At 54.6% G+C, this 539,796-nt stretch overlaps 1 protein-coding gene across 1 annotated transcript; it reads right to left on the bottom strand.

Annotated features, from left to right (window-relative positions):
• Positions 1-115,673: 115,673 nt before the first annotated feature.
• Positions 115,674-537,721, bottom strand: LOC140409439 (disintegrin and metalloproteinase domain-containing protein 12-like). Its single transcript, XM_072497872.1, has 12 exons — positions 537,650-537,721; positions 529,004-529,080; positions 515,848-515,926; positions 503,911-503,987; positions 497,614-497,788; positions 444,606-444,671; positions 386,368-386,439; positions 377,471-377,637; positions 363,095-363,176; positions 156,643-156,785; positions 145,443-145,620; positions 115,674-117,578 (listed from the first exon to the last, which is right to left on the bottom strand). The coding sequence occupies exons 1-12, from the start codon at positions 537,719-537,721 to the stop codon at positions 117,471-117,473; spliced, it is 1,296 nt and encodes a 431-aa protein (XP_072353973.1). The 3' UTR covers positions 115,674-117,470.
• Positions 537,722-539,796: the final 2,075 nt, after the last annotated feature.

Genomic DNA, 539,796 nt, shown 5'->3' with positions numbered 1-539,796 from the left:
AATCGTCGTAACTTTGGTGGTGATGCAGGCAGCGGCCCTGGCATCTGTGGCTCTGGGAGTGTGGCTTTGGCTTCCTCGGCAGCTGCTTCATCACCCCTCGACGGGACCGGTGGGAGAAACCGAACAGCGTAAAAATACTGTGTAGGGCTTTTATGACGGTGGTTGCAGTCATGTCGGGGCAGGGGATGGCGAATGGCAACCGCGAGTACTCGTCAATCACGTTCAGGAAGTACGTGTTGCTGTCGGTGGAGGGTAGGCGGCCTTTGAAGTCCATACTGAGGCGTTCAAAAGGACGGGAAGCCTTTATCAGGTGCGCTTTCTCTGGCCTGTAAAAGTGTGGCGTGCATTCGCGCAGATTTGCCAGTCCCTGGTGGCTGTCCTGAGCTCCTCGATGGAGTAGGGCAGGTCGAGGGTCTTGATGAAATGGAAGAATCGAGTGACCCCCGGGTGGCAGAGGTCCTCGTGGAGGGCTCGGAGTCGGTCCACTAGTGCGTTGGCACATGTGCCGCGGGATAGGGCATCAGGAGGCTCGTTTAGCCTCCCGGGATGATACAAGATCTCATAGTTGTAGGTGGAGAGATCGATCCTCCACTGTAAGATCTTATCGTTCTGTATCATGCCCCGCTGTGCATTATCGAACATGAAAGCAACCGACCGTTGGTCAGTGAGGAGAGTGGATCTCCTGCCGGATGCCTCCAATGCCGCACAGTTTCTACTATGGCCTGGGTCTCCTAGTCAACGGAGGAATGACGGATTTTTGAGGCATGGAGGGTGCGTGAGAAGAAGGCCACGGGCCTGCTCGCTTGGTTGAAGGTGGCCGCCAGAGCTACGTCGGACGCGTCGCTCTCGACCTGGAAGGGGAGGGATTCGTCGATGGTGCGCATCGTGGCCTTTGCAATGTCCGCTTTGATGCGGCTGAAGGCAAGGCGGGCCTCTGCCGACAGGGGAAAAACCGTGGATTGGATGAGCGGGCAGGCCTTGTCCGCGTAGTTGGGGACCCACTGGACATAATAAGAGAAAAACTCTAGGCAGCGTTTCAGGGCCTTGGAGCAGTGAGGGAGGGGGAACTACCCAAGGGGGCGCATGCGTTCAGGGTCGGAGCCTATAACTCCATTTCGCACTACGTAGCCGAGGATGGCTAGGCGGTCGGTGCTGAACACGCATTTATCCTTGTGAGATGTGAGGTTAAGGATTTTTGCGGTCTGGAGGAATTTTCGGTGTCGTGGTCCTGCTGGTCATGGCCGCCGATGGTGACATTATCGAGATACGGGAATGTTGTCCGTAAACCGTACCGGTTAACCATTCGGTCCATCTCGCGCTGGAAGACCGAGACCCCATTAGTGACACCGAAGGGAACCCTTAGGAAGTGGTAGAGCCGCCCATCTGCTTCGAAAGCAGAGAATTTGTGGTCGCTAGGGCGGATTGGGAGCTGGTGGTAGGCAGACTTTAGATCCACCGTGGAAAAGACCTTGTAACGCGCGATCCTGTTTACCAGGTCGGATATGCGGGGGAGAGGGTACGCGTCCAGCTGCGTAAACCTGTTGATGGTCTGACTGTAGTCGATGACCATCCTATGCTTCTCCCCGGTCTTTACAATCATAGAATTTACAGTGCAGAAGGAGGCCATTCGGCCCATCGAGTCTGCACCGGCTCTTGGAAAGAGCACCCCACCCAATCCCCATAACCCAGTAACCCCACCCAACACTAAGGGCAATTTTGGACACTAAGGGCAATTTATCATTGGCCAATCCACCTAACCCGCACATCTTTGGACTGTGGGAGGAAACCGGTGCACCCGGAGGAAACCCACGCAGACACGGGGAGGATGTGCAGACTCCGCACAGACAGTGACCCAAGCCGGAATCGAACCTGGGACACTGGAGCTGTGAGCTCTCCAGGGGCTGTTGCTAGCCTCAATGACACCTTCCCTCAGTAATCGCTGGACCTCCGACCTAATAAAGATCCGATCCTGGGCACTGTACCATCTGCTCCTGGTGGCGACGGGTTTGCCATCCGGGGTGAGGTTCGCAAACAGGGAAGGAGGATCGACCTTGAGGGTCGCGAGGCCGCAGACAGTGAGAGGGGGTATAGGGCCGCGGAATTTGAAAGTTAGACTTTGGAGGTTGCACTGGAAGTTTGGCCTGACAGAAGGGAAGAGTGTGGCCTGTGAGAGGGGGAGAGTGAGGCCTGTGAGAGGGGAGAGTGTGGCCTGTGAGAGGGGCGAGTCTAAACCCAGGAATGTGGCCGCGCAGAGGTGGGGAAGGATGTAGAGACGGTAGTTTTTAAACTCCGTTCCCTGGGCCGTGGGATTCGCTATGCAAAACCCCTTGATTTCTACTGAATGAGACCTGGAGGCCAAGGAGATTTTTTGGTTAATGGGGTAAACGGGGAGGGAACAGCGCCTGACCATGTCGGGGTGTATGAAGCTCTCCGTGCTTCCAGAGTCGATCAGACAGGATGTCTTATGCCCATTGATGAGCACCGTCGTTGTTGCAGTCGAGAGTGTTCGGGGCCACTACTGGTCCAGGGTCACCGAGGCTAGTCGGGGCAGCAGTTGGATGTTTTCTTCGGGCGGTGTGTGGTCATCTGAATTGGGGTCCTGAGAGCCCAGCCAAGATGGCGGCGCCCACTGGTCGTACATGGCTGAAAGGTGTACAAGATGGCGGCGCCCAACCAGCGCACGTGGTGTCCGAGACAAAATGGCAGTGCCCGGAGGCCGCACGTGGCCCTGGAGGAGGAAGATGGCGGCGCCCGCTGGCCGCACGGGGCCCGTGGAGAGGGTTCTGGTGGCAACGCATATTCACCTCCTGGGACCGCAGCTACCACCCGGGACTGGCATAGCGCTACAAAGTGTCCCTTTTTGCCGCATCCTTTGCAGGTGGATGCGCAGGCCGGAGATGCTTGGCTTGCCCGTAAAAAAAGCAGCAGGGCTCTCGGTGGTTGACAGGCCGTCTCGCAGCACAAGCTTGTGAGGGGACGGGAGATGCCTCGGGTTCGGCCAGAGGGGAGTTCCACGCTGCCCAGGGGGCTGCCGCACGGTCGGGGACGTAAGCGCGGGCGTTTCAGGAGGCCACATCCAGGGAGCTGGCAAGGACCCATGCCTCCTTGAGACCTAGTGTCTCTTTCTCCAGCAATCGCTGGCGGATTTGGGAGGACAGCATACCTGCAACTAAAGTGACCCGGATCAAAAGTTCTGTGTGGTTGCTGGCTGAAACTTGCGGGCAGCTGCAGTTTCTCCCCAACACCAGAAGCGCACGGTAGAATTCCTCCAGCGATTCCATGGGGATTTGGTGCCTCGTCGCTAGTAGATGTTGGCGTAGACCTGGTTTACTGGGCGAATATAATGTCCTTTCAGCAGATCCATTGCTACCTCGAAGTCGTCCGCATCCTCGATGAGGGTGTAGATCTCTGGGCTCACCCTCGAGTGCAGAATTTGTAGTTTCTGGTCTTCCGTGGGTGTTTTTTCGGCCGTCCCGAGATATCTGTTGAAGCACGCCAGCCAGTGTTTGAAGGTTGCCGCTGAGTTTGCCGCGTGGGGGCTGAGTTGCAGACGCTCCAGCTTGATTCGGAGCTCCATTCTTTAAAATTTAGTGTAATAAATTGATGCTCGATCAGTAACTCCAGAAGCGAGATCGGAGACAATTGAAGGCTTTATTACACGACATGTTTCCCCCAGCAGCGCAGGTACAGAAGGCAGCTGCTGGGGCGACACGGGCTCTTATACCCCGCCTTGCTGGACGAAGCCAGCAGACTGGCTTAACCAATGAGAACGGAGTACCTTCTATACCAATGGTCTTCCAGCATTAGAGAGTACCGTAATACCTCTAATACTGACTACCACATTCTGTGAGAGGGCAGAATGTGGCCTGTGAGAAGGGAGAGTGTGGTCTGGGAGAGGGGGAGAGTGTGGCCTTTGAGAGGGGGAGAGTGTGGTCTGTGAGAGGGAGAGTGTGGCTGTGAGAGGTGTGGTAAACCACGGTATTGCATTGTGTGTGTTGTACATGCCTGGGCTTCTCTAAGCTGGCTGAGCCTGTGGCTCCTCCCCTCGGGCTATGTATAAAGATGGCAAGTCTCCGCCCCCGACCTAGTTCGGGTCCAGAGGCAGGAGGCTTGCAGCTTAGTGTATTAAAGCCTCAGTTACATTCATCACTTGTCATGCGCTTATTGAAGGCGTATCAATTTAATACACTAAACTTTACTATGAACTTATCACTCAAGCTTGATCGCTTGACGTTGGGCCCACAAGCTGCTGATGCCACAGAATCTTTTGCGCACTGGCTAAGCTGCTTTAAAGCATACCTCACATGCTTCAGCAAAGACTTCACAGACCTCCAGAAGAAGCAGATCCTCCACGCACGGGTGAGCCCAAGAGTCTTTCTTCTCATCAGGGGCGCCCCCTCGTATGCGGAGGCAATAACGCTGCTGAAGGGACAATACATGAAATCGGTGAGCGAGGTGAATGCTAGGCACCTCCTCGCCATGAGACGGCAACGCCCTGGGGAATCACTTGCAGAATTCCTGCATGCCTTGCGTATACTCTGCCGGAACTGCGATTGCCGGGCGATATGACCAGCACGCGGAGCTGCTGATCAGGGACGCTTATGTCGCGGGCATGAACTCAAACTATATCCGCCAACGATTACTAGAAGGGGGGATGGTCGGCCTCCCAGAGACAGTGCAACTTTCCAACTCGCTGGAAGTGGCCTCCTAGAACATGGGGGCCTACACCTCCATCCGCGCGGCGCCCTCGTGGGCCTCGTGGTGCAGCCATCAACCGACACAGGTGCGCAGCGGTCCGCCAACCCCGGAGGCCTGAGGTGTTACTTTTGCGGCCAGAGTAATCACCCCAGACAACGCTGCCCGGCACTGAACGCAACTTGCAACGGCTGTGGGAAGAAGGGCCACTTTTCAAAAGCCTGCCAGGCCCGATCTCCCTCTACAACTTCTAGGCCCAGCAGCGCTGCCTGCTGCCTGTCGGGGCCACCCCCAGCTGCCACGCCACCTGCCATGTGCGCTGTCATCTTCGCCGCCATCTTCAATTTCGGCCGCTATGTGCAACCCATGGGGGCCGCCATCTTTAACGCATCCTCCAACCGCCACATGCGAACCGCGGGGGCCACCATCTTGGATGCCATCGCCGCTGCAACCCGCCACGCACGACCCATGGGGGCCACCATCTTGGACTCCATCGGCGATGCCACCCGCCACGCACGACCCATGGGGGGGCCACCATCTTGGATGCCAACGCTGCTGCCACCTGCCATGCACAAACCATGGGGGCCACCATCTTGGACTCTATCGCCGATGCCACCTGCCACGCGCGACTCATGGGGGCCGCCATCTTGGGACCACTCTGCAGCCTCCCGGGAGCCCAGATCACCCGACCGTACGCTGGCCGCCGCTACCTCCGACCGGCCTACCAACCGCCTTCCGAAGCTCGCCTCCATCATGCTCGACCAGTCCCGGCCGCACCACCTCACGAGGTCCACGATGACCGTCCGCATCAACGGGCACGAGACGGCCTGCCTTTTCGACTCCGGGAGCACAGACAGCTTCATACACCCAGATCCGGTAAGGCGCTGCTCCCTCCCCATCCTACCCGCGACCCAGAAAACCTCCCTGGCTTCCGGAACCCACCCAGCAGCAATCCGGGGGCACTGTGTCATGGCCCTTACTGCACAAGGCGTAGAGTACGCTAACTTCAAACTCTACGTCCTCCTCCATCTCTGCGCTGCCCTATTCCTGGGGCCCGACTTCCAGTGCCACCTCCAGAGCCTTACTTTAAAGTTCAGCGGACCCCTGCCACCCCCTCACCGCCGGTAGCCTCGCGACCCCGAAGGTCGCCCCACCCTCCCTCTTCACGAATCTCACCCCGGACTGTAAGCCCATCGCTACGAGGAGCAGACGCTACAGTGCCCGGGACAGGGCCTTTATCAGGTCGGAGGTCTAGCGACTCCTGCGAGAGGGGATCATTGAGACTAGTAACAGCCCCTGGAGAGCCCAAGTGGTGGTCATCAAGACTGGGGAGAAGCATTGGACGGTCATCGATTACAGCCAGACCATCAGCCGGTACATGCAGCTCGATGCGTACCCACTCCCCCGCATATCTGACATGGTTAATCAGATTGCGCAGTATCGAGTCTTCTCCACAGTTGTCTTGAAGTCCACCAGCTCCCTATCCGCCCGGAGGACCGCCAATACACTGCCTTCGAGGAAGATGGCCGCCTCTACCTCAGGGTTCCCTTCGGCGTCACCAATGGGGTCTCGGTCACCAGAAATGGACTGAATGGTTGACCTGTATGGGCTGAGGGCCACTTTCCCGTACTTAGACAACGTCACCATCTGCGGCCTTGACCAGCAGGACCATGACGTAAACCTCCGGCACTTTCTCCACACCGCTAAACTCCTGAATCCCACCTACAATAAAGAAAAATGCGTTTTCCGCACAACCCGCGCAGCCATCCTCAGCTACATCGTGGAACACAGAGTCCTAGGGCCCGACCCCGGCCCCATGCGACCCTCATGGAACTCCCCCTCCCCCACTGCCCCAAAGCCCTGAAGAGATGCCTGGGGTTCTTCTTGTACTATGCCCAATGGGTCCCCAATTATGCGGACAAGGTCCGCCCACTTATCAAATCCACGGCTTTTCCCCTGACGGCTGAGGCCCGACTGGCCTTCAATCGCGTCAAGGCAGATATTGCCAATGCCGCGATGCACGCTGTGGACGAGTCCATCCCATTCCAGGTGGAGAACCATGATGGTTCGGACTTTGCTCTGGCCGCTTCCCTCAACTAAGTGGGCAGGACCGTGGCTTTCTTCTCCCGTACCCTCCATGCCTCCGAAATTCGACCCTCTTCCATCAAAAAGGAAGCCCAAGCCACCGTAGAAGCTATGCGACATTGGAGGCATTACCTGGCCGACAGGCGATTCACTGTCCTCACTGACCAACAGTCTGTTGCCTTCATGTTCAATAACACACAGCGGGGCAAGATTAAGAATGACAATTTCTGAGGTGGAGGATTGAGCTCTCCACCTACAACTATGACATCTTGTATCGACCTGGGAAGCTCAATGAGCCCCCAATGCCCTCTCCCGTGGTACATGTGCCAGCGCACAAGTAGACCGACTCCGGGCCCTCCACAATGACCTCTGTCACCCGGGGGGTCAACGTTTTTTTCAGTTCATCAAAGCTCCAAACCTGTCCTACTCCATCGAGGAGGTCAGGTCCGTGACCAGGGTCTGCCAGGTCTGCGCGGAGTGCAAGCCACACTTCAATCGGCCAGACAGAGCACACCTGGTAAAGGCCTCCCGCCCCTTTGAACGCCTCAGCATCGACTTCAAAGGGCCCCTCCCCTCCACTGACCGTAACGTGTACTTCCTCAACATCGTTGACGAGTACTGAAGATTCTCCTTAGCCATCCCGTGCCCTGACATGACCTCTGCCTCCGTCATCAAGGCCCTACACAGTGTTTTCTCCCTGTTCGGGTTCCCCGCCTACATCCACAGTGACCGGGGTTCCTCCTTTATGAGCGGCGAGTTGCGTCAGCTCCAGCTCAGCAAGGGCATCTCCTCCAGCAGGACAACCAGCTACAATCGCCGTGGAAACGGACAGGTGGAGAGGGAGACGGGACGGTCTAATAGGCCGCCCTTCTGGCCCAATAGTCCAGAAGTCTCCCAGTCTCCTGTGGCCTGTGAAAGGGGGAGAATGTGGCCTGTGAGAGGGGTGAGTATGTCCTGTGAGAGGGGGAGGGTGAGGCCTGTGAAAGGGAGAGAGTGTGGCCTTTGAGAGGGGAGAGTGTGGCCTGTGAGAGTGGGAGAGGGAGGCCTGTGAGAGGGGGAGAGTGAGGCCTGTGAGAGGGGGAGAGTGAGGTCTGTGAGAGAGGGAGAGTGTGGCCTGTGAGAGGGAGAGGGAGGCCTGTGAGAGGGGGAGGGTGTGGCCTGAGACGGGGAGAGTTTGGCCTGTGAGAGGGGAGAGTGTGTTCTGTGAGAGAGGGAGAGTGTGGCCTGTGAGAGGGGGAGAGTGTGGCCTGTGAGAGGAAGAGAGTGTGGCCTGAGAGAGGGGGAGAGTATGGCCTGTGAGAGGGGGAGAGTGTGGCCTGTGAGAGGGGCGAGTGTGGCCTGTGAGAGGGGGAGAGAGAGGCCTGTGAGAGGGGGAGAGTAAGGCCTGTGAGAGGGGGAGAGTGTGGCCAGTGAGAGGGGGAGAGTGGGGCCTGTGAGAGGGGGAGAGTGAGGTCTGTGAGAGGGGGAGAGTGTGGCCGGTAAGAGTGAGAGACTGTTCTGTGAGAGGGGGAGAGTGAGGCCTGTGAGAGGGGTAGAGTGAGGCGTGAAAGAGGGGAGAGTGTTTTCTGTGAGAGGGGGAGAGTGTGGCCTGTGAGAGGGGGCGAGAGTCAGGCCTGTGAGAGGGGGATAGTGAGGCCTGTGAAAGATAGAGATTCTGGCCTGAGAGAGGGGGACAGTGTGGCCTGAGAGAGGGGAGAGTGTGTTCTGTGAGAGAGGGAGAGTGTGGCCTGTGAGAGGGGGAGAGTGTGGCCTGAGAGAGGGGGAGAGCGTGGCCTGTGAGAGGGAGAGACTGTGGCCTGTGAGCGGTGGAGAGTGAGGCCTGTGAGAGGGGGAGCGTGAGGCCTGTGAGAGGGGGAGAGTGTGGCCTGTGAGAGGGGGAGAGTGTGGCCTGTGAGAAGTGAGAGTGTGGACTGTGAGAGGGGGAGAGTGAGGCCTGTGGGAGGGGTGGGTGTGGCCTGTGAGAAGGGGAGAGTGTGGCCTGAGAGAGGGGGATTGTGTTGCCTGTGAGAGGGGGAGTGTGTGGTCTGAGAGATGGGGATTGTGTTGCCTGTGAGAGGGGGAGTGTGTGGTCTGAGAGATGGGGAGAGTGTGGCCTGTGAGAGGGGGAGAGTGTAGCCTGTGAGAGGGGCGAGTGTGGCCTGTGAGAGGGGGAGAGTGAGGCCTGTGAGAGGGGGAGAGTGTGGCCTGAGAGAGTGAGAGACTGTGGCCTGTGATAGGGGGAGAGGGAGGCCTGTGGGAGGGGGAGAGTGTGGCCTGTGAGAGTGGGAGAGTGAGGCCCGTGAAAGGTAGAGAGTCTGGCCTGAGAGAGGGGTAGAGTGTGGCCTGAAAGAGGGGGAGAGTGAGGCCCGTGAAGGCGGAGATTCTGGCCTGAGAGAGGGGGATAGTGTGGCCTGAGAGAGGGGGAGCATTTGCCCTGTGAGAGGGGGTTAGTTTGGCTGAGAGTGGGGGAGTGTGGCCTGTGAGAGCTGGAGAGTGAGAACTGTGAGCGTGGGCCAGTGAGGCTTGTGAAAGGGGGGAGCGGGTGCCCGGAGAGAGGGGGGAGTGTGGCCTGAGAGATGGGGAGAGAGTGGCCTGTGAGAGGGATATTATAAAGCCCCTGAAAGGGGTAGAGTCTGGCCTGAGAGAGATGGAGAGTGACGCCTGTGAGAGGGGAGAGTGTGGGCTGTGAGAGGGGGAGAGTGAGGCCTGTGAGAGTGGGAGAGTGTGGACAGTGAGAGGGGTAGAGTGAGGCCTGTGAGTGGGGGAGAGTGTGGCCTGTGAGAGGGGGAGAGTGTGGCCTGTGAGAAGGGGAGATTGTGGCCTGAGAGAGGGGGAGTGTGGCCTGTGAGAGGGGGAGAGTGTGGCCTGAGAGATGGGGAGAGTGTGGCCTGTGAGAGGGGGAGAGTGTAGCCTGTGAGAGGGGCGAGTGTGGCCTGTGAGAGGGGGAGAGTGAGGCCTGTGAGAGGGGGAGTGTGTGGCCTGAGAGAGGGGGAGTGTGGCCTGTGAGAGGGGGAGAGTGTGGCCTGAGAGATGGGGAGAGTGTGGCCTGTGAGAGGGGGAGAGTGTAGCCTGTGAGAGGGGCGAGTGTGGCCTGTGAGAGGGGGAGAGTGAGGCCTGTGAGAGGGGGAGAGGGAGGCCTGTGGGAGGGGGAGAGTGTGGCCTGTGAGAGTGGGAGAGTGAGGCCCGTGAAAGGTAGAGAGTCTGGCCTGAGAGAGGGGTAGAGTGTGGCCTGAGAGATGGGGAGAGAGTGGCCTGTGAGAGGGATATTATAAAGCCCCTGAAAGGGGTAGAGTCTGGCCTGAGAGAGATGGAGAGTGACGCCTGTGAGAGGGGAGAGTGTGGGCTGTGAGAGGGGGAGAGTGAGGCCTGTGAGAGTGGGAGAGTGTGGACAGTGAGAGGGGTAGAGTGAGGCCTGTGAGTGGGGGAGAGTGTGGCCTGTGAGAGGGGGAGATTGTGGCCTGAGAGAGGGGGAGTGTGGCCTGTGAGAGGGGGAGAGTGTGGCCTGAGAGATGGGGAGAGTGTGGCCTGTGAGAGGGGGAGAGTGTAGCCTGTGAGAGGGGCGAGTGTGGCCTGTGAGAGGGGGAGAGTGAGGCCTGTGAGAGGGGGAGAGCGAGGCCTGTGAGAGGGGGAGAGTGTGGCCTGAGAGAGTGAGAGACGGTGGCCTGTGAGAGGGGGAGAGTGAGGCCTGTGAGAGGGGGAGAGGGAGGCCTGTGGGAGGGGGAGAGTGTGGCCTGTGAGAGTGGGAGAGTGAGGCCCGTGAAAGGTAGAGAGTCTGGCCTGAGAGAGGGGTAGAGTGTGGCCTGAGAGAGGGGGAGAGTGTGTCCTGTGAGAGGGGGAGAGTAAGGCCTGAGAGAGTGGGAGAGTGTGGCATGTGAGAGGGGGAGAGTGAGGCCCCTGAAAGGCGGAGATTCTGGCCTGAGAGAGGGGGATAGTGTGGCCTGAGAGAGGGGGATCATTTGCCCTGTGAGAGGGGGATAGTTTGGCTGAGAGTGGGGGAGTGTGGCCTGTGAGAACTGGAGAGTGAGAACTGTGAGCGTGGGCGAGTGAGGCTTGTGAAAGGGGGAGCGGGTGCCCTGAGAGAGGGGGGAGTGTGGCCTGAGAGATGGGGAGAGAGTGGCCTGTGAGAGGGATATTATAAAGCCCCTGAAAGGGGTAGAGTCTGGCCTGAGAGAGATGGAGAGTGACGCCAGTGAGAGGGGGAGAGTGTGGCCTGTGAGAGGGGTGAGTGTGGCCTGTGAGATGGGCGAGTGTGGCCTGTGAGAGGGGGAGAGTGAGGCCTGTGAGAGGGAGAGAGTGAGGCCAGTGAGAGGGGGAGAGTGTGGCCTGAGAGAGTGAGAGACTGTGGCCTGTGAGAGGGGGAGAGGGAGGCCTGTGGGAGGGGGAAAGTGTGGCCTGTGAGAGTGGGAGAGTGAGGCCCGTGAAAGGTAGAGTCTGGCCTGAGAGAGGGGTAGAGTGTGGCCTGAGAGAGGGGGAGAGTGTGTCCTGTGAGAGGGGGAGAGTAAGGCCCGTGAAAGGGGTAGAGTCTGGCATGAGAGAGGGGGAGAGTGTGGCCTGAGAGAGGGGGAGTGTGGCCTGTGAGAGGGGGAGAGTCTGGCCTGAGTGAGGGGGAGAATAAGGCCTGTGAGAGGTGGTTAGTGAGACCTGTGAGAGGGGGCGAGTGAGGCTTCTGAAAGGGGGAGAGTGTGGACTGAGAGAGGGGGAGAGTGTGTCCTGTGAGAGGGGGAGAGAAAGGGCCGTGAAAGGGGTAGAGTCTGGCATGAGAGAGGTGGAGAGTGACGCCTGTGAAAGGGGAAGAGTGTGGCCTGTGAGTGGGGGAGAGTGAGGCCTGTGAGAGTGGGAGAGTGTGGACTGTGAGAGGGGGAGAGTGAGGCCTGTGAGAGGGGGTGAGTGTGGGGTGTGAGAGGGGGTGAGTGTGGCCTGAGAGAGGGGGTGAGTGTGGCCTGAGAGAGTGGGAGAGTGAGGCCTGTGAGAGTGGGAGAGTGAGGCCTGTGTGAGGGGGAGAGTGTGGCCTGTGAGAGGGGAGAGTGTGGCCTGAGAGAGTGGGAGAGTGTGGCCTGTGAGAGGGGGAGAGTGTGGACTGAGAGAGTGTGAGAGTGTGACCTGTGAGAGTGGGAGAGTGAGGCCTGTGAGAGGGGGAGAGTGAGGCCTGTGAGAGGGGGAGAGTGTGGACTGAATGAGTGTGAGAGTGTGACCTGTGAGAGAATAAAGAGAAAGAGAAAATCGCTTTTTGTCACAAGTAGGCTTCAATGACGTTACTGTGAAAAGTCTCTAGTCGCCACATTACGGCGCCTGTTCGTGGAGACTGTTACGGGAATTGAGCCGTGCTGCTGGCCTGCGTTGGGCTGCTTTCAAAGCAAGCGATTTAGCCCTGTGCTAAACAGCCCCTTCTGGAGAGTAAGGCCTATGAGAGGTGAAAGTGTGGCCTGTGAGAGGGGGAGAGTGTGGCCTGTGAGAGTGGGAGTGCGAGGCCTGTCAGAGGGGGAGAATGAGGCCCGTGAAAGGTAGAGTCTGGCCTGAGAGAGAGGGGAGAGTGTGGCCTGAGAGAGGAGGAGGAGTTGACCTGTCAGAGAGGGAGAGTGTGGCCTGAGAGAGGTGGAGAGTGTGGCCTGTGAGAGGTGGAGAGTGTGGCCTGTGAAAGTGAGAGAGTGTGGCCTGTGAGAGGGGAGAGTGTGGCCTGTGAGAGCGGGAGAGTGAGGCCTGTGATATGGGGAGAGTGAGGCCTGTGAGAGAGGGAGAGTGTGGCCTGTGAGAGGGAGAGTGGGTCCTGTGAGAAAGGGAGAGTGTGGCCTGGGAGGGGGAGAGTTTGGCCTGTGAGAGGGGGAGAGTGTGGCCTGTGAGAGGGTGCGAGTGTCAGGCCTGTGAGAGGGGGCGAGTGAGGCTTGTGAAAGAGGGAGAGTGTGGCCTGAGAGAGGAGGATAGTGAGGACTGTGAGAGGGGGAGAGTATGGCCTGTGAGAGGGGGAGAGTGAGGCCGGTGCGAGGGGGAGAATGAGGACTGTGAGAGGGGGAGAGTGTGGCCTGTGAGAGGGAGAGACTGTGGCCTTAGAGAGGGGGAGAGTGAGGCCTGTAAGGGCGGAGAGTGCGGCTTGTGAGAGGGAGAGACTGTGGCCTGTTAGAGAGGGAGAGTGAGACCTGTGAGAGGGGGAGCGTTATGGCCTGTGAGAGGGGGAGAGTGTGGCCTGTGAAAGAGGGAGAGTGAGGCCTGGGAGAGGGGAGAGAATGGCCTGTGAGAGGGGGAGAGTGAGGCCTGTGAGAGGGGGAGAGTTGGGCCTGTGAGAGGGGGAGAGTATGGCCAGTGAGAGGGAGAGGCTGTGGCCTGTGAGAGGGGCAGAGTGAGGCCTGTGTGAGGGAGAGAGAGAGGCCTGTAAAAGGGAGAGTGTTTTCTGTGAGAGGGGGAGTGTGTGGCCTGTGAGAGGGGGCGAGTGTCAGGCCTGTGAGAGTGGGATAGTGAGGCCTGTGAGAGGGGGAGAGTGTGGCCTGAGAGAATGGGAGAGTGAGGCCTGTGAGAGGGGAAAAGTGAGGCCCGTGAAAGGCGGAGAGTCTGGCCTGAGAGAGGGGGATAGTGTGGCTGAGAGAGGGGGAGTGTGGCCTGTGAGAGTTGGAGAGTGAGACCTGTGAGCGGGGGCGAGTGAGGCTTGTGAAAGGTAGAGAGTCTGGCCTGAGAGAGGGGTAGAGTGTGGCCTGAGAGAGGGGGAGAGTGTGTCCTGTGAGAGGGCGAGAGTAAGGCCCGTGAAAGGGGTAGAGTCTGGCATGAGAGAGGGGGAGAGTGTGGCCTGAGAGAGGGGGAGTGTGGCCTGTGAGAGGGGGAGAGTCTGGCCTGAGAGAGGGGGAGAGTGAGGCCTGTGAGAGGTGGAGAGTGAGACCTGTGAGAGGGGGCGAGTGAGGCTTCTGAAAGGGGGAGAGTGTGGCCTGAGAGAGGGGGAGAGTGTGTCCTGTGAGAGGGGCAGAGTAAGGGCCGTGAAAGGGTTAGAGTCTGGCATGAGAGAGGTGGAGAGTGACGCCTGTGAAAGGGGAAGAGTGTGGCCTGTGAGTGGGGGAGAGTGAGGCCTGTGAGAGTGGGGTGTGAGAGGGGGTGAGTGTGGCCTGAGAGAGTGGGTGAGTGTGGCCTGTGAGAGGGGGAGAGTGAGGCCTGTGAGAGTGGGAGAGTGTGGACTGTGAGAGGGGGAGAGTGAGGCCTGTGAGAGGGGGAGAGTGAGGCCTGTGTAAGGGGGAGAGTGTGGCCTGTGAGAGGTGGAGAGTGACGCCTCTGAGAGGGGGAGAGTGTGGCCTGAGAGAGTGGGAGAGTGTGGCCTGTGAGAGGGGGAGAGTGTGGACTGAGAGAGTGTGAGAGTGTGACCTGTGAGAGTGGGAGAGTGAGGCCTGTGAGAGGGGGAGAGTGAGGCCTGTGAGAGGGGGAGAGTGTGGACTGAGAGAGTGTGAGAGTGTGACCTGTGAGAGAAAAAAGAGAAAGAGAAAATCGCTTATTGTCACAAGTAGGCTTCAATGACGTTACTGTGAAAAGTCTCTAGTCGCCACATTCCGGCGCCTGTTCGTGGAGACTGTTACGGGAATTGAGCCGTGCTGCTGGCCTGCGTTGGGCTGCTTTCAAAGCAAGCGATTTAGCCCTGTGCTAAACAGCCCCTTCTGGAGTGCAAGGCCTATGAGAGGTGAAAGTGTGGCCTGTGAGAGGGGGAGAGTGTGGCCTGTGAGAGGGGGAGTGTGAGGCCTGTCAGAGGGGGAGAGTGAGGCCCGTGAAAGGTAGAGTCTGGCCTGAGAGAGGAGGAAGAGGTGACCTGTCAGAGGGGGAGAGTGTGGCCTGAGAGAGGTGGAGAGTGTGGCCTGTGAGAGGTGGAGAGTGTGGCCTGTGAAAGTGAGAGAGTGTGGCCTGTGAGAGGGGAGAGTGTGGCCTGTGAGAGCGGGAGAGTGAGACCTGTGATATGGGGAGAGTGAAGCCTGTGAGAGAGGGAGAGTGTGGCCTGTGAGAGGGAGAGTGGGGCCTGTGAGAAAGGGAGAGTGTGGCCTGGGAGGGGGAGAGTTTGGCCTGTGAGAGGGGGAGAGTGTGGCCTGTAAGAGGGGGCGAGTGTCAGGCCTGTGAGAGGGGGCGAGTGAGGCTTGTGAAAGAGGGAGAGTGTGGCATGAGAGAGGAGGATAGTGAGGACTGTGAGAGGGGGAGAGCATGGCCTGTGAGAGGGGGAGAGTTAGGCCGGTGCTAGGGGGAGAGTGAGGCCTGTGAGAGGGGGAGAGTGTGGCCTGTGAGAGGGAGAGACTGTGGCCTTAGAGAGGGGGAGAGTGAGGCCTGTAAGAGCGGAGAGTGCGGCTTGTGAGAGGGAGAGACTGTGGCCTGTTAGAGAGGGAGAGTGAGACCTGTGAGAGGGGGAGCGTTATGGCCTGTGAGAGGGGGAGAGTGTGGCATGTGAAAGAGGGAGAGTGAGGCCTGGGAGAGGGGAGAGTATGGCCTGTGAGAGGGGGAGAGTGAGGCCTGTGAGAGGGGGAGAGTTGGGCCTGTGAGAGGGGGAGAGTGTGGCCAGTGAGAGGGAGAGACTGTGGCCTGTGAGAGGGGCAGAGTGAAGCCTGTGTGAGGGAGAGAGGGAGGCCTGTAAAAGGGAGAGTGTTTTCTGTGAGAGGGGGAGTGTGTGGCCTGAGAGAGGGAGCGAGTGTCAGGCCTGTGAGAGTGGGATAGTGAGGCCTGTGAGAGGGGGAGAGTGTGGCCTGAGAGAGTGGGAGAGTGTGGCCTGTGAGAGGGGAAAAGTGAGGCCAGTGAAAGGCGGAGAGTCTGGCCTGAGAGAGGGGGATAGTGTGGCCTGAGAGAGGGGGAGGATTTGCCCTGTGAGAGGGGGATAGTTTGGCTGAGAGAGGGGGAGTGTGGCCTGTGAGAGTTGGAGAGTGAGACCTGTGAGCGGGGGCGAGTGAAGCTTGTGAAAGGGGGAGAGGGTGGCCTGAGAGAGGGGGGAGTGTGGCCTGAGAGAGGGGGAGAGAGTGTCCTGTGAGAGGGATATAATAAAGCCTGTGAAAGGGGTAGAGTCTGGCCTGAGAGATGTGGAGAGTGTCGCCTGTGAGAGGGGGAGAGTGTGGCCTGTGAGAGGGGGAGAGTGAGGCCTGTGAGAGTGGGAGAATGTGGACTGTAAGAGGGGGAGAGTGAGGCCTGTGAGTGGGGGAGAGTGTAGCCTGTGAGAGGGGGAGAGTGTGGCCTGAGAGAGGGGGAGTGTGGCCTGTGAGAGGGGGAGAGTGTGGCCTGAGAGAGCGGGAGGATGTGTCCTGAGAGAGGGGGAGAGTGAGGCCTGAGAGGGGAAAGTGTGGCCTGTCAGAGGGGGAGAGTGTGGCCTGTGAGAGGGGGAGAGTGAGCCCTGTGATACGGGGAGAGTGTGGCGTGAGAGGGGGAGTGTGAGGCCTGTCAGATGGGGAGAGTGAGACCTGTAAGAGGGGGAGAGTGGGGCCTGCGAGAGGGAGAGACTGTGGCCTGTGAGCGGGGGAGAGTGAGGCCTGTGAGAGGGGTAGCGTGAGGGCTGTGAGAGGGGGAGAGTGTGGCCTGTGAAAGGGGGAGAGTGTGGCCTGAGAGAGGGGAGAGTGTGGACTGTGAGAGGGGGAGAGTGATGCCTGTGAGAGTGGGGGAGTGTGGACTGTAAGAGGGGGAGAGTGAGGCCTGTGAGTGGGGGAGAGTGTGGCCTGTGAGAGGGGGAGAGTGTGGCCTGAGAGAGGGGGAGTGTGGCCTGTGAGAGGGGGAGAGTGTGGCCTGAGAGAGGGGGAGGATGTGTCCTGAGAGAGTGGGAGAGTGAGGCCTGAGAGGGGAAAGTGTGGCCTGTCAGAGGGGGAGTGTGGCCTGTGAGAGGGGGAGCGTGAGGCCTGTGAGACGGGGAGAGTGTGGCATGAGAGGGGGAGTGTGAGGCCTGTGAGATGGGGAGAGTGAGACCTGTAAGAGGGGGAGAGTGTGGCCTGCGAGACGGAGAGACTGAGGCCTGTTAGCGGGGGAGAGTGAGGCCTGTGAGAGGGGGAGCGTGAGGGCTGTGAGAGGGGGAGAGTGTGGTCTGTGAAAGGGGGAGAGTGAGGCCTGTGGGATGGGTGAGTGTGGCCTGTGAGAAGGGGAGAGTGTGGCCTGAAAGAGGGGGAGAATGTGGCCTGTGAGACGGGGAGTGTGTGGCCTGTGAGAGGGGTGAGTGTGGCCTGTGAGAGGGGGAGAGTGTGGCCTGAGAGAGGGGGTGAGTGTGGCCTGTGAGAGGGGGTGAGTGTGGCGTGTGAGAGGGGGTGAGTGTGGCCTGAGAGAGGGGGAGAGTGTGGCCTGTGAGAGGGTGCGAGTGAGGCCTGTGTGAGGGGGAGAGTGTGGCCTGAGAGAGTGTGAGAGTGTGACCTGTGAGAGTGGGAGACTGAGGCCTGTGAGAGGGGGAGAGTGAGGCCTGTGAGAGGGGGAGACTGTGGACTGAGAGAGTGTGAGAGTGTGACCTTTGAGAGAAAAAAGAGAAAGAGAAAATCGCTTATTGTCACAAGTAGGCTTCAATGACGTTACTGTGAAAAGTCTCTAGTTGCCACATTCCGGCGCCTGTTCGTGGAGACCGTTACGGGAATTGAGCCGTGCTGCTGGCCTGCCTTGGTCTGCTTTCAAAGCCAGCGATTTAGCCCAGTGCCTTTTGGAGAGTAAGGCCTATGAGTAGGGAAAGTGTGGCCTTTGAGAGGGGGAGAGTGAGGCCCGTGAATGGTAGAGAGTCTGGCCTGAGAGAGGGGGAGAGTGTGGCCTGAGAGAGGGAGAGACAGTGGCCTGTTGGGGGGAGAGTGAGACCTGTAAGAGGGGGAGAGTGTGGGCTGCGAGAGGGAGAGACTGTGCTCTGTGAGCGGGGGAGAGTGAGGCCTGTGCGAGGGGGAGCGTGAGGGCTGTGAGAGGGGGAGAGTGTGGCCTGTGAAAGGGGGAGAGTGTGGCCTGTGAGAGGGGAGAGTGTGGACTGAGAGGGGGAGAGTGAGGCCTGTGGGAGGGGTTAGTGTGGCCTGTGAGAAGGGGAGAGTGTGGCCTGAGCGAGGGGAAGAGTGTGGCCTGTGAGAGGGGGAGTGTGTGGCCTGTGAGAGGGGTGAGTGTGGCCTGTGACAGGGGGAGAGTGTGGCCCGAGAGAGGGGGCGAGTGTGGTCTGTGAGAGCGGGAGAGTGAGGCCTGTGAGAGGGGGAGCGTGAGGTCTGTGAGTGGGGGAGAGTGAGGCCTGTGAGAGGGTGAGAGTGTGGTCTGTGAGACGGGGTGAGTGAGGCCTGTGAGAAGGGGAGAGTGAGGCCTGAGAGAGGCGAAGACTGTGGACTGAGAGTGGGGGAGTGTGTGGCCTGTGTGAGGGGGAGAGTGAGGCCTGTGAGAGGTGAGTGTGTGGCCTGTGAAATGGGGAGAGTGTGGCCTGTGTGAGGGGGAGTGTCAGGCCTGTGAGAGGGGGAGGGTGTGGCCTGTGAGAGGGGTGAGTGTGGCCTGTGAGAGGGATAGAGTGTGGCCTGAGAGAGTGGGAGAGTGTGGCCTGTGAGAGGGGGAGAGTGTTGCCTGTGAGAGGGGCGAGTGTGGTCTGTGAGAGCGGGAGAGTGAGGCCTGTGAGTGGGTGAGTGTGAGGCCTGTGAGAGGGGGAGAGTGTGGCCGGTGAGAGTGAGAGACTGTGGCCGGTGAGAGGGGGAGAGTGAGGCCTGTGAGAGGGGGAGAGTGAGGCCTGAGAGAGGGGGAGAGTTTGGACTGTGAGAGGGGGAGAGAGAGGCCTGTGTTAGGGGGAGAGTGTGGCCTGTGAGAGGTGGAGAGTGAGGCCTCAGAGAGGGGGAGAATGTGGCCTGAGAGAGTTGGAGAGTATGGCCTGTGAGAGGGGGAGAGTGTGGACTGAGATTGTGAGAGTGTGACCTGTGAGAGTGGGAGAGTGAGGCCTGTGTGAGGGGGAGAGTGAGGCCTGTGAGAGGGGGAGAGTGTGGACTGAGAGAGGGGGAGAGTGTGGACTGAGAGAGTGTGAGAATGTGACCTGTGAGAGAAAAAAGTGAAAGAGAAAATCGCTTATTGTCACAAGTAGGCTTCAATGACGTTACTGTGAAAAGTCTCTAGTCGCCACATTCCGGCGCCTGTTCGTGGAGACTGTTACGGGAATTGAGCCGTGCTACTGGACTGCCTTGGACTGCTTTCAAAGCCAGCGATTTAGCCCTGTGCTAAACAGCCCCTTCTAGCGAGTAAGGCCTATGAGTGGGGAAAGTTAGGCCTGTGAGGGGGGGAGAGTGTGGCCTGTGATAGGTGGAGTGTGTGGCCTGTGAAAGGTGGAGAGTGTGGACTGTGAGAGGGGGAGAGTGAGGTCTGTGGGAGGGGGCGAGTGAGGCCTGTGAGAGGGGGAGTGTGTTACCTGTGAAAGGGGGAGAGTGTGACCTGTGAAAGGGGAAGAGTGAGGCCTGTGATAGGGCGCGAGAGTGGCCTGTGAGAGCGGAAAGTGTGGCGTGTGAGAGGGGGAGAGTGAGGTCTGTGAGTGGGGGAGAGTGAGCCCTGTGAGAGGGGGAGAATGAGGCCAGTGAGAGGGGGAGAGTGAGGCCTGTGATAGGGCGCGAGAGTGGCCTGTGAGAGCGGAAAGTGTGGCCTGTGAGAGGGGGAGAGTGAGGTCTGTGAGTGGGGGAGAGTGAGCCCTGTGAGAGGGGGAGGATGTGTCCTGAGAGAGTGGGAGAGTGAGGCCTGAGAGGGGAAAGTGTGGCCTGTCAGAGGGGGAGAGTGTGGCTTGTGAGAGGGGGAGAGTGAGGCCTGAGAGAGGGGGAGAGTGAGGCCTGTGAGACGGGGAGAGTGTGGCCTGAGACGGGGAGTGTGAGGCCTGTGAGATGGGGAGAGTGAGGCCTGCGATAGGGGGAGAGTATGGCCTGGGAGAGGGAGAGACAGTGGCTTGTTGGGGGGAGAGTGAGACCTGTAAGAGGGGGAGAGTGTGGGCTGCGAGAGGGAGAGACTGTGCTCTGTGAGCGGGGGAGAGTGAGGCCTGTGCGAGGGGGAGCGTGAGGGCTGTGAGAGGGGGAGAGTGTGGCCTGTGAAAGGGGGAGAGTGTGGCCTGTGAGAGGGGAGAGTGTGGACTGAGAGGGGGAGAGTGAGGCCTGTGGGAGGGGTTAGTGTGGCCTGTGAGAAGGGGAGAGTGTGGCCTGAGCGAGGGGAAGAGTGTGGCCTGTGAGAGGGGGAGTGTGTGGCCTGTGAGAGGGGTGAGTGTGGCCTGTGACAGGCGGAGAGTGTGGCCCGAGAGAGGGGGCGAGTGTGGTCTGTGAGAGCGGGAGAGTGAGGCCTGTGAGAGGGGGAGCGTGAGGTCTGTGAGTGGGGGAGAGTGAGGCCTGTGAGAGGGTGAGAGTGTGGTCTGTGAGACGGGGTGAGTGAGGCCTGTGAGAAGGGGAGAGTGAGGCCTGAGAGAGGCGAAGACTGTGGACTGAGAGTGGGGGAGTGTGTGGCCTGTGTGAGGGGGAGAGTGAGGCCTGTGAGAGGTGAGTGTGCGGCCTGTGAAATGGGGAGAGTGTGGCCTGTGTGAGGGGGAGTGTCAGGCCTGTGAGAGGGGGAGGGTGTGGCCTGTGAGAGGGGTGAGTGTGGCCTGTGAGAGGGATAGAGTGTGGCCTGAGAGAGTGGGAGAGTGTGGCCTGTGAGAGGGGGAGAGTGTTGCCTGTGAGAGGGGCGAGTGTGGTCTGTGAGAGCGGGAGAGTGAGGCCTGTGAGTGGGTGAGTGTGAGGCCTGTGAGAGGGGGAGAGTGTGGCCGGTGAGAGTGAGAGACTGTGGCCGGTGAGAGGGGGAGAGTGAGGCCTGTGAGAGGGGGAGAGTGAGGCCTGAGAGAGGGGGAGAGTTTGGACTGTGAGAGGGGGAGAGAGAGGCCTGTGTTAGGGGGAGAGTGTGGCCTGTGAGAGGTGGAGAGTGAGGCCTCAGAGAGGGGGAGAATGTGGCCTGAGAGAGTTGGAGAGTGTGGCCTGTGAGAGGGGGAGAGTGTGGACTGAGATTGTGAGAGTGTGACCTGTGAGAGTTGGAGAGTGAGGCCTGTGTGAGGGGGAGAGTGAAGCCTGTGAGAGGGGGAGAGTGTGGACTGAGAGAGGGGGAGAGTGTGGACTGAGAGAGTGTGAGAATGTGACCTGTGAGAGAAAAAAGAGAAAGAGAAAATCGCTTATTGTCACAAGTAGGCTTCAATGACGTTACTGTGAAAAGTCTCTAGTCGCCACATTCCGGCGCCTGTTCGTGGAGACTGTTACGGGAATTGAGCCGTGCTACTGGACTGCCTTGGACTGCTTTCAAAGCCAGCGATTTAGCCCTGTGCTAAACAGCCCCTTCTAGCGAGTAAGGCCTATGAGTGGGGAAAGTTAGGCCTGTGAGGGGGGGAGAGTGTGGCCTGTGAGAGGGGGAGAGTGAGGCTTGATGGGAGGAGGCGAGTGAGGCCTGTGAGAGGGGGAGTGTGAGGCGTGTGATAGGTGGAGTGTGTGGCCTGTGAAAGGTGGAGAGTGTGGACTGTGAGAGGGGGAGAGTGAGGTCTGTGGGAGGGGGCGAGTGAGGCCTGTGAGAGGGGGAGTGTGTTACCTGTGAAAGGGGGAGAGTGTGACCTGTGAAAGGGGAAGAGTGAGGCCTGTGATAGGGCGCGAGAGTGGCCTGTGAGAGCGGAAAGTGTGGCGTGTGAGAGGGGGAGAGTGAGGTCTGTGAGTGGGGGAGAGTGAGCCCTGTGAGAGGGGGAGAGTGAGGCCTGTGAGAGGGGGAGAGTGAGGCCTGTGATAGGGCGCGAGAGTGGCCTGTGAGAGCGGAAAGTGTGGCCTGTGAGAGGGGGAGAGTGAGGTCTGTGAGTGGGGGAGAGTGAGCCCTCTGAGAGGGGGAGAGTGAGGCCTGTGAGAGGGGGAGAGTGTGGCCTGTGAGAGGGGGAGAGTGAGGCCTTTGAGAGTGGGGGAGAGTGTGGCCTGTGTGAGGGGGCGACTGAGGCCTGTGAGAGGGGGAGAGTGTGGCATGTGAGAGGGGCGAGTGTGGTCTGTGAGAGGGGAAAGTTTGGCCTGTGAGAGCGGAGAGTGAAGTCTGTGAGTGGGGGAGAGTGAGGCCTGTGAGAGGGGGAGAGTGAGGCCTGTGAAAGGGGGAGAGTGTGGCCTGTGAGAGGGGGAGAGTGTGTTCTGTGAGCCGGAGCGAGTGAGGCCTGTGAGAAGGGGAGAGTGAGGCCTGAGAGAGGGGAATGTGTGGCCTGTGAAATGGGGAGAGTGTGGCCTGTGTGAGGGGAATGTCAGGCCTGTGAGAGAGGGAGAGTGAGGCCAGTGAGAGGGTGAGAGTGTGGTCTGTTAGAGGGGGGAGTGTTACCTGTGAAAGGGGGAGAGTGTGGACTGTGAGTGGGGGAGGGTCAGGACTATGAGTGGTGGAGATTGAGGACTGTGGGAGAGGGAGAGTGTGGCCTGTGAAAGGGGGAGAATGTGGACTGTGAGAGGGGGAGAGTTATGCCTGTGAAAGGGGGACAGTGTGGCCTGTGAGAGGGGGAGAGTGTGGCCTGTGAAAGGGGTAGAGTGTGGCCTGTGAGAGGGTGGAGTTTGTTCTGGGAGAGTGGGAGAGTGTGGTCTGTGAGAGGGGCGAGAGTGTGGCCTGTGTGAGGGGGAGTGTCAGGCCTGTGAGAGGGGGAGAGGGTGGCCTGAGAGAGTGGGAGAGTGTGGCCTGTCAGAGGGGGAGAGTGAGGCCTGAGAGAGGGGGAGGATTTGCCTGTGAGAGGTGGATAGTTTGGCTGAGAGGGGGGGAGTGTGGCCTGTGAGAGTTGTAGAGTGAGACCTGTGAGCGGGGGCGAGTGAGGCTTGTGAAAGGCGGAGAGTCTGGCCTGAGAGAGGGGGATAGTGTGGCCTGAGAGAGGGGGAGGATTTGCCCTGTGAGAGGGGGATAGTTTGGCTGAGAGGGGGGGAGTGTGGCCTGTGAGAGTTGGAGAGTGAGACCTGTGAGCGGGGGCGAGTGAATCTTGTGAAAGTTGGAGAGGGTGGCCTGAGAGAGGGGGGAGTGTGGCCTGAGATAGGGGGAGAGAGTGGCCTGTGAGAGGGATATAATAAAGCCGGTGAAAGGGGTAGAGTCTGGCCTGAGAGATGTGGAGAGTGTCGCCTGTGAGAGGGGGAGAGTGTGGCCTGTGAGAGGGGGAGAGTGAGGCCTGTGAGAGTGGGAGAGTGTGGACTGTAAGAGGGGGAGAGTGAGGCCTGTGAGTGGGGGAGAGTGTAGCCTGTGAGAGGGGGAGAGTGTGGCATGAGAGAGGGGGAGTATGGCCTGTGAGAGGGGGAGAGTGTGGCCTGAGAGAGGGGGAGGATGTGTCCTGAGAGAGTGTGAGAGTAAGGCCTGAGAGGGGCAAGTGTGGCCTTTCAGAGGGGGAGAGTGTGGCTTGTGAGAGGGGGAGAGTGAGGCCTGTGAGAGGGGGAGAGTGAGGCCTGTGAGACGGGGAGAGTGTGGCCTGAGAGGGGGAGTGTGAGGCCTGTGAGATGGGGAGAGTGAGGCCTGCGAGAGGGGGAGAGTATGGCCTGTGAGAGGGAGAGACAGTGGCCTGTTGGGGGGAGAGTGAGACCTGTAAGAGGGGGAGAGTGTGGGCTGCGAGAGGGAGAGACTGTTGTCTGTGAGCGGGGGAGAGTGAGGCCTGTGCGAGAGGGAGCGTGAGGGCTGTGAGAGGTTGAGAGTGTGGCCTGTGAAAGGGGGAGAGTGTGGCCTGTGAGAGGGGAGAGTGTGGACTGTGAGGGGGAGAGTGAGGCCTGTGGGAGGGGTTAGTGTGGCCTGTGAGAAGGGGAGAGTGTGGCCTGAGAGAGGGGGAGAGTGTGGCCTGTGAGAGGGGGAGTGTGTAGCCTGTGACAGGGGTGAGTGTGGCCTGTGAGAGGGGGAGGGTGTGGCCTGTGACAGGGGGAGAGTGTGGCATGTGAGAGGGGCGAGTGTGGTCTGTGAGAGCGGGAGAGTGAGGCCTGTGAGAGGGGGTGAGTGAGGTCTGTGAGTGGGGGAGAGTGAGGCCTGTGAGAGGGGGAGAGTGTGGCCTGTGAGAGGGGGAGAGTGAGGCCTCTGAGAGGGGGAGAGAGCGGCCTGAGAGGGTGAGAGTGTGATCTGTGAGACGGGGTGAGTGAGGCCTGTGAGAAGGGGAGAGTGAGGCCTGAGAGAGGCGAAGACTGTGGACTGAGAGTGGGGGAGTGTGTGGCCTGTGTGAAGGGGAGAGTGAGGCCTGTGAGAGGTGAGTGTGTGGCCTGTGAAATGGGGAGAGTGTGGCCTGTGAGAGGGGGAGAGTGTGGCCTGTGAGAGGGTGAGAGTGAGGCCTGTGAGAGGGGGAGAGTGTGGCCGGTGAGAGTGAGAGACTGTGGCCTGTGAGAGGGGGAGAGTGAGGCCTGTGAGAGGGGGAGAGTGAGGCCTGAGAGAGGGGGAGAGTGTGGCCTGTGAGAGGGGGAGAGAGAGGCCTGTGTTAGGGGGAGAGTGTTGCCTGTGAGAGGTGGAGACTGAGGCCTCTGAGAGGGGGATAATGTGGCCTGAGAGAGTGGGAGAGTGTGGCCTGTGAGAGGGGGAGAGTGTGGACTGAGAGTGTGAGAGTGTGACCTGTGAGAGTGGGAGAGTGCCGCTGTGAGAGGGGGAGAGTGAGGCCTGTGAGAGGGGGAGAGTGTGGCCTGTGAGAGGGGGAGAGTGTGGCCTGAGAGAGGGGGAGAGCGTGGCCTGTGAGAGGGAGAGACTGTGGCCTGTGAGCGGTGGAGAGTGAGGCCTGTGAGAGGGGGAGCGTGAGGCCTGTGAGAGGGGGAGAGTGTGGCCTGTGAGAGGGGGAGAGTGTGGCCTGTGAGAAGTGAGAGTGTGGACTGTGAGAGGGGGATAGTGAGGCCTGTGAAAGATAGAGATTCTGGCCTGAGAGAGGGGGACAGTGTGGCCTGAGAGAGGGGAGAGTGTGTTCTGTGAGAGAGGGAGAGTGTGGCCTGTGAGAGGGGGAGAGTGTGGCCTGAGAGAGGGGGAGAGCGTGGCCTGTGAGAGGGAGAGACTGTGGCCTGTGAGCGGTGGAGAGTGAGGCCTGTGAGAGGGGGAGCGTGAGGCCTGTGAGAGGGGGAGAGTGTGGCCTGTGAGAGGGGGAGAGTGTGGCCTGTGAGAAGTGAGAGTGTGGACTGTGAGAGGGGGAGAGTGAGGCCTGTGGGAGGGGTGGGTGTGGCCTGTGAGAAGGGGAGAGTGTGGCCTGAGAGAGGGGGATTGTGTTGCCTGTGAGAGGGGGAGTGTGTGGTCTGAGAGATGGGGATTGTGTTGCCTGTGAGAGGGGGAGTGTGTGGTCTGAGAGATGGGGAGAGTGTGGCCTGTGAGAGGGGGAGAGTGTAGCCTGTGAGAGGGGCGAGTGTGGCCTGTGAGAGGGGGAGAGTGAGGCCTGTGAGAGGGGGAGAGTGTGGCCTGAGAGAGTGAGAGACTGTGGCCTGTGATAGGGGGAGAGGGAGGCCTGTGGGAGGGGGAGAGTGTGGCCTGTGAGAGTGGGAGAGTGAGGCCCGTGAAAGGTAGAGAGTCTGGCCTGAGAGAGGGGTAGAGTGTGGCCTGAAAGAGGGGGAGAGTGAGGCCCGTGAAGGCGGAGATTCTGGCCTGAGAGAGGGGGATAGTGTGGCCTGAGAGAGGGGGAGCATTTGCCCTGTGAGAGGGGGTTAGTTTGGCTGAGAGTGGGGGAGTGTGGCCTGTGAGAGCTGGAGAGTGAGAACTGTGAGCGTGGGCCAGTGAGGCTTGTGAAAGGGGGAGCGGGTGCCCGGAGAGAGGGGGGAGTGTGGCCTGAGAGATGGGGAGAGAGTGGCCTGTGAGAGGGATATTATAAAGCCCCTGAAAGGGGTAGAGTCTGGCCTGAGAGAGATGGAGAGTGACGCCTGTGAGAGGGGAGAGTGTGGGCTGTGAGAGGGGGAGAGTGAGGCCTGTGAGAGTGGGAGAGTGTGGACAGTGAGAGGGGTAGAGTGAGGCCTGTGAGTGGGGGAGAGTGTGGCCTGTGAGAGGGGGAGAGTGTGGCCTGTGAGAAGGGGAGATTGTGGCCTGAGAGAGGGGGAGTGTGGCCTGTGAGAGGGGGAGAGTGTGGCCTGAGAGATGGGGAGAGTGTGGCCTGTGAGAGGGGGAGAGTGTAGCCTGTGAGAGGGGCGAGTGTGGCCTGTGAGAGGGGGAGAGTGAGGCCTGTGAGAGGGGGAGTGTGTGGCCTGAGAGAGGGGGAGTGTGGCCTGTGAGAGGGGGAGAGTGTGGCCTGAGAGATGGGGAGAGTGTGGCCTGTGAGAGGGGGAGAGTGTAGCCTGTGAGAGGGGCGAGTGTGGCCTGTGAGAGGGGGAGAGTGAGGCCTGTGAGAGGGGGAGAGGGAGGCCTGTGGGAGGGGGAGAGTGTGGCCTGTGAGAGTGGGAGAGTGAGGCCCGTGAAAGGTAGAGAGTCTGGCCTGAGAGAGGGGTAGAGTGTGGCCTGAGAGATGGGGAGAGAGTGGCCTGTGAGAGGGATATTATAAAGCCCCTGAAAGGGGTAGAGTCTGGCCTGAGAGAGATGGAGAGTGACGCCTGTGAGAGGGGAGAGTGTGGGCTGTGAGAGGGGGAGAGTGAGGCCTGTGAGAGTGGGAGAGTGTGGACAGTGAGAGGGGTAGAGTGAGGCCTGTGAGTGGGGGAGAGTGTGGCCTGTGAGAGGGGGAGATTGTGGCCTGAGAGAGGGGGAGTGTGGCCTGTGAGAGGGGGAGAGTGTGGCCTGAGAGATGGGGAGAGTGTGGCCTGTGAGAGGGGGAGAGTGTAGCCTGTGAGAGGGGCGAGTGTGGCCTGTGAGAGGGGGAGAGTGAGGCCTGTGAGAGGGGGAGAGCGAGGCCTGTGAGAGGGGGAGAGTGTGGCCTGAGAGAGTGAGAGACGGTGGCCTGTGAGAGGGGGAGAGTGAGGCCTGTGAGAGGGGGAGAGGGAGGCCTGTGGGAGGGGGAGAGTGTGGCCTGTGAGAGTGGGAGAGTGAGGCCCGTGAAAGGTAGAGAGTCTGGCCTGAGAGAGGGGTAGAGTGTGGCCTGAGAGAGGGGGAGAGTGTGTCCTGTGAGAGGGGGAGAGTAAGGCCTGAGAGAGTGGGAGAGTGTGGCATGTGAGAGGGGGAGAGTGAGGCCCCTGAAAGGCGGAGATTCTGGCCTGAGAGAGGGGGATAGTGTGGCCTGAGAGAGGGGGATCATTTGCCCTGTGAGAGGGGGATAGTTTGGCTGAGAGTGGGGGAGTGTGGCCTGTGAGAACTGGAGAGTGAGAACTGTGAGCGTGGGCGAGTGAGGCTTGTGAAAGGGGGAGCGGGTGCCCTGAGAGAGGGGGGAGTGTGGCCTGAGAGATGGGGAGAGAGTGGCCTGTGAGAGGGATATTATAAAGCCCCTGAAAGGGGTAGAGTCTGGCCTGAGAGAGATGGAGAGTGACGCCAGTGAGAGGGGGAGAGTGTGGCCTGTGAGAGGGGTGAGTGTGGCCTGTGAGATGGGCGAGTGTGGCCTGTGAGAGGGGGAGAGTGAGGCCTGTGAGAGGGGGAGAGTGAGGCCAGTGAGAGGGGGAGAGTGTGGCCTGAGAGAGTGAGAGACTGTGGCCTGTGAGAGGGGGAGAGGGAGGCCTGTGGGAGGGGGAAAGTGTGGCCTGTGAGAGTGGGAGAGTGAGGCCCGTGAAAGGTAGAGTCTGGCCTGAGAGAGGGGTAGAGTGTGGCCTGAGAGAGGGGGAGAGTGTGTCCTGTGAGAGGGGGAGAGTAAGGCCCGTGAAAGGGGTAGAGTCTGGCATGAGAGAGGGGGAGAGTGTGGCCTGAGAGAGGGGGAGTGTGGCCTGTGAGAGGGGGAGAGTCTGGCCTGAGTGAGGGGGAGAATAAGGCCTGTGAGAGGTGGTTAGTGAGACCTGTGAGAGGGGGCGAGTGAGGCTTCTGAAAGGGGGAGAGTGTGGACTGAGAGAGGGGGAGAGTGTGTCCTGTGAGAGGGGGAGAGAAAGGGCCGTGAAAGGGGTAGAGTCTGGCATGAGAGAGGTGGAGAGTGACGCCTGTGAAAGGGGAAGAGTGTGGCCTGTGAGTGGGGGAGAGTGAGGCCTGTGAGAGTGGGAGAGTGTGGACTGTGAGAGGGGGAGAGTGAGGCCTGTGAGAGGGGGTGAGTGTGGGGTGTGAGAGGGGGTGAGTGTGGCCTGAGAGAGGGGGTGAGTGTGGCCTGAGAGAGTGGGAGAGTGAGGCCTGTGAGAGTGGGAGAGTGAGGCCTGTGAGAGTGGGAGAGTGAGGCCTGTGTGAGGGGGAGAGTGTGGCCTGTGAGAGGGGAGAGTGTGGCCTGAGAGAGTGGGAGAGTGTGGCCTGTGAGAGGGGGAGAGTGTGGACTGAGAGAGTGTGAGAGTGTGACCTGTGAGAGTGGGAGAGTGAGGCCTGTGAGAGGGGGAGAGTGAGGCCTGTGAGAGGGGGAGAGTGTGGACTGAATGAGTGTGAGAGTGTGACCTGTGAGAGAATAAAGAGAAAGAGAAAATCGCTTTTTGTCACAAGTAGGCTTCAATGACGTTACTGTGAAAAGTCTCTAGTCGCCACATTACGGCGCCTGTTCGTGGAGACTGTTACGGGAATTGAGCCGTGCTGCTGGCCTGCGTTGGGCTGCTTTCAAAGCAAGCGATTTAGCCCTGTGCTAAACAGCCCCTTCTGGAGAGTAAGGCCTATGAGAGGTGAAAGTGTGGCCTGTGAGAGGGGGAGAGTGTGGCCTGTGAGAGTGGGAGTGCGAGGCCTGTCAGAGGGGGAGAATGAGGCCCGTGAAAGGTAGAGTCTGGCCTGAGAGAGAGGGGAGAGTGTGGCCTGAGAGAGGAGGAGGAGTTGACCTGTCAGAGAGGGAGAGTGTGGCCTGAGAGAGGTGGAGAGTGTGGCCTGTGAGAGGTGGAGAGTGTGGCCTGTGAAAGTGAGAGAGTGTGGCCTGTGAGAGGGGAGAGTGTGGCCTGTGAGAGCGGGAGAGTGAGGCCTGTGATATGGGGAGAGTGAGGCCTGTGAGAGAGGGAGAGTGTGGCCTGTGAGAGGGAGAGTGGGTCCTGTGAGAAAGGGAGAGTGTGGCCTGGGAGGGGGAGAGTTTGGCCTGTGAGAGGGGGAGAGTGTGGCCTGTGAGAGGGTGCGAGTGTCAGGCCTGTGAGAGGGGGCGAGTGAGGCTTGTGAAATAGGGAGAGTGTGGCCTGAGAGAGGAGGATAGTGAGGACTGTGAGAGGGGGAGAGTATGGCCTGTGAGAGGGGGAGAGTGAGGCCGGTGCGAGGGGGAGAATGAGGACTGTGAGAGGGGGAGAGTGTGGCCTGTGAGAGGGAGAGACTGTGGCCTTAGAGAGGGGGAGAGTGAGGCCTGTAAGGGCGGAGAGTGCGGCTTGTGAGAGGGAGAGACTGTGGCCTGTTAGAGAGGGAGAGTGAGACCTGTGAGAGGGGGAGCGTTATGGCCTGTGAGAGGGGGAGAGTGTGGCCTGTGAAAGAGGGAGAGTGAGGCCTGGGAGAGGGGAGAGAATGGCCTGTGAGAGGGGGAGAGTGAGGCCTGTGAGAGGGGGAGAGTTGGGCCTGTGAGAGGGGGAGAGTGTGGCCAGTGAGAGGGAGAGGCTGTGGCCTGTGAGAGGGGCAGAGTGAGGCCTGTGTGAGGGAGAGAGAGAGGCCTGTAAAAGGGAGAGTGTTTTCTGTGAGAGGGGGAGTGTGTGGCCTGTGAGAGGGGGCGAGTGTCAGGCCTGTGAGAGTGGGATAGTGAGGCCTGTGAGAGGGGGAGAGTGTGGCCTGAGAGAATGGGAGAGTGAGGCCTGTGAGAGGGGAAAAGTGAGGCCCGTGAAAGGCGGAGAGTCTGGCCTGAGAGAGGGGGATAGTGTGGCTGAGAGAGGGGGAGTGTGGCCTGTGAGAGTTGGAGAGTGAGACCTGTGAGCGGGGGCGAGTGAGGCTTGTGAAAGGTAGAGAGTCTGGCCTGAGAGAGGGGTAGAGTGTGGCCTGAGAGAGGGGGAGAGTGTGTCCTGTGAGAGGGGGAGAGTAAGGCCCGTGAAAGGGGTAGAGTCTGGCATGAGAGAGGGGGAGAGTGTGGCCTGAGAGAGGGGGAGTGTGGCCTGTGAGAGGGGGAGAGTCTGGCCTGAGAGAGGGGGAGAGTGAGGCCTGTGAGAGGTGGAGAGTGAGACCTGTGAGAGGGGGCGAGTGAGGCTTCTGAAAGGGGGAGAGTGTGGCCTGAGAGAGGGGGAGAGTGTGTCCTGTGAGAGGGGCAGAGTAAGGGCCGTGAAAGGGTTAGAGTCTGGCATGAGAGAGGTGGAGAGTGACGCCTGTGAAAGGGGAAGAGTGTGGCCTGTGAGTGGGGGAGAGTGAGGCCTGTGAGAGTGGGGTGTGAGAGGGGGTGAGTGTGGCCTGAGAGAGTGGGTGAGTGTGGCCTGTGAGAGGGGGAGAGTGAGGCCTGTGAGAGTGGGAGAGTGTGGACTGTGAGAGGGGGAGAGTGAGGCCTGTGAGAGGGGGAGAGTGAGGCCTGTGTAAGGGGGAGAGTGTGGCCTGTGAGAGGTGGAGAGTGACGCCTCTGAGAGGGGGAGAGTGTGGCCTGAGAGAGTGGGAGAGTGTGGCCTGTGAGAGGGGGAGAGTGTGGACTGAGAGAGTGTGAGAGTGTGACCTGTGAGAGTGGGAGAGTGAGGCCTGTGAGAGGGGGAGAGTGAGGCCTGTGAGAGGGGGAGAGTGTGGACTGAGAGAGTGTGAGAGTGTGACCTGTGAGAGAAAAAAGAGAAAGAGAAAATCGCTTATTGTCACAAGTAGGCTTCAATGACGTTACTGTGAAAAGTCTCTAGTCGCCACATTCCGGCGCCTGTTCGTGGAGACTGTTACGGGAATTGAGCCGTGCTGCTGGCCTGCGTTGGGCTGCTTTCAAAGCAAGCGATTTAGCCCTGTGCTAAACAGCCCCTTCTGGAGTGCAAGGCCTATGAGAGGTGAAAGTGTGGCCTGTGAGAGGGGGAGAGTGTGGCCTGTGAGAGGGGGAGTGTGAGGCCTGTCAGAGGGGGAGAGTGAGGCCCGTGAAAGGTAGAGTCTGGCCTGAGAGAGGAGGAGGAGGTGACCTGTCAGAGGGGGAGAGTGTGGCCTGAGAGAGGTGGAGAGTGTGGCCTGTGAGAGGTGGAGAGTGTGGCCTGTGAAAGTGAGAGAGTGTGGCCTGTGAGAGGGGAGAGTGTGGCCTGTGAGAGCGGGAGAGTGAGACCTGTGATATGGGGAGAGTGAAGCCTGTGAGAGAGGGAGAGTGTGGCCTGTGAGAGGGAGAGTGGGGCCTGTGAGAAAGGGAGAGTGTGGCCTGGGAGGGGGAGAGTTTGGCCTGTGAGAGGGGGAGAGTGTGGCCTGTAAGAGGGGGCGAGTGTCAGGCCTGTGAGAGGGGGCGAGTGAGGCTTGTGAAAGAGGGAGAGTGTGGCATGAGAGAGGAGGATAGTGAGGACTGTGAGAGGGGGAGAGCATGGCCTGTGAGAGGGGGAGAGTTAGGCCGGTGCTAGGGGGAGAGTGAGGCCTGTGAGAGGGGGAGAGTGTGGCCTGTGAGAGGGAGAGACTGTGGCCTTAGAGAGGGGGAGAGTGAGGCCTGTAAGAGCGGAGAGTGCGGCTTGTGAGAGGGAGAGACTGTGGCCTGTTAGAGAGGGAGAGTGAGACCTGTGAGAGGGGGAGCGTTATGGCCTGTGAGAGGGGGAGAGTGTGGCATGTGAAAGAGGGAGAGTGAGGCCTGGGAGAGGGGAGAGTATGGCCTGTGAGAGGGGGAGAGTGAGGCCTGTGAGAGGGGGAGAGTTGGGCCTGTGAGAGGGGGAGAGTGTGGCCAGTGAGAGGGAGAGACTGTGGCCTGTGAGAGGGGCAGAGTGAAGCCTGTGTGAGGGAGAGAGGGAGGCCTGTAAAAGGGAGAGTGTTTTCTGTGAGAGGGGGAGTGTGTGGCCTGAGAGAGGGAGCGAGTGTCAGGCCTGTGAGAGTGGGATAGTGAGGCCTGTGAGAGGGGGAGAGTGTGGCCTGAGAGAGTGGGAGAGTGTGGCCTGTGAGAGGGGAAAAGTGAGGCCAGTGAAAGGCGGAGAGTCTGGCCTGAGAGAGGGGGATAGTGTGGCCTGAGAGAGGGGGAGGATTTGCCCTGTGAGAGGGGGATAGTTTGGCTGAGAGAGGGGGAGTGTGGCCTGTGAGAGTTGGAGAGTGAGACCTGTGAGCGGGGGCGAGTGAGGCTTGTGAAAGGGGGAGAGGGTGGCCTGAGAGAGGGGGGAGTGTGGCCTGAGAGAGGGGGAGAGAGTGTCCTGTGAGAGGGATATAATAAAGCCTGTGAAAGGGGTAGAGTCTGGCCTGAGAGATGTGGAGAGTGTCGCCTGTGAGAGGGGGAGAGTGTGGCCTGTGAGAGGGGGAGAGTGAGGCCTGTGAGAGTGGGAGAATGTGGACTGTAAGAGGGGGAGAGTGAGGCCTGTGAGTGGGGGAGAGTGTAGCCTGTGAGAGGGGGAGAGTGTGGCCTGAGAGAGGGGGAGTGTGGCCTGTGAGAGGGGGAGAGTGTGGCCTGAGAGAGCGGGAGGATGTGTCCTGAGAGAGGGGGAGAGTGAGGCCTGAGAGGGGAAAGTGTGGCCTGTCAGAGGGGGAGAGTGTGGCCTGTGAGAGGGGGAGAGTGAGCCCTGTGATACGGGGAGAGTGTGGCGTGAGAGGGGGAGTGTGAGGCCTGTCAGATGGGGAGAGTGAGACCTGTAAGAGGGGGAGAGTGGGGCCTGCGAGAGGGAGAGACTGTGGCCTGTGAGCGGGGGAGAGTGAGGCCTGTGAGAGGGGTAGCGTGAGGGCTGTGAGAGGGGGAGAGTGTGGCCTGTGAAAGGGGGAGAGTGTGGCCTGAGAGAGGGGAGAGTGTGGACTGTGAGAGGGGGAGAGTGATGCCTGTGAGAGTGGGGGAGTGTGGACTGTAAGAGGGGGAGAGTGAGGCCTGTGAGTGGGGGAGAGTGTGGCCTGTGAGAGGGGGAGAGTGTGGCCTGAGAGAGGGGGAGTGTGGCCTGTGAGAGGGGGAGAGTGTGGCCTGAGAGAGGGGGAGGATGTGTCCTGAGAGAGTGGGAGAGTGAGGCCTGAGAGGGGAAAGTGTGGCCTGTCAGAGGGGGAGTGTGGCCTGTGAGAGGGGGAGCGTGAGGCCTGTGAGACGGGGAGAGTGTGGCATGAGAGGGGGAGTGTGAGGCCTGTGAGATGGGGAGAGTGAGACCTGTAAGAGGGGGAGAGTGTGGCCTGCGAGACGGAGAGACTGAGGCCTGTTAGCGGGGGAGAGTGAGGCCTGTGAGAGGGGGAGCGTGAGGGCTGTGAGAGGGGGAGAGTGTGGTCTGTGAAAGGGGGAGAGTGAGGCCTGTGGGATGGGTGAGTGTGGCCTGTGAGAAGGGGAGAGTGTGGCCTGAAAGAGGGGGAGAATGTGGCCTGTGAGACGGGGAGTGTGTGGCCTGTGAGAGGGGTGAGTGTGGCCTGTGAGAGGGGGAGAGTGTGGCCTGAGAGAGGGGGTGAGTGTGGCCTGTGAGAGGGGGAGAGTGAGGCCTGTGAGAGGGGGTGAGTGTGGCGTGTGAGAGGGGGTGAGTGTGGCCTGAGAGAGGGGGAGAGTGTGGCCTGTGAGAGGGTGCGAGTGAGGCCTGTGTGAGGGGGAGAGTGTGGCCTGAGAGAGTGTGAGAGTGTGACCTGTGAGAGTGGGAGACTGAGGCCTGTGAGAGGGGGAGAGTGAGGCCTGTGAGAGGGGGAGACTGTGGACTGAGAGAGTGTGAGAGTGTGACCTTTGAGAGAAAAAAGAGAAAGAGAAAATCGCTTATTGTCACAAGTAGGCTTCAATGACGTTACTGTGAAAAGTCTCTAGTTGCCACATTCCGGCGCCTGTTCGTGGAGACCGTTACGGGAATTGAGCCGTGCTGCTGGCCTGCCTTGGTCTGCTTTCAAAGCCAGCGATTTAGCCCAGTGCCTTTTGGAGAGTAAGGCCTATGAGTAGGGAAAGTGTGGCCTTTGAGAGGGGGAGAGTGAGGCCCGTGAATGGTAGAGAGTCTGGCCTGAGAGAGGGGGAGAGTGTGGCCTGAGAGAGGGAGAGACAGTGGCCTGTTGGGGGGAGAGTGAGACCTGTAAGAGGGGGAGAGTGTGGGCTGCGAGAGGGAGAGACTGTGCTCTGTGAGCGGGGGAGAGTGAGGCCTGTGCGAGGGGGAGCGTGAGGGCTGTGAGAGGGGGAGAGTGTGGCCTGTGAAAGGGGGAGAGTGTGGCCTGTGAGAGGGGAGAGTGTGGACTGAGAGGGGGAGAGTGAGGCCTGTGGGAGGGGTTAGTGTGGCCTGTGAGAAGGGGAGAGTGTGGCCTGAGCGAGGGGAAGAGTGTGGCCTGTGAGAGGGGGAGTGTGTGGCCTGTGAGAGGGGTGAGTGTGGCCTGTGACAGGGGGAGAGTGTGGCCCGAGAGAGGGGGCGAGTGTGGTCTGTGAGAGCGGGAGAGTGAGGCCTGTGAGAGGGGGAGCGTGAGGTCTGTGAGTGGGGGAGAGTGAGGCCTGTGAGAGGGTGAGAGTGTGGTCTGTGAGACGGGGTGAGTGAGGCCTGTGAGAAGGGGAGAGTGAGGCCTGAGAGAGGCGAAGACTGTGGACTGAGAGTGGGGGAGTGTGTGGCCTGTGTGAGGGGGAGAGTGAGGCCTGTGAGAGGTGAGTGTGTGGCCTGTGAAATGGGGAGAGTGTGGCCTGTGTGAGGGGGAGTGTCAGGCCTGTGAGAGGGGGAGGGTGTGGCCTGTGAGAGGGGTGAGTGTGGCCTGTGAGAGGGATAGAGTGTGGCCTGAGAGAGTGGGAGAGTGTGGCCTGTGAGAGGGGGAGAGTGTTGCCTGTGAGAGGGGCGAGTGTGGTCTGTGAGAGCGGGAGAGTGAGGCCTGTGAGTGGGTGAGTGTGAGGCCTGTGAGAGGGGGAGAGTGTGGCCGGTGAGAGTGAGAGACTGTGGCCGGTGAGAGGGGGAGAGTGAGGCCTGTGAGAGGGGGAGAGTGAGGCCTGAGAGAGGGGGAGAGTTTGGACTGTGAGAGGGGGAGAGAGAGGCCTGTGTTAGGGGGAGAGTGTGGCCTGTGAGAGGTGGAGAGTGAGGCCTCAGAGAGGGGGAGAATGTGGCCTGAGAGAGTTGGAGAGTATGGCCTGTGAGAGGGGGAGAGTGTGGACTGAGATTGTGAGAGTGTGACCTGTGAGAGTGGGAGAGTGAGGCCTGTGTGAGGGGGAGAGTGAGGCCTGTGAGAGGGGGAGAGTGTGGACTGAGAGAGGGGGAGAGTGTGGACTGAGAGAGTGTGAGAATGTGACCTGTGAGAGAAAAAAGTGAAAGAGAAAATCGCTTATTGTCACAAGTAGGCTTCAATGACGTTACTGTGAAAAGTCTCTAGTCGCCACATTCCGGCGCCTGTTCGTGGAGACTGTTACGGGAATTGAGCCGTGCTACTGGACTGCCTTGGACTGCTTTCAAAGCCAGCGATTTAGCCCTGTGCTAAACAGCCCCTTCTAGCGAGTAAGGCCTATGAGTGGGGAAAGTTAGGCCTGTGAGGGGGGGAGAGTGTGGCCTGTGATAGGTGGAGTGTGTGGCCTGTGAAAGGTGGAGAGTGTGGACTGTGAGAGGGGGAGAGTGAGGTCTGTGGGAGGGGGCGAGTGAGGCCTGTGAGAGGGGGAGTGTGTTACCTGTGAAAGGGGGAGAGTGTGACCTGTGAAAGGGGAAGAGTGAGGCCTGTGATAGGGCGCGAGAGTGGCCTGTGAGAGCGGAAAGTGTGGCGTGTGAGAGGGGGAGAGTGAGGTCTGTGAGTGGGGGAGAGTGAGCCCTGTGAGAGGGGGAGAATGAGGCCAGTGAGAGGGGGAGAGTGAGGCCTGTGATAGGGCGCGAGAGTGGCCTGTGAGAGCGGAAAGTGTGGCCTGTGAGAGGGGGAGAGTGAGGTCTGTGAGTGGGGGAGAGTGAGCCCTGTGAGAGGGGGAGGATGTGTCCTGAGAGAGTGGGAGAGTGAGGCCTGAGAGGGGAAAGTGTGGCCTGTCAGAGGGGGAGAGTGTGGCTTGTGAGAGGGGGAGAGTGAGGCCTGAGAGAGGGGGAGAGTGAGGCCTGTGAGACGGGGAGAGTGTGGCCTGAGACGGGGAGTGTGAGGCCTGTGAGATGGGGAGAGTGAGGCCTGCGATAGGGGGAGAGTATGGCCTGGGAGAGGGAGAGACAGTGGCTTGTTGGGGGGAGAGTGAGACCTGTAAGAGGGGGAGAGTGTGGGCTGCGAGAGGGAGAGACTGTGCTCTGTGAGCGGGGGAGAGTGAGGCCTGTGCGAGGGGGAGCGTGAGGGCTGTGAGAGGGGGAGAGTGTGGCCTGTGAAAGGGGGAGAGTGTGGCCTGTGAGAGGGGGAGCGTGAGGCCTGTGAGACGGGGAGAGTGTGGCATGAGAGGGGGAGTGTGAGGCCTGTGAGATGGGGAGAGTGAGACCTGTAAGAGGGGGAGAGTGTGGCCTGCGAGACGGAGAGACTGAGGCCTGTTAGCGGGGGAGAGTGAGGCCTGTGAGAGGGGGAGCGTGAGGGCTGTGAGAGGGGGAGAGTGTGGTCTGTGAAAGGGGGAGAGTGAGGCCTGTGGGATGGGTGAGTGTGGCCTGTGAGAAGGGGAGAGTGTGGCCTGAAAGAGGGGGAGAATGTGGCCTGTGAGACGGGGAGTGTGTGGCCTGTGAGAGGGGTGAGTGTGGCCTGTGAGAGGGGGAGAGTGTGGCCTGAGAGAGGGGGTGAGTGTGGCCTGTGAGAGGGGGAGAGTGAGGCCTGTGAGAGGGGGTGAGTGTGGCGTGTGAGAGGGGGTGAGTGTGGCCTGAGAGAGGGGGAGAGTGTGGCCTGTGAGAGGGTGCGAGTGAGGCCCGTGTGAGGGGGAGAGTGTGGCCTGAGAGAGTGTGAGAGTGTGACCTGTGAGAGTGGGAGACTGAGGCCTGTGAGAGGGGGAGAGTGAGGCCTGTGAGAGGGGGAGACTGTGGACTGAGAGAGTGTGAGAGTGTGACCTTTGAGAGAAAAAAGAGAAAGAGAAAATCGCTTATTGTCACAAGTAGGCTTCAATGACGTTACTGTGAAAAGTCTCTAGTTGCCACATTCCGGCGCCTGTTCGTGGAGACCGTTACGGGAATTGAGCCGTGCTGCTGGCCTGCCTTGGTCTGCTTTCAAAGCCAGCGATTTAGCCCAGTGCCTTTTGGAGAGTAAGGCCTATGAGTAGGGAAAGTGTGGCCTTTGAGAGGGGGAGAGTGAGGCCCGTGAATGGTAGAGAGTCTGGCCTGAGAGAGGGGGAGAGTGTGGCCTGAGAGAGGGAGAGACAGTGGCCTGTTGGGGGGAGAGTGAGACCTGTAAGAGGGGGAGAGTGTGGGCTGCGAGAGGGAGAGACTGTGCTCTGTGAGCGGGGGAGAGTGAGGCCTGTGCGAGGGGGAGCGTGAGGGCTGTGAGAGGGGGAGAGTGTGGCCTGTGAAAGGGGGAGAGTGTGGCCTGTGAGAGGGGAGAGTGTGGACTGAGAGGGGGAGAGTGAGGCCTGTGGGAGGGGTTAGTGTGGCCTGTGAGAAGGGGAGAGTGTGGCCTGAGCGAGGGGAAGAGTGTGGCCTGTGAGAGGGGGAGTGTGTGGCCTGTGAGAGGGGTGAGTGTGGCCTGTGACAGGGGGAGAGTGTGGCCCGAGAGAGGGGGCGAGTGTGGTCTGTGAGAGCGGGAGAGTGAGGCCTGTGAGAGGGGGAGCGTGAGGTCTGTGAGTGGGGGAGAGTGAGGCCTGTGAGAGGGTGAGAGTGTGGTCTGTGAGACGGGGTGAGTGAGGCCTGTGAGAAGGGGAGAGTGAGGCCTGAGAGAGGCGAAGACTGTGGACTGAGAGTGGGGGAGTGTGTGGCCTGTGTGAGGGGGAGAGTGAGGCCTGTGAGAGGTGAGTGTGTGGCCTGTGAAATGGGGAGAGTGTGGCCTGTGTGAGGGGGAGTGTCAGGCCTGTGAGAGGGGGAGGGTGTGGCCTGTGAGAGGGGTGAGTGTGGCCTGTGAGAGGGATAGAGTGTGGCCTGAGAGAGTGGGAGAGTGTGGCCTGTGAGAGGGGGAGAGTGTTGCCTGTGAGAGGGGCGAGTGTGGTCTGTGAGAGCGGGAGAGTGAGGCCTGTGAGTGGGTGAGTGTGAGGCCTGTGAGAGGGGGAGAGTGTGGCCGGTGAGAGTGAGAGACTGTGGCCGGTGAGAGGGGGAGAGTGAGGCCTGTGAGAGGGGGAGAGTGAGGCCTGAGAGAGGGGGAGAGTTTGGACTGTGAGAGGGGGAGAGAGAGGCCTGTGTTAGGGGGAGAGTGTGGCCTGTGAGAGGTGGAGAGTGAGGCCTCAGAGAGGGGGAGAATGTGGCCTGAGAGAGTTGGAGAGTATGGCCTGTGAGAGGGGGAGAGTGTGGACTGAGATTGTGAGAGTGTGACCTGTGAGAGTGGGAGAGTGAGGCCTGTGTGAGGGGGAGAGTGAGGCCTGTGAGAGGGGGAGAGTGTGGACTGAGAGAGGGGGAGAGTGTGGACTGAGAGAGTGTGAGAATGTGACCTGTGAGAGAAAAAAGTGAAAGAGAAAATCGCTTATTGTCACAAGTAGGCTTCAATGACGTTACTGTGAAAAGTCTCTAGTCGCCACATTCCGGCGCCTGTTCGTGGAGACTGTTACGGGAATTGAGCCGTGCTACTGGACTGCCTTGGACTGCTTTCAAAGCCAGCGATTTAGCCCTGTGCTAAACAGCCCCTTCTAGCGAGTAAGGCCTATGAGTGGGGAAAGTTAGGCCTGTGAGGGGGGGAGAGTGTGGCCTGTGATAGGTGGAGTGTGTGGCCTGTGAAAGGTGGAGAGTGTGGACTGTGAGAGGGGGAGAGTGAGGTCTGTGGGAGGGGGCGAGTGAGGCCTGTGAGAGGGGGAGTGTGTTACCTGTGAAAGGGGGAGAGTGTGACCTGTGAAAGGGGAAGAGTGAGGCCTGTGATAGGGCGCGAGAGTGGCCTGTGAGAGCGGAAAGTGTGGCGTGTGAGAGGGGGAGAGTGAGGTCTGTGAGTGGGGGAGAGTGAGCCCTGTGAGAGGGGGAGAATGAGGCCAGTGAGAGGGGGAGAGTGAGGCCTGTGATAGGGCGCGAGAGTGGCCTGTGAGAGCGGAAAGTGTGGCCTGTGAGAGGGGGAGAGTGAGGTCTGTGAGTGGGGGAGAGTGAGCCCTGTGAGAGGGGGAGGATGTGTCCTGAGAGAGTGGGAGAGTGAGGCCTGAGAGGGGAAAGTGTGGCCTGTCAGAGGGGGAGAGTGTGGCTTGTGAGAGGGGGAGAGTGAGGCCTGAGAGAGGGGGAGAGTGAGGCCTGTGAGACGGGGAGAGTGTGGCCTGAGACGGGGAGTGTGAGGCCTGTGAGATGGGGAGAGTGAGGCCTGCGATAGGGGGAGAGTATGGCCTGGGAGAGGGAGAGACAGTGGCTTGTTGGGGGGAGAGTGAGACCTGTAAGAGGGGGAGAGTGTGGGCTGCGAGAGGGAGAGACTGTGCTCTGTGAGCGGGGGAGAGTGAGGCCTGTGCGAGGGGGAGCGTGAGGGCTGTGAGAGGGGGAGAGTGTGGCCTGTGAAAGGGGGAGAGTGTGGCCTGTGAGAGGGGAGAGTGTGGACTGAGAGGGTGAGAGTGAGGCCTGTGGGAGGGGTTAGTGTGGCCTGTGAGAAGGGGAGAGTGTGGCCTGAGCGAGGGGAAGAGTGTGGCCTGTGAGAGGGGGAGTGTGTGGCCTGTGAGAGGGGTGAGTGTGGCCTGTGACAGGCGGAGAGTGTGGCCCGAGAGAGGGGGCGAGTGTGGTCTGTGAGAGCGGGAGAGTGAGGCCTGTGAGAGGGGGAGCGTGAGGTCTGTGAGTGGGGGAGAGTGAGGCCTGTGAGAGGGTGAGAGTGTGGTCTGTGAGACGGGGTGAGTGAGGCCTGTGAGAAGGGGAGAGTGAGGCCTGAGAGAGGCGAAGACTGTGGACTGAGAGTGGGGGAGTGTGTGGCCTGTGTGAGGGGGAGAGTGAGGCCTGTGAGAGGTGAGTGTGCGGCCTGTGAAATGGGGAGAGTGTGGCCTGTGTGAGGGGGAGTGTCAGGCCTGTGAGAGGGGGAGGGTGTGGCCTGTGAGAGGGGTGAGTGTGGCCTGTGAGAGGGATAGAGTGTGGCCTGAGAGAGTGGGAGAGTGTGGCCTGTGAGAGGGGGAGAGTGTTGCCTGTGAGAGGGGCGAGTGTGGTCTGTGAGAGCGGGAGAGTGAGGCCTGTGAGTGGGTGAGTGTGAGGCCTGTGAGAGGGGGAGAGTGTGGCCGGTGAGAGTGAGAGACTGTGGCCGGTGAGAGGGGGAGAGTGAGGCCTGTGAGAGGGGGAGAGTGAGGCCTGAGAGAGGGGGAGAGTTTGGACTGTGAGAGGGGGAGAGAGAGGCCTGTGTTAGGGGGAGAGTGTGGCCTGTGAGAGGTGGAGAGTGAGGCCTCAGAGAGGGGGAGAATGTGGCCTGAGAGAGTTGGAGAGTGTGGCCTGTGAGAGGGGGAGAGTGTGGACTGAGATTGTGAGAGTGTGACCTGTGAGAGTTGGAGAGTGAGGCCTGTGTGAGGGGGAGAGTGAAGCCTGTGAGAGGGGGAGAGTGTGGACTGAGAGAGGGGGAGAGTGTGGACTGAGAGAGTGTGAGAATGTGACCTGTGAGAGAAAAAAGAGAAAGAGAAAATCGCTTATTGTCACAAGTAGGCTTCAATGACGTTACTGTGAAAAGTCTCTAGTCGCCACATTCCGGCGCCTGTTCGTGGAGACTGTTACGGGAATTGAGCCGTGCTACTGGACTGCCTTGGACTGCTTTCAAAGCCAGCGATTTAGCCCTGTGCTAAACAGCCCCTTCTAGCGAGTAAGGCCTATGAGTGGGGAAAGTTAGGCCTGTGAGGGGGGGAGAGTGTGGCCTGTGAGAGGGGGAGAGTGAGGCTTGATGGGAGGAGGCGAGTGAGGCCTGTGAGAGGGGGAGTGTGAGGCGTGTGATAGGTGGAGTGTGTGGCCTGTGAAAGGTGGAGAGTGTGGACTGTGAGAGGGGGAGAGTGAGGTCTGTGGGAGGGGGCGAGTGAGGCCTGTGAGAGGGGGAGTGTGTTACCTGTGAAAGGGGGAGAGTGTGACCTGTGAAAGGGGAAGAGTGAGGCCTGTGATAGGGCGCGAGAGTGGCCTGTGAGAGCGGAAAGTGTGGCGTGTGAGAGGGGGAGAGTGAGGTCTGTGAGTGGGGGAGAGTGAGCCCTGTGAGAGGGGGAGAGTGAGGCCTGTGAGAGGGGGAGAGTGAGGCCTGTGATAGGGCGCGAGAGTGGCCTGTGAGAGCGGAAAGTGTGGCCTGTGAGAGGGGGAGAGTGAGGTCTGTGAGTGGGGGAGAGTGAGCCCTCTGAGAGGGGGAGAGTGAGGCCTGTGAGAGGGGGAGAGTGTGGCCTGTGAGAGGGGGAGAGTGAGGCCTTTGAGAGTGGGGGAGAGTGTGGCCTGTGTGAGGGGGCGACTGAGGCCTGTGAGAGGGGGAGAGTGTGGCATGTGAGAGGGGCGAGTGTGGTCTGTGAGAGGGGAAAGTTTGGCCTGTGAGAGCGGAGAGTGAAGTCTGTGAGTGGGGGAGAGTGAGGCCTGTGAGAGGGGGAGAGTGAGGCCTGTGAAAGGGGGAGAGTGTGGCCTGTGAGAGGGGGAGAGTGTGTTCTGTGAGCCGGAGCGAGTGAGGCCTGTGAGAAGGGGAGAGTGAGGCCTGAGAGAGGGGAATGTGTGGCCTGTGAAATGGGGAGAGTGTGGCCTGTGTGAGGGGAATGTCAGGCCTGTGAGAGAGGGAGAGTGAGGCCAGTGAGAGGGTGAGAGTGTGGTCTGTTAGAGGGGGGAGTGTTACCTGTGAAAGGGGGAGAGTGTGGACTGTGAGTGGGGGAGGGTCAGGACTATGAGTGGTGGAGATTGAGGACTGTGGGAGAGGGAGAGTGTGGCCTGTGAAAGGGGGAGAATGTGGACTGTGAGAGGGGGAGAGTTATGCCTGTGAAAGGGGGACAGTGTGGCCTGTGAGAGGGGGAGAGTGTGGCCTGTGAAAGGGGTAGAGTGTGGCCTGTGAGAGGGTGGAGTTTGTTCTGGGAGAGTGGGAGAGTGTGGTCTGTGAGAGGGGCGAGAGTGTGGCCTGTGTGAGGGGGAGTGTCAGGCCTGTGAGAGGGGGAGAGGGTGGCCTGAGAGAGTGGGAGAGTGTGGCCTGTCAGAGGGGGAGAGTGAGGCCTGAGAGAGGGGGAGGATTTGCCTGTGAGAGGTGGATAGTTTGGCTGAGAGGGGGGGAGTGTGGCCTGTGAGAGTTGGAGAGTGAGACCTGTGAGCGGGGGCGAGTGAGGCTTGTGAAAGGCGGAGAGTCTGGCCTGAGAGAGGGGGATAGTGTGGCCTGAGAGAGGGGGAGGATTTGCCCTGTGAGAGGGGGATAGTTTGGCTGAGAGGGGGGGAGTGTGGCCTGTGAGAGTTGGAGAGTGAGACCTGTGAGCGGGGGCGAGTGAATCTTGTGAAAGTTGGAGAGGGTGGCCTGAGAGAGGGGGGAGTGTGGCCTGAGATAGGGGGAGAGAGTGGCCTGTGAGAGGGATATAATAAAGCCGGTGAAAGGGGTAGAGTCTGGCCTGAGAGATGTGGAGAGTGTCGCCTGTGAGAGGGGGAGAGTGTGGCCTGTGAGAGGGGGAGAGTGAGGCCTGTGAGAGTGGGAGAGTGTGGACTGTAAGAGGGGGAGAGTGAGGCCTGTGAGTGGGGGAGAGTGTAGCCTGTGAGAGGGGGAGAGTGTGGCATGAGAGAGGGGGAGTATGGCCTGTGAGAGGGGGAGAGTGTGGCCTGAGAGAGGGGGAGGATGTGTCCTGAGAGAGTGTGAGAGTAAGGCCTGAGAGGGGCAAGTGTGGCCTTTCAGAGGGGGAGAGTGTGGCTTGTGAGAGGGGGAGAGTGAGGCCTGTGAGAGGGGGAGAGTGAGGCCTGTGAGACGGGGAGAGTGTGGCCTGAGAGGGGGAGTGTGAGGCCTGTGAGATGGGGAGAGTGAGGCCTGCGAGAGGGGGAGAGTATGGCCTGTGAGAGGGAGAGACAGTGGCCTGTTGGGGGGAGAGTGAGACCTGTAAGAGGGGGAGAGTGTGGGCTGCGAGAGGGAGAGACTGTTGTCTGTGAGCGGGGGAGAGTGAGGCCTGTGCGAGAGGGAGCGTGAGGGCTGTGAGAGGTTGAGAGTGTGGCCTGTGAAAGGGGGAGAGTGTGGCCTGTGAGAGGGGAGAGTGTGGACTGTGAGGGGGAGAGTGAGGCCTGTGGGAGGGGTTAGTGTGGCCTGTGAGAAGGGGAGAGTGTGGCCTGAGAGAGGGGGAGAGTGTGGCCTGTGAGAGGGGGAGTGTGTAGCCTGTGACAGGGGTGAGTGTGGCCTGTGAGAGGGGGAGGGTGTGGCCTGTGACAGGGGGAGAGTGTGGCATGTGAGAGGGGCGAGTGTGGTCTGTGAGAGCGGGAGAGTGAGGCCTGTGAGAGGGGGTGAGTGAGGTCTGTGAGTGGGGGAGAGTGAGGCCTGTGAGAGGGGGAGAGTGTGGCCTGTGAGAGGGGGAGAGTGAGGCCTCTGAGAGGGGGAGAGAGCGGCCTGAGAGGGTGAGAGTGTGATCTGTGAGACGGGGTGAGTGAGGCCTGTGAGAAGGGGAGAGTGAGGCCTGAGAGAGGCGAAGACTGTGGACTGAGAGTGGGGGAGTGTGTGGCCTGTGTGAAGGGGAGAGTGAGGCCTGTGAGAGGTGAGTGTGTGGCCTGTGAAATGGGGAGAGTGTGGCCTGTGAGAGGGGGAGAGTGTGGCCTGTGAGAGGGTGAGAGTGAGGCCTGTGAGAGGGGGAGAGTGTGGCCGGTGAGAGTGAGAGACTGTGGCCTGTGAGAGGGGGAGAGTGAGGCCTGTGAGAGGGGGAGAGTGAGGCCTGAGAGAGGGGGAGAGTGTGGCCTGTGAGAGGGGGAGAGAGAGGCCTGTGTTAGGGGGAGAGTGTTGCCTGTGAGAGGTGGAGACTGAGGCCTCTGAGAGGGGGATAATGTGGCCTGAGAGAGTGGGAGAGTGTGGCCTGTGAGAGGGGGAGAGTGTGGACTGAGAGTGTGAGAGTGTGACCTGTGAGAGTGGGAGAGTGCCGCTGTGAGAGGGGGAGAGTGAGGCCTGTGAGAGGGGGAGAGTGTGGACTGAGAGAGTGTGAGAGTGTGACCAATGGGAGAAAAAAGAGAAAGAGAAAATCGCTTATTGTCACAAGTAGGCTTCAATGATGTTACTGTGAAAAGTCTCTATTCGCCACATTCCGGCGCCTGTTCGTGGAGACTGTTACGGGAATTGAGCCGTGCTGCTGGACTGCCTTGGTCTGCTTTCAAAGCCAGCGATTTAGCCCTGTGCGAAACAGCCCCTTCTGGAGATTAAGGCCTATGAGTGGGGAAAGTTTGGCCTGTGAGGGGGGGAGAGTGTGGCCTGTGAGAGGGGGAGAGTGAGGCCTGTGAGAGGGGCAGAGTGTGGCCTGAGGGAGGAGGCGAGTGAGGCCTGTGAGAGGGGGAGTGTGAGGCCTGTGAGAGGTGGAGTGTGTGGCCTGTGAAAGGTGGAGATTGTGGAATGTGAGAGGGGGAGAGTGAGGTCTGTGGAAGGGTGCGAGTGAGGCCTGTGAGAGGGGGAGTGGTTTACCTCTGAAAAGGGGAGAGTGTGACCTGTGAAAGGGGAAGAGAGTGGCCTTTGAGAGGGGGCGATTGAGACCTATGAGAGGGGGAGAGTGAGGCCTGTGATAGGGCGCGAGAGTGGCCTGTGAGAGCGCAAAGTGTGGCCTGTGTGAGGGGTCGAGTGAGGCCTGTGAGACGGGGCGAGTGAGGCCTGTGAGAAGGGGAGAGTGAGGCTTGAGAGAGTGGGAGAGTGTGGCCTGTGAGAGGGGGAGAGTGTGGCCTGTGAGAGGGGCGAGTGTGGTCTGTGAGAGCGGGAGAGTGAGGCCTGTGAGAGGGTGAGAGTGAGGCCTGTGAGTGGGGGAGAGTGTGGCCGGTTCGAGTGAGAGACTGTGGCCTGTGAGAGGGGGAGAGTGAGGCCTGTGAGACGGGGAGAGTGAGGCCTTAGAGAGGGGGGAGTGTGGCCTGTGAGAGGGGGAGAGAGAGGCCTGTGTTAGGGGGAGAGTGTGGCCTGTGAGAGGTGGAGAATGAGGCCTCTGAGAGGGGGAGAATGTGGCCTGAGAGAGTGGGAGAGTGTGGCCTGTGAGAGGGGGAGAGTGTGGACTGAGAGTGTGAGAGTGTGACCTGTGAGAGTGGGAGTGTGAGGCCTGTGAGAGGGGGAGAGTGAGGCCTGTGAGAGGGGGAGAATGAGGCCTAGAGAGGGGGAGAGTGTGGCCTGAGAGAGTGTGAGAGTGTGACCTGTGAGAGAAAAAAGCGAAAGAGAAAATCGCTTATTGTCACAAGTAGGCTTCAATGACGTTACTGTGAAAAGCCCCTAGTCGCCACATTCCGGCGCCTGTTCGTGGAGACCGTTACGGGAATTGAGCCGTGCTGCTGGCCTGCCATGGTCTGCTTTCAAAGCCAGCGATTTAGCCCTGTGCTAAACAGCCCCTTCTGGTGAGTGAGGCCTATGAGTGGGTGAAGTGTGGCCTGTGAGAGGGGGAGAGTGTGGCCTGTGAGAGGGAGAGACTTTAACCTGTGAGATGAGGCGAGTGAGGCCTGTTAGAAGTGGAGAGTGAGGCCTGTGAGAGGGGGAGAGTGTGGCCTGTGAGAGGGGGAGAGTGTTACCTGTGAAAGGGGGCGAGTGTGACCTGTGAAAGGGGGCGAGTGTGGTCTGTGAGAAAGGGCGATTGAGACCTGTGAGAGGGGGAGAGTGAGGCCTGTGGTAAGGGGCGAGTGAGGCCTGTGAGAGGGGGAGAGAGTTACCTGTGAAAGGGAGAGAGTGTGACCTGTGAAAGGGGGCGAGTGTGGTCTGTGAGAAAGGGCGATTGAGACCTGTGAGAGGGGGTGAGTGAGGCCTGTGATAGGGCGCGAGTGTGGTCTGTGAGAGGGGAAAGTTTGGCCTGTGAGAGCGGAGAGTGAAGTCTGTGAGTGGGGGAGAGTGAGGCCTGTGAGAGGGGGAGAGTGAGGCCTGTGAAAGGGGGAGAGTGTGGCCTGTGAGAGGGGGAGAGTGTGTTCTGTGAGCCGGAGCGAGTGAGGCCTGTGAGAAGGGGAGAGTGAGGCCTGAGAGAGGGGAATGTGTGGCCTGTGAAATGGGGAGAGTGTGGCCTGTGTGAGGGGAATGTCAGGCCTGTGAGAGGGGGAGAGTGAGGCCAGTGAGAGGGTGAGAGTGTGGTTTGTGAGAGGGGGGAGTGTTACCTGTGAAAGGGGGAGAGTGTGGACTGTGAGTGGGGGAGGGTCAGGACTATGAGTGGTGGAGATTGAGGACTGTGAGAGAGGGAGAGTGTGGCCTGTGAAAGGGGGAGAATGTGGACTGTGAGAGGGGGAGAGTTATGCCTGTGAAAGGGGGACAGTGTGGCCTGTGAGAGGGGGCGAGTGTGGCCTGTGAAAGCGGTAGAGTGTGGCCTGTGAGAGGGTGGAGTTTGTTCTGGGAGAGGGGGAGAGTGTGGTCTGTGAGAGGGGCGAGAGTGTGGCCTGTGTGAGGGGGAGTTTCAGGCCTGTGAGAGGGGGAGAGGCTGGCCTGAGAGAGTGGGAGAGTGTGGCCTGTCAGAGAGGGAGAGTGAGGCCTGAGAGAGGGGGAGGATTTGCCTGTGAGAGGGGGATAGTTTGGCTGAGAGGGGGGGGGGGGTGTGGGCTGTGAGAGTTGGAGAGTGAGACCTGTGAGCGGGGGCGAGTGAGGCTTGTGAAAGGCGGAGAGTCTGGCCTGAGAGAGGGGGATAGTGTGGCCTGAGAGAGGGGGAGGGATTTGCCCTGTGAGAGGGGGATAGTTTGGCTGAGAGGGGGGGAGTGTGGCCTGTGAGAGTTGGAGAGTGAGACCTGTGAGCGGGGGCGAGTGAGGCTTGTGAAAGGGGGAGAGGGTGGCCTGAGAGAGGGGGGAGTGTGGCCTGAGAGAGGGGGAGAGAGTGGCCTGTGAGAGGGATATAATAAAGCCGGCGAAAGGGGTAGAGTCTGGCCTGAGAGATGTGGAGAGTGTCGCCTGTGAGAGGGGGAGAGTGTGGCCTGTGAGAGGGGGAGAGTGAGGCCTGTGAGAGTGGGAGAGTGTGGACTATAAGAGGGGGAGAGTGAGGCCTGTGAGTGGGGGAGAGTGTAGCCTGTGAGAGGGGGAGAGTGTGGCATGAGAGAGGGGGAGTATGGCCTGTGAGAGGGGGAGTGTGGCCTGAGAGAGGGGGAGGATGTGTCCTGAGAGAGTGTGAGAGGAAGGCCTGAGAGGGGCAAGTGTGGCCTTTCAGAGGGGGAGAGTGTGGCTTGTGAGAGGGGGAGAGTGAGGCCTGTGAGAGGGGGAGAGTGAGGCCTGTGAGACGGGGAGAGTGTGGCCTGAGAAGGGGAGTGTGAGGCCTGTGAGATGGGGAGAGTGAGGCCTACGAGAGGGGGAGAGTATGGCCTGTGAGAGGGAGAGACAGTGGCCTGTTGGGGGTAGAGTGAGACCTGTAAGAGGGGGAGAGTGTGGGCTGCGAGAGGGAGAGACTGTGGTCTGTGAGCGGGGGAGAGTGAGGCCTGTGCGAGAGGGAGCGTGAGGGCTGTGAGAGGTGGAGAGTGTGGCCTGTGAAAGGGGGAGAGTGTGGCCTGTGAGAGGGGAGAGTGTGGACTGTGAGGGGGAGAGTGAGGCCTGTGGGAGGGGTTAGTGTGGCCTGTGAGAAGGGGAGAGTGTGGCCTGTGAGAGGGGGAGAGTGTGGCCCGAGAGAGGGGGAGGGTGTGGCCTGTGAGAGGGGCAGAGTGTGGCATGTGAGAGGGGCGAGTGTGGTCTGTGAGAGCGGGAGAGTGAGGCCTGTGAGATGGGTGAGTGAGGTCTGTGAGTGGGGGAGAGTGAGGCCTGTGAGAGGGGGAGAGTGTGGCCTGTGAGAGGGGGAGAGTGAGGCCTCTGAGAGGGGGAGAGAGCGGCCTGAGAGGGTGAGAGTGTGGTCTGTGAGAGGGTGAGAGTGAGGCCTGTGAGATGGGGAGAGTGCGGCCGGTGAGAGTGAGAGACTGTGGCCTGTGAGAGGGGGAGAGTGAGGCCTGTGAGAGGGGGAGAGTGAGGCCTTAGAGAGGGGGGAGTGTGGCCTGTGAGAGGGGGAGAGAGAGGCCTGTGTTAGGGGGAGAGTGTGGCCTGTGAGAGGTGGAGAATGAGGCCTCTGAGAGGGGGAGAATGTGGCCTGAGAGAGTGGGAGAGTGTGGCCTGTGAGAGGGGGAGAGTGTGGACTGAGAGTGTGAGAGTGTGACCTGTGAGAGTGGGAGTGTGAGGCCTGTGAGAGGGGGAGAGTGAGGCCTGTGAGAGGGGGAGAATGAGGCTAGAGAGGGGGGAGAGTGTGGCCTGAGAGAGTGTGAGAGTGTGACCTGTGAGAGAAAAAAGAGAAGAGAAAATCTCCTTATTGTCACAAGTAGGCTTCAATGACGTTACTGTGAAAAGCCCCTAGTCGCCACATTCCGGCGCCTGTTCGTGGAGACCGTTACGGGAATTGAGCCGTGCTGCTGGCCTGCCATGGTCTGCTTTCAAAGCCAGCGATTTAGCCCTGTGCTAAACAGCCCCTTCTGGTGAGTGAGGCCTATGAGTGGGTGAAGTGTGGCCTGTGAGAGGGGGGAGAGTGTGGCCTGTGAGAGGGAGAGACTTTAACCTGTGAGATGAGGCGAGTGAGGCCTGTTAGAAGTGGAGAGTGAGGCCTGTGAGAGGGGGAGAGTGTGGCCTGTGAGAGGGGGAGAGTGTTACCTGTGAAAGGGGGCGAGTGTGACCTGTGAAAGGGGGCGAGTGTGGTCTGTGAGAAAGGGCGATTGAGACCTGTGAGAGGGGGGAGAATGAGGCCTGTGATAGGGCGCGAGTGTGGCCTGTGGGAGGGGAAAGTGTGGCCTGTGAGAGCGGAGAGTGAGGTCTGTTAGTGGAGAGAGTGAGGCCTGTGAGAGGGGGAGAGTGAGGCCTGTGAAAGGGGGAGAGTGTGGCCTGTGAGAGGGGGAGGGTGTGTTCTGTGAGCCGGAGCGAGTGAGGCCTGTGAGAAGGGGAGAGTGAGGCCTGAGAGAGGGGAATGTGTGGCCTGTGAAATGGGGAGAGTGTGGCCTGTGTGAGGGGAATGTCAGGCCTGTGAGAGGGGGAGAGTGAGGCCAGTGAGAGGGTGAGAGTGTGGTTTGTGAGAGGGGGGAGTGTTACCTGTGAAAGGGGAGAGTGTGGACTGTGAGTGGGGGAGGGTCAGGACTATGAGTGGTGGAGATTGAGGACTGTGAGAGGGGGGAGAGTTATGCCTGTGAAAGGGGGACAGTGTGGCCTGTGAGAGGGGGCGAGTGTGGCCTGTGAAAGCGGTAGAGTGTGGCCTGTGAGATGGTGGAGTTTGTTCTGGGAGAGGGGGAGAGTGTGGTCTGTGAGAGGGGCGAGAGTGTGGCCTGTGTGAGGGGGAGTGTCAGGCCTGTGAGAGGGGGAGAGGGTGGCCTGAGAGAGTGGGAGAGTGTGGCCTGAGAGGGGAAAGTGTGGCCTTTCAGAGGGGGAGAGTGTGGCCTGTGAGAGGGGGAGAGTGAGGCCTGTGAGAGGGGGAGAGTGAGGCCTGTGAGACGTGGTATGTGGCCCGGGAGGGGGAGTGTGAGGCCTGTGAGATGGGGGAGAGTGAGGCCTGCGAGAGTGGGAGAGTGTGGCCTGAGAGAGGGGGAGTGTGGCCTGTGAGAGGGGGAGAGTGGGCCTGAGAGAGGGGGAGGATGTGTCCTGGGAGAGTGGGAGAGTGAGGCCTGAGAGGGGAAAGTGTGGCCTTTCAGAGGGGGAGATTGTGGCCTGTGAGAGGGGGAGAGTGAGGCCTGTGAGAGGGGGAAAGTGAGGCCTGTGAGAGGGGGAGAGTGAGGCCTGTGAGAGGGGGAGAGTGAGGCCTGTGAGACGTGATGTGTGGCCCGGGAGGGGGAGTGTGAGGCCTGTGAGATGGGGAGAGTGAGTCCTGCGAGAGGGGGAGAGTATGGCCTGTGAGAGGGAGAGACCGTGGCCGGTTGGGGGGAGAGTGAGGCCTGTGAGAGGGGGAAAGTGAGGCCTGTGAGAGGGGGAGATTGTGGCCTGAGAGGGGGAGAGTGTGGTCTGTGAGCGGGGGAGAGTGTGGCCTGGGAGAGAGGGAGCGTGAGGGCTGTGAGAGGGGAGAGTGTGTTCTGGGAGAGGGGGTATAGTGTGGTCTGAGAGAGGACGAGTGAGGCCTGTGAGAGGGGGAGAGTGAGGCATGTGAGAGGGGGAGAATGAGGCCTGTGAGTGGGGGAGAGTGAGGCCTGCGAGAGGGGGAGAGTGTGGCCTGAGAGGGGGAGAGTGTGGTCTGTGAGACGGGGCGAGTGAGGCCTGTGAGACGGGGCGAGTGAGGCCTGTGAGAGGGGGAGAGTGAGGCCTAGAGAGGGGGAGAGTGTCAACTGAGAGAGTGGGAGAGAGTGACCAATGGGAGAAAAAAGAGAAAGAGAAAATCGCTTATTGTCACAAGTAGGCTTCAATGACGTTACTGTGAAAAGTCTCTATTCGCCACATTCCGGCGCCTGTTCGTGGAGACTGTTACGGGAATTGAGCCGTGCTGCTGGACTGCCTTGGTCTGCTTTCAAAGCCAGCGATTTAGCCCTGTGCTAAACAGCCCCTTCTGGAGATTAAGGCCTATGATTGGGGAAAGTTTGGCCTGTGAGGGGGGGAGAGTGTGGCCTGTGAGAGGGGGAGAGTGAGGCCTGTGAGAGGGGCAGAGTGTGGCCTGAGGGAGGAGGCGAGTGAGGCCTGTGAGAGGGGGAGTGTGAGGCGTGTGAGAGGTGGAGTGTGTGGCCTGTGAAAGGTGGAGATTGTGGAATGTGAGAGGGGGAGAGTGAGGTCTGTGGGAGGGTGCGAGTGAGGCCTGTGAGAGGGGGAGTGGTTTACCTCTGAAAAGGGGAGAGTGTGACCTGTGAAAGGGGAAGAGAGTGGCCTTTGAGAGGGGGCGATTGAGACCTATGAGAGGGGGAGAGTGAGGCCTGTGATAGGGCGCGAGAGTGGCCTGTGAGAGCGCAAAGTGTGGCCTGTGTGAGGGGTCGAGTGAGGCCTGTGAGACGGGGCGAGTGAGGCCTGTGAGAAGGGGAGAGTGAGGCTTGAGAGAGTGGGAGAGTGTGGCCTGTGAGAGGGGGAGAGTGTGGCCTGTGAGAGGGGCGAGTGTGGTCTGTGAGAGCGGGCGAGTGAGGCCTGTGAGAGGGTGAGAGTGAGGCCTGTGAGTGGGGGAGAGTGTGGCCGGTTAGAGTGAGAGACTGTGGCCTGTGAGAGGGGGAGAGTGAGGCCTGTGAGACGGGGAGAGTGAGGCCTTAGAGAGGGGGGAGTGTGGCCTGTGAGAGGGGGAGAGAGAGGCCTGTGTTAGGGGGAGAGTGTGGCCTGTGAGAGGTGGAGAATGAGGCCTCTGAGAGGGGGAAAATGTGGCCTGAGAGAGTGGGAGAGTGTGGCCTGTGAGAGGGGGAGAGTGTGGACTGAGAGTGTGAGAGTGTGACCTGTGAGAGTGGGAGTGTGAGGCCTGTGAGAGGGGGAGAGTGAGGCCTGTGAGAGGGGGAGAATGAGGCCTAGAGAGGGGGAGAGTGTGGCCTGAGAGAGTGTGAGAGTGTGACCTGTGAGAGAAAAAAGAGAAAGAGAAAATCGCTTATTGTCACAAGTAGGCTTCAATGACGTTACTGTGAAAAGCCCCTAGTCGCCACATTCCGGCGCCTGTTCGTGGAGACCGTTACGGGAATTGAGCCGTGCTGCTGGCCTGCCATGGTCTGCTTTCAAAGCCAGCGATTTAGCCCTGTGCTAAACAGCCCCTCCTGGTGAGTGAGGCCTATGAGTGGGTGAAGTGTGGCCTGTGAGAGGGGGAGAGTGTGGCCTGTGAGAGGGAGAGACTTTAACCTGTGAGATGAGGCGAGTGAGGCCTGTTAGAAGTGGAGAGTGAGGCCTGTGAGAGGGGGAGAGTGTGGCCTGTGAGAGGGGGAGAGTGTTACCTGTGAAAGGGGGCGAGTGTGACCTGTGAAAGGGGGCGAGTGTGGTCTGTGAGAAAGGGCGATTGAGACCTGTGAGAGGGGGAGAGTGAGGCCTGTGGTAAGGGGCGAGTGAGGCCTGTGAGAGGGGGAGAGAGTTACCTGTGAAAGGGAGAGAGTGTGACCTGTGAAAGGGGGCGAGTGTGGTCTGTGAGAAAGGGCGATTGAGACCTGTGAGAGGGGGTGAGTGAGGCCTGTGATAGGGCGCGAGTGTGGTCTGTGAGAGGGGAAAGTTTGGCCTGTGAGAGCGGAGAGTGAAGTCTGTGAGTGGGGGAGAGTGAGGCCTGTGAGAGGGGGAGAGTGAGGCCTGTGAAAGGGGGAGAGTGTGGCCTGTGAGAGGGGGAGAGTGTGTTCTGTGAGCCGGAGCGAGTGAGGCCTGTGAGAAGGGGAGAGTGAGGCCTGAGAGAGGGGAATGTGTGGCCTGTGAAATGGGGAGAGTGTGGCCTGTGTGAGGGGAATGTCAGGCCTGTGAGAGGGGGAGAGTGAGGCCAGTGAGAGGGTGAGAGTGTGGTTTGTGAGAGGGGGGAGTGTTACCTGTGAAAGGGGGAGAGTGTGGACTGTGAGTGGGGGAGGGTCAGGACTATGAGTGGTGGAGATTGAGGACTGTGAGAGAGGGAGAGTGTGGCCTGTGAAAGGGGGAGAATGTGGACTGTGAGAGGGGGAGAGTTATGCCTGTGAAAGGGGGACAGTGTGGCCTGTGAGAGGGGGCGAGTGTGGCCTGTGAAAGCGGTAGAGTGTGGCCTGTGAGAGGGTGGAGTTTGTTCTGGGAGAGGGGGAGAGTGTGGTCTGTGAGAGGGGCGAGAGTGTGGCCTGTGTGAGGGGGAGTTTCAGGCCTGTGAGAGGGGGAGAGGCTGGCCTGAGAGAGTGGGAGAGTGTGGCCTGTCAGAGAGGGAGAGTGAGGCCTGAGAGAGGGGGAGGATTTGCCTGTGAGAGGGGGATAGTTTGGCTGAGAGGGGGGGGGGTGTGGGCTGTGAGAGTTGGAGAGTGAGACCTGTGAGCGGGGGCGAGTGAGGCTTGTGAAAGGCGGAGAGTCTGGCCTGAGAGAGGGGGATAGTGTGGCCTGAGAGAGGGGGAGGATTTGCCCTGTGAGAGGGGGATAGTTTGGCTGAGAGGGGGGGAGTGTGGCCTGTGAGAGTTGGAGAGTGAGACCTGTGAGCGGGGGCGAGTGAGGCTTGTGAAAGGGGGAGAGGGTGGCCTGAGAGAGGGGGGAGTGTGGCCTGAGAGAGGGGGAGAGAGTGGCCTGTGAGAGGGATATAATAAAGCCGGCGAAAGGGGTAGAGTCTGGCCTGAGAGATGTGGAGAGTGTCGCCTGTGAGAGGGGGAGAGTGTGGCCTGTGAGAGGGGGAGAGTGAGGCCTGTGAGAGTGGGAGAGTGTGGACTATAAGAGGGGGAGAGTGAGGCCTGTGAGTGGGGGAGAGTGTAGCCTGTGAGAGGGGGAGAGTGTGGCATGAGAGAGGGGGAGTATGGCCTGTGAGAGGGGGAGTGTGGCCTGAGAGAGGGGGAGGATGTGTCCTGAGAGAGTGTGAGAGGAAGGCCTGAGAGGGGCAAGTGTGGCCTTTCAGAGGGGGAGAGTGTGGCTTGTGAGAGGGGGAGAGTGAGGCCTGTGAGAGGGGGAGAGTGAGGCCTGTGAGAGGGGGAGAGTGTGGCCTGAGAAGGGGAGTGTGAGGCCTGTGAGATGGGGAGAGTGAGGCCTACGAGAGGGGGAGAGTATGGCCTGTGAGAGGGAGAGACAGTGGCCTGTTGGGGGTAGAGTGAGACCTGTAAGAGGGGGAGAGTGTGGGCTGCGAGAGGGAGAGACTGTGGTCTGTGAGCGGGGGAGAGTGAGGCCTGTGCGAGAGGGAGCGTGAGGGCTGTGAGAGGTGGAGAGTGTGGCCTGTGAAAGGGGGAGAGTGTGGCCTGTGAGAGGGGAGAGTGTGGACTGTGAGAGGGGAGAGTGTGGACTGTGAGGGGGAGAGTGAGGCCTGTGGGAGGGGTTAGTGTGGCCTGTGAGAAGGGGAGAGTGTGGCCTGTGAGAGGGGGAGAGTGTGGCCCGAGAGAGGGGGAGGGTGTGGCCTGTGAGAGGGGCAGAGTGTGGCATGTGAGAGGGGCGAGTGTGGTCTGTGAGAGGGGGAGAGTGAGGCCTGTGAGATGGGTGAGTGAGGTCTGTGAGTGGGGGAGAGTGAGGCCTGTGAGAGGGGGAGAGTGTGGCCTGTGAGAGGGGGAGAGTGAGGCCTCTGAGAGGGGGAGAGAGCGGCCTGAGAGGGTGAGAGTGTGGTCTGTGAGAGGGTGAGAGTGAGGCCTGTGAGATGGGGAGAGTGCGGCCGGTGAGAGTGAGAGACTGTGGCCTGTGAGAGGGGGAGAGTGAGGCCTGTGAGAGGGGGAGAGTGAGGCCTGAGAGAGGGGGTGAGTGTGGCCTGTGAGAGGGGGAGAGAGAGGCCTGTGTGAGGGGGAGAGTGTGGCCTGTGAGAGGTGGAGAGTGAGGCCTCTGAGTGGGGGAGAATGTGGCCTGAGAGAGTGGGAGAGTGTGGCCTGTGAGAGGGGGAGAGTGAGGCCTGTGAGAGGGGGAGAGTGTGGACTGAGAGAGTGTGAAAGCGTGACCTGTGAGAGTGGGAGAGTGAGGCCTGTGAGAGGGGGAGAGTGAGGCCTGTGAGAGGGGGAGAGGGTGGACTGAGAGAGTCTGAGAGTGTGACCTGTGAGAGGTGGAGAGTGAGGCCTCTGAGTGGGGGAGAATGTGGCCTGAGAGAGTGGGAGAGAGAGGCCTGTGTGAGGGGGAGAGAGAGGCCTGTGTGAGGGGGAGAGTGAGGCCTGTGAGAGGGGGAGAGTGTGGACTGAGAGAGTGTGAAAGCGTGACCTGTGAGAGTGGGAGAGTGAGGCCGGTGAGAGGGGGAGAGTGAGGCCTGTGAGAGGGGGAGAGGGTGGACTGAGAGAGTGTGAGAGTGTGACCTGTGAGAGAAAAAAGAGAAAGAGAAAATCGCTTATTGTCACAAGTAGGCTTCAATGACGTTACTGTGAAAAGTTTCTAGTCGCCACATTCCGGCGCCTGTTCGAGGAGACTGTTACGGGAATTGAGCCGTGCTGCTGGCCTGCCTTGGTCTGCTTTCAAAGCGAGCGATTTAGCCCTGTGCTAAACAGCCCCTTCTGGAGAGCAAGGCCTATGAGTGAGGAATGTTTGGCCTGTGAGAGGGGGAGAGTGAGACCTGTGAGACGGGGAGAGTGTGGCCTGAGAGGGGGAGTGTGAGGCCTGTGAGATGGGGAGAGTGAGGCCTGCGAGAGGGGGAGAGTATGGCCTGTGAGAGGGAGAGACAGTGGCCTGTTGGGGGGAGAGTGAGACCTGTGAGAGGGGGAGAGTGAGGCCTGAGATAGGGCGCGAGTGTGGCCTGTGGGAGCGGAAAGTGTGGCCTGTGAGAGGGGGAGAGTGAGGTCTCTGAGTGGTGGAGAGTGAGGCCTGTGAGGGGGGAGAGTGAGGCCTGAGAGAGGGGAATGTGTGGCCTGTGAAATGGGGAGAGTGTGGACTGTGTGAGGGGAATGTCAGGCCTGTGAGAGGGGGAGAGTAAGGCCAGTGAGAGGGTGAGAGTATGGTCTGTGAGAGGGGGGAGTGTTACCTGTGAAAGGGGGAGAGTGTGGACTGAGTGGGGGAGAATGTGGACTGTGAGAGGGGGAGAGTTATGCCTGTGAAAGGGGGAGAGTGTGGCCTGTGAGAGGGGGAGAGTGTGGCCTGTGAAAGGGGTAGTGTGTGGCCTGTGAGAGGGTGGAGTTTGTTCTGGGAGACGGGGAGAGTGTTGTCTGTGAGAGGGGCGAGAGTGTGGCCTGTGTGAGGGGGAGTGTCAGGCCTGTGAGAGGGGGAGAGTGTGGCCTGAGCGAGTGGGAGAGTGTGGCCTGTGAGAGGGGGAGAGTGAGGCCCGTGAAAGGCGGAGAGTCTGGCCTGAGAGAGGGGGATAATGTGGCCTGAGAGAGGGGGAGGATTTGTCCTGTGAGAGGGGGATAGATTGGCTGAGAGAGGGGGAGTGTGGCCTGTGAGAGTTGGAGAGTGAGACCTGTGAGTGGGGGCGAGTGAGGCTTGTGAAAGGGGGAGAGGGTGGCCTGAGAGAGGGGGGATTGAGGCCTGAGAGTTGGGGAGAGTGTGGCCTGTGAGAGGGATATAATAAAGGCGGTGAAAGGGGTAGAGTCTGGCCTGAGAGATGTGGAGAGTGTCGCCTGTGAGAGGGGGAAAGTGTGGCCTGTGAGAGGGGGAGAGTGTGGCCTGAGCGAGTGGGAGAGTGTGGCCTGTGAGAGGGGGAGAGTGAGGCCCGTGAAAGGCGGAGAGTCTGGCCTAAGAGATGTGGAGAGTGTCGCCTGTGAGAGGGGGAAAGTGTGGCCTGTGAGAGGGGGAGAGTGTGGCCTGAGCGAGTGGGAGAGTGTGGCCTGTGAGAGGGGGAGAGTGAGGCCCGTGAAAGGCGGAGAGTCTGGCCTGAGAGAGGGGGATAATGTGGCCTGTGAGAGGGGGAGGATTTGTCCTGTGAGAGGGGGATAGATTATCTGAGAGAGGGGGAGTGTGGCCTGTGAGAGTTGGAGAGTGAGACCTGTGAGCGGGGGCGAGTGAGGCTTGTGAAAGGGGGAGAGGGTGGCCTGAGAGAGGGGGGATTGTGGCCTGAGAGATGGGGAGAGAGTGGCCTGTGAGAGGGATATAATAAAGCCGGTGAAAGGGTTAGAGTCTGGCCTGAGAGATGTGGAGAGTGTCGCCTGTGAGAGGGGGAAAGTGTGGCCTGTGAGAGGGGCAGAGTGAGGCCTGTGAGAGTGGGAGAATGTGGACTGTAAGAGGGGGAGAGTGAGGCCTGTGAGTGGGGGAGAGTGTGGCCTGTGAGAGGGGGAGAGTGGGCCTGAGAGAGGGGGAGGATGTGTCCTGGGAGAGTGGGAGAGTGAGGCCTGAGAGGGGAAAGTGTGGCCTTTCAGAATGGGAGAGTGTGGCCTGTGAGAGGGGGAGTGTGAGGCCTGTGAGATGGGGAGAGTGAGGCCTGCGAGAGTGGGAGAGTGTGGCCTGAGAGAGGGGGAGTGTGGCCTGTGAGAGGGGGAGAGTGGGCCTGAGAGAGGGGGAGGATGTGTCCTGGGAGAGTGGGAGAGTGAGGCCTGAGAGGGGAAAGTGTGGCCTTTCAGAGGGGGAGAGTGTGGCCTGTGAGAGGGGGAGAGTGAGGCCTGTGAGAGGGGGAGAGTGAGGCCTGTGAGACGTGGTGTGTGGCCCGGGAGGGGGAGTGTGAGGACTGTGAGATGGGGAGAGTGAGGCCTGCGAGAGGGGGAGAGTATGGCCTGTGAGAGGGAGAGACCGTGGCCGGTTGGGGGGAGAGTGAGGCCTGTGAGAGGGGGAAAGTGAGGCCTGTGAGAGGGGGAGATTGTGGCCTGAGAGGGGGAGATGTGGTCTGTGAGCGGGGGAGAGTGTGGCCTGGGAGAGAGGGAGCGTGAGGGCTGTGAGAGGGGAGAGTGTGTTCTGGGAGAGGGGGAATAGTGTGGTCTGAGAGAGGACGAGTGAGGCCTGTGAGAGGGGGAGAGTGAGGCATGTGAGAGGGGGAGAATGAGGCCTGTGAGAGGGGGAGAGTGAGGCCTGCGAGAGGGGGAGAGTGTGGCCTGAGAGGGGGAGAGTCTGGTCTGTGAGACGGGGCGAGTGAGGCCTGTGAGACGGGGCGAGTGAGGCCTGTGAGAGGGGGAGAGTGAGGCCTAGAGAGGGGGAGAGTGTCAACTGAGAGAGTGGGAGAGAGTGACCAATGGGAGAAAAAAGAGAAAGAGAAAATCGCTTATTGTCACAAGTAGGCTTCAATGACGTTATTGTGAAAAGTCTCTAGTCGCCACATACTGCGCCTGTTCGTGGAGACTGTTACGGGAATTGAGCCGTGCTGCTGGCCTGCCTTCGTCTGCCTTCAAAGCCAGTGATTTAGCCCTGTGCTAAACAGCCCCTTCTGGAGAGTGAGACCTGTGAGAGTGGAAAATGTGGCCTGTGAGAGGGGGAGAGTGAGGCCTGTGATAGGGCGCGAGTGTGGCTTGTGGGAGGGGAAAGTGTGGCATGTGAGAGGGGGAGAGTGTGGTATGTGAGAGGGGGGAGTGTTACCTGTGAAAGGGGGAGAGTGTGGACTGTGTGAGGGGAATGTCAAGCCTGTGAGAGGGGGAGAGTGAGGCCTGTGAGAGGGGCGACAGTGTGGCCTGTGTGAGGGGGAGTGTCAGGCCTGTGAGAGAGGGAGAGTGAGGCCTGTGAGAGGGGGAGAGTGTGGCCTGTGAGAGGGGTAGAGTGTGGCCTGCGAAAGTGGGAGAGTGTGGCCTGAGAGAGGGGGATAGTGAAGCCTGTGAGAGGGCAGAGTGTTCCCTGTGAAAGTGTGAGAGTGTGGCCTGTGAGAGGGGAGAGTGTGTTCTGGGAGAGGGGGAAGAGTGTGGTCTGAGAGAGGGCGAGTGAGGCCTGTGAGAGGGGGAGAGTGTGGCCTGTGAGTGGGGGAGTGTTTGGCCTGTGAGAGGGGGAGAGTGAGGCCTGTGAGACGGGGAGAGTGAGGCCTGTGAGAGGGGGGGAGTGAGGCCTGTGAGAAGGGCAGAATGTGGCCTGTGAGAGGGAGAGACTTTAACCTGTGGGGTGGGGGGGGGTGGCGAGTGAGGCCTGTAAAAAGGGGAGAGTGAGGCCTGTGAGAGGGGGAGTGTGTGGCCTGTGAAAGGTGGAGAGTGAGGCCTGTGAGAGGGGGAGAGTTTGGCCTGAGAGAAGGGGAGAGTGTGGCCTGTGAGAGGGGGAGAGTGAGGTCTGTGAGAAGGGGAGAGTGTGGGCTGTGAGAGGGGGAGAGTGAGGCCTCTGAGAGGGGGAGAGTGATGCCTGTGAGAGGGGGAGAGTGGGGCCTAGAGAGGGGGAGAGTGTGGCCTGAGAGAGTGGGAGAGAGTGACCTGTGAGAGAAAAAAGAAAAAGATAAAATCGCTAATTGTCACAAGTAGGCTTCAATGACGTTACTGTGAAAAGTCTCTAGTCGCCACATTCCGGCGCCTGTTCGTGGAGACTTTTACGGGAATTGAGCCGTGCTGCTGGACTGCCTTGGTCTGCTTTCAAAGCCAGCGATTTAGCCCTGTGCTAAACAGCCCCTTCTGGAGAGTGAGGCCTATGATAGGGGGAAATGTGGCCTGTGAGAGGGGGAGAGTGTGGCCTGTGAGAGCGGGAGAGTGAGGCCTGTGAGAGGGGGAGAGTGAGGCCTGTGAAAGGGAGAGAGTGTGGCCTGTAAGAAGGGGCGATTGAGACCTGTGAGAGGGGGAGAGTGAGGCCTGTGGGAGGGGAAAGTGTGGCCTGTGAGAGGGGGAGAGTGTGTTCTGTGAGACGGGGCGAGTGAGGCCTGTTAGTAGGGGAGAGTGAGGCCTGTGAAAGGGGGAGAGTGTGACCTGTGAAAGGGAGAGAGTGTGGCCTGTGAGAAGGGGCGATTGAGACCTGTGAGAGGGGGAGAGTGAGGCCTGTGATAGGGCGCGAGTGTGGCCTGTGGGAGGGGAAAGTGTGGCCTGTGAGAGGGGGAGAGTGTGTTCTGTGAGACGGGGCGAGTGAGGCCTGTTAGTAGGGGAGAGTGAGGCCTGTGGGAGGGGGAGAGTGAGGCCTGTGATAGGGCGCGAGTGTGGCCTGTGGGAGGGGAAAGTGTGGCCTGTGAGAGGGGGAGAGTGAGGTCTCTGAGTGGTGGAGAGTGAGGCCTGTGAGGGGGGAGAGTGAGGCCTGAGAGAGGGGAATGTGTGGCCTGTGAAATGGGGAGAGTGTGGACTGTGTGAGGGGAATGTCAGGCCTGTGAGAGGGGGAGAGTGAGGCCAGTGAGAGGGTGAGAGTGTGGTCTGTGAGAGGGGGGAGTGTTACCTGAGAAAGGGGGAGAGTGTGGACTGAGTGGGGGAGAATGTGGACTGTGAGAGGGGGAGAGTTATGCCTGTGAAAGGGGGAGGGTGTGGCCTGTGAGAGGGGGAGAGTGTGGCCTGTGAAAGGGGTAGTGTGTGGCCTGTGAGAGGGTGGAGTTTGTTCTGGGAGAGGGGGAGAGTGTTGACTGTGAGAGGGGCGAGAGTGTGGCCTGTGTGAGGGGGAGTGTCAGGCCTGTGAGAGGGGGAGAGTGTGGCCTGAGAGAGTGGGAGAGTGTGGCCCGTGAGAGGGGGAGAGTGAGGCACGTGAAAGGCGGAGAGTCTGGCCTGAGAGAGGGGGATAATGTGGCCTGAGAGAGGGGGAGGATTAGCCCTGTGAGAGGGGGATAGATTGGCTGAGAGAGGGGGAGTGTGGCCTGTGAGAGTTGGAGAGTGAGACCTGTGAGCAGGGGCGAGTGAGGCTTGTGAAAGGGGGAGAGGGTTGCCTGAGAGAGGGGGAATTGTGGCCTGAGAGAGGGGGAGAGAGTGGCCTGTGAGAGGGGGAGAGTATGCCCTGAGAGAGGGGCAGAGTGAGGCCTGTGAGAGTGGGAGAATGTGGACTGTAAGAGGGGGAGAGTGAGGCCTGTGAGTGGGAGAGAGTGTGGCCTGTGAGAGGGGGAGAGTGTGGCCCGAGAGAGGGGGAGTGTGGCCTGTGAGAGGGGGAGAGTGGGCCTGAGAGAGGGGGAGGATGTGTCCTGGGAGAGTGGGAGAGTGAGGCCTGAGAGGGGAAAGTGTGGCCTTTCAGAGGGGGAGAGTGTGGCCTGTGAGAGGGGGTGAGTGAGGCCTGTGAGAGGGGGAGAGTGAGGCCTGTGAGACGGGGTGTGTGGCCCGAGAGGGGGAGTGTGGGGCCTGTGAGATGGGGAGAGTGAGGCCTGTGAGAGGGGGAGAGTGAGGCCTGTGAGAGGGGGAGAGTGTGGCCTGAGAGGGGGAGAGTGTGGTTTGTGAGCGGGGGAGAGTGTGGCCTGGGAGAGAGGGAGCGTGAGGGCTGTGAGAGGGGAGAGTGTGTTCTAGGAGAGGGGGAATAGTGTGGTCTGAGAGAGGACGAGTGAGGCCTGTGAGAGGGGGAGAGTAAGGCATGTGAGAGGGGGAGAGTGAGGCCTGTGAGAGGGGGAGAGTGAGGCCTGTGAGAGGGGGAGAGTGTGGCCTGAGAGGGGGAGTGTGGTCTGTGAGACGGGGCGAGTGAGGCCTGTGAGAAGGGGAGAGTGTGGCCTGAGAGATGCGGGGAGTGAGGCCTGTGAGAGGGGGAGTGTGACCTGTGAGAGGGGGAGAGTGTGGCCTGTGAGAGGGGGAGAGTGTGGCATGTGAGAGGAGGGAGTGTTACCTGTGAAAGCGGCAGAGTGTGGCTTGTGAGTGGGGGAGTGTCAGGCCTGTGATAGGGGGAGATTGAGGCCTGTGAGAGGGGGAGAGTGTGGCCTGTGAAAGGGGGAGAATGTGGCCTGTGAAAGGGAGAGAGTGAGGCCTGTGAAAGGAGTGTTCTGGGTGAGGGGGAGAGTGTGGTCTGTGAGGGGGTCGAGAGTGTGGCCTGTGTGAGGGGGTGTGTCAGGCCTCTGAGAGGGGGAGAGTGAGGCCTGTGAGAGGGGGAGAGTGTGGCCTGTGAGAGGGGGAGAGTGAGGCCTGTGAGAGGAGGGGAGTGAGGCCTGTGAGAGGGGGAGCGTGTGGCCTGTGAGAGGGGAGAGTGTGTTCTCTGAGAGCGGGAGAGTGTGGTCTGTGAGAGAGGGCGAGTGAAACCTGTGAGAGGGGGAGAGTGAGGCCTGTGAGAGGGGGAGAGCGTGGCCTGTGAGAGGGGGAGATTCTGGCCTGTGAGAGGGGGAGAGTGTGTTCTGTGAGAGCGGGAGATTGTGGTCTGTGAGAGGAGGCGAGTGAAGCCTGTGAGAGGGGGAGAGTGAGGCCTGTGAGAGTGGGAGTGTGAGGCCTGTGAGAGGGGGAGAGCGTGGTCTGTGAGATGGGGAGCGTGTGGCCTGTGAGAGGGGGAGAGTGTGTGTGGTAATATAGGTATTACGGTACCTGATAGGCTAAAGCACCACTGTTGGCAACTGTATGCTTTCTATTGGTTAGAGTGTATGATAGCTCCGCCCTGATAGGCGGGGTATAAGAACCCGTGCCGCCCCAGCAGCCCTCATTCGGTACCTGAGCTGATCGACTCATTGCTTCATTTTAACTGTAATCTGTAAATATAAACCGTCAAATGTACATAGCTACCAGACTTGTCAATAGTTACCAAACACTGTCCGGAGGTATTACGGTACCTCCATAACTAATTATACCATGCTGTTATGTTTTGTAGTTTCTGGCCACCACCCCCGCCGGACACTTTTTTAACAGGGGGTGAATGTGGTATTTAGGTATTTCGGTTTCTGGTAGGCTAAAGCACCATTGGTGGAAGCTCTATGGTTTCTATTGGTTAGAGTGAATGATAGCTCCGCCCTGCAATGTGGGGTATAATAGCCCGTGCCGCCCCAGCAGCCCTCATTCTGTACCTGAGCTTCTGGTGGAAACATCTAGCTTATTAAAGCCTACAGTTGGACGACAGCCTTGCTTTCGTGGTCATTGATCGTGCATCAGTGTGGTCTGTTAGAGGGGAGAGTGTGACCTGTGAGAGGGGAGAGTGTGGCCTGTGAGTGGGGGAGAGTGTGGCCTGTGAGTGGGGGAGAGTGTGGCCTGTGAGAGGGGAGAGTGAGGCCTGTGAGAAGGGGAAAGTGAGGCCTGTGAGAAGGGGGGAGAATGTGACCTGTGAGAGGGGAGAGCGTGGCCTGTGAGAGGGGGAGAGTGAGGCCTGTGAGGGTGCGAGTGTAGCCTGTGAGAGGGGGGAGAGTGTGACCTGTGAGAGGGGGAGAGTGAGGCCTGTGAGAGGGTGCGAGTGTAGCCTGTGAGAGGGGGGAGAGTGTGACCTGTGAGAGGGGGAGAGTGAGGCCTGTGAGAGGGAGCGAGTGTGACCTGTGAGAGGGTGCGAGTGTGGCCTGTGAGAAGGGGAGAGTGAGACCTGTGAGAGGGGGAGAGTGAGGCCTGTGTGAGGGGAGAGTGTGACCTATGAGAGGGGGAGAGTGAGGCCTGTGAGAGGGGGAGATTGAGGCCTGTGAGGAGGGGAGAGTGAGGCCTGTGAGAGGGGGGAGAGTGTGACTTGTGAGAGGGGAGAGTGTGACCTCTGAGAAGGGGAGTGAGGCCTGTGAGAGGGAGAGAGTGTTGTGGTAAACCACTGTTGCACTGGTGATGTACGGTAGGACCTGTACTAGTGGTTCGTCGGTCGTCCCTGCCTGCTGGCTCCTCCCAGGAGGCGGGGTATAAATATGCGTGTCCTCCAGCCAACAGCCATTTTGCCAGCTGCTGTGGGAGGCCACACATCTGATAGCAATAAAGCCTCAGTTGGATTCAACTATCTTCTTTGTCCAATTGATCGTGCCTCAATTTATTGCTATTTGTTTCTTAGGATGGACCTCCGTACGAAACCGGATCGCCTGCAGCTGGCTCTGCACTCAAGCGATGCCAGAAAGCACTTCCAGCACTGGCTAGCTTTCTTCGAAGCGTATATCACCACGGCACCAACCCCTGTTCCGGAGGCTCAGAAGATTTAGATTTTATGTTCCAGGTTGAGCTCCAAAGTCGTTCCGTTAATCCAGGAGGTGGCGAACTACGCCAAAGCCACGACTCTGCTCAGGGACAACTACGCACAGAAGACGAACACGCTCTTCGCCAGTCACGCACTCGCCACTCGCTCTCAACACCCTGGTGAGACCATAGAAGACTTCTGGCGGGCCCTAATCCCACTAGTCCGGGACTGTGACTGTCAGGCCGTTACGGCCACGGAACACTCAGACCTCCTTATCCGGAACGCTTTTGTGACTGGAATTGGGTCAGATCTCATACGCCAGCGACTCCTAGAAGGAGACACACGCGACCTCGCAGAGACTAAAACGCTAGCGCTCCCCATGACGGTCGCCCTGCACAATGTTCAGTCCTCCACCCCCAGCCGCGCGGCCCACCCCTCCCACGCTTCGTGGACCCCAGCGGGGGCGCCGCCCACCCAATACGCCTGCGCTGCACGCGAGCCAGCAAATCCCGGGGGCCCCCATGCTATTTGTGGGGCCAATTGAAGCACCCACGCTAACGCTGCCCAGCCCGTGCTGCTCTTTGTAAAGCCTGCGGGAAGAAGGGCCAGTGTGCCAGGCTCGCTCTGTAGCCGCTATCGCCCCCCACGCTCCCCCCCCACCACCACCCACCCCCTGGCCCGATGATTCTCCGGCCCACGATGTGCCAAAGTCCCGCTGCTGGAATGCCTGTATCGCCGGCACAAGTCAAACCACCTCTCTTCCCGACGGGACCAGGCGGCATGGGCGGGCTCCGTGTTCCGGGGGGGCACGGGACGTTCTGGCCCCAGGGGGTGCACCCACAGTGGCCTGGCCCGCGATCGGGGCCCACTGATCTGCTGGTGGGCCTGTGCCGTGGAGGCACTCTTTTCCCACCCCAGGATCCCGGAAACCACTCGTGCCGCCATGTCCTGCCGGTAAGGGACACTGTGCGAAATTCTCCGGTAACGGCATGATGTCCGCCGACTGGCGCCCAGAATGGCGCAAATCAGTCGGGCATCGCGCCGCCACAAAGGTGCGGAATACTCCGTATCTTGGGGGACCGAGCCCCAACCTTCAGGGGCTAGGCCCGCGCCGGACGATTTTCCGCCCCGCCAGCTGGCGGAAAAGGCCTTTGGTGCCCCGCCAGCTGGCGCGGAAATGACGGGCGTCATTCTCCGACCCCCCGCCGGGTCGGAGAATGGCCGTTGGCCGCCGTTAATCCCGCCCCCGCCCAAGTCTCCAGTAGCGGAGATTGGGCGGGGGTGGGAATCGGGCCGCGCCGGTTGGCGGGACCCCACGCTCAATTCTCCGTCCCGGATGGGCCGAAGTCCCGCCCAGAAATTGCCTGACCCGCCGTCGTAAATCAAACCTGGTATTTACCGGTGGGACCAGGCGGCGTGGGCGTGCTCCGGGGTCCTAGGGGAGGCGCGGGGCGATCTGACCCCGGGGGGTGCCCCCACGGTGGCCTGTCCCGCGATCGGGGCCCACCGATCCGCGGGCGGGCCTGTGCCGTGGGGGCACTCTTTCCCTTCCGCCTCCGCCACGGCCTCCACCATGGCGGAGGCGGAAGAGACTCTCCCCACTGCGCATGCGCGGGAAACTGTCAGCGGCCGCTGACGCTCCCGCGCATGCACCGCATTTCCGCGCCAGCTGGAGGGGAAACAAACGCCATTTCCGCCAGCTGGCGGGGCGGAAATCCCTCCGGCGCCGGCTTAGCCCCTCAATGTTGGGGCTTGGCCGCCAAAGATGTGGAGCATTCCGCACCTTTGGGCCGGCACGATGCCCGTCTCATTGGCGCCGTTTTTGGCGCCAGTCGGTGGACATCGCGCCGTTGGTGGAGAATTTTGCCCGACATCTCCGGGCGGCGCATGCGCGGGGGTGTTAGCGGCCGCTGACGGCATTCCCGCGCAAGCACAGTGGAGGGAGTCTCTTCCGCCTACGCCATGGTGGAGACCATGGCGAAGGTGGAAGGGAAAGAATGCCCCCACGGCACAGGTCCGCCTGCGGATCGGTGGGCCCCGATCGCGGGCCAGGCCACCGTGGGGGCACCACCCCGGGGACAGATTGCCCTGCGCTCTACCCCAGCACCACGGAGCCCGCCCGCGCAGTCTTGTCCCGCCGGTAAGGTAGGTGGTTTAATCTACACCGGCGGGACAGGCATTCTAGCAGCGGGACTTCGGTCCATTCGGGCCGGAGAATCTGGGGGGGGGGGGGGGGCCCGCCAACCGGCGCGGCGCGATTCCCTCCCCCGCTGAATATCCAGTGCCGGAGAATTCGGCAACCGGTCCGGGCGGGATTCATGCCATCCCCCGGCGATTCTCAAATCCGGCGGGGGGTTGGAGAATCTCGATCCTGATTTAATTCACGCAGGCGGGAGTGGCATAGCAGCAGCGGGACCTCAGCCCATCGCGGCTCAGAGGATCGTGGTGGGGGCCCGCCGACCGGAGTGATACCAGCCCCCTCCGAATGTCCGGAGCCAGAGAATTCGGTAACCAGCGGGGGGGGGGGGGGGGGGGGGGGGGCAGGATTCATGCCGCCCCCTGGCGATTCTCTGACTCGGCGGGCGGTCGGAGAATGCCGTCCTCTGTCAGTGGATTCTCTGTAAGCGGGATTCTCCGTCAGTGAGATTCTCTGTCAGCGGGATTCTCTGTAAGCGGGATTCTCCGTCAGTGGGATTCTCTGTCGGCGGGATTCTCCGTCAGCGGGATTCTCCGTCAGCGGGATTCTCCATCAACGGGATTCTCTGTCACTGGGATTCTCTGTCAGTGGGATCATCTGTCAGTGGGATTCTCTGTCGGTGGGATTCTCTGTCAGCGGGATTCTCTGTCAGCGGGATACTCTATCAGCGGATTCTCTGTCAGTGAGAATCTCCATCAGCGGGATTCTCTGTCAGTGGGATCATCTGTCAGCGGGATTCTCTGTCAGTGGGATTCCCTGTCAGTGGGATTCCCTGTCAGTGGGATTCTCTGTCAGTGGGATTCCCTGTCAGTGGGATTCTCTGTCAGCGGGATTCTCTGTCAGTGGGATTCCCTGTCAGTGGGATTCTCGGTCAGTGGGATTCTCTGTCAGTGGGATTCTCTGTCAGCGGGATTCTCTGTCAGTGGTAATCTCCATCAGCGGGATCCTCTGTCAGTGGGATTCTCTGTCAGTGAGGTTCTCTGTCAGTGAGGTTCTCTGTCAGCGGGATCCTCTGTCGGCGGGATTAGCTGTCAGCGGGATTCTCCATCAGCGGGATATTCTGTCAGTGGGATTGTCCATCAGCGGGATTGTCCATCAGCGGGATTGTCCATCAGCGGGATTCTCCATCAGCGGGATTCTCCACCAGCGGGACTCTCCATCAGCGGGATTCTCCCCCCGCGGGATTCTCTGTTGGTGGGAGTCTCCGTCAGCGGGATTCTCCCCCACGCGCGGGATTCTCTGTCGGCAGGATACTCCGTCAGCGGGATTCTCGGTCAGCGGGATTCTCCCCCCCCCCCCCCCCCCCCCCGCGGGATTCTCTGTCAGTGGGATTCTCTGTCTGCAGGATTCTCCATCAGTGGGATTCTCGGTCAGCGTGATTCAGCCCCCACCCCCCCACCCCCCCCCCACAGGACTCTCTGTCAGTGTGACTCTCTGTCAATGGGATTCTCCGTCAGCGGGATTCTCTGTCAGTGGAATTCAACGTGAGGAGGATTCTCCATCAGCGGGATTCTCCCCCCCCGCGGGATTCTCTGTAGGCGGGACTCTCAGCCTACAGCTGTCCGCAGGATTCTCGGACAGCTGGATTATCCCCAGCCCCCGCCGCGGGATTCTCTGTCGGCGGGATTCTCCATCAGCAAGATTCTCCGTCAGCGGGATTCTCCATCAGCGGGTTTCTTGGACAGCGGGATTCTCCCCCTGCGGGATTCTCTGTCGGCGGGATTGTCCATCGGCGGGATTTTCCATCAGCGGGATTCTCTGTCAGTGGGATTGTCCGTCAGCGGGATTGTCCGTCAACGGGATTGTCCATCAGCGGGATTGTCCGTCAGTGGGATTTTCTGTCAGCAGGATTCTCTGTCAATGGGATCCTTTGTCAGCGGGATTCTCCGTCAGTGGGATTCTCTGCCTGTGGGATTCTCCGTCAGTGGGATTCTCTGTCAGCGGGATTCTCGGTCAGCGGGATTCTCGGTCAGCGGGATTCTCTGTCAGCGGGATTCTCCATCAGCGGGTTTCTCGGACAGCGGGATTCTCCCCCTGCGGGATTCTCTGTCGGCGGGATTGTCCATCGGCGGGATTTTCCATCAGCGGGATTCTCTGTCAGTGGGATTGTCCGTCAGCGGGATTGTCCGTCAACGGGATTGTCCATCAGCGGGATTGTCCGTCAACGGGATTGTCCATCAGCGGGATTGTCCGTCAGTGGGATTTTCTGTCAGCAGGATTCTCTGTCAATGGGATCCTTTGTCAGCGGGATTCTCCGTCAGTGGGATTCTCTGCCTGTGGGATTCTCCGTCAGTGGGATTCTCTGTCAGCGGGATTCTCTGTCAGCGGGATTCTCGGTCAGCGGGATTCACCTACAGCGGGATTCTCGGTCAGCGGGATTCTCCGTTAGTGGGATTCTCTGTCAGTTGGATTCTTGGACGTCATTCTCCATCCCCCCGCCAGGTCGGAGAATGGCCGAAGGCTGCCGTGAATCCCGCTGTTGGTGAATCCCGCTGACCGAGAATCCCGCTGACAGAGAATGCTCCGCATTTCCGCGCCAGCTGGCGGGGCTACAAACGCCATTTCCACCAGCTGGCGGGGCGGAAATCCCTCCGGCGTCGGCCTAGCCCCTCAATGTTGGGGCTAGGCCGCCAAAGATGCGGTGCATTCCGCACATTTGGGCCGGCGCGATGCCCGTCTGAATGGCGCCGGCTTTGGCGCCAGTCGGCAGACATCGCGCCGTTGGGGGAGAATTTCGCCCCTGTTATTTACCGGCCAGAACAGGCGACGTGGGCGGGCTCCGGGGTCCTGGGGGAGGCGCGGGGCGATCTGACCCCGGGGGGTGCCCCCACGGTGGCCTGGCCCGCGATCGGGGCCCACCGATCCGCGGGCGGGCCTGTGTCGTGGGGGCACTCTTTCCCTTCCGCCTCCGCTGCGGCCTCCACCATGGCGGAGGCGGAAGAGACTCTCCCCACTGCGCATGCGCGGGAAGCTGACAGCGGCCGCTGACGCTCCCGCACACGCGCCGCATTTCCGCGTCAGCTGGTGGGGCAACAAACGCCTTTTCCGCCGGCTAGCGGGGTGGAAATCCCTCCGGCGTCGGCCTAGCCCCTCAATGTTGGGGCTAGGCCGCCAAAGATGCGGAGATTTCCGCACCATTGGGCTGGCGCGATGACCGTCTGATTGGCGCCGTGTTTGGCGCCAGTCGGCGGACATCGCGCCGTTGGGGGAGAATTTCGCCCCTTTGTCTGCAGGATTCTCCGTCGGCAGGATTCTCCATCAGCGGGATTTTCTATCAGTGGGTTTCTCCATCAACGGGATTCTCTGGCAGCGGGATTCTCTGTCAGTGGGATTCTCTGTCAGCAGGATTCTCTATCAACGGGATACTTTGTCAGCGGGATTCTGCGTCAGCGGGATTCTCTGTCTGTGGGATACTCTGTCAGCGGGATTCTCTGTCTGTGGGATTCTCCGTCAGTGGGATTCTCTGTCTGTGGGATTCTCCGTCAGCAGGATTCTCTGTTAGCGGGATTCTCGGTCAGCAGGGTTCTCTGTCAGTGGGATTCTCCTTCAGCGGGATTGTCCATCAGTGGGATTCTCTGTCAGTGGGATTCTCGGTCAGCGGGATTCTCCGACAGCGGGATTCTCGGTCAGCGGGATTCTCCGTCAGTGGGATTCTCTGTCAGTGGGATTCTTTGTCGGCAGGATTCTCCGTCGGCAGGATTCTCCATCAGCGGGATTCTCCATCAGTGGGTTTCTCCAACAACGGGATTCACTGGCAGTGGGATTCTCTGTCAGCATGTATCTCTGTCGGTGGGATCCTCTGTCGGTGGCATCCTCTGTCGGCGGGATCCTCTGTCGGCAGGATTCTCTGTCAGCGGGATTCTCCATCAGTGGGATTCTCCATCAGCGGGATTCTCCATCAGTAGTATTCTCCATCAGCGGGATTCTAAATCAGCAGAATTCTCCATCAGCGGGATTGTCCCTCAGCAGGATTCTCGGTCAGATTGATTCTCCCGCCTCCTCCCCCGCGGGATTCTCTGTCAGCGGCATTGTCCCTCAGCGGGATTCTCTGAAAGCGGGATTCTCTGTCAGTGGGATTCTCCGTCAGTGGGATTCCCTGTCAGGGGGATTCTCTGTCAACGGGATTCTCTGTCAGCGGCATTCTCCGTCAGTGGGATTCTCTGTCAACGCGATTCTGTGTCAGCGGGATTCTCTGTCAACGGGATTCTCTGTCAGCGGGATCCTCTGTCAGTGGGATTCTCTGTCAGTGGGATTCTCTGTCAGCGCGATTCTGTGTCAGCGGAATTCTCTGTCAGCAGGATTCTCCGTCAGCGGGATTCTATGTCAGCGGGATCCTCTGGGCATCATTTTCCGACCCCCCCGCCCCGTCGGAGAATGACCGTAGGCCGCAGTGAATCCCGCCCCCGGCGAAGTCTCCGGTAATGGAGATTGGGCAGGGGCGGGAATCGGGCCGCGCCGGTTGGCGGGACCCCCCGCTGGATTCTCCAGTCCGGATGGGCCGAAGTCCCGCCCAGAAATTGCCTGTCCCGCCGGCGTAAATCAAACCTTGGAATTTACCGGTGGGACCAGGCGGCGTGGGCGGGCTCCCGGGTCCGGGGGGGTGCGGGGCGAACTGACCCTGGGGGGTGCCCCCATGGTGGCCTGGCCCGCGATCGGGGCCCACCGTTCCGCGGGCAGGCCTGTGCCGTGGGGGCACTCTTTCCCTTCCGCCTCCAGTACGGCCTCCACCATGGCGGAGGCGGAAGAGACTCACCCCACTGCGCATGCGCGGGAAACTGACAGCGGCCGCTGACGCTCCCGCGCATGCACCGGGAAACTGTCAGCGGCCGCTGACGCTCCCGCGCATGCGCCGCATTTCCGCGCCAGCTGGCGGGGCAACAAACACCATTTCCGCCAGCTGGCGGGGCGGAAATCCCTCCGGCGGAGCATTCCGCACCTTTTGGCAGGCGCGATGCCCGTCTGATTGGCACCGTGTGTGGCGCCAGTCGGCGGAAATCGCGCCGTTGGGGGAGAATTTCGCACTCTTTCATTGGATTATCTGTCAGTGGGATTCTCCGTCAGCGGGATTCTCTGTCAGCGGGATTCTCCATCAGCGGGATTCTCCGTCAGCAGGATTCTCCGTCAGCGGGATCCTCTATCAGCGAATTCTTTGGCAGTGGGATTCTCCATCAGCGGGGCTTTCTTTCAGCGGGATTCTCTGTCAGCGGGATTCTCGGTCAGCGGGATTCTCGGTCAGCGGGTTTCCCTGTCAGTGGGATTCGCTGTCAGTGGGGTTCTCTGTCAGTGGGATTCTACGTCAGCGGTATTCTCTGTCGGCGGGATCCTCTGTCGGCAGGATTCTCCGTCGGCAGGATTCTCCATGAGCGGGATTCTCCATCAGTGGGATTCTCCATCAGCGGGATTCTCCCCCGCGGGATTCTCTGTTGTACGGGATACTTGGTCAGCGGGATTTCGGTCAGCAGGATTCTCTCCCCCGCGGGATTCTCTGTCGGCGGGATTCTCTGTCGGCGGGATCCTCTGTTGGCGGGATACTCCATCAGCGGGATTCTCTGTCAGCGGCATTCTCCATCAGCGCGATACTCCATCAGCAGGATTCTCGGTTAGCGTGATTCTCCCCGCCGCGGGATTCTCTGTCAGTGGGGTTCTCCATCAGCGGGATTCTCGGTCAGCGTGATTCTCCGACAGCGGGATTCTCTGTCAGCAGGATTCTCTGTCAGCGGGATTCACCGTCAGCGGGATTCTCTGTCAGCGGGATTCTCCCCCCCCCCCCCCCCCCGCAGGACTCTCTGTCGGCGGGATACACCGTCAGCAGGATTATCCCCCCCGCGGGATTCTCGGTCAGCAGGATTCTCTGTCAGCGTGATTCTTCCCCCCGCGGGATTTTCCGTCAGCAGGATTCTCGGTCAGCGTGATTCCCCCCCACCCACGGGATTCTTTGTCTGTGGGAATCTCTGTCAATGGGATTCTACATCAGTGGGATTCTCCGTCAGCAGGATTCTCCATCAGCGGGATTGTCCCTTAGCGGGATTCTCTGTCGGCGGGATTGTCCATCAGCGGGATTCTCCGTCAGCGGGATTCTTTGTCAGCGGGATTCTCTGCAGCGGAATTCTCCCCCCGTGGATCGGCTGTCGGCGGGATTCTCCATCAGCGGGATTCTCCATCAGCGGGATTCGCCATCAGCGGGATTGTCAATCAGTAGGATTCTCCATCAGCGGGATTCTAAGTCAGCAGGATTCTCCGTCAGCGGGATTGTCCCTCAGCAGGATTCTCGGTCAGATTGATTCCACCCCCCTCCCCCGCGGGATTCTCTGTCAGTGGGATTCTCTGTCAATGGGACTCTCCGTCAGCAGGATTCTACATCAGCGGGAATCTCCGTCAGCAGGATTCTCCGTCAGCGGGATTGTCCCTCAGCGGGATTCTCTGAAAGCGGGATTCTCTGTCAGTGGGATTCTCCATCAGCAGGATTCTCCACCAGCAGGATTCCCTGTCAGGGGGATTCTCTGTCAGCGGGATTCTCTGTCAGCGGCATTCTCTGTCAGTGGGATTCTCTGTCAGCGCGATTCTGTGTCAGCGGGATTCTCTGTCAGCGGGATTCTCTGTCAGCGGGATCCTCTGTCAGCGGGATTCTCTGTCAGCGGGATTCTCTGTCAGCGCGATTCTGTGTCAGCGGGATTCTCTGTCAGCGGGATTCTCTGTCAGCGAGATTCTATGTCAGCGGGATCCTCTATCAGTGGATTATCTGTCAGTGGGATTTCTCCATCAGTGGGATTCTCTGTCAGCGGGATTCTCAGTCAGCGGGATTTTCCGTCAACGGGATTCTCCGTCAGCGGGATCCTCTATCAGCGAATTTTTTGGCAGTGGGATTCTCCGTCAGCGGGGCTTTCTGTCATCGGGATTCTCTGTCAGCGGGATTCTCGTTCAGCGGGATTCTCTGTCAGCGGGATTCCCTGTCAGTGGGATTCTCTGTCAGTGGGATTCTCTATCAGCGGGATTCTACGTCAGCGGTATTCTCTGTCGGCGGGATCCTCTAACGGCAGGATTCTCCATCGGCAGGATTCTCCATCAGCGGGATTCTCCATCAGTGGGATTCTCCATCAGCGGGATTCTCCCCCCCAAGGGATTCTCTGTCGGCGCGATATTCGGTCAGCGGGATTCTCGGTCAGCAGGATTCTCCCCCCCCCCACGGGATTCTCTGTCGGCGGGATTCTCTGTCAGCGGGATTTTTTGTCAGCGGGATTCTCGGTTAGCGTGATTCTCGGTTAGCGTGATTCTCCCCCCCCCACCCCCCCGCCACCGCGGGTTTCTCTGTCAGTGGGATTCTCCATCAGCGGGATTCTCGGTCAGCGTGATTCTCCATCAGCAGGATTCTCTGTCAGTGGGATTCTCCATCAGCGGGATACTTGGTCAGCGAGATTCTCTGTCAGCGGGATTCTCTGTCAGTGGGATTCTCTGTCAGCAGGATTCTCTGACAGTGGGATTCTCTGTCAGCGGGATTCTCTGTCAGCGGGATTCTCCGTCAGCAGGATTCTCTGACAGCGGGACTCTCTGTCAACAGGATTCACCGTCAGCGGGTTTCTCTGTCAGCGGGATTATCCCCCCGCGGGATTCTCTGTTGGCGGGATACACCGTCAGCAGGATTATCCACCCCCGCGGGATTCTCTGTCAGCAGGATTCTCTGTTTGCGTGATTCTTCCCCCCGCGGGATTCTCTGTCGGTGGGATTATCTGTCGGCAGGTTACTCCGTCAGCAGGATTCTCAGTCAGCGTGATTCCCCTCCCCCCCCCCACCCGCGGGATTCTTTGTCTGTGGGAATCTCTGTCAATGGGATTCTACATCAGCGGGATTCTCCGTCAGCAGGATTCTCCATCAGCGGGATTGTCCCTTAGCGGGATTCTCTGTCGGCGGGATTATCTGTCGGCAGGTTACTCCGTCAGCGGGATTTTTTGTCAGCGGGATTCTCTGTCAGCGGAATTCTCCCCCCGTGAATTCTCTGTCAGCGGGATTCTCCATCAGCAGGATTCTCCATCATCGGGATTCTCTATCAGTGGGATTGCCCGTCAGCGGGATTGTCCATCAGCGGGATTGTCAGTCAGTGGGATTCTCTGTCAGCGGGATTGTCCATTAGCGGGATTCTTTGTCAGCGGGATTCTCCGTCAGCCGGATTCTCTGTCGGTGGGATTCTCCGTCAGCGGGAGACTCCGTCAGCGGGATTCTCCGTCAGCCGGATTCTCTGTCAGTGGGATTCTCTGTCAGCGGGATTCTCTGTCGGCGGAATTCTCTGACAGTGGGATTCTCTGTCAGCGGGAATCTTTGTCAGCGGGATTCTCCGTCAGCGGGATCCTCTGTCGGTGGGATTCTCCGTCAGCGGGATTCTCCATAAGCAGGAATCTCTGTCGGTGGGATTGTCCATCAGCGGGATTGTCCGTCAGTGAGTTTCTCTGTTGGCGGGATTCTCTGTCAGCGGGATTTTCTGTCAGCGGGATTGTCCATCAGTGGATTGTCCGTCAGTGGGATTCTCTGTCACTGGGATTCTCTGTCAGCGGGATTTTCTGTCAGCGGGATTGTCCATCAGTGGGACTGTCCGTCAGTGGGATTGTCCATCAGCGGGATTGTCCATCAGCGGGATTGTCTGTCAGCGGGATTGTCCGTCAGCGGGATTGTCTGTCAGCGGGATTGTCCGTCAGCGGGATTGTCTGTCAGCGGGATTGTCCGTCAGCGGGATTCTCCATCAGCGGGATTGTCCGTCAGCGGGATTGTCAGTCAGTGGGATTCTCTGTTAGCGGGATTCTCTGTCGGCGGGATTATCCGTCAGTGGAATTCTCTGTCAGCGGGATTCTTTGTCAGCAGGATTCTCCGTCAGCGGGAATCTCTGTCGGCGAAATTCTCTGTCAGCAGGATTGTCCGTCAGCGGGATTGTCCGTCAGTGGGATCCTCTGTCAGCGGGATTCTCTGTCAGCGGGATTCTCTGTCAGCGGGATTCTCGGTCAGCGGGATCCTCTGTCAGCGGGATTCCCTGTCAGTGGGATTCTCCATCAGTGGGTTTCTCCATCAACGGGATTCTCTGGCAGCGGGATTCTCTGTCGGTGGGATCCTCTGTCGGCAGGATTCTCTGTCAGCGGGATTCTCCATTAGCGGGATTCTCCATCAGCGTGATTCTCCGTCAGTAGGAGTCTCCATCAGCGGGATTCAAGTCAGCAGGATTCTCCGTCAGCGGGATTGTCCCTCAGCAGGATTCTCAATCAGACTGATTCTCCCCCCCCTCCCCCGCGGGATTCTCTGTCAGTGGGATTCTCTGTCAATGGGACTCTCCATCAGCAGGATTCTACATCAGCGGGAATCTCCGTCAGCAGGATTCTCGGTCAGCGGGATTGTCCCTCAGCGGGATTCTGTGAAAGCAGGATTCTCCATCAGCGGGATTCCCTGTCAGGGGGATTCTCTGTCAGCGGGATTCTCTCTCAGCGGCATTCTCTGTCAGTGGGATTCTCTGTCAGCGCGATTCTGTGTCAGCGGGATTCTCTGTCAGCGGGATTCTCTGTCAGCGGGATCCTCTGTCAGTGGGATTCTCTGTCAGTGGGATTCTCTGTCAGCGCGATTCTGTGTCAGCGGGATTCTCTGTCAGCGGGATTCTCTGTCAGCGGGATCCTCTGTCAGTGGGATTCTCTGTCAGTGGGCTTCTCTGTCAGCGCGATTCTATGTCAGCGGGATTCTCTGTCAGCGGGATTCTCCGTCAGCGGGATTCTCTGTCAGCGAGATTCTATGTCAGCGGGATCCTCTATCAGTGGATTATCTGTCAGTGGGATTCTCCGTCAGCGGGATTCTCTATCAGCGGGATTCTCCGTCAGCGGGATTCTCTGTCAGCGGGATTCTCTGCCAGCGGGATTCTCCGTCAGCGGGATCCTCAATCAGCGAATTCTTTGGCAGTGGTATTCTCCGGCAGCGGGGCTTTCTGTCAGCGGGATTCTCTGTCAGCGGGATTCTCGGTCAGCGGGATCCTCTGTCAGCGGGATTCCCTGTCAGTGGGATTTTCTGTCAGCGGGATTCTCGGCCAGCGGGATTCCCTGGCAGTGGGATTCTCTGTCAGTTGGATTCTCTGTCAGCAGGATTCTACGTTAGCGGTATTCTCTGTCGGCGGGATCCTCTGTCGGCAGGATTCTCCATCAGCGGGATTCTCCATCAGTGGGATTCTCCATCAGCGGGATTCTCCCCCGTGGGATTCTCTGTCGGCGGGATACTGGGTCAGCGGGATTCTCGGTCAGCAGGATTCTCCCCCCCGCGGGATTCTCTGTCGGCGGGATTCTCTGTTGGCGGGATCCTCTGTTGGCGGGATACTCCATCAGCGGGATTCCCTGTCAGCGGGATTCTCCATCAGCGGGATTCTCCGTCAGCAGGATTCTCGGTTAGCATGATACTCCCCCCCGCGGGATTCTCTGTCAGTGGGATTCTCCATCAGCAGGATTCTCGGTCAGTGTGATTCTCCATCAGCGGGATTCTCTGTAAGTTGGATTCTCTGTCAGCGGGATTCACCGTCAGCGGGATTCTCTGTCAGTGTGATTCTCCATCAGCAGGATTCTCTGTAAGTGGCATTCTCTGTCAGTGGGATTCTCCATCAGCGGGATTCTCGGTCAGCGTGATTCTCCATCAGCAGGATTCTCTGTAAGTGGGATTCTCTGTCAGCGGGATTCACCGTCAGCGGGATTCACCGTCAGCGGGATTCTCTGTCAGCAGGATTCTCCCCCCCGCGGGATTCTCTGTCGGCGGGATACACCATCAGCAGGATTATCCCCCCCCCCCGCGGGATTCTCTGTCAGCAGGATTCTCTGTTTGCGAGATTCTCCCCCCCGCTGGATTCTCTGTCAGCGTGTTTCTTCCCCCCGCGGGTTTCTCTGTCGGCGGGATTATCTGTCGGCGGGATACTCCGTCAGCAGGATTCTCGGTCAGCGTGATTCCCCCCCACCCCCCCCACCCGCGGGATTCCATGTCTGTGGGAATCTCCGTCAATGGGATTCTACACCAGCGGGATTCTCCATCAGTAGGATTATCCTCAGAGATTTTGTCCCTTAGCGGGATTCTCTGTCGGCGGGATTGTCCATCAGCGGGATTCTCCGTCAGCGGGATTCTTTGTCAGCGGGATTTTCTGTCAGCGGAATTCTCCCCCCGTGGATTCTCTGTCGGGGGATTCTCCATCAGCAGGATTCTACATCAGCGGGATTCTCTTTCACTGGGATTGCCCATCAGCGGGATTGTCCATCAGCGGGATTGTCCGTCAGTGGGATTCTCTGTCAGCGGGATTCTAGGTCAACGGGATTCTCTATCGGTGGGATTCTCCGTCAGTGGGATACTCCGTCAGCGGGATTCTCTGTTGGCGGGATTCTCTGTCAGCGGGATTGTCCGTCAGTGGGATTCTCTGTCAGCGGGATTCTCTGTCAGCGGGAATCTTTGTCAGCGGGATTCTACTTCAGCGGGATTCTCTGTCGGTGGGATTCTCCGTCAGCGGGATTCTCCGTCATCGGGAATCTCTGTCGGTGGGATTGTCCATCAGCGGCATTGTCCGTCAGTGGGTTTCTCTGTTGGCGGGATTCTCTTTCAGCGGGATTGTCCGTCAGTGGATTGTCCGTCAGTGGGATTCTCTGTCAGCGGGATTCTCTGTCAGCGGGATTTTCCGTCAGCGGGACAATCCGTCAGTGGGATTGTCAGTCAGCGGGATTGTCCATCAGCGGGATTGTCCGTCAGTGGGATTCTCTGTCAGCGGGATTCTTTGTCAGCGGGATTCTCTGTCAGCGGGATTCTCTGTCAGCGGGATTGTCCATCAGCGGGATTCTCTGTTAGCGGGATTCTCTGTCGGCGGGATTGTCCGTCAGTGGGATTCTCTGTCAGCGGGATTCTTTGTCAGCGGGATCCTCTGTCAGCGGGATTATCTGTCAGCGGGATTCTCCATCAGTGGGATTCTCTGTCAGCGGGATTCTCGGTCAGCGGGATCCTCTGTCAGCGGGATTGCCTGTCAGTGGGATTCTCTGTCAGTGGGATTGTCCATCAGTGGGATTCTCTGTCAGCGGGATTATCGGTCAGCGGGATTCTCCGACAGCGGGATTCTCGGTCAGCGGGTTTCTCTGTCGGCGGGATTCTCGGTCAGCGGGATTCTCGGTCAGCGGGATTCTCCCAGTGGGATTCTCTGTCAGTGGGATTCTTTGTCTGCAGGATTCTCTGTCGGCAGGATTCTCTATCAGCGGGATTCTCCATCAGTGGGTTTCTCCATCAACGGGATTCTCTGGCAGCGGGATTCTCTGTCGGTGGGATCCTCTGTCGGAGTGATCCACTGTCGGCAGGATTCTCTGTCAGCGGGATTCTCCATCAGTGGGATTCTCCATCAGCGGGATTCTAAATCAGCAGGATTCTCCGTCAGCGGGGTTGTCCCTCAGCAGGATTCTCAATCAGACTGATTCTCCCCCCCTCCCCCGCGGGATTCTCTGTCAGTGGGATTCTCTGTCAATGGGACTCTCCGTCAGCAGGATTCTACATCAGCGGGAATCTCCGTCAGCAGGATTCTCCGTCAGCGGGATTATCCATCAGCGGGAATCTCCGTCAGCAGGATTCTCCGTCAGCGGGAATCCCTGTCAGGGGGATTCCCTGTCAGGGGGATTCTCTGTCAGCGTGATTCTGTGTCAGCGGGATCCTCTGTCAGTGGGATTCTCTGTCAGTGGGCTTCTCTGTCAGTGGGCTTCTCTGTCAGTGGGCTTCTCTGTCAGTGCGATTCTATGTCAGCTGGATTCTCCGTCAGCGGGATTCACCGTCAGCGGGATACTCTATCAGCGAATTCTTTGGAAATGGGATTTTCCGTCAGTGGGGCTTTCTCTCAGCGGGATTCTCTGTCAGAGGGATTCTAGGTCAGCGGGATTCTCGGTCAGCGGGATTCCCTGTCAGTGGGATTCTCTGTCAGTGGGATTCTCTGTCGGCGGGATCCTCTGTCAGCGGGATTCTCCATTAGCGGGATTCTCCATCAGTGGCATTCTCCATCAGCGGGATTCTCCATCAGTGGGATTCTCCATCAGCGGGATTCTCCCCCCGCGGGATTCTCTGTCGGCGGGATACTCGGTCAGCGGCATTCTCGGTCAGCAGGATTCTCCCCCCCCCCCCCCCCCCGCGGCCTTCTCTGTCGGCGGGATTCTCTGTCGGCAGGATCCTCTGTTGGCGGGATACTCCATTAGCGGGATTCTCTGTCAGCGGGATTCTCCGTCAGTGGGATTCTCCGTCAGCAGGATTCTCGGTTAGCGAGATTCTCCCCTCCCCCCTGTGGGATTCTCTGTCAGCAGGATTCACCGTCAGCGGGATTCTCTGTCAGCGGGATTCTCACCCCAGCGGGATTCGCTGTCGGCGGGATACACCGTCAGCAGGATTATCCCCCCCCCCCCGCGGGATTCTCTGTCAGCAGGATTCTCTGTTTGCGTGATTCTCCCCCACCCGCGGGATTCTCTGTCAGCAGGATTCTCTGTTTGCGTGATTGTCCCCTCCGCTGGATTCTCTGTCAGCGTGTTTCTTCCCCCCCCCGCGGGATTCTCTGTCGGCGGGATTATCTGTCGGCGGGATACTCCGTCAGCAGGATTCTAGGTCAGCATGATTCCCCCCCCCCACCCGCGGGATTCCATGTCTGTGGGAATCTCTGGCAATGGGATTCTACATCAGCGGGATTCTCCATCAGTAGGATTCTCCATCAGCGGGATTTTACCGTTAGCGGGATTCTCTGTTGGCGGGATTCTCCAGCAGCGGGATTCTCCAGCAGCGGGATTCTCCATCACCGGGATTCTCTGTCAGTGGGATTGTCCGTCAGCGGGATTGTCCATCAGCGGGATTGTCCATCAGCGGGATTGTCCATCAGTGGGATTGTCCATCAGTGGGATTCTCTGTCAGTGGGATTGTCCGTCAGCGGGATTGTCCATCAGCGGGATTGTCCATCAGTGGGATTGTCCGCCAGTGGGATTCTCTGCCAGCGGGATTGTACATCAGCGGGATTCTTTGTCAGCGGGATTCTCCGTCAGCGGGATTGTCTGTTGGTGGGATTCTCCGTCAACGGGATTCTCTGCCAGCGGGATTCTCTGTCGGCGGGATTCTCTGTCAGCGGGATTGTCCGTCAGTGGGAATCTCTGTCAGCGGGATTCTCTGTCAGCGGGATTCTTTGTCAGCGAGATTCTCCGTCAGTGGGATTCTCTCTCGGTGGGATTCTCCATCAGCGGGATTCTCCATTAGCGGGAATCTCTGTCGGCAGGATTGTCCGTCAGCGGGATTGTCCGTCAGTGGGTTTCTCTGTTGGCGGGATTCTCTGTCAGCGGGATTGTCCGTCAGTGGGATTGTCCGTCACTGGGATTCTCTGTCAGCGGGATTTTCTGTCAGCGGGATTGTCCGTCAGCGGGATTGTCCGTCAGTGGGATTGTCCAGCATGGGATTGTCCATCAGCGGGATTGTCTGTCAGCGGGATTGTCTGTCAGCGGGATCCTCTGTCGGCGGGATACTCTGTCAGCGGGATTCTTTGACAGCGGGATCCTCTGTCGGCGGGATTCTCTGTCAGTGGGATTCTTTGACAGCGGGATCCTCTGTCGGCGGGATTCTCTGTCAGTGGGATTCTCGGTCAGCGGGATTCTCTGTCAGTGGGATTCTCGGTCAGCGGGATTCCCTGTCAGCGGTATTCTACATCAGCATGATTCACGGTCAGCGGGATTCTCCCCCCCGTGGGATTCTCTGTCAGTGGGATTCTCGGTCAACGCGATTCTCTCTCCCGCTGGATTCTCCATTAAATCGATTCTCTGTCAGCGGGATTGTTCTTCAACGGGATTCACTGTCAGCAGGATTGTCTGTCAGTGGGATTGTCCGTCAGCGGGATTCTCTGTCAGCGGGATTGTCCATCAGCGGGATTGTCCATCAGCGGGATTGTCCGTCAACGGGATTGTCCGTCCGCGGGATTATCCATCAGTGGGATTGTCCGTCAGCAGGATTGTCCGTCAGCGGGAATCTCTGTCACGGGATTGTTCTTCAGCGGGATTGTCCGCCAGTGGGATTGTCCATCAGCGGGATTCTCTGTCAGCGGGATTCTCCCCCCCCCCGCGAGATTCTCCGCCAGCGGGATTGTTCTTCAGCGGGATTGTCCATCAGCGGGAATCTCTGTCACGGGATTGTTCTTCAGCGGGATTGTCCGTCAGCGGGAATCTCTGTCACGGGATTGTTCTTCAGCAGGATTGTCCGTCAGCGGGAATCTCTGTCACGGGAATGTTCTTCAGCGGGATTGTCCGTCAGTGGGATTGTCCATCAGCGGGATTCTCTGTCAGCGGGATTCTCCCCCCCCCGCGGGATTCTCCGTCAGCGGGGTTGTTCTTCAGCAGGATTGTCCGTCAGAGGGATTGTCCGCCAGCGGGATTGTCCATCAGCGGGCTGGTTCGTCAGCGGGATTGTCCGTCAGCGGGTATGTCCGTCAGCGGGGTTGTCCATCAGCGGAATTGTTCTTCAGCGGGATTGTACGTCAGTGGGATTGTCCGTCAGCGGGATTGTCCATCAGCGGGATTCTCCATCAGTGGGATTCTCCCCCCCCCCCCCCCCGCTGGATTCTCGGTCGGCGGGATTCTCTGTGAGTGGGTTTCTCTGTCAGTGGGATTCTCTGTCAGTGGGATTCTCGGTCAGCGGGATTCTCTATCAGCGGGATTCTCTATCAGCGGGATTCTCCGTCAGTGGGATTCTCGGTCAGCAGGATTCCACCCCCCCCGCGGGATTCTCTGTCAGAGGGATTCTCCGTCAGCGGGATTCTCCATCAACGGGATTCTAAATCAGCAGGATTCTCCGTCAGCGGGATTGTCCCTCAGCAGGATTCTCGGTCAGATTGATTCTCCCCCCCCTCCCCCGCGGGATTCTCTGTCAGTGGTATTCTCTGTCAATGGGACTCTCCGTCAGCAGGATTCTACATCAGCGGGAATCTCCGTCAGCAGGATTCTCCGTTAGCGGGATTGTCCCTCAGCGGGATTCTCTGAAAGCGGGATTCTCTGTCAGTGGGATTCTCCGTCAGCAGGATTCTCCATCAGCGGGATTCCCTGTCAGGGGGATTCTCTGTCAGCGGGATTCTCTGTCAGCGGGATTCTCCCCCCGCGGGATTCTCTGTCGGCGGGATACACCGTCAGCAGGATTATCCCCCCCCCCCGCGGGATTCTCTGTCAGCAGGATTCCCTGTTTGCGAGATTCTCCCCCCCCCCGCTGGATTCTCTGTCAGCGTGTTTCTTCCCCCCCCCGCGGGATTCACTGTCGCCGGGATTAGCTGTCGGCGGGATACTCCGTCAGCAGGATTCTCGGTCAGCGTGATCCATCCCCCCCCCCACCCCCCACCCGTGGGATTCCATGTCTGTGGGAATCTCTGTCAATGGGATTCTACATCAGCGGGATTCTCCATCAGTAGGATTCTCCAACAGCGGGATTGTCCCTTAGCAGGATTCTCTATCAGCGGGATTGTCCATCAGCGGGATTCTCCGTCAGCGGGATTATTTGTTAGCGGGATTCTCTGTCAGTGGAATTCTCCCCCCATGGATTCTCTGTCGGCGGGATTCTCCAGCAGCGGGATTTTCCATCAGCGGGATTCTCTGTCAGCGGGATTGTCCGTCAGCGGGATTGTCCGTCAGCGGGATTGTCCATCAGCGGGATTGTCCATCAGCGGGATTCTTTGTCAGCGGGATTCTCCGTCAGCGGGAATCTCTGTCGGTGGGATTCTCCGTCAGCGGGATTCACTGTCAGCGGGATTCTCTGTCGGCGGGATTCTCTGTCAGCGGGATTGTCCATCAGCGGGTTTGTTCTTCAGCGGGATTGTCCGTCAGCGGGATTGTCTGTCAGCGGGATTGTCCGTCAGCGGGATTGTCCGTCAGCGGGATTGTCCGTCAGCGGGATTGTCCGTCAGCGGGATTGTCCGTCAGCGGGATTGTCTGTCAGCGGGATTGTCCGTCAGCAGGAATCTCTGTCAACGGGATTGTTCTTCAGCAGGATTGTCCGTCAGTGGGATTGGCCATCAGCGGGATTCTCTGTCAGCGGGATTCTCCCCCCACGGGTTTCTCCGTCAGCTGGGTTGTTCTTCAGCAGGATTGTCCGTCAGCGGGACTCTCCCTCAGCGGGATTGTCCATCAGTGGGATTGTCCGTCAGCGGGATTGTCCATCAGTGGGATTGTCCGTCAGCGGGATTGTCCATCAGCGGGATGGTTATTCAGCGGGATTGTCCATCAGCGGGGTTGTCCGTCAGTGGGATTGTCCATCAGCGGGATTGTTCTTCAGCGGGATTGTCCGTCAGTGGGACTGTCCGTCAGCGGGATTGTCCATCAGCGGGATTCTCCATCAGTGGGATTCTCCCCCCCCCCACCCCGCTGGATTCTCGGTCGGCGGGATTCTCTGTCAGTGGGATTCTCTGTCAGTGGGATTCTTGGTCAGCGGGATTCTCTATCAGCGGGATTCTCCGTCAGTGGGGTTCTCGGTCAGCAGGATTCTCCCCCTCCCCTCCGCGGGATTCTCTGTCAGCGGGATTCTCCGTCAGCGGGATTCTCTGTCAGCGGGATTCTCCGTCAGCGGGATTCTCTGTCAGCGGGATTCTCTGTCAGCGGGATTTTCTGTCAGCGGGATTGTCCGTCAGCGGGACAATCCGTCAGTGGGATTGTCCGTCAGCGGGATTGTCCATCAGCGGGATTGTCCGTCAGCGGGATTCTCTGTCGGCGGGATTGTCCGTCAGTGGGATTCTCTGTCAGCGGGATTCTTTGTCAGCGGGATTCTCTGTCAGCGGGATTCTCTGTCAGCGGGATTGTCCATCAGCGGGATTCTCTGTTAGCGGGATTCTCTGTCGGCGGGATTGTCCGTCAGTGGGATTCTCTGTCAGCGGGATTCTTTGTCAGCGGGATCCTCTGTCAGCGGGATTATCTGTCAGCGGGATTCTCCATCAGTGGGATTCTCTGTCAGTGGGATTCTCGGTCAGCGGGATCCTCTGTCAGCGGGATTGCCTGTCAGTGGGATTCTCTGTCAGTGGGATTGTCCATCAGTGGGATTCTCTGTCAGCGGGATTATCGGTCAGCGGGATTCTCCGACAGCGGGATTCTCGGTCAGCGGGTTTCTCTGTCGGCGGGATTCTCGGTCAGCGGGATTCTCCCAGTGGGATTCTCTGTCAGTGGGATTCTTTGTCTGCAGGATTCTCTGTCGGCAGGATTCTCTATCAGCGGGATTCTCCATCAGTGGGTTTCTCCATCAACGGGATTCTCTGGCAGCGGGATTCTCTGTCGGTGGGATCCTCTGTCGGAGTGATCCACTGTCGGCAGGATTCTCTGTCAGCGGGATTCTCCATCAGTGGGATTCTCCATCAGCGGGATTCTAAATCAGCAGGATTCTCCGTCAGCGGGGTTGTCCCTCAGCAGGATTCTCAATCAGACTGATTCTCCCCCCCTCCCCCGCGGGATTCTCTGTCAGTGGGATTCTCTGTCAATGGGACTCTCCGTCAGCAGGATTCTACATCAGCGGGAATCTCCGTCAGCAGGATTCTCCGTCAGCGGGATTATCCATCAGCGGGAATCTCCGTCAGCAGGATTCTCCGTCAGCGGGAATCCCTGTCAGGGGGATTCCCTGTCAGGGGGATTCTCTGTCAGCGGGATTCTCTGTCAGCGGGATTCTCTGTCAGTGGGCTTCTCTGTCAGTGCGATTCTATGTCAGCTGGATTCTCCGTCAGCGGGATTCACCGTCAGCGGGATACTCTATCAGCGAATTCTTTGGAAATGGGATTTTCCGTCAGTGGGGCTTTCTCTCAGCGGGATTCTCTGTCAGAGGGATTCTAGGTCAGCGGGATTCTCGGTCAGCGGGATTCCCTGTCAGTGGGATTCTCTGTCAGTGGGATTCTCTGTCGGCGGGATCCTCTGTCAGCGGGATTCTCCATTAGCGGGATTCTCCATCAGTGGCATTCTCCATCAGCGGGATTCTCCATCAGTGGGATTCTCCATCAGCGGGATTCTCCCCCCGCGGGATTCTCTGTCGGCGGGATACTCGGTCAGCGGCATTCTCGGTCAGCAGGATTCTCCCCCCCCCTCCCCCCGCGGCCTTCTCTGTCGGCGGGATTCTCTGTCGGCAGGATCCTCTGTTGGCGGGATACTCCATTAGCGGGATTCTCTGTCAGCGGGATTCTCCGTCAGTGGGATTCTCCGTCAGCAGGATTCTCGGTTAGCGAGATTCTCCCCTCCCCCCTGTGGGATTCTCTGTCAGCAGGATTCACCGTCAGCGGGATTCTCTGTCAGCGGGATTCTCACCCCAGCGGGATTCGCTGTCGGCGGGATACACCGTCAGCAGGATTATCCCCCCCCCCCCCGCGGGATTCTCTGTCAGCAGGATTCTCTGTTTGCGTGATTCTCCCCCACCCGCGGGATTCTCTGTCAGCAGGATTCTCTGTTTGCGTGATTGTCCCCTCCGCTGGATTCTCTGTCAGCGTGTTTCTTCCCCCCCCCCGCGGGATTCTCTGTCGGCGGGATTATCTGTCGGCGGGATACTCCGTCAGCAGGATTCTAGGTCAGCATGATTCCCCCCCCCCACCCGCGGGATTCCATGTCTGTGGGAATCTCTGGCAATGGGATTCTACATCAGCGGGATTCTCCATCAGTAGGATTCTCCATCAGCGGGATTTTACCGTTAGCGGGATTCTCTGTTGGCGGGATTCTCCAGCAGCGGGATTCTCCAGCAGCGGGATTCTCCATCACCGGGATTCTCTGTCAGTGGGATTGTCCGTCAGCGGGATTGTCCATCAGCGGGATTGTCCATCAGCGGGATTGTCCATCAGTGGGATTCTCTGTTGGTGGGATTCTCTGTCAGTGGGATTGTCCGTCAGCGGGATTGTCCATCAGCGGGATTGTCCATCAGTGGGATTGTCCGCCAGTGGGATTCTCTGCCAGCGGGATTGTACATCAGCGGGATTCTTTGTCAGCGGGATTCTCCGTCAGCGGGATTGTCTGTTGGTGGGATTCTCCGTCAACGGGATTCTCTGCCAGCGGGATTCTCTGTCGGCGGGATTCTCTGTCAGCGGAATTGTCCGTCAGTGGGAATCTCTGTCAGCGGGATTCTCTGTCAGCGGGATTCTTTGTCAGCGAGATTCTCCGTCAGTGGGATTCTCTCTCGGTGGGATTCTCCATCAGCGGGATTCTCCATTAGCGGGAATCTCTGTCGGCAGGATTGTCCGTCAGCGGGATTGTCCGTCAGTGGGTTTCTCTGTTGGCGGGATTCTCTGTCAGCGGGATTGTCCGTCAGTGGGACTGTCCGTCAGTGGGATTCTCTGTCAGCGGGATTTTCTGTCAGCGGGATTGTCCGTCAGCGGGATTGTCCGTCAGTGGGATTGTCCAGCATGGGATTGTCCATCAGCGGGATTGTCTGTCAGTGGGATTCTCTGTCGGCGGGATTCTATGACAGCGGGATCCTCTGTCGGCGGGATTCTATGACAGCGGGATCCTCTGTCGGCGGGATACTCTGTCAGCGGGATTCTTTGACAGCGGGAACCTCTGTCAGCGGGATTCTATGACAGCGGGATTCTCAATCGGCAGGATTCTCCCCCCCCGCCGGATTCTCGGTCAGCGGGATTCTCTGTCAGTGGGATTCTCGGTCAGCGGGATTCCCTGTCAGCGGTATTCTACATCAGCATGATTCACGGTCAGCGGGATTCTCCCCCCCGTGGGATTCTCTGTCAGTGGGATTCTCGGTCAACGCGATTCTCTCTCCCGCTGGATTCTCCATTAAATCGATTCTCTGTCAGCGGGATTGTTCTTCAACGGGATTCACTGTCAGCAGGATTGTCTGTCAGTGGGATTGTCCGTCAGCGGGATTCTCTGTCAGCGGGATTGTCCATCAGCGGGATTGTCCATCAGCGGGATTGTCCGTCAACGGGATTGTCCGTCCGCGGGATTATCCATCAGTGGGATTGTCCGTCAGCAGGATTGTCCGTCAGCGGGAATCTCTGTCACGGGATTGTTCTTCAGCGGGATTGTCCGCCAGTGGGATTGTCCATCAGCGGGATTCTCTGTCAGCGGGATTCTCCCCCCCCCCGCGAGATTCTCCGCCAGCGGGATTGTTCTTCAGCGGGATTGTCCATCAGCGGGAATCTCTGTCACGGGATTGTTCTTCAGCGGGATTGTCCGTCAGCGGGAATCTCTGTCACGGGATTGTTCTTCAGCAGGATTGTCCGTCAGCGGGAATCTCTGTCACGGGATTGTTCTTCAGCGGGATTGTCCGTCAGTGGGATTGTCCATCAGCGGGATTCTCTGTCAGCGGGATTCTCCCCCCCCCGCGGGATTCTCCGTCAGCGGGGTTGTTCTTCAGCAGGATTGTCCGTCAGAGGGATTGTCCGCCAGCGGGATTGTCCATCAGCGGGCTGGTTCGTCAGCGGGATTGTCCGTCAGCGGGTATGTCCGTCAGCGGGGTTGTCCATCAGCGGAATTGTTCTTCAGCGGGATTGTACGTCAGTGGGATTGTCCGTCAGCGGGATTGTCCATCAGCGGGATTCTCCATCAGTGGGATTCTCCGCCCCCCCCCCCCCCCCCGCTGGATTCTCGGTCGGCGGGATTCTCTGTGAGTGGGTTTCTCTGTCAGTGGGATTCTCTGTCAGTGGGATTCTCGGTCAGCGGGATTCTCTATCAGCGGGATTCTCTATCAGCGGGATTCTCCGTCAGTGGGATTCTCGGTCAGCAGGATTCCACCCCCCCCGCGGGATTCTCTGTCAGAGGGATTCTCCGTCAGCGGGATTCTCCATCAACGGGATTCTAAATCAGCAGGATTCTCCGTCAGCGGGATTGTCCCTCAGCAGGATTCTCGGTCAGATTGATTCTCCCCCCCCCTCCCCCGCGGGATTCTCTGTCAGTGGTATTCTCTGTCAATGGGACTCTCCGTCAGCAGGATTCTACATCAGCGGGAATCTCCGTCAGCAGGATTCTCCGTTAGCGGGATTGTCCCTCAGCGGGATTCTCTGAAAGCGGGATTCTCTGTCAGTGGGATTCTCCGTCAGCAGGATTCTCCATCAGCGGGATTCCCTGTCAGGGGGATTCTCTGTCAGCGGGATTCTCTGTCAGCGGGATTCTCCCCCCGCGGGATTCTCTGTCGGCGGGATACACCGTCAGCAGGATTATCCCCCCCCCCCGCGGGATTCTCTGTCAGCAGGATTCCCTGTTTGCGAGATTCTCCCCCCCCCCGCTGGATTCTCTGTCAGCGTGTTTCTTCCCCCCCCGCGGGATTCACTGTCGCCGGGATTAGCTGTCGGCGGGATACTCCGTCAGCAGGATTCTCGGTCAGCGTGATCCATCCCCCCCCCACCCCCCACCCGTGGGATTCCATGTCTGTGGGAATCTCTGTCAATGGGATTCTACATCAGCGGGATTCTCCATCAGTAGGATTCTCCAACAGCGGGATTGTCCCTTAGCAGGATTCTCTATCAGCGGGATTGTCCATCAGCGGGATTCTCCGTCAGCGGGATTATTTGTTAGCGGGATTCTCTGTCAGTGGAATTCTCCCCCCATGGATTCTCTGTCGGCGGGATTCTCCAGCAGCGGGATTTTCCATCAGCGGGATTCTCTGTCAGCGGGATTGTCCGTCAGCGGGATTGTCCGTCAGCGGGATTGTCCATCAGCGGGATTGTCCATCAGCGGGATTCTTTGTCAGCGGGATTCTCCAGCAGCGGGATTTTCCATCAGCGGGATTCTCTGTCAGCGGGATTGTCCGTCAGCGGGATTGTCCGTCAGCGGGATTGTCCATCAGCGGGATTGTCCATCAGCGGGATTCTTTGTCAGCGGGATTCTCCGTCAGCGGGAATCTCTGTCGGTGGGATTCTCCGTCAGCGGGATTCACTGTCAGCGGGATTCTCTGTCGGCGGGATTCTCCGTCAGCGGGATTGTCCATCAGCGGGATTGTCCATCAGCGGGTTTGTTCTTCAGCGGGATTGTCCGTCAGCGGGATTGTCCGTCAGCGGGATTGTCCGTCAGCGGGATTGTCCGTCAGCGGGATTGTCCGTCAGCGGGATTGTCTGTCAGCGGGATTGTCCGTCAGCAGGAATCTCTGTCAACGGGATTGTTCTTCAGCAGGATTGTCCGTCAGTGGGATTGGCCATCAGCGGGATTCTCTGTCAGCGGGATTCTCCCCCCACGGGTTTCTCCGTCAGCTGGGTTGTTCTTCAGCAGGATTGTCCGTCAGCGGGACTCTCCCTCAGCGGGATTGTCCGTCAGTGGGATTGTCCGTCAGCGGGATTGTCCATCAGTGGGATTGTCCGTCAGCGGGATTGTCCATCAGCGGGATGGTTCTTCAGCGGGATTGTCCATCAGCGGGGTTGTCCGTCAGTGGGATTGTCCATCAGCGGGATTGTTCTTCAGCGGGATTGTCCGTCAGTGGGACTGTCCGTCAGCGGGATTGTCCATCAGCGGGATTCTCCATCAGTGGGATTCTCCCCCCCCCCACCCCGCTGGATTCTCGGTCGGCGGGATTCTCTGTCAGTGGGATTCTCTGTCAGTGGGATTCTTGGTCAGCGGGATTCTCTATCAGCGGGATTCTCCGTCAGTGGGGTTCTCGGTCAGCAGGATTCTCCCCCTCCCCTCCGCGGGATTCTCTGTCAGCGGGATTCTCCGTCAGCGGGATTCTCTGTCAGCGGGATTCTCCGTCAGCCGGATCCTCTATCAGCGAATTCTTTGGCAGTGGGATTTTCCGTCAGTGCGGCTTTCTCTCAGCGGGATTCTCTGTCAGAGGGATTCTAGGTCAGCGGGATTCTCTGTCAGCGGGATTCCCTGTCAGTGGGATTCCCTGTCAGTGGGATTCTCTGTCAGTGGGATTCTCTGTCGGCGGGATCCTCTGTCAGCGGGATTCTCCATTAGCGGGATTCTCCATTAGTGGCATTCTCCATCAGCGGGATTCTCCATCAGTGGGATTCTCCATCAGCGGGATTCTCCCCCCGCGGGATTCTCTGTCGGCGGGATACTCGGTCAGCGGCATTCTCGGTCAGCAGGATTCTCCCCCCCCCCCCGCGGCCTTCTCTGTCGGTGGGATTCTCTGTCGGCAGGATCCTCTGTTGGCGGGATACTCCATCAGCGGGATTCTCTGTCAGCGGGATTCTCCGTCAGCCGGATTCTCCGTCAGCAGGATTCTCGGTTAGCGAGATTCTCCCCCCCCCCCCTGTGGGAATCACTGTCAGCGGGATTCACCGTCAGCGGGATTCTCTGTCAGCGGGATTCTCCCCCCGCGGGATTCGCTGTCGGCGGGATACACCGTCAGCAGGATTATCCCCCCCCCCCGCGGGATTCTCTGTCAGCAGGATTCTCTGTTTGCGTGATTCTCCCCCCGCTGGATTCTCTGTCAGCGTGTTTCTTCCCCCCGCGGGATTCTCTGTCGGCGGGATTCTCTGTCGGCGGGATTATCTGTCGGCGGGATTATCTGTCGGCGGGATACTCCATCAGCAGGATTCTCGGTCAGCATGATTCCCCCCCACCCGCGGGATTCCATGTCTGTGGGAATCTCTGTCAATGGGATTCTACATCAGCGGGATTCTCCATCAGTAGGATTCTCCATCAGCGGGATTTTCCCTTAGCGGGATTCTCTGTCGGCGGGATTGTCCATCAGCGGGATTCTCCGTCAGCGGGATTCTTTGTCAGCGGGATTCTCTGTCAGCGGAATTCTCCCCCCGTGGATTCTCTGTTGGCAGGATTCTCCAGCAGCGGGATTCTCTGTCAGTGGGATTGTCCGTCAGCGGGATTGTCCGTCAGTGGGATACTCTGTCAGTGGGATTGTCCATCAGCGGGATTCTTTGTCAGCGGGATTCTCCGTCAGCGGGATTGTCTGTTGGTGGGATTCTCCGTCAACAGGATTCTCTGTCAGCGGGATTCTCTGTCAGCGGGATTGTCCGTCAGTGGGATTCTCTGTCAGCGGGATTCTCTGTCAGCGGGATTCTTTGTCAGCGGGATTCTATGTCAGCGGGATTCTCTGTCAGGGGGATTCTCTGTCAGCGGGATTCTCTGTCAGCGGGATTCTCTGTCAGTGGGATTCTCTGTCAGCGGGATTCTATGACAGCGGGATCCTCTGTCGGCGGGATACTCTGTCGGCAGGATTCTCTGTCAGCGGGATTCTCAATCGGCAGGATTCTCCCCCCCCCGCCGGATTCTCGGTCAGCGGAATTCTCTGCAGTTGGATTCTCGGTCAGCGGGATTCCCTGTCAGCGGTATTCTACATCAGCATGATTCACGGTCAGCGTGATTCTCCCCCCCGTGGGATTCTCTGTCAGTGGGATTCTCGGTCAACGCGATTCTCTCTCCCGCTGGATTCTCCATTAACGGGATTCTCTGTCAGCTGGATTGTTCTTGAGCGGGATTCACTGTCAGCAGGATTGTCTGTCAGTGGGATTGTCCGTCAGCGGGATTCTCTGTCAGCGGGATTGTCCATCAGCGGGATTGTCCATCAGCGGGATTGTCCGTCAGCGGGATTGTCCGTCCGCGGGATTATCCATCAGTGGGATTGTCCGTCAGCGGGATTGTCCGTCAGCGGGATTGTTCTTCAGCGGGATTGTCTGTAAGCGGGATTGTCCGTCAGCAGGATTGTCCGTCAGTGGGATTCTCTGTCAGCGGGATTGTCCGTCAGCAGGATTGTCCGTCAGCGGGATTGTCCGTCAGTGGGATTCTCTGTCAGCGGGATTGTCCGTCAGCAGGATTGTCCGTCAGCGGGAATCTCTGTCAACGGGATTGTTCTTCAGCGGGATTGTCCGTCAGTGGTATTGTCCATCAGCGGGATTCTCTGTCAGCGGGATTCTCCCCCCCGCGTAATTCTCCGTCAGCGGAATTGTTCTTCAGTGGGATTGTCCGTCAGCGGAATTGTTCTTCAGCAGGATTGTCCGTCAGAGGGATTGTCCATTAGTGGGATTGTCCGTCAGCGGGATTGTCCATCAGCGGGATGGTTCGTCAGCGGGATTGTCCGTCAGCGGGTATGTCCGTCAGCGGGGTTGTCCTTCAGCGGGATTGTTCTTCAGCGGGATTGTCCGTCAGCGGGATTGTCCATCAGCGGGATTGTCCATCAGCGGGATTCTCCATCAGTGGGATTCTCCCCCCCACGCTGGATTCTCGGTCGGCGGGATTCTCTGTCAGTGGGATTCTGTATCAGTGGGATTCTCTGTCAGTGGGATTCTCGGTCAGCGGGATTCTCTATCAGCGGGATTCTCCGTCAGTGGGATTCTCCGTCAGCAGGATCCCCCCCTCCCACCCCCCTCGGGATTCTCTGTCAGTGGGATTCTCTGTCAGTGGGATTCTCGGTCAGCGGGATTCCCTGTCAGCGGGATTCCCTGCCAGCATGATTTTCGGTCAGCAGGATTCTCCCCCCCGCAGGATTATCCGTTAACGGGATTCTCGGTCAGCGGGATTCTCCCCTCGCGGGATTCTCTGTCAGCGGGATTCACTGTCGGCAGGATAATCTGTCAGAGGGATTCTCCGTCAGCGGGATTCTCCATCAACGGGATTCTAAATCGGCAGGATTCTCCGTCAGCGGGATTGTCCCTCAGCAGGATTCTCGGTCAGATTGATTCTCCCCCCCCGTCCCCCGCGGGATCCTCTGTCAGTGGGATTCTCTGTCAATGGGACTCTCCGTCAGCAGGATTCTACATCAGCGGGAATCTCCGTCAGCAGGATTCTCCGTCAGCGGGATTGTCCCTCAGCGGGATTCTCTGAAAGCGGGATTCTCTGTCAGTGGGATTCTCTGTCAGCAGGATTCTCTGTCAGCGGGATTGTCCCTCAGCGGGATTCTCCATCAGCGGGATTCCCTGTCAGGGGGATTCTCTGTCAGCGGGATTCTCTGTCAGCGGGATTCTCTGTCAGCGGGATTCTCCCCACGCGGGATTCTCTGTCGGCGGGATACACCGTCAGCAGGATTATCCCCCCCCCCCCGCGGGATTCTCTGTCAGCAGGATTCTCTGTTTGCGTGATTCTCCCACGCCCCCCCCCCCCGCTGGATTCTCTGTCAGTGTGTTTCTTCCCCCCCGCGGGATTCTCTGTCGCTGGGATTAGCTGTCGGCGGGATACTCCGTCAGCAGGATTCTCGGTCAGCGTGATCCCCCCCCCCCCTCACCCGCGGGATTCCATGTCTGTGGGAATCTCTGTCAATGGGATTCTACATCAGCGGGATTCTCCATCAGTAGGATTCTCCAACAGCGGGATTGTCCCTTAGCAGGATTATCTGTCGGCGGGATTGTCCATCAGCGGGATTCTCCGTCAGCGGGATTCTTTGTCAGCGGGATTCTCTATCAGTGGAATTCTACCCCCGTGGATTCTCTGTCGGCGGGATTCTCCATCAGCGGGATTCTCTGTCAGTGGGATTGTCCGTCAGCGGGATTGTCTGTCAGCGGGATTGTCCGTCAGTGGGATTCTCTGTCAGCGGGATTCTCTGTCAGCGGGATTCTTTGTCAGCGGGATTCTCCCTCAGCGGGATTCTCTGTCGGTGGGATTCTCCGTCAGCGGGATTCTCCATCAGCGGGAATCTCTGTCGGCGGGATTGTCCATCAGTAGGATTGTCCGTCAGTGGGATTCCCTGTTGGCGGAATTCTCTGTCAGCGGGATTGTCAGTCAGGGGGATTGTCCGTCAGAGGGATTCTCTGTCAGCGGGATTGTCCATCAGCGGGTTTGTTCTTCAGCGGGATTGTCCGTCAGCGGGATTGTCCGTCAGCGGGATTGTCCGTCAGTAGGATTGTCTGTCAGCGGGATTGTCCGTCAGCAGGAATCTCTGTCAACGGGATTGTTCTTCAGCGGGATTGTCCGTCAGTGGGATTGTCCATCAGCGGGATTCTCTGTCAGCGGGATTCTCCGTCAGCGGGATTGTCCCTCAGCGGGATTGTCCGTTAGTGGGATTGTCCGTCAGCGGGATTGTCCATCAGCGGGATTGTCCGTCCGCGGGATTGTCCATCAGCGGGATTGTTCTTCAGCGGGATTGTCCGTCAGTGGTATTTTCCGTCAGCGGGATTGTCCATCAGCGGGATTCTCCATCAGTGGGATTCCCCCCCCCCCCCCCGCTGGATTCTCCGTCAGCGGGATTCTCTGTCAGTGGGATTCTCGGTCAGCGGGATTCTCTGTGAGTGGGATTCTCTGTCAGTGGGGTTCTCCGTCAGTGGGGTTCTCGGTCAGCAGGATTCTCCCCCCGCCCTCCACGGGATTCTCTGTCAGTGGGATTCTCTGTCAGTGGGATTCTCTGTCAGTGGGATTCTCGGTCAGCGGGATTCCCTGTCAGCGGGATTCCCTGTCAGCGTGATTTTCGGTCAGCGGGATTCTCCCCCCGCAGGGTTCTCCGTTAACGGGATTCTCGGTCAGCGGGATTCTCCCCTCGCGGGATTCTCTGTCGGCGGGATTCTCTGTCAATGGGATTCTGGGTCAGTGGGATTCTCGGTCAGCAGGATTCTCCCCCCCCCGCGTAATTCTCTGTCAGTGGGATTCTCGGTCGGCGGGATTCCCTGTCAGCGGGATTCTACGTCAGCTGGATTGTTCGTCAGCGGGATTGTCCGTCAGCGGGATTCTCCGTCAGCGGGATTGTTCTTCAGCGGGATTGTCCATCAGCGGGAATGTCCGTCAGCGGGATTGTCCATCAGCGGGATTCTCTGTCAGCGGGATTCTCTGTCACTGGAGTGATATTGAATCAACCCTGTGTCTGTACTCACTGACTGTCTCCACTGGAAAGAGCCAGTTCATGAGTGTGGTGTCCTTTAAAAATGGGTTCGTGCAATGCACCCCTGTGGTCGTGTCACCTCTGTGTGTATCGTGAATGTCCATTTGCGTATCCTATCCAACTGATCTATTAGTTGAGTGTGTGTGTGTGATGTCTCTGGTGCTCCCTCTAGTGTCTACCTAGCCTACATGCATTTACATTGATGCACATCATCACAGCGGGTCAGTATATGTGGGTGGGAGTATTCATGTGTTGGTGCATGGCGGTGCATATCCGTGTGTGGTGGTGCATGGCGGTGCATATCCGTGTGTGGTGGAGCATGGCAGTATGTGTTTGGCGGTAAGTGTCAGTCTGTGACGGTGCATGACAGTGTGCGGCGGTACCTGTTGGTGTGTCTGGCAGTATATGAGTCAGTGTGTGGTGGAGCATGTCAGTACGAGTCAGTGTGTGGAGGTGAGTAGAGGTGCGGGCGTTGAAAGTCGGTGTGTGGCTGTGCGTGGTGGTATATGTCAGTGTGTGGTGGTGCGTGTCAGTGTGTGATGGTGCATGGCGGTGTGTGGTGGTATATGTCGGTGTGTGGTGGTTTATGTCAGTGTGTGGCGGTGGGTGGTGGTTTATGTCAGTGTGTGGCGGTGCGTGTCAGTGTGTGATGGTGCATGGCGGTGCATGGTGGTATATGTCGGTGTGTGGCGGTGGGTGGTGGTTTATGTCAGTGTGTGGCGGTGCGTGTCAGTGTGTGATGGTACATGGCGGTGCGTGGTGGTATATGTCGGTGTGTGGCGGTGGGTGGTGGTTTATGTCAGTGTGTGGCGGTGCGTGTCAGTGTGTGATGGTACATGGCGGTGCGTGGTGGTATATGTCGGTGTGTGGCGGTGCATGTCAGTGTGTGATGGTGCATGGCGGTGCGTGGTGGTATATGTCGATGTGTGGCGGTGGGTGGTGGTTTATGTCAGTGTATGGCGGTGCATGTCAGTGTGTGATGGTGCATGGCGGTTCATGGTGGTATATGTCATGTATGACAGTGCATGGTGGTGCGCGACGGAACATGTCAGTGTGTGATGGTGCATGTCAGTAAGTGTCAGCGTGTGGAGGTAAGTAGAGGATCGTGGCAGTGCATGGAGGTGTGTGGAGGTGCTAACTCACTCATTGCCACTCTCACTCCAACCCACTCACTCAGTCACTCACTCACACACTCCCACTCACCCACTCCCACTCACTCACTCCCACTCACTCACTCCCACTCACTCACTCACTCCCACTCACCCAATCAATCCCACCCACTCTCACTCACTCACTCCCACTCACTCACTTCCACTCACTGCCACTCACTCACTCCCACACTCACTCACTCCCACTCACTCACTCTCACTCACTCACTCAATCCTAGTCACTCACTCCCACTCTCTCACCCCCTCACTCACTCCCACTCACTCAATCACTACCACACACTCACTCTCACTCACTCACTGCCACTCACTCAATCACTCCCACCCACTCTCACTCAATCACTCCCACTCACTCACTCCCACTCACTGCCACTCACTCACTCACTGCCACACTCACTCAAGCCTACTCACTCACTCCCACTCTCTCACCCCCCTCACTCACTCACTCTCTCCCACTCACTCAATCACTCAGACACACTCACTTTCACTCACTCACTTCCACTGACTAACTCACTCAATCACTCACTCACTCCTGCTCACTCACTGAATCACTCCCACCCACTCACTCCCAATCACTTACTCACTCCAACTCATTCACTCCCACTCACTAACTCCCACTCACTCACTCCCACTCACTCACTCTCACTCACTCCTCAAGCCTACTCACTCACTCCCACTCTCTCACCCCCCTCACTCACTCACTCTCTCCCACTCACTCAATCACTCAGACACACTCACTTTCACTCACTCACTTCCACTGACTAACTCACTCAATCACTCACTCACTCCCGCTCACTCACTGAATCACTCCCACCCACTCACTCCCAATCACTTACTCATTCCAACTCATTCACTCCCACTCACTAACTCCCACTCACTCACTCCCACTCACTCACTGCCACTCATTCCCACTCAATCCCACTCACTCACACCCACTCACTCACTCAGTCACACCCTCCCACACAATCACTCACTCACTCCCACTCACTCATTCACGCTCACACTCAGTCACTTCCTTCCACTCACTCACTCCCACTCACTCACTACTAGTCACTCCCACTCACACTCACCCACTCCCACTCACACACTCCCACTCACTCACTCCCACTCATTCCCATTCACTCCCACTCACTCACACACTCGCTCCCACTCACACACTCACACTCACTCACCCTCACTCATTCCCACTCACTGCCACTCACTCACTCACTCGCTCCCACTCACTGACTCCTACTCACTCACTCCAACTCATTCCCACTCACTCCTACACACTCACTCACTACCCACTCACTCACTCCCACACATTCCCACTCACTCCCACTCACTCACTCACTCGCTCCCACTCACTCACTCCCACTCAATCCCACTCACTCCCACTCACTCACTCACTCACTCCACTCACTCACTCCCACTCACTCACTCCCACTCACTCACTCCCGCTCACTCACTCCCACTCACTCACTCCCGCTCACTCGCTCCCACTCACTCCTACTCACTCACTCCCACTCACTCCCACTCACACACTCCCACTCACCCAGTCCCACTCACTCACTCCCACTCACTCACTCCCACTCACTCACTCCCACTCATTCCCACTCACTCACACACTCACTCACTCCCACTCACTCACTCTCACTCACTCATACCCTGTCATTCCCGCTCACTCCCACTCGCTCACTCACTCCCAGTCATTCCCACTCACTCACACACTCACTCACTCCCAATCACTCACTCCCACTCACTCACTCCCACTCACTCACTCCCAGTCATTCCCGCTCACTCACTCACTCCTACTCACTCACTCCCACTCACTCCCACTCACACACTCCCAATCACCCACCCACTCACTCATTCCCACTCACCCACTCCCACTCACTCACTCCCACTCACTCACTCCCACTCACTCACTCCCACTCACTCCCACCCACTCACTCTCTCACTCAAACACACTCACTCACTCACTCCCACTCACTCACTCACTCCCACTCACTCACTCCCTCCAACTCCCTCCCACTCACTCACTCACTCCCACTCACTCACTCACTCCCACCCACTCACTCACTCCCACTCACTCACTCACTCCCACCCACTCTCACTCACTCCCACTCACTCACTCCCACTCACTGCCGCTCACTCACTCCCTCACTCACTCACTCACTCCCACTCACTCACTCCCACTCACTCACTCTCATTTAGTCACTCCCACTCCCACTCTCCTACTCTCTCACCCCCACTAACTCCCACACATTCATTCCCACTCACTCAATCACTCCCACACACTACCTATCACTCACTCACTCACTAATTCACTTCCACTCACTCCCACTCATTCAATCACTCACTCACTTACACACTCACTCCCTCTAACTCACTCACACACTCACTCCGACCCACTCACTCACTCCCACTCACTCAATCCCACTCACTCACTCCCACTCACTCACTCTCACTCACTCACTCAATCCTAGTCACTCACTCCCACTCTCTCACCCCCTCACTCACTCCCACTCACTCAATCACTACCACACACTCACTCTCACTCACTCACTGCCACTCACTCAATCACTCCCACCCACTCTCACTCAATCACTCCCACTCACTCACTCCCACTCACTGCCACTCACTCACTCACTGCCACACTCACTCAAGCCTACTCACTCACTCCCACTCTCTCACCCCCCTCACTCACTCACTCTCTCCCACTCACTCAATCACTCAGACACACTCACTTTCACTCACTCACTTCCACTGACTAACTCACTCAATCACTCACTCACTCCTGCTCACTCACTGAATCACTCCCACCCACTCACTCCCAATCACTTACTCACTCCAACTCATTCACTCCCACTCACTAACTCCCACTCACTCACTCCCACTCACTCACTCTCACTCACTCCTCAAGCCTACTCACTCACTCCCACTCTCTCACCCCCCTCACTCACTCACTCTCTCCCACTCACTCAATCACTCAGACACACTCACTTTCACTCACTCACTTCCACTGACTAACTCACTCAATCACTCACTCACTCCCGCTCACTCACTGAATCACTCCCACCCACTCACTCCCAATCACTTACTCATTCCAACTCATTCACTCCCACTCACTAACTCCCACTCACTCACTCCCACTCACTCACTGCCACTCATTCCCACTCAATCCCACTCACTCACACCCACTCACTCACTCAGTCACACCCTCCCACACAATCACTCACTCACTCCCACTCACTCATTCACGCTCACACTCAGTCACTTCCTTCCACTCACTCACTCCCACTCACTCACTACTAGTCACTCCCACTCACACTCACCCACTCCCACTCACACACTCCCACTCACTCACTCCCACTCATTCCCATTCACTCCCACTCACTCACACACTCGCTCCCACTCACACACTCACACTCACTCACCCTCACTCATTCCCACTCACTGCCACTCACTCACTCACTCGCTCCCACTCACTGACTCCTACTCACTCACTCCAACTCATTCCCACTCACTCCTACACACTCACTCACTACCCACTCACTCACTCCCACACATTCCCACTCACTCCCACTCACTCACTCACTCGCTCCCACTCACTCACTCCCACTCAATCCCACTCACTCCCACTCACTCACTCACTCACTCCACTCACTCACTCCCACTCACTCACTCCCACTCACTCACTCCCGCTCACTCACTCCCACTCACTCACTCCCGCTCACTCGCTCCCACTCACTCCTACTCACTCACTCCCACTCACTCCCACTCACACACTCCCACTCACCCAGTCCCACTCACTCACTCCCACTCACTCACTCCCACTCACTCACTCCCACTCATTCCCACTCACTCACACACTCACTCACTCCCACTCACTCACTCTCACTCACTCATACCCTGTCATTCCCGCTCACTCCCACTCGCTCACTCACTCCCAGTCATTCCCACTCACTCACACACTCACTCACTCCCAATCACTCACTCCCACTCACTCACTCCCACTCACTCACTCCCAGTCATTCCCGCTCACTCACTCACTCCTACTCACTCACTCCCACTCACTCCCACTCACACACTCCCAATCACCCACCCACTCACTCATTCCCACTCACCCACTCCCACTCACTCACTCCCACTCACTCACTCCCACTCACTCACTCCCACTCACTCCCACCCACTCACTCTCTCACTCAAACACACTCACTCACTCACTCCCACTCACTCACTCACTCCCACTCACTCACTCCCTCCAACTCCCTCCCACTCACTCACTCACTCCCACTCACTCACTCACTCCCACCCACTCACTCACTCCCACTCACTCACTCACTCCCACCCACTCTCACTCACTCCCACTCACTCACTCCCACTCACTGCCGCTCACTCACTCCCTCACTCACTCACTCACTCCCACTCACTCACTCCCACTCACTCACTCTCATTTAGTCACTCCCACTCCCACTCTCCTACTCTCTCACCCCCACTAACTCCCACACATTCATTCCCACTCACTCAATCACTCCCACACACTACCTATCACTCACTCACTCACTAATTCACTTCCACTCACTCCCACTCATTCAATCACTCACTCACTTACACACTCACTCCCTCTAACTCACTCACACACTCACTCCGACCCACTCACTCACTCCCACTCACTCACTCACTCACTCCCAGTCACTCACTCTCTCCCACTTACACATTCACTCACTCACTCACTCCCACTCATTCACCCCCACTCACTCAATCCCACTCACTCACTCCCACTCACTCACTCCCAATCACCCACTCACTCCCATTCATTCCCACTAACTCACTCACACTCACTCACTCACTCACATTCACACACTCACTCCTACTCACTCACTCCCACTCACTTACGCACTCCCACTCACTCACTCCCACTCACTCACTCACTCCCACGCACTCACTCCCGCTCACTCACTCCGACTCACTCTCTCACCTACTCATTCAACCCACTCACTCCCACTACTCACTCACTCACCCCCACTCACTCACTCACTAACAGTTACACACTCACTCCCACTCACTCACTCCCACTCAATCCCATTCAATCCCACTCACTCGCTCACTCGCTCACACTCACTCACTCCTACTCAGTCACTCCTACTCACTCCCACTCACACTCACTCACTCACACTCACTCACTCCCATTCATTCCACTCATTCCACTCACTCTCTCACTCCCACTCACTCACTCCCACTCACTCACTCACTCCATCCCACTCCCTCCCACTCACTCCCAATCTTTCCCACTCACTCACTCTCACTCACTCACTCCCACTCACTCATTCCCACTCACTCACTCACACACTCTCTCACTCCCATGCACTCACTCTCACTCACTCACTCCCACTCACTCACTCCCATTCACTCACTCCCACTCACTCACTCCCACTCACTCACTTTCACTCACTCACTCCCGCTCACTAATTCACGCTCACTCACTCACTCCCACTCACTCACTCCCACTCACTCACTCACTCCCACATTCACTCACTCACTCACTGCCACTCACTCACTCTCACTCACTCACTAACACTTACTCACTCCCACTCAACCCCACTCACTCACTCACTCCCACACACTCACTCACTCCCACCCTCTCACTCATTCCCACTCACTCACTCCCACTCACCTACTCACTCACACTCACTCACACTCACTCACACCCTCACTCACACTCACTCAATCACTTACTCACTCCCACTCCCTCACTCCCTCTCACTCCCACCCTCTCTCACACACTCACTCACTCCCACTCGCTCACTCCCACTCACTCACTCACTCCCACTCGCTCACTCACTCCCACTCACTCACTCACTCCCACTCACATCCCACCCACTCTCACTCACTCACTTACTACCGCTCACTCACTCCCACTCACTCCCACATTCACTCACTCTCACTCACTCACACACTCCCACTTACTAACTCCCACTCACTCCCACGCACTCTCCCACTCACTCACTCCCACTCAGTCAACCACTCCCTCTCACTCACTCACTCTCACATCCTCACTCCCACTGACTCCCACTCACTCACTCACTCCCACTAACTCACTCACTCACTCCCACTCACTCACTCACTCATTCCCACTTACTCACTCAATCCCACTCACTCACTCCCACTCACTCACTCTCACTTACTCACTCACTCCCTAACTCATTCACTCACTCACACACACACTCACACACACTAAATCCCTCACGCATTCCAACTCATTCATCACTCCCACTCTCTCACTCAGTCACTGACTCATTCCCACTTACTCACTCACTCACTCCCACTCACTCACTCCCATTCACTCACTTACTCACTCACTCCCACTCACTCACACACTCCCTCCCACTCACACAATCTCTCACTCAATCCCACTCCCTCCCACTCACTCACTCACTCCCACTCACTCACACACTCCCTCCCACTCACACAATCTCTCACTCAATCCCACTCACTCACTTACTCACTCCCACTCTTTCACTCCCATTCACTCACTCACTCACTCCCACTCACTCACAAACGCACACTTAGTCACTCACTCACTCACTCCCACTCACTCCCACCCACTCTCACTCACTCATTCATACCCACTCACTCACTTCCACTCACTCCAACTCACTCACTCACTCCCACATTCACTCACTCACTCCCACTCTCTCACTCACTCACTCACTCCCACTCACTCAATCACTCACTCATTGTCACTCACTCACTCCCACTAACTTACTCACTCCCATTCACTCACTCCCACTCACTCACTCCCATTCAATCCCACTTACTCACTCACTCATTCCCATTCACTCCCACTGCCTGACACTCATTCCCACTACCTGCCACTCACTCAATCTCACTTACTCACTCCCACTCACTCACTCACTCACACCCACTATATCTCACTCACTCACTCACTCCCACTCACTCCTACTCACTCACTCCTACTCACTCCCACTCACACACTCACACTCACTCACACTCACTCACTCCCATTCATTCCACTCATTCCACTCACTCACTCACTCACACTCACTCCCACTCACTCCCACTCACTCACTTACACACTCCCTCTCACTCTCTCTCACTCACACTCACTCCCACACTCACTCCCACGCACTCACTCCCATTCACTCACTCACTCCCACTCACTCACTCCCACTCACTCACTCGCTCCAACTGCCTCCCACTCACTCACTCACTCCCACTCACTCACTCTCACTCATTCACTCCCACTCACACACTCACTCCCACCCACTCTCATTCACTCACTCACACTCACTCACTCCCACTCACTGCCACTCACTCACTCACACGCACACTCACTCACTCACTTACACTCACTCACTCCCACTCACTTAATCCCACTCACTCTCTCCCACTCACTCACCCCCCTCACTCACTCCCACTCACTGACTCCCACTCCCACTCACTCACCCACTCCCACTCACTCACTCCCACTCACTCACTCACTCTCACTTAGTCAATCCCACTCACTTACACTCACGCACTCCCACTCTCTCACTCACTCATTCCCATTCACTCACTCCCACTCTCTCACTCACTCCCACTCACTCAATCACTCCCACACACTAACTCTCACTCACTCACTGATTCACTTCCACTCATTCACACTCATTAAATCACTCACTCACTTACTCACTCACTCCCGCTCACTCACTCACTCATTCCCACCCACTCTCTCACAACAACTCACTCACTCCCACTCACTCACTCACTCACTCCCACTCACTCACTCCCACTCACTCACTCTCTCCCACTTACACATTCACTCCCTCACTCGCTCCCAATCATTCAACCCTACTCACTCAATCCCACTCACTCACTCACTCCCACCCACTCTCACTCACTCCCACTCACTCACTCCCACTCACTGCTGCTCACTCACTCCCACACTCACTCACTCACTACCACTCACTGACTCCCACTCACTTACTCCCACTCCCACTCACTCACTCACCCACGCCCACTTACTCACTCCCACTCACTCACTCTCATTTAGTCATTCCCACTCCCACTCTCCTACTCACTCACCCCCACTAACTCCCACACATTCATTCCCACTCACTCAATCACTCCCACACACTACCTATCACTCACTCACTCACTGATTCACTTCCACTCACTCCCACTCATTCAATCACTCACTCACTTACTCACTCACTCCCGCTAACTCACTCACACACTCACTCCGACCCACTCACTCACTCACTCCCACTCACTCACTCACTCACTCCCACTCACTCACTCCCACTCACTCACTCTCTCCCACTTACACATTCACTCACTCACTCACTCCCACTCATTCACCCCCACTCACTCAATCCCACTCACTCACTCCCAATCACCCACTCACTCCCATTCACTCCCACTAACTCACTCACACTCACTCATTACCACTCATTCACTCACATTCACAAACTCACTCCTACTCACTCACTCCCACTGACTGACGCACTCCCACTCACTCACTCCCACGCACTCACTCCCGCTCACTCACTCCGACTCACTTTCTCACCTACTCATTCAACCCACTCACTCCCACTACTTACTCACTCACCCCCACTCACTCACTCACTAACAGTTACACACTCACTCCCACTCACTCACTCCCACTCAATCCCATTCAATCCCACTCACTCGCTCACACACACTCACTCCTACTCACTCACTCCTACTCACTCCCACTCACACACTCACACTCACTCACTCACACTCACTCACTCACACTCACTCACTCACTCACTCACTCACTCACTCCCATTCATTCCACTCATTCCACTCACTCACTCACTCACTCACACTCACTCACTCCCACTCACTCCCACTCACTCACTTACACACTCCCTCTCACTCACACTCACTCCCACACACTCACTCCCACGCACTCACTCCCATTCATTCACTCACTCACTCCCACTCACTCACTCACTCACTCCCACTCACTCACTCACTCACTCCCACTCACTCACTCGCTCCAACTGCCTCCCACTTACTCACTCACTCCCACTCACTCACTCTCACTCATTCACTCCCACTCACACACTCTCTCCCACCCACTCTCATTCACTCACTCACACTCACTCACTCCCACTCACTGACACTCACTCACTCACTCACTCGCACACTCACTCACTCACTTACACTCACTCACTCCCACTCACTCACTCTCACTCACTCACTTAATCCCACTCACTCACTCCCACTCACTCACCCCTCTCATTCACTCCCACTCACTGACTCCCACTCCCACTCACTCACCCACTCCCACTCACTCACTCCCACTCACTCACTCTCACTCAGTCAATCCCACTCACTTACCCTCACGCACTCCCACTCTCTCACTCACTCATTCCCATTCACTCACTCCCACTCACTCACTCACTCCCACTCACTCAATCACTCCCACACACGAACTCTCACTCACTCACTGATTTGCTTCCACTCACTCACACTCATTCAATCACTCACTCACTTACTCACTCACTCCCGCTCACTCACTCACTCATTCCCACCCGCTCTCTCACTCCAACTCACTCACTCCCACTCACTCACTCACTCCCACTCACTCACTCCCACTCACTCACTCTCTCCCACTTACACATTCACTCACTCACTCGCTCCCACACATTCAACCCTACTCACTCAATCCCACTCACTCACTCCCACTCACTCTCTCACCCACTCCCACTCACTCACTCCCACTCACTCACTCTCACTCCCACTCACACTCTCCCACTCACTCACTCCCACTCACTCACTCTCACTCTCTCACTCATTCCCACTCACTCACTCCCACTCACTCACTCACTCCCACTCACGTAGTCACTCCCACTCACTAACTCTCACTCACTCACTCACTGATTCACTTCCACTCACTCCCGCTCACTCACTCACTCCCACCCACTCACTCACTCCGACTCACTCATTCCCACTCACTCACTCGCACTCACTCACTCTCTCCCACTTACACATTCACTCACTCACTCCCACTCATTCACCCCCACTCATTCAATCCCACTCACTCTCTCCCACTCACTCACTCGCACTCACTCACTCACACCCACTCACTCCCACTAACTCACTCACACTCACTCACTACCACTCACTCACTCACACTCACACACTCACACTCACTCACTCCTACTCACTCACACCCACTCACATTCGCACACCCACTCACTCTCTCCTACTCAGTCACACACTCACTCCCACTCACTCACTCACTCACTCCTGTTCACTTACTCCCACTCACTCTCTCACCTACTCATTCCAACCACTCACTCCCACTCACTCACTCACTAACTCCCACTCACTCAATCACTAACTCCCACTCACTCACTCACTCCATCTCACTCCCACCCACTCACTCCCACTCTTTCCCACTCACTCACTCTCACATACTCACTCCCACTCACTCCCACTCAATCACTCACTCACTCCCAATCACTCATTCCCACTCACTCACTCAATCCCACTCACTCACCCACACACTCACTCCCACTCACTCACATCCACTCACTCACTCACTCACTCCCACTCACTCACTAACTCAGTCACTCACTCACACACCCACTCACTCCCACTCACTCACTCACTCCCACTCACGCACTCCCATTCACTCACTCATTCATTCGCACTCAGTCACTGACTCCAATCACTCACACAACTACTCACTCCTAATCACTCACCCCGTCACTGAAACTGCCAGTCCCTCACTCACAATCACTCACTCAGGCACTCACTCTCTTCAATAACTCATTCCGTCACTCACTCACTCCCACTCACTCCAACCCACTCACTCAGTCACTAACTCAGACCAATCACTCACTCAACCACTCACTCCAATTCACTCACTCGGACACTCACACTGTCAGACACTCACTCACTCACAATCACTCAGTCGCCACTTATTTCCATTCATTACTCAGTCACTCGCTTCCCCCTCGTAAAACTCACTCACTCCCTCGCAACTACTCACTCAATCACTCCCTCCCACTTACTCACTCATTCCCACTCACTCACTCAGTCACTTACTCCCTCCCACTCACTCACTCACTCCCATTCACTCACTCTCTCACTAACTCCCACGCACTCTCACTCACTCACTCCCTTCCATCCACTCTCACTCACTCACTCCCACTCACTCACTCACTCCCATGCACTCCCACTCACTCACTCGCTCCCACATTCACTCACTCACTCCCACTCACCCACTCACTCCCACTCTCTCACTCTCACTCACTCACTCCCACTCACTCATTCCCATTCACTCACTCACACCCACTCACTCACTCCCACTCTCCCACTCTCACTCACTCACTCCCACTCGCTCATTCCCACTCACTCACTCACTCCCACTCACTCACTCCCATTCACTCACTCCCACTCACTCACTCCCACTCACTCACTTTCACTCACTCACTCCCACTCACTAATTCACGCTCACTCACTCACTCCCACTCACTAACTCCCACTCACTCACTCACTCCCACATTCACTCACTCACTCACTGCCACTCACTCACTCTCACTCACTCACTCACGAACACTTACTCACTCCCACTCAACCCCACTCACTCACTCACTCCCACACACTCACTCACTCCCACCCTCTCACTCATTCCCACTCACTCACTCCCACTCACTTACTCACTCACACTCACTCACACTCACTCACACCCTCATTCACACTCTCTCAATCACTTATTCACTCCCACTCCCTCACTCCCTCTCACTCCCACCCTCTCTCACACACTCACTCACTCCCACTCACTCACTCCCACTCACTCGCTCACTCACTCCCACTCGCTCACTCCCACTCACTCACTCACTCCCACTCGCTCACTCACTCCCACTTACTCACTCACTCCCACTCACATCCCACCCACTCTCACTCACTCACTTGCTACCGCTCACTCACTCCCACTCACTCCCACTCACTCACTCCCACATTCACTCACTCTCACTCACTCACTCACTCCCACTTACTAACTCCCACTCACTCCCATGCACTCACCCACTCACTCCCACTCACTCACTCCCACTCAGTCAACCACTCCCTCTCACTCACTCAGTCTCACATCCTCACTCCCACTGACTCCCACTCACTCACTCACTCCCACTCACTCGCTCACTCACTCCCACTCGCTCACTCCCACTCACTCACTCACTCCCACTCGCTCACTCACTCCCACTTACTCACTCACTCCCACTCACATCCCACCCACTCTCACTCACTCACTTGCTACCGCTCACTCACTCCCAATCACTCCCACTCACTCACTCCCACATTCACTCACTCTCACTCACTCACTCACTCCCACTTACTAACTCCCACTCACTCCCATGCACTCACCCACTCACTCCCACTCACTCACTCCCACTCAGTCAACCACTCCCTCTCACTCACTCAGTCTCACATCCTCACTCCCACTGACTCCCACTCACTCACTCACTCCCACTAACTCACTCACTCACTCCCACTCACTCACTCACCCACTCACTCCCACTCACTCACTCCCACTCAGTCAACTTCTCCCTCTCACTCACTCACTCTCACATCCTCACTCCCACTGACTCCCACTCACTCACTCACTCCCACTAACTCACTCACTCACTCCCACTCACTCACTCACTCACTCACTCCCACTAACTCACTCACTCACTCCCACTAACTCACTCACTCACTCCCACTCACTCACTCACTCACTCACTCCCACTCATTCACTCCCACATTCACTCACTCACTCCCACTCACTCAATCCCACTCACTCACTCTCACTCACTCACTCCCACTCACTCACTCACTCCCACCCACTCACTCCCACATTCACTCACTCCCTCCCACTCACTCACTCTCAATCGCCCACACCCATTCACTCACTTACTCACTCACTCCCACTCATTCACTCCCACATTCACTCACTCACTCCCACTCACTCACTCCCACTCACTCACTCCCACTCACTCCCACTCACTCACTCCCACTCACTCACTCACTCCCACCCACTCACTCACACATTCACTCACTCACTCCCACTCACTCACTCTCACTCACTCACTCATACCAACTCACTCACTCCAACTCACTCACTCACTCACTCACTCCCACTCACTCACTCACTCCCACTCAGTCATTCCCACTCACTTACTCTCACTCACTCATTCCCACTCACTCACTCCCAATCACTCCCACTCACTCACTCCCACATTCACTCACTCACTGCCGCTCACTCACTCTCACTCACTCACTCACTCACTCCCACTTACTCATTCTCACGCAATCCCAGTCACTAACTCACTCCCACACACTCAGTCACTCACACTCACTCCCACTCACTCACTCACTAACTCCCACTCACTCACACCCACTCACTTACTCCCACTTACTCACTCTCACTCACTCACACTCACTCACTCACACTCACTCACTCCTATTCACTCACTCACTCCCACTCATTCACTCCCACATTCACTCACTAACTCCCACTCACTCACTCCCACTCACTCACTTTCACTCACTCACTCCCACTCACTCACTCCCACTCGCTCACTCACTCCCACCCACTCACTCCCACATTCACTCACTCACTCCCACCCACTCACTCCCACATTCACTCACTCACTCCCACTTACTCACTCCCACTCACTTACTCACTCCCACTCACTCACTCCCACACACTCACTCACTCCCACTCACTCACTCCCACTCACTTACTCACTGCAACTCACTCACTCCAACTTACTCACATTCACTCACGCACACTCACTCACTCCCACTCACTCACTCCCACTCACTCACTCCCACTCACTCACTCCCCATCACTCACTCACTCCCACCCACTCACTCCCGCATTCACTCACTCACTCCCACTCACTCACTCCCACTCAAACCGATTCACTCTCACTCACTCCCACTCACTCACTCTCACTCACTCTCACTCACTCACACTCACTCACTCCCATTCACTCACTCACTCCCACTCATTCACTCCCACATTCACTCACTAACTCCCACTCACTCACTCCCACTCATTCACTCACTCACTCACACACACTCACACACACTAAATCCCTCACTCATTCCCACTCATTCACTCACTCCCACTCTCTCACTCACTCACGGACTCATTCCCACTTACTCCCGCCCTCCCTCCCAATCACTCACCCAGCCACTCGTTTCCATTCATTACTGAGTCACTTGCTCCCCCAGCAAAAACTCACTCACTCCCTCGCAATTACTCACTCAATCACTCCCTACCACTAACTCACTCACTCCCATTCACTCACTCACTCACTCCCACATTCAGTCACTCACACCCACTCACTCACTCCCACTTACTCACTCTCACTCACTCACTCCCACTCACCCACCCCCATTCACTCACTCACTCCCACTCATTCACTCCCACATTCACTCACTCATTCCCACTCACTCACTCCGACTCACTCACTCTCACTCACTCCCACTCGCTCACTCCCACTCACTCACTCACTCACTCCCACTCGCTCACTCACTCCCACTTACTCACTCACTCCCACTCACATCCCACCCACTCTCACTCACTCACTTACTACCGCTCACTCACTCCCACTCACTCCCACTCACTCACTCCCACATTCACTCACTCTCACTCACTCACTCACTCCCACTTACTAACTCCCACTCACTCCCACGCACTCACCCACTCACTCCCACTCACTCACTCCCACTCAGTCAACCACTCCCTCTCACTCACTCACTCTCACATCCTCACTCCCACTGACTCCCACTCACTCACTCACTCCCACTAACTCACTCACTCACTCCCACTCACTCACTCACTCACTCACTCCCACTCATTCACTCCCACATTCACTCACTCACTCCCACTCACTCAATCCCACTCACTCACTCTCACTCACTCACTCCCACTCACTCACTCACTCCCACCCACTCACTCCCACATTCACTCACTCCTTCCCACTCACTCACTCTCAATCGCCCAAACCCATTCACTCACTTACTCACTCACTCCCACTCATTCACTCCCACATTCATTCACTCACTCCCACTCACTCACCCCCACTCACTCACTCCCACTCACTCCCACTCACTCACTCACTCACTCCCACCCACTCACTCACACATTCACTCACTCACTCCCACTCACTCACTCTCACTCACTCACTCTCATTCACTCACTCATACCAACTCACTCACTCCAACTCACTCACTCACTCACTCACTCCCACTCACTCACTCACTCCCACTCAGTCATTCCCACTCACTTACTCTCACTCACTCATTCCCACTCACTCACTCCCAATCACTCCCACTCACTCACTCCCACATTCACTCACTCACTGCCGCTCACTCACTCTCACTCACTCACTCACTCACTCCCACTTACTCATTCTCACGCAATCCCAGTCACTAACTCACTCCCACACACTCAGTCACTCACACTCACTCCCACTCACTCACTCATTAACTCCCACTCACTCACTCCCACATTCAGTCACTCACACCCACTCACTCACTCCCACTTACTCACTCTCACTCACTCACTCCCACTCACCCACCCCCATTCACTCACTCACTCCGACTCATTCACTCCCACATTCACTCACTCATTCCCACTCACTCACTCCGACTCACTCACTCTCACTCACTCCCACTCACTCACTCCCACCCACTGACTCCCACATTCACTCACTCACTCCCACTCACTCACTCTCACTAACGCACTCTCATTCACTCACTCATTCCAACTCACTCACTCCAACTCACTCACTCACTCCCACTCACTCACTCCCACTCAGTCACTCCCACTCAGTCACTCCCACTCAGTCACTCCCACCCACTCACTCTCACTCACTCACTCCCACGCACTCACTCCCACTCAAACCCATCCACTCTCACTCACTCACTCCCACTCACTCACTCCCAATCACTCCGACTCACTCACTCCCACGTTCACTCACTCACTGCCGGTCACTCACTCTCACTCACTCACTCACTCCCACTTACTCATTCCCACTCACTCCCAGTCACTAACTCACTCCAACACACTCAGTCACTCCCACTCACTCCCACTCACTCACTCACTCACTCCCACTCACTCACTCACACTCACTTACTCACTCCCACTCACTCACTCCCACTCACTCACTCCCACTCACTCACTCCCACTCACTTACTCACTGCCACTCACTCACTCCCACTTACTCACTCTCACTCACTCACTCACACTCACTCACTCCCATTCACTCACTCCCACTCATTCACTCCCACATTCACTCACTCACTCCCACTCACTCACTCTCACTCACTCACTCCCACTCACTCACTCCCACTCACTCACTCACTCCTACCCACTCACTCCCACATTCACTCACTCACTCCCAATCACTCATTCCCACTCACTCACTGTCATTCACTCACTCATTCCTACGCACTCCTACTCACTCACTCACTCCCACTCACTCACTCTCACTCACTCACTCCCACTCAGTCACTCCAGCTCACTCACTCACTCCCACTCACTCACTCCCACTCAAACCCATCCACTCTCACTCACTCACTCCCACTCACTCACTCCCAATCACTCCCACTCACTCACTCCCACATTCACTCACTCACTGCCGCTCACTGATTCTCACTCACTCACTCCCACTCACTCCCAGTCACTCACTCACTCCCACACACTCACTCACTCCCATTCACTCCCACTCACTCACTCCCACTCACTTACTCACTCCCACTCACTCACTCACTCCCACTCACTTACTCGCTCCCACTCACTCACTCTCACTCACTCACTCCCAGTCACCCGCTCACTCACTTCCACATTCACTCACTCACTCCCTCTCACTCACTCCCAATCACTCACTCACTCTCACCCACTCTCACTCACTCACTCACTCCCACCCACTCTATCTCACTCACTCCCACTCACTCTCACTCACTCACTTCTACCCACTCTCACTCACTCACTCCCACTCAATCACTCACTCCCACGCACTCCAACTCACTCACTCACTCCCACAATCACTCACTCACACCCACTCACTTACTCCCACTTACTCACTCTCACTCACTCACTCCCACTTGCTCACTCCCACATTCACTCACTCACTCCCACTCACTCACTCCCACTCACTGACTCACTCCCACTCAGTCGCATTCACTCACTTATTCCCACTGACTCACTCCCTCTCACTCACTCACTCACCCACTCATTCCCACTCACTCAGTCACCCACTCCCTCTCACTCACTCACTCTCACATCCTCACTCCCACTCACTCACTCACTCCCACTCACTCACTCACTCCCACTCACTCACTCATTGTCACTCTCTCACTCAATCCCACTCACTTATCCACTCACTCACTCCCACTCACTCACTCCCACTTACTCACTCACTCAACAGTTACAACAAAATGATGTATAAATGAAATGGATATATCAGAAAGCATATACGGAAGAGGAATCTGAGCGTATACCAGTGTGTTATTACCGTAAAAGTGATGTCTTGATGAGAAAATGGAGACCTTTACGTATGCAGGCGGATGAAAAGTGGGCAGACGTTCATCAAATAGTATTGCCGGTAGGGTATAGAAAAGAGGTGTTGCAAGTGGCACACGAGGTACCAGTGGGAGGTCATTTGGGGATAAGGAAATCCAAAAACATTTTTATTGGCCTGGACTACATAAAGGTGGAGTTAAATTTTGTCAATCATGTCACACATGTCAAGTGATAGGGAAACCTCAAGCAGTGGTAAAACCAGCGCCGTTAATATCCATCCCAGCATTTGAGGAATCTTTTACCGGGGTCCTAATCGATTGTGTAGGGCCGCTCCTTAAAACAAAAAGTGGGAATCTATGGGCGGGATTCTCCACCCCCCCCCCCCCACGGCCGGGTCGGAGAATCGGTGGGGGGGTGCCGTGAATCCCGCCCCCGCCGACCGCCAAATTCTCCGGCACCGAAAATTCAGCGGGGGCGGGAATTGCGCCGCGCCGGTCGGTGGCCCACCCCCCTCTCCCCGGCGATTCTTCAGCCCAGCGATGGGCCGAAGTCCCGTTGCTGTCATGCCAGTCCCGCCGGCGTGAATCAAACCACCTACCTTACTGGCGGGACTGGTGGTGTGGGTGGGCTCCGGGATCCTGGGGGGGGGGGCGCGTGGCGATCTGGCCCCGTGGCGTGCCCCCACGGTGGCCTAGCCTGCAATTGGGGCCCACCAATCCGCGGGCGGGCCTGTGCCGTTGGGGCACTCTTTTCCTTCCGCCTCGGCCATAGCCTCCATGATGGCCGATGTGGAAGTGACACCCCACCTCTGCGCATGCGCGGGGATGACGTCTGCAGCCGCTGATGCTCCCGCGCATGTGGGACTTCCGCCGGCCGGCAGAGTCCCTTCGGCCCCAGCGGGCATGGTGCCAAAGGCCTTTCCCGCCGGCCGGCGGCACGCCAACCACTCTGGCATGGTCCAAGTCCCTCAAGGTGAGGGCTTGGCCCCTAAAGGTGCGGAGAAATCCACACCTTTGGGGACCCGACGCCGGAGTGGTTCCTGCCACTCCATCCCGCCAGGACCCCCTGCCCCACCGGGTAGGGGAGAATCCCGGCCAAAATCTTTTGACTATAATGGATGTGGCTACTAGGTTTCCAGAGGCCATTCCTGTCCGTAATATCACAGCTAAAAAGATTGTGGAGGAGTTACTTAAATTTATTTACTAGATATGGACGATCCACTGAAATTCAATCGGATCAAGTATCAAATTTTACCTCAAAGTTGTTCAGAGAAGTTAAGGTAGTTTAGGAATAAAACAATTTAAATTAACTGCGTACCATCCAGAACCGCAGGTAGAGTTAGAAAGGTGGCATCAGACATTAAATACAATGTTGAGGGCTTATTGTCAAAGATTATCCAGAGGATTGGGATAAAAGAATTCCATTCGTACTGTTTGCAATTAGGGATGCAGCTAATGAGTCAACCAAATTTAGTCCTTTTGAACTAATTTTGTGTCATGAGGTAAGAGGACCATTTAAATTGATTAAAGAATAATTGGTGGGTGAGAAATTGGAAATTACAGAATTGGATTACGTGTCAAATTTTAGAGAATGATTAAATAGAGCAGGTGAATTGGCTAGGCAACATTTGAAAGTTGCACAAAATGTGATGAAACGGATAGCGGACAAGAAATCCAAAGTTCGTAGTTTTGCCAGTCGAGATAAAGTTTTAGTGTTGTTACCAGTGGTAGGCGAGCCTTTAAAAGCTAGGTTTTGTGGACCGTATCAGATTGAAAGGAAATTAAGTGAGGTGAATTATGTTGTAAAAACACCAGATAGAAAGAAGACTCACCGAGTGTGTCATGTGAATCTGCTTAAAAGGTACTTTGAAAGGGAAGGAGTGGAAAAGGAGGTTTTAATGATTCTAACTCAAAGTGACGGACCAAATCCAGATTAAATTGGAAAATGAGGATGTTCTTAAAAATTGGGGTGAATTGTTAAGTTACTTTCCAGAGGAAAAACGAACTGACCTGAAAGAGTTATTGATATCACATGGGCAAATATCTAGTAGAGATAAATTGGGAAGTACTAAAATGGCTATGCATGATGTAGATGTGGGAAATGCTGTTCCTATCAAAACAACATCCATATAGACTTAACCCTTTAAAATTGGCACAGGTTAACAGAGAGATTGAGAGTATGCTGAAGAAATCATAATTGAAGTGGGTTGCAGCCAATGGAGCTCACCCATAGTGATGGTACCTAAACCAGATGTTACCCAACGGTTGTGTGTGGACTATCGAAAGGTGAATGCAGTTACAAGAACGGACTCTGATCCTATCCCACGTTTGGAGGATTGCATTGAGAAAGTGGGAAAATCCACTTTTATTTCCAAATTGGATTTAATTAAAGGTTACTGGCAGGTACCTTTATCCGAAAGGGCGAAGGAGATTTCAGCTTTTGTGACTCCAGATGGTATATATCAATTCAAAGTTATGCCATTTGGCATGAAAAACGCCCCAGCCACATTTCAACGGTTAACTAACAAAGTTGTTTCAGGATTACCCAATTGCGGTATACATCGACGATCTGGTTATTTTTAGTCAGACATGGAAAGAACACTTAAAACATCCGATGGAGTTATTCGATCCACTTCAGGAGGCGGGTTTGGTGATAAATATAGCCAAAAGTGAATTTGGAAAAGCCCAAGTCACTTTCCTTGGCCATATAATCGGACAGGGTCGACTGGTCCAAGGGGATGTGAAAACGAAAGTTATTGGGGAGTTTCCGATATCCTCGACACAACGGGAAATAATGCGATTTCTAGGGAGGAGTGGATTTTACTGGAAATTTGGACCAAATTTTAGCAGTGTGATCGCTCCACTAACAGACTTGCACAGGAAGCGTAACAAATTCCAGTGGAGAGCGGAGTGTCAACAGGCATTTGACGGCCTGAAGGCTGTGTTAACCACTGCTCCTGTGTTAGTCATCACAAATTATACCAAACCATTCAAAGTGGCTGTTGATGCGAGTGATGTGGGCGTAGGTGCGGTGCTTCTACAAGATGACGATGAAGGGATAGAGCGGCCTGTTGGTTATTTTTCAATGAAATTGAATCCTCACCAGAAAAAGTATTCGACAATTGAGAAGGAGACTTTGAGTTTGGTACTGGCTTTGCAACATTTTCACATTCATGTGACCAGCAATCCGTCTGACACCATTATATATACTGATCATAATCCGTTGACGTTTTTGGAGCGATTCCGGAATAACAATGCGAGGCTGTTTCGCTGGAGTTTATTGTTACAGCCATTTCATTTAAAAATAGTACATGTGGCAGGACGGAAAAACGTGATAGCCAATGCTTTGTCACGAATGTGATGAACGGAAGGATTTCGGTTGGAGGAAGAAGAATGGGAAAAAATGGGCTATATTGTTATACCTGTTTGCGTGTGTTGGTTTTTTTCGAACCAGTCAAGTGTTTTTACTGTGTGCATTTCTTAATTGATGGCGCAAAGGTGAAAAATGAAACCATCTTGAAGTTGATGGTATATATTTTTTTCTTGGGGGGGAGGTGTCATGTGAGAGCACCTTAAAGATAGGGATGTTCAAGCAATGTACCTTTAAGAAATGGAGCTGATCATATTACTGAAGTGATGTCAGAGGGTGGGGGGAGGTGAGCTCACTTCTGCGTTTTGAGTTTCAGTTTGAGAAGATAGCTGGGAGTGTCTGTGTGTTTTGCTGTGAGCTGCATGAAGAAACACAGAGCTGGTCTGTTGATTTCTGCAATCCAAAGACTATAAATATATTGAGTGTAACCTAATGTGCTCCTATTTTTGAAGGTTTGAAGTCTTTTGGATGTTTAAAGGAACAGTTTGAAGGATTATTTAGCGTTGTAGTCTTTTGGGGTTATCTTTGAAGTAATGGGTGTTAAGATATTCAATGTTTGTTTTAAAAGGGTTGACTTGAGTTCATAGAATAAACATTGTTTTGTTTTAAAAATCACTTGTCCATAATTGCTGTATCACACCTGGAGAGTACTCAGTGTGTTTCCCACACCACAATCTATTAAAAGTTGTGGGTCGGTTAAACACCATGAAAGACCTTGGGGTTCTGTAAAGCCGGACCCATAACAAGAGAAAGAGAGAGAGGCAAAAGCAAAGCGATTTACACAGCAGCTGATCTGGATAGGCAATAATGAAAGGGATCACTATAGTTTGTGGAACAGATGCGGGGGAGGTGGTATTGTCACTGGACAACTCGTCCAGAGACCCTACCTGTTGCTCCAGGGACTGCGGTTCGAATCCCACCATGGTAGCCGGCGAAATTTGAAATCAGTACAAATCTGGAATTGTTGTAAAAACCCATTTGGTTCGCTCTTTCAACCGGTCCATGGCCCTGTAGCTCACAACACAATGCACCTCCGCGTTTCTCGCCCCTTCTATCGTTCCCTCTCCCTGAGGGAAGAACATCTTTCCCCCTCACCTCCGTGGTTTACCCTGGGGGGGGGGGGAAAGGGGGGAAATCCCGCCACGATGGCAGCTCCCCCCACTCGAGAGGGGGCTGACTTAACCCGCGTTAACCTGGGTTAACCTGAGGGTCCCCACACCTCAGTCGAGGGGAAGGGTTGAGAAGGCGGGGCCTTCACGGATCACCTCAGCCTGCCGCCAACCCGTCGTTAACGGACCTCCGCGACTCTGAACGTCCCTCGGGAATGGGCAATCGAATGCCGGCCCACATCCACCTCCCATGAACGATAGGAAAAAAAAGTTAATCTTGCCACTGAGTGGCGGAGGGACACTTTGAGGTGGGTGAGCGGTGCGGTGGAGGGGAGGGGGGGGTGACCATGGTCCATGTTGGCATTAACAACATAAGAAGAAGGGACAAATTGCTGCAGGAAGAAACAGCTGAACCCAGCAGTCCCCGGATTATTCCCGGGAAAAAGAAAAAGTGATCTTGGAAATTGGGCGGGGCACTTGAATGAAGGCTGGAGGTACCGTGCACGATGGCTGGTTTCAGATTCGACATAAGGCCCAGTTCCGATGGGCGACAGAGCACAAACAAACCAGACAAACTACACCTAAGTAGATCTTACATCACACTTATCACAGCAGTCGTGCAAGTCGGAACACTTTGCACCAGGTTGCAACAGGCATGTTGCTGCGTCACAGCAGGGATCGTTGCAATCCTGAAGGAGAAACAAAGAGAAGAAAAGGAAACACTGGTGAGTGAGGAATAGATACTCTGTACATCACTAATAGATTATTGGTCAGAGGGCATTGTGGACGGGGCTGGGAAATCTGAGACAGAATTCTCTGGATGTCGCAATTCAATTTTCCTGCACACCACCACCACACCCCCTCCAACCCCCGAGGGGTTTCCCAGGCGTATGGGGAGGTTTCCATGGGAACAGTGGGCCGTCGGGAAAAATTCGGCTGGGGTGGGGGGGGGAGGGGAGAATGCAGCCCAGGGTAACACCTCCACTGAGATAGTGGGAGCAATTCTCCCAGAACGATTCTGGGCGAGATTCTTTGTCCCGGCAACTGGCCAATGTGGGGGGTGGGGGGGGGGGGGGTCCTTGCCAATGTGGGGGGTGGGGGGGGGGGGTCCTTGCCACTGTGGGGCCCCCCTCCCCCACCCACGCCGTCGGCAAATCCGCGGGCGTGAGTGCGCGGCCGCCGAAATGAATCCAGCCCTCGAAATGTTGACCCTGCTGGGAAAAGCAGTGAGACTCCTGTGCGGTGGATCGGTACGAACCTGATCGCGACCCAGCCACCATGGGGCTGGTTTAGTACACTGGGCTAAATCGCTGGCTTGTAAAGCAGACCAAGGCAGGCCAGCAGCACGGTTCAATTCCCATACCAGCCTCCCCGAACAGGCGCCGGAATGTGGCGACTAGGGGCTTTTCACAGTAACTTCATTGAAGCCTACTTGTGACAATAAGCGATTTTCATTTCATTTAGACATTCATTTGCAGCTTGGGGAGATTCCTGCAGGAACAGTGATGTGGGGAGCTAAAGATGCTGGTTAGGCTGGCTCCCTGGGGATGGGGACACCTATCACAGCACTCCCAATTATAACCAGCCCCCGGCCCTACTGGCTGGGTACAATTGGATACCCCATGATGGTCTTTTAGGCTTCGTCAACTAATTATACTGAAGAAAGGAACCCAGGGACCTCGTGGTAGGGGCTCTGCCCAAACCAAACAATAAGCAACAGAAATATACCAAACAAAACTGGCAAGTCATGCTACAGTTGTTTAGAACCTCGGTAAGGCCGCACTTGGAATATTGTGCACAATTCTGGTCGCCACACTACCGGAAGGATGTGGAGGCTTTGGAGAGGGTGCAGAGGAGGTTGCCAGGTCTGGAGGGTGGTAGCTATGCTGAGAGGCTGAATAGACTCGGACTGTGTTCATTTGAAAGTGGATGGGCAGGCACTCTTTCCCAGGGTGGAGGAGTCAGTCACCAGGGGGCATAGGGTTAAGGTCCGTGGGGAAAGGTTTAGAGGAGATGTGCGAGGCAGGTTTTTTACACAGAGCGTGGTGAGTGCCTGGAACGCGTTGCCAGGGGAGGTTGTGGAAACAGATAGATTAACGGTGTTCAAAAGGCAACTTGACAAATGCATGGATAGGATTGGTACAGAGGGATACGGCACTAGGAGTTGCTGAGGGTTTTTGCAAAGGGTGGTATCATGACCGGTACAGGCTTGGAGGGCCGAAGGGCCTGTTCATGTGCTGCACTGTTCTTTGTTCTTTGATTGACCAATTTAATCGATTGATCAAGTTTATTCGATTGACCAAGATGCCACATATTGGTCAGAATGTTGGGTGGAGTTCTCACAAAACATGACTGCGTCATATCAGCCAAGAAAATTGGTGCGAATCACGCCGGCTTGTCCAGCATAATTCCCATCAGGACCTTGCTCACGTAGCCAATTTTCTGGAGGGAGGATGATTGTACCGGCACTGAGAGAGGCGACCTCGAAAGACACCCACTGACCCGCTTCACAGAGATTGGCGAGCCATTTTCAATGCGGAACCCAATCTCAAGTTGGCGGATAAGACAAGCCCCCCATTAAATCGCAGACATTGATTTTCAGTCTCCCACAGTCCCCAATCATCCTCGCCAACATTAATCCCCCTGCTGCCCTACCTCCCCCACCCCCCCCCGCCCCGCAAGGATCTCTGGCATCAGGACGCTCCTAATGGGTATCTCTTAAGACCAACCGGCATCTGGTCCTCCACCCTGCAGTCGCTGTAACCACGACCCTCAACAAGACCATAGGACCTAGGAGCAGAATTTGGCCACTCGGCCCATCGGGTCTGCTCCGCCATTCAATCATGGCTGATATTTTCACATCCCCATTCTCCTGCCTACTCCCCATAACCCCTGATCCCCTTATTAATCAAGAACCTATCTATCTCTGTCTTAAAGACACTCAGTGATTTGGCCTCCATAGCCTTCTGCGGCAAAGAGTTCCACAGATTCACCACCCTCTGGCTGAAGAAATTCCTCCTCATCTCTGTTTTAAAGAATCGTCCCTATAATCTGAGATTGTGTCCTCTGCTTCTAGTTTTTCCTACCAGTGGAAACATCCTCTCCACATCCACTCCATCCAGACCTCGCAGTACCCTGAACATTGCAATAAGATCCCCTCTCATCTATCGAAACTCCAACGAGTACAGACCCAGAGTCCTCAAACATTCCTCATACGAAAAGTTCTTCATTCCAGGGATTATTCTTGTGAACCTCCTCTGGACATTTTCCAAGGCCAGCACATCCTTCCTTAGATACGGGGCCCATAACTGCTCACAAAACTCCAAAAGGGGTCTGACCAGAGCCTTATACAGCCTCAGAAATAAATCCCTGGTCTTATATTCTAGCCATCTTGACATGAATGTTAACATTGCATTTGCCTTCTTAACTGTCAACTGAACCTGCACATTAACCTTAAGAGAATCATGAACAAGGGGTGAGATTCTCCGATCGCGGGACAGAGCTTCCGTGCCATCGCGAACGCCGTTGTGTTTTACGACGCGCAAAACGGGCGCGGGTACTAGCGATTCTGGCCAACCACTGGAGGCCAGCTTAGCGCTGGAGCGGTTGTCGGCGCTCCAGCCTAACTTACTGGCACGCACTGGGGGTGGCGCCAACCCACGCATGTGCAGTGCCGACGCACCAACCGGTGCGGTGGCTTTACGGTATGCGCCTAACCCGACGCAACATGGCGCGGGGCCGGACGCGCAACAAAGTAGGCCCGGGGGGGGGGAGAGGCCGTCACCGCGATTGGTGGGCCCCAATCGCGGGCCCGACCCCATCGGAGGCCCCCCCCGGGAAGGATCCCCCTACCACCCCCCCCCCCACCCCACAGGCCGCCCTCTGACCCTTCGCGCAGAGTTCCCTCCGGCAGTGACCAGGTGTGATCGACGCCGGCGGGACAATGTTTTTCCGCGTGGCCCAGCCTCGTACAGTGGCCTGAGATCGGCGCCGCGCCAAACGCGCTGGCGCAAATGACACCGATCTCCACACATTGGGGTGACAGGGCGCATTTGCGGCGGTTCTCCGGCGTGTGACTGGGAGAATCACGCCCAAGGACTCGGATGTCCTTTTGTGCTTCTGCTTTCCGAAGCATTTCCCCATTTAGAAAATACTCTATGCCTAGATTCCTCCTTCCAAAGTGCATAACCTCACACTTTTCCACATTGTATTTCATCTGCCACTTCATTGCCCAAACTCCTAGCCTGCCCAAGTCCTTCTGCAGCCCGCCTGCTTCCTCAGTACTACCCGCACCTCTTTAGATCTTTGTATCATCTGTAAACTTAGCAACAGTGCCTTCAATTCCTTCTTCCAGATCATTAATGTATATTGTGAAAAGTTGTGGTCCCAGCACAGACCCCTGAGGCACATCACTAGTCACCGGCTGCCATCCTGAAAAAGACCCCTTTATCCCCATTCTCTGCCTTCTGCCAGTCAGCCAATCCTCTATCCAGGCCAGGATCTTACCCTGAACATAATGGGCTCCTAACCTATTGAACAGTCTTCTTTGCGACACCTTGTCAAAGGCCTTCTAGAAATCTAAATAAATCATGTCCACTGGTTCTCCTTTGTCTAACTTGCTTGTTACCTCCTCAAAGAACTCTAACAGATTTGTCAGACACAACCTCCCTTTGGCAAAGCCGTGCTGACTCAGTCCTATTTTACCATGCACTTCCTTGTGCTTTGCGATGTCATCATTAATAACAGACTCTAAAATCTTACCAATGACCCAAGTCAGGCTAACCGGCCTATAATTTCCCATTTTCTGCCTCCCTCTCTTCTTAAACAGCGGTGTGACATTAGCCACCTTCCAGTCCTCTGGGACCCATCCTGCCTCCAGTGATTCCTGAAAGATATGCCTTCACAATCTCCTCAGCTATCCCTTTTTGAACCCTGGGATGTAGTCCATCTGGTCCAGGTGACTTATCCACCTTCAGACCTTTCAGTTTACCCAGAACCTTCTCCTTTGTAATGGTCAATGCATTCACCTCTGCCCCCTGGTTCTCTTGGAGCTCTGGCATCCCACTGGTGTCTTCCGCCATGAAGACTGATGCAAAGTAACTATTCAGTTCGTCTGCCATTTCTTTGTTTTCTATTATTACTTCTCCAGCCACGTTTTCCAGTGGTCCAATCTCTATTTTTGCCTCTCTCTTACCTTTTGTATATTGAAAAAATCTTTTCCTACCTTCCTTGATATTACTAGCTAGCTTGCACTCATACTTCATCTTCTCCCACCCTATTGCTTTTTTAGTTATCCTCTGCTCGCTTTTAAAGGCTTCCCAATCCTCTGGTTTCCCACTAATGCTCGCCACTTTGTATGCTTTTAATTTAGCCTTTATGCTGTCCTCGACATCCCTCGTCAGCCATGGATGCCTTGTCCTCCCCTTAGCATGTTTCCTCCTCCTTGGGATGAATTTCTGTTGTGCCTCTCTAATAACCCTCAAAAACTCCTGCCATTGCTGTTCCACTGTCTTCCCTGCTCGGCTCCGTTTCCAATCAGCTCTGGCCAGCTCCTCCCTCATGTCTTTATAGTTACCCTTATTTAATTGTAATACCGTTACATCTGATTCCAGCTTCTCCCTCTCAAACTGCAGGGTGAATTCTATCAGATTGTGGTCACTGGTCCCTAAGGGTTCCTTCACCTTAAGGTCCCTAATCAAGTCTGCCTCATTACACATCACCAAATCCAGAATTGCCTGTTCCCTTGTTGGCTTTGTCACAAGCTGCTCCAAAAAAACATCCCTTAGACATTCCATAAATTCAATTTCTTCGGATCCACTACCAACCTGATTTTCCCAGTCCACCTGCATATTTTTTACATGCCTTTTCTATCTCCTGATTTATTTTCTGCCCCCAAATCCTGACTACTTCTAGGGGGCCTGTACATAACTCCCATCAGGGTATTTTTACCTTTGCGATTCCTCAACTCTACTCACAGAGATTTGATGCCTTCTGATCCTATATCGCTCCTTGCTATCGATTTAACTTCATTCCTTACTAGCAATCCAATCCTGCCCCCTTTTCCCAACTGCCTGTCCTTTGGATAGGACACATATCCTTGGATATTTAAATCCCAACCCTGATCCCCTGGCAGCCACGTCTGTGTGATGCCAGCAACATCGTGGCCAATTTCAATGTGCGCAGCAAGCTCATTTACCTTGTTCCGTATACTGCTCGCATTAAGGTACAACACCCTCAATCCTGCATTAGCCACCTCCCTTTTCCCACTCTCCTCTGTCACTGTATCCTGTACTGTGGCCCTTTTTGACTTTTGACTATGGCTTCTCTGACTTACACTTTCTCCCTTGCTGTTTTTTTGTTTCTGCCCCGTTTTACTTCCCTCCGACTTCCTACATCGGATCCCATCCCACTGCCACATTAGTTTAAACCCTCCCCGACAGCTTTAGCAAACACCACCCGCACCCCCCCCCCCCCCCCCCCGGGACATCGCTCCACCCCAGCAGTCGCTATAACCAGCACCCTCAACCGCCGCAGACAATGTACCTGATTTGTTATGCTCCAGGTGTAGCATAAGCGGATTCCTTGTGGTGCACTTGACAAAGGAAGGTTCAGACGTGGAGATAACTTCAACACGTTTGTTAAACTATTTACACTTCTATTACTCGGGTTCGACACTACTGCTCATCCTACTATAGCTACCCAGAGTGACTAACCAGTTGCTGCAATCCACGTGGTGGGTGTAGTATTGAATCAACCCTGTCTTGAATCAACTCACTGACTGTCTCCACTGGAAAGAGGCAGATCATGTATGTGGTGTCCTTTATCTATGGGTTGGTGTAATGCCCCCCTGTGGTCGTGTCACACCTGTGTGTATCGTGAATGTCCATTGGTCGCTTCCTATCTAACTGATCTATTGGTTGAGTGTGTGTGTGTGATGTCTCTGGTGCTCCCTCTAGTATCTAGCTAGCCTACATGTATTTACATTAACCCCTTGTGTATTTACAGTGATGCACATCACCACAGCACCTAGCACTCTGTATCCAAGGTGAGCGATACCCCCCTATGGGATCACCAAATCACTCCCTTTCATGCCCCACTTTATGTCCCCCCTTCATAAGACCACAAGACATCGGAGCAGAATTAGGCCACTCGGCCCATCGGGTCTGCTCCGCCATTCAATCATGGCTGATATTTTCTCATCCCCATTCTCCTGCCTTCTCCCCATAACCCCTGATCCCCTTATTGATCAAAAACCTATCTATCTCTGTCTTAAAGACACTCAGTGCTTTGGCCTCCACAGCCTTCTGCGGCAAAGAGTTCCACAGATTCACCACCCTCTGGCTGAAGAAATTCCTCCTCATCGCTGTTTTAAAGGATCGTCCCTTTAGTCTGAGATGGTGTCCTCTGGTTCTAGTTTTTCGTACAAGTGGAAACATCCTCTCCACGTCCACTCTATCAGGCCTCGCAGTATCCTGTAAGTTTCAATAAGATCCTCCCTCATCCTTCTAAACTCCAACGGGTGCAGACCCAGAGTCCTCAACCGTTCAAACTATGACACCCCCCCCCCCCATCATGCCCCCGCTCATGCCCCTTCATGCCACACCAGATTGTAGGCCTTGACAATTTTCAAGGTCCCACCCCTTTCAAGCCCCTCGCCATTCAGGCCCACCCCCTTGGCAGTGCCAAACTGGCGGGGCGTGAACCAGATCACGTCTGCTGCAATGGGTATGGGCATCGCACACGGTCGGTACCCAGTGCGAACCACGCTTGGGGTCCTCCCACCATTCTTCTGACATGCTGGAACTTGGGGCAGGCACTGCGCAGTCAGAGAATCGACCCCATTGCGCACATATAGGGCCCGTTTCTCCCGGGAAATGACTGCTGTTTTGGGAAGGAATCACGGGGTGATTTCCATGGATGGGCACGGTCCAGATCACAATCCACCCACACATGGGCCAAAGAAATGATGCCGCACATGAATCACACTGAGCCAAACTGCCCAGGCTTCTAACTCCTCTGACTCGGGCACCACGGTAGCATAGTGGTTAGCACAGCTGCTTCACAGCTCCAGGTTCCCAGGTTCAATTCCCGCCTGGGTCACTGTCTGTGCGGAGTCTGCACTTCCTCCCCGTGTGGGTTACCTACTGGTGCTCCGGTTTCCTCACAGTCCAAATATGTGCAGGTTAGGTGGATTGGCCATGCTAAATTGTCCCTTAGTGTCCATAAAATGTTAAATGGAGGTTACTGGTACACGGGGTAGGGTAGATACGTGGGCTTCAGTAGGGTGCTCTTTGTAAGGGCCGGTGCAGACTCGATGGACTGAATGGCCTTCTTCTGCACTGTAAATTCTATGATTCTATGACTCGGGTTCACTGCTAACAAGGCGGAGCAGCCTTTAATCGCTTCCTCAGCACTGGCGCCCACTCAATCCAGCAGGATGGCAGCTCGGAGACCTGGTCATGGAGGAGAACGGGGAACCCGGTACCCTGAGCTGGGGGGGGGGTGCAGGTAGGAGACCCCAGAGTGCAGAGACAAAACCTGCCAGGGGAGCAGTGGCAGCTGCTGTTAGTGCCAGCACCATGACCAGGAGGTTTGCTATCCAATTTAGGAAGAGCTGTATGGGCAAGTTACCATGTCTCTCCTCCAGCCTGCCAACTCTGGACACTGCCCCCCCCCCCCTCCCCACCACCACCAATCCGCTGGCTGCCACTCACAGCCTCCCTACTTCCGACCTCCAAGCTTGTTGGCCAGAACCCCCTGGCACTCACCATCACAATCCCTTTCTGTCTCGGCACTGTGCCCACATATGCCACCTGCTGTAGAGCCCCTGACCCGCCAGACATCCGGTTCACAATGCTCTTTTGTTGTCCCCACAGGAGAAGATGGCCCACAATAAGAGAGAGAGGCGATGCTGGGGCTCCTCACGTTGCATGGGTGCTCCCCTATGAGGAACGGGCCCTGGTGATTACGGGGTCGGCCGAGGAGAGAGCAGGGACTGACATTGAGTTCGCCCTGCGTCGGAGAAGCGAGATCCACTCAACCTTCACCGTGGTAACCTCTCCGAAGTGAGTTGTTGATGTCCCTGTCCCTTCTCCTCCCCGTTTACTGAACCCTCATCTTCCAGGATCACCCTCTGATGAACCTGGGCCACCCGGAGTCGTTCCCCACCCCCCACGCCACCCAAGACACCACCAAGGAGGGTAACGCCCAGGAGAACACCGACAATGAATCCCAGCTGTTCTCTGCATCATCCACCAACGGAGAGACACACAGCTTGCCGGGCAAGATGAGCAGATAGGTTTCTGGGTCACTGCTGCAAGGGTCCTATCTGGTTATCCCCCGTTTATTCCCTTATTTATCCGTTCTTTTTGTTCTTACGTTAATATTTTTGATTCAAGGGCGATTAATGGACATGTGTCTTTGAGGCAAATGGCCTCTGCCTTTAATTCAAGCAGAGGATTTCAGCAGCAGGAGCGGTCACTGTGTTAGTCGGAACTGGTTCATACTGGAGCTGTTGACTGACTGGCACCAATGACGGAGATTGGCTCGTACTCAGTTTGATTGATTTGGCTGATGGTCGATGAATTGATCCAAAGGGCTGTGCTCTGCCCGGTAACAGGGGGAGATTGGATCTGACCGCACTGGAATGTTTTTCAGAGTCCAATGGCTTGAACTTGCTTTCAGTTTGACTCCTGGCAACCTCAAGGGCAGATCTGTTACTCTCTCCTCTCTGTTTTCCTCCAGAAAGGTGGTGTTTCTGAACGGGCACAGAGACTGGATGAATCTGTTTCGAGGAGAATCATTACAGATCGTGAAAGCAAAGTCCAGAATCAGCTAACTTTCCCAGAAAACCTGGTGTGAATCGTCTATCTTTCTCCAGGAGGCCTGCTGCCTGTGAGTGCTGCCTGTGAGTGCTCCTGCGAGTGCTGCCTGTGAGTGCTCCAGTGAGTGCTGCCTGCGAGTGCTGCCTGCGAGATCTGCCTGCGAGTGCTGCCTGTGAGTGCTCCTTCGATTGGTGCCTGTGAGTGCTCCTTTGAGTGGTGCCTACAAGTGCTGCCTGTGAGTGCTCCTTCAAGTGCTGCCTATTAGTTCTGCCTGCGAGTGCTGCCTGCGAGTGCTGCCTGCGAGTGCTGCCTGCAAGTGCTGCCTGCGAGTGCTGCCTGCGAGTGCTCCAGTGAGTGCTGCCTGCGAGTGCTGCCTGCGAGCTCTGCCTGCGAGTGCTGCCTGTGAGTGCTCCTTCGATTGCTGCCTGTGAGTGCTCCTTCGAGTGGTGCCTACAAGTGCTGCCTGTGAGTGCTCCTTCGAGTGCTGCCTGTGAGTGCTCCTTCGAGTGCTGCCTGCGAGTGCTGCCTGCGAGTGCTGCCTGTGAGTGCTGCCTGCGAGTGCTGCCTGCGAGTGCTGCCTGCAAGTGCTGCCTGCAAGTGCTGCCTTTTCTACAATCTGGAGGCCTGAAGATGAATCGCAAACTGAACGCAAAGTTTGAGGAAATAAAGTCTGTGCCTCTCCGGGGAGGCTGTGTGGATGGTGATTTTATAAATGCAGGAAAACCAGTGCGGGCTGCAAAACAAAGACTGTGACTGACAGGCTCACTGTGGGGAAAGAATGCTCGGAACCGTCATCTCAACCAAAGGCTCTCTCCTATTTCACTTATGTGTTTTCCTCTTTTCCACCTGTGTTTGTCTGTCTTGTGGGTGTGTGTATCGGTTGGAGAGGCAAGTTAAAGGTGGAGTTAGGTATTTATTAATATTTAACCAGCTGTATCTGTTGCATATTTCATTATAGTTCGTGTTGTAAATAAACAGTAATTGTGTTTAAATTTACAAACCTGATGACTGTAATTATTGGGCAGCCAAGAGCCAAAGACTTTGGGTATTATTATTAGAATTATTGGTTAATTCACTTGTGTTGGGACTCCGAGGCCCGTGTGGCCGGAATTGACCGTGCTCTAGCCCGGGGGGGGGGGTGGTGGTAACACAATCTGATGAGCACCACCAAGTTGCTGATGCACATCAGGTGGAGACAGGAATCTCCAAGGGTGGCAGAGGTTGGGGTGCGGCCTGCTGGATCCCAGGACTTAGCTGGCCCCCAGCTGCCAGTGCGATGAGTTCAGTCGGAGTGTCCACCACAATCCAGTAGTTGCAAGGCTGATTGGAGGAGACCCAAATGGATCGGGAGCAGGAGTGTGAGAGAGGGGGTGAGTGTGAGACAGGTTGTGAGTGAGAGAGAGGATGTGAGTGTGAGAATATGTGAGCGAGAGAGGGTGTGAGTGTGGGAGAGGTTGTGAATGTGAGAGAGGATGTGAATGTGAGAGAGGTTGTGAGTGTGAGAGAGTATGTGAGCGTGAGTGGGTCTGAGTGTGAGAGCGGGTGTGAGTGTGAGAGAGTGTGAGAAGGTGTGAGTGTGAGAGCGGGTGTGAGTGTGGGAGAGGGTATGAGTGTGAGACGGTGTGAGTGTGAGAGAGGGTGTGAGTATGAGAGAGGATGTGAGTGTGAGAGGGAGAGCGGGTGTAAGTGTGTGAGGGGGTGTGAGTGTGAGAACGTATGTGAGTGTGAGAGGGTGTGAGTGTGAGAGAGGGTGTGATTGTGAGAGAGGGTGTGACTGTGAGAAGGTGTGAGTGTGAGAGAGGGTGTGAGTGTGATAGAGGGTGTGAGTGTGAGAGCGGGTTTGAGGGAGGGTGTGAGGGTGAGAAGGTGTGAGTGTGAGAGAGGGTGTGAGTGTGAGAGAATATGTGAGTGTGAGAGGGTATGAGTGTGAGAGGGGGTTTGAGTGTGAAAGAGGATGTGAGTGTGAGAGGGTGTGAGAGTGGGAGAGGATGTGAGCGAGAGAGGGAATGAGTGTGAGTGAGGGTGAGAGTGGGAGAGGATGTGTGTGAAAGGATGTGAGTGCGAGAGAGGATGTGAGAGTGAGAGAGGATGTGAGTGTGAGAGAGTGTGAGTGTGAGACAGAATGTGAATGTGAGAGATTGGGAGTGTGAGTGCGGGTGTGAGGGTGAGTGTGAGTGTAAGAGAGGATGTGAGTGTGAGAGGGAGTGTGTGTGAGAGAGGGTGGGAGTGTGAGAGAATGTGTGTGTGAGAGAGGGTGTGAGTGTGAGAGAGGATGTGAGTGTGAGAGGATGTGAGTGTGAGAGCGGGTGTGATTGTGAGAGCGGGTGTGAGGGTGAGAGAGGGTGTGAGGGTGAGAGAGGGCGTGAGTGTGAGAGGGTGTGAGCATGAGAGCGGGTGTGAGAGAGGATGTGAGTTTGAGAGGGTGTGAGTGTGAGAGGGTGTGAGTGTGAGAGAGTATGTAAGTGTGAGAGGGTATGAGTGTGAGAGAGGGTGTGAGCGTGAGAGAGTATGTGAGTGTGAGAGGGTGTGAGTGTGAGAGCATGTGTGAGTGTGGGAGAGGATGTGAGTGTGAGAGTGAGAGAGGATGTGAGGGTGTGAGTGTGAGAGAGTATGTAAGTGTGAGAGGGTATGATTGTGAGAGAGGGTGTGAATGTGAGAGTATATGAGTGTGAGTGGGTGTAAGTGTGAGAGCATATGTGAGTGTGTGATAGCATGTGAGTGTGAGAGGGTGTGAGTGTGAGAGAGAGTGTGAGTGTGAGAGAGGGTGTGAGTGTGAGAGAGGATGAGTGAGGGTGTGAGAGAGGATGTGCGTGTGAGAGGGAGTGGGAGTGGGAGAGGATGTGTGTGAGAGAGGGTGTGAATCTGAGAGATGGTGTGAGTGTGAGAGAGGGTGTGAGTGTGCGAGAGGGGATGAGTGTGAGAGGGGGTTTGAGTGAGAGAGAGGATGTGAGTGTGAGAATATGTGAGCGAGAAAAGGTGCGAGTGTGAGAGAGGCTGTGAGTGTGAGAGAGGTTGTGAGTGTGAGATATTTTGTGAGTGTGAGTGGGTGTGAGAGCGGGTATGCGTGAGAGAAAGGGTGTGAGTGTGAGAGGGGGTGAGTGTGAGATTGTATGAGTGTGAGAGCGTATGTGGGTGTGAGAGGAAGTGAGTGTGAGAGCGGGTGCCAGTGAGTAAGTAGGTGTGAGACGGTGTGAGTGTGAGAGCGGGTGTGGTTGTGAGAGCGGGTGTGATTGTGAGAGAGGGTGTCAGGGTGAGAGAAGGCGTGAGTGTGAGAGGGTGTGAGCATGAGAGCGGGTGTGAGGGGGTGTGAGTGTGAGAGAGGGTGTGAGTGTGAGAGAGTATGTAAGTGTGAGAGGGTATGAGTGTGCGAGAGGGTGTGAGTGTGAGAGAGTATGTGAGTGTGAGAGGGTGTGAGTGTGAGAGCATGTGTAAGTGTGAGAGAGGATGTGAGTGAGAGTGAGAGAGGATGTGAGGGTGTGAGTGTGAGAGAGTATGTAAGTGTGAGAGGGTATGAGTGTGAGAGAGGGGGTGAATGTTAGAAAATATGTGAGTGTGAGAGGGTGTGAGTGTGAGAGCATGTGTGAGTGTGTGATAGCATGTGAGTGTGAGAGGGTGTGAGTGTGAGAGAGAGTGAGTGTGAGTGAGGGTGTGAGTGTGAGAGGATGAGTGAGGGTGTGAGAGAGGATGTGCGTGTGAGAGGGAGGGTGAGTGGGAGAGGATGTGTGTGAGAGAGGGTGTGATTGTGTGAGAGGGTGTGAGTGTGAGAGAGTATGAGTGGGTGTGAGTGTGAGAGCGGGTGTGATTGTGAGAGAGGGTGTCAGGATGAGAGAGGGCGTGAGTGTGAGAGGGTGTGTGCATGAGAGCGGGTGTGAGGGAGGGTGTGAGTGTGAGAGAGGGTGTGAGTGTGAGAGAGTATGTAAGTGTGAGAGGGTATGAGTGTGCGAGAGGGTGTGAGTGTGAGACAGTATGTGAGTGTGAGAGCATGTGTGAGTGTGAGAGAGGATGTGAGGGTGTGAGTGAGAGAGAATATGTAAGTGTGAGAGGGTATGAGTGTGAGAGAGGGTGTGAATGTGAGGGAGTATGTGAGTGTGAGAGGGTGTGAGTGTGAGAGCATGTGTGAGTGTGTGAGAGCATGTGAGTGTGAGAGGGTGTGAGTGAGAGAGAGAGTGTGAGTGTGAGAGAGGGTGTGAGTGTGAGAGAGGATGAGTGAGAGTGTGAGAGAGGATGTGTGTGAGAGGGAGTGAGAGTGGGAGAGGATGTGTGTGTGAGAGAGGGTGTGAATCTGAGAGATGGTGTGAGTGTGAGAGAGGATGTGTGTGCGCGAGGGGGGGTGAGTGTGAGAGGGGTTGTGAGTGAGAGAGAGGATGTGAGTGTGAGAATATGTGAGCGAGAAAGGGTGTGAGAGTGAGAGAGGTTGTGAGAGAGGCTGTGAGTGTGAGAGAGGTTGTGAGTGTGAGAGAGTATTTGAGTGTGAATGGGTCTGAGTGTGAGAGCGGGTATGAGTGTGAGTGTGTGAGCGTGAGGGGGTGTGAGAGCGGGTAAGCATTAGTGAAAGGGTGTGAGTGTGACAGGGTGTGAGTGTGAGAGCGGGTGTCAGTGTGCGAGAAGGTGTGAGTGTGAGACGGTGTGAGTGTGAGAGCGGGTGTGATTGTGAGAGTGTGTGAGTTTGAGAAGGTGTGAGTGTGAGAGGGTGTGAGAGAGGGTGTGAGTGTGGAAGGGTGTAAGTGTGAGAGCGTGTGTGAGGGAGAGTGTGAGGGTCAGAGGGTGTGAGTGTGGGAGAGGGTGTGAGTGTGAGAGGGTATGAGTCTGAGAGAGGGTGTGAGTCTGATAGAGGGTGTGAGTGTGCGGGGGTTTGAGTGTGAGAGAGGATGTGAGTGTGAGAGTGCGTGAGTCAGATAGAGGGTGTGAGAGGGAGTGAGAGTGTGAGAGGATATGTGTGTGAGAGATGGTGTGAGTGTGAGAGATGGTGTGAGTGTGAGAGAGGATGTGAGTGTGAGAGAGGGGGTGAGTATGAGAGAGGTTGTGAGTGAGGGTGTGAGTGAGAGTGGGAGAGGATGTGTGTGAAAGGATGTGAGTGCGAGAGAGGATGTGAGAGTGAGAGAGGATGTGAGTGTGAGAGAGTGTGAGTGTGAGACAGAATGTGAATGTGAGAGATTGGGAGTGTGAGAGCGGGTGTGACGGTGAGTGTGAGTGTAAGAGAGGATGTGAGTGTGAGAGGGAGTGTGTGTGAAAGAGGGTGGGAGTGTGAGAGAATGTGTGTGTGAGAGAGGGTGTGAGTGTGAGAGAGGATGTGAGTGTGAGAGGATGTGAGTGAGAGAGGGTGTGATTGTGAGAGCGGGTGTGATTGTGAGAGAGGGTGTGAGGGTGAGAGAGGGCGTGAGTGTGAGTGGGTGTGAGTGTGAGAGAGTATGTAAGTGTGAGAGGGTATGAGTGTGAGAGAGGGTGTGAGCGTGAGAGAGTATGTGAGTGTGAGAGGGTGTGAGTGTGAGAGAGGGTGTGAGTGTGAGAGAGTATGTGAGTGTGAGAGGGTGTGAGTGTGAGAGAGGGTGTGAGCGTGAGAGAGTATGTGAGTGTGAGAGGGTGTGAGTGTGAGAGCATGTGTGAGTGTGAGAGAGGATGTGAGTGTGAGAGTGAGAGAGGATGTGAGGGTGTGAGTGTGAGTGTGAGAGAGTATGTAAGTGTGAGAGGGTATGATTGTGAGAGAGGGTGTGAATGTGAGAGTATATGAGTGTGAGAGGGTGTGAGTGTGAGAGCATATGTGAGTGTGTGATATCATGTGAGTGAGAGAGGGTGTGAGTGTGAGAGAGGATGAGTGAGGGTGTGAGAGAGGATGTACGTGTGAGAGGGAGTGGAAGTGGGAGAGGATGTGTGTGAGAGAGGGTGTGATTGTTTGAGAGGGTGTGAGTGTGAGAGAGGGGGTGAATGTGAGAGAATATGTGAGTGTGAGAGGGTGTGAGTGTGAGAGCATGTGTGAGTGTGTGATAGCATGTGAGTGTGAGAGAGGTTGTGAGTGTGAGAGAGGATGAGTGAGGGTGTGAGAGAGGATGTGCGTGTGAGAGGGAGTGTGAGTGGGAGAGGATGTGTGTGAGAGAGGGTGTGATTGTTTGAGAGGGTGTGAGTGTGAGAGAGTATGAGATGGTGTGAGTGTGAGAGCGGGTGTGATTGTGAGAGAGGGTGTCAGAGTGAGAGAGGGCGTGAGTGTGAGAGGGTGTATGCATGAGAGCGGGTGTGAGGGAGGGTGTGAGTGTGAGAGAGGGTGTGAGTGTGAGAGAGTATGTAAGTGTGAGAGGGTATGAGTGTGCGAGAGGGTGTGAGTGTGAGACAGTATGTGAGTGTGAGAGCATGTGTGAGTGTGAGAGAGGATGTGAGGGTGTGAGTGAGAGAGCGTATGTAAGTGTGAGAGGGTATGAGTGTGAGAGAGGTTGTGAATGTGAGGGAGTATGTGAGTGTGAGAGGGTGTGAGTGTGAGAGCATGTGTGAGTGTGTGAGAGCATGTGAGTGTGAGAGGGTGTGAATGAGAGAGAGGGTGTGAGTGTGAGAGAGGGTGTGAGTGTGAGAGAGGATGAGTGAGAGTGTGAGAGAGGATGTGAGTGTGAGAGGGAGTGAGAGTGGGAGAGGATGTGTGTGTGTGTGAGAGAGGATGTGAATCTGAGAGATGGTGTGAGTGTGAGAGAGGATGTGAGTGTGCGAGGGGGGGTGAGTGTGAGAGGGGTTGTGAGTGAGAGAGAGGATGTGAGTGTGAGAATATGCGAGCGAGACAGGGTGTGAGAGTGAGAGAGGTTGTGAGAGTGGCTGTGAGTGTGAGAGAGGTTGTGAGTGTGAGAGAGTATGTGAGTCTGAATGGGTCTGAGTGTGAGAGCGGGTATGAGAGTGAGTGTGAGAGACTGTGTGAGCGTGAGGGGGTGTGAGAGCAGGTATGCATTAGTGAAAGGGTGTGAGTGTGACAGGGTGTGAGTATTAGAGAGCGTATGTGTGTGAGAGAGGATGTGAGTGTGAGAGGATGTGAGTGTGAGAGCGGGTGTCAGTGTGTGAGAAGGTGTGAGTGTGAGACGGTGTGAGTGTGAGAGCGGGTGTGATTGTGAGAGCGTGTGAGTTTGAGAAGGTGTGAGTGTGAGAGGGTGTGAGTGTGGGAGGGTGTAAGTGTGAGACCGTGTGTGAGGGAGAGTGTGAGGGTCAGAGGGTGTGAGTGTGTGAGAGGGTGTGAGTGTGAGAGAGTATGTGAGTGTGAGAGGGTATGAGTCTGAGAGAAGGGTGTGAGTCTGATAGAGGGTGTGAGTGTGCGGGGGTTTGAGTGTGAGAGAGGATGTGAGTGTGAGAGTGCGTGAGTCAGATAGAGGGTGTGAGAGGAAGTGAGAGTGTGAGAGGATGTGTGTGTGAGAGATGGTGTGAGTGTGAGAGATGGTGTGAGTGTGAGAGAGGATGTGAGTGTGAGAGAGGGGGTGAGTATGAGAGAGGTTGTGAGTGAGAGTGAGGATGTGAGTGTGAGAATATGTGAGCGAGAGAGGATGTGAGTGTGAGAGAGGTTGTGAGTGTGAGAGAGGATGTAAGTGTGAGAGATGTTGTGAGTGTGAGAGAGTATGCGAATGTGAGTGGGCCTGTGTATGAGAGAGGGTGTGAGTGTGAGAGAGTGTGTGAGCGTGAGAGGGTGTGAGTGTGAGAGCGGGTGTGAGTGTAAGAGAGGGTGTGCGTTTGAGAGGGTGTGAGTGTGAGAGAGGGTGTGAGTGTGCGAGAGGATGTGAGTGTGAGATGATGTGAGTGTGAGAGCGGGTGTGAGAGCGTATGTGAGTGTGAGAGGGTGTGAGTGTGAGAGCAGGTGTGATTGTGAGAGAGGGCGTGAGTATGAGAAGGTCTGAGTGTGAGAGAGGGTGCGAGTGTGAGAGAGGGTTTGAGTGTGAGTGTGTGTAAGCGTGAGAGCGGGTGTGAGTATGTGAGAGGATGTGAGTGTGAGAGGGTGTGAGTGTGAGAGCGGGTGTGAATGTTAGAGAGGGTGTGAGTGTGAGAGAGGATGTGAGTGAGAGAGAGGATGTGAGTGTGAGAGGGGGTTTGAGCATGAAAGAGGATGTGAGTGTGAGAGGGTGTGAGAGTGGGAGAGGATGCGAGTGTGAGAGAGGGTGTGAGTATGAGAGAGGGTGAGAGTGGGAGAGGGTGTGAGTGTGAGAGCGGGTGTGAATGTTAGAGAGGGTGTGACTGTGACAGAGGATGTGAGTGAGAGTGGGAGAGAACATGTGTGAAAGGAAGTGACTGCGAGAGAGGATGTGAGAGTGAGAGAGGATGTGAGCGTGAGAGAGTGTGAGTGTGAGAGAGAATGTGATTGTGAGAGACTGTGAGTGTGAGAGCGGGTGTGAGGGTGAGAGTGGGAGTGAGTGTAAGAGAGGATGTGAGTGTGAGAGGGAGTGAGAGTGGGAGAGAATGTGTGTGTGAGAAATTGTGAGAGAGATGGTGTGAGTGTGAGTGAGGATGTGAGTGTGCGAGAGGGGGTGAGTGTGAGAGGGGTTGGGGGTGAGAGGGAGGATGTGAGTGTGAGAATATTGGAGCGAGAGAGGGCGTGAGTGTGAGAGAGGTTGTGAGTGTGAGAGAGGATGTGAGAGTGAGAGAGGATGTGAGTGTGAGAGAGTGTGAGTGTGAGAGTGAATGTGAATGTGAGAGAGTGTGAGTTTGAGAGCGGGTGTGAGGGTGAGAGTGGGTGTGAGTGTAAGAGAGGATGTGAGTGTGCAAGGGAGTGAGAATGGGAGAGGATGTGTGTGTGAGATGGCGTGAGAGATGGTGTGATTGTGAGTGAGGATGTGAGTGTGCGAGAGGGGGTGAGTGTGAGAGGGGCTGGGAGTGAGAGGGAGGATGTGATTGTGAGAATATTGGAGCGAGAGAGGGTGTGAGTGTGAGAGAGGTTGTGAGTGTGAGAGAGGATGTGAGTGTGAGTGGGTCAGAGTGTGAGAGTGGGTGTGAGTGTGAGTGTGAGAGAGTGTGTGAGCGTGTGAGTGTGAGAGCGGTGTCAGTGTGAGAGATGGTGTGAGTGTGAGAGAGTATGAGAGGGTGTGATTGTGAGAGCGCATGTGATTGTGAGAGCGGGTGTGAATGTGAGAGAGGATGTGTGTGTGTGTGGGTGTGCGCATGAAAGCGGGTGTGTGGGAGGATGTGAGTTTGTGAGTGTGTGACTGTGAGAGAGGGTGTGAGTTTGAGAGAGTATGTGAGTGTGAGAGATGGTGTGAGTGTGAGTGAGGATGTTAGTGTGCGAGAGGAGGTGAGTGTGAGAGGGGCTGGGAGTGAGAGAGAGGATGTGAGTGTGAGAATATGAGAGCGAGAGAGGGTGTGAGTGTGAGGGAGGTTGTGAGTGTGAGAGAGGTTGTGAGTGTGAGAGAGGATGTGAGTGTGAGTGTGTCGAAGTGTGAGAGTGGGTGTGAGTGTGGGTGTGAGAGAGTGTGTGAGCGTGAGAGGGTGTGAGTATGAGAGCGGTCTGAGTGTGAGAGAGGTTGTGAGTGTGAGAGAGTATGAGAGGGTGTGAGTGTGACCGGGTGAGAATGTGAGAGCGGGTGTGATTGTGAGAGAGGGTGTGAGAGAGGGTGTTAGTGTGAGAAGGTGTGAGCGTGAGAGAGGGTGTGAGTGTGAGAGGATGTGTGTGTGAGAAGGTGTGAGCATGAGAGCAGGTGTGAGGGAGGGTGTGAGTTTGAGAGGGTGTGAGTGTGAGAGAGGGTGTGAGTGTGAGAGAGTATGTGAGTGTGAGAGGGAATGAGTGTGAGAGAGGGTGTGAGTGTGAGAGAGTATGTGAGTGTGAGAGTGAGAGAGGATGTGAGTGTGAGGGTGTGTGTGTGAGAGAGGATGTGAGTGTGAGGGTGAGAGTATGAGAGAGGATGTGAGTGTGTGAGAGCATGTGAGTGTGAGAGGGTGTGAGTGTGAGCGAGCTTGAGACTGTGAGAGAGTATGTGAGTGTGAGTGTGTCGAAGTGTGAGAGTGGGTGTGAGTGTGGGTGTGAGAGAGTGTGTGAGCGTGAGAGGGTGTGAGTGTGAGAGCGGTGTGAGTGTGAGAGAGGTTGTGAGTGTGAGAGAGTATGAGAGGGTGTGAGTGTGACCGGGTGAGATTGTGAGAGCGGGTGTGATTGTGAGAGAGGGTGTGAGAGAGGGTGTTAGTGTGAGAAGGTGTGAGCGTGAGAGAGGGTGTGAGTGTGAGAGGATGTGTGTGTGAGAAGGTGTGAGCATGAGAGCAGGTGTGAGGGAGGGTGTGAGTTTGAGAGGGTGTGAGTGTGAGAGAGGGTGTGAGTGTGAGAGAGTATGTGAGTGTGAGAGTGAGAGAGGATGTGAGTGTGAGGGTGTGTGTGTGAGAGAGGATGTGAGTGTGAGGGTGAGAGTATGAGAGAGGATGTGAGTGTGTGAGAGCATGTGAGTGTGAGAGGGGTGAGTGTGAGAGAGAGTGTGAGTGTGAGAGAGGATGTGAGAAAGGTTGCGTGAGAGTGTGTGAGTGTGAGAGAGGATGTGATTGTGAGAGGGAGTGAGAGTGGGAGAGGATGTGTGTGTGAGAGAGGGGGTGAGTCTGAGAGATGGTGTGACTGTGAGAGAGGATGTGAGTGTGAGAGGGGTTGAGTGTGAGAGAGGCTGTGAGAGAGAGGACGTGAGTGTGAGAATATGTGAGCGAAAAAGGGTGTGAGTGTGAGAGAGGTTGTGAGAGAGGATGTGAGTGCGAGAGAGATTGTGAATGTGAGAGAGTATGTGAGTGTAAGTGGGTCTGAGTGTGAGAGCGGGTGTGCGTGTGAGTGTGAGAGAGTGTGTGAGCGTGAGAGGGTGTGAGTGTGAGAGCGGTGTGAGTGTGAGAGAGGTTGTGAGTGTGAGAGAGTATGAGAGGGTCTGAGTGTGACCGGGTGAGATTGTGAGAGCGGGTGTGATTGTGAGAGAGGGTGTGAGAGAGGGTGTTAGTGTGAGAGAGCTTGAGACTGTGAGAGAGTATGTGAGTGTGAGTGTTTCGAAGTGTGAGAGTGGGTGTGAGTGTGGGTGTGAGAGAGTGTGTGAGCGTGAGAGGGTGTGAGCGTGAGAGCGGTGTGAGTGTGAGATAGGTTGTGAGTGTGAGAGAGTATGAGAGGGTGTGAGTGTGACCGGGTGAGATTGTGAGAGCGGGTGTGATTGTGAGAGAGGGTGTGAGAGAGGGTGATAGTGTGAGAAGGTGTGAGCGTGAGAGAGGGTGTGAGTGTGAGAGGATGTGTGTGTGAGAAGGTGTGAGCATGAGAGCAGGTGTGAGGGAGGGTGTGAGTTTGAGAGGGTGTGAGTGTGAGAGAGGGTGTGAGTGAGAGAGAGATTGTGAATGTGAGAGAGTATGTGAGTGTAAGTGGGTCTGAGTGTGAGAGCGGGTGTGCGTGTGAGTGTGAGAGAGTGTGTGAGCGTGAGAGGGTGTGAGTGTGAGAGCGGTGTGAGTGTGAGAGAGGTTGTGAGTGTGAGAGAGTATGAGAGGGTCTGAGTGTGACCGGGTGAGATTGTGAGAGCGGGTGTGATTGTGAGAGAGGGTGTGAGAGAGGGTGTTAGTGTGAGAGAGCTTGAGACTGTGAGAGAGTATGTGAGTGTGAGTGTTTCGAAGTGTGAGAGTGGGTGTGAGTGTGGGTGTGAGAGAGTGTGTGAGCGTGAGAGGGTGTGAGCGTGAGAGCGGTGTGAGTGTGAGATAGGTTGTGAGTGTGAGAGAGTATGAGAGGGTGTGAGTGTGACCGGGTGAGATTGTGAGAGCGGGTGTGATTGTGAGAGAGGGTGTGAGAGAGGGTGATAGTGTGAGAAGGTGTGAGCGTGAGAGAGGGTGTGAGTGTGAGAGGATGTGTGTGTGAGAAGGTGTGAGCATGAGAGCAGGTGTGAGGGAGGGTGTGAGTTTGAGAGGGTGTGAGTGTGAGAGAGGGTGTGAGTGTGAGAGAGTATGTGAGTGTGAGAGGGAATGAGTGTGAGAGAGGGTGTGAGTGTGAGAGAGTATGTGAGTGTGAGAGTGAGAGAGGATGTGAGTGTGAGGGTGTGTGTGTGAGAGAGGATGTGAGTGTGAGGGTGAGAGTATGAGAGAGGATGTGAGTGTGTGAGAGCATGTGAGTGTGAGAGGGTGTGAGTGTGAGAGAGAGTGTGAGTGTGAGAGAGGATGTGAGAGAGGTTGCGTGAGAGTGTGCGAGTGTGAGAGAGGATGAGATTGTGAGAGGGAGTGAGAGTGGGAGAGGATGTGTGTGTGAGAGAGGATGTAAGTGTGAGAGATGTTGTGAGTGTGAGAGAGTATGCGAATGTGAGTGGGCCTGAGTATGAGAGAGGGTGTGAGTGTGAGAGAGTGTGTGAGCGTGAGAGGGTGTGAGTGTGAGAGAGGATGTGAGTGAGAGAGAGGATGTGAGTGTGAGAGGGGGTTTGAGTATGAAAGAGGATGTGAGTGTGAGAGGGTGTGAGAGTGGGAGAGGATGTGAGTGTGAGAGAGGGTGTGAGTGAGGGTGTGAGTATGAGAGAGTGTGAGAGTGGGAGAGGGTGTGAGTGTGAGAGCGGGTGTGAATGTTAGAGAGGGTGTGACTGTGACAGAGGATGTGCGTGAGAGTGGGAGAGAACGTGTGTGAAAGGATGTGAGTGCGAGAGAGGATGTGAGAGTGAGAGAGGATGTGAGTGTGAGAGAGTGTGAGTGTGAGAGTGAATGTGAATGTGAGAGAGTGTGAGTTTGATAGCGGGTGTGAGGGGGAGAGTGGGTGTGAGTGTAAGAGAGGATGTGAGTGTGCAAGGGAGTGAGAGTGGGAGAGGATGTGTGTGTGAGATGGCGTGAGAGATGGTGTGAGTGTGAGTGAGGATGTGAGTGTGCGAGAGGGGGTGAGTGTGAGAGGGGCTGGGAGTGAGAGGGAGGATGTGATTGTGATAATATTGGAGCAAGAGAGGGTGTGAGTGTGAGAGAGGTTGTGAGTGTGAGAGAGGTTGTGAGTGTGAGAGAGGATGTGAGTGTGAGTGGGTCGGAGTGTGAGAGTGGGTGTGAGAGAGTGTGTGAGCATGTGAGTGTCTGAGTATGAGAGCGGTGTCAGTGTGAGAGATGGTGTGAGTGTGAGAGAGTATGAGAGGGTGTGAGTGTGAGAGCACGTGTGATTGTGAGAGCGGGTGTGCATGTGAGAGAGGATGTGTGTGTGTGTGGGTGTGCGCATGAAAGCGGGTGTGTGGGAGGGTGTGAGTTTGTGAGTGTGTGAGTGTGAGAGAGGGTGTGAGTTTGAGAGAGTATGTGAGTGTGAGAGATGGTGTGAGTGTGAGTGAGGATGTTAGTGTGCGAGAGGAGGTGAGTGTGAGAGGGGCTGGGAGTGAGAGAGAGGTTGTGAGTGTGAGAATATGGGACCGAGAGAGGGTGTGAGTGTGAGAGAGGATGTGAGTGTGAGCGAGCTTGAGACTGTGAGAGAGTATGTGAGTGTGAGTGTGTCGAAGTGTGAGAGTGGGTGTGAGTGTGGGTGTGAGAGAGTGTGTGAGCGTGAGAGGGTGTGAGTGTGAGAGCGGTGTGAGTGTGAGAGAGGTTGTGAGTGTGAGAGAGTATGAGAGGGTGTGAGTGTGACCGGGTGAGATTGTGAGAGCGGGTGTGATTGTGAGAGAGGGTGTGAGAGAGGGTGTTAGTGTGAGAGAGGATGTGAGTGTGAGAGAGCTTGAGACTGTGAGAGAGTATGTGAGTGTGAGTGTTTCGAAGTGTGAGAGTGGGTGTGAGTGTGGGTGTGAGAGAGTGTGTGAGCGTGAGAGGGTGTGAGTGTGAGAGAGGTTGTGAGTGTGAGAGAGTATGAGAGGGTGTGAGTGTGACCGGGTGAGATTGTGAGAGCGGGTGTGATTGTGAGAGAGGGTGTGAGAGAGGGTGTTAGTGTGAGAAGGTGTGAGCGTGAGAGAGGGTGTGAGTGTGAGAGGATGTGTGTGTGAGAAGGTGTGAGCATGAGAGCAGGTGTGAGGGAGGGTGTGAGTTTGAGAGGGTGTGAGTGTGAGAGAGGGTGTGAGTGTGAGAGAGTATGTGAGTGTGAGAGGGAATGAGTGTGAGAGAGGGTGTGAGTGTGAGAGAGTATGTGAGTGTGAGAGTGAGAGAGGATGTGAGTGTGAGGGTGTGTGTGTGAGAGAGGATGTGAGTGTGAGGGTGAGAGTATGAGAGAGGATGTGAGTGTGTGAGAGCATGTGAGTGTGAGAGGGTGTGAGTGTGAGAGAGAGTGTGAGTGTGAGAGAGGATGTGAGAGAGTTTGCGTGAGAGTGTGTGAGTGTGAGAGAGGATGTGATTGTGAGAGGGAGTGAGGGTGGGAGAGGATGTGTGTGTGAGAGAGGGGGTGAGTCTGAGAGATGGTGTGACTGTGAGAGAGGATGTGAGTGTGAGAGGGGTTGAGTGTGAGAGAGGCTGTGAGAGAGAGGACGTGAGTGTGAGAATATGTGAGCGAGAAAGGGTGTGAGTGTGAGAGAGGTTGTGAGAGAGGATGTGAGTGCGAGAGAGATTGTGAATGTGAGAGAGTATGTGAGTGTAAGTGGGTCTGAGTGTGAGAGCGGGTGTGCGTGTGAGTGTGAGAGAGTGTGTGAGCGTGAGAGGGTGTGAGTGTGAGAGCGGTGTGAGTGTGAGAGAGGTTGTGAGTGTGAGAGAGTATGAGAGGGTCTGAGTGTGACCGGGTGAGATTGTGAGAGCGGGTGTGATTGTGAGAGAGGGTGTGAGAGAGGGTGTTAGTGTGAGAGAGGATGTGAGTGTGAGAGAGTTTGAGACTGTGAGAGAGTATGTGAGTGTGAGTGTTTTGAAGTGTGAGAGTGGGTGTGAGTGTGGGTGTGAGAGAGTGTGTGAGCGTGAGAGGGTGTGAGTGTGAGAGCGGTGTGAGTGTGAGATAGGTTGTGATTGTGAGAGAGTATGAGAGGGTGTGAGTGTGACCGGGTGAGATTGTGAGAGCGGGTGTGATTGTGGGAGAGGGTGTGAGAGAGGGTGATAGTGTGAGAAGGTGTGAGCGTGAGAGAGGGTGTGAGTGTGAGAGGATGTGTGTGTGAGAAGGTGTGAGCATGAGAGCAGGTGTGAGGGAGGGTGTGAGTTTGAGAGGGTGTGAGTGTGAGAGAGGGTGTGAGTGTGAGAGAGTATGTGAGTGTGAGAGGGTGTGAGTGTGAGAGAGAGTGTGAGTGTGAGAGAGGATGTGAGAGAGGTTGCGTGAGAGTGTGTGAGTGTGAGAGAGGATGTGATTGTGAGAGGGAGTGAGAGTGGGAGAGGATGTGTGTGTGAGAGAGGGGGTGAGTCTGAGAGATGGTGTGACTGTGAGAGAGGATGTGAGTGTGAGAGGGGTTGAGTGTGAGAGAGGCTGTGAGAGAGAGGACGTGAGTGTGAGAATATGTGAGCGAGAAAGGGTGTGAGTGTGAGAGAGGTTGTGAGAGAGGATGTGAGTGCGAGAGAGATTGTGAATGTGAGAGAGTATGTGAGTGTAAGTGGGTCTGAGTGTGAGAGCGGGTGTGCGTGTGAGTGTGAGAGAGTGTGTGAGCATGAGCGGGTGTGAGAGCGGGTATGAGTGTGAGAGAGGGCATGAGTGTGAGAGGGTGTGAGTGTGAGAGAGTTAATCAGTGTGAGAGAGGATGTGTGTGTGAGAGGATGTGAGTGTGAGAGCGGGTGTGAGTGTGTGAGAGGGTGTGAGTGTGAGAGCGGGTGTGATTGTGAGAGAGGCTGTGAGTGTGAGAGTATGTGAGTGTGAGAGGGTATGAGTGTGAGAGAGGGTGTGAGTCTGAGAGAGGGTGTGAGTGTGCGAGGGTTTGAGTGTGAGAGAGGGTTTGAGTGTGAGAGAGGATGTGAGTGTGAGAGGGTATGAGGGTGAGAGAGAATGTGAGAGTGAGAGTGTGTGAGAGCATGTGAGTGTGATATGGTGTGAGTGTGAGATAGAGTCTGAGTGTGAGAGAGGGTGTGAGTGTGAGTTACCCAGGTTACCCAGCGGCGTGGAATGGACACAATGCGAAACCCCATTGGCCGGCTGCCGGAACGCAGGATTGCCCTGCCAGCGTGGGCACACTGCGCCGGATGGAGAATCTTTCAATATTTCTAAGGCGGAGCTCGATAGATTTCTGATTAACAAGGAGAGGAATAGTTATCGGGGTTAGGCAATAATACTAAGAACAAAGAACAAGGTAAAGTACAGCATGGAAACAGCCCCTTCGGCCCTCCAAGCCTGTGCCGACCATACTGCCCATCTGAACTAAAATGCCCTACCCTTCCAAGGACCATATCCCCAATCGAAGCTAATCACTGGGCTACCATGCCAGAATAACCATCCCATCCCTACCCCTCTATTTCCAGCCTATTCATATATTTATCAAGACGCTCCTTAAATGTCAATATCGTCCCTGCTTCCAGCACCTCCGTCAGAAGCAGATTCCAGGCTCCCACCACCCACTGTGTAAAAAACATGCCTCGAACATCTCCTGGCACGGTAGCACAGGGGTTAGCACAGTTGAAGGGCCCCTGTTCGATTCGCGGCTTGGGTCACTGTCTGTGCGGAGTCTGCACGTTCTCCCCGTGTGTGCGTGGGTTTCCTCCGGGTGCTCCGGTTTCCTCCCACAGTCCAAAGATGTGTAGGTTAGGCGGATTGGCCATTTTAAATTGTCCTGTAGTGTCTAAAAAGGTTAGGAGGGGTTACTGGGAAAGGGTGGAAGTGTGGGCTTTCCAAGAGCCGGTGCAGATTTGATGGGCCAAATCCACTGTAACGTCTGTGATTTAAACCTTGTCCCTCGTACCTTAAACCAATGCCCACGAGTAATTGATCCCTCTACCCCGGGGAAAAGCCTCTGACTATCCACTCTGTCTATGCCCCTCATAATTTTGTAGACCTCTATCAGGTCGCCCCTCAACCTCCGTCGTTCCAGTGAGAACAAAGCGAGTTTATCCAACCTCTCCTCATAGCTAATGGAACATGGAACATATAACATGCAGTGCAAAAGGAGGCCATTCGGCCCATCGAGTCTGCACCGACCCACTTAAGCCCTCACTTCCACCCTATCCCTGTAACCTAATAACCCTTCCTAACCTTTTTGGACACTAAGGGCCATTTAACATGACCAATCCACCTAACCTGCACGTCTTTGGACTGTGGGAGGAAACCTCCACATCCTTCTGGTCGTGTGGCGACCAGAATTGAACACTATACTCCAAGTGCGGCCTGACTAACGTTCTATACAGCTGCAACATAACATGCCAATGTTTAAACTCAATGCCCTGGCCGTTGAAGGCAAGCATGCCGTATGCCTTCTTGACTACCTTCTCCACCTGCATTGCCACTTTCAGTGACCTGTGTACCTGTACTCCCAGATCTCTCTGCCTGACAATACTCTTCTGGGTTCTGCCATTTACTGTAAATTTCCCATCAGTATCAGACCTTCCAAAATGCAACCAGTGGTTGGTTTAGCACAGTGGACTAAACAGCTGGTTTGTAATGCAGAACAAGGCCAGCAGCGCGGGTTCAATTCCCGGCCTCCCTGAACAGGCGCCGGAATGTGGCGACTAGGGGCTTTTCACAGTAACTTCATTGAAGCCTACTTGTGACAATAAGTGATATTATTACCTCACATTTGTCCAGATTAAACTCCATCTGCCATCTCTCCACCCAAGTCCCCAACAGATCTATATCCTGCTGTATTTTCTGACGGTCCTCATCGCTATCCGCAATTCCACCAACCTTTGTATCATTCGCAAACTTACTAATTAAACCTCCAAATCATTTACATATATTACAAACAGCAAAGATCCCAGCACTGATCCCTGAGGAACGCCACTGGTCACAGCCCTCCATTCAGAAATACACCATTCCACTGCGAGTGTCTGGCTTCGATGACCTAGCCAGTTCTGTATCCACCTTGCCAGCTCACCCCTGATCCCGTGTGACTTTACCTTTTGTGCTAGTCTACCATGAGGGACCTTGTCAAAGGCCTTACCTGAAGTCCATGTAGACAACATCCACTGCCCTACCTGCATCAATCATCTTCGTAACTGCCTCGAAAAACCCGATCAAGTTAGTGAGACACGACCTCCCCTTCACAAAACCGTGCTGCCTCTCACTAATACGCCCAACTTATATCCAAGTGGGAGTAGATCCTGAGAAGAATCCTCCCCAATAATTTGGAGTTGCGGTCACAATCAGATCAGCCATGATCTTGTTGACTGGTGAAGCAAGTTCGAGGGGCCGAGTGGCCTACTCCTAATTTGCATGTTGTCATGTGAGAGTACTTTTAAGACATGGATGCTTAAGCAATGTACCTGTAAGAAAACAGTGATGTCAGAGAGTGGGTGGGGCTGAGGTCAGGTCAGCCATTTTGCAGTTTAGTTTTGCAGGTTTTTAGCTGCAAGTTTAAAAAGCAGCGGGTGGGTGTCTGTGTGTGTCCAGAGAGATACAAGAAGAAAGCAAGGTGCTGGAGCTGAAGTCAACCAAGCTAATATATCTCTGCCATTCTACAGAAAATATATATATCCTTTAACCTGATGTGATACTGTTTAAAGGTGTTAGATCTCTTGGAAGTTTCTCGGAACATTTTAAGGAGTTAGGTACTGTTGCAATATTTTCTGAGTTATCTTTGAAGTAAGGGGTGTTCAGAGATCCAATGTTTATTCAAGATGTTATGTTGAGTTCATGGAATAAACAGTGTTTTGTGTTTAAAAACCCACATGTCCATAATTGTAATCCCACACCTAGGGAAAAAGCCGCGTGCTAGGAAAAGCAACAAATACATTAAAGGGAGAGGTTGGTTGAACTCCATGATACATTTTGGGATTCTGAAAACGCCTCGCCCATAACAGTGTTTGGTTTTTCCTTACCGCAACTGGGCCGCAGTCACACTCTTCGTTTTTCTCCACATGCTTGTTTCCGCATACTACGACCCCAACTTTCCTGTCGAGGTTTGGCAAATTGAAAAGACACGGCCCTTGACCACGGGTCAACATTAGCTCGAAGTGATCCAAACTGCAGCTGCTGAAGGTATTCAGCACTCTTGATCTGAAGATAAAGATTGAGAAGAAAGTGAAAGGCGCGTCCTCATCCCTTCACAATTCACCGCAGGCATTGCTGTAATAAACACGGGTGATGCAGGCATTTCAGAAACCAACTTTGATCACCCAGAGAATGTCATAATGTCACAAGACTCAATATTGGGTGTTCATGGTGACACCTAAGTGACGTTGGTGCTATTGAGGTTGGGATAAGGAAGCTGGCTTGTTCTTTATGGCCATTCTCTCACAGAGGGTGGCACGGTAGCACAGTGGTTAGCACTGATTCTTCACAGCTCCAGGGTCATTGGTTCGATTCCCGGCTTGGGTCGCTGTACGTGTGGAGTCTGCACGTTCTTCGAATATCTGCGTGGGTTTCCCCTGGATGCTCCGGTTTCCTCCCATAGATCAAAGACGTGCAGGATAGGTGGATTTGCCATGTTAAATTGTCTTTAGTGTCCAAAAGGTTTCGGTGGGGTTCCTGGGTTACGGGGATAGGGTGGAGGTGTGGGCTTAGGTGGGGTGTTCTTTCCAAGGGCCGGTGCAGACTGGATGGGCTGAATAGCCTCCTTCTGCACTGTACATTATGTGATTCTATGAGGGAGTGAATTGAGCAGGGCCAATATTGCTGGATCTGTCGTCCAGTCGCCCTGTCTAATGCTTTGGTGTTGAAATCCCACAACGGGAGCTGGTGGAATTAGCAAAAGGCAACCTGGGATTGACAGTTAGTCTCAATCATATTGACAATCCTCGATTGTCGTAAAACTCAACTGGTATATTCCTCTCTCCTCACCCAGCGACTCCAGAACCACAGCAATGCCCTCTGCAATGGCCAATCACGCCACTCATTCACACAACAAGCACGTCTTCCGGTTAACTGTTTTTCAGTTAAAGGTTTTGTGTCTAATTGGTTGGAGATGCCCCCAGCCTAATTGCTGAGTGGCAGTTATCTGCCGATCACCTGAAGCCTGACTAGAGGCCAAGGTGTGAATTGCATGTGTCTGTATGAAGCTTAACTAGTGAGAGCCATCTCAGTTTAGCTGGGTTCTATCCAAGAGAGAGGCATAAAACGCACAGTCAATCAGCTTTGCACACGTGAAGTTAGAGACAGCCTGGGTGAGAGAGCCCGAGTGAGGATTAAAACATGGTCATTTGGATGCAATGTGGTTCGTCAGTGCGGAGTGTGGGGAGGGGCTTTTTCCCTTTCATTTTGATTTCTTCCTTCTGGTTTTGTAACTGGTATCTGCAGGGAGAGATCCAGAGAGCAACCTGGGAAGGTAAGTGATAAAAATGCCTTTTCAACTTGTGGGGGGGAAAAACTGAAGTGAAATCACAGTAAAGCTGTGCCCTGATTTGCTGATAGGGAATCTGTTAATTTTTTTTGGGGGGGGGGGGGGTGCGGGGGGGGGGGGGGGGGGAAATAATTGGAAAACTAATTAAAACTGATTAATTAACTCGGTAGAGGGTGAACAAATCCTGAGGCAGAGATAAGTATTTAGCATTTAATTTTACAGTAAAGATTTAGCATCAGGGCCATATACTTAATTGTAACTTAATCGAATTAAAATTGAAGTATTTAATTTGAATTAATTAACTAGTGCATAAATGACACTCAGCAGGATGCAGTGCTTTATCTGTGAGATGTGGGAGATCTTCCAGCGTTCCATCGACTACATCTGCAGCAAGTGTAACCAATGGCAGCTCCTCACAGACCACGTGGTTCAGTTGGATCAGCAGTTGCATGCACTTAGGAGCATGCAGGTGGTGGGAAGCATCATAGATAGGAGTTATAGAGATATGGTCACACCCACAGTGCAGGAAGACAGATGGGTGCCGCTAGACAGGGCAGGCAGTCAGTGCAGGGATCCACTGTGGCTGTCCCCATCTCTAACAGGTGTGCCGTTTTGAATACTGTTGGGGGGGGATAGCCTATCAGGGGAAAACAACAGCAGCCAGAACAGTGGCATCACAACAGGCTCTGATGTTCAGCAGGGAGGGTAAAAGCGCAGAAGAGCAATAGTCACAAGGGACTCTACAGCAAGGGCCACAGATAGACGCTTCTGAGGAAGTGAAAGAGACTCCAAGATGGTATTAGCCTCCCTGGTGCCAGGGTCAAGGATGTCTCTAAACGAACAGAGGACATCCTGAAGGGGGAGGGTGAACAGCCAGAGGTTGTAATACACATAGGTACTAACGACATAGGCAGGAAGAGTGATGAGGTCCTGCAGAAGGAGTTCAGGGAGCTAGGTAGTAAGATAAAAGCAGGACCTCTCGGGTTGTAATCTCAGGATTACTCCCTGTGCCACGTGCCAGTGAGGCTAGAAATAGGAGGATAGTGCAGCTAAACACGTGGTAAACTGGCGGTGTAGGAGAGAGGGTTTCAGATTTCTGGACCACTGAGATCTCTTCCAGGGCAGGTGGTACCTGTACAAGGAGGGCGGGTTGCATCTTAACTGGAGGGGAGGTTTGCTGGAGTCACTCGGGAGGATTTAAACTAATATGGCAGGGGGTGGGAACCAGAATGGAGTTTAGGAGGTGTAATAACTGAATGGGAAATAGAGAACCAAACTAAGAGATAACATCACCCTCAGGCAGAGCAAAAAAGGTGACAAGTGTGAAAAGGGAGGTGGCTAATGCAGCATTGAGGGTGCTGTACCTAAATGCGCGCAGCATACGGAACAAGGTAAATGAGCTTGTTGCGCACATTGAAATTGGCCGGTACGATGTTGTGGGCATCGCAGAGACGTGGCTGCAAGGGGATTAGAGCTGGGATTTAATATACAAGGATATGTGTCCTATCGAAAGGACAGGCAGATGGGCAAAGGGGGTGGGGTTGCATTGTTAGTAAGGAATGAAGTTAAATCGATAGCAAGGAGCGATATAGGATCAGAAGGCTTAGAATCTCTGTGGGTACATAGAACATAGAACAATACAGCGCAGTACAGGCCCTTCCCACGATGTTGCACCGAAACAAAAGCCATCTAACCTACACTATGCCATTATCATCCATATGTTTATCCAATAAACTTTTAAATGCCCTCAATGTTGGCGAGTTCACTACTGTAGCAGGTAGGGCATTCCACGGCCTCACTACTCTTTGCGTAAAGAACCTACCCCTGACCTCTGTCCTATATCTATTACCCCTCAGTTTAAAGTTATGTCCCCTTGTGCCAGCCATTTCCATCCGCGGGAGAAGGCTCTCACTGTCCACCCTATCCAACCCCCTGATCATTTTGTAATTTTGTAGAGATGAGGAATCGCAAAGGTAAAAAGACTCTGATGGGAGTTATGTACAGGCCCCCTAGCAGTAGTCAGGATTTGGGTCAGAAAATAAATCAGGAGATAGAAAAGGCTTTTAAAAAAGGCAATATTACAATAATCATGGGGGACTTCAATATGCAGGTGGACTGGGAAAATCAGGTTGGTAGTGGATCCGAAGAAAAGGAATTTGTGGAATGTCTAAGAGATGGTTTTTTGGAGCAGTTTGTGACAGAGCCTACTAGGGAACAGGGAATTCTGGATTTGGTGATGTGCAATGAGGTAGACTTGATTAGGGACCTGAAGGTGAAGGAACCCTTAGGGAGCGGTGACCACAATATGATAGAATTTACCCTGCAGTTTGAGAGGGCGAAGCTGGAATCAGATGTAACAGTATTACAATTAAATAAGGGTAACTTCAAAGACATGAGGGAGGAGCTGGCCAGAGTTGATTGGAAAAGGAGCCTAGCAGGGAAGACAGTGGAACAGCAAGTGCAGGGGTTCTGGGGGGTTATTAGGGAGGCACAACAGAAATTCATCCCAAGGAGGAGGAAGCATGCTAAGGGGAGGACAAGGCATCCATGGCTGACAGGGGAATTCAAGGGCAGCATAAAAGCTAAAGCAAAAGCATACAAAGTGGCGAGGAATAGTGGGAAGCCAGAGGATTGGGAAGCCTTTAAAAGCGAGCAGAGGACAACTAAAAAAACAATCGGGGGGGGAGAAGATGAAATATGAGTGCAAGTAGCTAGTAATGTAAAGGAAGATAGGAAGAGTTTTTTAAGAGACAAAAGGTAAGAGAGGGGCAAAAATAGACATTCGACCACTAGAAAATGTGGCTGGAGAAGTTATAATAGGAAACAAAGAAATGGCAGAGGAACTGAATAGTTACTTTGCATCAGTCTTCACGGTGGAAGACACCAGTAGGATGCCAGAGCTCCAGGAGACCCATGGGGCAGAGGTGAGCGCATTGACCATTAATAAGGAGAAGGTTCTGGGGAAACTGAAAGGTCTGAAGCTGGATAAACCACCTGGGCTGGATGGACTACACCCCAGGGTTCTGAGGAGATTGTGCAGGCATTGGTGGTGATTTTTCAGGAGTCACTGGAGGCAGGAAGGGTCCCAGACGACTGGAAAGCGTCTAATGTAACACCGCTGTTCAAGACGGGAAGGAGGCAGTAGATGGGAGATTATAGGCCGATTAGCCTGACTTCGGTCATTGGTAAGATTTTAGAGTCCATTATTAAAGATGAGATTGTGGAGTACTTGGAAGTGCATGGTAAAATAGGACAGAGTCAGCATGGCTTCGTCAAAGGGACGTCGTGTCTGACAAATCTGTTAGAGGTCTTTGAGGAAGTAACAAGGAAATTAGACAAAGGAGAACCAGTGGAAATTATTTATTTCGATTTCTAGAAGGCCTTTGACAAGGTGTGGCATAAGTTAGGAGTCCATGGTGTTAAGGGTAAGGTCCTGGCATGGATAGAGGATTGGCTGACTAGCAGAAGGCAGAAAGTGGGGACAAAGGGGTCTTTTTCAGGATGGCAGCCGGTAACTAGTGGTGTGCCTCAGGGGTCGGTGCTGGGACCACAACTTTTCACAACATACATTAATGGTCTGGAGGAAGGACTGAAGACACTGTTGCTAAATTTGCAGATTGTACAAAGATCTGTAATGGGGCAGGGAGTATTGAGGAAGCAGGCGGGCTGCAGAAGGACTTGAACAGGTTAAGAGGGTGGGCAGTGAAGTGACAAATGGAATCCAATGTGCAAAAGTGTGAGGTTATGCACTTTGGAAGGAGGATTTTAGGCATAGACTATTTTCTAGATGGGAAGATGCTTAGGAAATCAGAAACACAAAGGGACTTGGGGGTCCTTGTTCACGATTCTCTTAAGGTTAATGTGCATGTTCAGTCAGCAGTTAGGAAGGCAAATGCAATGTTAGCATTCATGTCGAGAGGGCTAGAATACAAGACCAGGGATGTATTTCTGTGGCTGTATAATGCTCTGGTCAGACCACATTTGGAGTATTGTGAGCAGTTTTGGGCCCCAAAAACTTCTAAGGAAGGATGTTCTGGCCTTGGAATGGGCCCAGAGGAGGTTCACAAAAATTATCCCTGGATTGAAGAGCTTGTCGTTTGACGAACGCTTGAGGACTCTGGGTCTGTACTCGTTGGAGTTTAGGATCAGGGCCGATCTTATTGAAACTTCCAGGATACAGCGAGGCCTGGATAGAGTGGAGGTGGAGAGGATGTTTCCACTTGTAGGAAAAGCTCGAACCAGAGAACACTATCTCAGACTAAAGGGACGATCCTTTAAAACTGAGATGAGGAGGAATTTCTTCAGCCAGAGGGTGGTGAATCTGTGGCTCTCTTTGCCGCAGAAGGCTGTGGAGGCCAAATCACTGAGTGCCTTTCAGACAGAGATAGATAGGTTTTTGATCAATTAGGGGATCAGGGGTTATGGGGAGAGGACAGGAGAATGGGGATGAGAAAAGTATCAGCCATGATTGAATGGCGGAGCAGACTCGATGGGCCGAGTGGCCTAATTCTGCTCCCATGTCTTATGGGCTTATGGACTTGTGGGAGGAAACTGGAGCACCCGGAGGAAACCCACGCAGATACAGGGAGAAAGTGTAGACTCCGCACAGACGGGATCCTGGAGCTGTGAAGCAACAGTACTAACCCCATGCCACCGTGGCACAAATTATCATGTTATGAAATGAAAATTGCTTATTGTCACAAGTAGGCTTCAATGAAGTTACTGTTAAAAGCCCCTAGTCGCCACATTCCAGCGCCTGTTCGGGGAGGCTGGTACGGGAATTGAACCGAGCTGCTGGCCTGCCTTGCTCTGCTTTCAAAGCCAGCGATTTAGCCCTGTGCTAAACAGCCACTGTGTGCGTATACGAACCTCCAAAAGACATTTGATAAAGTTCTGCAAATTAGGCTTTGTGCAGAAGTGAAGGTGATGCGACAAGAGGGGAGGAGCAGCATGGATATAATATTGGGTGAGGGGTAGAAATGGAGGGTTGTGCTTAACTGTTTTGACAACTGGAAGGGGTATTTAATGGATTTCCTAAAAGGTCATCGTTAAATTGTTGTTTGTATGGGCATGGGTGACTTAGACTGCAAAGTACGGGCGCAACATCAACATGAACAAATGGTATTGCACCTGGAATTAAAATAAATCAAATGGAAAATAGGCCTCAATACAACATGTATGAGACGGATGGAACTGCAGGATGCAAGTTAATCGAAGTTCAATCCAGAAGAGAGACCCTGGGTGGTGCAAATTGAAAGTGTCGGCAGGGCAGAGAGATTTGGGTATGTTTGGGCAGAAACCTTTGCATGTGGTCGAACAGATAAACAAAGTACTTAATAAAGCACATGCGCCTAGTTTTTATAAATAAAGGCTTTGCGTTTTTTAAAAATCAATAATGTTACAGAGTAAAACCTGTGTAAAACATACCTTCATTACTGAAATATCAAGTCCAAATCTACGCACCACACTTTGGGAAGGACTGGAAGGTTTAGGTGAGGATACAGAAGAGTTCTTCCAGAATCGAATCATAGAGTTTACCAGCACAGAAAGAGGCTCTTCGGCCGATCATGTCTGTGCTGGCCATCAAACACCTAGCTCTTCAGCACTTGGCCTTCTATCCTTGTACGCTGGGGAGTTTCAATTGCTCATCTTAAATGCTTCTTAAATGCTGTGAGGGTTCCCATCTCGACCTCCCTTTCAGGCAGCGAGTCCCACATTCCCACTACCCTCTGGGCGAAAGGTTGTTCCTTGCAACCCGCCAAACCTCCTGCTCCTCACATTAAATCTGTGCCCCATGGTTATTGCCGCCTCTGCGAATGGGGAAAGGTTCCTTCCTATCCACCCTATCTATGTCCCTCATAATTTTATACACCTCAATCCGGTCCTCCCTCGCCTTCTCTGCTCCAGGGAAAACAACCCCAGCCTATCCAATCTCTCTCCTTGGGCGAGATCCTCCGCAATCGGCATGATGTCCGCTGACCGGCGCCAAAAACGGCACGAATCAGTCCGGCATCGCGCCGCCCCAAAGGTGCGGAATACTCCGCATCTTGAGCAGCCGAGCCCTAACCTTGAATGGCTAGGCCCGCGCCGGACTGATTTCCACCCCGCCAACTGGCGGAAAAGGCCTTTGGTGCCCCGCCAGCTGGCGGGAAACTGACTTTGTCGGGCGGCGCATGCGCGGGGCCATAAGCGGCCGCTCATGGCATCCCCGTGCATGCGCAGTGGAAGGGGTCTATTCCGCCTCCGCCATAGTGGAGACCGTGGTGAAGGCGGAAGAAAAAGAGTGCCCACACGGCACAGGGCGAAATTCTCCGGTCTCGGCGCGATGTCCGCCGGCTGGTGCCCAAAATGGCGCAAATCAGTGGGGCATCGCGCCGCCCCAAAGGTGCGGAATGCTCCGCATCTTGGGGGGGCCGAGCCCCAACCTTAAGGGGCTAGGTCCGCGCCGGACGTATTTCCGCCCCACCAGCTCACCGAAAAGGCCTTTGGTGCCCCGCCAGCTGGCGCGGAAATGACATCTCCGGGCGGCGCATGCGCAGGAGCGTTAGCGGCCGCTGACGGCATTCCCGCGCATGCGCAGTGGAGGGAGTCTCTTCCGCCTCCACCATGGTGGAGACCGTGGCGCAGGTGGAAGGAAAAGAGTGCCCCCACGGCACAGGCCCGCCCGCGGATCGGTGGGCCCCGATCGCGGGCCAGGCCACCATGGGGGCACCCCCCGGGGTCAGATCGCCCTGCGCCCTGCCCAGGACCCCGGAGACTGCCGGTAAGGTAGGTGGTTTGATTCTCGCCGGCAGGACAGGCATTCCAGCAGCGGGACCTCGGCCCATTAGGGCCGGAGAATCGCCGGGGGGGGGGGGGGGGGTGCCGCCAACCAGCGTGGCATGATTCCCACCCCAGCCGGATATCGTGTGCCGGAGAATTCGGCAACCAGCGGGGGCGGGATTCACGCCAGCCCCCGGCGATTCTCCGAACCGGCGGGGGGTCACCCCATAGGGCGCGATTCTCCGACCCCCCATCAGGTCGGAGAATCGCCGGGGGCTGGCGTGAGTCCCGCCCCCGCCGTGTCCCGAATTTTCCGCCACCAGAGATTCAACGGGGGCGGGAATCGCGCTGCGTCCGGTCGCCGGAAATTGCTCCGGTCGGCGGGCCCACCCCCAGCGATTCTCCAGTCCGCGATGGGCCGAAATCCCGCCACTGTCAACCCACGCCAGCTGGCGTGGAGTGAACCACCTTTCGAACGGCGGGACAAGGCGGCGTGGGCGGGCTCTGGGTTCCTGGAAGGGGCGCGGGGGAATCTGGCCCCGTGGCGTGCCCCCACGGTGGTCTGGACCACGATCGGGGCCCACTGATCCGCGGGCGGGCCTGTGCCGCGGGGGTAACTCTTTTCCTTCCGCCTTCGCCATGGCCTTCACTATGGCGGAGGCAGAAGAGACCCCCTCCACTGCGCATGCGCGGGGATGCCATGAGCGGCTGCTCACACTCCCGCGCGTGCGTCGCACAGCAAAGTCATTTCCGCGCCAGCTGGCAGGGCGGAAAACTGTTTGGCGCGGGCCTAGCACCTCAAGATGAAGGCTCGGCCTCTCAAGATGCGGAGAATTCCGCACCTTTGGGGCGGCACGATGCCAGACTGATTTGCGCCGTTTTTGGAGCCGGTCAGCGGACATCGCGCCGATTGCGGAGAATCCCGCCCCGAATCACGATTCTCTGCCCCCCCCCCCCCCCCGAAATCGGCGTCAATGCTAATGCATGGCACGCATCATTGAAACAGCAGCCGGGATTCTTCTTTCCCTGGCGGGGCGGGGGAATCCGGTGTAATGGAGTGGCGGGAACCAAACCGGCATCGCGCCGCCCCAATGGTGCGGAATTCTCTGAATCTTTAGGGTCCAAGCCCTCACCTTGAGGGGCTAGGTCCGCACCAGAGTGATTTCCGCACTGCCGGCTGGCGAGGGTTGGCAGCGGCGCGACTTTGGCCCATCGCGAGCCGGAGAATCGCTAGGGGGGAGCCCGCCGACTGGCACGGCGCGATTCCTGCCCCCGCCGATTCTCTGGTGGCAGAGAATTCGGGGCGGGATTCACGCCAGCCCCCGGTGATTCTCCGACCCGGCGGGGGGGGGGGTCAGGAGGTGGGCTGTGGGGTTGGGGTGGACGGATGCGCAACATCATTATCGCGGCCGGCAAGGCAGCCATGCCGCTGACAGCCCGCTTTAAACCTGGTGCCCTGGGATGTATGGGTGACCCCCCCCCCAGGGCGCTCCCCTCTGGCCCCAGCCAACCCATCAGCTGTGTGTAGGAGGTGTATTGTTTAAGCGCGGCTGCAAGTGTCCAACACCGACCCAGCGATTCCGCATTGTTTTCCGTGGGTTTCAAAGGTGTTCCACGAGGCTCCGGTCCTAGCCCCTCACCGGTGTGGCACCGATTCTTCTGACGTGAAAGTCTACATATTTTTCGTTGACGTCAGCATTTAGACTCAGAAAGGGAGAATACGGCCCATAGATTATCAGGCCGTTATTCTCGTTTAACTATTGCATGTTTTAACTCCTTTCTTGCTCTAAAGTAACAGTTATTGTGTTTTACTTACCTGTGAGTCATTGACGCAGTCTCGGGCCAAAGATCGTGAAAACCTCAAAAGAATTATTGGTTAATTCACTTATGTTTGTGACTCCGGTCAAGAAGGGGCTGGAATTAATCGCGCCCTAGCCCTGGGTGTCATGACATAATAATAATAACCTTTAATTGTCACAAGTATGAAGGTACTGTGAAAAGCCCCTAGTCGCCACATTCCGGCGCCTGTTCAGGGAAGCTGGTACGGGAATTGAACCCGCACTGCTGGCTGTGCCATTTAATGCAATCACATTACGCATGCATAGCTGAGTTTCAATCCATCCTAATGTATTCATCTCTGCAGGGGTTGTTGACGCATCAGTGAAGAGGACTGGGTTTATTTATCTTCAATGTTGCATGAGCATGTCAAAGATATCATTTTATAATGATGTCAACTTAAAATGTGATTATAGGACTCAAGAGTTCTGTGTATAGTGAATAACAGGTGAGTGGGCATGGGAGGGGCAGAGTGCAAGGCGTAATATGGGGACTGAATGGATGGAGGTTGTGACAGGGTTCAGATGTACACAGAATGGGTGAATAGGCATAAGTGGTAATGGGGCATAGGGGTGGTGTGGTGAGGTAGGTGAGAGGGATGAGGTGGGTCAGGGCTCCGCTCCCAATTTAATATTTAAACCACCCCACAAGGACACTGGTGCCAGTCATATTACGTTCCCCATGAGGATCATCCACTAAACAGGGCAGCACAGTAGCATTGTGGATAGCACAACTGCTTCACAGCACCAGGGTCCCAGGTTCGATTCCGGCTTGGGTCACTGTCTGTGCGGAGTCTGCACATCCAACCCGTGTGTGTGTGGGATTCCTCCGGGTGCTCCGGTTTCCTCCCACAGTCCAAAGATGTGCAGGTTAGGTGGATTGTCCATGATAAATTGCACTTAGTATCCAAAATTGCCTTTAGTGTTGGGTGGGGTTACTGGGTTATGGGGATAGGGTGGAGGAGTTGACCTTGGGTAGGGTGCTCTTTCCAAGAGCCGGTGCAGACTCGATGGGCCGAATGGCCTCCTTCTGTACTGCAAATTCTATGAAACACTTTTTCAGGACATTTTGTAAATACTTCATTTTCTGTTTTGAATTCTTGTTGTTACAGATTGCAGTGGGAAAAAGATCAAACTCCTCACGTTAAAGCTTTATTCATGATGCATCTCTGGTTCCCGGCTGAACAGGTACAAGCCAGCTTTCGATCATCATGCCCTATTCCCAGAGTGTGAGCAATCGAATGGGCTATAGTCATAGCACGATAGTTCCTGTTTGGCCGAGGATCCTAAAAGGGAGGAAATGGAAAAAATGAAAAAATGAAATGAAAATCGCTTATTGTCACAAGTGGGCTGCAAAAATGAAGTTACTGTGGGCGCCTGTTCGGGGAGGCTGGTACGGGAATTGAGCCGTGCTGCTGGCCTGCCTTGGTCTGCTTTAAAAGCCAGCTATTTAGCCCTGTGCTAAACCAGAGAAGGGAATTTTGATGAAAATACGTTGCATAGAAGGACATAAATGCTTCACACTGCCTCATCACCAGGATGATCATACACAGGGGTATGATGGGATAGTTGTAATATCCCTGGACTAGTCATCAAGAGGCCCAGGCTAATGTTTCAGGACATAGGCCCAAATCCCTCCGGAGCATGTGGTGAAATTTAAATTCAATTGATAAATCAGGAATTGAAAGCCAGTCCCTGTAATCGTACCCATGAAACTATCAATTGTTGTAAAAACCCATCCTTCCCTGGTCTGGCCTACATGAGGTTCCGAACACACAGCAATGTGGTTGAGGCTCAAGTACCCTCTGAAAGGCCGAGAGACAGCTATTTATTATGATCATGGATCATCATCAAGTTCAATAAACTGACTCCTACTTCCCCTGGGATCCCTTGATCCCTTTAGCCCCAAGAGCTATATCTACTTCCTTCTTGAAATTACACAACGTTTTCACCTCAATCTACCTTGTGTGGTAGTGAATTCCACAGATTCACCACTCTCTGGGTGAAGAAATTTCTCCTCATCTCAGTCCTAAAATGTTTACCCCTTATCCTCAAACTGTGGCCCCTAGTTCTGGACTCCCCCACCACCGGGAACATTCTTTCTGAATCTACCCTGTCTAATCCTGCTAGAATTGTATATCTTTCTATGAGATCCTCTCTCACTCTTTTAAACGCCAATGAATATAATGCTAACCGAGGGTTCTCTCACAACTAGATTGCCAACTAATCCTTTCTCATTGCACAACACCCAGTCCATGGTGGCCTGTAACCATCTCGTACAAACTACATAAATTACTCCTATGAAATGAAATGAAATGAAAATCGCTTATTGTCACAAGTAGGCTTCAATGAAGTTACTGGGAAAAGCCCCTAGTCGCCACATTCCAGCGCCTGTTCATGGAGGCTGTTTCTGTGACTAATTTGACTCACCCAATCTTTCTGCAGATTAACGTCACCCATAATCACAGATGTTCCTTTATCACATACATCTCTGAATTCCTGTCCGATATTATTCCCACTGCAGTTTGGTGTTCTGTATACCACACCGACGAATGTTGTTTGCCCCTTGATGTTTCTTATCTCAGCCCAGAGAGATTCCTCCTGATCTGTGCTGATTTATTTCCTCAATATTGTACCCTTACCTTCTTTGATCGAGAATGCAATCCACCAACATTTCTTTCCGTCTGTCCTTGCTAAAAACTGAGTAGCCTCAATGTTTATCTTGGAGCCATGTCTCCCTACTCCCAACGATATCATATCCTTGCTGCAGCAGCACTTGGAGTTTCGGCGGGAGCGGCGTGCAGGGGCTGCCGGTGGGTGAGTATTTGAGTTTAAAACACTTACTTGCAGGAGCAGCACTTGGAGTTCCGACGAGAGCGGCGTGCGGGGGCTGGCGGTGGGTGAGTATTTGAGTTTGAAACACTTACCTGGTCCCGTTTCTGTTCTTCTTTGCTGTGTTATTTTTAAAAAAAAAATTTTTTTTATAACGCGGGAGCCGGAAATTCGAATCGGAAGTTCGACCCGCGGACTTCTGGGAAGGTCCCACCTCCTCCACCCCACCCCCCCCCAATACATTCTGGTGGAGAGGAAACCCGAGACACTACAGGTGTAGTGTCTCCCACCTGCCCTCCTCCTCTAACCTAATAATAAAACCCATTGGTGTGAGGTAAGTGCCATATTATATTATATTATTATTTTTTCTTTTTAAAAAAAAATATATTTATTAGCCAGATCTTGGTTGGAAGTTAGAGGGATGGCAGGGAAGGGCGTGCAATGTTCCTCCTGCAGATTGTTTGAGTTGAGGGATGCCGTTAGTGTCCCTGCTGATTTAACCTGCAGGAAGTGCAGCCATCTCCAGCTCCTCCAAGACCGAGTTTGGGAACTGGAGCTGGAGTTGGATGAACTTCGGATCATGCGGGAGGCAGAGGGGGTCATAGATAGCAGCTTCAGGGAATTAGTTACACCAAAGATTGAAGATAGATGGGTAACTGTAAGAGGGACTGGGAAGAAGCAGTCAGTGCAGGGATCCCCTGCGGTCGTTCCCCTGAGTAACACGTATACCGCTTTGGATACTTGTGGGGGGGGGGGACTTACCAGGGGTAAACCATGGGGTACGGGCCTCTGGCACGGAGTCTGTCCCTGTTGCTCAGAAGGGAAGGGGGGAGAGGAGCAGAGCATTAGTAATTGGGGACTCGATAGTCAGGGGCAAAAATAGGAGATTTTGTGGGAGCGAGAGAGACTCACGTTTGGTATGTTGCCTCCCAGGTGCAAGGGTACGTGATGTCTCGGATCGTGTTTTCCGGGTCCTTAAGGGGGAGGGGGAGCAGCCCCAAGTCGAGGTCCACATTGGCACTAACGACATAGGTAGGAAAGGGGACAAGGATGTCAGGCAGGCTTTCAGGGAGCTAGGATGGAAGCTCAGAACGAGAACAAACAGAGTTGTTATCTCTGGGTTGTTGCCCGTGCCACGTGATAATGAGATGAAGAATAGGGAGAGAGAGAAAGTGAACACGTGGCTACAGGGATTCAGATTTCTGGATAACTGGGGCTCTTTCTGGGGAAGGTGGGACCTCTACAGACAGGATGGTCTACATCTGAACCTGAGGGGCACAAATATCCTGGGGAGGGGGAGATTTGTTAGTGCTCTTTGGGGTGGGGGTTAAACTAATACAGCAGGGGCATGGGAACCTGGATTGCAGTTTTAGGGTACGGGAGAATGAGAGTATAGAGGTCAGGAGCACAGATTTGACTTCGCAGGAGGGGGCCACTGTTCAGGTAGGTGGTTTGAAGTGTGTCTACTTCAATGCCAGGAGTGTACGAAATAAGGTAGGGGAACTGGCAGCATGGGTTGGTACCTGGGACTTCGATGTTGTGGCCATTTCGGAGACATGGATAGAGCCGGGACAGGAATGGATGTTGCAGGTTCCGGGGTTTAGGTCTTTTAGTAAGCTCAGAGAAGGAGGCAAAAGAGGGGGAGGTGTGGCGCTGCTAGTCAAGAGCAGTATTACGGTGGCAGAGAGGATGCTATTTGGGGACTCTTCTTCTGTGGTAGTATGGGCTGAGGTTAGAAACAGGAAAGGAGAGGTCACACTGTTGGGAGTTTTCTATAGGCCTCCAAATATTTCTAGGGATGTAGAGGAAAGGATGGCGAAGATGATTCTGGATAAGAGCGAAAGTAACAGGGTAGTTATTATGGGAGACTTTAACTTTCCAAATATTGACTGGAAAAGATACAGTTCGAGTACATTAGATGGGTCGTTTTTTGTACAATGTGTGCAGGAGGGTTTCATGACACAATATGTTGACAGGCCAACAAGAGGCGAGGCCACTTTGGATTTGGTTTTGGGGAATGAACCTGGCCAGGTGTTGGATTTGGAGGTAGGAGAGCACTTTGGGGACAGTGACCACAATTCGGTGACTTTTACGTTAGTGATGGAAAGGGATACGTATACACCGCAGGGCAAGAGCTATAGCTGGGGGAAGGGCAATTATGATGCCATTAGACATGACTTGGGGGGGGGGGGGGGATAGGTTGGAGAAGTAGGCTGCAAGTGTTGGGCACAGTGGATAAGTGGAGCTTGTTCAAGGAACAGCTACTGCGTGTTCTTGATAAGTACGTACCGGTCAGGCAGGGAGGAAGGCGTCGAGCGAGCGAACCGTGGTTTACCAAAGAAGTGGAATCTCTTGTTAAGAAGAAGAAGGAGGCCTATGTTAAGATGAGGTGTGAAGTTTCAGTTGGGGCGATTGATAGTTACAAGGTAGCGAGGAAGGATCTAAAGAGAGACCTAAGACGAGCAAGGAGGGGACATGAGAAGTATTTGGCAGGTAGGATCAAGGAAAACCCAAAAGCTTTCTATAGGTATGTCAGGAATAAAAGAATGACTAGGGTAAGAGTAGGGCCAGTCAAGGACAGGGATGGGAAGTTGTGCGTGGAGTCTGAAGAGATAGGCGAGATACTAATTGAATACTTTTCGTCAGTATTCACTCAGGAAAAAGATAATGTTGTGGAGGAGAATGCTGAGGTTAGAAACAGGAAAGGAGAGGCTATTAGAATAGATGACATTGTGGTACGTAGGGACGAGGTGTTGGCAATTCTGGACAGGCTGAAAATAGATAAGTCCCCGGGGCCTGATGGGATTTATCCTGGGATTCTCCGGGAAGCCAGGAAAGAGATTGCTGGGCCTTTGGCTTTGATTTTTATGTCATCATTGGCTACAGGAATAGTGCCAGAGGACTGCAGGATAGCAAATGTGGTCCCTTTGTTCAAAAAGGGGAGTAGAGACAACCCCGGCAACTATAGACTGGTGAGCCCCACGTCTGTTGTGGGTAAAGTCTTGGAGGGGATTATAAGAGACAAGATTTATAATCATCTAGATAGGAATAATATGATCAGGGATAGTCAGCATGGCTTTGTGAAGGGTAGGTCTTGCCTCACAAACCTTATCGAGTTCTTTGAGAAGGTGACTGAACAGGTAGACGAGGGTAGAGCAGTTGATGTGGCGTATATGGATTTCAGTAAAGCGTTTGATAAGGTTCCCCATGGTAGGCTATTGCAGAAAATACGGAGGCTGGGGATTGAGGGTGATTTAGAGATGTGGATCATAAATTGGCTAGCTGATAGAAGACAGAGGGTGGTGGTTGATGGGAAATGTTCAGAATGGAGTTCAGTTACAAGTGGCGTACCACAAGGATCTGTTCTGGGGCCGTTGCTGTTTGTCATTTTTATCAATGACCTAGAGGAGGGCGCAGAAGGGTGGGTGAGTAAATTTGCAGACAACACTAAAGTCGGTGGTGTTGTCGACAGTGCGGAAGGATGTAGCAGGTTACAGAGGGACATAGATAAGCTGCAGAGCTGGGCTGAGAGGTGGCAAATGAAGTTTAATGTAGAGAAGTGTGAGGTGATTCACTTTGGAAGGAATAACAGGAATGCGGAATATTTGGCTAATGGTAAAGTTCTTGGAAGTGTGGATGAGCAGAGGGATCTAGGTGTCCATGTACATAGATCCCTGAAAGTTGCCACCCAGGTTGATAGGGTTGTGAAGAAGGCCTATGGAGTGTTGGCGTTTATTGGTCGAGGGATTGCGTTCCAGAGTCATGAGGTCATGTTGCAGCTGTACAAAACTCTGGTACGGTCGCATTTGGAGTATTGCGTACAGTTCTGGTCACCGCATTATAGGAAGGACGTGGAAGCTTTGGAGCGGGTGCAGAGGAGATTTACCAGGGTGTTGCCTGGTATGGAGGGAAAATCTTATGAGGAAAGGCTGATGGACTTGAGGTTCTTTTCGTTAGAGAGAAGAAGGTTAGGAGGAGACTTAATAGAGGCATACAGAATGATCAGGGGGTTGGATAGGGTGGACAGTGAGAGCCTTCTCCCGCGGATGGAAATGGCTAGCATGAGGGGACATAGCTTTAAACTGAGGGGTAATAGATATCAGAGTTAGGTTCTTTACGCAAAGAGTGGTGAGGCCGTGGAATGCCCTACCTGCAACAGTAGTGAAATCGCAAACATTGAGGGCATTTAAAAGTTTATTGGATAAGCATATGGATGATAATGGCATAGTGTAGGTTAGATGGCTTTTGTTTCGGTGCAACATCGTGGGCCGATGGGCCTGTACTGCGCTGTATCGTTCTATGCTCTATGTTCTATCCCTTTCCATTTATCTGTGCAACTGATTCATCCATTTTTTTTTGAATGCTCTGCGCATTCAGGTATAAAACCTGAAGGCTAGTCCTTTTAACGTTCCTTGTCCCATCCCTACTATCCTTTACAGTGCTGTTACAAAGAACAAAGAACAAAGAAATGTACAGCACAGGAACAGGCCCTTCGGCCCTCCAAGCCCGTGCCGACCATACTGCCCGACTAAACTACAATCTTCTACACTTCCTGGGTCCGTATCCTTCTATTCCCATCCTATTCATATATTTGTCAAGATGCCCCTTAAATGTCCCTATCGTCCCTGCCTCCACTACCTCCTCCGGTAGTGAGTTCCAGGCACCCACTACCCTCTGCGTAAAAAACTTGCCTCGTACATCTACTCTAAACTTTGCCCCTCTCACCTTAAACCTATGCCCCCTAGTAATTGACCCCTCTACCCTGGGGAAAAGCCTCTGACTATCCACTCTGTCTATGCCCCTCATATCTGATACAGGCCCTTGATTTCTCTGCCTATCACTTTTCTTATTCTCCTTGTGTGTTTTTCTCTTGTTCTTGATTCCCCCGGCTCTGATTCTTAAATAGGTTCCCACCACCCTCCGCCATATTGTTTAAATCCTCCCCAACTGTTCGACCCTGTACTCCCCAAGGACATCAGAGATAACAGAGAGAGAAGTTGCAGCCGTTCTGGAAGAGATATTTGGAAGAGATGGCTCTACCAATCCCATCTTACTCCTAAACACTGAAGCCCAGTTCCTTCTCAGAACGAAAACTGAAAGCAAAAGTGGAACCTGCCTTCTGCTCTACAATCTCCTGAAAGGCTCTACCAATCCCAATCAAAGACAGACAATGACCTGGAATTCTAGGATGTTCCCTGGCCAGTCAAAAATAGCAGCCTTCAGCTTGACCGGGGTGGGGGGGGCGGTGTTCAGTTCAATACCAAAATGTACTATTTGTTTTTAAATAAGCAGCTGGACATGCGTTAAAATGAAAACAGGACCAGACAAGGTTTTAAAGGGGGTTCCTTACAACATGTCTTATTGTTTCATTGAAAGCAAATTTCTCCTCTCTCAGTGGACCTGCTCTCACTGCAGGATTTGTTCTACCAAAGACAATTCTATCTTTAATGAAATCATATTTTAACCTGCCCAAACTCAAATGATTTAGTGAGCTGTGTTACTACATTCACGTACTAATCAATGCACTCTTTTCACATTCCGTCCTAATGTGGTGTACATAACATTCATAAGTTACGCTGACTTGGAGTTCAAAATGGATTAATATGAAGAGCTTCATCAGTCCGTAAGCAAGAAGATGTTTTGCATTTGCTTTCCGCTTTATTTCTGGTGCCATGAATCCGGCCACCTCAGTTTTGGTGCAATCCAATTCTCCATTAGTTAAGCCTCAGCAAGAGAGAGAGCTGCAGACAGGATACAGGAATGGCAGGCTCGTCACAGTACCAAACATGATCAATGAGACCTGTGTGATCTTCCACCAGGGACTATACTCCAAGCCCACGGAAGGGGAGTCGAAGATGAATCCGCATCCTGAAGGGCTGGAGGAGGAAGGGAAACAGGAACTGGAGGTACCGCTGTGACTGAGGGAGGTCATGGAGAGCTTCAGCTCCATGCAGTTGGGGAAGCCACCAGATCCGCATGATTCCCAGTGACTTCAATAAGCATTTCACAGGAGCACTTGGCCTCAGCCCTGCTGTCTATGCTGGCCAGGCCTCGATATCACTGATCCCTGAAGAAAAACACACACCGATAGGGTGTGCGTCATACAGACCCATCTTACTCCTAAACACTGAAGCCAAAGACCTGGTGAAGGATCTGGCAAGGCGACTGGAGAGTTGCACGCGGAAAGTCCACGCCGAAGATCAGCGGGCTTTGTCAAGGGCAGACAGACAACGGCAAACATCCGATGCCCGGGGAACGTGATTATAGCCCCACCCGGAGTGGAGACATCAGATACAGGTCAGGACTTCGACAGCGTGATTTATAAAGAGCGGGAGCTGAGAGGCAGAGCCGAGATTTATAAAGAGCGGGAGCTGAGAGTCAGAGCAGAGAATTAAAAACAGCGGGAGATGAGAGCCAGAGTGGAGATCGATAAAGAGCTGGAGCTGAAAGTCAGAGGAGATTGAAAAAGAACGGGAGATGAGAGTCAGAGCGGAGATTTAAAAAGAGCGGGAGATCAGAGCCAGAGCGGAGATTTATAAAGAGCTGGAGCTGAAAGTCAGAGGAGATTTAAAAAGAGCGGGAGCTGAGAGACAGAGTGGAGATTTAAAAAGAGCGGGAGCTGAGAGTCAGAGCGGAAATTTAAAACAGTGAGAGCGGAGAGTCAGAGCGGAGATTTATAAAGAGCGGGAGCTGAGAGACAAAGTGGACATTTAAAAAGAGCGAGACTGAGAGTCAGCAGAGATTTAAAACAGTGGAAGCTGAGAGTCAGAGCGGAGATTTAGAAAGAGCGGGAGCTGAGATCCAGAGCGGAGATTTATATAGAGCGAGTGCTGAGAGTCAGAGCGGTGATTTATAAAGAGCGGGAACCGAGAGTCAGAGCAGAGATTTAAAAAGAGCGGGAGATGAGAGTCACAGCAGAGATTTAAAACGAGCGGGAGCTGAGAGTAAGAGCGGAGTTTTAAAAAGAGCGGGAGCTGAGAGTCAAGGTGGAGATTTATAAAGAGCGGGAGCTGAGACCCAGAGCAGAGATTTTTTCGAGCGTGTGCTGAGAGTCAGAGCGGCGATTTATAAAGAGCGGGAACCGAGAGTCAGAGCAGAGATTTAAAAAGTGCGGGAGCTGTGAGTCAGAGTGGAGATTTAAAAAGAGCAGGAGCTGAGAGTAAGAGCAGAGGTTTAAAAAGAGCAGGAGGTGAGAGACAGAGCGGAGATTTATAAAGAGTGGGAACTGTGTCAGAGAGGGAGATTTAAACAGAGAGGAGCTGAGTCCGAGAGTGAGATTTAAAAAGAACGGGAGCGGACATTTATAAAGAGTGGGAGCTGAGAGACAGAGAGGAGATTTATAAAGAGCAGGAGCTGAGGGTCAGCGCGGCGATTTAAATGCAGTGTGAGCTGAGACTCAGAGCGGAGATTAAAAAGAGCGGGAGCTGAGAGTCAGAGCCGAGTTTTAAAAAGAGTGGGAGCTGAGAATCATAGCGGAGATATAAAAAGGGCAGGAGCTGAGAGCCATTGCGGAGATATAAAAAGAGCGGGAGCTGAGAGTCAGAGCGGAGATATAAAAAGAGCGGGAGCTATGAGTCAGAGCGGAGAAGGGGCTGGTTTAGCACACTGGGCTAAATCGCAAGCTTTTAACGCAGACCAAGCAGGCCAGCAGCACGGTTAATTCCCGTACCAGCCTCCCCGAACAGGCGCCGGAATGTGGCGACTAGGGGCTTGTCACAGTAACTTCATTGAAGCCTACTTGTGACAATAAGCGCTTTTCATTTTCATTTCATGTAAAAAGAGCTGGAGCTGAGAGTCACAGCGGAGATTTAAAAAGACAGGGAGCTGAGTGTCAGACTGTGTGATTTATAAACAGCGGGAGCAGAGACCCAGAGCGGAGAATTATATAGAGCAGGTGCTGAGAGTCAGAGCGGAAATTTTTAAAGAGCGGGAACCGAGAGTCAGAGCAGAGATTTAAAAAGAGCGGGTGCTGGGAGTCAGAGAGGAGATATAAAAAGAGCGGGAGATGAGAGTCAGAGCGGGGATTTAAAAAGAGCGGGAGCTAAGAGTCAGAGCGGAGATTTATAAAGAGCGGGAGCTGAGAGTCAGAGCGGAAATTTACAAAGAGCGAGTGCTAAGAGTCAGAGCGGAGATTTATAAAGAGCAGGAGCTGAGAGACACAGAGGAGATTTTAAAAAAGCGGGAGCTGAGAGTCAGCAGAGATTTAAAACAGTAGAAGCTGAGAGTCAGAGCGGAGATTTAAAACAATGGGAGCGAAGAGTCAGAGCGGAGATATATAAAGAGCGCGTGCTGAGAGTCAGATCGGTGATTTATAAAGAGTGGGAACCGAGAGTCAGAGCAGAGATTTAAAAAGAGCGGGAGATGAGAGTCACAGAAGAGATTTAAAAAGAGCGGGAGCTGAGAGTAAGAGCGGAGGTTTAAAAACAGCGGGAGCTGAGAGTCAGAGTGGAGATTTATAAAGAGCAGGAACTGAGAGTCAGAGCAGAAATTTACAAAGAGTGGGTGCTGTGAGTCAGAGCGGAGATTTATAAAGAGCGGGAGCTGAGAGTCAGCGCGGAGAATTAGAAAGAGCAGGAGCTGAGAGACAGAGTGGAGATTTAAAAAGAGCGGGTGCTGAGAGGCAGAGCGGAGATGTAAAAAGAGCTGGAGCAGAGAGTCAGAGCGGAGATTTTTTAAAAAGCGGGAGCTCAGAGTCAGAGCGGAGATTTATAAAGAGCGGGAGCTGAAAGTCAGAGCAGAGATTTTAAAAGATCGGGAGATGAGAGTCACAGCAGAGATTTAAAACAGTGGTTGCGGAGAGTCAGAGCGGAGCTTTATAAAGAGCGGGAGGTGAGAGCCAGAGCGGAGATTGTGAAAGAGCGGGAGCTGAGATCAGAGCGGAGATTTATAAGAGCGGGAGCAGAGAGTCAGCAGAGCTTTATAAAGAGCGGGAGCTGAGAGTCCGAGCGCAGAGTTAAAAAGACCGGGAGCTGACAGTCAGAGCGGAGATTTAAAAAGAGCGGGAAATGAGAGTCACAGCAGAGATTAATAAAGAGCAGGAGCAGAGAGTCAGAGCGGAGATGTAAAAAAAGCGGGAGCTGAAGTCAGAGCGGAGATTTATAAAGAGCGGGAGCTGAGAGTCAGAGCAGAGATTTAAAAAGAACGGGAGCTGAGAGTCAGAGCAGAGATGTAAAAAAAGCTGGAGCAGTGAGTCAGAGCGGGGATGTAAAAAGAGCTGGAGCAGAGAGTCAGAGCGGAGTTTTTAAAAGAGCAGGAGCTGAAAGTCAGAGTGGAGATTTAAAACAGTGGGAGCGGAGATCAGAGCGCTGATTTATAAAGAGCGGGAGCAGAGAGTAAGCAAAGATTTATAAAGAGCGGGAGCTGAGAGTCCGAGCAGAGATTCAAAAAGATCGGGAGATGAGAGTCACAGCAGAGATTTAAAAAGAGCAGGAGCTGAGAGTCAGAGTGGAGATTTAAAACAGTGGGAGCGGAGAGTCAGAGCGGAGATTTATAAAGAGCGGGAGCTGAGAGTCAGAGCGGAGTTTTATAAAGAGCGGGAGCTGGGATCAGAGCGCTGATGTATAAAGAGCGGGAGCAGAGAGTCAGCAGAGATTTTTTAAGAGCAGGAGCTGAGAGTCCGAGCGGAGATTTAAAAAGATCGGGAGATGAAAGTCACAGCAGAGATTTAAAAAGAGCAGGAGCTGAGAGCCAGAGCGGAGATTTAAAAAAAGCGTGAGGTGAGAGACAGAGCGGCAGATTTAAAAAGAACGGGAGCTGAGAGGTAGAGCAGAGATTTAAAAAGAGCTGGAGCAGAGAGATAGAGCGGAGATTTAAAAAGCGTGGGAGATGAGAGTCACAGCAAAGATTTATAATGAGCAGGAGCTGAGAGTCAAATTGGAGATTTAAAAAAAGCGGGAGCTGAGAGTCAGAGCAGCAGATATAAAAAGAACGGGAGCTGAGAGGCAGAGCGGAGATTTAAAAAGAGATGCAGCTGACAGACAGTGCGGAGATTTATAAAGAGTCGAAGGTGAGAGTCAGCAGATATTTAGAAAGAGCTGAGAATCAGAGCGCAGATTTGAAAAGAGCGGGAGCTGAGAGTCCAAGCGGAGATATAAAGAGAGCGGGAGCTGATAGTCAGAGCGGGTGATATAAAAAGAGCTGGAGCTGAAGGTCAGAGCGGAGAAGGGGCCAGTTTAGCACATTGGGCTAAATCGCTGACTTTTACAGCAGACCAAGCAGGCCAGCAGCGCAGTTCAAATCCCGTACCAGCCCACCCGAACAGGCGCGGGAATGTGGCGATTAGGGGCTTTTCACAGTAACTTCATTGAAGCCTACTTGTGACAATACGTGCTTTTCATTTTCATTTCATGTAAAATGAGCTGGAGCTGAGAGTCACAGCGCAGATTTAAAAAGACAGGGAGCTGAGTGTCAGAGTGGGTGATTTATAAAGAGCAGGAGCAGAGAGTCAGCGGAGAATTATAAATAACGGGAGCTGAGAGTCATAGCAGAGATTTAAAAAGAGCGGGAGATGAGAGTCACAGCAGAGATTTTAAAAGAGCAGGAGCTGAGAGCCATAGCGGAGATTTAAAAAGAACGGGAGCTGAGATTCAGAGCAGAGATTTAAAAAGAGCAGGAGCTGAGAGGAAGAGCGGAGATTTAAAAAGAGCTGGAGCAGACAGTCAGAGCGGAGATTTAAAAAGAGCAGGAGCTGAGAGTCAGCAGAGATTTAAAATAGTGGGAGCGGAGAGTCAAGCGGAGATTTATAAAGAGCGGAAGCAGAGAGTCAGAGTGGGTGATTTATAAAGAGCAGGAGCTGAGAGTCAGAGCGGAAATTTACAAAGAGCGGGTGCTGAGAGTCAGAGCGGAGAGCTATAAAGAGCGGGAGCTGAGAGTCAGAGCAGAGAATTATTAAGAGCAGGAGCTGAGAGTCAGAGGGGAGATTTAAAACAGTGGGAGCGGAGAGTCAGAGCGGAGATTGAGAAAGAACGGGAGCTGACATCAGAGCGGAGATTTATAAAGAGCGGGAGCAGTGAGTCAGCAGAGCTTTATAAAGAGCGGGAGCTGAGAGTCCGAGCGCAGAGTTAAAATGATCGGGTGATGAGAGTCACAGCAGAGATTTAAAAAGAGCAGGAGCATAGAGTCAGAGCGGAGATTTTAAAAAAGCGGGAGCTGAGAGTCAGAGCGGCAGAGTTAAAGAGAACGGGAGCGGAGAGTCAAAGCAGAGATTTAAAAAGACCTGGAACAGAGAGTCAGAGCGGAGATTTAAAAAGAGCGGGAGATGAGAGTCACAGCAGAGATTTATAAAGAGCAGGAGCTGAGAGTCAGAGCGGAGATTTAAAAAAAGCGGGAGCTGAGAGTCAGAGCGGAGATTTATAAAGAGCGGGGGCTGAGAGTCAGAGCGGAGATTTAAAAATGGTAGGAGCTGTGAGTCAGAGCGGAGATATAAAAAGGGTTGGAGCTGAGAGTCATAGCGGAGATATTAAAAGAGCGGGAGCTGAGAACCAGAGCGGAGAAGGAGCTAGTTTAGCACACTGGGCTAAATCGCTGGCTTTTAAAGAAGACCAAGCAGGCCAGCAGCACGGTTGAATTCCCGTACCAGCCTCCCCGAACCGGCGCTGGAATGTGGCGATTAGGGACTTTTCACAGTAAATTCATTGAAGCCTACTTGTGACAATAAGCGCTTTTCATTTTCATTTCATGTAAAAAGAACTGGAGCTGAGAGTCACAGCGGAGATTTAAAAAGAACGGGAGCTGAGGTCAGAGCGGAGATTTATAAAGAGCGGGAGCAGATAGTCAGCAGAGATTTATAAAGAGCAGGAGCTGAGAGTCCGAGCGGAGATTTAAAAAAGGCGTGAGCTGAGAGTCAGAGCGGCAGATTTAAAAAGAACGGGAGCTGAGTGTCAGAGCAGAGATTTAAAAAGAGATGAAGCAGAGAGTTAGAGCGGAGATTTTAAAAGAGCGGGAGATGAGAGTCACAGCAGAGATTTATGATGAGCAGAGGCTGAGAGTCGTAGCGGAGATATAAAAGAGGGGGAGCTGAGAGTCCGAGCGGAGATATAAAGAGAGCGGGAGCTGAAAGTCAGAGCGGGTGATTTAAAAAGAGCGGGAGCTGAGAGTCAGAGCGGAGATTTATAAAGAGCGGGAGCTGAGAGTCAGAGCAGAGATTTAAAAAGAACCGGAGTTGAGAGTCAGAGGGGAGATGTAAAAAGAGCTGGAGCAGAGAGTCAGAGCGGAGATTTATAAAGAGCGGGAGCTGAGCGTCAGAGTGGAGATTTAAAACAGTGGGAGCGGAGTGTCAGAGCGGAGATTTATAAAGAGCGGGAGCTGAGTGCCAGAGCGGAGATTGAGAAAGAGCGGGAGCTGCGATCAGAGCGGAGATTTATAAAGAGCGGGAGCAGAGAGTCCGAGCGGTGCGTTAAAAAGATCGGGAGATGAGAGTAATAGCAGAGATTTAAAAAGAGCAGGAGCTGAGTGTCGATCGGAGATTTTAAAAACCGGTAACTGAGAGTCAGAGCGGCAGAGTTAAAAAGAACGGGAGCTGAGAGTCAAAGCAGAGATCTATAAAGTCCTGGAGCAGAGAGTCAGAGCGGAGATTTAAAAAGAGCGGGAGATGAGAGTCACAGCAGAGATTTATAAAGAGCAGGAGCTGAGAGTCAGAGCGCAGATTTAAAAAGAACGGGAGCTGAGAGTCAGAGTGGAGATTTAAAACAATGGGAGCGGAGAGTCAGAGCGGAGATTTATAAAGAGCGGGAGCTGAGAGTCAGAGCGGAGATTTATAAAGAGCGAGAGCAGAGAGTAAGCAGAGATTTATAAAGATCGGGAGATGAAAGTCACAGCAGAGATTTAAAAAGAGCAGGAGCTGAGAGTCCGAGCAGAGATTTAAAAAGATCGGGAGATGAGAGTCACAGCAGAGATTTAAAAAAGCAGGAGCTGAGAGCCAGAGCGGAGATTTAAAAAAGCGTGAGCTGAGAGTCAGAGCGGCAGATTTAAAAAGAACGGGAGCTGAGAGTCAGAGCAGAGATTTAAAAAGAGCTGGAGCAAAGAGTTTGAGCGGAGATTTAAAAAGAGCGGGAGATGAGAGTCACAGCAGAGATTTAAAATGAGCGGGAGGTGAGAGTCACAGCAGAGATTTATAAAGAGCAGGAGCTGAGAGTCAGAACGGAGACTTAAAAAAAGCGGGAGCTGAGAGTCAGAGCAGCAGATTTAAAAAGAACGGGAGCTGAGAGCCAGAGCGGAGATTTAAAAAGAGTGCAGCTGACAGACAGTGCGGAGATTTAGAGCGTGGAAGGTGAGAGTCAGAGCGGAGATTTAAAAAAAGCGGGAGCTGCGAGTCAGAGCAGCAGAGTTAAAAAGAACAGGAGCTGAGAGTCCGAGCAGAGATTTTAAAAGATCGGGAGATGAGAGTCACAGCAGAGATTTAAAACAGTGGTTGCGGAGAGTCAGAGCGGAGATTTATAAAGAGCGGGACCTGAGAGTCAGAGCGGAGATTTATAAAGAGCGGGAGCTGAGATCAGAGCGGAGATTTATAAAGAGCGGGAGCAGTGAGTCAGCAGGGATTTGTAAAGACCAGGAGCTGAGAGTCCGAGCGGAGATTTAAAAATATCGGGAGATGAGAGCCACAGCAGAGATTTAAAAAGAGCAGGAGCTGAGAGTCCGACCGGAGATTTAAAAATATCGGTAGATGAGTGTCACAGCAGAGTTTTAAAAAGAGCAGGAGCTGAGAGCCAGAGCGGAGATTTAAAAAGAACGGGAGCTGAGATTCAGAGTAGAGATTTATAAAGGGTAGGAGCTGTGAGTCAGAGCGGAGGTAGGAAAAGGATAGGAGCTGAGAGTCATAGCGGAGATATAAAAAGAGCGGGAGCTGAGAGTCAGAGCGGAGAAGGGGCTAGTTTAGCACACTGGGCTAAATCGCTGGCTTTCAAAGAAGACCAAGCAGGCCAGCAGCACGGTTCAATTCCCGAACCGGCACGGGAATGTGGCGATGAGGGACTTTTCACAGTAACTTCATTGAAGCCTACTTGTGACAATAAGCGCTTTTCATTTTCATTTCATGTAAAAAGAGCTGGAGCTGAGAGTCACAGCGGAGATTTAAAAAGACAGGGAGCAGAGTGTCAGAGTGGGTGATTAATAAAGAGCAGAAGCAGAGAGTCAGCGGAGATTTATAAAGAGCGGGAGCTGAGAGTCACGGCAGAGATTTAAAAAGAGCCGGAGATGAGAGAGTCACAGCAGAGATTTAAAAAGAGCAGGAGCTGAGAGCCAGAGCGGAGATTTAAAAAGAGCTGGAGCAGAGAGTCAGAGCGGAGATTTAAAAAGAGCTGGAGATTAGAGACCGCAGAGATTTAAAACAGTGGAAGTGGAGAGACAGAGCAGAGATTTATAAAGAGCGGGAACTGAGATCAGAGCGGAGATTTATAAAGTGCGGGAGCAGAGAGTCAGCAGAGATTTATGAAGAGCAGGAGCTGAGAGTCCGAGCGGTGATTTAAAAAGATTGGGAGATGAGAGTCACAGCAGAGATTTAAAAAGAGCAGGAGCTGAGAGTCAGAGCGGAGATTTTTAAAAAGCGTGAGCTGAGAGTCAGAGCGGCTGATTGAAAAAGAACGGGAGCTGAGAGTCAGAGCAGAGCTTTAAAAAGATCTGGAGCAGAGAGTAAGAGGGGAGATTTAAAAAGAGCGGGAAATGAGAGTCACAGCAGAGATTTATAAAGAGCAGGAGCAGAGAGTCAGAGCGGAGATTTATTCAGGGTGGGATCATAGAGTCAGAGGGGAGATTTACAAACAGCGGGAGCTGAGATCAGAGCGCTTATTTATAAAGAGCGGGAGCAGAGAGTAAGCAAAGATTTATAAAGAGCGGGAGCTGAGAGTCAGAGCAGAGATTTAAAAAGAACGGGAGCTGAGAGTCAGAGCAGAGATGTAAAAAAAGCTGGAGCAGTGAGTCAGAGCGGGGATGTAAAAAGAGCTGGAGCAGAGAGTCAGAGCGGAGTTTTTAAAGGAGCAGGAGCTGAAAGTCAGAGTGGAGATTTAAAACAGTGGGAGCGGAGAGTCAGAGCGGAGATTTATTCAGGGTGGGAGCTGAGAGTCAGAGGGGAGATTTATAAACAGCGGGAGCTGAGATCAGAGCGCTGATTTATAAAGAGCGGGAGCAGAGAGTAAGCAAAGATTTATAAAGAGCGGGAGCTGAGAGTCCGAGCAGAGATTCAAAAAGATCGGGAGATGAGAGTCACAGCAGAGATTTAAAAAGAGCAGGAGCTGAGTGTCAGAGCAGCAGATTTTAAAAAAAACGGGAGCTGAGAGCCAGAGCGGAGATTTAAAAAGAGTGCAGCTGACAGACAGTGCGGAGATTTATAGAGTGGAAGATGAGAGTCAGCAGATATTTAAAAAGTGTGGGAGCTGAGAATCAGAGCAGAGATTTGAAAAGAGCGGGAGATGAGAGAGTCACAGCAGAGATTTAAAAAGAGCAGGAGCTGAGAGCCAGAGCGGAGATTTAAAAAGAACGGGAGATGAGATTCAGAGCAGAGATTTAAAAAGGGTAGGAGCTGTGAGTCAGAGCGGAGATAGAAAAAGGGTAGGAGCTGATAGTCATAGCGGAGATATAAAAAGAGCGGGAGCTGAGAGTCAGAGTGGAGAAGGGGCTAGTTTAGCACACTGGGCTAAATCGCTGGCTTTTAAAGAACTCCAAGCAGGCCAGCAGCACGGTTTAATCCCCGTAACAGCCTCCCCGAACCGGCACGGGAATGTGGCGATTAGGGACTTTTCACAGTAACTTCATTGAAGCCTACTTGTGACAATAAGCGCTTTTCATTTTCATTTCATGTAAAAAGAGCTGGAGCTGAGAGTCACAGCGGAGATTTAAAAAGACAGGGAGCTGAGTGTCAGAGTGGGTGATTAATAAAGAGCAGAAGCAGAGAGTCAGCGGAGATTTGTAAAGAGCGGGAGCTGAGAGTCACAGCAGAGATTTAAAAAGAGCGGGAGATGAGAGAGTCACAGCAGAGATTTAAAAAGAGCAGGAGCTGAGAGCCAGAGCGGAGATTTAAAATGAACGGGAGCTGAGATTCAGAGCAGAGATTTAAAAAGAGCAGGAGCTGACAGCCAGAGCGGAGATTTAAAAAGAGCTGGAGCAGAGAGTCAGAGCGGATATTTAAAAAGAGCTGGAGCTTAGTGTCCGCAGAGATTTAAAACAGTGGGAGTGGAGAGACAGAGCGAAGATTTATAAAGAGCGGGTGCTGAGAGTCACAGCGGATATGTAAAAAGAGCTGGAGCAGAGAGTCAGATCGGAGATTTAAAAAAAGCGGGAGCTGAGAGTCGGAGCGGAGATTTATAAAGAGCGGGAGCTGAAAGTCAGAGCGGAGATTTAAAAAGAACGGGAGCCAAGAGTCAGAGCGGAGATGTAAAAAGAGCGGGAGCAGAGAGTCAGAGCGGAGTTTTAAAAAGAGCAGGAGCTGAGAGTCAGAGTGGAGATTTAAAACATTCGGTGCGGGGAGTCAGAGCGGAGATTTATAAAGAGCGGGAGCTGAGAGTCAGAGCGGAGATTTTTAAAGAGTGGGAGCTGAGATCAGAGCGGAGATTTATAAAGAGCGGGAGCAGAGAGTCAGCAGGGATTTATAAAGAGCAGGAGCTAAGAGTCCGACCGGAGATATAAAAAGAGCGGGTGCTGAGAGTCACAGCGAATATGTAAAAAGAGCTGGAGCAGAGAGTCAGATCGGAGATTTTAAAAAAGCGTGTTCTGAGAGTCAGAGCGGAAGATTTAAAAAGATCGGGCGCTGAGAGTCAGAGCAGAGATTTAAAAAGAGCTGGAGCAGAGAGTTAGAGCGGAGATTTAAAAAGAGCGGGGGATGAGAGTCACAGCAGAGATTTATAATGAGCAGGAGCTGAGAGTCAGAGGGGAGATTTTAAAAAAGCGGGAGCTGAGAGTCAGAGCAGCAGATTTAAAAAGAACGGGAGCTGAGAGGCAGAGCGGAGAATTAAAAAGAGAAGCAGCTGACAGACAGTGCGGAGATTTATAAAGAGTGGAAGGTGAGAGTCAGCAGATATTTAAAAAGAGAGTGAGCTGAGAATCAGAGCGCAGATTTGAAAAGAGCACGAGCTGAGAGTCAGAGCGGAAATTTTCAAATAACGGGAGCTGAGATTCAGAGCAGAGATTTAAAAATAGCAGGAGCTGAGAGCCAGAACGGAGATTTAAAAAGAGCTGGAGCCGAGAGTCAGAGCGAAGATTTGAAAAGAGCTGGAGCTTAGAGTCCACAGAGATTTAAAACAGTGTGAGCGGAGAGACAGAGCGGAGATTTATAAAGAGCGGGTGCTGAGAGTCAGAGCGGAGATGTAAAAAGAGCTGGAGCAGAGAGTCAGAGCGGAGATTTTTTAAAAAGCGGTAACTGAGAGTCAGAGCGGAGATTTATAAAGAGCGGGAGCTGAAAGTCAGAGCGGAGATGTAAAAAGAGCGGGAGCAGAGAGTCAGTGCGCAGTTTTAAAAAGAGCAGGAGCTGAGAGTCAGAGTGGAGATTTAAAACAGTGGATGCGGAGAGTCAGAGCGGAGATTCATAAAGAGCGGGAGCTGAGAGTCAGAGCGGAGATTTATAAAGAGCGGGAGCTGAGATCAGAGCGGAGATTTAAAAAGATCGGGAGATGAGAGCCACAGCATAGATTTAAAAAGAGCAGGAGCTGATTGTCAGAGCGGAGATTTAAAAAAAGCGTGAGTTGAGAGTCAGAGTGGCAGATTTAAAAAGAACGGGAGCTGAGAGTCAGAGCAGAGATTTAAAAAGAGCTGGAGCAGAGAGTTAGAGCGGAGATGTAAAAAGAGCGGGAGATGAGAGTCACAGCAGAATTTATAATGAGCGGGAGCTGAGAGTCAGAGGGGAGATTTAAAAAGAGCAGGAGCTGAGAGTCAGCAGAGATTTAAAACATTGGGACCGGAGAGTCAGAGCGGAGATTTATAAAGAGCGGGCGCGGAGAGTCAGAGTGGGTGATTTATAAAGAGCAGGAGCTGAGAGTCAGAGCGGAAATTTACAAAGAACTGGAGCTGAGATGCAGAACAGAGATTTAAGAAGAGCAGGAGCTGAGAGCCAGAGCAGAGATTTAAAAAGAGCTGGAGCAGAGAGTCAGAGCGGAGATTTAAAAAGAGCTGGAGCTGAGAGTCCGCAGAGATTTAGCACAGTGGGAGCGGAGAGACAGAGCGGAGAATTATAAAGAGCGGGTGCTGAGAGGCAGAGCGGAGATGTAAAAAGAGCTGGAGCAGAGAGTCAGAGCGGAGATTTTTTAAAAAGCGGGAGCTCAGAGTCAGAGCGGAGATTTATAAAGAGCGGGAGCTGAAAGTCAGAGCGGAGATTTAAAAAGAACGGGAGCTAAGAGTCAGAGCGGAGATGTAAAAAGAGCGGGAGCAGAGAGTCAGAGCGCAGTTTTAAAAAGAGCAGGAGCTGAGAGTCAGAGTGGAGATTTAAAACAGTGGGTGCGGAGAGTCAGAGCGTAGATTTATAAAGAGCGGGAGCTGAGAGTCAGAGCGGAGATTTATAAAGAGCGGGAGCTGAGATCAGAGCGGAGATTTATAAAGAGCGGAAGCAGAGAGTCAGCAGAGATTTATAAAGAGCAGGAGCTGAGAGTCCGAGCGGAGATTTAAAAAGATCGGGAGATGTGAGCCACAGCAGAGCTGTAAAAAGAGCGGGAACAGAGAGTCAGAGCACAGTTTTAAATAGACCAGGAGCTGAGAGTCCGAGCAGAGATTTAAAATGAGCGGGAGGTGAGAGTCACAGCAGAGATTTATAAAGAGCAGGAGCTGAGAGTCAGAACGGAGATTTAAAAAAAGCGGGAGCTGAGTGTCAGAGCGGAGGTTTAAAAAAAGTGCAGCTGACAGACAGTGCGGAGATTTATAGAGTGGAAGATGAGAGTCAGCAGATATTTAAAAAGTGTGCGAGCTCAGAATCAGAGCAGAGATTTAAAAAGAGGCGGAGCTGAGAGTCCGATTGGAGAAGGGGCTAGTTTAGCACATTAGGCTAAATCGCTGGCTTTTAAAGCAGACCTAGCAGGCCAGCAGCACGGTTCAATTCCGGTACCAGCCTACCCGGACAGGCGCGTGAATGTGGCGATTCGGGGCTTTTCACAGTAACTTCATTGAAGCCTACTTGTGACAATAAGTGCTTTTCATTTTCATTTCATGTAAAATGAGCTGGAGCTCAGAGTCACAGCGGAGATCTAAAAAGACAGGGAGCTGAGTGTCAGAGTGGGTGATTTATAAAGAGTGGGAGCAGAGAGTCAGCGGTGAATTATAAATAGCGGGAGCTGAGAGTCACAGCAGAGGTTTAAAAAGAGCGGGAGATGAGAGTCACAGCAGAGATTTAAAAAGAGCAGGAGCGGAGAGTCAGAGTGGGTGATTTATAAAGAGCAGGAGCTGAGAGTCAGAGCGGAAATTTAAAAAGAGTTGGAGCAGATAGTCAGAGCGGAGATTTAAAAAGAGCAGGAGCTGAGAGTCAGCAGAGATTTAAAACAGTGGGAGCGGAGAGTCAGAGCGGAGATTTATAAAGAGCGGGAGCGGAGAGTCAGAGTGGGTGATTTATAAAGAGCAGGAGCTGAGAGTCAGAGTGGAAATTTTCAAAGAACGGGATCTGAGATTCAGAGCAGAGATTTAAAAAGAGCTTGAGCTTAGAGTCCGCAGAGTTTTAAAACAGTGGGAGGGGAGAGACAGAACGGAGATTTATAAAGAGCGGGTGCGGAGAGTCAGAGCGGAGATGTAAAACGAGCTGGAGCAGAGAGTCAGAGCGGAGATTTTTTTAAAAGCGGGAACTGAGAGTCAGAGCGGAGATTTATAAAGAGCGGGAGCTGAAAGTCAGAGCGGAGATTTAAAAAGAACGGGAGCTAAGTGTCAGAGCGGAGATGTAAAAAGAGCGGGAGCAGAGAGTCAGAGCGCAGTTTTAAAAAGAGCAGGAGCTGAGAGTCAGAGTGGAGATTTATAAAGAGCGGGAGCTGAGAGTCAGAGCGGAGATTTATAAAGAGCGGGAGCTGAGATCAGAGCGGAGATTTATAAAGAGCGGGAGCTGAGATCAGAGCGGAGATTTAAAAAGATCGGGAGATGAGAGCCACAGCATAGATTTAAAAAGAGCAGGAGCTGATAGTCAGAGCGGAGATTTTAAAAAAGAGTGAGTTGAGAGTCAGAGCGGCAGATTTAAAAAGAACGGGAGCTGAGAGTCAGAGCAGAGATTTAAAAAGAGCTGGAGCAGAGAGTAAGAGTGGAGGGTTAAAAAGAGCGGGAGATAAGAGACACAGCAGAGATTTATAATGAGCAGGAGCTGAGAGTCAGAGGCGAGATTTAAAAAGAGCAGGAGCTGAGAGTCAGCAGAGATTTAAAACATTGGGAGCGGAGAGTCAGAGCGGAGATTTATAAAGAGCGGGAGCGGAGAGTCAGAGTGGGTGATTTATAAAGAGCAGGAGCAGAGAGTCCGAGTGGAAATTTTCAAAGAACGGGAGCTGAGATTCAGAGCAGAGATTTAAAAAGAGCAGGAGCTGAGAGTCACAGCGGAGATTTAAAAAGAGGTGGAGCTTAGTCCGCAGAGATTTAAAACAGTGGGAGCGGAGAGACAGAGCGGAGAATTATAAAGAGCGGGTGCTGAGAGTCAGAGCGGAGATGTAAAAAGAGCTTGAGCAGAGAGTCAGAGCGGAGATTTTTTAAAAAGCGGGAGCTGAGAGTCAGAGCGGAGATTTATAAAGAGCGGGAGCTGAAAGTCAGAGCGGAGATTTAAAAAAAGCGTGAGTTGAGAGTCAGTGCGGCAGATTTAAAAAGAACGGGAGCTGAGAGTCAGAGCAGAGATTTAAAAAGAGCTGAAGCAGAGAGTTAGAGCGGAGATTTAAAAAGAGCGGGAGATGAGAGTCACAGCAGAGATTTATAAAGAGCAGGAGCTGAGAGTCAGAGCGGAGATTTAAAAAAAGCGGGAGCTGAGAGTCAGAGCAGAGATTTATAAAGAGCGGGAGCTGAGAGTCAGAGCGGAGAGGTAAAAAGAGCTGGAGCAGAGAGTCAGAGCGGAGTTTTAAAAAGAGCAGGAGCTGAGAGTCAGAGTGAAGATTTATAAAGAGCGGGAGCTGAGAGTCAGAGCGGAGATTTATAAAGAGCGGGAGCTGATATCACAGCGCTGATTCATAAAGTGCAGGAGCAGAGAGTAAGCAGAGATTTATAATGAGCGGGAGCTGAGAGTCCGAGCGGAGATTTATAAAGAGCGGGAGCTGAGATCAGAGCGCTGATTTATAAAGAGCGGGAGCAGAGAGTAAGCAGAGAGTTATAAAGAGGGGGAGCTGAGAGTCCGAGCAGAGGTTTAAACAGATCGGGAGATGAGAGTCACAGCAGAGATTTAAAAAGAGCAGGAGCTGAGAGTCCGAGCGGAGATTTAAAAAAAGCGGGAGCTGAGAGTCAGAGCGCCAGAGTTAAAAAGACCAGCTGCTGAGAGTCCGATCAGAGATTTAAAAAGATCGGGAGAAGAGAGTCACAGCAGAGATTTAAAATGAGCGGGAGGTGAGAGTCACAGCAGAGATTTATAAAGAGCAGGTGCTGAGAGTCAGAACGGATATTTAAAAAGAGCTGGAGCAGACAGTCAGAGCGGAGATTTAAAACAGTTGGAGCGGAGAGTCAGAGCGGAGATTTATCAAGAGCGGGAGCGGAGAGTCAGAGTGGGTGATTTATAAAGAGCAGGAGCTGAGAGTCAGAGCTGAAATTTACAAAGAGCGGGTGCTGAGAGTCAGAGCGGAGAATTATAAAGAGCAGGAGCTCAGAGTCAGAGCGGAGATTTTAAAAAAGCGGGTTCTGAGAGTCAGGGCGGCAGATTTAAAAAGAACGGGAACAGAGAGCCAGAGCTGAGATTTAAAAAGAGTGCAGCTGACAGACAGTGCGGAGATTTATAGAGTGGAAGATGAGAGTCAGCAGATATTTAAAAAGTGTGCGAGCTGAGAATCAGAGCAGAGATTTAAAAAGAGCGGGAGATGAGAGCCAGAGCGGAGATTTAAAAAGAGTGCAGCTGGCAGACATTGCGGAGATTTATAGAGTGGAAGATGAGAGTCAGCAGATATTTAAAAAGTGTGCGAGGTGAGAATCAGAGCAGAGATTTAAAAAGAGCGGGAGATGAGAGAGTCACAGTAGAGATTTAAAAAGAGCAGGAGCTGAGAGCCAGAGCGGAGATTTATAAAGAACGGGAGCTGAGATTCAGAGCAGAGTTTTAAAAAGGGTAGGAGATGTGAGTCAGAGCGGAGATAGAAAAAGGTTAGGAGCTGAGATTCATAGCAGAGATATAAGAAGAGCGGGAGCTGTGAGTCCGAGCGGAGAAGGGGCTACTTTAGCACACTGGCCTAAATCGCTGATTTTTTAAAAAGACCAAGCAGGCCAGCATCACGGTTCAATTTCCGTACCAGCCTCCCCGAACCGGCGCGGGAATGTGGCGATTAGGGACTTTTCACAGTAACTTAATTGAAGCCTACTTGTGACAATAAGCGCTTTTCACTTTCATTTCATGTAAAATGAGCTGGAGCTCAGAGTCACAGCGGAGATTTAAAAAGACAGCGAGCTGAGTGTTAGAGTGGGTGATTTATAAAGGGCGGGAGCAGAGAGTCAGCGGAGAATTATAAATAGCGGGAGCTGAGAGTCACAGCAGAGATTTTAAAAGAGCGGTAGATGAGAGTCAAAGCAGAGATTTAAAAAGAGCAGGAGCCGAGAGCCAGAGCGGAGATTTATAAAGAATGGGAGCTGAGATTCAGAGCTGAGATTTAAAAAGAGCAAGAGCTGAGAGGCAGAGCGGAGATTTAAAAAGAGTTGGAGCAGATAGTCAGAGCGGAGATTTATAAAGAGCGGGAGCGGAGGGTCAGAGTGGGTGATTTATAATGAGCAGGAGCTGAGAGTCAGAGCGGAAATTTTCAAAGAACGGGAGCTGAGATTCAGAGCAGAGATTTAAAAAGAGCAGGAGCTGAGAGCCAGAGCGGAGATTTAAAAAGAGCTGGAGCTTAGAATCCGCAGAGTTTTAAAACAGTGGGAGGGGAGAGACAGAGTGGAGATTTATAAAGAGTGGGTCCTGAGAGTCAGAGCAGAGATGTAAAACGAGCTGGAGCAGAGAGTCAGAGCGGAGATTTTTTAAAAAGCGGGAACTGAGAGTCAGAGCTGAGATTTATAAAGAGCGGGAGCTGAAAGTCAGAGCGGAGATTTAAAAAGAACGGGAGCTAAGAGTCAGAGCGGAGATGTAAAAAGAGCGGGAGCTGAGATCAGAGCGGAGATTTATAAAGAGCGGGAGCTGAGATCAGAGCGGAGATTTAAAAAGATCGGGAGATGAGAGCCACAGCATAGATTTAAAAAGAGCAGGAGCTGATAGTCAGAGCGGAGATTTTAAAAAAGCGTGAGTTGAGAGTCAGAGCGGCAGATTTAAAAAGAACGGGAGCTGAGAGTCAGAGCAGAGATTTAAAAAGAGCTGGAGCAGAGAGTAAGAGCGGAGATTTAAAAAGAGCGGGAGATAAGAGTCACAGCAGAGATTTATAATGAGCAGGAGCTGAGAGTCAGAGGGGAGATTTAAAAAGAGCAGGAGCTGAGAGTCAGCAGAGATTTAAAACATTGGGAGCGGAGAGTCAGAGCGGAGACTTATAATGAGTGGGAGCGGAGAGTCAGAGTGGGTGATTTATAAAGAGCGCGAGCTGAGAATCAGAGCGCAGATTTGAAAAGAGCGGGAGCTGAGAGTCCGAGCGGAGATTTACAAAGAACGGGAGCTGAGATTCAGAGCAGAGATTTAAAAAGAGGAGGTGCTGAGAGCCAGACCGGAGATTTAAAAAGAGCTGGAGCAGATAGTCAGAGCGGAGATTTAAAAAGAGCTGGAGCTGAGAGTCAGCAGAGTTTTAAAACAGTGGGAGCGGAGAGTCAGAGCGGAGATTTATAAAGAGCGGGAGCGGAGAGTCAGAGTGGGTGATTTATAAAGAGCAGGAGCTGAGAGTCAGTGCGGAAATTTACAAAGAACGGGAGCTGAGATTCAGAGCAGAGATTTAAAAAGAGCAGGAGCTGAGAGCCAGAGCAGAGATTTAAAAAGAGCTGGAGCAGAGAGTCAGAGCGGAGATTTAAAAAGAGCTGGAGCTTAGAGTCCGCAGAGATTTAAAACAGTGGGAGCGGAGAGACAGAGCGGAGATGTAATAAGAGATGGGGCTGAGAGTCAGAGCGGAGATTTATAAAGAGCGGGAGCTGAAAGTCAGAGCGGAGATGTAAAAAGAGCGGGAGCAGAGAGTCAGAGCGGAGCTTTAAAAAGAGCAGGAGCTGAGAGCCAGAGCAGAGATTTAAAAAGAGCTGGAGCAGAGAGTCAGAGCGGAGATTTAAAAAGAGCTGGAGCTTAGAGTCCGCAGAGATTTAAAACAGTGGGAGCGGAGAGACAGAGCGGAGATGTAATAAGAGATGGGGCAGAGAGTCAGAGTGGAGATTTAAAACAGTGGGAGCGGAGAGTCAGAGCGGAGATTTATCAAGAGCGGGAGCTGAGAGTCAGAGCAGAGATTAATAAAGAGCGGGAGCTGAGATTGGAGCGGAGATTTATAAAGAGCGGGAGCAGGGTGTCAGCAGAGATTTATAAAGAGAAGGAGCTGAGAGTCCGAGCGGAGATTTAAAAAGAACGGGAGCTGAGCGGCAGATCGGAGATTTAAAAAAAGATGCAGCTGACAGACAGTGCGGAGATTTATAAAGAGTGGAAGGTGAGAGTCAGCAGATATTTAAAAAGAGCGCGAGCTGAGAATCAGAGCTCAGATTTGAAAAGAGCGGAGGCTGAGAGTCAGAGCGGAGATATAAAAAGGGTAGGAGCTGTGAGTCAGAGCGGAGATATAAAAAGGGTAGGAGCTGAGAGTCATAGCGGAGATATAAAAAGAGCGGGAGCTGAGAGTCAGAGCGGAGAAGGGGCTAGTTTAGCACACTGGGCTAAATCGCTGACTTTTAAAGAAGACCAAGCAGGCCAGCAGCACGGTTCAATTCCCATACCAGCCTCCCCGAACCGGCGCGATAATGTGGCGATTAGGGACTTTCCACAGTAAGTTCATTGAAGCCTACCTGTGACAATAAGCACTTTTCATTTTCATTTCATGTAAAAAGAGCTGTAGCTGAGAGTCACAGCGGAGATTTAGAAAGACAGGGAGCTGAGTGTCAGAGTGGGTGATTTAGAAAGAGCGGAAGCAGAGAGTCAGCGGAGATTTAATAAGGGCGGGAGCTGAGTGTCACAGCAGAGATTTAAAAAGAGCGGGAGATGAGAGAGTCACAGCAGAGATTTAAAAAGAGCAGGTGCTGAGAGCCAGAGCAGAGATTTAAAAAGAACGGGAGCTGAGATTCAGAGCAGAGATTTAAAAAGAGCAGGAGCTGAGAGCCAGAGCGGAGATTTAAAAAGAGCTGGAGCAGAGAGTCAGAGCGGAGATTTAAAAAGAGCTGGAGCTTAGAGTCCACAGAGATTTAAAACAGTGGGAGCGGAGAGACAGAGCGGAGATTTCTAAAGTGCGGGAGCTGAAAGTCAGAGCGGAGATTTAAAAAGAACGGGAGCTAAGAGTCAGAGCGGAAATGTAAAAAGAGCGGGAGCAGAGAGTCAGAGCGGAGTTTTAAAAAGAGCAGGAGCTGAGAGTCAGAGCGGAGATTTAAAACAGTGGGTGCGGAGAGTCAGAGCGGAGATTTATAAAGAGCGGGAGCTGTGAGTCGGAGCGGAGATTTATAAAGAACGGGAGCTGAGATCAGAGCGGAGATTTATAAAGAGCGGGAGCTGAAAGTCAGAGCGGAGATTTAAAAAGAACGGGAGCTAATAGTCAGAGCGGAGATGTAAAAAGAGCGGGAGCTGAGATCAGAGCGGAGATTTATAAAGAGCGGGAGCTGAGATCAGAGCGGAGATTTAAAAAGATCGGGAGATGAGAGCCACAGCATAGATTTAAAAAGAGCAGGAGCTGATAATCAGAGCGGAGATTTTAAAAAAGCGTGAGTTGAGAGTCAGAGCGGCAGATTTAAAAAGAACGGGAGCTGAGAGTCAGAGCAGAGATTTAAAAAGAGCTGGAGCAGAGAGTAAGAGCGGAGATTTAAAAAGAGCGGGAGATAAGAGTCACAGCAGAGATGTATAATGAGCAGGAGCTGAGAGTCAGAGGGGAGATTTAAAAAGAGCTGGAGCTGAGAGTCAGCAGAGATTTAAAACATTGGGAGCGGAGAGTCAGAGCGGAGACTTATAATGAGTGGGAGCGGAGAGTCAGAGTGGGTGATTTATAAAGAGCGCGAGCTGAGAATCAGAGCGCAGATTTGAAAAGAGCGGGAGCTGAGAGTCCGAGCGGAGATTTACAAAGAACGGGAGCTGAGATTCAGAGCAGAGATTTAAAAAGAGGAGGTGCTGAGAGCCAGACCGGAGATTTAAAAAGAGCTGGAGCAGATAGTCAGAGCGGAGATTTAAAAAGAGCTGGAGCTGAGAGTCAGCAGAGTTTTAAAACAGTGGGAGCAGAGAGTCAGAGCGGAGATTTATAAAGAGCGGGAGCGAAGAGTCAGAGTGGGTGATTTATAAAGAGCAGGAGCTGAGAGTCAGAGCGGAAATTTACAAATAACGGGAGCTGAGATTCAGAGCAGAGATTTAAAAAGAGCAGGAGCTGAGAGCCAGAGCAGAGATTTAAAAAGAGCTGGAGCAGAGAGTCAGAGCGGAGATTTAAAAAGAGCTGGAGCTTAGAGTCCGCAGAGATTTAAAACAGTGGGAGCGGAGAGACAGAGCGGAGATTTAAAAAGAACGGGAGCTGAGATTCAGAGCAGAGATTTAAAAAGAGCAGGAGCTGAGAGCCAGAGCGGAGATTTAAAAAGAGCTGGAGCAGAGAGTCAGAGCGGAGATTTAAAAAGAGCTGGAGCTTAGAGTCCACAGAGATTTAAAACAGTGGGAGCGGAGAGACAGAGCGGAGATTTCTAAAGTGCGGGAGCTGAAAGTCAGAGCGGAGATTTAAAAAGAACGGGAGCTAAGAGTCAGAGCGGAAATGTAAAAAGAGCGGGAGCAGAGAGTCAGAGCGGAGTTTTAAAAAGAGCAGGAGCTGAGAGTCAGAGCGGAGATTTAAAACAGTGGGTGCGGAGAGTCAGAGCGGAGATTTATAAAGAGCGGGAGCTGAGAGTCGGAGCGGAGATTTATAAAGAACGGGAGCTGAGATCAGAGCGGAGATTTATAAAGAGCGGGAGCTGAAAGTCAGAGCGGAGATTTAAAAAGAACGGGAGCTCATAGTCAGAGCGGAGATGTAAAAAGAGCGGGAGCTGAGATCAGAGCGGAGATTTATAAAGAGCGGGAGCTGAGATCAGAGCGGAGATTTAAAAAGATCGGGAGATGAGAGCCACAGCATAGATTTAAAAAGAGCAGGAGCTGATAGTCAGAGCAGAGATTTTAAAAAAGCGTGAGTTGAGAGTCAGAGCGGCAGATTTAAAAAGAACGGGAGCTGAGAGTCAGAGCAGAGATTTAAAAAGAGCTGGAGCAGAGAGTAAGAGCGGAGATTTAAAAAGAGCGGGAGATAAGAGTCACAGCAGAGATGTATAATGAGCAGGAGCTGAGAGTCAGAGGGGAGATTTAAAAAGAGCAGGAGCTGAGAGTCAGCAGAGATTTAAAACATTGGGAGCGGAGAGTCAGAGCGGAGACTTATAATGAGTGGGAGCGGAGAGTCAGAGTGGGTGATTTATAAAGAGCGCGAGCTGAGAATCAGAGCGCAGATTTGAAAAGAGCGGGAGCTGAGAGTCCGAGCGGAGATTTACAAAGAACGGGAGCTGAGATTCAGAGCAGAGATTTAAAAAGAGGAGGTGCTGAGAGCCAGACCGGAGATTTAAAAAGAGCTGGAGCAGATAGTCAGAGCGGAGATTTAAAAAGAGCTGGAGCTGAGAGTCAGCAGAGTTTTAAAACAGTGGGAGCAGAGAGTCAGAGCGGAGATTTATAAAGAGCGGGAGCGGAGAGTCAGAGTGGGTGATTTATAAAGAGCAGGAGCTGAGAGTCAGAGCGGAAATTTACAAATAACGGGAGCTGAGATTCAGAGCAGAGATTTAAAAAGAGCAGGAGCTGAGAGCCAGAGCAGAGATTTAAAAAGAGCTGGAGCAGAGAGTCAGAGCGGAGATTTAAAAAGAGCTGGAGCTTAGAGTCCGCAGAGATTTAAAACAGTGGGAGCGGAGAGACAGAGCGGAGATGTAATAAGAGATGGGGCTGAGAGTCAGAGCGGAGATTTATAAAGAGCGGGAGCTGAAAGTCAGAGCGGAGATTTAAAAAGAACGGGAGCTAAGAGTCAGAGCGGAGATGTAAAAAGAGCGGGAGCAGAGAGTCAGAGCGGAGCTTTAAAAAGAGCAGGAGCTGCGAGTCAGAGTGGAGATTTAAAACAGTGGGAGCGGAGAGTCAGAGCGGAGATGTATCAAGAGCGGGAGCTGAGAGTCAGAGCAGAGATTTATAAAGAGCGGGAGCTGAGGTCGGAGCGGAGGTTTATAAAGAGCGGGAGCAGGGTGTCAGCAGAGATTTATAAAGAGAAGGAGCTGAGAGTCCGAGCGGAGATTTAAAAAGAACGGGAGCTGAGCGGCAGATCGGAGATTTAAAAAAAGATGCAGCTGACAGACAGTGCGTAGATTTATAAAGAGTGGAAGGTGAGAGTCAGCAGATATTTAAAAAGAGCGCGAGCTGAGAATCAGAGCTCAGATTTGAAAAGAGCGGGAGCTGAGAGCCAGAGCGGAGATATAAAAAGGGTAGGAGCTGTGAGTCAGAGCGGAGATATAAAAAGGGTAGGAGCTGAGAGTCATAGCGGAGATATAAAAAGAGCGGGAGCTGAGAGTCAGAGCGGAGAAGGGGCTAGTTTAGCACACTGGGCTAAATCGCTGACTTTTAAAGAAGACCAAGCAGGCCAGCAGCACGGTTCAATTCCCATACCAGCCTCCCCGAACCGGCGCGATAATGTGGCGATTAGGGACTTTACACAGTAAGTTCATTGAAGCCTACCTGTGACAATAAGCACTTTTCATTTTCATTTCATGTAAAAAGAGCTGTAGCTGAGAGTCACAGCGGAGATTTAGAAAGACAGGGAGCTGAGTGTCAGAGTGGGTGATTTAGAAAGAGCGGAAGCAGAGAGTCAGCGGAGATTTAATAAGGGCGGGAGCTGAGTGTCACAGCAGAGATTTAAAAAGAGCGGGAGATGAGAGAGTCACAGCAGAGATTTAAAAAGAGCAGGTGCTGAGAGCCAGAGCAGAGATTTAAAAAGAATGGCAGCTGAGATTCAGAGCAGAGATTTAAAAAGAGCAGGAGCTGAGAGCCAGAGCGGAGATTTAAAAAGAGCTGGAGCAGAGAGTCAGAGCGGAGATTTAAAAAGAGCTGGAGCTTAGAGTCCACAGAGATTTAAAACAGTGGGAGCGGAGAGACAGAGCGGAGATTTCTAAAGTGCGGGAGCTGAAAGTCAGAGCGGAGATTTAAAAAGAACGGGAGCTAAGAGTCAGAGCGGAGATGTAAAAAGACCGGGAGCAGAGAGTCAGAGCGGAGTTTTAAAAAGAGCAGGAGCTGAGAGTCAGAGCGGAGATTTATAAAGAGCGGGAGCTGAGAGTCGGAGCGGAGATTTATAAAGAACGGGAGCTGAGATCAGAGCGGAGATTTATAAAGAGCGGGAGCAGAGAGTCAGTAGAGATTTATAAAGAGCAGAAGCTGTGAGTCCGAGCGGAGATTTAAAAAGATCGGGAGATGAGAGCCGCAGCAGAGATTTAAAAAGAGCAGGAGCTGATAGTCAGAGCGGAGATTTAAAAAAAGCGTGAGTTGAGAGTCAGAGCGGCAGATTTATGAAGAACGGGAGCTGAGAGTCAGAGCAGAGATTTAAAAAGAGCTGGAGCAGAGAGTTAGAGCGGAGATTTAAAAAGAGCGGGAGATGAGAGTCACAGCAGAGATTTATATTGAGCAGGAGCTGAGAGTCAGAGGGGAGATTTAAAAAAAGCGGGAGCTGAGAGTCAGATCAGCAGATTTAAAAAGAACGGGAGCTGAGAGGCAGAGCAGAGATTTAAAAAGAGATGCAGCTGACAGACAGTGCGGAGATTTATAAAGAGTGGAAGGTGAGAGTCAGCAGATATTTAAAAAGAGCGCGAGCTGAGAATCAGGGCGCAGATTTGAAAAGAGCGGGAGCTGAGAGTCCGAGCGGAGATATAAAGAGAGCTGGAGCTGAGAGTCAGAGCGGGTGATATAAAAAGAGCGGGAGATGATAATCAGAGTGGAGAAGGGGATAGTTTAGCACAGTGGGCTAAATCGCTGGCTTTTAAAGCAGACCAAGAAGGCCAGCAGCACGGTTCAATTCCCGTACCAGCCTACGCGAACAGGCGCGGGAATGTGGCGATTAGGGGCTTTTCACAGTAACTTCATTGAAGCCTACTTGGGACAATAAGCGCTTTTCATTTTCATTTCATGTAAAATGAGCTGGAGCTCAGAGTCACAGTGGAGATTTAAAAAGACAGCGAGCTGAGTGTCAGAGTGGGTGATTTATAAAGAGTGGGAGCAGAGAGTCAGCGGAGAATTATAAATAGCGGGAGCTGAGAGTCACAGCAGAGATTTAAAAAGAGCGGGAGATGAGAGTCACAGCAGAGATTTAAAAAGAGCTGGAGCTGAGAGCCAGAGCGGAGATTTAAAAAGAACGGGAGCTGAGATTCAGAGCAGAGATTTAAAAAGAGCAGGAGCTGAGAGCCAGACCGGAGATTTAAAAAGAGCTGGAGCAAATAGTCAGAGCAGAGATTTAAAAAGAGCAGGAGCTGAGAGTCAGCAGAGTTTTAAAACAGTGGGAGCGGAGAGTCAGAGCGGAGATTTATAAAGAGCGGGAGCGGAGAGTCAGAGTGGGTGATTTATAAAGAGCAGGAGCTGAGAGTCAGAGCGGAAATTTACAAAGAACGGGAGCTGAGATTCAGAGCAGAGATTTAAAAAGTGCAGGAGCTGAGAGCCAGAGTGGAGATTTAAAAAGACCTGGAGCAGAGAGTCACAGCAGAGATTTAAAAAGAGCGGGAGATGAGAGTCACAGCAGAGATTTAAAAAGAGCTGGAGCTGAGAGCCAGAGCGGAGATTTAAAAAGAACGGGAGCTGAGATTCAGAGCAGAGATTTAAAAAGAGCAGGAGCTGAGAGCCAGACCGGAGATTTAAAAAGAGCTGGAGCAAATAGTCAGAGCAGAGATTTAAAAAGAGCAGGAGCTGAGAGTCAGCAGAGTTTTAAAACAGTGGGAGCGGAGAGTCAGAGCGGAGATTTATAAAGAGCGGGAGCGGAGAGTCAGAGTGGGTGATTTATAAAGAGCAGGAGCTGAGAGTCAGAGCGGAAATTTACAAAGAACGGGAGCTGAGATTCAGAGCAGAGATTTAAAAAGTGCAGGAGCTGAGAGCCAGAGTGGAGATTTAAAAAGACCTGGAGCAGAGAGTCAGAGCGGAGATTTAAAAAGAGCTGGAGCTTAGAGTCCGCAGAGATTTAAAACAGTGGGAGCGGAGAGACAGAGCAGAGATGTAAAAAGAGCTGAGGCTGAGAGTCAGAGCGGAGATTTATAAAGAGCGGGAGTTGAAAGTCAGAGCGGAGATTTAAAAAGAACGGGAGCTAAGAGTCAGAGCGGAGATGTAAAAAGAGCGGGAGCAGAGAGTCAGAGCGGAGTTTGAAAAAGAGCAGGAGCTGAGAGTCAGAGTGGAGATTTAAAACAGTGGGTGCGGAGAGTCAGAGCGGAGATTTATAAAGAGCGGGAGCGTAGAGTCAGAGTGGGTGATTAATAAAGAGCAGGAGCTGAGAGTCAGAGCGGAAATTTACAAAGAGCGGGTGCTGAGAGTCAGAGCGGAGATTTATAAAGAGCGGGAGCTGAGAGTCAGAGCGGAGAATTATAAAGAGCAGGAGCTGAGAGACAGAATGGATATTGAAAAAGAGCGGGAGCTGAGTGTCAGCAGAGATTTAAAACACTGGAAGCTGAGAGTCAGAGCGGAGAATTAAAAAAGTGGGAGCGGAGCGTCAGAGCGGAGATTTATATAGAGCGTGAGCTGAGAGAGAGAGTGGAGATTTAAAAAGAGCGAGACTGAGAGTCAGCAGAGATTTAAAACAGTGGAAGCTGAGAGTCAGTGCGTAGATTTATTAAGAGCGGGAGATGAGAGCCAGAGCGGAGATTTATATAGAGCGGGTGCTGAGAGTCAGAGCGGTGATTTATAAAGAGCGGGAGATGTGAGTCACAACAGAGATTTAAAAAGAGCAGGAGCAGAGAGTCAGAGCGGACATTTAAAAAGAGCTGGAGCTGAGCGTAAGAGCGGTGTTTTAAAAAGAGGCGGAGCTGAGAGACAGAGCGGAGATTATTAAAGAGTGGGAGCTGAGTCAGATAGGGTGATTTAAAACGAGCGGGAGTGGAGAGTCAGAGCAGTGATTTATAAAGAGCGGGTGCTTAGGATCAGAACTGACGGTAAAAAGAGTGGGAGCTGAGAGTCAGAACGGAGATTTAAAAAGAACGGGAGTTGAGATTCAGAGCACAGATTTAAAAAGAGCAGGAGCTGAGAGCCAGAGCAGAGATTTAAAAAGAGCTGGAGCAGAGAGTCAGAGCGGAGATTTAAAAAGAGCTGGAGCTTAGAGTCCGCAGAGATTTAAAACAGTGGGAGCGGAGAGACAGAGCGGAGATGTAAAAAGAGCTGGGGCTGAGAGTCAGAGCGGAGATTTATAAAGAGCGGGAGCTGAAAGTCAGAGCGGAGATTTAAAAAGAACGGGAGCTAAGAGAGAGAGCGGAGATGTAAAAAGAGCGGGAGCAGAGAGTCAGAGCGGAGTTCTAAAAAGAGCAGGAGCTGAGAGTCAGAGTGGAGATGTAAAACAGTGGGTGCGGAGTGTCAGAGTGGAGTTTTATCAAGAGCAGGAGCTGAGAGTCAGAGCAGAGATTTATAAAGAGCGGGAGCTGAGATCAGAGCGGAGATTTATAAAGAGCGGGAGCAGGGTGTCAGCAGAGATTTATAAAGAGAAGGAGCTGAGAGTCCGAGCGGAGATTTAAAAAAAGCGGGAGCTGTGAGTCAAAGCGGCAGATTTAAAAAGAACGGGAGCTGAGAGTTAGAGCAGAGATTGAAAAAGAGCTGGAGCAGAGAGTAAGAGCGGAGATTTAAGAAGAGCGGGAGATGAGAGTCGCAGCAGAGATTTATAAAGAGCGGGAGCTGAGAGTCAGAGCGGAGATTTAAAAAGAACGGGATCTGAGAGTAAGAGCGGACATGTAAAAAGAGCGGGAGCAGAGAGTCAGAGCGGAGTTTTAAAAAGAGCAGGAGCTGAGAGTCAGAGTGGAGATTTAAAACAGTGGGAGCGGAGAGTCAGACGGAGATTTATTAAGAGCGGGAGCTGAGAGTCAGAGCGGAGATTTATAAAGAGCGGGAGCTGTGATCAGAGCGGAGATTTATAAAGAGCGGGAGTAGAGTGTCAGCAGAGATTTATAAAAAGCAGGAGCTGAGAGTCCGAGCGGAGATTTAAAAAGATCGGGAGATGAGAGTCACAGCAGAGATTTAAAAAGAGCAGGAGCTTAGAGTCAGAGCGGAGATTTTATAAAAAGCGTGAGAAGAGAGTCAGAGCGGCAGATTTAAAAAGAACGGGAGCTGAGAGTCAGAGCAGAGATTTAAAAAGAGCTGGAGCAGATAGTTAGAGCGGAGATTTAAGAAGAGCGGGAGATGAGAGTCACAGCAGAGATTTATAATGAGCAGCAGCTGAGAGTCAGAGGGGAGATTTGAAAAAAGCGGGAACTGAGAGTCAGGGCAGCAGATTTAAAAAGAACGGGAGCTGAGAGCAGAGCGGAGATTTAAAAAGAGATGCAGCTGACAGACAGTGCGGAGATTTATAAAGAGTGGAAGGTGAGAGTCAGCAGATATTTAAAAAGAGCGCAAGCTGAGAATCAGAGCACAGATTTGAAAAGAGCGGGAGCTGAGAGTCAGAGCGGAGATATAAAAAGGGTAGGAGCTGAGAGTCGTAGCGGAGATATAAAAAGAGCGGGAGCTGAGAGTCCGAGCGGAGATATAAAGAGAGCGGGAGCTGAGAGTCAGAGCGGGTGATATAAAAAGAGAGGGAGCTGAGAGTCAGAGCGGAAAAGGGGCTAGTTTAGCACACTGGCCTAAATCGCTGGCTTTAAAAGCAGACCAAGCAGGCCAGCAGCACGGTTCAATTCCCGGACCAGCCTACCCGAACAGGCGCGGGAATGTGGCAATTAGGGGCTTTTCACAGTAACTTCATTGAAGCCTACTTGTGACAATAAGTGCTTTTCATTTTCATTTCATGTAAAATGTGCTGGAGCTGAGAGTCACAGCGGAGATTTAAAAAGACGGGGAGCAGAGTGTCAGAGCGGAGATTTATAAACAGCGGGAGCTGAGAGTCAGAGCGGAGATTTATAAACAGCGGGAGCTGAGAGTCAGAGCGGAGATTTGAAAAGAACGGGTCCTGAGAGTCAGAGCGGAGATTTATAAAGAGCGGGAGCTGAGAGTCAGAGCGGAGATTTAAAAAGACCGGGAGCTGAGAGTCAGAGCGGAGATTAAAAAAGAGCAGGAGCTGAGAGTCAGAGTGGAGATTTAAAACAGTGGGAACGGAGAGTCAGAGCGGAGATTTATAAAGAGCAGGAGCTGAGAGTCAGAGCTGATATTTACAAAGAGCAGGAGCTGAGATCAGAGCGGAGATTTATAAAGAGCGGTAGCAGAGAGTCAGCAGAGATTTATAAAGAGCGGGAGCTGAGAGACCCAGCGGAGATTTAAAAAGATCGGGAGATGAGAGTCACAGCAGAGATTCATAAAGAGCGGGAGCTGAGAGTCAGAGCGGAGATTTAAAAAGAACGGGACCTGAGAGTAAGAGCGGAGATGTAAAAAGAGCGGGAGCAGAGAGTCAGAGCGGAGTTTTAAAAAGAGCAGGAGCTGAGAGTCAGAGTGGAGATTTAAAACAGTGGGAGCGGAGAGTCAGAGCAGAGATTTATAAAGAGCGGGAGCTGAGAGTCAGAGCGGAGATTTAGAAAGAGCGGGAGCAGAGAGTCAGCAGAGATTTATAAAGAACAGGAGCTGAGAGTCCGGGCGGAGATTTAAAAAGATCGGGAGATGAGAGTCACAGCAGAGATTTAAAAAGAGCAGGAGCTGGGAGTCAGAGCGGAGATTTTATAAAAAGCGTGAGCTGAGACTCAGAGCGGCAGATTTAAAAAGAACGGGAGCTGAGAGTCAGAGCAGAGATTTAAAAAGAGCTGGAGCAGAGAGTTAGAGCGGAGATTTAAAAAGAGCGGGAGATGAGAGTCACAGCAGAGATTTATAATGAGCAAGAGCTGAGAGTCAGAGGGGAGATTTTAAAAAAGCGGGAGCTGAGAGTCAGGGCAGCAGATTTAAAAGGAACGGGAGCTGAGAGGCAGAGCGGAGATTTAAAAAGAGATGCAGCTGACAGACAGTGCAGAGATTTATAAAGAGTGGAAGGTGAGAAGTAGTAGATATTTAAAAAGAGCGCGAGCTGAGAATCAGATCACAGATTTGAAAAGAGCGGGAGCTGAGAGTCAGAGCGGATATATAAAAAGGGTAGGAGCTGAGAGTCGTAGCAGAGATATAAAAAGAGCGGCAGCTGAGAGTCCGAGCGGAGATATAAAGAGAGCGGGAGCTGAGAGTCAGAGCGGGTGATATAAAAAGAGGGAGCTGAGAGTCAGAGCGGAGAAGGGCTAGTTTAGCACATTGGCCTAAATCGCTGGCTTTTAAAGCAGACCAAGCAGGCCAGCAGCACGGTTCAATTCGCGTACCAGCCTACCCGAACAGGCGCGGGAATGTGGCAATTAGGGGCTTTTCACAGTAACTTCATTGAAGCCTACTTGTGACAATAAGCGCTTTTCATTTTCATTTCATGTAAAATGAGTTGGAGCTGAGAGTCACAGCGGAGATTTAAAAAGACAGGGAGCTGACTGAAGGAGTGGGTGATTTATAAAGAGCGGGATCAGAGAGTCAGCGGAGAATTATAAAGGGCGGGAGCTGAGAGTCAGCAGAGATTTAAAACAGTGGAAGCTGAGAGTCAGTGCGGAGATTTATTAAGAGCGGGAGCTGAGAGCCAGAGCGGAGATTTATATAGAGCGGGTGCTGAGAGTCACAGTGGTGATTTATAAAGAGCGCGTGCTGAGAGTCAGAGCGGTGATTTATAAAGAGCGGGAACCGAGAGTCAGAGCAGAGATTTAAAAAGAGCAGGTGCTGGGAGTCAGAGTGGAGATTTAAAAAGAGGGGGAGATGAGAGTCAGAACAGAGATTTAAAAAGAGCAGGTGCTGAGACTCAGAGCGGACATTTAAAAAGAGCTGGAGCTGAGCGTATGAGCGGTGTTTTAAAAAGAGCGGGAGCTGAGAATTATAAAGAGTGGGAGCTGAGCGTCAGAGCGGGGATTTACAAAGAGCGGGAGCTGAGGGTCAGCACGGAGATTTAAATAGAGTGTGAGCTGAGAGTCAGAGTAGAGATTTTTTTAAACGCGGGATCTGAGAGTCAGAACGGAGATTTAAAAATAACGGGAGCTGAGATTCAGAGCAGAGATTTAAAAAGTGCAGCAGCTGACAGACAGAGCGGAGATTTTAAAAGAGCTGGAGCAGAGAGTCAGAGCGGAGATTTAAAAAGAGCAGGAGCTGAGAGTCAGAGCGGAGATTTATAAAGAGCTGGAGCTGAGAGTCAGAGCGGAGATATATAAAGAGCGGAAGCTGAGAGTGAGAGCGGAGATTTGAAAAGAACGGGTCCTAAGAGTCAGAGCGGAGATTTATAAAGAGCTGGAGCTGAGAGTCAGAGCGGAGATTTATAAAGAGCGGGAGCTGGGAGCTTGAGCGGAGATTTAAAAAGAACGGGAGCTAAGAGTCAGAGCGGAGATTTAAAAAGAACAGGAGCTGAGAGTCAGAGTGGAGATTTAAAACAGTGGGAACGGAGATTCAGAGCGGAGATTTATAAAGAGCAGGAGCTGAGAGTCAGAGCGGATATTTATAAAGAGCGGGAGCTGAGATCAGAGCGGAGATTTATAAAGATCGGGAGATGAGAGTCACAGCAGAGATTTATAAAGAGCAGGAGCTGAGAGTCAGAGCGGAGATTTTAAAGAAGTGGGAGCTGAGAGTCAAAGCGGCAGATTAAAAAGAACGGGAGCTGAGAGTCAGAGCAGCATTTGAAAAAGAGCTGGAGCAGATAGACAGAACGGAGTTTAAAAAAGAGCAGGAGCTGAGAGTCAGAGAGGAGATTTAAAACAGTGGTAGCGGAGAGTCAGAGCGGAGGTTTATAAAGAGCGGGAGCTGAGAGTCAGAGCGAAGATTTAAAAAAAGCGGGAGCTGAGAGTCAGAGCAGCAGTTAAAAAGAAGGGGTGCTGAGAGTCAAAGCAGAGATTTAAAAAGACCTGGAGCAGAGAGTCAGTGCGGAGATTTAAAAAGAGCGGAAGATGAGAGTCACAGCAGAGATTTATAATGAGCAGGAGCTGAGAGTCAGAGGGGAGATTTAAAAAAAGCGGGAGTTAAGAGTCAGAGCAGCAGATTTAAAAAGAACGGGAGCTGAGAGGCAGAGCGGAGATTTAAAAAGAGAAGCAGCTGACAGACAGTGCGGAGATTTATAAAGAGTGGAAGGTGAGAGTGAGCAGATATTCAAAAAGAGCGCGAACTGAGAATCAGAGCGCAGATATGAAAAGAGCGGGAGCTGACAGTCAGAGCGGAGATATAAAATCGGTAGGAACTGAGAGTCGTAGCGGAGATATAAAAAGAGCGGGAGCTGAGAGTCCGAGCGGAGATATAAAGAGAGCGGGAGCTGAGAGTCAGGGCGGGTGATATAAAAAGAGCGGGAGCTGAGAGTCAGAGCGGAGAAGGGGCTAGTTTAGCACATTGGGCTAAATCGCTGGCATTTAAAGCAGACCAAGCAGGCCAGCAGCACGGTTCAATTCCCGTACCAGCCTACCCGAACAGGCGCGGGAATGTGGCGATTAGGGGCTTTTCACAGTAACTTCATTGAAGCCTACAATAAGCGCTTTTCATTTTCATTTCATGTAAAATGAGCTGGAGCTGAGAGTCACAGCGGAGATTTAAAAAAACAGGGAGCTGAGTGTCAGAGTGGGTGATTTATAAAGAGCGGGAGCAGAGAGTCAGCGGAGAGTTATAAAGAGCGGTAGCTGAGAGTCACAGCAGAGATTTAAAAAGAGCGGGAGCTGAGATTCAGAGCAGAAATTTAAAAAGAGCAAGAGCTGATAGCCAGAGTAGAGATGTAAAAAGTGCTGGAGCAGCGATTAGGGGCTTTTCACAGTAACTTCATTGAAGCCTACTTGTGACAAAAAGCGCTTTTCATTTTCATTTCATGTAAAATGAGCGGGAGATGAGAGTCACAGCAGAGATTTAAAAAGAGCAGGAGCTGAGAGCAAGAGCGGAGATTTAAAAAGAGCGGGAGCTGAGAGTCAGAGCGGAGGTGTAAAAAGAGCTGAAGCAGAGAGTCAGAGCGGAGATTTGAAAAGAACGGGAGCTAAGAGTCAGAGCGGAGATTTAAAAAGAGCAGGAGCTGAGAGTCAGAGTGGAGATTTAAAACAGTGGGAACGGAGAGTCAGAGCGGAGATTTATAAAGAGCAGGAGCTGAGGGTCAGAGCGGATAGTTATAAAGAGCGGGAGCTGAGATCAGTGCGGAGATTTATAAAGAGCGGGAGCAGAGAGTCAGCAGAGATTTATAAAGAGCGGGAGCTGAGTGTCCCAGCGGAGATTTAAAAAGATCAGGAGATGAGAGTCACAGCAGATATTTAAAAAGAGCAGGAGCTGAGAGTCAGAGCGGAGATTTTAAAGAAGCGGGAGCTGAGAGTCAAAGCGGGAGATTTAAAAATAACGGGAGCTGAGAGTCAGAGCAGAGATTGAAAAAGAGCTGGAGCAGAGAGTAAGAGCGGCGATTTAAGAAGAGCGGGAGATGAGAGTTACAGCAGAGATTTATAAAGAGCGGTAGCTGAGAGTCAGAGCGCAGATTTAAAAAGAACGGGAGCTGAGAGTCAGAGCGGAGAAGTAAAAAGAGCGGGAGCAGAGAGTCAGAGGGGAGTTTAAAGAAGAGCAGGAGCTGAGAGTCAGAGTGGAGACTTAAAACAGTGGGAGCGGAGATTCAGAGCGGAGATTTATAAATAGCGGGAGCTGAGAGTCAGAGCGGGGATTTATTAAGAGCGGGAGCTGAGATCAGAGCGGATATTTATAAAGAGCGGGAGCTGAGAGCCAGAGTGCAGATTTAAAAAGAGCGGGAGCAGAGAGTCAGAGCAGAGATTTAAAAAGAGCTGGATCTTTGAGTCAGAGCGGAGATTTATAAAGATCGGGAGCTGAGAGTCAGAGCATGATTTAAAAAGAACGGGAGCTGAGAGTCAGAGTGGTTGCTTTATAAAGAGCAGGATCTGAGAGTCAGAGCGGAGATTTAAAACAGTGCGGGCGGAGTGTCAGAGGGGAGATTTATATTGAGCGGGAGCTGAGAGACAGAGTGGAGATTTAAAAAGTGGGGGAGCTGAGAGTCAGAGCGGAGATTTATAAAGAGCGGGAGCTGAGGGTCAGAGCTGAGGGTTAAAAAGAGTGGGAGCTGAGAGTCAGAACGGAGATTTTAAAAAAGCGGAATCCTAGAATCAGAGCGGAAATTTATAAAGAGTGGGACCTGAGAGTCAGAGCAGAGGTTTTAAAAAAGCTTGAGCTGAGATTCAGAGCGGCACATTTAGAAAGAACGGGAGCGGAGTGTCAGAGCAGTGATTTAAAAAGAGCTGGAGCAGAGAGTCAGAGCGGAGATATAAAAAGAGCGGGAGCTGAGAGCCAGAACGGAGATTTAAAAAGAGATCCAGCTGACAGACAGTGCCGAGATTTATAAAGACTGGAAGGTGAGAGTCAGCAGATATTTAAAAAGAGCGCGAGCTGAGAATCAGAGCGCAGATTTGAATAGAGCGGATGATATAAAAAGACCGGGAACTGAGAGTCAGAGCGGAGATTTAAAAAGAGTGGGAGGTGAGAGTCAGAGCGGAGATTTATAAAGAGCGGGAGCTGAGCGTCAGAGCTGACGCTTAAAAAGAGTGGGAGCTGAGAGTCAGAGCTGAGATTAAAAAAAAGCGGGATCTGAGAATCAGAGCGGAAATTTAAAAAGAGCGGGAGTTGAGATTCAGTGCAGAGATTTAAAAAGCGCAGAAGCTGAGAGCCAGAGCGGAGATTTAAATAGAACGGGAGCTGAGAGTCAGAGCAGAGATTTAAAAAGAGCAGGAGCTGAGATGCAGAGCGGAGATTGAAAAAGAGCTGGATCTGTGAGTCAGAGAGGAGATATAAAAAGAGCGGGAGCTGAGAGTCAGTGTTGGTGATTTATAAAGATCGGAGATTAAAAAAGAACTGGAGCTGAGAGCCAGGGCAGAGATTTACAAATAGCAGTAGCTGAGAGTTAGAGCAGATGTATGAAAAGAGCGGGAGCTGAGAATCAGAGCTGAGATTTGAAAAGAGCGGGAGAGGAGAGTTAGTGCGGAGATTTATAAAGAGCCAGAGCTGAGTTCAAGCGGAGATTTATAAAGAGCGGGACATGAGAGTCAGAGCAGAAATTTATAAAGAGCGGGTGCTGAGAGTCAGTATGCAGGTTTATAAAGAGCGGGAGTTGAGAGTCAGAGCAGAGGTTTATAAAGAGCGGGAGATGAGAGTTAGAGCGGAGATTTAAAAAGAGCGGGAGCTGAGAGCCAGAGCGGAGATTTAAAAAGAACGGGAGCTGAGAGTCAGCGCAGAGATTTAAAAACAACGGGAGCTGAGAGTCAGAGCGGAGATTTATAAAGAGCGGGAGCTGAGGGTCAGAGCTGAGGGTTAAAAAGAGTGGGAGCTGAGAGTCAGAACGGAGATTTTAAAAAAGCGGAATCCTAGAATCAGAGCGGAAATTTATAAAGAGTGGGACCTGAGAGTCAGAGCGGAGATTTTAAAAAAGCTTGAGCTGAGATTCAGAGCGGCACATTTAGAAAGAACGGGAGCTGAGTGTCAGAGCAGTGATTTAAAAAGAGCTGGAGCAGAGAGTCAGAGCGGAGATATAAAAAGAGCGGGAGCTGAGAGCCAGAACGGAGATTTAAAAAGAGATGCAGCTGACAGACAGTGCCGAGATTTATAAAGACTGGAAGGTGAGAGTCAGCAGATATTTAAAAAGAGCGCGAGCTGAGAATCAGAGCGCAGATTTGAATAGAGCGGATGATATAAAAAGACCGGGAACTGAGAGTCAGAGCGGAGATTTAAAAAGAGTGGGAGGTGAGAGTCAGAGCGGAGATTTATAAAGAGCGGGAGCTGAGTGTCAGAGCTGAGGCTTAAAAAGAGTGGGAGCTGAGAGTCAGAGCTGAGATTAAAAAAAAGCGGGATCTGAGAATCAGAGCGGAAATTTAAAAAGAGCGGGAGTTGAGATTCAGTGCAGAGATTTAAAAAGCGCAGAAGCTGAGAGCCAGAGCGGAGATTTAAATAGAACGGGAGCTGAGAGTCAGAGCAGAGATTTAAAAAGAGCAGGAGCTGAGATGCAGAGCGGAGATTGAAAAAGAGCTGGATCTGTGAGTCAGAGAGGAGATATAAAAAGAGCGGGAGCTGAGAGTCAGTGTTGGTGATTTATAAAGATCGGAGATTAAAAAAGAACTGGAGCTGAGAGCCAGGGCAGAGATTTACAAATAGCAGTAGCTGAGAGTTAGAGCAGATGTATGAAAAGAGCGGGAGCTGAGAATCAGAGCTGAGATTTGAAAAGAGCGGGAGAGGAGAGTTAGTGCGCAGATTTATAAAGAGCCGGAGCTGAGTTCAAGCGGAGATTTATAAAGAGCGGGAGATGAGAGTCAGAGCAGAAATTTATAAAGAGCGGGTGCTGAGAGTCAGTATGCAGATTTATAAAGAGCGGGAGCTGAGAGTCAGAGCAGAGGTTTATAAAGAGCGGGAGATGAGAGTCACAGCAGAGATTTAAAAAGAGCGGGAGCTGAGAGCCAGAGCGGAGATTTAAAAAGAACGGGAGCTGAGAGTCAGCGCAGAGATTTAAAAACAACGGGAGCTGAGAGTCAGAGCGGAGATATATAAAGAGCGGGAGCAGAGAGTCAGCGCGGAGATTTATAAAGAGCGGGAGAGGAGAGTCAGAGCGGAGATTTATTAAGAGCGGGAACGGAGAGTCAGAGTGGAGATTTATAAAGAGCGGGAGCTGAGAGTCAGAGCGGAGATTTATAAAGAGCGGGAGCTGAGAGTCAGAGCAGAGATTTAAAAAGAACGGGAGCTGAGAGTCAGAGCGTAGATGTAAAAAGAGCTGGAGCAGAGAGTCAGAGTGGAGATTTAAAACAGTGGGACCGGAGAGTCAGAGCGGAGATTTATAAATAGCAGGAGCTGAGAGTCAGAGCGGATATTTATAAAGAGCAGGGGCTGAGATCAGAGCGGAGATTTATAAAGAGCGGGAGCAGAGAGTCAGCAGAGATTTATAAAGAGCGGGAGCTCAGAGTCCGAGCGGAGATTTGAAAAGATCGGGGGATGAGAGTCACAGCAGTGATTTAAAAAGAGCTGGAGCAGAGAGACAGAGCGGAGATTTAAAAAGAGCGGGAGCTGAGAGTCAGAGCAGCATATTTAAAAAGAACGGGAGCTGAGAGCCAGAGCGGAGATTTAAAAAGAGATGCAGCTGACAGACAGTGCCGAGATCTATAACGACTGGAAGGTGAGAGTCAGCAGATATTTAAAAAGAGCGCGAGCTGACAATCAGAGCGCAGATTTGAATAGAGCGGGAGCTGTGAGCCAGAGCAAGTGGTATAAAAAGAGCGGAAACTGAGAGTCAGAGCGGAGATATAAAAAGGGTAGGAGGTGAGAGTCAGAGCGGAGATTTATATAGAGCAAGAGCTGAGAGTCAGAGCGTAGATTTATAAAGAGCGAGAGCTGAGAGTCAGAGCGGACTTTTAAAAAGAGTGGGAGCTGTGAGTCAGAGCGCAGATTTATAAAGAGCGGGAGCTGAGGGTCAGAGCTGAGGCTTAAAAAGAGTGGGAGCTGAGAGTCAGAGCGGAGATTTTAAAAAAGCGGGATCTGAGAGTGAGAGCGGAAATTTAAAAAGAGCTGGAGCTGAGAGTCAGAGCGGAGATTTATAAAGAGCGGGAGCTGAGAGTCAGAGCAGACTTTGAAAAAGAGTGGGAGCTGAGAGCCAGAGCGGAGATTTATAAAGAGCGTGAGCTGAGGGTCAGAGCTGAGGCTTAAAAAGAGTGGGAGCTGAGAGTCAAAGCGGCGATTTTAAAAAAGCGGGTTCTGAGTGTCAGAGCGGAAATTTAAAAAGAGCGGGAGCTGAGATTCAGTGCAGAGATTCAAAAAGAGCGGAAGCTGAGAGCCAGAGGGGAGATATAATAAGAGCGGGAGATGAGAGTCACAGCGGAGATATAAAAAGAGCGGGTGCTGAGAGTCAGAGCGGAGAAGGGGCTGGTTTAGCACACTGGGCTATATCACTGGCTTTTAAAGCAGACCAAGCAGACCAGCAGCACGGTTCAATTCCCGTACCAGCCTCCCCGAACAGGCGCGGGAATGTGGCGACTAGGGGATTTTCACAGTAACTTCATTGAAGCCTACTTGTGACAATAAGCACTTTTCATTTCCATTTCATGTAAAAAGAGCTGGAGCTGAGAGTTACAGCGGAGACTTAAAAAGACAGGGAGCTGAGTGTCAGAGTAGGTGACTTATAAAGAGCGGGAGAAGAGAGTCAGCAGAGATTTATAAAGAGCGGGAGATGAGAGTCACAGCAGAGATATAAAAAGAGCAGGAGCCGAGAGCCGGAGCGGAGATTTAAAAAGAACGGGAGCTGAGATTCAGAGCAGAAATTTAAAAAGAGCAAGAGCTGAGAGCCAGAGCGGAGATGTAAAAAGTGCTGGAGCAGAGAGTCAGAGCGGAGATTTAAAAAGAGCAGGAGTTGAGATTCAGAGTGGAGATTTAAAACAGTGGGAACGGAGAGTCAGAGCGGAGATTTATAAATAGCAGGAGCTGAGAGTCAGAGCGGATATTTATAAAGAGCGAGGGCTGAGATCAGAGCGGAGATTTCTCAAGAGCGGGAGCTGAGAGTCCGAGCAGAGATTTAAAAAGAGCAGGAGCAGAGAGTCAGAGCGGAGATTTTAAAAAAGCTTGAGCTGAGATTCAGAGCGGCACATTTAGAAAGAACGGGAGCTGAGTGTCAGAGCAGTGATTTAAAAAGAGCTGGAGCAGAGAGTCAGAGCGGAGATATAAAAAGAGCGGTAGCTGAGAGCCAGAACGGAGATTTAAAAAGAGATGCAGCTGACAGACAGTGCCGAGATTTAAAGAGACTGGAATGTGAGAGTCAGCAGATATTTAAAAAGAGCGCGAGCTGATAATCAGAGCGTAGATTTGAATAGAGCGGGAGCTGAGAGCCAGAACGGGTGATATAAAAAGAGCGGGAACTGAGAGTCAGAGCGGAGTTTTAAAAAGAGCGGGAGCGGAGAGTCAGAGCAGACATTTGCAAAGAGAGGGAGCTGAGAGTCAGAGTGGTTGCTTTATAAAGAGCAGGATCTGAGAGTCTGAGCAGAAATATACAAATAGTGGGTGCTGTGAGTCAGAGCGGAGATTTATAAAGAGCGGGAGCTGAGAGTTAGAGCGGACATTTAAAACAGTGCGGGCGGAGTGTCAGAGGGGAGATTTATATTGAGCGGGAGCTGAGAGACAGAGTGGAGATTTAAAAAGAGCGAGACTGTGAGTCAGCAGAGATTTAAAACAATAGAAGCTGAGAGTCAGAGCGGAGATTTATAAAGAGCGGGAGCTGAGTGTCAGAGCGGGAGCGGAGAATTAAAAAGAGCAGGAGCTGAGAGACAGAGCAGAGATTTATAAAGACTGGGAGCTAAGTCAGAGTGGGAGATTTAAAAAGAGCGGAAGCGGAGAATTATAAAGAGCGGGAGCTGAGGGTCAGCACGGAGATTTAAATAGAGTGTGAGCTGAGAGTCAGAGCGGAGATATAAAAAGTGCTGGAGCAGAGAGTCAGAGCGGAGATTTAAAAAGAGCAGGAGTTGAGATTCAGAGTGGAGATTTAAAACAGTGGGAGCGGAGAGTCAGAGCGGAGATTTATAAAGAGCGTGAGCTGAGAGACAGAGCGGAGATTTATAAAGAGCGGGAGCTGAGAGTCAGAGCAGAGATTTATAAAGAGCGGGATCTGAGAGTCAGAGCGAAGATTTAAAAAGAATGGGAGCTGAGAGTCAGAGCGGAGATGTAAAAAGAGCTGGAGCAGAGAGTCAGAGAGGAGAATTAAAACAGTGGGAGCGGAGAGTCAGAGCGGAGATTTATAAAGAGCGTGAGCTGAGCGATAGAGCGGAGATTTATAAAGAGCGGGAGCTAAGATCAGAGCGGAGATTCATAAAGAGCGGGAGCAGAGAGTCATCAGAGATATATAAAGAGCGGGAGCTGAGAGACCGAGCGGAGATTTAAAAAGATCGGGAGATGAGAGTCACAGCAGAGATTTAAAAAGAGCAGGAGCTGAGAGTCAGAGCGGAGATTTTAAAAAAGCGGGAGCTGAGAGTCAGAGCGGCAGACTTAAAAAGAACGGGATCTGAGAGTCAGAGCAGAGTTTTAAAAAGAGCTGGAGCAGAGAATCTGAGCGGAGATTTAAAAAGAACGGAAGCTGAGAGCAAGATCAGAGATTTAAAAAGAGATTCAGCTGACAGACAGTGCGGAGATTTGTAAAGAGTGGAAGGTGAGAGTCAGCAGATATTTAAAAAGAGCTGGAGCTGAGAGTCAGAGTGGAGATTTAATAAGAGCGGGAGCTGGCACAGAGCGCAGTTTTAAAAAGTGCGGGAGCTGAGTGTCAGCAGGGATTTAAAAAGAGCGGGAGCTCGAAGTCACAGCGGAGATATAGAAAGAGCCGGAGCTGAGAGTCTGTGCGGAGATTTATAAAGAGCGGGTGCTGAGATCAGAGCGGAGATTTATAAAGAGCGGGAGCAGAGAGTCAGCAGAGATTTATAAAGAGCTGAGAGTCTGTGCGGAGATTTATAAAGAGCGGGGGCTGAGATCAGAGCGGAGATTTATAAAGAGCGGGAGCTGAGAGTTAGAGCGGAGATTTAAAACAGTGCGGGCGGAGTGTCAGAGGGGAGATTTATATTGAACGGGAGCTTAGAGACAGAGTGGAGATTTAAAAAGAGCGAGACTGAAAGTCAGCAGAGATTTAAAACAATAGAAGCTGAGAGTCAGAGCGGAGATTTATAAAGAGCGGGAGCTGAGGGTCGGAGCGGGAGCGGAGAATTAAAAAGAGCAGGAGCTGAGAGACAGAGCAGAGATTTATAAAGACTGGGAGCTGAGTCAGAGTGGGAGATTTAAAAAGAGCGGGAGCGGAGAATTATAAACAGCGGGAGCTGAGGGTCAGCACGGAGAATTAAATAGAGTGTGAGCTGAGAGTCAGAGCGGAGATTTAAAAAGTGGGGGAGCTGAGAGTCAGAGCGGAGATTTATAAAGAGCGGGAGATGAGGGTCAGAGCTGAGGCTTAAAAAGAGTGGGAGCTGAGAGTCAGAACGGAGATTTTAAAAAAGCGGGATCTGAGAATCAGAGCGGAAATTTAAAAAGAGCGGGACCTGAGAGTCAGAGCGGAGAATTAAAAAGAGTGGGAGCTGAGAGTCAGAGCGGAGATTTATAAAGAGCGGGAGCTGAGTGTCAGAGCTGAGGCTAAAAAAGAGTGGGAGCTGAGAGTCAGAGCTGAGATTTTAAAAAAGCGGGATCTGAGAGTCAGAGCGGTGATTTAAAAAGAGTGGGAGCTGAGAGTCAGAGCGGAGATTTATAAAGAGCGGGAGCTGAGTGTCAGAGCTGAGGCTTAAAAAGAGTGGGAGCTGTGAGTCAGAGCTGAGATTTTAAAAAAGCGGGATCTGAGAGTCAGAGCGGAAATTTAAAAAGAGCGGGAGTTGAGATTCAGTGCAGTGATTTAAAAAGCGCAGAAGCTGAGAGCCAGAGCGGAGATTTAAATAGAACGGGAGCTGAGAGTCAGAGCAGAGATTTAAAAAGAGCAGGAGCTGAGATTCAGAGCGGAGATTGAAAAAGAGCCGGAGCTGAGTTCAAGCGGAGATTTATAAAGAGCGGGAGATGAGAGCCAGGGCAGAGATTTACAAATAGCAGTAGCTGAGAGGTAGAGCAGATGTATGAAAAGAGCGGGAGCTGAGAATCAGAGCTGAGATTTGAAAAGAGCGGGAGAGGAGAGTTAGTGCGCAGATTTATAAAGAGCCGGAGCTGAGTTCAAGCGGAGATTTATAAAGAGCGGGAGATGAGAGTCAGAGAGGAAATTTATAAAGAGCGGGTGCTGAGAGTCAGTGCGCAGATTTATAAAGAGCGGGAGCTGAGAGTCAGAGCAGAGCTTTATAAAGAGCGGGAGATGAGAGTCACAGCAGAGATTTAAAAAGAGCGGGAGCTGAGAGCCAGAGCGGAGATTTAAAAAGAACGGGAGCTGAGAGTCAGAGCAGAGCTTTAAAAACAACGTGAGCTGAGAGTCAGAGCGGAGATATATAAAGAGCGGGAGCAGAGAGTCAGCGCGGAGATTGATAAAGAGCGGGAGAGGAGAGTCAGAGCGGAGATTTATTAAGAGCGGGAACGGAGAGTCAGAGCGGAGATTTATAAAGAGCGGGAGCTGAGAGTCAGAGCAGAGATTTAAAAAGAACGGGAGCTGAGAGTCAAAGCGGAGATGTAAAAAGAGCTGGAGCAGAGAGTCAGAGCGGAGATTTAAAAAGAGCAGGAGCTGAGAGTCAGAGTGGAGATTTAAAACAGCGGGACCGGAGAGTCAGAGCGGAGATTTATAAATAGCAGGAGCTGAGAGTCAGAGCGGATATTTATAAAGAGCGGGGGATGAGATCAGAGCGGAGATTTATAAAGAGCGGGAGCAGAGAGTCAGCAGAGATTTATAAAGAGCGGGAGCTGAGAGTCCGAGCGGAGATTTGAAAAGATCGGGGGATGAGAGTCAGAGCAGTGATTTAAAAAGAGCTGGAGCAGAGAGTCAGAGCGGAGATTTAAAAAGAGCGGGAGCTGAGAGTCAGGGCAGCAGATTTAAAAAGAACGGCAGCTGAGAGCCAGAGCGGAGATTTAAAAAGACATGCAGCTGACAGACAGTGCAGAGATTTATAACGACTGGAAGCTGAGAGTCAGCAGATATTTAAAAAGAGCGCGAGCTGAGAATCAGAGCGCAGATTTGAATAGAGCGGGAGCTGAGAGCCAGAGCAAGTGATAGAAAAAGAGCGGGAACTGAGAGTCCCAGCGGAGATATAAAAAGGGTAGGAGCTGAGAGTCAGAGCTGAGATTTATATAGAGCAAGAGCTGAGAGTCAGAGCGTAGATTTATAAAGAGCGGGAGCTGATAGTCAGAGCGGAGTTTTAAAAAGAGCGGGAGCTGAGGGTCAGAACTGAGGCTTAAAAATGGTGGGATGAGAGTCAGAACGGAGATTTAAGAAAAGCGGGATCTGAGAGTCAGAGCGCAAATTTCGAAAGAGCGGGAGCTGAGAGTCAGAGCGTAGATTTATAAAGAGCGAGAGCTGAGAGTCAGAGCGGACTTTTAAAAAGAGTGGGAGCTGAGAGTCAGAGCGGAGATTTATAAAGAGCGTGAGCTGAGGGTCAGAGCTGAGGCTTAAAAAGAGTGGGAGCTGAGAGTCAGAGCGGAGATTTTTAAAAAGCGGGATCTGAGAGTGAGAGCGGAAATTTAAAAAGAGCTGGAGCTGAGATTCAGTGCAGAGATTTAAAAAGAGCGGAAGCTGAGAGCCAGAGGGGAGATATAATAAGAGCGGGAGATGAGAGTCACAGCGGAGATATAAAAAGAGCGGGTGCTGAGAGTCAGAGCGGAGATATAAAAAGAGCGGGAGCTGAGAGTCAGAGCGGAGAAGGGGCGTGTTTAGCACACTGGGCTATATCGCTGGCTTTTAAAGCAGACCAAGCAGGCCAGCAGCACGGTTCAATTCCCGTACCAGCCTCCCCAAACAGGCGCGGGAATGTGGCGACTAGGGGCTTTTCACAGTAACTTCATTGAAGCCTACTTGTGACAATAAGCACTTTTCATTTTCATTTCATGTAAAAAGAGCTGGAGCTGAGAGTCACAGCGGAGACTTAAAAAGACAGGGAGCTGAGTGTCAGAGTAGGTGATTTATAAAGAGCGGGAGAAGAGAGTCAGCGGAGATTTATAAAGAGCGGGAGATGAGAGTCACAGCAGAGATATAAAAAGAGCAGGAGCCGAGAGCCGGAGCGGAGATTTAAAAAGAACGGGAGCTGAGATTCAGAGCAGAAATTTAAAAAGAGCAGGAGCTGAGAGCCAGAGCGGAGATTTAAAAAGTGCTGGAGCAGAGAGTCAGAGCGGAGATTTATAAAGAGCGGGAGCTGAGAGTCAGAGCGGAGATTTATAAAGAGCGGGTGCTGAGAGTCAGAGCAGAGATGTAAAAAGTGCTGGAGCAGAGAGTCAGAGCGGTAATTTATATAGAGCGGGAGCTGAGAGTCAGAACGGAGATTTATAAAGAGCGGGAGCATAGTGTCAGAGCGGAGATTTATAAAGAGCGGGAGCTGAGAGTCAGAGCAGAGATTTAAAAAGAACGGGAGCTGAGAGTCAGAGCGGAGATGTAAAAAGAGCTGGAGCAGAGAGTCAGAGCGGAGATTTCAAAAGAGCAGGAGGTGAGAGTCAGAGTGGAGATTTAAAACAGTGGGAACGGAGAGTCAGAGCGGAGATTTATAAATAGCAGGAGCTGAGAGTCAGCGTGGATATTTATAAAGAGCGGGGGCTGAGATCAGAGCGGAGATTTATAAAGAGCGGGAGCAGAGAGTCAGCAGAGATTTATGAAGAGCGGGAGCTGAGAGTGCGAGCAGAGATTTAAAAAGAGCAGGAGCAGAGAGTCAGAGCGGAGATTTAAAAAAAGCTTGAGCTGAGAGTCAGAGAGGCACATTTAGAAAGAACGGGAACTGAGTGTCAGAGCAGTGATTTAAAAAGAGCTGGAGCAGTGAGTCAGAGCAGCAGATTTAAAAAGAACGGGAGCTGAGAGCCAGAGCGGAGATTTAAAAAGAGATGCAGCTGACAGGCAGTGCCTAGATTTATAACGACTGGAATGTGAGAGTCAGCAGGTATTTAAAAAGAGCACGAGCTGAAAATCAGAGCGCAGATTTGAATAGAGCGGGAGCTGAGAGCCAGAGCAAGTGATATAAAAAGAGCGGGAACTGAGAGTCAGAGCGGAGATATAAAAAGGGGAGGAGCTGAGAGTCAGAGAGGAGATTTAAAACAGTGGGAGCGGAGAGTCAGAGCGGAGATTTATAAAGAGCGTGAGCTGAGAGACAGAGCGGAGATTTATAAAGAGCGGGAGCTGAGAGTCAGAGCAGAGATTTATAAAGAGCGGGATCTGAGAGTCAGAGCGAAGATTTAAAAAGAACGGGAGCTGAGAGTCAGAGCGGAGATGTAAAAAGAGCTGGAGCAGAGAGTCAGAGCGGGGATTTAAAAAGAGCAGGAGCTGAGAGTCAGAGAGGAGATTTAAAACAGTGGGAGCGGAGAGTCAGAGCGGAGATTTATAAAGAGCGTGAGCTGAGCGACAGAGCGGAGATTTATAAAGAGCGGGAGCTAAGATCAGAGCGGAGATTTATAAAGAGCGGGAGCAGAGAGTCATCAGAGATATATAAAGAGCGGGAGCTGAGAGACCGAGCGGAGATTTAAAAAGATCGGGAGATGAGAGTCACAGCAGAGATTTAAAATGAGCAGGAGCTGAGAGTCAGAGCGGAGATTTTAAAAAAGCGGGAGCTGAGAGTCAGAGCGGCAGACTTAAAAAGAACGGGATCTGAGAGTCAGCGCAGAGTTTTAAAAAGAGTTGGAGCAGAGAATCTGAGCGGAGATTTAAAAAGAACGGGAGCTGAGAGCCAGATAAGAGATTTAAAAAGAGATTCAGCTGACAGACAGTGCAGAGATTTGTAAAGAGTGGAAGGTGAGAGTCAGCAGATATGTAAAAAGAGCTGGAGCTGAGAGTCAGAGTGGAGATTTAATAAGAGCGGGAGCTGGGACAGAGCGCAGATTTAAAAAGTGCGGGAGCTGAGTGTCAGCAGGGATTTAAAAAGAGCGGGAGCTCGAAGTCACAGCGGAGATATAGAAAGAGCCGGAGCTGAGAGTTTGTGCGGAGATTTGGAAAGAGCGGGGGCTGAGATCAGAGCGGAGATTTATAAAGAGCGGGAGCAGAGAGTCAGCAGAGATTTATAAAGAGCTGAGAGTCTGTGTGGAGATTTATAAAGAGCGGGGGCTGAGATCAGAGCAGAGATTTATAAAGAGCGGGAGCAGAGAGTCAGCAGAGATTTATAAAGAGCGGGAGCTGAGAGTCCGAGCAGAGATTTAAAAAGAGGAGGAGCAGAGAGTCAGAGGGAAAATTTAAAAAGAGCGGGAGCTGAGAGCCAGAACGGAGATTTAAAATGAGATGCAGCTGACAGACAGTGTCGAGATTTATAAAGACTGGAAGGTGAGAGTCAGCAGATATTTAAAAAGAGCGCAAGCTGAGAATCAGAGCGCAGATTTGAATAGAGCGGGAGCTGAGAGCCAGAGCGGGTGATATAAAAAAAGCGGGAACTGAGAGTCAGAGCGGAGTTTTAAAAAGAGCAGGAGCGGAGAGTCAGAGCGGACATTTACAAAGAGCGGGAGCTGAGAGTCAGAGCGTAGATTTATAAAGAGCGGGAGCTGATAGTCAGAGAGGAGTTTTAAAAAGAGCGGGAGCTGAGGGTCAGAACTGAGGCTTAAAAATAGTGGGATGAGAGTCAGAACGGAGATTTAAGAAAAGCGGGATCTGAGAGTCAGAGCGGAAATTTAGAAAGAGCGGGAGCTGAGAGTCAGAGCGTAGATTTATAAAGAGCGAGAGCTGAGAGTCAGAGCGGACTTTTAAAAAGAGTGGGAGCTGAGAGTCAGAGCGGAGATTTATAAACAGCGGGAGCTGAGGGTCAGAGCTGAGGCTTAAAAAGAGTGGGAGCTGAGAGTCAGAGTGGAGATTTTAAAAAAGCGGGATCTGAGAGTGAGAGCGGAAATTTAAAAAGAGCTGGAGCTGAGAGTCAGAGCTGAGATTTATAAAGAGCGGGAGCTGAGATTCAGTGCAGAGATTTAAAAAGAGCGGAAGCTGAGAGCCAGAGGGGAGATATAATAAGAGCGGGAGATGAGAGTCACAGCGGAGATTTATAAAGAGCGGGAGATGAGAGTCACAGCAGAGATATAAAAAGAGCAGGAGCCGATAGCCGGAGCGGAGATTTAAGAAGAACGGGAGCTGAGATTCAGAGCAGAAATTTAAAAAGAGCAGGAGCTGAGAGCCAGAGCGGAGATTTAAAAAGTGCTGGAGCAGAGAGTCAGAGCGGAGATTTATAAAGAGCGGGAGCTGAGAGTCAGAGCGGAGATTTATAAAGAGCGGGTGCTGAGAGTCAGAGCAGAGATGTAAAAAGTGCTGGAGCAGAGAGTCAGAGCGGTAATTTATATAGAGCGGGAGCTGAGAGTCAGCAGAGATTTATAAAGAGCGGGAGCTGAGAGTCCGAGCAGATATTTAAAAAGAGCAGGAGCAGAGAGTCAGAGCGGAGATTTAAAAAAAGCTTGAGCTGAGAGTCAGAGAGGCACATTTAGAAAGAACGGGAGCTGAGTGTCAGAGCAGTGATTTAAAAAGAGCTGGAGCAGTGAGTCAGAGCAGCAGATTTAAAAAGAACGGGAGCTGAGAGCCAGAGCGGAGATTTAAAAAGAGATGCAGCTGACAGGCAGTGCCTAGATTTATAACGACTGGAATGTGAGAATCAGCAGGTATTTAAAAAGAGCGCGAGCTGAAAATCAGAGCGCAGATTTGAATAGAGCGGGAGCTGAGAGCCAGAGCAAGTGATATAAAAAGAGCGGGAACTGAGAGTCAGAGCGGAGATATAAAAAGGGTAGGAGCTGAGAGTCAGAGAGGAGATTTAAAACAGTGGGAGCGGAGAGTCAGAGCGGAGATTTATAAAGAGCGTGAGCTGAGAGACAGAGCGGAGATTTATAAAGAGCGGGAGCTGAGAGTCAGAGCAGAGATTTATAAAGAGCGGGATCTGAGAGTCAGAGCGAAGATTTAAAAAGAACGGGAGCTGAGAGTCAGAGCGGAGATGTAAAAAGAGCTGGAGCAGAGAGTCAGAGCGGGGATTTAAAAAGAGCAGGAGCTGAGAGTCAGAGAGGAGATTTAAAACAGTGGGAGCGGAGAGTCAGAGCGGAGATTTATAAAGAGCGTGAGCTGAGCGACAGAGCGGAGATTTATAAAGAGCGGGAGCTAAGATCAGAGCGGAGATTTATAAAGAGCGGGAGCAGAGAGTCATCAGAGATATATAAAGAGCGGGAGCTGAGAGACCGAGCGGAGATTTAAAAAGATCGGGAGATGAGAGTCACAGCAGAGATTTAAAAAGAGCAGGAGCTGAGAGTCAGAGCGGAGATTTTAAAAAAGCGGGAGCTGAGAGTCAGAGCGGCAGACTTAAAAAGAACGGGATCTGAGAGTCAGAGCAGAGTTTTAAAAAGAGCTGGAGCAGAGAATCTGAGCGGAGATTTAAAAAGAACGGGAGCTGAGAGCCAGATAAGAGATTTAAAAAGAGATTCAGCTGACAGACAGTGCGGAGATTTGTAAAGAGTGGAAGGTGAGAGTCAGCAGATATGTAAAAAGAGCTGGAGCTGAGAGTCAGAGTGGAGATTTAATAAGAGCGGGAGCTGGGACAGAGCGCAGATTTAAAAAGAACGGGAGCTGAGAGCCAGAGCGGAGATTTAAAAAGAGATGCAGCTGACAGGCAGTGCCGAGATTTATAACGACTGGAATGTGAGAGTCAGCAGGTATTTAAAAAGAGCACGAGCTGAAAATCAGAGCGCAGATTTGAATAGAGCGGGAGCTGAGAGCCAGAGCAAGTGATATAAGAAGAGCGGGAACTGAGAGTCAGAGCGGAGATATAAAAAGGGTAGGAGCTGAGAGTCAGAGAGTAGATTTAAAACAGTGGGAGCGGAGAGTCAGAGCGGAGATTTATAAAGAGCGTGAGCTGAGTGACAGAGCGGAGATTTATAAAGAGCGGGAGCTGAGAGTCAGAGCAGAGATTTATAAAGAGCGGGATCTGAGAGTCAGAGCGAAGATTTAAAAAGAACGGGAGCTGAGAGTCAGAGCGGAGATGTAAAAAGAGCTGGAGCAGAGAGTCAGAGCGGGGATTTAAAAAGAGCAGGAGCTGAGAGTCAGAGAGGAGATTTAAAACAGTGGGAGCGGAGAGTCAGAGCGGAGATTTATAAAGAGCGTGAGCTGAGCGACAGAGCGGAGATTTATAAAGAGTGTGAGCTAAGATCAGAGCGGAGATTTATAAAGAGCGGGAGCAGAGAGTCATCAGAGATATATAAAGAGCGGGAGCTGAGAGACCGAGCGGAGATTTAAAAAGATCGGGAGATGAGAGTCACAGCAGAGATTTAAAAAGAGCAGGAGCTGAGAGTCAGAGCGGAGATTTTAAAAAAGCGGGAGCAGAGAATCTGAGCGGAGATTTAAAAAGAACGGGAGCTGAGAGCCAGATCAGAGATTTAAAAAGAGATTCAGCTGACAGACAGTGCGGAGATTTGTAAAGAGTGGAAGGTGAGAGTCAGCAGATATGTAAAAAGAGCTGGAGCTGAGAGTCAGAGTGGAGATTTAATAAGAGCGGGAGCTGGGACAGAGCGCAGATTTAAAAAGTGCGGGAGCTGAGTGTCAGCAGGGATTTAAAAAGAGCGGGAGCTCGAAGTCACAGCGGAGATATAGAAAGAGCCGAAGCTGAGAGTCTGTGCGGAGATTTGGAAAGAGCGGGGGCTGAGATCAGAGCGGAGATTTATAAAGAGCGGGAGCAGAGAGTCAGCAGAGATTTATAAAGAGCTGAGGGTCTGTGTGGAGATTTATAAAGAGCGGGGGCTGAGATCAGAGCGGAGATTTATAAAGAGCGGGAGCAGAGAGTCAGCAGAGATTTATAAAGAGCGGGAGCTGAGAGTCCGAGCAGAGATTTAAAAAGAGCAGGAGCAGAGAGTCAGAGCGGAGATTTAAAAAGAGCGGGAGCTGAGAGCCAGAACGGAGATTTAAAATGAGATGCAGCTGACAGACAGTGTCGAGATTTATAAAGACTGGAAGGTGAGAGTCAGCAGATATTTAAAAAGAGCGCAAGCTGAGAATCAGAGCGCAGATTTGAATAGAGCGGGAGCTGAGAGCCAGAGCGGGTGATATAAAAAAAGCGGGAGCTGAGAGTCAGAGTGGTTGCTTTATAAAGAGCAGGAGCTGAGAGTCAGAGCAGAAATATACAAATAGCGGGTGCTGTGAGTCAGAGCTGAGATTTATAAAGAGCGGGAGCTGAGAGTTAGAGAGGAGATTTAAAACAGTGTGGGCGGAGTGTCAGAGGGGAGATTTATATTGAACGGGAGCTTAGAGACAGAGTGGAGATTTAAAAAGAGCGAGACTGAAAGTCAGCAGAGATTTAAAACAATAGAAGCTGAGAGTCAGAGCGGAGATTTATAAAGAGCGGGAGCTGAGGGTCGGAGCGGGAGCAGAGAATTAAAAAGAGCAGGAGCTGCGAGACAGAGCAGAGATTTATAAAGTCTGGGAGCTGAGTCAGAGTGGGAGATTTAAAAAGAGCGGGAGCGGAGAATTATAAACAGCGGGAGCGGAGGGTCAGCACGGAGATTTAAATAGAGTGTGAGCTGAGAGTCAGAGCGGAGATTTAAAAAGTGGGGGAGCTGAGAGTCAGAGCGGAGATTTATAAAGAGCGGGAGCTGAGGGTCAGAGCTGAGGCTAAAAAAGAGTGGGAGCTGAGAGTCAGAGCTGAGATTTTAAAAAAGCGGGATCTGAGAGTCAGAGCGGAGATTTAAAAAGAGTGGGAGCTGAGAGTCAGAGCGGAGATTTATAAAGAGCGGGAGCTGAGTGTCAGAGCTGAGGCTTAAAAAGAGTGGGAGCTGCGAGTCAGAGCTGAGATTTTAAAAAAGCGGGATCTGAGAGTCAGAGCGGAAATTTAAAAAGAGCGGGAGTTGAGATTCAGTGCAGTGATTTAAAAAGCGCAGAAGCTGAGAGCCAGAGCGGAGATTTAAATAGAACGGGAGCTGAGAGTCAGAGCAGAGATTTAAAAAGAGCAGGAGCAGAGATTCAGAGCGGAGATTGAAAAAGAGCTGGATCTGAGAGTCAGAGAGGAGATATAAAAAGAGCGGGAGCTGAGAGTCAGTGTTGGTGATTTATAAAGAGCGGGCGCTGATAGTCAGATCGGAGATTAAAAAAGAACTGGAGCTGAGAGCCAGGGCAGAGATTTACAAATAGCAGTAGCTGAGAGTTAGAGCAGATGTATGAAAAGAGCGGGAGCTGAGAATCAGAGCTGAGATTTGAAAAGAGCGGGAGAGGAGAGTTAGTGCGCAGATTTATAAAGAGCCGGAGCTGAGTTCAAGCGGAGATTTATAAAGAGCGGGAGATGAGAGTCAGAGCGGAAATTTATAAAGAGCGGGTGCTGAGAGTCAGTGCGCAGATTTATAAAGAGCTGGAGCAGAGAGTCAGAGCATAGATTTAAAAAGAGCAGGAGCTGAGAGTCAGAGTGGAGATTTAAAACAGTGGGACCGGAGAGTCAGAGCGGAGATTTATAAATAGCAGGAGCTGAGAGTCAGAGAGGATATTTATAAAGAGCGGGGGATGAGATCAGAGCGGAGATTTATAAAGAGCGGGAGCAGAGAGTCAGCAGAGATTTATAAAGAGCGGGAGCTGAGAGTCCGAGCGGAGATTTGAAAAGATCGGGGGATGAGAGTCACAGCAGTGATTTAAAAAGAGCTGGAGCAGAGAGTCAGAGCGGAGATTTAAAAAGAGCGGGAGCTGAGAGTCAGGGCAGCAGATTTAAAAAGAACGGGAGCTGAGAGCCAGAGCGGAGATTTAAAAAGAGATGCAGCTGACAGACAGTGCCGAGATTTATAACGACTGGAAGGTGAGAGTCAGCAGATATTTAAAAAGAGCGCGAGCTGAGAATCAGAGCGCAGATTTGAATAGAGCGGGAGCTGAGAGCCAGAGCAAGTGATATAAAAAGAGCGGGAACTGAGAGTCCGAGCGGAGATATAAAAAGGGTAGGAGCTGAGAGTCAGAGCTGAGATTTATATAGAGCAAGAGCTGAGAGTCAGAGCGTAGATTTATAAAGAGCGGGCGCTGATAGTCAGAGCGGAGTTTTAAAAAGAGCGGGAGCTGAGGGTCAGAACTGAGGCTTAAAAATAGTGGGATGAGAGTCAGAACGGAGATTAAAGAAAAGCGGGATCTGAGAGTCAGAGCGGAAATTTAGAAAGAGCGGGAGCTGAGAGTCAGAGCGTAGATTTATAAAGAGCGAGAGCTGAGAGTCAGAGCGGACTTTTAAAAAGAGTGGGAGCTGAGAGTCAGAGCGGAGGTTTATAAACAGCGGGAGCTGAGGGTCAGAGCTGAGGCTTAAAAAGAGTGGGAGCTGAGAGTCAGAGCGGAGATTTTAAAAAAGTGGGATATGAGAGTGAGAGCGGAAATTTAAAAAGAGCTGGAGCTGAGAGTCAGAGCTGAGATTTATAAAGAGCGGGAGCTGAGATACAGAGCGGAGATTTATAAAGAGCGGGAGCTAAGATCAGAGCGGAGATTTATAAAGAGCGGGAGCAGAGAGTCAGCAGAGATATATAAAGAGCGGGAGCTGAGAAACGGAGCGGAGATTTAAAAAGATTGGGAGATGAGTGTCACAGCAGAGATTTAAAAAGAGCAGGAGCTGAGAGTCAGAGCGGAGATTTTAAAAAAGCGGGAGCTGAGAGTTAGAGCGGCAGACTTAAAAAGAACGGGATCTGAGAGTCAGAGCAGAGTTTTAAAAAGAGCAGTAGCTGTGAGTCAGAGCGGAGATTTAAAAAAAGCGGGAGCTGAGAGTCAGAGCGGCAGATTTAAAAAGAACGGGAGCTGAGAGCCAGATCAGAGATTTAAAAAGAGAGTCAGCTGACAGACAGTGCGGAGATTTGTAAAGAATGGAAGGTGAGAGTCAGCAGATATTTTAAAAGAGCTGGAGCTGAGAGTCAGAGTGGAGATTTAATAAGAGCGGGAGCTGGGACAGAGCGCAGATTTAAAAAGAGCGGGAGCTGAGCGTCAGCAGAGATTTAAAAAGAGCGGGAGCTCGAAGTCACAGCGGAGATATATAAAGAGCCGGAGCTGAGAGTCTGTGCGGAGATTTATAAAGAGCGGGGGCTGAGATCAGAGCGGAGATTTATAAAGAGCGGGAGCAGAGAGTCAGCAGAGATTTATAAAGAGCGGGAGCTGAGAGTCCGAGCAGAGATTTAAAAAGAGCAGGAGCAGAGAGTCAGAGCGGAGATTTAAAAAAAGCTTGAGCTGAGAGTCAGAGCGGCACATTGAGAAAGAACGGGAGCTGAGTGTCAGAGCAGTGATTTAAAAAGAGCTGGAGCAGAGAGTCAGAGCGGAGATTTAAAAAGAGCGGGAGCTGAGAGCCAGAACGGAGATTTAAAAAGAGATGCAGCTGGCAGACAGTGCCGAGATTTATAAAGTCTGGAAGGTGAGAGTCAGCAGATATTTAAAAAGAGCGCGAGCTGAGAATCAGAGCACAGTTTTGAATAGAGCGGGAGCTGAGAGCCAGAGCGGGTGATATAAAAAGAGCGGGAACTGAGAGTCAGAGCAGAGTTTTAAAAAGAGCGGAAGCTGAGAGTCAGAGTGGTTGCTTTATAAAGAGCAGGAGCTGAGAGTCAGAGCAGAAATATACAAATAGCGGGTGCTGTGAGTCAGAGCAGAGATTTATAAAGAGCGGGAGCTGAGGGTTAGAGCGGAAAATTAAAACAGTGCGGGAGGAGTGTCAGAGGGGAGATTTATATTGAGCGGGAGCTGAGAGACAGAGTGGAGATTTAAAAAGAGCGAGACTGAGAGTCAGCAGAGATTTAAAACAATAGAAGCTGAGAGTCAGAGCGGAGATTTATAAAGAGCGGGAGCTGAGGGTCAGAGCGGGAGCGGAGAATTAAAAACAGCAGGAGCTGAGAGACAGAGCAGAGATTTATAAAGACTGGGAGCTGAGTCAGAGTGGCAGATTTAAAAAGAGCGGGAGCGGAGAATTATAAACAGCGGGAGCTGAGGGTCAGCACGGAGATTTAAAAAGTGGGAGAGCTGAGAGTCAGAGCGGAGATTTAAAAAGTGGGGGAGCTGAGAGTCAGAGCGGAGATTTATAAAGAGCGGGAGCTGAGGGTCAGAGCTGAGGCTTAAAAAGAGTGGGAGCTAAGAGTCAGAACGGAGATTTTAAAAAAGCGGGATCTGAGAATCAGAGCGGAAATTTAAAAAGAGCGTGACCTGAGAGTCAGAGCGGAGATTTAAAAAGAGTGGGAGCTGAGAGTCAGAGCGGAGATTTATAAAGAGCGGGAGCTGAGTGTCAGAGCTGAGGCTTAAAAAGAGTGGGAGCTGAGAGTCAGAGCTGAGATTTTAAAAAAGCGGGATCTGAGAGTCAGAGCGGAAATTTAAAAAGAGCGGGAGTTGAGATTCAGTGCAGAGATTTAAAAAGCGCAGAAGCTGAGAGCCAGAGCGGAGATTTAAATAGAACGGGAGCTGAGAATCAGAGCAGAGATTTAAAAAGAGCAGGAGCTGAGATTCAGAGCAGAGATTGAAAAAGAGCTGGATCTGAGAGTCAGAGAGGAGATATAAAAAGAGCGGGAGCTGAGAGTCAGTGTTGGTGATTTATAAAGAGCGGGCGCTGATAGTCAGATTGCAGATTAAAAAAGAACTGGAGCTGAGAGCCAGGGCAGAGATTTACAAATAGCAGTAGCTGAGAGTTAGAGCAGATGTATGAAAAGAGCGGGAGCTGAGAATCAGAGCTGAGATTTGAAAAGAGCGGGAGAGGAGAGTTTGTGCGGAGATTTATAAAGAGCCGGAGCTGAGTTCAAGCGGAGATTTATAAAGAGCGGGAGATGAGAGTCAGAGCGGAAATTTATAAAGAGCGGGTGCTGAGAGTCAGTGCTCAGATTTATAAAGAGCGGGAGCTGAGAGTCAGAGTGGTTGCTTTATAAAGAGCAGGAGCTGAGAGTCAGAGCAGAAATATACAAATAGCGGGTGCTGTGAGTCAGAGCAGAGATTTATAAAGAGCGGGAGCTGAGAGTTAGAGCGGAGAATTAAAACAGTGCGGGAGGAGTGTCAGAGGGGAGATTTTTATTGAGCGGGAGCTGAGAGACAGAGTGGAGATTTAAAAAGAGCGAGACTGAGAGTCAGCAGAGATTTAAAACAATAGAAGCTGAGAGTCAGAGCGGAGATTTATAAAGAGCGGGAGCTGAGGGTCAGAGCGGGAGTGGAGAATTAAAAAGAGCAGGAGCTGAGAGACAGAGCAGAGATTTATAAAGACTGGGAGCTGAGTCAGAGTGGGAGATTTAAAAAGAGCGGGAGCGGAGAATTATAAACAGCGGGATCTGAGGGTCAGCACGGAGATTTAAATAGAGTGTGAGCTGAGAGTCAGAGCGGAGATTCAAAAAGTGGGGGAGCTGAGAGTCAGAGCGGAGATTTATAAAGAGCGGGAGCTGAGGGTCAGAGCTGAGACTTAAAAAGAGTGGGAGCTAAGAGTCAGAGCTGAGATTTAAAAAAAGCGGGATCTGAGAGTCAGAGCGGAAATTTAAAAAGAGCGGGAGTTGAGATTCAGTGCAGAGATTTAAAAAACGCAGAAACTGAGAGCCAGAGCGGAGATTTAAATAGAACGGGAGCTGAGAATCAGAGCAGAGATTTAAAAAGAGCAGGAGCTGAGGTTCAGAGCGGAGATTGAAAAAGAGCTGGATCTGAGAGTCAGAGAGGAGATATAAAAAGAGCGGGAGCTGAGAGTCAGTGTTGGTGATTTATAAAGAGCGGGCGCTGATAGTCAGATCGGAGATTAAAAAAGAACTGGAGCTGAGAGCCAGTGCAGAGATTTACAAATAGCAGTAGCTGAGAGTTAGAGCAGATGTATGAAAAGAGCGGGAGCTGAGAATCAGAGCTGAGATTTGAAAAGAGCGGGAGAGGAGAGTTAGTGCGGAGATTTATAAAGAGCCGGAGCTGAGTTCAAGCGGAGATTTATAAAGAGCGGGAGATGAGAGTCAGAGCGGAAATTTATAAAGAGCGGGTGCTGAGAGTCAGTGCGCAGATTTATAAAGAGCGTGAGCTGAGAGTCAGAGCAGAGCTTTATAAAGAGCGGGAGATGAGAGTCACAGCAGAGATTTAAAAAGAGCGGGAGCTGAGAGCCAGAGCGGAGATTTAAAAAGAACGGGAGCTGAGAGTCAGAGCAGAGATTTAAAAACAACGGGAGCTGAGAGTCAGAGCGGAGATATATGAAGAGCGGGAGCGGAGAGTCAGCGCGGAGATTGATAAAGAGCGGGAGAGGAGAGTCAGAGCGGAGATTTATTAAGAGCGGGAACGGAGAGTCAGAGCAGAGATTTAAAAAGAACGGGAGCTGAGAGTCAGAGCGGAGATGTAAAAAGAGCTGGAGCAGAGAGTCAGAGCGGAGATTTATAAATAGCAGGAGCTGAGAGTCAGAGCGGATATTTATAAAGAGCGGGTGCTGAGATCAGAGCGGAGATTTATAAAGAGCGGGAGCAGAGAGTCAGCAGAGATTTATAAAGAGCGGGAGCTGAGAGTCCGAGCGGAGATTTGAAAAGATTGGGGGATGAGAGTCACAGCAGTGATTTAAAAAGAGCTGGAGCAGAGAGTCAGAGCGGAGATTTAAAAAGAGCGGGAGCTGAGAGTCAGAGCAGCAGATTTAAAAAGAACGTGAGCTGAGAGTCAGAGCGGAGATGTAAAAAGAGCTGGAGCAGAGAGTCAGAGCGGAGATTTATAAATAGCAGGAGCTGAGAGTCAGAGCGGATATTTATAAAGAGCGGGGGCTGAGATCAGAGCGGAGATTTATAAAGAGCGGGAGCAGAGAGTCAGCAGAGATTTATAAAGAGCGGGAGCTGAGAGTCCGAGCGGAGATTTGAAAAGATCGGGGGATGAGAGTCACAGCAGTGATTTAAAAAGAGCTGGAGCAGAGAGTCAGAGCGGAGATTTAAAAAGAGCGGGAGCTGAGAGTCAGAGCAGCAGATTTAAAAAGAACGGGAGCTGAGAGCCGGAGCGGAGATTTAAAAAGAGATGCAGCTGACAGGCAGGGCCGAGATTTATAACGACTGGAAGGTGAGAGTAAGCAGATATTTAAAAAGAGCGCGAGCTGAGAATCAGAGCGCAGATTTGAATAGAGCGGGAGCTGAGAGACAGAGCAAGTGATATAAAAAGAGCGGGAACTGAGAGTCAGAGCGGAGATATAAAAAGGGTAGGAGCTGAGAGTCAGAGCGGAGATTTATATAGAGCAAGAGCTGAGAGTCAGAGCGTAGATTTATAAAGAGCGGGAGCTGATAGTCAGAGCGGAGTTTTAAAAAGAGTGGGAGCTGAGAGTAAGAGCGGAGATTTATAAAGAGCGGGAGCTGAGGGTCAGAACTGAGGCTTAAAAAGAGTGGGATGAGAGTCAGAACGGAGATTTAAGAAAAGCGGCATCTGAGAGTCAGAGCTGAGGCTTAAAAAGAGTGGGAGCTGAGAGTCAGAGCGGAGATTTTAAAAAAGCGGGATCTGAGAGTGAGAGCGGAAATTTAAAAAAGAGCTGGAGCTGAGAGTCAGAGCGGAGATTTATAAAGAGCGGGAGCTGAGAGTCAGAGCGGACTTTTAAAAAGAGTGGGAGCTGAGAGTCAGAACGGAGATTTATAAAGAGCGGGAGCTGAGGGTCAGAGCTGAGGCTTAAAAAGAGTGGGAGCTGAGAGTCAAAGCGGCGATTTAAAAAAAGCGGGTTCTGAGTGTCAGAGCGGAAATTTAAAAAGAGCGGGAGCTGAGATTCAGTGCAGAGATTTAAAAAGAGCGGAAGTTGAGAGCCAGAGGGGAGATATAATAAGAGCGGCAGATGAGAGTCACAGCGGAGATATAAAAAGAGCGGGTGCTGAGAGTCAGAGCGGAAAAGGGGCTGGTTTAGCACACTGGGCTATATCGGTGGCTTTTAAAGCAGACCAAGCAGGCCAGCAGCACGGTTCAATTCCCGTACAAGCCTCCCCGAACAGGCGCGGGAATGTGGCGACTAGGGGCTTTTCACAGTAACTTCATTGAAGCCTACTTGTGACAATAAGCACTTTTCATTTTCATTTCATGTAAAAAGAGCTGGAGCTGAGAGTCACAGCGGAGACTTAAAAAGACAGGGAGCTGAGTGTCAGAGTAAGTGATTTATAAAGAGCGGGAGAAGTGAGTCAGCGGAGATTTATAAAGAGCGGGAGATGAGAGTCACAGCAGAGATATAAAAAGAGCAGGAGCCGAGAGCCGGAGCGGAAATTTAAAAAGAACGGGAGCTGAGATTCAGAGCAGAAATTTAAAAAGAGCAGGAGCTGAGAGCCAGAGCGGAGATTTAAAAAGTGCTGGAGCAGAGAGTCAGAGCGGAGATTTAAACAGAGCAGGAGCTGAGAGTCAGCAGAGATTTAAACAGTGGGAGCGGAGAGTCAGAGCAGAGATTTATAAAGAGCGGGTGCTGAGAGTCAGAGCAGAGATGTAAAAAGTGCTGGAGCAGAGAGTCAGAGCGGTGATTTATAAAGAGCGGGAGCTGAGAGTCAGAGAGGAGATTTATAAAGAGTGGGAGCAGAGTGTCAGAGCGGAGATTTATAAAGAGCGGGAGCTGAGAGTCAGAGCAGAGATTTAAAAAGAACGGGAGCTGAGAGTCAGAGCGGCGATGTAAAAAGAGCTGGAGCAGAGAGTCAGAGCGGAGATTTCAAAAGAGCAGGAGCTGAGAGTCAGAGTGGAGATTTAAAACAGTGGGAACGGAGAGTCAGAGCGGAGATTTATAAATAGCAGGAGCTGACAGTCAGAGTGGATATTTATAAAGAGCGGGGTCTGAGATCAGAGCGGAGATTTATAAAGAGCGGGAGCAGAGAGTCAGCAGAGATTTATAAAGAGCGGGAGCTGAGAGTCCGAGCAGAGATTTAAAAAGAGCAGGAGCAGAGATTCAGAGCGGAGATTTAAAAAAAGCTTGAGCTGAGAGTCAGTGCGGCACATTTAGAAAGAACGGGAGCTGAGTGTCAGAGCAGTGATTTAAAAAGAGCTGGAGCAGAGAGTCAGAGCGGAGATTTAAAATGAGCGGAAGCTGAGAGCCAGAACGGAGATTTAAAAAGAGATGCAGCTGACAGACAGTGCCGAGATTTATAAAGACTGGAAGGTGAGAGTCAGCAGATATGTACAAAGAGGGCGAGCTGAGAATCAGAGCGCAGATTTGAATAGAGCGGGAGCTGAGAGCCAGATCGGGTGATATAAAAAGAGCGGGAACTGAGAGTCAGAGCGGAGTTTTAAAAAGAGTGGGAGCTGAGAGTCAGAGCGGAGATTTATAAAGAACGGGAGCTGAGGGTCAGAACTGACGCTTAAAAAGAGTGGGATGAGAGTCAGAACGGAAATTTAAGAAAAGCGGGAACTGAGAGTCAGAGCGGAAATTTAGAAAGAGCGGGAGCTGAGAGTCAGAGCGTAGATTTATAAAGAGCGAGACCTGAGAGTCAGAGCGGACTTTTAAAAAGAGTGGGAGCTGAGAGTCAGAGCGGAGATTTATAAAGAGCGGGAGCTGAGGGTCAGAGCTGAGGCTTAAAATGAGTGGGAGCTGAGAGTCAGAGCGGCGATATTAAAGAAGCGGGTTCTGAGTGTCAGTGCGGAAATTTAAAAAGAGCGGGAGCTGAGATTCAGTGCAGAGATTTAAAAAGAGCGGAAGCTGAGAGCCAGAGGGGAGATATAATAACAGCGGGAGATGAGAGTCAGAGCGCAGATATAAAAAGGGTAGGAGCTGAGAGTCACAGCGGAGATATAAAAAGAGCGGGAGCTGAGAGTCAGAGCGGAGATATAAAAAGAGCAGGAGCTGAGAGTCAGAGCGGAGAAGGGGCTGGTTTAGCACATTGGGCTATATCGCTGGCTTTTAAAGCAGACCAAGCAGGCCAGCAGCACGGTTCAATTCCCGTACCAGCCTCCCCGAACAGGCGCGGGAATGTGGCGACTAGGGGCTTTTCACAGTAACTTCATTGAAGCCTACTTGTGACAATAAGCACTTTTCATTTTAATTTCATGTAAAAAGAGCTGGAGCTGAGAGCCACAGCGGAGATTTAAAAAGACAGCGAGCTGAGTGTCAGAGTAGGTGATTTATAAAGAGCGGGAGAAGAGAGTCAGCGGAGATTTATGAAGAGCGGGAGCTGAGAGTCACAGCAGAGATTTAAAAAGAGCGGGAGATGAGAGTCACAGCAAAGATATAAAAAGAGCAGGAGCCGAGAACCGGAGCGGAGATTTAAAAAGAACGGGAGCTGAGATTCAGAGCAGAAATTTAAAAAGAGCAGGAGCTGAGAGCCAGAGCGGAGATTTAAAAAGAGCTGGAGCAGAGAGTCAGAGCGGAGATTTAAAAAGAGCAGGAGCTGAGAGTCAGCAGAGATTTAAAACAGTGGGAGCGGAGAGTCAGAGTGGAGATTTATAAATAGCAGGAGCTGACAGTCAGAGTGGATATTTATAAAGAGCGGGGTCTGAGATCAGAGCGGAGATTTATAAAGAGCGGGAGCAGAGAGTCAGCAGAGATTTATAAAGAGCGGGAGCTGAGAGTCCGAGCAGAGATTTAAAAAGAGCAGGAGCAGAGATTCAGAGCGGAGATTTAAAAAAAGCTTGAGCTGAGAGTCAGTGCGGCACATTTAGAAAGAACGGGAGCTGAGTGTCAGAGCAGTGATTTAAAAAGAGCTGGAGCAGAGAGTCAGAGCGGAGATTTAAAATGAGCGGAAGCTGAGAGCCAGAACGGAGATTTAAAAAGAGATGCAGCTGACAGACAGTGCCGAGATTTATAAAGACTGGAAGGTGAGAGTCAGCAGATATGTACAAAGAGGGCGAGCTGAGAATCAGAGCGCAGATTTGAATAGAGCGGGAGCTGAGAGCCAGATCGGGTGATATAAAAAGAGCGGGAACTGAGAGTCAGAGCGGAGTTTTAAAAAGAGTGGGAGCTGAGAGTCAGAGCGGAGATTTATAAAGAACGGGAGCTGAGGGTCAGAACTGACGCTTAAAAAGAGTGGGATGAGAGTCAGAACGGAAATTTAAGAAAAGCGGGATCTGAGAGTCAGAGCGGAAATTTAGAAAGAGCGGGAGCTGAGAGTCAGAGCGTAGATTTATAAAGAGCGAGACCTGAGAGTCAGAGCGGACTTTTAAAAACAGTGGGAGCTGAGAGTCAGAGCGGAGATTTATAAAGAGCGGGAGCTGAGGGTCAGAGCTGAGGCTTAAAATGAGTGGGAGCTGAGAGTCAGGGCGGCGATTTTAAAGAAGCGGGTTCTGAGTGTCAGTGCGGAAATTTAAAAAGAGCGGGAGCTGAGATTCAGTGCAGAGATTTAAAAAGACCGGAAGCTGAGAGCCAGAGGGGAGATATAATAACAGCGGGAGATGAGAGTCAGAGCGCAGATATAAAAAGGGTAGGAGCTGAGAGTCACAGCGGAGATATAAAAAGAGCGGGAGCTGAGAGTCAGAGCGGAGATATAAAAAGAGCAGGAGCTGAGAGTCAGAGCGGAGAAGGGGCTGGTTTAGCACATTGGGCTATATTGCTGGCTTTTAAAGCAGACCAAGCAGGCCAGCAGCACGGTTCAATTCCCGTACCAGCCTCCCCGAACAGGCGCGGGAATGTGGCGACTAGGGGCTTTTCACAGTAACTTCATTGAAGCCTACTTGTGACAATAAGCACTTTTCATTTTCATTTCATGTAAAAAGAGCTGGAGCTGAGAGTCACAGCGGAGATTTAAAAAGACAGCGAGCTGAGTGTCAGAGTAGGTGATTTATAAAGAGCGGGAGAAGAGAGTCAGCGGAGATTTATGAAGAGCGGGAGCTGAGAGTCACAGCAGAGATTTAAAAAGAGCGGGAGATGAGAGTCACAGCAAAGATATAAAAAGAGCAGGAGCCGAGAACCGGAGCGGAGATTTAAAAAGAACGGGAGCTGAGATTCAGAGCAGAAATTTAAAAAGAGCAGGAGCTGAGAGCCAGAGCAGAGATTTGAAAAGAGCTGGAGCAGAGAGTCAGAGCGGAGATTTAAAAAGAGCAGGAGCTGAGAGTCAGCAGAGATTTAAAACAGTGGGAGCGGAGAGTCAGAGTGGAGATTTATAAAGAGCGGGAGCTGAGAGTCAGAGCGGAGATTTATAAAGAGCAGGAGCTGAGAGTCAGAGCGGAGATTTATAAAGAGCGGGTGCTGGGAGTCAGAGCGGAGGTGTAAAAAGAGCTGGAGCAGAGAGTCAGAGCGGAGATTTAAAAAGAACGGGAGCTGAGAGTCTGAGCGGAGATTTAAAAAGAGCCGGAGCTGAGAGTCAGATCGGAGATTGATAAAGAGCGGGAGCTGAGAGTCAGAGCAGAGATTTATAAAGAGCGGGAGCTGAGAGTCAGAGCGAAGATTTAAAAAGTACGGGAGCTGAGAGTCAGAGCGGAGATGTAAAAAGAGCTGGAGCAGAGAGGCAGAGCGGGGATTTAAAAAGAGCAGGAGCTGAGAGTCAGAGATGAGATTTAAAACAGTGGGAGCGGAGAGTCAGAGCGGAGATTTATAAAGAGTGTGAGCTGAGAGACAGAGCGGAGATTTATAAAGAGCGGGAGCTAAGATCAGAGCGGAGATTTATAAAGAGCGGGAGCAGAGAGTCAGCAGAGATATATAAAGAGCGGGAGCTGAGAGACCGAGCGGAGATTTAAAAAGATCGGGAGATGAGAGTCACAGCAGAGATTTAAAAAGAGCAAGAGCTGAGAGTCAGAGCGGAGATTTAAAAAAAGCTGGAGCTGAGAGTCAGAGCGGCAGACATAAAAAGAACGGGATCTGAGAGTCAGAGCAGAGTTTTAAAAAGAGCTGGAGCAGAGAATCTGAGCGGAGATTTAAAAAGAGCGGGAGATGAGAGTCACAGCAGAGATTTATAAAGAGCAGCAGATGAGAGTCACAGCAGAGATTTATAAAGAGCAGCAGCTGAGAGTCAGAGCGGCAGATTTAAAAAGAACGGGAGCTGAGAGCCAGATCAGAGATTTAAAAAGAGATTCAGCTGACAGACAGTGCGGAGATTTGTAAAGAGTGGCAGGTGAGAGTCAGCAGATATTTAAAAAGAGCTGGAGCTGAGAGTCAGAGTGGAGATTTAATAAGAGCGGGAGCTGGGACAGAGCGCAGATTTAAAAAGAGCGGGAGCTGAGTGTCAGCAGAGATTTAAAAAGAGCGGGAGCTCGAAGTCACAGCGGAGATATATAAAGAGCCGTAGCTGAGAGTCTGTGCGGAGATTTATAAAGAACGGGAGCTGAGAGCCATAGCCGAGATTTATAAAGAGCGGGTGCTGAGAGTCGGAGCGATGATTTTTAAAGAGCGGAACCGAGAGTCAGAGCAGGGTTTTAAAAAGAGTGGGAGATGAGAGTCACAGCAGAGATTTAAAAAGAGCAGGAGCTGCGAGCCAGAGTGGAGATTTAAAAAGAGCGGGAACTGAGAGTCAGAGCGGACATTTAAAAAGAGCTGGAGCTGAGAGTCAGAGCGGAGGTTTAAAAAGAGCGGGTGCTGAGTGTCAGAGCGGAGATTTAAAAAGAGCAGGTGCTCAGAGTCAGAGCGGTGATTTAAAAAGAGCGTGAGCTCACAATCAGAGCGGAGATATTTAATGAGCCGGAGCTGAGAGCCAAAGTGGAGATTTATAAAGATCGTGAGCCGAGAGCAAGAGCGGAGACTTCTAAAGAGCGTTAGCTGAGAGTCAGAGCCGAGATTTATAAAGAGCGGGAACCGAGAGTCAGAGCTGAGATTTAAAAAGAGCGTTAGCTGAGAGTCAGAGCTGAGATTTAAAAAGAGCGTGAGCTCACAGTCAGAGCGGAGATATTTAAAGAGCCGGAGCTGAGAGCCAAAGTGGAGATTCATAAAGAGCCGGAGCTGAGAGTCAGAGTGGGGATTTATAAAGAGCGGGAGCTGAGAGTCAGAGCGGAGATTAAAAAAAGAGCTGGAGCTGAGAATCAGAGTGGAGATTTAAAACAGTGGGAGCGGAGAGTCAGAGTGGAGATATATAAAGAGCATAAGCTGAGAGACAGAGCGGAGATTTATAAAGAGCGGGAGCTTAGATCAGAGCGGAGATTTCTAAAGAGCGGGAGCAGAGAGTCAGCAGAGATTTATAAAGAGCGGGAGCTGCAAGACCGAGCGGAGAATTAAAAAGATCGGGAGATGAGAGTCACAGCAGAGATTTAAAAAGAGCAGGAGCAGAGAATCCGAGCGGAGATTTAAAAAGAGTGGAAGGTGAGAGTCAGCAGATATTTAAAAAGAGCTGGAGCTGAGAGTCAGAGTGGAGATTTAATAAGAGCAGGAGCTGGGACAGAGCGCAGATTTAAAAAGAGCGGGAGATGTGTGTAAGCAGCGATTTAAAAAGAGCGGGAGCTCTAAGTCAGTGCGGAGATATTTAAAGAGCCGGAGCTGAGAGCCAATGTGGAATCATAGAATTTACAGTGCAGAAGGAGGCCATTCGGCCCATCGAGTCTGCACCGGCTCTTGGAAAGAGCACCCTACCCAGGGTCCACACTTCCACCCTATCCCCATAACCCAGTAACCCCACCCAACACTAAGGGCAATTTTGGACACTATGGGCAATTTAGCATGACCAATCCACTGTGGGAGGAAACCGGAGGACCCGGAGGAAACCCACGCACACGGGGAGGATGTGCAGACTCCGCACAGACAGCGACCCAAGCCGGAATCGAACCTGGGACCCTGGAGCTGTGAAGCATTTGTGCTATCCACAATGCTACCGTGCTGCCCGGAGATTCATAAAGAGCCAGAGCTGAGAGTCAGAGTGGGGATTTATAAAGAGCTGGAGCTGAGAATCAGAGTGGAGATTTAAAACAGTGGGAGCGGAGAGTCAGAGCGGAGATTTATAAAGAGCATGAGCTGAGAGACAGAGCGGAGATTTATAAAGAGCGGGAGCTGAGAGTCAGAGCGGAGATATAAAAAGAGCAGGAGCTGAGAGTCAGAGCAGAGAAGTGGCTGGTTTAGCACATTGGGCTATATCGCTGGCTTTTAAAGCAGACCAAGCAGGCCAGCAGCACGGTTCAATTCCCGTACCAGCCTCCCCGAACATGCGCGGGAATGTGGCGACTAGGGGCTTTTCACAGTAACTTCATTGAAGCCTACTTGTGACAATAAGCACTTTTCATTTTCATTTCATGTAAAAAGAGCTGGAGCTGAGAGTCACAGCGGAGATTTAAAAAGACAGCGAGCTGAGTGACAGAGTAGGTGATTTATAAAGAGCGGGAGAAGAGAGTCAGCGGAGATTTATAAAGAGCGGGTGCTGAGAGTCACAGCAGAGATTTAAAAAGAGCGGGAGATGAGAGTCACAGCAGAGATATAAAAAGAGCAGGAGCCGAGAGCCGGAGCGGAGATTTAAAAAGAACGGGAGCTGAGATTCAGAGCAGAAATTTAAAAAGAGCAGGAGCTGAGAGCCAGAGCGGAGATTTAAAAAGATCTGGAGCAGAGACTCAGAGCGGAGATTTAAAAAGAGCAGGAGCTGAGAGTCAGCAGAGATTTAAAACAGTGGGAGCGGAGAGTCAGAGTGGAGATTTATAAAGAGCGGGTGCTGAGAGTCAGAGCGGAGATTTATAAAGAGCTGGAGCAGAGAGTCAGAGCGGAGATTTATAAAGAGCGAGTGCTGGGAGTCAGAGCGGAGGTGTAAAAAGAGCTGGAGGGGAGAGTCAGAGCAGAGATTTAAAAAGAACGGGAGCTGAGAGTCTGAGCGGAGATTTAAACAGTGGGAGCGGAGAGTCAGAGCGTAGATTTATAAAGAGCGGGTGCTGAGAGTCAGCGCAGAGATGTAAAAAGTGCTGGAGCAGAGAGTCAGAGCGGTGATTTATAAAGAGCGGGAGCTGAGAGTCAGAGCGGAGATTTATAAAGAGCGGGAGCAGAGTGTCAGAGAGGAGATTTATAAAGAGCGCGAGCTGAGAGTCAGAGCAGAGATTTAAAAAGAACGGGAGCTGAGAGTCAGAGCGGAGATGAAAAAACAGCTGGAGAAGAGAGTCAGAGCGGAGATTTCAAAAGAGCTGGAGCTGAGAGTCAAAGCGGAGGTTTAAAAAGAGCGGGTGCTGAGTGTCAGAGCGGAGATTTAAAAAGAGCAGGTGCTCAGAGTCAGAGCGGTGATTTAAAAAGAGCGTGAGCTCACAATCAGAGCGGAGATATTTAATGAGCCGGAGCTGAGAGCCAAAGTGGAGATTTAAAACAGTGGGAGCGGAGAGTCAGAGCGGAGATTTATAAAGAGCGTGAGCTGAGAGACAGAGCGGAGATTTATAAAGAGCGGGAGCTAAGATCAGAGCGGAGATTTATAAAGAGCGGGAGCAGAGAGTCAGCAGAGGTATATAAAGAGCGGGAGCTGAGAGACCGAGCGGAGATTTAAAAAGATCGGGAGATGAGAGTCACAGCAGAGATTTAAAAAGAGCAGGAGCTGAGAGTCAGAGCGGAGATTTAAAAAAAGCGGGAGCTGAGAGTCAGAGCAGAGTTTTAAAAAGAGCTGGAGCAGAGAATCTGAGCGGAGATTTAAAAAGAGCGGGAGATGAGAGTCACAGCAGAGATTTATATAGAGCAGGAGCTGAGAGTCAGAGCGGAGATTTAAAAAAAGCGGGAGCTGAGAGTCAGAGCGGCAGATTTAAAAAGAACGGGAGCTGAGAGCCAGATCAGAGATTTAAAAAGAGATTCAGCTGACAGACAGTGCGGAGATTTGTAAAGAGTGGAAGGTGAGAGTCAGCAGATATTTAAAAAGAGCTGGAGCTGAGAGTCAGAGTGGAGATTTAATAAGAGCGGCAGCTGGGAAAGAGCGCAGATTTAAAAAGAGCGGGAGCTGAGTGTCAGCAGAGATTTAAAAAGAGCGGGAGCTCGAAGTCACAGCGGAGATATATGAAGAGCCGGAGCTGAGAGTCTGTGCGGAGATTTATAAAGAACGGGAGCTGAGAGCCATAGCCGAGATTTATAAAGAGCGGGTGCTGAGAGTCAGAGCGGAGATTTATAAAGAGCAGGAGCTGAGAGTCAGAGCGGAGATTTATAAAGAGCGGGTGCTGGGAGTCAGAGCGGAGGTGTAAAAAGAGCTGGAGCAGAGAGTCAGAGCGGAGATTTAAAAAGAACGGGAGCTGAGAGTCTGAGCGGAGATTTAAAAAGAGCGGGGGCTGAGTGTCAGAGCGGAGATTTAAAAAGAGCAGGTGCTCAGAGTCAGAGCGGTGATTTAAAAAGAGCGTGAGCTCACAATCAGAGCGGAGATATTTAATGAGCCGGAGCTGAGAGCCAAAGTGGAGATTTATAAAGATCGTGAGCTGAGAGCAAGAGCGGAGACTTCTAAAGAGTGTTAGCTGAGAGTCAGAGCCGAGATTTATAAAGAGCGGGAAACGAGAGTCAGAGCTGAGATTTAAAAAGAGCGTTAGCTGAGAGTCAGAGCCGAGATTTATAAAGAGCGGGAACCGAGAGTCAGTGCTGAGATTTATAAAGAGCAGGAGCTGAGAGTCAGAGCGGTGATTTTAAAAAAGCGGGAGCTGAGAGCCTGAGCGGAGATTTAAAAAGAGATGCAGCTGACAGACATTGCGGAGATTTATAAAGAGTGGAAGGTGAGAGTCAGCAGATATTTAAAAAGAGCTGGAGCTGAGAGTCAGAGTGGAGATTTAATAAGAGCAGGAGCTGGGACAGAGCGCAGATTTAAAAAGAGCGGGAGATGTGTGGAAGCAGCGATTTAAAAAGAGCGGGAGCTCTAAGTCAGTGCGGAGATTTATAAAGAGCGGGAGCTGAGAGCCAAAGCCGAGATTTACAAAGAGCGTGAGCTGAGAACCAGAACGGAGATATATAAAGAGCTGGAGCTGAGAGTCAGATCGGAGATTTATAAAGAGCGCGTGCTGAGAGTCGGAACGATGATTTTTAAAGAGCGGGAACCGAGGGTCAGAGCAGGGATTTAAAAAGAGCGGGAGATGAGAGTCACAGCAGAGATTTAAAAAGAGCAGGAGCTGAAAGCCAGAGTTGAGATTTAAAAAGAGCGGGAACTGAGAGTCAGAGCGGACATTTAAAAAGAGCTGGAGCTGAGAGTCAGAGCGGAGGTTTAAAAAGAGCGGGCGCTGAGAGTCAGAGCAGAGATTTAAAAAGAGCGGGGGCTGTGTCAGAGAGGGAGATTTATAAAGAGCGGGAGCGGAGTGTCAGAGCGGAGATTTAAAAAGAGCAGGTGCTCAGAGTCAGAGCGGTGATTTAAAAAGAGCGTGAGCGCACAATTAGAGCGGAGATATATAAAGAGCCGGAGCTGAGAGCCAAAGTGCAGATTTATAAAGATCGGGAGCTGAGAGCAAGTGCGGAGACTTCTAAAGAGCGTTAGCTGAGAGTCAGAGCCGAGATTTAGAAAGAGCGGGAACCGAGAGTCAGAGCTGAGATTTAAAAAGAGTGGGAGAAGAGAGTCAGAGCGGAGATTTAAAAAGAGTGGGAGCTGAGAGCCAGAGCGGAGATTTATAAAGAGCGGGTGCTGGGAGTCAGATCGGAGATTTATAAAGAGCGTATGCTGAGAGTCAGAGCGGTGATTAATAAAGAGCCGGAACCGAGAGTCAGAGCAGAGATTTAAAAAGAGTGGGAGATGAGAGTCACAGGAGAGATTTAAAAAGAGCAGGAGCTGAGAGTCAGAGCGGAGTTTGAAAAAGAGTGGGAGCTGAGTGTCAGAGCGTAGATTTATAAAGAGCGAAGCTCAGAGCCAGAGCGGAGATTTAAAAGGAGCGGGAGCCGAGAGTCCGAACGGAGTTTTTAAAATTGCGGGATCTGAGAGTCAGAGCGGAAATTAAAAAAGAGCGGGTGCTGAGGCTCAGAGCGTAGATTTATAAAGTGCGCAGCTCAGAGTCAGAGCGGAGATTTAAAGGGAGCGGGAGCTGAATGTCAGAGCGGAGATTTATCAAGAGCGAAGCACAGAGTCAGACCAGAGATTTAAGAGGAGCGGGTGCCGAGAGTCCGAACAGAGTTTTAAAAAGAGCGGGATCTGACAGTCAGAACGAAAAGTTATAAAGAGCACGATCTGAGAGGCAGAACGGAAATTTAAAAAGAGCGGGATCTGAGAGTCAGAGCAGAGTATTATAAACAGCGGGAGCGGAGGTTCAGAGCGGAGATTTAAAAAGAGTGGGAGCTGAGAGTCAGAGCGGAGATTTATACATAGCTGGAGCTGAGAGTCGGAGCTGAGATTTATTAAGAGCGAAGATCAGAGTCAGAGCGGAGATTTAAAAGGAACAGGAGCCATGGGTCAGAACGGATTTTTAGAAAGAGCGGGATCTGAGAGGCAGTGCGGAAATTTAAAAAGACCGGGAGCTGAGAGTCAGCGCGGAAATTTAAAAAGGGCGGGAGCTGAGAGTAAGAGCGGAAATTTAAAAATAGCGGGAGCTGTGAGTCAGAGTTGAGATTTAAGTAGAGCGGGAGCTGTGAGTCAGAGTTGAAATTTAAGTAGAGCAGGAGCTGAGAGCCAGAGCAAAGATTTAAAAAGAGCTGGAGCTGAGAGCCAGAGCGGAGGTATAAAAAGAGCGGGAGCGGAGAGTCAGAGCAGGTGATTAAAAAGGAGCGGGAGCTGAGATTCATAGCGGAGATTTAAAAAGAGTTGGAGTTGTGAGTCAGAGGGGACATAAAAGTGGAGCGGAGCTGAGAGTCAGAGCGGAGATTTAAGAATAGTGGGAGCTGATAGTCAGAGCGGAGATTTAAAAAGATCGGGAGCTGAGACTCAAAGTGGAGATTTAAAACGAGTGGGAGCTGACGGTCAGAGCGCTGATTTACATAGAGTGTGAGGTGAGAGTCAGAGCGAATGTTTAAAAAGAGCGGAAGCTGAGAGTCAGAGCGGATATTTATGAAGAGCGAAGCTCAGAGTCAAAGCAGTAATTTAAAAGGAGCGGGAGCTGAGAGTCCGAGCGGAAATTTAAAAAGAGCGGAAGCTTAGACTCAGAGTGGAGATTTAAGTAGAGTGGGAGCTGCGAGGCAGAGCGGAGATTTAAAAAGAGCGGGAGCTGAGAGTCAGAGCGATTTATAAAGAGCGGGAGCTGAGGGATGAGCGGAGAATAAAAAAGAGCGGGAACTGATAGTCAGAGCGGAGTTTAAAAATGAGAGGGAGCTGAGAGTCAGAACGGAGATTTATGAAGAGCGAAGCCCAGAGTCAGAGCGGAGATTTAGAAGGCGCGGGAGCAAAGAGTTCACACGGCATTTTAAAAAGAGAGGTATCTGAGAGTCAGAGCGGAAATTTAAAAAGAGCGTGAGCTGACAGTCAGAGCAGCAGATTTAAGAAGAGATGCAGCTGACAGACAGTGTGGAGATTTATAAAGAATGGAAGGTGAGAGTCAGCAGATATTTAAAAAGAGCTGGAGCTGAGAGTTAGAGTGGAGATTTAATAAGAGCGGGAGCTGGGACAGAGCGCAATTTTAAAAAAAGCGGGAGCTGAGAGTCAGCAGAGATTGAAAAAGAGCGGGAGCTCGAAGTCAGAGCGGAGATATATAAAGAGCCGGAGCTGAGAGTAAGGTCGGAGATTTATAAAGAGCGCGTGCTGAGAGTCAGAGAGATGATTTTTAAGTTATAAAGAGCGGGATCTGAGAGTCAGAATGGAAATTTAAAAAGAGCGGGATCTGAGAGTCAGAGCGGAGTATTATTAACAGCGGGAGCTGAGGGTCAGAGCGGAGATTTAAAAAGAGCGGGAGATGAGAGTCACAGCATAGATTTATAAAGAGCAGGAGCTGACAGTCAGAGCGGAGATTTAAAAAAAGTGGGAGCTGAGAGTCAGAGCGGCAGATTTAAAAAGAACGGGAGCTGAGAGCCAGATCGGAGATTTAATAAGAGATTCAGCTGACAGACAGTGCGGAGATTTGTAAAGAGTGGAAGGTGAGAGTCAGCAGATATTTAAAAAGAGCTGGAGCTGAGAGTCAGAGTGGAGATTTAATAAGAGCGGGAGCTGGGACAGAGCGCAGATTTAAAAAGAGCGGGAGCTGAGTGTCAGCAGAGATATAAAAAGAGCGGGAGCTAGAAGTCACAGCGGAGATATATAAAGAGCCGGAGCTGAGAGTCAGTGCGATGATTTTTAAAGAGCGGGAACCGAGAGTCAGAGCAGGGATTTAAAAAGAGTGGGAGATGAGAGTCACAGCAGAGATTTAAAAAGAGCAGGCGCTGCAAGCCAGAGTGGAGATTTAAAAAGAGCGGGAACTGAGAGTCAGAGAGGACATTTAAAAAGTGCTTGAGCTGAGAGTCAGAGCGGAGGTTTAAAAAGAGCGGGTGCTGAGAGTCAGAGCGGAGATTTAAAAAGAGCGGGGGCTGAGTCAGAGAGGGAGATTTATAAAGAGCGGGAGCTGAGTGTCAGAGCGGAGATTTAAAAAGAGCAGGTGCTCAGAGTCAGAACGGTGATTTAAAAAGAACGTGAGCTCACAATCAGAGCGGAGATATTTCAAGAGCCGGAGCTGAGAGCCAAAGTGGAGATTTATAAAGATCGTGAGCTGAGAGCAAGAACGGAGACTTCTAAAGAGCGTTAGCTGAGAGTCAGAGCCGAGATTTAGAAAGAGCGGGAACCGAGAGTCAGAGTGGAGATTTAAAAAGAGTGGGAGCTGAGAGCCAGAGCGGAGATTTATAAAGAGTGGGTGCTGGGAGTCAGATCGGAGATTTATAAAGAGCGCATGCTGAGAGTCAGAGCAGTGATTTATAAAGAGCCGGAACCGAGAGTCAGAGCAGAGATTTAAAAAGAGTGGGAGATGAGAGTCACAGGAGAGATTTAAAAAGAGCGGGTGCTAAGAGTCAGAGCGGAGATTTAAAAAGAACGGGAGCCGAGAGTCCAAACGGAGTTTTAAAAAGATCGGGATCTGAGAGTCAGAGTGGAAATTTAAAAAGAGCGGGTGCTGAGGGTCAGAGCATAGATTTATAAAGAGCGCAGCTCAGAGTCAGAGCGGAGATTTAAAAGGAGCGGGAGCTGAATGTCAGAGCGGAGTTTTATCAAGAACGAAGCACAGAGTCATAGCAGAGATTTAAGAGGAGAGGGTGCCGAGAGTCCGAACGGAGTTTTAAAAAGAGCGGGATCTGACAGTCAGAATGAAAAGTTATAAAGAGCGGGATCTGAGAGTCAGAACGGAAATTTAAAAAGAGCGGGATCTGAGAGTCAGAGCGGAGTATTATTAACAGCGGGAGCTGAGGGTCAGAGCGGAGATTTAAAAAGAGCGGGAGATGAGAGTCACAGCATAGATTTATAAAGACCAGGAGCTGAGAGACAGAGCGGAGGTTTTAAAAAGCGGGAGCTGAGAGTCAGAGCGGCAGATTTAAAAAGAACGGGAGCTGAGAGCCAGAGCAGAGATTTAAAAAGAGCTGGAGAAGAGAGTCAGAGCGGAGATTTAAAAGCAGCTGGAGCAGAGAGTCAGAGCCGTGATTTAAAATGAGCGGGAGCTGAGAGTCAGAGCGGAGATTTTTAAAAAGCGTGAGCGGAGAGTCAGAGCGGCAGATTTAAAAAGATGCAGCTGACAGACAGTGTGGAGATTTATAAAGAGTGGAAGGTGAGAGTCAGCAGATATTTAAAAAGAGCTGGATTTGAGAGTCTGAGTGGAGATTTAATAAGAGCGGGAGCAGGGACAGAGCACAATTTTAAAAAGAGCGGGAGCTGAGAATCAGCAGAGATTTAAAAAGAGCCGGAGCTCGAAGTCAGAGCGGAGATATATAAAGATCCGGAGCTGAGAGTCAGATTGGAGATTTATAAAGAGCGCGTGCTGAGAGTCAGAGCAATGATTGTTAAAGAGCGGGAACCGAGAGACAGTGCAGGGAATTAAAAAGAGCGGGAGATGAGAGTCACAGCAGAGATTTAAAAAGAGCAGGAGCTGAGAGCCAGTGTGGAGATTTAAAAAGAGCGGGAAATGGGTGTCAGAGCGGACATTTAAAAAGAGTTGGAGCTGAGTCAGAGAGGGAGATTTATAAAGAGAGGGAGCGGAGAGTCAGAGCGGAGATTTAAATAGAGCAGGTGCTCAGAGTGAGAGCGGTGATTTAAAAAGAGCGTGAGCTCACAGTCAGAGCGGAGATATTTAATGAGCCGGAGCTGAGAGCCAAAGTGGAGATTCATAAAGAGCCGGAGCTGAGAGTCTTAGTGGGGATTTATAAAGAGCGGGAGCTGAGTGTCAGAGCGGAGATTTAAAAAGAGCTGGAGCTGAGAATCAGAGCGATGATTTAAAAAGAGCGGGATCTGAGAGTCAGAGCGGAGATTTATAAAGAGCGGGAGCTGAGAGCAAGAGCGGAGACTTCTGAAGAGCGGGAGCTGAGAGTCAGAGCGGAGATTTATAAAGAGCGGGAGCTGAGAGCAAGAGCGGAGACTTCTAAAGAGCGGGAGCTGAGAGTCAGAGCGGAGATTTATAAAGACCGCGAAACCAGAGTCAGAGCTGAGATTTAAAAAGAGCGGGAGATGAGAGCCAGAGCGGAGATTTAAAAAGAGTGGGAGCTGAGAGCCAGAGCGGAGATTTATAAAGACCGTGTGCTGGGAGTCAGATCGGAGATTTATAAAGGCGCATGCTGAGAGTCAGAGCGGTGAGTTATAAAGAACGGGGACCGAGAGTCAGAGCACAGATTTAAAAACAGTGAGAAATGACAGCCAGAGTGGAGATTTAAAAAGAGCAGGAACTGAGAGTCAGAGCGGACATTTAAAAAGAGCTAGAGCTGAGAGTATGAGCGGAGGTTTAAAAAGAGCGGTGCTGAGTCAGAGAGGGAGATTTATAAAGAACGGGAGCTGAGAGTCAGAGCGGAGATTTTTAAAAAGCGTGAGCGGAGAGTCAGAGCGGCAGATTTAAGAAGAGATGCAGCTGACAGACAGTGTGGAGATTTATAAATAGTGGTAGGTGAGAGTCAGCAGATATTTAAAAAGAGCTGGATTTGAGAGTCTGAGTTGAGATTTAATAAGAGCGGGAGCAGGGACAGAGCGCAATTTTAAAAAGAGCGGGAGCTGAGAATCAGCAGAGATTTAAAAAGAGCCGGAGCTCGAAGTCAGAGCGGAGATATATAAAGAGCCGGAGCTGAGAGTCAGATTGGAGATTTATAAAGAGCGCGTGCTGAGAGTCAGAGCAATGATTTTTAAAGAGCGGGAACCGAGTGACAGTGCAGGGAATTAAAAAGAGCGGGAGATGAGAGTCACAGCAGAGATTTAAAAAGAGCAGGAGCTGAGAGCCAGTGTGGAGATTTAAAAAGAGCGGGAACTGGGAGTCAGAGCGGACATTTAAAAAGAGTTGGAGCTGAGTCAGAGAGGGAGATTTATAAAGAGGGGGAGCTGAAAGTCAGGGCGGAGATTAAAAAAGAGCAGGTGCTCAGAGTGAGAGCGGTGATTTAAAAAGAGCGTGAGCTCACAGTCAGAGCGGAGATATTTAAAGAGCCGGAGCTGACAGCCAAAGTGGAGATTCATAAAGAGCCGGAGCTGAGAGTCTTAGTGTGGATTTATAAAGAGCGGGAGCTGAGAGTCAGAGCGGAGATTTAAAAAGAGCTGGAGCTGAGAATCAGAGCGATGATTTAAAAAGAGCGGGAGCTGAGAGTCAGAGCGGAGATTTATAAAGAGCGGGAGCTGAGAGCAAGAGCGGAGACTGCTAAAGAGCGGGAGCTGAGAGTCAGAGCGGAGATTTATAAAGACCGCGAAACCAGAGTCAGAGCTGAGATTTAAAAAGAGCGGGAGATGAGAGCCAGAGCGGAGATTTAAAAAGAGTGGGAGCTGAGAGCCAGAGCGGAGATTTATAAAGAGCGGGTCCTGGGAGTCAGATCGGAGATTTGGAAAGAGCGCATGCTGAGAGTCAGAGCGGTGATTTATAAAGAACGGGGACCGAGAGTCAGAGCAGAGATTTAAAAACAGTGAGAAATGGGAGCCAGAGTGGAGATTTAAAAAGAGCAGGAACTGAGAGTCAGAGCGGACATTTAAAAAGAGCTAGAGCTGAGAGTATGAGCGGAGGTTTAAAAAGAGCTGTGCTGATTCAGAGAGGGAGATTTATAAAGAACGGGAACTGAGGGTCAGCGCGGAGATTTAAACAGAGTGTGAGCTGAGAGTCAGAGCGGAGGTTTAAAAAGAGCAGGAGCTGAGAGTCAGAGCGGAGTTTTAAAAAGAGTGGGAGCTGAGTGTCAGAGCGGAGATTTATAAAGAGCGGGAGCTGAGGATCAGGGCGGAGGATTAAAAAGAGCGGGTGCTGAGGGTCAGAGCATAGATTTATAAAGAGCGACGCTCAGAGCAGAGATTTAAAAGGAGCGGGAGCTGAATGTCAGAGCGGAGATTTATCAAGAGCGAAGCACAGAGTCAGAGCGGAGATTTAAGATGAGCGGGTGCCGAGAGTCCGAACGGAGTTTTAAAAAGAGCGGGATCTGACAGTTAGAACGAAAAGTTATAAAGAGCAGGATCTAAGAGTCAGAACGGAAATTTAAAGAGAGCGGGATCTGAGAGTCAGAGCGGAGTATTATAAACAGCGGGAGCTGAAGGTCAGAGCGGAGATTTAAAAAGAGTGGGAGCTGAGAGTCAGAGCGGAGATTTAAAAAGAGTGGGAGCTGAGAGTCAGGGCGGAGATTTAAAAAGAGTGAGAGCTGAGAGTTAGAGCGGAGATTTATACATAGCGGGAGCTGAGGGTCGGAGCTGAGATTTATAAAGAGCGAAGATCAGAGTCAGAGCGGGGATTTAAAAGGAACAGGAGCCATGGGTCACAACGGATTTTTAGAAAGAGCGGGATCTGAGAGGCAGTGCGGAAATTTAAAAAGTGCGGGAGTTGAGAGTCAGCGCGGAAATTTAAAAAGGGTGGGACAGCGGGAGCTGAGAGCCAGAGCAAAGATTTAAAAAGAGCTGGAGCTGAGAGCCAGAGCGGAGGTATAAAAAGAGCGGGAGCGGAGAGTCAGAGCGGGTGATTAAAAAGGAGCCGGAGCTGAGAGTCATAGCAGAGATTTTAAAAGAGTTGGAGTTGTGAGTCAGATGGGAGATAAAAGTGGAGCGGAACTGAGAGTTATAGCGGAGATTTAAGAATAGTGGGAGCTGATAGTCAGAGCGGAGCTTTAAAAGAGCGGGAGCTGAGACTCAAAGTGGAGATTTAAAACGTGTGGGAGCTGACGGTCAGAGCGCAGATTTAAATAGAGTGTGAGGTGAGAGTCAGAGCGAAAGCTTAAAAAGAGCGGAAGCTGAGAGTCAGAGCGGAGATTTATGAAGAGCGAAGCTCAGAGCCAGAGCGGTAATTTAAAAAGAGCGGGAGCTGAGAGCCAGAGCGGAGATTTAAAAAGAGCGGGAGCTGAGAGTCAGAGCGGAGATTTAAGTACAGCGGGAGCTGAGAGCCAGAGCAAAGATTTAAAAAGAGCTGGAGCTGAGAGCCAGAGCGGAGGTATAAAAAGAGCGGGAGCGGAGCGTCAGAGCGGGTGATTAAAAAGGAGCCGGAGCTGAGAGTCATAGCAGAGATTTTAAAAGAGTTGGAGTTGTGAATCAGATGGGAGATAAAAGTGGAGCGGAACTGAGAGTTATAGCGGAGATTTAAGAATAGTGGGAGCTGATAGTCAGAGCGGAGCTTTAAAAGAGCGGGAGCTGAGACTCAAAGTGGAGATTTAAAACGTGTGGGAGCTGACGGTCAGAGCGCAGATTTAAATAGAGTGTGAGGTGAGAGTCAGAGCGAAAGTTTAAAAAGAGCGGAAGCTGAAAGTCAGAGCGGAGATTTATGAAGAGCGAAGCTCAGAGCCAGAGCGGTAATTTAAAAAGAGCGGGAGCTGAGAGCCAGAGCGGAGATTTAAAAAGAGCGGGAGCTGAGAGTCAGAGCGGAGATTTATAAAGAGCGGGAGCTGAGGGATGAGCGGAGATTTAAAAAGAGCGGCAACTGTTAGTCAGAGCGGAGTTTTAAAACGAGAGGGAGCTGAGAGTCAGAACGGAGATTTATAAAGGGCGAAGCCCAGAGTCAGAGCGGAGATTTAAAAGGAGCGGGAGCAAAGAGTTCGAACGGCATTTTAAAAAGAGAGGGAACTTAGAGTCAGAGCGGCAGGTTTAAAAAGAGATGCAGCTGACAGACAGTGTGGAGATTTATAAAGAGTGGAAGGTGAGAGTCAGCAGATATTTAAAAAGAGCTGGAGTTGAGAGTCAGAGTGGAGATTTAATAAGAGCGGGAGCTGGGACAGAGCGCAATTTTAAAAAGAGCGGGAGCTGTGAGTCGGCAGAGATTTAAAAAGAGCGGGAGCTCGAAGTCAGAGCGGAGATATATAAAGAGCCGGAGCGGAGAGTAAGATCGGAGATTTATAAAGAGCGCGTGCTGAGAGTCAGAGCGATGATTATTAAAGAGCGGGAACCGAGAGTCAGAGCAGGGACTTAAATAGATCGGGAGATGAGAGTCACAGCAGAGATTTAAAAAGAGCAGGAGCTGAGAGCCAGTGTGGAGATTTAAAAAGAGCGGGAACTGAGAGTCAGAGCGGACATTTAAAAAGAGTTGGAGCTGAGTCAGAGAGGGAGATTTATACATAGCGGGATAGGGTCGGAGCGGAGATTTATAACGAGCGAAGAACAGAGTCAGAGCGGAGATTTAAAAGGAACAGGAGCCATGGGTCCGAACGGATTTTTAGAAAGAGCGGGATCTGAGAGGCAGTACGGAAATTTAAAAAGAGCGGGAGCTGAGATTCAGCGCGGAAATTTAAAAAGGGCGGGAGCTGAGAGTATGAGCAGAAATTTTAAAAGTGCGGAAGCTCTGAGTCAGAGTTGAGATTTAAGTAGAGCGGGAGTTGTGAGTCAGAGTTGAGATTTACGTAGAGCGGGAGCTGAGAGCCAGAGCAAAGATTTAAAAGAGCTGGAGCTGAGAGCCAGAGCAGAGATATAAAAAGAGCGGGACAAGAGAGCTGAAAAAGAGTGGGAGCTAAGAGCCAGAGCGGAGGTATAAAAAGAGCGGGAGCGGAGAGTTGGAGCGGGTGATTAAAAAGGAGGGGGAGCTGAGAGTCATAGCGGAGATTTAAAAAGAGTTGGAGTTGTGAGTCAGAGGGGAGATAAAAGTGGAGCGGATCTGAGAGTCAGAGCGGAGATTTAGGAATAGTGGGAGCTGATAGTCAGAGCGGATATTTAAAAAGAGTGGGAGCTGAGACTCAAAGTGGAGATTTAAAACGAGTGGGAGCTGACGGTCAGAGCGCAGATTTAAATAGAGTGTGAGGTGAGCGTCAGAGCGAATGTTTAAAAAGACCGGAAGCTGAGAGTCAGAGCGGGGATTTATAAAGAGCGGGAGCTGAGGGATGAGCGGAGATTTAAAAAGAGCGGGAACTGATAGTCTGAGCGGAGTTTTAAAACGAGAGGGAGCTGAGAGTCAGAACGGAGATTTATAAAGGGCGAAGCCCAGAGTCAGAGCGGAGATTTAAAAGGAGCGGGAGCAAAGAGTTCGAACGGCATTTTAAAAAGAGAGGGAACTTAGAGTCAGAGCGGCAGATTTAAAAAGAGATGCAGCTGACAGACAGTGTGGAGATTTATAAAGAGTGGAAGGTGAGAGTCAGCAGATATTTAAAAAGAGCTGGCGCTGAGAGTCAGAGTGGAGATTTAATAAGAGCGGGAGCTGGGACAGAGCGCAATTTTAAAAAGAGCGGGAGCTGTGAGTCGGCAGAGATTTAAAAAGAGCGGGAGCTCGAAGTAAGAGCGGAGATATATAAAGAGCCGGAGCTGAGAGTAAGATCGGAGATTTATAAAGAGCGCGTGCTGAGAGTCAGAGCGATGATTTTTAAAGAGCGGGAACCGAGAGTCAGAGCAGGGATTTAAATAGATCGGGAGATGAGAGTCACAGCAGAGATTTAGGAAGAGCAGGAGCTGAGAGCCAGTGTGGAGATTTAAAAAGAGCGGGAACTGAGAGTCAGAGCGGACATTTAAAAAGAGTTGGAGCTGAGTCAGAGAGGGAGATTTATACATAGCGGGATAGGGTCGGAGCGGAGATTTATAAAGAGCGAAGATCAGAGTCAGAGCGGAGATTTAAAAGGAACAGGAGCCATGGGTCCGAACGGATTTTTAGAAAGAGCGGGATCTGAGAGGCAGTACGGAAATTTAAAAAGAGCGGGAGCTGAGAGTCAGCGCGGAAATTTAAAAAGGGCGGGAGCTGAGAGTATGAGCAGAAATTTAAAAAGAGCGGGAGCTGTGAGTCAGAGTTGAGATTTAAGTAGAGCGGGAGTTGTGAGTCAGAGTTGAGATTTACGTAGAGCGGGAGCTGAGAGCCAGAGCAAAGATTTAAAAGAGCTGGGGCTGAGAGCCAGAGCAGAGATATAAAAAGAGCGGGACATGAGAGCTTAAAAAGAGTGGGAGCTAAGAGCCAGAGCGGAGGTATAAAAAGAGCGGGAGCGGAGAGTCAGAGCGGGTGATTAAAAAGGAGGGGGAGCTGAGAGTCATATCGGAGATTTAAAAAGAGTTGGAGTTGTGAGTCAGATGGGAGATAAAAGTGGAGCGGAACTGAGAGTTATAGCGGAGATTTAAGAATAGTGGGAGCTGATAGTCAGAGCGGAGCTTTAAAAGAGCGGGAGCTGAGACTCAAAGTAGAGATTTAAAACGAGTGGGAGCTGACGGTCAGAGCGCAGATTTAAATAGAGTGTGAGGTGAGAGTCAGAGCGAATGTTTAAAAAGAGCGGAAGCTGAGAGTCAGAGCGGAGATTTATGAAGAGCGAAGCTCAGAGCCAGAGCGGGAGCTGAGGGATGAGCGGAGATTTAAAAAGAGCGGGAACTGATAGTCTGAGCGGAGTTTTAAAAAGAGCGGGAGCTGAGAGTCAGAGCGGAGATTTATAAAGAGCAGGAGCTGAGGGATGAGCGGAGATTTAAAAAGAGCGGCAACTGTTAGTCAGAGCGGAGTTTTAAAACGAGAGGGAGCTGAGAGTCAGAACGGAGATTTATAAAGGGCGAAGCCCAGAGTCAGAGCGGAGATTTAAAAGGAGCGGGAGCAAAGAGTTCGAACGGCATTTTAAAAAGAGAGGGAACTTAGAGTCAGAGCGGCAGGTTTAAAAAGAGATGCAGCTGACAGACAGTGTGGAGATTTATAAAGAGTGGAAGGTGAGAGTCAGCAGATATTTAAAAAGAGCTGGAGTTGAGAGTCAGAGTGGAGATTTAATAAGAGCGGGAGCTGGGACAGAGCGCAATTTTAAAAAGAGCGGGAGCTGTGAGTCGGCAGAGATTTAAAAAGAGCGGGAGCTCGAAGTCAGAGCGGAGATATATAAAGAGCCGGAGCTGAGAGTAAGATCGGAGATTTATAAAGAGCGCGTGCTGAGAGTCAGAGCGATGATTTTTAAAGAGCGGGAACCGAGAGTCAGAGCAGGGACTTAAATAGATCGGGAGATGAGAGTCACAGCAGAGATTTAAAAAGAGCAGGAGCTGAGAGCCAGTGTGGAGATTTAAAAAGAGCGGGAACTGAGAGTCAGAGCGGACATTTAAAAAGAGTTGGAGCTGAGTCAGAGAGGGAGATTTATACATAGCGGGATAGGGTCGGAGCGGAGATTTATAACGAGCGAAGAACAGAGTCAGAGCGGAGATTTAAAAGGAACAGGAGCCATGGGTCCGAACGGATTTTTAGAAAGAGCGGGATCTGAGAGGCAGTACGGAAATTTAAAAAGAGCGGGAGCTGAGATTCAGCGCGGAAATTTAAAAAGGGCGGGAGCTGAGAGTATGAGCAGAAATTTAAAAAGTGCGGAAGCTCTGAGTCAGAGTTGAGATTTAAGTAGAGCGGGAGTTGTGAGTCAGAGTTGAGATTTACGTAGAGCGGGATCTGAGAGCCAGAGCAATGATTTAAAAGAGCTGGAGCTGAGAGCCAGAGCAGAGATATAAAAAGAGCGGGACAAGAGAGCTTAAAAAGAGTGGGAGCTAAGAGCCAGAGCAGAGGTATAAAAAGAGCGGGAGCGGAGAGTTGGAGCGGGTGATTAAAAAGGAGGGGGAGCTGAGAGTCATAGCGGAGATTTAAAAAGAGTTGGAGTTGTGAGTCAGAGGGGAGATAAAAGTGGAGCGGATCTGAGAGTCAGAGCGGAGATTTAGGAATAGTGGGAGCTGATAGTCAGAGCGGATATCTAAAAAGAGTGGGAGCTGAGACTCAAAGTGGAGATTTAAAACGAGTGGGAGCTGACAGTCAGAGCGCAGATTTAAATAGAGTGTGAGGTGAGCGTCAGAGCGAATGTTTAAAAAGACCGGAAGCTGAGAGTCAGAGCGGGGATTTATAAAGAGCGGGAGCTGAGGGATGAGCGGAGATTTAAAAAGAGCGGGAACTGATAGTCTGAGCGGAGTTTTAAAACGAGAGGGAGCTGAGAGTCAGAACGGAGATTTATAAAGGGCGAAGCCCAGAGTCAGAGCGGAGATTTAAAAGGAGCGGGAGCAAAGAGTTCGAACGGCATTTTAAAAAGAGATATGGATCTGAGAGTCAGAGTGGAAATTTAAAAAAAGCGGGAGCTGAGCGTCAGAGCGGAGATTTTAAAAAAGCGTGAATGAGAGTCAGAGCGGCAGATTTAAAAAGAGATGCAGCTGACAGACAGTGTGGAGATTTATAAAGAGTGGAAGGTGAGAGTCAACAGATATTTAAAAAGAGCGGGAGCTCGAAGTCAGAGCGGAGATATATAAAGAGCCGGAGCTGAGAGTAAGATCGGAGATTTATAAAGAGCGCGTGCTGAGAGTCAGGGCGATTATTTTTAAAGAGCGGGAACCGAGAGTCAGAGCAGGGATTTAAATAGATCGGGAGATGAGACTCACAGCAGAGATTTAAAAAGAGCAGGAGCTGAGAGCCAGTGTGGAGATTTAAATCGAGCGGGAACTGAGAGTCAGAGCGGACATTTAAAAAGAGTTGGAGCTGAGTCAGAGAGGGAGATTTATACATAGCTGGAGCTGAGGGTCGGAGCGGAGATTTATAAAGAGCGAAGATCAGAGTCAGAACGGAGATTTAAAAGGAACAGGAGCCATGGGTCCGAACGGATTTTTAGAAAGAGCGGGACTGAGAGGCAGTGCGGAAATTTAAAAAGAGCGGGAGATGAGAGTCTGCGCGGAAATTTAAAAAGGGCGGGAGCTGAGAGTATGAGCAGAAATTTAAAAAGAGCGGGAGCTGTGAGTCAGAGTTGAGATTTAAGTAGAGCGGTAGCTTTGAGACAGAGTTGAGATTTAAGTAGAGCGGGAGCTGAGAGCCAGAGCAAAGATTTAAAAAGAGCTGGAGCTGAGAGCCAGAGCAGAGATATAAAAAGAGCGCGACATGAGAGCGTAAAAAGAGTGGGAGCTAAGAGCCAGAGCGGAGATATAAAAAGAGCGGGAGCGGAGAGTCAGAGCAGGTGATTCAAAAGGAACGGGAGCTGAGAGTCATAGCGGAGATTTAAAAAGTGTTGGAGTTGTGAGTCAGAGGGGAGATAAAAGTGAAGCGGAGCTGAGAGTCAGAGCGGAGATTTAAGAATAGTGGGAGCTGAGACTCAGAGCGGAGATTTTAAAAAAGCCCGAGCTGAGACTCAAAGTAGAGATTTAAAACGAGTGGGAGGTGACGGTCAGAGCGCAGATTTAAGTAGAGTGTGAGGTGAGAGTCAGAGCGAATGTTTAAAAAGAGCGGAAGCTGAGAGTCAGAGCGGAGATTTATAAAGAGCAGGAGCTGAGGAATGAGCGGAGATTTAAAAAGAGCGGGAACTGATAGTCAGAGCGGAGTTTTAAAACGAGAGGGAGCTGAGAGTCAGAACGGAGATTTATCAAGAGCGAAGCCCAGAGTCAGAGCGGAGATTTAAAAGGAGCGGGAGCAAAGAGTACGAACGCCATTTTAAAAAGAGAGGGATGTGAGAGTCAGAGCGGAAATTTAAAAAGAGCCGTAGCTGAGAGTCAGAGCGGAAATTTAAAAAGAGCTGGAGCTGAGAGTCAGAGCGGAGTTTAACAAAGAGTGGGAGCTGAGTGTCAGAGCGGAGATTTATAAAGAGCGGGAGCTGAGGATCAGGGCGGAGGTTTAAAAAAAGCGTGAGCTGACAGTCAGAGCGGCAGATTTAAAAAGAGATGCAGCTGACAGACAGTGTGGAGATTTATAAATAGTGGGAGGTGAGAGTCAGCAGATATTTAAAAAGAGCTGGAGCTGAGAGTCAGAGTGGAGATTTAATAAGAGCGGGAGCAGGGACAGAGAGCAATTTTCAAAAGAGCGGGAGCTGAGAGCCAGCAGAGATTTAAAACGAGCGGGAGCTCGAAGTCAGAGCGGAGATATATAAAGAGCCGGAGCTGAGAGTAAGATCGGAGATTTATAAAGAGCAATTGCTGAGAGTCAGAGCGATGATTTTTAAAGAGTGGGAACTGAGAGTCAGAGCAGGGATTTAAAAAGATCGGGACATGAGAGTCACAGCAGAGATTTAAAAAGAGCAGGAGCTGAGAGCCAGTGTGGAGATTTAAAAAGAGCGGGAACTGAGATTCAGAGCGGACATTTAAAAAGAGTTGGAGCTGAGTCAGAGAGGGAGATTTATTAAGAGGGGGAGCTGAGAGTCAGAGCGGTGATTTAAAAAGAGCGACAGCTCACAGTCAGAGCAGAGATATTTAAAGAGCCGGAGCTGAGAGCCAAAGTGGAGATTCATAAAGAGCGGGAGCTGAGAGTCAGAGCGGAGATTTAAAAAGAGCTGTAGCTGAGAATCATAGCTAAGATTTAAAAAGAGCGGGAGCTGAGAGTCAGAGCGGAGATTTATAAAGAGTGGGAGCTGAAAGCATGGGCGGAGACTTCTAAAGAGTGGGAGCTGAGAGTCAGAGCGGAGATTTATAAAGAGCGGGAAACGAGAGTAAGAGCTGGGATTTAAAACGAGCGCGAGATGAGAGCCAGAGCGGAGATTTAAAAAGAGTGGGAGATGAGAGCCAGAGTGGAGATTTAAAAAGAGCAGGAAGGAACTGAGAGTCGGAGCGGACATTTAAAAAGAGCTGGTGCTGAGAGTAAGAGCAGAGGTTTAAAAAGAGCGGTGCTGAGTCAGAGAGGGAGATTTATAAAGAACGGGAACTGAGGGTCAGCGCAGAGATTTAAATGGAGTGCGAGCTGAGAGTCAGAGCGGAGATTTAAAAAGAGCAGGAGCTGAGTGTCAGAGCGGAGATTTATAAAGAGCGGGAGCTGAGGATCTGGGCGGAGGTTTAAAAAGAGTGGGAGCCGAGGGTCAGATCGTAGATTTATAAAGAGCGAAGCTCAGAGTCAGAGTGGTGATTTAAAAGGAGCGGGAGCCGAGAGTTCGAACGGCATTTTAAAAAGAGAGGGAACTGAGAGTCAGAGCGGAAATTAAAAAAGAGCGGGAGCTTAGAGTCAGAGCGGAGATTTTAAAAAAGCGTGTGCTGAGAGTCAGAGCGCCAGATTTAAAAAGAGATGCAGCTGGCAGACAGTGTGGAGATTTATAAAGATTGGTAGGTGAGAGTCAGCAGACATTTAAAAAGAGCTGGAGCTGGAAGTCAGAGTGGAGATTTAATAAGAGCGGGAGCTGGGACAGATCGCAATTTTAAAAAGAGCGAGAGCTGAGAGTCAGCAGAGATTTAAAAAGCGCGGGAGCTCGAAGCCAGAGCGGAGATATATAAAGAGCCGGAGCTGAGAGTAAGATCGGAGATTTATAAAGAGCGCGTGCTGAGTGTCAGAGCGATGATTTTTAAAGAGCGGGAACCGAGAGTCAGAGCAGGGATTTAAATAGATCGGGAGATGAGAGTCACAGCAGAGATTTAAAAAGAGCAGGAGCTGAGAGCCAGTGTGGAGATGTAAAAAGAGCAGGAACAGAGTGTCAGAGCGGACATTTAAAAAGAGTTGGAGCTGAGTCAGAGAGGGAGATTCATACATAGCTGGAGCTGAGGGTCGGAGCGGAGATTTATAAAGAGCGAAGATCAGAGTCAGAGCGGAGATTTAAAAGGAACAGGAGCCATGGATCCGAACGGATTTTTAGAAAGAGCGGGATCTGAGAGGCAGTGCGGAAATTTAAAAAGGGCGGGAGCTGAGAGTATGAGCAGAAATTTAAACAGAGCGGGAGCTGAGATTCAGAGCAGAGATATAAAAAGAGCGGGACATGAGAGCTTACAAATAGTGGGAGCTAAGAGCCAGAGCGGAGGTATAAAAAGAGCGGGAGCGGAGAGTCAGAGCGGGTGATTAAAAAGGAGCGGGAGCTGAGAGTCATAGCGGAGATTTAAAAAGAGTTGGAGTTGTGAGTCAGAGGGGAGATAAAAGTGGAGCGGAGCTGAGAGTCAGAGCGGAGATTTAAGAATAGTGGGAGCTGATAGTCAGAGCCGAGATTTAAAAAGAGCAGGTGCTGAGACTCAAAGTGGAGATTTAAAACGAGTGGGAGCTGACGGTCAGAGCGCAGATTTAAATATAGTGTGAGGTGAGAGACAGAGCGAATGTTTAAAAAGAGCGGAAGATGAGAGTCAGTGCGGAGATTTATAAAGAGCGGGAGCTGAGGGACGGGCGGAGATTTAAAAAGAGCGGGAACTGATAGTCAGAGCGGAGTTTTAAAATGAGAGGGAGCTGAGAGTCAGAACGGAGATTTATAAAGAGCGAAGCCCAGAGTCAGAGCGGAGATTTAAAAGAAGCGGGAGCAAAGAGTTCGAACGGCATTTTAAAAAGAGAGAGATCTGAGAGTCAGAGCGGAAATTTAAAAAGAGCCGGAGCTGAGAGTCAGAGCGGAAATTTAAAAAGAGCTGGAGCTGAGAGTCAGAGCGGAGATTTTAAAAAAGCGTGAGCTGAGAGTCAGAGCGGCATATTTAAAAAGAGATGAAGCTGACAGACAGTGTGGAGATTTATAAAGAGTGGAAGGTGAGAATCAGCAGATATTTAACTAGAGCTGGAGCTGAGAGTCAGAGTGCAGATTTAATAAGAGCGGGAGCTGGGACATAGCGCAATTTGAAAAAGAGCTGGAGCTGAGTGTCAGAGCGGAGATTTTAAAAAAGCGTGAATGAGAGTCAGAGCGGCAGATTTAAAAAGAGATGCAGCTGACAGACAGTGTGGAGATTTATAAAGAGTGGAAGGTGAGAGTCAACAGATATTTAAAAAGAGCGGGAGCTCGAAGTCAGAGCGGAGATATATAAAGAGCCGGAGCTGAGAGTAAGATCGGAGATTTATAAAGAGCGCGTGCTGAGAGTCAGAGCGATGATTTTTAAAGAGCGGGAACCGAGAGTCAGAGCAGGGATTTAAATAGATCGGGAGATGAGAGTCACAGCAGAGATTTAAAAAGAGCAGGAGCTGAGAGCCAGTGTGGAGATGTAAAAAGAGCGGGAACAGAGTGTCAGAGCGGACATTTAAAAAGAGTTGGAGCTGAGTCAGAGAGGGAGATTTATACATAGCTGGAGCTGAGGGTCCGAGCGGAGATTTATAAAGAGCGAAGATCAGAGTCAGAGCGGAGATTTAAAAGGAACAGGAGCCATGGGTCCGAACGGATTTTTAGAAAGATCGGGATCTGAGAGGCAGTGCGGAAATTTAAAAAGGGAGGGAGCTGAGAGTATGAGCAGAAATTTAAACAGAGCGGGAGCTGAGATTCAGAGCAGAGATATAAAAAGAGCGGGACATGAGATCTTACAAAGAGTGGGAGCTAAGAGCCAGTGCGGAGGTATAAAAAGAGCGGGAGCGGAGAGTCAGAGTGGGTGATTAAAAAAGAGCGGGAGCTTAGAGTCATAGCGGAGATTTAAAAAGAGTTGGAGTTGTGAGTCAGAGGGGAGATAAAAGTGGAGCAGAGCTGAGAGTCAGAGCGGAGATTTAACAAGAGCGGGTGCTGAGACTCAAAGTGGAGATTTAAAACGAGTGGGAGCTGACGGTCAGAGCGCAGATTTAAATATAGTGTGAGGTGAGAGACAGAGCGAATGTTTAAAAAGAGCGGAAGATGAGAGTCAGAGCGGAGATTTATAAAGAGCGGGAGCTGAGGGCGGGCGGAGATTTAAAAAGAGCGGGAACTGATAGTCAGAGCGGAGTTTTAAAACGAGAGGGAGCTGAGAGTCAGAACGGAGATTTATAAAGGGCGAAGCCCAGAGTCAGAGCGGAGATTTAAAAGAAGCGGGAGCAAAGAGTTCGAACGGCATTTTAAAAAGAGAGAGATCTGAGAGTCAGAGCGGAAATTTAAAAAGAGCCGGAGCTGAGAGTCAGAGCGGAAATTTAAAAAGAGCTGGAGCTGAGAGTCAGAGCGGAGATTTTTAAAAAGCGTGAGCTGAGAGTCAGAGCGGCAGATTTAAAAAGAGATGCAGCTGACAGACAGTGTGGAGATTTATAAAGAGTGGAAGGTGAGAGTCAGCAGATTTTTAAAAAGAGCTGGAGCTGAGAGTCAGAGTGGAGATTTAATAAGAGCGGGAGCTGGGACAGAGCGCAATTTTAAAAAGAGCGGGAGCTGTGAGTCGGCAGAGATTTAAAAAGAGCGGGAGCTCGAAGTCAGAGGGGAGATATATAAAGAGCCGGAACTGAGAGTAAGATCGGAGACTTATAAAGAGAGCGTGCTGAGAGTCAGAGGGATGATTTTTAAAGAGCGGGAACCGAGAGTCAGAGCAGGGATTTAAAAAGATCGGGAGATGAGAGTCACAGCAGAGATTTCAAAAGAGCAGGAGCTGAGAGCCATTGTGGAGATTTAAAACGAGCGGGAACTGAGAGTCAGAGCAGAGATTTAAAAAGAGCAGGTGCTCAGAGTCAGAGCGGTTATTTAAAAAGAGCGACAGCTCACAGTCAGAGCAGAGATATTTAAAGATCCGCAACTGAGAAGCAAAGTGGAGATTCATAAAGAGCCGGAGCTGAGAGTCAGAGTGGGGATTTATAAAGAGCGGGAACTGAGAGTCAGAGCGGAGATTTAAAAAGAACTGTAGCTGAGAATCAGAGCGAAGATTTAAAAAGAGCGGGAGCTGAGAGTCAGAGGGGAGATTTATAAAGAGTGGGAGCTGAGAGCAAGAGCGGAGACTTCTAAAGAGCGGGAGCTGAGAGTCAGAGCGGAGATATATAAAGAGCGGGAAACGAGAGTCAGAGCTGAGATTTAAAAAGAGTGGGAGCTGAGAGCCAGAGCGGAGATTTATAAAGAGCGGGTGCTGGGAGTCAGATCGGAGATTTATGAAGAGCGCATGCTGAGAGTCAGAGCGGTGATTTATAAAGAAGGGGACCGAGAGCGACAGCAGAGATTTAAAAAGAGTGGGAGATGAGTGCCAGAGTGGAGATTTAAAAAGAGCAGGAACTGAGAGTCAGAGCGGACATTTAAAAAGAGCTGGAGCTGAGAGTAAGAGCGGAGGTTTAAAAAGAGCGGTGCTGAGTCAGAGAGGGTGATTTATAAAGAACGGGAACTGAGGGTCAGCGCGGAGATTTAAATAGAGTGTGAGCTGAGAGTCAGAGCGGAGGTTCAAAAAGAGCAGGAGCTGAGAGTCAGAGCGGGGATTTAAAAAGAGTGGGAGCTTAGTGTCAGAGCGGAGATTTATAAAGAGCGGGAGCTGAGGAACAGGGCGGAGGTTTAAAAAGAGTGGGAGCTGAGGGTCAAATCGTAGATTTATAAAGAGCGAAGCTGAGAGTCAGAGCGGAGATTTAAAAGTAGCGGGAGCCGTGAGTCCGAACGGCGTTTGAAAAAGAGCGGGATTTGAGAGTCAGAGTGGAAATTTAAAAAGAGCGGGTGCTGAGGGTCAGAGCGTAGATTTATAAAGAGCGAAGCTCAGAGTCAGAGCGGAGATTTAAAAGGAGCGGGAGCTGAATGTCAGAGCGGAGATTTATCAAGACCGAAGCACAGAGTCAGAGGGGAGATTTAAAAGGAGCGGGAGCCGAGAGTCCGAACGGCGTTTTAAAAAGAGGTGGATCTGAGAGTCAGAGTGGAAATTTAAAAAGAGCGGGTGCTGTGGGTCAGAGCGTAGATTTATAAAGAGCGAAGCTCAGAGTCAGAGCGGAGATTTAAAAGGAGCGGGAGCTGAATGTCAGAGCGGAGATTTATCAAGACCGAAGCACAGAGTCAGAGGGGAGATTTAAAAGGAGCGGGAGCCGAGAGTCCGAACGGCGTTTTAAAAAGAGGTGGATCTGAGAGTCAGAGTGGAAATTTAAAAAGAGCGGGTGCTGTTGGTCAGAGCGGAGATTTATCAAGAGCGAAGCACAGAGTCAGAGCGGAGTTTTAAGAGGAGTGGGTGCCGAGAGTCCAAACGGAGTTTTAAAAAGAGCGGGATCTGACAGTCAGAACAAGAAGTTATAAAAAGCGGGATCTGAGAGTCAGAATGGAAATTTAATAAGAGCGGGATCTGAGAGTCAGAGCGGAGTATTATTAACAGCGGGAGCTGAGGGTCAGAGCGGAGATTTAAAAAGAGTGGGAGCTGAGAGTCAGAGCGGAGATTTAAAAAGAGCGGGAGCTGAGAGTCAGGGTGGAGATTTAAAAAGAGTGGGAGCTGAGGGTCGGAGCGGAGATTTATTAAGAGCGAAGATCAGAGTCAGAGCGGAGATTTAAAAGGAACAGGAACTGAGAGTCAGAGCGGACATTTAAAAAGAGCTGGAGCTGAGAGTAAGAGCGGAGGTTTAAAAAGAATATGAGCTGAGAGTCAGAGCGGAGTTTAACAAAGAGTGGGAGCTGAGTGTCAGAGCGGAGATTTATAAAGAGCGGGAGCTGAGGATCAGGGCGGAGGTTTAAAAAGAGTGGGAGCTGAGGGTCAGAGCGTAGATTTATAAAGAGCGAAGCTGAGAGCCAGAGCGGAGATTTAAAAGGAGCAGGTGCCGAGAGTCCGAACGGAGTTTTAAAAATTGCGGGATATGAGAGTCAGAGCGGAAATTTAAAAAGAGCGGGTGCTGACGGTCAGAGCGCAGATTTAAAGAGAGTGTGAGGTGAGAGTCAGAGCGAAGTTTAAAAAGAGCGGAAGCTGAGAGTCAGAGCGGAGATTTATGAAGAGCGAAGCTTCGAGTCAGAGCGGTAATTTAAAAAGAGCGGGAGCTGAGAATCAGAGCGGAGATTTATAAAGAGCGGGAGCTGAGGGATGAGCGGAGATTTAAAAAGAGCGGCAACTGATAGTCAGAGCGGAGTTTTAAAACGAGAGGGAGCTGAGAGTCAGAACAGAGAGTTATAAAGAGCGAAGCCCAGAGTCAGAGCGGAGATTTAAAAGGAGCGGGAGCAAAGAGTTCAAACGGCATTTTAAAAAGAGAGGGAACTGAGAGTCAGAGTGGAAATTTAAAAAGAGTGGGAGCTGAGGGTCAGAGCGTAGATTTATAAAGAGCGAAGCTGAGAGCCAGAGCGGAGATTTAAAAGGAGCAGGAGCCGAGATTCCGAACGGAGTTTTTAAAATTGCGGGATATGAGAGTCAGAGCGGAAATTTAAAAAGAGCAGGAGCTGAGAGTCAGCAGAGATTTAAAACGAGTGGGAGCTGACAGTCAGAGCGCAGATTTAAAGAGAGTGTGAGGTGAGAGTCAGAGCGAAGTTTAAAAAGAGCAGGAGCTGAGAGTCAGCAGAGATTTAAACAGTGGGAGCGGAGAGTCAGAGCGTAGATTTATAAAGAGCGGGTGCTGAGAGTCAGAGCAGAGATGTAAAAAGTGCTGGAGCAGAGAGTCAGAGCGGTGATTTATAAAGAGCGGGAGCTGAGAGTCAGAGTGGAGATTTATAAAGAGCGGGAGCAGAGTGTCAGAGAGGAGATTTATAAAGAGCGCGAGCTGAGAGTCAGAGCAGAGATTTAAAAAGAACGGGAGCTGAGAGTCAGAGCGGAGATGAAAAAAGAGCTGGAGAAGAGAGTCAGAGCGGAGATTTCAAAAGAGCTGGAGCTGAGAGTCAAAGCGGAGGTTTAAAAAGAGCGGGTGCTGAGTGTCAGAGCGGAGATTTAAAAAGAGCAGGTGCTCAGAGTCAGAGCGGTGATTTAAAAAGAGCGTGAGCTCACAATCAGAGCGGAGATATTTAATGAGCCGGAGCTGAGAGCCAAAGTGGAGATTTAAAACAGTGGGAACGGAGAGTCAGAGCGGAGATTTATAAATAGCAGGAGCTGAGAGACAGAGTGGACATTTATAAAGAGCGGGGGCTGAGATCAGAGCGGAGATTTATAAAGAGCGGGAGAAGAGAGTCAGCAGAGATTTATAAAGAGCGGGAGCTGAGAGTCCGAGCAGAGATTTAAAAAGAGCAGGAGCAGAGAGTCAGAGCGGTGATTTTAAAAAAGCTTGAGCTGAGAGTCAGAGCGGCACATTTCGAAAGAACGGGAGCTGAGTGTCAGAGCAGTGATTTAAAAAGAGCTGGAGCAGAGAGTCAGAGCGGAGATTTAAAAAGAGCGGGAGCTGAGAGCCAGAACGGAGATTTAAAAAGAGATGCAGCTGACAGACAGTGCCGAGATTTATAAAGACTCGAAGGTGAGACCCAGCAGATATGTACAAAGAGCGCGAGCTGAGAATCAGAGCGCAGATTTGAATAGAGCGGGAGCTGAGAGCCAGATCGGGTGATATAAAAAGAGCGGGAACTGAGAGTCAGAGCGGAGTTTTAAAAAGAGTGGGAGCTGAGAGTCAGAGCGGAGATTTATAAAGAGCGGGAGCTGAGGGTCAGAACTGAGGCTTAAAAAGAGTGGGATGAGAGTCAGAACGGAGATTTAAGAAAAGCGGGATCTGAGAGTCAGAGCGGAAATTTAAAAAGAGCGGGAGCTGAGAGTCAGAGCGTAGATTTATAAAGAGCGAGACCTGAGAGTCAGAGCGGACTTTTAAAAAGAGTGGGAGCTGAGAGTCAGAGCGGAGATTTATAAAGAGCGGGAGCTGAGGGTCAGAGCTGAGGCTTAAAATGAGTGGGAGCTGAGAGTCAGAGTGGCGATTTTAAAGAAGCGGGTTCTGAGTGTCTGTGCGGAAATTTAAAAAGAGCAGGAGCTGAGATTCAGTGCAGAGATTTAAAAAGAGCGGAAGCTGAGAGCCAGAGGGGAGATTTAATAACAGCGGGAGATGAGAGTCAGAGCGGAGATATAAAAAGGGTAGGAGCTGAGAGTCACAGCGGAGATATAAAAAGAGCGGGAGCTGAGAGTCAGAGCGGAGATATAAAAAGAGCAGGAGCTGAGAGTCAGAGCAGAGAAGTGGCTGGTTTAGCACATTGGGCTATATCGCTGGCTTTTAAAGCAGACCAAGCAGGCCAGCAGCACGGTTCAATTCCCGTACCAGCCTCCCCGAACATGCGCGGGAATGTGGCGACTAGGGGCTTTTCACAGTAACTTCATTGAAGCCTACTTGTGACAATAAGCACTTTTCATTTTCATTTCATGTAAAAAGAGCTGGAGCTGAGAGTCACAGCGGAGATTTAAAAAGACAGCGAGCTGAGTGACAGAGTAGGTGATTTATAAAGAGCGGGAGAAGAGAGTCAGCGGAGATTTATAAAGAGCGGGAGCTGATAGTCACAGCAGAGATTTAAAAAGAGCGGGAGATGAGAGTCACAGCAGAGATATAAAAAGAGCAGGAGCCGAGAGCCGGAGCGGAGATTTAAAAAGAACGGGACCTGAGATTCAGAGCAGAAATTTAAAAAGAGCAGGAGCTGAGAGCCAGAGCGGAGATTTAAAAAGAGCTGGAGCAGAGAGTCAGAGCGGAGATTTAAAAAGAGCAGGAGCTGAGAGTCAGCAGAGATTTAAAACAGTGGGAGCGGAGAGTCAGAGTGGAGATTTATAAAGAGCGGGTGCTGAGAGTCAGAGCGGAGATTTATAAAGAGCGGGAGCAGAGAGTCAGAGCGGAGATTTATAAAGAGCGAGTGCTGGGAGTCAGAGCGGAGGTGTAAAAAGAGCTGGAGGGGAGAGTCAGAGCAGAGATTTAAAAAGAACGGGAGCTGAGAGTCTGAGCGGAGATTTAAAAAGAGCCGGAGCTGAGAGTCAGATCGGAGATGGATAAAGAGCGGGAGCTGAGAGTCAGAGTAGAGATGTAAAAAGAGCTGGAGCAGAGAGTCAGAGCGGGGATTTAAAAAGAGCAGGAGCTGAGAGTCAGAGAGGAGATTTAAAACAGTGGGAGCGGAGAGTCAGAGCGGAGATTTATAAAGAGCGTGAGCTGAGAGACAGAGCGGAGATTTATAAAGAGCGGGAGCTAAGATCAGAGCGGAGATTTATAAAGAGCGGGAGCAGAGAGTCAGCAGAGGTATATAAAGAGCGGGAGCTGAGAGACCGAGCGGAGATTTAAAAAGATCGGGAGATGAGAGTCACAGCAGAGATTTAAAAAGAGCAGGAGCTGAGAGTCAGAGCGGAGATTTTTAAAAAGCGGGAGCTGAGAGTCAGAGCGGCAGACTTAAAAAGAACGGGATCTGAGAGTCAGAGCAGAGTTTTAAAAAGAGCTGGAGCAGAGAATCTGAGCGGAGATTTAAAAAGAGCGGGAGATGAGAGTCACAGCAGAGATTTATATAGAGCAGGAGCTGAGAGTCAGAGCGGAGATTTAAAAAAAGCGGGAGCTGAGAGTCAGAGCGGCAGATTTAAAAAGAACGGGAGCTGAGAGCCAGATCAGAGATTTAAAAAGAGATTCAGCTGACAGACAGTGCGGAGATTTGTAAAGAGTGGAAGGTGAGAGTCAGCAGATATTTAAAAAGAGCTGGAGCTGAGAGTCAGAGTGGAGATTTAATAAGAGCGGGAGCTGGGAAAGAGCGCAGATTTAAAAAGAGCGGGAGCTGAGTGTCAGCAGAGATTTAAAATGAGCGGGAGCTCGAAGTCACAGCGGAGATATATAAAGAGCCGGAGCTGAGAGTCTGTGCGGAGATTTATAAAGAACGGGAGCTGAGAGCCATAGCCGAGATTTATAAAGAGCGGGTGCTGAGAGTCGGAGCGATGATTTTTAAAGAGCGGAACCGAGAGTCAGAGCAGGGTTTTAAAAAGAGTGGGAGATGAGAGTCACAGCAGAGATTTAAAAAGAGCTGGAGCTGAGAGCCAGAGCGGAGGTTTAAAAAGAGCGGGGGCTGAGTGTCAGAGCGGAGATTAAAAAAGAGCAGGTGCTCAGAGTCAGAGCGGTGATTTAAAAAGAGCGTGAGCTCACAATCAGAGCGGAGATATTTAATGAGCCGGAGCTGAGAGCCAAAGTGGAGATTTATAAAGATCGTGAGCTGAGAGCAAGAGCGGAGACTTCTAAAGAGCGTTAGCTGAGAGTCAGAGCCGAGATTTATAAAGAGCGGGAAACGAGAGTCAGAGCTGAGATTTAAAAAGAGCGTTAGCTGAGAGTCAGAGCCGAGATTTATAAAGAGCGGGAACCGAGAGTCAGTGCTGAGATTTATAAAGAGCAGGAGCTGAGAGTCAGAGCGGAGATTTTAAAAAAGCGGGAGCTGAGAGCCTGAGCGGAGATTTAAAAAGAGATGCAGCTGACAGACATTGCGGAGATTTATAAAGAGTGGAAGGTGAGAGTCAGCAGATATTTAAAAAGAGCTGGAGCTGAGAGTCAGAGTGGAGATTAACTAAGAGCAGGAGCTGGGACAGAGCGCAGATTTAAAAATAGCGGGAGATGTGTGGAAGCAGCGATTTAAAAAGAGCGGGAGCTCTAAGTCAGTGCGGAGATTTATAAAGAGCGGGAGCTGAGAGCCAAAGCCGAGATTTATAAAGAGCGTGAGCTGAGAACCAGAACGGAGATATATAAAGAGCTGGAGCTGAGAGTCAGATCGGAGATTTATAAAGAGCGGGAACCGAGGGTCAGAGCAGGGATTTAAAAAGAGTGGGAGATGAGAGTCACAGCAGAGATTTAAAAAGAGCAGGAGCTGAGAGCCAGAGCGGACATTTAAAAAGTGCTGGAGCTGAGAATCAGAGCGGAGGTTTAAAAGGAGCGGGTGCTGAGAGTCAGAGCAGAGATTTAAAAAGAGCGGGGACTGAGTCAGAGAGGGAGATTTATAAAGAGCGGGTGCTGAGAGTCAGGGCGGAGATTTAGAAAGAGCAGGTGCTCAGGGTCAGAGCGGTGATTTAAATAGAGCGTGAGCTCACAGTCAGAGCGGAGATATTTAAAGAGCCGGAGCTGAGAGCCATAGTGGAGATTCATAAAGAGCCGGAGCTGAGTAGTCAGAGTGGGGATTTATAAAGAGCGGGATCTGAGAGTCAGAGCGGAGATTAAAAAAAGAGCTGGAGCTGAGAATCAGAGTGGAGATTTAAAACAGTGGGAGCGGAGAGTCAGAGCGGAGATTTATAAAGACCGTGAGCTGAGAGACAGAGCGGAGATTTATAAAGAGCGGGAGCTTAGATCAGAGCGGAGATTTCTAAAGAGCGGGAGCAGAGAGTCAGCAGAGATTTATAAAGAGCGGGAGCTGCGAGACCGAGCGGAGATTTAAAAAGATCGGGAGATGAGAGTCACAGCAGAGATTTAAAAAGAGCAGGAGCTGAGAGTTAGAGCGGAGATTTTAAAAAAGCGGGAGCAGAGATTCAGAGTGGCAGATTGAAAAAGAACGGGAGATGAGAGTCAGAGCAGAGTTTTAAAAAGAGCTGGAGCAGAGAATCAGAGCGGAGATTTAAAAAGGGTGGAAGGTGAGAGTCAGCAGATATTTAAAAAGAGCTGGTGCTGAGAGTCAGAGTGGAGATTTAATAAGAGCAGGAGCTGGGACAGAGCGCAGATTTAAAAAGAGCGGGAGATGTGAGTAAGCAGCGATTTAAAAAGAGCGGGAGCTCTAAGTCAGTGCGGAGATTTATAAAGAGCGGGAGCTGAGAGCCAAAGCCGAGATTTAAAAAAAGCGGGAGCTGATAGTCAGAGCGGCTGATTTAAAAAGAACGGGAGCTGAGAGCCAGATCGGAGATTTAAAATGAGATTCAGCTGACAGACAGTGCGGAGATTTGTAAAGAGTGGATGGTGAGAGTCAGCAGATATGTAAAAAGAGCTGGAGCTGAGAGTCAGAGTGGAGATTTATAAAGAGCGGGTGCTGAGAGTCGGAGCGATGATTTTTAAAGAGCAGGAACCGAGAGTCAGAGCAGGGATTTAAAAAGAGTGGGAGATGAGAGTCACAGCAGAGATTTAAAAAGAGCAGGAGCTGAAAGCCAGAGTGGAGATATAAAAAGAGCGGGAACTGAGAGTCAGAGCGGACATTTAAAAAGAGCTGGAGCTGAGAGTCAGAGCGGAGGTTTAAAAAGAGCGGGCGCTGAGAGTCAGAGCAGAGATTTAAAAAGAGCGGGGGCTGTGTCAGAGAGGGAGATTTATAAAGAGCGGGAGCGGAGTGTCAGAGCGGAGATTTAAAAAGAGCAGGTGCTCAGAGTCAGAGCGGTGATTTAAAAAGAGCGTGAGCGCACAATTAGAGCGGAGATATATAAAGAGCCGGAGCTGAGAGCCAAAGTGCAGATTTATAAAGATCGGGAGCTGAGAGCAAGTGCGGAGACTTCTAAAGAGCGTTAGCTGAGAGTCAGAGCCGAGATTTAGAAAGAGCGGGAACCGAGAGTCAGAGCTGAGATTTAAAAAGAGTGGGAGAAGAGAGTCAGAGCGGAGATTTAAAAAGAGTGGGAGCTGAGAGCCAGAGCGGAGATTTATAAAGAGCGGGTGCTGGGAGTCAGATCGGAGATTTATAAAGAGCGTATGCTGAGAGTCAGAGCGGTGATTAATAAAGAGCCGGAACCGAGAGTCAGAGCAGAGATTTAAAAAGAGTGGGAGATGAGAGTCACAGGAGAGATTTAAAAAGAGCAGGAGCTGAGAGTCAGAGCGGAGTTTGAAAAAGAGTGGGAGCTGAGTGTCAGAGCGTAGATTTATAAAGAGCGAAGCTCAGAGCCAGAGCGGAGATTTAAAAGGAGCGGGAGCCGAGAGTCCGAACGGAGTTTTTAAAATTGCGGGATCTGAGAGTCAGAGCGGAAATTAAAAAAGAGCGGGTGCTGAGGCTCAGAGCGTAGATTTATAAAGTGCGCAGCTCAGAGTCAGAGCGGAGATTTAAAGGGAGCGGGAGCTGAATGTCAGAGCGGAGATTTATCAAGAGCGAAGCACAGAGTCAGACCAGAGATTTAAGAGGAGCGGGTGCCGAGAGTCCGAACAGAGTTTTAAAAAGAGCGGGATCTGACAGTCAGAGCGAAAAGTTATAAAGAGCACGATCTGAGAGGCAGAACGGAAATTTAAAAAGAGCGGGATCTGAGAGTCAGAGCAGAGTATTATAAACAGCGGGAGCGGAGGTTCAGAGCGGAGATTTAAAAAGAGTGGGAGCTGAGAGTCAGAGCGGAGATTTATACATAGCTGGAGCTGAGAGTCGGAGCTGAGATTTATTAAGAGCGAAGATCAGAGTCAGAGCGGAGATTTAAAAGGAACAGGAGCCATGGGTCAGAACGGATTTTTAGAAAGAGCGGGATCTGAGAGGCAGTGCGGAAATTTAAAAAGACCGGGAGCTGAGAGTCAGCGCAGAAATTTAAAAAGGGCGGGAGCTGAGAGTAAGAGCGGAAATTTAAAAATAGCGGGAGCTGTGAGTCAGAGTTGAGATTTAAGTAGAGCGGGAGCTGTGAGTCAGAGTTGAAATTTAAGTAGAGCGGGAGCTGAGAGCCAGAGCAAAGATTTAAAAAGAGCTGGAGCTGAGAGCCAGAGCGGAGGTATAAAAAGAGCGGGAGCGGAGAGTCAGAGCAGGTGATTAAAAAGGAGCGGGAGCTGAGATTCATAGCGGAGATTTAAAAAGAGTTGGAGTTGTGAGTCAGAGGGGACATAAAAGTGGAGCGGAGCTGAGAGTCAGAGCGGAGATTTAAGAATAGTGGGAGCTGATAGTCAGAGCGGAGATTTAAAAAGATCGGGAGCTGAGACTCAAAGTGGAGATTTAAAACGAGTGGGAGCTGACGGTCAGAGCGCTGATTTACATAGAGTGTGAGGTGAGAGTCAGAGCGAATGTTTAAAAAGAGCGGAAGCTGAGAGTCAGAGCGGATATTTATGAAGAGCGAAGCTCAGAGTCAAAGCAGTAATTTAAAAGGAGCGGGAGCTGAGAGTCCGAGCGGAAATTTAAAAAGAGCGGAAGCTTAGACTCAGAGTGGAGATTTAAGTAGAGTGGGAGCTGCGAGGCAGAGCGGAGATTTAAAAAGAGCGGGAGCTGAGAGTCAGAGCGGAGTTTAAAAATGAGAGGGAGCTGAGAGTCAGAACGGAGATTTATGAAGAGCGAAGCCCAGAGTCAGAGCGGAGATTTAGAAGGCGCGGGAGCAAAGAGTTCACACAGCATTTTAAAAAGAGAGGTATCTGAGAGTCAGAGCGGAAATTTAAAAAGAGTGTGAGCTGACAGTCAGAGCAGCAGATTTAAGAAGAGATGCAGCTGACAGACAGTGTGGAGATTTATAAAGAGTGGAAGGTGAGAGTCAGCAGATATTTAAAAAGAGCTGGAGCTGAGAGTTAGAGTGGAGATTTAATAAGAGCGGGAGCTGGGACAGAGCGCAATTTTTAAAAAAGCGGGAGCTGAGAGTCAGCAGAGATTTAAAAAGAGCGGGAGCTCGAAGTCAGAGCGGAGATATATAAAGAGCCGGAGCTGAGAGTAAGGTCGGAGATTTATAAAGAGCGCGTGCTGAGAGTCAGAGAGATGATTTTTAAAGAGCGGGATCCGAGAGTCAGAGCAGGGATTTAAAAAGATCGGGAGATGAGAGTCACAGCAGAGATTTAAAAAGAGCAGGAGCTGCGAGCCAGTGTGGAGATTTAAAAAGAGCGGGAACTGAGAGTCAGAGCGGACATTTAAAAATAGTTGGAGCTGAGTCAGAGAGGGAGATTTATAAAGAGGGGGAGCTGAGAGTCAGAGCGGAGAGTTAAAAAGAGCAGGTGCTCAGAGTCAGAGCGGTGATTTAAAAAGAGCGACAGCTCACAGTCAGAGCAGAGATACATAAAGAGCCGGAGCTGAGAGCCAATGTGGAGATTCATAAAGAGCCGGAGCTGAGAGTCAGAGTGGGGATTTATAAAGAGCGGGAGCTGACAGTCAGAGCGAAGATTTAAAAAGAGCGGGAGGTGAGAGTCAGAGCGGAGATTTATAAAGAGCGGGAGCTGAGAGCAAGAGCGGAGACTTCTAAAGAGTGGGAGCTGAGAGTCAGAGCGGAGATTTATAAAGAGCGTGAAACGAGAGTCAGAGCTGAGATTTAAAACGAGCGGGAGATGAGAGCCAGAGCGCTGGTTTAAAAAGAGTGGGAGCTGAGAGCCAGAGCGGAGATATATAAAGAGCGGGTGCTGGGAGTCAGATCGGAGATTTATGAAGAGCGCATGCTGAGAGTCAGAGCGGTGATTTATAAACAACGGGGACCGAGAGCCAGAGCAGAGATTTTCAAAGAGTGGGAGATGAGAGCCAGAGTGGAGATTTAAAAAGAGCAGGAACTGAGAGTCAGAGCGGACATTTAAAAAGAGCTGGAGCTGAGAGTAAGAGCGGAGGTTTAAAAAGAGCGGTGCTGAGTCAGAGACTGAGATTTTTAAAGAACGGGAACTGAGGGTCAGCGCGGAGATTTAAATAGAGTGTGAGCTGAGAGTCAGAGCGGAGATTTAAAAAGAGCAGGAGCTGAGAGTCAGAGCGGAGTTTAAAAAGAGTGGCAGCTGAGTGTCAGAGCGGAGATTTATAAAGAGCGGGAGCTGAGGATCAGGGCGGAGGTTTAAAAAGAGTGGGAGCTGAGGGTCAGATTGTAGATTTATAAAGAGCGAAGCTCAGAATCAGAGCGGAGATTTAAAAGGAGTGGGAGCCGAGAGTCTGAACGGAGTTTTAAAAAGATCGGGATCTGAGAGTCAGAGTGGAAATTTAAAAAGAGCGGGTGCTGAGGGTCAGAGCATAGATTTATAAAGAGAGCAGCTCAGAGTCAGACCGGAGATTTAAAAGGAGCGGGAGCTGACTGTCAGAGATGAGATTTATCAAGAGCGAAGCACAGAGTCAGAGCGGAGATTTAAGAGGAGCGGGTGCCGAGAGTCCGAGCGGAGTTTTAAAAAGAGCGGACCTGACAGTCAGAACGAAAAGTTATAAAGAGCGGGATCTGAGAGTCAGAATGGAAATTTAAAAAGAGCGGGATCTGAGAGTCAGAGCGGAGTATTATTAACAGCGGGAGCTGAGGGTCAGAGCGGAGATTTAAAAAGAGCGGGAGATGAGAGTCACAGCATAGATTTATAAAGAGCAGGAGCTGACAGTCAGAGCGGAGATTTAAAAAAAGCGGGAGCTGAGAGTCAGAGCGGCAGATTTAAAAAGAACGGGAGCTGAGAGCCAGATCGGAGATTTAATAAGAGATTCAGCTGACAGACAGTGCGGAGATTTGTAAAGAGTGGAAGGTGAGAGTCAGCAGATATTTAAAAAGAGCTGGAGCTGAGAGTCAGAGTGGAGATTAAAAAAAGAGCTGGAGCTGAGAATCAGGGTGGAGATTTAAAACAGTGGGAGCGGAGAGTCAGAGCGGAGATTTATAAAGAGAGTGAGCTGAGAGACAGAGCAGAGATTTATAAAGAGCGGGAGCTTAGATCAGATCGGAGATTTCTAAAGAGCGGGAGCAGAGAGTCAGCAGAGATTTATAAAGAGCGGGAGCTGCGAGACCGAGCGGACATTTAAAAAGATCGGGAGATGAGAGTCACAGCAGAGATTTAAAAAGAGCAGGAGCTGAGAGTCAGAGCAGAGATTTAAAAAGAGCTGGAGCAGAGAATCAGAGCGGAGATTTAAAAAGAGTGGAAGTTGAGAGTCAGCAGATATTTAAAAAGAGCTGGAGCTGAGAGTCAGAGTGGAGATTTAATAAGAGCAGGAGCTGGGACAGAGCGCAGATTTAAAAAGAGCGGGAGATGTGTGTAAGCAGTGATTTAAAAAGAGCGGGAGCTCTAAGTCAGTGCGGAGATTTATAAAGAGCGGGAGCTGAGAGCCAAAGCCGAGATTTATAAAGGGCGTGAGCTGAGAGCCAGAACGGAGATATATAAAGAGCCGGAGCTGAGATTCAGATCGGAGAATTATAAAGAGCGGGAGCTGAGACTCAGAGCGAAGATTTAAAAAGAACGGGTGATGAGAGTCACAGCAGAGATTTATAAAGAGCAGGAGCTGAGAGTCAGAGAGGAGATTTTAAAAAAGCGGGAGCTGAGAGTCAGAGCGGCAGATTTAAAAAGAATGGGAGCTGAGAGCCAGATCGGAGATTTAAAAAGAGATTCAGCTGACAGACAGTGCGGAGATGTGTAAAGAGTGGAAGTTGAGAGTCAGCAGATATTTAAAAAGAGCTGGATTTGAGAGTCTGAGTGGAGATTTAATAAGAGCTGGAGCAGGGACAGAGCGCAGATTTAAAAAGAGCAGGAGATGTGTGTAAGCAGTGATTTAAAAAGAGCGGGAGCTCTAAGTCAGTGCGGAGATTTATAAAGAGCGGGAGCTGAGAGCCAATGCCGAGATTTATAAAGGGCGTGAGCTGAGAGCCAGAACGGAGATATATAAAGAGCCGGAGCTGAGATTCAGATTGGAGAATTATAAAGAGCGGGAGCTGAGACTCAGAGCGAAGATTTAAAAAGAACGGGTGATGAGAGTCACAGCAGAGATTTATAAAGAGCAGGAGCTGAGAGTCAGAGAGGAGATTTAAAAAAAGCGGGAGCTGAGAGTCAGAGCGGCAGATTTAAAAAGAATGGGAGCTGAGACCCAGATCGGAGATTTAAAAAGAGATTCAGCTGACAGACAGTGAGGAGATTTGTAAAGAGTGGAAGTTGAGAGTCAGCAGATATTTAAAAAGAGCTGGAGCTGAGAGTCAGAGTGGAGATTTAATAAGAGCGGGAGCTGGGACAGAGCGCAGATTTAAAAAGAGCGGGAGCTGAGTGTCAGCAGAGATATAAAAAGAGCGGGAGCTAGAAGTCACAGCGGAGATATATAAAGAGCCGGAGCTGAGAGTCAGTGCGATGATTTTTAAAGAGCGGGAACCGAGAGTCAGAGCAGGGATTTAAAAAGAGTGGGAGATGAGAGTCACAGCAGAGATTTAAAAAGAGCAGGCGCTGCAAGCCAGAGTGGAGATTTAAAAAGAGCGGGAACTGAGAGTCAGAGAGGACATTTAAAAAGTGCTTGAGCTGAGAGTCAGAGCGGAGGTTTAAAAAGAGCGGGTGCTGAGAGTCAGAGCGGAGATTTAAAAAGAGCGGGGGCTGAGTCAGAGAGGGAGATTTATAAAGAGCGGGAGCTGAGTGTCAGAGCGGAGATTTAAAAAGAGCAGGTGCTCAGAGTCAGAACGGTGATTTAAAAAGAACGTGAGCTCACAATCAGAGCGGAGATATTTCAAGAGCCGGAGCTGAGAGCCAAAGTGGAGATTTATAAAGATCGTGAGCTGAGAGCAAGAACGGAGACTTCTAAAGAGCGTTAGCTGAGAGTCAGAGCCGAGATTTAGAAAGAGCGGGAACCGAGAGTCAGAGTGGAGATTTAAAAAGAGTGGGAGCTGAGAGCCAGAGCGGAGATTTATAAAGAGTGGGTGCTGGGAGTCAGATCGGAGATTTATAAAGAGCGCATGCTGAGAGTCAGAGCGGTGATTTATAAAGAGCCGGAACCGAGAGTCAGAGCAGAGATTTAAAAAGAGTGGGAGATGAGAGTCACAGGAGAGATTTAAAAAGAGCGGGTGCTAAGAGTCAGAGCGGAGATTTAAAAAGAACGGGAGCCGAGAGTCCAAACGGAGTTTTAAAAAGATCGGGATCTGAGAGTCAGAGTGGAAATTTAAAAAGAGCGGGTGCTGAGGGTCAGAGCATAGATTTATAAAGAGCGCAGCTCAGAGTCAGAGCGGAGATTTAAAAGGAGCGGGAGCTGAATGTCAGAGCGGAGTTTTATCAAGAACGAAGCACAGAGTCATAGCAGAGATTTAAGAGGAGAGGGTGCCGAGAGTCCGAACGGAGTTTTAAAAAGAGCGGGATCTGACAGTCAGAATGAAAAGTTATAAAGAGCGGGATCTGAGAGTCAGAACGGAAATTTAAAAAGAGCGCGATCTGAGAGTCAGAGCGGAGTATTATTAACAGCGGGAGCTGAGGGTCAGAGCGGAGATTTAAAAAGAGCGGGAGATGAGAGTCACAGCATAGATTTATAAAGACCAGGAGCTGAGAGACAGAGCGGAGGTTTTAAAAAGCGGGAGCTGAGAGTCAGAGCGGCAGATTTAAAAAGAACGGGAGCTGAGAGCCAGAGCAGAGATTTAAAAAGAGCTGGAGAAGAGAGTCAGAGCGGAGATTTAAAAGCAGCTGGAGCAGAGAGTCAGAGCCGTGATTTAAAATGAGCGGGAGCTGAGAGTCAGAGCGGAGATTTTAAAAAAGCGTGAGCGGAGAGTCAGAGCGGCAGATTTAAAAAGATGCAGCTGACAGGCAGTGTGGAGATTTATAAAGAGTGGAAGGTGAGAGTCAGCAGATATTTAAAAAGAGCTGGATTTGAGAGTCTGAGTGGAGATTTAATAAGAGCGGGAGCAGGGACAGAGCGCAATTTTAAAAAGAGCGGGAGCTGAGAATCAGCAGAGATTTAAAAAGAGCCGGAGCTCGAAGTCAGAGCGGAGATATATAAAGATCCGGAGCTGAGAGTCAGATTGGAGATTTATAAAGAGCGCGTGCTGAGAGTCAGAGCAATGATTGTTAAAGAGCGGGAACCGAGAGACAGTGCAGGGAATTAAAAAGAGCGGGAGATGAGAGTCACAGCAGAGATTTAAAAAGTGCAGGAGCTGAGAGCCAGTGTGGAGATTTAAAAAGAGCGGGAACTGGGAGTCAGAGCGGACATTTAAAAAGAGTTGGAGCTGAGTCAGAGAGGGAGATTTATAAAGAGGGGGAGCTGAGAGTCAGAGCGGAGATTTAAAAAGAGCGGGATCTGAGAGTCAGAGTGGAGTATTATTAACAGCGGGAGCTGAGGGTCAGAGCGGAGATTTCAAAAGAGCGGGAGATGAGAGTCACAGCATAGATTTATAAAGACCAGGAGCTGAGAGACAGAGCGGAGGTTTTAAAAAGCGGGAGCTGAGAGTCAGAGCGGCAGATTTAAAAAGAACGGGAGCTGAGAGCCAGAGCAGAGATTTAAAAAGAGTTGGAGCTGAGTCAGAGAGGGAGATTTATAAAGAGAGGGAGCGAAGAGTCAGAGCGGAGATTTAAATAGAGCAGGTGCTCAGAGTGAGAGCGGTGATTTAAAAAGAGCGTGAGCTCACAGTCAGAGCGGAGATATTTAATGAGCCGGAGCTGAGAGCCAAAGTGGAGATTCATAAAGAGCCGGAGCTGAGAGTCTTAGTGGGGATTTATAAAGAGCGGGAGCTGAGAGTCAGAGCGGAGATTTAAAAAGAGCTGGAGCTGAGAATCAGAGCGATGATTTAAAAAGAGCAGGAGCCGAGAGCCGGAGCGGAGATTTAAAAAGAACGGGACCTGAGATTCAGAGCAGAAATTTAAAAAGAGCAGGAGCTGAGAGCCAGAGCGGAGATTTAAAAAGAGCTGGAGCAGAGAGTCAGAGCGGAGATTTAAAAAGAGCAGGAGCTGAGAGTCAGCAGAGATTTAAAACAGTGGGAGCGGAGAGTCAGAGTGGAGATTTATAAAGAGCGGGTGCTGAGAGTCAGAGCGGAGATTTATAAAGAGCGGGAGCAGAGAGTCAGAGCGGAGATTTATAAAGAGCGAGTGCTGGGAGTCAGAGCGGAGGTGTAAAAAGAGCTGGAGGGGAGAGTCAGAGCAGAGATTTAAAAAGAACGGGAGCTGAGAGTCTGAGCGGAGATTTAAAAAGAGCCGGAGCTGAGAGTCAGATCGGAGATGGATAAAGAGCGGGAGCTGAGAGTCAGAGTAGAGATGTAAAAAGAGCTGGAGCAGAGAGTTAGAGCGGGGATTTAAAAAGAGCAGGAGCTGAGAGTCAGAGAGGAGATTTAAAACAGTGGGAGCGGAGAGTCAGAGCGGAGATTTATAAAGAGCGTGAGCTGAGAGACAGAGCGGAGATTTATAAAGAGCGGGAGCTAAGATCAGAGCGGAGATTTATAAAGAGCGGGAGCAGAGAGTCAGCAGAGGTATATAAAGAGCGGGAGCTGAGAGACCGAGCGGAGATTTAAAAAGATCGGGAGATGAGAGTCACAGCAGAGATTTAAAAAGAGCAGGAGCTGAGAGTCAGAGCGGAGATTTTTAAAAAGCGGGAGCTGAGAGTCAGAGCGGCAGACTTAAAAAGAACGGGATCTGAGAGTCAGAGCAGAGTTTTAAAAAGAGCTGGAGCAGAGAATCTGAGCGGAGATTTAAAAAGAGCGGGAGATGAGAGTCACAGCAGAGATTTATATAGAGCAGGAGCTGAGAGTCAGAGCGGAGATTTAAAAAAAGCGGGAGCTGAGAGTCAGAGCGGCAGATTTAAAAAGAACGGGAGCTGAGAGCCAGATCAGAGATTTAAAAAGAGATTCAGCTGACAGACAGTGCGGAGATTTGTAAAGAGTGGAAGGTGAGAGTCAGCAGATATTTAAAAAGAGCTGGAGCTGAGAGTCAGAGTGGAGATTTAATAAGAGCGGGAGCTGGGAAAGAGCGCAGATTTAAAAAGAGCGGGAGCTGAGTGTCAGCAGAGATTTAAAATGAGCGGGAGCTCGAAGTCACAGCGGAGATATATAAAGAGCCGGAGCTGAGAGTCTGTGCGGAGATTTATAAAGAACGGGAGCTGAGAGCCATAGCCGAGATTTATAAAGAGCGGGTGCTGAGAGTCGGAGCGATGATTTTTAAAGAGCGGAACCGAGAGTCAGAGCAGGGTTTTAAAAAGAGTGGGAGATGAGAGTCACAGCAGAGATTTAAAAAGAGCTGGAGCTGAGAGCCAGAGCGGAGGTTTAAAAAGAGCGGGGGCTGAGTGTCAGAGCGGAGATTAAAAAAGAGCAGGTGCTCAGAGTCAGAGCGGTGATTTAAAAAGAGCGTGAGCTCACAATCAGAGCGGAGATATTTAATGAGCCGGAGCTGAGAGCCAAAGTGGAGATTTATAAAGATCGTGAGCTGAGAGCAAGAGCGGAGACTTCTAAAGAGCGTTAGCTGAGAGTCAGAGCCGAGATTTATAAAGAGCGGGAAACGAGAGTCAGAGCTGAGATTTAAAAAGAGCGTTAGCTGAGAGTCAGAGCCGAGATTTATAAAGAGCGGGAACCGAGAGTCAGTGCTGAGATTTATAAAGAGCAGGAGCTGAGAGTCAGAGCGGAGATTTTAAAAAAGCGGGAGCTGAGAGCCTGAGCGGAGATTTAAAAAGAGATGCAGCTGACAGACATTGCGGAGATTTATAAAGAGTGGAAGGTGAGAGTCAGCAGATATTTAAAAAGAGCTGGAGCTGAGAGTCAGAGTGGAGATTAACTAAGAGCAGGAGCTGGGACAGAGCGCAGATTTAAAAATAGCGGGAGATGTGTGGAAGCAGCGATTTAAAAAGAGCGGGAGCTCTAAGTCAGTGCGGAGATTTATAAAGAGCGGGAGCTGAGAGCCAAAGCCGAGATTTATAAAGAGCGTGAGCTGAGAACCAGAACGGAGATATATAAAGAGCTGGAGCTGAGAGTCAGATCGGAGATTTATAAAGAGCGGGAACCGAAGGTCAGAGCAGGGATTTAAAAAGAGTGGGAGATGAGAGTCACAGCAGAGATTTAAAAAGAGCAGGAGCTGAGAGCCAGAGCGGACATTTAAAAAGTGCTGGAGCTGAGATTCAGAGCGGAGGTTTAAAAGGAGCGGGTGCTGAGAGTCAGAGCAGAGATTTAAAAAGAGCGGGGACTGAGTCAGAGAGGGAGATTTATAAAGAGCGGGTGCTGAGAGTCAGGGCGGAGATTTAGAAAGAGCAGGTGCTCAGGGTCAGAGCGGTGATTTAAATAGAGCGTGAGCTCACAGTCAGAGCGGAGATATTTAAAGAGCCGGAGCTGAGAGCCATAGTGGAGATTCATAAAGAGCCGGAGCTGAGTAGTCAGAGTGGGGATTTATAAAGAGCGGGATCTGAGAGTCAGAGCGGAGATTAAAAAAAGAGCTGGAGCTGAGAATCAGAGTGGAGATTTAAAACAGTGGGAGCGGAGAGTCAGAGCGGAGATTTATAAAGACCGTGAGCTGAGAGACAGAGCGGAGATTTATAAAGAGCGGGAGCTTAGATCAGAGCGGAGATTTCTAAAGAGCGGGAGCAGAGAGTCAGCAGAGATTTATAAAGAGCGGGAGCTGCGAGACCGAGCGGAGATTTAAAAAGATCGGGAGATGAGAGTCACAGCAGAGATTTAAAAAGAGCAGGAGCTGAGAGTTAGAGCGGAGATTTTAAAAAAGCGGGAGCAGAGATTCAGAGTGGCAGATTGAAAAAGAACGGGAGATGAGAGTCAGAGCAGAGTTTTAAAAAGAGCTGGAGCAGAGAATCAGAGCGGAGATTTAAAAAGGGTGGAAGGTGAGAGTCAGCAGATATTTAAAAAGAGCTGGTGCTGAGAGTCAGAGTGGAGATTTAATAAGAGCAGGAGCTGGGACAGAGCGCAGATTTAAAAAGAGCGGGAGATGTGAGTAAGCAGCGATTTAAAAAGAGCGGGAGCTCTAAGTCAGTGCGGAGATTTATAAAGAGCGGGAGCTGAGAGCCAAAGCCGAGATTTAAAAAAAGCGGGAGCTGATAGTCAGAGCGGCTGATTTAAAAAGAACGGGAGCTGAGAGCCAGATCGGAGATTTAAAATGAGATTCAGCTGACAGACAGTGCGGAGATTTGTAAAGAGTGGATGGTGAGAGTCAGCAGATATGTAAAAAGAGCTGGAGCTGAGAGTCAGAGTGGAGATTTATAAAGAGCGGGTGCTGAGAGTCGGAGCGATGATTTTTAAAGAGCAGGAACCGAGAGTCAGAGCAGGGATTTAAAAAGAGTGGGAGATGAGAGTCACAGCAGAGATTTAAAAAGAGCAGGAGCTGAAAGCCAGAGTGGAGATATAAAAAGAGCGGGAACTGAGAGTCAGAGCGGACATTTAAAAAGAGCTGGAGCTGAGAGTCAGAGCGGAGGTTTAAAAAGAGCGGGCGCTGAGAGTCAGAGCAGAGATTTAAAAAGAGCGGGGGCTGTGTCAGAGAGGGAGATTTATAAAGAGCGGGAGCGGAGTGTCAGAGCGGAGATTTAAAAAGAGCAGGTGCTCAGAGTCAGAGCGGTGATTTAAAAAGAGCGTGAGCGCACAATTAGAGCGGAGATATATAAAGAGCCGGAGCTGAGAGCCAAAGTGCAGATTTATAAAGATCGGGAGCTGAGAGCAAGTGCGGAGACTTCTAAAGAGCGTTAGCTGAGAGTCAGAGCCGAGATTTAGAAAGAGCGGGAACCGAGAGTCAGAGCTGAGATTTAAAAAGAGTGGGAGAAGAGAGTCAGAGCGGAGATTTAAAAAGAGTGGGAGCTGAGAGCCAGAGCGGAGATTTATAAAGAGCGGGTGCTGGGAGTCAGATCGGAGATTTATAAAGAGCGTATGCTGAGAGTCAGAGCGGTGATTAATAAAGAGCCGGAACCGAGAGTCAGAGCAGAGATTTAAAAAGAGTGGGAGATGAGAGTCACAGGAGAGATTTAAAAAGAGCAGGAGCTGAGAGTCAGAGCGGAGTTTGAAAAAGAGTGGGAGCTGAGTGTCAGAGCGTAGATTTATAAAGAGCGAAGCTCAGAGCCAGAGCGGAGATTTAAAAGGAGCGGGAGCCGAGAGTCCGAACGGAGTTTTTAAAATTGCGGGATCTGAGAGTCAGAGCGGAAATTAAAAAAGAGCGGGTGCTGAGGCTCAGAGCGTAGATTTATAAAGTGCGCAGCTCAGAGTCAGAGCGGAGATTTAAAGGGAGCGGGAGCTGAATGTCAGAGCGGAGATTTATCAAGAGCGAAGCACAGAGTCAGACCAGAGATTTAAGAGGAGCGGGTGCCGAGAGTCCGAACAGAGTTTTAAAAAGAGCGGGATCTGACAGTCAGAGCGAAAAGTTATAAAGAGCACGATCTGAGAGGCAGAACGGAAATTTAAAAAGAGCGGGATCTGAGAGTCAGAGCAGAGTATTATAAACAGCGGGAGCGGAGGTTCAGAGCGGAGATTTAAAAAGAGTGGGAGCTGAGAGTCAGAGCGGAGATTTATACATAGCTGGAGCTGAGAGTCGGAGCTGAGATTTATTAAGAGCGAAGATCAGAGTCAGAGCGGAGATTTAAAAGGAACAGGAGCCATGGGTCAGAACGGATTTTTAGAAAGAGCGGGATCTGAGAGGCAGTGCGGAAATTTAAAAAGACCGGGAGCTGAGAGTCAGCGCAGAAATTTAAAAAGGGCGGGAGCTGAGAGTAAGAGCGGAAATTTAAAAATAGCGGGAGCTGTGAGTCAGAGTTGAGATTTAAGTAGAGCGGGAGCTGTGAGTCAGAGTTGAAATTTAAGTAGAGCGGGAGCTGAGAGCCAGAGCAAAGATTTAAAAAGAGCTGGAGCTGAGAGCCAGAGCGGAGGTATAAAAAGAGCGGGAGCGGAGAGTCAGAGCAGGTGATTAAAAAGGAGCGGGAGCTGAGATTCATAGCGGAGATTTAAAAAGAGTTGGAGTTGTGAGTCAGAGGGGACATAAAAGTGGAGCGGAGCTGAGAGTCAGAGCGGAGATTTAAGAATAGTGGGAGCTGATAGTCAGAGCGGAGATTTAAAAAGATCGGGAGCTGAGACTCAAAGTGGAGATTTAAAACGAGTGGGAGCTGACGGTCAGAGCGCTGATTTACATAGAGTGTGAGGTGAGAGTCAGAGCGAATGTTTAAAAAGAGCGGAAGCTGAGAGTCAGAGCGGATATTTATGAAGAGCGAAGCTCAGAGTCAAAGCAGTAATTTAAAAGGAGCGGGAGCTGAGAGTCCGAGCGGAAATTTAAAAAGAGCGGAAGCTTAGACTCAGAGTGGAGATTTAAGTAGAGTGGGAGCTGCGAGGCAGAGCGGAGATTTAAAAAGAGCGGGAGCTGAGAGTCAGAGCGGAGTTTAAAAATGAGAGGGAGCTGAGAGTCAGAACGGAGATTTATGAAGAGCGAAGCCCAGAGTCAGAGCGGAGATTTAGAAGGCGCGGGAGCAAAGAGTTCACACAGCATTTTAAAAAGAGAGGTATCTGAGAGTCAGAGCGGAAATTTAAAAAGAGTGTGAGCTGACAGTCAGAGCAGCAGATTTAAGAAGAGATGCAGCTGACAGACAGTGTGGAGATTTATAAAGAGTGGAAGGTGAGAGTCAGCAGATATTTAAAAAGAGCTGGAGCTGAGAGTTAGAGTGGAGATTTAATAAGAGCGGGAGCTGGGACAGAGCGCAATTTTTAAAAAAGCGGGAGCTGAGAGTCAGCAGAGATTTAAAAAGAGCGGGAGCTCGAAGTCAGAGCGGAGATATATAAAGAGCCGGAGCTGAGAGTAAGGTCGGAGATTTATAAAGAGCGCGTGCTGAGAGTCAGAGAGATGATTTTTAAAGAGCGGGATCCGAGAGTCAGAGCAGGGATTTAAAAAGATCGGGAGATGAGAGTCACAGCAGAGATTTAAAAAGAGCAGGAGCTGCGAGCCAGTGTGGAGATTTAAAAAGAGCGGGAACTGAGAGTCAGAGCGGACATTTAAAAATAGTTGGAGCTGAGTCAGAGAGGGAGATTTATAAAGAGGGGGAGCTGAGAGTCAGAGCGGAGAGTTAAAAAGAGCAGGTGCTCAGAGTCAGAGCGGTGATTTAAAAAGAGCGACAGCTCACAGTCAGAGCAGAGATACATAAAGAGCCGGAGCTGAGAGCCAATGTGGAGATTCATAAAGAGCCGGAGCTGAGAGTCAGAGTGGGGATTTATAAAGAGCGGGAGCTGACAGTCAGAGCGAAGATTTAAAAAGAGCGGGAGGTGAGAGTCAGAGCGGAGATTTATAAAGAGCGGGAGCTGAGAGCAAGAGCGGAGACTTCTAAAGAGTGGGAGCTGAGAGTCAGAGCGGAGATTTATAAAGAGCGTGAAACGAGAGTCAGAGCTGAGATTTAAAACGAGCGGGAGATGAGAGCCAGAGCGCTGGTTTAAAAAGAGTGGGAGCTGAGAGCCAGAGCGGAGATATATAAAGAGCGGGTGCTGGGAGTCAGATCGGAGATTTATGAAGAGCGCATGCTGAGAGTCAGAGCGGTGATTTATAAACAACGGGGACCGAGAGCCAGAGCAGAGATTTTCAAAGAGTGGGAGATGAGAGCCAGAGTGGAGATTTAAAAAGAGCAGGAACTGAGAGTCAGAGCGGACATTTAAAAAGAGCTGGAGCTGAGAGTAAGAGCGGAGGTTTAAAAAGAGCGGTGCTGAGTCAGAGACTGAGATTTTTAAAGAACGGGAACTGAGGGTCAGCGCGGAGATTTAAATAGAGTGTGAGCTGAGAGTCAGAGCGGAGATTTAAAAAGAGCAGGAGCTGAGAGTCAGAGCGGAGTTTAAAAAGAGTGGCAGCTGAGTGTCAGAGCGGAGATTTATAAAGAGCGGGAGCTGAGGATCAGGGCGGAGGTTTAAAAAGAGTGGGAGCTGAGGGTCAGATTGTAGATTTATAAAGAGCGAAGCTCAGAATCAGAGCGGAGATTTAAAAGGAGTGGGAGCCGAGAGTCTGAACGGAGTTTTAAAAAGATCGGGATCTGAGAGTCAGAGTGGAAATTTAAAAAGAGCGGGTGCTGAGGGTCAGAGCATAGATTTATAAAGAGAGCAGCTCAGAGTCAGACCGGAGATTTAAAAGGAGCGGGAGCTGACTGTCAGAGATGAGATTTATCAAGAGCGAAGCACAGAGTCAGAGCGGAGATTTAAGAGGAGCGGGTGCCGAGAGTCCGAGCGGAGTTTTAAAAAGAGCGGACCTGACAGTCAGAACGAAAAGTTATAAAGAGCGGGATCTGAGAGTCAGAATGGAAATTTAAAAAGAGCGGGATCTGAGAGTCAGAGCGGAGTATTATTAACAGCGGGAGCTGAGGGTCAGAGCGGAGATTTAAAAAGAGCGGGAGATGAGAGTCACAGCATAGATTTATAAAGAGCAGGAGCTGACAGTCAGAGCGGAGATTTAAAAAAAGCGGGAGCTGAGAGTCAGAGCGGCAGATTTAAAAAGAACGGGAGCTGAGAGCCAGATCGGAGATTTAATAAGAGATTCAGCTGACAGACAGTGCGGAGATTTGTAAAGAGTGGAAGGTGAGAGTCAGCAGATATTTAAAAAGAGCTGGAGCTGAGAGTCAGAGTGGAGATTAAAAAAAGAGCTGGAGCTGAGAATCAGGGTGGAGATTTAAAACAGTGGGAGCGGAGAGTCAGAGCGGAGATTTATAAAGAGAGTGAGCTGAGAGACAGAGCAGAGATTTATAAAGAGCGGGAGCTTAGATCAGATCGGAGATTTCTAAAGAGCGGGAGCAGAGAGTCAGCAGAGATTTATAAAGAGCGGGAGCTGCGAGACCGAGCGGACATTTAAAAAGATCGGGAGATGAGAGTCACAGCAGAGATTTAAAAAGAGCAGGAGCTGAGAGTCAGAGCAGAGATTTAAAAAGAGCTGGAGCAGAGAATCAGAGCGGAGATTTAAAAAGAGTGGAAGTTGAGAGTCAGCAGATATTTAAAAAGAGCTGGAGCTGAGAGTCAGAGTGGAGATTTAATAAGAGCAGGAGCTGGGACAGAGCGCAGATTTAAAAAGAGCGGGAGATGTGTGTAAGCAGTGATTTAAAAAGAGCGGGAGCTCTAAGTCAGTGCGGAGATTTATAAAGAGCGGGAGCTGAGAGCCAAAGCCGAGATTTATAAAGGGCGTGAGCTGAGAGCCAGAACGGAGATATATAAAGAGCCGGAGCTGAGATTCAGATCGGAGAATTATAAAGAGCGGGAGCTGAGACTCAGAGCGAAGATTTAAAAAGAACGGGTGATGAGAGTCACAGCAGAGATTTATAAAGAGCAGGAGCTGAGAGTCAGAGAGGAGATTTTAAAAAAGCGGGAGCTGAGAGTCAGAGCGGCAGATTTAAAAAGAATGGGAGCTGAGAGCCAGATCGGAGATTTAAAAAGAGATTCAGCTGACAGACAGTGCGGAGATGTGTAAAGAGTGGAAGTTGAGAGTCAGCAGATATTTAAAAAGAGCTGGATTTGAGAGTCTGAGTGGAGATTTAATAAGAGCTGGAGCAGGGACAGAGCGCAGATTTAAAAAGAGCAGGAGATGTGTGTAAGCAGTGATTTAAAAAGAGCGGGAGCTCTAAGTCAGTGCGGAGATTTATAAAGAGCGGGAGCTGAGAGCCAATGCCGAGATTTATAAAGGGCGTGAGCTGAGAGCCAGAACGGAGATATATAAAGAGCCGGAGCTGAGATTCAGATTGGAGAATTATAAAGAGCGGGAGCTGAGACTCAGAGCGAAGATTTAAAAAGAACGGGTGATGAGAGTCACAGCAGAGATTTATAAAGAGCAGGAGCTGAGAGTCAGAGAGGAGATTTAAAAAAAGCGGGAGCTGAGAGTCAGAGCGGCAGATTTAAAAAGAATGGGAGCTGAGACCCAGATCGGAGATTTAAAAAGAGATTCAGCTGACAGACAGTGAGGAGATTTGTAAAGAGTGGAAGTTGAGAGTCAGCAGATATTTAAAAAGAGCTGGAGCTGAGAGTCAGAGTGGAGATTTAATAAGAGCGGGAGCTGGGACAGAGCGCAGATTTAAAAAGAGCGGGAGCTGAGTGTCAGCAGAGATATAAAAAGAGCGGGAGCTAGAAGTCACAGCGGAGATATATAAAGAGCCGGAGCTGAGAGTCAGTGCGATGATTTTTAAAGAGCGGGAACCGAGAGTCAGAGCAGGGATTTAAAAAGAGTGGGAGATGAGAGTCACAGCAGAGATTTAAAAAGAGCAGGCGCTGCAAGCCAGAGTGGAGATTTAAAAAGAGCGGGAACTGAGAGTCAGAGAGGACATTTAAAAAGTGCTTGAGCTGAGAGTCAGAGCGGAGGTTTAAAAAGAGCGGGTGCTGAGAGTCAGAGCGGAGATTTAAAAAGAGCGGGGGCTGAGTCAGAGAGGGAGATTTATAAAGAGCGGGAGCTGAGTGTCAGAGCGGAGATTTAAAAAGAGCAGGTGCTCAGAGTCAGAACGGTGATTTAAAAAGAACGTGAGCTCACAATCAGAGCGGAGATATTTAAAGAGCCGGAGCTGAGAGCCAAAGTGGAGATTTATAAAGATCGTGAGCTGAGAGCAAGAACGGAGACTTCTAAAGAGCGTTAGCTGAGAGTCAGAGCCGAGATTTAGAAAGAGCGGGAACCGAGAGTCAGAGTGGAGATTTAAAAAGAGTGGGAGCTGAGAGCCAGAGCGGAGATTTATAAAGAGTGGGTGCTGGGAGTCAGATCGGAGATTTATAAAGAGCGCATGCTGAGAGTCAGAGCGGTGATTTATAAAGAGCCGGAACCGAGAGTCAGAGCAGAGATTTAAAAAGAGTGGGAGATGAGAGTCACAGGAGAGATTTAAAAAGAGCGGGTGCTAAGAGTCAGAGCGGAGATTTAAAAAGAACGGGAGCCGAGAGTCCAAACGGAGTTTTAAAAAGATCGGGATCTGAGAGTCAGAGTGGAAATTTAAAAAGAGCGGGTGCTGAGGGTCAGAGCATAGATTTATAAAGAGCGCAGCTCAGAGTCAGAGCGGAGATTTAAAAGGAGCGGGAGCTGAATGTCAGAGCGGAGTTTTATCAAGAACGAAGCACAGAGTCATAGCAGAGATTTAAGAGGAGAGGGTGCCGAGAGTCCGAACGGAGTTTTAAAAAGAGCGGGATCTGACAGTCAGAATGAAAAGTTATAAAGAGCGGGATCTGAGAGTCAGAACGGAAATTTAAAAAGAGCGCGATCTGAGAGTCAGAGCGGAGTATTATTAACAGCGGGAGCTGAGGGTCAGAGCGGAGATTTAAAAAGAGCGGGAGATGAGAGTCACAGCATAGATTTATAAAGACCAGGAGCTGAGAGACAGAGCGGAGGTTTTAAAAAGCGGGAGCTGAGAGTCAGAGCGGCAGATTTAAAAAGAACGGGAGCTGAGAGCCAGAGCAGAGATTTAAAAAGAGCTGGAGAAGAGAGTCAGAGCGGAGATTTAAAAGCAGCTGGAGCAGAAAGTCAGAGCCGTGATTTATAATGAGCGGGAGCTGAGAGTCAGAGCGGAGATTTTAAAAAAGCGTGAGCGGAGAGTCAGAGCGGCAGATTTAAAAAGATGCAGCTGACAGGCAGTGTGGAGATTTATAAAGAGTGGAAGGTGAGAGTCAGCAGATATTTAAAAAGAGCTGGATTTGAGAGTCTGAGTGGAGATTTAATAAGAGCGGGAGCAGGGACAGAGCGCAATTTTAAAAAGAGCGGGAGCTGAGAATCAGCAGAGATTTAAAAAGAGCCGGAGCTCGAAGTCAGAGCGGAGATATATAAAGATCCGGAGCTGAGAGTCAGATTGGAGATTTATAAAGAGCGCGTGCTGAGAGTCAGAGCAATGATTGTTAAAGAGCGGGAACCGAGAGACAGTGCAGGGAATTAAAAAGAGCGGGAGATGAGAGTCACAGCAGAGATTTAAAAAGTGCAGGAGCTGAGAGCCAGTGTGGAGATTTAAAAAGAGCGGGAACTGGGAGTCAGAGCGGACATTTAAAAAGAGTTGGAGCTGAGTCAGAGAGGGAGATTTATAAAGAGGGGGAGCTGAGAGTCAGAGCGGAGATTTAAAAAGAGCGGGATCTGAGAGTCAGAGTGGAGTATTATTAACAGCGGGAGCTGAGGGTCAGAGCGGAGATTTCAAAAGAGCGGGAGATGAGAGTCACAGCATAGATTTATAAAGACCAGGAGCTGAGAGACAGAGCGGAGGTTTTAAAAAGCGGGAGCTGAGAGTCAGAGCGGCAGATTTAAAAAGAACGGGAGCTGAGAGCCAGAGCAGAGATTTAAAAAGAGTTGGAGCTGAGTCAGAGAGGGAGATTTATAAAGAGAGGGAGCGAAGAGTCAGAGCGGAGATTTAAATAGAGCAGGTGCTCAGAGTGAGAGCGGTGATTTAAAAAGAGCGTGAGCTCACAGTCAGAGCGGAGATATTTAATGAGCCGGAGCTGAGAGCCAAAGTGGAGATTCATAAAGAGCCGGAGCTGAGAGTCTTAGTGGGGATTTATAAAGAGCGGGAGCTGAGAGTCAGAGCGGAGATTTAAAAAGAGCTGGAGCTGAGAATCAGAGCGATGATTTAAAAAGAGCGGGATCTGAGAGTCAGAGCGGAGATTTATAAAGAGCGGGAGCTGAGAGCAAGAGCGGAGACTTCTAAAGAGCGGGAGCTGAGAGTCAGAGCGGAGATTTATAAAGACCGCGAAACCAGAGTCAGAGCTGAGATTTAAAAAGAGCGGGAGATGAGAGCCAGAGCGGAGATTTAAAAAGAGTGGGAGCTGAGAGCCAGAGCGGAGATTTATAAAGAGCGGGTCCTGGGAGTCAGATCGGAGATTTAGAAAGAGCGCATGCTGAGAGTCAGAGCGGTGAGTTATAAAGAACGGGGACCGAGAGTCAGAGCACAGATTTAAAAACAGTGAGAAATGACAGCCAGAGTGGAGATTTAAAAAGAGCCGGAACTGAGAGTCAGAGCGGACATTTAAAAAGAGCTAGAGCTGAGAGTATGAGCGGAGGTTTAAAAAGAGCTGTGCTGATTCAGAGAGGGAGATTTATAAAGAACGGGAACTGAGGGTCAGCGCGGAGATTTAAACAGAGTGTGAGCTGAGAGTCAGAGCGGAGGTTTAAAAAGAGCAGGAGCTGAGAGTCAGAGCGGAGTTTTAAAAAGAGTGGGAGCTGAGTGTCAGAGCGGAGATTTATAAAGAGCGGGAGCTGAGGATCAGGGCGGAGGATTAAAAAGAGCGGGTGCTGAGGGTCAGAGTGTAGATTTATAAAGAGCGAGGCTCAGAGCAGAGATTTAAAAGGAGCGGGAGCTGAATGTCAGAGCGGAGATTTATCAAGAGCGAAGCACAGAGTCAGAGCGTAGATTTAAGATGAGCGGGTGCCGAGAGTCCGAACGGAGTTTTAAAAGGAGCGGGATCTGACAGTTAGAACAAAAAGTTATAAAGAGCAGGATCTAAGAGTCAGAACGGAAATTTAAAGAGAGCGGGATCTGAGAGTCAGAGCGGAGTATTATAAACAGCGGGAGCTGAAGGTCAGAGCGGAGATTTAAAAAGAGTGGGAGCTGAGAGTCAGAGCGGAGATTTAAAAAGAGTGGGAGCTGAGAGTCAGGGCGGAGATTTAAAAAGAGTGAGAGCTGAGAGTTAGAGCGGAGATTTATACATAGCGGGAGCTGAGGGTCGGAGCTGAGATTTATAAAGAGCGAAGATCAGAGTCAGAGCGGGGATTTAAAAGGAACAGGAGCCATGGGTCAGAACGGATTTTTAGAAAGAGCGGGATCTGAGAGGCAGTGCGGAAATTTAAAAAGTGCGGGAGTTGAGAGTCAGCGCGGAAATTTAAAAAGGGTGGGAGCTGAGAGTCTGAGCGGAAATTTAAAAAGAGCGGTAGCTGTGAGTCAGAGTTGAGATTTAAGTAGAGCGGGAACTGTGAGTCAGAGTTGAGATTTAAGTACAGCGGGAGCTGAGAGCCAGAGCAAAGATTTAAAAAGAGCTGGAGCTGAGAGCCAGAGCGGAGGTATAAAAAGAGCGGGAGCGGAGAGTCAGAGCGGGTGATTAAAAAGGAGCCGGAGCTGAGAGTCATAGCAGAGATTTTAAAAGAGTTGGAGTTGTGAGTCAGATGGGAGATAAAAGTGGAGCGGAACTGAGAGTTATAGCGGAGATTTAAGAATAGTGGGAGCTGATAGTCAGAGCGGAGCTTTAAAAGAGCGGGAGCTGAGACTCAAAGTGGAGATTTAAAACGTGTGGGAGCTGACGGTCAGAGCGCAGATTTAAATAGAGTGTGAGGTGAGAGTCAGAGCGAAAGTTTAAAAAGAGCGGAAGCTGAGAGTCAGAGCGGAGATTTATGAAGAGCGAAGCTCAGAGCCAGAGCGGTAATTTAAAAAGAGCGGGAGCTGAGAGCCAGAGCGGAGATTTAAAAAGAGCGGGAGCTGAGAGTCAGAGCGGAGATTTATAAAGAGCGGGAGCTGAGGGATGAGCGGAGAATTAAAAAGAGCGGCAACTGTTAGTCAGAGCGGAGTTTTAAAACGAGAGGGAGCTGAGAGTCAGAACGGAGATTTATAACGAGCGAAGAACAGAGTCAGAGCGGAGATTTAAAAGGAACAGGAGCCATGGGTCCGAACGGATTTTTAGAAAGAGCGGGATCTGAGAGGCAGTACGGAAATTTAAAAAGAGCGGGAGCTGAGATTCAGCGCGGAAATTTAAAAAGGGCGGGAGCTGAGAGTATGAGCAGAAATTTAAAAAGTGCGGAAGCTCTGAGTCAGAGTTGAGATTTAAGTAGAGCGGGAGTTGTGAGTCAGAGTTGAGATTTACGTAGAGCGGGAGCTGAGAGCCAGAGCAAAGATTTAAAAGAGCTGGAGCTGAGAGCCAGAGCAGAGATATAAAAAGAGCGGGACAAGAGAGCTTAGAAAGAGTGGGAGCTAAGAGCCAGAGCGGAGGTATAAAAAGAGCGGGAGCGGAGAGTTGGAGCGGGTGATTAAAAAGGAGGGGGAGCTGAGAGTCATAGCGGAGATTTAAAAAGAGTTGGAGTTGTGAGTCAGAGGGGAGATAAAAGTGGAGCGGATCTGAGAGTCAGAGCGGAGATTTAGGAATAGTGGGAGCTGATAGTCAGAGCGGATATTTAAAAAGAGTGGGAGCTGAGACTCAAAGTGGAGATTTAAAACGAGTGGGAGCTGACGGTCAGAGCGCAGATTTAAATAGAGTGTGAGGTGAGCGTCAGAGCGAATGTTTAAAAAGACCGGAAGCTGAGAGTCAGAGCGGGGATTTATAAAGAGCGGGAGCTGAGGGATGAGCAGAGATTTAAAAAGAGAGGGAACTGATAGTCTGAGCGGAATTTTAAAACGAGAGGGAGCTGAGAGTCAGAACGGAGATTTATAAAGGGCGAAGCCCAGAGTCAGAGCGGAGATTTAAAAGGAGCGGGAGCAAAGAGTTCGAACGGCATTTTAAAAAGAGAGGGAACTTAGAGTCAGAGCGGCAGATTTAAAAAGAGATGCAGCTGACAGACAGTGTGGAGATTTATAAAGAGTGGAAGGTGAGAGTCAGCAGATATTTAAAAAGAGCTGGCGCTGAGAGTCAGAGTGGAGATTTAATAAGAGCGGGAGCTGGGACAGAGCGCAATTTTAAAAAGAGCGGGACTGTGAGTCGGCAGAGATTTAAAAAGAGCGGGAGCTCAAAGTAAGAGCGGAGATATATAAAGAGCCGGAGCTGAGAGTAAGATCGGAGATTTATAAAGAGCGCGTGCTGAGAGTCAGAGCGATGATTTTTAAAGAGCGGGAACCGAGAGTCAGAGCAGGGTTTTAAATAGATCGGGAGATGAGAGTCACAGCAGAGATTTAGAAAGAGCAGGAGCTGAGAGCCAGTGTGGAGATTTAAAAAGAGCGGGAACTGAGAGTCAGAGCGGACATTTAAAAAGAGTTGGAGCTGAGTCAGAGAGGGAGATTTATACATAGCGGGATAGGGTCGGAGCGGAGATTTATAAAGAGCGAAGATCAGAGTCAGAGCGGAGATTTAAAAGGAACAGGAGCCATGGGTCCGAACGGATTTTTAGAAAGAGCGGGATCTGAGAGGCAGTACGGAAATTTAAAAAGAGCGAGAGCTGAGAGTCAGCGCGGAAATTTAAAAAGGGCGGGAGCTGAGAGTATGAGCAGAAATTTAAAAAGAGCGGGAGCTGTGAGTCAGAGTTGAGATTTAAGTAGAGCGGGAGTTGTGAGTCAGAGTTGAGATTTACGTAGAGCGGGAGCTGAGAGCCAGAGCAAAGATTTAAAAGAGCTGGGGCTGAGAGCCAGAGCAGAGATATAAAAAGAGCGGGACATGAGAGCTTAAAAAGAGTGGGAGCTAAGAGCCAGAGCGGAGGTATAAAAAGAGCGGGAGCGGAGAGTCAGAGCGGGTGATTGAAAAGGAGGGGGAGCTGAGAGTCATATCGGAGATTTAAAAAGAGTTGGAGTTGTGAGTCAGAGGGGAGATAAAAGTGGAGCGGATCTGAGAGTCAGAGCGGAGATTTAAAAAGAGCGGGAACAGAGTGTCAGAGCGGACATTTAAAAAGAGTTGGAGCTGAGTCAGAGAGGGAGATTTATACATAGCTGGAGCTGAGGGTCCGAGCGGAGATTTATAAAGAGCGAAGATCAGAGTCAGAGCGGAGATTTAAAAGGAACAGGAGCCATGGGTCCGAACAGATTTTTAGAAAGAGCGGGATCTGAGAGGCAGTGCGGAAATTTAAAAAGGGAGGGAGCTGAGAGTATGAGCAGAAATTTAAACAGAGCGGGAGCTGAGATTCAGAGCAGAGATATAAAAAGAGCGGGACATGAGATCTTACAAAGAGTGGGAGCTAAGAGCCAGAGCGGAGGTATAAAAAGAGCGGGAGCGGAGAGTCAGAGTGGGTGATTAAAAAAGAGCGGGAGCTTAGAGTCATAGCGGAGATTTAAAAAGAGTTGGAGTTGTGAGTCAGAGGGGAGATAAAAGTGGAGCGGAGCTGAGAGTCAGAGCGGAGATTTAAGAATATTGGGAGCTGATAGTCAGAGCGGAGATTTAACAAGAGCGGGTGCTGAGACTCAAAGTGGAGATTTAAAACGAGTGGGAGCTGACGGTCAGAGCGCAGATTTAAATATAGTGTGAGGTGAGAGACAGAGCGAATGTTTAAAAAGAGCGGAAGATGAGAGTCAGAGCGGAGATTTATAAAGAGCGGGAGCTGAGGGCGGGCGGAGATTTAAAAAGAGCGGGAACTGATAGTCAGAGCGGAGTTTTAAAACGAGAGGGAGCTGAGAGTCAGAACGGAGATTTATAAAGGGCGAAGCCCAGAGTCAGAGCGGAGATTTAAAAGAAGCGGGAGCAAAGAGTTCGAACGGCATTTTAAAAAGAGAGAGATCTGAGAGTCAGAGCGGAAATTTAACAAGAGCCGGAGCTGAGAGTCAGAGCGGAAATTTAAAAAGAGCTGGAGCTGAGAGTCAGAGCGGAGATTTTTAAAAAGCGTGAGCTGAGAGTAAGAGCGGCAGATTTAAAAAGAGATGCAGCTGACAGACAGTGTGGAGATTTATAAAGAGTGGAAGGTGAGAGTCAGCAGATTTTTAAAAAGAGCTGGAGCTGAGAGTCAGAGTGGAGATTTAATAAGAGCGGGAGCTGGGACAGAGCGCAATTTTAAAAAGAGCAGGAGCTGTGAGTCGGCAGAGATTTAAAAAGAGCGGGAGCTCGAAGTCAGAGGGGAGATATATAAAGAGCCGGAACTGAGAGTAAGATCGGAGACTTATAAAGAGAGCGTGCTGAGAGTCAGAGCGATGATTTTTAAAGAGCGGGAACCGAGAGTCAGAGCAGGGATTTAAAAAGATCGGGAGATGAGAGTCACAGCAGAGATTTCAAAAGAGCAGGAGCTGAGAGCCAGTGTGGAGATTTAAAACGAGCGGGAACTGAGAGTCAGAGCAGAGATTTAAAAAGAGCAGGTGCTCAGAGTCAGAGCGGTTATTTAAAAAGAGCGACAGCTCACAGTCAGAGCAGAGATATTTAAAGATCCGCAACTGAGAAGCAAAGTGGAGATTCATAAAGAGCCGGAGCTGAGAGTCAGAGTGGGGATTTATAAAGAGCGGGAACTGAGAGTCAGAGCGAAGATTTAAAAAGAGCGGGAGCTGAGAGTCAGAGGGGAGATTTATAAAGAGTGGGAGCTGAGAGCAAGAGCGGAGACTTCTAAAGAGCGGGAGCTGAGAGTCAGAGCGGAGATATATAAAGAGCGGGAAACGAGAGTCAGAGCTGAGATTTAAAAAGAGTGGGAGCTGAGAGCCAGAGCGGAGATTTATAAAGAGCGGGTGCTGGGAGTCAGATCGGAGATTTATGAAGAGCGCATGCTGAGAGTCAGAGCGGTGATTTATAAAGAAGGGGACCGAGAGCGACAGCAGAGATTTAAAAAGAGTGGGAGATGAGTGCCAGAGTGGAGATTTAAAAAGAGCAGGAACTGAGAGTCAGAGCGGACATTTAAAAAGAGCTGGAGCTGAGAGTAAGAGCGGAGGTTTAAAAAGAGCGGTGCTGAGTCAGAGAGGGAGATTTATAAAGAACGGGAACTGAGGGTCAGCACGGAGATTTAAATAGAGTGTGAGCTGAGAGTCAGAGCGGAGGTTCAAAAAGAGCAGGAGCTGAGAGTCAGAGCGGGGATTTAAAAAGAGTGGGAGCTTAGTGTCAGAGCGGAGATTTATAAAGAGCGGGAGCTGAGGAACAGGGCGGAGGTTTAAAAAGAGTGGGAGCTGAGGGTCAAATCGTAGATTTATAAAGAGCGAAGCTGAGAGTCAGAGCGGAGATTTAAAAGTAGCGGGAGCCGTGAGTCCGAACGGCGTTTGAAAAAGAGCGGGATTTGAGAGTCAGAGTGGAAATTTAAAAAGAGCGGGTGCTGAGGGTCAGAGCGTAGATTTATCAAGAGCGAAGCACAGAGTCAGAGCGGAGTTTTAACAGGAGTGGGTGCCGAGAGTCCAAACGGAGTTTTAAAAAGAGCGGGATCTGACAGTCAGAACAAGAAGTTATAAAAAGCGGGATCTGAGAGTCAGAATGGAAATTTAATAAGAGCGGGATCTGAGAGTCAGAGCGGAGTATTATTAACAGCGGGAGCTGAGGGTCAGAGCGGAGATTTAAAAAGAGTGGGAGCTGAGAGTCAGAGCAGAGATTTAAAAAGAGCGGGAGCTGAGAGTCAGGGTGGAGATTTAAAAAGAGTGGGAGCTGAGGGTCGGAGCGGAGATTTATTAAGAGCGAAGATCAGAGTCAGAGCGGAGATTTAAAAGGAACAGGAACTGAGAGTCAGAGCGGACATTTAAAAAGAGCTGGAGCTGAGAGTAAGAGCGGAGGTTTAAAAAGAATATGAGCTGAGAGTTAGAGCGGAGTTTAACAAAGAGTGGGAGCTGAGTGTCAGAGCGGAGATTTATAAAGAGCGGGAGCTGAGGATCAGGGCGGAGGTTTAAAAAGAGTGGGAGCTGAGGGTCAGAGCGTAGATTTATAAAGAGCGAAGCTGAGAGCCAGAGCGGAGATTTAAAAGGAGCAGGAGCCGAGAGTCCGAACGGAGTTTTAAAAATTGCGGGATATGAGAGTCAGAGCGGAAATTTAAAAAGAGCGGGTGCTGAGACTCAAAGTGGAGATTTATGAAGAGCGAAGCTTCGAGTCAGAGCGGTAATTTAAAAAGAGCGGGAGCTGAGAATCAGAGCGGAGATTTATAAAGAGCGGGAGCTGAGGGATGAGCGGGGATTTAAAAAGAGCGGCAACTGATAGTCAGAGCGGAGTTTTAGAACGAGAGGGAGCTGAGAGTCAGAACAGAGAGTTATAAAGAGCGAAGCCCAGAGTCAGAGCGGAGATTTAAAAGGAGCGGGAGCAAAGAGTTCAAACGGCATTTTAAAAAGAGAGGGAACTGAGAGTCAGAGTGGAAATTTAAAAAGAGCGGGTGCTGTGGGTCAGAGCGTAGATATATAAAGAGCGAAGCTCAGAGTCAGAGCGGAGATTTAAAAGGAGCGGGAGCTGAATGTCAGAGCGGAGATTTATCAAGAGCGAAGCACAGAGTCAGAGCGGAGTTTTAAGAGGAGTGGGTGCCGAGAGTCCAAACGGAGTTTTAAAAAGAGCGGGATCTGACAGTCAGAACAAGAAGTTATAAAAAGCGGGATCTGAGAGTCAGAATGGAAATTTAATAAGAGCGGGATCTGAGAGTCAGAGCGGAGTATTATTAACAGCGGGAGCTGAGGGTCAGAGCGGAGATTTAAAAAGAGTGGGAGCTGAGAGTCAGAGCGGAGATTTAAAAAGAGCGGGAGCTGAGAGTCAGGGTGGTGATTTAAAAAGAGTGGGAGCTGAGGGTCGGGGCAGAGATTTATAAAGAGCGAAGATCAGAGTCAGAGCGGAGATTTAAAAAGAGTGGGAGCTGAGTGTCAGAGCGGTGATTTATAAAGAACGGGTACCGAGAGCCAGAGCAGAGATGTAAAAAGTGTGGGAGATGAGAGCCAGAGTGGAGATTTAAAAAGAGCAGGAACTGTGAGTCAGAGCGGACAAGTAAAAAGAGCTGGAGCTGAGAGTAAGAGCAGAGGTTTAAAAAGAGCGGTGCAGAGTCAGAGAGGGAGATTTATAAAGAACGGGAACTGAGGGTCAGCGCGGAGGTTTAAAAAGAGTGGGAGCTGAAAGTCAGAGCGTAGATTTATAAAGAGCGAAGCTCAGAGACAGATTGGAGATTCATAAGGAGCGGGAGCTGAATGTCAGAGCGGAGATTTATCAAGAGCAAAGCACAGATTCAGAGCGGAGATTTAAGAGGAGTGGGTGCTGAGAGTCCGAACGGCGTTTTAAAAAGAGCGGGATCTGAGAGTCAGAGTGCAAATTTAAAAAGAGCGGGTGCTGAGGGTCAGAGCGTAGATTTATAAAGAGCGAAGCTCGGAGTCAGAGCGGAGATTTAAAAGGAGCGGGAGCTGAATGTCAGAGCGGAGATTTATCAAGAGCGAAGCACAGAGTCAGAGCGGAGATTTAAAAAGAGTGGGAGCAGTGTGTCAGAGCGGTGATTTATAAAGAACGGGGTCCGAGAGCCAGAGTCAGAACAAAAAGTTACAAAGAGCGGGATCTGAGAGTCAGAATGGAAATTATAAAAGAGCGGGATCTGAGAGTCAGAGCGGAGTGTTATTAACAGCGGGAGCTGAGGGTCAGAGCGGAGATTTAAAAAGAGTGGGAGCTGAGATTCAGAGCGGAGATTTAAAAAGAGCAGGAGCTGAGAATCAGGGTGGAGGTTTAAAAAAGTGGGAGCTGAGGGTCAGAGCGTAGATTTATAAAGAGCGAAGCTCAGAGCCAGAGCGGAGATTTAAGAGGAGCAGGTGCCGACAGTCCGAACGGAGTTTTAAAAAGAGCGGGATCTGACTGTCAGAACGAAAAGTTATAAAGAGCACGATCCGAGAGTCATAACGGAAATTTAAAAAGAGCGGGATCTGAGAGTCAGAGCAGAGTATTATAATCAGCGGGAGCGGAGGGTCAGAGCGGAGATTTAAAAAGAGTGGGAGCTGAGAGTCAGAGCGGAGATTTAAAAAGAGCGGGAGCTGAGACTCAAAGTGGAGATTTAAAACGAGTGGGAGCTGACGGTCAGAGCGCAGGTTTAAATAGAGTGTGAGCTGAGAGTCGCAGCGAAGGTTTAAAAAGAGTGGAAGCTGAGAGTCAGAGCGGAGAATTATCAAGAGCGGGAGATGAGGTACAGAACGGAGATTTAAAAAGAGCTGAGAGTCAGAGCGGCAATTTATAAATAGCGGGAGCTGAGGGTCAGAGCGGAGATTTATAAAGAGCAAAGCTCAGAGTCAGTGCGGAAAGTTAAAAAGTGCTGGAGCTGAGAGTCAGAGTGGAAATTTAAAAAGAGCGGAAGCTTAGAGTTAGAGTGGAGATTTAAGTAGAGTGGGAGCTGAGAGCCAGAGCGGAGATTTAAAAAGAGCGGGAGCTGAGAGTCAGAGCGGAGATTTATAAAGAGCGGGAGCTGAGGATAAGAGCGGAGATTTAAAAAGAACAGGAGCTGATAATCAGAGCGGAGATTTAAAATGAGAGGGAGCTGAGAGTCAGAACGGAGATTTATAAAGAGCGAAGCCCAGAGACAGAGCGGAGATTTAAAAGGAGCGGGAGCCAAGAGTTTGAACGGCGTTTAAAAAAGAGAGGGATCTGAGAGTCTTAGCGGAAATTTAAAAAGAGCGGGAGCTGAGTGTCAGAGTGGAAATTTAAAAAGAGCTGGAGCTGAGAGCCAGAGCGGAGATATAAAAAGAGCGGGAGCTGAGGGATTAAAAAGAGTGGGAGCTAAGATCCAGAGCGGAGGTTTAAAAAGAGCGGGAGCGAAGAGTCAGAGCGGGTGATTAAAATTTTAAAAAGAGCGGGAGCTGATAGTCAGAGCGGAGTTTTAAAAACAGCGGGAGCTGAGAGTCAGAGCGGAGATTTATCAAGAGCGGGAGCTGAGGGTCAGAGCGGAGGTTTAAAAAGAGTGGGAGCTGAGTGTCAGAGCGGAGATTTAAGAAGAGCGGGAGCTGAGAGTCAGAGCGGAGATTTAAAAAGAGTGGGAGCTGAGAGTCAGAGCGGAGATTTAAAAAGAGTAGGAGCTGAGGGTCAGAGCAGAGGTTTAAAAAGAGTGGGAGCTGAGAGTCAGAGCGGAGATTGAAAAAGAGTGAGAGCTAAGAGTCAGAGCGCAGATTTATAAAGAGCAGGAGCTGAGGGTCAGAGCGGAGATTGAAAAAGAGCGGGAGCTGAGAGCCAGAGCGGAGATTTATAAAGAGCGAAGCCCAGAGACAGAGCGGAGATTTAAAAGGAGCGGGAGCCAAGAGTTCGAACGGCGTTTTAAAAAGAGAGGGATCTGAGAGTCTTAGCGGAAATTTAAAAAGAGCGGGAGCTGAGAGTCAGAGTGGAAATTTAAAAAGAGCTGGAGCTGAGAGCTAGAGCGGAGATATAAAAAGAGCGGGAGCTGAGGGATTAAAAAGAGTGGGAGCTAAGATCCAGAGCAGAGGCTTAAAAAGAGCGGGAGCGAAGAGTCTGAGCGGGTGATTAAAATTTAAAATGAGCTGGAGCTGAGAGCTAGAGCGGGGATATAAAAAGAGCGGGAGCTGAGGGATTAAAAAGAGCGTGAGCTGATAGTCAGAGCGGAGTTTTAAAAACAGCGGGAGCTGAGAGTCAGAGCGGAGATTTATCAAGAGCGGGAGCTGAGGGTCAGAGCGGAGGTTTAAAAAAAGTGGGAGCTGAGTGTCAGAGCGGAGATTTAAAAAGAGCGGGAGCTGAGAGTCAGAGCGGAGATTTAAAAAGTGTGGGAGCTGAGAGTCAGAGCGGAGATTTAAAAAGAGCGGGAGCTGAGGGTCAGAGCAGAGGTTTAAAAAGAGTGGGAGCTGAGAGTCAGAGCCGAGATTGAAAAAGAGTGGGAGCTAAGAGTCAGAGCGGAGATTTATAAAGAGCAGGAGCTGAGGGTCAGAGCGGAGATTTAAAAAGAGCGGGAGCTGAGAGCCAGAGCGGAGATTTAAAAACAGCTGAAGCTGAGAGCAAGAGCGGAATTTAAAAAGAGCTGGAGCTGAGAGCCAGAGCGGAGATATAAAAAGAGCGGGAGCTTAGAGTCAGAGTGGAGATTTAAGTAGAGCGGGAGCTGAGAGCAGAGCGGTGGTTTAAAAAGAGTGGGAGCTGATAGTCAGAGCGGAGATTTATGAAGAGCGGGAGCTGAGGGTCAGAGCGGAGATTTATAAAGAGCGAAGCTCAGAGTCAGAGCAGAGTTTTAAAAAGAGCGGGATCTGAGAGTCAGAGTGGAAATTTAAAAAGAGCGGGAGCTGAGAGTCAGAGCGGAAATTTAAAAAGAGCGGGAGCTGAGTGTCAGAGCGTAGATTTATAAAGAGCAGGAGCTGATAGTCAGAGCGCAGATTTAAAAAGAGTGGGAGCTGAGAGTCAGAGCGGAAATTTAAAAAGAGTGGGAGCTGAGAGTCAGAGCGGAAATTTAAAAAGAGCGGGAGCTGAGAGTCAGAGCGCAGATTTAAAAAGAGCAGGAGCTGTGGTCCAATGTCTATTCTTGCCTCTCGCTTACCTATAATCTGTCAAAAAATCTCATACTATCTTCTTTCTATTACTAGGTACCTCACATTCATATTTCATCTTCACCCCCTTATCAGGACATCTAATCACCCTGCTTTTTTAAATCTCCGCTCTGACTCAGCTCCTGCTCTTTATAAATCTCCGCTCTGACTCACAGCTCTCTCTCTTTTTAAATCTCCGCTCTGACTCTCAGCTCTCGCTCTTTGTAAATCTTAGTTGTCCTCTGCGTGTTTTTACAGGCATCCCAATAATCTGCCTTGCACCTAAACCTCGCCATTTTGTACGCTTTTTTCTTTGCTTTTATGCTGCCCTTGATTTACCTCGTCAACCATGGATGCCTCGTCCTCTACTTAGCATGTTTCCTCATCCTTGGGATGAATTTCTGTTGTGCCTCCATAATAACCCCCAAAAACTCCTGTCATTGCTGTTCCACTGTCTTCCCCGTAAAGTTCCTTTTCCAATCAACTCTGGCCAGCTCCTCCCTCATGTCTTTGTAGTTACCCTTATTTAATTGTAATACCGTTACATCTGATTCCAGCTTCTCCCTCTCAAACTGCCGGTTTTTTAAAAATGTGTTCACGGGACGTGGGGTCGCAGGCTGTGCCAGCATTTATTGCCCATCCCTATTTGCCCTTGAGGGGACAGTTAAAAGTCAACCACTTTGTTGTGGGTCTGGAATCACATGTAGGCCAGGCCAGGTAAGGACGGCAGATTTCCTTCCCTGAAGGACTTTAGTGAACCAGATGGATTTTTCCGACAATCGACAATGTTTTAATTCAAGTTTTTTAATGAATTCAGATTTCACCATCTGCAGTGGTGGGATTTGAACCTGGGACCCCAGAGCATTAGACTGGGTTTACTCGTTGAGTGACAGTACCACTACTCCACCTTCTCCCCTGTTGGATTCGAACACATTGTGGTCACTGCTCCCTAAGGGTTCCTTCACCTTAAGTTCCCTAATCAAGTCTGCCTCGTTACACATCACCAAATCCAGAATTGCTTGTATCCTAGCAGGCTCTCCCACAAGCCGCTCCAAAAAAACATCTCTTAGACATTCCACAAAATCCCGTTCTTGTGATCCACAACCAACCTGATTTTCCCAGTCCACTTGCATATTGAAGTCCCCCATGATTATTGTCATATTGCCTTTTTTACATGCCTTTTCTGTCTCCTGATTTATTTTCTGCCCCACACCTGACTCCTGCTAGGGTCCCTGTACATAACTCCCGTCAAGGTCTTTTTACCTTTGCGATTCCTCAACTCTACCCACAGGAAATCTACGCCTCACCATCTTAAAACGTTTCTTGCTATTGATTTAAGATCATTCCTTTTTTTCCAATAAATCTTTTCAATGGCATTTTCAACATTATGTACATTGACGTTCGTCTTTATTTGTTGTACAGTGTAACGAGAAAAAAAGCTTTTGTCTTACGTTACTTTACTGAAAGATTGCTGCCGTCTAGTTCAGCGTGTCCGATCCCACATCTTGCGCCCCGCCAGCCCTCCCTCCACATCACCCCCCCCCCCCGACCACCCCCCTTGCTATCCTCCCTGATTAATCCCTTTTCCTCGCTTCCCCCTTTTTCTTCGCTCTTTGTCAGCTTCAAAGAACAAAGAACAATACAGCACAGGAACAGGCCCTTCGGCCCTCCAAGCCTGTACCGGTCATGATTCCAACCTTTGCCAAAACCCACTACACTTCCTTGTGCCGTCTCCATCTATACCCATCCTAGCCATGTACTTGTCAAGATGCTTTTTGAATGCCGTTAATCTATCTGCTTCCACAACCTCCCCTGGCAACGTGTTACAGGCACTCACCGCCTTCTGTGTAAAACACCTGCCTTGCACATCTCCTCTAAACTTTGTACCACGGACCTTAAACCTATGCCCCCTGGTGACTGACCCCCCCCCCCCAACCCCACCCTGGGAAAGAGTGCCTGCCCATCCACTCTATCCATGCCCCTCATAATCTTGTAGACCTCGATCAGCTCACCCCTCAACCTCTGTCTTTCTAATGAAAACAGTCCGAGTCTATTCAGCCTCTCCACATAGCTCACACCCTCCAGACCCAGGCAACATTATAGTAAACCTCCTCTGCACCCTCTCCAAGGCCTCCACATCCTTCTGTTAGTGTGGCGACCAGAATTGCGCGCAAAATTCCATATGCGGCCTTACCAGGGTTCTACACAACTGCAGCATGACTTGCCAGTTTTTATACTCGATGCCCCGTCCAATGAAGACAAGCATTCCATATGCTTTCTTGACTATTTTGACTACTTGTGTTGCCACTTTCAAAGATCTGTGGACCTGCACACCCAGATCTCTGACTTTCTATATTCCTAAGAGTTTTGCCATTTACGTTATATTTCCCCTCTATGTTAGACCTACCAAAATGCATTACCTCACATTTGTCCGGATTAACCTCCATTTGGCATTTCTCTGCCCAAGTTTCCAACCTATCTATGTCCTGTTGTATCCTCTGACCATCCTCAACACTATCTGCCACTCCACCAACCTTGGTGTTATCCTTGAACTTACTAATCAGACCAGCTACATTTTCCTCCAAATCCTTTGTGTACACCAGAAACAACAGAGGCCCAAGCACAGATCCCTGTGGAACGCCACTAGTTACAACCTTCTATTCATAAAAACACCCATCTACTGCTACCCCCCCCCCCCCAGTCTTCTGTGACCGAGCCAGTTCTGTATCCATCTTGGGACCTCTGATCCCGTGTGACTTCACCTTTTGTACCAGTCGGCCATGAGGCACTTTGTCAAAGGCATTACTGAAGTCCATGAAAACACCATCCACCGCCCTCCCCTCATCAATCATCTTTCTCACCTCCTCAAAAAACTCGATCAAGTTAGTCAGGCACGGCCTCCCCTTCACAAAACCATGCTGTTGATCACAAATGAGTCCATTTGTTTCCAAATGGGTAAAAATCCTGGACCTGAGAATTCTCTCCAATAATTTACCGACTACCAGCGTGAGGCTCATTGGCCTAAAGTTTCCGGGATTACCTCTGCTACTTTTCTTAAACAGCCGTGCTACATTTGCTATTCTCCAGTCCTCTGTGATCTGACCTGGATAATCCAGAGAACCACAAGCCAGTGAGCCTTACGCCAGTGGTAGGGAAATTAGTGGAGAGAATTCTTCGAGACAGAATCTACTCCCATTTGGAAGCAAGTGGCCATATCAGCGAGAGGCAGCACTGTTTTGTGAAGTGGAGGTCGTGTCTCACTAACTTGATAGAGTTTTTCGAGGAGGTCACAAAAATGATTGGTGCAGGTAGGGAAATGGATGTTGTCTATATGGACTTCAGTATGGCCTTTGACAAGGTCCCTCATGGCAGACTGGTACAAAAGGTGAAGTCACATGGGATTGGAGGTGAGCTGGCAAGATGGATTCAGAACTGGCTAGGTCATAGAAGGCAGAGAGCAGCAATGGAAGGGGGCTTTTCGACAGGGGGGCTGTGACTAGTGGTGTTCCGCAGGGTTCCGTTCTGGGACCTTTGTTGTTCGGAGTATATATTGGAGGAAAATGTAACTGGTCTGATTAGTAAGTTTTCAGACGACACAAAGATTGGTGGAATTGCGGATAGCGATGAGGACTGTCAGAGGATACGGCAGGATTTATATCGTTTGGAGATTTGGGCGGCGAGATGGCAGATGGAGTTTAATCCAGACAAATGTGAGGTAATGTGTTTTGGAAGGTGTAATACAGGTGGGGAATATACAGTGAATGGTAGAACCCTCAAGAGTATTGACAGTCAGAGAGATCTAGGTATACAGGTCCCCAGGTCACTGAAAGGGGCAATACAGGTGGAGAAATTGGTCAAAAAGGCATACGGCATGCTTGCTTTCATTGGCCGGGGCATTGAGTATAAAAATTGGCAAGTCATGTTGCAGCTGTATAGAACCTTAGTAAGGCCACACTTGGAGTATAGTGTTCAATTTTGGTCACCACACTACCAGAAGGATGTGGAGGCTTTAGAGAGGGTGCAGAAGAGATTTACCAGGATGTTCCGTGGTATGGATGGCGTTAGCTATGAGGAGAGGTTGAATAAACACGGTTTTTTTCTCACTGGAATGACGGAGGTTGAGGCGCGACCTGATAGAGGTCTATAAAACTATGAGGGGCATAGGCAGAGTGGATGGTCAGAGACTTTTTCCCAGGTTAGAGGGGCCAATTACTAGGGAGCATAGGTTCAAGGTGCGAGGGGCAAGGTTTAGAGGAGATGTTCGAAGCAAGTTTTTTACATGGAGGGTAGTGGGTCTCTGGAACTCGCTGCCGGAGGAGGTGGTGGAAGCAGGGATGATAGTGACGTTTAAGGGGAATCTTGACAATACATTAATAGGATGGGAATAGAGGGATACGGACCCCGGAAGTGGAGAAGATTTTACTTTACTCGGGCAGCATGGTCGGCGCAGGCTTGGAGGGCCGAAGGGCCTGTTCCTGTGCTGTACTTTTCTTTGTTCTTTGTTCTTTGTAGCCAGTGAGGATACAAAGATGCCAGTCAAGGCCCTAGCAATTTCTTCCCTTGCTTCCCTCAGTATTCTGGGGTAAATACCTTCCGGCCCAGGAGACTAATCTCCCTTAATATATTTTAAACGACCCAATACCTCCTCCTCTGCGATGTCAACATGACCCAGACTGTCCACAAGCCCTACCCAAGAATCAACTTTCACAAAGTCCCATTCTTTGGTGAACTTTCTTTCTCCTCTCTGATCCTCCTGGTTCCCCCTCTACCTGCTGTTGTTGGCCTCAAACTGGTTTTGGTGGAACTGGCTGACAAACTGCCCCCATGCAGTGAAGAAGCCTTCCTCCGACCCTCGGATGGCGTACTTAATCTTCTCCAGGGGGAGAAATTCCGAGAGGTCAGCGAGCCAGTCTGCAGCTGTGGGTGGTGCTGCCGATCGCCAGCCGAGCAGGATTCTCCGGCGTGCGATTAGGGAAGCGAAAGCAAGGGCGTTGTCCCCCTTCCCCATGTGTAGTTCCGGCTGCTCCTATACACCGAAGATTGCCATAATGGGCATGGCTTCACCCTCATCCCCACAACCCTGGACATTGCCTTAGAGAAGGCTGTCCAGAACCCAGCAAGCTTGGGGCAAGCCCAAAACATGTGGGTGTGGTTGGCCGGGCCCCTCTGGCACCGCCAGCATTTGTCCTCCACCTCCGGCAAGAACTTGCTCTTTCGGGTTCTGGTCAGGCGGGCTCTGTGCACCACTTTCAGCTGCATTAGGTTTATAGCCTTGCGCATGAGGAAGTGGCCACCCTTCTCAGTGCTTCGTTCCAGAGTCCCCATCCTACCTCTGTCCCCAGTTCGTCCTCCCATTTTTGTCTGGTCTCGTCCAGTGGAGTCCGGGCTCTGTCCAGTAGCTGTCCGTATATTTTCCGACAGAGTCCCCCTTCTTTACTGTCCATTGTCATCAGGTCCTCTAATAGTGTCGTCTCCGGTGCCCTGGGGTATCTTACTGTTTCTTTGCAGAGCAAATGTTTTATTTGCTGGTGTCTCATTTCCTGTCCTGCAGGCAATTCCTATTCCTCCCGTCAGTTCGTTCAGGGTCGCTCGTCTGCGCCCTACATCGAGGTCCCTGACTGTCAGCGTTCCCCCCTCCTGTCTCCATTTTTTAAATGTTGCGTCTAGCATGGCTGACGGGAATCTGTGCTTACCACAGATGGGGGCCAAGGGGACCATGCCGCTCAGCCCAAAATGTTGTCTTAAATGGCCCCACGTTTTCAGCGTGGCCTCTACCACTGGGCCCGTTGTGTATTTTTCCGAGGGGGGTGGGAGCACTCTCGTGGTCAGGGCCCGGAGGGTCGTTCCCTTGCAGGAGGCCTCCCCCATCTGTACCCATTCCGAGATGGTTTGCGTACGTATCCCCTCACCCTTTCCGCAGTTGCTGCCCAGTGGTAATATTGAACGTTTGGCAGTGCCAGGCCTCCCTTAACTTTCCTTCTTTGCAGTGTTGGTTTGGAAACTCTCAGATACTTGCGTCCCCGCGCACACACACACACACACAAATGCCATAATTAAGTTATCTAGGTTCTGAAGAAAGCCTTGGGGATGGAGATCGGAATGGATCCAAAAAGGAAGAGGAACCTTTGCAGTACGTTCATCTTGATCGTTTGCACTCTCCCCGCCAGGAAGAGTGGGAGTGAGCCCCATCTCTGTAGGTCGTTTTTTACTTCCTCCACCAGGCTGGTCAGGTTCCACTTGTGGATCTGTGCCCAGTCTCAGGCTAGCTGCATCCCCAGCTGCAGGACTGTGTTTCAGGAGGCAGTCACACCTGTCAGAGTAAGCCGTTTAAATCCTGCTAGTGGCCAGGGACAGCAGGGTGTAACTGCAAGTCAGGCAGGTAAAGGGAACCATCAGTCAGGAACTCAGGAGCCTCAGCCCTTGACTCTGTCCAACAGGTATGAGGCACTTGCTCCCTGTTTGGATGGCGAACAGGGTTGCAGGAAGGATGAGTCAGCTGACCAAGGCACCATGGTTCAGCAGGCCATTCAAGGGGAGGGAGTAAATAGGCAAGTTGTAGTTATAGGGGATTCTATTATCAGGGGGATAGATAGTATCCTTTGTGAGCAGGATAATGAGTCCCGCATGGTATGTTGCCTGCCCGGTGCTAGGGTGCGGGACATCTCTGACCAGCTTGAAAGGATACTGGAGAGGGAGGGGGAGGATCCAGTTGTTCTGGTCCATGTCGGTACCAACAACATAGGCAAGTCTAGGAAAGAGGACTTGTTTAGAGATTATAAAGAGCTAGGATTCAAATTAAAAAACAGGTCCTCAAGGGTCATAATCTCCGGATTACTGCCCGAGCCACATGCAAATTGGCATAGAGAGGCAAGAATAAGGGACGTTAACACGTGGCTGAAAGAGTGGTGTGGGAATGAGGGGTTCCTATTCATGGGACACTGGCATCAGTTTTGGGACAGGGGGGACCTATACCGTTGGGATGGTCTCCACCTGAACAGAGCTGGGACCAGTGTTCTAGCGAAAAGAGTAAATAGGGTGGTTAATAGGACATTAAACTAAAGATTGGGGGGGGGGGGGGAGGGAAATTCAGGGAACCAAGAGGTGAAGTAATCAGTGGGCAGCGTAGCTGCTTAGGAATACAAAAAAGCACGAAAAGACAGAACTCAGGAGAGGTTACAATAGTCCCCATCCCACAAAATTTGACACAGTGTATGGAAAGGCTCAGTAAACCAAGGTCCACCACACTAAGAAAACAAAAAGGGATGGTCAATAGAGAATTAAAGGTGCCATATTTAAATGCGCGCAGTAGGGAGGTCCAGGTGGGAGTGGTCTGGGAGGCGCTGAAGGCAGTGGTTAGAGGGGAGCTGATATCAATAAGGGCACATAAAGGAAAGCAGGAGATTAGGGAACGGGAGCGGTTGCTGCAAGAACTTCTGAGGGTGGACAGGCAATATGCGGAGGCACCGGAGGAGGGACTGTACAGGGAAAGGCAAAGGCTACACATAGAATTTGACTTGCTGACAACGGGTACTGCAGAGGCACAGTGGAGGAAGGCACATGGTGTACAGTACGAATATGGGGAGAAGGCGAGCAGGTTGCTGGCCCACCAATTGAGGAAAAGGGGAGCAGCGAGGGAAATAGGGGGAGTGAGGGATGATGAAGGAGAGATGGAGCGGGGAGCGGAGAGAGTGAATGGAGTGTTCAAGGCATTTTATAAAAAATTATACGAAGCTCAACCCCCGGATGGGAGGGAGAGAATGATGGGCTTTCTGGACTGGCTGGAATTTCCCAAGGTGGAGGAGCAAGAAAGGGTGGGACTGGGAGCACAGATTGAAATAGAGGAAGCAGTGAAAGGAATTAGGAGCATGCAGGCGGGGAAGGCTCCGGGACCGGATGGATTCCCAGTTGAATTTTACAGGAAATATGTGGACTTGCTCGCCCCGCTACTGATGAGGACCTTTAATGAGGCAAAGGAAAGGGGACAACTGCCCCCGACTATGTCTGAGGCAACGATATCGCTTCTCCTAAAGAAGGAAAAGGACCCGCTGCAATGCGGGTCCTATAGACCTATTTCCCTCCTAAATGTAGACGCTAAGATTCTGGCCAAGGTAATGGCAATGAGGATAGAGGATTGTGTCCCGAGGGTGGTCCATGAGTACCAAACTGGGTTTGTGAAGGGGAGACAGCTGAATACAAATATACGGAGGCTGCATACTTTCGGCTCCATAGAGGGACAAGGCAGGGATGCCCTCTGTCCCCATTATTGTTTGCACTGGCAATTGAGCCCCTGACAATAGCATTGAGGGGTTCCAAGAAGTGGAGGGGAGTACTTAGAGGAGGAGAAGAACACCGGGTATCTCTGCATGCGGATGATTTGTTGTTATATGTAGCGGACCCGGCGGAGGGGATGCCAGAGATAATGCGACACTTCGGGAGTTTGGAGAATTCTCAGGATATAAACTGAACATGGGGAAAAGTGAGTTGTTTGTGGTGAATCCAGGGGAGCAGAGAAGAGAAATAGAGGACTTTCTGCTGAGGAAGGTAACAAGAGACTTTCGTTACTTGGGGATCCAGATAGCCAAGAATTGGGGTACATTGCATAGGTTAAATTTAACGCGATTGGTGGAACAAATGGAGGAGGACTTCAAGAGATGGGACATGGTATCCCTGTCACTGGCAGGGAGGGTGCAGGCGGTTAAAATGGTAGTCCCCCCGAGATTCCTCGATGTGATTCAGTGCCTTCCGGTGGTGATCACGAAGGCTTTTTTCAAAAGGATCGAAAAGAGTATCATGAGTTTTGTGTGGGCCGGGAAGACCCCGAGAGTGAGGAAGGGATTCTTACAGCGTAGTAGGGATAGGGGGAGCTGGCACTCCGGAGCCTAAGTGAGTACTACTGGGCCGCCAATATCTCAATGGTGAGTAAGTGGATGGGAGAAGAGGAGGGAGCGGCGTGGAAGAGATTGGAGAGGGCGTCCTGTAGACGGACCCATTGCCGTTCTCACCGAAGAAATACACCATAAGCCCGGTGGTGGTGGCGACTTTGAAAATTTGGGGGCAGTGGAGACGGCATAGGGGAAAGACGGGAGCCTTGGTGGGGCCCCCGATAAGAAATAACCATAGGTTTGCCCCGGGGAGAATGGATGGGGGATTTGGAATATGGCAAAGAGCAGGAGTAACGCAACTGAAAGATCTGTTTGTGGGTGGGAAGTTCGCAAGTCTGGGAGCGCTGACCGAGAAATATGGGTTGCCCCAAGGGAATGCATTCCGGTATATGCAACTGAGGGCTTTTGCGAGGCAACAGGTGAGGGAATTCCCGCAGCTCCCGACGCATGAGGTGCAGGACAGAGTGATCTCAAAGACATGGGTGGGGGACGGTCAGGTGTCAGATATATATAAGGAAATGAGGGACGAAGGGGAGATTATGGTAGAAGAGCTGAAAGGGAAATGGGAAGAAGAGCTGGGGGAGGATATTGAGGAGGGGCTGTGGGCGGATGCCCTAAGTAGGGTAAACTCATCGTCCTCGTGTGCCAGGCTAAGCCTGATTCAGTTTAAGGTGTTACACAGGGCGCATATGACTGGAGCACGGCTCAGTAAATTTTTTGGGGTAGAGGATACGTGTGCGAGATGCTCAAGAAGCCCAGCGAATCACACCCACATGTTTTGGTCATGTCCGGCACTACAGGGGTTCTGGGTGGGGGTGACAAAGGTGCTTTCGAAAGTAGTGGGGCTCCAGGTCGAACCAAGCTGGGGGTTGGCTATATTTGGGGTTGCACAAGAGCCGGGAGTGCAGGAGGTGAGAGAGGCCGATGTTTTGGCCTTTGCGTCCCTAGTAGCCCGGCGCAGGATACTGTTGATGTGGAAGGAAGCCAAACCCCGGGGGGTGGAGACCTGGATAAATGACGTGGCAGGGTTTATAAAGCTGGAACGGATTAAGTTCGTCCTAAGGGGATCGGTTCAAGGGTTCACCAGGCGGTGGCAACCGTTCGTCGAATACCTCACAGAGAGATAGAGGGAATGGAAAAGAAGAAGGCAGCAGCAGCAGCCCGGGGGGGGGGGGGGGGGGGGGGGGGAGGGGGAGGAACCAGAAGGACTCTCAGGGTTGTTAATATATATGTATAATATGTATAGGTCGTTGCTATAAATAATTGTATATTGGACTGTTAAATCATATTTTTGGAGAGTGTTTATCTGAGACAAGGCAGTTGCCATTTAGTTTTAGTTTTCGTTTTTGTTATATATTATTTATTCTTTGCTTCTAAAACAGGTCATTGTTATTTATACTGTTATATTATTGTGTAAAGGATACACAATGTACTGTGATGGTTGACCAAAAATTTTCAATAAAATATTTTTAAAAATAAAAAATAAATGCGCGCAGTGTACGGAACAAGGTAGATGAGCTTGTGGCCCAGATTGTGACTGGCAGGTATGATGTGGTAGGCATCACAGAGACATGGTTGCAGGGGGTTCAGGACTGGCATTTAGACATCCAGGGATTGACAACCTATCAAAAAGACAGAGAGGTGGGCAGAGGGGGGGGGTTGCCTTGTTAATTAGGAATGAAATTAAATCCACAGCACTAAACGACATAGGGTCAGATGATGTGGAGTCTGTGTGGGTAGAGGTCAGGAACCACAAAGGCAAAAAAACGATAATGGGAGTTATGTACAGGCCTCCGAACAGTGGTCAGGAGCACGGGAACAAGATGCACCACGAAATAGAAAGTGCATGTCAGAAAGGCAAGGTCACAGTGATCATGGGGGACTTTAATATGCAGGTGGACTGGGTAAATAATACTGCCAGTGGACCCAAGGAAAGGGAATTCATTGAATGTTTACAGGAGGGCTTTTTGGAACAGCTTGTGATGGAGCCCACGAGGGAACAGGCCATTCTGGACTTCGTGTTATGAAATGAGCCAGACTTGATTAAATATCTTAAAGTAAGGGAGCACTTAGGAGGCAGTGATCATAATATGGTCGAATTCAATCTCCAATTTGAAAGAAAGAAGGTAGAATCAGATGTAAAGGTGTTACAGTTAAATAAAGGTAACTACAGGGGCATGAGGGAGGAACTGACGAAAATCGACTGGGAGCAGAGCCTAGTGGGAAAGACAGTAGAACAGCAATGGCAGGAGTTTCTGGGAGTAATTGAGGACACAGTACAGAGGTTCATCCCAAAGAAAAGAAAGGTTATCAGAGGGGGGGATTAGGCAGCCATGGCTGACAAAGGAAGTTAGGGAATGCATCAAAGCAAAAGAGAAAGCCGATAATGTGGCAAAGAGTAGTGGGAAGTCAGAAGATTGGGAAGGCTACAAAAACAAACAGAGGATAACAAACAGAGAGATAAGGAAATAGAGGATCAAATTTGAAGGGAGGCTAGCCAGTCACATTAGGAATGATAGTAAAAGTTTATTTAAATACATTAAAAACAAACGGGAGGCAAAAGTTGACATTGGGCCGCTCCAAAATGACGCTGGTTATTTTGTGATGGGAGACAAGGAAATAGCCGAGGAACTGAATAAGTACTTCACAGTAGAAGACATGAGTAATATCCCAACAATTCCGGAGAGTCAGGGGACAGAGTTGAATATGGTAGCCATCACAAAGGAGAAAGTGCTAGGGAAACTAAGAGGTCTAAAAATTGACAAATCTCCGGGCCCAGATGGGCTACATCCTAGAGTTCTAAAGGGGATAGCTGAAGAAATAGTGGAGGCGTTGGTGATGATGTTTCAACAGTCACTGGAGTCAGGGAAAGTACCAGAGGATTGGAAACTCGCTGTTGTAACCCCCCTGTTCAAGAAGGGAAAAAGATGGAAAATTATAGGCTAATTAGCCTAACCTCGGTTGATGGCAAGATTCTAGAATCCATTGTTAAGGATGAGATTTCTAAATTCTTGGAAGTGCAGGGTCGGATTAGAACAAGTCAGCATGGATTTAGTAAGGAGAGGTCGTGCCTGACAAACCTGTTAGAGTTCTTTGAAGAGATAACAAATAGGTTAGACCAAGGAGAGCCAATGGATGTTATCTATCTTGACTTCCAAAAGGCCTTTGATAAGGTGCCTCACGGGAGACTGCTGAGTAAAATAAGGGCCAATGGTATTCGAGGCAAGGTACTAACATGGATTGACGATTGGCTGTCAAGCAGAAGGCAGAGAGTTGGGATAAAAGGTTCTTTTTCGGAATGGCAACCGGTGACGAGTGGTGTCCCGCAGGGTTCAGTGTTGGGGCCACAGCTGTTCTCTTTATATATTAACGATCTAGATGACGGGACTGAGGGCATTCTGGCTAAGTTTGCCGATGATACGAAGATAGGTGGAGGGTCAAGTAGTATGGAGGAGGTGGGGAGGCTTCAGAAAGATTTAGATAGTTTAGGACAGTGGTCCAAGAAATGGCTGATGAAATTCAATGTGGGCAAGTGCGAGGTCTTGCACTTTGGAAAAAAGAATAGAGGCGTGGACTATTTTCTAAACGGTGACAAAATTCATAATGCTGAAGTGCAAAGGGGCTTGGGAGCCCTAGTCCAGGATTCTCTAAAGGTAAACTTGCAGGTTGAGTCCGTAATTAAGAAAGCAAATGCAATGTTGTCATTCATCTCAAGAGGCTTGGAATATAAAAGCAGGGATGTACTCCTGAAGCTTTATAAAGCATTAGTTAGGCCCCATTTAGAATACTGTGAGCAATTTTGGGCCCCACACCTCAGGAAGGACATACTGGCACTGGAGCGGGTCCAGCGGAGATTCACACGGATGATCCCAGGAATGGTAGGCCTAACATACGATGAACGTCTGAGGATCCTGGGATTATATTCATTGGAGTTTAGGAGGTTGAGGGGAGATCTAATAGAAACTTACAAGATAATGAATGGCTTAGATAGGGTTGATGTAGAGAAGTTGTTTCCATTAACAGGGGAGACTAGGACCCGGGGGCACTGCCTTAGAATAAAAGGGAGTCACTTTAGAACAGAGATGAGGAGAAATTTCTTCAACCAGAGAGTGGTGGGTCTGTGGAATTCATTGCCACAGAGGGCGGTGGAGGTCGGGACGATGTGTCTTTAAGACAGAAGTTGATTTCTCGAGGAATTAAGGGCTATGGAGAGAGAGCGGGTCAATGGAGTTGAAATCAGCCATGATTGAATGGTGGAGTGGACTCGATGGGCCGAATGGCCTTACTTCCACTCCTATGTCTTATGGTCTTATGGTCTTAAGGACTCTATTTTGGGCCGTTTTAAACGGGAGTCCCTGCAGCTCTGTCCCTCCCCCGTTTGGGTTCACTGGGAATGCCTCGCTTTTACCCAGGGTGAGGTTGTAACCTGAGAAGGTTCAGAACTCTCTCAGGATCCGTATGATTGCTTTCAGGTCTTCCTATGGCTTTGAGATGTCATCCACACAGAGTGAGACTCTGTGATCTCTGTCTCGTCTCCGGATGCCCTTCCAGTAGGGGGCATCCTTGCCTTGAGCCTCTGTGCAGCTGGAAGTATTCAGAGCTGGTGGTATTGGTTCAAACCCTCGTCTTGGGAACGTTGTATCTGAGCCTCACCCAGGCTGTGAACCCCGCTCCTAGCCCAAACCATTCCTGTTCCATTGAGGAGGTACTTCCGCTCGACTTTTCTGCGTCCAGGGAGACGATCACCTCTGGTGTTCTCTCCCCAGGAGGGGGGGGGGGCAAAGTGCCCCTTGTCAGCGAGTCTGCGAACATGTCCCCTACATGTGGGGCCAGGGGCGGTATACATTTTTTGTAGAAGTCCGCCGGGAACCCGTTGGGTCCTGGTGCCTACCCGCCTGCATGGAGCTGATGCTCTCCATGATTTAAAACATAGAACAGACTGTGCAGAAGGAGGCAATTCGGCCCATCGAGTCTGCACCAACCCACTTAAGCCCTCACTTCCACCCTATCCCCGTAACCCAGTAACCCCTCCAAACCTTTTTGGTCATTAAGGGCAATTTAGCATGGCCAATCCACCTAACCTGCACGTCTTTGGACTGTGGGAGGAAACCGGAGCACCCGGAGGAAGCCCACGCAGACACGGGGAGAACATGCAGACTCCGCACAGACAGTGACCCAGTGGGGAATCGATCCTGGGACCCTAGTGCTGTGAAGCCACAGTACTAACCACTATGCTACCGTGCTGCACAGATCTATTCGTGCTTCCAGCTCCCCCCGTCTGTCTACCCCCACCACTGGTAGTTCCAGTCTGTCTAGGAACTGTTTCATTCCCGCATCCCCGTTTGGGGGGCTCGGAGGTGGATAGTCTCTGGCAGAAGGTCTTGAATACTTGATTGACCTCTTTTGGTTCCGCAACAGTCTGCCTCTGCCATCCTTGACCTGTGCTATTTCCCTTGTGGCTGTCTGCTTTATCAGCTGGTGAGCCAATAGGTGGCCAGCATTGTCTCCGTGGTCGTAGAAGGTCCCCCCGTGTCTTGCGGCGTTGGTACACTGCTTTCCTAGTGGATACCAGGTAAAAGTCCTTTTGCAGCTTTTTCCTCTCCACCAGCAGCTCTACGGTCGGGGCCTCGGAGTATTTCTACTGACCTCCAAAATGGAGTCGATCAGCTGTTGCCTGGCCACCCTCTCTTCCCTATCTCTGCACGCCTTCTTGGCTATTAATTCCTCCCGGATCATACCCTTCAATACCTTCCAGAACGTGGAGGGTGAGACCTCCCCTTTCTGGCTGTTAGTCACGTACTCGCCTATGGCCTGTTTTCTGGCAGAAGGCCTTCTTGGCCAGGAGGCCCGTGTCCAGCCTCCCTCTGGGGCGCTGGGCCCGGCTTGTCTCCAAACTCACATCCACGTAGTGTGGAGCGTGGTCGGAGATGAGGATAGCGGAGTATTCCGCTCCTACTATTCCTGGAAGCACCGATTTCCCTACTCACAACAGTGGTTTGTGCACTTGTGAAAATAACGAGAATTCTTTTTCTTCTGGGTGTAGGAACCCCCATGGACCCACCACCTCCATCTGTCCCATAAATGCTTTCAGTTCCTTAGCCATGCTTGTCTTTTTCCCCGTTCTGGGGTTTGATCAGTCGGTCAGTGGGTCCTGTGCACAGTTAAAGGTACCCCCCATAATTAGTCGGTGTGTGTCAAGGTCGGGGATTTCTGCCATGGCCTTTTTTATAAAGTCTGAGTTGTTGCAGTTGGGGCTGGTTTAGCACAGTGGGCTAAACAGCTGGCATGTAGTGCAGAACAAGGTCAGCAGCGCGGATTCAATTCCTGTACTGGCCTCCCCGAACAGGCGCCGGAATGTGGCGACTAGGGTCTTTTCACAGTAACTTCACTGAAGCCTACTTGTGACAATAAGCGATTATTATTATTTACCAGTACGATGGGTGCCCCTTCCAGGACACCGCTGACCATGACGTACCATCCCCCTGAGTCCGTAACCTCGCCAATCTCCGTAAATCGCGTCCTTTTGCTGATCAGTATGGCCACTCCGCTAGCCCTCATCCCGTAGCATGAATGTTACGTCTGTCCCACCCAGCCCTTCCTTACCAGCAGTCGGTCCTTCTCCCTCAGGTGTGTCTCCTGTAAGTAGACTGGGCGCGATTCTCCAAAATGGAGACAGATTGTCCGCGCCGTCGTTAACGCCATCGCGTTTCACGATGGCGCAAAATGGGCGGGGGTGGGGGGGGGGGCGGAGGGGAGGGCACTACCGATTCTATCCTCCACAGGGGGCCTGCACGGCGCTGGAACGGTTCACGCTGCTCCAACCTCCCTTCCCGGTGCCAACTGGGTGCCGCGCCACCCCGCGCCTGCGCAGTTGGGCAGTGCCAGCCTGCGAATGCGTGCGGGACTTCCTCAGTGCGCCGGCCATGACTCAACATGGCGTGGGGGTTCAGGGGCCGGCCGCGTAATAAAATAGGGCCGGGGCTGGAGAGGCCTGCCCGTGGATCGGTGGGCCCCGATCGTGGGCCAGACCCCGTCGGAGGCACCCGTAGTGAAGGAGTGCCCTTCCCCGCCTCACAGGCTGCCCCCCGACCCGACGCGCAGAGTTCCCGCCGGCTGCGAGCAGGTGTGAACGGCGGCGGGGGGCCTCTGCCGTTTCTGCGCGGCCGTTTGACCCATCAACTGGAGAATCGGCAGCCCAGCCGCGGACAGCGCCCCGCAACTGGCGCTGCACCAAACGCGCCGGCGCCGATTCTCCTCAGAGAATCGTCTGTCGGCGTCGAACCAGCGCCGTGGGAACAAATGGCGCAAACGGCGATTCTCCCATCCGGCGCGGCATGGGAAAATCACAATGCCCACCTTCAGGCTTCTCAGGTGGGCGAAGACTCTGGATACCTTACGTTCCAGGTGGGGGACATCTGACTCCCGCTGGTCCCGCCACACTTACCTGGTGGACACGCCCCTGTACTCCGGGGTTTCCCTTTGTCGAGGGGGCACCTAACATGATGGCCAAAAGTGTGTACGCCACATGGGTATGCCCCTGCACTCCGGGGTCTCCCTTTGTTTGGGGAACCTCCAAAGTAGCTGCTTGTGGCGCCATCTTGATTCCGCGGCCTGCTCCATGCCGGTTGAGGCCTTTGTCTCTTTCGCTGCCAACTCTTTCCTATCCTTCTGCCCTTTTTCTGTTCTGTGAGTCCCCGCCCATCCCCACCTTCCCCCCTTCCCCTCCCTAACCCCCCCCCCTCCCTTACCTCCCCCTTGTATTTGCCCCACTTTCCGTCCCGCCCACCCCCACCTTGGCCAGACGGGGAAAAGATCCTGAGGTGGGTCCGGCAGATACAGTGCTGCTGATGGGAACAAAACGGAATACGGGTCCATCAGGACATCGAGGCTGACCTCGCGAAAAATAGGGGCGAACTGAATAAGGCAAAATCGGCAGTCTACAAGAGAGGGCTGCCTTTACTGCCAGTCTTCCCGTGCTAGTCCTCCCTGCTAGTACGGTGGATCCTCTCCCTGGGCGAATCTCGCCCTGTCTCCGTTCTCTCCCTCGACGGCGAACCTCTTTCCCCTATCCTCACTTTCCCCTCACTGCCGTCATACTTTAGTCCGAGAACGAGGCAGCACAGTCCCGCACGTACACAGTGAGAACAAGGCAGCACAGTCCAGCCCAAAGACGCAGAGACCGAGACAGCACAGTCCAGCACAACATGCAGAGAACGAGGCAGCGCAGTCACGCGCAGACACACCGAGAACAAGGCAGCACAGTCCCGCACAACACGCAGAGAACGAGGCAGCACAGTCCCGCAAATACACAGTGAGAACGAGGCAGCACAGTCCAGCCCAAAGACGCAGAGAACGAGACAGCACAGTCCAGCACAACATGCAGAGAACGAGGCAGCGCAGTCACGCGCAGACACACCGAGAACAAGGCAGCACAGTCCCGCACAAACACGCAGAGAACGAGGCAGCACAGTCCCGCACAAACACACAGAGAACGCGGCAGCACAGTCCCGCAGAACAAGCAGAGAACGAGTCAGCACAGTCCCGCACAAAAACGCCGAGAACGAGACAGCACAGTACCGCGCAAACAAACCGAGAACGAGGCAGCACAGTCCCGCACAAACAAACCGAGAACGAGGGGCAGCACAGTCCCGCGTAAACACACCGAGAACGAGGCAGCAGAGTACCGCACAAACACACCGAGAACGGGGCAGCACAGTCCCGAACAAACACACTGAGAACGAGGCAGCACAGTCCCGCACAAACACACCGAGAAAGAGGCAGCACAGTCCCGCACAAAAACACCGAGAACGAGGCAGCACAGTCCCGCACAAAAACACCGAGAACGAGGCAGCACAGTCCCGCACAAACACACCGAGAACGAGGCAGCATAGTCCCGCGTAAACACACCATGAACGAGGCAGCAGAGTACCGCACAAACACACCGAGAATGGGGCAGCACAGTCCCGCACAAAAACACCGAGAACGAGGCAGCACAGTCTCGCACAAACACACCGAGAACGAGGCAGCACAGTCCCGCACAAATCACACCGAGAACGAGGCAGCACAGTCCCTCACAAACGCACAGAGAACGAGGCAGCACAGTCCCGCGCAGACACGCCGAGAACAAGGCAGCACAGTCCCGCGCAAACACGCAGAGAACGAGGCGGCACAGTCCCGCACAAACACGCAGAGAACGAGGCAGCACAGTCCCGCACAAACACGCAGAGAACGAGGCAGCACAGTCCCGCACAAACACACCGAGTACGATGCAGCACAGTCCCGCACAAACACGCAGAGAACGAGGCTGCACAGTCCAGCACAAACACACCGAGAACGAGACAGCGCAGTCCCGCACAAACACACTGAGAACGATGCAGCACACTCCCGCACAGACACACCGAGAACGAGGCAGCACAGTCCCTCACAAACGCACCGAGAACGAGGCAGCAGAGTCCCGTGCAGACACACCGAGAACAAGGCAGCACAGTGCCGCACAAACACGCAGTGAACGAGGCAGCAGAGTCCCGCACAAACACGCAGAGATCGAGGCAGCACAGTTCAGCACAAGCACACTGAGAACGAGGCAGAACTGTACCCGACAAACACACCGAGAACGAGGCAGCACAGTCCCGCACAAAAACACCGAGAACGAGGCAGCACAGTCCCGCGTAAACACAGCGAGAACGAGGCAGCACAGTCACGCACAAACACACCGAGAACGAGGCAGCACAGTCACGCACAAAGACACCGAGAACGAGGCTGCACAGTCCCGCACAAACACACCGAGAACGAGGCAGCACAGTCACGCACAAAGACACCGAGAACGAGGCAGCACAGTCCCGCACAAACACACCGAGAACGTGGCAGCACAGTCCCGCACAAACACACCGAGAACGGGGCAGCACAGTACCGCACGAACACACCGAGACCGAGGCAGCAAGGTCAGGGGTAAACACACCGAGAACGGGCAGCACAGTCCCGCGCAAACACACTGAGAACGATGCAGCACAGTCCCGCACAAAGACACCGAGAACGTGGCAGCACAGTCCCGCACAAACACACTGAGAACGAGGCAGCACAGTCCCGCACAAACACACCGTGAACGATGCAGCACAGTTCCGCATAAACACACCAAGAATGAGGCAGCACTGTCCCGCAAAAACACACCGAAAGCGAGGCATCACAGTCCCGCACAAACACACCGAGATCGAGGCTGCACAGTCCGGCGTAAACACACCGAGAATGAGGCAGCACAGTCTCGCACAAACACACTGTGAACGAGGCAGCACAGTCCCGCACAAACACACCGAGACCGAGGCAGCACAATCCCGCGTAAACACAACGAGAAGGAGGCAGCACACTGCCGTGTAAACACACCGAGAACGGGGCAGAACAGTCTCGCACAAACACACTGTGAACGAGGCAGCACAGTCCCGCACAAACACACCGAGACCGAGGCAGCACAATCCCGCGTAAACACACCGAGAACGGGGCAGCACAGTCCCGCACAATCACACCGAGAACGAGGCAGCACATTCCCGCACAAACACACCGAGAACAAGGCAGCAGAGTCCTCGCAAACACACGTAGATCGAGGCAGCACAGTTCAGCACAAGCACACTGAGAACGAGGCAGAACTGTACCCGACAAACACACCGAGAACGGGGCAGCTCAGTCCCGCACAGACACACCGAGAGCGAGGCAGCAGAGTCACGCACAAACACACCGAGAACGATGCAGCACAGTCCGGCGTAAACACACCGAGAACGAGGCAGCACAGTCCCGCGTAACCAAGCCGAGAACGAGGCAGCACAGTCCCGCACAAACACACCGAGAACGGGGCAGCACAGTCCCGCACAAACACACCGAGAACGAGGCAGCACAGTCCCGCGTAAACACACCGAGAACGAGGGAGCACAGTCCCGCACAAACACACCGAGAACGAGGCAGCACAGTCCCGCACAAATACACCGAGAACGAGGCAACACAGTCCCGCATAAAAGCACCGAGAACGAGGCAGCACAGTCCCGCGTAAACACTCCGAGAACGAGGCAGCACAGTCCCGCGTAAACACACCGAGAACGGGGCAGCATAGTCTCGCACAAGCACACCGGGAACGGGGCAGCACAGTCCCGCACAAACACACCGAGACTGAGGCAGCACAGCCCCGCACAAACACACCGAGAACGAGGCAGCACAGTTCGGCGTAAACATACCGAGAACGAGGGAGCACAGTCCCGCACAAACACACCGAGAACGAGGCAACACAGTCCCGCATAAAAGCACCGAGAACGAGGCAGCACAGTCCCGCGTAAACACACCGAGAACGAGGCAGCAAAGTCCCGCACAAACACGCAGAGAATGAGGCAACGCAGTCCCGCACAAACACACCGAGAACGATGCAGCACAGTCCCGCACAAAAACACCGAGAACGAGGCAGCACAGTCCCGCGTAAACACACCGAGAACGAGGCAGCACAGTCCCGCACAAAGGCACCGAGAGCGAGGCAACACAGTCCCGCACAGACACAGCGAGAACGAGGCAGCACAGTCCCGCACAAAGACACCGAGAACGAGGCAGCACAGTCCCGCACAAACACACCGAGAACGTGGCAGCACAGTACCGCACAAACACACCGAGAACGGGGCAGCACAGTACCGCACGAACACACCGAGGCCGAGGCAGTAAGGTCCCGCGTAAACACACCGAGAACGGGCAGCACAGTCGCGCACAAACACACCGAGAACGAGGCAGCACAGTCCCGAACAAAGACACCGAGAACGAGGCAGCACAGTCCCGCACAAACACACCGAGAACGAGGCAGCTCTGTCCCGCACAAACACACCGAGAACGAGGCTGCACAGACCCGCACAAACACACTGAGAACGAGGAAGCACAGTCGCGGACAATCACACCGAGAACGAGGCAGCACAGTCCGGCGTAAACACACCGAGAACGAGGCAGCACAGTCCCGCGTAAACAAGCCGAGAACGAGGCAGCACAGTGCCGCACAAACACACCGAGAACGAGGCAACACAGTCCCGCATAAAAGCACCGAGAACGTGGCAGCACAGTCCCGCGTAAACACACCGAGAACGGGGCAGCATAGTCTCGCACAAGCACACCGGGAACGGGACAGCACAGTCCCGCACAAACACACCGAGACTGAGGCAGCACAGTCCCGCACAAAGACACCGAGAACGAGGCAGCACAGTCCCGCACAAACACACCGAGAACGTGGCAGCACAGTCCCGCACAAACACACCGAGAACGGGGCAGCACAGTACCGCACGAACACACCGAGGCCGAGGCAGTAAGGTCCCGCGTAAACACACCGAGAACGGGCAGCACAGTCGCGCACAAACACACCGAGAACGAGGCAGCACAGTCCCGAACAAAGACACCGAGAACGAGGCAGCACAGTCCCGCACAAACACACCGAGAACGAGGCAGCTCTGTCCCGCACAAACACACCGAGAACGAGGCTGCACAGACCCGCACAAACACACTGAGAACGAGGAAGCACAGTCGCGGACAATCACACCGAGAACGAGGCAGCACAGTCCGGCGTAAACACACCGAGAACGAGGCAGCACAGTCCCGCGTAAACAAGCCGAGAACGAGGCAGCACAGTCCCGCACAAACACACCGAGAACGAGGCAACACAGTCCCGCATAAAAGCACCGAGAACGTGGCAGCACAGTCCCGCGTAAACACACCGAGAACGGGGCAGCATAGTCTCGCACAAGCACACCGGGAACGGGACAGCACAGTCCCGCACAAACACACCGAGACTGAGGCAGCACAGTCCCGCACAAACACACCGAGAACGAGGCAGCACAGTTTGGCGTAAACATACCGAGAACGAGGCAGCACAGTCCCGCACAAACACACCGAGAACGAGGCAACACAGTCCCGCATAAAAGCACCGAGCACGAGGCAGCACAGTCCCGCGTAAACACACCGAGAACGAGGCAGCAAAGTCCCGCACAAACACGCAGAGAATGAGGCAACGCAGTCCCGCACAAACACACCGAGAACGATGCAGCATAGTCCCGCGTAAACACACCGAGAACGAGGCAGCACAGTCCCGCACAAAGACACCGAGAACGAGGCAGCACAGTCCCGCGTAAACACACCGAGAACGAGGCAGCACAGTCCCGCACAAAGACACCGAGAACGAGGCAGCACAGTCCAGCATAAAAACACCGAGAACGAGGTAAGCACATTCCCGCACAAAAACACCGAGAACGAGGCAGCACAGTCCCGCGTAAACACACCGAGAACGAGGCAGCACAGTCCCGCACAAAGACACCGAGAACGAGGCAGCACAGTCCAGCATAAAAACACCGAGAACGAGGTAAGCACATTCCCGCACAAAGAAACCGAGAACGAGGCAGCACAGTCCCGCACAAATACACCGAGAACGAGGCAGCGCAGTCCCGCACAAACACACCGTGAACGAGGCAGCACAGTCCCGCACAAAAACACCGAGAACGAGGCAGCACAGTCCCGCGTAAACACACCGAGAACGAGGTAGCTCTGTCCCGCACAAACACACCGAGAACGAGGCTGCACAGACCCGCACAAACACACTGAGAACGAGGAAGCACAGTCGCGGACAATCACACCGAGAACGAGGCAGCACAGTCCGGCGTAAACACACCGAGAACGAGGCAGCACAGTCCCGCGTAAACAAGCCGAGAACGAGGCAGCACAGTCCCGCATAAAAGCACCGAGAACGTGTCAGCACAGTCCCGCGTAAACACACCGAGAACGGGGCAGCATAGTCTCGCACAAGCACACCGGGAACGGGACAGCACAGTCCCGCACAAACACACCGAGACTGAGGCAGCACAGTCCCGCACAAACACACCGAGAACGAGGCTGCACAGTTTGGCGTAAACATACCGAGAACGAGGCAGCACAGTCCCGCACAAACACACCGAGAACGAGGCAACACAGTCCCGCATAAAAGCACCGAGAACGAGGCAGCACAGTCCCGCGTAAACACACCGAGAACGAGGCAGCAAAGTCCCGCACAAACACGCAGAGAATGAGGCAACGCAGTCCCGCACAAACACACCGAGAACGATGCAGCATAGTCCCGCACAAAAACACCGAGAACGAGGCAGCACAGTCCCGCGTAAACACACCGAGAACGAGGCAGCACAGTCCCGCACAAAGACACCGAGAACGAGGCAGCACAGTCCAGCATAAAAACACCGAGAACGAGGTAAGCACATTCCCGCACAAAGAAATCGAGAACGAGGCAGCACAGTCCCGCACAAATACACCGAGAACGAGGCAGCGCAGTCCCGCACAAACACACCGTGAACGAGGCAGCACAGTCCCGCACAAAAACACCGAGAACGAGGCAGCACAGTCCCGCGTAAACACACCGAGAACGAGGCAGCACAGTCCCGCACAAAGACACCGAGAACGAGGCAGCACAGTCCCGCACAAACACAACGAGAACGAGGCAGCACAGTCCCGCACAAAGACACCGAGAACGAGGCAGCACAGTCCCGGACAAACACATCGAGAACGAGGCAGCACCGTCCCGCGTAAACACACCGAGAACGGGCAGCACAGTCCCGCACAAACACACTGAGAACGAGGCAGCACAGTCCCGCACAAAGACACCGAGAACGAGGCAGCACAGTCCCGCACAAACACACCGAGAACGAGGCAGCACAGTCCCGCACAAAAACACCGGGAACGAGGCAGCACAGTCCCGCGTAAACACACCAAGAACGAGGCAGCACAGTCCCGCACAAAGACACCGAGAACGAGGCAGCACAGTCCCGCACAAACACACCGAGAACGAGACAGCACAGTCCCGCACAAAGACACCGAGAACGAGGCAACACAGTCCCGCATAAAAGCACCGAGAACGAGGCAGCATAGTCCCGCGTAAACACACCGAGAACGATGCAGCACAGCCCCGCGTAAACACACCGGGAACGGGGTAGCACAGTCCCGCACAAACACACCGAGACTGAGGCAGCACAGTCCCGCACAAACACACCGAGTACGAGGCAGCACAGTCCGACGTAAACATACCGAGAACGAGGGAGCACAGTCCCGCACAAACACACCGAGAGCAAGGCAGCACAGTCCCGCACAAACACACCGAGAATGAGGCAGCACAGTCCCGCGTAAACACACCGCGAACGAGGCAGCACAGTCGCGCACAAACACACAGCGAACGAGACAGCGCAGTCCCGCACAAACACACCGAGTACGATGCAGCACAGTCCCGCACAAAAACACAGAGAACGAGGCAGCACAGTCGCGGACAATCACACCGAGAACGAGGCAGCACAGTCCGGCGTAAACACACCGAGAACGAGGCAGCACAGTCCCGCACAAACACACCGAGAACGAGGCAGCACAGTCCCGCACAAACACACCGAGAACGAGGCAGAACAGTTCGGCGTAAACATACCGAGAACGAGGGAGCACAGTCCCGCACAAACACACCGAGAACGAGGCAGCGCTGTCCCGCACAAACACACCGAGAACGATGCAGCACAGTCCCGCACAAAAACACCGAGAACGAGGCAGCACAGTCCCGCACAAACACACCGAGAACAAGGCAGCACAGTCCCGCACAAACACACTGAGAACGAGGCAGCACAGTCCAGCACAAACACACCGAGAACGAGGCAGCACAGTCCCGCACAAAAACACCGAGAACGAGGCAGCACAGAACCGCGTAAGCACACCAAGAACGAGGCAGCACAGTCCCACAAGGGAGCACAGTTCAGCACAAACACACTGAGAACGAGGCAGAACAGTCCCCGACATACACACCGAGAACGGGGCAGCACAGTCCCGCACAAAAACACCGAGAACGAGGCAGCAGAGTCCGCACAAAAACACCTAGATCGAGGCAGCACAGTTCAGCACAAGCACACTGAGATCGAGGCAGAACTGTACCCGACAAACACACCGAGAACGGGGCAGCTCAGTCCCGCACAGCCACACCGAGAACGACGCAGCAGAGTCACGCACAAACACACCGGGAACGATGCAGCACAGTCCCGCAAAACCACACCAAGAATGAGGCAGCGCAGTCCCGCACAAACATACCGAGAACGAGGCAGCACCGTCCCGCGTAAACACACCGAGAACGAGGCAGCTCAGTCCCGCACAAACACACCGAGAACGAGGCTGCACAGACCCGCACAAACACACTGAGAACGAGGCAGCACGGTCGCGGACAATCACACCGAGAACGAGGCAGCACAGTCCGGCGTAAACAAGCCGAGAACGTGGCAGCACAGTCCCGCGTAAACACACCGAGAACGATGCAGCACAGTCCCGCTTAAACACACCGAGAACGGGGCAGCAAAGTCCCGCACAAACACGCAGAGAACGAGGCAACGCAGTCCCGCACAAACACACCGAGAACGATGCAGCACACTCCCGCACAAAAACACCGAGAACGAGGCAGCATAGTACCGCGTAAACACACCGAGAACGAGGCAGCACAGTCCCGCACAAAGACACCGAGAACGAGGCAGCACAGTCCCGCACAAACACACCGACAACGAGGCAGCACAGTCCCGCACAAAGACACCGAGAACGAGGCAGCACAGTCCCGCACACACACACCGAGAACGTGGCAGCACAGTCCCGCACACACACCGAGAACTCGGCAGCACAGTACCGCACAAACACACCGAGAACGAGGCAGCACAGTCCCTCACAAAGACACCGAGAACGAGGCAGCACAGTCCCGCACAAACACACCGAGACCGCGGCAGTAAGGTCCCGCGTAAAAACACCGAGAACGGGCAGCACAGTCCCGCACAAACACACCGAGAACGAGGCAGCACAGTCCCGCACAAAGACACCGAGAACGAGGCAGCACAGTCCCGCACAAACACACCGAGAACGAGGCAGCACAGTCCCGCGCAAAAACACCGGGAACGAGGCAGCACAGTCCCGCGTAAACACACCGAGAACGAGGCAGCACAGTCCCGCACAAAGACACCGAGAACGAGGCAGCACAGTCCCGCACAAACACACCGAGAACGAGGCAGCACAGTCCCGCACAAAGACACCGAGAACGAGGCAACACAGTCCCGCATAAAAGCACCGAGAACGATGCAGCACAGTCCCGCGTAAACACACCGAGAACGGGGCAGCATAGTCTCGCACAAGCACACCGAGAACGGGGCAGCACAGTCCCGCACAAACACACCGAGACTGAGGCAGCACAGTCCGGCGTAAACATACCGAGAACGAGGGAGCACAGTCCCGCACAAACACACCGAGAGCGAGGCAGCACAGTCCCACACAAACACACCGAGAACGAGGCAACACAGTCCCGCATAAAAGCACCAAGAACGAGGCAGCACAGTTCGGCGTAAACATACCGAGAACGAGGGAGCACAGTCCCGCACAAACACACCGAGAACGAGGCAGCACAGTCCCGCACAAACACACCGAGAACGAGGCAACACAGTCCCGCATAAAAGCACCGAGAACGAGGCAGCACAGTCCCGCGTAAACACACCGAGAACGAGGCAGCATAGTCCCGCACAAACACACAGAGAACGAGGCAGCGCAGTCCCGCACAAACACACCGAGAACGATGCAGCACAGTCCCGCACAAAAACACCGAGAACGAGGCAGCACAGTCCCGCGTAAACACACCGAGAACGAGGCAGCACAGTCCCGCACAAAGACACCGAGAACGAGGCAGCACAGTCCCGCATAAAAACACCGAGAACGAGGCAGCACATTCCCGCACAAAGAAACCGAGAACGAGGCAGCACAGTCCCGCACAAACACACCGAGAACGAGGCAGCGCAGTCCCGCACAAACACACCGAGAACGAGGCAGCACATTCCCGCACAAACACACCGAGAACGAGGCAGCGCAGTCCAGCACAAACACACCGAAAACGAGGCAGCACAGTCCCCGACATACACACCGAGAACGGGGCAGGTCAGTCCCGACAAACACACCGAGAACGAGGCTGCACAGACCCGCACAAACACACTGAGAACGAGGCAGCACAGTCGCGGACAATCACACCGAGAACGAGGCAGCATAGACCCGCACAAACACACTGAGAACGAGGCAGCACAGTCGCGGACAATCACACCGAGAACGAGGCAGCACAGTCCGGCGTAAACACACCGAGAACGAGGCAGCACAGTCCCGCGTAAGCAAGCCGAGAACGAGGCAGCACAGTCCCGCACAAACACACTGAGAACGAGGCAACACAGTCCCGCATAAAAGCACCGAGAACGTGGCAGCACAGTCCCGCGTAATCACACCGAGAACGATGCAGCTCAGTCCCGCGTAAACACACCGAGAACGGGGCAGCATAGTCTCGCACAAGCACACCGGGAACGGGGCAGCACAGTCCCGCACAAACACACCGACACTGAGGCAGCACAGTCCCGCACAAACACACCGAGAACGAGGCAGCACAGTTCGGCGTAAACATCCCGAAACGAGGCAGCACAGTCCCGCACAAACACACCGAGAACGAGGCAGCACAGTCCCGCACAAACACGCAGAGAATGAGGCAACGCAGTCCCGCACAAACACACCGAGAACGATGCAGCACAGTCCCGCACAAAAACACCGAGAACGAGGCAGCACGATCCGCGTAAACACACCGAGAACGAGGCAGCACAGTCCCGCACAAAGACACCGAGAACGAGGCAGCACAGTCCCGCATAAAAACACCGAGAACGAGGCAAGCACATTCCCGCACAAACACACCGAGAACGAGGCAGCGCAGTCCCACACAAACACACCGTGAACGAGGCAGCACAGTCCCGCAGAAAAACACCGAGAACGAGGCAGCACAGTCCCGCGTAAACACACCGAGAACGATGCAGCACAGTCCCGCACAAAAACACCGAGAACGAGGCAGCACAGTCCCGCGTAAACACACCGAGAACGAGGCAGCACAGTCCCGCACAAAGACACCGAGAACGAGGCAGCACAGTCCCGCACAAACACACCGAGAACGAGGCAGCGCAGTCCCGCACAAACACACCGAGGACGAGGCAGCACAGTCCCGCACAAAAACACCGAGAACGAGGCAGCACATTCCCGCGTAAGCACACCGAGAACGAGGCAGCACAGTCCCGCACAAAATAACCGAGAATGAGGCAGCACAGTCCCGCACAAACACACCGAGAACGAGGCAGCACAGTCCCGCATAAAGACACCGAGAACGAGGCAGCACAGTCCCAGACAAACACACCGAGAACGTGGCAGCACAGTCCCGCACAAACACACCGAGAACAAGGCAGCAGATTCCGCACAAAAACACCTAGATCGAGGCAGCACAGTTCAGCACAAGCACACGGAGAACGAGGCAGAACTGTACCCGACAAACACACCGAGAACGGAGCAGCTCAGTCCTGCACAAAAACACCGAGAACGAGGCAGCAGAGTCCGCACAAAAACACCTAGATCGAGGCAGCACAGTTCAGCACAAGCACACTGAGATCGAGGCAGAACTGTACCCGACAAACACACCGAGAACGGGGCAGCTCAGTCCCGCACAGCCACACCGAGAACGAGGCAGCAGAGTCACGCACAAACACACCGAGAACGATGCAGCACAGTCCCGCAAAACCACACCAAGAATGAGGCAGCGCAGTCCCGCACAAACATACCGAGAACGAGGCAGCACCGTCCCGCGTAAACACACCGAGAACGAGGCAGCTCAGTCCCGCACAAACACACCGAGAACGAGGCTGCACAGACCCGCACAAACACACTGAGAACGATGCAGCTCAGTCCCGCTTAAACACACCGAGAACGGGGCAGCAAAGTCCCGCACAAACACGCAGAGAACGAGGCAACGCAGTCCCGCACAAACACACCGAGAACGATGCAGCACACTCCCGCACAAAAACACCGAGAACGAGGCAGCATAGTCCCGCGTAAACACACCGAGAACGAGGCAGCACAGTCCCGCACAAAGACACCGAGAACGAGGCAGCACAGTCCCGCACAAACACACCGACAACGAGGCAGCACAGTCCCGCACAAAGACACCGAGAACAAGGCAGCACAGTCCCGCACACACACACCGAGAACGTGGCAGCACAGTCCCGCACACACACCGAGAACTCGGCAGCACAGTACCGCACAAACACACCGAGAACGAGGCAGCACAGTCCCTCACAAAGACACCGAGAACGAGGCAGCACAGTCCCGCACAAACACACCGAGACCGCGGCAGTAAGGTCCCGCGTAAACACACCGAGAACGGGCAGCACAGTCCCGCACAAACACACCGAGAACGAGGCAGCACAGTCCCGCACAAAGACACCGAGAACGAGGCAGCACAGTCCCGCACAAACACACCGAGAACGAGGCAGCACAGTCCCGCACAAAAACACCGGGAACGAGGCAGCACAGTCCCGCGTAAACACACCAAGAACGAGGCAGCACAGTCCCGCACAAAGACACCGAGAACGAGGCAGCACAGTCCCGCACAAACACACCGAGAACGAGGCAGCACAGTCCCGCACAAAGACACCGAGAACGAGGCAACACAGTCCCGCATAAAAGCACCGAGAACGATGCAGCACAGTCCCGCGTAAACACACCGAGAACGGGGCAGCATAGTCTCGCACAAGCACACCGAGAACGGGGCAGCACAGTCCCGCACAAATACACCGAGACTGAGGCAGCACAGTCCGGCGTAAACATACCGAGAACGAGGGAGCACAGTCCCGCACAAACACACCGAGAGCGAGGCAGCACAGTCCCACACAAACACACCGAGAACGAGGCAACACAGTCCCGCATATAAGCACCGAGAACGAGGCAGCACAGTTCGGCGTAAACATACCGAGAACGAGGGAGCACAGTCCCGCACAAACACACCGAGAACGAGGCAGCACAGTCCCGCACAAACACACCGAGAACGAGGCAACACAGTCCCGCATAAAAGCACCGAGAACGAGGCAGCACAGTCCCGCGTAAACACGCCGAGAACGAGGCAGCATAGTCCCGCACAAACACACAGAGAACGAGGCAGCGCAGTCCCGCACAAACACACCGAGAACGATGCAGCACAGTCCCGCACAAAAACACCGAGAACGAGGCAGCACAGTCCCGCGTAAACACACCGAGAACGAGGCAGCACAGTCCCGCACAAAGACACCGAGAACGAGGCAGCACAGTCCCGCATAAAAACACCGAGAACGAGGCAGCACATTCCCGCACAAAGAAACCGAGAACGAGGCAGCACAGTCCCACACAAACACACCGAGAACGAGGCAGCGCAGTCCCGCACAAACACACCGAGAACGAGGAAGCACATTCCCGCACAAACACACCGAGAACGAGGCAGCGCAGTCCCGCACAAACACACCGAGAACGAGGCAGCACAGTCCCCGACATACACACCGAGAACGGGGCAGGTCAGTCCCGACAAACACACCGAGAACGAGGCTGCACAGACCCGCACAAACACACTGAGAACGAGGCAGCACAGTCGCGGACAATCACACCGAGAACGAGGCAGCACAGTCCGGCGTAAACACACCGAGAACGAGGCAGCACAGTCCCGCGTAAGCAAGCCGAGAACGAGGCAGCACAGTCCCGCACAAACACACCGAGAACGAGGCAACACAGTCCCGCATAAAAGCACCGAGAACGTGGCAGCACAGTCCCGCGTAATCACACCGAGAACGATGCAGCTCAGTCCCGCGTAAACACACCGAGAACGGGGCAGCATAGTCTCGCACAAGCACACCGGGAACGGGGCAGCACAGTCCCGCACAAACACACCGACACTGAGGCAGCACAGTCCCCACAAACACACCGAGAACGAGGCAGCACAGTTCGGCGTAAACATCCCGAAACGAGGCAGCACAGTCCCGCACAAACACACCGAGAACGAGGCAGCACAGTCCCGCACAAACACGCAGAGAATGAGGCAACGCAGTCCCGCACAAACACACCGAGAACGATGCAGCACAGTCCCGCACAAAAACACCGAGAACGAGGCAGCACGATCCGCGTAAACACACCGAGAACGAGGCAGCACAGTCCCGCACAAAGACACCGAGAACGAGGCAGCACAGTCCCGCATAAAAACACCGAGAACGAGGCAAGCACATTCCCGCACAAAGAAACCGAGAACGAGGCAGCACAGTCCCGCACAAACACACCGAGAACGAGGCAGCGCAGTCCCACACAAACACACCGTGAACGAGGCAGCACAGTCCCGCAGAAAAACACCGAGAACGAGGCAGCACAGTCCCGCGTAAACACACCGAGAACGATGCAGCACAGTCCCGCACAAAAACACCGAGAACGAGGCAGCACAGTCCCGCGTAAACACACCGAGAACGAGGCAGCACAGTCCCGCACAAAGACACCGAGAACGAGGCAGCACAGTCCCGCACAAACACACAGAGAACGAGGCAGCGCAGTCCCGCACAAACACACCGAGGACGAGGCAGCACAGTCCCGCACAAACACACAGAGAACGAGGCAGCGCAGTCCCGCACAAAAACACCGAGAACGAGGCAGCACAGTCCCGCGTAAACACACCGAGAACGAGGCAGCACAGTCCCGCACAAAGACACCGAGAACGAGGCAGCACAGTCCCGCACAAACACACCGAGAACGAGGCAGGTCAGTCCCGCACAAACACACCGAGAACGAGGCTGCACAGACCCGCACAAACACACTGACAACGAGGCAGCACAGTCGCGGACAATCACACCGAGAACGAGGCAGCACAGTCCGGCGTAAAGAAGCCGAGAACGAGGCAGCACAGTCCCGCACAAACACACCGAGAACGAGGCAAAACAGTCCCGCATAAAAGCACCGAGAACGTGGCAGCACAGTCCCGCGTAAACACACCGAGAACGATGCAGCACAGTCCCGCTTAAACACACCGAGAACGGGGCAGCATAGTCTCGCACAAACACACCGCGAACGGGGCAGCACAGTCCCGCACAAACACACCGAGGCTGAGGCAGCACAGTCCCGCACAAACACACCGAGAACGAGGCAGCACAGTTCGGCGTAAACATACCGAGAACGAGGGAGCACAGTCCCGCACAAACATACCGAGAATGAGGGAGCACAGTCCCGCACAAACACACCGAGAACGAGGCAGCACAGTTCCGCACAAACACACCGAGAACGAGGCAGCACAGTCCCGCACAAACACACCGAGAACGATGCAGCACAGTCCCGCGTCAAACACGCAGAGAACGATGCAGCACAGTCCCGCATAAAAGCACCGAGAACGAGGCAGCAAAGTCCCGCACAAACACGCAGAGAACGATGCAGCACAGTCCCGCACAAAAACACCGAGAACGAGGCAGCACAGTCCCGCGTAAACACACCGAGAACGAGGCAGCACAGTCCCGCACAAAGACACCGAGAACGAGGCAGCACAGTCCCGCACAAACACACAGAGAACGAGGCAGCGCAGTCCCGCACAAACACACCGAGGACGAGGCAGCACAGTCCCGCACAAAAACACCGAGAACGAGGCAGCACATTCCCGCGTAAACACACCGAGAACGAGGCAGCACAGTCCCGCACAAAGCCACCGAGAATGAGGCAGCACAGTCCCGCACAAACACACCGAGAACGAGGCAGCACAGTCCCGCATAAAGACACCGAGAACGAGGCAGCACAGTCCCAGACAAACACACCGAGAACGTGGCAGCACAGTCCCGCACAAACACACCGAGAACAAGGCAGCAGATTCCGCACAAAAACACCTAGATCGAGGCAGCACAGTTCAGCACAAGCACACGGAGAACGAGGCAGAACTGTCCCCGACAAACACACCGAGAACGGGGCAGCTCAGTCCCGCACAGACACACCGAGAATGAGGCAGCGCAGTCCCGCACAAACACACCGAGAACGAGGCAGCACCGTCCCGCGTAAACACACCGAGAACGAGGCAGCTCAGTCCCGCACAAACACACCGAGAACGAGGCTGCACAGACCCGCACAAACACACCGAGAACGAGGCAGCACAGTCCCGCACAAACACACTGAGAACGAGGCAGCATGGTCGCGGACAATCACACCGAGAACGAGGCAGCACAGTCCGGCGTAAAGAAGCCGAGAACGAGGCAGCACAGTCCCGCACAAACACACCGAGAACGAGGCAAAACAGTCCCGCATAAAAGCACCGAGAACGTGGCAGCACAGTCCCGCGTAAACACACCGAGAACAAATGCAGCACAGTCCCGCTTAAACACACCGAGAACGGGGCAGCATAGTCTCGCACAAACACACCGCGAACGGGGCAGCACAGTCCCGCACAAACACACCGAGACTGAGGCAGCACAGTCCCGCACAAACACACCGAGAACGAGGCAGCACAGTTCGGCGTAAACATACCGAGAACGAGGGAGCACAGTCCCGCACAAACATACCGAGAATGAGGGAGCACAGTCCCGCACAAACACACCGAGAACGAGGCAGCACAGTTCCGCACAAACACACCGAGAACGAGGCAGCACAGTCCCGCACAAACACACCGAGAACGATGCAGCACAGTCCCGCGTCAAACACGCAGAGAACGATGCAGCACAGTCCCGCATAAAAGCACCGAGAACGAGGCAGCAAAGTCCCGCACAAACACGCAGAGAACGATGCAGCACAGTCCCGCACAAAAACACCGAGAACGAGGCAGCACAGTCCCGCGTAAACACACCGAGAACGAGGCAGCACAGTCCCGCACAAAGACACCGAGAACGAGGCAGCACAGTCCCGCACAAACACACCGAGAACAAGGCAGCGCAGTCCCGCACAAACACACCGAGGACGAGGCAGCACAGTCCCGCACAAAAACACCGAGAACGAGGCAGCACATTCCCGCGTAAACACACCGAGAACGAGGCAGCACAGTCCCGCACAAAGACACCGAGAACGAGGCAGCACAGTCCCGCACAAACACACCGAGAACGAGGCAGCTCAGTCCCGCATAAAGACACCGAGAATGAGGCAGCACAGTCCCGCACAAACACACCGAGAACGAGGCAGGTCAGTCCCGCACAAACACACCGAGAACGAGGCTGCACAGACCCGCACAAACACACCGAGAACGAGGCAGCGCAGTCCCGCACAAACACACCGAGGACGAGGCAGCACAGTCCCGCACAAAAACACCGAGAACGAGGCAGCACATTCCCGCGTAAACACACCGAGAACGAGGCAGCACAGTCCCGCACAAAGACACCGAGAACGAGGCAGCACAGTCCCGCACAAACACACCGAGAACGAGGCAGCTCAGTCCCGCACAAAGACACCGAGAACGAGGCAGCACAGTCCCGCACAAACACACCGAGAACGAGGCAGGTCAGTCCCGCACAAACACACCGAGAACGAGGCTGCACAGACCCGCACAAACACACTGACAACGAGGCAGCACAGTCGCGGACAATCACACCGAGAACGAGGCAGCACAGTCCGGCGTAAACACACCGAGAACGAGGCAGCACAGTCCCGCGTAAACAAGCCGAGAACGAGGCAGCACAGTCCCGCACAAACACACCGAGAACGAGGCAACACAGTCCCGCATAAAAGCACCGAGAACGTGGCAGCACAGTCCCGCGTAATCACACCGAGAACGATGCAGCTCAGTCCCGCGTAAACACACCGAGAACGGGGCAGCATAGTCTCGCACAAGCACACCGGGAACGGGGCAGCACAGTCCCGCACAAACACACCGACACTGAGGCAGCACAGTCCCGCACAAAAAACACCGAGAACGAGGCAGGACAGTCCCGCACAAACACACCGAGAACGAGGCAACACAGTCCCGCATAAAAGCACTGAGAACGAGGCAGCACAGTCCCGCTTAAACACACCGAGAACGAGGCAGCAAAGTCCCGCACAAACACGCAGAGAATGAGGCAACGCAGTCCCGCACAAACACACCGAGAACGATGCAGCACAGTCCCGCGTAAACACACCGAGAACGAGGCAGCACAGTCCCGCACAAAGACACCGAGAACGAGGCAGCACAGTCCCGCATAAAAACACAGAGAACGAGGCAAGCACATTCCCGCACAAAGAAACCGAGAACGAGGCACCACAGTCCCGCACAAACACACCGAGAACGAAGCAGCGCAGTCCCGCACAAACACACCGTGAACGAGGCAGCACAGTCCCGCACAAAAACACCGAGAACGAGGCAGCACAGTCCCGCGTAAACACACCGAGAACGATGCAGCACAGTCCCGCACAAAAACACAGAGAACGAGGCAGCACAGTCCCGCGTAAACACACCGAGAACGAGGCAGCACAGTCCCGCACAAACACACCGAGAACGAGGCAGCTCAGTCCCGCACAAAGACACCGAGAACGAGGCAGCACAGTCCCGCACAAACACACCGAGAACGAGGCAGCTCAGTCCCGCACAAACACACCGAGAACGAGGCAGGTCAGTCCCGCACAAACACACCGAGAACGAGGCTGCACAGACCCGCACAAACACACTGACAACGAGGCAGCACAGTCGCGGACAATCACACCGAGAACGAGGCAGCACAGTCCGGCGTAAACACACCGAGAACGAGGCAGCACAGTCCCGCGTAATCAAGCCGAGAACGAAGCAGCACAGTCCCGCACAAACACACCGAGAACGAGGCAACACAGTCCCGCATAAAAGCACCGAAAACGTGGCTGCACAGTCCCGCGTAATCACACCGAGAACGATGCAGCTCAGTCCCGCGTAAACACACCGAGAACGGGGCAGCATAGTCTCGCACAAGCACACCGGGAACGGGGCAGCACAGTCCCGCACAAACACACCGACACTGAGGCAGCACAGTCTCGCACAAACACACCGAGAACGAGGCAGCACAGTTCGGCGTAAACATCCCGAAACGAGGCAGGACAGTCCCGCACAAACACACCGAGAACGAGGCAACACAGTCCCGCATAAAAGCACTGAGAACGAGGCAGCACAGTCCCGCTTAAACACACCGAGAACGAGGCAGCAAAGTCCCGCACAAACACGCAGAGAATGAGGCAACGCAGTCCCGCACAAACACACCGAGAACGATGCAGCACAGTCCCGCACAAAAACACCGAGAATGAGGCAGCACAGTCCCGCGTAAACACACCGAGAACGAGGCAGCACAGTCCCGAACAAAGACACCGAGAACGAGGCAGCACTGTCCCGCATAAAAACACAGAGAACGAGGCAAGCACATTCCCGCACAAAGAAACCGAGAACGAGGCAGCACAGTCCCGCACAAACACACCGAGAACGAAGCAGCACAGTCCCGCACAAACACACCGTGAACGAGGCAGCACAGTCCCGCACAAAAACACCGAGAACGAGGCAGCACAGTCCCGCGTAAACACACCGAGAACGATGCAGCACAGTCCCGCACAAAAACACCGAGAACGAGGCAGCACAGTCCCGCGTAAACACACCGAGAACGAGGCAGCACAGTCCCGCACAAAGACACCGAGAACGAGGCAGCACAGTCACGCACAAACACACCGAGAACGAGGCAGCGCAGTCCCGCACAAACACACCGAGGACGAGGCAGCACAGTCCCGCACAAAAACACCGAGAACGAGGCAGCACATTCCCGCGTAAACACACCGAGAACGAGGCAGCACAGTCCCGCACAAAGACACCGAGAACGAGGCAGCACAGTCCCGCACAAACACACCGAGACTGAGGTAGCACAGTCCCGCACAAACACACCGAGAACGAGGCAGCACAGTCCGGCGTAAACATACCGAGAACGAGGGAGCACAGTCCCGCACAAACACACCGAGAGCGAGGCAGCACAGTCCCACACAAACACACCGAGAACGAGGCAACACAGTCCCGCATAAAAGCACCGAGAACGAGGCAGCACAGTTCGGCGTAAACATACCGAGAACGAGGGAGCACAGTCCCGCACAAACACACCGAGAACGAGGCAGCACAGTCCCGCACAAACACACCGAGAACGAGGCAACACAGTCCCGCATAAAAGCACCGAGAACGAGGCAGCACAGTCCCGCGTAAACACACCGAGAACGAGGCAGCATAGTCCCGCATAAACACACAGAGAACGAGGCAGCGCAGTCCCGCACAAACACACCGAGAACGATGCAGCACAGTCCCGCACAAAAACACCGAGAACGAGGCAGCACAATCCCGCGTAAACACACCGAGAACGAGGCAGCACAGTCCCGCACAAAGACACCGAGAACGTGGCAGCACAGTCCCGCATAAAAACACCGAGAACGAGGCAGCACATTCCCGCACAAAGAAACCGAGAACGAGGCAGCACAGTCCCGCACAAACACACCGAGAACGAGGCAGCGCAGTCCCGCACAAACACACCGAGAACGAGGCAGCACATTCCCGCAGAAACACACCGAGAACGAGGCAGCGCAGTCCCGCACAAACGCACCGAGAACGAGGCAGCACAGTCCCCGACATACACACCGAGAACGGGGCAGGTCAGTCCCGCACAAACACACCGAGAACGAGGCTGCACAGACCCGCACAAACACACTGAGAACGAAGCAGCACAGTCCCGCACAAAAACACCGAGAACGAGGCAGCACATTCCCGCGTAAACACACCAAGAACGAGGCAGCACAGTCCCGCACAAACACACCGAGAACGAGGCAGCACAGTCCCGCATAAAGACACCGAGAACGAGGCAGCACAGTCCCGCACAAACACACCGAGAACGAGGCAGCACAGTCCCGCACAAACACACCGAGAACGAGGCAGGTCAGTCCCGCACAAACACACCGAGAACGAGGCTGCACAGACCCGCACAAACACACTGAGAACGAGGCAGCACAGTCGCGGACAATCACACCGAGAACGAGGCAGCACAGTCCGGCGTAAACACACCGAGAACGAGGCAGCACAGTCCCACGTAAACAAGCCGAGAACGAGGCAGCACAGTCCCGCCAAACACACCGAGAACGAGGCAACACAGTCCCGCATAAAAGCGCTGAGAACGTGGCAGCACAGTCCCGCGTAATCACACCGAGAACGATGCAGCTCAGTCCCGCGTAAACACACCGAGAACGGGGCAGCATAGTCTCGCACAAGCACACCGGGAACGGGGCAGCACAGTCCCGCACAAACACACCGAGAACGAGGCAGGTCAGTCCCGCACAAACACACCGAGAACGAGGCTGCACAGACCCGCACAAACACACTGAGAACGAGGCAGCACAGTCGCGGACAATCACACCGAGAACGAGGCAGCATAGACCCGCACAAACACACTGAGAACGAGGCAGCACAGTCCCGCACAAAAACACCGAGAACGAGGCAGCACATTCCCGCGTAAACACACCGAGAACGAGGCAGCACAGTCCCGCACAAACACACCGAGAACGAGGCAGCACAGTCCCGCATAAATACACTGAGAACGAGGCAGCACCGTCCCGCACAAACACACCGAGAACGAGGCAGCACAGTCCCGCACAAACACACTGAGAACGAGGCAGGTCAGTCCCGCACAAACACACCGAGAACGAGGCTGCACAGACCCGCACAAACACACTGAGAACGAGGCAGCACAGTCGCGGACAATCACACCGAGAACGAGGCAGCACAGTCCGGCGTAAACACACCGAGAACGAGGCAGCACAGTCCCGCGTAAACAAGCCGAGAACGAGGCAGCACAGTCCCGCACAAACACACCGAGAACGAGGCAACACAGTCCCGCATAAAAGCACCGAGAACGTGGCAGCACAGTCCCGCGTAATCACACCGAGAACAATGCAGCTCAGTCCCGCGTAAACACACCGAGAACGGGGCAGCATAGTCTCGCACAAGCACACCGGGAACGGGGCAGCACAGTCCCGCACAAACACACCGACACTGACGCAGCACAGTCCCGCACAAACACACCGAGAACGAGGCAGCACAGTCCCGCGTAAACACACCGAGAACGAGGCAGCACAGTCCCGCACAAACACACAGAGAACGAGGCAGCGCTGTCCCGCACAAACACACCGAGAACGATGCAGCACAGTCCCGCACAAAAACACCGAGAATGAGGCAGCACAGTCCCGCACAAAGACACCGAGAACGAGGCAGCGCAGTCCCGCACAAACACCCCGAGAACGAGGCAGCACATTCCCGCACAAACACACCGAGAACAAGGCAGCACAGTCCCGCACAAACACACTGAGAACGAGGCAGCACAGTCCAGCACAAACACACCGAGAACGAGGCAGCACAGTCCCGCACAAAAACACCGAGAACGAGGCAGCACAGTCCCGCGTAAGCACACCGAGAACGAGGCAGCACAGTCCCGCAAGGGAGCACAGTTCAGCACAAACACACTGAGAACGAGGCAGAACAGTCCCCGACATACACACCGAGAACGGGGCAGCACAGTCCCGCACAAAAACACCGAGAACGAGGCAGCAGAGTCCGCACAAAAACACCTAGATCGAGGCAGCACAGTTCAGCACAAGCACACTGAGATCGAGGCAGAACTGTACCCGACAAACACACCGAGAACGGGGCAGCTCAGTCCCGCACAGCCACACCGAGAACGAGGCAGCAGAGTCACGCACAAACACACCGAGAACGATGCAGCACAGTCCCGCACAAACACACCGAGAACGATGCAGGACAGTCCCGCAAAACAACACCGAGAATGAGGCAGCGCAGTCCCGCACAAACATACCGAGAACGAGGCAGCACCGTCCCGCGTAAACACACAGAGAACGAGGCTGCACAGACCCGCACAAACACACTGAGAACGAGGCAGCACGGTCGCGGACAATCACACCGAGAACGAGGCAGCACAGTCCCGCACAAACACACCGAGAACGAGGCAACACAGTCCCGTATAAAAGCACCGAGAACGTGGCAGCACAGTCCCGCGTAAACACACCGAGAACGATGCAGCACAGTAACGCTTAAACACACCGAGAACGGGGCAGCAAAGTCCCGCACAAACACGCAGAGAACGAGGCAACGCAGTCCCGCACAAACACACCGAGAACGATGCAGCACACTCCCGCACAAAAACACCGAGAACGAGGCAGCACAGTCCCGCGTAAACACACCGAGAACGAGGCAGCACAGTCCCGCACAAAGACACCAAGAACGAGGCAGCACAGTCCCGCACAAACACATCGACAACGAGGCAGCACAGTCCCGCACAAAGGCACCGAGAACGAGGCAGCACAGTCCCGCACAAACACACCGAGAACGTGGCAGCACAGTCCCGCACACACACCGAGAACGGGGCAGCAGAGTACCGCACAAACACACCGAGAACGAGGCAGCACAGTCCCTCACAAAGACACCGAGAACGAGGCAGCACAGTCCCGCACAAACACACCGAGACCGCGGCAGTAAGGTCCCGCGTAAACACACCGAGAACGGGCAGCACAGTCCCGCACAAACACACCGAGAACGAGGCAGCACAGTCCCGCACAAAGACACCGAGAACGAGGCAGCACAGTCCCGCACAAACACACCGAGAACGAGGCAGCACAGTCCCGCACAAAAACACCGGGAACGAGGCAGCACAGTACCGCGTAAACACACCAAGAACGAGGCAGCACAGTCCCGCACAAAGACACCGAGAACGAGGCAGCACAGTCCCGCACAAACACACCGAGAACGAGGCAGCACAGTCCCGCACAAAGACACCGAGAACGAGGCAACACAGTCCCGCATAAAAGCACCGAGAACGATGCAGCACAGTCCCGCGTAAACACACCGAGAACGGGGCAGCATAGTCTCGCACAAGCACACCGAGAACGGGGCAGCACAGTCCCGCACAAACACACCGAGACTGAGGCAGCACAGTCCCGCACAAACACACCGAGAACGAGGCAGCACAGTCCGGCGTAAACATACCGAGAACGAGGGAGCACAGTCCCGCACAAACACACCGAGAGCGAGGCAGCACAGTCCCACACAAACACACCGAGAACGAGGCAACACAATCCCGCATAAAAGCACCGAGAACGAGGCAGCACAGTTTGGCGTAAACATACCGAGAACGAGGGAGCACAGTCCCGCACAAACACACCGAGAACAAGGCAGCACAGTACCGCACAAACACACCGAGAACGAGGCAACACAGTCCCGCATAAAAGCACCGAGAACGAGGCAGCACAGTCCCGCGTAAACACACCGAGAACGAGGCAGCATAGTCCCGCACAAACACACAGAGAACGAGGCAGCGCAGTCCCGCACAAACACACCGAGAACGATGCAGCACAGTCCCGCACAAAAACACCGAGAACGAGGCAGCACAGTCCCGCGTAAACACACCGAGAACGAGGCAGCACAGTCCCGCACAAAGACACCGAGAACGAGGCAGCACAGTCCCGCATAAAAACACCGAGAACGAGGCAGCACATTCCCGCACAAAGAAACCGAGAACGAGGCAGCACAGTCCCGCACAAACACACCGAGAACGAGGCAGCACAGTCCCGCACAAACACACCGAGAACGAGGCAGCACATTCCCGCACAAACACACTGAGAACGAGGCAGCGCAGTCCCGCACAAACACACCGAGAACGAGGCAGCATAGTCCCCGACATACACACCGAGAACGGGGCAGGTCAGTCCCGCACAAACACACCGAGAACGAGGCTGCACAGATCCGCACAAACACACTGAGAACGAGGCAGCACAGTCGCGGACAATCACACCGAGAACGAGGCAGCATAGACCCGCACAAACACACTGAGAACGAGGCAGCACAGTCGCGGACAATCACACCGAGAACGAGGCAGCACAGTCCGGCGTAAACTCACCGAGAACGAGGCAGCACAGTCCCGCGTAAGCAAGCCGAGAACGAGGCAGCACAGTCCCGCACAAACACACCGAGAACGAGGCAACACAGTCCCGCATAAAAGCACCGAGAACGTTGCAGCTCAGTCCCGCGTAAACACACCGGGAACGGGGCAGCACAGTCCCGCACAAACACACCGACACTGAGGCAGCACAGTCCCGCACAAACACACCGAGAACGAGGCAGCACAGTTCGGCGTAAACATCCCGAAACGAGGCAGCACAGTCCCGCACAAACACACCGAGAACGAGGCAGCACAGTCCCGCACAAACACACCGAGAACGAGGCAACACAGTCCCGCATTAAAGCACCCAGAACGAGGCAGCACAGTCCCGCGTAAACACACCGAGAACGAGGCAGCAAAGTCCCGCACAAACACGCAGAGAATGAGGCAACGCAGTCCTGCACAAACACACCGAGAACGATGCAGCACAGTCCCGCACAAAAACACCGAGAACGAGGCAGCACAGTTCCGCGTAAACACACCGAGAACGAGGCAGCACAGTCCCGCACAAAGACACCGAGAACGAGGCAGCACAGTCCCGCATAAAAACACCGAGAACGAGGCAAGCACATTCCCGCACAAAGAAACCGAGAACAAGGCAGCACAGTCCCGCACAAACACACCGAGAACGAGGCAGCACAGTCCCGCACAAAGACACCGAGAACGAGGCAGCACAGTCCCGCACAAACACACCGAGAACGAGGCAGCGCAGCCCCACACAAACACACCGTGAACGAGGCAGCACAGTCCCGCACAAAAACACCGAGAACGAGGCAGCACAGTCCCGCGTAAACACACCGAGAACGATGCAGCACAGTCCCGCACAAAAACACCGAGAACGAGGCAGCACAGTCCCGCGTAAACACACCGAGAACGAGGCAGCACAGTCCCGCACAAAGACACCGAGAACGAGGCAGCACAGTCCCGCACAAACACACCGAGAACGAGGCAGCGCAGTCCCGCACAAACACACCGAGGACGAGGCAGCACAGTCCCGCATAAAAACACCGAGAACGAGGCAGCACATTCCCGCACAAAGAAACCGAGAACGAGGCAGCACAGTCCCGCACAAACACACCGAGAACGAGGCAGCGCAGTCCCGCACAAACACACCGAAAACGAGGCAGCACATTCCCGCACAAACACACTGAGAACGAGGCAGCGCAGTCCCGCACAAACACACCGAGAACGAGGCAGCACAGTCCCCGACATACACACCGAGAACGGGGCAGGTCAGTCCCGCACAAACACACCGAGAACGAGGCTGCACAGATCCGCACAAACACACTGAGAACGAGGCAGCACAGTCGCGGACAATCACACCGAGAACGAGGCAGCATAGACCCGCACAAACACACTGAGAACGAGGCAGCACAGTCGCGGACAATCACACCGAGAACGAGGCAGCACAGTCCGGCGTAAACTCACCGAGAACGAGGCAGCACAGTCCCGCGTAAGCAAGCCGAGAACGAAGCAGCACAGTCCCGCACAAACACACCGAGAACGAGGCAACACAGTCCCGCATAAAAGCACCGAGAACGTTGCAGCTCAGTCCCGCGTAAACACACCGGGAACGGGGCAGCACAGTCCCGCACAAACACACCGACACTGAGGCAGCACAGTCCCGCACAAACACACCGAGAACGAGGCAGCACAGTTCGGCGTAAACATCCCGAAACGAGGCAGCACAGTCCCGCACAAACACACCGAGAACGAGGCAGCACAGTCCCGCACAAACACACCGAGAACGAGGCAACACAGTCCCGCATTAAAGCACCCAGAACGAGGCAGCACAGTCCCGCGTAAACACACCGAGAACGAGGCAGCAAAGTCCCGCACAAACACGCAGAGAATGAGGCAACGCAGTCCTGCACAAACACACCGAGAACGATGCAGCACAGTCCCGCACAAAAACACCGAGAACGAGGCAGCACAGTTCCGCGTAAACACACCGAGAACGAGGCAGCACAGTCCCGCACAAAGACACCGAGTACGAGGCAGCACAGTCCCGCATAAAAACACCGAGAACGAGGCAAGCACATTCCCGCACAAAGAAACCGAGAACAAGGCAGCACAGTCCCGCAAAAACACACCGAGAACGAGGCAGCGCAGCCCCACACAAACACACCGTGAACGAGGCAGCACAGTCCCGCACAAAAACACCGAGAACGAGGCAGCACAGTCCCGCGTAAACACACCGAGAACGATGCAGCACAGTCCCGCACAAAAACACCGAGAACGAGGCAGCACAGTCCCGCGTAAACACACCGAGAACGAGGCAGCACAGTCCCGCACAAAGACACCGAGAACGAGGCAGCACAGTCCCGCACAAACACACCGAGAACGAGGCAGCGCAGTCCCGCACAAACACACCGAGGACGAGGCAGCACAGTCCCGCACAAAAACACCGAGAACGAGGCAGCACATTCCCGCGTAAACACACCGAGAACGAGGCAGCACAGTCCCGCACAAAGACACCGAGAACGAGGCAGCACAGTCCCGCACAAACACACCGAGAACGAGGCAGCACAGTCCCGCATAAAGACACCGAGAACGAGGCAGCACAGTCCCGCACAAACACACCGAGAACGTGGCAGCACAGTCCCGCACAAACACACCGAGAATAAGGCAGCAGAGTCCGCACAAAAACACCTAGATCGAGGCAGCACAGTTCAGCACAAGCACACTGAGAACGAGGCAGAACTGTACCCGACAAACACACCGAGAACGGGGCAGCTCAGTCCCGCACAGACACACCGAGAACGAGGCAGCAGAGTCACGCACAAACACACCGAGAACGATGCAGCACAGTCCCGCAAAAACACACCGAGAATGAGGCAGCGCAGTCCCGCACAAACACACCGAGAACGAGGCAGCACCGTCCCGCGTAAACACACCGAGAACAAGGCAGCTCAGTCCCGCACAAACACACCGAGAACGAGGCTGCACAGACCCGCACAAACACGCCGAGAACGAGGCAGCACAGTCCCGCACAAACACACTGAGAACGAGGCAGCATGGTCGCGGACAATCACACCGAGAACGAGGCAGCACAGTCCGGCGTAAACAAGGCGAGAACGAGGCAGCACAGTCCCGCACAAACACACCGAGAACGAGGCAAAACAGTCCCGCATAAAAGCACCGAGAACGTGGCAGCACAGTCCCGCGTAAACACACCGAGAACGATGCAGCTCAGTCCCGCGTAAACACACCGAGAACGGGGCAGCACAGTCCCGCACAAACACACCGAGAACGAGGCAGCACAGTTCGGCGTAAACATACCGAGAACGAGGGAGCACAGTCCCGCACAAATATACCGAGAATGAGGGAGCACAGTCCCACACAAACACACCGAGAATGAGGCAGCACAGTTCCGCACAAACACACCGAGAACGAGGCAGCACAGTCCCGCACAAACACACCGAGAACGAGGCAACACAGTCCCGCATAAAAGCACCGAGAACGAGGCAGCAAAGTCCCGCGTCAACACACCGAGAACGAGGCAGCAAAGTCCCGCACAAACACGCAGAGAACGATGCAGCACAGTCCGGCACAAAAACACCGAGAACGAGCAGCACAGTCCCGCGTAAACACACCGAGAACGAGGCAGCACAGTCCCGCACAAAGACACCGAGAACGAGGCAGCACAGTCCCGCACAAACACACCGAGGACGAGGCAGCACAGTCCCGCACAAAAACACTGAGAACGAGGCAGCACATTCCCGCGTAAACACACCGAGAACGAGGCAGCACAGTCCCGCACAAAGACACCGAGAACGAGGCAGCACAGTCCCGCACAAACACACCGAGAACGAGGCAGCACAGTCCCGCATAAAGACACCGAGAACGAGGCAGCACAGTCCCGCACAAACACACCGAGAACGTGGCAGCACAGTCCCGCACAAACACACCGAGAACAAGGCAGCAGAGTCCGCACAAAAACACCTAGATCGAGGCAGCACAGTTCAGCACAAGCACACTGAGAACGAGGCAGAACTGTACCCGACAAACACACCGAGAACGGGGCAGCTCAGTCCCGCACAGACACACCGAGAACGAGGCAGCAGAGTCACGCACAAACACACCGAGAACGATGCAGCACAGTCCCGCAAAAACACACCGAGAATGAGGCAGCGCAGTCCCGCACAAACACACCGAGAACGAGGCAGCACCGTCCCGCGTAAACACACCGAGAACGAGGCAGCTCAGACCCGCACAAACACACCGAGAACGAGGCTGCACAGACCCGCACAAACACACCGAGAACGAGGCAGCACAGTCCCGCACAAACACACTGAGAACGAGGCAGCATGGTCGCGGACAATCACACCGAGAACGAGGCAGCACAGTCCGGCGTAAACAAGCCAAGAACGAGGCAGCACAGTCCCGCACAAACACACCGAGAACGAGGCAGCACATTCCCGCGTAAACATACCGAGAATGAGGCAGCACAGTCCCGCACAAAGACACCGAGAACGAGGCAGCACAGTCCCGCACAAACACACCGAGAACGAGGCAGCACAGTCCTGCATAAAGACACCGAGAACGAGGCAGCACAGTCCCGCACAAACACACCGAGAACGTGGCAGCACAGTCCCGCACAAACACACCGAGAACGGGGCAACACAGTACCGCACGAACACACCGAGACCGAGGCAGTAAGGTCCCGCGTAAACACACCGAGAACGGGCAGCACAGTCCCGCACAAACACACCGAGAACGAGGCAGCACAGTCCCGCACAAAGACACCGAGAACGAGGCAGCACAGTCCCGCACAAACACACCGAGAACGAGGCAGGTCAGTCCCGCACAAACACACCGAGAACGAGGCTGCACAGACCCGCACAAACACACTGAGAACGAGGCAGCACAGTCGCGGACAATCACACCGAGAACGAGGCAGCACAGTCTGGCGTAAACACACCGAGAACGAGGCAGCACAGTCCCGCGTAAACAAGCCGAGAACGAGGCAGCACAGTCCCGCACAAACACACCGAGAACGAGGCAACACAGTCCCGCATAAAAGCACCGAGAATGTGGCAGCACAGTCCCGCGTAATCACACCGAGAACGATGCAGCTCAGTCCCGCGTAAACACACCGAGAACGGGGCAGCATAGTCTCGCACAAACACACCGACACTGAGGCAGCACAGTCCCGCACAAACACACCGAGAACGAGGCAGCACAGTTCGGCGTAAACATCCCGAAACGAGGCAGCACAGTCCCACACAAACACACCAAAACGAGGCAGGACAGTCCCGCACAAACACACCGAGAACGAGGCAACACAGTCCCGCATAAAAGCACCGAGAACGAGGCAGCACAGTCCCGCGTAAACACACCGAGAACGAGGCAGCAAAGTCCTGCACAAACACGCAGAGAACGAGGCAACGCAGTCCCTCACAAACACACCGAGAACGATGCAGCACAGTCCCGCACAAAAACACCGAGAACGAGGCAGCACAGTCCCGCGTAAACACACCGTTAACGATGGAGCACAGTCCCGCACAAAAACACCGAGAACGAGGCAGCACAGTCCCGCGTAAACACACCAGGAACGAGGCAGCACAGTCCCGCACAAAGACACCGAGAACGAGGCAGCACAGTCCCGCACAAACACACCGAGAACGAGGCAGCGCAGTCCCGCACAAACACACCGAGGACGAGGCAGCACAGTCCCGCACAAAAACACCGAGAACGAGGCAGCACATTCCCGCGTAAACACACCGAGAACGAGGCAGCACAGTCCCGCACAAAGACACCGAGAACGAGGCAGCACAGTCCCGCACAAACACACCGAGAACGAGGCAGCACAGTCCCGCATAAAGACACCGAGAACGAGGCAGCACAGTCCCGCACAAACACACCGAGAACGAGGCTGCACAGACCCGCACAAACACACTGAGAACGAGGCAGCACAGTCGCGGACAATCACACCGAGAACGAGGCAGCACAGTCCGGCGTAAACACACCGAGAACGAGGCAGCACAGTCCCGCGTAAACAAGCCGAGAACGAGGCAGCACAGTCCCGCACAAACACACCGAGAACGAGGCAACACAGTCCCGCATAAAAGCACCGAGAACGTGGCAGCACAGTCCCGCGTAATCACACCGAGAACGATGCAGCTCAGTCCCGCGTAAACACACCGAGAACGAGGCAGCACAGTCCCGCACAAACACACCGACACTGACGCAGCACAGTCCCGCACAAACACACCGAGAACGAGGCAGCACAGTTCGGCGTAAACATCCCGAAACGAGACAGCACAGTCCCGCACAAACACACCGAGAACGAGGCAGCACAGTCCCGCACAAACACACCGAGAACGAGGCAACACAGTCCCGCATAAAAGCACCGAGAACGAGGCAGCACAGTCCCGCGTAAACACACCGAAAACGAGGCAGCAAAGTCCCGCACAAACACGCAGAGAATGAGGCAACGCAGTCCCGCACAAACACACCGAGAACGATGCAGCACAGTCACGCACAAAAACACCGAGAACGAGGCAGCACAGTCCCGCGTAAACACACCGAGAACGAGGCAGCACAGTCCCGCACAAAGACATCGAGAACGAGGCAGCACAGTCCCGCATAAAAACACCGAGAACGAGGCAAGCACATTCCCGCACAAAGAAACCGAGAACGAGGCAGCACAGTCCCGCACAAACACACCGAGAACGAGGCAGCGCAGTCCCGCACAAACACACCGAGAACGAGGCAGCACAGTCCCGCACAAATACACCGAAAACGAGGCAGCACAGTCCCGCGTAAACACACCGAGAACGAGGCAGCACAGTCCCGCACAAAGACACCGAGAACGAGGCAGCACAATCCCGCACAAAGACACCGAGAACGAGGCAGCACAGTCCCGCACAAAGACACCGAGAACGAGGCAGCACATTCCCGCACAAACACACCGAGAACGTGGCAGCACAGTCCCGCACAAACACACCGAGAACGGGGCAGCACAGTACCGCACGAACACACCGAGAACGAGGCAGCACAGTCCCGCACAAAGACACCGAGAACGAGGCAGCACAGTCCTGCAAGAACACACTGAGAACGAGGCAGCACAGTCCCGCACAAGACACCGAGAACGAGGCAGCACAGTCCCGCACAAACACACCGAGAACGAGGCAGCACAGTCCCGCACAAAAACACCGGGAACGAGGCAGCACAGTCCCGCGTAAACACACCAAGAACGAGGCAGCACAGTCCCGCACAAAGACACCGAGAACGAGGCAGCACAGTCCCGCACAAACACACCGAGAACGAGGCAGCACAGTCCCGCACAAACACACCGAGAACGAGGCAGCACAGTCACGCACAAAAACACCGGGAACGAGGCAGCACAGTCCCGCGTAAACACACCATGAACGAGGCAGCACAGTCCCGCACAAAGACACAGGGAACGAGGCAGCACAGTCCCGCACAAACACACCGAGAACGAGGCAGCACAGTCCCGCACAAAGACACCGAGAACGAGGCAACACAGTCCCGCATAAAAGCACCGAGTACGAGGCAGCACAGTCCCGCGTAAACACACCGAGAGCGATGCAGCACAGTCCCGCGTAAACACACCGAGAACGGGTCAGCATAGTCTCGCACATGCACACCGGGAACGGGGCAGCACAGTCCCGCACAAACACACCAAGACTGAGGCAGCTCAGTCCCGCACAAACACACCGAGAACGAGGCAGCACAGTCCGGCGTAAACATACCGAGAACGAGGTAACACAGTCCCGCACAAACACACCGAGAGCGAGGCAGCACAGTCCCGCACAAAAACACCGAGAACGAGGCAACACAGTCCCGCATAAAAGCACCGAGAACGAGGCAGCACAGTCCCGCGTAAACGCACCGGGAACGAGGCAGCACAGTCCCGCACAAACAAACAGAGAACGAGGCAGCGCAGTCCCGCACAAACACACCGAGTACGATGCAGCACAGTCCCGCACAAAAACACTGAGAACGAGGCAGCACAGTCGCGGACAATCACACCGAGAACGAGGCAGCACAGTCCGGCGAAAACACACCGAGAACGAGGCAGCACAGTCCCGCACAAACACACCGGGAACGAGGCAGCACAGTCCCGCACAAAGACACTGAGAACGAGGCAGCACAGTCCCGCATTAACACGCAGAAAACGAGGCAGCACAGTCCCGCACAAACACGCAGAGAACGAGGCAGCACAGTCCCGCACAGACACACCGAAGACGAGGTAGCACAGTCCTGCACAAACACCGAGAACGAGGGAGCACAGAACCGCACAAATACACCGAGAAAGAGGAAGCACAGTTCCGGACATAGACACCAAGAACGAGGCAGCACAGTCCCGCATTAACACGCAGAAAACGAGGCAGCACAGTCCCGCACAAACACGCAGAGTACGAGGCAGTACAGTCCCGCACTGACATACCGAAAACGATACAGCGCAGTCCCGCACAAACACACCGAGAACGAGGCAGCACAGTCCCGGACAACCACAACGAGAAAGAGGCAGCACAGTCCCGCAGAAACACACCGAGAACGGGGCAGCACAGTCCCGCACAAAAACACCGAGAACGAGGCAGCGCACTCCCGCACAAAAACACCGAGAACGAGGCAGCACAGTCCCGCACAAAAACACCGAGAACGAGGCAGCACAGTCCCGCGTAAACTCACCGAGAACGAGGCAGCACAGTCCCGCACAAAGACACCGAGAACGAGGCAGCACAGTCCCGCATTAACACGCAGAAAACACACCGAGAACGAGGCAGCACAGTCCCGCACAAACACACCGGGAACGAGGCAGCACAGTCCCGCGTAAACATACCGAGAACGAGGGAGCACAGTCCCGCACAAACACACCGAGAACGAGGCAGCACAGTCCCGCACAAACACACCGAGAACGAGGCAGCACAGTCCCGCACAAACACACCGAGAACGAGGCAGCACAGTCCCGCACAAACACACCGAGAACGAGGCAGCACAGTCCCGCACAAAGACACCGAGAACGAGGCAGCACAGTCCCGCACAAAGACACCGAGAACGAGGCAACACAGTCCCGCATAAAAGCACCGAGAACGAGGCAGCATAGTCCCGCGTAAACACACCGAGAACGATGCAGCACAGTCCCGCGTAAACACACCGGGAACGGGGCAGCACAGTCCCGCATAAACACACCAAGAACGAGGCAGCACAGTCCCGCACAAAAACACCGAGAACGAGGCAGCACAGTCCCTCACAAACACACCGAGAAAGTGGCAGCACAGTCCCGCACAAACACACCGAGAACGGGGCAGCACAGTACCGCACGAACACACCGAGACCGAGGCAGTAAGGTCCCGCGTAAACACACCGAGAACGGGGAGCACAGTCCCGCACAAACACACCGAGAACGAGGCAGCACAGTCCCGCACAAAGACACCGAGAACGAGGCAGCACAGTCCCGCACAAACACACCGAGAACGAGGCAGCACAGTCCCGCACAAAAACACCGGGAACGAGGCAGCACAGTCCCGCGTAAACACACCAAGAACGAGGCAGCACAGTCCCGCACAAAGACACCGAGAACGAGGCAGCACAGTCCCGCACAAACACACCGAGAACGAGGCAGCACAGTCCCTCATAAAACACCGAGAACAAGGCAGCACAGTCGCGGACAATCACACCGAGAACGAGGCAGTACAGTCCGGCGTAACCACACCGAGATCGAGGCAACACAGTCCCGCGTAAACAAGCCGAGAACGAGGCAGCACAGTCCCGCACAAACACACCGAGAACGAGGCAACACAGTCCCGCATAAAAGCACCGAGAACGTGGCAGCACAGTCCCGCGTAAACACACCGAGAACGATGCAGCACAGTCCCGCGTAAACACACCGAGAACGGGGCAGCATAGTCTCGCACAAGCACACCGGGAACGGGGCAGCACAGTCCCGCACAAACACACCGAGACTGAGGCAGCACAGTCCCGCACAAACACACCGAGAACGAGGCAGCACAGTTCGGCGTAAACATACCGAGAACGAGGGAGCACAGTTCCGCACAAACACACCGAGAACGAGGCAGCACAGTCCCGCACAAACACACCGAGAACGAGGCAACACAGTCCCGCATAAAAGCACCGAGAACGAGGCAGCACAGTCCTGCGTAAACACACCGAGAACGAGGCAGCACAGTCCCGCACAAACACACAGAGAACGAGGCAGCGCAGTCCCGCACAATCACACCGAGAACGATGCAGCAGAGTCCCGCACAAAAACACCGAGAACGGGGCAGCACAGTCCCGCACAAAGACACCGAGAACGGGGCAGCACAGTACCGCACGAACACACCGTGACCGAGGCAGCACAGTCTCGCGTAAACATACAGGGAACGGGCAGCACAGTCCCGCACAAACACACCGAGAACGAGGCAGCACAGTCCCGCGTAAACACACCGAGAACGAGGCAGCACAGTCCCGCACAAAGACACCGAGAAGGAGGCAGTACAGTCCGCACAAACACACCGAGAACGAGGCAGCACAGTCCCGCGTAAACACACCGAGAACGAGGCAGCACATCCCGCGTAAACACACCGAGAACGGGGCCGCACAGTCCCTCACAAACACACCGAGAACGGGGCAGCACAGTACCGCACAAACACACCGAGACTGAGGCAGCACAGTCCCGCGTAAACATACAGGGAACGGGCAGCACAGTCCCGCACAAACACACAGAGAACGATGCAGCAAAGTCCCGCACAAACACACCGTGAACGATGCAGCACAGTTCCGCATAAACACACCAAGAATGAGACAGCACAGTCCCGCACAAACACACCGAAAGCGAGGCATCACAGTCCAGAACAAACACACCGAGATCGAGGCTGCACAGTCCGGCGTAAACACACCGAGAACGAGGCAGCACAGTCCCGCACAAACACAACGAGAAGGAGGCAGCACACTGCCGTGTAAACACAGCGAGAACTACGAAGCACAGTCCCGCGTAAGCACACCGAAAACGAGGCTGCACAGTCCCGCACAAACACACCGAGACCGAGGCAGCACAATCCCGCGTAAACACACCGAGAACGGGGCAGCACAGTCCCGCACAATCACACCGAGAACGAGGCAGCACATTCCCGCACAAACACACCGAGAACAAGGCAGCACAGTCCCGCACAAACACACTGAGAACGAGGCAGCACAGTCCCGCACAAACACACTGAGAACGAGGCAGCACAGTCCCGCACAAACACACCGAGAACGAGGCAGCACAGTCCCCCAGAAAATCACCGAGAACGAGGCAGCACAGTCCGGCACCAACACACCGAGAGCGAGGCAGCACGGTCCCGCACAAACACACCTAGATCGAGGCAGCACAGTTCAGCACAAACACACTGAGAATGAGGCAGAACAGTCCCCGACAAACACACCGAGAACGGGGCAGCACAGTCCCGCAAAAAAACACCGAGAACGAGGCAGCAGAGTCCTCATAAACACACCTAGATCGAGGCAGCACAGTTCAGCACAAGCACACTGAGAACGAGGCAGAACTGTACATGACAAACACACCGAGAACGGGGCAGCACAGTCCCGCACAAAAACACCGAGAACGAGGCAGCAGAGTCACGCACAAACACACCAAAACGACGCAGCACAGTCCCGCATAAACACACCGAGAACGAGGCAGCACATTCCCGCACAAACACACCGAGAACGAGGCAGCACAGTCCCGCGTAAACACACCGAGAACGAGACAGCACAGTCCCGCACAAACACACTGAGAACGAGGCAGCACAGTCGCGGACAATCACACCGAGAACGAGGCAGCACAGTCCGGGGTAAACACACCGAGAACGAGGCAGCACCGTCCCGCGTAAACAAACCGAGAACGAGGCAGCACAGTCCCGCACAAACACACCGAGAACGATGCAGCACAGTCCCGCGTAAACACACCGAGAACGAGGCAACACAGTCCCGCATAAAAGCACCGAGAACGAGGCAGCACAGTCCCGCGTAAACACACTGAGAACGAGGCAGCACAGACCCGCACAAACACACAGAGAACGAGGCAGCGCAGTCCCGCACAATCACACCGAGAACGATGCAGCAGAGTCCCGCACAAAAACACCGAGAACGAGGCAGCACAGTCCCGCACAAAGACACCGAGAAGGAGGCAGGACAGTCCCGCACAAACACACCGAGATCGTGGCAGCACAGTCCCGCGTAAACACACCGAGAACGAGGCAGCACATTGTCGCACAAACAAACCGAGAACGAGGCAGCACAGTCCCGCACAAACACACCGAGAACGAGGCAGCACAGTCCCGCGTAAACACACCGAGAACGAGGCAGCACATCACGCGTAAACACACCGAGAACGGGGCCGCACAGTCCCTCAGAAACACACCGAGAACGGGGCAGCACAGTACCGCACAAACACATCGAGACCGAGGCAGCACAGCCCCGCGTAAACATACAGGGAACGGGCAGCACAGTCCCGCACAAACACACAGAGAACGATGCAGCACAGTCCCGCACAAACACACCGTGAACGATGCAGCACAGTTCCGCATAAACACACCAAGAATGAGGCAGCACAGTCCCGCACAAACACACAAAAGCGAGGCATCACAGTCCCGCACAAACACACCGAGATCGAGGCTGCACAGTCCGGCGTAAATACACCGAGAACGAGGCAGCACAGTCCCGCACAAACACAACGAGAAGGAGGCAGCACACTGCCGTGTAAACACAGCGAGAACTAGGAAGCACAGTCCCGCTTAAGCACACCGAAAACGAGGCAGCACCGTCTCGCACAAACACACTGTGAATGAGGCAGCACAGTCCCGCGTAAACACACTGAGAACGAGGCAGAACATCCCGCGTAAACACACCGAGAACGGGACCGCACAGTCCCTCACAAACACACCGAGAACGGGGCAGCACAGTACCGCACGAACACACCGAGACCGAGGCAGCACAGTCCCGCGTAAACATACAGGGAACGGGCAGCACAGTCCCGCACAAACACACAGAGAACGATGCAGCACAGTCCCGCACAAACACACCGTGAACGATGCAGCACAGTTCCGCATAAACACACCAAGAATGAGGCAGCACAGTCCCGCACAAACACACCGAAAGCGAGGCATCACAGTCCCGCACAAACACACCGAGAACGAGGCAGCACAGTCCTGCACAAACTCACCGAGAACGAGGCAGAACAGTCCCCGACAAACACACCGAGAACGGGGCAGCACAGTCCCGCACAAACACACCTAGATCGAGGCAGCACAGTTCAGCACAAACACACTGAGAACGAGGCAGAACAGTCCCCGACAATCACACCGAGAACGGGGCAGCACAGTCCCGCACAAAAACACCGAGAACGAGGCAGCAGAGTCCTCACAAACACACCTAGATCGAGGCAGCACAGTTCAGCACAAGCACACTGAGAACGAGGCAGAACTGTACATGACAAACACACCGAGAACGGGGCAGCTCAGTCCCGTACAGACACACCGAGAACGAGGCAGCAGAGGCACGCACAAACACACCAAAACGACGCAGCACAGTCCCGCATAAACACACCGAGAATGAGGCAGCGCAGTCCCGCACAAACACACCGAGAACGAGGCAGCACAGTCCCGCGTAAACACACCGAGAACGAGGCAGCACAGTCCCGCACAAACACACCGAGAACGAGGCAGCACAGACCCGCACAAACACACTGAGAACGAGGCAGCACAGTCGCGGACAATCACACCGAGAACGAGGCAGCACAGTCCCGCACAAACACACCGAGAACGAGGCAGCACTGTCCCGCACAAACACACCGAGAACGATGCAGCACAGTCCCGCGTAAACACACCGAGAACCGGGCAGCACAGTCTCGCACAAGCACACCGGGAACGGGGCAGCACAGTCCCGCACAAACACACCGAGACTGAGGCAGCACAGTCCCGCACAAACACAACGAGAACGAGGCAGCACAGTCCGTCGTAAACATACCGAGAACGAGGGAGCACAGTCCCGCACAAACACACCGAGAACGAGGCAGCACAGTCTCGCACAAACACACCGAGAACGAGGCAACAGAGTCCCGCATAAAAGCACCGAGAACGAGGCAGCACAGTCCCGCGTAAACACACCGAGAACGAGGCAGCACAGTCCCGCACAAAGGCACAGAGAACGAGGCAGCACAGTTCCGCACAAAAACACCGAAACGAGGCAGCACAGTCCCGCGTAAACACACCGAGAAAGAGGCAGCACAGTCCCGCACAAAGACACCGAGAACGAGGCAGCACAGTCCCGCATAAAAACACCGAGATTGAGGCAGCACATTGTCGCACAAACAAACCGAGAACGAGGCAGCACAGTCCCGCACAAACACACCGAGAACGAGGCAGCACAGTCCCGCACAAAAACACCGAGAACGAGGCAGCACAGTCCCGCGTAAACACACCGAGAACGAGGCAGCACAGTCCCGCACAAAGACACCGAGAACGAGGCAGCACAGTCCCGCACAAGCACACCGAGAACGAGGCAGCACAGTCCCGCGTAAACACACTGAGAACGAGGCAGCACATCCCGCGTAAACACACCGAGAACGGGACCGCACAGTCCCTCACAAACACACCGAGAACGGGGCAGCACAGCACCGCACGAACACACCGAGACCGAGGCAGCACAGTCCCGCGTAAACATACATGGAACGGGCAGCACAGTCCCGCACAAACACACAGAGAACGATGCAGCACAGTCCCGCACAAACACACCGTGAAAGATGCAGCACAGTTCCGCATAAACACACCAAGAATGAGGCAGCACAGTCCCGCACAAACACACCGAAAGCGAGGCATCACAGTCCCGCACAAACACACCGAGATCGAGGCTGCACAGTCCGGCGTAAACACACCGAGAACGGGGCAGCTCAGTCCCGCACAGACACACCGAGACCGAGGCAGCAGAGTCACGCACAAACACACCAAAACGACGCAGCACAGTCCCGCATAAACACACCGAGAACGAGGCAGCGCAGTCCCGCACAAAAACACCGAGAACGAGGCAGCACAGTCCCGCACAAAAACACCGAGAACGAGGCAGCACAGTCCCGCGTAAACTCACCGAGAACGAGGCGGCACAGTCCCGCACAAAGACACCGAGAACGAGGCAGCACAGTCCCGCACAAACACACCGAGAACGAGGCAGCACAGTCCCGCACAAAGACACCGAGAACGAGGCAGCACAGTCCCGCACAAAGACACCGAGAACGTGGCAGCACAGTCCCACACAAACACACCGAGAAATGGGCAGCACAGTACCGCACGAACACACCGAGTCCGAGGCAGCAAGGTCCCACGTAAACACACCGAGAACGACAGCACAGTCCCGCACAAACACACAGAGAACGATGCAGCACAGTCTCGCACAAACACACTGTGAACGAGGCAGCACAGTCCCGCACAAACACACCGAGACCGAGGCAGCACAAATCCGCATAAACACACCGAGAACGGGGCAGCACAGTCCCGCACAATCGCACCGAGAACGAGGCAGCACATTCCCGCACAAACACACCGAGAAAAAGGCAGCACAGTCCCGCACAAACACACTGAGAACGAGGCAGCACAGTCCCGCACAAACACACCGAGAACGAGGCAGCACAGTCCGGCACCAACACACCGAGAGCGAGGCAGTACGGTCCCGCACAAACACACCGAGATCGAGTCAGCACAGTTCAGCACAAACACACTGAGAACGAGGCAGAACAGCCCCCGACAAACACACCGAGAACGGGGCAGCACAGTTCAGCTCAAACACACTGAGAACGAGGCAGAACAGTCCCCGACAAACACACCGAGAACGGGGCAGCACAGTCCCGCACAAAAACACCGAGAACGAGGCAGCAGAGTCCTCACAAACACACCTAGATCGAGGCAGCACAGTTCAGCAAAAGCACACTGAGAACGAGGCAGAACTGTACCCGACAAACACACCAAGAATGAGGCAGCACAGTCCCGCACAAACACAATGAGAACGAGGCAGCACAGTCCCGCACAAAAACACCGAGAACGAGGCAGCAGAGTCACGCACAAACACACCAAAACGACGCAGCACAGTCCCGCATAAACACACCGAGAATGAGGCAGCGCAGTTCCGCACAAACACACCGCGAACGAGGCAGCACAGTCCCGCACAAACACAACGAGAACGAGGCAGCACCCTCCCGCGTAAACACACCAAGAACGAGGCAGCACAGTCCCGCACAAACACACCGAGAACGAGGCAGCACAGTCGCGGTCAATCACACCGAGAACGAAGCAGCACAGTCTCGCACAAGCACACCGGGAACGGGGCAGCACAGTCCCGCACAAACACACCGAGACTGAGGCAGCACAGTCCCGCACAAACACACAGAGAACGAGGCAGCACAGTCCGGCGTAAACATACCGAGAACGAGGGAGCACAGTCCCGCACAAACACACCGAGAACGAGGCAGCACAGTCTCGCACAAGCACACCGGGAACGGGGCAGCACAGTCTCGCACAAGCACACCGGGAACGGGGCATGACAGTCCCGCACAAACACACCGAGACTGAGGCAGCACAGTCCCGCACAAACACACCGAGAACGAGGCAGCACAGTCCGGCGTAAACATACCGAGAACGAGGGAGCACAGTCCCGCACAAACACACCGAGAACGAGGCAGCACAGTCCCGCACAAACACACCGAGAACGAGGCAACAGAGTCCCGCATAAAGCACCGAGAACGAGGCAGCGCAGTGCCGCACAGACACACCGAGAACGATGCAGCACAATTCCGCACAAAAACACCGAAACGAGGCAGCACAGTCCCGCATAAACACACCGAGAAAGAGGCAGCACAGTCCCGCACAAAGACACCGAGAACGAGGCAGCACAGGCCCGCATAAAAACACCGAGAACGAGGCAGCACATTGTCGCACAAACAAACCGAGAACGAGGCAGCACAGTCCCGCACAAACACACCGAGAACGAGGCAGCACAGTCCAGCACAAAAACACCGAGAACGAGGCAGCACAGTCCCGCGTAAACACACCGAGAACGAGGCAGCACAGTCCCGCACAAAGGCACCGAGAACGAGGCAGCACAGTCCCGCACAAACACACCGAGAACGAGGCAGCACAGTCCCGCGTAAACACACCGAGAACGAGGCAGCACATCCCGCGTAAACACACCGAGAACGGGACCGCACAGTCCCTCACAAACACACCGAGAACGGGGCAGCACAGTACCGCACGACCACACCGAGACCGAGGCAGCACTGTCCCGCGTAAACATACACGGAACGGGCAGCACAGTCCCGCACAAACACACTGAGAACGATGCAGCACAGTCCCGCACAAACACACCGTGAACGATGCAGCACAGTTCCGCATAAACACACCAAGAATGAGGCAGCACAGTCCCGCACAAACACACCGAAAGCGAGGCATCACAGTCCCGCACAAACACACCGAGATCGAGGCTGCACAGTCCGGCGTAAACACACCGAGAACGAGGCAGCACAGTCCCGCAAAACACAATGAGAAGGAGGCAGCACACTGCCGTGTAAACACAGCGAGAACTAGGAAGCACAGTCCCGCGTAAGCACACCGAAAACGAGGCAGCACAGTCTCGCACAAACACACTGTGAAAGAGGCTGCACAGTCCCGCAAAAACACACCGAGACCGAGGCAGCACAATCCCGCGTAAACACACCGAGAACGGGGCAGCACAGTCCCGCACAATCACACCGAGAACGAGGCAGCACATTCCCGCACAAACACACCGAGAACAAGGCAGCACAGTCCCGCACAAACACACTGAGAACGAGGCAGCACAGTCCCGCACAAACACACCGAGAACGAGGCAGCACAGTCCCGCAGAAAATCACCGACAACGAGACAGCACAGTCCGGCACCAACACACCGAGAGCGAGGCAGCACGGTCCCGCACAAACACACCTAGATCGAGGCAGCACAGTTCAGCACAAACACACTGAGATCGAGGCAGAACAGTCCCCGACAAACACACCGAGAATGGGGCAGCTCAGTCCCGCACAGACACACCGAGACCGAGGCAGCAGAGTCACGCACAAACACACCAAAATGACGCAGCACAGTCCCGCACAGCCACACCGAGAACGAGGCAGCGCAGTCCCGCACAAAAACACCGAGAACGAGGCAGCACAGTCCCGCACAAAAACACCGAGAACGAGGCAGCACAGTCCCGCGTAAACTCACCGAGAATGAGGCGGCACAGTCCCGCACAAAAACACCGAGAACGAGGCAGCGCACTCCCGCACAAAAACACCGAGAACGAGGCAGCACAGTCCCGCACAAAAACACCGAGAACGAGGCAGCACAGTCCCGCGTAAACTCACCGAGAACGAGGCAGCACAGTCCCGCACAAAGACACCGAGAACGAGGCAGCACAGTCCCGCACAAACACACCGAGAACGAGGCAGCACAGTCCCGCACACAGACACCGAGAACGAGGCAGCACAGTCCCGCACAAACACACCGAGAACGTGGCAGCACAGTCCCACACAAACACACCGAGAACGGGGCAGCACAGTACCGCACGAACACACCGAGACCGAGGCAGCAAGGTCCCACGTAAACACACCGAGAACGGGCAGCACAGTCCCGCACAAACACACAGAGAACGATGCAGCACAGTCCCGCACAAACACACCGTGAACGATGCAGCACAGTTCCGCATAAACACACCAAGAATGAGGCAGCACAGTCCCGCACAAACACACCGAAAGCGATGCATCACAGTCCCGCACAAACACACCGAGATCGAGGCTGCACAGTCCGGCGTAAACACACCGAGAACGAGGCAGCACAGTCCCGCAAAACACAATGAGAAGGAGGCAGCACACTGCCGTGTAAACACAGCGAGAACTAGGAAGCACAGTCCCGCGTAAGCACACCGAAAACGAGGCAGCACAGTCTCGCACAAACACACTGTGAACGAGGCTGCACAGTCCCGCAAAAACACACCGAGACCGAGGCAGCACAATCCCGCGTAAACACACCGAGAACGGGGCAGCACAGTCCCGCACAATCACACCGAGAACGAGGCAGCACATTCCCGCACAAACACACCGAGAACAAGGCAGCACAGTCCCGCACAAACACACTGAGAACGAGGCAGCACAGTCCCGCACAAACACACCGAGAACGAGGCAGCACAGTCCCGCAGAAAATCACCGAGAACGAGGCAGCACAGTCCGGCACCAACACACCGAGAGCGAGGCAGCACGGTCCCGCACAAACACACCTAGATCGAGGCAGCACAGTTCAGCAAAAACACACTGAGAACGAGGCAGAACAGTCCCCGACAAACACACCGAGAACGGGGCAGCTCAGTCCCGCACAGACACACCGAGACCGAGGCAGCAGAGTCACGCACAAACACACCAAAACGACGCAGCACAGTCCCGCACAGCCACACCGAGAACGAGGCAGCGCAGTCCCGCACAAAAACACCGAGAACGAGGCAGCACAGTCCCGCACAAAAACACCGAGAACGAGGCAGCACAGTCCCGCGTAAACTCACCGAGAACGAGGCGGCACAGTCCCGCACAAAAACACCGAGAACGAGGCAGCGCAGTCCCGCACAAAAACACCGAGAACGAGGCAGCACAGTCCCGCACAAAAACACCGAGAACGAGGCAGCACAGTCCCGCGTAAACTCACCGAGAACGAGGCAGCACAGTCCGGCACAAAGACACCGAGAACGAGGCAGCACAGTCCCGCACAAACACACCGAGAACGAGGCAGCACAGTCCCGCACACAGACACCGAGAACGAGGCAGCACAGTCCCGCACAAACACACCGAGAACGTGGCAGCACAGTCCCACACAAACACACCGAGAACGGGGCAGCACAGTACCGCACGAACACACCGAGACCGAGGCAGCAAGGTCCCACGTAAACACACCGAGAACGGGCAGCACAGTCCCGCACAAACACACAGAGAACGATGCAGCACAGTCCCGCACAAACACACCGTGAACGATGCAGCACAGGTCCGCATAAACACACCAAGAATGAGGCAGCACAGTCCCGGACAAACACACCGAAAGCGATGCATCACAGTCCCGCACAAACACACCGAGATCGAGGCTGCACAGTCCGGCGTAAACACACCGAGAACGAGGCAGCACAGTCCCGCAAAACACAATGAGAAGGAGGCAGCACACTGCCGTGTAAACACAGCGAGAACTAGGAAGCACAGTCCCGCGTAAGCACACCGAAAACGAGGCAGCACAGTCTCGCACAAACACACTGTGAACGAGGCTGCACAGTCCCGCAAAAACACACCGAGACCGAGGCAGCACAATCCCGCGTAAACACACCGAGAACGGGGCAGCACAGTCCCGCACAATCACACCGAGAACGAGGCAGCACATTCCCGCACAAACACACCGAGAACAAGGCAGCACAGTCCCGCACAAACACACTGAGAACGAGGCAGCACAGTCCCGCACAAACACACCGAGAACGAGGCAGCACAGTCCCGCAGAAAATCACCGAGAACGAGGCAGCACAGTCCGGCACCAACACACCGAGAGCGAGGCAGCACGGTCCCGCACAAACACACCTAGATCGAGGCAGCACAGTTCAGCAAAAACACACTGAGAACGAGGCAGAACAGTCCCCGACAAACACACCGAGAACGGGGCAGCTCAGTCCCGCACAGACACACCGAGACCGAGGCAGCAGAGTCACGCACAAACACACCAAAACGACGCAGCACAGTCCCGCACAGCCACACCGAGAACGAGGCAGCGCAGTCCCGCACAAAAACACCGAGAACGAGGCAGCACAGTCCCGCACAAAAACACCGAGAACGAGGCAGCACAGTCCCGCGTAAACTCACCGAGAACGAGGCGGCACAGTCCCGCACAAAAACACCGAGAACGAGGCAGCGCAGTCCCGCACAAAAACACCGAGAACGAGGCAGCACAGTCCCGCACAAAAACACCGAGAACGAGGCAGCACAGTCCCGCGTAAACTCACCGAGAACGAGGCAGCACAGTCCGGCACAAAGACACCGAGAACGAGGCAGCACAGTCCCGCACAAACACACCGAGAACGAGGCAGCACAGTCCCGCACACAGACACCGAGAACGAGGCAGCACAGTCCCGCACAAACACACCGAGAACGTGGCAGCACAGTCCCACACAAACACACCGAGAACGGGGCAGCACAGTACCGCACGAACACACCGAGACCGAGGCAGCAAGGTCCCACGTAAACACACCGAGAACGGGCAGCACAGTCCCGCACAAACACACAGAGAACGATGCAGCACAGTCCCGCACAAACACACCGTGAACGATGCAGCACAGGTCCGCATAAACACACCAAGAATGAGGCAGCACAGTCCCGGACAAACACACCGAAAGCGAGGGATCACAGTCCCGCACAAACACACCGAGATCGAGGCTGCACAGTCGGCGTAAACACACCGAGAATGAGGCAGCACAGTCCCGCACAAACACAACGAGAAGGAGGCAGCACACTGCTGTGTAAACACAGCGAGAACTAGGAAGCACAGTCCCGCGTATGCACACCGAAAACGAGGCAGCACAGTCTCGCACAAACACACTGTGAACGAGGCAGCACAGTCCCGCACAAACACACCGAGACCGAGGCAGCACAAATCCGCATAAACACACCGAGAACGGGGCAGCACAGTCCCGCACAATCGCACCGAGAACGAGGCAGCACATTCCCGCACAAACACACCGAGAACAAGGCAGCACAGTCCCGCACAAACACACTGAGAACGAGGCAGCACAGTTCCGCACAAACACACCGAGAACAAGGCAGCACAGTCCCGCAGAAAATCACCGAGAACGAGGCAGCACAGTCCGGCACCAACACACCGAGAGCGAGGCAGTACGGTCCCGCACAAACACACCTAGATCGAGGCAGCACAGTTCAGAACAAACACACTGAGAACATGGCAGAACAGTCCCCGACAAACACACCGAGAACGGGGCAGCAGAGTCCGCACAAACACACCTAGATCGAGGCAGCACAGTTCAGCACAAGCACACTGAGAACGAGGCAGAACTGTACCCGACAAACACACCGAGAACGGGGCAGCTCAGTCCCGCACAGACACACCGAGAACGAGGCAGCAGAGTCACGCACAAACACACCGAGAACGATGCAGCACAGTCCCGCATAAACACACCGAGAATGAGGCAGCACAGTCCCGCACAAACACACCGAGAACGATGCAGCACAGTCCCGCGTAAACACACCGAGAATGGGGCAGCAAAGTCTCGCACAAGCACACCGGGAACGGGGCAGCACAGTCCCGCACAAACACACCGAGAACAAGGCAGCACATTCCCGCACAAACACAACGAGAAGGAGGCAGCACACTGCCGTGTAAACACAGCGAGAACTAGGAAGCACAGTCCGGCGTAAACACACCGAGAACGAGGCAGCAGAGTCACGCACAAACACACCGAGAACGATGCAGCACAGTCCCGCATAAACACACCGAGAATGAGGCAGCACAGTCCCGCACAAACACACCGAGAACGATGCAGCACAGTCCCGCGTAAACACACCGAGAATGGGGCAGCAAAGTCTCGCACAAGCACACCGGGAACGGGGCAGCACAGTCCCGCACAAACACACCGAGAACAAGGCAGCACATTCCCGCACAAACACAACGAGAAGGAGGCAGCACACTGCCGTGTAAACACAGCGAGAACTAGGAAGCACAGTCCGGCGTAAACACACCGAGAACGAGGCAGCACAGTCACGCACAAACACACCGAGAACGATGCAGCACAGTCCCGCGTAAACACACCGAGAACGGGGCAGCAAAGTCTCGCACAAGCACAACGGGAACGGGGCAGCACAGTCCCGCACAAACACACCGAAACTGAGGCAGCACAGTCCCGCACAAACACACCGGGAACGAGGCAGCACAGTCCCACGTAAACACACGGAGAACGAGGCAGCACAGTCCCGCAAAAAAACACCGAGAACGAGGCAGCACATTCCCGCACAAACACACCGAGAACGAGGCAGCACAGGCCCGCACAAACACACCGAGAACGAGGATGCGCAGTCCCGCACAAACACACCGAGAACGATGCAGCACAGTCCCGCACAATAACACCGAGAACAAGGCAGCACAGTCCCGCGCAAACACACCGAGAACGAGGCAGCACAGTCCCGCTCAAAGACACCGAGAACGAGGCAGCACAGTCCCGCACAAACACACCGAGAACGTGGCAACACAATCCCGCACAAACACACCGAGACCGAGGCAGCAAGGTCCCGCGTAAACACACCGAGAACGGGCAGCACAGTCCCGCACAAACACACAGAGAACGATGCAGCACAGTCCCGCACAAACACACCGAAAGCAAGGCATCACAGTCCCGCACAAACACACCGAGATCGAGGCTGCACAGTCCGGCGTAAACACACCGAGAACGAGGCAGCACAGTCCCGCACAAACACAACGAGAAGGAGGCAGCACACTGCCGTGTAAACTACAGCGAGAACGAGCAAGCACAGTCCCGCGTAAGCACACCGAAAACGAGGCAGCACATTTGCGCACAAACACACGAGAACGAGGCAGCACAGTCCCGCATAAAAACACCGAGAACGAGGCAGCACAGTCCCTCGTAAACACACCGAGAACGAGGCAGCACAGACCCGCACAAACACACCGAGAACGAGGCAGCACAGTCCCGCACAATAACACCGAGAACGAGGCAGCACAGTCCCACACAAACACACCGAGAACGAGGCAGCACAGAACTGCACAAACACAGTGAGAACAAGGCAGCACAGTCCCGGGCAAACACACGGAGAACGAGACAGAACAGTCCCGCACAAAGACACTGAGAACGAGGCAGCACAGTCCCGCATTAACACGCAGAAAACGAGGCAGCACAGTCCCGCACAAACACGCAGAGAACGAGGCAGCACAGTCCCGCACAGACACACCGAAGACGAGGTAGCACAGTCCTGCACAAACACCGAGAACGAGGGAGCACAGAACCGCACAAATACACCGAGAAAGAGGAAGCACAGTTCCGGACATAGACACCAAGAACGAGGCAGCACAGTCCCGCATTAACACGCAGAAAACGAGGCAGCACAGTCCCGCACAAACACGCAGAGTACGAGGCAGCACAGTCCCGCACTGACATACCGAAAACGATACAGCGCAGTCCCGCACAAACACACCGAGAACGAGGCAGCACAGTCCCGGACAACCACAACGAGAAAGAGGCAGCACAGTCCCGCAGAAACACACCGAGAACGGGGCAGCCCAGTTCCGCACAAACATCAGAGAACGAGGCAGCGCAGTCCCGCACAAAAACACCGAGAACGAGGCAGCACAGTCCCGCACAAAAACACCGAGAACGAGGCAGCACAGTCCCGCGTAAACTCACCGAGAACGAGGCGGCACAGTCCCGCACAAAAACACCGAGAACGAGGCAGCGCACTCCCGCACAAAAACACCGAGAACGAGGCAGCACAGTCCCGCACAAAAACACCGAGAACGAGGCAGCACAGTCCCGCGTAAACTCACCGAGAACGAGGCAGCACAGTCCCGCACAAAGACACCGAGAACGAGGCAGCACAGTCCCGCACAAACACACCGAGAACGAGGCAGCACAGTCCCGCACACAGACACCGAGAACGAGGCAGCACAGTCCCGCACAAACACACCGAGAACGTGGCAGCACAGTCCCACACAAACACACCGAGAACGGGGCAGCACAGTACCGCACGAACACACCGAGACCGAGGCAGCAAGGTCCCACGTAAACACACCGAGAACGGGCAGCACAGTCCCGCACAAACACACAGAGAACGATGCAGCACAGTCCCGCACAAACACACCGTGAACGATGCAGCACAGTTCCGCATAAACACACCAAGAATGAGGCAGCACAGTCCCGCACAAACACACCGAAAGCGATGCATCACAGTCCCGCACAAACACACCGAGAACGAGACAGCGCAGTCCCGCACGAACACACCGAAAACGAGGCAGCACAGTCGCTCGCATACACACCGAGGACGAGAGAGCACATTCCCGCACAAACACGCAGAGAGCGAGGCTGCACAGTCCAAACAAAAACACCGAGAACGAGGCAGCACAGTCCCGCACAAAACACCGAGAACAAGGCAGCACAGTCCCGCACAAACACACTGGGAACGATGCAGCACAGACCCGCACAAACACACTGAGAACGAGGCAGCACTGTCCCGCACAAACACACCGAGAATGAGGCAGCATAGTACAGCACAAACACACTGAGAACGAGGCAGAACAGTGCCCGACAGACACACAGAGAACGAGGCAGCACAGTCCCGCACAAACACACAGAGAACGAGGCAGCACAGTCCCGCACAAAGACACCGAGAACGAGGCAGCACAGTCCCGCACAAAGACACCGAGAACGAGGCAGCACAGTCCTACACAAAAACAGCGAGAACAAGGCAGCACAGTCCCTCACAAACACACCGAGAACGAGGCAGCACAGTCCCACACAAACACTCAGAGAATGAGGCAGCACAGTCCCGCACAGACACACCGAGAACGAGGCAGCACAGTTCCGCAAAAAGACACCGAGAACGAGACAGCACAGTCCCGCACAAACACACCGAGAACGAGGCAGCACAGTCCCGCACAAACACACCGAGAACGAGACAGCACAGTCCCGCACAAACACACCGAGAACGAGGCAGCACAGTCCCACACAAACACTCAGAGAATGAGGCAGCACAGTCCCGCACAGACACACCGAGAACGAGGCAGCACAGTTCCGCAAAAAGACACCGAGAACGAGACAGCACAGTCCCGCACAAACACACCGAGAACGAGGCAGCACAGTCCCGCACGAAAACACAGAGAACGAGGCAGCACAGACCCGCACAAACACACCGAGAACGAGGCAGCGCAGTTCCGCACAAAAAACACCGAGAACGAGGCAGCACAGTCCCGCACAAACACACCGAGAACGAGGCAGCACAGTCCCGCACAAACACACCGAGAACGAGACAGCACAGTCCCGCACAAACACACCGAGAACGAGGCTGCACATTTCCGCACAAAAAACACCGAGAACGAGGCAGCACAGTTCCGGACATAGACTCCAAGAACGAGGCAGCACAGTCCCGCATTAACACGCAGAAAACGAGGCAGCACAGTCCCTCACAAACCGCAGAGAACGAGGCAACACAGTCCCGCACAGACACACCGAAAACGAGGCAGCACAGTCCCGCACAATCACACCGAGAACGAGGCAGCACAGTCCCTCACAAACAAACCGAGAACGAGGCAGCACAGTCCCGCATAAACACACCGAGAACGAAGCAGCACAGTCCCGCACAAACACGCAAAGAACGAGGCATCACAGTCCCGCATAAACACACCGAGAACGAGGCAGCACAGTCCCGGACAAACACACCGAGAACGAGGCAGCACAGTCCCGCACAAACACACCGAGAACGCGGCAGCACAATCCCGCACAAACACACCGAGAACGAGGCAGCACAGTCCCGCACAAAGACGCAGAGAACAAGGCAGCACAGTCCCGCACAAAGACACCGGGAACGAGGCATCACAGTCCCGCACAAAAACACCGAGAACAAGGCAGCACAGTCCCGGACAAACACACCGAGAACAAGGCAGCACAGTCCCGCACAAACACACCGAGAACGAGGCATCACAGTCCCGCACAAAAACACCGAGAACAAGGCAGCACAGTCCCGCACAAAGACACCGGGAACGAGGCATCACAGTCCCGCACAAAAACACCGAGAACAAGGCAGCACAGTCCCGGACAAACACACCGAGAACAAGGCAGCACAGTCCCGCACAAACACACCGAGAACGAGGCATCACAGTCCCGCACAAAAACACCGAGAACAAGGCAGCACAGTCCCGGACAAACACACCGAGAACGAGGCAGCACAGTCCCGGACAAACACACCGAGAACGAGGCAGCTCATTCCCGCACAAACACACCGAGAACGAGGCATCACAGTCCCGCACAAACACACCGAGAACGAGGCAGCACAGTCCCGGACAAACACACCGAGAACGAGGCAGCACAGTCCCGCACAAACACACCGAGAACGAGGCATCACAGTCCCGCACAAACACACCGAGAACGAGGCAGCTCATTCCCGCACAAACACACCGAGAACGAGGCATCACAGTCCCGCACAAACACACCGAGAACGAGGCAGCACAGTCCCGGACAAACACACCGAGAACGAGGCAGCACAGTCCCGGCCAAACACACCGAGAACGAGGCAGCACAGTCCCGCACAAACACACCGAGAACGAGGCAGCACAGTCCCGCACAAACACACCGAGAACGAGGCAGCACAGTCCCACGTAAACCAGAGTCCGTACAGCAGATCTTCGTTCTGTTTCTTCCACCACCTTGTGACTTATTCCCAGCTGCCCTCACCGTTGCTGCATCTGTTCCTTTTCTGGACTGTTGGTTTTCACGAACTCCACGGCCTCCGCCTGGGTGCCGCATGAATGTTCTTTTCCTTAGTAAGTTACCCAGAGTCTGGCCGGGAACAACATGCGGAACCTCAGCCCTCTCTTGTAGAGCGTGTTGAGTGTTGGCCGGGGCGACCTGTGAGTCTTGTCTCGGTCCCGACCAGCATTCGGGCGATGTCGGGCAATGGGTCCCTTTCCGCCACCCCCTGTGGCAGGCCCACAGCCTGGACCTGTTTTCCTGCTCCGCTGCCTTTCCCCTCAGGTTGCCTTGGACCGTCACCAACGTCTTCACCTCGGTCTCCAGAGCCACGGTCCTGTCACTCTGGTCAATTCCCGCCCTTTCCACGTCAAGGATTGTCTTTCCTGGTCTTCCAACTTCTGTCCCAGGCCGTCTACCGTGCCTGGAGGGCACCTGACCACCTCCTTCGCCACCTCTTTCACTGCCACCTGGGGTTCCATTTGGATCGCCTCCCTCATGGCCGCCAGTTCTTTTTTAAGAAATGTCTGCCATCCCTCCCCCCGGTGTCGTGTGGGGTGGGGGGGGGGGGGCGCCGCTGCCTGCTGGTGCTCCTCTGTTCGCGTCGCCCTCTGTCTTGTCTCGGCGGGGCCTCCGCCTCGCCTCGTGTGCCCGCTGCTCCATCTGCTTGCTGCTGCTGCCCCGTGCCACCGCCTCTGCCTCCTCGCCGGCCTTTTGCGCTACTGTTTGCCGGCATCTTCTCTTCTGCGTCTGCACTGCTAATGCCTCTTGGGTTTTTAGGAGTATTGGGTGGCTTTTCTGAGCCATGAATCCTGGAAAATCTGCTGTTTTGGGTCCGCTTGGGAGGTTAGGCACCTGGTGCGCAATTCTCCGGTATCGGCGCGATGTCGGCCGACTGGCGCCAAAAGCTATAGGTATGTCAGGAATAAAAGAATGACTAGGGTAAGAGTAGGCCCAGTCAAGGACAGGGATGGGAAGTTGTGTGTGGATTCTGAAGAGATAGGCGAGATACTAAATGAATATTTTTCTTCAGTATTCACTCAGGAAAAAGAGAATGTTGTGGAGGAGAATGCTGAGACCCAGGCTATTAGAATAGATGGCATTGAGGTACGTAGGGAAGAGGTGTTGGCAATTCTGGACATGCTGAAAATAGATAAGTCCCCGGGGCCTGACGGGATTTATCCTAGGATTCTCTGGGAAGCCAGGGAAGAGATTGCTGGGCCTTTGGCTTTGATTTTTATGTCATCATTGGCTATAGGAGTAGTGCCAGAAGACTGGAGGATAGCAAATGTGGTTCCGTTTTTCAAGAAGGGGAGTAGAGACAACCCCGGCAGCTATAGACCGGTGAGCCTCACGTCTGTTGTGGGTAAAGTCTTGGAGAGGATTATAAGAGACAAGATTTATAATCTTCTAGATAGGAATAATATGATTAGGGATCGTCAGCATGGCTTTGTGAAGGGTAGGTCATGCCTCACAAACCTTATCGAGTTCTTTGAGAAGGTGACTGAATAGGTAGACGAGGGTAGAGCAGTTGATGTGGTGTATATGGATTTCAGTAAAGCTTTTGATAAGGTTCCCCACGGTAGGCTATTGCAGAAAATACGGAGGCTAGGAATTGAGGGTGATTTAGAGATGTGGATCAGAAATTGGCTAGCCGAAAGAAGACAGAGGGTGGTGGTTGATGGGAAATGTTCAGAATGGAGTCCAGTTAAAAGTGGCGTACCACAAGTATCTGTTCTGAGGCCGTTGCTGTTTGTCATTTTTATCAATGACCTAGAGGAGGGCGCAGAAGGGTGGGTGAGTAAATTTGCAGACGATACTAAAGTCGGTGGTGTTGTCGACAGTGCGGATGGATGTAGCAGGTTACAGACAGGTTACAGAGGGAGATAGATTACCTGCAGAGCTGGGCTGAGAGGTGGCAAATGGAGTTTAATGTAGAGAAGTGTGAGGTGATTCACTTTGGAAGGAATAACCGTAATGCGGACTATTTGGCTAATGGTAAAGTTCTTGGAAGTATGGATGAGCAGAGGGATCTAGGTGTCCATGTACATAGATCCCTGAAAGTTACTACCCAGGTTGATAGGGTTGTGAAGAAGGCCTATGGAGTGTTGGCCTTCATTGGTAGAGGGATTGAGTTCCGGAGTCATGAGGTCATGTTGCAGCTGTACAAAACTCTGGTACGGCCGCATTTGGAGTATTGCGTACAGTTCTGGTCACCGCATTATAGGAAGGACGTGGAAGCTTTGGAGCGGGTGCAGAGGAGATTTACCAGGATGTTGCCTGGTATGGTGGGAAAATCTTATGAGGAAAGGCTGATGGACTTGAGGTTGTTTTCGTTAGAGAGAAGAAGGTTAAGAGGAGACTTAATAGAGGCATACAAAATGATCAGGTGGTTACATAGGGTGGACAGTGAGAGCCTTCTCCCGCGGATGGAAATGGCTAGCACGAGGGGACATAGCCTTGAACTGAGGGGTAATAGATATAGGACAGAGGTCAGAGGTAGGTTATTTACGCAAAGAGTGGTGAGGCCGTGGAATGCCCTACCTGCAACAGTAGTGAACTCGCCAACATTGAGGGCATTTAAAAGTTTATTGGATAAGCATATGGATGATAATGGCATAGTGTAGGTTAGATGGCTTTTGTTTTTTGACTTCCCATGTCGGCGCAACATCGTGGGCCGAAGGGCCTGTACTGCGCTGTATCGTTCTATGTTCTATATAACGGTGCAAAATCAGTCAAGCATCGCGCCGCCCCAAAGGTGCGGAATGCTCCTCATTTTGAGGGGCCGAGCCCCAACCTTAAGGGGCTAGGCCCGCGCCGGACGAATTTCCGCCCCGCCAGCTGGCGGAAAATGCCTTTGATGCCCTGCCAGCTGCCGCGGAAATGACATCTCCGGGCGGCGCATGCGCGGGAGTGTTAGCGGCCGCTCACGGCATCCCCGCGCATACGCAGTGGAGGGAGTCTCTTCCGCCTCTGCCATGGTGGAGACCGTGGCGAAGGCGGAAGGAAATGTGTGCCCCCACGGCACAGGTCTGCCCACGGATCGGTGGGCCCCCATCGTGGGCCAGGCCACCGTGGTGGCACCCCCCTGGGCCAGATCGCCCCGCGCCCCCCCCCCCCCCCCAGGACCACGGAGTCCGCCCGCGCCGCCTTGTCCCGCCGGTAAGAGAGGTGGTTTAATCCACGCCGGCGGGACAGGCATTTTACCTGCGGGACTTCGGCCCATTCGGGCCGGAGAATCGCGGGGTCGGGGGGGAACTTCAACCGGCGCGGCGCGATTCCCGCCCCCGCCGAATCTCCGGTGCCAGAGAATTCAGCCACTGGGGGGGGGGGGGGGGGGGGGGGGGGGGGGGGAGTCGGAGAATCTCGCCCCAGAAGTCCGATTTAAGTTCATTCCTTACGAACAATGCAGCCTTACGCCCTCCGCCCAACTTGCTGTCCTTTCAAATGGACACATATCCTTGTATATTTAGATTCCAGCCCGGGACCCTGGTGCTGTGAAGCAACAGTGCTAACCACTGTGCCACCGTGCCACCCGACCTATCGAGCTGAGTCCCACTCCGGGATCTGACTTGTCCAATCGTAACATCAGCTCGGATTATAACGTTGTACTTTCAAACATCGATCTCACCTGAGCGGACACCGATTGAAAGTAACCTGTTGAAACATTGCACGGAATAACAACATAAGTATCCTTATTCCCCTCGGAGGGGGCACCTCAATACCCTCCCATCAAGCTTACTGCTCAGCATCAATTTTAGGTCAGCTCATTTGACAAGGCCAGTGTGTTACCCAAAGTGTACATGGACTGGGGAGTTAAAGGAGAAATGGGAAGCTCACCGTTACGATTCCTCCACCAAACTTTCTTGTGCACACTCCTCCATAGCGTGTCATGGTTGAAAGTCCAGATCTAATTTTACCTCTGTAAAAGAGAAATTAGCGTTCAAAGAGAAGGTGCGAGAATCAAGGAACAATTACCAATCTCCCATGACGGGAATAAAGCGATAATATTTTTCAAGGACGTTGAACGAACTTCATGGTCTTAGTGACTGATGCACCCTGAAATTGGGACTGTGCTTGGATGTTAGTCTGAGACTTTACCCAAGGGACTGATAAGAAAAACATCTCTACTGTATCCCAAAAGGAGACAATTACATCTTTTTGTTGGAATGGTTCTTGCCTAGTACTTTGATTCAGAGAAGGGTTCCAGTCCAGCCCATCATTTTGGTGATGGTTTTCAGCAAGAGATCCTTAGCTCGCCCCACTCCCCTCAATTCTCCCCACCAACCTGTCGTTTCTTTCAGAGAAGTATGCAATGTTTGACTCTGTTTCCGCCACACTCTCAGTTCAGGTCAGCACCGGCCACTGCTTTTCCTCATGTCACCTTTGACTCTCTCGCCATTCACAGTAAGTCGCTGCCCTCTGATTCTCAACCTTTCAACCAATGGCAACAATTTCTCCCTGTCTACTTATGTGGTGTAGCCATGGTGTTTCTTGTGGTGTCTCACTGAAAGTCCTGCAGTGGAGCAGGGGCCCTTTAAGAGACTGATCACATGGCGCAATCAGCCATTTGCGCGGGCAAACGGGCAGTGTGGCATGACAGCCTGTGGTGTTAACATCCTCAAAATAGGGCAGCACGGTGGCGCAGATGGTTAGCACTGCAGTCTCACGGCTCCAAGATCCCAGGTTCGATCCTGGTTCTGGGTCACTCTCCATGTGGAGTTTGCACATTTTACCCATGTTTGCGTGGGTTTCGCCCCCACAACCCAAAAATGTGCAGGCTAGGTGGATTGGCCACGTTTAAATTGGCCCTTAATTGGAAAAAAATGAAATGGGTACTCAAAAAACTTTATTTTAAATCCTCGAAATAAAGATCTTTGTTTGTTTGAACCTCTAAGGCCTGCAAACTGAAATTTGAAACCATCACAAACTTGCAACAATAATAATCTTTATTAGTGTCACAAGTAGGCTTACATTAACACTGCAGTGAGGTTACTGTGAAAATCCCCTCGCACAGAGGGCGAGTACTTTGAAGAAATAACAAATAGGTTAGACCAAGGAGAGCCAATGGATGTTATCTATCTTGACTTCCAAAAGGCCTTTGATAAGGTGCCTCACGGGAGACTGCTGAGTAAAGTAAGGGCCCATGGTATTCGAGGCAACGTGCTCACATGGATTGACGATTGGCTGTCAGGCAGAAGGCAGAGAGTTGGGATCAAAGGTTCTTTTTCGGAATGGCAACCGGTGACGAGTGGTGTCCCGCAGGGTTCAGTATTGGGACCACAGCTGTTCTCTTTATATATTAACGATCTAGATAACGGGACTGAGGGCATTCTGGCTAAGTTTGCCGATGATACGAAGATAGGTGGAGGGGCAGGTAGTAAGGAGGAGGTGGGGAGGCTTCAGAAAGATTTAGACAGTTTAGGAGAGTGTTCCAAGAAATGGCTGATGAAATTCAACGTGGGCAAGTGCGAGGTCTTGCACTTTGGAAAAAAGAATAGAGGCGTGGACTATTTTCTAAACGGTGACAAAATTCATCATGCTGAAGTGCAAAGGGACTTGGGAGTCCTAGTCCAGGATTCTCTAAAGGTAAACTTGCAGGTTGAGTCCGTAACTAAGAAAGCAAATGCAATGTTGTCATTCATCTCAAGAGGCTTGGAATATAAAAGCAGGGATGTACTTCTGAAGCTTTATAAAGCATTAGTTAGGCCCCATTTCGAATATTGTGAGCAATTTTGGGCCCCACACCTCAGGAAGGACATACTGGCACTGGAGCGGGTCCAGCGGAGATTCACACGGATGATCCCAGGAATGGTAGGCCTAACATACGATGAACGTCTGAGGATCCTGGGATTATATTCATTGGAGTTTAGGAGGTTGAGGGGAGATCTAATAGAAACTTATAAGGTAATGAATGGCTTAGATAGGGTGGATGTAGGGATGTTGTTTCCATTAGCAGGGGAGACAAGGACCCGGGGGCACAGCCTTAGAATAAAAGGGAGTCACTTTAGAACAGAGATGAGGAGAAATTTCTTCAGCTAGAGAGTGGTGGGTCTGTGGAATTCATTGCCACAGAGGGGGGTGGAGGCCGGGACGTTGAGTGTCTTTAAGACAGAAGTTGATAAATTCTTGATTTCTGGAGGAATTAAGGGCTATGGAGAGAGAGCGGGTAAATGGAGTTGAAATCAGCCATGATTGAATGGCGGAGTGGACTCGATGGGCCGAATGGCCTTACTTCCACTCCTATGTCTTATGGTCTTATGGTCTTATGGAATTCAGAATGTCCAAATTACCTAGCAAGCACGTCTTTTGCGACTTGTGGAAGGAAACTGGAGCACCCGAAGGAAACCCACGCAGACACGGGGAGAACGTGCAAACTCCACGTAGACAGAGACCCAAGCAGAAATCGAACATGGGACCCTGGAGCTATGAAGTAACAGTGCTAACCACTGTGCTGCTGTGCTGCCCAACTGGCGACGAGGTCAGTGAACTGGGTTTTTAGGCACCTGCAAAACCAGTCAAAGAGCAATAAGGCACCCAAAAAGAAGGAAGGTTATCATGTGCTCTGCCCGAATTGATCCATAACTGTGCCGGCCGGGAGTGCTGTGAGTAACAGTGCCGGCCGGGAGTACTGTGAGTAACAGTGCCGACCGGGAGTACTGTGAGTAACAGTGCCGACCGGGAGTACTGTGAGTAACAGTGCCGGCCGGGAGTACTGTGAGTAACAGTGCCGACCGGGAGTACTGTGAGTAACAGTGCCGACCGGGAGTACTGTGCGCAACAGGGCCTGATGGGGATACTGTGAGGAACAGTTCCGTCCGCGAGTACTCTGAATAACAGTGCCGGCCGGAGTACTGTGAGTAACAGTGCCGCACGGGAGTACTGTGAGTAACAGTGCCGGCCGGGAGGTTCAGACAGGGCATTGGAGGGATACAAGATAGCCAGGTGGGAACTGAAGAAAGGGATTAGGAGAGCTAAGAGAGGGCATGAACAATCTTTGGCGGGTAGGATCAAGGAAAACCCCAAGACCTTTTACACATATGTGAGAAATATGAGAATGACTAGAGCGAGGGTAGGTCCGATCAAGGACAGTAGCGGGAGATTGTGTATTGAGTCTGAAGAGATAGGAGAGGTCTTGAACGAGTACTTTTCTTCTGTATTTACAAATGAGAGGGGCGATATTGTTGGAGAGGACAGTGTGAAACAGATTGGTAAGCTCGAGGAAACACTTGTTAGGAAGGAAGATGTGTTGGGCATTTTGAAAAACTTGAGGATAGACAAGTCCCCCGGGCCTGACGGGATATATCCAAGGATTCTATGGGAAGCAAGAGATGAAATTGCAGAGCCGTTGGCAATTATCTTTTTGTCCTCACTGTCAACAGGGGTGGTACCAGGGGATTGGAGAGTGGCGAATGTCGTGCCCCTGTTCAAAAAAGGGACGAGGGATAACCCTGGGAATTACAGGCCAGTTAGTCTTACTTCGGTGGTAGGCAAAGTAATGGAAAGGGTACTGAAGGATAGGATTTCTGAGCATTTGGAAAGACACTGCTTGATTAGGGATAGTCAGCACGGATTTGTGAGGGGTAGGTCTTGCCTTACAAGTCTTATTGAATTCTTTGAGGAGGTGACCAAGCATGTGGATGAAGGTAAAGCAGTGGATGTAGTGTACATGGATTTTAGTAAGGCATTTGATAAGGTTCCCCATGGTAGGCTTCTGCAGAAAGTAAGGAGGCATGGGATAGTGGGAAATTTGGCCAGTTGCATAACGAACTGGCTAACCGATAGAAGTCAGAGAGCGGTGTTGGATGGTAAATATTCAGCCTGGATCCCAGTTACCAGTGGCGTACCGCAGGGATCAGTTCTGGGTCCTCTGCTGTTTGTGATTTTCATTAATGACTTGGATGAGGGAGTTGAAGGGTAGGTCAGTAAATTTGCAGACGATACGAAGATTGGTGGAGTTGTGGATAGTAAGGAGGGCTGTTGTCGGATGCAAAGAGACATAGATAGGATGCAGAGCTGGGCTGAGAAGTGGCAGATGGAGTTTAACCCTGAAAAGTGTGAGGTTGTCCATTTTGGAAGGACAAATATGAATGCGGAATACAGGGTTAACGATAGAGTTCTTGGCAATGTGGAGGAGCAGAGAGATCTTGGGGTCTATGTTCATACATCTTTGAAAGTTGCCACTCAAGTGGATAGAGCTGTGAAGAAGGCCTATGGTGTGCTCGCGTTCATTAACAGAGGGATTGAATTTAAGAGCCGTTTGGTGATGATGCAGCTGTACAAAACTTTGGTAAGGCCACATTTGGAGTACTGTGTACAGTTCTGGTCGCCTCATTTTAGGAAGGATGTGGAAGCTTTGGAAAAGGTGCTAAGCAGATTTACCAGGATGTTGCCTGGAATGGAGAGTAGGTCTTACGAGGAAAGGTTGAGGGTGCTAGGCCTTTTCTCATTAGAACGGAGAAGGATGAGGGGCGACTTGATAGAGGTTTATAAGATGATCAGGGGAATAGATAGAGTAGACAGTCAGAGACTTTTTCCCCGGGTGGAACAAACCATTACAAGGGGACATAAATTTAAGGTGAAAGGTGGAAGATATAGGAGGGATATCAGAGGTAGGTTCTTTACCCAGAGAGTAGTGGGGGCATGGAATGCACTGCCTGTGGAAGTAGTTGAGTCGGAAACATTAGGGACCTTCAAGCAGCTATTGGATAGGTACATGGATTACGGTAAAATGATATAGTGTAGATTTATTTGTTCTCAAGGGCAGCATGGTAGCATTGTGGATAGCACAATTGCTTCACAGCTCCAGGGTCCCAGGTTCGATTCCGGCTTGGGTCACTGACTGTGCGGAGTCTGCACGTCCTCCCCGTGTCTGCGTGGGTTTCCTCCGGGTGCTCCGGTTTCCTCCCACAATCCAAAGATGTGCGGGTTAGGTGAATTGGCCAATGATAAATTGCCCTTAATGTCCAAATTGCCCTTGGTGTTGGGTGAAGGTGTTGAGTTTGGGTAGGGTGCTCTTTCCATGAGCCGGTGCAGACTCAAAGGGCCGAATGGCCTCCTTCTGCACTGTAAATTCAATGATAATCTATGATTAATCTCGGACAAAGGTTCGGCACAACATCGTGGACCGAAGGGCCTGTTCTGTGCTGTATTTTCTATGTTCTATGTTCTATGTTCTATCGTATCCAATCCACAGTAAGCAGGACGCATGGATGATAAGTAGAAATTAATGAACAAGATTTATTGAAATACAGATCCAAAAATTCTCCCCTAAGGGTCTCCGTCCCGACCTGCACCAAGGTCGGGGCCTTTATACATGTTGGGGCTCTCCATGTAAAGGGGAAATTCATATTATGGGGAGGTCATAGGAAACCATATGGTCCTGGGACCTCCATCGGGGTTATAAGAGTATCCACTCCGCGAGGGCCTCCTTCGGAAGCCTAAGGACTTTGACAACCATGACATTCGTGCTGACACCAAGATCCTCGTGTACAAGGCGGTCATCTTCCCAACTCTTGCCCCACTGCTCTGAAACTTAGACCATGTACAGAGTCACCTCAAGACCCTGGAGAGGTACCATCAACGCTGTCTGAGATGGATTCTCCGCATCAGCTGGGAGGGCAGGTGCACTAACATCAGTGACCTTGAAAGAGCATCAAGGCCATGATCACTCGAAACCCAGTCTGCTGGGCCGACCAGGTGCTGACAATGTCAGAGTCCTGACTGACAGCAAATCTTCTACACCCAGCTAAAGAAAGGCTTCCGAGCAAGAGGAGGACAAAGGAAGCACTTTGTAGACACCCTGAAGGCTCACTTCAACAAATGCAGCATAGGCGTCAATGCCTGGGAGGTCAGAAGAGATCTACTTCAGAAGAACCTCCCGATTAAAGGAAGACAATTCTTCAAGGACACCCGGCGGCAAAAGGAAGTCCGGGAAAGGATCCTGAGAAATGGATAGCAGTGATCTAGAATCCCACCTCCTGGAAACACTTGTCAAATGTAGGGTCGAAGATGGTCCTCTAGGATCGGGCTCATCGGCCGTGGGGAAACTGAATAAAGGGAAAGCGCCCACCTGGTACAAAAAGGGCATGGTAAGATTCTCGATTCACAGTCCGAAGGAGAACTGTCATTAATGGTACTGGATATTCGTGATGAAACAAATCAATATTGGATGAGTCCATTGCCGGGCGGTCAGCCTCCCGGTGAAGACGGATGTGGGCGCTGGGGCAGTCATCTCGTTGGTACCAGGAATTGTTTAATACGAAAAGCTCCGACATATTCCTCTGCAACCCTTGAAGGTCGTGTTAAAAACCTACACTGGAGAAGGAGTTCCGTTGAAGGCCGCATTGATGCAACAGTGCGATTAGATGGACAGACGGCAGATTTCTTCCTGTACAAAGTGAAAGGACATTATCCGGCACCAATGGGAAGAACTTGGCTGGAAAAGGTCAGATTAAATTGGAATAAGGTAAATCTGAAGACAGATTCCATAGAATCCCTACAGTGCAGACGGAGGCCACGAGGCCCATCGAGTTTTCATCGGGCCTCTGAAAGAGCACCCTACCCAGGCCCACTCTCTCTCCCTATCTCAGTAACCCCACCTAACCTGCAAATCTTTGGACAATAAGTGACAATTTAGCATGGCCAATCCACCTAACCTGCAGGTCTTTGGACCGAATCAGGTCTATCCAAGCTCTTGAAGAAACACACCATTGTCTTCAACAGTGAGCTGGGAAGCATGAAGGATATCTCAATAAAGCTGAAGATCAAGGAAGAAAGTCAGGCAATTTGCTGAAAAGTTTGTCATTTCCATACGCAATCAGACCTAAGGCACAGGCAGAATCAGAATGGCCAGTCAGAACGAGAGCCCTTGAACCCTTTAACGTGAGTGATTGGGCTACGCCGAACATACCTGTGATAAGAAAATACGGAGTGACATGCATTTGTGGTGATTTTAATGTCACTATTAACCTTGTACTGTGTGCAGAGCAGTATTCTCTGCCCTTGATTGATGACCTATTAGCTGGGCTGGATGGAGACCAACGCTTCAGTAGATCAATCATATCTTCAAATGAATGTGGCGCAATGGTTAGCATTGCTGCCTCACGCTGCTGAGGACCAGGGTTCGATCCCGGCCCCGCATCACTGTCCGTGTGGAGTTTGCACATTCTCCCCGTGTCTGCGTGGGTCCCAATTTTAAAAAGACCTGTTTATTCCTGCTCTTTACTTCCTGTCTGCCAACCAGTTTTCTATCCATCTCAATACACTACCCCCAATCCCATGCACTTTAATTTTACACTTGGGACTTTGTCAAACACCTTCTGAAAGTTTAAATACACCACACCCAATGGCTCTCCTTCATTAATTCTACGAGTTACATCCTCAAAGAATTCCAATAGATTTGTCAAGCATGATTTCCCCTTCATAAATCCATGTTTACTCTGCCCGAACCTGCCAATGTTTTCGAAATGCTCTGCTATAAAATTATTGATAATGGATTCGAGAATTTTATCCACTACTGACGTCCCTGCTTTCTCTCGACCCCCCTTTCTAAATAATGGAGTTACATTAGCCACTCTCCAATCTGCAGGAACTGATCCAGAGTCCATGGAATCCTGAAAGATGACCATCAATGCATCCACTATTTCTCGAGCCGCTTCCTTACGTACTCTGGGATGTAGATTATCAGGCCCTGGAGACCTATCAACCTTCAGTCCCATTAATTTCCCCAACACTATTTCTCTACTAAGATTAATCTCCTTCAATTCCTTCCTCTCACTAAACCCTGCGTTCCCCAACATTTCTGGTATCTGATTTGTGTCCTCATTTGTGATGACATAATCAAAGAATGTATTTAGTTGGTCAGCCATTTCTTTGTTCCCTTTTATACATTCCCCTGTTTCTGACTATAAGGGACCTACATTTGTCTTCACCAATCATTTTCTCTTCACGTACTTATCGAAGCTTTTACAGTCAGTTGTTATGTTCTCTGCAAGCTTACTCTCGTACTCTATTTTCTCCTTCTTAATAAATCCTTTGATCTTTCTTTTCTGAATTCTAAACTTCTCCCAATCCTCAGACCTGTTGCTTTTCTTGGCCAAATTGTATGCTTCTTCCTAGGATCAAATACTATCTATAATTTGCCTTAAAAGCCATGGATTGGCCACCTTCCCCATTTTACTTTAGTGCCAGACAGGAATAAACAATTGTTGCAATTCCCCCATGCATTGCTGGGCATTGCCTATGCACCATTATCCCATTAACTAATGTTGGCCAATCGATCATGGTCAACCCATGCCTCATCATCATAGTTTCAAAGAACAAAGAAAATTACATCACAGGAACATTCCTTTATAAAGATTCAGGACCCTAGTCTCAGAATCAACTACTTCACTCTCCATCTGGATGAAAAATTCTATCATATCATGGTTACTCATCCCCAAGGTGTCTCGTACAGCCAGATTGGCAATGATTCCGTTTTCATTACACAGTACCCAATCAAGGATGCCTGTTCTCAACCTATTGATTCAGAAAGCCATCCCGCATACCCTCCAGAAATTCCTCCTCAATGGTATTGTTGCTAATTTGATTTGCCTAATCTATAGACGGAACAAGGTAAATGAGCTTGTTGCGCACATTGAAATTGGCCGGTACGATGTTGTGGGCATCACAGAAACGTGGCTGCAAGGGGATCAGGGCTGGGATCCAAATATCCAAGGATATGTGTCCTATCGAAAGGCAGATGGACAAAGGGGGCGGGGTTGCATTGCTAGTACAAAGAACAAAGAACAAGGAAATGTACAGCACAGGAACAGGCCCTTCGGCCCGCCAAGCCCGTGCCGACCATGCTGCCCGACTAAACTACAATCTTCTACACTTCCTGGGTCCGTATCCCTCTATTCCCATCCTATTCATGTATTTGTCAAGATGTCCCTTAAATGTCACTATCGTCCCTGCTTCCACCACCTCCTCCGGTAGCGAGTTCCAGGCACCCACTACCCTCTGTGTAAAGAACTTGCCTCGTACATCTACTCTAAACCTTGCCCCTCGCACCTTAAACCTATGCCCCCTAGTAATTGACCCCTCTACCCTGGGGAAAAGCCTCTGACTATCCACTCTGTCTATGCCCCTCATAATTTTGTAGACCTCTATCAGGTCGGAATAAAGTTGAATCGGATAGCAAGGAGCGATATAGGATGCGGACCCCGGAAGTGCAGAAGGTTTTAGTTTAGACAGGCAGCATGGTCGGCACAGGCTTGGAGGGCCGAAGGGCCTGTTCCTGTGCTGTACTTTTCTTTGTTCTTTGTTCTTTGGTTGTTCATGTTAATAATTGATAGTTGTGTTGTACTGTTTATAGTTTTGGGGACCATTGATTTAAAGGAGGAGGACATGTGTATTCAAAGTGTGTGTGTGTTTCCTCGCTGGCAGCCTTGCAACGGAACTGGGGCCTTTTAAGAGATCGATCGCAAAACATCACCGGAGTCATCGGCCGTTTGCACAGACTCAGGTTCAATTCCCACCACGGCAGCTGGTGGAATTTAAATTCGATGAATAATTATGCAACATAAAAGCTCGTCTCAGTATTGGTGAAACTATCGTCGATTGTTGGACAAACCCATCTGGTTCATTTTCAGCCCTTTAGTGAAGGAAATCTGCCATCTGACCTGGTCTGGCCCACACGGGGCCCCAGACTGACAGTCATGTGGTTGACTCTTGACTGCCCTTGAAATAGGTAATTAGGAATGGCAAATATTTAATGGATGAAAAGTTATGTTGGGGCAGTGTCCTTTTGAGAAGTGAGTCACGTTACCGCTGGGGACATGTCAGGTGCACAGGCTTTAGACCAATTTTGTCTTTAAGCCTGCGAGCGTGCACAGCTTCAGATAAATGAAAAACCCTCCCTGTCGAGTTACAGCAATCCACAAGTTGTAAAATCTTTGGTTCTGATTGTGACCTATGTAAAAGGCCCAGGACAGAACAGGTAAGAAATGCTGAGCTTGAAAAGAATAAAAACAATCTCTTCTGACACCTTCAGTGATTTGTGACCCGTGTCCTTCTGCTCCTGTAGTCTCTTTAGGTTTGTTTTATGTTGTCTAGGCTTGTTCTTTCAGCAAAATTGATCACATCTCTGCATTAAACTTCATCTGCCACTTGTCTGCCCATTCCACCATCTTGTCGCAATGCTCCCGAGGTCATCCAAAATGTTTAAAATGTCCCCTGCACACCCAAGTCCATGTCATTAAGATCGAACCAGAAAAGGCAAGGGACCTGACACTGATCAGATCATAGAATTTACAGTGCAGAAGGAAGCCATTTGGCCCATTCAGTCTGCACCGGCCTTTGGAAATAGCACCCCACTTATGCCCACATCCGTAACCCAGTAACCCCCACCTAACATTTTTTGGACTCTAAGGGCAATTTAGCATGGCCAATCCACCTAACCCGCACATCTTTGGACTGTGGGAGGAAACCGGAGCACCCAAAGGAAACCCACGCAGACACGGGGAGGACGTGCAGACTCCGCACAGACAGTAACCCAAGCCAGGAATTGAACCTGGGACCCTGGAGCTGTGAAGCTACTGTGCTAACCACTGCACTACCGTGCCGCCCTGTGTTACTGTGCCACCCTGTTACCATGATGTTGATCACGGTACAAAGGTGAATCTGTTTTATGAGGCAATCACATTTATTTGGCACCAAAAATCCAGCTTTTTGAAAGAGTGGGTGGACAAGTGAATCCTTCGCGTCTCCACAGGTGCTGAAATGGGTCAGCCCTGGGTGTGCCGCTACTTAAGTGGGTCACAGTAAAATCAGAGTCCAGCAAAGGTTTCCAATCAAAAGCCTAGTTGATGTTACTGGTTAGTACAAAGAAACCGTATAAAGTTGGGACAGAGACCGGGGGTATGTGGGGAGGACATGTCCACTAGTGGGGAATCTAGAACTGGGGGTCACAGTTTAAAAATAAGGGGTTATTCATTTAGGACAGAGATGAGCAGAAATTATTTATTTCAGAGGGTTGTAGTCTTTGCAACTCTCTTCCACAATGCAGTCAGAATCTTTGATATATTTTTAACGCAGAGCTCGATAGATTCTTGATTAACAAGAAGGTGAAAGATTATCAGGTTAGCAGGAGTGTGGGATTGAGGTCACAATCAGATCAGCTGAGATCCTATTGATTGGCAGTGCAGCTCGAGGGGCCGAATGGCCTACTCCTGCTCCTCATTCATCTGCTTCTGTCACTCAGAGAGCTAGAGAGGTGGAACTTTGCATCCACTCTCACTGTGTCTTTAAACTGGGGGGATGGAGGCAGACATCAGGGGAGGGGCAGGGTTCAGACCTCGGGATGGGCAGGGTTCGGACATCGGGGGGGGGGCTGGACATCGGGGGGGATTGGACATCGGGGGGGTTGGACATCGGGGGGGTTGGACATCGGGGGGGTTGGACATCGGGGGGGTTGGACATCGGGTGGGGTTGGACATCGGGGGTAGTTGGACATCGGGGGTAGTTGGACATTGGGGGGGTTCGGACATCGGGGGGGTTGGACATCGGGGGGGGGATTGGACATCGGGGGGGTTGGACATCGGGGGGGATTGGACATCGGGGGGGGATTGGACATCGGGGGGGGTTTGGACATCGGGGGGGTTGGACATCGGGGGGGATTGGACATCGGGGGGGATTGGACATCGGGGGGGGATTGGACATCGGGGGGGGTTTGGACATCGGGCGGGTTGGACATCGGGGGGGTTGGACATCGGGGGGGTTGGACATCGGGGGGGTTGGACATCGGGGGGGTTGGACATCGGGGGGGTTGGACATCGGGGGGGTTGGACATCGGGGGGGTTGGACATCGGGGGGGTTGGACATCGGGGGGGTTGGACATCGGGGGGGTTGGACATCGGGGGGGTTGGACATCGGGTGGGGTTGGACATCGGGGGTAGTTGGACATCGGGGGTAGTTGGACATCAGGGGGGTTCGGACATTGGGGGGGTTCGGACATTGGGGGGGTTCGGACATTGGGGGGGTTCGGACATGGGGGGGTTGGACATCGGGGGGGGTTTGGACATCGGGGGGGGTTGGACATCGGGGGGGTTGGACATCGGGGGGGGGTTTGGACATCGGGGGGGTTTGGACATCGGGGGGGTTTGGACATCGGGGGGGGTTGGACATCGAGGGGGTTTGGACATCGGGGGGGGTTGGACATCGGGGGGGGTTGGACATCGGGGGGGGTTGGACATCGAGGGGGTTTGGACATCGAGGGGGTTTGGACATCGGGGGGGGGTTGGACTTCGGGGGGGGTTGGACTTCGGGGGGGGTTCGGACATCGGGGGTTTTGGCTATCGGGGGGGTTTGGACATCGAGGGGGGTTGGACATCGGGGGGGGTTGGACATCGAGGGGGTTTGGACATCGGGGGGGGACATCGGGGGGGGTTGGACATCGGGGGGGGTTTGGACATCGAGGGGGTTTGGACATCGGGGGGGGTTGGACTTCGGGGGGGTTGGACTTCGGGGGGGTTGGACTTCGGGGGGGGTTCGGACATCGGGGGTTTTGGCTATCGGGGGGGTTTGGACATCGGGGGGGTTCGGACATCGGGGGGGGGAGTTGGACATCGGGAGGGGGGTTGAACATCGGGGGGGGGGTTGGACATTGGGGGGGTTGGACATCGGGGGGGTTTGGACATCGGGAGTAGTTGGACATTGGGGGGGACATCGGGGGGGGTTGGACATCGGGGGGGGGTTTGGACATCGGGGGGGAGTTGGACATCGGGGGGGATGGACAGCGGGGGGGTTTGGACAGCGGGGGGGTTTGGACAGCGGGTGGGGGGGTTGGACATCGGGGGGGTTGGACATCGGGGGGGTTGGACAGCGGGGGGGTTTGGACAGCGGGTGGGGGGGTTGGACATCGGGGGGGGTTGGACATCGTGGGGGTTGGACATCTGGTGGGGTAGGAGAGTCAGACATCAGGTGGGGGCATGTTGCGGGTTTAGGACTGGGGCATGTTGCTGGGGGGATATCGGATGATTAAAGCGGTGGGCGGGGGCACAGTTATTCTGTCGGTTGGGTGGCGGGGCTCGTGTGGAGTCCGGCCGGGTGTTCAAGCCGAGATAGGGAGTGGGGAATACTGATGAGGGGTGGGATTCTTAATTGGAGGGGGGGTTATGGGGGGGTGCACCACGTGGGGTTCTGTCTGAGTATTTTATACTGTTAACCCTGAAGATGGAAATGGTTTTAATCCTTCCAACTGAGTTGGCGCTTGGGAGGGGTTCAGGGGTCAACCCGGGAGTGTCGACAGAGAAATGGTGTCCCGATCTCCTGACTGCGGAGTTCCAGCAAGCGGACATCCAGAATGCAGAAAACGGGTCTTAGTGAGACCTCGGCCATGTGGAGACCCCGACCTACCTGGACGGATGTTCCGTGGCACAGTGTTTCTCAGCCCTCTGACCACCGGGAAACACCCAGCTCATTGCCCACGCTATGGGAGTCTGGTCCCATTCAGGTCGGCCGTGCCCAGACTGTTGGATGTGATTTTGCAATGGGGCAGCACTTGGTGAAAAATGTTGAGTGCACTAATATTTATAAAATGCTGATTGATGACAATCAGTCGTGTTGAAAAGCAGCTCATTAACCCTTCCAGAGAAGCAACATACATTCATATAGAAGGGAGCCACGTTCTCCCTGTGTCTGCGTGGGTTTCCTCCGGGTGCTCCGGTTTCCTCCCAGAGTCGAAAGACGTGCTGTTAGCTGGATTGGCCACGCTAAATTTCCCTTAGTGTCCAAAAAGGTTAAGTGGGGGTTACTGGGTTACAGGGATAGGCTAGAGACGTGGGCTTGAGTAGGGTGCTCTTTGTAAGGGCCGGTGCAGACTTGATGGGCCGAATGGCCTCCTTCTTCAGTGTAAATTGTATGATTCGATGAACAGACCCTGTTTAAGCGTCCCGCCTTTATCAAATTACACAGAACCAGTCCATAGTTCCCACTTCCTTTCTCCAGAGCAACACCTTGTCGAATCTGAGTCAACCAGCCAACCAATGAGCACCTCTTACTCCTGTCATAAACATTCTTGCGGCCGTTTGAAATTTGACATTTCTGTGCTTATCCGAATGAATGCAAAACGCAAACCTTTCACAGCACTCTCTTTTTGGGAACAATCAAAACAAGAAATGTCATTTGGTGTGCAGGGTTAGTCTGCGATGAGAGAGTTCAGTGTGCGGTACTCACAGCAAAAGCTGAGCATTGTCGTTGGGAATCCGGTATGAAAGGTCGTTTTCTCTCCACTTTAGGAATCTTTCCAGGTTATCTCCTAGGTTATTTGTCAGGGTGATTGGATCTACAGTCCAGGCTTCTACTCCAATCAGTACAATGCGGATGTTCAATGGCCTAAAGTACTGGAGATAAGAAAGGTGTAAGGAAGTCAGGTGACTGGATTTACCAGAAATAGAACGGCGGTGGGGGGGGCACTAAATAGGCTGACGATCGAAATTTCAGAGGGAAACTGAAAAGGGAAAATCAAAGATGCAAAGATGAGAAGAGATTGGCAGCTAGTGTGGGGGAAATCCCAAAATCTTTTCCAACTCCACAGACAGTAAAAATGTTCCCAGGGAAGAGATGGAAAATGGCTAATGCCACACCACTGGTATGGCAACTGCTCGGCCCAGGACCGCAAGAAACTTCAGAGAGTCGTGAACACCGCCCAGTCCATCACACGAACCTGCCCCCCATCCATTGACTCCATCTACACCTCCCGCTGCCTGGGGAAAGCGGGCAGCATAATTAAAGATCCCTCCCACCCGGCTTACTCACTCTTCCAACTTCTTCCATCGGGCAGGAGATACAGAAGTCTGAGAACACGCACGAAAAGACTCAAAAACAGCTTCTTCCCCACTGTTACCAGACTCCTAAATGACCCTCTTATGGTCTGACTTCATTAACACTACACCCTGTATGCTTCATCCGATGCCAGTGCTTATGTCCAATCCAATCCAATCCAAGAAGGGAGGGAGGCAGAAGACGGGAAATTATAGGCCGGTTAGCCTGACTTCGGTCATTGGTAAGATTTTAGAGTCCGTTATTAAAGATGAGATCGCAGAGTACTTGGAAGTGCATGGTAAAATAGGACTGAGTCAACATGGCTTCATCAAGGGGAGGTCGTGTCTGACAAATCTGTTAGAATTCTTTGAGGAGGTAACAAGGAAGTTAGACAAAGGAGAACCAGTTATTTAGATTTCCAGAAGGCCTTTGCCAAGGTGTCGCAAAGGAGACTGTTAAATAAGTTAAGAGCCCATGGTGTTAAGGGTAAGATCCTGGCACGGATAGAGGATTGGCTGACTGACAGAAGGCAGAGAATGGGGATAAAGGGGTCTTTTTCAGGATAGCAGCCGGTGACTAGTGATGTGCCTCAGGAGTCTGTGCTGGGACCACAACTTTTCACAATATACATTAATGATCTGGAAGAAGGAACTGAAGGCACTGTTGCTCAGTTTGCAGATGATACAAAGATCTGTAGAGGGGCAGGTAGTATTGAGGAAGCAGGCGGGCTGCAGAAGGACTTGGACAGCTAGGAGAGTGAGCAGTGAAGTGGCAAACAAAATACAATGTGGAAAAGTGTGAGGTTATGCACTTTGGAAGGAGAAATGGGAAGATATTTAGGAAATCAGAAGCACAAAGGGACTTGGGAATCCTTGTTCACGATTCTATTAAGGTTAACGAACAGGTTTAGTCGGCAGTTGGGAAGGCAAATGCAATGTTAGTATTCATGTCGAGAGGGCTAGAATACAAGAGCAGGGATGTACTTCTGAGGCTGTATAAGGCTCTGGTCAGACCCCTTTTGGAGTTTTGTGAGCGGTTTTGGGCCTCGTATCTAAGGAAGGATGTGCTGGCCTTGGAAAGGGTCCAGAGGAGGTTCACAAGAATGATCCCTGGAATAAAGAGTTTGTCGTATGAGGAACGGTTGAGGACTCTGGGTCTGTACTCGTTGGAGTTTAGAAGGACGAGGGGGGATCTTATTGAAACTTACAGGACACTGCGAGGCCTGGATAGAGGGGACGTGGAGAGGATGTTTCCACTTGTAGGAAAAACTAGAAGCAGAGGACACAATCTCAGACTAAAGGGACAATCCTTTAAAACAGAGGTGAGGAGGAATTCCTTCAGCCAGAGGGGGGCGAATCTGTGGAACTCTTTGCCGCAGAAGGCTGTGGAGGCCAAATCACTGAGTGTCTTTAAGACAGAGATAGATAGGTTCTTGATCAATAAGGGGATCAGGGGTTATGGGGAGAAGGCAGGAGAATGGGGATGAGAAAATATCAGCTACGATATTTCATTTCATTCATGGCGGAGCAGATTCGATGGGCCGAGTGGCCTAATTCTGCTCCTATGTCTTATGGGTTCATGGTCTTATGGAGCACATTCATGATAAACATTGGGATAGGTGCGTTGTAGCAGAGAGAGGAGCAGAGGTGGGAAAATCGGTGTTTCACATCGGTTTTCTGGAGGAAGAGGGAGCTTTTACATCACAGCGGAGGCAGAGAAAAATGAAATGAAAATGAATGAAAATCGCTTATTGTCACAAGTAGGCTTCAAATGAAGTTATTGTGAAAAGCCCCTAGTCGCCACATTCCGGCGCCTGTTCGGGGAGGCTGGTACGGGCCAACACGCCGGAGGCTGTCAGATCTCATCGACAAAGGTGTTATCTGCTCACAGTCGAAGATGGAGGAGGGAAAATCTCCCATGTGCCTCTGATGATGGCGCCATGTAATCACGTGACACACTATACAGAAGACACTATACAGAAGGGCATTGGTTACAAGACACAGGCATTACAGCAAACCATAATCCACTTGCGTTTAATGAAAAATGTAAAACATTTAAAGGATCAGGGGTTATGGGGAGACGGCGGGCGAATGGGGATGAGAAACATATCAGCCATGATTGAATGGGGCAGCACGGTAGCGCAAGTGGATAGCACTGTGGCTTCACAGCTCCCATATTCGATTCCCGGCTTGGGTCACCGTCTGTGCGGAGTCTGCACGTCCTCCCAGTGTCTGCGTGGGTTTCCTCCGGGGGCTCCGGTTTCCCCCCACAGTCCAAAGATGTGCAGGTTAGGTGGATTGGCCATGATAAATTGCCTTTATTGACCAAAAAAGGTTAGGAGGGTTTATTGGGTTACGGGGATAGGGGGGAAGGGAGGGCTTAAGTGGGTCGGTGCAGGCTCGATGGGCCGAATGGTCTCCTTCTGCAATGTATGTTCTATGTTCTAATGGCAGAGCAGACTCGATGGGCCGAATGGCCTAATTCAGTTCCTATGTCTCATGGTCTTATGGAATGCAACATCCTTTTTGGAGCTTGTTGTTGCAACCTTTCGATGTTCAAATGGTACATATTCCTGGAAAGGGCAATATAATTGCAGATGCATTGTCACCCGAATTGGTCAATATAAGAAACACAAGCAACTTAGCTTGTGGGAAAGGAAGGATGAATCAATGTGTGTTTTGAGTCATGTACCTTGGTATGAAACATCCATGTAATCATGTCTTATCCCTCTAACGGGGAGGTATGTTAGAGTCCTTTTGATTTCCCTTAATTTGCATTTGTTTTTTGTTTTTTTATTATTTTCGGACCGTGGACTAATCGGAATGTGCCTTAAAGTAATGGACTTAATTTGAGGCAGCCGGTGAGTCAGGACAGCGTGGTCCAAGAATTGTTTTTTGGAGAGAAAACAGACTCGGGGGCGTTGAGTGAATCTTAAGGACCAGCTCTGGAGGAAATCTGTTTGATTAGCTGGCTGGCAACCTGTGGATTGATCAGGGACAGTGTTCTGGCTGACAACAGTCAGTGATTGGTTCCTGCTGGATGCTCCTGAGAAAACGAGTGATTAGACCATGAATGAGGAAGGGCCTTCTCTCTCTCTGCAAGGACTGATTTACTGGGTTTTGTAAATTAAATTTAGAGTACCTTATTATTTTTTTTCCATTTAATGGGCCATTTAGTGTGGCCAGTCCATCTAACCAGCACATCTTTGGACTGTGTGGGGTGAAACCCACGCAGACACGGGGAGAATGCAATCTCCACATGGAGAGGTGAGCCAGGGCTGGGATTCGAACCAGTGTCCTCAGCGCCGCAGTCCAGTGCTAACCACTGCGCCATGGGCCGCCCTGCTTTAAAACCAGTGAGTGACTGGCACACCTTCACGATATAGTGGAAATGATCTTGAATCTACAAAGACAGTGGATAGCCTTGCCAGAGAAAACCCTCCCAAGCTTACAAAGAAGAAGCATCGAAACGAAAGCTTGAACTCCTGAAAGACATTAACTGAAAACCATCATGGATTGGATTGGATTGGATTTGTTTATTGTCACGTGTACCGAGGTACAGGGAAAAGTATTTTTCTGCGAGCAGCTCAACAGATCATTAAGTACATGAGAAGAAAAGGGAATAAAAGAAAATACATAATAGGGCAACACAACATATACAATATAACTACATAAGCACTGGCATCGGATGAAGCATACAGGGTGTAGTGTTAATGAGGTCAGTCCATAAGAGGGTCATTTAGGAGTCTGGTAACAGCGGGAAAGAAGCTGTTTCTGAGTCTGTTCGTGCGTGTTCTCAGACTTCTGTATCTCCTGTCCGATGGAAGAAGTTGGAAGAGTGAGTAAGCCAGGTGGGAGAGATCTTTGATTATACTGCCCGCTTTCCCCAGGCAGCGGGAAGTGTAGATAGAGTGCATCATAGTGCATTGGAGATCTTTTGTCCTTCTTACTTTGTCATCATTTTTCTTCAATCTCCACCACCTTTTCCCTCTTTGTTGTCTGTGTATGTGTGTATATATTTATATACATATCCATGTAGTGTGGGGTAAGTTGGAAAGGGATAAGGTTGGGTCATGGGTATTAATCTAATAATATTTTAATAATGTCACAAGTAGATTTACATTAACACTGCAATGAAGTTACTGTCAAAATCCCCTATTCGGGAATCAGTTCCATTTTTGTCGGTTTAATTATATTACTGTTAAATAATAAAAGGTTATTTGTGTTAAATATACAAACCTGGTGATTATTGAGCTGAACTAACATCCTCAAGTATTTTAATATAATATCTGATTTCGCTTTTAATAGTAATGATCTTTATTGTTGTCACAAGTAGGCTCACATTGACACTGCAATGAAGTTACTGTGAAAAGCCCCCAGTCGCCACATTCCGGCGCCTGTTCGGGTACACAGAGGGATATTTCAGAAAATCCAATTCACCTAGCAAGCACGTCTTTCGCGACTTGTGGGAGGAAACCGGAGCACCCGGAGGAAACCCACGCAGACACGGGGAGAACGTGGAGACTCCGCACAGACAGTGACCCAAGCCGGGAATCGAACCCCGGACCCTTGAGCTGTGAAGTCACAGTGCTAACCACGACGCTACCATGCCGCTTGGGTCATGACTCAGGGTTGAGTGATCTGGAATTGACTGCACACTGTTGTGTTCTGCTGTTTCGTGTAAGCTGCTTCCTTGATGCATGCTTTGACAAAGGAAGCTCCCGAGTTCGAGATAAGTTTAACACATTTATTGAACTGTTAACAATTCTCCTACTTGAGTTTAACTCTCCTGCTAATCTAACTGTAGTAACTCAGTCTATCTAAACCAGTCTGCTCTAAGCCTCGTGCTGGGTGTGATGCTTCTGATCAACCCTGTATCACTCTATAGATGTCTGTCTGTGGAAAGAGACAGAGCATGTGTGCCCTGTCCTCATATATGGGTTACATAGAACATAGAACAATACAGCGCAGTACAGGCCCTTCGGCCCACGATGTTGCACCGAAACAAAAGCCATCTAACCTACACTATGCCATTATAATCCATATGTTTATCCAATAAACTTTTAAATGCCCTCAATGTTGGCGAGTTCACTACTGTAGCAGGTAGGGCATTCCACGGCCTCACTACTCTTTGCGTAAAGAACCTACCTCTGACCTCTGTCCTATATCTATTACCCCTCAGTTTAAAGTTATGCCCCCTCGTGCCAGCCATATCCATCCGCGGGAGAAGGCTCTCACTGTCCACCCTATCCAACCCCCTGATCATTTTGTATGCCTCTATTAAGTCTCCTCTTAACCTTCTTCTCTCCAACGAAAACAACCTCAAGTCCGTCAGCCTTTCCTCATAAGATTTTCCCTCCATACCAGGCAACATCCTGGTAAATCTCCTCTGCACCCGCTCCAAAGCCTCCACGTCCTTCCTATAATGCGGTGACCAGAACTGTACGCAATACTCCAAATGCGGCCGGACCAGAGTTCTGTACAGCTGCAACATGACCTCCCGACTTCGGAACTCAATCCCTCTACCAATAAAGGCCAACACTCCATAGGCCTTCTTCACAACCCTATCAACCTGGGTGGCAACTTTCAGGGATCTATGTACATGGACACCTAGATCCCTCTGCTCAGCCACACTTTCAAGAACTTTACCATTAGCCAAATATTCCGCATTCCTGTTATTCCTTCCAAAGTGAATCACCTCACACTTCTCTACATTAAACTCCATTTGCCACCTCTCAGCCCAGCTCTGCAGCTTATCTATATCCCTCTGTAACCTGCTACATCCTTCCACACTATCGACAACACCACCGACTTTAGTATCGTCTGCAAATTTACTCACCCACCCTTCTGCGCCTTCCTCTAGGTCATTGATAAAAATGACAAACAGCAACGGCCCCAGAACAGATCCTTGTGGTACTCCACTTGTGACTGTACTCCATTCTGAACATTTCCCATCAACCACCACCCTCTGTCTTCTTTCAGCTAGCCAATTTCTGATCCACATCTCTAAATCACCCTCAATCCCCAGCCTCCGTATTTTTTGCAATAGCCTACCGTGGGGAACCTTATCAAACGCTTTGCTGAAATCCATATACACCACATCAACTGCTCTACCCTCGTCTACCTGTTCAGTCACCTTCTCAAAGAACTCAATAAGGTTTGTGAGGCATGACCTACCCTTCACAAAGCCATGCTGACTATCCCTGATCATATTATTCCTATCTAGATGATTATAAATCTTGTCCCTTATAATCCCCTCCAAGACTTTACCCACTACAGACGTGAGGCTCACCGGTCTATAGTTTCCGGGGTTGTCTCTGCTCCCCTTTTTGAACAAAGGGACCACATTTGCTATCCTCCAGTCCTCTGGCACTATTCCTGTAGCCAATGATGACATAAAAATCAAAGCCAAAGGTCCAGCAATCTCTTCCCTGGCCTCCCATAGAATCCTAGGATAAATCCCATCAGGTCCCGGGGACTTATCTATTTTCAGCCTGTCCAGAATTGCCAACACCTCTTCCCTACATACCTCAATGCCATCTATTCTATTAGCCTGGGGCTCAGCATTCTCCTCCACAACATTATCTTTTTCCTGAGTGAATACTGACGAAAAATATTCATTTAGTATCTTGCCTATCTCTTCAGACTCCACACACAATTTCCCATCCCTGTCCTTGACTGGTCCTACTCTTTCCCTCGTCATTCGCTTATTCCTGACATACCTATAGAAAGCTTTTGGGTTTTCCTTGATCCTTCCTGCCAAATACTTCTCATGTCCCCTCCTTGCTCGTCTTAGCTCTCTCTTTAGATCCTTCCTCGCTACCTTGTAACTATCCATCGCCCCAACCGAAACTTCACACTTCATCTTCACATAGGCCTTCTTCTTCCTCTTAACAAGAGATTCCACTTCCTTGGTAAACCACGGTTCCCTCGCTCGACGCCTTCCTCCCTGTCTGACCGGTACATACTTATCAAGAACACGCAGTAGCTGATCCTTGAACAAGCCCCACTTATCCAGTGTGCCCAACACTTGCAGCCTACTTCTCCACCTTATCCCCCCCAAGTCACGTCTAATGGCATCATAATTGCCCTTCCCCCAGCTATAACTCTTGCCCTGCGGTGTATACTTATCCCTTTCCATCATTAACGTAAACGTCACCGAATTGTGGTCACTGTCCCCAAAGTGCTCTCCTACCTCCAAATCCAACACCTGGCCTGGTTCATTACCCAAAACCAAATCCAACGTGGCCTCGCCTCTTGTTGGCCTGTCAACATATTGTTTCAGGAAACCCTCCTGCACACACTGTACAAAAAACGACCCATCTATTGTACTCGAACTATATCTTTTCCAGTCAATATTTGGAAAGTTAAAGTCTCCCATAATAACTACCCTCTTACTTTCGCTCATATCCAGAATCATCTTCGCCATCCTTTCCTCTACATCCCTAGAACTATTAGGAGGCCTATAAAAAACTCCCAACAGGGTGACCTCTCCTTTCCTGTTTCTAACTTCAGCCAATACTACCTCGGAAGAAGAGTCCCCATCTAGCATCCTCTCCGCCACCGTAATACTGCTCTTGACTAGCAGCGCCACACCTCCCCCTCTTTTGCCTCCTTCTCTGAGCTTACTAAAACACCTAAACCCCGGAACCTGCAACATCCATTCCTGTCCCTGCTCTATCCATGTCTCCGAAATGGCCACAACATCGAAGTCCCAGGTACCAACCCACGCTGCCAGTTCCCCTACCTTGTTTCGTATACTCCTGGCATTGAAGTAGACACACTTCAAACCACCTACCTGAACGCTGGCCCCCTCCTGCGACGTCAAATCTGTGCTCCTGACCTCTATACTCTCATTCTCCCTTACCCTAAAACTACAATCCAGGTTCCCATGCCCCTGCTGCATTAGTTTAAACCCCCCCAAAGAGCACTAACAAATCTCCCCCCCAGGATATTTGTGCCCCTCAGGTTCAGAGGTTGTGTAATGCCCCCTTGTGGTAGTGTCACCTCTGGGTATCTTGACTGCCCATTGGTCGTGTCCTATTCTAAGTGTTCATTAGCTGCATGTCTGCATGTCATGACGTCTCTGGTGCTCCCTCTAGTGGTTACTTAGTTGTAGTGTATTTACATTCACCCCTTGTGCATGTACAGTGATGCACATCACCACACACACCAGCCTGAGGCATCATGACAAAAGTAGGTTTTAGTGAGGAAAGAAGTGTAGAGCAGGAGAGGGAGACAGGGCACAGATGGAGTCGCAGCACAAGGTGGGAGAGGGAGTAAAAATCTGAGCTCGGTCTCCATACTCACCGAATCCACTAATTTTATAGTTTCAACCACTTCTGCCTCAACAGCCGCTTGTGTATTGCCAAGTTTACGTGTCTGAAAGAAAAACAAATGATTGGTGATGAGTCATCAAAATACCTCCTTCATAGCCACCATGATCTTCAGAAGATCTAAGCCAATCCCCATGGTCCTCGATGATAAAACAACACAGCTCATCAGAACACCCCGTCCATTGTGTGTCTGGACTTTGCTCGACTGATTAATACCACTTCAAGTGCTCTCTATCCTTTCAAACTCCAATTGCCTTCTGCAAGTTTCTATTCAATCTGCTTGCCCTTTCCTGGCAGACACTGCAGTCTCAATCAAGAGGACTCGTTGGTGGAGAACGACCTTCAATTCTGGTCGAACTATTATAAAAAGAATGCAAAGGCACTGCAGAGATTGCAGAAGCATTTTACCAGATTAACCCCAGAAATGTGTGGGGATACATATTAGTAAAGGTTTATAATAATGGGGATACATATTAGTAAAGGTTTATAATAATGGGGATACATATTAGTAAAGGTTTATAATAATGGGGATACATATTAGTAAAGGTTTATAATAATGGGGATACATATTAGTAAAGGTTTATAATAATAGGGATACATATTAGTAAAGGTTTATAATAATGATAATCTTTTATTGTCTAGTTAAGCAACAGCCTGACATAGTCACATTCACAGAATCATACCTTACAGGCAACGTCCCAGAGACCACTATCACCATTCCTGGATATGTCCTGTCTCACCGGCAGGACAGACCCAGCAGAGGGGCCGGCACAGTGGTATACAGTCGGGAGGGAGTTACCCTGGGAGTCCTCAACATTGACTCTCGACCGCATGAAGTCTCATGGCTTCAGGTTAAACATGGGCAATGAAACCTCCTGCTGATTACCACGTACCGGCCACCATCAGCTGATGAATCAGTTCTCCTCCATGTTGAACACCACTTGGAGGAAGCACTGAGGGTGGCAAGGGCACAGAATATACTCTGGGTGGGACTTCAATGTCCATCACCAAGAGTGGCTCGGTAATACCACCACAGACCCAGCTGGCCGGGTCCTAAAGGACAGAGCTGCTAGACTGGGACTGCAGCAGGTGGTGAGGAACCAACAAGAGGGAAAGCATACTTGACCTCATCCTCACCAATCTGCCTGCTGGGGACACATCTGTCCCTGACAGTATCGGTAGAAATGACCACCGCACTGTCCTTGTCGAGCCAAAATCCCGTCTTCACATTGAGGATGCCCTCCATCGTGTTGTGTGGCACTAGCACCGTGCTAAATGGGATAGACTTCGAACAGATCTAGCAACTCAAGACGGGGCATCCACGAGCCACTGTGGGACATCAGCAGCAGCAGAATTGTGTTCAACCCCAATCTGTAACCTCATGGCCCGGCATATCCCCCACTCCACCATTACCACCCAGCCAGGGAATCAACCCCGGTTCAATGAAGAGTGCAGGAGAGCATGGCAGGAGCAACACCAGGCAGACCGAACAATGAGGTGTCGCCCTTGTGAAGCTACAACACAGGACCACTTGTGTGACAAACGCAGAAGCAGCAAGTACCAGACAGAGCTAAGCGATTCCACAATGCACGCACCAGATCTAAGCTCTGCCATGCTGCCACATCCAGCTGTCAATGGTGATGGACAATTGAACAACTCACTGGAGGAGGAGGCTCCACAAATATCCCCATCCTCAATGATGGAGGAGCCCAGCACATCTGTGCAAAAGACAAGGTTGAGGCATTCGCAACAATCTTCAGCCAGAAATGCCGAGTGAATGATCCATCTCGGTCTCCTCCGGAGGTCCCCTGCATCACAGATGTCCGTCTTCAGCTAATACGATTCACTCCACGTGATATCAGGAAACGGCTGAAGACACTGGATACTGCAAAGGCTCTGGGCCCTGACAATATTCCGGCAATAGTGCTGAAGGCTTGTGCTCCAGAACTTGCTGCACCCCTAGCCAAGCTGTTCCAGTACAGCTACAACACTGGCATCTACCCGGCAATGAGGAAAATTGCCCAGGTGTGTCCTGTACACAAGAAACAGGATAAATCCAACCCAGCCAATTATCGTCCCATCAGTCTGCTCTCCATCATCAGCAAAGTGATGGAAGGAGTCATCAACAGCACTATCAAGAGGTACTTACTCAGCAATAACCTGCTCACGGACGCTCAGTTTGGATTCCACCAGGGTTACTCAGCTCCTGACCTCATTACAGCCTTGGTTCGAACATGGACAAAAGAGCTGAATACCAGAGGTGAGGTGAGAGTGACTGCCCTCTACACCAAGGAAGCATTTGGCCGAGTGTGGCGTCATGGAGCCTGAGCTTGATGTAGGGGCGGTTTCAAGACCTGTGTATTGAGTCAGCTTCCACGTGGGGATATTCTCTGTGGCTCAGCTCAGTACAAAGAGGAACAAACACGACAACCTGGACAAGATGGCTATTTAATCAAGCTTGTTACGTGTACATGGAGAACAGACTGGATATTGGCCAAGACCTGTTCTACCGACCAAAGACCAGAACACAGTCCTTCTACAACATTCAAAAATCAATAGCCCACCCCACTTGGACGCGATCCAATCCCTGAAGCTGCTACTTTTAAACTTATCCAATGGAATTGCAAGCAGCACATGTTTGATCCACATCCTGACAACTGTGTACAATCCCAGCAGCCTGTGCACAATCCCAGCAGCCTGTGTACAATCCCAGCAGCCGGTGCACAATCCCAGCAGCCTGTGTACAATCCCAGAAGCCGGAGTACAATCTCAGCAGCCTGTGCACAATCCCGGCAGCCTGTGCACAATCCCGGCAGCCTGTGTACAATCCCGGCAGCCTGTGTACAATCCCGGCAGCCTGTGTACAATCCCGGCAGCCTGTGTACAATCCCAGCAGCCTGTGTACAATTCCAGCAGCCTGTGCTGACTGTGAGAAACAGAACAACAGAACCAGCACCCTGAATTGTTTCACAGATACAGGGGTCTGGATTCTCCACCCCCACGCCAAAGTGGCCACGCTGACATGAACGCTGTCGAGGTTCACGACGGCGCGGAACGGCCCCGGTCCCAACCGATTCAGGCCCTGACAATGGGCCAGTATCGGGGCCACGTCATTTACCCGCGCCAGGCCTTGTCGCCCGCGTAAAAGCGGCGCCGAATAGATGATGCGGCCGGCGCCGCATAACGGAAGTCATCCGTGCATGCACGGCTGGCCGGTGCCAATCCGCGCATGCGTGGTTGCCGTCCTGTCGAAATCCGCCCCGCAAGAAGGTGGGGGATGGATCTTGCGGGGCCGCGGAAGGAAGGAGGTCCTCCTTCAGAGAGGATGGCCCGACGATCGGTGGGCACCGATCGCGGGCCACCCCACATTCAAGGTGAAGCCCGGTGCAGGATCCACCCTTGCCCCCCCACAGGCCGTCCCCCCAGTGTTCACGCACCGCCCACGACTGTAGCGACCCCTGTGGACGGCGCCGGGGGGAACCCGCCGTTTTGGCCTGGCCGCTCGGCCCATCCGGGCCTCAGAATCGCACGGTTGCCGGAGAATCACCATTTTGGGTATGTCCGGCGATTCTCCGGCCTGCGGCCCACGAAACTCGACCGGGCCGTTCCCGCTGCTTGGGAGAGTCGCGGGAGGGCGTCGGACCGGCGTCCCCGGAAATTTTGGCGGCCCAGGCGATTCTCCCAACCGGCGTGGGAGTGGAGAATCGCGCCCAGGGTGTCACAAGTACTGTCCCTTTGGTCAAATGAACTATCCTAAATCCCATTTGAGTACTTATTACTGCTATGTCCTAAAAATACATGTTTAATGGTTAATAATGATTACTCAGTCCTATAATTAATCTCAATTCTTAACAAAATATCTCATGTAAAACTACTCTAGTGGCATGCTAACAATTCAGTTTTAAGAGGTATCATCGCTGAACCCCCCCTTCAAGCTAAACTGGAGTCAATGAGAATTAGGGAATTAGAGACCAGACCCAATAAGATGTCCGGGCAGGATCCGCCACCACCTCTGACATGCCCAGGGGGCAATCGCTAGCAAGCATGTCACCCAAGTGCCTATTTGACATGGGTGCCCTTCATCAATAGGACATGGTTCCACTCCCTGAATGTGCAGTTGATGTGCGACCATCAATTGCACATCATGCACGTTGCACCCAATACCCTGGGTGTGAACGACTCATACATCCTGGCCACTCAGCAGTGTCCAGCACTTTCGAGGCTCTGTCTTGGGTGAGGGGTTAGCTATTGGGCGACAAGGTTTACGCGCTGAGATCATAGCTAATGATGCCTGAGTGGAGGCTTGAAACAGAGGCGAAGAACTGATATCATGATGATCACAAAGCAACCAGGAGCGTCAATGAGCGACAATGAGCGAGGCATCAGCAACCTCAAGGTGCGCCTCCGATGCCTGGTCTGCTCTGCTGGGGCTCTTCACTACAGCCGCGAGAGGGCCTCGAGCATCGTGGTGGCCTGCTGCGTCCTGCACAACAGCGTGGGGCAGGGAGACAACAGGCTGGAGGAGGAGGAAAAACGACAGGCCTCATCTGACGAGGGTGTCCAGGAAGACCTGGGCGTGGAGGCTGGACTGGCAGAGCAGGCCGCCCAACGTGTCATTCAGAGCCGCCCCACATGGGACAACCACATCAACGCCCGAGTTACCAACCGAGGCCTGGTGACTGGCAGCTCCGCCTCCCTGTCCCACCTCTTTTCATAAGTTCATAAGATATAGGAGCAGAATTAGGACATTCGGCCCATCGAGTCTGCTCCATCCTTCAATCATGGCTGATCCCATCCTGGCCTTAACTCCACCGTCCTGCCCGTTCTCCAGAACCCTTCAACCCATCACCAATTAAAAATCTGTCGAACTCCTGCTTAAATTTACTCACTGTCCCAGCATGCACCACACTCTGGAGTAGCGAATTCCACAGATTCACAACCCTTACGGAGTAGTTTCTCATTTTGGTTTTAAATTTGCTGCCTTTTATCCTGAAGACTATGACCTCTCGCTTTCGAATGCCCCACAAGAGGAAGCATCGTCTCCATGTCTACCTCATCCAGACCTTTTAACATCTGTACACCTCGATTAGATCTCCCCTCATTCTACTAAACTCTCCTGAATTTGGCCTAATCTGTTCAATCTCTCCTCATATGACAAACACCTCATCTCCTCTGAACTGCCTCCAATGCCACTACATCTTTCATCAAGTAAGGGGACCAAAACTGCACAATACTCCAGGACTTCCGACTTCAAACTCCCCCCAGTAAATCTCCCTTCACCCGAGACTCTCAACCCTTCCATCCCCCTCAGTCCATCCACCATCCCCCTCCCTCAGTCCCTCCACCCCCTCAGTACCTCCAGCCCTCCCCTCTCCCTCAGCCCACCCTCCCCCTCCCTCAGTCCCTACACCCCTCCCCTCTCCCTCAGTCCCTACACCCCTTACCTCTCCCTCGTCCCTCCACCCCTCCCCTCTCCCTCAGTCCCTACACCCCTCCCCTCTCACTCAGTCCCTCCACCTTCCCCTCTCCCTCAGTCCCTACACCCCTCCCCTCTCCCTAAGTCCCTCCACCCTCCCCTCGCCCTCAGTCCATCCACTCTCCTCAGTCCCTCCACCCTCCCCTCTCCCTCAGTCAATCCCCACCTTCCCTCTCCCTCAGTCCCTCCACACCTCCCCACTCCCTCAGTCCCTCCACCCCTCCCTCTCCCTCAGTCCCTACACCCCTCCCCTCTCACTCAGTCCCTCCACCTTCCCCTCTCCCTCAGTCCCTACACCCCTCCCCTCTCCCTAAGTCCCTCCACCCTCCCCTCGCCCTCAGTCCATCCACTCTCCTCAGTCCCTCCACCCTCCCCTCTCCCTCAGTCAATCCCCACCTTCCCTCTCCCTCAGTCCCTCCACACCTCCCCACTCCCTCAGTCCCTACACCCCTCCCCTCTCCCTAAGTCCCTCCACCCTCCCCTCGCCCTCAGTCCATCCACTCTCCTCAGTCCCTCCACCCTCCCCTCTCCCTCAGTCAATCCCCACCTTCCCTCTCCCTCAGTCCCTCCACACCTCCCCTCTCCCTCAGTCCCTACACCCCTTACCTCTCCCTCGTCCCTCCACCCCTCCCCTCTCCCTCAGTCCCTCAACCCTCCCCCTCCCTCAGTCCCTACACCCCTCCCCTCTCACTCAGTCCCTCCACCTTCCCCTCTCCCTCAGTCCCTACACCCCTCCCCTCTCCCTAAGTCCCTCCACCCTCCCCTCGCCCTCAGTCCATCCACTCTCCTCAGTCCCTCCACCCTCCCCTCTCCCTCAGTCAATCCCCACCTTCCCTCTCCCTCAGTCCCTCCACACCTCCCCACTCCCTCAGTCCCTCCACCCCTCCCTCTCCCTCAGTCTCTCCACCCCTCCCCTCCCCCTCAGACCCTCCACCCATTCCCTCTCCCTCAGTCCATCCCACCTTCCCTCTCCCTCGGTCCATCCACCCCTCCCCTCTCCTTCAGTCCATCCCCCTTCCCTCCCCCTCAGGCCCTCCACCCTTCCCTCCCCCTCAGTCCATGCACCCCTCCCGTCTCCCTCAGTCCCTCCACACCTCCCCTCTTCCTCAGTCCCTCCACCCCTCCCCTCTCGCTCAGTCCATCCACCCCTTCCCTCCCCCTCAGTCACTCCACCCCTCCCCTCTCCCTCAGTCCATCCAAACCTCCCCTCCCCCTCAGACATCCACACCTTCCCTCCCCTTCAGTCCATCCTCCGTCAGTCCATCCACTCCTTCCCCTACCCTCAGTCCATCCACCCGTTCCCTCCTCCTCAGTCCCTCCACCCCTCCCCTCTCCCTCAGTCCCTCCACCCCTCCCTCTCCATCAGTCAATCCACCCCTCCCCTCCCCCTCAGACATCCACACCTTCCCTCCCCCTCAGTCCATCCACCCCTTCCCTCCCCGCAGTCCATCACCCCGCCACTCCCCCTCAGAAAATCCACCCCTTCCTTCCCCATCAGTCCATCCACACCTCCCCTCTCCCTCAGTCCGTCCACTCCTTCCCTCTTCCTCAGTTCGTCCACCGCTTCCCCCTCCCTCAGTCCCTCCACCCCTTCCCCCTCCCTCAGTCCATCCACCCCTTCCCCCTCCCTCAGTGCCTCCACCCCTTTCCCCTCCGTCACTCCCTCCACCTCTTCCCCCTCCCTCAGTCCATCCACCCCTTCCCTTTCCCTCAGTCCTCCACCCCTTCCCAAAACCTCAGTCCCTCAAACCCTCCCCTCTCCCTCAGTCCATCCACCCCTCCCCCTCCCTCAGTCCATCCACCCCTTCCCTCTCCCTGTCCATCCACTCCTTCCCACTCCCTCAGTCCCTCCACCCTTCCCCGAGTCCATCGACCTCTTCCCTCTCCCTCAGTCCATCCACTCCTTCCCCCTCCCTCAGTCCCTCCACCCCTTCCCCCTCCCTCAGTCCATCCCAAATCCCTCCCCTTAGTCCCTCCACCCCAACCCCCTCCCTCAGTCCCTCCACCCCATCCCTCTCCCTCAGTCCCTCCACCCCATCCCTCTCCCTCAGTCCCTCCACCCCAACCCCCTCCCTCAGTCCATCCACCCCTTCCCTCTCCCTCAGTCCCTCCACCCCTTCCCCTTCCCTTGCTCCATCCATCCTTTTCCCCTCCCTCAGTCCATCCACTCCTTCCCTCCCCCACAGTCACTCCACCCCTCCCCTCTCCCTTAGTGCATCCACCCCTTCCCCCTCCCACAGTCCCTCCGCACCTCCCCTCTCCCTCAGTCCCTCCTCCCCTCCCCTCATCCTCAGTCCCTCCACCGCTTCCCTCCCCCTCAGTCCATCCACGCCTTCCCCTCCCTCAGTCCATCCACCCTTCCCCTCTCCCTCAGTCCTTCCCCCCTTCCCTCTCCCAAAGTCCCTCCACCCTTTCCCTCTCCCTCAGTCCATCCCCCCTCACCTCTCCCTCAGTCCATCCCCACTTCCCTGTCCCTCAGTCCCTCCAACCCTCCCCTGTCCCTCAGTCCCTCCACCCCTTCCCTCTCGCTCAGTCCATCCCGTCTCCCTCAGTCCATCTGCCCTTCCCTCCCCCTCAGTCCATCCACCCCTTCCCCCTCCCTCAGTGCCTCCACCCCTCCCCTCCCCCTCAGCCCATCCACCCCTTCCCTCCCCCCTCAGTCCATCCACCCCTCCCCTCTCCCTCAGTCCATCCACACCTCCCCTCTCCCTCAGTCCATCCACCCCTCTCCTCTCCCTCAGTCCCTCCACCCCTCCCTCTCCATCAGTCCATCCACCCCTCCCCTCCCCCTCAGACATCCACACCTTCCCTCCCCCTCAGTCCATCCACCCCTTCCCTCCCCGCAGTCCATCACCCCGCCACTCCCCCTCAGACAATCCACCCCTTCCCGCTCCGTCAGTCCCTCCACACCTCCCCTCTCCCTCAGTCCATCCACCCCTTCCCTCCCCGCAGTCCATCACCCCGCCACTCCCCCTCAGAAAATCCACCCCTTCCTTCCCCATCAGTCCATCCACACCTCCCCTCTCCCTCAGTCCGTCCACTCCTTCCCTCTTCCTCAGTCCCTCCACCCCTTCCCCCTCCCTCAGTCCCTCCACCCCTTCCCCCTCCCTCAGTCCATCCACCCCTTTCCCCTCCCTCAGTGCCTCCACCCCTTTCCCCTCCGTCACTCCCTCCACCTCTTCCCCCTCCCTCAGTCCATCCACCCCTTCCCTTTCCCTCAGTCCTCCACCCCTTCCCACAACCTCAGTCCCTCAAACCCTCCCCTCTCCCTCAGTCCATCCACCCCTCCCCCTCCCTCAGTCCATCCACCCCTTCCCTCTCCCTGTCCATCCACTCCTTCCCACTCCCTCAGTCCCTCCACCCTTCCCCGAGTCCATCGACCTCTTCCCTCTCCCTCAGTCCATCCACTCCTTCCCCCTCCCTCAGTCCCTCCACCCGTTCCCCCTCCCTCAGTCCATCCCCAATCCCTCCCCTCAGTCCCTCCACCCCAACCCCCTCCCTCAGTCCCTCCACCCCATCCCTCTCCCTCAGTCCCTCCACCCCTTCCCCCTCCCTCAGTCCCTCCACCCCAACCCCCTCCCTCAGTCCATCCACCCCTTCCCTCTCCCTCTGTCTATCCACCCCTTCCCCCCTCAGTCCCTCCACCCCTTTCCTGTCCCTCAGTCCCTCCACCCCTTCCCCTTCCCTTGCTCCATCCACCCTTTTCCCTTCCCTCAATCCATCCACTCCTTCCCTCCCCCACAGTCACTCCACCCCTCCCCTCTCCCTTAGTGCATCCACCCCTTCCCCCTCCCACAGTCCCTCCGCACCTCCCCTCTCCCTCACTCCCTCCTCCCCTCCCCTCATCCTCAGTCCCTCCACCGCTTCCCTCACCCTCAGTCCATCCACGCCTTCCCCTCCCTCAGTCCATCCACCCTTCCCCTCTCCCTCAGTCCTTCCCCCCTTCCCTCTCCCAAAGTCCCTCCACCCTTTCCCTCTCCCTCAGTCCATCCCCCCTCACCTCTCCCTCAGTCCATCCCCACTTCCCTGTCCCTCAGTCCCTCCAACCCTCCCCTGTCCCTCAGTCCCTCCACCCCTTCCCTCTCGCTCAGTCCATCCCCTCTCCCTCAGTCCATCTGCCCTTCCCTCCCCCTCAGTCCATCCACCCCTTCCCCCTCCCTCAGTGCCTCCACCCCTTCCCTCTCCGTCACTCCCTCCACCTCTTCCCCCTCCCTCAGCCCATCCACCCCTTCCCTTTCCCTCAGTCCTCCACCCCTTCCCACAACCTCAGTCCCTTAAACCCTCCCCTCTCCCTCAGTCCATCCACCCCTCCCCCTCCCTCAGTCCATCCACCCCTTCCCTCTCCCTGTCCATCCACTCCTTCCCACTCCCTCAGTCCCTCCACCCTTCCCCGAGTCCATCGACCTCTTCCCTCTCCCTCAGTCCATCCACTCCTTCCCCCTCCCTCAGTCCCTCCACCCCTTCCCCCTCCCTCAGTCCATCCCCAATCCCTCCCCTCAGTCCCTCCACCCCAACCCCCTCCCTCAGTCCCTCCACCCCATCCCCCTCCCTCAGTCCCTCCACCCCTTCCCCCTCCCTCTGCCCCTCCTCTCTCCCTCAGTCCGTCAGTCCGTCCAGCCCTTCCCTCTCCCTCAGTCCCTCCACCGCTCCCCTCTCCCTCAGTCCATCCACCCCTTTCCCCCCCCAGTCCATCCACTTCTTCCCTCTCCCTCAGTCCCTCCACCCCAACCCCCTCCCTCAGTCCATCCACCCCTTCCCTCTCCCTCTGTCTATCCACCCCTTCCCCCCTCAGTCCCTCCACCCCTTCCCCTTCCCTTGCTCCATCCACCCTTTTCCCCTCCCTCAGTCCATCCACTCCTTCCCTCCCCCTCAGTCACTCCACCCCTCCCCTCTCCCTTAGTGCATCCACCCCTTCCCCCTCCCACAGTCCCTCCACACCTCCCCTCTCCTTCAGTCCCTCCTCCCCTCCCCTCATCCTCAGTCCCTCCACCCCTTCCCTCCCCCTCAGTCCATCCACACCTCCCCTCTCCATCAGTCCTCCACCCCTCCCCTCTCCCTCAGTCCATCCAGACCTCCCCTCCCCCTCAGACATCCACACCTTCCCTCCCCCTCAGTCCATCCACTCCTTCCCCCTCCCCCAGTCCCTCCACCCCTTCCCCCTCCGTCAGTTCCTCCACCTCTTCCCCCTCCCTCTGTACATCCACTCCTTCCCCTACCCTCAGTCCATCCACCCGTTCCCTCCTCCTCAGTCCCTCCACCCCTTCCCTCCTCCTAAGTCCATCCACCCTCACCTCTCCCTCAATCCCTACACCCCTCCCCTCTCCCTAAGTCCCTCATCCCTCCCCTCTCCCTCAGTCCCTTCAACCATCCCCTCTCCCTCAGTCCATCTCCACCTTCCCTCTCCCTCAGTCCTCCACCCCTCCCCTCTCCCTCAGTCCATCCAGACCTCCCCTCCCCCTCAGACATCCACACCTTCCCTCCCCCTCAGTCCATCCACTCCTTCCCCCTCCCCCAGTCCCTCCACCCCTTCCCCCTCCGTCAGTTCCTCCACCTCTTCCCCCTCCCTCTGTACATCCACTCCTTCCCCTACCCTCAGTCCATCCACCCGTTCCCTCCTCCTCAGTCCCTCCACCCCTTCCCTCCTCCTAAGTCCATCCACCCTCACCTCTCCCTCAATCCCTACACCCCTCCCCTCTCCCTCAGTCCATCCACCCCTTCCCTCCCCGCAGTCCATCACCCCGCCACTCCCCCTCAGAAAATCCACCCCTTCCTTCCCCATCAGTCCATCCACACCTCCCCTCTCCCTCAGTCCGTCCACTCCTTCCCTCTTCCTCAGTCCCTCCACCCCTTCCCCCTCCCTCAGTCCCTCCACCCCTTCCCCCTCCCTCAGTCCATCCACCCCTTTCCCCTCCCTCAGTGCCTCCACCCCTTTCCCCTCCGTCACTCCCTCCACCTCTTCCCCCTCCCTCAGTCCATCCACCCCTTCCCTTTCCCTCAGTCCTCCACCCCTTCCCACAACCTCAGTCCCTCAAACCCTCCCCTCTCCCTCAGTCCATCCACCCCTCCCCCTCCCTCAGTCCATCCACCCCTTCCCTCTCCCTGTCCATCCACTCCTTCCCACTCCCTCAGTCCCTCCACCCTTCCCCGAGTCCATCGACCTCTTCCCTCTCCCTCAGTCCATCCACTCCTTCCCCCTCCCTCAGTCCCTCCACCCCTTCCCCCTCCCTCAGTCCATCCCCAATCCCTCCCCTCAGTCCCTCCACCCCAACCCCCTCCCTCAGTCCCTCCACCCCATCCCTCTCCCTCAGTCCCTCCACCCCTTCCCCCTCCCTCAGTCCCTCCACCCCAACCCCCTCCCTCAGTCCATCCACCCCTTCCCTCTCCCTCTGTCTATCCACCCCTTCCCCCCTCAGTCCCTCCACCCCTTTCCTGTCCCTCAGTCCCTCCACCCCTTCCCCTTCCCTTGCTCCATCCACCCTTTTCCCTTCCCTCAATCCATCCACTCCTTCCCTCCCCCACAGTCACTCCACCCCTCCCCTCTCCCTTAGTGCATCCACCCCTTCCCCCTCCCACAGTCCCTCCGCACCTCCCCTCTCCCTCAGTCCCTCCTCCCCTCCCCTCATCCTCAGTCCCTCCACCGCTTCCCTCACCCTCAGTCCATCCACGCCTTCCCCTCCCTCAGTCCATCCACCCTTCCCCTCTCCCTCAGTCCTTCCCCCCTTCCCTCTCCCAAAGTCCCTCCACCCTTTCCCTCTCCCTCAGTCCATCCCCCCTCACCTCTCCCTCAGTCCATCCCCACTTCCCTGTCCCTCAGTCCCTCCAACCCTCCCCTGTCCCTCAGTCCCTCCACCCCTTCCCTCTCGCTCAGTCCATCCCCTCTCCCTCAGTCCATCTGCCCTTCCCTCCCCCTCAGTCCATCCACCCCTTCCCCCTCCCTCAGTGCCTCCACCCCTTCCCTCTCCGTCACTCCCTCCACCTCTTCCCCCTCCCTCAGCCCATCCACCCCTTCCCTTTCCCTCAGTCCTCCACCCCTTCCCACAACTTCAGTCCCTTAAACCCTCCCCTCTCCCTCAGTCCATCCACCCCTCCCCCTCCCTCAGTCCATCCACCCCTTCCCTCTCCCTGTCCATCCACTCCTTCCCACTCCCTCAGTCCCTCCACCCTTCCCCGAGTCCATCGACCTCTTCCCTCTCCCTCAGTCCATCCACTCCTTCCCCCTCCCTCAGTCCCTCCACCCCTTCCCCCTCCCTCAGTCCATCCCCAATCCCTCCCCTCAGTCCCTCCACCCCAACCCCCTCCCTCAGTCCCTCCACCCCATCCCCCTCCCTCAGTCCCTCCACCCCTTCCCCCTCCCTCTGCCCCTCCTCTCTCCCTCAGTCCGTCAGTCCGTCCAGCCCTTCCCTCTCCCTCAGTCCCTCCACCGCTCCCCTCTCCCTCAGTCCATCCACCCCTTTCCCCCCCCAGTCCATCCACTTCTTCCCTCTCCCTCAGTCCCTCCACCCCAACCCCCTCCCTCAGTCCATCCACCCCTTCCCTCTCCCTCTGTCTATCCACCCCTTCCCCCCTCAGTCCCTCCACCCCTTCCCCTTCCCTTGCTCCATCCACCCTTTTCCCCTCCCTCAGTCCATCCACTCCTTCCCTCCCCCTCAGTCACTCCACCCCTCCCCTCTCCCTTAGTGCATCCACCCCTTCCCCCTCCCACAGTCCCTCCACACCTCCCCTCTCCCTCAGTCCCTCCTCCCCTCCCCTCATCCTCAGTCCCTCCACCCCTTCCCTCCCCCTCAGTCCATCCACACCTCCCCTCTCCATCAGTCCTCCACCCCTCCCCTCTCCCTCAGTCCATCCAGACCTCCCCTCCCCCTCAGACATCCACACCTTCCCTCCCCCTCAGTCCATCCACTCCTTCCCCCTCCCCCAGTCCCTCCACCCCTTCCCCCTCCGTCAGTTCCTCCACCTCTTCCCCCTCCCTCTGTACATCCACTCCTTCCCCTACCCTCAGTCCATCCACCCGTTCCCTCCTCCTCAGTCCCTCCACCCCTTCCCTCCTCCTAAGTCCATCCACCCTCACCTCTCCCTCAATCCCTACACCCCTCCCCTCTCCCTAAGTCCCTCATCCCTCCCCTCTCCCTCAGTCCCTTCAACCATCCCCTCTCCCTCAGTCCATCTCCACCTTCCCTCTCCCTCAGTCCCTTCACCCCTCCCCTCTCCCTCATTCCCTCCAACCCTCCCCTCCACCGCAGACCCTCCACCCATTCCCTTCCCCTCAGTCCATCCCCCTTCCCTCCCCCTCAGTCCCTCCACGCCTTCCCCTCCCTCAGTCCATCCACCCTTCCCCTCTCCCTCAGTCGTTCCCCCCTTCCCTCTCCCAAAGTCCCTCCACCCTTTCCCTCTCCCTCAGTCCATCCCCACTTCCCTGTCCCTCAGTCCCTCCAACCCTCCCCTGTCCCTCAGTCCCTCCACCCCTTCCCTCTCACTCAGTCCATCCCCATCCCCTCCCCCTAAGTCCATCCACCCCTCCCCCTCCCTCAGTCACTCCACCCCTCCCCTCTCCCTCAGTCCCTCCACCACTTCCATCCCCCTCAGTCCATCCACCCCTCCCCTCTCCCTCAGTCCCTCCACCCCTCCCCTCCCCCTCAGCCGATCCACCCCTCCCCTCTCCCTCAGTCCCTCCACACATCTCCTCTCCCAAAGTCCCTTCTCCCCTCCACTCACCCTCAGTCCCTCCACCACTTCCATCCCCCTCAGTCCATCCACCCCTCCGCTCTCCCTCAGTCCATCCACACCTCCCCTCTCCCTCAGTCCATCCTCCCCTCTCCTCTCCCTCAGTCCCTCCACCCCTCCCTCTCCATCAGTCCATCCACCCCTCCCCTCCCCCTCAGACATCCACACCTTCCCTCCCCCTCAGTCCATCCACCCCTTCCCTCCCCGCAGTCCATCACCCCGCCACTCCCCCTCAGACAATCCACCCCTTCCCCCTCCGTCAGTCCCTCCACACCTCCCCTCTCCCTCAGTCCATCACCCCGCCACTCCCCCACAGACAATCCACCCCTTCCTTCCCCATCAGTCCATCCACACCTCCCCTCTCCCTCAGTCCGTCCACTCCTTCCCTCTTCCTCAGTCCCTCCACCCCTTCCCCCTCCCTCAGTCCCTCCACCCCTTCCCCCTCCCTCAGTCCATCCACCCCTTCCCCCTCCCTCAGTGCCTCCACCCCTTCCCCCTCCGTCACTCCCTCCACCTCTTCCCCCTCCCTCAGTCCATCCACCCCTTCCCTTTCGCTCAGTCCTCCACGCCTTCCCAGAACCTCAGTCCCTCAAACCCTCCGCTCTCCCTCAGTCCATCCACCCCTCCCCCTCCCTCAGTCCATCCACCCCTTCCCTCTCTCTGTCCATCCACTCCTTCCCCCTCCCTCAGTCCCTCCACCCTTCCCCCTCCCCGAGTCCATCGACCTCTTCCCTCTCCCTCAGTCCATCCACTCCTACCCCCTCCCTCAGTCCCTCCACCCCTTCCCCCTCCCTCAGTCCATCCCCCATTCCTCCCCTCAGTCCCTCCACCCCAACCCCCTCCCTCAGTCCCTCCACCCCATCCCTCTCCCTCAGTCCCCCCACCCCTTCCCCCTCCCTCAGTCCCTCCACCCCTTCCCCCTCCCTCTCCACCCCTCCTCTCTCCCTCAGTCCCCCTTCCGTCTCCCTCAGTCCCTCCACCGCTCCCCTCTCCCTCAGTCCATCCACCCCTTTCACCCCCCAGTCCATCCACTTCTTCCCTCTCCCTCAGTCCCTCCACCCCAACCCCCTCCCTCAGTCCATCCACCCCTTCCCTCTCTCTCTGTCTATCCACCCCTTCCCCCCTCAGTCCCTCCACCACTTTCCTCTCCCTCAGTCCCTCCACCCCTTCCGCTTCCCTTGCCCCATCCACCCTTTCCCCTCCCTCAGTCCATCCACTCCTTTCCACTTCCTCAGTCCCTCCACCCCTTCCCTCTACCTCAGTCCCTCCACCCCTTCCCCCTCCCTCAGTCCCTCCACCCCATCCCCCTCCCTCAGTCCCTCCACCCCTCCCCTCTTCCTCAGATACTCCACCCCCTCCCCCTCCCTAACTCCATCCATCCCTTCCCTCTCCCTCAGTCCATCCATCCGCTCCCTCTCCCTCAGTCCCTACACCCCTCCCCTCTCCCTCAGTCCCTACACCCTTTCCCTCCCCCTCAGTCCCTCCGCCACTCCCCTCTCCCTCAGTCACCCCACCCTCCCTTCTCCCTCAGTCCCTACACCCTTCCCTACTCCCTCAGTCCCTCCACCCGTCCACTTTCCCTCAGTCCCTCCACCCTCCCCTCTCCCTCAGTCCCTCCACCCCCCTTAGTCCCTCCACCCCTCCCCTCTCCCTCAGTCCATCCCCACCTTCCATCTCCCTCAGTCAATCCACCCCTCCCCTCCCCCTCAGACACTCCACCCATTCCCTCTCCCTCAGTCAATCCACCCCTCCCCTCCCCCTCAGACCCTCCACCCATTCCCTCTCCATCACTCCATCCCCCATTCCGTCTCCCTCACTCCATCCACCCTTCCCTCTCCCTCAGTCCATCCACCCCTCCCCTCTCCCTCAGTCCATCCCCCCTTCCCTCCCCTTCAGACCCTCCACCCCTCCATTCTCCCTCAGTCCATCCCCCCTTCCCTCTCCCTCAGTCCCTCCACCCTTCCCCTCCCTCAGTCCATCCACCCTTCCCCTCTCCCTCAGTCCTTCCCCCCTTCCCTCTCCCAAAGTCCCTCCACCCTTTCCCTCTCCCTCAGTCCATCCCCCCTCACCTCTCCCTCAGTCCATCCCCACTTCCCTGTCCCTCAGTCCCTCCAACCCTCCCCTGTCCCTCAGTCCCTCCACCCCTTCCCTCTCGCTCAGTCCATCCCCTCTCCCTCAGTCCATCTGCCCTTCCCTCCCCCTCAGTCCATCCACCCCTTCCCCCTCCCTCAGTGCCTCCACCCCTTCCCTCTCCGTCACTCCCTCCACCTCTTCCCCCTCCCTCAGCCCATCCACCCCTTCCCTTTCCCTCAGTCCTCCACCCCTTCCCACAACCTCAGTCCCTTAAACCCTCCCCTCTCCCTCAGTCCATCCACCCCTCCCCCTCCCTCAGTCCATCCACCCCTTCCCTCTCCCTGTCCATCCACTCCTTCCCACTCCCTCAGTCCCTCCACCCTTCCCCGAGTCCATCGACCTCTTCCCTCTCCCTCAGTCCATCCACTCCTTCCCCCTCCCTCAGTCCCTCCACCCCTTCCCCCTCCCTCAGTCCATCCCCAATCCCTCCCCTCAGTCCCTCCACCCCAACCCCCTCCCTCAGTCCCTCCACCCCATCCCCCTCCCTCAGTCCCTCCACCCCTTCCCCCTCCCTCTGCCCCTCCTCTCTCCCTCAGTCCGTCAGTCCGTCCAGCCCTTCCCTCTCCCTCAGTCCCTCCACCGCTCCCCTCTCCCTCAGTCCATCCACCCCTTTCCCCCCCCAGTCCATCCACTTCTTCCCTCTCCCTCAGTCCCTCCACCCCAACCCCCTCCCTCAGTCCATCCACCCCTTCCCTCTCCCTCTGTCTATCCACCCCTTCCCCCCTCAGTCCCTCCACCCCTTCCCCTTCCCTTGCTCCATCCACCCTTTTCCCCTCCCTCAGTCCATCCACTCCTTCCCTCCCCCTCAGTCACTCCACCCCTCCCCTCTCCCTTAGTGCATCCACCCCTTCCCCCTCCCACAGTCCCTCCACACCTCCCCTCTCCCTCAGTCCCTCCTCCCCTCCCCTCATCCTCAGTCCCTCCACCCCTTCCCTCCCCCTCAGTCCATCCACACCTCCCCTCTCCATCAGTCCTCCACCCCTCCCCTCTCCCTCAGTCCATCCAGACCTCCCCTCCCCCTCAGACATCCACACCTTCCCTCCCCCTCAGTCCATCCACTCCTTCCCCCTCCCCCAGTCCCTCCACCCCTTCCCCCTCCGTCAGTTCCTCCACCTCTTCCCCCTCCCTCTGTACATCCACTCCTTCCCCTACCCTCAGTCCATCCACCCGTTCCCTCCTCCTCAGTCCCTCCACCCCTTCCCTCCTCCTAAGTCCATCCACCCTCACCTCTCCCTCAATCCCTACACCCCTACCCTCTCCCTAAGTCCCTCATCCCTCCCCTCTCCCTCAGTCCCTTCAACCATCCCCTCTCCCTCAGTCCATCTCCACCTTCCCTCTCCCTCAGTCCCTTCACCCCTCCCCTCTCCCTCATTCCCTCCAACCCTCCCCTCCACCGCAGACCCTCCACCCATTCCCTTCCCCTCAGTCCATCCCCCTTCCCTCCCCCTCAGTCCCTCCACGCCTTCCCCTCCCTCAGTCCATCCACCCTTCCCCTCTCCCTCAGTCGTTCCCCCCTTCCCTCTCCCAAAGTCCCTCCACCCTTTCCCTCTCCCTCAGTCCATCCCCACTTCCCTGTCCCTCAGTCCCTCCAACCCTCCCCTGTCCCTCAGTCCCTCCACCCCTTCCCTCTCACTCAGTCCATCCCCATCCCCTCCCCCTAAGTCCATCCACCCCTCCCCCTCCCTCAGTCACTCCACCCCTCCCCTCTCCCTCAGTCCCTCCACCACTTCCATCCCCCTCAGTCCATCCACCCCTCCCCTCTCCCTCAGTCCCTCCACCCCTCCCCTCCCCCTCAGCCGATCCACCCCTCCCCTCTCCCTCAGTCCCTCCACACATCTCCTCTCCCAAAGTCCCTTCTCCCCTCCACTCACCCTCAGTCCCTCCACCACTTCCATCCCCCTCAGTCCATCCACCCCTCCGCTCTCCCTCAGTCCATCCACACCTCCCCTCTCCCTCAGTCCATCCTCCCCTCTCCTCTCCCTCAGTCCCTCCACCCCTCCCTCTCCATCAGTCCATCCACCCCTCCCCTCCCCCTCAGACATCCACACCTTCCCTCCCCCTCAGTCCATCCACCCCTTCCCTCCCCGCAGTCCATCACCCCGCCACTCCCCCTCAGACAATCCACCCCTTCCCCCTCCGTCAGTCCCTCCACACCTCCCCTCTCCCTCAGTCCATCACCCCGCCACTCCCCCACAGACAATCCACCCCTTCCTTCCCCATCAGTCCATCCACACCTCCCCTCTCCCTCAGTCCGTCCACTCCTTCCCTCTTCCTCAGTCCCTCCACCCCTTCCCCCTCCCTCAGTCCCTCCACCCCTTCCCCCTCCCTCAGTCCATCCACCCCTTCCCCCTCCCTCAGTGCCTCCACCCCTTCCCCCTCCGTCACTCCCTCCACCTCTTCCCCCTCCCTCAGTCCATCCACCCCTTCCCTTTCGCTCAGTCCTCCACGCCTTCCCAGAACCTCAGTCCCTCAAACCCTCCGCTCTCCCTCAGTCCATCCACCCCTCCCCCTCCCTCAGTCCATCCACCCCTTCCCTCTCTCTGTCCATCCACTCCTTCCCCCTCCCTCAGTCCCTCCACCCTTCCCCCTCCCCGAGTCCATCGACCTCTTCCCTCTCCCTCAGTCCATCCACTCCTACCCCCTCCCTCAGTCCCTCCACCCCTTCCCCCTCCCTCAGTCCATCCCCCATCCCTCCCCTCAGTCCCTCCACCCCAACCCCCTCCCTCAGTCCCTCCACCCCATCCCTCTCCCTCAGTCCCCCCACCCCTTCCCCCTCCCTCAGTCCCTCCACCCCTTCCCCCTCCCTCTGCCCCTCCACCCCTCCTCTCTCCCTCAGTCCCCCTTCCGTCTCCCTCAGTCCCTCCACCGCTCCCCTCTCCCTCAGTCCATCCACCCCTTTCACCCCCCAGTCCATCCACTTCTTCCCTCTCCCTCAGTCCCTCCACCCCAACCCCCTCCCTCAGTCCATCCACCCCTTCCCTCTCTCTCTGTCTATCCACCCCTTCCCCCCTCAGTCCCTCCACCACTTTCCTCTCCCTCAGTCCCTCCACCCCTTCCGCTTCCCTTGCCCCATCCACCCTTTCCCCTCCCTCAGTCCATCCACTCCTTTCCACTTCCTCAGTCCCTCCACCCCTTCCCTCTACCTCAGTCCCTCCACCCCTTCCCCCTCCCTCAGTCCCTCCACCCCATCCCCCTCCCTCAGTCCCTCCACCCCTCCCCTCTTCCTCAGATACTCCACCCCCTCCCCCTCCCTAACTCCATCCATCCCTTCCCTCTCCCTCAGTCCATCCATCCGCTCCCTCTCCCTCAGTCCCTACACCCCTCCCCTCTCCCTCAGTCCCTACACCCTTTCCCTCCCCCTCAGTCCCTCCGCCACTCCCCTCTCCCTCAGTCACCCCACCCTCCCTTCTCCCTCAGTCCCTACACCCTTCCCTACTCCCTCAGTCCCTCCACCCGTCCACTTTCCCTCAGTCCCTCCACCCTCCCCTCTCCCTCAGTCCCTCCACCCCCCTTAGTCCCTCCACCCCTCCCCTCTCCCTCAGTCCATCCCCACCTTCCATCTCCCTCAGTCAATCCACCCCTCCCCTCCCCCTCAGACACTCCACCCATTCCCTCTCCCTCAGTCAATCCACCCCTCCCCTCCCCCTCAGACCCTCCACCCATTCCCTCTCCATCACTCCATCCCCCATTCCGTCTCCCTCACTCCATCCACCCTTCCCTCTCCCTCAGTCCATCCACCCCTCCCCTCTCCCTCAGTCCATCCCCCCTTCCCTCCCCTTCAGACCCTCCACCCCTCCATTCTCCCTCAGTCCATCCCCCCTTCCCTCTCCCTCAGTCCCTCCACCCTTCTCCTCTCCCTCAGTCCATCCCCCCTCCCGGCTCCCTCAGCCCATCTCCCCTTCCCTCCCCCTCATTCCATCCACCCCTCCCCTCTCCCTCAGTCCCTCCACACCTCCCCTCTCGCTCAGTCCATCCACCCATTCCCTCCCCCTCAGTCACTCCACCCCTCCCCTCTCCCTCAGTGCATCCACCCCTTCCCACTCCCTCAGTGCATCCACCCCTTCCCACTCCCTCAGTCCCTCCACACCTACCCTCTCCCTCAGTCCCTCCACCCCTCCCCTCACCCTCAGTCCCTCCACACCATCCCTCCCCCCTCAGTCCATCCACCCGTCCCCTCGATCGCAGTCCCTCCACCCCTCCCTCTCCATCAGTCCATCCACCACTCCCCTCCCCCCTCACCATCCACACCTTCCCTCCCCCTCAGTCCATCCACTCCTGCCCTCCCCTCAGTCCATCAAAACGCCACTCCCCCTCAGACAATCCACCCTTTCCTTCCCCATCAGTCCATCCACATCTCCCCTCTCCCTCAGTCCATCCACTCCTTCCCTCTCTCTCAGTCCATCCACATCTCCCCTCTCCCTCAGTCCATCCACTTATTCCCACTCCCTCAGTCCCTCCAGCACTTACCCCTCCGTCAGTCCCTCCACCTCTTCCCCCTCCCTCAGTCCATCCACCCATTCCCTATCCCTCAGTCCTCCACCCCTTCCCACAACCTCAGTCCCTCAACCCCTCCCCTCTCCCTCAGTCCATCCACCCCTCCCCCTCCCTCAGTCCATCCACCCCTTCGCTCTCGCTGTCCATCCACTCATTCCCCCTCCCTCTGTCCCTCCACCCTTCCCCCTCCCTGAGTCCATCCACCTCTTCCCTCTCCCTCAGTCCATCCACTCCTTCCCCCTCCCTCAGTCCCTCCACCCCTTCCCCCTCCCTCAGTCCATCCCCGATCCCTCCCCCTCAGTCCCTCCACCCCAACCCCCTCCCTCAGTCCCTCCACCCCATCCCTCTCCCTCAGTCCCTCCAGCCCTTCCCTCTCCCTCAGTCCCTCCACCGCTCCCCTCTCCCTCAGTCCATCCACCCCTTTTCCCCTCCAGTCCATCCACTTCTTCCCTCTCCCTCAGTCCCTCCACCCCAACCCCCTCCCTCAGTCCATCCACCCCTTCCCTCTCCCTCTGTCTATCCACCCCTTCCCCCCTCAGTCTCTCCACCCCATTCCTCTCCCTCAGTCCCTCCACCCCTTCCCCTTCCCTTGCTCGATCCACCCATTCCCCTCCCTCAGTCCATCCACTCCTTCCCACTTCCTCAGTCCCTCCACCCCATCCCTCTACCTCAGTCCCTCCACCCCTTCCCCCTCCCTCAGTCCTCCACCCCATCCCCCTCCCTCAGTCCCTCCACCCCTCCCCTCTTCCTCAGACACTCCACCCCTTCCCCCTCCCTCACTCCATCCATCCCTTCCTTCTCCCTCAGTCCATCCATCCGCTCCCTCTCCCTCAGTCCATCCACCCCTTCCCCCTCCCTCAGTCCATCCACCCTCCCCCTCACTCAGTCCCTACACCCCTCCCCTCTCCCTCAGTCCCTACACCCTTTCCCTTCCCCTCAGTCCCTCCGCCACCCCTCTCCCTCAGTCCCTACACCCCTCCCCAGTCCCTAAGTCCCTCCACCCTCCCCTCTCCCTCAGTCCCTCCACCCTCCCCTCTCCCTCAGTCCCTACACCCCACCCCTCTCCCTATGTCCCTCCACCCTCCCCTCTCCCTCAGTCCCTCCACCCCCCTCAGTCCCTCCACCCCTCCCCTCTCCCTCAGTCCATCCCCACCTTCCCTCTCCCTCAGTCCCACAACCCCTCCCCTCTCCCTCAGTCCATCCCCCCTTCCCTCTACCTCAGTCCCTCCACCCTTCTCCTCTCCCTCAGTCCATCCCCCCTCCCGTCTCCCTCAGCCCATCTCCCCTTCCCTCCCTCTCATTCCATCCACCCCTCCCCTCTCCCTCAGTCCCTCCACACCTCCCCTCTCTCTCAGTCCCTCTACCCCTCCCCTCTCGCTCAGTCCATCCACCCCTTCCCTCTCCCTCAGGCCCTCCACATCTCCTCTCTCCCTCAGTCCCTCCACCCCTCCCCTCACCCTCAGTCCCTCCACACCTTCCCTCCCCCTTAGTCCATCCACCCGTCCCCTCGATCTCAGTCCCTCCACCCCTCCCCTCTCCCTCAGTCAATCAACCCCTCCCCTCCCACTCAGACATCTACACCTTCCCCCCCCTCAGTCCATCTACTCCTTCCCCATCCCTCAGTCCCCCCACCCCTTCGCGCTCCGTCAGTCCATCCACTCCTTCACCTACCCTCAGTCCATCCACCCGTTCACTCCTCCGCAGGCCCTCCACCCCTCCCCTCTCCCTCAGTCCATCCACCGTCCCCTCTCCCTCAGTCCCTCCACCCCTTCCCTCTCCCTCAGCCCATCCACCCCTTCCCACAACCTCAGTCCCTCAACCCCTCCCCTCTCCCTCAGTCCATCCACCACATCCCTCTCCCTCAGTCCTTTCCCCCTCCCCTCTCCCTCAGTCCATCCCCCCTTCCCTCCCCCTCAGTCCCTCCACCCCTTCCCTCCCCCTCAGTCCCTCCACCCCTTCCCTCCCCCTCTGTCCATCCACCCTCCCCTCTCCCTCTGTCCCTACACCCCTCCCCTCTACCTAAGACCCTCCACACCTCCCCTCTCCCTCAGTCCCTCCACCCCTCCTCTCTCCCATTCCCATCACCCCTCCCCTCCCCCTCAGACCCTCCACACATTCCCTCTCCCTCACTCCATCCCCTTCCCTCTCCCTCAGTCCATCCCCCCTTCCCTCTCGCTCAGTGCCACCATGCGTTCCCCCTCCTCATTCCATCCACACCACCCCTGTCCATCAGTCCATCACCCCTTCCTTCCCCCTCAGTCCATCCACCCCTCCCCTCTCCCTCAGTGCCTCCACCCGTCCCCTCTCGCTCAGTCCATCCACCCCGTCCCTCTCGCTCAGTCCATCCCCCCTCCCCTCTCACTCATTCCATCCCCCTCCCCTCTCCATCAGTCCATCTCCCCTACCCTCCCCCTCAGTCCATCCACCACTCCCCGCTCCCTCAGTCCCTCCATCCCTCCCCTCTCCCTCAGTCACTCCACCCCTCCCCTCCCTCAGTCCATCCACCCTTTTCCCTCTCCCTCAGTCCATCCACTTCTTCACTCTCCCTCAGTCCCTCCACACCTCCCCTCTCTCTCAGTCCCTCCACGCCTCCACTCACCCTAAGTCCCTCCACCACTTCCCTCTCCCTCAGTCCTTCCACCCCTCCACTCCCCCTCAGACGATCCACCCCTTCCCTCCCCCTCAGTCCATCCAACCCCTCCCGTCAACCTCAGTTCATCCTCACCTCCCCACTCCCTCAGTCCATCCACCCGTCTCCTCTCCCTCAGTCCCTCCACTGCTCCCCTCGCCCTCAGTCCATCCACCCCCCCTCTCTCTCAGACATCCACACCTTCCCTCCACCTCAGTCCATCACCCCGCCCCTCCCCCTCAGACGATTCACCCCTACCCTCCCCCTCAGTCCATCCACCCCTCCCCTCTCCCCCATTCCATCCACTCCTTCCCTCTCCCTCAGTCCCTCCACACCTCCCCTATCCCTCAGTCCATCCACCCCTTCCCCCTCCCTCAGTCCCTCCACCCCCCCCCTCCCTCAGTCGATCCCCCTTTATCCCTCCTCAGTCCCTCCACCCCACCACCCCTCAGTCCATCCACCCCTTCCCGCTCCCGCAGACCCTCCACACCTCCCCTCTCCCTCAGTCCCTACACCCCACCCCTCAACCTCAGTCCCTCCACCCCTTGCCACCCGCTCAGTCCATCCACCCCTCCCCTCTCCCTCAGTCCCTCCACCCCTCCGCTCACCCTCAGTCACTCCAACCCTTTCCTCTCCCTCAGTCCACCCACTCCTTCCCTCGCCCTCAGTCCCTCCACACCTCCCCTCTCCCTCAGTCCCTCCACCCCTCCCCCTCAGTCCATCCACCCCTTCCCTCTCCCTCAGTCCCTCCACACCTCCCCTCTCCCTCAGTCCCTCCACCCCTCCACTCATCCTCAGTCCCTCCACCCCTCCTCTCCCCCTCAGAGGATCCACCCTTTCCCTCCCCCTCAGTCCATCGACCCCACCCCTTTCCCTCAGTCCATCCACACCTCCCCTCGCCCTCAGTCCCTCCACCCCTTCCCTCTCCCTCAGTCCATCCACCCCTCCACTCCCTCTCAGACATCCACACCTTCCCTCCCCCTCAGTCCAGACCCCTTCCCTCTCCCTCAGTCCCTCCACCCCTCCCCTCTCCCTCAGTCCCTCCACACCTCCCCTCTCCCTCAGTCCCTCCACTCACCCTAAGTCCCTCCACCACTTCCCTCCCCCTCAGTCCATCCACCCCTTCCCTCTCCCTCAGTCCATCCACTCCATCCCTCTCCCTCAGTCCCTCCACACCTGCCCTCTCCCTCAGTCCATCCACCCCTCCCCTCTCCCTCAGTCCGTCCACCCCTCCCATCTCCCTCAATCCCTCCACCCCTCCCCTCTCCCTCAGTCCCTCCACCCCTCCCCACTCCCTCAGTCCATCCCCCCTTCACTCCCCCTCAGTCCCTCCACCCCTTCCCTCCCCCTCTGTCCATCTACCCTCCCCTCTCCCTCAGTCCCTACACCTCCCCTCTGTCCATCCACACTCCCCTCTCCCTCAGTCCCTCCACCCCTCCCCTCTCCCTCAGTCCATCTCCACCTTCCCTCTCCCTCAGTCCCTCCACACCTCCCCTCTCCCTCAGTCCCTCCACCCCTCCACTCATCCTCAGTCCCTCCACCCCTCCTCTCCCCCTCAGTCCATCCACCCCTCCACCCTCTCAGACATCCACACCTTCCCTCCCCCTCAGTCCAGACCCCTTCCCTCCCCCTCAGTCCATCCACCCCTCCCCTCTCCCTCAGTCCCTCCACACCTCCCCTCTCCCTCAGTCCCTCCATCCCTCCACTCACCCTAAGTCCCTCCACCACTTCCCTCCCCCTCAGTCCATCCACCCCTTCCCTCTCCCTCAGTCCATCCACTCCATCCCTCTCCCTCAGTCCCTCCACACCTGCCCTCTCCCTCAGTCCATCCACCCCTCCCCTCTCCCTCAGTCCGTCCACCCCTCCCCTCTCCCTCAATCCCTCCACCCCTCCCCTCTCCCTCAGTCCCTCCACCCCTCCCCACTCCCTCAGTCCATCCACTCCTTCACCTACCCTCAGTCCCTCCACCCCTCCTCTCTCCCGCAGTCCCTCCACCCCTTCCCTCTCCCTCAGCCCATCCACCACATCCCTCTCCCTCAGTCCTTTCCCCCTCCCCTCTCCCTCAGTCCATCCCCCCTTCACTCCCCCTCAGTCCCTCCACCCCTTCCCTCCCCCTCTGTCCATCTACCCTCCCCTCTCCCTCAGTCCCTACACCTCCCCTCTGTCCATCCACCCTCCCCTCTCCCTCAGTCCCTCCACCCCTCCCCTCTCCCTCAGTCCATCTCCACCTTCCCTCTCTCTCAGTCCCTCCACACCTCCCCTCTCCCTCAGTCCCTCCACCCCTCCTCTCTCTCTCATTCCCTTCACCCCTCCCCTCCCCCTCAGACCCTCCACCCATTCCCTCTCCCTCACTCCATCCTCTTCCCTCTCCCTCAGTCCATCCCCCCTACCCTATCCCTCAGTCCCTCCATGCGTTCCCTCTCCCTCATTCCATCCACACCTCCCCTGTCCCTCAGTCCATCACCCCTTCCCTCCCCATCAGTCCATCTCCCCTACCCTCCCCCTCAGTCCATCCACCCCTCCCCGCTCCCTCAGTCTCTCCACCCCTCCCCTCTCCCTCAGTCACTCCACCCCTCCCCTCCCTCAGTCCATCCACCCTTTTCCCTCTCCCTCAGTCCTTCCACTTCTTCACTCTCCCTCAGTCCCTCCACACCTCCCCTCTCTCTCAGTCCCTCCACGCCTCCACTCACCCTAAGTCCCTTCACCACTTCCCTCTCCCTCAGTCCATCCACCCCATCCCCTCAACCTCAGTTCATCCACACCTCCCCACTCCCTCAGTCCATCCACCCCTCTCCTCTCCCTCACTCCCTCCACACCTTCCCTCCCCCTCAGTTCATCCACCCCTTCCCTCCACCTCAGTCCATCACCCCACCCCTCCCCCTCAGATGATTCACCCCTACCCTCCCCCTCAGTCCATCCACCCCTCCCCTCTCCCCCATTCCATCCACTCCTTCCCTCTCCCTCAGTCCCTCCACACCTCCCCTCTCCCTCAGTCCATCCACTCCTTCCCCCTCAGTCCCTCCACCCCTTCCCCCCCCTCAGTCGATCCCCCTTTACTCCCCCTCAGTCCCTCCACCCCTACCCTCCCCCTCAGTCCATCCACCCCTTCCCGCTCCCTCAGACCCTCCACACCTCCCCTCTCCCTCAGTCCCTCCACCGCTCCCCTCAACCTCAGTCCCTCCACCCCTTCCCACCCCCTCAGACATCCACACCTTCCCTCCACCTCAGTCCATCAACTCCTTCCCCTCCCTCAGTCCATCCACTCCTTCCCCTATCCTCAGTCCATCCACCCGTTCCCTCCTCCTCAGTCCCGCCACCCCTCCCCTCCCCCTCAGTCCAACGACCCCTCCCCTCTCCCTCAGTCCATCCACTTCTTCACTCTCCCTCAGTCCCTCCACACCTCCCCTCTCTCACAGTCCCTCCACGCCTCCACTCACCCGAAGTCCCTCTACCACTTCCCTCTCCCTCAGTCCTTCCACCCCTCCCCTCCCCCTCAGACGATCCACCCCTTCCCTCTCCCTCAGTCCATCCACACCTCTCCTCTCCCTCAGTCCCTCCACCGCTCTCCTCGCCCTCAGTCCATCCATCCCTCCCCTCCCTCTCAGACATCCACACCTTCCCTCCCCCTCAGTCCATCCACTCCTTTCGTCTCCCTCAGTCCCTCCACACCTCCCCTCTCCCTCAGTCCCTCCACCCCTCCACTCACCCTACGTCCCTCCACCACTTCTCTCCCCCTCAGTCCATCCACCCCTTCCCTCTCCCTCAGTCCCTCCACCCCTCCCCTCTCCCTCAGTCCATCCACCCCTCTCCTCTCCCCCAGTCCATCCACCCCACCCCTTTCCCTCAGTCCATCCACCCCACCCCTTTCCCTCAGTCCATCCCCCTTCCCTCCCCCTCATTCCATCCACCCCTCCCCTCTCCCTCAGTCCCTCCACCCCTCCCCCTCCCTCAGTCCATCCATTCCTTCCCTCTCGCTCAGTCCATCCCCCCTCCCCTCTCCTTCAGTCCATCCCCCCTCCCCGCACCCTCAGTCCATCTCCCGTTCCCTGCCCCTCAGTCCATCCACCCCTCCCCTCTCCCTCAGTCACTCCACCCCTCCCCTCTCCCTCGTCCATCCACCCCCTCCCTCTCCCTCAGTCCCTCCACCCCTCTCCTCTCCCTCAGTCCCTCCACATCTTCCCCCTCCGTCAGTCCCTCCACCACTACCCCCTCCCTCAGTCCATCCACTCCTTCCCCTATCCTCAGTCCATCCACCCGTTCCCTCCTCCTCAGTCCCTCCACCCCTCCCCTCTCCCTCAGTCCATCCGCCCCGTCCCTCTCCCTCATTCCATCCCCCCTCCCCTCTCCCTCAGTCCATCTCCCCTGCCCTCCCCCTCAGTCCATCCACAACTCCCCGCTCCCTCAGTCCCTCCACCCCTCCCCCTCAGTCACTCCACCCCTCCCCTCTCCCTCAGTCCATCCACCCTTTTCCCTCTCCCTCAGTCCATCCACCCTCCCCTCTCTCAGTCCATCCACGCCTCCACTCACCCTAAGTCCCTCTACCACTTACCTCTCCCTCAGTCCTTCCACCCCTCCACTCCCCCTCAGACGATCCACCCCTTCCCACCCCTCAGTCCATCCACCCCCTCCCCTCAACCTCAGTTCATCCACACCTCCCCTCTCCCTCAGTCCATCGACCCCTCTCCTCTCCCTCAGTCCCTCCACCGCTCCCCTCGCCCTCAGTCCATCCACCCCTCCCCTCCCTCTCAGACAACCACACCTCCCCTCCCCCTCAGTCCATACACCCCTTCCCTCTCCCTCAGACCCTCCACACCTCCCCTCTCCCTCAGTCCCTCCACCCCTCCCCTCAACCTCAGTCCCTCCACCCCTTCCCACGACCTCAGTCCATCCACCCCTCCGCTCACCCTCATTTACTCCACCCCTCCTCTCTCCCTCAGTCCATCCACCACTTTCCTCTCCCTCAGTCCATCCACTCCTTTTGTCTCCCTCAGTCCCTCCACCCCTTTCCTCTCCCTCAGTCCATCCACACCTCCCCTCTCCCTCAGTCCATCCACCCCTCTCCTCTCCCTCAGTCCATCCACCCCTCCCCTCCCTCTCAGACATCCACATCTTCCCTCCACCTCAGTCCATCCCACCTCCCTCCCCCTCACTCCATCCAGCCCTCCCCTCTCCCTCAGTCCCTCCACCCCTCCCCCTGTCCATCCATTCCTTCCCTCTCCTTCAGTCCATCCCCCCTCCCCGCACCCTCAGTCCATCTCCCGTTCCCTGCCCCTCAGTCCATCCACCCATCCCCTCGCCCTCAGTCCCTCCACCCCTCCCCTCTCCCTCAGTCACTCCACCCCTCCCCTCTCCCTCGTGCATCCACCCCCTCCCTCTCCCTCAGTCCCTCCACCCCAACCCCCTCCCTCAGTCCATCCACCCCTTCCCTTTCCCTCAGTCCGTCCACACCTACCCTCTCCCTCAGTCTCTCCACCCCTCCCCTCACCCTCAGTCCCTCCACCCCTTGCCACCCCTTCAGTCCACCCACCTCTCCCCTCTCCCTCAGTCCCTCCACCCCTCTCGTCTCCCTCAGTCAGTCCACCCCTCCCCTTCCCCTCAGACATCCACACCTTCCCTCCCCCTCAGTCCATCAACTCCTTCCCCTCCCTCAGTCCCTCCACATCTTCCCCCTCCGTCAGTCCCTCCACCACTTCCCCCTCCCTCAGTCCATCCACTCCTTCCCCTCTCCTCAGTCCATCCACCCCTCCCCTCTCCCTCAGTCCATCCACCCCGTCCCTCTCGCTCAGTCCATCCCCCCTCCCCTCTCCCTCATTCCATCCCCCCTCCCCTCTCCCTCAGTCCATCTCCCCTACACTCCCCCTCAGTCCATCCACACCTCCCCGCTCCCTCAGTCCGTCCACCCCTCCCCTCTCCCTCAATCCCTCCACCCCTCCCCTCTCCCTCAGTCCCTCCACCCCTCCCCACTCCCTCAGTCCATCCACTCCTTCACCTACCCTCAGTCCCTCCACCCCTCCTCTCTCCCTCAGTCCCTCCACCCCTTCCCTCTCCCTCAGCCCATCCACCACATCCCTCTCCCTCAGTCCTTTCCCCCTCCCCTCTCCCTCAGTCCATCCCCCCTTCACTCCCCCTCAGTCCCTCCACCCCTTCCCTCCCCCTCTGTCCATCTACCCTCCCCTCTCCCTCAGTCCCTACACCTCCCCTCTGTCCATCCACCCTCCCCTCTCCCTCAGTCCCTCCAACCCTCCCCTCTCCCTCAGTCCATCTCCACCTTTCCTCTCTCTCAGTCCCTCCACACCTCCCCTCTCCCTCAGTCCCTCCACCCCTCCTCTCTCTCTCATTCCCTTCACCCCTCCCCTCCCCCTCAGACCCTCCACCCATTCCCTCTCCCTCACTCCATCCTCTTCCCTCTCCCTCAGTCCATCCCCCCTTACCCTATCCCTCAGTCCCTCCATGCGTTCCCTCTCCCTCATTCCATCCACACCTCCCCTGTCCCTCAGTCCATCACCCCTTCCCTCCCCATCAGTCCATCTCCCCTACCCTCCCCCTCAGTCCATCCACCCCTCCCCGCTCCCTCAGTCTCTCCACCCCTCCCCTCTCCCTCAGTCACTCCACCCCTCCCCTCCCTCAGTCCATCCACCCTTTTCCCTCTCCCTCAGTCCTTCCACTTCTTCACTCTCCCTCAGTCCCTCCACACCTCCCCTCTCTCTCAGTCCCTCCACGCCTCCACTCACCCTAAGTCCCTTCACCACTTCCCTCTCCCTCAGTCCATCCACCCCATCCCCTCAACCTCAGTTCATCCACACCTCCCCACTCCCTCAGTCCATCCACCCCTCTCCTCTCCCTCACTCCCTCCACACCTTCCCTCCCCCTCAGTTCATCCACCCCTTCCCTCCACCTCAGTCCATCACCCCACCCCTCCCCCTCAGATGATTCACCCCTACCCTCCCCCTCAGTCCATCCACCCCTACCCTCTCCCCCATTTCAACCACTCCTTCCCTCTCCCTCAGTCCCTCCACACCTCCCCTCTCCCTCAGTCCATCCACTCCTTCCCCCTCTCTCAGTCCCTCCACCCCTTCCCACCCTCAGTCGATCCCCCTTTACTCCCCCTCAGTCCCTCCACCCCTACCCTCCCCCTCAGTCCATCCACCCCTTCCCGCTCCCTCAGACCCTCCACACCTCCCCTCTCCCTCAGTCCCTCCACCGCTCCCCTCAACCTCAGTCCCTCCACCCCTTCCCACCCCCTCAGACATCCACACCTTCCCTCCACCTCAGTCCATCAACTCCTTCCCCTCCCTCAGTCCATCCACTCCTTCCCCTATCCTCAGCCCATCCACCCGTTCCCTCCTCCTCAGTCCCGCCACCCCTCCCCTCCCCCTCAGTCCAACGACCCCTCCCCTCTCCCTCAGTCCATCCACTTCTTCACTCTCCCTCAGTCCCTCCACACCTCCCCTCTCTCACAGTCCCTCCACGCCTCCACTCACCCGAAGTCCCTCTACCACTTCCCTCTCCCTCAGTCCTTCCACCCCTCCCCTCCCCCTCAGACGATCCACCCCTTCCCTCTCCCTCAGTCCATCCACACCTCTCCTCTCCCTCAGTCCCTCCACCGCTCTCCTCGCCCTCAGTCCATCCACCCCTCCCCTCCCTCTCAGACATCCACACCTTCCCTCCCCCTCAGTCCATCCACTCCTTTCGTCTCCCTCAGTCCCTCCACACCTCCCCTCTCCCTCAGTCCCTCCACCCCTCCACTCACCCTACGTCCCTCCACCACTTCTCTCCCCCTCAGTCCATCCACCCCTTCCCTCTCCCTCAGTCCCTCCACCCCTCCCCTCTCCCTCAGTCCATCCACCCGTCTCCTCTCCCCCAGTCCATCCACCCCACCCCTTGCCCTCAGTCCATCCACCCCACCCCTTTCCCTCAGTCCATCCCCCTTCCCGCCCCCTCATTCCATCCACCCCTCCCCTCTCCCTCAGTCCCTCCACCCCTCCCCCTCCCTCAGTCCATCCATTCCTTCCCTCTCGCTCAGTCCATCCCCCCTCCCCTCTCCTTCAGTCCATCCCCCCTCCCCGCACCCTCAGTCCATCTCCCGTTCCCTGCCCCTCAGTCCATCCACCCCTCCCCTCTCCCTCAGTCACTCCACCCCTCCCCTCTCCCTCGTCCATCCACCCCCTCCCTCTCCCTCAGTCCCTCCACCCCTCTCCTCTCCCTCAGTCAATCCACCCCTCCCCTCCCCCTCAGACATCCACACCTTCCCTCCCCCTCAGTCCATCAACTCCTTCCCCTCCCTCAGTCCCTCCACATCTTCCCCCTCCGTCAGTCACTCCACCACTACCCCCTCCCTCAGTCCATCCACTCCTTCCCCTATCCTCAGTCCATCCACCCGTTCCCTCCTCCTCAGTCCCTCCACCCCTCCCCTCTCCCTCAGTCCATCCGCCCCGTCCCTCTCCCTCATTCCATCCCCCCTCCCCTCTCCCTCAGTCCATCTCCCCTGCCCTCCCCCTCAGTCCATCCACAACTCCCCGCTCCCTCAGTCCCTCCACCCCTCCCCCTCAGTCACTCCACCCCTCCCCTCTCCCTCAGTCCATCCACCCTTTTCCCTCTCCCTCAGTCCATCCACCCTCCCCTCTCTCAGTCCATCCACGCCTCCACTCACCCTAAGTCCCTCTACCACTTACCTCTCCCTCAGTCCTTCCACCCCTCCACTCCCCCTCAGACGATCCACCCCTTCCCACCCCTCAGTCCATCCACCCCCTCCCCTCAACCTCAGTTCATCCACACCTCCCCTCTCCCTCAGTCCATCGACCCCTCTCCTCTCCCTCAGTCCCTCCACCGCTCCCCTCGCCCTCAGTCCATCCACCCCTCCCCTCCCTCTCAGACAACCACACCTTCCCTCCCCCTCAGTCCATACACCCCTTCCCTCTCCCTCAGACCCTCCACACCTCCCCTCTCCCTCAGTCCCTCCACCCCTCCCCTCAACCTCAGTCCCTCCACCCCTTCCCACGACCTCAGTCCATCCACCCCTCCGCTCACCCTCATTTACTCCACCCCTCCTCTCTCCCTCAGTCCATCCACCACTTTCCTCTCCCTCAGTCCATCCACTCCTTTTGTCTCCCTCAGTCCCTCCACCCCTTTCCTCTCCCTCAGTCCATCCACACCTCCCCTCTCCCTCAGTCCATCCACCCCTCTCCTCTCCCTCAGTCCATCCACCCCTCCCCTCCCTCTCAGACATCCACATCTTCCCTCCACCTCAGTCCATCCCACCTCCCTCCCCCTCACTCCATCCAGCCCTCCCCTCTCCCTCAGTCCCTCCACCCCTCCCCCTGTCCATCCATTCCTTCCCTCTCCTTCAGTCCATCCCCCCTCCCCGCACCCTCAGTCCATCTCCCGTTCCCTGCCCCTCAGTCCATCCACCCATCCCCTCGCCCTCAGTCCCTCCACCCCTCCCCTCTCCCTCAGTCACTCCACCCCTCCCCTCTCCCTCGTGCATCCACCCCCTCCCTCTCCCTCAGTCCCTCCACCCCAACCCCCTCCCTCAGTCCATCCACCCCTTCCCTTTCCCTCAGTCCGTCCACACCTACCCTCTCCCTCAGTCTCTCCACCCCTCCCCTCACCCTCAGTCCCTCCACCCCTTGCCACCCCTTCAGTCCACCCACCTCTCCCCTCTCCCTCAGTCCCTCCACCCCTCTCGTCTCCCTCAGTCAGTCCACCCCTCCCCTTCCCCTCAGACATCCACACCTTCCCTCCCCCTCAGTCCATCAACTCCTTCCCCTCCCTCAGTCCCTCCACATCTTCCCCCTCCGTCAGTCCCTCCACCACTTCCCCCTCCCTCAGTCCATCCACTCCTTCCCCTCTCCTCAGTCCATCCACCCCTCCCCTCTCCCTCAGTCCATCCACCCCGTCCCTCTCGCTCAGTCCATCCCCCCTCCCCTCTCCCTCATTCCATCCCCCCTCCCCTCTCCCTCAGTCCATCTCCCCTACACTCCCCCTCAGTCCATCCACACCTCCCCGCTCCCTCAGTCCGTCCACCCCTCCCCTCTCCCTCAATCCCTCCACCCCTCCCCTCTCCCTCAGTCCCTCCACCCCTCCCCACTCCCTCAGTCCATCCACTCCTTCACCTACCCTCAGTCCCTCCACCCCTCCTCTCTCCCTCAGTCCCTCCACCCCTTCCCTCTCCCTCAGCCCATCCACCACATCCCTCTCCCTCAGTCCTTTCCCCCTCCCCTCTCCCTCAGTCCATCCCCCCTTCACTCCCCCTCAGTCCCTCCACCCCTTCCCTCCCCCTCTGTCCATCTACCCTCCCCTCTCCCTCAGTCCCTACACCTCCCCTCTGTCCATCCACCCTCCCCTCTCCCTCAGTCCCTCCACCCCTCCCCTCTCCCTCAGTCCATCTCCACCTTTCCTCTCTCTCAGTCCCTCCACACCTCCCCTCTCCCTCAGTCCCTCCACCCCTCCTCTCTCTCTCATTCCCTTCACCCCTCCCCTCCCCCTCAGACCCTCCACCCATTCCCTCTCCCTCACTCCATCCTCTTCCCTCTCCCTCAGTCCATCCCCCCTTACCCTATCCCTCAGTCCCTCCATGCGTTCCCTCTCCCTCATTCCATCCACACCTCCCCTGTCCCTCAGTCCATCACCCCTTCCCTCCCCATCAGTCCATCTCCCCTACCCTCCCCCTCAGTCCATCCACCCCTCCCCGCTCCCTCAGTCTCTCCACCCCTCCCCTCTCCCTCAGTCACTCCACCCCTCCCCTCCCTCAGTCCATCCACCCTTTTCCCTCTCCCTCAGTCCTTCCACTTCTTCACTCTCCCTCAGTCCCTCCACACCTCCCTTCTCTCTCAGTCCCTCCACGCCTCCACTCACCCTAAGTCCCTTCACCACTTCCCTCTCCCTCAGTCCATCCACCCCATCCCCTCAACCTCAGTTCATCCACACCTCCCCACTCCCTCAGTCCATCCACCCCTCTCCTCTCCCTCACTCCCTCCACACCTTCCCTCCCCCTCAGTTCATCCACCCCTTCCCTCCACCTCAGTCCATCACCCCACCCCTCCCCCTCAGATGATTCACCCCTACCCTCCCCCTCAGTCCATCCACCCCTACCCTCTCCCCCATTTCAACCACTCCTTCCCTCTCCCTCAGTCCCTCCACACCTCCCCTCTCCCTCAGTCCATCCACTCCTTCCCCCTCTCTCAGTCCCTCCACCCCTTCCCCCCCCTCAGTCGATCCCCCTTTACTCCCCCTCAGTCCCTCCACCCCTACCCTCCCCCTCAGTCCATCCACCCCTTCCCGCTCCCTCAGACCCTCCACACCTCCCCTCTCCCTCAGTCCCTCCACCGCTCCCCTCAACCTCAGTCCCTCCACCCCTTCCCACCCCCTCAGACATCCACACCTTCCCTCCACCTCAGTCCATCAACTCCTTCCCCTCCCTCAGTCCATCCACTCCTTCCCCTATCCTCAGCCCATCCACCCGTTCCCTCCTCCTCAGTCCCGCCACCCCTCCCCTCCCCCTCAGTCCAACGACCCCTCCCCTCTCCCTCAGTCCATCCACTTCTTCACTCTCCCTCAGTCCCTCCACACCTCCCCTCTCTCACAGTCCCTCCACGCCTCCACTCACCCGAAGTCCCTCTACCACTTCCCTCTCCCTCAGTCCTTCCACCCCTCCCCTCCCCCTCAGACGATCCACCCCTTCCCTCTCCCTCAGTCCATCCACACCTCTCCTCTCCCTCAGTCCCTCCACCGCTCTCCTCGCCCTCAGTCCATCCACCCCTCCCCTCCCTCTCAGACATCCACACCTTCCCTCCCCCTCAGTCCATCCACTCCTTTCGTCTCCCTCAGTCCCTCCACACCTCCCCTCTCCCTCAGTCCCTCCACCCCTCCACTCACCCTACGTCCCTCCACCACTTCTCTCCCCCTCAGTCCATCCACCCCTTCCCTCTCCCTCAGTCCCTCCACCCCTCCCCTCTCCCTCAGTCCATCCACCCCTCTCCTCTCCCCCAGTCCATCCACCCCACCCCTTTCCCTCAGTCCATCCACCCCACCCCTTTCCCTCAGTCCATCCCCCTTCCCGCCCCCTCATTCCATCCACCCCTCCCCTCTCCCTCAGTCCCTCCACCCCTCCCCCTCCCTCAGTCCATCCATTCCTTCCCTCTCGCTCAGTCCATCCCCCCTCCCCTCTCCTTCAGTCCATCCCCCCTCCCCGCACCCTCAGTCCATCTCCCGTTCCCTGCCCCTCAGTCCATCCACCCCTCCCCTCTCCCTCAGTCACTCCACCCCTCCCCTCTCCCTCGTCCATCCACCCCCTCCCTCTCCCTCAGTCCCTCCACCCCTCTCCTCTCCCTCAGTCAATCCACCCCTCCCCTCCCCCTCAGACATCCACACCTTCCCTCCCCCTCAGTCCATCAACTCCTTCCCCTCCCTCAGTCCCTCCACATCTTCCCCCTCCGTCAGTCACTCCACCACTACCCCCTCCCTCAGTCCATCCACTCCTTCCCCTATCCTCAGTCCATCCACCCGTTCCCTCCTCCTCAGTCCCTCCACCCCTCCCCTCTCCCTCAGTCCATCCGCCCCGTCCCTCTCCCTCATTCCATCCCCCCTCCCCTCTCCCTCAGTCCATCTCCCCTGCCCTCCCCCTCAGTCCATCCACAACTCCCCGCTCCCTCAGTCCCTCCACCCCTCCCCCTCAGTCACTCCACCCCTCCCCTCTCCCTCAGTCCATCCACCCTTTTCCCTCTCCCTCAGTCCATCCACCCTCCCCTCTCTCACAGTCCGTCCACGCCTCCACTCACCCTAAGTCCCTCTACCACTTACCTCTCCCTCAGTCCTTCCACCCCTCCACTCCCCCTCAGACGATCCACCCCTTCCCACCCCTCAGTCCATCCACCCCCTCCCCTCAACCTCAGTTCATCCACACCTCCCCTCTCCCTCAGTCCATCGACCCCTCTCCTCTCCCTCAGTCCCTCCACCGCTCCCCTCGCCCTCAGTCCATCCACCCCTCCCCTCCCTCTCAGACAACCACACCTTCCCTCCCCCTCAGTCCATACACCCCTTCCCTCTCCCTCAGACCCTCCACACCTCCCCTCTCCCTCAGTCCCTCCACCCCTCCCCTCAACCTCAGTCCCTCCACCCCTTCCCACGACCTCAGTCCATCCACCCCTCCGCTCACCCTCATTTACTCCACCCCTCCTCTCTCCCTCAGTCCATCCACCACTTTCCTCTCCCTCAGTCCATCCACTCCTTTTGTCTCCCTCAGTCCCTCCACCCCTTTCCTCTCCCTCAGTCCATCCACACCTCCCCTCTCCCTCAGTCCATCCACCCCTCTCCTCTCCCTCAGTCCATCCACCCCTCCCCTCCCTCTCAGACATCCACATCTTCCCTCCACCTCAGTCCATCCCACCTCCCTCCCCCTCACTCCATCCAGCCCTCCCCTCTCCCTCAGTCCCTCCACCCCTCCCCCTGTCCATCCATTCCTTCCCTCTCCTTCAGTCCATCCCCCCTCCCCGCACCCTCAGTCCATCTCCCGTTCCCTGCCCCTCAGTCCATCCACCCATCCCCTCGCCCTCAGTCCCTCCACCCCTCCCCTCTCCCTCAGTCACTCCACCCCTCCCCTCTCCCTCGTGCATCCACCCCCTCCCTCTCCCTCAGTCCCTCCACCCCATCCCCCTCCCTCAGTCCATCCACCCCTTCCCTTTCCCTCAGTCCGTCCACACCTACCCTCTCCCTCAGTCTCTCCACCCCTCCCCTCACCCTCAGTCCCTCCACCCCTTGCCACCCCTTCAGTCCACCCACCTCTCCCCTCTCCCTCAGTCCCTCCACCCCTCTCGTCTCCCTCAGTCAGTCCACCCCTCCCCTTCCCCTCAGACATCCACACCTTCCCTCCCCCTCAGTCCATCAACTCCTTCCCCTCCCTCAGTCCCTCCACATCTTCCCCCTCCGTCAGTCCCTCCACCACTTCCCCCTCCCTCAGTCCATCCACTCCTTCCCCTCTCCTCAGTCCATCCACCCCTCCCCTCTCCCTCAGTCCATCCACCCCGTCCCTCTCGCTCAGTCCATCCCCCCTCCCCTCTCCCTCATTCCATCCCCCCTCCCCTCTCCCTCAGTCCATCTCCCCTACACTCCCCCTCAGTCCATCCACACCTCCCCGCTCCCTCAGTCCGTCCACCCCTCCCCTCTCCCTCAATCCCTCCACCCCTCCCCTCTCCCTCAGTCCCTCCACCCCTCCCCACTCCCTCAGTCCATCCACTCCTTCACCTACCCTCAGTCCCTCCACCCCTCCTCTCTCCCTCAGTCCCTCCACCCCTTCCCTCTCCCTCAGCCCATCCACCACATCCCTCTCCCTCAGTCCTTTCCCCCTCCCCTCTCCCTCAGTCCATCCCCCCTTCACTCCCCCTCAGTCCCTCCACCCCTTCCCTCCCCCTCTGTCCATCTACCCTCCCCCCTCCCTCAGTCCATCCATTCCTTCCCTCTCGCTCAGTCCATCCCCCCTCCCCTCTCCTTCAGTCCATCCCCCCTCCCCGCACCCTCAGTCCATCTCCCGTTCCCTGCCCCTCAGTCCATCCACCCCTCCCCTCTCCCTCAGTCACTCCACCCCTCCCCTCTCCCTCGTCCATCCACCCCCTCCCTCTCCCTCAGTCCCTCCACCCCTCTCCTCTCCCTCAGTCAATCCACCCCTCCCCTCCCCCTCAGACATCCACACCTTCCCTCCCCCTCAGTCCATCAACTCCTTCCCCTCCCTCAGTCCCTCCACATCTTCCCCCTCCGTCAGTCACTCCACCACTACCCCCTCCCTCAGTCCATCCACTCCTTCCCCTATCCTCAGTCCATCCACCCGTTCCCTCCTCCTCAGTCCCTCCACCCCTCCCCTCTCCCTCAGTCCATCCGCCCCGTCCCTCTCCCTCATTCCATCCCCCCTCCCCTCTCCCTCAGTCCATCTCCCCTGCCCTCCCCCTCAGTCCATCCACAACTCCCCGCTCCCTCAGTCCCTCCACCCCTCCCCCTCAGTCACTCCACCCCTCCCCTCTCCCTCAGTCCATCCACCCTTTTCCCTCTCCCTCAGTCCATCCACCCTCCCCTCTCTCACAGTCCGTCCACGCCTCCACTCACCCTAAGTCCCTCTACCACTTACCTCTCCCTCAGTCCTTCCACCCCTCCACTCCCCCTCAGACGATCCACCCCTTCCCACCCCTCAGTCCATCCACCCCCTCCCCTCAACCTCAGTTCATCCACACCTCCCCTCTCCCTCAGTCCATCGACCCCTCTCCTCTCCCTCAGTCCCTCCACCGCTCCCCTCGCCCTCAGTCCATCCACCCCTCCCCTCCCTCTCAGACAACCACACCTTCCCTCCCCCTCAGTCCATACACCCCTTCCCTCTCCCTCAGACCCTCCACACCTCCCCTCTCCCTCAGTCCCTCCACCCCTCCCCTCAACCTCAGTCCCTCCACCCCTTCCCACGACCTCAGTCCATCCACCCCTCCGCTCACCCTCATTTACTCCACCCCTCCTCTCTCCCTCAGTCCATCCACCACTTTCCTCTCCCTCAGTCCATCCACTCCTTTTGTCTCCCTCAGTCCCTCCACCCCTTTCCTCTCCCTCAGTCCATCCACACCTCCCCTCTCCCTCAGTCCATCCACCCCTCTCCTCTCCCTCAGTCCATCCACCCCTCCCCTCCCTCTCAGACATCCACATCTTCCCTCCACCTCAGTCCATCCCACCTCCCTCCCCCTCACTCCATCCAGCCCTCCCCTCTCCCTCAGTCCCTCCACCCCTCCCCCTGTCCATCCATTCCTTCCCTCTCCTTCAGTCCATCCCCCCTCCCCGCACCCTCAGTCCATCTCCCGTTCCCTGCCCCTCAGTCCATCCACCCATCCCCTCGCCCTCAGTCCCTCCACCCCTCCCCTCTCCCTCAGTCACTCCACCCCTCCCCTCTCCCTCGTGCATCCACCCCCTCCCTCTCCCTCAGTCCCTCCACCCCATCCCCCTCCCTCAGTCCATCCACCCCTTCCCTTTCCCTCAGTCCGTCCACACCTACCCTCTCCCTCAGTCTCTCCACCCCTCCCCTCACCCTCAGTCCCTCCACCCCTTGCCACCCCTTCAGTCCACCCACCTCTCCCCTCTCCCTCAGTCCCTCCACCCCTCTCGTCTCCCTCAGTCAGTCCACCCCTCCCCTTCCCCTCAGACATCCACACCTTCCCTCCCCCTCAGTCCATCAACTCCTTCCCCTCCCTCAGTCCCTCCACATCTTCCCCCTCCGTCAGTCCCTCCACCACTTCCCCCTCCCTCAGTCCATCCACTCCTTCCCCTCTCCTCAGTCCATCCACCCCTCCCCTCTCCCTCAGTCCATCCACCCCGTCCCTCTCGCTCAGTCCATCCCCCCTCCCCTCTCCCTCATTCCATCCCCCCTCCCCTCTCCCTCAGTCCATCTCCCCTACACTCCCCCTCAGTCCATCCACACCTCCCCGCTCCCTCAGTCCGTCCACCCCTCCCCTCTCCCTCAATCCCTCCACCCCTCCCCTCTCCCTCAGTCCCTCCACCCCTCCCCACTCCCTCAGTCCATCCACTCCTTCACCTACCCTCAGTCCCTCCACCCCTCCTCTCTCCCTCAGTCCCTCCACCCCTTCCCTCTCCCTCAGCCCATCCACCACATCCCTCTCCCTCAGTCCTTTCCCCCTCCCCTCTCCCTCAGTCCATCCCCCCTTCACTCCCCCTCAGTCCCTCCACCCCTTCCCTCCCCCTCTGTCCATCTACCCTCCCCTCTCCCTCAGTCCCTACACCTCCCCTCTGTCCATCCACCCTCCCCTCTCCCTCAGTCCCTCCACCCCTCCCCTCTCCCTCAGTCCATCTCCACCTTTCCTCTCTCTCAGTCCCTCCACACCTCCCCTCTCCCTCAGTCCCTCCACCCCTCCTCTCTCTCTCATTCCCTTCACCCCTCCCCTCCCCCTCAGACCCTCCACCCATTCCCTCTCCCTCACTCCATCCTCTTCCCTCTCCCTCAGTCCATCCCCCCTTACCCTATCCCTCAGTCCCTCCATGCGTTCCCTCTCCCTAATTCCATCCACACCTCCCCTGTCCCTCAGTCCATCACCCCTTCCCTCCCCATCAGTCCATCTCCCCTACCCTCCCCCTCAGTCCATCCACCCCTCCCCGCTCCCTCAGTCTCTCCACCCCTCCCCTCTCCCTCAGTCGCTCCACCCCTCCCCTCCCTCAGTCCATCCACCCTTTTCCCTCTCCCTCAGTCCTTCCACTTCATCACTCTCCCTCAGTCCCTCCACACCTCCCCTCTCTCTCAGTCCCTCCACGCCTCCACTCACCCTAAGTCCCTTCACCACTTCCCTCTCCCTCAGTCCATCCACCCCATCCCCTCAACCTCAGTTCATCCACACCTCCCCACTCCCTCAGTCCATCCACCCCTCTCCTCTCCCTCACTCCCTCCACACCTTCCCTCCCCCTCAGTTCATCCAGCCCTTCCCTCCACCTCAGTCCATCACCCCACCCCTCCCCCTCAGATGATTCACCCCTACCCTCTCCCCCATTTCAACCACTCCTTCCCTCTCCCTCAGTCCCTCCACACCTCCCCTCTCCCTCAGTCCATCCACTCCTTCCCCCTCTCTCAGTCCCTCCACCCCTTCCCCCCCCTCAGTCGATCCCCCTTTACTCCCCCTCAGTCCCTCCACCCCTACCCTCCCCCTCAGTCCATCCACCCCTTCCCGCTCCCTCAGACCCTCCACACCTCCCCTCTCCCTCAGTCCCTCCACCGCTCCCCTCAACCTCAGTCCCTCCACCCCTTCCCACCCCCTCAGACATCCACACCTTCCCTCCACCTCAGTCCATCAACTCCTTCCCCTCCCTCAGTCCATCCACTCCTTCCCCTATCCTCAGCCCATCCACCCGTTCCCTCCTCCTCAGTCCCGCCACCCCTCCCCTCCCCCTCAGTCCAACGACCCCTCCCCTCTCCCTCAGTCCATCCACTTCTTCACTCTCCCTCAGTCCCTCCACACCTCCCCTCTCTCACAGTCCCTCCACGCCTCCACTCACCCGAAGTCCCTCTACCACTTCCCTCTCCCTCAGTCCTTCCACCCCTCCCCTCCCCCTCAGACGATCCACCCCTTCCCTCTCCCTCAGTCCATCCACACCTCTCCTCTCCCTCAGTCCCTCCACCGCTCTCCTCGCCCTCAGTCCATCCACCCCTCCCCTCCCTCTCAGACATCCACACCTTCCCTCCCCCTCAGTCCATCCACTCCTTTCGTCTCCCTCAGTCCCTCCACACCTCCCCTCTCCCTCAGTCCCTCCACCCCTCCACTCACCCTACGTCCCTCCACCACTTCTCTCCCCCTCAGTCCATCCACCCCTTCCCTCTCCCTCAGTCCCTCCACCCCTCCCCTCTCCCTCAGTCCATCCACCCCTCTCCTCTCCCCCAGTCCATCCACCCCACCCCTTTCCCTCAGTCCATCCACCCCACCCCTTTCCCTCAGTCCATCCCCCTTCCCTCCCCCTCATTCCATCCACCCCTCCCCTCTCCCTCAGTCCCTCCACCCCTCCCCCTCCCTCAGTCCATCCATTCCTTCCCTCTCGCTCAGTCCATCCCCCCTCCCCTCTCCTTCAGTCCATCCCCCCTCCCCGCACCCTCAGTCCATCTCCCGTTCCCTGCCCCTCAGTCCATCCACCCCTCCCCTCTCCCTCAGTCACTCCACCCCTCCCCTCTCCCTCGTCCATCCACCCCCTCCCTCTCCCTCAGTCCCTCCACCCCTCTCCTCTCCCTCAGTCAATCCACCCCTCCCCTCCCCCTCAGACATCCACACCTTCCCTCCCCCTCAGTCCATCAACTCCTTCCCCTCCCTCAGTCCCTCCACATCTTCCCCCTCCGTCAGTCCCTCCACCACTACCCCCTCCCTCAGTCCATCCACTCCTTCCCCTATCTTCAGTCCATCCACCCGTTCCCTCCTCCTCAGTCCCTCCCCTCTCCCTCAGTCCATCCGCCCCGTCCCTCTCCCTCATTCCATCCCCCCTCCCCTCTCCCTCAGTCCATCTCCCCTGCCCTCCCCCTCAGTCCATCCACAACTCCCCGCTCCCTCAGTCCCTCCACCCCTCCCACTCAGTCACTCCACCCCTCCCCTCTCCCTCAGTCCATCCACCCTTTTCCCTCTCCCTCAGTCCATCCACCCTCCCCTCTCTCACAGTCCATCCACGCCTCCACTCACCCTAAGTCCCTCTACCACTTACCTCTCCCTCAGTCCTTCCACCCCTCCACTCCCCCTCAGACGATCCACCCCTTCCCACCCCTCAGTCCATCCACCCCCTCCCCTCAACCTCAGTTCATCCACACCTCCCCTCTCCCTCAGTCCATCGACCCCTCTCCTCTCCCTCAGTCCCTCCACCGCTCCCCTCGCCCTCAGTCCATCCACCCCTCCCCTCCCTCTCAGACAACCACACCTTCCCTCCCCCTCAGTCCATACACCCCTTCCCTCTCCCTCAGACCCTCCACACCTCCCCTCTCCCTCAGTCCCTCCACCCCTCCCCTCAACCTCAGTCCCTCCACCCCTTCCCACGACCTCAGTCCATCCACCCCTCCGCTCACCCTCATTTACTCCACCCCTCCTCTCTCCCTCAGTCCATCCACCACTTTCCTCTCCCTCAGTCCATCCACTCCTTTTGTCTCCCTCAGTCCCTCCACCCCTTTCCTCTCCCTCAGTCCATCCACACCTCCCCTCTCCCTCAGTCCATCCACCCCTCTCCTCTCCCTCAGTCCATCCACCCCTCCCCTCCCTCTCAGACATCCACATCTTCCCTCCACCTCAGTCCATCCCACCTCCCTCCCCCTCACTCCATCCAGCCCTCCCCTCTCCCTCAGTCCCTCCACCCCTCCCCCTGTCCATCCATTCCTTCCCTCTCCTTCAGTCCATCCCCCCTCCCCGCACCCTCAGTCCATCTCCCGTTCCCTGCCCCTCAGTCCATCCACCCATCCCCTCGCCCTCAGTCCCTCCACCCCTCCCCTCTCCCTCAGTCACTCCACCCCTCCCCTCTCCCTCGTGCATCCACCCCCTCCCTCTCCCTCAGTCCCTCCACCCCATCCCCCTCCCTCAGTCCATCCACCCCTTCCCTTTCCCTCAGTCCGTCCACACCTACCCTCTCCCTCAGTCTCTCCACCCCTCCCCTCACCCTCAGTCCCTCCACCCCTTGCCACCCCTTCAGTCCACCCACCTCTCCCCTCTCCCTCAGTCCCTCCACCCCTCTCGTCTCCCTCAGTCAGTCCACCCCTCCCCTTCCCCTCAGACATCCACACCTTCCCTCCCCCTCAGTCCATCAACTCCTTCCCCTCCCTCAGTCCCTCCACATCTTCCCCCTCCGTCAGTCCCTCCACCACTTCCCCCTCCCTCAGTCCATCCACTCCTTCCCCTCTCCTCAGTCCATCCACCCCTCCCCTCTCCCTCAGTCCATCCACCCCGTCCCTCTCGCTCAGTCCATCCCCCCTCCCCTCTCCCTCATTCCATCCCCCCTCCCCTCTCCCTCAGTCCATCTCCCCTACACTCCCCCTCAGTCCATCCACACCTCCCCGCTCCCTCAGTCCCTCCACCCCTCTCCCTCAGTCCATCCACTTCTTCACTCTCCCTCAGTCCCTCCACACCTCCCCTCTCTCACAGTCCCTCCACGCCTCCACTCACCCTAAGTCCCTCTACCACTTACCTCTCCCTCAGTCCTTCCACCCCTCCCCTCCCCCTCAGACGATCCACCCCTTCCCTCCCCCTCAGTCCATCCACCACTCCCCTCAAACTCAGTTCATCCACACCTCCCCTCTCCCTCAGTCCATCCACCCCTCTCCTCTCCCTCAGTCCCTCCACCGCTCCCCTCGCCCTCAGTCCATCCACCCCTCCCCTCCCTCTCAGACATCCACACCTTCCCTCCCCCTCAGTCCATACACCCCTTCCCTCCACCTCAGTCCATCACCCCGCCCCTCCCCCTCAGACAATTCACCCCTTCCCTCCCCCTCAGTCCATCCACCCCTCCCCTCTCCCCCATTCCATCCACTCCTTCCCTCTCCCTCAGTCCCTCCACACCTCCCCGCTCCCTCAGTCCATCCACCCCTTCCCCCTCCCTCAGTCCCTTCACCCTTTTCCCTCCCTCAGTCCACCCACCTCTTCCCTCTCCCTCAGTCCATCCACTCCTTCCCACTCCCTCAGTCGATCCCCCTTTCCTCATCCTCAGTCCCTCCACCCCATCCCCCAGTCCATCCACCCCTTCCCTCTCCCTCAGACCCTCCACACCTCCCCTCTCCCTCAGTCCCTCCACCCCTCCCCTCAACCTCAGTCCCTCCACCCCTTCCCACCCCCTCATCCATCCACCCCTCCCCTCTCCCTCAGTCCCTCCACCCCTCCGCTCACCCTCATTCACTCCACCCCTCCTCTCTCCCTCAGTCCATCCACTCTTTTCGTCTCCCACAGTCCCTCCACACCTTCCCTCTCCCTCAGTCCCTCCACCCCTACTCTCCACCTCAGAGGATCCACCCTTTCCCTCCCCCAGTCCATCCACCCCACACCTTTCCCTCAGTCCATCCACACCTCCCCTCTCCCTCAGTCCATCCACCCCTCTCCTCTCCCTCAGTCCCTCCACCCCTCCCCTCTCCCTCAGTCCATCCACCCCTCCCCTCCCTCTCAGACATCCACACCTTCCCTCCACCTCAGTCCATCCCCCTTCCCTCCTCCTCAGACCATCCACACCTCCCCTCTCCCTCAGTCCCTCCACCCCTCTCGTCTCCCTCAGTCAGTCCACCCCTCCCCTCCCCCTCAGACATCCACACCTTCCCTGCCCCTCAGTCCATCAACTCCTTCCCCTCCCTCAGTCCCTCCACATCTTCCCCCTCCGTCAGTCCCTCCACCAATTCCCCCTCCCTCAGTCCATCCACCCCTCCCCTCTCCCTCAGTCCATCCACCCCGTCCCTCTCGCTCAGTCCATCCCCCCTCCCCTCTCCCTCATTCCATCCCCCCTCCCCTCTCCCTCAGTCCATCCCCCCTCCCCTCTCCCTCATTCCATCCACACCTCCCCGCTCCCTCAGTCCCTCCACCCCTCCCCGTCAGTCACTCCACCCCTCCCCTCTCCCTGTGTCCATCCACCCCTCCCCTCCCTCTCAGGCATCCACACCTTCCCTCCCCCTCAGTCCAAACACACCTTCCCTCCACCTCAGTCCATCACCCCACCCCTCCCCCTCAGACAATTCACCCCTTCCCTCCCCCTCAGTCCATCCACCCCTCCCCTCTCCCCCATTCCATCCACCCCTTCCCTCTCCCTCAGTCCCTCCACCCCTTCCCCCTCCCTCAGTCCCTCCACCCTTTTCCCTCCCTCAGTCCACCCACCTCTCCCCTCTCCCTCAGTCCATTCACTCCTTCCCCCTCCCTCAGTCCCTCCACCCCTTCCCCCTCCCTCAGTCGATCCCCCTTTCCTCATCCTCAGTCCCTCCACCCCACCCCCCCAGTCCATCCACCCCTTCCCTCTCCCTCAGACCCTCCACACCTCCGCTCTCCCTCAGTCCCTCCAACCCTCCCCTCAACCTCAGTCCCTCCACCCCTTCCCACCCCCTCAGTCTATCCACCCTTCCCCTCTCCCTCAGTCCCTCCACACCTCCGCTCACCCTCATTCACTCCACCCCTCCTCTCTCCCTCAGTCCATCCACCACTTTCCTCTCCCTCGGTCCATCCACTCCTTTCGTCTCCCTCATCCCTCCACACCTCCCCTCTCCCTCAGTCCCTCCACCCCTCCACTCACCCTACGTCCCTCCACCACTTCCCTCCCCCTCAGTCCATCCACCCCTTCCCTCTCCCTCAGTCGCTCCACCCCTACTCTCCCCCTCAGAGGATCCACCCTTTCCCTCCCCCAGTCCATCCACCCCACCCCTTTCCCTCAGTCCATCCACAGCTCCCCTCTCCCTCAGTCCCTCCACCCTTCCCCTCTCCCTCAGTCCCTCCACCCCTCCCCCTCCCTCAGTCCATCCATTCCTTACGTCTCCTTCAGTCCATCCCCCCTCCCCGCACCCTCAGTCCATCACCCGTTCCCTGCCCCTCAGTCCATCCACCCCTCCCCTCTCCCTCAGTCACTCCACCCCTCCCCTCTCCCTCGTCCATCCACCCCCTCCCTCTCCCTCAGTCCCTCCAAACCATCCCCCTCCCTCAGTCCATCCACCCCTTCCCTTTCCCTCAGTCCCTCCACCCCTCCCCTCACCCTCAGTCCCTCCACCCCTTGCCACCCCTTCAGTCCATCCACCCCTCCCCTCTCCCTCCACCCCTCTCCTCTCCCTCAGTCAATCCACCCCTCCCCTCCCCCTCAGACATCCACACCTTCCCTCCCCCTCAGTCCATCAACTCCTTCCCCTCCCTCAGTCCCTCCACATCTTCCCCCTCCGTCAGTCCCTCCACCACTTCCCCCTCCCTCAGTCCATCCCCCCTCCCCTCTCCCTCAGTCCATCTCCCCTACCCTCCCCCTCAGTCCATCCACACATCCCCGCTCCCTCAGTCCCTCCACCCCTCCCCTCTCCCTCAGTCTATCCACTTCTTCACTCTCCCTCAGTCCCTCCACACCTCCCCTCTCTCACAGTCCCTCCACGCCTCCACTCACCCTAAGTCCCTCTACCACTTCCCTCTCCCTCAGTCCTTCCACCCCTCCCCTCCCCCTCAGACGATCCACCCCTTCCTCCCCCTCAGTTCATCCACACCTCCCCTCTCCCTCAGTCCATCCACCCCTCTCCTCTCCCTCAGTCCCTCCACCGCTCCCCTCGCCCTCAGTACATCCACCCCTCCCCTCCATCTCAGACATCCACACCTTCCCTCCCCCTCAGTCCATACACCCCTTCCCTCCACCTCAGTCCATCACCCCGCCCCTCCCCCTCAGACAATTTACCCCTTCCCTCCCCCTCAGTCCATCCACCCCTCCCCTCTCCCCCATTCCATCCACTCCTCCTCTCTCCCTCAGTCCATCCACCCCTTCCCCCTCCCTTTGTCCCTCCACCCTTTTCCCTCCCTCAGTCCACCCACCTCTTCCCTCTCCCTCAGTCCATCCACTCCTTCCCCCTCCCTCAGTCCCTCCACCCCTTCCCCCTCCCTCAGTCGATCCCCCTTTCCTCATCCCCAGTCCCTCCACCCCACCCCCCCAGTCCATCCACCCCTTCCCTCTCCCTCAGACCCTCCACACCTCCCCTCTCCCTCAGTCCCTCCACCCCTCCCCTCAACCTCAGTCCCTCCACCCTTTCCCACCCCCTCAGTCCATCCACCCCTCCCCTCTCCCTCAGTCCCTCCACCCCTCCGCTCACCCTCATTCACTCCACCCCTCCTCTCTCCCTCAGTCCATCCACCACTTTCCTCCCCCTCAGTCCATCCACTCCTTTCGTCTCCCTCAGTCCCTCCACACCTCCCCTCTCCCTCAGTCCCTCCACCCCTCCACTCACCCTACGTCCCTCCACCACTTCCCTCCCCCTCAGTCCATCCACCCCTTCCATCTCCCTCAGTCCCTCCACCCCTACTCTCCCTCTCAGAGGATCCACCCTTTCCCTCCCTCAGTCCATCCACACCTCCCCTCTCCCTCAGTCCATCTACCCATCTCCTCTCCCTCAGTCCCTCCACCCCTCCCCTCTCCCTCAGTCCCTCCACCCCTGCCCTCTCCCTCAGTCCCTCCACCACTCCCCCTCCCTCAGTCCATCAATTCCACCCTCATTCACTCCACCCCTCCTCTCTCCCTCAGTCCATCCCCACTCCCCTCTCCTTCAGTCCATCCCCCCTCCCAGCACCCTCAGTCCATCTCCCATTCCTGCCCCTCAGTCTATCCTCCCCTCCCCTCTCCCTCAGTCCATCCACTCCTTCCCTCTCCCTCAGTCCCTCCACACCTCCCCTCTCCCTCAGTCCCTCCACGCCTCCACTCACCCTAAGTCCCTCCACCACTTCCCTCCCCCTCAGTCCATCCACTCCTTCCCTCTCCCTCAGTCCCTCCACAACTCCCCTCTCCCTCAGTCCCTCCACCCCTCCACTCACCCAAAGTCCCTTCACCTCTTCCCCCCCTCAGTCCATCCACCCCTCCCCTCTCCCTCAGTCCATCCACTCCTCCACCTCCCTCAGTCCCTCCACCCCTCCCGTCTCCCTCAGTTCATCCATTCCTTCCCTCTCGCTCAGTCCATCCACCCTCCCCTCTCCTTCAGTCCATCCCCACTCCCCGCACCCTCAGTCCATCTCCCCTTCCCTGCCCCTCAGTCCATCCACCCCTCCCCTCTCACTCAGTTCCTCCACCCCTCCACTCACCCTAAGTCCCTCCACCACTTCCCTCCCCCTCAGTCCGTCCACCCCTTCCCTCTCCCTCAGTCCATCCACTCCTTCCCTCTCCTCAGTCCCTCCACACCTCCTCTCTCCCTCAGTCCCTCCACACCTTCCCTCCCCCTCAGTCAATCCACCCTTTCCCTCCACCTCAGTCCATCCACCTCTCCCCCAGTCCATCCACACCTCCCCTCTCCCTCAGTCCATCCACCCCTTCCCCCTCCATCAGTCCATCCACCCCTTCCCCCTCCCTCAGTCCATCCACTACTTCCCCGTCCCTCAGTCCATCCCCCTTCCCTCCCCCTCAGTCCCTCCACCCCTTCCCTCACCCTCAGTCCATCCACCCTCCCCTCTCCCTCAGTCCCTACACCCATCCCCTCTCCCTAAGTCTCTACACCCTCCCCTCTCCCTCAGTCCCTCCACCCCTCCCCTCTGCCTCAGTCCATCCACACCTCCCTCTCCCTCAGTCCCTCCACCCCTCCCCTCTACCTCATTCCCTACACCCCTTCCCCCTCACTCAGTCCATCCCCTTCCCTCCCCCTCTGTCCCTCCACCCCATCCCCCTCCCTCAGTCCATCCATCCCTTCCCTTTCCTTCAGTCCGTCCACCCCTCCCCTCTCCCTCAGTCCCTCCACCCCTCTCCTCTCCCTCACTCAATCCACCCCTCCCCTCCCCCCCAGACATCCACACCTTCCCTCCCCCTCAGTCCATCAACTCCTTCCCCTCCCTCAGTCCCTCCACTTCTTCCCCCTCCGTCAGTCCCTCCACCCCTTTCCCCTCCCTCTGTCCATCCACTCCTTCCCCTATCCTCAGTCCATTCACCCGTTCCCTCCTCCTCAGTCCCTCCACCCTCCCCCCTCCCTCAGTCCATCCACCCCTCCCCTCTCCCTCAGTCCATCACCCCTCCCCTCTCCTTCAGTCCATCCACCCCTTCCCCCTCCCTCAGTCCATCCACCCCTTCCCACAACCTCAATCCCTCAACCCCTCCCCTCTCCTTCAGTCCATCCACCCCTTCCCTCCCCCTCAGTCCCTCCACCCCTTCCCTCACCCTCAATCCATCCACCCTCCCCTCTCCCTCAGTCCCTACACCCATCCCCTCTCCCTAAGTCCCTACACCCTCCCCTCTCCCTCAGTCCCTACACCCTCCCCTCTCCCTCAGTCCCTCCACCCCATCCCCCTCCCTCAGTCCATCCATCCCTTCCCTTTCCCTCAGTCCCTCCACCCCTCCCCTCACCCTCAGTCCCTCCACCCCTTACCACCCCTTCAGTCCATCCACCTCTCCCCTCTCCCTCAGTCCCTCCACCCCTCTCCTCTCCCTCACTCAATCCACCCCTCCCCTCCCCCCCAGACATCCACACCTTCCCTCCCCCTCAGTCCATCAACTCCTTCCCCTCCCTCAGTCCCTCCACTTCTTCCCCCTCCCTCAGTCCCTCCACTTCTTCCCCCTCCGTCAGTCCCTCCACTTCTTCCCCCTCCGTCAGTCCCTCCACCCCTTTCCCCTCCCTCTGTCCATCCACTCGTTCCCTCCTCCTCAGTCCCTCCACCCTCCCCTCTCCCTCAGTCCATCCACTCCTTCCCCTATCCTCAGTCCATCCACCCGTTCCCTCCTCCTCAGTCCCTCCACCCTCCCCTCTCCCTCAGTCCATCCACCGTCCCCTCTCCCTCAGTCCCTCCACCCCTTCCCACAACCTTAGTCTCTCAACCCCTCCCCTCTCCCTCAGTCCATCCACCCCATCCCTCTCCCTCAGTCCTTTCCCCCTCCCCTCTCCCTCAGTCCATCCCCCCTTCCCTCCCCCTCAGTCCATCCACCCTCCCCTCTCCCTCAGTCCCTCCACCCCTCCCCTCTCCCTAAGTCCCTCCACCCTCCTCTCTCCCTCAGTCCCTCCACCCCTCCCCTCTCCCTCATTCCATCTGCAACTTCCCTCTGCCTCAGCCCATCCACACCTCCCCTCTCCCTCAGACCCTCCACCCCTCCCCTCCCCCTCAGACCCTCCAACCATTCCCTCTCCCTCACTCCATCCCCCCTTCCCTCCCCCTCAGTCCATCCACCACTTCCCTCCCCCTCAGTCCATCACCCCGCCCCTCCCCCTCAGACCCTCCAACCATTCCCTCTCCCTCACTCCATCCCCCCTTCCCTCTCACTCAGTCCATCCACCCCTTCCGTCTCCCTCAGTCCCTCCACAACTCCCCTCTCCCTCAGTCCATGCACCCCTTACCCCCTTCCTCAGTCCCTCCACCCCTTCCCCCTCCGTCAGTCCCTCCACCTCTTCCCCCTCCGTCAGTCCCTCCACTCCTTCCCTCTCCCTCAGTCCATCCACCCCTTCCCACAGCCTCAGTCCCTCAACCCCCCTCTCCCGCAGTCCATCCACCCCTCCCCTCTCCCTCAGTCCATCCACCCCTTCCCCCTCCCTCAGTCCATCCACTTCTTCCCCCTCCCTCAGTCCCTCCACCCTTCCCCCTCCCTCAGTCCATCCACCTCTTCCCTCTCCCTCAGTCCATCCACTCCTTCCCCCTCCCTCAGTCACTCTACCCCTTCCCCCACCCTCAGTCCTTCCCCCCTTCCCTCCCCCTCAGTCCCTCCACCCCATCCTTCTCCTTCAGTCCCTCCACCCCATCCCCCTCCCTCAGTCCCTCCACCCCTTTCCCCTCCCTCAGTCCCTCCACCCCTTCCCCCTCCCTCTGTCCCTCCACCCCTCCTCTCTCCCTCAGTCCCTCCACCACTTCCCTCTTCCTCAGTCCCTCCAACCCTCCCCGCTCCCTCAGTCCATCCACCCCTTCCCCCTCCCTCAGTCCATCTACTCCTTCCCTCTCCCTCAGTCCCTCCACCCCATTCCCCTCCCTCAGTCCATCCACCCCTTCCCTCTCCCTCTGTCTATCCACCCCTTCCCCCTCCCTCAGTCCCTCCACCCCTTCCCTCTCCCTCAGTCCCTTCACCCCTTCCCCCTCCCTTGCTCCATCCACCCATTCCCCTCCCTCAGTCCCTCCACCCCTTCCCTCAACATCAGTCCCTCCACCCCTTCCCTCAACATCAGTCCCTCCACCCCTTCCCTCAACATCAGTCCCTCCACCTTTTCCCCCTCCCTCAGTCCCTCCACTCCTCCCCTCTCCCTCAGACACTCCACCCCTTCCCCCTCCCTCACTCCATCCATCCCTTCCCTCTCCCTCAGTCCATCCATCCGCTCCCCCTCACTCAGTCCATCCACCCCTTCCCCCTCCCTCAGTCCATCCACTCCCTCCCCCTCCCTCAGTCCCTCCACTCCTCCCCTCTCCCTCAGACACTCCACCCCTTCCCCCTCCCTCACTCCATCCATCCCTTCCCTCTCCCTCAGTCCATCCTTTCCCCCTCCCTTAGTCCATCCACCCCTTCCACCTCCCTCAGTCCATCAACTCCTTCCCTCTCCTTCAGTCCCTTCCCCTGACAAAACACACATTTCTTTTCCCGTCACTCTGGCCTCAATAAAAGTCGAGATGGGTTTGCAGGTACAGCATTAGTTATTTTATTTGACTTGCAAGCCTGACTCAGTGCACAGCCGTACAAAACACATCTTGCTTTCTGTACCTACGGAATCAAGTGAGTTTGTAGCACATAGCAATCTCTACTGATACACACAAATGGCATCAAGTTTCACATACACGATTCCCAAAAGTCATCCTATTCCCCTCCTGACCTGGCCATACATCCTAATTGGCTCACTACCAATCCCTTCCTCTGGCCCCCTATTACCCAGCATCCTTTTCCCCTCCGTAGCTGGACACACGTCTTCCTTTGCTTTGCCATGTGTTCTGAAATCCTTTGTCTGTGAACTCACCAACATGAGACTGGCCTATCTCTACATTACAGTAACTAATATCTCTAAAAGAATTATTTTATATCACATTTGTCACCCCTCTCCCTCACTCTATCCACCCCTTACCTCTCCCTCAGTCCATCCATCCGTTCCCCCTCCCTCAGTCCCTCCACCTCTTCCCCCTCCCTCAGTCCATCCACTCCTTCCCTCTCCCTCAGTCCCTCTACCCCTTCCCTCTCCCTCATTCCATCCACCTCTTCCCACTCCCTCAGTCCCTCCACCTTTTCCCCCTCCATCAGTCCATCCACTCCTTCCCTCCCCCTCAGTCCCTCCACCCCTTCCCCCTCCCTCACTCCATCCACCTCTTCCCCCTCCCTCAGCCCATCCACCTCTTCCCCCTCCCTCAGTCCCTCCACCCCTCTCCCTTCTTTGTTCTTTGTTCTCCTTTGTACATCTAACCTGGAGGGGCACGACTATCCTGGCTGGGATGTTTGCTCACGTCACTCGGGTGGATTTAAACAAATATGGCAAGGAGGGTGGGAAGAAGAGCATTAGCTTAGAAGCTGTCATAACTGAAGGGGAAATAGAGAACAAAAATAATAGAACATCACCCTCAGGCAGAGTAAGAAGGGACGTGGTCAATGCAGGGCTGAGGGTGTTGGACCTCCAATGAAAAAATGAAAATCGCTTATTGTCACAAATAGGCTTCAAATCCACCCCTTCTGGGGCTGTTTAGCACAGGGATGAATCGCTGGCTTTGAAAGCAGACCCAGGCAGGCCAGCAGCACGGTTCAATTCCCGTAACAGCCTCCCCGAACAGGCGCCGGAACGTGGCGACTAGGGGCTTTTCACAGTAACTTCATTGTAGCCTACTTGTGACAATAAGCCATTTTCATTTCATTTTCAAATGAAGTTACTATGAAAAGCCTTCTCTTTGGTGAATACTGGTCTGCTTTAAAAGCCAGCGATTTAGCCCAGTGTGCTAAACCAGCCCCATGCTAAACCAGCACCTAAATGCGCGCAGTATATGGAACAAGGTAAATGAGCTTGTTGCGCACATTGAAATTGGCCGGTACGATGTTGTGGGCATCACAGAGATGTGGCTGCAAGGAGATCAGGGCTGGGATCTAATATACAAGTATATGTGTCCTATCCAAAGGACAGGAAGTTGGGAAAAGGGGGTGGGGTTGCATTGTTAGTAAGGAATGAAGTTAAATTGATAGCAAGTAGTGATATAGAATTGGAAGGCATAGAATTGCAAAGGAAAAATGACCCTGACGGGAGTTATGTACAGGCCCCCGAGCAGTAGTCAGGATGTGGGGCAGAAAATAAATCAGGAGATAGAAAAGGCATGTAAAAAAGGCAATATTACAATAATCATGGGGGACTTCAATATGCAGGTGGACTGTGAAAATCAGGTTGGTCGTGGATCCAAAAAAATCAAATTTGTGGAATGTTTAAGGGATGTTTATTTTGGAGCAGCTTGTGACAGAGCCTACTAGGGAACAGGCAATTCTGGATTTGGTGATGTGTAACGAGGCAGACTTGATTAGGGATCTTAAGGTGAAGGAACCCTTAGGGAGCAGTGACCACAATATGATAGAATTCACCCTGCAGTTTGAGACGGGGAAGCTGCAATCAGATGTAACGGTATTACAATTAAATAAGGGTAACTACAAAGACATGAGGGAGGAGCTGGCCAGAGTTGATTGGAAAAGGAGCCTCGCAGGGAAGACAATGGAACAGCAATGGCAGGGGTTTTTGGAGGTTATTCGCGAGGCACAACAGAAATTCATCCCAAGGAGGAGAAAACATGCTAAGGGGAGGACAAGGCATCCATGGCTGACGAGGGAAGTCAAGGACAGCATAAAAGCAAAAGAAAAACATACAAAGTGGCGAGCTTTAGTGAGAAGCCAGAGGATTGGGAAGCCTTTCAAAGCGAGCAGAGGACAACTAAAAAAGCAATAAGGGGAGAGAAGATAATAGGAGTGCAAGTAGCGAGAAATATAAGAGAAGATAGGAAGAGATTCTTTCAATATATAAAAGGTGGAAGACACCAGTGGGATGCCAGAGCTCCAGGAGAACCAGGGGGCAGAGGTGAGTGCAGTCACCATCACTATGGAGAAGGTTCTGGGGAAACCAGAACCTAAAAGGCTGGGAACAGACCAAGCCTGCGTGGAATATAAGGAAAGTAGGAAGGAACTTAAGCAAGGAGTCAAGAGGGCTAGAAAGGGTCCGGAAAAGTCATTGGCAAATAGGGTTAAGGAAAATCCCAAGGCTTTTTACACGTACATAAAAAGCAAGAGGGTAGCCAGGGAAAGGGTTGGCCCACTGAAGGATAGGCAAGGGAATCTATGTGTGGAGCCAGAGGAAATGGGCGAGGTACTAAATGAATACTTTGCATCAGTATTCACCAAAGAGAAGGAATTGGTAGATGTTGAGTCTGGAGAAGGGGGTGTAGATAGCCTGGGTCGCATTGAGATCCAAAAAGATGAGGTGTTGGGTGTCTTAAAAAATATTAAGGTAGATAAGTCCCCAGGGCCTGATGGGATCTACCCCAGAATACTGAAGGAGGCTGGAGAGGAAATTGCTGAGGCCTTGACAGAAATCTTTGGATCCTTGCTGTCTTCAGGGGATGTCCCGGAGGACTGGAGAATAGCCAATGTTGTTCCTCTGTTTAAGAAGGGTAGCAAGGATAATCCCGGGAACTACAGGCCGGTGAGCCTTACTTCAGTGGTAGGGAAATTACTGGAGAGAATTCTTCGAGACAGGATCTACTCCCATTTGGAAGCAAATGGACGTATTAGTGAGAGGCAGCACGGTTTTGTGAAGGGGAGGTCGTGTCTCACTTACTTGATAGAGTTTTTCGAGGAGGTCACTAAGATGATTGATGCAGGTAGGGCAGTGGATGTTGTCTATATGGACTTCAGTAAGGCCTTTGACAAGGTCCCTCATGGTAGACTAGTACAAAAGGTGAAGTCACACGGGATCAGGAGTGAGCTGGCAAGGTGGATACAGAACTGGCTAGGCCATAGAAGGCAGCGAGTAGCAATGGAAGGATGCTTTTCTCATTGGAGGGCTGTGACCAGTGGTGTTCCACAGGGATCAGTGCTGGGACCTTTGCTCTTTGTAGTATATATAAATGATTTGGAGGAAAATGTAACTGGTCTGATTAGTAAGTTTGCAGACGACACAAAGGTTGGTGGAATTGCAGATAGCGATGAGGACTGTCGGAGGATACAGCAGGATTTAGATTGTTTGGAGACTTGGGCGGAGAGATGGCAGATGGAGTTTAATCCGGACAAATGTGAGGTAATGCATTTTGGAAGGTCTAATGCAGGTAGGGAATATACAGTGCATGGTAGAACCCTCAAGAGTATTGAAAGTCAAAGAGATCTAGGAGTACAGGTGCACAGGTCATTGAAAGGGGCAACACAGGTGGAGAAGGTAGTCAAGAAGGCATACGGCATGCTTGCCTTCATTGGCCGGGGCATTGAGTATAAGAATTGGTAAGTCATGTTGCAGCTGTATAGAACCTTAGTTAGGCCACACTTGGAGTATAGTGTTCAATTCTGGTCGCCACACTACCAGAAGGATGTGGAGGCTTTAGAGAGGGTGCAGAAGAGATTTACCAGAATGTTGCCTGATATGGAGGGCATTAGGTATGAGAAGCGGTTGAATAAACTCGGTTTGTTCTCACTGGAACGAAGGAGGTTGAGGGGAGACCTGATAGAGGTATACAAAATTATGAGGGGCATAGACAGAGTGGATAGTCAGAGGCTTTTCCCCAGGGTAGAGGGGTCAATTACTAGGGGGCATAGGTTTAAGGTGAGAGGGGCAAGGTTTAGAGTAGATGTACGAGGCAAGTTTTTTACGCAGAGGGTAGTGGGTGCCTGGAACTCGCTACCGGAGGAGGTGGTGGAAGCAGGGACGATAGTGACATTTAAGGGGCATCTTGACAAATACATGACTAGGATGGGAATAGAAGGATACGGACCCAGGAAGTGTAGAAGATTGTAGTTTAGTCGGGCAGCATGGTCGGCACGGGCTTGGAGGGCCGAAGGGCCTGTTCCTGTGCTGTACATTTCTTTGTTCTTTGTTCTTTGAAACTGAAAGGTCTGAAGGTAGATAAATCAACCGGGAACGGATGAACTTCACCCCAGGGTTATAAAAGAGATAGCTGAGGAAATTGTGGCGGCATTTATGGTGATCTTTCAGGAATCACTGAAGCAGGAAGGGTCCCTCAAGGATGGAAAGTGGCTAACGTAACACCACTGTTTAAGAAGGGAGGGAGGCAGAAGATGGGAAATTATGGGCCGATTAGCCCGACTTAGGACATTGGTAAGATTTTAGAGTCCATTATTAAAGATGAGATCGCAGAGTACTTGCAAGTGCATGATAAAATAGGACTGAGTCAACATGGCTTCGTCAAGGGGAGGTCATGTCTGACAAATCTGTTAGAGTTCTTTGAGAAGGTAACAAGGAAGTTAGACAAAGCAGAACCAGTGGACGTGAGTTATTTAGATTTCTAGAAGGCCTTTGACAAGGTGCCGCATAGGAGACTGTTAAATAAGTTTCGAGCTCATGGTGTTCAGGGTAAGATCCTGGCATGGATAGAGAATTAGCTGACTGGCAGAAGGCAGAGAGTGGGGATAAAGGGATCTTTTTCAGGGTGGCAGCCGGTGACTAGTGGTGTGCCTCAGGGGTCTGTGCTGGGACCACAACTTTTCACAATATACATGAATGGTCTGGAAGAAGGTACTGAAGGCGCTGTTGCAAAGTTTGCAGATGATACAAAGATCTGTAGCGGGACAGGTAGTCTTGAGGAAGCAGGCGGGCTGCAGATGGACCTGGACAGGCTAGGAGAGTGGGTAAAGAAGTGGCAGATGGAATATCATAAGACCATATGACATAGGAGCAGAATTAGGCCACTCGGCCCATCGAGTCTGCTCCGCCATTCAATCATGGCTGATATTTTCTCATCCCCATTCACCTGCCTTCTCCCCATAACCCCTGATCCCCTTATTAATCAAGAACCTATCTATCTCTGTCTTAAAGACACTCAGTGAATTGGCCTCCACAGCCTTCTGCGACAAAGAGTTCCACAGATTCACCACCCTCTGGCTGAAGAAATTCCTCCTCATCTCTGTTTTAAAGAATCGTCCCTTTAGTCTGAGATTGTGTCCTCTGCTTCTAGTTTTTCCTTCAAGTGGAAACATCCTCTCCACGTCCACTCTATCCAGGCCTCGCAGTATCCTGTAAGTTTCAATAAGATCCCCCCTTATCCTTCTGAACACCAACGAGTACAGACCCAGAGTCCTCAACCGTTCCTCATATGACAAGTTCTTCATTCCTGGGATCATTCTTGTGAACCTCCTCTGGACCCTTTACAAGACTTCTAGTTTTTCCTACAAGTGGAAACATCTCTCCAAAACAGAGATGAGGAAGAATTCCTTCAGCCAGAGGGTGGTGAATCTGTGGAACTCTTTGCCGCAGAAGGCTGTGGAGGCCACTTCACTGAGCGTCTTTAAGACAGAGTTAGATAGGTTATAAATTAATAAGAGGATCAGGGGTTATGGGGAGAAGGCAGGATGAGAAAATATCAGCCATGATTGAATGGCGGAGCAGACTCGCTGGGCCGAGTGGCCTCATTCTGCTCCAGTGTCTTATGATGTTATTTTCAACATGTTCAGAGAAGCAACTCACCATTGCTGTGTCTGTCACAACCACCAGCTCGTAGTATTTCATCTGTGTCAGCACTGCCCTTTTTGCCTGAAGGAAAACAAAATCTCAGTCAGCTTGAGATGCAATCCTGGCCGTGACCCCGGCTGGGAGGGAGCCAATTACAAGCCAAGTCACTTGGATCAAACCCTTTTAAAAAATTTACACAACGGTATTGTAGCGCACAAAGACTCCGTGAGACGAATAGAGTGAAGTCGATGAGGCTTTATTAAGCGTGACTGTTTCCCCCGCAGTTCAGTAGTAGACTGCCTGCGGGGGAGGACTCCAGGTACTTATACTCCGCCTTCAGGGCGGAGCTAGAGGTCAACGTCCAACCAGGACCCGGGATCTGTCAGCCAATGACATCATGGCTTCACAGTCCCACATGACCCCTAATGCATACTACCACAGGTATTAACCTCTTGCTGTGTCATTATTCCCATTTTTGTTTCCAATCAATTCACAGAATGTGGCAAGACCAGCATTTACTGCCCATCCCTAATTACTCTTCAGAAGGTGGCGGTCAGCGGCCTTCCTGAGCCGCTGCAGTCCATGTGGTGTAGGTACACCCACTGTGCTGTTAGGGAGGGAGTTCCAGGGTTTTGCCCCAGTGATGTGAAGGAACGGAGATATATTCCCCAGTCAGGGTGGGTGAGTGACTTGGAGGGGACCCTCCAGGTGGTGGGGTTCCCCGGTATCTGCTGCTCTCGTCCTCCTAGATGGTAGTGGTCATGACTTTGGAAGGTGCTGCCTCAGGAACCTTGGTGAGTTTCTGCAGTGCATCTTGTAGATGGTGTACACAGCTGCCACTGTTCGTCGGTGGTGGAGGGTGTGAATGTTTTTGGAAGGGGTTTTGTCCTGGATGGTATCGAGCTTCGTGGAGCTGCACTCATCGAGGGAAATGGAGAGTTTTCCATTACACTCCTGGATTTGTGAGAAATGAACATTCTGTGTTGTTTTTGTGTTGTTTTTACATGTATATACTCTGGTTCACAATTAAGATGTCAACAATGAAGCATGATGGGAAAATTAACATGTCAAGTTCTGAGTAAGCTATAGTGAGCGAATTATTATAACGGTGTACCAGGATGACCTTCGGGGAAGAACGGAATGAACAATAACATAACTTGCTAAGCAAGGGGGAGATAGCAGGTGCAAGCAGGGGGCCTCATTCTTATCTTTAACTGCCGGTCCAAGGATGTACCAGGAGCGGATAGAACTCACTATGCAAGGGAGAGACCAAATAAGTGATCAAGGATAAGGGAACTGCCCTTTCTATAGTTTGTGGGATGTGTTTCTCAGGGATGGTTTCCCACGGATTGTATTTTCATGGATTGTATATAATAAAGTGATGGTGTGTGAATTCTTTGTGTCTCTTCTATTGCTTACTGGAGGCACCCGCTCTTGCAAGATCGATAATAAATACTTCTTCAGAATTTGACTAAGTGTAAATCTTTTATTAAGTGAGCGGTGTTTCTCACAATTGGGGGGTCGTGGCCGGGATAGTTTTCATTGATCAGGGGGGGCGGCTCAAGAGGAACCGAGAAGACGCGTCCCGTTATTTAAACGGTCTCGTACTTCATCTTGAGTAGTCACCCACGGTCAACTTCTTTGAGAAGGTGACTGAACAGGTAGACGAGGGTAGAGCAGTTGATGTGGTGTATATGGATTTCAGCAAAGCGTTTGATAAGGTTCCCCACGGTAGGCTATTGCAAAAAATACGGAGGCTGGGGATTGAGGGTGATTTAGAGATGTGGATCAGAAATTGGCTAGCTGAAAGAAGACAGAGGGTGGTGGTTGATGGGAAATGTTCAGAATGGAGTACAGTCACAAGTGGAGTACCACAAGGATCTGTTCTGGGGCCGTTGCTGTTTGTCATTTTTATCAATGACCTAGAGGAAGGCGCAGAAGGGTGGGTGAGTAAATTTGCAGACGATACTAAAGTCGGTGGTGTTGTCGATAGTGTGGAAGGATGTAGCAGGTTACAGAGGGATATAGATAAGCTGCAGAGCTGGGCTGAGAGGTGGCAAATGGAGTTTAATGTAGAGAAGTGTGAGGTGATTCACTTTGGAAGGAATAACAGGAATGCGGAATATTTGGCTAATGGTAAAGTTCTTGGAAGTGTGGATGAGCAGAGGGATCTAGGTGTCCAAGTACATAGATCCCTGAAAGTTGCCACCCAGGTTGATAGGGTGGTGAAGAAGGCCTATGGAGTGTTGGCCTTTATTGGTAGAGGGATTGAGTTCCGGAGTCGGGAGGTCATGTTGCAGCTGTACAGAACTCTGGTACGGCCTCATTTGGAGTATTGCGTACAGTTCTGGTCACCGCATTATAGGAAGGACGTGGAGGCTTTGGAGCGGGTGCAGAGGAGATTTACCAGGATGTTGCCTGGTATGAAGGGAAAATCTTATGAGGAAAGGCTGATGGACTTGAGGTTGTTTTCGTTGGAGAGAAGAAGGTTAAGAGGAGACTTAATAGAGGCATACAAAATGATCAGGGGGTTGGATAGGGTGGACAGTGAGAGCCTTCTCCCGCGGATGGATATGGCTGGCACGAGGGGACATAACTTTAAACTGAGGGGTAATAGATATAGGACAGAGGTCAGAGGTAGGTTCTTTACGCAAAGAGTAGTGAGGCCGTGGAATGCCCTACCTGCTACAGTAGTGAACTCGCCAACATTGAGGGCATTTAAAAGTTTATTGGATAAACATATGGATGATAATGGCATAGTGTAGGTTAGGTGGCTTTTGTTTCGGTGCAACATTGTGGGCCGAAGGGCCTGTACTGCACTGTATTGTTCTATGTTCTATGTTCTATTAACTGAACACATTCCTAGGGTAGTCATTCTGAAGAAGCAAGTAACGGATTATAGCGGCAGGCACGCCGTGAGTGAAGTCAGGCAACTCTGTGCACGGAGCAAGGTAAGAAAAACGGCTTTTAAGTACTACCTTGTTAACTTGGGTTCGTATCTAAACATCCGCAGGGGTGGGTTGATGATAAGGACTCTGGAGTTTATATCTAAACATCCGTATAAGTGTATGGGCGGATTGATGATATAAGTGCTTTCAGGATTGTGATTGTTGTGACAGGGTCATAACTAGACACTTTACTTAGAAATAAGTGAAAGTTGAGTACATTACAATGGGAAGTAAAAACTCGAAACAAGGTTGTGAGAAACAAGGAGACGGCGTTGATAAGAGAATCCTTAAGAATATCCCACCAGAAAGCCCAGTGGGTCGGATGTTAGTGAATTGGGATTCTGAGAGCCACGTACAAGAAATAAGGACAGGAAAACAATGATAAAATGTTGTTGCTTCATATGGGTCAAAGAAGCAATCCGTAAAGCCTCAGTCTTTTGGCCAAAGATTGGGTGTGCCAAATTTTGAATATATATGTCAATGATAAAAGACCCTGTTCAGATAAAGTAAGCTACGCGAGTTGTTGGTTCCTAGCAGGAACGCCACCCGAATATATCCATTAATCCCACAGGGCGAAGACGTTCGCACAGCCCCTCTTAAATGGGACGTCCTAGATAATTTGCCACCCCCTTATAAGAATAAGTCAAACGACAAGGACTCGCCAAATGACCAACAAATGAATAAAGGCAAATCAGAGAAAGTCCCTGAAGAAGAAGGAGAGAGTAAAATGATAATTAAGATCCACAAAAGGACAGATAAAGGAACCAGAAATAACGAAACTGAACCCCCTTCGGGAAGTCCCGATTGGAGACATAGGATTTGTAAATTCTCCTTTAAATTCAGGAGAAGTCAGAGAATTCAAAAAAAAGAACAGAAAACGAAAATGATGGTTGCAACTGTAAATGAGGTAGTGAGCAAACACAGACAGAGAGAGAAAGACAGAGAGAGAGACAGAGGGAGACAGAGCGATACAGAGAACAGAGCGAGAGAGAGAAACAGAGAGATGCAGAGAGACAGAGAGAGTCAGAGAGAGAAAGAGTCAGAGAGAGAGAGATACAGAGAGAGAGATAGACAGAGACAGAGAGAGAGAACAGAGAGATACAGAGACAGAGAGATACAGAAAGAGAGAGAGAGAGACAGAGACAGACAGAGAGAGACAGAGAGAGAGAGACAGAAAGAGAGAGAGAGACAGAGACAGAGAGAGAGAGAGAGAGAGAGAGAGAGACAGAGAGAGATAGAGACAGAGAGATACAGAGAGACAGAGTGAGACAGAGTGAGACAGAGAGAGAAAGAGACAGAGAGAGACAGATACAGATAACAGAGGGAGACGCAGACAGAGACAGAGAGAGAGAGAGAGAGAGAGAGAGAAGGCTGCAACATGCCTGGAGTCACTGTTTCAATACAGAGAGAGAGAGAGAGAGAGAGAGACAGTTTGTTACAGAGAAGGCTGCAAATACTGAACCATCACCCGTGAATAGGCTGAAATAATCATTCGTGAGCAAATAGTTCCCCGATACGGGTTGGTAGAAAATATAGACTCGGACAGGGGAAGTCACTTTACCTCTTATCAACCGCAGTGCCAGTTCCCTGTCTGGCAAGTTCCCAATATAGCATACAACCCTGCCAACCGCAGGGGCCCAACAACCAGGCATTTCAAAATAATTATTATAATCAATAAATTAATCAAATTTGATACTATTGATTCAGTATTAATAAATTATACAATATAATACTGTCAAACAGTTGATTGATCAGCAACATTTCAATAATAGTATTTCAGCTCAAATTCATCGATTGTAAGGGTTGGATTGCTGCCAAATTCCCGTTATCAGATGTCCTTGAACGATCTGTTTTTTTTAATCAAAGTTGTTTTGGGTTTTTTTTAAGACCAGCTTCCACATGGTTTGACGTTTTGATTTCCAGGCTAATTCTAAACATTTATTTTAAAATATCAAACACAATAACTTATTAAACATATAGGTTTTCTGTAGATGAATTCGTCGATTCTATTAAAGAAGTCACTACTAGAAGTTTGGAGATAAATTGGGACTTCCACACTCCTTGGCACCCCCCCCCCCCCCCCCCCCCCCCCTCAGCGGGACGGGTGGAAAGGATGAATCAAACTCTTAAAAATCATTTGTCAGAAATAATACTAGAAACTAGGCTCCCCTGGACAAAATGCCTGCCGATAGCCCTTCTAAGAAAAGATTTGGGGTTGTCCCCATACGAAATGTTGTTCGGATTGCCAGACCTTGGAACAATGGGAGAATGGCCCATTGCAGAATGTAAAGATATCTATGTAAAGAAATATATACTGGCACTGTTCCTCATTATCATTCCTCAGGAGACAAGGACTGCTAGCACAGACACCTCCCCTTGAATTCGCAGTCCACAAATTTAAACCAGGAGATTGGGTACTGGTGAAATCGTGGAAAGAAACCAAGCTTCAACCCACTTGGGACGGGCCGTTCCTGGTTTTGTTAACCACAGAGACTGCCATACGAACCGCGGAAAAAGGTTGGACTCATTACAGCAGAACGAAGGGTCCCGTTAAATCACCACCTGAACAGGAACAATGGCATGTGGAGGCCACTGAGGAACCATTTAAGATAAGATTGAAAAGACACTAAATCCTGAACTGTTCAATAATATGACGAAACTACAGCTGTATTATACAATGTATAATAATATTAATGATGTGGGAGTTTGGAATCGGTCGTATGATTACATTGACAATCCCAGAAAGTCGGTACCCTCAGGTAATACGGACTGATCTGTGCACCCTCAGACTGCGTGTCAGCGGGGCAGGGAAAGGAGTTTAGGGTAGATTCTCTTCATTATTACCGAGGGGGGATGATTACGGAGAGGGAGGGTCGGCTGAAACGGTTCTGCCAATTGCCCAGAGGGGCACCACCGGTCGTCTCCATTCACCAGATTAATGGTTATTCCCCCTCAACGTGCAATGCTGGTACTTGTCACCCCGTATACATCACCGTAAAACACACGGCCTAGATAGAGACAGGCACCAGGGTTTGTTCACTTAGAAATTAGATATTCGGGGTGATCATGAGAAATGGCAAGACTGAATGCTGCTTCCGTCTTTTATTGGACCAGGGAGCAAATCCCACTAATGACACTAGGGGCGACACGGCGGAGAAAGAACCGGGAGTCAAAATAATTGAAGTAAAGGATTTAGAGCAAGCCTTTGAGATGGAGACCGGCTATGAGGAACAGAATGCGTGGATTGAGTGGGTGAGGTATTCGGCCCAGACGCTGAACAAAGACAATTGTTATCCTTGCGCATCAGGTAGACCACAGGCCCATCTGGAGCCCTTTTCCACTGGGGTGGACAGAAAATAGAGGGAGCATCAAATGTATGATGGCCCTGTACCAAGATGCGACAGCCTGGGGCAACAAGACCTGCACTGCCCTATCTCTGATGTTTCCTCCTGTTAATAAGAAACTATCAGCAAACCCTCCCTCCTTCTTGGTTACCGTGACGCATCACAAATCGTGTATAAGTCGTTCTGATACGGGGCTAAGTAAAGATATGGGAGACCTCAAGACTTGTGTTGAGACTAAGAACGTGACCACCCAGGGCAATTACTCATCACTAAAAATACCACGTGCAGATATATGGTGGTATTGCGGAGGAAAGATTCTAAGACTCACTCTACCCCCCCAATGGAAAGGGACATGCTCATTAGTTCAGCTCGCCATTCCGTTCAGTATAGCCTATGAAAGACAAGAGGAGAGGGGGAGTGTAAAAGGGGGACGATCTAAACGGGGCATACCTACCTCATTTGATGACTGGATTTACCTGGACTCCGTTGGCATTCCCAGAGGAGTACCAGATGAATTCAAAGCCCAAAATCAGATTCGGACGGCGGGGGACTTCGGACGGCGGGCGGACTTTGGACGGCGGGGGGCTTCGACGGCGGAGGGCTTCGGACGGCTGGGGGGGGTTCGGACGGCGGGCCGGTTTCGGACGGGAGGGGGTCTTCACACGGTGGGCGGAATTCGGATGGCGGGGGTGGGCTTCGGACTGGGGGGGGCTTCGGATGGCGGGGTGGCTTCGGACGGCGGGGGGTGGTCTTCGGATGGCGGGCGGACTTCGGACGGCAGGGGGGCTTTGGGTGGCGGGGGGGTTCGGACTTGCGGGGGGGCTTCGGACGGCGGGGTGGCTTCGGACGGCGGGGGGCTTCGGACGGCGGGGGGACCTACTATGGTGGGGAGGGCTTTGGACGGCGGGGGGGGCTTCAGACGGCAGGGGGCTTCGGACGGCGGGGGGGCTTCAGACGGCGGGGGGCTTCGGACGGCGGGGGGCTTCGGACGGCGGGGGGCTTCGGACGGCGGGGGGCTTCGGGACGGCGGGGGGCCTCGGACGGTGGGGGGGGGCTTCGGACGGCGGGGGGTGGTCTTCGGACGGCGGGGGGTGGTCTTCGGACGGCAGGGGCGCTTCGGACGACGGGAGGCTTCGGACTGCGGAAGGGGCTTCGGACGGCGGGGGACTTTGGACGGCGGGGTGCTTCGGAAGGCGGGGGGTCTTCGGACGGCGGGGGGCTTTGGACGGCAGAGGCATCGGACTGCGGGAGGGGCTTCGGACGGCGGGGGACTTTGGATGGCGGGGTGCTTCGGACGGCGGGGGGGGGGTTGGGCTTCGTACGGCGGGGGGGGCTTCGGATGGTGGGGGGGGGCTTTGGACGGCGGGGTGTCTTTGGAAGGCGGGGGGGGCTTCAGACGGCAGGGGCGGCTTCGGACGGCGGGGGGCTTCGGACAGCGGGGGGGGGCTTCAGACGGCAGGGGCGGCTTCGGACGGTGGGGTGCTTCGGACGGCGGGGGGGGGGGCTTCGGACGGTGGGGTTCTTCGGACGGCGGGGGGGGGCTTCGGACAGCCGGGGGGGCTTCTTACGGCGGGGGGGGCAACAGACGGCAGGTGGCTCCGGATGGTAGGGGGCTTCAGACGGCGGGGGGGGCTACAGACGGCGGGTGGCTCCGGATGGTGGGGGGCTTCAGACGGCAGGGGGCTTCAGACGGCAGGGGGCTTCGGATGGCGGGGGGGGGCTTCGGACGGCGTGGGGGCCTTCGGACGGCGGGGGGGGCTTCGGATAGCGGGGTTGCTTCTGACGGCGGGGGGTCTTCGGACGGCGGGGGGTCTTCGGAAGGCGGGGGTCTTCGGAAGGCGGGGGGCTTCGGACGGCGGGCTGGCTTCGGACGCCGGGGGGGGCTTCGGATGGCGGGTGCTTCGGACGGCGGGGGGCTTCGGTCGGCGGTGGGGGGTGGGCTTCGTACGGCGGAGGGGCTTCGGACGGTGGGGGGACTTCGGACGGTGGGGGGGCTTTGGACGGCGGGTTGGCTTAGGACGGCGGGGGGCTTAGGACGGCGGGGTGTCTTCGGACGGCGGGGTGGCTTCGGACGGCAGGGTGGCTTCGGACGGCGGGGTGGCGTCGGACGGCGGGGTGGCTTCGGACGGCGGGTGTACTTCGGACGGCGGGGTGGCTTCGGATGGCGGGGGGGGGCTTCGGACGGCGGGGGGGGCTTCGGACGGCGTGGGGGCCTTCGGACGGCGGGGGGGGCTTCGGATAGCGGGGTTGCTTCTGACGGCGGGGGGGGTTCTTCGGAAGGCGGGGGGTCTTCGGAAGGCGGGGGTCTTCGGAAGGCGGGGGTCTTCGGAAGGCGGGGGGCTTCGGACGGCGGGCTGGCTTCGGACGCCGGGGGGGCTTCGGATGGCGGGTGGCTTCGGTCGGCGGTGGGGGGTGGGCTTCGTACTGCGGAGGGGCTTCGGACGGTGGGGGGGCTTCGGACGGTGGGGGGGCTTTGGACGGCGGGGTGGCTTCGGACGGCGGGGGGGCTTCGGACGGCGGGGGGGGGTGGGCTTCGTACTGCGGAGGGGCTTCGGACGGTGGGGGGGCTTCGGACGGTGGGGGGGCTTAGGACGGCAGGGTGGCTTCGGACGGCGGGGGGGCTTCGGACGGCGGGGGGGCTTCGGACGGCGGGGGGGCTTCGGACGGCGGGGGGGGCTTCGGACGGCGGGGGGGGTTCGGACGGCGGGGGGGGTTCGGACGGCAGGGGAGGGTTCGGACGGCGGGGGGGGCTTCAGACGGCGGGGGGGGGTTCGGGCGGCGGGGTGGCTTCGGACGGCGGGGTGTCTTCGGACGGCGGGGGGGGCTTCGGACGGCGGGTGTACTTCGGACGGCGGGTGTACTTCGGACGGCGGGGTGGCTTCGGACGGCGGGTGTACTTCGGACGGCGGGTGTACTTCGGACGGCGGGGTGGCTTCGGACGGCGGGGTGGCTTCGGACGGCGGGTGTACTTCGGACGGCGGGGTGGCTTCGGACGGCGGGGTGGCTTCGGACGGCGGGTGTACTTCGGACGGCGGGGGGGCTTCGGACGGCGGGGTGGCTTCGGACGGCGGGGTGGCTTCGGACGGCGGGGTGGCTTCGGACGGCGGGTGTACTTCGGACGGCGGGGTGGCTTCGGACGGCAGGTGTACTTCGGACGGCGGGTGTACTTCGGACGGCGGGGGGGCTTCGGACGGCGGGGTGGCTTCAGATGGCGGGGTGGCTTCGGATGGCGGGGGGGGTTCGGACTGCGGGGGGGGCTTCGGACGGCGGGGGTTTCGGACGGCGGGTGTACTTCGGACGGCGGGGTGGCTTCGGACGGCGGGGGTTTCGGACGGCGGGTGTACTTCGGACGGCGGGGTGGCTTCGGACGGCGGGGGGGGCTTCGGACGGCGGGGGGGGGCTTCGGACGGCGGGGGGGGCATCGGACGACGGGCGGACTTCGGACGGCGGGGTGCTTCGGACGGAGGCTGACTTCAGACAGCGTGGGGCTTCGGACGGAGGAGGGGCTTCGAACGGCGGAGGGGGCTTTGGACGCCGGGGGGGGCTTCGGGCGCCGGGGGGCCTTGGGACGGCAGAGGCTTCGGACTGCGGGAGGGGCTTCGGACGGCGGGGGGGGCCTTCGGACGGCGGGGGGGGCTTCGGACGGCGGGAGGGGCTTCGGACGGCGGGAGGGGCTTCGGACGGCGGGAGGGGCTTCGGACGGCGGGGGACTTTGGAAGGCAGAGGCTTCGGACGGCAGGAGGGGCTTCGGACGGCGGGAGGGGCTTCGGACGGCGGGAGGGGCTTCGGACGGCGGGAGGGGCTTCGGATGGCGGGGGGGGCTTCGGACGGCGGGAGGGGCTTCGGACGGCGGGAGGGGCTTCGGACGGCGGGGGACTTTGGACGGCGGGGGGGCTTCGGACGGCAGGGGGGGGCTTCGGACGGCGGGCGGGGCTTCGGACGGCGGGCGGGGCTTCGGACGGCGGGCGGGGCTTCGGACGGCGGGGGACTTTGGACGGCAGAGGCTTCGGACGGCGGGAGGGGCTTCGGACGGCGGGAGGGGCTTCGGACGGCGGGAGGGGCTTCGGACGGCGGGAGGGGCTTCGGACGGCGGGGGACTTTGGACGGCAGAGGCTTCGGACGGCGGGAGGGGCTTCGGACGGCGGGAGGGGCTTCGGACGGCGGGAGGGGCTTCGGACGGCGGGAGGGGCTTCGGACGGCGGGAGGGGCTTCGGACGGCGGGGGGGGCTTCGGACGGCGGGAGGGGCTTCGGACGGCGGGAGGGGCTTCGGACGGCGGGAGGGGCTTCGGACGGCAGGGGGGGGCTTCGGACGGCGGGCGGGGCTTCGGACGGCGGGCGGGGCTTCGGACGGCGGGGGACTTTGGACGGCAGAGGCTTCGGACGGCGGGAGGGGCTTCGGACGGCGGGAGGGGCTTCGGACGGCGGGAGGGGCTTCGGACGGCGGGGGACTTTGGACGGCAGAGGCGCTTCGGACGGCGGGAGGGGCTTCGGATGGCGGGAGGGGCTTCGGACGGCGGGAGGGGCTTCGGACGGCGGGAGGGGCTTCGGACGGCGGGAGGGGCTTCGGACGGCGGGAGGGGCTTCGGACGGCGGGAGGGGCTTCGGACGGCGGGGGGGCTTCGGACGGCAGGGGGGGGCTTCGGACGGCGGGCGGGGCTTCGGACGGCGGGCGGGGCTTCGGACGGCGGGGGACTTTGGACGGCAGAGGCTTCGGACGGCGGGAGGGGCTTCGGACGGCGGGAGGGGCTTCGGACGGCGGGAGGGGCTTCGGACGGCGGGAGGGGCTTCGGACGGCGGGAGGGGCTTCGGACGGCGGGAGGGGCTTCGGACGGCGGGGGACTTTGGACGGCAGAGGCTTCGGACGGCGGGAGGGGCTTCGGACGGCGGGAGGGGCTTCGGACGGCGGGAGGGGCTTCGGACGGCGGGAGGGGCTTCGGACGGCGGGGGGGGCTTCGGACGGCGGGAGGGGCTTCGGACGGCGGGAGGGGCTTCGGACGGCGGGAGGGGCTTCGGACGGCAGGGGGGGGCTTCGGACGGCGGGCGGGGCTTCGGACGGCGGGCGGGGCTTCGGACGGCGGGGGACTTTGGACGGCAGAGGCTTCGGACGGCGGGAGGGGCTTCGGACGGCGGGAGGGGCTTCGGACGGCGGGAGGGGCTTCGGACGGCGGGGGACTTTGGACGGCAAAGGCTTCGGACGGCGGGAGGGGCTTCGGACGGCGGGAGGGGCTTCGGACGGCGGGAGGGGCTTCGGACGGCGGGAGGGGCTTCGGACGGCGGGAGGGGCTTCGGACGGCGGGGGGGGCTTCGGACGGCGGGAGGGGCTTCGGACGGCGGGAGGGGCTTCGGACGGCGGGAGGGGCTTCGGACGGCGGGAGGGGCTTCGGACGGCGGGAGGTGCTTCGGACGGCGGGGGGGGCTTCGGACGGCAGGAGGGGCTTCGGACGCCGGAGGGGTCTTCGGATGGTGATCGGCCGTCGGACGGCGTGGGTCTTCGGGTGGCGGGGGGGGGCTTCGGACGACGCGGGGGACTTCGGACGGCGGGGGGGGGGTTCGGACGGCGGGGGGGGTTCGGACGGCGGGGGTGGGGGCTTCGGACGGCGGGGGGCTTCGGATGGCGGGGGGGATTTGGACGGCGGGGGGGATTCGGACGGCGGGGGGGATTCGGACGGCGGGGGGGATTCGGACGGCGGGGGGGATTTGGACGGCGGGGGGGATTTGGACGGCGGGGGGGATTTGGACGGCGGGGGGGGATTCGGATGGCGGGGGGGCTTCGGACGGCGGGGGGGATTCGGACGGCGGGGGGGATTCGGACGGCGGGGTGGATTCGGACGGCGGGGGGGATTCGGACGGCGGGGGGGATTCGGACGGCGGGGGGGATTCGGACGGCGGGGGGGATTCGGACGGCGGGGGGGATTCGGACGGCGGGGGGGATTCGGACGGCGGGGGGGATTCGGACGGCGGGGGGGATTCGGACGGCGGGCGGGATTCGGACGGCGGGCGGGATTCGGACGGCGGGTGTGGGGGCTTCGGACGGCGGGGGGATTCGGACGGCGGGGGGGGGGCTTCGGACGGCAAGGGGGGATTCGGACAACGGGAGGGGCTTCGGATGACGGGCGGGCTTTGATTGGCGGGGGGGGCTTTGGACGGCGGGGGGTCTACAGACGGCGGGTGGCTTCGGATGTCGGGGGGCTTCAGACGGCGGGGGGGCTTCGGATGTCGGGGGGCTTCAGACGGCGGGGGGGCTTCAGATGGCGGGGGCGTCAGACGGCGGGGGCGTCAGACGGCGGGGGGGATTCGGACGGCGGGGGGGATTCGGACGGCGGGGGGGATTCGGACGGCGGGGGGGATTCGGACGGCGGGGGGGATTCGGACGGCGGGTGTGGGGGGATTCGGACAGCGGGGGGGATTCGGACGGCGGGCTGGCTTCGGACGGCGGGCTGGCTTCGGACGGCGGGGGGCTTCGGACGGCGGGGGGCTTCGGACGGCGGGGGGCTTCGGACGGCGGGGGGCTTCGGACGGCGGGGGGCTTCGGACGGCGGGGGGCTTCGGACGGCGGGAGGCTTCGAGCGGCGGGGGACTTCGGACAGCGGTGGGGGGGGGGCTTCGGACGCCGGGGGGCTTTGGACGGCAGAGGCTTCGGACTGCGGGGGGGGGCTTCGGACGGCGGGGGGCTTCGGACGGCGGGGGGCTTCGGACGGCGGGAGGCTTTGGACTGCGGGAGGGGCTTCGGACGGCGGGGGACTTTGGACGGTGGGGGGCTTCGGGCGGCGGGGGGGGCTTCGGGCGGTGGGGGGGGCTTCGGACGGTGGGGGGCTTCGGACGGCGGGCGGACTTTGGACGGCGGGGGGCTTCGGACGGCTGGGGGGGCTTCGGACGGCGGGGGGCTTCGGACGGCTGGGGGGGCTTCGGACGGCTGGGGGGCTTCGGACGGCGGGCCGGTTTCGGACGGGAGGGGGTCTTCATACGGTGGGCGGAATTTGGATGGCGGGGGTGGGCTTCGGACGGCGGGGTGGCTTCGGACGGCGGGGGGTGGTCTTCGGACGGCGGGCGGGCTTCGGACAGCAGGGGGGCTTCGGGTGGCGGGGGGGTTCGGACTGCAGGGGGGGGCTTCGGACCGCGGGGTGGCTTTGGACGGCGGGGGGTCTTCGGACGGTGGGGGGTCTTCGGAAGGCGGGGGGTCTTCGGAAGGCGGGGGGTCTTCGGAAGGCGGGGGGCTTCGGACGGCGGGGGGCTTCGGACGGCGGGGGGCTTCGGACGGCGGGGGGCTTCGGACGGCGGGGGGCTTCGGACGGTGGGGGGGTGGGCTTCGTACGGCGTGGGGGCTTCGGACAGTGGGGGGACTTCGGACGGTGGGGGGGCTTTGGACGGCGAGGTGGCTTTGGACGGCGGGGTGCTTCGGACGGCGGCGGGGCTTCAGACGGCGGGGGGGGTGGGCTTCGGACGGCGGGGGGGGCTTCGGACGGCAGGGGGGCTTCGGACGGCGGGGGGGTGGGCTTCGTACGGCGGGGGGGCTTCGTACGGCAGGGGGGCTTCGTACGGCGGGGGTGCTTCGTACGGCAGGGGGGCTTCGGACGGCGGGGGGGCTTCGGATGGCGGGGGGGTGGGCTTCGGACGGCGGGGGGGTGGGCTTCGTACGGCGGTGGGGTGGGCTTCCTACGGCAGGGGGGCTTCGTACGGCGGGGGTGCTTCGTACGGCAGGGGGGCTTCGGGCGGTGGGGGGGCTTTGGACGGCGGGGAGGCTTCGGAAGGTGGGGGGTCTTTGGACTGCGGGGGGGGGGGCTTCAGATGGCGGGGGCGGCTTCGGACGGCGGGGGGCTTCGGACGGCTGGGGGGCTTCGGATGGCGGGCGGACTTTTGACGGCGGGGGGCTTCGGACGGCGGGGGCTTCGGACGGCGGGGGGTGCTTCGGATGGCGGGCGGACTTTTGACGGCGGGGGGCTTCGGACGGCTGGGGACTTCGGACGGCGGGGGCTTCGGACGGCGGGGGGGGTGCTTCAGACAGCTGGGGGGTTCTTACGGTGGGCTGACTTCGGACGGCGGGGGGGCTTCGGATGGCGGGCGGACTTTTGACGGTGGGCTGACTTCGGACGGCGGGGGGGGCTTCGGATGGCGGGCGGACGTTTGACGGTGGGCTGACTTCGGACGGCGGGGGGGCTTCGGATGGCGGGCGGACTTTTGACGGCGGGGTGCTTCGGACGGCGGGGGGGGGCTTCGGACGGCGGGGTGGCTTCGGACGGCGGGGGGTGGTCTTCGGACGGCGGGCGGGCTTCGGACAGCAGGGGGGCTTCGGGTGGCGGGGGGGTTCGGACTGCAGGGGGGGGCTTCGGACCGCGGGGTGGCTTTGGACGGCGGGGGGTCTTCGGACGGTGGGGGGTCTTCGGAAGGCGGGGGGTCTTCGGAAGGCGGGGGGTCTTCGGAAGGCGGGGGGCTTCGGACGGCGGGGGGCTTCGGACGGCGGGGGGCTTCGGACGGCGGGGGGCTTCGGACGGCGGGGGGCTTCGGACGGTGGGGGGGTGGGCTTCGTACGGCGTGGGGGCTTCGGACAGTGGGGGGACTTCGGACGGTGGGGGGGCTTTGGACGGCGAGGTGGCTTTGGACGGCGGGGTGCTTCGGACGGCGGCGGGGCTTCAGACGGCGGGGGGGGTGGGCTTCGGACGGCGGGGGGGGCTTCGGACGGCAGGGGGGCTTCGGACGGCGGGGGGGTGGGCTTCGTACGGCGGGGGGGCTTCGTACGGCAGGGGGGCTTCGTACGGCGGGGGTGCTTCGTACGGCAGGGGGGCTTCGGACGGCGGGGGGGCTTCGGATGGCGGGGGGGTGGGCTTCGGACGGCGGGGGGGTGGGCTTCGTACGGCGGTGGGGTGGGCTTCCTACGGCAGGGGGGCTTCGTACGGCGGGGGTGCTTCGTACGGCAGGGGGGCTTCGGGCGGTGGGGGGGCTTTGGACGGCGGGGAGGCTTCGGAAGGTGGGGGGTCTTTGGACTGCGGGGGGGGGGGCTTCAGATGGCGGGGGCAGCTTCGGACGGCGGGGGGCTTCGGACGGCTGGGGGGCTTCGGATGGCGGGCGGACTTTTGACGGCGGGGGGCTTCGGACGGCGGGGGCTTCGGACGGCGGGGGGTGCTTCGGATGGCGGGCGGACTTTTGACGGCGGGGGGCTTCGGACGGCTGGGGACTTCGGACGGCGGGGGCTTCGGACGGCGGGGGGGGTGCTTCAGACAGCTGGGGGGTTCTTACGGTGGGCTGACTTCGGACGGCGGGGGGGCTTCGGATGGCGGGCGGACTTTTGACGGTGGGCTGACTTCGGACGGCGGGGGGGGCTTCGGATGGCGGGCGGACGTTTGACGGTGGGCTGACTTCGGACGGCGGGGGGGCTTCGGATGGCGGGCGGACTTTTGACGGCGGGGTGCTTCGGACGGCGGGGGGGGGCTTCGGACGGCGGGGGGGGCTTCGGACGGCGGGGGGGGCTTCGGACGGCGGGGGGGGCTTCGGACGGCGGGGGGGCCTTCGGACGGCAGGGTGGCTTCGGACGGCGGGTGGGTCTTCGGACGGCGGGTGGGTCTTCGGACGGCGGGGGGTCTTTGGACGGCAGGGGGCTTCGGAAGGCGGGCTGGCTTCAGACGCCGGGGTGGGCTTCGGACGGCGGGGGGCTTCGGACGGCGGGGGGGGCTTCAGACGGTTGGGTGCTTCGGACGGCGGGCGGAATTTGGATGGCGGGGGGCTTCGGACTGCGGCAGGGGGGGCTTCGGACGTCGGGGGGGGCTTCGGACGGCGGGGGGGGGCTTCGGATTACGGGCGGGCTTCGGACAGCGGGGGGGGCTTCAGACGGCGGGGGGGCTTCAGACGGCGGGGGGCTTCGGACGGCGGGGGGCTTCGGACGGCGGGGGGCTTCAGACGGCGGGGGGCTTCAGACGGCGGGGGGCTTCAGACGGCAGGGGGGGCTTCGGACGGCGTGGGGGCCTTCGGACGGCGGGGGGGCTTCGGACGGCGGGGGGGGCTTCGGACGGCGGGGGGGGCTTCGGACGGCGGGGGGGGCTTCGGATGACGGGCGGGCTTCGGACAGCGGGGGGGCTTCAGACGGCGGGGTGCTTCGGAAGGCGGGGGGCTTCGGACGGCGGGGGGGGCTTCGGACGGCGGGGGGGCTTCGGACGGCTGGGTGCTTCGGACGGCGGGGGGCTTCAGACGGCGGGGGGCTTCAGACGGCAGGGGGGGCTTCGGACAGCAGGCGGGGGCTTCGGACGGCGGGGGGGGCTTCGGACGGCGGGGGGGCTTCGGACGGCGGGGGGGTTCGGACGGCGGGGTGTCTTCGGACGGCGGGTGTACTTCGGACAGCGGGTGTACTTCGGACGGCGGGGTGGCTTCGGACGGCGGGGGGGGCTTCGGACGGCGGGGGGGGGCTTCGGACGGCGGGGGTTTCGGACGGCGGGTGTACTTCGGACGGCGGGTGTACTTCGGACGGCGGGGTGGCTTCGGACGGCGGGGGGGGCTTCGGACGGCGGGGGTTTCGGACGGCGGGGGGGGCTTCGGACGGCGGGGGGGCTTCGGACGGCGGGGTGTCTTCGGACGACGGGCGGACTTCGGACGGCGGGGTGGCTTCGGACGGCGGGGGGGGCTTCGGACGGCGGGGGGGGCTTCGGACGGCGGGGGGGGCTTCGGACGGCGGGGGGGGCTTCGGACGGCGGGGGGGGCTTCGGACGGCGGGGGGGGCTTCGGACGGCGTGGGGGGCTTCGGACGGCGGGGGGCCTTCGGACGACGGGCGGACTTCGGACGGCGGGGTGGCTTCGGACGGCGGGGGGGGCTTCGGATGGCGGGTGTACTTCGGACGACGGGCGGACTTCGGACGGCGGGGTGGCTTCGGACGGCGGGGGGGGCTTCGGATGGCGGGGGGGGGTTCGGACGGCGGGTGTACTTCGGACGACGGGCGGACTTCGGACGGCGGGGTGGCTTCGGACGGCGGGGGGGGCTTCGGACGGCGGGGGGCTTCGGACGGCGGGTGTACTTCGGACGGCGGGTGTACTTCGGACGGCGGGTGTACTTCGGACGGCGGGGTGTCTTCGGACGGCGGGGTGGCTTCGGACGGCGGGCGGACTTCGGACGGCGGGGGGGCTTCGGACGGCGGGGGTTTCGGACGGCGGGTGTACTTCGGACGGCGGGGTGGCTTCGGACGGCGGGGGGGGCTTCGGACGGCGGGGGGGGCTTCGGACGGCGGGGGGGGGGCTTCGGACGGCGGGGGGGGCATCGGACGACGGGCGGACTTCGGACGGCGGGGTGCTTCGGACGGAGGCTGACTTCAGACAGCGTGGGGCTTCGGACGGAGGAGGGGCTTCGAACGGCGGAGGGGGCTTTGGACGCCGGGGGGGGCTTCGGGCGCCGGGGGGCCGTGGGACGGCAGAGGCTTCGGACTGCGGGAGGGGCTTCGGACGGCGGGGGGGGCCTTCGGACGGCGGCGGGGGCTTCGGACGGCGGGAGGGGCTTCGGACGGCGGGAGGGGCTTCGGACGGCGGGAGGTGCTTCGGACGGCGGGAGGTGCTTCGGACGGCGGGGGGGGCCTTCGGACGGCGGCGGGGGCTTCGGACGGCGGGAGGGGCTTCGGACGGCGGGAGGGGCTTCGGACGGCGGGAGGTGCTTTGGACGGCGGGAGGTGCTTTGGACGGCGGGAGGTGCTTCGGACGGCGGGGTACTTTGGACGGCGTGGGGGCTTCGGACGGCGGGGGGGCTTCGGACGGCAGAGGCTTCGGACGGCGGGAGGGGCTTCCGACGGCGGGAGGGGCTTCGGACGGCGGGAGGGGCTTCGGACGGCGGGAGGGGCTTCGGACGGCGGGAGGGGCTTCGGACGGCGGGGGACTTTGGACGGCGGGGGGGGCTTCGGACGGCGGGGGTTTCGGACGGCGGGGGGGGCTTCGGACGGCGGGGGTTTCGGACGGCGGGGTGGCTTCGGACGGCGGGTGTACTTCGGACGGCGGGGTGGCTTCGGACGGCGGGTGTACTTCGGACGGCGGGTGTACTTCGGACGGAGGGTGTACTTCGGACGGCGGGTGTACTTCGGACGGCGGGGGGGGCTTCGGACGGCGGGTGTACTTCGGACGGCGGGTGTACTTCGGACGGAGGGTGTACTTCGGACGGCGGGTGTACTTCGGACGGCGGGGGGGGCTTCGGACGGCGGGTGTACTTCGGACGGCGGGTGTACTTCGGACGGCGGGGGGGGCTTCGGACGGCGGGTGTACTTCGGACGGCGGGGTGTCTTCGGACGGCGGGGTGGCTTCGGACGGCGGGGTGTACTTCGGACGGCGGGTGTACTTCGGACGGCGGGGTGGCTTCGGACGGCGGGGGGGCTTCGGACGGCGGGGGGGCTTCGGACGGCGGGTGTACTTCGGACGGCGGGTGTACTTCGGACGGCGGGGGGGGCTTCGGACGGCGGGTGTACTTCGGACGGCGGGTGTACTTCGGACGGCGGGTGTACTTCGGACGGCGGGTGTACTTCGGACGGCGGGGGGGGCTTCGGACGGCGGGTGTACTTCGGACGGCGGGTGTACTTCGGACGGCGGGGGGGGCTTCGGACGGCGGGTGTACTTCGGACGGCGGGGTGTCTTCGGACGGCGGGTGTACTTCGGACGGCGGGGTGGCTTCGGACGGCGGGGGGGCTTCGGACGGCGGGGTGGCTTCGGACGGCGGGGGGGCTTCGGACGGCGGGTGTACTTCGGACGGCGGGGGGGGCTTCGGACGGCGGGTGTACTTCGGACGGCGGGGTGTCTTCGGACGGCGGGTGTACTTCGGACGGCGGGGTGGCTTCGGACGGCGGGGTGGCTTCGGACGGCGGGGGGGCTTCGGATGGCGGGGGGGGTTCGGACTGCGGGGGGGGCTTCGGACGGCGGGGTGGCTTCGGACGGCGGGGGTTTCGGACGGCGGGTGTACTTCGGACGGCGGGGTGGCTTCGGACGGCGGGGGGGGCTTCGGACGGCGGGGGGGGGCTTCGGACGGCGGGGGGGGGCTTCGGACGGCGGGGGGGGGCATCGGACGACGGGCGGACTTCGGACGGCGGGGTACTTCGGACGGAGGCTGACTTCAGACAGCATGGGGCTTCGAACGGCGGAGGGGGCTTTGGACGCCGGGGGGGGCTTCGGGCGCCGGGGGGCCTTGGGACGGCAGAGGCTTCGGACTGCGGGAGGGGCTTCGGACGGCGGGGGGGGCCTTCGGACGGCGGCGGGGGCTTCGGATGGCGGGAGGGGCTTCGGACGGCGGGAGGGGCTTCGGACGGCGGGAGGGGCTTCGGACGGCGGGAGGTGCTTCGGACGGCGGGGTACTTTGGACGGCGTGGGGGCTTCGGACGGTAGGGGGGGGCTTCGGACGGCAGGGGGGGGCTTCGGACGGCGGGCGGGGCTTCGGATGGCGGGGGACTTTGGACGGCAGAGGCTTCGGACGGCGGGAGGGGCTTCCGACGGCGGGAGGGGCTTCGGACGGCGGGAGGGGCTTCGGACGGCGGGAGGGGCTTCGGACGGCGGGGGACTTTGGACGGCAGAGGCTTCGGACGGCAGGAGGGGCTTCAGACGGCGGGGGGGGCTTCGGACGGCGGGGGGGGCTTCGGACGGCGGGGTGGCTTCGGACGGCGGGGTGGCTTCGGACGGCGGGGTGGCTTCGGACGGCGGGGGGGGGCTTCGGACGGGGGGTGTACTTCGGACGGCGGGTGTACTTCGGACGGCGGGGTGGCTTCGGACGGCGGGGGGGGCTTCGGACGGCGGGGGGGCTTCGGACGGCGGGTGTACTTCGGACGGCGGGTGTACTTCGGACGGCGGGTGTACTTCGGACGGCGGGGTGGCTTCGGACGGCGGGGTGGCTTCGGACGGCGGGGTGGCTTCGGACGGCGGGTGTACTTCGGACGGCGGGGTGGCTTCGGACGGCGGGGGGGGCTTCGGACGGCGGGGGTTTCGGACGGCGGGGTGGCTTCGGACGGCGGGTGTACTTCGGACGGCGGGGTGGCTTCGGACGGCGGGGGGGGCTTCGGACGGCGGGGGTTTCGGACGGCGGGGTGGCTTCGGACGGCGGGTGTACTTCGGACGGCGGGGTGGCTTCGGACGGCGGGTGTACTTCGGACGGCGGGTGTACTTCGGACGGCGGGGGGCTTCGGACGGCGGGGGGGCTTCGGACGGCGGGGGGGCTTCGGACGGCGGGGGTTTCGGACGGCGGGTGTACTTCGGACGGCGGGGTGGCTTCGGACGGCGGGGGGGGCTTCGGACGGCGGGGGGGGGGGCTTCGGACGGCGGGGGGGGCATCGGACGACGGGCGGACTTCGGACGGCGGGCTGCTTCGGACGGAGGCTGACTTCAGACAGCGTGGGGCTTCGGACGGAGGAGGGGCTTCGAACGGCGGGTGTACTTCGGACGGCGGGGGGGGGGCTTCGGACGGCGGGGGGGGGCTTCGGACGGCGGGTGTACTTCGGACGGCGGGTGTACTTCGGACGGCGGGTGTACTTCGGACGGCAGGTGTACTTCGGACGGCGGGGTGCCTTCGGACGGCGGGGGGGGCTTCGGACGGCGGGGTGGCTTCGGACGGCGGGTGTACTTCGGACGGCGGGTGTACTTCGGACGGCGGGGTGGCTTCGGACGGCGGGGGGGGCTTCGGACGGCGGGTGTACTTCGGACGGCGGGGGTTTCGGACGGCGGGGTGGCTTCGGACGGCGGGTGTACTTTGGACGGCGGGGGGGCTTCGGACGGCGGGTGTACTTCGGACGGCGGGTGTACTTCGGACGGCGGGTGTACTTCGGACGGCGGGTGTACTTCGGACGGCGGGGGGGGCTTCGGACGGCGGGTGTACTTCGGACGGCGGGGTGTCTTCGGACGGCGGGTGTACTTCGGACGGCGGGGTGGCTTCGGACAGCGGGGGGGCTTCGGACGGCGGGGGGGCTTCGGACGGCGGGGGGGCTTCGGACGGCGGGGGGGCTTCGGACGGCGGGGGGGCTTCGGACGGCGGGGGGGCTTCGGACGGCGGGGGGGCTTCGGACGGCGGGGGGGCTTCGGACGGCGGGGGGGCTTCGGACGGCGGGGGGGCTTCGGATGGCGGGGGGGGTTCGGACTGCGGGGGGGGCTTCGGACGGCGGGGGTTTCGGACGGCGGGTGTACTTCGGACGGCGGGGTGGCTTCGGACGGCGGGGGTTTCGGACGGCGGGTGTACTTCGGACGGCGGGGTGGCTTCGGACGGCGGGGGGGGCTTCGGACGGCGGGGGGGGCTTCGGACGGCGGGGGGGGCTTCGGACGGCGGGGGGTGGGCTTCGGACGGCGGGGGGGGCATCGGACGACGGGCGGACTTCGGACGGCGGGGTGCTTCGGACGGAGGCTGACTTCAGACAGCGTGGGGCTTCGGACGGAGGAGGGGCTTCGAACGGCGGAGGGGGCTTTGGACGCCGGGGGGGGCTTCGGGCGCCGGGGGGCCTTGGGACGGCAGAGGCTTCGGACTGCGGGAGGGGCTTCGGACGGCGGGGGGGGCCTTCGGACGGCGGCGGGGGCTTCGGACGGCGGGAGGGGCTTCGGACGGCGGGAGGGGCTTCGGACGGCGGGAGGTGCTTCGGACGGCGGGAGGTGCTTCGGACGGCGGGTGGGCCGTCGGACGGCGGCGGGGGCTTCGGACGGCGGGAGGGGCTTCGGACGGCGGGAGGGGCTTCGGACGGCGGGAGGTGCTTCGGACGGCGGGAGGTGTTTCGGACGGCGGGAGGTGCTTCGGACGGCGGGGTACTTTGGACGGCGGGGGGGCTTCGGACGGTAGGGGGGGGCTTCGGACGGCAGGGGGGGGCTTCGGACGGCAGGGGGGGGCTTCGGACGGCGGGCGGGGCTTCGGATGGCGGGGGACTGTGGACGGCAGAGGCTTCGGACGGCGGGAGGGGCTTCCGACGGCGGGAGGGGCTTTGGACGGCGGGAGGGGCTTCGGACGGCGGGAGGGGCTTCGGACGGCGGGAGGGGCTTCGGACGGCGGGAGGGGCTTCGGACGGCGGGAGGGGCTTCGGACGGCGGGAGGGGCTTCGGACGGCGGGGGACTTTGGACGGCAGAGGCTTCGGACGGCAGGAGGGGCTTCGGACGGCGAGAGGGGCTTCGGACGGCGGGAGGGGCTTCGGACGGCGGGGGGGGCTTCGGACGGCGGGGGGGGCTTCGGACGGCGGGAGGGGCTTCGGACGGCGGGAGGGGCTTCGGACGGCGGGGGGGGCTTCGGACGGCGGGAGGGGCTTCGGACGGCGGGAGGGGCTTCGGACGGCGGGGGACTTTGGACGGCGGGGGGGGCTTCGGACGGCGGGGGACTTTGGACGGCGGGGGGGGCTTCGGACGCTGGGGGGGTCTTCGGACGGCGGGGGGGTCTTCGGATGGTGAGCGGCCGTCGGACGGCGTGGGTCTTCGGGTGGCAGGGGGGGGCTTCGGACGCCGGGCTGGTGCTTCGGACGGCGGAGGGACTTCGGACGGCGGGGGGCTTCAGACGGCGGGGGGGGCTTCGGATGGCGGGGGGGGGCTTCGGACGGCGGGGTGCTTCGGACGGCGGGGGGCTTCAGACGGCGGGGGGCTTCAGACGGCAGGGGGGGCTTCGGACAGCAGGCGGGGGCTTCGGACGGCGGGGGCTTCGGACGGCGGGGGGGGTTTCGGACGGCGGGGTGGCTTCAGATGGCGGGGGGGTTCGGACGGCGGGGTGTCTTCGGACGGCGGGGTGTCTTCGGACGGCGGGTGTACTTCGGACGGCGGGTGTACTTCGGACGGCGGGGTGGCTTCGGACGGCGGGGTGGCTTCGGACGGCGGGGTGGCTTCGGACGGCGGGGTGGCTTCGGACGGCGGGGGTTTCGGACGGCGGGGGGGGGCTTCGGACGGCGGGGGTTTCGGACGGCGGGTGTACTTCGGACGGCGGGGTGGCTTCGGACGGCGGGGGGGGCTTCGGACGGCGGGGGTTTCGGACGGCGGGTGTATTTCGGATGGCGGGGTGGCTTCGGACGGCGGGTGTACTTCGGACGGCGGGTGTACTTCGGACGGCGGGGTGTCTTCGGACGGCGGGGGGCTTCAGACGGCGGGGGGGGCTTCGGACGCCGGGCTGGTGCTTCGGACGGCGGAGGGACTTCGGACGGCGGGGGGCTTCAGACGGCGGGGGGGGCTTCGGACGGCGGGGGGGGCTTCGGACGGCGGGGTGCTTCGGACGGCGGGGGGCTTCAGACGGCGGGGGGCTTCAGACGGCGGGGGGGGCTTCGGACGGCGGGGGGGGCTTCGGACGGCGGGGGGGGCTTCCGACGGCGGGGGGGGCTTCGGACGGCGGGGTGCTTCGGACGGCGGGGGGCTTCAGACGGCGGGGGGCTTCAGACGGCAGGGGGGGCTTCGGACAGCAGGCGGGGGCTTCGGACGGCGGGGGGGGCTTCGGACGGCGGGGGTTTCGGACGGCGGGGTGGCTTCAGATGGCGGGGGGGTTCGGACGGCGGGGTGTCTTCGGACGGCGGGGTGTCTTCGGACGGCGGGGTGGGTTCGGACGGCGGGGTGGCTTCAGACGGCGGGACTTCGGACGGCGGGGGGCTTCGGACGGCGGGGGGCTTCGGACGGCGGGGGGGGCTTCGGACGGCGGGGGGGGGCTTCGGACGGCGGGGGGGGGCTTCGGACGGCGGGGGGCTTCGGACGGCGGGGGGCTTCAGACGGCGGGGGGCTTCAGACGGCAGGGGGGGCTTCGGACAGCAGGCGGGGGCTTCGGACGGCGGGGGCTTCGGACGGCGGGGGGGGTTTCGGACGGCGGGGTGGCTTCAGATGGCGGGGGGGTTCGGACGGCGGGTGTACTTCGGACGGCGGGGTGGCTTCGGACGGCGGGGTGGCTTCGGACGGCAGGTGTACTTCGGACGGCGGGTGTACTTCGGACGGCGGGGTGGCTTCGGACGGCGGGGTGGCTTCGGATGGCGGGGTGGCTTCGGACGGCGGGGGTTTCGGACGGCGGGGGGGGGCTTCGGACGGCGGGGGTTTCGGACGGCGGGTGTACTTCGGACGGCGGGGTGGCTTCGGACGGCGGGGGTTTCGGACGGCAGGTGTACTTCGGATGGCGGGGTGGCTTCGGACGGCGGGTGTACTTCGGACGGCGGGTGTACTTCGGACGGCGGGTGTACTTCGGACGGCGGGGTGTCTTCGGACGGCGGGTGTACTTCGGACGGCGGGTGGCTTCGGACGGCGGGGGGGGCTTCGGACGGCGGGGGGGGCTTCGGACGGCGGGGGGGGCTTCGGATAGCGGGGTTGCTTCTGACGGCGGGGGGGGTCTTCGGACGGCGGGGTGCTTCGGACAGCGGGGGCTTCAGACGGCGGGGGGCTTCAGACGGCAGGGGGGGCTTCGGACAGCAGGCGGGGGCTTCGGACGGCGGGGGGGGGCTTCGGACGGCGGGGGTTTCGGACGGCGGGGTGGCTTCAGATGGCGGGGGGGTTCGGACGGCGGGGTGTCTTCGGACGGCGGGGTGTCTTCGGACGGCGGGGTGGGTTCGGACGGCGGGGTGGGTTCAGACGGCGGGGGGCTTCAGACGGCGGGAGGGACTTCGGACGGCGGGGGGCTTCGGACGGCGGGGGGCTTCGGACGGCGGGGGGGGCTTCGGACGGCGGGGGGGGGCTTCGGACGGCGGGGGGCTTCGGACGGCGGGGGGCTTCAGACGGCGGGGGGCTTCAGACGGCAGGGGGGGCTTCGGACAGCAGGCGGGGGCTTCGGACGGCGGGGGCTTCGGACGGCGGGGGGGGTTTCGGACGGCGGGGTGGCTTCAGATGGCGGGGGGGTTCGGACGGCGGGGTGTCTTCGGACGGCGGGGTGTCTTCGGACGGCGGGTGTACTTCGGACGGCGGGTGTACTTCGGACGGCGGGGTGGCTTCGGACGGCGGGGTGGCTTCGGACGGCGGGGTGTCTTCGGACGGCGGGTGTACTTCGGACGGCGGGTGTACTTCGGACGGCGGGGTGGCTTCGGACGGCGGGGTGGCTTCGGACGGCGGGGGTTTCGGACGGCGGGGGGGGGGCTTCGGACGGCGGGGGTTTCGGACGGCGGGTGTACTTCGGACGGCGGGGTGGCTTCGGACGGCGGGGGGGGCTTCGGACGGCGGGGGTTTCGGACGGCGGGTGTACTTCGGATGGCGGGGTGGCTTCGGACGGCGGGTGTACTTCGGACGGCGGGTGTACTTCGGACGGCGGGTGTACTTCGGACGGCGGGTGTACTTCGGACGGCGGGGTGTCTTCGGACGGCGGGTGTACTTCGGACGGCGGGTGGCTTCGGACGGCGGGGGGGGCTTCGGACGGCGGGGGGGGCTTCGGACGGCGGGGGGGGCTTCGGATAGCGGGGTTGCTTCTGACGGCGGGGGGGGGTCTTCGGACGGCGGGGGGTCTTCGGAAGGCGGGGGGTCTTCGGAAGGCGGGGGGCTTCGGACGGCGGGCTGGCTTCGGACGCCGGGGGGCTTCGGATGGCGGGTGCTTTGGATGGCGGGGGGCTTCAGACGGCGGGGGGCTTCAGACGGCAGGGGGCTTCAGACGGCAGGGGGGGCTTCGGACGGCGTGGGGGCCTTCGGACGGCGGGGGGCTTCGGACGGCGGGGGGGGCTTCGGACGGCGGGGGGGGCTTCGGACGCCGGGCTGGTGCTTCGGACGGCGGAGGGACTTCGGACGGCGGGGTGCTTCGGACGGCGGGGGGCTTCAGACGGCAGGGGGGGCTTCGGACAGCAGGCGGGGGCTTTGGACGGCGGGGGGGGCTTCGGACGGCAGGGGTTTCGGACGGCGGGGTGGCTTCAGATGGCGGGGGGGTTCGGACGGCGGGGTGTCTTCGGACGGCGGGTGTACTTCGGACGGCGGGGGGGCTTCAGATGGCGGGGGGGTTCGGACGGCGGGTGTACTTCGGACGGCGGGTGTACTTCGGACGGCGGGGTGGCTTCGGACGGCGGGTGTACTTCGGACGGCGGGGGGGCTTCGGACGGCGGGGGTTTCGGACGGCGGGGGGGGCTTCGGACGGCGGGGGTTTCGGACGGCGGGTGTACTTCGGACGGCGGGGTGGCTTCGGACGGCGGGGGGGGCTTCGGGTGGCGGGGGTTTCGGACGGCGGGTGTACTTCGGATGGCGGGGTGGCTTCGGACGGCGGGTGTACTTCGGACGGCGGGTGTACTTCGGACTGCGGGTGTACTTGGGACGGCGGGGTGTCTTCGGACGGCGGGTGTACTTCGGACGGCGGGTGGCTTCGGACGGCGGGGGGGGGCTTCGGACGGCGGGGGGGCCTTCGGACGGCGGGGGGGGCTTCGGATAGCGGGGTTGCTTCTGACGGCGGGGGGGGTTTTCGGACGGCGGGGGGTCTTCGGAAGGCGGGGGGTCTTCGGAAGGCGGGGGGCTTCGGACGGCAGGCTGGCTTCGGACGCCGGGGGGCTTCGGATGGCGGGTGCTTCGGACGGCGGGGGGCTTCGGTCGGCGGTGGGGGGTGGGCTTCGTACGGCGGAGGGGCTTCGGACGGTGGGGGGACTTCGGACGGTGGGGGGTCTTCGGACGGCGGGGTGTCTTCGGACGACGGGCGGACTTTGGACGGCGGGGTGGCTTCGGACGGCGGGGGGGGCTTCGGACGGCGGGGGGGGCTTCGGACGGCGGGGTGGCTTCGGACGGCGGGGGGGCTTCGGACGGCGGGGGTGGCTTCGGATGGCGGGTGTACTTCGGACGACGGGCGGACTTCGGACGGCGGGGTGGCTTCGGACGGCGAGGGGGGCTTCGGATGGCGGGGGGGGGTTCGGACGGCGGGTGTACTTCGGACGACGGGCGGACTTCGGACGGCGGGGTGGCTTCGGACGGCGGGGGGGGCTTCGGACGGCGGGGGGGGCTTCGGACGGCGGGTGTACTTCGGACGGCGGGTGTACTTCAGACGGCGGGGTGTCTTCGGACGGCGGGTGTACTTCGGACGGCGGGCGGACTTCGGACGGCGGGGGGGGCTTCGGACGGCGGGGGGGGCTTCGGACGGCGGGGGGGGCTTCGGACGGCGGGGGGGGCTTCGGACGGCGGGGGTTTCGGACGGCGGGTGTACTTCGGACGGCGGGGTGGCTTCGGACGGCGGGGTGGCTTCGGACGGCGGGGTGGCTTCGGACGGCGGGGTGGCTTCGGACGGCGGGGTGGCTTCGGATGGCGGGGGGGGCTTCGGACGGGGGGTGTACTTCGGACGGCGGGTGTACTTCGGACGGCGGGTGTACTTCGGACGGCGGGTGTACTTCGGACGGCGGGGTGGCTTCGGACGGCGGGTGTACTTCGGACGGCGGGGTGGCTTCGGACGGGGGGTGTACTTCGGACGGCGGGTGTACTTCGGACGGCGGGGGGGGCTTCGGACGGCGGGTGTACTTCGGACGGCGGGTGTACTTCGGACGGCGGGTGTACTTCGGACGGCGGGTGTACTTCGGACGGCGGGGGGGGCTTCGGCCGGCGGGTGTACTTCGGACGGCGGGTGTACTTCGGACGGCGGGTGTACTTCGGACGGCGGGTGTACTTCGGACGGCGGGTGTACTTCGGACGGCGGGTGTACTTCGGACGGCGGGTGTACTTCGGACGGCGGGGTGGCTTCGGACGGCGGGGGGGGTTTCGGACGGCGGGTGTACTTCGGACGGCGGGGTGGCTTCGGACGGCGGGGGGGCTTCGGATGGCGGGGGGGCTTCGGATGGCGGGGGGGGCTTCGGACGGCGGGGGTTTCGGACGGCGGGTGTACTTCGGACGGCGGGGTGGCTTCGGACGGCGGGGTGTCTTCGGACGGCGGGTGTACTTCGGACGGCGGGGTGGCTTCGGACGGCGGGGTGGCTTCGGACGGCGGGGTGTCTTCGGACGGCGGGTGTACTTCGGACGGCGGGGTGGCTTCGGACGGCGGGGTGGCTTCGGACGGCGGGGGGGGTTTCGGACGGCGGGTGTACTTCGGACGGCGGGGTGGCTTCGGACGGCGGGGGGGCTTCGGACGGCGGGGGGGCTTCGGATGGCGGGGGGGGTTCGGACGGCGGGGGTTTCGGACGGCGGGTGTACTTCGGACGGCGGGGGGGCTTCGGACGGCGGGGGGGGGGCTTCGGACGGCGGGGGGGGGGGCTTCGGACGGCGGGGGGGGCATCGGACGACAGGCGGACTTCGGACGGCGGGGTGCTTCGGACGGAGGAGGGGCTTCGGACGGCGGGGTGCTTCGGACGGCGGGGTGCTTCGGACGGAGGCTGACTTCAGACAGCGTGGGGCTTCGGACGGAGGAGGGGCTTCGAACGGCGGAGGGGGCTTTGGACGCCGGGGGGGGCTTCGGGCGCCGGGGGGCCTTGGGACGGCAGAGGCTTCGGACTGCGGGAGGGGCTTCGGACGGCGGGGGGGGCCTTCGGACGGCGGGGTGGCTTCGGACGGCGGGGGGGGCTTCGGACGGCGGGTGTACTTCGGACGACGGGCGGACTTCGGACGGCGGGGTGGCTTCGGACGGCGGGGTGGCTTCGGACGGCGGGTGCACTTCGGACGGCGGGGTGTCTTCGGACGGCGGGTGCACTTCGGACGGCGGGTGTACTTCGGACGGCGGGTGTACTTCGGACGGCGGGGGGGGCTTCGGACGGCGGGGGGGGCTTCGGACGGCGGGTGTACTTCGGACGGCGGGGGGGGCTTCGGACGGCGGGGGGGGCTTCGGACGGCGGGGGGGGCTTCGGACGGCGGGGGGGGCTTCGGACGGCGGGGTGGCTTCGGACGGCGGGTGTACTTCGGACGGCGGGGTGTCTTCGGACGGCGGGTGTACTTCGGACGGCAGGTGTACTTCGGACGGCGGGTGTACTTCGGACGGCGGGTGTACTTCGGACGGCGGGTGTACTTCGGACGGCGGGGGGGGCTTCGGACGGCGGGGGGGGCTTCGGACGGCGGGTGTACTTCGGACTGCGGGTGTACTTGGGACGGCGGGGTGTCTTCGGACGGCGGGTGTACTTCGGACGGCGGGTGGCTTCGGACGGCGGGGGGGGGCTTCGGACGGCGGGGGGGCCTTCGGACGGCGGGGGGGGCTTCGGATAGCGGGGTTGCTTCTGACGGCGGGGGGGGTTTTCGGACGGCGGGGGGTCTTCGGAAGGCGGGGGGTCTTCGGAAGGCGGGGGGCTTCGGACGGCAGGCTGGCTTCGGACGCCGGGGGGCTTCGGATGGCGGGTGCTTCGGACGGCGGGGGGCTTCGGTCGGCGGTGGGGGGTGGGCTTCGTACGGCGGAGGGGCTTCGGACGGTGGGGGGACTTCGGACGGTGGGGGGTCTTCGGACGGCGGGGTGTCTTCGGACGACGGGCGGACTTTGGACGGCGGGGTGGCTTCGGACGGCGGGGGGGGCTTCGGACGGCGGGGGGGGCTTCGGACGGCGGGGTGGCTTCGGACGGCGGGGGGGCTTCGGACGGCGGGGGTGGCTTCGGATGGCGGGTGTACTTCGGACGACGGGCGGACTTCGGACGGCGGGGTGGCTTCGGACGGCGAGGGGGGCTTCGGATGGCGGGGGGGGGTTCGGACGGCGGGTGTACTTCGGACGACGGGCGGACTTCGGACGGCGGGGTGGCTTCGGACGGCGGGGGGGGCTTCGGACGGCGGGGGGGGCTTCGGACGGCGGGTGTACTTCGGACGGCGGGTGTACTTCAGACGGCGGGGTGTCTTCGGACGGCGGGTGTACTTCGGACGGCGGGCGGACTTCGGACGGCGGGGGGGGCTTCGGACGGCGGGGGGGGCTTCGGACGGCGGGGGGGGCTTCGGACGGCGGGGGGGGCTTCGGACGGCGGGGGTTTCGGACGGCGGGTGTACTTCGGACGGCGGGGTGGCTTCGGACGGCGGGGTGGCTTCGGACGGCGGGGTGGCTTCGGACGGCGGGGTGGCTTCGGACGGCGGGGTGGCTTCGGATGGCGGGGGGGGCTTCGGACGGGGGGTGTACTTCGGACGGCGGGTGTACTTCGGACGGCGGGTGTACTTCGGACGGCGGGTGTACTTCGGACGGCGGGGTGGCTTCGGACGGCGGGTGTACTTCGGACGGCGGGGTGGCTTCGGACGGGGGGTGTACTTCGGACGGCGGGTGTACTTCGGACGGCGGGGGGGGCTTCGGACGGCGGGTGTACTTCGGACGGCGGGTGTACTTCGGACGGCGGGTGTACTTCGGACGGCGGGTGTACTTCGGACGGCGGGGGGGGCTTCGGCCGGCGGGTGTACTTCGGACGGCGGGTGTACTTCGGACGGCGGGTGTACTTCGGACGGCGGGTGTACTTCGGACGGCGGGTGTACTTCGGACGGCGGGTGTACTTCGGACGGCGGGTGTACTTCGGACGGCGGGGTGGCTTCGGACGGCGGGGGGGGTTTCGGACGGCGGGTGTACTTCGGACGGCGGGGTGGCTTCGGACGGCGGGGGGGCTTCGGATGGCGGGGGGGCTTCGGATGGCGGGGGGGGCTTCGGACGGCGGGGGTTTCGGACGGCGGGTGTACTTCGGACGGCGGGGTGGCTTCGGACGGCGGGGTGTCTTCGGACGGCGGGTGTACTTCGGACGGCGGGGTGGCTTCGGACGGCGGGGTGGCTTCGGACGGCGGGGGGGGTTTCGGACGGCGGGTGTACTTCGGACGGCGGGGTGGCTTCGGACGGCGGGGGGGCTTCGGACGGCGGGGGGGCTTCGGATGGCGGGGGGGGTTCGGACGGCGGGGGTTTCGGACGGCGGGTGTACTTCGGACGGCGGGGGGGCTTCGGACGGCGGGGGGGGGGCTTCGGACGGCGGGGGGGGGGGCTTCGGACGGCGGGGGGGGCATCGGACGACAGGCGGACTTCGGACGGCGGGGTGCTTCGGACGGAGGAGGGGCTTCGGACGGCGGGGTGCTTCGGACGGCGGGGTGCTTCGGACGGAGGCTGACTTCAGACAGCGTGGGGCTTCGGACGGAGGAGGGGCTTCGAACGGCGGAGGGGGCTTTGGACGCCGGGGGGGGCTTCGGGCGCCGGGGGGCCTTGGGACGGCAGAGGCTTCGGACTGCGGGAGGGGCTTCGGACGGCGGGGGGGGCCTTCGGACGGCGGGGTGGCTTCGGACGGCGGGGGGGGCTTCGGACGGCGGGTGTACTTCGGACGACGGGCGGACTTCGGACGGCGGGGTGGCTTCGGACGGCGGGGTGGCTTCGGACGGCGGGGTGTCTTCGGACGGCGGGTGCACTTCGGACGGCGGGTGTACTTCGGACGGCGGGTGTACTTCGGACGGCGGGGGGGGCTTCGGACGGCGGGGGGGGCTTCGGACGGCGGGTGTACTTCGGACGGCGGGGGGGGCTTCGGACGGCGGGGGGGGCTTCGGACGGCGGGGGGGGCTTCGGACGGCGGGGGGGGCTTCGGACGGCGGGGTGGCTTCGGACGGCGGGTGTACTTCGGACGGCGGGGTGTCTTCGGACGGCGGGTGTACTTCGGACGGCAGGTGTACTTCGGACGGCGGGTGTACTTCGGACGGCGGGTGTACTTCGGACGGCGGGTGTACTTCGGACGGCGGGGGGGGCTTCGGACGGCGGGGGGGGCTTCGGACGGCGGGTGTACTTCGGACGGCGGGGGGGGATTCGGACGGCGGGTGTACTTCGGACGGCGGGGGGGATTCGGACGGCGGGGGGGATTCGGACGGCGGGGGGGATTCGGACGGCGGGGGGGATTCGGACGGCGGGGGGGATTCGGACGGTGGGGGGACAAAGAACAAAGAACAAAGAAATGTACAGCACAGGAACAGGCCCTTCGGCCCTCCAAGCCCGTGCCGACCATACTGCCCGACTAAACTACAATCTTCTACACTTCCTGGGTCCGTATCCTTCTATTCCCATCCTATTCATATATTTGTCAAGATGCCCCTTAAATGTCCCTATCGTCCCTGCCTCCACTACCTCCTCCGGTAGTGAGTTCCAGGCACCCACTACCCTCTGCGTAAAAAACTTGCCTCGTACATCTACTCTAAACTTTGCCCCTCTCACCTTAAACCTATGCCCCCTAGTAATTGACCCCTCTACCCTGGGGAAAAGCCTCTGACTATCCACTCTGTCTATGCCCCTCATAATTTTGTATACCTCTATCAGGTCGCCCCTCAACCTCCTTCGTTCCAGTGAGAACAAACCGAGTTTATTCAATCGCTCCTCATAGCTTATGCCCTCCATACCAGGCAACATTCTGGTAAATCTCTTCTGCACCCTCTCTAAAGCCTCCACATCCTTCTGGTAGTGTGGCGACCAGAATTGAACACTATACTCCAAGTGTGGCCTAACTAAGGTTCTATACAGCTGCAACATGACTTGCCAATTCTTATACTCAATGCCCCGGCCAATGAAGGCAAGCATGCCGTATGCCTTCTTGACTACCTTCTCCACCTGTGTAGCCCCTTTCAGTGATCTGTGGACCTGTACTCCTAGATCTCTTTGACTTTCAATACTCTTGAGGGTTCTACCATTCACTGTATATTCCCTACCTGCATTAGCCCTTCCAAAATGCATTACCTCACATTTGTCCAGGTTAAACTCCATCTGCCATCTCTCCGCCCAAGTCTCCAGACAATCTAAATCCTGCTGTATCCTCAGACAGTCCTCATCGCTATCCGCAATTCCACCAACCTTTGTGTCGTCTGCAAACTTACTAATCAGACCAGTTACATTTTCCTCCAAATCATTTATATATACTACAAAGAGCAAAGGTCCCAGCACTGATCCCTGTGGAACACCACTGGTCACAGCCCTCCAATTAGAAAAGCATCCCTCCATTGCTACCCTCTGCCTTCTATGGCCTAGCCAGTTCTGTATCCACCTTGCCAGTTCACCCCTGATCCCGTGTGACTTCACCTTTTGTACTAGTCTACCATGAGGGACCTTGTCAAAGGCCTTACTGAAGTCCATATAGACAACATCTACTGCCCTACCTGCATCAATCATCTTAGTGACCTCCTCGAAAAACTCTATCAAGTTAGTGAGACACGACCTCCCCTTCACAAAACCGTGCTGCCTCTCACTAATACGTCCATTTGCTTCCAAATGGGAGTAGATCCTGTCTCGAAGAATTCTCTCCAGTAATTTCCCTACCACTGAAGTAAGGCTCACCGGCCTGTAGTTCCCGGGATTATCCCTGCCACCCTTCTTAAACAGAGGAACAACATTGGCTATTCTCCAGTCCTCCGGGACATCCCCTGAAGACAGCGAGGATCCAAAGATTTCTGTCAAGGCCTCAGCAATTTCCTCTCCAGCCTCCTTCAGTATTCTGGGGTAGATCCCATCCGGCCCTGGGGACTTATCTACCTTAATATTTTTTAAGACACCCAACACCTCGTCTTTTTGGATCACAATGTGACCCAGGCTATCTACACCCCCTTCTCCAGACTCAACATCTACCAATTCCTTCTCTTTGGTGAATACTGATGCAAAGTATTCATTTAGTACCTCGCCCATTTCCTCTGGCTCCACACATAGATTCCCTTGCCTATCCTTCAGTGGGCCAACCCTTTCCCTGGCTACCCTCTTGCTTTTTATGTAAGTGTAAAAAGCCTTGGGATTTTCCTTAACCCTATTTGCCAATGACTTTTCATGACCCCTTCTAGCCCTCCTGACTCCCTGCTTAAGTTCCTTCCTACTTTCCTTATATGCCACACAGGCTTCGTCTGTTCCCAGCCTTTTAGCCCTGACAAATGCCTCCTTTTTCTTTTTGACGAGGCCTACAATATCATTCGTCATCCAAGGTTCCCGAAAATTGCCGTATTTGTCTTTCTTCCTCACAGGAACATGCCTGTCCTGTATTCCTATCAACTGACACTTGAAAGCCTCCCACATGTCAGATGTTGATTTGCCCTCAAACATCCGCCCCCAATCTATGCTCTTCAGTTCCCGCCTAATATTGTTATAATTAGCCTTCCCCCAATTTAGCACATTCATCCTCGGACCACTCTTATCCTTGTCCACCAGTACTTTAAAACTTACTGAATTGTGGTCACTGTTACCGAAATGCTCCCCTACTGAAACATCTACCACCTGGCCGGGCTCATTCCCCAATACCAGGTCCAGTACCGCCTCTTCCCTAGTTGGACTGTTTACATATTGTTTTAAGAAGCCCTCCTGGATGCTCCTTACAAACTCTGCCCCGTCTAAGCCCCTGGCACTAAGTGAGTCCCAGTCAATATTGGGGAAGTTGAAGTCTCCCATCACCACAACCCTGTTGTTTTTACTCTTTTCCAAAATCTGTCTACCTATCTGCTCCTCTATCTCCCGCTGGCTGTTGGGAGGCCTGTAGTATACCCCCAACATTGTGACTGCACCCTTCTTATTCCTGATCTCTACCCATATAGCCTCACTGCCCTCTGAGGTGTCCTCTCGCTGTATAGCTGTGATACTCTCCTGAACAAGTAGCGCAACTCCGCCTCCCCTTTTACATCCCCCTCTATCCCGCCTGAAACATCTAAAACCTGGAACGTTTAGCTGCCAATCCTGCCCTTCCCTCAACCAGGTCTCTGTAATGGCAACAACATCATAGTTCCAAGTAGTAATCCAAGCTCTAAGTTCATCTGCCTTACCCGTAATGCTCCTTGCATTAAAACATATGCACTTCAGGCCACCAGACCCGCTGTGTTCAGCAACTTCTCCCCGTCTGCTCTGCCTCAGAGCCACACTGTCCATATTCCCTAGTTCTCCCTCAACGCTCTCACCTTCTGACCTATTGCTCCCGTGCCCACCCCCCTGCCATACTAGTTTAAACCCTCCCGTGTGACACTAGCAAATCTCGCGGCCAGGATATTTATGCCTCTCCGGTTTAGATGCAACCCGTCCATCTTATACAGGTCACACCTGCCCCGGAAGAGCTCCCAGTGGTCCAGATAACCGAAACCCTCCCTCCTACACCAGCTGTTTAGCCACGTGTTTGTCTGCTCTATCTTCCTATTTCTAGCCTCACTGGCACGTGGCACAGGGAGTAATCCCGAGATTACAACCCTCGAGGTCCTGTCTTTTAACTTTCTGCCTAGCTCCCTGAACTCCTGCTGCAGGACCTCATGCCTCTTCCTGCCTATGTCGTTAGTACCAATATGTACAACGACCTCTACCTGTTTGCCCTCCCCCTTCAGGATTCCCTCTACCCGTTCGGAGACATCCTGGACCCTGGCACCAGGGAGGCAACATACCATCCTGGAGTCTCTTTCACGTCCACAGAAGCGCCTATCTGTTCCCCTGACTATAGAGTCCCCTATAACTATTACTCTTCTGCGCTTTGACCCTCCCTTCTGAACATCAGAGCCAGCCGTGGTGCCACTGCTCTGGCTGCTGCTGTTTTCCCCTGATAGGCTATCCCCCCCGACAGTATCCAAAGGGGTATATCTGTTCGAGAGGGGGACAACCACAGGGGATTCCTGCACTGACTGCCTGCCCTTTCTGGTGGTCACCCATTTCTCTGCCTGCACCTTGGGTGTGACCACACTTACATAACTGCGATCTATGACGCTTTCCGCCACCTGCATGCTCCTAAGTGCATCCAATTGCTGCTCCAACCGAACCATGCGGTCTGTGAGGAGCTGCAGTTGGGTGCACTTTCTGCAGATGAAGCCATCCAGGACGCTGGAAGCCTCCCGGACCTGCCACATCTCACAGTCAGAGCACAGCACCCCTCTAACTGACATTGCGTCAATTAATTAAAATTAAAATTTGTCTTTTTTTTTTTAATAAATACTTTTTTTTTTAAATTACAAAGTTACTGTCAACTATCTGTTTCCTAGCACTAGATTTCTAATAGAAATGCGATAGCTAACTATAATATCCTCCGATCTCTGGCTTAGATATCCTCTAAATTATAATTAAGTTATTATGTTTAATTAGTTCCCAAATAGTCAAAAAAAATTTAGGTTAGAATCCCAACCAGCCACTCAGGTCACAGCTTTTCTGTCCCCCCCGACACACACAATTTGAAAAAAGGTATAAAAGTAAAAATCACTTGCTTACCTTCTGAGATGTTCTCAGGTTCTCTCGCTGACAGAGACTGCTCCTCCACCTCCAATCCTTGGCCTGCACAATGCTAATAATATATAATATAATATGGCACTTACCTTACACCAATGGGTCTTATTATTAGGTTAGAGGAGGAGGGTGGGTGGGAGACACTACACGTGTAGTGTCTCGGGTTTCCTCTCCACCAGAATTTATTGGGGGGGGGGGACTTGCCAGAGGTCGAACTTCCGGTTCCCGCCGAAATCCAATGGGCTGCTCCTGTAAAGGTAAGAGCTTTTAAACTAACTACTCACCTCCAAGAAGGCCCCTGCGCACCGCTGCCACCGAAATCCAATGGGCTGCTCCTGTAAAGGTAAGAGCTTTTAAACTAACTACTCACCTCCTAGAAGGCCCCTGCGCACCGCTGCCGCCGAAATCCAAAGGGCTGCTCCTGTAAAGGTAAGGTTTTTAAACTCACTACTCACCTCCAAGAAGGCCCCTGCGCACCGCTGCCGCCGAAATCCAATGGGCTGCTCCTGTAAAGGTAAGAGCTTTTAAACTCACTACTCACCTCCAAGAAGGCCCCTGCGCACCGCTGCCGCCGAAATCCAATGGGCTGCTCCTGTAAAGGTAAGAGCTTTTAAACTAACTGTGGACTTCGGACGGCGGGGTGGCTTCGGACGGCGGGTGTACTTCGGACGGCGGGGGGGATTCGGACGGCGGGGGGGATTCGGACGGCGGGTGTACTTCGGACGGCGGGGGGGATTCGGACGGCGGGGGGGATTCGGACGGCGGGGGGGATTCGGACGGCGGGGGGGATTCGGACGGCGGGGGGGATTCGGACGGCGGGGGGGATTCGGACGGCGGGGGGGATTCGGACGGCGGGGGGGATTCGGACGGCGGGTGTACTTCGGACGGCGGGGTGTGCTTCGGACGGCGGGTGTGCTTCGGACGGCGGGGGGGGTTTCGGACGGCGGGGTGGCTTCGGACGGCGGGTGTGCTTCGGACGGCGGGGTGGCTTCGGACGGCGGGGTGGCTTCGGACGGCGGGGGGGCTTCGGATGGCGGGGGGGCTTCGGATGGTGGGGGGGGTTCGGACTGCGGGGGGGGCTTCGGACGGCGGGGGTTTCGGACGGCGGGTGTACTTCGGACGGCGGGGTGGCTTCGGACGGCGGGGGTTTCGGACGGCGGGTGTACTTCGGACGGCGGGGGGGGCTTCGGACGGCGGGGTGGCTTCGGACGGCGGGGGGGGCTTCGGACGGCGGGGGGGGCTTCGGACGGCGGGGGGGGGCTTCGGACGGCGGGGGGGGCATCGGACGACGGGCGGACTTCGGACGGCAGAGGCTTCGGACTGCGGGAGGGGCTTCGGACTGCGGGAGGGGCTTCGGACGGCGGGGGGGGCTTTGGACGCCGGGGGGGGCTTCGGGCGCCGGGGGGCCTTGGGACGGCAGAGGCTTCGGACTGCGGGAGGGGCTTCGGACTGCGGGAGGGGCTTCGGACGGTGGGCGGGGCCTTCGGACGGCGGCGGGGGCTTCGGACGGCGGGAGGGGCTTCGGACGGCGGGAGGGGCTTCGGACGGCGGGAGGTGCTTCGGACGGCGGGAGGTGCTTCGGACGGCGGGGTACTTTGGACGGCGGGGGGGCTTCGGACGGCAGGGGGGGGCTTCGGACGGCGGGCGGGGCTTCGGATGGCGGGAGGGGCTTCGGACGGCAGAAGCTTCGGACGGCGGGAGGGGCTTCCGATGGCGGGAGGGGCTTCGGACGGCGGGAGGGGCTTCGGACGGCGGGAGGGGCTTCGGACGGCAGGGGCTTCGGACGGCGGGAGGGGCTTCGGACGGCGGGAGGGGCTTCGGACGGCGGGAGGGGCTTCGGACGGCGGGAGGGGCTTCGGACGGCGGGGGGGGCTTCGGACGGCGGGGGGGGCTTCGGATGGCGGGAGGGGCTTCGGACGGCGGGGGGGGCTTCGGACGGCGGGGGGGGCTTCGGACGGCGGGAGGGGCTTCGGACGGCGGGGGACTTTGGACGGCGGGGGGGGCTTCGGACGCCGGGGGGGTCTTCGGACGGCGGGGGGGTCTTCGGATGGTGAGCGGCCGTCGGACGGCGTGGGTCTTCGGGTGGCGGGGGGGGCTTCGGACGGCGCGGGGGACTTCGGACGGCGGGGGGGGGTTCGGACGGCGGGGGGGGATTCGGATGGCGGGGGGGATTCGGACGGCGGGGAGGATTCGGACGGCGGGGGGGGGTTCGGACGGCGGGGGTGGGGGCTTCGGACGGCGGGGGTGGGGGCTTCGGACGGCGGGGGGGATTCGGACGGCGGGGGGGATTCGGACGGCGGGGGGGGATTCGGACGGCGGGTGTACTTCGGACGGCGGGGTGGCTTCGGACGGCGGGGGGGGCTTCGGACGGCGGGGGTTTTGGACGGCGGGTGTACTTCGGACGGCGGGGTGGCTTCGGACGGCGGGGGGGCTTCGGACGGCGGGGGGGCTTCGGATGGCGGGTGTACTTCGGACGGCGGGGGGGCTTCGGACGGCGGGGGGCTTCGGACGGCGGGGGGCTTCGGACGGCGGGGGGCTTCGGACGGCGGGGGGCTTCGGACGGCGGGGGGGCTTCGGACGGCGGGGGCTTCGGACGGCGAGGGGTTTCGAACGGCGGGGGGTGGCTTCCGACGGCGGGGGGGTCTTCGGACGGCGGGAGGGGGGCTTCAGACGGCGGGGGGTCTTCGGACGGCGGGGGGTCTTCGGACGGCGGGGGGGCTTCGGACGGCGGGGGGGCTTCGGACGGCGGGGGGGCTTCGGACGGCGGGTAGGGGCTTCGGACGGCGGGGGGGGCTTCGGACGGCGGGGGGGGCTTCGGACGGCGGGGGGGGCTTCGGACGGCGGGGGGCTTCGGACGGCGGGGGGGATGCTTCGGACGCCGGGGGGCTTGGGACGGCGGGGAGGGGGGGGGCTTCAGACGGCGGGGTGGGGGCTTCGGACGGCGAGGGGGTTACGGACGGCGAGGGGGCTTCGGACGGCGGGCTGGCTTCGGACGGCGGGGGGCTTCGGACGGCGGGGGGGATTCGGACGGCGGGGGGGGGTTCGGACGGCGGGGGGGGGTTCGGACGGCGGGGGTGGGGGCTTCGGACGGCGGGGGTGGGGGCTTCGGACGGCGGGGGGGATTCGGACGGCGGGGGGGATTCGGACGGCGGGGGGGATTCGGACGGCGGGGGGGATTCGGACGGCGGGTGTACTTCGGACGGCGGGTGTACTTCGGACGGCGGGTCTACTTCGGACGGCGCGTGTACTTCGGACGGCGGGGTGGCTTCGGACGGCGGGGGGGGCTTCGGACGGCGGGGGGGATTCGGACGGCGGGGGTGGGGGCTTCGGACGGCGGGGGGGATTCGGACGGCGGGGGGGATTCGGACGGCGGGGGGGATTCGGACGGCGGGTGTACTTCGGACGGCGGGTGTACTTCGGACGGCGGGTCTACTTCGGACGGCGGGTGTACTTCGGACGGCGGGGTGGCTTCGGACGGCGGGGGGGGCTTCGGACGGCGGGGGTTTTGGACGGCGGGTGTACTTCGGACGGCGGGGTGGCTTCGGACGGCGGGGGGGCTTCGGACGGCGGGGGGGCTTCGGATGGCGGGTGTACTTCGGACGGCGGGGGGGCTTCGGACGGCGGGGGGCTTCGGACGGCGGGGGGCTTCGGACGGCGGGGGGCTTCGGACGGCGGGGGGCTTCGGACGGCGGGGGGGCTTCGGACGGCGTGCTTGCTTCGGACGGCGGGGGCTTCGGACGGCGGGGGGTTTCGAACGGCGGGGGGTGGCTTCCGACGGCGGGGGGGTCTTCGGACGGCGGGAGGGGGGCTTCAGACGGCGGGGGTCTTCGGACGGCGGGGGGTCTTCGGACGGCGGGGGGGCTTCGGACGGCGGGGGGGCTTCGGACGGCGGGGGGGCTTCGGACGGCGGGTAGGGGCTTCGGACGGCGGGGGGGGCTTCGGACGGCGGGGGGGCTTCGGACGGCGGGGGGGGCTTCGGACGGCGGGGGGCTTCGGACGGCGGGGGGGATGCTTCGGACGCCGGGGGGCTTGGGACGGCGGGGAGGGGGGGGGCTTCAGACGGCGGGGTGGGGGCTTCGGACGGCGAGGGGGGGCTTCGGACGGCGGGGGGCTTCGGACGGCGGGGGGGATGCTTCGGACGCCGGGGGGCTTGGGACGGCGGGGAGGGGGGGGGCTTCAGACGGCGGGGTGGGGGCTTCGGACGGCGAGGGGGCTTCGGACGGCGAGGGGGCTTCGGACGGCGGGCTGGCTTCGGACGGCGGGGGGCTTCGGACGGCGGGGGGCTTCGGACGGCGGGGGGCTTCGGACGGCGGGGGGCTTCGGACGGCGGGGGGCTTCGGACGGCGGGGGGCTTCGGACGGCGGGGGGCTTCGGACGGCGGGGGGCTTCGGACAGCGGGGGGCTTCGGACGGCGGGGGGCTTCGGACGGCGGGGGGCTTCGGACGGCGGGGGGCTTTGGACGGGGGCTTCGGACGGCGGGGGGCTTCGGACGGCGGGGGGCTTCGGACGGCGTGCTTGCTTCGGACGGCGGGGGGTTTCGAACAGCGGGGGGTTTCGAACGGCGGGGGGGGCTTCCGACGGCGGGGGGGTCTTCGGACGGCGGGAGGGGGGCTTCAGACGGCGGGGGGTCTTCGGACGGCAGGGGGTCTTCGGACGGCGGGGGGCTTCGGACGGCGGGGGGGGCTTCGGACGGCGGGGGGGCTTCGGACGGCGGGGGGGGCTTCGGACGGCGGGGGGGCTTCGGACGGCGGGGGGGGCTTCGGACGGCGGGGGGCTTCGGACGGCGGGGGGGCTTCGGACGGCGGGGGGGGCTTCGGACGGCGGGGGGCTTCGGATGGCGGGGGGGAGGCTTCGGACGCCGGGGGGCTTGGGACGGCGGGGAGGGGGGGGCTTCAGACGGCGGGGGGGGGTTTCGGACAGCGAGGGGGCTTCGGACGGCGAGGGGGCTTTGGACGGCGGGGGGCTTTGGACGGCGTGCTTGCTTCGGACGGCGGGGGGTTTCGAACGGCGGGGGGTTTCGAACGGCGGGGGGGGGCTTCCGACGGCGGGGTGGTCTTCGGACGGCGGGAGGGGGGCTTCAGACGGCGGGGGGTCTTCGGACAGCGGGGGGTCTTCGGACGGCGGGGGGCTTCGGACGGCGGGGGGGGCTTCGGACGGCGGGCTGGCTTCGGACGGCGGGGGGCTTCGGACGGCGGGGGGGGCTTCGGACGGCGGGGGGGCTTCGGACGGCGGGGGGGCTTCGGACGGCGGGGGGGAGGCTTCGGACGCCGGGGGGCTTGGGACGGCGGGGAGGGGGGGCTTCAGACGGCGGGGGGGGGGTTTCGGACAGCGAGGGGGCTTCGGACGGCGAGGGGGCTTCGGACGGCGGGCTGGCTTCGGACGGCGGGGGGCTTCGGACGGCGGGGGGCCTCGGACGGCGGGGGGCTTCGGACGGCGGGGGGCTTCGGACGGCGGGGGGCTTCGGACGGCGGGGGGCTTCGGACGGCGGGGGGGCTTCGGACGGCGGGGGGGGCTTCGGACGGCGGGGGGCTTCGGATGGCGGGGGGGAGGCTTCGGACGCCGGGGGGCTTGGGACGGCGGGGAGGGGGGGGCTTCAGACGGCGGGGGGGGTTTCGGACAGCGAGGGGGCTTCGGACGGCGAGGGGGCTTTGGACGGCGGGGGGCTTTGGACGGCGTGCTTGCTTCGGACGGCGGGGGGTTTCGAACGGCGGGGGGTTTCGAACGGCGGGGGGGGGCTTCCGACGGCGGGGTGGTCTTCGGACGGCGGGAGGGGGGCTTCAGACGGCGGGGGGTCTTCGGACAGCGGGGGGTCTTCGGACGGCGGGGGGCTTCGGACGGCGGGCTGGCTTCGGACGGCGGGGGGCTTCGGACGGCGGGGGGGGCTTCGGACGGCGGGGGGGCTTCGGACGGCGGGGGGGCTTCGGACGGCGGGGGGCTTCGGACGGCGGGGGGGAGGCTTCGGACGCCGGGGGGCTTGGGACGGCGGGGAGGGGGGGCTTCAGACGGCGGGGGGGGGGTTTCGGACGGCGAGGGGGCTTCGGACGGCGAGGGGGCTTCGGACGGCGGGCTGGCTTCGGACGGCGGGGGGCTTCGGACGGCGGGGGGCCTCGGACGGCGGGGGGCTTCGGACGGCGGGGGGCTTCGGACGGCGGGGGGCTTCGGACGGCGGGGGGCTTCGGACGGCGGGGGGCTTCGGACGGCGGGGGGCTTCGGACGGCGGGGGGCTTCGGACGGCGGCGGGCTTCGGACGGCGGCGGGCTTCAGACTGCGGCGGGCTTCAGACTGCGGGGGGTGCTTCGGACGGCGGGAGGGGCTTCGGACGGTGAGGGGGCTTCGGACGGCGGGCTGGCTTCGTCGGACGGCAGGGGGCTTCGGACGGCGGGGCGGCTTTGGACAGCGGGGGGGGCTTCGGACGGCGGGGGGGGTTTGGACAGCGGGGGGGGGGCTTCTGATGGCGGAGGGGACTTCGGGCGGCGGGGGCGGCTTTTGACGGCGGGGGGGCTTTGTACGGCAGGGTGGCTTTGCACAGCGGGGGGCTTCGGACGGCGGGGGGCTTCGGACGGCGGGGGGGGCTTTGGACGGCAAGAAACACGACTATCCAAACAGGGCAATTTATCATGGCCGATCCACCTAACCTGCACATCTTTGGCCTGTGGGAGGAAACCGGAGCACCCGGAGGAAACCCACGCACACACGGGGAGGATGTGCAGACTCCGCACAGACAGTGACACAAGCCGGAATCGAACCCAGGACCCTGGAGCTGTGAAGAAATTGTGCTATCCACAATGCTACCGTGCTGCCCCAATCACCATGTCCAGGCCCTGAAGTGCACTAAGGGATTGTTTTGGTGGTCAGGCAAAGACCGAGATGTGCGGCATTACGTCAATAACTGCATAGTCTGCGCCCAAAACAACCCTGACAAATATGCCCAAAGGGAGAACTGAGATACACCTGACCCGGGAAGGCCCCTGGACTGATTTACAGACTGACTACATCGGTCCCTACGACCCGGCACAGGAAGTTACACCCTGGTCAGCATTGGCACTTCAGTAAGTGGGCCGAGGCCTGTCTCATTGGGACCAATATGGCCAAAGTCCCGGCAGGTCTCCAGTCCAGCAAATCCTCTCTAGGTGGGGCCTCCTTCGCAGTTTCGATTCGTACCTGACACTGACTTCACCGCCCAGGCAATGCAGCAGTAATGAAGGTGTTTGGAATCTGACAAGAATTCCACATTGCGCATCATCCTCAATCCAGCGGGATAGTGGGGAGGATAAACCACACCCTTGAGGAAATGATCCGTGAGGACTTCCAACAGAACAACCACACCTGGAGCAAAGTCCTGCCCTTTGTCCTTCTGATAGTGAGGAACTCAGTTTCCACCTCCACCGGGTTCACCCCCGTCCCCCCCATGTAGTCATGGCCGGGCGGCCAATGAGAGGGATCGAGCTCCTCCTCGGGTGGATGTATCTGAACGCGAGCTCGCTGTCCTTAACCATGAGACCGCAGTCAGACACCACTGGGAATTCCAGAGCTTCACAACTGACAGCAGCGAGTACAGTGGGGAAAAGGGAAGCTGAGCAATGTGACGGCAGGAGAACCCCATTGGGTATGAGGACTGGATGAAGGTAATGCTCCAAGTCTTCCAGCCTGGCACATTCCTATCCCCCAGATACACAGGACCCTGACCAGCGGTAGATAAGGAGGGTCCAACCGGGTATTCACGGATTCCAAATGAACCAAATGAAGGCCTTCGGTTCCCAAAACAACTTCCACCAGCTCCATCTCACACTTGAAGGGATTGAGGAAGTAGACCCTGACTCCCCCCCTCCCCCAACCCTCCGGAAACACCTGGTACCGGGACCCCCGGAAACACCTGGTACCAGGACCCCCCGGGAGCACCTGGTACCGGGACACCCGCAGCACCTGGTACCGGGACCCCCGGAAACACTTGGTACCGGGACCCCCGGAAACACTTGGTACCGGGACCCCCGCAGCACCTGGTACCGGGACCCTCCCAGCACCTGGTACCGGGACCCCCGCAGCACCTGGTACCAGGACCCCCGCAGCACCTGGTACCGGGACCCCCACAGCACCTGGTACAGGGACCCCCACAGCACCTGGTACCGGGACCCCCGCAGCACCTGGTACCGGGACCCCCCGGGAGCACCTGGTACCAGGGCCCCCCGGGAGCACCTGGTACCAGGGCCCCCACAGCACCTGGTACCGGGACCCCCGCAGCACCTGGTACCGGGACCCCCCGGGAGCACCTGGTACCAGGGCCCCCGCAGCACCTGGTACCGGGACCCCCGCAGCACCTGGTACCGGGACCCCCCGGGAGCACCTGGTACCAGGACCCCCACAGCACCTGGTACCGGGACCCCCGCAGCACCTGGTACCGGGACCCCCCGGGAGCACCTGGTACCGGGACCCCCGCAGCACCTGGTACCGGGACCCCCCGGGAGCACCTGGTACCAGGACCCCCGCAGCACCTGGTACCGGGACCCTCGCAGCACCTGGTACCGGGACCCCCCGGGAGCACCTGGTACCGGGACCCCCGCAGCACCTGGTACCGGGACCCCCCGGGAGCACCTGGTACCAGGACCCCCGCAGCACCTGGTACCGGGACATTCGCAGCACCTGGTACCGGGACCCCCGCAGCACCTGGTACCGGGACCCTCGCAGCACCTGGTACCGGGACCCCCGCAGCACCTGGTACCGGGACCCCCGCAGCACCTGGTACCAGGGCCCCCGCAGCACCTGGTACCGGGACCCCCACAGCACCTGGTACCGGGACCCCCGCAGCACCTGGTACCGGGACCCCCACAGCACCTGGTACCGGGACCCCCGCAGCACCTGGTACCGGGACCCCCGCAGCACCTGGTACCGGGACCCCCCGGGAGCACCTGGTACCAGGGCCCCCGCAGCACCTGGTACCGGGACCCCCACAGCACCTGGTACCGGGACCCCCACAGCACCTGGTACCGGGACCCCCGCAGCACCTGGTACCGGGACCCCCGCAGCACCTGGTACCGGGACCCCCACAGCACCTGGTACCGGGACCCCCGCAGCACCTGGTACCGGGACCCCCGCAGCACCTGGTACCGGGACCCCCGCAGCACCTGGTACCGGGACCCTCGCAGCACCTGGTACCGGGACCCCCCGGGAGCACCTGGTACCAGGGCCCCCGCAGCACCTGGTACCGGGACCCCCGCAGCACCTGGTACCGGGACCCTCGCAGCACCTGGTACCGGGACCCCTGGAGCACCTGGTACCGGGACCCCCGCAGCACCTGGTACCGGGACCCTCGCAGCACCTGGTACCGGGACCCCCCGGGAGCACCTGGTACCAGGGCCCCCGCAGCACCTGGTACCGGGACCCCCGGAGCACCTAGAACACGCTCCGACCGGGAGACAGTGGAGATCAGGTTCCAGTTGCCAGAACCCGGCCACTTAGATCACCACCTCAAAGGGAATACAGCGCACTGGGTTAGCCATGCTGCCTCACGGCGCCGAGGACCCGGGTTCGATCCCGGCTCTGGGTCACTGTGGATTTTCCACATTCTCCCCGTGTCTGCGTGGGTTTCGCCCCCACAACCCAAAGAGGTGCAGGCTAGGTGGATTGGCCGCGCTAAATTGCCCCTTAACTGGAAAAAATGATTGGGTACTCTAAATTTATTTTTTAAAAAGGGAATACAGAGACTCTGCCAGCGCAAATTGCAAATAAATGTATAATGCTCATTTGGACCACCCAGGGCCATCTCGAGCAGAGACTCAGTGCTGAGGTAGCAGAGGACATTCGGTGACAGATCGGAGGGCAGAGGGAAGCAGCGAGCGAAACCCACCGTCCCAGACGACGGCCCTGACTCAACCGTGACCCAGAGAATTGGACCCACAGCTTGACTGAGTTCATCAGCTCGGGTAATATGAAGAATCTTGGGATTATTATTCGTTGGGATCATTTAAGGGGGATAACTGTTTTACTGTGTTTAATAATACATCTGGCTCAATCATGAACTTGTGTTTGTCCTTTGTTCATCTCGCAGTGAAAGACACCTGGGTAAAATATTTCAGGAACAAACTGGTCAAAGTAGCTGAGATTTTACAGATAATAATGGCTAGTCCAGTTCAGTTAGTGATCAATAGTAACCCCCAGGATGTGGGGGATTCAGCGATGGTAATGCCATTGAATGTCAAGGGGCGGTGGTTAGATCCTCGCTTGTAGGGGATGGTCATTGCCTGGCACTTGTGGTGTGAATGTAACTTGCCCCTTGTCAGACCGAGCCTGGATATTGTCCAGGTCTTGCTGCATTTGGACCCGGACTGCTTCATTATCTGCGGAGTCGTGAATGGTGCTGAACATTGTGCAGTCATCCGCAAACATCCCCACTTCTGACCTTATGATGGAAGGAAGGTCATTGATGGAGCAGCTGAAGAAGGTTGGGCCGAGGACACTCCCCTGAGGAACTCCTGCAGTGATGTCCTGGAGTTGAGATGATTGACCTCCAACCACCACAACCATCTTCCTTTGTGCCGGGTATGACTCCAACCAGTGGAGAGTTTTCCCCTGATTCCCATTGACTCCAGTTTAGCGAGGGCTCCTTGATGCCGCACTCGGTCAAATACTGCCTTGATGTCACTCTCACCTCACCTCTGACATTCAGCTCTTTTGTCCATTGATGCACGATCAATGACCACTAAAGCGAGGGTGTAGTCCAACCGAAAGCTTTAATAAGCTAGATGTTTCCCCCAGCAGCTCAGGTACAGAAAGAAGACTGCTGCGGCGACACAGGCTCTTATACCACACCTTGCAGGGCGGAGCTACCATACAGCTTGACCAATAGGAAACATACAATATCTATCAATGGTGTTCCAGCATTCCCAGGTACCGTAATACCTCTACACAGACGACCACATTCACCCCCTGTTAAAAAAGAGTCTGGCGGTGGTGGTGGCTTGATATTACAACATGGTAACGTGGTAGAAGTTATAGTTATGGAGGTACCGTAATACCTCCATGCAGCGTTTTGTCTTATTGTCGTAACTATTTACAGATTCACAATTAACTATACACTTTAAAATGAAGCAATCAGTCGATCGGGGGCCCTGGTCGTCCTCTGTGATTGTCAAAGCTCTGGTGGTGACGCCGGTAGAGGCTCAGGGGTCTGTGACTCCTGGAGCGTGGCCTTGATCTCTGTGGCAGCTTCGACACCCCTAGACGGTGCTGGTGGGGAAAATGGTTGATCTGGGAAGGGAGCGTCTGCAGGGTGCATCGGTGGGTGGGGGGGGGGCCTAGACAGGACTGGCGGAAGGATCGATCCTCCTGGGAAGGGGGAAGCTGTAAGGTGCACCAGTGGGAGGGAGGGCGGTACTGGTGGCTGGGGTGTGCGTGGGGATCCGGCGGGCGCCAGGTCTCGTAGGGAGACCGTATCTTGTCGGCCGTCGGGGTACGCCACATAAGCGTACTGGGGGTTAGCATGGAGAAAATGGGCCCTCTCGTCCAACAAGCCCGACTTGTGCGCCCGCACGTGTTTTCGGAGCAGGATGGGTCCGGGTGCTGCCAGCCAGGTCGGGAGCGAGGTCTCAGAGATGAACTTCCTGGGGAAGACAAGGAGACATTCGTGAGGTGTTTGGTTGGTCGTGGTACAAAGCAGTGACCGGATGGAGAGGAGGGCATCCCAGAGGACGTCCTGCCAGCTGGAGACTGGGAGATTCCTGGACCGAAGGGCCAGTAGGATGGTCTTCCAGACCGTTCTGTTCTCCCTCTCTACCTGTCCGTTACCCCGAAGATTGTAACTGGTCGTCCTGCTCGAGGCGATGCCCTTGCTGAGCAGGAATTGACGCAGTTCGTCGCTCATCAACGAGGACCCCCTATCATTATGTATGTAAGCAGGGAACCCGGAAAGCATAAAGATGCTATGGAGGGCCTTGATGATGGTGGTTGTGGTCATGTCTGGGCAGGGGGTGGCGAATGGGAACCGGGAGTACTCGTCAATCACGTTCAGGAAGTACGTGTTGTGGTCGGTGGAGGGGAGGGGGCCTTTGAAGTCCATGCTGAGGCGTTCAAAGGGACGGGAAGCCTTTATCAGGTGCATTTTCTCTGGCCGGTAGAAGTGCGGTTTGCACTCCGCGTAGATTTGGCAGTCCCTGGTGGCTGTCCTGACCTCCTCGACGGAGTAGGGCAGGTTGCGGGTCTTGATGAAATGGAAGAAGCGAGTGACCCCCGGGTGGCAGAGGTCCTCGTGGAGGGCTCGGAGGCGGTACACTTGTGCGTTGGCACATGTGCCGCAGGACAGGGCATCTGGAGGCTCGTTTAGCTTCCCGGGACGATACAAAATCTCGTGGTTGTAGGTGGAGAGTTCGATCCTCCACCGCAAGATCTTATCGTTTTTTATCTTGCCCCGCTGTGCATTATCGAACATGAAAGCAACCGACCGTTGGTCAGTGAGGAGAGTGAATCTCCTGCCGGCCAAGTAATGCCTCCAATGTCGCACAGCTTCTACTGTGGCCTGGGCCTCCTTTTCGACTGAGGAATTGTGGATTTTGGAAGTGTGGAGGGTGCGGGAGAAGAAGGCCACGGGTCTGCCCGATTGGTTGAGGGTGTCGGCCAGAGCTACGTCAGATGCATCGCTCTCGACCTGGAAGGGTAGGGGCTCATCGATGGTGCGCATCGTGGCCCTTGCGATGTCCGCTTCGATGCAGCTGAAGGCCTGGCGGGCCTCTATCGACAGGGGAAAAATTGTGGATTGGATCAGGGGACGGGCCTTGTCCGCATAGTTGGGGACCCACTGGGCATAGTAACTGAAAAACCCTAGGAAGCGCTTCAGGGCCTTGGAGTAGTGAGGGAGGGGGACTCCATAAGGGGCGCATGCATTCAGGGTCTTGGCCTATAACTTCATTTTGCACTACATAGCCGAGGATGGCTGGGCAGTCGGTGCTAAACACGCATTTATCCTTGTTATTCGTAAGGTTAAGGATCTTTGCGGTCTGGAGGAATTTTCGGAGGTTGGTGGCGTGGTCCTGCTGGTCGTGGCCGCAGATGGTGACATTATCGAGATACGGGAATGTTGCCCGTAAACCGTACCGGTCAACCATTCGGTCCATCTCACGCTGGAAGACCGAGCCCCCGTTAGTGACACCAAAGGGAACCCTTAAGAAGTGGTAGAAGTGGTAGAGCCGCCCATCTGCCTCGAACGCAGTGTATTTGCGGTCACTAGTGCGGATGGGGAGATGGTGGTAGGCGGACGTAAGATCCACCGTGGAGAAGACCTTGTAATGCGCGATCCTGTTTACCAGGTCGGATATGCAGGGGAGAGGGTACGCGTCCTGCTGCGTAAACCTGTTAATGGTCTGACTGTAGTCGATGACCACCCTATGTTTCTCCCCGGTCTTTACCACCACTACTTGAGCTCTCCAGGGGCTGTTGCTAGCTTCAATGACTCCTTCCCTCAGTAGCCTTTGAACCTCTGACCTAATAAAGATCCGATCCTGGGCACTGTACCGTCTGCTCCTGGTGGCGACGGGTATGCAATCCGGGGTGAGGTTCGCAAACAGGGAAGGAGGATCGACCTTGAGGGTCGCGAGGCTGCAGACAGTGAGAGGGGGTATAGGGCCGCCGAATTTGAAAGTTAGACTTTGGAGATTGCACTGGAAATCTAACCCTCGGAGTGTGGCCGCGATGAGGTGGGGAAGGATGTAGAGCCGGTAATTTTTAAACTCCCTTCCCTGGACCGTGAGGTTTGCTACACAAAACCCCGTTGTCTCTACTGAGTGGGAACCGGAGGCCAGGGAGACTTTTTGATTGACGGGGTGGACGGGGAGAGAACAGCGCCTTACCATGTTGGGGTGTATGAAGCTCTCCGTGCTCCCAGAGTCGATTAAGCAGGACATCTCGTGCCCGTTGATTAGTACTGTTGTTGTAGCAGTTGAGAGTGTTCGAGGCCGGGACTGGTCCAGGGTCACTGAGGTTAATCACAGCAGCAGTTGAGTGTTTTCTTCGGGCAGTGTGTGGTCAGCCGAGCTGGGGTCCTGGCAGTCCATCCAAGATGGCGGCGCCCATTGGTCGCACATGGCTGGGGGTGCACAAAATGGCGGCAGCCATCCATCGCACGTGGCATCCGCGGGACAAGATGGCGGCGTCCGGGGGCCGCACATGGCACTGGAGGAGGAAGATGCGCACGGGGATTGTGGAGAGGGTTGTGGTGGTGGTCCGCATTCGCCACCAGAGACCGCAGCGACCACAAGGGCCTGGCATACCACCACGAAGTGGCCCTTTTTACCGCGTCCCTTGCAGGTGGATGCGCTGGCCGGACAGCGCTGCCGGGGGTGCTTGGCCCGCCCGCAAAAGTAGCAGCGGGGCCCCCCGGGGTTGCCAGGCCGCCTTGCAGCACAAGCTTGTGGGGGGATGGGAGATGTCTCGGGGTCGGCTGCGGAGGGGTTCCACGTTGCCCAGGGGGCTGCCGCGTGGTCGGGGACGTAAGCGCGGGCGTTTTGGGAGGCCACATCCATGGAGCCTGCACGGGCCCGTGCCTCCTTGAGGCCTAGGGTGTCTTTCTCCAGCAATTGCTGGCGGCTTTGGGAGGACAGCATACCTGCCACGAAAGTATCCCAGATCAAGAGTTCTGTGTGGTCGCTCTCCGAAACTTGCGGGCAGCTGCAGTTTCTCCCCAACACCAGGAGTGCACGGTAGAATTCTTCCAGCGATTCCCCAGGGATTTGTCACCTCGTCGCTAGCAGATGTCGAGCGTAGACCTGGTTTACCAGGTGAATATAATGTCCTTTTAGCAGCTCCATTGCTGCATCGAAGTCGTCCGCGTCCTCGATGAGGGTGTAAATCTCCGGGCTCACCCTTGAGTGCAGGACTTGCAGTTTATGCGCCCCCGTGGGTTTGTTGTTGGCCGTCCCGAGATACCCTTTAAAGCACGCCAGCCAGTGCTTGAAGGTTGCCGCTGAGTTTGCCGCGTGGGGGCTGAGTTGCAGACACTCCGGCTTGATTCGGAGCTCCATCCTTTTAAATCTAGCTTATCAAATTGATGCACGATCAATGACCACTAAAGCGAGGGTGTAGTCCAACTGAAGGCTTTAATAAGCTAGATGTTTCCCCCAGCAGCTCAGGTACAGAAAGAAGGCTGTTGGGGCGGCACGGGCTCTTATACCCTGCCTTGCAGGGCGGAGCTACCATACAGCTTGACCAATAGGAAACGTACACTATCTACCAATGGTGTTCCAGCATTACCAGGTACCGTAATACCTCTACACAGACTACCACATCCATGTTTGAACCAAGGCTGTGATTAGGTCAGGAGCTGAGTGACCCTGGCGGAACCCAAACTGAGTGTCCGTGATTGCTGAGTAAGTGCTGCATGATAGCACTGTTGATGACTCCTTCCATCACTTTGCTGATGTTGGAGAGTAGACTGATGGGACGATAATTGGCAGGGCTATATTTGTCCTGTTTTTGTGTACAGGACACACCTGGGCAATTTTCCACGTTGCCGGGTAGATGCCAGTATTGTAGCTGTATCATAACAGCTTGGCTAGGGGTGCGGCAACTTCTGGAGCACAAGTCTGCTGCTGATGGTCCACAACACCTCATGGATGCCCAGTCTTGAGTTGCTAGATCTGGTCGAAGTCTATCCAATTCAGCACGGTGATAGTGCCACACAACACGATGGAGGGTGTCCTCAATGTGAAGACGGGACTTTGTGTCCATAAGGACTGTGCCGTGGTCACCTCTACCGATACTATCAAGGACCAGGCAGCATCCGACTAAACCTCCTCTGCACCCTCTCCAAAGCCTCGACACCCTTGTGTGGTGACAGGGAGTGCAGAAAACATGCTCCATGAAGTGAATTGAGGTTGTGGGATTCACGTCCAGAATTAGTTGTTGATTCTGAAGCTTTGTCAACATATTTGTTGAGACTAGACGGGTAGATTAAGGAAATGGGAGCATGGTACACAAATAGGAGTTGGACATTTTCCTTGTTTAGAGGGTGGTGCCCGATCAGAATGTTGGGCTGAATAGGGGCCGGGATTCTGAAAGCATGCGCCCCTTATGGAGTCCCCCCTCCCTCACTACTCCAAGGCCCTGAAGCGCTTCCTAGGGTTTTTCTGAATAGGGGCAGGGTCGGAGAATCCCCAGGGGAGAAGCGAATCCCGCCCCGCCGCCGGCTGCCCTATTCTCCGGTGCCGTTTTTCAGGGGGCGGCGGATTCCCGCCACGCCAGTCGGGGCCGCCCCCAGTAATTCTCCGGGCCCCGATGGGCCGAGAACCGTCCAGTTTTGCCCAGTCCCGGTGGCATGCATTACTCACTTCACGAAAGTCGGGACCTGGCAGGTAAGTGTGCGGAGGCAGTCCTGGGAAGGACGCTGGGGGATCCGACCCTGGGGGGAGGGGGGGGTCCCCACGGTGGCCTAGCCCGCGATCGGGCCTACAGATCCTGCTGGCGGGCTGTTTCCGCCGGGGCCTTCTTTCCTTCGCGCCGGGACCCTTTAGGGCTCCGCCATATTGCCCGGGAGCCGGTGCGGAAAAGAGAACCCCCGCGCATGCATGTAAATACGCTGGCCGGTCCGCGCATGCGCGAGATCACGCCGGCCGTTCCGCGCATGCGCAAACTCGAGCTGGCTGAAGCGGCGCCAACCACTCCGGCGTCAACCTAGCCCCTGAAAATTTGGAGAATTCCTCACTTTCGGGGGCTGTTGATGCCGGAGTGGATGCCACCGGTTTTCCCAGTCCCCAGAAGGGAGAATCCCGCCCAGGTTGTTTACAAGGCTGTAGTTTCTCAGTTAATCATTTGGTTTCTTTCAGTTATTTAGTTGTGCTGCTCATTACTCACCCGATGTAATGGATAAATGTCATCAGTCACATTTGACTCGGTGGGAGTATCTGTGGTTTCGCAGTCACTGGGTGGTGAGGGGAGGTCTTCAGGTCGGTATACAAAATGGCGGCCATCTTTGTCTCCCTCAAGATGTTCAATGACGTAAGTTCGATCACTGAAAACAATCAGTGCACTGGAGGAGAGAGAGAGAAAACACTTTTATCCTGGTGAAAGAGAAATAAATCTGAACTATCAGAGAGAGTAACTCATGCCCTGCTCAATAAATCATTTCCCAACTACATTTATTTTTTACTCATTCGATTCAAGAATGAACCGCTGACTAGGCCAACATTTATTGTCCGCCCCTAATTGCCCTTCAACAGGTGTTGGTTAGCTGCCTTCTTGAACTGCTGTAGTCCATGAGATGTAGATACATCCACAGTGCTGTTAGGGAGGGAGATCTAGGATTTTTCCCCAGTGATTGTGAAGGAACGGTTGTGTGACTTGGAGGGGAACCTCCAGGTGGTGGGGTTCCAAGGTATCTGCTGCTCTTGTCCTTCTAGATGGCAGTGACCGTGGGTTTGGAAGGTGCTGTCTAAGGGACCTTGGTGAGTTCCTGCAGTGGATCTTGTAGATGGTACATAAGAACATAAGAACATAAGAACTAGGAGCAGGAGTAGGCCATCTGGCCCCTCGAGCCTGCTCCACCATTCAATGAGATCATGGCTGATCTTTTGTGGACTCAGCTCCACTTTCCGGCCCGAACACCATAACCCTTAATCCCTTTATTCTTCAAAAAACTATCTATCTTTATCTTAAAATCATTTAATGAAGGAGCCTCTACTGCTTCACTGGGCAAGGAATTCCATAGATTCACAACCCTTTGGGTGAAGAAGTTCCTCCTAAACTCAGTCCTCAATCTACTTCCCCTTATTTTGACCTCTTCATTCACCTGAGGAAGGAGCAGCGCTCCGAAAGCTAGTGACATCGAAACAAACCTGTTGGACTTTAACCTGGTGTTGTAAGACTTCGTACTGTCCTTATTTTGTGGCTATGCCCCCTAGTTCTGCTTTCACCCGCCAGTGGAAACAACCTGCCCGCATCTATCCTATCTATTCCCTTCATAATCTTATATGTTTCTATAAGATCCCCCCTCATCCTTCTAAATTCCAACTAGTACAGTCCCAGTCTACTCAACCTCTCCTCGTAATCCAACCCCTTCAGCTCTGGGATTAACCTAGTGAATCTCCTCTGCACACCCTCCAGTGCCAGTACGTCCTTTCTCAACTAAGGAGACCAAAACTGAACACAATACTCCAGGTGTGGCCTAACTAACACCTTATACAATTGCAGCATAACCTCCCTAGTCTTAAACTCCATCCCTCTAGCAATGAAGGACAAAATTCCATTTGCCTTCTTAATCACCTGTTGCACCTGAAAACCAACTTTCTGCGACTCATGCACTAGCACACCCAGGTCTCTCTGCACAGCAGCATGTTTTAATATTTTATCATTTAAATAATAATCCCTTTTGCTGTTATTCCTACCAAAATGGATAACCTCACATTTGTCAACATTGTATTCCATCTGCCAGACCCTAGCCCATTCACTTAGCCTATCCAAATCCCTCTGCAGACTTCCAGTATCCTCTGCACTTTTTGCTTTACCACTTATCTTAGTGTCGTCTGCAAACTTGGATACATTGCCCTTGGTCCCCAACTCCAAATCATCTATGTAAATTGTGAACAGTTGTGGGCCCAACACTGATCCCTGAGGGACACCACTAGCTACTGATTGCCAACCAGAGAAACACCCATTAATCCCCACTCTTTGCTTTCTATTAATTAACCAATCCTCTATCCATGCTCCTACTTTCCCCTTAATGCCATGCATCTTTATCTTATGCAACAACCTTTTGTGTGGTACCTTGTCAAAGGCTTTCTGGAAATCCAGATATACCACATCCATTGGCTCCCCGTTATCTACCGCACTGTTAATTAATCAAAAAATTCCACTAAATTAGTTAGGCACGACCTGCCCTTTATGAACCCATGCTGCGTCTGTCCAATGGGACAATTTCCATCCAGATGCCTCGCTATTTCTTCCTTGCTGATAGATTCCAGCATCTTCCCTACTACCGAAGTTAAGCTCACTGGCCTATAATTACCCACTTTGTGCCTACCTCCTTTTTTAAACAGTGGTGTCACATTTGGTAATTTCCAATCCGCCGGGACCACCCCAGAGTCTAGTGAATTTTGGTAAATTATCACTAGTGCATTTGCAATTTCCCTAGCCATCTCTTTTATCACTCTGGGATGCATTCCATCAGGGCCAGGAGACTTGTCTACCTTTAGCCCCATTAGCTTGCCCATCACTACCTCCTTGGTGATATCAATCCTCTCAAGGTCCTCACCTGTCATAGCCTCATTTCCATCAGTCACTGGCATGTTATTTGTGTCTTCCACTGTGAAGACCGACCCAAAAAACCTGTTCAGTTCCTCAGCCATTTCCTCATCTCCCATTATTAAATCTCCCTTCTCATCCTCTAAAGGACCAATATTTACCTTAGCCACTCTTTTTTGTTTTATGTATTTGTAGAAACTTTTACTATCTGTTTTTATATTCTGAGCAAGTTTACTCTCATAATCTATCTTACTCTTCTTTATAGCTTTTTTAGTAGCTTTCTGTTGCACCCTAAAGATTTCCCAGTCCTCTAGTCTCCCACTGATCTTTGCTACTTTGTATGTTTTTTCCTTCAATTTGATACTCTCCCTTATTTCCTTAGATATCCACGGTCGATTTTCCCTCTTTTTACCGTCCTTCCTTTTTGTTGGTGTAAACCTTTGCTGGGCACTGTGAAAAATCACTTGGAAGGTTCTCCACTGTTCCTCAACTGTTTCACCATAAAGTCTTTGCTCCCAGTCTACCTTAGCTAGTTCTTCTCTCATCCCATTGTAATCTCCGTTGTTTAAGCACAAAACACTAGTGCTTGATTTTACCTTCTCAACCTCCATCTGTATTTTAAAGTCCACCATATTGTGATCGCTCCTTCCGAGAGGATCCCTAACTATGAGATCCTGAATCAATCCTGTCTCATTACACAGGACCAGATCTAGGACCGCTTGTTCCCTCGTAGGTTCCATTACATACTGTTCGAGGAAACTATCGCGGATACATTCTATAAACTCCTCCTCAAGGCTGCCTTGACCGACCAGGTTAAACCAATCAACGTGTAGATTAAAATCCCCCATGATAACTGCTGTACCATTTCTACATGCATCTGTTATTTCTTTGTTTATTGCCTTTGTTTATACACACGGCTGCCACTGTTCGTCGATGATGGAGGGTTTGAATGTTTGTGGAAGGGGGAGCAGCCTTCTTTGTCCTGGATGGTGTTGAGCTTCTTGAGTGTTGTTGGAGCTGCGCTCATCCAGGCAAGCGGAGAGTATTCCATTACACTCCCAACTTGTGCCTTGTGGACGGGCTTTGCGGGGGTCAGGAGGGGAGTTACTCGCTGCAGGATTCCTAGCCTTTGTCCTGCCCTGGTAGCCACAGTATTAATGTGGCTAGTCCAGTTCAGTTTCTGATCAATAGTAACCCCCAGGATGCTGATTGTGGGGGATTCAGCAATGGTAATGACATTGAATGTCAAGGGGCAATGTCTAGATCCACTCTTATAGGAGATGGTCATTGCCTGGCACTTGTGTGGTGTGAATGTAACTTGCCACATAGAACAGCGATGATTGATCTCCAACCACCACAACCATCTTCCTTTGTGCCGGGTATGACTCCAACCAGCGGAGAGTTTCCCCCCTGATTCCCATTGACTCCAGTTTAGCGAGGGCTCCTTGATGCCACACTCGGTCAAATGCTGCCTTGGTGTTGAGGGCAGTCACTCTCCCCTCACCTCCGGCATTCAGCTCTTTTGTCCATGTTGGAACCAAGGCTGAAATGAGGCCAGGAGCTGAGTGACCCTGGCGGAACCTAAATTGATGATCAGTGGGCAGGTTATTGCTGAGTAAGTGCCGCTTGAGAGCACTGTCGGTGACTCCTTCCATCACTTTGCTGATCACTTAACATCCCTTTAAAGATAAAGGAAAGGGAGCAGCAAGAGATGAGGAATGCGAATGGCCTGTTCGCCTTCATTGCAATGGGTTATACTTCAGGAATAAAGAAACTTGTTACAATTGTACAGAGCTCTGGGTGAGACTGCATCTGGAATGATGTTGTATTGTGTGCGCAGTTCTGGTCTCCTCACGATAGGAAGGATGTGGAAGCATTGGAAAGGGTGCAAAGGAGATTTCCCAGGATGCTGCCTGGGGGAGGAGGGGGGGGGGGGGGGTTACAGAGAAGGGTTACCAAATTACTCCCAGGGATGAGGGGATTATCCTGTGATGACAAGCTGAGAAAATTCAGCCTAAATTCTTCTATATTTACAAGAATGAGCGGTGGTCTCATTGAAACATTGTGAAGGGCCTTGATAAGAGTTTGCTTCTGTTGGTTGGGAATCTCAAACATGGGGCACAGTCACAGGATGAAGATCTGATCATGAAGGACTGAGATGAGGAGAAATTATGTCACTTCGAGGGCTGCGAGTATTTGGAATTTTCAAACCCAGAGGGATTTGAGTGTTCCGTAACTGACCACATTTCAGGCTGGAAGAGACAGATTTATAATCTATATTAATGACTTAGACAAGGGAAGCAAATGCACGATTTGCACAATACAGGCGGGAAGTGGTGAGGATGACACAAAGAGGCCACAGAGGGAAATAAAACTTGGCAGCTGGAATATAACATCGGAAATTGCGAAGTTGTGCACTTTGGTAGGAAGAACAAAGAAGCGGAATATTATTTAAATGGAGAGAGATTGCAGAAAGCTGCAGCACAGAGGGACTTGTGGTCCTCGTGCTTCAATCACAAAAAGCTAGCACGCAAGTTCAGCAGGTAATCGGGAGGCCAATGCAGTGTTGGCCTTTATAAAATGAGGGAAGTCCTGCTCAACCTATACAAGGCCACACCTGGAATACTGTCAACAGTTTTGGTTTCATTATCTACAAAGGTTTTACTGACATTAGAGGCTGTCCAGAGAAGGTTCACTAGGTTGATCCCAGGTATGGAGGGATTTTCTTGAGCAGAGAGGTTGAGTAAGTTGGGCCTGTCCTCATTGGAGTTTAGAAGAATGAGAGGTGACTTTATTGAGACATATCGGATTCTCAGGGGGTTTGACGGGGGAGATGCTGAGAGAACCCTTATGGGAGAGTCTAGGACCAGAGGACATAGTCTCAGAGTAAGGGGCAGGTTTAGCACAGTGGGCTAAACAGCTGGCTTGCAATGCAGAACAAGGCCAGCAGCGCGGGTTCAATTCCCGTACCGGCCTCCCCGAACAGGTGCCAGAATGTGGCGATGGGGGCTTTTCACGGTAACTTCATTGATTTAGCCCAGTGTGCTAAACCAGCCCCTGTATTTGATGCGCCTGACACCAACGCACTGCTCTTCTCAAAGCACAATCCTGGCAGGACACAGCCAGGAGGAGAAGAGAAATGTTTCAGGGATGTGCTCAAAGCATCCGTCAAGAGATCAGACATACCCACAGACTCATGGGAGACCCTGCTTTGTGGCCAATCAAAATGGAGAAGGCTCACTCAGGAAGGCACTGAACTTATTGGCGGTCTTTGTCGGGAACATGAAGAAGCAAAATCGAAGGTTCCGGAGGGAGTATACTGTGGTAAACCACTGAACATACATTACATGTATTGCGGAACACTGCCAGTGTACTCCAGTCATTACAGTAAATCCCAGCCTGCTGGCTCTATCCAGCAGGCTCTGTATTAAAGTGTATGCTCTCCTGCACTGCCCCCATTCTTGGGTCCAGCTGCCGGAGGCTTTACACCTAGCACAATAAATTGATGCACCATCAATGACCACGAGACGAATGGTGAACTATTGTGGCTGGTCGGCGGTGGCGGAGGTATCGGCGGCCCGCGTACGGTCAGGCGAGCAGGGGTCCTGGGGTGCGTTCCAAGATGGCGCAGAAGATCCATCTCCCAACCCTTCAAGCCCCACCTGTCCCCCACGTGGTCTAGTCTGCAGATTCACGTCAGACTCATCACCCATTGAACCGGAGCGGAAACAAAGTCAACCTCACTCTGAGGGACTGTCTTAGAGAGAATCCTCACTGTGAATAAATACCTCCCACCACAGTCATACAGTCACCTTTACCCAATTGAACTAGCAGCCGATAGGTTAAAAATGGGAATATTTAAGCCCACAGAAAAGAGGAAAAAACCCAAGAATTAATTGTCAGTCTTTTTACCTGAGTCCTGAGCAGGTGCTTGCAGAGACCTGGGATCCAGGGAATCTTCTGATGGAGCCTTGGTAGTAACAGTGATGCTGTTGGAAGATGGTTAAACGTCAGTCTAAAACCGCCAAAATCTCAGCACATCCCAAGAGAACACATTGACAATTCTTCTTCAATATATTAAACAGCATTACTACCAGAGAACCAATGTATCAAAGACACTGAGCGAGCATTCTAGGGGTGGCAGGGGGAACTCTAGTTTCACTGAGATGGGGAGAGATTCTCACAGGGAGGTGAAAACGTGTTCTGGTGCTGGTGTGAAGGTTCACAGATATTGGCCTAATCATGACCCCTCTCCCCAGCATCACCATTGACATCCCCGGTTAGATGAGCTATTTCCCATTGGCTCAGGTCCCATTCCGTATAACGTTTCAAACATTGAAATAAAAGCAAAATTGTGTAGAGACTGAACGTCTGAAATTTTAAACAAGTGCAGGGAAAACCCGGCAGGTCTGGAAAAGAGATGAATCATTGTAATGGAAACGTTTGCTCAGTCTCTCTTCATAAGACAGTCGCACCATCCCCGGAACAAGCCTGATGAGCCTCCCGCAATGACAAGAATATCCTTTCTGAGGTAAGGGGACCAAAACTGCGCCCAGTACTCCAGGGGCAGTCTAAGCAAACTTCTATATAACTGAAGCAAGACCTGACTGATGCACTATCAATTACGACGAGACGAGAGTAGAGAGTAATCGAGCCTTTATTACACAGAGATGTGTGGCCTCCTACAGCAGCTTACAAAATGGCTGCTGTTCGGAGAGCACACACATTTATACTCCGCCTACTGGGCGGAGCCAGCAGGCAGGGTTCTACCCCCGTACCTGTAGTACAGGGGCCTTACCGTAATACCCATATATACAATATAATACAACAGTGGTGACTACCACACTGACTCCTCCTGTACTCAAACCCTCTCGTGATAAAGGCATGTCAGAATTCAGTGACTTTCACACCTGGACACACAGGTCCCATTGTACATTTACACTTAGTCATTTCTTACCATTTAGGAAATATTTTGCACATCTGCTCCTTCTCCCAAAGTGGACTAGCTTACATTATTCCACATTATATTCCATCTGCCATGTTCTTGCTCACTCATGGGACATGATTTTTGCGGCTGCTTCCGCTGGGAGCGCAAACATCAATAATCACGCTGGCAAGATTTTGTTTTGCGATTGGCCCCGCCCCTCGCTGGTGATGAAACGAGGATCCTGATATCTATAAATGCAGATATGATCAGCGGGCTTCCCGCCATATCTACCCCTCACATTTAGAATTCTTCCCTCACCGGCGTGACATCACGATGGCTGGATTTACAATCGGTGTTTAAAACTGTGATCCAGGTCAATGGAAGCTGCAGGGGACGCACAGGTATAGCCCCCGGGGAGGAGAGGGATATGCCCAGGCAGTACCCTGGCATTTCCTCCCCAGCAGTGCACCGTCACCCTGGCACTGCCCTCTGGCACCCTGGGGCTTTACCCTGGAACCCTGGCATATCCTCCTGGCACCCTGGTACTGCTCTGTGGCAATGCCCCCTGACAGCCTGGTACTGCTTCATGGCAATGCCCTCTGACACCCTGGCACTACTCCATGGCAATGCCCCCTGATACCCTGGTACTGCTCCGTGGCTATGCCCCCTGGCATCCTGGTACTGATCCATGGCAATGCCCCCTGGCACCCTGGCACTGCTCCATGGCAATGCCCTCTGACACCCTGGCAGTGCTCCATGGCAATGCCCACTGACACCCTGGCACTGCTCCATGGCAATGCCCCGTGACACCCTGCCACTGCTCCATGGCAATGCCCTCTGACACCCTGGCAGTGCTCCATGGCAATGCCCCCTGGCACCCTGGCACTGCTTCATGGCAATGCCCTCTGACACCCCGGCAGTGCTCCATGGCAATGCCCACTGACACCCTGGCAGTGCTCCATGGCAATGCCCCCTGGCACCCTGGTACTGCTCCATGGCAATGCCCCCTGACACCCTGGTACTGCTCTACGGCAATGCCACCGGCACCCTGGTACTGCCCGGTGGGAATGCCCCCTGACACCCTGGCACTGCTCCATGGCAATGCCCTCTGACACCCTGGTACAGCTCCATGGCAATGCCCCCTGACACCCTGGTACTGCTCCATGGTAATGCCCTCTGACACCCTGGTACTGCTCCATGGCAATACCCCCTGGCACCCTGCTACTGCTCCATGGCAATGCCCCCTGACACCCTGGCACTGCTCCATGGCAATGCCCCCTGACACTATGGCACTGCTCCATGGCAATGCCCTCTGGCACCCTGGTACAGCTCCATGGCAATGCCCCCTGACACCCTGGTACTGTTCCATGGCAATGCCGCCTGAAGCCTGGTACTGCTCCGTGGCAATGCCCTCTGACACCCTGGTACTTCTCCGTGGCAATGCCCCATGATACCCTGGTACTGCTCCGTGGCAATGCCCCCTGACACCCTGGTACTGCTCCATGGGAATTCCCTCTGACACCCTGGTACTGCTCCGTGGCAATGTCTCCTCACACCCTGGTACTGCTCCATGGCAATGCCCCCGGCACCCTGGTACTGCTCAATGGCAATGCCCCTTGATACCCTGGTACTGCTCCATGGCAATGCCCTCTGAGACTCTGGGACTGCACCATGGCAATGCCGTCTGACACCCTGGCACTGCTTCGTGGCAATGCCCCCTGACACTGCTCCGTGGCAATGCCCCCTGACACCCTGGTACTGCTCATTGGCAATGCCCTCTGGCACCCTGGCACTGCTCCATGGTAATGCCCCCTGTCACCCTGGCACTGCTCCATGGCAATCCCCTCTGAGACCCTGGTACTGCACCATGGCAATGTCCCCTGGCACCCTGGCACTGCTCCGTGTCAATGCCCTCTGAGACCCTGGCAGTGCTCCATGGCAATGCCCCCTGACACCCTGGCACTGCACCATGGCAATGCCCTCTGATACCCTGGTACTGCAGCATGGCAATGTCCCCTGACACGCTGGTACTGCTCCATGGCAATGACCCCTGGCACTGCTCCATTGCAATGCCCCCTGACACCCTGCCACTGCTCCGTGGCAATGCCCTCTGACACCCAGGTACTGCTCCATGGCAATGCCCTCTGACACCCTGGCAGTGCTTCATGGCAATGCCCCCTGACACCCTGGTACTGCTCCATGGCAATGCCCCCTGTCACCCTGATACTGCTCCAAGGCAATGCCCCCGGCACTCTGGTACTGCTCCATGGCAATGCCCCGACACCCTGGTACTGCTCCGTGGCAATGCCCCCTGACACCCTGGTACTGCTCCATGGCAATGCCCTCTGACACCCTGGCACTGCTCCATGGCAATGCCCTCTGGCACCCTGGTACTGCTCCATGGGAATGTCCACTGACACCCTGGTACTGCTCCGTGGCAATGCCCCCTGACACCCTGGTACTGCTCCGTGGCAATGCCCCCTGACACCCTGGTACTGCACCATGGCAATGCCCCCTGGTACTGCTCCATGGCAATGCCCCCTGTCACCCTGTTACTTCTCCATTGCAATGCTCCCTGACACCCTGGTACTGCTCAGTGGCAATGCCCCCTGACACCCTGGCACTGCTCCGTGGCAATGCCCTCTGACACCCTGGTACTGCTCCATGTCAGTGCCCTCTGACACCCTGGCAGTGCTCCATGGCAATGCCCCCTGACACTGCTCCATGGCAATGCCCTCTGTCACCCTGGTACTGCTCCATGGCAATGCTCTCTGACACGCTGGCACTGCTCCGTAGCAATGCCCCCTGGCACCCTGGTACTGCTCCGTGGGAATGCCCCCTGACACCCTGGTACTACTCTGTGGCAATGCCCCCTGGCACCCTGGTACTGCTCCATGGCAATGCCCCCTGACACCCTGGTACTGCTCCGTGGCAATGCCCCCTGACACCCTGGTACTTCTCCATGGCAATGCCCCCTGGCACACGTACTTCTCCATGGCAATGCCCCCTGACTCCCTGGTACTGCTCTGTGACAATGCCCCCTGACACCCTGGTACTGCACCATGGTAATGCCCTCTGACATCCTGGTAGTCCTCCATGGCAATGCCCTCTGACTCGCTGGTACTGCTCCATGGCAATGCCACCTGACACCCTGGTACTGCTCCATGGCAATGCCCTCTGACACCCTGGCACTGCTCCGTGGCAATGCCCCTGACACCCTGGTACTGCTCCATGACAATGCCCCCTGACACTCTGGTACTGCTCCATGGCAATGCCCCCTGACACCCTGGTACTGCTCCATTTCAATGCCCTCTGTCACCCTGGTACTGCTCCGTGGCAAAGCCCCCTGACACGCTGGTACTGCCCGCTGCCAGGGAGCATTGCCAGGGGTCCCTCTGCGGTGGTCCATTGGGTGGGTTCCCATATCACTTGGGGGGTGGTTCTCCTTGTGTGTGTCAGTGGGGCGAGCCCCCGAGTCCGTGGGTGGATCTCCATGTGCGAGTAACGTTGAGGGGGAATGGCGTCCTCTTTCCTCTATTGGAGATTGGGGTGGCCTCGGGGTTTGCGGCTGCCAGCTCTCTCCGGCCCGTCTTGCCTCGCCCAGCGTGATGCCGTGAGTCACATTTGCAGGTGGGACACCCTAGGTCACCTCCCGGACTCAGAGGATGGTTGAGGGCCAGCATTCCGCTGAATCCCAGTCGGATGCTAAGCTCCCAGATGCTGCCCGAACACCGATGTTGGAACCGCAAAGACAAATCTGGGAACGCCAGGCTGGATGCAGTCAACATATCGTAACGTCCGAAGGTGGAGTCCGTCTGATGTCATTGTGCTGACACACAAGCGGAATGATGTCAACACTGATAGAGCGACGGCCGTCCTGACGTCTTTGGTCCAGGCCACAGGGCCTGCGGTGCTCCAGGAGTAGCACACCATCGCTGATTGGCTGACTGAGCCCCAAATCTGCATTGCACTATGACAATCAAACTCACACATGAAAACGATGTGTATTAAATGGAGATTGACCTCCTTGAGCCAGCATTCTGCCACGTGTGGTGCTGCGGTTATATCCGGTTGTCGGCTGTTGTAGCCAGTGAAATGTTGGTAAAGTTCAAGAAAATGCTGCACAATCTGAGGCGTGGAACAAACACCCTTTCACAAGTATTATCACATTGCAGAAAGGCCACTTCCTCCTGAGGTCAGTCTAACCTCCTCGGATGAGATCATAGTGTCATAAGAGTGTATACACTCATTCAAAGAGCAAAGAATACAGCACAGGATAAGGCCAACCTTTGCCAAAACCCTCAGCAACTCCTTGTGCCGTATCCCTCTATACCCATCCTATCCATGAATTTGTCAAGTTGCCTTTTGAATGCCGTTAATGTATCTGCTCCCGCAACCTCCCCTGGCAACGCATTCGACACTCACCAACCTCTGCGTAAAAAACCTGCCTCGCACATCTCCTCTAAACTTTGCCCCACGGACCTTAAACCTATGCCCCCTGGTGACTGACTCCTCCACCCTGGGAAAGAGTGCCTGCCCATCCACTCTATCTATGTCCCTCATAATCTTGTAGACCTCTAACAGGTCGCCCCTCAACCACTGTCTTTCTAATGAAAAGAGTCCGAGTCTATTCAGCCTCTCCACATAGCTAACACCCTCCAGCCCAGGTAAACCCTCCTCTGCACCCTCTCCAAGGCCTCCACATCCTTCTGGTAGTGTGGCGACCAGAATTGTGCGCAATATTCCAAGTGCGGCCTTACCAAGGTTCTATACAACTGCAGCATGACTTGCCAGTTTTTATACTCGATGCCCCGTCCAATGAAGGCTTGCATTCCGGATGCTTCGTGACTACCTTGTCCACTTGTGTTGCCACTTTCAAAGATCTGTGAACCTGTACGCCCAGATCTCTGACTTTCTATATTCCTAAAACTTTTGCCATTTTCTGTACATTTCCCCTCTACGTTAGACCTCCCAAAATGCATTACCTCACATTTGTCCGGATTAAACTCCGTTTTCCATTTCTCTGCCCAGGTCTCCAACCTATCTATGTCCATTGTGTCCTCTGACAATCCTCAACTCTATCTGCCAGAGAGAAAAAGGTTCTACACACAAGTAGTTGGGGTGCGGAATGCACCTCCTGGAAATGTGGTGGAGGCAAGTTCAATCAGGGCACTCAGGAGGGAATTAGATGATTGTTTGTTTGGAGCGATGTGCAGGACGAAGGGGAAAAGGCAAGGGCATGGCACAAAGCCATGATGCTCGGTTGGAACAATGATGGGCTGAATGGCCTCCTTCCGCACCGTAACAATTCTGTGATTTTATGATTCAAGTGGATCACTGAGATAAGGATGAGAGCAGCGGGGGTGTATGAAAAAGTATAATAATAATCTTTATTGTCACAGGTCGAAGGGCCTGTACAGCGCTGTAATGTTCCATGTTCTATGTAAGTAGGCTTACGTTAACACTGCAATGAAGTTACTGTGAAAATCCCCGCGTCGCCACATTCCGGCGCCTGTTCGGGGAGACAGGGAGAATGCAGAATGTCCAATTCACCTAACAAGCACGTCTTTCGGGACTTGCGGGAGGAAATCGGAGCGCCCGGAGGAAACATAAAATACTAAAGGACTGATAAAGTAAACACAGACCAAATGTTCCGCCCTTGTGGGGTAATCTAGAACGAGAGGTCACAGATATAGGTTGAGAGGTGGTAGATGTAAAACTGAGTTGAGGAGGAACTACTTCCCGCAGAGGGCGGTGAATTTGTGGAACTCGCTGTCCCATAGTGCGGTGGAATCTGAATCATTAAACACTTTCAAGGAGATAGATATATTTCTGATTTTAAAACGGATTAAAGGGATGTGGGAGCAGGTGGGGAGGTGGATTTGAGGTCAGAAAGAGATCAGCCAGGTTTTGATTGAATGGGGGAGGAGGCTCGAGGGACTGAATTGCTGACTTCTGCTGCTAATTCCTATTCCTATGAAGATGGTAAGCTGTGCCCAGCATGGAGGACACTGGTTAAAGTGGATGATCATTGTATCGTGTCATCGCCTTCCTGGAACTTCACGTTTCATGTTGCACGCCTGCCTTGTTTGGTCAGTACACTGGGCGGAATTCTCTCAGCCCGGGGCCAGGCCGGAGAATCCGAATCGCCCAACGCCGCCCCGACGTTGGTGTGGTTGACGTGGTGCCAGTCAAACGCCGAGTCCCGCTGGCGCCTGTACTCCTGCGCCATGTTGCGTCGGGGCCGGCGCGGACAAGGGAGACACCGCGCATGGGCGGATATCGCGCCGGTGGGACTGCGCATGCGCGGGTTCGTGCCGGACCCGCTGCGCATGCGCGCATCCCCCGGCGCCCATTCCACGGCCATTTCAGCAGCTGGAGCGGCGTGAACCTGCAGGGGCAAGAATTGCTGATCCTGAGGCCGTGTTGACACCGTCGGGAAACGCGACGGAGATCCCGTCGCCGTCAACACTTAGCCTCAGGATCAGAGAATCCCGCCCACTGTTCTATACCCCTGCTCCCTCATCTTCTTCACCCTCATCCCTCTCAATGCCCTCGCAATTGGAGGACATGTGAAGCTCGTCCATGTCAGCAGCTGGCAAGATCCCCTCCTTTGCAGCATCAGTTTGTAAGGTGCAGCAAGCCACAATGATATGTGAGGCCCTCTGAAGATTGGAATGGACAGCGTCACTTGATCAACCAGACATTCAAATCCCACCTTCATGATGCCAGTGGTTTGATCTATCAATGTCACAGCATGAACAGGGTTATACCTTCCCCTGAGAGAATGTCAGGCCACTGAACGGCTGTTATCTGCCATGTTTTCAGTGGGTAGCCAATCCAGAATGTGCTGAGATCCCTCGAAAATCTGTGCAGTTGCCTCAGGATTTCCGAGTTACAACAACTTCCTGGGTATCTGGAAGATAATGGACTGAATTCGCTGTTTCAGCGGCTAAGTGCCGGCTGAAACGGCGAATTAGCGGGTGTTTTACCACGCCAAAATCAGCGATGCCAGGACCGGGGGGGCTAGCGGCGACGTCGGGTGAAACTCCCGGCTCCCGCGCCAGAAACCGCTGGTGAATGGCCGGGTCCGTCGTCGCGCAGGCGCATGGTGATGACCTGCAGCGGTCACGCCGTACAACATGGTGCCAGCTGTGTGTGGACCCGACCTGCTATCCACGACCCCACAGCCTACCCCCGGGTCACCCCACCAGTCCCCCTCACCCTCGCAGAAGCCCCCCCACCCTCCCCGGCCAGCGGCACGGATCCCGACCAAGCGTGGCGCCGCTGGACAGAGTTCACGTCAACCGCGCAGTCGGGAACTTGGCACATCAGGGGTGGAACATCGCGGGCGGGCCTGCAATGGCGTCCGCGCGCGACGCGATTAGCCCATTTCCGAGGGGGCAGAGCACGGTTGACCGCCGTTACACCGCTGCCGGCCCCGATTTGGGCGCCGGAATAGATTCTCCGTCCGATCGCCGATTACGATATCGGTGTTGGGCAGCGGAGAATCCAGCCCAAGGCGTTCTGGTGGTTGCAGGCCAGCTGCATATTGAGAGAGTGCGACCTCTCCTGTTGGTGAATTGGTGTGAGTGCAGTCAATAGAACACCGTGCCCAAGGGAATGTGAAATCACAGAAAGAAATGCCCAGTGTTCTGGCAGCCTGGCTGGCTGCATCTCGAGAGGACTGCACATGATGGTGTGCCTCGGTAAGTGAGCTCTCCGTAACAACCTGCCTGGAGCTGGAGAGATCCTGCAGAGGGCCCTGCGGAGCCACAGCATTGCCAACCTTACCGGTGGTAATAAACCTCACTGAGTAATGAAAGACTGTCCAGCTGCTCACTTGTTATTTGTTACCAAGGGGCCGGTTTTGCTCAGTTGGCTGAGCAGCTGGTTCGTGATGGAAAGCGAGGCCAGCAGCGTGGGTTCCATTCCCGTCTCCGACTTGCCCCTCACCTGAGGTGTGATGATCCACAGATTAAATCACCACCAGTCAGCTCTCTCTCTCTCAAAAAGGAGAGCGCAGCACGTGTTACTGACAGTTAATAGGCTGGGTTCGGCGCTTCGTCATTGGGCAGAGAGCCGTTCAAATTTGAAAAAGGTTTTGTCTGAGAAACGGCGGAGAAATCGAAGTTTGAGCACCCATGCCCCGCCCTCCCGCGATGCCCCGCCCTCCCGTGATGCTCCGCCCTCCCGCGATGCCCCGCCCTCCCGTGATGCTCCGCCCTCCCGCGATGCCCCGCCCTCCCGCCATGCTCCGCCCTCCCGCGTCCCGCCCTCCCGCGATGCTCCGCCCTCCCGTGATGCTCTGCCCACCCGCGAAGCTCCGCCCTCCTGTGATGCCCCGCCCTCCCGCGATGCCCCGCATCTCTTAGGCAGAAGTCACATTGGCGCAAGTATTGACAAGTGAGAGCTGGGCGCCATGGCTCTTCAGGGGGAGTGAGAAAGTAGGAAGACTCTGTACAATGGTCGGGCTTGCTGAGGAGAGGAGCGACTTGGTGCCAAGTCCATGGACCTGGTATGTGCTCCCTGGGACCCGGGTGGTCTGGGTCGTTGCTGCCGTCGATGTTTCAAACCCTTTGGTACAAGGTGCAGGCCCCTGATGCTCCCTCTGCTGATGCTCTGGTCATTTGGGAGCCCACCCAGGCCGCCCCTCTGGAAACCCTCAGACCCCGGCTGACCCATCACCGGGATGGGCGCGGCCCAGCTCCATCAGCGGCCCACCAGGCGCTGCCACTCCTCAGTTCACCCATCAGGAGCTCAGCCCCACTGCAGGGGGCTAGCAGAGCTCAAAAATGTTATTGTCCCTCACTGAAGTCTGCGTGGATTGAGGGTGGCAGCGGAGGAGTTTGAGGCTGGCAGCGGAGGAGTTTGAGGGTGGCAGCGGAGGAGTTTGAGGGTGGCAGCGGAGGAGTTTGAGGGTGGCAGCGGAGGAGTTTGAGGGTGGCAGCGGAGGAGTTTGAGGGTGGCAGCGGAGGAGTTTGAGGGTGGCAGAGGAGGAGTTTGAGGGTGGCAGCGGAGGAGTTTGAGGGTGGCAGCGGAGGAGTTTGAGGGTGGCAGCGGAGGAGTTTGAGGGTGGCAGCGGAGGAGTTTGAGGGTGGCAGCGGAGGAGTTTGAGGGTGGCAGCGGAGGAGTTTGAGGGTGGCAGAGGAGGAGTTTGAGGGTGGCAGCGGAGGAGTTTGAGGGTGGCAGCGGAGGAGTTTGAGGGTGGCAGCGGAGGAGTTTGAGGGTGGCAGCGGAGGAGTTTGAGGGTGGCAGCGGAGGAGTTTGAGGGTGGCAGCGGAGGAGTTTGAGGGTGGCAGCGGAGGAGTTTGAGGGTGGCAGTGGAGGAATTTGAGGCTGGCAGCGGAGGAGTTTGAGGGTGGCAGTGGAGGAGTGTATGAAGGTGGATTTGGGGGGGGTTAAGAGAGGTCTGTTTTGATCCCCTTGGGGGCCAAGGACTATGCTCTATACGATTCCCCCCTCCCTTTACCTCAATGTACAAACTCCCCCGGTAATTGGGTAGGTAATAATTATTGTGTGTACTATAATAAACCTTTGTTCATGGCGATCCTTACAACGCGTTCCTGCGTCGCTTCTGTTGGATTCTACAGGGTGAAGGGGGTGTGGGTGTTGGGAACCCTGGCTGGGATTTTTCCTTTTTGGAGACTAAGACCCCACGCCCGCTGTAAAATGGGCGAGAATCACTCCGGGAGCTTTCCTCGCCAGCGGGTCCGCGCATGTGCGCGGCGGCCCACCTCACGCAGGCGTCACCGACATGGCGGAGCCACACAGCGGGCCCGCGCGGAGGAAGGTAGGTCCCTCCCAGATCGCGGTGGCCCCCGATTGCGGGCCTGGCTACCGCTGAGGCCCCCTCCCGGACTCAGATTCCCCCCGCCCCCACCAGGATCGCCACCGCCGCCGCGGGTCCCATCTCCCGGGTGGTACCAGACGTAAACGATGCCAGCGGGAGTCCGGCTGGTCGCCCGCGGAGAATCGCCGCGGGGGCCTATTTCAGCGGCCTCGACTGGCACCGCGGCGACTGCGCTGTGCGCGACTGGCGCCGATTCTCCACCAGAGAATCGGCAGCCCAGTGTCGGAGCGGCATGGCGGGAATCTCGCACGGCCCCGGCGATTCTCTGACCCGGCGCGCTCGGAGAATCCCGGCCGAGAACATTAATTTGTATTGTTTTATTAATTGTTTCGAATTAAATGTTCTCATCCACAGAGATAAACCTTGAAATGGGCCTGCCTCTGTTTCTGGGCCATGCCCACCTCTGGCCTTCCTCCAAAGACACCTCGGTAAGGCCAGGATTTGGGGGGGAATTCAAGGGATGAGGCTGGGGCAGCATCTAGTGCTCTAATTGCCCTTGAATTAAGTGACTTGCTGGGCATTTCAGGGGGTATTTGAAAGTCAACCACATTGCTGTGGGTCTGGAGTCACATGTAGGCCAGACCAGGGAAGGACAGTAGATTTCCTTCCCTAAAGGAAATGAATGAACCAGATGTTTTTTTTTTTACAAGCGACAATGATTTCATTGTCATTATCAGACTTATAATTCCAGATAATTTTATTGAAATCAAATTTCACCATCTATCGTAGTGGGGTTCGAACCTGGGTCCCCAAAGCATTACCCTGGGTCCCTGGAATACAAGTCCAGTGACAATACCACTATGCCACTGGCTCCCCTAAATGCTTGGAGTTTGGATCACAGGGTAAGGAAAATTCACAATATATCTCTCAACAACACTCCAGCGATCAGTGCCAGGGCTGATATCTAAAGAGTGGAAACTTGGACAATGTACAGGACTGACCCTGATACCCGAGATGTTTCATATAATTAACACTCACCAGAGGGGTGGGGAGGAACTAAAAGACTGAAATAAATGCTCGATCAGTATGTTTAAGTCAGTTTGATCTAAGTTTGCAAGGTATAACTCACCAGTTTTGCGCCCTTCTCTGTCAGCAAAGTCCCATTGGAACCATAGTATAATTTCTGGAACTCTCTCGGCACAAGGACACTGCGGGAAAAGAACAAAAAGTGACAATTTCTGTCCAGGCGGAGAGCAGGGTTTATACATTTCAGAATTTAACTTTTAGTTTAGGAGTGAGATTTGTAGAGATGTGGGAGCTTCTGACCAAAGGACGGATATTTAAAAGGTTTGAGTGTTGCCACCTTAAGACGTCAGAGTTTGAAGTGTAAGATCAGAAAGGTCAAAGGCCTTTCTCTCGGCTTCATAATGGTGTCAATATATTTGGGGAGCATTCCTGTCGAAGCCAGGTATTTCTAATACAACTAGTATAGGTAAAAGATAGCTGTTCAAGCATAAATATTAAGCCCCAGTTTTAAATACCCATTTAAAAATGAGAATTTCAGCACCCATAACCTCAGGTCATCTCAAAACATATAGCTTCAATAGATACATGAAACAGCATAATTCCATCATAGATTAAAACAGCACAGTTGCAAGACAATTTGACACTGCTTGTGCTGCTTTCAAGGACAAGGGCTGAATTTCATGGCAACGAGGTGGCAGGATTCCACTGCAGCTTGTAGAGCATTGAATCAAATATATATTTGATTCCAGCTTTCTCGACATGAAGTCTCCATTGTTACATTAGCCAAGCTAGCTTAAAACCAGTTTTTGTTGGTAAAGATTAAGCAGAATATCTCATTCCTTAACATAGACAAGTATGCAGATACGCAACATTTAAAGCTAATGTTGCACATTGAAGATGGACGGCTTGCGGTCAAACCAAATGTGTTTGAGTCTAACCCAAACCAATTAGGATTATATTGGGGTGTGATTAGATGATTTAAGACAGTTATGAAAGTGTACAACTGAAAAGTTTCCCCCCGCCATTTTAGTCTGTCTTTAATTCACTGCGTCTGGCAGTCTGTTAGTCTGTCAGTATGTCTTTGTAGTGATGTAGTGTTTTAATGTGTTTCTATAGTAGTGTTCTCTCTCTCTCTCTCTCTCTTTTTCATGTTTCATTTCCAGACTTTGACCTTTTAAAAGTTACTTTCGAGCTGTCTGCCTAAGCACAAAGATAATGTGTTGATTCTCTGAAAGCTTCAAATTGTCTACGAATTGCCTTTTAAATGACTTTCAAATTGTAATCAATAGAAGACAAATAAAATAATTCCTTTTGGCACCTGAGAAGTTTTAACTGAAGTTTCTGCTGAGTCCCAGTATTCGCAAAGTGCTACTGGTAACCGAATAGCAGAAATGATATAAATTCCTTCAACTTTACACAATCGAATAATACTAGGAATCTAACAACTTGGCGTAGTCCAGAAATATTATTAGATCTTTCAACTTGTCGTAGTTCGGCAGGAATAGATCCTTCAAATCCAGATTCCTTCAATTCCCCTCTCATTGTTAGAATTTGTTTTATTCTTTCACGCCCTGTGACCATGGCTGGCAAGATCAGTGCTTGTTCCCCATCCCAAATTGTCATTTAACTGAGTGGTTTTTAAGGGGGTTTCAGATGGCAATTAATAGTCAATCACATTGCTGAGAGTCTGGAGTGACACAGAAATGTAGCAATATGGCTATTGGAGCAGAAGTAAGTCATTCAGCTATTCGAGCCTGCTCCGCCATTCAATCAGATCATGGCTGATCGCTTCCGGATCTCAAATCCACCTCGGCCTCTTCCCCATGTCCTTAATGACTCCGATTCCACCGCACTATAATAATAATCGCTTATTGTCACAAGTAGGCTTCAATGAAGTTACTGTGAAAAGCCCCTAGTCGCCACATTCCGGCGCCTGTTCGGAGAGGCTGGTACGGAATTGAACCTGCGCTGCTGGCCTTGTTCTGTATTACAAGCCAGCTGTCTTAGCCCACTGTGCTAAACTATGAGGCAGCGAGATCCACAAATTCACCGCCCTCTACGAGAAGTAGTTCCTCCTCATTTCAGTTTTACATCTACCGCCTCTCAACCTCTATCCGTGACCTCTCATTCTAGATTACCCCACAAGGGCGAATATTTGGTCTACATTTACTTTATCAATCCCTCTTAGTATTTTATATACCTTGATCAGATCCCCTATCATTCTTCTAAACTCCAGCGCGTAGAAACCAAAACTATATAAGCCTGGAATCAATCTGGTGACCCTCCTCTGAACTGCCTCCAATGCCACCACATCCCTCCTCAAATAAGGAGACCAAAACTGGACACAATACTCCAGATGTGGTCTCACCAACACCCTATACAATTGCAACAACACTTCTCTACTTTTATACTCCAGTCCTTTTGCAATAAACGCTAACATTCCATTTGCCTTTTTAATTACGTGCTGTACCTGCATACCGACTTTCTGTGATTCATGAACAAAGACACCCAGATCCCTCTGCCCAGATGTGTTTTGAATCTGCTTTCCATTCAGGTAATAATTTGCCTTTCTATTTTTTTGGCCAAAGTGGATAATCTCACATTTATCCACATTAAACTCTATCTGCAAAATGTTGGCCCAATCTTCGAGCCTATCTATATCATTGAATCATAGAATTTACAGTGCATAAGCAGGCCATTCGGCCCATCGGGTCTGCCCTTGGAAAGAGCTCCCTACCTAAACCCACACCTCCACCCTATCCCCGTAACCCAACCTAACCTTTTTTGGATATTAAGGGCAATTTAGCATGGCCAATTCATCTAACCTGTACATCTTTGGACTGTGGGAGGAAACCGGAGGACCCGGAGGAAACCCACGTACACACGTGGAGGATGTGCAGACTCCACACAGCCAGTGACCGAAGCCGGGAATCGAACCTGGCACCCTGGAGCTGTGAAGCAACTGTGCTAACCACTGTGCTACAGTGCCCCCCCCCAATCTGTAAAATCTGTAGCTCCTCTTCACTGCCTGCTTTCCCACCTATTTTGCTACGTTACACTTATTCCCTGCTTGCAGGTTATTTATGTAGATTGTAAACAGTTGTGGTCTGAGGACTGACCCCTGCGGCACCCCCACTAGTTACAGCTCACCAGCCAGAGAAGGACCCATTTCACCCAACCCTCGTCTTTCTGTCAGCCAGCCAATCCTCAATCCAGTCTAGTAATCTACCCCCAATCCCCTGAGATCTCACTTCTGGATCAATCTTTTATGCGGCACCTTATCAAACACCTTCTGGAAGTCTAGAGATACCACATCCACAGGTTCCCCATTATCCACCTTGCCGTTTAGTTCCTCAAAGAACTCTAGCAAGTTTACCAAGCATGACGTACTTTCATAAAACCACGCTGACAATGGTGGATTGAGATTCGTCTTTCCAAATGTTCAGTCATCTCCTCCTTAATGATTGATTCCAGCAACTTCCCCACCACAGGGGTCAAGCTAACCGGTCTATAGTTTCCTACTTTTTGCTTCTCTCCCTTTTTGAATCAGGGCATCACATTAGCGTGTTTCCCAGCCACTGGGACCCTACCAGAATCCAAGCAATTCTGAAATGTCATAACCAATGCATCCACTATCTCTGCTGCGACCTCCCTTAACATCCTCGGGTGCAGGCCATCAGGTCCAGGAGACTTATCTGCCCTTAATCTCATCAGTTTATTCAATACTATTTCCCTAGTGATGGTTATTGTACCAGGTTCCTCTGCATTAACTGCAGTTTGGAGAATTTTAAAATTATCTTCTACACTGAAGACAGAGGCAAAATATTGGTTCAGTGCCTCCGCCAACTCTTTTAAAAAAATTTGTCCATGGGATGTGGGTGTCTCTGGCTGGGCCATCATTTATTGCTCGTCCCTGAGGGCATTTAAGAGTCAACCACATTGCTGTGGGTCTGGAGTCACACGTAGGCCAGACCGGGTAAGGACGGCAGATTTCCCTCCCTAAAGGACATTAGTGATCCAGATGAGTTTTTTCGGCAATTGACAATGGTTTCATTGTCATTTTCTAGACTTTTAATTCCAGATTTTCATTGAATTCAAATTTTACCATCTGCCATAATGGGATTCGACCGTGGGTCCCCACAGCATGATTCTGGGTCTCTGGATTACTAATCAGGTGGAAACACCACAACACCACCGCCTCCCCTAATGTGGTTCCCATTATTGCCTCACCAGTATCATCTTCTAAAGGGCCAATATTTACTTCAGCTATTCTCTTCCTCTTTATAGAAGCTTTTGATATCAGTGTTTATATAAGGGTTGTGGTGATGGGAGACTTCAACTTCCCCAATATTGACTGGGACTCACTTAGTGCTAGGGGCTTAGACGGGGCGGAGTTTGTAAGGAGCATCCAGGAGGGCTTCTTAAAACAATATGTAAACAGTCCAACTAGGGAAGGGGCGGTACTGGACCTGGTATTGGGGAATGAGCCGGGCCAGGTGGTAGATGTTTCAGTAGGGGAGCATTTTGGTAACAGTGACCATAATTCAGTAAGTTTTAAAGTACTGGTGGACAAGGATAAGAGTGGTCCTAGGATGAATGTGCTAAATTGGGGGAAGGCTAATTATAACGATATTAGGCGGGAACTGAAGAACATAGATTGGGGGCGGATGTTTGAGGGCAAATCAACATCTGACATGTGGGAGGCTTTCAAGTGTCAGTTGAAAGGAATTCAGGACCGGCATGTTCCTGTGAGGAAGAAGGATAAAGACGGCAATTTTCGGGAATCTTGGATAACGAGAGATATTGTCGGCCTCGTGAAAAAGAAAAAGGAGGCATTTGTCAGGGCTAAAAGGCTGGGAACAGACGAAGCCTGCGTGGAATATAAGGAAAGTAGGAAGGAACTTAAGCAAGGAGTCAGGAGGGCTAGAAGGGGTCACGAAAAGTCATTGGCAAATAGGGTTCAGGAAAATCCCAAGGCTTTTTACACGTACATAAAAAGTAAGAGGGAAGCCAGGGAAAGGGTTGGCCCACTGAAGGATAGGCAAGGGAATCTATGTGTGGAGCCAGAGGAAATGGGCGAGGTACTAAATGAATACTTTGCATCAGTATTCACCAAAGAGAAGAAATTGGCAGATGTTGAGTCTGGAGAAGGGTGTGTAGATAGCCTGGGTCACATTGAGATCCAAAAAGACGAGGTGTTGGGTGTCTTAAAAAAATATTAAGGTAGATAAGTCCCCAGAGCCTGATGGGATCTACCCCAGAATACTGAAGGAGGCTGGAGAGGAAATTGCTGAGGCCTTGACAGAAATCTTTGGATCCTCACTGTCTTCAGGGGTTGTCCCGGAGGACTGGAGAATAGCCAATGTTGTTCCTCTGTTTAAGAAGGGTAGCAAGGATAATCCAGGGAACTACAGGTCGGTGAGCCTTACTTCAGTGGTAGGGAAATTACTGGAGAGAATTCTTTGAGACAGGATCTACTCCCATTTGGAAGCAAATGGATGTATTAGTGAGAGGCAGCATGGTTTTGTGAAGGGGAGGTCGTGTCTCACTAACTTGATAGAGTTTTTCGAGGAGGTCACTAAGATGATTGATGCAGGTAGGGCAGTGGATGTTGTCTATATGGACTTCAGTAAGGCCTTTGACAAGGTCCCTCATGGTAGACTAGTACAAAAGATAAAGTCACACGGGATCAGGGGTGAGCTGGCAAGGTGGATACAGAACTGGCTAGGTCATAGAAGGCAGAGAGTAGCAATGGAAGGATGCTTTTCTAATTGGAGGGCTGTGACCAGTGGTGTTCCACAGAGATCAGTGCTGGGACCTTTGTCCTTTGTAGTATATATAAATGATTTGGAGGAAAATGTAACTGGTCTGATTAGTAAGTTTGCAGACGACACAAAGGTTGGTGGAATTGCGGATAGCGATGAGGACTGTCAGAGGATACACAGGATTTAGATTGTTTGGAGACTTGGGCGAAGAGATGGCAGATGGAGTTTAATCCGGACAAATGTGAGGTAATGCATTTTGGAAGGTCTAATGCAGGTAGGGAATATACAGTGAATGGTAGAACCCTCAAGAGTATTGAAAGTCAAAGAGATCTAGGAGTACAGGTCCACAGGTCATTGAAAGGGGCAACACAGGTGGAGAAGGTAGTCAAGAAGGCATACGGCATGCTTGCCTTCATTGGCCGGGGCATTGAGTATAAGAATTGGCATATTGCAGCTGTATAGAACCTTAGTTAGGCCACACTTGGAGTATAGTGTTCAATTCTGGTCGCCACACTACCAGAAGGCTTTAGAGAGGGTGCAGAAGAGATTTACCAGAATGTTGCCTGGTATGGAGGGCATTAGCTATGAGGAGCGGTTGAATAAACTCGGTTTGTTCTCACTGGAGCGAAGGAGGTTGAGGGGAGACCTGATAGAGGTATACAAAATTATGAGGGGCATAGACAGAGTGGATAGTCAGAGGCTTTTTCCCAGGGTAGAGGGGTCAATTACTAGGGGGCATAGGTTTAAGGTGCGAGGGGCAAGGTTTAGAGGAGATGTACGAGGCAAGTTTTTTTACGCAGAGGGTAGTGGGTGCCTGGAACTCGCTGCCGGAGGAGGTGGTGGAAGCAGGGACGATAGTGACGTTTAAGGGGCATCTTGACAAATACATGAATAGGATGGGAATAGAGGGATACGGACCAAGGAAGTGTAGAAGATTGTAGTTTAGTCGGGCAGCAAAGGTGTGTGGCTGCCTCCTGAAGCAAAGCGTCCAGGTAACTCTCCCCCACCCTGCTGTGCCGCAGTGTCTGAAGCTCAGACTCCAGCTCATCAACTCTGAGCCGAAATTCCTCAAGCAACAAACACTTGCTGCAGATGTCGTCACTGCAGCTCGGAATGAGATTGACCAACTCCCACATCATACAGCTACTGCACATCGTCTACCCAGCTCCAATAGCAGACAGCTACAGCACATCGCCTGCCCAGCTCTCATATCACACAGCTACAGCACATCGCCTGCCCAGCTCCCACATCATACAGCTACAGCACATCGCCTGCCTAGCTCCCACATCATACAGCTACAGCACATCGCCTGCCCAGCTCCCACATCATACAGCTACAGCACATCGCCTGCCCAGCTCCCACATCACACAGCTACAGCACATCGCCTGCCCAGCTCCCACATCACACAGCTGCAGCACATCGCCTGCCCAGCTCCCACATCATACAGCTACAGCACATCGCCTGCCCAGCTCCCACATCACACAGCTACAGCACATCGCCTGCCCAGCTCCCACATCACACAGCTGCAGCACATCGCCTGCCCAGCTCCCACATCACACAGCTGCAGCACATCGCCTGCCCAGCTCCCACATCACACAGCTACAGCACATCGCCTGCCCAGCTCCCACATCACACAGCTACAGCACATCGCCTGCCCAGCTCCCACATCACACAGCTACAGCACATCGCCTGCCCAGCTCCCACATCATACAGCTACAGCACATCGCCTGCCCAGCTCCCACATCATACAGCTACAGCACATCGCCTGCCCAGCTCCCACATCACACAGCTACAGTACATCGCCTGCCCAGCTCCCACATCACACAGCTACAGCACATCGCCTGCCCAGCTCCCACATCACACAGCTGCAGCACATCGCCTGCCCAGCTCCCACATCATACAGCTACAGCACGTCGCCTGCCCAGCTCCCACATCATACAGCTACAGCACATTGCCTGCCCAGCTCCCACATCATACAGCTACAGCACATCGCCTGCCCAGCTCCCACATCATACAGCTACAGCACATCGCCTGCCCAGCTCCCACATCATACAGCTGCAGCACATCGCCTGCCCAGCTCCCACATCACACAGCTGCAGCACATCGCCTGCCCAGCTCCCACATCACACAGCTGCAGCACATCGCCTGCCCAGCTCCCACATCACACAGCTGCAGCACATCGCCTGCCCAGCTCCCACATCACACAGCTACAGCACATCGCCTGCCCAGCACCCAAATCATATAGCTACAGCACATCACCTGCCCAGTTCCCACATCATACAGCTGTAGCACATCGCCTGCCCAGCACCCACATCATACAGCTACAGCACATCACCTGCACAGCTCCCACATCACACAGCTACAACACATCGCCTGCCCAGCTCCCACTTCATACAGCTGCAGCACATCGCCTGCCCAGCTCCCACATCATACAGCTACAGCACTTAATACTCACCGCTCTGTTGCACCGCACTCCGAGACTGCTCCCTGGAGACAAGGCCGTGAATCCCCGAGGCGAGTTCCTTAATACCCACCGCTCCGCGCTCCGAGACAGCTCACTGGAGGCTAGGCCCTGAATCCCTGAGGTCACTTACTTAATACTCACCCTCCGCGTCTGCTCCCCGGAGACTGGGCGCCAAGGTGAGTTCCTTAATACTCACCACTCCGCCCTCCGAGACTGCTCCCTGGAGACTAGGCCTTGAATCCATGAGCTGAATTATTTTATTCTCACTGCTCCGCTCTCCCAGACTGCTCCCTGGAAACAAGGCCTCGAATCCCCGAGGTGAGTTCCTTGATACTCACCACTCCGCCCTCCGAGACTGCTCCCTGGAGACTAGGCCATGAATCCCCCAGTGAGTTACTTTATACTCACCGATCCGCCATGATCATAATCAATCGTGGAGCAGGCTGGATGGGCAAATGGCCTCCTCCTGCTCCTATTTTCTCTGCTTCTATGTATTTAGTTTGCCTCACAATAAATTAAAACTATCTACTAACATTCCTAATGACTTGCTGTACCTGTATACCAGCCTTTTGTGATTCATGCACAAGAACACCCAGATCCCTCTGCACCTTCGAGCTCTGCAATCTATCATTGTTTGGATCATTCGCTTTTTTTTATTCTTCCTGCCAAAATGGCCAATTTCACATTTGCCCACAATGTACTCTATTTGCCAAAGTTTCTTCCCACTCACATACCCCACTTATGTCAATTTGTGGCCTCTTTATGCCCTCTTCACAATTTACTTTCCGACCTATCTTTATCATCAGCAGATTTAGCAGCCATCCCTTCAGCCCCGTCATCCAAGTCATTGGATCACTGATCCCCATGGAACACCACTCGTTGCATCTTGCCAACTTGATAAGGACCCATTTGTGCCGACTCTCACTCTTATCCAACCAATCTTCTATCCATGCCGATATGGTTCCTCCGACACGATGGCCTTTTATTTTCCGCAATAACATTATGATGTGGCACCTTATCAAATGCCTGCTGGAAATCTAAGTGCAGTACATCCACATGTTTCACTTTATCTACAACACAGGTTACTCCTTCAAAGAATTCCAATAAATTTGTTAAACATGATTTCCCTTTCACAAAACCATGTTGACTCAGCAAAGGTTGTGCCCGGCATGCACTGCTTTCAGAACAATAATTTTAATTTTAATAATCTTTAGTGTCACAAGTCGGCTTACATTAACACTGCAGTGAAGTTACTGTGAAAAGCCCCGAGTCGCCACATTCCGGCGCCTGTTCGGGTCACAGAGGGAGAATTCAGAGAGAGAGAGAGAGAGAACAAGAGTGTCTCTTTCACTTTCAAGGTCTAAACGGTTCTGCCCAGTTCTCTCAAAAAGCATCACGCAGGAGCCAATCACTGATCGTTGTCAGGCAGAACACTGTCCCAGGCCAACCCACTGGTTGCCAGTTAACCAATTGATGCTTCAAATCTGGTTCCTGAGATCCACTGGTGTGCCTGGTGCTGTACGGCGGCAAAGTGGTTCACACTACTGCCTCACAGCGCCAGAAACATGGGTTCAATTCCGGCCTTGGGTCGCTGTCTGTGTGGAGTTTCCATGTTCTCCCCGTGTCCAAGGGTGTGTAGGTTGGTTGGGGTTATCGGATTACGGAGTTGGGGGGGGGGGGTGGATAGTGGGTCTATGTACGGTGCTCTTTCAGAGGGTTAGTACAGACCCGATGGGCCGAATGGCCTCCTTCTGAACAATAGGAGTTCTATGATTCTATGCTCCTGGCATGCTCTCCTGCACTCTTCATTGAACCGGGGTTGATCCCCTGGCTGGGTGGTAATGGTGGAGTGGGGGATATGCCGGGCCATGAGGTTACAGATTGTGGTTGAACACAATTCTGCTGCTGCTGATGTCCCACAGTGGCTCGTGGATGCCCCGTCTTGAGTTGCTACATCTGTTCGAAGTCTATCCCATTTAGCACGGTGGTCATGCCACACAGCACGATGGAGGGTTTCCTCAATGTGAAGACGGGCCACTCTGTGCCCTTGCCACCCTCAGTGCTTCCTCCACGTGGTGTTCAACATGGAGGAGAATTGATTCATCAGCTGATGGTGGCCGGTACATGGTAATCAGCAGGAGGTTTCCTTGCCCATGTTTAACCTGAGACTTCATGGGGTCCAGGGTCCATGTTTTTTTAATAACTTTAGAATACCCAATTCATTTTTTCCAATTAAGGGGCAATTTAGCGTGTCGATTCCACCTACCCTGCACACCTTTGGGTTGTGGGGGCGAAACCCACGCAGACACGGGGAGAATGTGCAAACTCCACACGGACAGTGACCCAGAGCCAGGATCGAACCCGGGACCTCGGCGCCGCGAGACTGCAGTGCTAACCACATGCGCCACCGTGCTGCCCTCAGAGTCAACGTTGAGGACTCCCAGGGCAACTCCTTCCTGACTGTGTACCGCTGTGCCGCCACCTCTGCTGGGTCTGTGCTGCCAGTGAGACAGGACATACCCAGGAATGGTGGTGTCTGGGACGTTGCCTGTAAGGTATGATTCTGTGAGTGTGACTATGTCAGGCTGCTTGATTAGTCTGTGAGACAGCTCTCCCAACTTTGACACAAGCCCCCAGATGTTGGTCACAGGGTTTTATAGACTAGACCGGGCTGGGTTTTCCGTGGTTGTTTCTGGGGCCTCAGTCGATGCCAGGTGATCAGTCCAATGCAATTCCTTTTCATAGACTTTATAGCAGTTTTGATACAACTGAGTGGTTGGCTCGGCCATTTCAGAGTCAACCACATTGCTGTGGGTCTGGAGTCACATGTAGGCCAGGCCGGGTAAAGACGGCAGATTTCCTTCCCTGAAGGACATTAGTGAACCAGATGGGTTTTTACAACAATCGACAAGGGTTTCATGGTCACCTTTATTGCCACGAGCTTTTTCTTAAATTCCAGATTTATTCGGTGAAATTAAATTGCGCCAGCTACCTTGGTGAGATTTGAACCCATGTCCCCAGGGCCCCTGGGCCTCTGGCTTACTTGTCCGAAGACATTACCATTAAACCGCCACCTCCCACTTGGGAACCTGCCAAGAGCACTGCTCCAGTTTTCTGACTTCAGCTGTACAGTGTCCTCCCCCTCCGCATCCTTCGAGGTGAACACAACCTCCTGCACTTCGTCAGGTTTCAAGGTAGCCCCACTTTGTTGTGTGAGACTGTGTAGAGTGCAGCTCAGTCATTCTGGAGGCCCTTGCTGGATGGCACTCTCCAGTACTCGTAATGATCTAGGTGCTGGAAATTCATTTTCAGGAGGACAATTATTCAGGAGCAGCCAAGCTGGCAATGTATCATTGCCTTAGTCTTCATAGCAGGTTTCCCAGTATTCCCAGGGTTTTGAGTCACGCAAGAGCCTCGAACAGGTACGGCAGTTGTGAACGCTGAAGGATAAATAAGTCTGCGTGTTTCGTGGAAATAGGCACACAATGAAAGATGACTTTCATTTTCATATAGACTGACACATTCGATCTAGCCTGAACAATTTCAAAGACAAGTTTGTTGAATACTGTCATCAAAGTTTCTTCGAGGAATACGTGGTGGAACCGACCAGAACATGAAATATTTTGATTGACTACTGAAATGGAAATGAATGAAAATCGCTTATTGTCACAGGTAGGCTTCAGTGAAGTTACTGTGAAAAGCCCCTAGTCGCCACATTCTGGCGCCTGTTCGGGGAGGCTGATACAGGAATCGAACCGCGCTGCTGGCCTGCCTTGGTCTGCTTTAAAAGCCAGCGATTTAGCCCAGTGTGCTAACCAGCCCCTGTGCAATCAAGCAGAGTTAATTAATAATGAGGTCAATGATCCACTGGGAAAGAGTGATCATAATACAATTGAATCTTAGGTTAAGTTTGAAAATGATATACTCCGATTGCAAACAAGAATCTTAAACTTAAACAAAACCAATTACATAGGAATAAGGGGAGAAGTGGCCGCGCGTATTTGGTAAATAGGTTAAAGGGCAAGCAGGTATATGAATGGTGGGAAACATACAACAAAACAATTAAAAAAATACATTGCACCGAAAAACAAATGAAGATAGAGAAATACCCATCTGTATTTCACTCAGGAAGTTACGGATAATATAAGATTGAAAGAAAAGACTTATAATGTTACAATAAAACAGAACAGTAGCAAGTCTCACGGCTTCTCACTGGAACGACAGAGGTTCAGGGGCAACCTGATAGAGGTCTACAACATTATGAGGGGCATAGACAGAGTGGATAGTCAGGGGCTTTTCCCCGGGGTAGAGGGGTCAATTACTAGGGGGCATAGGTTTAAGGTGAGAGGGGCAAGGTTTAGAGGAGATGTAAGAGGCAAGTTTTTTTACAGAGGGCAGTGGGTCCCTGGAACTCGCCACCGGAGGAGGTGGTGGAAGCAGGGACGATAGTGACATTTAAGGGGCATCTTGACAAATACATGAATAAGATGGGAATAGAGGGATACGGACCCAGGAAGTATAGAAGATTGTAGTTTAGTCGGGCAGCATGGTCGGCACGGGCTTGGAGGGTCGAAGGGCCTGTTCCTGTGCTGTACATTTCTTTGTTCTTTGAAGTATTTCAGAACCCAACAAAGGGACACCAAAGAAGTGAGACCTGGGAGATACTTCGAGAAAGGTGGTTCAATGGTGACATTCAAAATGTGTTGGACAAATGCCTGAAGGGGAACATTTCCAGGGGTGTGAGGAATAAGCAGGAGTGGGGATGATGGAGCAGCTTCTATAAAATAACCATGCTCAGGTACAAGGGCAGAATGGCATCATTCTGTGCATTGATTCTGTGACAAACTCCGAGGCCAGCTACAGTATGCATTTTAAACTGGTACAGAGCAAAACACTATTCTATTGTTCAGCTTCTGTACAAGACACCTTTCCATTAAATATGAAAGAGGAACTACGGAATGAAATCCATCCACAAGGCACAGTGAAAATTCATGCCGTGTCCTTTGTCACACAAAGCGAGGTTTACTTACATCTTTCTGCTGAGGTCCAATATTAAATCCTCGCCCTCCAGCTCCAGTAAAATGCTGATGTGGTTTGGATAATTCCTCTGCGTAGGGCACAAACAATTACTCAATATTAGACATGATTCACAAGAGATATTCATGATTGAGATGAGGGAACTAATTGTCATATCTCCAAATTTACAAAGGACACAAAGTTGGGTGGAGGGTGAGCTGTGAGGAGGATGCAGATGACGAATGTGATATAAAATAGTTACTTTAGAGATATTAGTTAATGTAATGTAGAGATCGGCCAGTCTTATCCTGGTGAGTTCACAGACAAAGGATTTCAGACCGCATGGCAAAGCAAAGGAAGAGGTGTGTCCACCAAAGGAGGAGAAAAGGATGCTGGGTAATAGGGGCCAGAGGAAGGGATTAGAAGTGAGCCAATCAGAATGTATCACCAGGTCAGGAGGGGTATAGGATGACCTATGGGAATCGTGTATGTGAAACTTGATGCCATTTGAATGTATCAGTAGAGACTTCTTTGTTCTACAGACTCACTTGATTCCAGAGGTGTACGAAGCAAGATGTGCTTTGTGCCGCTGTGAACTGAGTCAAGCTTGCAAGCCAAATAAAATAACTAATGCTCTACCTGCAAATCCATCTCGACTTTTATTGAGGCCAGACTGATGGGTAAAGAAATTTGGGATTTGTCATTTGGTGCCGAAAACCCGGGATTTCTCAAGACGGTTCTGACCAACTGCGAAATCAGAATTAGACTGATTATGAACAGGGAGAGTGGGAAGAAGGGGCCCACAATGTATAGCTGGAAAATCACCGCGCATTGCTTTTTCCCCTCTTCTTATCATCTGATTAGTCTGGTCACTCGCGGTTGGTATGGAAAAATCGTCTCGACGAAATCAAAGGTCAGTCTGGGGATTAGAAATTTAATTGATGGGATTTCATATTGTTGATTCGGCTTGGGTTAGGTTTAGGGCTGATGGGACTTCAGTAGATGGAGGTTCAGTTCAATAAGTGTTTTTAAATCTGAAGATGATACAATTCCATGTGTGAGTGTTTTAAATCTATAGTTGATTAAGCTAAAATTGTACCCTTGGACTGTGGTGGCGAAGGACGCAGTTCTGAGGACTAGTTGAGATTGTGGGGAATTGCTTGGATAAATTTCAAGACAAGAACATCCATAGAGCTGGATGCTGCATATTGGTTGAAGCAGAAGTCTCTCAAAGGGTTAACAGCAGCAGCCAAACTTAAAGACGACAGACAGTGCTTCTCACTCAGGCCTTGAGATAACAGCAGCAGCCTGTAGTGTAATCGGATACCTTTCCTTTGAGTCAGTGAACTCCAGCAAAGTTACGTTTTGAATTAAGTAAAGGAAACCAGTGGGTTTCTCCACCTCTTTGATAAAAGTTATTATTTTCGAAAGCAATTGATTGAAATTGCCAGAATCTTAAGTTTTACTTACTTGAAATAAGGTTTATCTCATTTTATTTGTGAATTAATAGAAACTTAAAGAAGATCACTGACACCATTTTAAAAAGTGTAAATCTGGGGATGATAGTTGACATTGCTCCGGTATATATCACCTCCCTCATTGATAGCAGCCAACATTTTTGAGAATGTAAGAAAAACTTGTTCCAAGAAAAATTGTTAAGATAAAGAATTAATTAAGTTGTAAATGTTATACAAGTTTGTGTTAAGCAAATCGTAAATTTAGTTCTGAGTTGAGATCAGAGCTAAGCTTGCAAGTTGCAGTCATTCATTTGAATTTTCAAACATTTTTAAGTTTTAAAAGAACACTGTTAGAACCTTTTCAATCGTTTTGCCAAGGAAAAAAAAAATTAAAAAATTGCCATTGGTTATAAATAAGCAAATAAAAATACAGAAATATATAATTTGTTTTAAAATTTCAAAGTATGAAAGCTGAAGAGTTAATTAGATTATGGAGACAATATTGTCAAGAGGAAAGAGATAAGATCATGTTATCAAGTTGGCAGGACAATGCCCTTAAAATGGGAATTCCAATTAGTGAACAGGGTAACCAAAAAACATTACAGGTCTTGAAAAAGGAATGTGCATTCAAAAAAAACGCGCAAGTAGAGACAGGAAAGGCTCGGGTCAAACAAAAGATGGGCTACGTAGTTCAATGGCTGGCCTTGAATTGACAGAAAATGATCAATTTGATAATTTAAAAATGTCAGTAAAAGTTTCGACTGCACCTGTAGCATTGTCTGCACTAATTCCAGAACCGCCAGAGTATAATAATTTATATCCAGTCACTGCTCCCCAGATTCCAATCATGCCAGTAACTCCAGCCCTTTTGGTTGATAGTGTGGGTCCCGATTTACCATCTTCACGATCAAGGGGAAGAGGAGCTTTGTTCCGCAAGCCCAGTTAGCTCTAGGACCAGATCTCGGACAGCGAGAGAAGGGCTTGATCCTAACCAGAAACAATTAAGCATACTACCTAAATCCCCCCAGACCAAGGGGAAACCGCAAATTTCGAGAACAAAGGGAGATGCAACAGATGATTTTGAAGAGAAAGAACTCCCTCTAGTGACAGGGAGGGACGTCAAAGTCTTGGAAGAACCAGAGGAAATAGCTAGAGTGCCCCCTGGTGAGACTCGGAGACAGTTGCCGATTAGGAAGATACCAATCACCTGAATTATGTTAGCCACGCCGCACTTCAGCGAGCCCATGCGTTAGACGACGATAGACGGACACAGATCCTGAATGCGTTGAATAGCACATTTCAAAAGCCCATAAATATTTCTGCTATTTTAGACCTAAAACCTAAGAAGACTGAAGAGCCAGAGGAATTTCTGGAGCGTTTTAATGAAATCTACCGTGGGCAGTCAGGCGACTTGCCATATCAAAATGGTCAGAATTCCCCTCAATATTGTGCTATGTTAATGTATTGCCTACCACCTTCTGTGGCTACTGCTGTGAAATGTAATAACATGACAGAGAACGACCCTTCCCAGATGGCAAGGGCAGTCAGATTTTATTGGAAGGAGGGTGTAGGCCAGGAAGGAGGCTCAGTTACAAAGGTTAAGACTGAGTATGTAATGAAAAAGGATGATCTGCGACCCCAACAAGCGGCAGAAATGGTAGTTTATCAGCAGGAGCCCCAATATTGTGACTTTGGGTGGGTGGATCAGCGAGGGGGAGGATATCAAACCCACCCAAAGGGACCCTCAGCTCCTTTTTATGGCCCACCGTATGCATCAACAGCTTTACAACCGCCGCCCCCTCTGAGGGGCCATTGGTCTACTGGGAGAAGAGGACGGGGCAGATATAGAGGAAGCAATGCATGTTATAATTGCGGCCGTGCAGATCACTGGCAACAGGAATGCCCCTTTAAAAGACAGGCAGCAGAAGGAGACTACCCGACCCAAAGGAGGGGGTACCTACCAAGGGGAGGACAGACGAGATACACTGACTTCTCCCAGGCAAACCCTTTCCCAACACAGGATTGACTAGCTAATTTAGTCATAAGGACTCTCCAATCGGACAGGGAACCTATTATCTCTCTGCAGATAGGAGATCAACATCACTCATTTGTAATCGACACTGGAGCAGCCATGTCTTCTGTGCAATCAGAACTTCGACTACCATTATCCAACCACACGCAGCAATTGTCGGGGTTCCAAGGACAGGTGTGTGAGTATCCTATTTCTGAACCTGTGACAGTCACTTACGAGAATAAGTCTGCAGATCATCAGTTGGTAGTGACTACTGGATTGGACTGTAATTTGTTGGCCCGAGATTTATTGTGTATCTTCCAGCTACAGCTAGAGTACGGAGACGAAGGGGTAATGGTTAAATCATGGAGGATGAGACAACAGTGCTATATTTCTATCACCCCCCAGTGGTGGCCGTTAGACATTGAACATTCACTGCATCACGTTACCCTGGCCTATGATAGAACCGGACAAAACAGGGAGTTGGAGGACAAATACCGGCCATTAATTGGGACCGAATGGCCAGTCAAAGTTACAGCCACAGTCACGGGAAAAGAAGGTACAGCCGATTTTGTTACAATATCACCACATTTATGGCCACAGTCAGCTTCGGTAAGCCCTCATATTACACGTCAGGTCCATGACCAGTACCATGCCAGGGATATGGGGCGAATGGTCAGCATCTTACCGCAGCTCGTCAGAATAGGTATGAGATATACCTTTTGAACAATCCACGTCTGACATTTAAACACTGTAGCACTATAAATCCAGCCTGTTTTCTTAGTGGTCCCCCTGTCCATGAAGACGCACCTGGCCACAACTGTTTAGCCTTGATACACAAAACTACCACAATAGGGACGATTTGAGTGATATTTCGTCAGAACAACCTGACATGATTATGTGTGGTCAAATATCCCACCGGGGTTTAGTTAATGACTTACTGCAGGCCCTCCTTATCCCCACGCAGATTTTCGTCATTAAATGCGCTGCCCACACAAATGGTAAGACCCCAGTTGACGTTGGTAATGAACAAGCAGATTGTGCAGCGCGGACAGCCGCGCAAATTCAGCAAGAGATGGTGCCTAAAATGTTAAGTCAGACTAAACGATCTACTATAAATATGTCTGCTTCTGACAAGTCAATGCCAACCATCCAAGACGTCATAAGGTTACAGGAGGATGCTCCTGAGAGTGATAAACAAATGTGGAAATGGTTAGGTTGTACAAATGATTCTGTTTCCTCTTTATGGACCACGCCAGCACATCAGACTTGTATGTCTGATCTACTGGCTTTATGGGTCATCGAATGTGTACACTTTGCAACTCATTGTGGGGCTCGGGGGACTAGTGATTAGTTGCTGGACACTTGGTGGCACCCTAAAATGCAGGGGTTGGCCCAGAGTATCAGTAATCGGTGTTTGATTTGTCAGCAATATAACACCGGAAAAGGTACCCCTTGTGGGATGGGGCAAACCCCGTTGCCCAGTGGTCCCTTTGAGACGCTACGAATGGATTAGATTGAGTTGGAAAGGTGTCAATGTTATGAATATGTTTTGGTCATTGTGGATGTACCAAGGAAGTGGAATCTCTTGTTAAGAGGAACCAAGGGATTGTCTCAGCTACGGTTGTTTGCAATGCAGAACCGGTATGCTCTTGACTATCTTCTGGCCTGTGAGGGTGGGGTATGCGCCATATTACAGGGCAAGTGTATCATGGGAGTTCAGGACTTGACCGCTAACATCACTAAATTTATGGATCACATACGGGATCACCTGGATGGAATGCAGGATCCTGGCTCTTGGGGTAACTGGGGATTTGGAGGTTGGAAGGACTGGTTGATAAATATGGCAATGTATTTAGTGGTGGCTGTCGACTGCATCTTTGTGGGCCTAGCCATCCTTAAATGTGTGATGGGTAGAATGTGGGGTGCACTGGAACAGATCAACGCCCCTAAAATCTTAGCTGTCAAAATCCATGAGGGTGCAGCAGATGAAGGGGGCTACGCCAGGAATTGGAAATGCAGCGATGGATCTTTTTAGATGAGGGACCGTAGCTCTGGATTGTATAGTTCGGTTATCATGGAATGATAATAGGAGGGAACGACGAATGTGATATAAAATAGTTACTTTAGAGATATTAGTTAATGTAATGTAGAGATAGGCCAGTCTTATCCTGGTGAGTTCACAGACAAAGGATTTCAGACCGCATGGCAAAGCAAAGGAAGAGGTGTGTCCACCAAAGGAGGAGAAAAGGATGCTGGGTAATAGAGGCCAGAGGAAGGGATTGGAAGTGAGCCAATCAGAATGTATCACCAGGTCAGGAGGGGTATAGGATGACCTATGGGAATCGTGTATGTGAAACTTGATGCCATTTGAATGTATCAGTAGAGACTTCTTTGTTCTACAGACTCACTTGATTCCAGAGGTGTACGAAGCAAGATGTGCTTTGTGTCGTTGTGAACTGAGTCAAGCTTGCAAGCCAAATAAAATAACTAATGCTGTACCTGCAAATCCATCTCGACTTTTATTGAGGCCAGACTGACGGGTAAAGAAATTTGGGATTGGTCACAGAGATGCAATATGATTTGGACAAGTTGGAGTGAGTGGGCAAATGAACGGCAGATGAAGTTTAACATTTGAATAAATTTGAGGTTATCCACTTTGGTAGCAAAGCCAGTAAGGCAGATTATTATCCGAATGGCCATAAATTGAGAGAGGAATGTGCAAAGAGACCTGGGTGTCCTCGAACACCAGTCACTGAAGCTGAGCAGGCAGGAGCAGTAGGTGGAAAAGAAGGATAATGGTATGTTGGTCTTCAATGCGAGAGGATTCGAGTAAAGGAGCAGGAATGTCTTGCTGCAATTATACAGGGCCTTGGTGAGGCCACACCTACAATATTGTGTGGAGTTTTGGTCTCTTTATCTGAGGAAGGATGCTCTTGCTCTTGAGGGAGTGCAGCAAAGGTTTACCAGACTGATTCCTGGGATGGTGAATTGACGTATGAGGAGAGAGTGAGCCAATTAGGATTATTCGCTAGAGTTCAGAAGAATGAGGGAGGATCTAACAGAAACCTATAAAATTCCTGCAGGATTCCTACAACAGGACATTGACAGGATGCAGAGCTGGGCTGAGAAGTGGCAGATGGAGTTCAACCTTGATAAATGCGAAGTGATTCATTTTGGAAGGTCGAATTTGAATGCTGGATACAGGGCTAAAGGCAGGATTCTTGGCAGTGTGGCGGAACAGAGGGATCTTGCGGTCCACGTACATAGATCCCTCAAAGTTGCCACCCAGGTTGATAGGGTTGTTCAGAAGGTGTATGGTGTGTTGGCTTTCATTAACAGGGGCATTGAGTTTAAGAGGTTTTGCTGCAGCTTTATAAAACTCTAGTTAAACCACACTTGGAATATTGTGTCCAGTTCTGGTCGCCTCATTACAGGAAGGATGGGGATGCTTTGGAGAGGGTACAGAGGAGATTTACCAGGATGCTGCCTGGACTGGAGGGCATGTCTTATGAAGAAAGGTTGAGGGAGCTAGGGCTTTTCTCACTGGAGCGAAGGAGGCAGAGAGGTGACTTGATAGAGGTGTACAAGGTGATGGGAGGCATGGATAGAGTGGATAGCCAGAGACTTTTCCCAGGGTGGAAATGGCTGTCACGAGGGGACAGAATTTTAAGGTGATTGGGGGAAGGTATAGGGGAGATGTCGGGGGAAGGTATAGGGGAGATGTCAGGGGTAGTTTCTTTACTCAGAGAGTGGTGGGTGTGTGGAATGCACTGCCAGCAGAGGTGGTGGAGTCAGAGTCATTCGGGACATTTAAGCGACTCTTGGACAGACACATGGACAGCAGTAAATTGAAGGGGTGTAGGTTAGGTTGATCTTAGATTAGGATAAATGGTCGGCACAATATTGTGGGCTGAAGGGCCTGCACTGTGCTGTACTCTTCCATGTTCTATGAATAGACAGGGTAGATGCAGGAAGGATGTTCCTGATGGTGGGTGTGTCCGGAACCAGGGGATACGGGATAGACCATTTAGGTCAGAGATAAGGAGAAATTTATTCACCCAGAGAATGGTGAGCCTGTGGAATTCGCTACCACAGGAAGTAGTTGAGGCCAAAACATTGTGAGCGAGATTCTCCACTCCCACGCCGAAGTGCCCACGCCGTCGTGAACGCCGTCGAGATTCACGACGGCGCAAAACGGCCCCTCTCCCGACCGTTTCAGGGCCCGATAATGGGCTAGGAGCAGGGCCGCGTCATCTACACGTGCCAGGCCTTGTCGCCACGTAAAGGCGGCGCCGCATACATGACGCGGACGGCGCCGCATAACTGGCGACACGCGCGCATGCGTGGTTGCCGTCCTCCCCGAGTCCGCCCCGCAAGAAGATGGCGGACGGATCTGGCGGGGCTGCGGAAGGAAGGAGGTCCTCCTTCAGAGAGGACGGCCCGACGATCGGTGGGCACCGATCGTGGGCCACCCCACATTTGAGGTACCCCCGGTGCAGGATCCCCCCCCGCAGGCCGCCACCTCTCCCCCCGCAGCGTTCCCGTGCTGTTCCCGACGGCAGCGACCAGGTGTGGACGGCGCCGGGGGGAACCCGCCGTTTTGGCCTGGCCGCTCGGCCCATCCGGGCCTGAGAATAGCAGGGGTGCCGGAGAATCGCCATTTTGGGTGTCTCCGGCGATTCTCCAGCCTGCGGCCCGTGGAATTCGACGGGGCCGTTCCCGCCGCTTAGGAGAATCGCGGGAGGGCGTCAGACCGGCGTCGCGGGAAATTTTGGCGGCCCAGGCGATTCTCCCAACCGGCGCGGGAGTGGAGAATCTCGCCCCGTGTGTTTGACTCTGAACAATTGTTTGAAATGGCACTCAGTTTCTTCAGCCACTGAGCTCTCTGGTCAAGGGCAATTAGCGATGGGCCTTGCCAGCAATATCCATCCTCTCATCCCGTAAGTGAATCAAATATACCCGGCTTTCCAGCAATTAATTTTTACTTATTTACCCGATTCCTTTTCGAAAGCCACAAAAGAATTTGTTTCCGCCACCAATTTGGATACTGTCTCCCAAACCTTAACGATTCATTAGTGACCCCAGGACAACATGATACAGCCACATAAATATTATAGCACTGGTCACAATCTCTCCAGCACTCTGTCTCATGCTGTCTTACACTCTCTCACTCTCATTCGCTCTCTTACTTGGTCCACTGTCCAGCCTTGTCCCATAACCCCCAGAGTCTCCAGCCAGCTCCGCGCCCCCGGAATGGTCATCACAACTGGTTTTCTAGCGAGCGCCACGCCACACTGCCGGGTGTGGGGGATGCGGGGGGGGGGGGGGGGATACTTTGTGGGCGAATGCTATGATGTGATCCCTTTAATTATATTAAAATATATTCAAATTCATTGAAATTTGGTTCGTGCCCTCGCTGAGTGTGAACCTTTCATAGAATTTACAGTGCAGAAGGAGGCCATTCGGCCCATCGAGTCTGCACCGGCCCTTACAAAGAGCAACCCACTCAAACCCACGTATCTACCCTATCGCCGCAACCCAGCAACCCCCACTTAACCTTTTTTTGGACACGAAGGGCAATTTAGTGTGGCCAATCCACCTAACCCGCACATCTTTGCACTGTGGGAGGAAACCGGAGAACCCGGAGGATTCCACACACGGAGAGAACGTGCAAACTCCTCACAGACAGTGACCCAGTGGGAAATCGAACCTGGGACCCTGGAGATGGGAAACAATTGCGCTAATCACCATGCTACCGTCACGGAGGGGGTGGGGGGCGGCAGGGAAGATCTCAAACTGAGATCTCGCCGGCGTAAATCCCATTTTTGGCAGCTCAGAAGCCATAACAGGTTTAAATGCCTACAGCGAATGGGCTCGGTAGATCCTGCCCACAGTATTAATATAGTTGATCCATTTCAGTTTCTGGTCAATGGTAACCGTGAGGATGTTGATTGTGGGGGATTCAGCGATGGTAATGCCATTGAATGTCAGTGGAAGATGGTTGGATCCTTTCTTGTTGGAGGTGGTCATTGCCTGGCCCTTGTGTGGAATGTAGGACTTTGGGGCCATTCAAGCCTTCCTCGCAATTCATTCATTTGATGGCTGATCTGATCCTGGTCTCAATTCCAGTTTGTTGACTGTCCCCTATCGCCGTTGACTCCTTCTTCATTAAACTAACTCAGCCTTGAATAAATTCAATGACCCATCCTCTACTGCCTTCTGCGGACGAGAATTCCACAGACTAACAATTCTCTGAGAGAAAACGTGTGGCGTGAATGTAACTTGCCACTTGTCAGCCCGAGCCTGGATATTGTCCTGGTCTTGCTGCATTTGGACACGGACTGCTTCATTATCTGAGGAGTCGCGAATGGTGCTGAACACATTGTGCAGTCATCCGCAAACATCCCCACTTCTGACCTTATGAAGGAAGGAAGGCCATTGGTGAAGCAACTTGAATCTAGGACACCATCCTATGGTGGGCTGAGATATGGCGAATGGAGTTCGATACAGATAAGTGTGAGGTGTTGCATTTTGGAAAGTCAAATCAAGGTTGGTCTTTCACGTCGAATTGTAGGACCTTGGGGAGTATCGTGGAACAGAGGGACCCTGGAGTTGAGGTGCACGGTCCTCTAAAGGTGGAGTCACAGGTAGATAGAGCAGTGAAGAAGGCTTTTGGCATGCTGGCCTTCATCAGTCAGGGCATTGAGTATAGAAGTTGGAAAGTTATGTTGCAGTTGTACAGGACGTTAGTGAGGCTGCACCTGCAGTATTGTGTTCAGTTTTGGTCGCCTTGCTTTAGAAAGATGTTATTAAACTGGAGAGAGTGCAGAAAAGATTTACAAGGCTGTTCATAGAATCCCCACAGAAGGCCATTCGGCCCATCGAGTCTGCACCAGCCCTTGGAAAGAGCACCCTACTTAGGCCCACACTTCCACCCTATCCTCGGAACCCAGTAACCCCACCTAATCTTTTGGGCACTAAGGGGCAATTTAACATGGCCAATCCATCTAACCTGCACCATATATTTGGGCTGTGGGAAGAAACCGGAGCACCCGGAGGAAACCCACGCAGGCACTGGGAGAACGTGCAGACTCCGCACAGGCAGTCACCTGAGGCTGGAATTGAACCCGGGTCCCTGGAGTTGTGAGCCAGCAGTGCTAACCACTGTGCCACCGTGCCTTCAGTACTCAATGGATTGAGTTATAGGGAGAGATTGAACAGGCTAGAACCTTTTTATTTGGAGCGTGAGACTGAGGGGTGACCTTGTAGAGGTGTATAAGATCATGAGAGGCATGGATAGGGTGAATGCACTCAGCCTTTTTCCTAGGGTTGGGGG

This window comes from Scyliorhinus torazame, chromosome 3 (assembly GCF_047496885.1).
Source record: "Scyliorhinus torazame isolate Kashiwa2021f chromosome 3, sScyTor2.1, whole genome shotgun sequence".
NCBI classification, from domain to species: Eukaryota; Metazoa; Chordata; class Chondrichthyes; order Carcharhiniformes; family Scyliorhinidae; genus Scyliorhinus; species Scyliorhinus torazame.
Note: the sequence above shows the minus strand (reverse complement) of the source record. Positions and strands in the feature narration are given on the sequence as shown.

Excerpts from the sequence above, each read along its gene's own strand:
- LOC140409439 (XM_072497872.1), bottom strand. The coding sequence starts at position 537,721 with ATGACCATTCCGGGGGCGCGGAGCTGGCTGGAGACTCTGGGGGTTATG. Across the intron at positions 515,927-529,003 it reads TTGGACCTCAGCAGAAAGAT|TGTCCTTGTGCCGAGAGAGT; the intron begins GTAAGTAAACCT and ends CTTTTCCCGCAG. Across the intron at positions 377,638-386,367 it reads CTATAAAATTAGTGGATTCG|TACTTTAGGCCATTGAACAT; the intron begins GTGAGTATGGAG and ends TCTTATCTCCAG.